Source organism: Notamacropus eugenii, chromosome 2, assembly GCF_028372415.1.
Source record: "Notamacropus eugenii isolate mMacEug1 chromosome 2, mMacEug1.pri_v2, whole genome shotgun sequence".
Lineage (NCBI taxonomy): Eukaryota > Metazoa > Chordata > Mammalia > Diprotodontia > Macropodidae > Notamacropus > Notamacropus eugenii.
Window position 1 is genome coordinate 203,538,515 of NC_092873.1, and position 405,332 is coordinate 203,943,846.

A 405,332-nucleotide genomic window follows, 5' to 3' on the forward strand; every position below is an offset into this window, starting at 1 on the left:
CTACAATCACTGAAGAGGACAAAGCCATTCTCAAGCCTCCCAGCCTCTGCCCCGCTTCCTCACAAGCAAACACTCACAAGCTTGAGCCTGCCAGACTGCCAGACTGCCCACCTGCAGCTGTCCTCTCTTCTCCACCCAGACCATGCTCACTCATTTCCTCCCGGTTCTGCTCTGCCCTTCCTGTTCTACCTATTCAGCAAGCTCCTCCCACCACGTGTGGCTGATTAGGAAAGATTTTCCAATTCAAATTACCATTACCTTGTCTCAGGTGGCCAACTAAGTTAGGTGGTAGGGAAGGTCTCAAACCCAGGTTTGCTGGTTTCTAATCCAATTTTCTTTCTAAAATATCATATACTTTATCTCCAGTATGGAACTATGGGCTCCCACAACTCTTTCAAGGAATAACCTGCATTTCTGTAGGTTTACCTTAAGAAGTAATCCTGTGTAACATCATGTGTTATCACATTGCAGGATTCTTATAAGCTCTTTTCCCCTTTCCATTGCTTGAGACAAAGGCTTTCCCCATCAAGAGAAGGCCATATAAGTCCTGCTGCTCTCTTCAGGAAGTGTCCAAACTCTTAAGGGATGAAGGAACTTGGAAATTACTCCAAATTATTCATGTTTTAGATAATGTACTAGAATATACTTAGCAACTGAGCCTGAGAAACACCTCTATTGCTAAAGTTTGTAAATAAGTCTAGAAAAAAATGGATGGACTACATGGTATTATATATCACTTACAAATACTAAAAGGAAAATATCAGTTTTAATTCCTAACCTACATCAATGGCAACCTTGGTCTATACTTGCTCTTTCTCAGTCCTTTCTCTTATAGGCAGTCTGGCTTGCTCTACATGTTGCTACTTACAATAGCAGATGTCCTCCCATTGCATCAGACTTTCCTACTGGAATTTCTATCAGTTTACTGTCACTTGAGACTTCACATAGAATTTATGTTTCAAATTCAGAGAAGTTTGGCAGCATGCCTCATGAATATCCAGTGCAATAATTACTAAATCAATTGATGCCTGGGTGTATACCTGATGCTTAATGTATTACCTAGGGGTTCCCCTTCAATCATTGAGGGATTCAGTCTGGGAAGTATTCAGACAGTATTTTAGTTGGAGTTATTTTTTTCTTTGAAAGCCAAAATGAAGAGTTCATACTAACTTTGAAAGCGAATGGAGAATCAATAGCCTTACTCATGCCACTTCATTTTGGAATGAACTCCCTTCAAGTGAAAGTTTCTCTTTTTCTTTAAAACTTATCTCAAGTGCCACCTCCTCTATTGTATTCCTTGACCTCTAATCTCTAAAAAGCTCTCCTCCCTCTATCCTCTCAGCTGAGAACTTCATATTTCACCAAAAAAAAAAAAAATGAGGTAGCTTGCAAGTAGCTCCCTCTTCACCCCTGTTCTTCATCTTACCTCACTAGATGCCTTTGAAGACCATCTCTTTCTATGCTTCTTATCTCACAAGAATTGACTCATTTCTTGCCAAGGAAAACCACTTTACAAATGCACAAATTATACCATTTCATTAAATCTTCTTCATCAGATTGTTGCCTCTATAATCCCTGTCCTCTCACTAATCTTCAATCATTCCCTGTCAATTTACTTCTTCCCTATTCCCTGAAAATATATTCATGTCTCCATCATCCTCAAAAAACCCTCTCTTGATCTGTTCAACCCTGCCAGCTATCATCCTATAACTCTCCTCTCTTTTGTGGCTATGTTCCTTGAAAAAGCTGTCTACAATAGGTGTCTCCATTTCCTTCCTTTCATTTTCTTAACTCTTTGATCTGGCTGCTGACTTCATCTATCAGTTGAAATTGTACTCTCCAAAGTTACTACTGATCTCTTAATTAAAAAATCAAATGGCCTTTTATCAATCCTCAGCCTTCTTGACCTCTCTGCAGTCTCTGGCACTGTCAGTTACTCTCTTCTCCTGACATTCTCTTCTCTCTAAATTATCTCTTTTTTTTTTAGCATTTTATTTTTATTTTTCCCAGTTGTAATGTAAACAAAATTTTAACATTTGGTTTTTTTTATTAATTTTGAGTTTCACTTTCTTTTCATTTTCTCTCCCCTTCTCCCACCTTGAGAAGGTAAGCAATTTAATATAAATTATGTCTAGTCGTGTAAAACATTTCCATATTAGTCATGTTGCAGAAGAAAATGGAAATCAAAATAAAAAAATGATAAAGTTTTAAAACCTGCACTTCACTCTGTATTTAGACTCCATCCATTCTTTCCCTGGAGGTGGATAGCATTCTTCTGGGGATTGATAAGGGTTTTAAATAATATTTTAAATGAAACAACTGGTAGAGGAAAAAATTAGAAAAAAATGAGATCTACTAATGAGAGAATTGGAAAGATAATTAACAGGTTGGCACATGAGGTACAAAATCTTACTCAAGTAACAGTCCTTGAAAATTAAAATGAATGAAATAGAAGCTAACAATTATACGAAGAAATAAAAAATATAAAACAAAGTCAACAGACTGAAAGACATACATAAAAATGCAAAGTATCTCATTAAAACCAGTTGACCTGGAAAACAGATCAAAGAGAAATAATTTAACAAATAGTGGGTTATTTGATAGCCATGACTCCTACCACTCATCCTCCCCCCGCAAAAAAACTGATATAATATTTCAAGAACTCATGAAAGAAAACTGTACAAATATTATAGAATTAAAAGGCAAGGTGAAAATAGAAAGCATCCACTAGTTTCTTCCTGAAATGAGTCTCAAAATGAAAATTCTTATAAATTTCTAGAGCTTCCAGGTCAAAGAGAAAATACTGCAATGAGCCATTAAGGAAAAGAAAAAGAATTTAAGTACTAAGGAACCATATTCAGGATCACACAAGAATTAGTAGCCACCACCAAAAGGGAGGGAAGAGAATACAATATTACAAAAGACCAGTGAGACAGATTTCCAGACAAGAATAATTTACCCAGAGAATTTGAGTGTGATTCTACAGGTAAAAAAATATATACTTTTAACTGATAGAAGAATTCCAAGCATTCCTGATGAAAAGATCAGAGCTGAGTAACAACTTTGAAATATGAATATGATAATTAAGAAAAATATGAAAAGCAAATGCAGATAAGCAATTAGAGAAAATATATTTTAAGGACAAAATGTTTGCATTCCAACAGGAAGGGGTAATAAGAAGTATCCCTTAAGGACTGTAATGTGAACAAGAGTCATAGCGTAAAATAAGATGGAGGGCTGAGGAGTGATTTTTATTATGTATTTTATGATGTTAAAGTTGGGGGGAGAAGTGAGGAGAGAGAAATGATACACTAAGAGAAAAGAGGGAGGGATAAGTAGAGGACCTGTTATTTAATATAATTGAGGGGTACACATAGAAGGGAGTAAAAGAGTAGGTGTCACTTGAACCACCCTTTGAACTGGTACCGAATGAAGTAAGCAAAGTCAAGAGAATAGTTCATATTATTAAAACATCGTACAAAATGAGCAGTTTTGAAACACTTGAGAATTGTGATCAGTACAATGATCAACCATGATTCAAGAAGACCAATGATTTAGAATATGATATATGCAAAGTGTGACATATTTTTGAACATAGCCAGTGTGCTTGAGCATGCACATTTCATTTAGGGAATTTTTTTTCCACACTGAGTGGGAGATGACAGTTAACTAACAGTTGAAAAAAATAATTAAAGCCTTCCCACCAAAAAAAAAAAAAAAGGCAATATATCTCTGGGAAGATTAACGTTACCCTGGCAACTGCATTTGTAGAATGAAAAATAAAGAGGTCTAGCCCTATCACAGTATGTGACATATACTAGGTGGTAATAAAGGTTCACTGTGGACAGCTATAGGTGGCCCAGCAAACCAAGCATCAGCCCTGGGGTCAAGAGGATCTGTCTGGTTTTAGACACTTACTAGCTCTGTAACCCTGGGCAAGTCATTTAATCCTGTTTGCCTCAGTTCTTCATCTATAATTGTTGTGTTTGTCCTTCATTGCTGAAGAAGACCATGCCATCAGAGAAATGGTGACATGGCTTGCACTTGACTTTGTTTTGAGTGAGGGAGGGCTGTGCAAGGTCACCAGTCTCACTTCTCCTCCTGAGCCATCTGAATTGAGTGACCAGATATTGATCAGGATGACTGGAGATGACCCAGGATACACTGGGAGACCTTGGGCCCTTTAGTCCAGTTTAAGAAGTAACCAGGGCATGGCCCCTTTAATGAGACCAAGAAAAGAAAAAAGAGACATCAGGCTGGGAGGGAAACAGCAGCAGTTACTATTGATAATCATTCTAAAGCTTGGAGGGTCCACAGGAGCCCTTAGGCAGGGGCCCATTGGCCTCCCAGGTTCAGAGTGTAGTAGGTTTAAGATTTTGGAAGAGGACAGGAGAAAGGAAAAGCAAAGGAAGTGAAAGGGAGGGGAGGGGAGGGGAGGGGAGGGGAGGGGAGGAGAAGGAAGGATACAGTAAAACTCAAGTCAACTGGGCATCTTTTGGCCATCCAAATTTATCTTCCTTTGGAGAGAAGGAAGAGGAGGGAGAGACAGATAGGAGAGGAGGAGTTGAGTTACCCAGCTATCTGGGTCCCCATTCAGCCAGCTGTGTCTACTTACAGGATTGTGAAAAGAGCCCTCTTCATCGATAAAATGAGCTGGAGAAAGAAGTGGCAAATCTTTGCCAAGGAAACCCCAAATGGGGTCATGGAAAGTTGAAAAAAACTGATGACAAAATGTTCATTGAATGAATATATTTTTTAAAAAAGAAAGTAAATCAATGAAGAGTAAAAGGATTGTTTTGTAACAGAATGTCCAGTTGAAATTAGACGATATTAGATAGCATATAATTATAGTTGTTCTTGTCAATATTATTGTAACTTCCTCAAGCAGCATTCAGTAGCACATGATTACAAGAGAGAAGGAAGACAGTGGGAGTAAGACAGAGTAAGGGATAAGTGGCAAAAGAACAAGGGATTTTTGGGGAAATGACAGTGCAAAGTTGGACTGGTTAATTACAGAGCCAAGACTGAGAAAGAAAAAGAATGAGGCTAGGACAGGGGTGATGAATGGACTGATAAAGTAATGAGGAACAGAGTGCCTGGGACTCATGAGGAAGACCAAAAACTAAATTTAGCAGAGCTGAGAGAGATGGAAATGTGAGAGGGAATGCATAGTCTCAGAGAGAAATTTCAGAGTTCTCGATTGCAGAATTTGAACAGGTATGGTGAGATTATCCCTATGTTTGGCTGAGATAAAATAAAGGTAGATATCATAGGAATTATGGCAGTGGACAAACTTGGAGGCCAGAAATTTTGAGAGCGTTGGGATGAAAGTGTGGGGATGAAAAGAAAGATTGTGCATTGATCTTTAGAAAGGAGGGAGACTGACCTGGATCTGGAGGATAATAGCAACCACCATCTAGATGGAGTCTTGTAGATGGGTGGAATGCATTTCAGAGGAGAACTGCTTAATGATGGCAGTAAAGGATGATGGGGCTAAAAGTGGGAGTGGTGAATAAGAACTGTACTTATTTATTTTCTTGTACCAGTATTAGAAAGATTATCTTCAGTAGGAAATCATATTATGGTAAAGACAAGACAAAGGAAAGAACGCAAAAAGAACAGAACTGATGCAGAGGTCAGCTGTTTATTTTATAAAGTAGAATGGGAGTTCCCATGGCACAATGGGAGGGGAGGAGAGATTTGGATAGGAACTCATAAAAAGCTGTATTGTGTCTTTTTCCTTCAATATGCATATATGAAAGAATGGGAGTGGTCATGGGGTGTAAATTTAGCATTAAAAGGTCTCAGAGGTCATGTAGTTTAACCTGTATCAGGGAAGAAATATCTTACCTCCTGAAAATGGTTATCCTGATTCTTCTCGACCCCTTACCTCCACCCCCATCCCATGGACTGAGGTATGTATTGCCTTTTCTCCCAGAGGCAGCCCATTCCTTTTTTTTTTTTTTTGACATTTCTAAGGATTAGAAAGTTTCCCCTTGTATCTGTATGAAACTGGCCTTCTTGAAAACTCTACCCCTTTCTTCTATCTAGCTCTATCATCTAAGCACAAGTAAAATGAGCATAATTCCTCTTCAGTGTGTATATTAATTTGGAGTGTTCAATAACAATATCACAAACTACTCAAGTACTTAAATGGGTCCATAATCTCATCATTTTGGGAGTGCCCTCCAATGATGTCCATTGAAGTCCTACTGCATCTACACATTGTAAAGGAGAAATATGTGTAAGTATACAATTTTTGAGCACATAAACTATCAAAACATATTATAGATAATATACATGATCCCTAAATTTAAAGGACTAGTATGGGCTTCTTCAGTTTTATGGGAGAAAAAAAAAAAAAACAGAACACCCCTACCCTTTTACCAGTGTCAAGCTTGAAGTTCTCAGTCTATAGTTTCTAAGACTTCTATGATCCTCTCTAAAAAATAAATGAGTTATGTTATACATATCTTTTCACCACTGTAAATCTTAAACTTATTTGAACCCTCCCCACTTCTCTAAAAGGATTCCTTTGTGACAAGGAGAAAGGGATGATATCCATTTCCTAGGCTTGCCCTCAAAAATACTTATTCTTTGGATGACTCAGTGTCCCTTATTTGATGAAGATATTCTGACACTATAGACACACTCCTCTTTTTCCCTAGGGCTACAGACTCTTGACACCTTATCTAAATCCATTTCTCTATAGCTAAGAGAAATTACTACTAAAATCAAGTTGCCAGTTAAGGGCTATATTTTTAATCTCCATTTTTGCAGGTAAGGTGAATATTTGGGATGCATAAATCAGGTAATCTTTTTCTGGCCCTTATCAAGTAAACCAAGTCAACTCCCATGATTCTAGGATATCAGGTACAGTATCCAAGGGATGAAGGTCACTGCTTCACTCTCAACTCCTTGCATAATGGTGAAAATTACTTTGGAGAATGTTACCTTGGAGAATGATGAACATACGCCAAAATGCCTTCAAAGTATAACCCTTAGTCTAATGATGGATGAAAATAAATGGGCTTTCTAGATTCCATATATGCCCTAAAAAAATGTATCATTGTTACTCAGTGGTCCTTCAATGAGGTCAAAGTTGACCTTAATTCCAGTGATTAGCAGTCAAGCTCTTAGCATGTGCCTAATAAAAGTTGTTTGATTTTATTTGATTTGACCTGTTTACTTCAAAGGAAGCCCTAATCTCAGACCTTAAAGGAAGAAGGACTAAAAGATTGCCAATTTTTTTCCTTCAAACTATGAAAAAGAAATATATTAAAGCATGAAAGCACTAACTGAACATAGTTTAAGCTTTTCTGTGTTTTTCCATGAGTCTCGTATAGAAATTGATAGGTAATATATTTCACAGTTTTCAGAAACCTTGAGGGTGTAAGAAACCAAATGTAACTAGGGATTTGATTCTTGGAGACAATATAAGTTTCCTTCAGGATTTCATGAGAACTAAGTGTGGAAGGTGAAATGCATTAAAAAAAGGCTTTATGAATCCCAGAGTTTATCATGAGCATCTCCATTTCTCATTTTCTTTTTATTTTTCTCATCAAGTTGAATGACCAATGAGGTTAGTTGAAACAATGCTAGGCAGCTGCTGCACTTGATTGAATAGGTTGTTCCAAAACTACAGAGGTCTGTTCTCTGTCTATCAGGCAATCCTAATCCAGGGGTGTTAAAATGAACTAAATTTGTGCAAGGCTAATGCCATTTTTTGCCAATGGATTGAAAAGAGCTAAAGAAAAAAAATGAGACAAGTTCTCTAAAAGAAAATCAAGTACCTCACTATGTTCATTAGTCAATGCCACCAATTTAATTCAGCAATTCAGCCCATCAAATGTTAGATGACCTCTGTATTAGGTGCTGGAGATACAAAAAACAAAAACACGCTCTCCCACCCCCTACAAGGGGCTTGCGTTTTAGATAAGGGATATAAAATAAGGTCATAGTTCTACAGCTGAAATACACCTTAGTCCAATCACCTCATTGTAGAGATGATGTGAGGCTCTGGGATATGAATTGATTTGACCAGTATCACATGGGTAATAAGCATCATAGGCAGCATCTGAAACCATGTCCTCTGACTCCCAAACCAGTGTTCTTTCTATTATCCACACTGCACAAAAAAAAGTAACTACAATGTTTATGCAAAGTAATTTCAAAATATACAGAGTACTGGGGGCGGGAGGGCAGTGGAGAAGATGAGGAGGATGAGCAAGGATTCATGAAAGACCTTATGTTGAAGGTGGCATCTGAGCTGTGATTTGAATTAAGTAAAGGAGTTTTTGAATTTTGAATTAAACAAGGCAGAGATGAGAAGCAAAAATATTCCAGATATGGGGGATCTTTTGTATAAAGTACAAAGCCAAGAGATGGAACTGAATGTTCAGGGAAGAGTGAGTAAGTCAATTTCACTAGAATGGAGAATGTATGTAGATGAGTAAAATAAAATAAGATTGGAAAGATAGATTGCAACCAGACTGTGGAGGGCTTTAAATGCCAGACTAAGGATTTTTTTTAAAAATGTTATCTTAGCCGCAATGGCAGCCACTGAAGTGTTTTCCTATAGTAATATCAACTTGGCAGCTCTATGGAGGATGGATTGGAGAGAAAAGGGGGCAGAGGCAGGAAGACCAATTAGAAAACTCTCTAAATAATTCAGGAAAGAGGTGATGAAGGCCTGAATTAAGGTAGATGCTATGTGCATGATAAGGAGGGGAATCACAAATGGAACATTTGGAGGTGACAGATGCTTATTTTGAGTAGTGTCTAGAACTATTTGCGGATTTGAAGAATGAATTCACTTCAATTTTCTATGTAATTTTTACCTATAGAAAAAATAATTTGAAGGTGCAATTTGACAAATGTTAAGCAAATACTATCTAACGCAAGAAAACTATATGTATATATTTACATGTATGTATATTTACATTTATATGTCTATATATGCATATATATGCATAACAAAAATATTCATACTAGAGTTGAACACAAGATTTTGTTTGTTCATTTTTTATGTTGTATTGCGTTCTTATTCCCTGTGAACATGAAGAGACTGAAAGCTGGTATTTTTTCACAAAAATTATGGAATATTTTGATATTTGATTTTCTTCTTTACCATTTTCAAGGAGAGATGAATGCACAGAATTGTGTTTTATTTTTTTACTTTGTGTTTGGATACAATTCTTTTTCCTGCCTTCGTCTGTGGCTTTGTTGTTGTTATTCAGTCACTTTTCAGCCTTGTCCAACTCTTCGTAACCTCATTTGGGGTTTTCTTGACAAAAATACTGGAGTAGTTTGCCATTTCCTTCACCAGCTCATTTTATAGATAAGGAAACTGAGGATTAAGTGACTTGCCCAAGGTCACATAGTAAGTATCTAAGGCTGGATTTGAATTCCGCTCTTCCCGACTCTAGGTTCAGCACTTCATCCACTGTGCCACCTACCTGCTCCAAGTCTGTGGCTATACAATGCCAACAAAAGCGTTTCTAAAGAGAAAAACTCAGCTAATCAGGTATCGATTTTGTTTGCATGTTTCCAAACCACTATAGTTTCATTATTTAGCTGAATCAACATTCCCTGAATTTATCTTGAGCACAGATGGTCCTTGACAAAAGCCAGTCAATTCAGTGATAAAGAAATTATTTCAAATTATGTAGGTGAAATTGACTATTTTTTCATACATTGGCATAATTTAAATTTATAACACTCTGCTAATTAGATTGTAGGTAATGTAGTGGATAGATCTCTGGACCTAAAGTCAAGAAGATCTGAGTTTAAATTTATCCTTGGATACTTTCTAGCCATATGACCTTAGGTAAGTCACTCAACTTCTGTTTGCCTCAGTTTTCTCATCTATAATACAGGGATAATATCAGCACCTACCTCTCAGAGCTGCTATAAGAATAAAATGAAATAATATCTTGTAAAGCACTTGGTAAATCATAAAGCACTATATAGATTCTGATTATCATCATTATTATATCAGGCCACATGACTTTTTCTTATAGAACATTAAATTGTGGAGAAGTCCTTAAATACCTTTTAAAGATAAGCAAATAAGGCCCAGAGAGTTGTAGTTATGTGTTCAGGATTGCTCAGCTAGTGTGTGAAACATTAGATACAACCTATGGCCCAGACCCCAAGAACGGCCATTACAAAGCTCTCATTACAAAGAGCTTGTTACAAACATTAGTGGTGATAAAACATGTACATCAGGCATTTTGTTGTTCAGTCCTTTTCACTCATACTTGACTCTTCAGGACCCCAATTTGAGGTTTTCTTGGCAAAGATACTGAAGTGGTTTGCCATTTCCTTCTTCAGCTCATTTTACAAATGAGGAAACTGAAGCAAACAGGGTTAAATGACTTGCCTAGGGCCATACAGCTAGTGTCTGAGGCTGGTTTTAAATTCAAGTGTTACCGACTCCAGGCGGGGCACCCTATAAACACCTAGCTGCCCAGCACTAAGGCTAATGGTTGCTAATTCAAAAGTATCTTGTTAAATTCTGTTCTGTAGTACATGTTTATAAATAAGGAGCTGGTTTCAGTATACTATGGGGTACCATGAACATTTTATTCCAGATTTCCTGAGTTGAGGACACAAGTAAGAATGAGAAAAATCTGGACCCTTTGACTCAGAAGAGTCTCTGACCCAGGGGTATTACATAAGTAATTTTCGAGAACTTTCCTCTGAAACCTCTGTCTCCTCTTCCTTAATCAATGAAAGACATATCCTTAATATATACACAGGTCTAGGCACAGGAAATCCTTTATTTCACTTCACAAAATGCATAAAGTGAAAAAGACTAAAAGGGGTCATTAAACAGTATAGAAAATATGTAAAGAAATCATAAAGAGCTGATAATCAACAAACACATTTCTCCCTTTCAAGTAAGTTTTACTTTCTTCCAAGGTCCTTCAAACTCAGAACTAGTAAAATCAGGGCTTAATTTAAAATTTCATTTCCCCTTCCCACTTATTTTCTTTCTATTTCCTTCCCCATTTTTCTTATTATTTATCCTTTCATTTCCCTTACCATTCGTTCTCCTTTGCCTTTCAATCCTCTCCTTTTTATACCTCTGACCTTATACTTTCAGAATAAAAAAATCTGTGTATTATTTCCTCTAATTTGGGGATTATCTGAAGCAAATTAGTAACACTGGGATATATATATATATATATACACACACACACACACACACACACATATAGATAGAAATCGATATATATATGTATGTATGTATGTATATGTGTATATATATATTCATATATATAATGATGTGCTTTTGGCAAATCTGATCAACATCAGTTTAGGACAGAATATGAAGATGAAGACATTGAATTGAAATTCCATGATGTTTTATATATATAGATATATAAATATATCTATATATATAAAACTGCCAACATATTTCAAGATGGAATTTTTCTTTCTAAATGTCCATGATATTGGGATTTTTGCAAACTTTGTTGTGGAATCTACTTTCTATTCCCATTGTATACACACATGAAGTAGAAATAGAAGGTCTCTGAAAGAAATTAACATAGTTGCCAATTTGATATTCCATAAAATATCAGGCAGGCCTACAAAATACCCCAATTTTAAGAATTATTTTTGCAAAAGAGATCAAGAAGAAGGGGGGAAGTAGATGTTAAATAATAGCAGGAACTTAAAAGTAAGAAAGGGTTCTTGAAGACAAATGTTAACTCATGACTTGGTCAGATATATTGGTCAGTTTTCTTCACTTAGCTAGCCAAAATATTCAAACATCAGTATTTTAATTAATTTAGAGGTTTCTTCCAATAATGCAGATTGTAACCCAGTTACGCTGTGTAAATGCTATTTATGTTCTCTAATAAGTTTGAGACTAAAGGTTCATCCAATAAGATGGAGGCCTGCCTTACTTTCTTCTGATAATGAGGAAATAACCAGTGGAGTACACCTATCATCACCTCACATCACCTAGGCATTTGACTAGCCCATCTTTTCTTTCTATCATATAGTTCCTTGATTAGTACCAATTATTCAGTCCATTGATTAATGAATACCAATAATGCCAGATACCCATCAAAATAACAGTAATAAATTTGACTTGGGATTCCTAACACTGACTTTTGTGAAGTATGAAAAGGTAGACTTTAGATGAGAAATAATAAAAAGCAAGGCTTACATAAATCATTCAAAGCCGCAAAAGAGATTCAAAGCAATTCCTAGGTAAAATATTATGTCGTCTTACCAACTTCCTTCACCTATTGGAGACTGTTTTCAAGGTAATTGAAAACTCTAAGGCTAGCCATAGAATATATGAATATTTTTAAAAGTAATTAACATAGATGTTTTTGTCTCTACTGTATAAAACATTGCTTCTGCATTTATAAAAAAATCAGAATGGTAAGTAATTGATACCCTAAAGTCTCTGCTTAAATTAAATATAATTTCCTTGAACAAAAAAAAAAAATGCACGGGACTCTCCCTATAATAGCCATAGTATGCACCTTGTCTTCCTAATCCTGGGGGATTTCTTATAGAAAGTTCAAATTCACAGCCTAAGGACAGCAGCATAGGCTTACATAGAGGACTAGAAGGTTTTTGTTTGTTTGTTTTCCAGTCCCCACCAATTCTAAGAGAACAAAACAAATGAACAAACATGAAATTATGTACCAGAAGTAGGGAACAAGGTAACAACCTTAACGAATTAACACTGGAGAATTCTAGTCTTTAATGCACTAACAGCACCAACACCCTTATCTCTTCCTGTATTCCAGAAGGGTCGATAAATCAATACATGGGCTTCTACCTTATCGCCTAGACAGAGATCCCCCTTTTATTACAGAACATCAATGATCGTTGGATTTTGTGGGATAAAATTTCAGAATGGCATGGTATATACAATGTTAAGATTTAAAAAAAAAAAAAATGTAATGTGCCCTAAGTTTATGGGTTCAACAAGGGGAAATACCTCTTATTTATTACTCAGTAATTTTACAAAGGCTACACGAGATTGGAAGAGATGGAAAAGGGAGAAATTAAAATGACAAGAATGAAAGGGAAAGTCTCAACCCAATGTGGGGAGGGGATACCACTGAAGAGCACCCCCATAAAAGAAGGATCATTAGGAGATCCTTTTCTCTGAGAGAATGTTCTGTCTTCCTGAACAACATCCTACTTATACCCCCTACCCCAGGGACACATCTAAGTAGCCTTGTATAAGGATCAAGAAACCCAGGGTGGGGAGGACTGAATACCTTAGGGCTGCAGGTAATTTTTTTTCACACCATTTCCAATTAAAATAAGAGCTTCAGAAGGGAGAAAAAATAGTAGATTTGGGAAGTGAATAGATTTTTTTTAATGAAAAATATGATTTGGATTTCTGGACAATGACTTAAGTTACAAATGAATGATTAGCTCTAGGCCTGGGATATAATACTGCTAATGAGAGCCAATAAAAATAAATTTGCCTGAAGATCAAGAAAGCTTTAAACTGAAAATGAAGGAAGAAAAAAATGACCACATTCATCTGACAAGTCCAGCTACAATATAAAACAGCAGGTTAAATATCAGAAGAATGTTAGTAGAGAAGACTTGTTCTCACAAGATACATCATATGAATAGAGAGACAGTAATGAAAGCTATGGCCTGAGATGCTTATGCAAAAATGTGCAGTAAGTGGGCAACAGACAAGGTAAATTCAACCTCCTTGTTTATCTGAGAATTGGTGGAATACAACTTCTGACTAGAGTATGATTACAGTAAGCCTACTTCAAAAGAAGAGATAAAGGGGGCAGGAGGAGAGATAAGAGATTTTTGGGGAAAGATAAAAAGATTTTAGTGGACTTCAAGTTCAATATTAGTCAATTTTGTGACGTATCTGCCAAATATCTATTTATCTATGCTTATTATAGATGCATGATATGCAATATGTGTATGTGTAGATATGTGTGTATATGTGTGCATGTATGTGTATGTATATATGTATATGTGTGTATATATAGTACATATGTATATCTATCTATCTATCTATCTATCTATCTATCTATCTATCTATCTATCTATCTATCTATCTATTTATCTGTCTGTCTGTCTGTCTGTCTGTCTGTCTGTCTGTCTAGCTATCATAGTAATCCTGGGATGAATTAGTAGAAATATAAGGGAGATTAAAGCCTTACTATATTTCCTCCTGGTAAGACTACATCTTGGAAGGATAATTTTAAGTTCCACATATTAGGAAGGATATTGACAACCTAAAATGTATTGAGAAGAGAGTGGTCAAGATGTAGAAAGAATTTTACTCTATGTTGCATAGTGGTCATTTTAAAGGAGCCAGGGATGTCTAGTTTGGAGAAGAGAAGATTGAGTAGAGACACAACAGCTCTCTTCAAGTCTGTGAAAACCTGTCAAATGAAAGAGGATCCCAGAAGAAAGAAATAGGAAGAATGAGTGAAAGTTCCAGAGAGGAAAATTTCATCACATTTTAAGGAAACACTTCTTAACTAGACCTATTCTAAAGAGAAATTATCCACCTTCAAAGATAGTGGGAGTCAAGTGGAAGTTAGATGATCACTAATCAATCATGAATGTTACAGAGGAAAATCTTGTTTGGTATGGTTTAAGCTAGATGTCCTCTGATGCCTTTTCCAACTCTGTGATTCTAGGATGATTCTGTCAAAGTTATACCTAGGCTTCATTAATAAAAAAGGAAAAGTATCTTCTGGCACTGTAGGTATCCAGGGTTCACCAAGTATTATCCGTAGCCTCTCATGCATGATCCATATCAAGGGTAAACTCTGAGATCATTCCTGTCTCACTGAAGAGTCATATTTATAGCTCCAAAAAAAAAAAAAAAAATGATTCCTGGGGGATCATTTCATTGCTTAAGTGCTTAAGGCCTAACAGCAACTTTAATGCACTGGTAACATTAGCTGACTTTCTGTTCTTCAGTGTTGGTTCATTTCTGTCAGCTGCCATTAAAGAAGAGCTCTCGTTCTAAAGAAGTCCCTATTTCAACCAGAAAATGCCAGGTTGTCAATAAATGAGTATTTCGGTTCACAGGCTTCAGAGCCCAAAGAGACCTTAGAGATCAAATAACTGAGCCCCCTCCTGCCATTTTGTTGACAAGGAAATTATGACCTGGAGAGGTAAAATAATTTGTCTAGTTACTCAGCCAGTTAGTTGTAATAGTAAGACTAGAATCTAGGTCTCCTGACTCCCATTCAATTGCTCTAGACTAAAATTCTTTCTACATCTTGACCACTCTCCTCTCAATACATTTTAGGCTGTCAACATCTTTCCTAAAATATGGAACTTAAAACTGTCCTTTTCAGATGTAGTCTTACCAGGAGAGAATATAACAAGATTCCATCTCCCTTATATTTCTACTAATTCATATCAGCATTACTATTATAGATAGATAGATAGAAAAATAAATATAGAAAGATAATCAGAAGTCATATTCCATCAACTCTCAGATAAACAATGAGATTGAATTTATCTTCTTAAATTATAGTCTTAATTTCACCTTGTCTATTCCCATTTAGATACATTTTTCTTAAGTATCTCAGGCTGTAGCTGTAATCTTATTTTTTTTATACAGCTTGTTTCTGTCCCCTTCCCCAGCTTACATCCACTCACTACCCTGGTAGACTGTCAGTTCCCTGAGGGCAGAGACTATTTCATTCTCCTCACCACTAACACATTCAGTGGGCAACTAGGTGGTGCAGAGCACCAGTGCAGGAGTCAGGAGGACCTGAGTTCAAATCTCACCTCAGACACTTGACACTCACTAGCTGTGTGACCTTGGGCAAGTCACTTAACCCCAATTGCCTCATCCTGGGTCATCTCCAGTCATCTCAATGAATATCTGGTCCCTGGATTCAGATGGCTGGAGGAGAAGTGAGGCTGGTGACCTGCACAGCCCTCCCTTGCTCAAAACAAAGTCAAGTGCAAGTCATGTCATTATTTCTCTGATGGCATGGTCTTCTTTGGCAACAAAGGACAAACACACACCACATTCAGCATTTAACATTGTACCTTGTCCACATTAGGTGTTTAATAAATGATTTTTGAGAGTTAACCTGATCAGTCACCTACCATGTGTAGAGTACTATAATAAATGTTGTGAGGAATGCAAACAAATACAATACAGCACTGCTGCCCTCAAGAAACATAGCAACTACAGGATATCCCAAAAGTTTTTGTGGGTTTTTATACTTATTATAGACTTTTGGGATACCATATAGATGTCAGAGGTAGGACTTGACCTCAGCTCTCTATCTCCTCAGCAACACTCCTCCCGGTATTTCTGTGAAAGTTACACCAGCCTCCATAAACACAGGAGGTGATATCTTCTGATTCCTCTCTGCTGGTTTAAAACTCAAAGATCTTAGAAATTACTTTCTCCTTCCCTCTTATTTAACACATAAGAAACTTTTATGCTGAGAGAGTTTGAGTGCTTTGGCAAGGGCACACACAGGTCTGGCCAGTGAATGTCAGACATTGGGACTAGATGGAAGGTCTTTTGAGCCCTAATCCAATGAAATATAATATACCTATATTTAGGAACTACTGTAATGGTATCCTATTGTTCTCTCAACTTCTAGTGTCTCCCCACTCCAATTCATCTACCACACTCCTGCTAGTTATTTTTGCTGTTGTATAGTTATTTCAGTCATGTCCAACTTCATGACTTCATTTTGGGTTTCCTTGGCAAAGATACTTGCATGGGTTTGTCATTTCCTTTTTCAGCTCATTTTACAGATAAGAAAACTGAGGCATATGGGGTGAAGTGACTTGCTCAAGGACGTACTTCCGAACAAAGAGCTCTAATTATTGCACCATCTAGCTGCCCCAAAGTTGTCTTACTTATTCAAACTACTCTAGTGTCTACTACTACGATCTACTGTCTGCCTTACTTTCCTCATTTATAAAATGGGGATAACAACAGCTTCCCAGAGTTGTTGTAAGGATAAAATGAGAATATTTTTAAAGTGCTCCACAAACCTTAGAATAGAATAGAGGGAAAGATGATATATATAGACAGGTAGAGAGAAGATATTTATAAATGTAATGCAAATTAACCAAAGAAGGCATTCTAAGCTAGGAAGGGGTAGGAAATTAAGAAAAACATCAAGCAGAAAGTGGCATTTGAGCTGATTCTGGGGGGAAGAAAAGATTTCAAGAGATGGAGGTAAATGAGGAGAGTATTCCATACATGAAGAACAGCCAGTGTGAAGATACAGAGATAAGGATTATACTCCCAGATGGCTGCTGGAGGCACTGAGAAGTTAAAAGATTTTATTTTCCATCACTTTAATTTTGAGCATCTAGGTGGCTCAGGGCAGATAGGTGGCAAAGTGCATAGCACTGGGCTTCGAATCAAGAAAACTCATCTTCCTAGCTGTGTGACCTTGGACAAATCACTTGACCTCATTTGACTTAGTTTCTCATCTGTAAAATGAGCTGAAGAAGGAAATGGAAAACAACTCCAGTATCTTTGCCAAGAAAATCCAAAATGGGGAAACAAGGAATCAGGCATGATTTGAAAAATTACTAAACTGAAAGTTTTTAGTTATGGAGTCCATATGTGTTCAAGGCTAGACTTGAATTCAGTGCTTCCTGATTTCATGAATGGGCCCTCTGTGTGTTACGCCATGCCACCCCTCAAGTCAGTGGCAGATTTTTTTTTTACATATACACACACAAATAAATATATAACTATATGACAAAGAAAGGTAACAGGAATAAAAATAACACAAATAACAATTCAGTTGCCCAATTCAAGATTTTCTCCTCCAGACATGGATGTTGTAGGGGAAAGAGCTAGACACAGAAGCTATAACTCATTCCAGACTATAAAATCAAGTTTTATTATATAAATCCATACTTAATATACCTTCCTATAATATGAAGTCTCATCATGCTAATATAAATTTGTGCCATAAAAAAGTTATGAAGGGAAGTTCCTCTGGAGCAGGAGAGCTCGAAGTTCAACATAAATCTGATGAGCTTCTGCAACTCTGAATTGCCTGAGTTTATTGCTGCGCCACTTGAAATCATCCTTATAATTCCGCTCTCATTCCTCAAGATCCCCAAAGAGCTGTCAGGTGCATCCTCAGAAGCATCATTGCTTTGTTTTCATCAGCCTGCACGCTCCCTGGCATTTCCCCATTGCCTGTCAAAATAATTAATGTCTGCAACGGACAGATCAGGTACAGTACATTTTAATAGAGGCTCATGTAAGAAACCTGGTCAAAAGAACATTCCATTGAAATGAGCTTGGAGTCTCTGACCTTTTGTTTCTCTCCAGAAACATTTCTGTTCTGTGTTGAGCCTCCTGGACACAGCTGTCAGCCCAGCACTGTTAATGACAGTTTATCTCCAAGGGGCTAGCTTTGCCAAAGCAGTTGGAGAAGTTGGGTTGGTAAATGATCAGTTCAGGGTCTGCTGTGGCTGACAAAGGTGTTAAATAAAAACAAATCCAGGCAGTTGAATAAGACTGAAAGCTTATGGGCACTTAATGGACATGTTCACCAGCTAGCAAATATAACTCTTGTTTTTCAACAAACATGTGTTAGCACATTGTGTATCTCATTGCCAGCTATATTTGGAATATCGACCACCTCACTGGGTGGCCTTTCAAGCATTAAGTCTGTGGTCCTCAAGCAAGTCTAATTCCTTTACCCTCACAATAAAATATTGTACTTTATGGTTCACCTTTCTATAATGTTGCAGTTCAGTCTCCTCCTTCTGCTTCTTCCCCTTCCACTCCCTCGATAATTCTGAGGGCATTTAGCAATAAACAGTCTGCCATAAAACATGCTGGCTGATTCTCAGAATGCAGTCTTTGCTTCAGTTCTGGATTTTAGAGTCCTCTACTGTTTTGTACTAAGTCATTCTTCCTTGTTACTGAAATCAACATGGAATAGACAGACCTATGAAATGTGTAGAGGAAAATGCATTATTCCAGTAACCAGATGATGGGAATATTGACGATCCATTCATCATATTTCAGAGGGAAAGACTTGAAAATATTCTTGCCAACATACTCAGAATTGTGTTTTTTTAACTATTTAATATAAATAGAAAACTCTTAGTCTAAATACTGAAAAATATTCTAAACTAGCACTTGCATTAGAAAGCTTATATCATACAAGCTCTCAAGTCTCTTCAGATGTAGTACGTTTTCTTTTCCACCTCTACATAAGAACAGAAAGGTAGAAAAAGCTTAGGAAAAAACCACTTCATTCATCAGACATTTCAGTCCTCAGCATATACTCTAAGGAGGACACAGACAAAAAGACCTATGTATACCATAGTATTCATAGAAGCTTTTAGGAATAGTAAAGAACTGAAAATAAAGTGAGTGCCACTCATGTGAGGAATGGTTCAACAAATTGTGGTAAATGAATGTAATACGATATGACATGCCATAAAATGATGAATATGAAAAATTCAGGGAAACATGGGAAGTCTTGCATAAAATGACACAATAAAATAAGCCAAAATAGGAAAACAATATGACTAAAGTATTATAAATGGAAAGAATAATAAAATGAGGCCAAACACTATTATTATAATGATCAGCCTTAGCCCTTGAGAAGAGCTGCAGATGGTAGCCAACTCTAGGGTGGGAAATGGGGAGTGAGGAAAGAAAAAAAGAAAAAAAAGAAACTTACACAATAACTATATATTTATATATATATATTTAAAAGAAATAGCAAGTTGAACATAACAGATTTGCAGTTTCATGTGCAATCTCCTTTTTTTGTTATATTCTGTTATAGAAATGGTTTTTTTATTCCATAGATGAAAAATAAAATAAATAATAAAAATTAGAGATGTAGAAGATAATGCACATAGAATGCTGTATTTAGGCACTATACTTCATTTAGCTTAATTGATTTTGTGACAAGGGAGGGTTTGGGGGAGTGATAGAGGTGAGAGAATATATCTAGAAAGGCTTGGGCTATAAAAACAAAGGGATAGAACCTGGAACTATGGTTCAACTGATATAGGAAGATCCCTGGTGAGAAAACTCCCTTTCACCAAAACAAAACAAGTGAAAATATTTTTAAAACAATTCATTTAGCATATGAAATGCACAGAATAAAATCTGTTGTCTATATGGCAGTCCATGATGGTTTCTATAGGGCTATATGTGTGTGTTTGATCATGTCTATGTATGCATATCTATGCATGTATATAATTTTATTCTCATAGAACTCTGATGATGTAAATAGGGTGTATTTTATTGCCCACATTTTGAAATCCTAAAACAGATTCTGAGATGTTAAATAACTTACCCAAATGGCTAAGAAGTGGTACAGCTAGACCTAGTACCCATGTCATCTGATTCCTGAAACTAAGACTCCTTTGGTTGTACTATAGATTTATTTCTGATAACAGATCAAAGAATTATTATCAAAAAGACCTGATTCCTAAAAAAAGGCTGCTATTTGAATGTTAGTAGACAAAAGAGGCAACTTTGGCATAACTAGCCTCCGAGCAAGGATAATGTGAGTTCAAACCCCACATCTGACGTACAATGACTGAGCTTAGAAAAGTTACTTAACATCTCACTGCCCCAAGCAAAAAGTGCAGTGGTAAGAGCAAGTGTTCAACTGGAACTAAGTTTCCTAAACCATTGGAAATTTCAGGACCAATTTTTTTAAATGGATAAAATGGAAAGCCTCCTTAAAGATATGAAGATAGTATTCTTGGTTCAGTGAGTCACATGTTCTGAATTATTCTATCTTCTTTTTCTACATGATATTAACTCTGGAAACCCCTTAGTCCATATTGTGCCTTCCAGGCAAAAAACACCAGAAACGGAACTGTATCAAAATTTGGGGTACAGCAGGAAAGACCTGCCATTCTTTTAAGATATTTTATCTCATTCCACTTTACTCAATGGATGAAAACTGCTTTGGAACATATTCTAAAAACCAAAATATGGTAATGATTGAAGTTCAGAGAATCTTCCTAGACATGGAGATATTCCTCATGATGGAGTGGATAGATCACTTACCCCAAATATTATATCCTATGCTTCTATGTGACATTGGCCCTTGGAGCCTGGATTTTGAGTAAGCTGAGAGAATACCTTTTTTTGTCAAATTTGCGGGGCACCAGGAAAGAAGATGTTCCTCCCCTTTCCTCACTCACAGACCACCCAAACACTCTTTCCCCATTTGTCAAAAGAGATATTTTTTAAGCACTTCGCACAGTTCCTGGCACATAGTAGATACTTAATGAATGCTTATTTCCTTCCCTATCCCCCCTTACCAGGAAAAGCCTTTGTATTCCATAGTTACATGGGAGACTTCAAATACAAATACTCCCAAAGAATTAATACTGATTTTAAGCTCACATTAAAATTTTTTAAAAAGCGTTATAAGTAAGCCTTTCCTTGAGAATGTATGTGTTTTGATGGTAAAAGAGAAGATAAACATTGGAGAGGCTGTAGCACACATCAAGGAGAAGGCTACAAAGATGAAAGGCTAAATATTGCTAAAATTTCCTTAGAAGAAACTCTTCCTCTCTCCTTCTGTTGCCTTTCCTCCTCTCCTCCTCTCCTCGTTATCTTTCTCTTCATCTACCATTTCTTCCTCTCCTCCTCAATGCTCTTTTCCCCGTCCTGGTGTGGGACTAGAAATGAGGGATAAAGGGAAAGAGAAAGAGGACCACTCTGACTGCTTATTGTTGTTTTTTTTTATAATTGGACAGACTTTATAAATGATGATTTTTTTCAAGAATTTCTCAAGGCTGTAAAAATTGACTACACTTTTCAAGAGTTATGCATATCATGGTTGTATCTAATATAGCAGATAGTAAACATAGCCATACACGAGCTCATAGGAAATCTGTACAGAATTTCAAACTTAAAAAACAAAGTGTAAGAAGTGTTCTTTTTGGTTCTGGCTTACTCCCCACCTTCAGTCAGAAGATTCTAAGACAATCCATCCTTTGGGATTTCACAAGATGAGGCCATTATTTTTCTCCCAGCTCTGAATTCTGCTGTCCTTCCAAACCTGGCACAGTGAGCTGAAGGTCAGGCCATTTGTGTATTTGCTTTCATTGATTAGGATTCAATGATCAGCAGGTGGTAGCAGTAAGTAAAGTTCATAAGACTGTGCAGCAGACACAACAAGCTAGACAAGCAAGACACAATGGATTTGCAGAACAGCATGGGCCAATGTAATTTAACATGACCTTCTGGTTCTCTACATGGGAGTGGAGTATTTATTTGCAATTAGGAGAAAATAGTCACAAGTGTGTGTTATATATCTGAGCCTGAGGTTTTATATTGACTTTCTGGACTTGATTGAATAGCAGCAAAAAAGAGTATTAGTAATTTTTTTTTTTAAGTTGCCCAGTTGCTTTAACTCCTGTCTTAAGAAATTATTCTGATTTTCCAGGATGCCCAAAAGGTCAGGACCACTGCTTTAAGGACAGAGTAAGACTAGAGCTTTATGACCTATCTCAAGAATGGGTAGTCTTAAAAAGGCTTCTCTTGAGTCTCTTCTCTTAGCCACCACCCTATTTCAGGCCCTTATCACATCTCAAGTGGATTATTGCAATGACTCACTAATACGACCCCCTTCATATCCCTTCCTTCTCTGATGTTTTCTTCACACAACTATCACTGTGATTTTCCTAAAGCATGAGTGTAACCACGTCGCTCCTCTACTCAATCAACTCCAATGGTTCCTGAGAGTCAAATACAAACTTGTTTGTTTGGCACTTAAAGCCTCTCTGGAGTTCCAATAATAATTGTAGCATGAATGAGAGCAGAGCAACCCAGCTCCCACTCAGTTTCCCAGCAACTTTTTTAAGAGAACAAAATCAAATAATGTTCAAGGAATCCAAAGAGAAAACACAGTATATGTCATTATCAAGTCCAGATTATACATAGGGGAACAGGCAGAAACTTGCATACTTTATGGGTGAAAATGTGGTAAAGGGAAGGGGTTTAAGATGAGTGAACCAGAAAACTTGTAATGAATACAGAACTCAAAACATTTCCCAGTCAGATCAGGAATATTCTAAAATCACTTGAAACTTGTAGTTCGATGATCCTGCGAGAAGTTACAGTATGCTCCAATGATGAAGCACCACAGTGGTCAGATAGCCATGGTCAGTTGATTCCTGGCCATAGAGATAGGAAGCCCCAGCACAGTAGGACACTTATAGAGTCCTGAACCCCCACTAGGAACTGGAGTGGCAAATATTCCAACCAAGAAGACAATGATCATTTCCATACTATCAGAGATCTGAATTTTTTTAGCATACTGACTTCAGTTGGCCGCGAGAACACAGTTATTGAATATAGTATTCTTTACCTAAAGGAGTTTAATGGACCTGAAATATGGCAACACTCTCAGGAGTATGATCACCTGACAGAGTAATATGGATCAAGACCAATTAAGAGGTCTACCATCCTTTCCAAGAGTACAGAAGTAGCCAGAACCTGTCCCTAACACAAAGTCTTAATCTAGTAAGTAAGGATGGAATTATGAGTATATAAAAGCCAATAGTCATGATAAATAAATTTCATAGATCCAGGGAGATCAAAGGCACAAAAGAATAGAAAAACTCTACAAGTATAAGCAAAGCCACTAATAAAAGAATGGTGAAGCCAAACAACTTACCAGAGTTCCTGGAAAAAATGAAGCAAGAAAGCAAATAGATATTTTCAATGAAATATGAGCCCTAGAAAAAGCTCTAGAAAATGGGAAAGAAAATAAATAGCATGAAGCAAGGGGTGATAACCTTGTAAGATATTCCTTGAAAATTAGAATGAACCAAATAGAAATAATGACTCCTTGAAAAAAAATTAAATATTAGAACAAAGTCAAAAGAGTGGGGCAAAAGGGTAATGTATCTTTTAACACTTAAAGTCCTCATAATTTGTTCCCAACTTACCTTTATGGTCTAATTACCCATTTTATTTTATGTATACTATAACCTAGTCAAAATGTCCTTTATATTCCTCATACTTTACATTCCATCTCCCATTGATATGCTCTAGGGCTACTTTCTAATATGAAACCTTTCCTTATCTTTATTACCTCCCTTACCACCAAGTATCAGTATCTATCACCATTTCTTTACATTTCTTTTGTTAAGGTTTTATATATGTACATATTGTCTTCCCAGCTAGAATGCAAGTTCCTTTGCATCCTCAGCATTTATCCCAATGTCTCTTTCTCAGCAGACACTTAATACATGCTTACGAATGGATGGACAGATGGATGGATGGATGGATGGATGGATGGATGGATGGATGGATGGATGGATGGATGGATGGATGAATGGATGGATGAAGGAACTCATCTTTTTTGGTATATATTTATATATTTTTGTTTTCAACATCCACTTTTACAAGATTTTGAGTTCTAATTTTTTTCTCCCTTTCTTTCCTCCTGCCTCCCCTCACCCCCCCCCAAAATGACAAGCAGTCTGATATAGACTATACATGTGCAATCATATCAAACATATTTCCACATCAGTCATATTGTGAAAAAAGAATCAGAACAAAAGAAAAAACCATGAGAATGAAAAAAGAGAGAAAATAGTACGCTTCAATCTGCATTCACACTCCATAGTTCTTTCTCCGGATGTGGATATCATTTTCCATCATGAGTCTTTTGTGATTGTCTTAAATCATTGTATTGTTGAGAAGAGTTGAATCTCTCTCACTTTACTCAGCATCAGTTCCTGTAAGTCTTTCCAGGTTTTTCTGAAATCTACCTGTTCATCACTTCTTATAGCACAATAGTATTCCATTACATTCATATACCACAACTTGTTCAGCCATTCCCCAACTGATAAGCTTCCCCTATTCCAAGTCTTGGCCACCACAAAAAGAGCTGCTATAAATATTTTTATACATACGGGTCCTTTTCCTTTTTTATGATCTCTTTGGGATACAGAACTAGTGCACTGCTGGATCAAAGGGTATGCACAGTTTTATAGCACTTTGGGCATAGTTTGGAGGTATTCACCTTATTCATCTTTGTATCTCCTAAAGCTCTGAGCACAGAGTTTTACACATGGCAGGAACTTTAAAAACAGTTATTGTGTGACAATGAATGAGTTTTTGTATCCACAAATATTTGACTTTCAAAGAGAGCAAAAGTAAAAAATAAAAATACATATACTTCAAATAGTTTTAATTTCTGTCTAAGAAATATTTAAGGTATATTGATAAATTAACCTTATTAGATGGTAATAATATTTTTAAAAGAATATCTATTTTGGCCTGGTCACCTAGGTGATGCCATGGATAGACTGTCTGGCCTGGAATCAGGAAGACTCATCTTCCTGAGTTCAAATCTAGCCTCAGACACTTACTAGATGTGTGATCTGGTGGAAGTCACTTGCCTTAGTTCTTCTTCTACAGAATAAACTGAAGAAGGAAATGCCAAACCAATTCAGTATCTTTGCCAAGACAATCCCAAATGGTGCCATAAAGATTTGGACATGACTAAAATGAATGAAAAACAAAGCAACGAATTTGTTTTGGCCTAGATTTTCTTTTCCTACATCTAAATAGGAACATGTGTTACTTAATTACTTAGCTATTTATCCATTATTTTTGTGAAAGAACAAATTACATGTGAATAATGTAATATGTCACGCTTCATTTACTCTTCCTTGATCTATGTTCTCAAGACTTTTGCTCTCCAGGTATTACCTAAAGCAGTATATCAATAGCAAGAGCTATTGTGCTTGCTTTGTGGATACTCTCCATTAATTACGCAAATACTCAAATGGATCTGTGATTTCATTGATTCGGATGTTTCTTCCAATGATACAGACTACAAATCATTAAGGCCTTGCTAGCCTATTTGACTCTTGTCTACATTCCATGAGTTTGTAATGAAGGGTCTCTCCAACCTGATAGAAGCCTTCTTTGATTTTCTCCTCACATCATACATATGCCAACCAAGCACATGGACTTTCCACTTCTCATTCTTCACTGTTATCTGGTGACCTACTCATATGTTTTGTTTTTTGCACTTTTCCTTGATAACATCTGTTACTCCTGTGCTTCTTAATAGTTCCTTTTTTTCAAAAAAAAAAAAATTGCAGCTCATACATACCCACTATGTCCCTTTCTGTTACCCTTTGTGTGATAGTTAATGTTTAATTCCTCAAAGATAATTGTGTTCCATAACTAGCAATCATGACTCACCAGTAATATAACTGTAATGTGAATTAATTGTAATGTTGATTCAAAAAAAATTGATTCCCTTTAGCCAGTATTTCCCATAGAGTGGCTCATTTCTTTTTCATTCGCTTCCCTAACAAGTTTAATAATAAGTGAGCATGGAGGAGTATTGGAGAAGTCAATTTATTGCATTTTTCATAAGTGCATCTCTATACCATGATGCTGTTGGAAAGGGGACAACACAGGAGTTCTGAACCACTAAAGAAATACTGTACTTAGATGTGTCTAGAAACTGGGCTTTATTAAAGAGCTCTGAGTGGAGGAGAATGTGTTTCTTCCCTTTATTGATGTTATAGGAGTCAGACTCGGAGGACTAAGGCTGCAAGTATGAATCAGCGGCAGAAATGAGCTTCGGTTAACTGAATCAATCTTTGAAAGTCTGCAAATTGTATGATAGTTTTTTTGACAATCTGAAGACAGCATTTGCTTTATTAAAATTGGACAATCATCTTCTCCAGCAGAGAGCTAAGTGGAAATTTGCCCATAGGCTAGGAAGCCACTGGTGAGAACCAATTTTCCTCTTTAGACAATGGAAAACAGTCCATTTTTATTTCAAATTCTGAGGAGAAAAAATAGCATTATCTCTCTTGAAACCAAGTAATTCATGTTTGATTTTGTCACCCAAAGAAACTGAGTTTTAAGAATCAGAAAAATTAAAAGATTTTTTTAAATTTCTGAGGCTAATAGAAATAGATTCCAGATTAAATTCTTGAATTAAAAAAACCACTTTTACTCTGTTACAATTAGATTTAGAAATATATTTCATTTTTTTAGAGAGAAAAGAATCATACTTTATTTTTAAGTCCACAAAAGTAAGTTTATAGATTTCATAAAATATATTTAAGTCTCTGTCTACTTAGGTAAAATTCTTCAATTAATTTAATTATTCAAGTCAGTCTTTTTTTAAAGTCAAAAAATATTTGTTTTTTTACCTCTTTCACTGGTTGTTTTTAATTAACTAGGTCAAATTGGTCACAGCCTGATTTGTAGATCCAAATCAGTTTCAATTAGCTTTTTGGCTTTCAAAACAGTTACTATGACTACATATCACTTCAGTTCAACATTCACTTATTAAGTGCTTTAGATATGTATAGCGCTTGGTTTTCATCTGTACTTAAGGCAGAATGAAATGTTAATCATTGGCTCTTTTCATCCAAAGGCAATCATTAAAATAAGTGAAGTCATCTTCCAATACAGAAAACAACAAAACACAGCATAATAATATATTACAGTATTACATTATACTATATGATATATAAGCATATATAATACACACAATTGTCTATACGATAAAAACACATGCCATCCTTCATCTATAGAGCAGCACACACTACTGGCAAACCTTTCCTAAGGCCTGTTGCATGTGTCTGTCCCATCTGACATGGTGTAGTCAATAGTTGCTAAAGATCAGGAATTGTAACTATAAGACCAAAAGTATTTTTTTGTATGACTCCAAGAGCTATGATTATTAAGCTATTTCTGTAACTGGCTAAGTCAAGAAATGTATTTGGTTAGATTAAAAGGCAATTAATTAACTTTAAAGAGCCCCATCTTGTGTCCATGTGAGAAGCAGAAAAGACCTAGATTAAATTTTCATGTGAGACCTATACCAGTTGTTACCCTAAAGGAACTCTTTAAGACCCTAAGTTGCACTGTAGGTGCTGATCTGCATTGTTAGAAAGAGTTTCCTCATGGGGTGCCCTTTATCAAAAAAATCAAAGGTTCAATTTCTTAAAAAATGCTCCTATAAAAACATGTGCTTGTGGAAGATGCCCATGGACACTTTTAGCTAGAATAAAACTAAAGTTTTCTGTAATAGGCCACTTTATTATCATTATTTATTAACATTGGCATGTGGAGAATGGCCACTCCTAAGCAACATCCCTTTTATTTTACAACTATGATTCTTTTTTATAGTTCATGCATTTAATTTTCTTCCTTGTTTCCTAATGCCTGACCAATGATCAATATAGGCAAATTATCCTACAGTGAACTGTTGCATTGAGATAATAACTGTATGATAAAATATTATTATGACATCTAATACAATCTCTCACACATAATAGGCACTCAATATTTGTAGAAATGACAATGTTATTTTCTCTATTTGTAAAATAATTAAGTTAAAATTAGTGCGAGCATTCTTTCCTCCACTGCTTCAAATTACATTTTCCCTAAGAGATGATTTTATGAGTTTTTAAGACCAAAAATTCCCACATCATCTAGTGGTCAGCTTCAGTAATGAATCTTTCCAGATTTACCCAAGTTGGTCCAAAATAATGTTGTCAGGCATACTCAAAATCAGACTAGAATGAATCTGTGATGTCATTGATAAAAGGAGGTAGAAAATGAAGAATCCTCCTCTTATCAGTGTAAACTAGCATCTCATTTGCAACTTATATTGCATTAGAGGAGAATTAATAGGATTGTAAGGGATGAAGTGATAGTGATTTGCCCAGGGTCACACAGCAAACAAAAATCTGAGGAAAAATTTGAATCCAAGTCTGCCAGGTCCCCAGGCCAGCTCTCTTTCCACTTCTCCACATTGCCTTAAAATCTGAATATTGCAAATTAAAAAGTAAAGTAGCATTTGAAAATAATTTATCATAATATTTTCCAATTAGAATATCCTTTTTTTTGCCTTTCTGTATATTTCTAGAACTTGGCACATAGAAAGCACTTAATAAATATTTATATTTTTCTTTCCATTTCAGAACTTTTTTTATAAATTAATTTATTTGTTTTCAGTTTTCAACAATCACTTCCATAAGTGTTAAATTTTCTCCCTCTCCCTTTTCACTCCCTCCCCAAGATGGCATTCAATAGTATATTTGTTATACACATACATTCTTATTAGACACATTTTCACATTAGTCATGTTGTATAGAAGAATTAAAAAGAATGTGACTCTTGTGGCAAAATGCCATCCACATCCACAAAAAGAGCCATAGAATTGGAACATAGAATGAAGCAGACTATTTTCTCTTGTGTTATGTTTTGTTTTAGCTTGGTTTTTCTCATGGTTTCTCTCATTCATTTTAATTCTTCTGTGCAACGTGACCAATGTGAAATGTATAAATGCTTATTGATAACGATAAATTAAAAATTATCAAATATTTAAAAGGTCTTAAGATTATGCAAGAAAAAATGATTGAGCTAGCCAAGTTTAGCAGAGAAGCTTTGGACGAAGAGATTTACAAAAAGACCTGGATCCTTGGGAACCTCACTCACAGGCAACAAGTGGGTTGTCTGAAAGAACAGTGATAAGTTTCTGCTATTTGTTGATCTCATAAGTACTCTGAAGAAGAAGACATGATGATTGCTGAAAAATCCCTAGGGCACAAGCAATCTTGGGGAGGCGGGGGTGAGGTAGACACTCGCGAAAAAAGCTTGCCTCACACTGTAAATAAAAAATTGTTAAAATTTCTTAAAAAAAAATAAAACCTAGACAAAAGCATGTTGCAGATAACTGAAATCCTGGTCTAGTGAATGGTTTAGATTTAAAAACAAAACAAAAATTACTTCAGTCCTTTCCTCCTCATTTTGCTAGCAATGCTGTACTGAAAAGTAGGAAATCATCATTTCTTTTAATCAACAGAAAGTTCTTGTTATATCTTCCAGCTTTAAGGTTTTTGACTAGCAGTTGGTTGTAGGGCTTCATGACTCTGAGAGCTCCATAAATCATTTAGGTGCACGTGGGGAAGAGCTGGGAGCTTAAATGATTGTTCTTAAGTGACGACTTATTGGTGGAACTAGTTGTTCCATTAGAGTGAGAATTAAAGTTTGAGGAAGCTTGTTGGGAAGAAGTTTAATGTTGTGTGCATGTGTATGTGCGGCATGTGTTTAGCACCCAGCACACTAATTTGTCACTGTGAATGGATGAGTAAACACAGTCCTTATTCATCATTGAGACTCTGCAGCATTTGCAGCCACACTATTAAGAAGCAGAGAAGGGATTGTTAATATTCCCTCCTCTTCCCAATGCAAGTACATTAAAATACTAAAGAGCACATTCTTGTTGACATAGAGCATTCAGTGGTTTATAGACAATGTGGGCACTGCGTCCTAAGAGACGATGAACCATCTATTCGTTTCTTCGAACATCTTGAGATTTTGTCAGTTTTAAATATAAAAGATTAGCGATTGTTTATTCCATAAACAAGCAAAGCTAAATACTATTTTTTCCTCTGTTCTCTTGGGATATTATCAATGCATATTTAGTCACCAAACTAGACTGTAGGGTTATAGGGCAACCGAAACATTGAAGGGATTCTTATCTCTGTTGTTTCAAGTAAATGTAATCCTGGTAGAGATAAGTTGTTGAAACACTGGTCATAGGTTCAGAAATCTTAGCCAAAAGGAATTTAGGGGTCATTTAGTCCAAATCTCTCATTTTACAGATGAGGAAGTCGAAGACCAGAGATTAAGTGATTTATCCATTGTAATATGAGTAGAAAATAATACAATGGGGATTTGAACTCAGTTCAGCACACTTTTTGGTACCCCAGCAATGGGAATAAAAGGATAGGATGTCTCTCCGTCTTCCAAGCCACAGCATTGAACTCCTTTGTATCTTACTCCCTGAATGAGGCTTGGTTAGAGTATTTCTTCAACACTTTGCTGTCTCATTAAGATGATTCCAGATTCTCCAAATCTATGCCAATGGACTGAAAACTCTGAAGGGTTAAATGGAAAGGCTTAAATATGGACAAGTGACAGATTGAAGCTGTCATCTTCCAGCTAAGCACAGGGAGATTTATCACCTAAAACAACGGCCATTAGGTGACTGATTTCTGTAACTGGTAAAAATAAAGGGGCTGAAGCATGTGTCAGAGAAAACAGCACCACAACTGATGAAATTATGATCAGAGGTATATAGAACTGGAATTCTCCCCCTCTCCAATCTCACCTCTTAGAATTCCTAGCTCCCTTCAAGAGTTTTCTCCTATAAGAGGCCTCTCCTAATTGGCCTAGTTGTTGGTAACTAATTCCCTCTCATTCACTATAACTTTGTATTTACTACATATTTTGTACATAAAATTTAGAGCGAGAAGGGAGTTAAGAGGCCATGTAGTCCAGCCTCTCATTTGACATTTACATATCTGATTACATGTTGCTCATAACTGGTTTTTTAGTTACTCAGAGTTTAACTTTGAGCAAACTTTCTATTCGCATTGTTCTAGGCCTTTTGTATTTCTCCCAGGAGAACATAAGTTCCTTGAGGGCAGGGACTTTTTACATTTTTGCCTTTGTGTTCCTTGTACCTAGCATAGTACAGGGCAATGGCCTCTGAGGTCATCTAGTACACCTTCCTCATTTTAGTAAAGGGACTTTTCTAAAGTCACACAGGCAATAAAAAAACAGAACTGGGGTTGAACCCAAGTCCTCAAACTCCCAACTCAGAGTTCTCTTCTTATTCAATATAAAAATCAATAGACTCCTTTGAGTTCTCTGCCTCTTTTCATCTCCTTCATCAGGTTTCTTCTTCACAGTCTCCTACCCCCACTCGCTAAAGTTTGATTTAAGCTTCCCTAAACCTGGAATATGACAAGAAGATTCTGTAAATCATCCACCTTGTAAATGTTCATCTCAGGAAATTCTACCTAACACCAGACTGAAAAGGTACATATGATAAATTATTTCCTGGCCAGTAAAAAATTTCACAGTCTCTACCTGGTCATTAATTTTAATATTCACTTTTACTTGGCCCAGACCAGATGCTTTTGATAAATATTGCTGAACAAGTTGCCTGTAGGATATCTACATAGTTCAGTCAGATAGAGTATATTGAATTAAGGTCTCTGATTGAGAGTCATTTATCAATGATCCTCTGGTGCAAGAACCATTCAGAAAGCTCATGTGTGTAGATCTCGAGCCAATCATTCTTTGGAACTATCCAACTCTAAGGCCACCATCATAGATAAAAGTACATCATTTGTAATTTTTATGCCTCTAATCAGTAATTCAATTAACTCATTCCTCAACGAAAGCCAGAATATAAAATGCCAGCTCTCTCTTCGAGTGGAAGAGTGTGCTTGGAATGGTAAAAGCATTTTTTTTATTAGTTAATTTATTTTTAGTTTTTAACATTCACTTCTATATTAGTTTTAAATTTTCTCCCCCTTCTTTTCCTCTCCCCCCAAAGAAGATATGCAATCTGATACAGGCTCTACACATATATTCCTATTAAATACATTTTCACATTAGTCATGTTGCACAGAAGACTTATAATGAATGGGAGAAACCATAAGAAAAGAAAACAAAACAAAAAAGAAGCTAATCTGCTTCACTCCACGTTCACATTCCATAGTTCTTTCTCTGGATTTGTGTGGAATTTTCCATCATGAATCCTTTGGAATTGTTTGAAGTCCTTGCATTGCTGACAAGAGGTAAGTCAGTCATCACACACTGTAGCTGTCACTGTGTACAATGTTCTCCTGGTTCTGCTCACTTCACTCAGCAGGTAGATGCTTATGTTTCTCTTGTGCCCCTTAGGTTTGCTCACCTGTGCCTCACTTGCCTTGCCCTTCTTACTACTCTGTTAGTATAACATAATAGCAAACAAATATTTGATACAACTACCCAATGAAAAACAACATTGATTTATTTGTTGTGTATTTTAGTGATAATCTATTTGCAATATCCCAATGATTTAGCAATAGGATGATAATGAACAGCAACATTATTATCAAATACCTGCAAATTAATAACATATTTTAGGAGACAAAATATATACATGTTGTTTGTCCTCCACTTTTGAAGTGAACCAATGACATCGTAGGTGATGTATTGACTTGCACTTGAATTGTATTTAAGTAAGGCAGAATTGTACAAAGTCATCAGTCTCATTCTCTCTTCCTGAGTCATCAAGCCTAGGAGCAAGCCTAGGAGTCAAGAGGACTGGCAATAGCCCAGGATACAGTGGTTGCCTGGCATCTTCAATGTCTGACCAAGCTTTAAGAGATCCATAGTGCCTACTAAAGCTGTCTTCATGGCTGTTGGAACAAATTATTCTCATCTATGGGAATCTATTTTACCCTGCACAAAGGCAGGGTAATAGGTAAAAAGAAGGGGATAGGAGAGGGAAGATAAAAGAAGAGACAGCAAATTGGGGAAAGGGATAATCAGAAGCAAACACTGCTGTGGGAGGCAGGTCAAGGGAGAGACTGGAATAAATGAGGGGCAGGATAGGACAGAGGGAAATGTGGTTAGCCTTTTACAATGTAACTATTATGGAAGTGCTTTGCATTGTTACATTGTTTACATTGTGACCTATATTGAATTGCTCATTTTCTCAATGTGAGTAAGTGGGGAGGGAGGGAGAGAACATGGAACTCAAAGCTACAATAATGAATGTTAATAATGAATGTTTTAGTATGCAACTAGAAATTAAGATATACAGGCAATGGAGTATAGAAATCTATTTTGCCCTACAGGAAAATAGAGGGGAAGGGGAATGGAAGAAGAATGAGTAATAAATGGAAGACAAACTGGAGGAAGGGGTGGATGGAGTGCAAGCTGTCATGGGGTGGGGACAGATGGGGAAAAAATTTTGAATTCAAATTCTTGTGGAAGTGAATGTTGAGAACTGAAAAATAAATAAATTTTAAAAAGAAATTATTCTCATCTGTCCATTCTGCCAGTGAAAGTTTTCACATGCTTGGGGTAGACATCATCTTAATTCACCAATGGGTTTGAGGCCTTCTTGGTTACCCTCAACCTGGTTTAGCCCACCTTCTGAGGAAGTTTATTGGGGTATGGCCACTGCACATTCTACAGCTTCTTGGAGCATTGGGTGAGAGTTGGGTGAAGGTGGACACCAAAGGTGCATGAACAGCCTTGTAAAAGGCTCAGCAGACCCTCACACCAGAGGTGCTATTCCTCTCTGAATACCCCATGTACCCCCATTCACATAAAGCAACACTTAGTAGTGCAAGGCACTCTCTTTAGCCCAAAGTGGAATAGACTTTCTTAGAATGCAAGTAGATTCCCCTTCTCTAGAATTTGTCATGTGAAAGCTGACTGAACATTTAATGGGGCTGCTATAGATGGAGATCTTGTTCTGTTATGATTTGTAATATCTAGTACAAGATATTCTCTGAAGTCCTGTAGAGTTTGGAGACTCTATGTACATAAGTGCTAAATGGGAGGGAGTGCTCCTTGATAAAACTTATAAGAGGGAAAACTCCATGACAAGATGGGACTCAAACTGTCAACTATCCTCACTTCCAAAATATAGAAAAAGACAGGTAGGTGGTATTATAAATTTGAAAAGATGGAAACAGAAGAGCTACGTAAGCTAAGGGGAGAGGTAGGAAATGATAATCTAAGAAGATAGTGACAGAGTAGATAGAGGGTGCCTCTGGAGTCCAGAAGACCTGATTTCAAATCTGGCCTCAGACTCTTGGCTATACAATCCTGGGCAAGTCATACCCCTATAACCTTGCTATAATCTAGGCAATTCTCTAAGCTGCAGAAAAGATGTCAACTAGCATTGGTAGAGGAAATGCCCTTATCTGAGAGTTTCTATTACAATAAACTCAATCCTTAATGGAAATTCTGAAGTCCCTTCTAGCCTTCTGTGATTCTATCAAAGCACATGTGTAGGTACTAAGGTAGATTTCTAGTTATTAGTGGATATTCCAGCTCATTTCTAAAAGAGAGCTAGTTAATGACAGATAAACAGCCACATCATTCTCTGCACTTCTCTCTCTTTTTCTCTTCTCATTCTACCCTTACCACAATCATCAAACTTTTGACTAATATCAGCAAATCATCTTGTGATTCATTTATAGGGGTTCTCTGCAGGGCCTCTTTCACAGATATTCCACCTGTGTCATTAGGAGGATTATAGACAGAGCCTCTTTACTAGAGGCTAGATATGGCCTGATTATTCTCTGCTTGACACTACACCTGTGGATTTTCCTGTTAGCAGATGACAGTTTGGGCTATTGGTGAAAAGTCAATCCTTGAGTGTAGCTTTAGCAACAGCTTTGGACACAGATTTCACTTTTATTTTTAGTTTTTCCTTTCATTTCCCTTTCTTTTCTTCCAAAGAAAGACTCAATTTGACTGTCTCTGGTGTGTGAGTTTTATCTTCCTGGCATGAGGGTTTACATTATTTATTTTTCAGTTTACAAAAATCTATTTGTGGTGACCTCTCAGTTCGTAGATATCAAAAACACAAAAGATGAAAATATATGCACGTAAAACAGGACTTTCAGACTCCAACAGTCTTGAGAATAAAAAATACCTAAGGTGAAATATGGATTCTTATTTCCAGTCAGTAGGTCCCAGACTAAGAAAGTCTAGTTAAAAAATAACCATTCTTTGCTTCTATCCCCTGAGATTAATAACAGTATCCAATGGAAACTCAATAAATACTTGCTCAAAGTAAAGATGGGATTAAGAATTTGATTCCAGGATATATAGTGACTTGACCTGATGATCCTTAGGAGTAAGAAGGTGGTGCTCTGGACCTAGAGTCAGGAAGAACCTGACTCCAAAAAAGGCCTCAGACTCATATGAACTATGTGGAGTGTATGGGGTGTTCAGGGAGGACTTGTACTTCTTGTGTGAGCCTTTTTCAAGACTGATCATCATGGACCCTTGGTGTCCACCTTTCACCCAATCTACACCTGTAGCTCCAAGAATCTGTAGTATGTTCAGTGACCACAACCAGGTAAAATGATCTTGGCAAATAGGCTAAACCAGGTTGAGAGTAACCTACATGTCTCAAACCCCCTGGTGAGTTAGGATGATGTTTACTCCAAACATGTGAAAATTTGCCCGGATGGAATGGCGAATAAGAATAATTAATTCCAAAGGACATGAAGGCAGCTGAAGCAGTTGGCGTGGAGCTCTTAGAGCCTGCTCAGATAGTGAAGATGCCGAGGTCATCCACTGCATCTCTGGTCATTACCATTCATTCTACTTTGTCTTACCACAGGACTTCAAGGACTCAGGAAGAGAGCGAGATTTACAACTTTGTACAACTCTACCTCACTTAAATCCAATTCATATAAAGTCAAGACATCACCCCGTGATATCACTGATCCTCTTCAAAAACAAAATAAAACAAAACAAAGCTAAAACACAAACACAGGTCATAATACCTTTGTGGCCCTAGGCAAGTTACTTAACTGCTCTCTGCCTCAGTTTCTTTATCTTCAAAATGTGGATAATGATAGTGTCTATCTCTCAGGGTTGTTGTGAATATAAAATGAGAATATTTGTAAAATACTTCATAAACCTTAAAGCACAATATAAATGCTGGCTATTATAATTAATATTTTCTGCATTAAGGAGATTCACTGACTGCCCCCTAGTGGCCAGTAAAAATATAATAGCTCCCTGAGGAGTCATGATTGACCCAATTTCAGTGATTCATTTTCTACAATCCCAGTGTGCTCTGCTTGTATCCCTGTTTGGAAGCTATTGGATCTTTACAGATGATACCTCTAACAGGAATGTGAGAGCACATATTTTATGTAACAGCACTCTTATTACCAAGACTTGTAACCCAGCTCCAACATTTATTAGTTCTATAACAATGGAAAAATCCCTTCCCTTTTCTGACCCTTCTTTTTTTCATGTGAAATAGGAAATAATCATATTTTACTACTTTTCTTAGACTGATATTTTGAAGAAAGTTACTTTATAAAACATAGAGTGCTACATAAACATAAGTAGTTATTCTTTGGGGGAGAGGGAGGGCTTAGTCTATCAAGGAGGTTTCAGACCAGTAATTTATGCATAAAAAAGCAGGACTTTGGAACAAAGGTGGAGGATGATCCCTCAGAACTGGTACGCTAAACATTTTTCTTCCCACTTCCCCTTATTTGTGTGGGAAACCCAGAAGATTTGGTATGCTGAGGGAAGTCATGTTGCCTAAGAACTATACTGCTCTTGGCAATTTCTTGAAAGGTACCTCTCCCAAAACTGAACCAAAATTGTTTAAGGAGGAATGCAGGTTGATAATTAAATATGTACTGTAACTGACAAGGACTTCCTAACCTTAATTCAGATAGAGGCTGACTACCAAGAGGAAATGACTTCCAAAGACAAACAAAATTACTACTATTTTGACTTGCTAGTCAATCTTAGAACCCTTGTACTAACTCTGGGAACCGATAGCTTCTTTTCATTTAAAGAAAAAATTGAATTTCATATGAGGTTATCTCCCTAGTAGAATGGTTTGATCTATGACAGTGTCACTTTCTCACTAAAAGTTCCTTTCTTCCTTTCTTTCATCCTTCTTTCTTTCCTTTTTTCTTTCCTTCCTTCCTTCCTTTTTTTCTTCTTTCTTTTCCTTCTTTTCTGTTTTTGAGCCTGTGTTTTGTATAGGGAGGTTCCAGTGTAGAATTTCCTCTGTTAATGCAAAATGTATACCTTCTCTGCATTTATGGTATGGAGGTTAAGTGACTTGCCCAAGATTATTCACACAGTATGAGTCAAAATCAGAACCTCAGCCCAGGTCTTCCTGATTCTAAGGCCAGTCCTCTACCTCTATTTTTTTAAATAATTAATTTGTTGCTTCTCAAGAGAACCAACTACCCCTTTTCTGGGGAAGACCTATGCCTTTTATCTTTTCTCTATTGAAAAATACTTCTAAGATCCAATTGGTAGCATCAATTGACAATAGAACTGTCCAGCAGAGATGGAAAATGGCACAGAATAGCAGACATGATGTGATGTGAAACCCAGCAGTGAGCAGCAGTAGAGATAGTGACCTGGGGAAGCAGGCCCAGTGAGAAAAGCACACTGACATCATCAAAAGACATTGGTATTAGCATCAGAAGCATAAATTGTCCCCTATGCACATGTTCTGGTTTTATGAGTTCACTTCCTGTCTCTCCAAATATGTATAATGGCCACATATATTCTCTCTTTGTATGTCCTTCTCTTTGTATGTCCTATATTCCTCATGTGCTCCCTATTTTTTATGATCACCACTTATAATTTCTAAATAAACTTATTCCTCCCACTAATTGTATGTAGCTTTGAGGAAGCATGTATCCCAGATTTATTTAATTACAGGAAAACTCTCTATTAATTACTTTTTTCATACCTTAAGTGCTTTTTCTTTGAACAAATTGAGTTCTCTTGATGAATAGTAAAAGGTAAATACAACAGGAGTGGATCTTAAGGAAGACAATTACACCTTGTGAGCTAGGATTTGAAGCATCTGAACCACATCCTGGTAGATTTTCTGAAGACCCAGGTATGAAAAGAGGCATCTGAGGTGTGGAATTTTATCATTTTTAGTGTCTACATATAAAATCTGAGACTAAGCCTTGACTCTTCCCTCTCCTTCATTTCTTATGTCCAGTTACATACAAACAAGTGATTCTTCATGTTCTAAAATACTTTTCTTGGTCATCTTTTTTTTGGCCTATACCACTGCCACAATCTTAGTTCATGTTTTAATCATATCAAATCTGGATTATTGCAATTACTTCCTAACAAGTTATCCTGTCTCCAGTACATCCAGAATACCACTGCCAGACTCAGATCCCTAAAATTCTTCTTTCACCATATCATGACTCAAGAACATATCTATCTAGCCAGTGAAATCCAAATTCCTCAACCTGACATTTTAAGGTCTTACATGACCTTGTCCCTCTCACTCAATCTAACCTTGTTTCCAACTACATATTAGGCAGGATAATCTTCTCTCTGCCCTTGGAATTTAATTCAATTTAAATAATACACAATGAATATTCCTTTTCCTTTTCATACCTCTCCTTACTTCCCCATACTTCCCCTTCCATTTTCTTCCCTAGAGATAATTGTTAAATTGCTAAAAATTTGGGCTTAAATCATTTTGATTTTCTAGACTTAAGAAAATGATAGAGAAAACGCTATTAATGAAGAATAAACTTAAAAGTGTGCCATGCATGCATTTTTCCATAGAACCAGTTGTTAAATATTCACCAGCACAGCACTAATATTATTATTCTTATTTAATATCTTCCTTTCCTAACTGTCCTATGCTCAAATGTTTTCTCCTCCAAATTATTTTATTCTATCAAAAAAATCATTTGAGAATTAGTCATCATCTTTTCTGTCATTGTCTGGAAGCCTTATTAATTTTATACCATGATTCAAGCTTTTATGACATATTCTCAGAGAGATGTTACAAATGCCAAGGTAATTTCCTGGAGGAGGGCAATGTTTCATTTATCTTTGCACCATCCAGTAGGTTCTCGATTAGTATTTACTGATTTAATTTTTCCTGAATAAGAGGATAACACAGATCAGGGGCAGAGCTATTGTGTTTGACAATGTCCTTGTGCTAAGTAGCTTCTCTTTTCTTTTCTAGTTCTGTCTCATCAATGCTGAGAACCTAGGATGAGAATATGGAATACATTATGTACAAGGGCAAAAGAAATGGATTTGGAAATAGAGAACCTGGGTTCAAATCTCTTCTTTGACAATCATCAGCCATGTGATCTTGGTTAGGTCATATTCAAACTCTTTGGATCTCAGTTTTCAAATGGGTAAAGTAAGAGAATAAGGCTACATGACCTCTAAGGTCTCTTGCAGCTGTAAATATATCATTCTATGATGATTCTTTCCTTTCCCTACTATCCCATAAAGTCCTATCTGGTTTTAGAAAAATTATAGAGCACAGAAATTAAAGGAGCATGAGCAGAGCAACCTGTCTGTTGCCTTGATAACTTTCAAACATCACTTTCATACTTTCCCAGATGGCCTCTGGTGTGGAAAGCTGCTGAAGTGCAGCTTTGTGCATGAAGGCAGCAAATCATTCCTAACAATATGGGAGCTTCTGGCACTGCATTCCAAATGACACCAGATAAGCATTAAGGGGCAAGCTGAGGAAAGAGATTAGGGCAATTTTTTTTAAAGCAGAAAATTGTTTATGTTGATGTCTGAATACAATCATGTTCAAATGAAACCCGGATTTTCTTCCTTTTTTTTCAGGCAGTGCTTTCTGTAATTGTATTCATTCTATTAACTATGCCTGAGTCCTACAGATTGGCTGCTAGATATTCTATAAATGTGTTTTGGGAAACAGTGGTCTCATCTGAGGAGAGCAAAGCTTTTATGGAGTATGTTTTTCCTTTTTTGGGGGGGGGTACTTTACTTATTTAGTATGTAACTCTTTACTTCCCTTCATCTGTTGAAAATTCATGATGTATAAATTGATCTGAACCTTGGCTACTACCCTACAAATCTTCTTTCTCCTATAATATCTGTTCCAGATCTTGTTTTCTGTCCTTTCTCTCCAGTCTTAACACCCACTTCCAACATTTGAGATTATCTAGCCTCCTACTTCATGAAGAAGATTGAGGCCATCCAAATGACCTAAAGATTTCTCACTGGGTCTGTGATTACAGTATCCAGGTTCATCTCCTATGATGCTACCTATGACTTTGGACAAGTCACTAAGTTTCTTTAGACTCCAGTTTTCCCAGCTTTAAAGCGAGCAGGGTAAATTAAATGGTCTCTAAGATCCCTTCTGGCTTCTCAAATGTTCAAATGACTCCAGTAATTCACAGAGCATATTCTTAGTTTATCCTCCCAACCTTGCTCCTAAATGTACTTTGCTACAGTTCCATGGTTCACTCACTCTGATCTTTACGAGGTTTATAATATCCTTTCTGTTAAACAAGGTTCTATTCCCTAAATCAGCAGACCTTTACGAATATTGACCTCTATAAATGGACAATATAATATTTATCAAATATCATACACAAAGGATGATAATTAACCTCCTGAGAGAATTAAGTGGGATTTTTTTGCTCTTAATAGTATTTTATTTTTTCAATTACACATAAAAATAATTTTCAACCTTCATTTTTGTAAGATTTTGAGTTTCAAATTTTTCTCCTTCCCCCCTTTTCCTCCACCCTCCCCAAGAAAGCAACATACACACAAAACACACACATATACATGTGTGTATGTATATACATGTATAGTCATGTTAAACATCGTTCCAATTTGGTCATGTTGTAAAAGAAGAATCAGAACAAAAAGAAAAAAATCACAGAAAGAAAAAACAAAAACAACAAAAGTGAAAATAGTATGCCTTTGCTCTGCATTCGGACTCCACAGTTCTTACTCCGGATGTGGACAGCATGTTCCATCATAATTCTTTTGGAATTGCCTTAGATCACTGTATTGCTAAGAGTTAAGTCAATCACAGCTGATCATTGCACAAAGTTACTGTTACTGTGTACACTATTATCTTGGTTCCTCTCACTTTACTCAGCATCAGTTCATGTAAGTCTTTCCATGTTTTGTTTTTCTGAAATCTACCTGCTCATCATTTCTTATAGCACATTAGTATTCCATTACATTCATATACCACAACTTGTTCAGCCATTCCCCAATTGATGGGCATTCCTACAATTTCCAATTCTTTGTCACCACAAAAAGAGCCGCTACAAATATTTTGTGCATAAATGGGTCCTTTTCCATTTTTATGATCTCTTTGGGATATAGATCTAGTAGTGGTATTACAAAGGCTATGCATAGTTTTATAGCCCTTTGGACATAGTTCTTAATTGCTCTCCAGAATGCTTGGATAAGTTCACAACTCTACTAACAATGCATTAGTGTTCCAATTTTCTCCCATCAAGAATTAAGTTTTTAAACTGGGGGGCGGAGCCAAGATGGCGGAGTGAAAGCAACGACTCACCTAAGCTCCTGGAAAAACTCCTCTGGATATATCTGGGGGGAGAGTCTGACCAGACTTTGGAGGTGTAGAATCCAGTGGGAGACGGGCTTTGACAGATTCGGAGCCCAGGCTGGACTGGAAGGTCCACGGGAGGGATCTGTTCCGCGGGGGTAAGACCCCGGCGCACAGCGCAGCACGGTCGGCGCGGCAGGGCGGAGGCGACCCGAGGGGCCCGAGAGTGGCGGGCGAGACCAGCGGAGCAGGAGATAAGCCAGGCCGAGCCAACGATATCAGCGCAACAGCCTTTGAAATCTTCAGCCTAAAGATGGGACTTCAGTGGGTCACTACTTGAACATCCAGAAGCTGGGATGCCGGAGTGATCAGTAAGTGCTCTCCCTTCCCCCCCGATGACCGTGAGGGAACCATAAAATTCTTCCCCAGATTGATCCTGGATCAGTGGGAGCAGCAGAAGGGGGCGGGTGGTCTCATAACACCAGAGGCTGGAGAGGTGGCAAAGGGGGATTCTTCCTACCGTGGTGGAGGCTATCTGGAGGGACAGACGACCCAGGGCAGAGAAAAATTCGCACTGAGACCCAAGCAAGCCGCAGCCCGGGAGACGAGCCCCAGGAGGGGCGGGAACACGCATTAGCCTCTAGGCGTGCCCCAGCCCTCCAGGGGAAAAGGGAAGACAATAGGGAAGCTGGGATCACCATCCCCCGGACCTTGCCTTTGCCTCAGGCCAGCTGAGGAGATAGCCTGAGACCAGACCACACCTCCCACACACCTATCAAGCTAAACCCAGGGTTGATCTGGGAAACAACAACAACAAAAAAAAGCCTGCTTTTAGCCTAGACAAACATCAACTCAACTTAAAAGATCTGTATCTTCTGACTGAAAGAACCAAAAGCTACAACACTCAGCCAACATCATGAATCGGAAAAAGCAGACGAAAAGTGAAAGAACCATAGAATCTTTCTATGGGGATAAGGACCAAAACACAAACACCAAAGAGGTCAGAGCTGAGACTGTACTTCCATCTGAAACCTCAGATGGGACTATGAATTTCTCGCAAGCACAACTAGATTACCTGGAACGTCTGAAGAAGGATATAAAAGAAAAACTGGCCAATGATTTTAAAACCATAAAAAAAGAATTCACTGATGAGAACATCAATCTGAAAAAGAAAATTGAAGAAATGGAAAAGGAAGTTCAAAAATTAACCGGAGAGAATAATTCCCTAAAAGGAAGAGTTAATCAAACGGAAAAGGAAACTCAAAACCTAATAGGGAAAATTGATCAGATGGAAAAGGAAACCCAAAACCTAACTGAGAAAATTGGTCGAATGGAAAAAGAAGTACAAAAATTAAATGGAGAAAATAGCTCCTTAAAGGGAAAAATTGGACAGATGGAAAAGGAGATGCGAAAGCTAACTGAAGAAAACAATACGATCAAGATTAGAATTGGGCAAGTAGAAACTAATGACTCAATGAGGCAACAAGAATCAGTCAAACAAAATCTAAAGAATGAAAAGATAGAAGAAAATCTAAAATATTTAATTGGAAAAACAACTGACCTGGAAAATAGATCCAGGAGAGAAAATCTAAGAATTATTGGCTTGCCAGAAACCCATGATGAAGAAAAGAGTCTGGACAATATCTTCCAGGAAATCATCAAGGAAAACTGCCCAGAAGTACTAGACTCAGAGGGCAAAATAGTCATCGAAAGAATCCACCGTTCCCCACCGGAAAGGGATCCCAAACTCAAAACCCCAAGAAATATAGTTGCCAAATTCCAGAGCTATCAAGTGAAGGAGAAAATACTACAAGCAGCCAGAAAGAAACAATTTAAATATCAAGGTCACACAGTCAGGATCACACAGGACCTTGCAGCTTCTACATTAAAAGATCGAAAGAATTGGAACCCAATATTCCGTAAGGCAAAGGAGTTGGGACTCCAACCGAGGATCAACAACCCAGCAAAGTTCAGCATAACATTTCAGGCAAGGAGAAAGTCATTCAACGAAATAAGGGATTTCCAGAGCTTCCTGACCAAAACACCAGAACTCAATAGACAATTTGATCTTCAAATGCAGGTCTCCAGAGAATCATAAAAAGGTAAACAGAGGGGAAAAAACAAAAACAAAAACTTGCAACTCAATTAGGGCAATCTGTTTACCTCCCTGTAAGGGAAGATGATACCTGTTAATCTTGAGAACTGTGCAGCTATTATGATAAAAGGGATATATGTAGAGGGAACGGGCATAAAGTAAATGATGTCATGGCAAAAATATGATTTAAGTATGAGAAGGGAATGTAATAGGAGGTGTGGAAAGGGGGAAGCAGAAAATGGCAAATTATATCACAGGAAGAAGTACAAAACCATAGTAGAGGGAAGGAGGGGAGGGAGATGAGCATTGTTTGAGAGGTACTCTCATCTGATTTGCTCAAAGGAGGGAACAATAACCTTAAGCAGATAATCCTAACTAGCTCTATAGGTAGTAGGAGGGGAAGGGGGAAGAAAGGGGAGGGTGGCTAAAAGGGAGGAAAGAAGCAATAAGAGTAAAGGGGACTAAAAGGGAGGGGGGCTAAAAGAAGGAGGGGAAGGCTGCAGGAGGAGGGGGAGAAAAGTGAATACTATTGAGGAGGGGAAGGGAGACGGGAGAGTTAAAAGCACAAATGGTGGGAAAGAGGGTGGAGGGAAATACACAGATTGTAATCATAACTGTGAATGTGAATGGGATGAACTCTCCCATAAAACGGAGACGGATAGCAGAATGGATTAAAAGCCATAATCCAACAATATGCTGCTTACAAGAAACACATTTGAAACGGGGGGATACACATAGGATAAAGGTCAAAGGATGGAGCAGAATATATTGTGCTTCAGCTCATGTAAGAAAGGCAGGAGTAGCAATCCTAATCTCAGACAAAGCAAAAGCAGAAATAGATCTAATCAAAAGGGATAAGGATGGAAACTATATCCTACTAAAAGGCACCATAGACAATGAAGCAATATCATTACTAAACATGTATGCTCCAAGTGGTATAGCATCCAGATTCTTAGAGGAGAGGTTGGGGGAGTTGAAGGAAGAAATTGATAGCAAAACTATACTAGTGGGGGACCTCAACCTCCCCCTCTCTGAACTCGATAAATCCAACCTTAAAATAAACAAGAAAGAGGTTAAGGAGGTAAATAAAACTCTGGATAAGGTAGATATGATAGATCTTTGGAGAAAATTAAATGGGAATAGAAAGGAATATACGTTTTTCTCAGCGGTACATGGAACATTTACAAAAATTGACCATGTACTAGGACATAAAAATCTCACAATCCAGTGCAGAAAGGTAGAGATAATCAATGCATCCTTTTCAGATCATAATGCATTAAAAATTACATGTAATAAAAGGCCATGGAAAGAGAAACCAAAAATCAATTGGAAACTAAATAATCTAATTCTAAAGAAGGATTGGGTTAAAGAAGAAATCATAGAAACAATCAACAACTTCATTCAAGAGAATGACAATAGTGAGACAACGTACCAAAACTTATGGGACACTGCAAAAGCAGTTATTAGGGGAAGTTTTATATCTCTGAATGCTTACATAAATAAAATAGAGAAAGAGGAGATCAATGACTTAGGCTTGCAGTTGAAAAAGCTAGAAAAAGAACAAATTGAAAATCCCCAAGTAAATACCAAATTAGAAATACTGAAAACCAAAGGAGAGATTAATAAAATTGAAATAAAGAAAACTATTGAATTAATAAATAAAACCAATAGTTGGTTTTATGAAAAAACTAATAAAATTGATAAACCTTTGGTTAATCTGATCAAAAAAAAGAAAGAAGAAAACCAAATTACTAACATTAAAAATGAAAGGGGTGAACTCACCTCCAATGAGGAGGAAATTAAAACAATAATTAGAAACTACTTTGCCCAACTTTATGCCCACAAATTCGACAATCTAAACGAGATGGATGAATATTTTAAAAAATACAAATTGCCCAGATTAACAGAAGAGGAAGTTGAATACTTAAACAACCCCATCTCAGAAAAAGAAATTGAACAAGCCATCAATGAACTCCCTAGGAAAAAATCTCCAGGGCCAGATGGATTCACAAGTGAATTCTATCAAACATTTAAAGAACAGTTAATTCCAATACTACATACACTATTCTTGAAAATTGGGGAAGAAGGAGTCCTCCCAAATTCTTTCTATGATACAAATATGGTTTTGATACCCAAACCAGGAAGAGACAAAACAGAGAAAGAAAATTATAGACCAATTTCCCTAATGAATATAGATGCAAAAATTTTAAATAAGATTTTAGCAAAACGAATACAGCATCTTATCACGAGATTAATACATTATGATCAGGTAGGATTCATACCAGGACTACAGGGCTGGTTCAATATTAGGAAAACTATTAGCATTATCGACCACATCAACAACAAAGCTAACAAAAACCACATGATTATCTCAATAGATGCAGAAAAAGCTTTTGACAAAATACAACATCCATTCCTACTAAAAACATTGGAGAACGTAGGAATAAAGGGAACTTTCCATAAAATAATAAGCAGTATCTATCTAAAACCTTCAGCAAGCATTATATGCAATGGGGATAAGCTAGATGCATTCCCAATAAGATCAGGGGTGAAACAAGGTTGTCCATTATCACCACTATTATTCAATATGGTACTAGAAATGTTAGCTGTAGCAATTAGACAAGATAAAGATATTCAAGGAATTAGAATAGCCAAAGAAGAAACTAAGTTATCACTCTTTGCAGATGATATGATGATTTACCTAGAGAATCCCAGAGATTCAAGTAAAAAATTACTTGAATTAATAAACAACTTTGGCAAAGTTGCAGGGTACAAAATAAACCCACACAAATCCTCTGCATTCCTATATATTAGCAACAAAGTTCAACAGCAAGAGATAGAAAGAGAAATCCCATTTAAAGTTAGGGTAGACAGTATAAAATACTTAGGAGTCTACCTGCCAAAACAAACCCAGGGACTATATGAACACAATTACAAGACACTTTTTGCACAAATAAACTCAGATTTAAGTAAGTGGAAAAACATTAGTTGCTCATGGGTAGGCCGTGCTAATATAATAAAAATGACAATTCTACCCAAATTAATATACTTATTTAGTGCCATACCAATTAAACTATCAGACAATTACTTTCTAGAGCTGGATAAAATAATATCAAAATTCATTTGGAAAAACAAAAGGTCCAGAATATCAAAGGGACTAATGAAAAGAAATGCTTGGGAAGGTGGCCTAGCGCTACCAGACCTTAAACTGTACTATAAAGCAGCAATTATCAAAACCACTTGGTATTGGCTAAGAAACAGAGAGGTAGACAAGTGGAATAGACTTGGCACTCAAGATGCAGTAGGCAAGGAATATAGCAACCTTCTGTTTGATAAACCCAAGGACCCCAGCTTCTGGGATAAGAACCCATTGTTTGACAAAAATTGCTGGGAAAACTGGATAACAGTGTGGCGGAAATTAGGCATAGACCCATACCTGACACCGTACACAAGAATAAAGTCCAAATGGGTACATGATTTAGGTATAAAGATTGATACCATGAACAAACTGGAGAAGCAAGGAATAGTGTATTTATCAGATCTATGGAGACGGGAAGAATTCTTTACTAAAGGAGAGATAGAATGCATTATGAAATGCAAAATGGATAACTTTGAGTACATTAAACTGAGAAGTTTTTGCACAACCAAACCCAATGCAACCAAAATCCGGAGGGATGTAGTAAATTGGGAAAAAATTTTTACAGCTAAGCTCGGGGATAAAGGCCTCATTTCTAGAATATATAGAGAACTGATCCAAATGTATAATCATACAAGTCATTCCCCAATTGATAAATGGTCAAAGGATATGAACAGGCAATTTTCAGAGGAAGAAATTAAAGCTATCTATAATCATATGAAAAAATGCTCTAAATCACTATTGGTTAGAGAGATGCAAATCAAAACAACTCTGAGGTACCACATCACACCTATAAGATTGGCAAACATGACAGAACAAGAAAATGATAAATGCTGGAGAGGATGTGGGAGAGTTGGAACACTAATTCATTGTTGGTGGAGCTGTGAGCGCATCCAACCATTCTGGAGAGCAATTTGGAACTATGCCCAAAGGGCTACAAAAATATGCATACCCTTTGACCCAGCAATATCGCTACTAGGACTATATCCCCAAGAGATCATAAAAATGGGAAAGGGTCCCACATGTACAAAAATATTTATAGCAGCACTCTATGTAGTTGCCAAAAACTGGAAGTCAAGGGGATGTCCATCAATTGGGGAATGGCTGAATAAATTATGGTATATGAATGTAATGGAGTACTATTGTGCCATAAGAAATGATGAACAAGAAGACTTCAGAGAGGCCTGGAAGGACTTATATGACCTGATGCTGAGTGAAAGGAGCAGAACCAGGAGAACTTTATGCACAGCAACAACCACAGTGTGTGAGAGTTTTTTCTGGTAGACTTAGATTTTTGTAATAACACAAGAACTTCTGGAAAAAAAAAAAAATCCCAATGGTGGACCTCAAGGCAAAATGCCTTCCACACTCAGAGAGAGAAATATGGAAGTCACTTACATAATGTAGCAGATCATGTTTGTGTATGTGTATCTGTTTGTGTATCATGTTTTGATTTGTTATACGGATTCTTTCATTTATCTTAGTCTGACTACATAGCATGACTATAGTGAAAATATACTCAATAGGAAAGTATATGTAGAATCTATACAGAATTGTATGCAGTCGAGGGGAGGGAGGGAGGTAGTGGGGGGTGGGTGGGGAGGGATAAAATCGCAATTGTATGGCAGTGATTGTTAAACATTAAAAAAATAAAAAAATTAATTAAAAAATAAATAAATAAATTAAAAAAAAAAAAGTTTTTAAACTGTATTTGGAAGAAGATGAGAGATCTGCATTCTCTCCTTATCTAATTAATCCAAAAAGGAGCCATTAAATGATGATTTCTATTCCAAAAAGATCCAATTGAATAAATTTTACAGTGTCCAGTGCACTTGATAATATTTTATTCATTTTTATTTAATTAGCCAATGAATTATAAAAGTATTAAGTTCAAATTAATAGTGTTTGCTGTCACCTCATAATCATTGAAGTAAAGTATCATTGATCACCGGCATGAGAAGATTTGATTTTGGCTTAATAACTAACCCAATCCAACAAATATTAAGCATATATTATGTGCAAATCAAGGAGGTAGCTAGGTGACTCAGTGGTCACAATGCTCGGCATAGAGTCAGGAAGACCTAAATTCAAATCTGTCCTCAGACACTCACTAGCTGTGTAGTACCTTGGGCAAGTTATTTAATCTCTGCTTGCCTTAGTCCACTGGAGAAGAAAATGGCAAACCATTCTAATATCTTTGCCAAGAAAACCCCATGGATAATATGGTTGAAAAGGTCAGAAAGAATGAGACGTGACTGAACTACTGAACGATAGTAAAGATGCAAATCAACATACTATGCTCTGAAGACTCAAAGACAAAATGGAAAATCTCTGACCTCAAGAAGTTTATATTAAATGAAAGGATATAATCTGTCAATATGAATTTATTAAGCACTTACTTTTTTCTGGAACTGTGCCAAGTAGAGGGGATATAAAACCTGAGAGGAAAGAGCAGGCATTAGCAGCTAGGAAAGTTAAATGGTTATTGCAATAAGCCAGTTAGGAGCTGAAAGGGGCTAAGCTAGAGTTGAACTGTTATAAACAAAAAGGAGAAGGCACAAAAGAGAGGTTAATAGACAATTAATAGAGGTTAATAGATAATGATTAATAGAAGTTAACAGATAATTTGAAGAGGGAGAGGAAACATATAACTAAGGAGAATATTCTATTATTAAATATAACATATTTACATAGTACTAAGTATATACATATATATATATGAAATCTCATTTGATTCTCATAATAGTGTTGTGAGGTACTATATGTATTACAGATGTTATTTACCCATTTTACAGCTGAGGTAGCTGAAATTCTGAGAAGTTAATTGGCCTGCCTATGATTACATACAACTAGGATGACAAGAGAGGATGATGCCACTGCTAGACCCTCCAGTGCTTCTAGGCACATCCTTTCATTCTTTTATACCATGCAGAATGTTGAATTTTCATCTTAATAGTATTCTTGTACTTCTTTCACATATAAATTTAAACACAACCCTTTTTATTTTCAGGAAGAAGATTCCTACTAAAATTGTTTTCCATTCAAAGTCGTTATAAAGATGGCCCCTGATGCCACCAACATCTGAGCAACACAGCATTCTTTAACTCAGTAAGAAAATGTAAGTATATTCATCTTTGGTTGGAGCCATCATCCACTATCATTATAAAAGATATGACAAAAATAATTAGAGCAATATTGCTCTAATCTGATCACCAAAATGGTTCTTATATATGGTAACTACTGAGGCTTTACTTCCTGATCCTTTTAGAAAAAAAAATGCTACAAGATTTCTATAGAAAATGTAATGGAGATTAGAAAACCACATTCTACTAAAAATAAGTAAATAAAAATGCAGAAAATTCACTGAGATTTTTGGAAAACATGTTTGATTTAGGTACACCAGAATTCTTGGCAGGGGGAAGCATGGTGGGGGAGTGGTGTGAGGGGGGAATAGGACAAGACTGTTGCAAGTAAAAAGATTTATCTACCAACAAAATTCTTACTAGAGCCTAGCAGGAGGATAGATGGGAGAGAAGGGGATTGGTTAAAATGAGAAGCCACTACACCTTCTAAGATGTACTAAGGTTAATTTAATGACAAAAGGTAGTATTTCTGGATGAAATTGAATGAACTCTTTGACCTACCATTAAAAATGGCCATTTAGGACAAAAGCCAGAAATGGAGATATGCATTTCTTCTGGCAGGAAGGGAAAAAAAGAATTGAAAAAGATCAATATTGTACAAGAACAGAGAGAACATGTAACTTATAAAACTCTGAGTTCACATAGAATTCATTCCAAAGGTTGAAGAAAGTGGCAAATGTTAGGAAAAATCTTTAGCAGCTCTATTCCTTGCCTCTCTGTAAATTGGAGTGGGACCTCTATCCTGAAGGAAAAATAAAATGCAGTTCTGTATAGAAAGAGACCTAGAAAAACCCTAATGAGAGTCATAACACCTGTATATTTTCAGAGGACAACAGTCTGACAAAATGGGCTAGTATTTTCTCCGTGTCACATTTTTTGCCTTCATTTTCAATTCTCTGCTCTGAGTGGTGTGTCTCCCTGATCAGTTTCTTCATTTTTTTAGAGTTAAGGTTTCTCTGCATTTGAGATGCTTTGGCAAAGACTGTAATGAGAATTTTAAATCTGAGCAAGATTTCTTGAAGTTCTAAATGAGCCATCAAGGAGAATTTTTGCCAGATGGCACCTGTGATGGAAGGCTTGGAGGCCTGTTTTTACTCCCCTGCTTCCCAGCGAGAGACTAAATCTTGCAGAACTCATGTATCCTCTGTATTTTTTAAAGTACTTAGCTGAAGTGGGGTTTGAACTGGAGGCAAACTGCTTTAACTGAACATCAAGAATCAAATGAAATAAATCTTCAGAAAGGCTTTAGAAAATATCGAGTAGCCAAAATTGAAAATAATAGGCATAAAATATGGGCCAATAAGGCCAAACATTTTAATCATCTTTTAGCTGTCTGTAACAAATGATTGAGACTCAATGCAAGGTTGTCCTGTGTCCCCCCAGAAGCTATCCTCTGATATATCTGAGAATGGATAGAAGCAAAGTGAGCTGACATAATTCAAATATTCAGTACGAGACTAAATTTGCAACCATGAAAAGAATTCCATTAGAGACTCCTATGAACACACAGACATACTACAGGTATATGCATATGTAAATATATGCCATAATAACAACATAGTGGAAAGAGAGTTAAAGTCACAATGTAGACAACATTTCCAAACATCTTGCAATCTTTCCTGCTCCTTTCCAGTCCATACTCAATCCTTCCAGGCAAAAAACACAAAGCTCACAACCTTTGATTATCATACTCTCATACTCTGAACTAAAACCAGTCTCCACATTCATTACCTTTCTCTATACTCCAGCAACTATTATGCCTCTTGAGCATCCAACAATTACTTCACTCACTCTCTAAAGGAGGCAGATGTTGTGGAGGAACTTGAGTTTGTTTTCCATTACCATTACTCAAAGGTAAAAGGGGAAAGATGTTTCCATCAAAGATCATAATCTTGGGTCCTTTACTTAGGAAAAGGAAGTGTATCCAATTCATTGTCTTTTAGACAACTACATCTCCCAGAAGCCTGTGTGGAGTTCCACAATTTTCAATCTACCTAGTTTGAAAGGAAGATAGGAATCTCATTATGGGATGAGACATGGAAAAGAAAAGCCCATGATAAACTAATGAGAGAGAAGGAAAAAAGAAATGGCAACTAGAACTGGTGCTGACATGGTGATAATCTGATTGCTTTGTTTAGATACCATGCTCTTAAGAGTTTTATTGTTTATTTGGTTGTAGTGCCAAAAATCAGTAATCTCAAAATGTCTCATAGTTTCAATGTTGTTCTGATTGCTGCACTGAGAAACACACAGCCTTTCAAGATGGAATAGGACATGCCTGAACAGACTGTTTCCAGTGCTGACCTTTAATCTTCATACTGTAAATGAAACTGCCTGTCTCCTTCACCCACTGAGCTAAAGATAAAGAGTGAGCTGTTTTGCAACATCATACTTTGAGAAGTGAGCATTGTTGCTGCTTGATTAACAGGAGACTGTTATTTAGCTTGCTTTCTATTTTACACAAATATCCTTCACTTTATGTATGATGTGACATCACTTATTCTGGTTTGAATGGGAAATAATTAGTAGAAATGAGGACCCATGAGCCATGGACTGATATAATCACTTCTGGATGTAAGCATAGAGGGAAAGCACATTAGGGGGTTCAGGAACTATACTTGTTTTCTCTCCTCTCAGGTAGTAACCATTTCTCCCAGCCTACCCCAATATACATAGTTAGTACAAGTGGTAACTAAATTTTACTTGAGTGCGAGGTCATATTAAAGTACAAATTTTACAAGATGATATAAATCACAAGCACAGTTTCAGGCAGCTTGCCACTGGTTTATAGCATTTAAAAGTCTCTGGATAGAGCACTCTTCATGTCTGAATCTTCTGTTTTCAGTGAAAATACTGCCCACTGCATTAAGTCCACCCATTGTTTTTCATTTTTAAAGAACACATAACCTGAAAACTGTTAGATCAAAGGACTAAGTAATTTCCTTCCATTTTCTAAAAGATGTCTGATAGTTTAATAGATTAAAACCTATCTACATGTCCTATTCCTGTGTTCCTTCTGTAGCCTTCTTTACCTTAAACATATTTTGGACAAACTCCAGAATATTAGCATGCAGGTTTCTTAGAGATTCAAGAAGATACAGAGAAAAAGTCACTAGTATGCCCCAATACAAAATCAAAAGTAAACCAGAAATCTGATATTGGTTAAGAAGAGTGGTGAATCAGTGAATTCGATTAGGTACACACACAGCTGAAAAGGATCATAGTAATGTACTATTTGATAAACTCAAAGATCCAAGACTTTGGAACAAGAACCTATTATTTGACAAAAATTGCTGGGAAAACTGGAAAGCAGTAGAACGTAGGTATAAACCAGTGTTTCACACTATATACCAAGATAAAGCCAAAACAGGGACATGATTTAGATATCATTTAGAAAGTAGAATCATAGAAATCATAAGAAAATTATAGGCACATGGAAAAATTTACCTGTCAAATTCATCCTTGTTGTGACCAAACAAGAGATAGAGAGGATCACAGGAAGTAAAATGAATAATTTTGATTATATTACATTAAAAAATGTTTTGCACAAACAAAACCAATGCAGTCAAAATTATAAGGAAAGCAGGAAGCATATTCCCAAAGTTATTAAACTGCAAATAGGGGCGGAGCCAAGATGGCAAAGTAGAAAGACACACATACACATAGCTCCGAACCCACAAACCACAGAACGGCTAGAGGGGACCAACCCAGGGCGAATTCTGCACCCAGAGACCACGGAATATTGGAGCGAGGGAGAGTTCTGTTCCGGAGAGACCTGCAAACCTCTCCCGGGGGGTCCTTCGCGCCATGGACTGGGCGCCGGGACGGGGAGCGGAGGGCAGCCCTGCCGCGGCCACGACACCGTGAGGAAAAGATCCGAGTGGGCTACGGGGATGGGATCTCCAGCGGCGGCACAAGCCCCCCCACCAACAGGTGACTGACGGGGGTAGGTGAGAGAGTCTCTTTCGCGGGTTGAGAGGGGAGTGGGGTGCCCCCATGGCTCAGGCCCCCCCAGGAGATAGAAGCTGAGAGGCGGCTACAGACAGGGGCTCCCCAAACGGGCGGGAGCTTGGATCCATTGTGGAAGGTCTGTGCATAAACCCCCTGAGGGAACTGAGCCAGAGAGGCGGCCCTGCCCCTGACCACCTGAACTTAATTCTCACACTGAATAGCAGCCCTGCCCCCGCCAAAAACCCTAAGGCGGGAAGCAGCATTTGAATCTCAGTCCCCAAACGCTGGCTGGGAGGACCAGGAGGCGAGGTGGGTGTGAGGAGAACATTCAGAGGTCAGGTCACTGGTTGGGGAGAATGCCCAGAAAAGGCAAAAGAAATAAAACTATTGAAGGGTATTTTCTCGGAGAAAAGACACTTCCTCCCTTCCTTTCTGATGGGGAGGAACAATGCTTGCCATCAGGCAAAGACACAGAAATCGAGGATTCTGTGTCCCAGCCCACCCAATGGGCTCGGGCCATGGAAGAGCTCAAGAGGAGTTTTGAAAATCAAGTTAGAGAGGTGGAGGAAAGACTGGGAAGGGAAATGAGAGGGATGAGGGAGAAGCATGAAAAGCAGATCAGCTCCCTGCTAAAGGAGAACCAAAAAAATCTTGAAGAAATTGGCACCCTGAGAACTAGCCTAACTCAGTTGGCAAGGGAGGTACAAGGGGCCAGTGAGGAGAAGAATGCTTTCAAAAGCAGAATTAACCAAATGGAAAAGGAGATTCAAAAGCTCACTGAAGAAAATAGATCTTTCAAAACTGGAATGGTACAGATGGACGCTAAGGACTTTATGAGAAAGACAGATATCTCAGAACATACCGTGCAGATTCGAAAAATGGAAGATAATGTGAAATATCTTATTGGAAAAACAACTGACCTGGAAAATAGAATCAGGAGAGACAATGTAAAAATTCTGGGACTACCTGAAAACGATGATCAAAAGAAGAGCCTAGACATCATCTTCCATGAAATTATCAAGGAAAACTGCCCTGAGATTCTAGAACCAGAAGGCAAAATAAATATTCAAGGAATCCACAGAACACCGCATGAAAGAGATCCAAAAAGAGAAACTCCTAGGAGCATTGTGGCCAAATTCCAGAATTCCCAGGTGAAAGAGAAAATATTGCAAGCAACTAGAAAGAAACAATTCAAGTATTGTGGAAATACAATCAGGATAACACAAGATCTAGCACCCTCTACATTAAGGGATCGAAGGGAATGGAATAGGATATTCCAGAAGTCAAAGGAACTAGGACTAAAACCAAGAATCACCTACCCAGCAAAACTGAGTATAATACTTCAGGAGAAAAAATGGTCTTTCAATGAAATAGAGGATTTTCAAGCATTCTTGATGAAAAGACCAGAGCTGAAAAGAAAATTTGACTTTCAAACACAAGAATGAAGAGAACCATGAAAAGGTGAACAGCAAAGAGAAGTCATAAGGGACTTACTAAAGCTGAACTGTTTACATTCCTACATGGAAAGACAATATTTGTAACTCTTGAAACATTTCAGTACCTGGGTACTGGGTGGGATTACACACACACACATGCATACACGCACACATACATAGAGACAGAGTGCACAGAGTGAATTGAAGAGGATGGGATCATATCTTAAAAAAAAAATGAAATCAAGCAGTGAGAGAGAAATATTGGGAGGAGAAAGGGAGAAATGGAATGGGGCAAATTATCTCTCATAAAAGAGGCAAGCAAAAGACTTATTAGTGGAGGGATAAAGAGGGGAGGTGAGAGAAAAACATGAGGTCTACTCTCATCACATTCCACTAAAGGAAAGAATAAAATGCACATTCATTTTGATAGGAACACCTATCTCACAATACAGGAGAGTGGGGGACAAGGGCACAAGTGGGGTGGGGGGGAGGATAGAGGGGAGGGCATGGGGAGGAGAATGCAATCCGAGGTCGACACTCATGGGGAGGGAAAGGACCATAAGAAAATAGAAGTAAAGGGGGACAGGATAGGATGGAGGGAAATACAGTTAGTCCTATACAACACAACTAGTATGGAAATCATTTGCAAAACTAAACAGATATGGCCTATATTGAATTGCCTGTCTTCCAAGGGGAAGGGATGGAGAGGGAGGGAGCTAAAGAAGTTGGAACTCAAAGTGTTAGGACCAAATGTAATGTTCTTACCACTGGGTAACAAGAAATACAGGTTAAGGGGTCAAGAAAGCTATCTGGCACTACAGGACAAAAGAGAAGACGGAGACAAGGGCAGGGAGGGAGGATAGAGGAGAGAGCAGATAGGTCACAGGGGCAATTAGAAAGCTTGGGTCTGGGGGGGGAGGGGATAAAAGGGGAGAAAATTTGTAACCCAAAATTGTGTGAAAATAAATGTTAAAAGTTAAATAAAAAAAATTATTTTTACATATGATTGGGGAAAAAATAAAATATTACTACAAGTATGTATTTTAGCAGTAAAAAAAAAAAAACTGCAAATACCCTTTAAACCAGCAATACCACTACTAGGTCTATTTCCAAAGATGATTAGGAAAAGGGACAAGAACCTATATGTTTTAAATATTCATAGCAGCTCTTTTTGAGGTGGCGAAGAACTGGAAATTGCAGGGATGCCTGTCAGTTGGGGAATGGCTGAACAAGTTATAGTATATGATTGTGGTGAAATACAACTGTGCTATGAGAAATGATGAACTTGGTGTCTTAGAAAAACATAAATGGACTTGCATGAAATAATGAAGATCTAAATGTACACAGTTATAGCAATATTTTTTAAGAACAACTTTGAGTGAATAAGTCATCTTGACTATTATAAGTACCCAGATTAACTAGAAAGGACGTATGAAGGAAGATGCTATTTGCATCCAGAGAAAGAACTGATAAATAAAAGTATGTATAGAATGATTTTACAAGTACATACATATTTGTGTCTAATAGTAGGCATCTCTAGGGTGGGGGGAGAGAAGGAAAAAAAGAAATTTACATGAGAACTACTATATATTTTAAAAGAGTAAAAAGTTGTACATAATAGATTTGCAGTTTCGTGTGCAGTCATCTTTTTTATTATATAATTATGTTATAGAAATACCTTTTTTATTCCGTAAATTGAAAAAAAAAAAGAAAGGTCTCATCTTTTGTACTTTGGTTGTCTTTATTAATCACTAAAATGGAGATTGCTTATTCAGAACCAGTGATAATAACTAATTTTACATTCAATATAGGATAAATCAAACTTAACTTGGCATATTATTACATTGGATGGCAATAAGGATGACAACTAGATTTTTTTTCCTGTAACATCCATGAAAATAGATAAAATTTCTGGTTCTTCTTTTGTGTTTATTTCAAACTATTCCTTCAGATTTTGTTCAATCACCTGCAATTTTCATGGTAATCACAGTTTAATATTTTAGGTCATTTAACTCACCTAAAATTTGACCCTTGATGATTGTATTTTGCCTGTAGAACGTCCCTTTGAAATGTTCAATAATAAGTATTCAGTTAAAAAGTTAAAATTGCACTCTGTTGGTTTCAGTATTGCCTTTCCATATCTAGTTAGAACTATTCTCAGAGCTAATCACATTACCTGAAAAAATACATCCAAAACAATAAAGTTGTTGGATCTTTGGACTCCTGTCCTGCTGCCTGCCCCATGCCAAGGGTTAGAAAAATCCACAGGAATTAAGTTTCCCAGGAAGAATTCTAAATTTGTATCCAAGAAATGGATCTTTAATCACCTTTAGAAATCATAAGTTTTGATAAGATCTCTGATGATTTTAAAACAATTTTCTGCTTTGTAGTTTCTTTAAAAGGTTCTGATCATTGCAAAAAAAATATTTCCGTGTTTCTCCTTCAACTATTACTTAACATTCTCATAATGGCATCACCTTCTTTTTCTTAGTACCCACAAATAGAATTTTAATCTCACAGAATTCTTAAAACTCTATCTTTCAGATAAGAAAACCTGTACCAATTTTTATCTATCACTTTAATAATTACTTTTTTCTTAAAACCAACCTAGGGTAAAACAGCAATAAGAAAAAAAAATAGTTTCCAGGACTAATCAGTACCTGGTGCATAAATGCTGGTGGATTTAAACTGATGACTTGTGACAGGTTGCACATATCTAGTTAGTTAGTAGTCTAACACAAGTGGGACTGTACAAGTCAAGAGCCAAGTTCTCATCTCCTCCAACCAAAATAGGGTTCATTTGCTTTGCCTATGAGATTTAAGTAAGTTTCCTACATGCCTAACAGAACTATTCAGAGGACTGACACATTGTTGAGGCATACCAAGAATTTAAATAATGCAAACCAACAGTCAAAATACAAAACACTTGAGAAAACAGTAGTAGAAACAATGGCAATGTTTATCAAGTGATGCCTAGATTACAACTAACAAAACTAACTGCAACATATTGAGAGTTTCACTGCATGAGTGAACACATAAATTTGTTCAAGCTTGTCTTGCCATACAACACATACACTGGGACTTCACACAGCGTGCAAGAACAAGTCAACTAGTGCCTTCTCACTATCCCCATCTCCCTGTTGCACTCAGCTAAATCACATTGTATTACCACCTCCTGATGCTTAATTTATATCAAAACTGACAAGGCATTTAATAATAGTGGGTGACGGCAACATTTTATTTGCATTTTTAATTCAACCAAAATATATTTACATCCAGTACACTCCCTCCCAACCTACCTTGTATTTAACTATCTTGTGCTTACTTTGAATTTATCACGTATATGCTGATGTGCTACATATCATCTTCCTTGATAGAATAGATGCTTCTTTAGAATATTTTTTTTAATTTTAATTTTAGTTTTTTATTCTTTGTATCCCAAAGTTCCTAGCACAGTGGCGTCGCTTAGTCAATATCTGTTGGTGGGTTAATTGATTAAGTGCTATGATTCACACCCTTTGTCATCAGTCCTTTAGTGTCCAAGACTGCTTACGTATAGAGAGAGGAAGCGGCTCAGAAATACAGAGAGGGAAGCCTCCCCGCTGCGCCCGCGGACCCATGAAGCTACGTGGCCTGCCGGCCAGTCGCCTAGAGCGGCCCCGGCTGATCTCCCTGGCCTCGGACCCCGGCGCTGGACGGGAGGGGGAAGAGGAGATGGAGGGGGCAGTCGGGCACGAGCGTGCCAGGCTGGGAGCGCTACGGCCGCGGATGCTGCCTCAAGCCTCCTGGCTGTGGTTTTACCAAGTTAACCACGAAGGTCATCGTCTGCTCCAGTTTCAAGTGAAAGAAGTACCGTGTGCAGGGTGAGGAAACGTTCAGAATGCCCATCACACTTGTGAAGAGTGTAGTTCTGTGTTTGGAGAGTATTATTGTGAATTTTGCCACCTCTTTGACAAAGACAAGAAGCAGTACCGTTGTGGGAAGGGTGGAATTTGTAGGACTGGTCCGAAGGAAGAATTTTTTTCATTGTTTGAAATATAACTTGTGCCTATCCTTGAGTGTCCAAGGTCATCACAAGGGCAACGAGAATGTCTCCAGGCAGAACTGTCCCATATGCTTAAAGAACATTCATAGGTCCCGTGTAGTTACTCATGCCTTGCCATGTGAGCATCTTCTACACAGAGCATGTTATGAAGAAATGTTCAAAGGGAGCTACAGGCTCTGCTCCAGATGTGACTCACCATTGGTGACAGCTGGATAATGAAGTAGCACAAGTTCCAGTGCCAACAGAATATCAGAATATGACTGTGGAGATTCTCTGTGATGATCACAGTGCCCACTCTACAGTCTGGTTTTGCATATTAGGAATGAGGTGTAGGAGCTGTGAGTCTTATGACACTGCCCGACATGGAGGGTGTGGAATTCCTCTAGAACAGCTGTGACCAGCCTTTCTAAGACTGCCGAGGAAGGACTGTCTCCAAAGACTCACTCACCCTTGTTTCTGAAATAAGAGACATTCCCTAGTGTCCTGTTGCTATGCTGTCACAAACATTAGTGTTATGTTTGTGTTCATGGCACAACATAACCTCCCACTATGGGGATTCCCTGAACCGACTCCCAATGAAACTGTCATCATTTATATCACTGGGCAAGAAGTAGAGCTCTCCAGTTGAGTGGAAACTCCTTCAGTGTTACTTAGGACCCAGATGACACTCTGCTTTGAAAGTGATTATTCAAATGTATAATTTCACTGCATTTCCTCTTAAGCAAAGCTGTGCATCCACAGTCTATAAATAGTTCTTAATAGAACTGTGCTTAACATTAAAATTATTTTAAGGGCTGTATCATAAGACTAGGGTTTATCTTATTGTTCAAATAAACTTTAGAATTTCATAAAGTAGTCCCTTTTGAAGGCTATAAATGTGTATTTTAATGTAACATTGCATAAAAAACTCTTGGCATAGTCAAAAAAAATAAAGAGGATAAGGCAGATTTTTTTTTCCTGGAGATGGCTGGCTATGTACCAGTGTAGGAACACTTGTTGCTGTTGAGTCATTTCAGTTGTGTTCAACTCACAATGACCCCATTTGAGGTTTTCTTGGCAAAAATACTAGAGTGGATTGTCATTTCCTTCTCCAGCTCATTTGGATGAGAATACTGAGGCAAACAGGTTCAAGTGGCTTACCCAGAGTAACACACCTAGTAAGTATCTGAGACTGGATTTGAATTCAGTTCTTCCTGACTCCAGGTCTGATACTCTATCCATTGTGCCACCTAGTTGTCCCTATAGGTATACTTAACCCTTCCATTAAGAGAAATCTTAGAACAAAGAGTTAACTATGCAAAAGGCCTCAAAAGTTTTTAAAGGAAACTAATGGCAAGAATCAGAGTTTAAAAGGAGAACCTTAAATAAAGTGAAAGCCGGAAATAGGGAGGCAACATAGAACAGTGAAAAGAGACTGAGTTCAGATTCCACCTGAGTCACCTTAGCCAAGTCATCCAACCTCCATAAGTCTGCGTTTCCTTATTTTTGTAATGAGGGTTTTGGAAAAGATGGCCTCTGAGGTCCCTTCTTGATCAATGATCGTATGACAAAGAGAGGAAAAGAGCAAATCTAGAGGTATGTGTGATAATAGGTCAACCAAATGGTTAAAACCAAGAGGAATTGTTAGGAGTTGTCAAGAACACCAAAGAAATAGCAATCAGACTAGACTACAGGAGCATTTAGCAAGTACTCATGTGTTAGGAACTGGGCTGACGAAAGTCAGGTACATAGTTCCTGGTCTCAAAGAACTTACCAAAGAGGCAAAATGCAAACAATGATAGGTAGATAGATAGATAGATAAATAGATAGATAGACAGACAGATGGATCATGGATAGATAGATAGATGATAGATAGATAGATGGATGGAAGAAATCCCAGAGGAAAGTAGGACTAGAAGGGACTGAGAAATGACTTACACAGAAAGTGGGACTTGAGTTGAATTTTGATGGATGCCAGGAGGCAAAGGTGAGGAGGGACACTAAGGGAAAAGCATGGAGTAAGGATAGGGAGTATAGTGTATGAGGAACATCAAGTAGTCCACCGTAGCTGGATCCTTGAATAAATGGAGGGAAACAAATGATAAGAATAGAAAGGTAGAAAGGGGCCAGGTTGGAATGTCTTTGAAAGTCAAACAGAGGTATTTTATATTTTATTCTAGAGGTAATGGGAGACTACTGGAGTATATCCAATAAGGGGTGAGTACTCTGGTCAGCTCTGTGCTTTAGAAAAATCAGTTTTGCAGTGGAATGGGAGGTGGATTAAAGTGAAAAGATACTTGAAGCTAGGAAACAAAACTGAATATGACAGTATTTCAATAGGACCTGTACCTGACCACTGTGCAAATGGTAAAAAGAGATCCTGAAAGAACTGTTCTGAAGGTACATACATCAGTGCATATTACAGAAGGTCAGTTTGATTTTATCAGTTATTTATGCTACTGATTTTTGCCCATTTCCATAGGCTCATTATTTCCTAAAAGGTTATTTCATGGGGACTGATCTACTGGTTATAAACTCTGCGGAAATTTGACATTTTTTCTGACCAGCTCTTACCACAATTGTCAGCTTTAAAAATGTTGAGTTACTGCCAGCTTTTTTTCCCTACTGAACCAAGCATTGGTAGAGAGACACTCTTTAGCTGAGAAATGATCATCTAGTTATAGTATACAGTCTGTATTTTTATCTTAAAAGCATGGAGGATAAATAATTGTAACTCATTAAAACCTTTTTTGGTTAGTTAAAAATAAACTTTTTATCTTACGTAAGGGAAGAGAATAACTGAGAACATTATAACTAGAAAGAGCAAGGAGCAGTAACAGAAATAGAATCCTAATTTATGTCTATGACTTCTTTTATCTCTTCTTTACCACTATAAGCATTCATTTAAATAATAAGCTCATTTATAAATCATAGGATCATAGATATAGAACTAGAAGGAACCTGAATTCATTGAGTCCAATACCCTCATTTTGTAGAATAGCTTACTCAGCTTTGTGAGTTTGATAGTTAAGTATCATTCCTTCCACTTTACAGATGGGGAAACTGAGGCACAGAGAGGTTAAATGATTTAGCCACTCAGATAGTGAGCATCAGAGCCAGGAACTGAACCCAGGTCTTCTGACTACAAGTTCACTTTTCTTTCCATTGAAGCGCTTTGAAAAATATTTTATAGTTAGTTCATTATAATCTAATTTTTACTTGATGCTTTCATTTTAAAATAATAATACAAATGATAATGATGATGATGATAATTGGCATTTGTATAAAGGACTTTAAAGTCTGCTAAGCATTTTACATGCATCATTTCACTGGATTCTCTATTCTGAAGGTAGAGGAACGAAATAAATAATCTCTCAAGTCCTTTAGCTTTGGAGCTATGGATCCATGACTGAGCAGATTTAAGTTTACAAGCTATGCTTTAACATATCAGAATTTTCATTTTCTGGATTATTCTTATAGAAGTGAAAACATAGAAATGCAGAGACAAAGAGAAACTAAAACCTTAAATTCTTTCCCAAAGTATTATCTTAAGTTTATGTTGTCACTTAAAGGCCTTTTACAGTTTCTTTACATGAGATTCCCCTCCCCCCCATTTATCTCTGTAAAATGATCAATCAGTTTGACATATAGATGTTATAAGGGACTGCCTCTTCAGTGTGATTTTAAAGGCACTGGGAAGATCCCAATGACCCCCAAGATCTTCTCTTATGTTGGCAGCATTCTGCTGTCAGAATTTCATCCTTTTGGCTTAATGTCTTGATCCCTATCTAAATGCAAACTAACCCTGAGAAAGACAATACTTTAAACTTTTATCAGTCATTTGCACCGTTCTATGAAAAAAGAATTTTAAATAATATTTTAAAAGGGAACTGAGAGGAGTGGGGGCATAAGGACATCCTGGAGAAGAGACACTGCTATACGTACGTATATGTGTGTATACTGTTTTGAAACTCTAATGACTAGAATTCTTAATCATCATCTATATATATACATATATGTATATGCATGCATGTATGCACATGCATACTGTTTTGAAACTAATGGCTAGACTGCTTAGTAATCATATACACATATGTATATGTGTGTATATATGTGTGTGTGTGGGGGTATATATACACACATGTGCATGTATACTGTTCTGAAACTCAATTGACTAGACTGCAGAGTTGCCATACATATACACATGTATGTATATATATACATATATATGTATATATATGTATATATATACATACATATGTGTATATACCCACACATGTGTATTATACTGTTTTGAAACTTTCTAGAATGCTTAGTCATCATCTATATATGTGTGTGTGTATATGTATGTATCTATGCATAGATACACATATGTATAGGCATATTGTTTCAAAACTAATGGCTAGACTGCTTAGTCATCATCTATATATAATGTATGTGTATATGTATGTGTGTGTACATATATATACAGCTATATATATATGTATATATACAAATTCATATGTATACTGTTTAGAAACTCTAATGGGTAAGCTGCTTAGTCATTATTCATATAGGAGCTACTATTTCATCAGATTGCCAAGATCTCTGAGATTCTTGTTACCCCAGTTTCTCAATTTTTAAACCCCTTTCAATCTCTGTTGCAGATTAATGAGCAGGAAAAAAGATACAGACAAAACTAAGTTCATTTTTCCTCTTGCCTGACCATATTCCTACTGTCTTTCACATGTGCACATATTCAGCAAAGCTACCCTTAAAGATATAACACTGGACTGTGATGCTTGAGTGTATATGTTTCAGAGGAGAATGACTAATAATGAAAGTATAATTTTGTCTATTAATAAGTGATTGCATTTGAATAAATATAACAGGCCACATACCCTCTGTGGCACAGACAAGGCTTAAAAGGGAAGCATAAATAAGCTATGTGATGCTCTTTGAAGATATTTTTAGGGGCATCTGGACCTATGATTTCATTCCTGTTCATCTAGGGAACTCCCCATATGGAAATTCTCTCAAGGTATGTAGACTTGCAATTCAGTCTAAAAGAAATGTTTGTTTCACTCAAAGCTTAAATGACTTTCCCAAAGTCAGACAGCTAGTGTGTGTCTAAAGCAGGGTTTGAACCCTGGTCTTCTTGACTCAGGTATTTTTTTAATTAGAGAAGTAGATTGGCAGAGCAGAGAAAGTGATGGAGTGGGAGTGAAGAAGACCTGAGTGCAAATTTTCTTTCTGAAAGTAGCTAGATCACCATGGGAAAGCGACCAAGGCATTTTGAGCCTATACCTTCCCAGAGCTGTGGTGAACTTCAAATGATACTATGTATGTAAAGCACTCTGAAAACTCAAAAGTATTACATAAATGCCAGCTGTCATCACTATTCTTATTAGGAAAGCAAAACACTTCACCCAAAAGAAAAACTTTTTTTTTAAGATTAGAGAAACCACCTTTCTTCCTCTCTCTCTCTCTCTCTCTCTCTCTCTCTCTCTCTCTCTCTCTCTCTCTCTCTCTCTATCTCTCTGTTTCCTCTGCCTCTCTGTCTCTCTGTCTCTCCTGTCTCTCTGTCTCTGTCTCTGTCTCTGTCTCTGTCTGTCTCTGTCTCTGTCTCTGTCTCTCTCTCTCTCTCTCTCTCTCTCTCACTGTCTCTCTCTGATGTCAAGATAGGCAGGGGACATACTAACGTTTACTTTCAAGGCACTCTTTGTTAGGAACTATATTTTGTATAGTTAAGTTTGAAACAGTTCTATCAGGTGCCTGTTACTAGTATGAAAGAGAAAGGGAAAAGTCTCCTTGAACAGCTGGAGGACAAGTGACCACAAAATACTGAGGCTGTTTCCATGTCTCAAAAATATTAAATAATCAGTATTAGTAATCACTTGATAATGTAGACAAACCCCCTAAATTAAAATCCAGACATGATTATAAAACATGGGCTTTCTGATGTTCATAAAAAGTCAAGAATAAAAACATTGGAGGTATAAATTCCAAGATGATGTACTGATGATCTGGAAATATTGCCATCTTTTCCCCTAATTCTGGTTTATAGCTGTTACTTTTTTTTGACTTGCAGACTTTCACAGGCTGCTTTTTTCCCCTTGAATTTTCTATCTCCCTTGGATCCCTAGAATTTAACTACGGTATCTAAAGTTCTTTTATTTTCAGATGATAAATTTTTTCTATTTTCTATATGGGATCTCATTTTATTCCTTTAGGGTTGATTTGCAAGTTTGAGAACTGCTCCTTTGCAGTTTGCCCACACCCCTCCCAGTCTCCATGTTTGCACTACATCTAACTGTTTTGCGCACTGCACTCAGTATTCAGACACTCTAGCATCTCTCTGCAACGTCAGTGGTAATGTGGCTGGCTCCTGCCACAACCTGTTCTCTGCCAACATGTGAATAATGAGACCGTCTTTGTTGGGTGATTACTTTGTGAACAGAAATGAATAATTTACCTGATAATCATTTCCATCTATCAGACCCTGCGTTTTCCCTAATAAGTGATTTCAACACGTTTACTTAAAATATATGCTGAATTTTTCATAAGCTGGATGAGTGCATTCAGGCATCTGCTTATAAAGTCTCCAAACATTCTTCTTTGAGAATTGAAACCTTGGGAGAAAAAAGTAGGTAAACTGGGTTTTCAAACAAACCCTAGTGTTGGCAGCCTTCTGTGCATAGTCTGGGGAAAAAAAGTCTCTGGAGCTATTTGTATCAGAACCCTGGGAAAGTGATTCCCCTGCTTTCACATCTCCCATTCAGGTGAGTGATTCAGGTGACCTCATATATTAAACACAAGGCTGTACTGCAGCTACACAGTTAGAAAACCAACTCATTCCTAATGCTGTGAATGACTGGAATCACTGGAGTTGAAATAATCTACTGTGAATAAAAGAACTGATATCTAGGGGCCTAAGCAATTAATGCTGCATTTCAAACTCTAGTTCAGACAGCTCTTGCAACCTAAAACAAATGATTTATACCTCACTTTATCTTTACATATTCAAAGAACAAAGAAGCATTGCATTTACCGAACATTAATCTGATCACAAATTTAGAGCGAGAAGGGATCTTTGAGATTATAAGGAAATTAAGACCCAGAGAAAAATTTCTTGCATAGGGTTCCATGGTATCATCAAAAGTAAGACTTGAATCCAGTTTCTTTGACTCCAAAGTGAACACTAGACTTGAAGATACAATGGGTAATTAACTAATATCACTACTTAACATACCTATGCATAGTATCTAAATAATTAAAAGAAAAATCAATCCATTTACATGGAGAATTAGGAAATACATAATGATAGCTAGCACTTATATAACACTTTATGGTTTGCAGAGCCCTTCAAAAAAATCACACATTTTATACCCACAACAATCCTGGAAGATAGCTGCTATTATTATTCCAATTTTACAAGTGGAAAAAAAACTGACAAAAAGAGAGATGAAGCAATACATCAATTCACGTAGCTAGCAAATGTCTCAGGTCAGATTTGAACTCAGTTTTTCCTCCAGGTATAACACTGTAGCCAGTGTGGCACCTAGCTATGTCTGCAATAGCCAGAGACTTCCAGGTGCCTCTTTCAAACATACAAAAATAACAGACAAAACAAAAAGATAAATATGAAAGAAGATGAGGAACATAATAGGATTTTACAAGAGTTAGACATGATAGATCTGACAATTATTGAATAGGAAGAGAAAGAAGTATACATATTTCTCAACTGAGTATGATATTTTTGCAAAAGCTGACTGAGTATTAAGGCACAAAAACCTCACAAAGACAAAAAAATATTAAAACTATCCTTTACTGACCACAACACAAAAATATATTAAAGAGCTTTGAAGAAAAGATTAAAAATTGATTAGAAATGCAATAATTTAGTACTAGAAAATTAATGGCTCAGAGAACAAATCAAATAGATGAATGACAATTTTACCAATAAAATGATAACCATGAGAAAACATGCCAAAATTGCAGGCAGTATCTAAAATAATCCATAGGGAAATTTTATATCACTGAACACCTTTGTTAACAAAATAGAGAAAAAGCATATCAATTAATTTGACATGCAACTAAATAAAATTAGAAAAACTAGAAGAGTAATACATCTAAAGCATAACAACAAAAATTTGAAAATCAAAGAAAAGAATTTTCAAAGTTAATGTAAATGTCACTGAATTGATTAAAAAAACAAGAGAAGGAACTTTTTTTAAATAAAAAAACTAGTAAAGTTAGATAATCTGATTTTTAAAAAAAAAAAAAGAGAAAAATTAAATTTCTAGTACCAAAAATGCTGGCTTTGAGATGTCTATGGAACATTCAGTTCCAGAGGTACAAAAGGTGATGTGAGAATAAAACTTTGGAGAGAGTTTGGGGTTGAATATAGAGACCTAGGAATCATCTACATGAAGATGATAACTGACCTAATGGAATGAGATCTCCAAATGAGATAGCAAAAAGGGAATAGAGGAAAAGATCCAAGATTGTTCATACATACACCCAATCAATAAATCAAAAGGAACCAACTACTGAGGTAGGGGCTTGATATTTGACAAAAACTTCTGGGAAAACTGTAAAGAAGTCTGGCAGAAACTGATATCTCACACTTACTACATAAGGAAGTATCAAATGGATATACGAAATATTGGGGGGAAAAAAACTCCACATTACAAAAATGTTAGAGTGCTGAGAAGGAAATGTCCTTTACAATGATAGACTGGGAAAAAATTCATGACCAAATAAGAAACATAGGAGGTCAAAAAAAGATAAAATAAACAATTTTATTACATAAAATTGAAAAGATTTTGCTCATATAAAATCAATGCAGGTAAAATTAGAAAGGCAACAGTAATGTGGGGGAAATCTCTGTTTTTTCTATAAAGTCTCATAATCTAAGCTATATAAGGAATTAATCATTCAAATTTGTAAGAATAAATGCCATTCTCCAATAGATAAATGGTTTAAAGGATATGAAAGGAAGTTCTCAAAGGAACAAATTCAAGTAAGCTACAAACTCATGAAAAGATACCCCAAATTATTAATAAATGTAAGTAAAAATAACTCTGAGATTCTAACTCATGCCCATCAAATTTACAAAGGCAACAAAAATGGGAAATGGCAGTTGTCGGATGTGCTGCAGAAAGGCAAGGACACTAATGAATACACTATTGATGGAGCTCTGAACTGGTCCAGATTTTCCGGAAAGCAATTAGAAACTATTACTCCCAAATTCACTAAACTGTCAAGTTTTTCACTAGTATTAGTTCTATATTCCAAAGATATAAAAGAAAAAGATAAATGTTCTATAAATTATATATATATGTATATATATATGTATAATCTCTATGTAGGAAAGAACCAGAAACTAAAGGAGTTCCCATAAATTTTGAGAATGGCTAAAAAATTATTATAAATTAATGTAATGGAATATTATTGAATCTACAAAGCAACGGCTTTGTAGCAAACATGACTATGAAAGACAAGAAATTTGATCAATGTATATCACCAATCATGACCCCAGAATACTGATGATAAAACATGCTACCCACCTCTTAATAGAGAGGTATTGGTCTCAATATTTTGACTGATTCATGCTATTTTCAATATGGCCAATGTGGAGATGTGTTTTCTTTGATTATGCATATTTATTACAAGAGATTTATTTTTCCTAATTTATGTATGGGCTAATGTCACACAGGAGAAGGAAACTCAAAAATAGCATTGTCCAAAAAGAAAAAAAAAGAGGTTATCGAAGAATTTTTTTAAATGCCCAGAAAATTGAGAAGGAAATACAGATGAGCAGGAGAGTTTTGAAAATAACATTGAATATATTATATATTTAAAATTTTTTAAAGCAAGTTTTAGGTAATAAAGATTCCTGTTTTCATGGAAAGTCCTTCTATACTCTTCTTGTTACATGCAAGTGCTCATTTTATTTGGTATTTGTTAATTCACAATAAGAAAAATAAAAAGAAACCATCTACACCACTGTTTAATTTCTGAGAATGATTATAAAATGTAGGCCTGGAATGACAACAAAAAAAAGATAGCAATTTGTGGTATGATGCATCCTTTTTGACTCACTTTCATTCACAACAAAAATGCATAGTATCTACATTAACTAGATGAATGCCTATGAATTCTGTAAAAATTTTGCCAGTGGTGACAAAATATTAATCACCAACAAGAAAAGGATTGGAAAACAAACTCAACCCAAATAGGATTAAACGTAAGCATCATAGAAATGACTATAATACCGGTCACAAATCTAGGGTGTAATAAAGGTAAAACTGTTTCATACTCTTGCATTAGAAATAGGGTTTTTGTTCTAGAAAATCATTGCTTGAAGCATGTAGCATTTTTTTATGGCTTGAGGTTATTTTTACTTGTGTTTGGATTTATTTTTTTCTATTTAGTCTAACAATTTCTTACCCATTTCTTACCCATTTTCCCACCCCGCATCCCCTCCACCCTCCATCAATGATCTGTAAATCCTGTGTATTTTGTTTCTAGTTAAAGCTTCCACAGCATAGTTTGATGTTAAGTACGCTTGACCTTGTAGCAGGATATGAAGAGCTCAAATGAGGTCAAGGGAAATGTACAATAAGTTGAAAACATCGAGCTTGGTCGCTTTCAGTTTCCAGCATGATCTGGACAGAGAGGTTGCTATTAACAGGTGTGTTTCTTTTCTCTCATTTGTTTTTCATTCTCAGTGGAATTGATTAACCTTCCATTCCCCTCGTTTTATACTGCTGAGTGGAATAACCAATGACAGACGTCTGTATTCCTACTGAATGGGGACAATCAAATGAAATTCACTCAGTATTCAGTACAGAATTGCATTCGATTTTTCTTTTCAGTACAATTAAAATCTGGATTCATTTAAATATTCATGGCATATGTAGGGCAAATGTTGTGCACAATAAAAGTTTATTATGTGCTTTTGTGTCTTTTTCCCTGAAAAAGGGAAGCAATCTTGGGCCAGTAAGTGAGTGATAAAGAATGGCCCAGATGCTCATATTACCAAATATTACAATACTGACCAGCTGGTTCCAAATGGATGCCATTCTCTTCCTATTCCCCTCCTAATGACGCAGCTATTGACAAATATCTATTATCATTAGATTACACACAGGTTGTCGGTCTTTGCTACCTCTCATGCTCTATTTAGTTTTAAAATAGGAATTTAAATCTGCTTGGTAGATTTCTCCTGAATAGAAAATAAGAACTAAATCTAATCTCTTCTTGACAATTTCTAGCAAAAAATATTTTATGTCATTTTGAACTTTCCTTAATTGACTTTTCTTCAGTAATCCCCATATGGACCATTCAGTTTGCCTAGTTTTTGCTTTGTTCTGGACCCCAGTGGTACAAGAGCAGAGCAAGTAGATGTCTTTGCCAACTGCAGGGAATTAAGTATCCCATTGAGAGTCACCAGGAGAGAAGCTTTTTGAAACTCATACAGCTGGTGCAGCACTTGATGTGAATACATTGAATGTCAGTTAGATCCAGGAGTAAAAAGTATTCCAGAGCTTGAAGACAAGTTCAGAAATAAATTTTTTGCCTCAAAAAGTCACTGAAAAAAGCCATTGAATCTTCCCAAATATTCAGTATGTTGGCAAGAAATGGAAGTTTTGATGGGACAAAAGGGAAAGCAAGCTTCCCAGAACACGATTTCATAGCATCTGGAGGAAGGGTTTGCAGGGTTTAGAGTTGGTGAAAATTTCATTGAGGGTTCAGTCTTTTTGCTTTCTTTCCAAAGTGACATTTGCAGCAAATATACCGTTGCCTTCAAATAATGGCAATCATGCCAAACCCTAGCTCAATAAACGTTTTAATAAATGCAGTGATTTGGTGTATGTTTATAGATGTTGCTGAAAGGAACTGAAGAGTTGAGTTCTATTAAGGAGGTAAGTTCTATTAAGAATAATAAACCAGTCCTGGAAGAATAAGGGTTTATTGAAAGAGAAAGGATATGCCAGAGCTTCTATTAGGAGACACCCTAATTCCAACTTATAAGACCCAAGACACTGCAATTTAAACATGTTAAAATTTATTACTATTGATAAATGCACTACTATAGCCAGTTTTTTATTTTACCATTTTTGACATTCATTTTTAAATTTCAAGTTTCAAATTTTCTCCTTCCCTCCATACCCTACCCCACCTATTGAGAAGGCAAAGCAATAAGACACCCATTACACATGTGAAGTCATATAAAACATTTTTGTATTAGACATGCTGTGAAAAAAGCAAGAAAAACATAGTGGAAATAAATTAAAAAAAAGTTTCAATCTGCACTGAGAGTTAATCAGCTCTCTCTCTGTAGCTGGAAAATACATTTTTCACCATCAGTCCTTTAGAAATCTTATGAATCATTATGTTGATTAAAGTAGTCAAGTTTTTCACAGTTGATCATTACAGTATTTCTGTTACTGTGTATATTGTTTTCCTGGTTCTACTCACGTTAATTTGCATCCGTTCATATAAATCTTCCAAGCTTTTTTCTGAAACTATTCCTGTCATCATTTCTTACAGTACAATAATCTTCCATCACAATTGATTTTGCCAAAAGCCACTCCCCAGTTGGAGGGCATCCTCTCAATTTCCAATTCTTTGCCACCACAAAGAGCTGCTATAAATATTTTATATATATAGGTTTTTTCCTTTTTCTGTGGCCTCTATGGGATATAGACAGTAATAGTATTATTGGGTCCAAGTTTATTCACAGTTTTATAGCCCTTTCGGCATAGTCCCAAATTGTTCTCCAGAATGGTTGGACCAGTTCACAACTCCACTAATTGCATTTGTTTATCTATATCAGAGGATATTGAAGTGGATCACTTTAATCCATGCAAGTACAAAACTATAAATGAAATATAATAATAATACCTCACATATATTTAATGTTTTAGGGTTTGCAAAGCCCTTTGCATGAGTTATTTCATTTAATCCTCACAATGACTAGGAAGTAACTGCTATTGTCCTCATTTTAGAGAAAAGGAAACTAAAGCAGATGAAGGTTAAGTGACTTGCTCAGGGTCACACAGCTAATCAGTATCTGATTCAAGCTTAGATCATTCTGATGCCAAGTTCATAAAAAAATCTATGTACTTTGCCACCTAGATTTGTTCCTCAGCATACAACATATGTTACTACAATATAAAAAATACTCTTCCTAATGATTTTGCTAGCTGTTTTTTGTGTTATATCGCCCACTGCTATGCCTTTGTAAAAGTGGTCCCTCATGTTTAGAATATACTTCCTCTTCATTTCTGTTTAACAGATGCCCCAGTTTTGTGTTGCAACAAGATGGTGTAGCCTATAGAATTTTGGACTTAAAGTCAACATGATATGAATTTCAATCCTTCTTGAGGTACTTAACTAGCTGTATAATTCTCAACAAGCCACTTACCCTCTTTAAAAGTCTCAATTTTGTCATCTGTAGATTGGGGATAATAATAGCATCTATCTCATAGGGCTGTTATAAGGATCAAATGACTTAATACATGCAAATTACTTTGCAAACCTTAAAGCAATGTGTACAAAGTTCTTAGCCCACTGTCTGGAACATTTATAGTAGGTGCTTAATAGATATTTATTGGATGGTTATATACCTATTACGGAATGTTGGCTCCTTGAGGAGAGAGATTTTTTTCTCATTTCTATCTTATCTTCTAATACTTTGCCTTGAAGATAGTAGGTACCTAATAAATGTTTGTTGAATTATTAAATTGAAACTTGTTCTAAAGTCCAGACCTTTCATATTCCAGAAAAGTTATAATTTGAGGGTTTGACATTAGAGGTATAAATATCCTCAACCAAATCAAAAAGCAACCATACTTATAGAGGTTGAAAGGACCTCATCAAATGATTGATGAGTCCAGAGACTTTCCCTGTGAAAATAACTCAAAGCATAGGGACTATTTCCTTAATAAGCAATTTCAAGATTTTATCACCCTCATAATCACATTTTTTTTCTTTTCTCCAACTGATATGATATATCTTCTCATTCTGTCTTCTGCACAGACTTCTACCTTCTCAATACAGTTATTTACATATCTGAAGATAGTAATTAAGTCACTTGACAGCTTCTGGTCTCCATGTTTAATAACACTGTTTCCTTTTCCCTCCATTATTTTTCTGTCTTAATCCTTTTTAATCTGCTCTCAGTCTTTTACATTCAACTCTATATCCTAATCATTGCTTCAATTTCTGCTTTCCATCTTAGCCAAATAAAATGCTTGTTGATTTTACCCCCTGCCAAAATGTTCCAGAGTGATATGGCATAAGGAAAATATAATCTACCTCCCACTTTGAGCTTTGTTTTTTTTGTTTCACTTGGATGCCTTTTATGTCAAACCCATTTACTTCATGAATGTGAGCACATGGAACTGTTGAAGGCTGATTTCATATCCTAAAAATACAAATCTACATAGCAACCTGAAACCTTCCAACTTCAGTGCCTCTTTTGCTAAGAACTCTATTTGTTATGAGGAAATATTATCAAGCTGTGCAGATTGAATGGATTTCCTAGAAGTCTTTTCTTAAATCCATCATTAATTTCATTTGATTACCTTCATTTGATAACTTGAGAGACACTGATAAAACACTAATACTTGTTCATTTACAAAATAAGGATGATAACAACCAGCCCACCTTATTTGTTACTCATTTAAATCACTTGCATGTAATTCAACTTGTTTTTATCTATTTAGTACTGGCCTAAGTCAAACTGGTATTTAAAATGATTTCATTTGACAAGTGGTTTGTTTTCTCTCTGCTTTATACAGGATACCAACTCACTTGTCAGAATTACTACTAGGTTGAATATCCATATTGTTTACGTATTTGGAAGAAAAATACTTTGAAGAAAACTACAAGGAAATGCAATATATAATATTCTACATTCTTTTCTATTATAGAAGGCAACCTAGCATGGTGAATGGAATATGGATGTTGGAGTCAGAAAGAATGAGGTTCTGTTCCTGCTCTCACAAATGGTGCCCAGGACCTCAGTCAAATCATTTAACTTCTCGATGCCCCAGGTAAAGTTCTAAGTTAAGAAGTTTTAAAACATTTTCCAGTCTATCTTGACTGGGAGAGTTCCCTTATTGGAAGCTCTCTGTACTAATGAAAACATAAATTTATACCAAATCCCACCCCACCAAAAAAATTCTGTTACATATGTCTGCTATTGATACATTATAATATAAAGCTGTTATACATTCTTATTTGTCTCTCTCTTTCCTCTTAATTGACGTAGGAGATACCAAGCTGAGGACATGGATTTCTTGTTCAGTGGTGTCTAACTCTTTGTGACACTATTCAGGATTTTCTTGGCAAAGATATTGGAGTAATTTGCCATTTACTTATCCAAATTATTTTACAGATGAGGAAACTGATGCAAACAGGGTCAAGTAACTTGCCCAGCGTCACTTAGGTTGGATTTGAACTCATGTCTTCCTGATTTCAGGCCTGATGTTCTATTCACTGTACCATCTAGCTGTCCATATGGGTTTCATAGAAAGTACTAAAGAGATAACCATCAGCACCAGGTTAGGACTGATGACTAACAGAGATCCTTGACAGCTTTGGATAATTTAATAATTCTGCCAAGTACTTAAAGAGACTAATTGGATAAATTTAGGATATTTTGCCAGGCAAGTAACAGATATTGGAATTTGGTCATATCTACTATAGAGGCGAAAAAGACTTTGAAGTTTCTGTTCACCCTTGTCAGAACATGGAGGCAACTCTGGGAAGTTTATTTTCTTTTTCAATATCTCTTTACATTTTTTTCTTTTTAAAAATTAATTAATTTATTTGTTTTCAGTTTTTTACAATCACTTATACATATCTTAGATTTTTCCCCTCTCTCTTCCACCTTCTCTCTTCCTCCTCTCCTTCCTCCCCGAGATGGCATGCAATCTTATATAGGCTCTACACATTCTTTCTTATTAAATACATTTTCACCTTAGTCACATTGGATAGAAAAATTAAAACGAATGGGAGAGACATGAAAACAAAACAAAGCATAACACAAGAGAAAATGGTCTGCTTCATTCTGTGATCCAATTCCACTGTCCTTTCTCTGGATGTGGAAGGCATTTTGCTTCAAGAGTTAATTAAGAATTGTTTTAGGTTCTTGCATTGCTGTGAAGGGCTGTCTAACAGAAAAACTCCTCCCATACAATGGTTGTTGTTGTGTACAAAGTTCTCCTGGTTCTGCTCCTTTCACTCAGCATCAGTTCACACAGACCTGTTTCAACTCTTCTTGTTCATCATTTCTTATAGCATAATAGTATTCCATTACATTCATGTTCCACAACTTGTTCAGCCATTCCCCAATTGATGGGCATTCCCTTGATTTTCAGTTCTTGGCCACCACAAAAAGAGCTGCTATAAATATTTTTGTACATATGGAACCCTTTCTCATGTTTATGATCTCTTTGGGATACAGTCCTAGAAGTGATATTACTGGGTCAAAGGGTATGCACATTTTTGTAGCCCTTTGGGCATAGTACCAAATTGCTCTCCAGAATGGTTGGATCAGATCACAACTCCAACAACAATGAGTTAGTGTTCCAACTCTCCCACATTTTCTCCAACATTTATCATCTTCCTGTTTTGTCATGTTAGCCAATCTGATAAGTGTGATGTGGTACCTTAGAGGTGTTTTGATTTGCATCTCTCTGCTCAATAGTGATTTAGAGCATTTTTTTGTATGACTATAATTAGCTTTAATTTCTTCCTCTGAAGAAATTCATATCCTTTGACCATCTATCAATTGGGAAATGACTCGTATTCTTGTACATTTGACTCAGTTTTCTATATATTTTAGAAATGAGACCTTTATCACAGACACTAGTTGCAAAAATTCTTTCCCAGGGGCAGAGCCAAGATGGCAGAGTAGAAAGACGCATATACACATAGCTCCGAACCCACAACCCATAGAACATCGGTAAAAAGGAACTCCCGGCAAATTCTGGAGTAGTAGAGGCCACAGCACAGTGGAGCAAAGGAGATTTCTGTTCCAGAGGGACCTGCAAACCTCTTGCAAAAGGTCCGTCATGCTGCAGACACGGAGCCCAGCCCAGCCCTGCCGCGGCCATGGCACGGAGAGGAGCAGATCTGAGCGGGCTTCAGGGACGGGATCTCCAGCAGCCGTGCGGGTCCCTCCACCCACAGGTGACGGGGGTCAGTGAGAGGGTCTTCTTGGCAGGTCGAGAGGGGAGTGGGGTGCCCCCATAACTCAGGCCCCCTCGGGAGGCAGTAGCTGACGCAGCGGCAGACCAGGGCTCCCCAAGCAGGCAGGAGCCTGGATCCATTGTTGAAGATCTCTGCATAAACCCCCTGAGGGAAATGAGCCTGAGAGGTGGCCCTGCCCCCACCTGAGCACCTGAACTTAATCTCACACTGAATAGCAGCCCTGCCCCTGCCAAAGCCCTGAGGCTGGGGAGCAGCACTTGAATTTCAGACCCCAAGCTCTGGCTGGGAGGATCAGGAGGCGAGGTGGGTGTGAGGAGAATATTCAGAGGTCAAGTCACTGGCTGGGAAAATGCCCAGAAAAGGGAAAAGAAATAAGACTATAGAAGGTTACTTTCTTGGTGAACAGGCATCTCCTCCCTTCCCTTCTGATGAGGAAGAGCAATGCTTACTATCAGGCAAAGACATAGAAGTCAAGGCCTCTGTATCCCAAACATCCAGACTAAACATTCTGTGGGATCAGGCCATGGAAGAGCTCAAAAAGGATTTTGAAAATCAACTTAGAGAGGTGGAGGAAAAGCTGGGAAGAGAAATGAAAGATATGCAGTCAAAGCATGAACAGCAGGTCAGCACCCTGCTAAAGGAGACCCAAAAAAATGCTGAAGAAAATAACTCCTTGAAAAACAGGCTAACTCAATTGGCAAAAGAGGTTCAAAAAGCCAATGAGGAGAACAATGCTTTCAAAAGCAGAATTAGCCAAATGGAAAAGGAGATTCAAAAGCTCACTGAAGAAAATAGTTCTTTCAAAATTAGAATGGAACAAATGGACAAAACCAAAAGAATGAAAAAATGGAAGATAATGTGAAATATCTCATTGGAAAAACAACTGACCTGGAAAATAGATCCAGGAGAGACAATTTAAGAATTATGGGTCTACCTGAAAGCCATGATCAAAAAAAGAGCCTAGACATCATCTTTCATGAAATTATCAAGGAAAACTGCCCTGAGATTCTAGAACCAGAGGGCAAAATAAATATTCAAGGAATCCACAGAACACCTCCTGAAAGAGATCCAAAAAGAGAAACTCCTAGGAACATTGTGGCCAAATTCCAGAGTTCCCAGGTCAAGGAGAAAATATTGCAAGCAGCTAGAAAGAAACAATTCAAGTATTATGGAAATACAATCAGGATAACACAAGATCTAGCAGCTTCTACATTAAGGGATCAAAGGGCATGGAATAGGATATTCCAGAAGTCAAAGGAACTAGGACTAAAACCAAGAATCACCTACCCAGCAAAACTGAGTATAATACTTCAGGGGAAAAATTGGTCTTTCAATGAAATAGAGGATTTTCAAGCATTCTTGATGAAAAGACCAGAGCTGAAAAGAAAATTTGACTTTCAAACACAAGAATGAAGAGAAGCATGAAAAGGTGAACAGCAAAGAGAAGTCATAAAGGACTTACTAAAGTTGAACTGTTTACATTCCTACATGGAAAGACAATATTTGTAACTCTTGAAACTTTTCAGTATCTGGGTACTGGGTGGGATTACACACACACACATGCACACATGCACACACACACACACACACACACACATAGAGACAGAGTGCACAGAGTGAATTGAAGAGGATGGGATCATATCTTAAAAAAATGAAATCAAGCAGTGAGAGAGAAATATATTGGGAGGAGAAAGGGAGAAATGGAATGGGGCAAATTATCTCTCATAAAAGAGGCAAGCAAAAGACTTATTAGTGGAGGGATAAAGAGGGGAGGTGAGAGAAAAACATGAAGTTTACTCTCATCACATCCCACTAAAGGAAGGAATAAAATGCACACTCATTTTGGTATGAAAACCTATCTTACAATACAGGAAAGTGGGGGATAAGGGGATAAGCAGGGTGGGGGGGGGATGGTGGAAGGGAGGGCATGGGGAGGAGGGAGCAATTTGAGGTTGACACTCATGGGGAGGGACAGGATCAAAAGAGAATAGAAGTAATGGGGGACAGGATAGGATGGAGGGAAATATAGTCAGTCTTATACAACACAACTATTATGGAAGTCATTTGCAAAACTACACAGATTTGGCCTATATTGAATTGCTTGCCTTCCAAAGGGAAGGGGTGGGGAGGGAGGGAGGTAAAGAAGTTGGAACTCAAAGTGTTAGGAACAACTGTCGAGTAATGTTCTTGCCACTAGGAAATAAGAAATACAGGTAAAGGGGTATAGAAAGTTATCTGGCCCTACAGGACAAAAGAGAAGATGGAGACAAGGGCAGAGAGGGATGATAGAAGAGAGAGCAGATTGGTGATAGGGTCAATTAGAATGCTTGGTGTTTGGGGGGGGAGGGGACAAAAGGGGAGAAAATTTGGAACCCAAAATTTTGTTAAAATGAATGTCAAATAAATAAAAAAAAAATTCTTTCCCAGTTTTCTGCTTCCCTTCTAATCTTGGTTGTATTAGGTTCATTTACACAAAAACTTTTCAATTTAATGTAATCAAAATTGTCCATTTTGCACTTCATAATGTTTTCTATCTTTTGTTTAGTCAAAAATTTCTCCATTCTCCATAAATCTGACAAATACACTATTTCTTGCTCCCTACTTTATTTATAGTATCAGTCTTTATACCTAAATTGTGTAACCATTTGGACTTTATTCTTCTGTATGGTATCAGGCATTGGTCAAGTCCCAGTTTCTGCCATACTGTTATCCAATTTCCCCAGCAATTTTTGTCAGAGAATGAGTTCTTATCTCAGAAGCAGGGGTCCTTGGGTTTATCAAACAACAGATTGCTATATTCATTGACTACTGTGTCTTGGGTACCTAACCTATTCCAGTGGTCTACCCCTCTATTTCTTAGCCAGTAGCAAGTGGTTTTGATGATTGCTGCTTTATAATACAATTTGAGATCTGGTATGGCTAGGCCACCTTCCCTACCATGTCTTTTCATTAGTTCCCTTGATATTCTAGACCATTTTTCTTCCAGATGAATTTTGATACTAATTTTTCTGGCTGTAGAAAATAATTATCTGATAGATTGAGGATTGGTATGGCACTGAATGGGTAAATTAATTTAGGTAGGATTGTATTTTTATTATATTAGCTCCACCTACCTATGAGCAGCTGATGTTTTCTGACTTACTTAGATCTGACTTTATCTGTGTGAAAAGTATTTTGTAACTGTGTTCATATAGTCCCTGGGTTTGTTTTGGCAGGTAGACTCTCAAATATTTTATAGTGTCTACCATAGTTGTCATTCTCTTGAATGAAGTTGTTGATTGTTTCTGTGATTTGTTGTTTAACCCACTCATTCTTTAGGATTAAATTATTTAGTTTACAATTAATTTTTGGTTCATCTTTCCATGGCTTTTGATTACATATAATTTTTATTGCATTATGATCTGAGAAGAATGCATTGACTATCTCTGCCTTTCTGCACTGGATTGTGAGGTATTTATGCTCAAGTACATGGTCAATTTTTGTATATGTGCCATGTGCCACTGAGAAAAAGGTATATTTCTTTCTATCCCCACTCAGTTTTCTCCAGAGATTTATCATATCTACACTATCCAGAGTTTTATTCATCTCCTTAACTTTGTTCTTGTTTATTTTGAGATTAGATTTATCAAGTTCCTAAAGGGGGAGGTTGAGGTCCCCCACTAGTATAGTTTTGTTGTTTATTTCTTCCTGTAACTCCCTTCTCTTCTAAGAATCTGGACACTATACCACTTGGAACATATATGTTTAGTAATGTTATTACTTCATTGTCTATGGTGCCTTTTAGCACCTTTTTCCTTCCTTATGTCTTTTGATTAGATTTCTGCTTTTGCTTTGTCTAAGATTAGGATTGCTACCCCTGCTTTTTTTACATCAGCTGAAGCACAATATAAGGTGCTCCAACCTTTTACCTTTATCTTGTGTGTATCTCCCTTTTTCAAATGTGTTTCTTGTAAACAACATATTGTTGGATTATGTTTTTTAATACATTCTGCTATCTGTCACCATTTTATGGGAGAGTTCATCCCATTCACATTCACAGTTATTATTACTATCATGTCTTTCCCTCCATTCCCTTTCCCCTTGTTTACGCTTTTAGTTCTTTCTCCTTTCCCTTTAATTTTTGACCACCGCCTCCCTCAGTCTTCCTTCCCTTCTTTCAGCCCCCCTCTCTTTTACTACCCTTTTCCTTTACTACTTCTTCCCTCTCTTTTAGCCTCCCCTTTTCTTCCCCCTTTCCCCTCCTACTGTCTATAGAGCTAATTATATTTCTATTTTTAACTTATTTTGTTGTTCCCTCCTTGAACAAAATCAGATGAGAGTAAATCTCAAACAATGTTCATCTCCCTCCCCTCTTTCCCTCTACTGTAATATGTTTTTGTGCCTCTTCTTGTGATGTAATTTACCTTTCTCTACCTCTTCCTTTTCACAGCTCCTGTTGCAATCACTTCACACCCTTAAATCACATTTTTATCACCACATCATTTAATTTATATACGCAGTCCTTCTATCTATGTATATCTCCTTTATATATCACAATAAATATATAATTCTTAATATTAATAAGTATCATCTTCCCTTGTAGGTATGTAAACTGTTTGCTCATATTGAATAACAAGTTCTTTTTCCCTGTTTATCTTTTTATGCCTCTCTTGAGACTTGTGTTTGAAGATCGAATTTTCTACTGAGCTCTGACTTTTTCATCTGGAAGGTCTGGAAATCCCTCATTTCACTGAATGTCCATCTCCTTGCCTGAAACATTATGCTCAGTTTTGCTGGGTAATTGATCCTTGGTTGTATTCCCAGCTCCTTTGCCTTATAGAATATCATATTCCAATCCCTTTTAATGTAGAAGCTGCAAGGTCCTGTGTAATCATGACTGTAGCTCCTCGATATATGAATTGTTTCTTTCTGACTTGCATGCAATATTTTCTCCTTCACTTGATAGTTCTGGAATTTTGCAACAGCATTCCTTGGTGTTTTCAGTTTGGGATTCCTTTCAGGAAGTGAACAGTGGATTCTTTCGATGACTATTTTTGCCCTCTGGATCTAGGACCACTGGGCAGTTTTCCTTGATGATTTCTTGGAAGATATTGTCCAAGTTCTTTTTGGCTTTCCAGTAAACCAATAATTCTTAGATTTTTCTCTACTGGATCTATTTTCCAAGTCAGTTGTTATTTCCAATTAGATATTTTACATTTTTTTCTGTCTTTCCATTTTTTAGATTCTATTTGACTGATTCTTGATGTCTCATATAGTCATTAGTTTCTACCTGTCCAATTCTAATTTTTGTGAAATTGTTTTCTTTAGTCAACTTTTGCATTTCCTTTTCCATCTGTCTAATTTTTCCTTTTAAGGAGTTATTTTCTACAGTTAGTTTTTGTGCTTCCTTTTCCATGAGTCCAATTTTCCTTTTAAATTCTTCCACAATTTCTTTTTTTCATATTTTTGAAATCATTAATCAGTTTTTCTTCTACTCCCCTATTTTGCCTTTTAAAATCCTTCTTGAGCTCTTCTAAGAATGCTCTTTGGGCTTGAGACCAGTTCATACTCTCTTCTGAATTTTCATATGGGAGTATTCAGTCTCAATGCTGACCTCTTTGGTATTTGTGTTTTGGTCCTTGTCTCCATAGAAACATTCTATGATCTTATCTTTTCTGATTTGCTGCTTGCTCATGATGATCACCCTTTTCCTGGCTTTTAAAGTGGATCTCTGCTTCTAGGGCACAGGGGGCTCTGACAACCCTTTTTTGTGTTTAGAACTTGAGGCTTTGTGTATTGTGGCCTCTGGTTCTTTCAGCTAGAGACTAGAATGCTGTAGCTTACCTGATGCTGAGCTGAGTTTCCCAGGAATTACCCTTCATTAAGTGTGGGGGAAGGGTGGTCTGGCTACAGGAGGTCTCCTCTCCTGAGCACAGGCATGCTCAGTGGTTGGTGAACTAGTGTTTGCACTAGTGTCTTCCCTATTTCCTTGGCTGTGCTGAGGCATGCCTGGGGTCCTGGTGTTGATGATTGTGGGCTCCACACTCCTGCAGCTGAGGATCTCTTCTTGGTCTTCTGAGGTGGAATTGTCTGGGACAGCTCTGGTCCTGCACTGGCCCCCGTCAGCCACAGCAAGAGGGACCCCCTTTTGTGATTTTCCTAGCCTCATGGGCTAAGAGACTGTTTTCCCCTTTGGCTGATCCCACTGTTTCAGGATTTTTCCTAAGGAAATATTTTCTGGGTTTTTCAAGGTCAACAAGGGGAAGGGTAGAACATTAACTGATTACTCTGCCATCTTGGCTCCCAGGAAGGTCAAGTAGGTGACTTACAGACAATTGATTTGTGAGCTGATAGTCTCAGGAGCAGCTGCTGTGGTTACCTGGGTTTCTGTGCTTCTCTTTTGCTCAGTTCCACTGGACTACCATCCTGGGTCAACATGTTTGAGAATCCTCACTGCTGCTGCTTCAGACTTCCAGGAGCTTCCTGCTCAGCTTTGCTATGTCCAGGTCTGCACTGGTACAGTCTATGTTCTGTGTGCTCCTCCAGTCCCCTGCAACCGATCCTTCCCATCAACCTTTCAGTCTGTCCTGGGTTGGAAATCTGCCACACTTTGTCTCCTCTTGGATTCTGCCACTCTAAAATTTGTTCAGATTCTCTTTTTAGAGGTATCTGAAGGAGTTTGTCTTAGAGTTTAGGTGAGTAGTTGCTCCCATTCTTCCATCTTGGCTCCACCACCTAGGATTTCTTTTTTTATTACAGGATCAGAGAATGCAGGAACACCATGGAAGAGCTCCAAGGAGTGAACTTCAAAAATGCAGGCCTATGACCATTAAAGCAGCAGATTGATCACTTTCTCCAAACTACCTCAACATTCCAACACTCCAAAACAAAATTATATAGTTAAGCTATGTATATGTATATTTGTATATACATATACACACTCACATATGTGTGCATGTATGTATTTTTATATATGCATGTATATGTATATGCAATCAACTAGCAGAAATATACTAACATAAAATCATTTTCCAAAAGATAAGTAGTCAAAAAACTTACAAAAAATATTACAAATGGAATGTTGTTTAAAGTCATAAATAAGAAAAATCCAAATCAAACATTCCATTGTTTTGTTTCACATTTAGCAAAAATGAAAAAAAGGAACTATTTACTAGATGTGGGAGGACAGGCACACTACTGGTAGAGCTATGAATTGATTAAACCATCTATGGAACATAATTTTGAATTATGGTAAGAAAATGACTAAAATATCCATATCTTTTCCCCCTAGAGATTCCATTATTAAACATATGCCCCCAAGGAAGTCACTGACAAAAAAAGAAGACTGTATGTATATTAAAATATTTATACTGGAAATTTTATGTTTTTAGGAGTAAAGAACAAGAAACAAAATAGTACCAGTTTATTCATGGATAACTAAAAAAGCTGTAGTAAATGAAAGTTATGGAATATTACTGTAGTATAAGAAGGGATGATAGGATACATATTGTTGTTCATCCTTTTTAGAAAAAGACCAATGACATCACAAAGGAAGAATCTCAAAAGGTGAACTACAGAAAAAAGAAGTCCTGTCTGGTGTCCTGACTGAAGAATCAAGATCTCTGTAGGAAAAAGCTGTAACCCTAGCCAGATCAGAAAATGAACTCCTTAAACCTGGCTGGTGCCAAGGACGCATAGAGAGAGTGAATATCCACTGACTATGAAAGAACACTCCAGAATTGGCAGTACAAAGTGATTTCTGCATGAGAACACCGTGGGTAAACACCAAGAATGGCAGGAAACAGAAAGCTATAGCAGAGGGCATTAGACAGGCAGACCTAGTGATTTGCCATAGCACAACCTCATCATGACAGGGGTATTCTGTCAGAAATTGCTGGTAATTGTATTGATAACTTTTTTGTGTTCTGTGATTCATCTGTCCCTATTAATATTTTATATTCATAAAAAGTAACCAGACATCTGTGAGTATGGAATCCATACCAGTATGGATTAATAGGGGATTAATAATCCGATTAATAGTGGAAAAAATATCTAGTTTCTTGGTAGAGCCATCCATTGAAAAAAAGAGTAACAGTTGCCTTTCCCTTCCCCACCCCTAATTAACCTAGGCTCTTCCCAATATGGGAGGACAATAATATAAGGATTATAAAATGATTAAATAGTTTTCCATTTGGATAGTACTTTACTATTTTAAAAAATGCTCCACTGTTTTTCTATTACCTCCAGGATGAAATATAAGCTCTTCTGTCTAACATTTTAAGCTCTTCATAACCTGTTTCCTTCCTGCCTTTCCAATACATATACCGATATGTATATGTCTACATACATGTCTGCATGTATGCATACACACACATACAGAAAGAGATAGAGAGACAGACAGACAGACAAAGAGAGCGAGACAGACTAAAATTTAGAAATGCAAGTTTGAGATCCTCAGACACCACAAACTATCAACTGCCTCTCTCTACCCACAGGTAAGGGCATACCCTTACTATCCCCCATACCTGGAATGCCCTCCCTCCTTTTCTCTGCCTCCCAGCTTCCCAGACTTCCTTGAAAATTGCTCAAATTCAACATTCTGAAAGAGGCTTTCTTGGTCCTCTAGGTGCTAATGTGTCCTATGTTCAGAATGCCTTCCATTTACTATACACATAGATGTTCTCTCTCTCTCCATATATATACACACACACACATATACACATATATGTACATACATATATACATATAGAGAGTATATGTATGTCTGTGTATATAGTATGTACACAGACACACATATACATAAATATATACACATACATATATACACACATACACATATACACACAAATACATACACATATACACACATATACATAAATACATACTATCTATATTTATACACTATTATATATCTTATATATACCAGTTAATTATATGTTGTCTCCTCCCACTAAAATATAAACTGTCTTCACATTTCTTTGAATCTATAGGATTTACACACTGCTGGGCACATAGTAAATTCCTAATGAATAGGCAGCTCAGTGGTGCAGTGGATAAAACATAAGATCTAGAGTTAGGAAGACCTGAGTTCCAATCTAGCTTCAGACACTTACTAGCCATGTAACCTTGGGAAAGTCATTTAACTTTTGTTTGCCTCAGCTTCCTCAACTGTAAAATGGAGATAATTAACAGCACCCACCTCACAAGATTGTTATGAAGTATTATTCTTCCCTAATCTCTGCTCCTTCCAGTTTATAGGATTTAACAGTGGCTGGCACATAGTAGATTCCTAATAAATGTTTGTTGATTGACTATTGCTTTTTGACTACTCCTGCTACAAAGCTCCACTATAAAGCATCCCAGTACAACAGTGTTTTGGTCACAATAACAGGTAACATTTATATGGTCCCTTTTAAGGTCTGTGAAACACTTTGCATGTATTACCTGTTTTGGTCATCACAGCAGCTCTGTGAAGTAGGTCAGTCAGCAGATATGTATTAAACACGCAGTAAGTGCTATTATTATTCCATTTTACAGTTGAGGATACAGGCTGAGAGCTTTGACTTAGCCAGCATCACAGAGCTACTAATTGTCTGAGGCAGAATTTAAAATCAAGACTTAGACTCCTGTGCCAACACTCTATCCTCTACATTACCTTCGTGTACTCATAATGCATCTCTTCCACCGTATCACCTATAAAATTGCTATTAACTTTGTCCCTTGATATCAGCATTATAATTTAGTTCTACTTTATTATATTAGCCTTTGGGGAGCTTAGTCCATGATTTCAATGGAATATGCATATGCTCCTCTACCAAGTCCAACACTGATTCCTCATCATGGAATTGAGCTCATTAAAGCTATGCCAAGGAAATGTAAACTTCAGGCCTACTATAAAAAAAACAATCTGAAAATACTTAAATGATAACCATTCAAGAATGAGTCAAGACAAAGTATTACTGGTTGGAGAGAAGTCCATTCAGGGATGACCTGGTCAGCCCTGTATTTCTGGAAGATCACACTGGCTACTGATGGGTAGAATAATTTCAGTGAGGAGAGACTTCAGGCAGGAAAATCAACCAGCAGTACATTTCAACAGTCTAAGCATGAGGTAAAGAGGTCCTGAACCCCAGTGATAACCGTGTGAGTAGAAATAAGAGTATCTACACAGGAACCATTGTAAAGGTAGAAACAATAAGACTTGGCAAAGGATTAGACATGGGAGAGGGGAGGGAAGAGTCAAAGATGATACTAAAGTTGTGGGTAATACTGACTGAGAAAAGGCCATTAGATTTTGCAATTAAGGAATCATTGGTAAATTCAAAGAGAGAAAGTTCAATTGAATGATGATATTGGAAGCCAGATTTCAGAGCATTTACAAGTGAGTGAGAGTACAAGAAGTAGAAGAACCTAGGGTGAACAGCTTTCTCAAGGAACTTAGCCAGCGAAGAGAGAAGAAATATAAGACAATAGCTATCAAGTATGTTTGGAACAAATGAGGAAAGGAGAAGGACTACTTCTTCCTTCATGTGAGATAAGGGTCAAGGAGAAGGTAGTAAGGGAAGATGTCTGAGTGATACGAAATCAAGAAGAGAAAAAAAGAAGTTCTTGGTGAATGACCTCAATTTTTTTCAGCGAAGTATATACCACAAAGTTTTTATCTGAGTGGGTGGGGGATGTGATAGTTGGAAAGGGATAAAAAGGTTTAGAATAATCACTGTGGTGAGTGTATAACAAATAAATGAAGGAGATATGAAAGGATTGCCTTGTTGCAGTGAGATCCCAATTGAAATTATGTAACAAATTTAAAGTTGACTCAATAAGCATCACATATTTTTTTTTTCCAGCTTCATTAAGTAGCACATGAATAGTAGCAAAGGAAGATGGTAGCAGTAACCCAAGATTGGGGTTTATCAAGTCTTATCAGCAGCTGGTCAAGAGACTTGAGTGTAGAGGTTGGTATAGAGTTGAATTGATTCACCAAGGAGTCTAGATACAGAAAGACGGAGAGTGTAGTCAGTGCATAGCTTGCAAAAAGAATTGAGAGGAAGAGAAAATGAAGGTCACAATGAGGATGAAAACTAGCATTAGAAATGAAAAGGCAGATGAAAAGACTGAATGATAAAAATATGGTCAAATAAAAGAATTTTAGTGTTTATAAACACAGAATTGGGACAATTATGAGTGGTGGTGGGTATGTCAATTTCTGTGTGCAGTTGAAGTGGAAAGGAGATGATCATGGAAATTGAGTAAATGGAAGAACTGGAAAGTTAGAGCACTTGATGAATCAATATGTAGGTTGAAACCTCCTAATATGAGGGCAGGTAATTATATTCATTTTTTTCAATGAGGAAGGAAGAAGAATGATTTAGAGGTTAGTAAATAACAGCTACTACAATCTGGATTAGGTGACAATGGAAAGTAAGGTGTATTCCAACCTCTCACTATGACCAATGAGTGAGAGATAGATGTGAAAGTGCAGTCAAGGCTAGGAAGGGAGTCTAGGGATACAAAATCATGAGAAAGGAGCCAAATCACAGTGAAAGCTAGAAGTTTGAGGAAGTGAAAAAAGTAATAAATATATAAGATGAAAACTGGTTAATTACAGGGTAAGAATTTCAGAAAGCATAAAGAAGCAAGTGAGCAGATCTAGAGTGGGACATTGTGAGGGATGGTTGAGGCGATGAGAGTGAAAGAGCAGATGCTGGGTTTGTAGAAAGATGGCCAAGGTTTTAGAATTCCTGAGATGTAGATGGTATAACAGAAAGATATTTTTCTAACTATTGAGGAATGATTCCAGGTAGAGTATCAGTGGATGAAGGTAAATTCACCGAGGAAAGCAAGTGGTTGGATTGCTCAAGGCCCTCCCTCAAGGTCTAATTCAATAATCTGAGTAGGAAGGCATCTAAGAAGTCTTCTAATGTAACCATCACCCCTAGTTGGTCATCCATTCTCCTTTTAAACTAAACGATCAACAAGAACTCTATGTCAGGGGTTGTGTTAGGTGCAGAGATACAAAACCAAAACTGAAAAAGTCTGTAGTTTAAGGAAGCTTACATGCAGGGTAGTGGGGTAAGGAATGGAGGAGAAAGGAAGAGACAAATGTAGATGCTGAAGAATATGATAAGTATATATCAAATAAATACAAGGGTTTCTGGGGGGGGATAAGGGTGCTATGGTGGTGGGGAGACTAGCTTCTGAAAAGGTCAGGAATGGTCTTGTATAAAAAATGATACTTGAGTTTAGGTTTAAAAGAACCTAAAGATACTCTAAGGCAGAAATGAAAAGAAAGTGAATTTGGGGCATGGCGGGGTGGGGAGACTGTGAAATATCATAGATAGATTAGACAGCTACTGCAATGTCATAGAGAGATTAGACAGAGTATTATATTAGAGGAGCAGAAAGGAGGTCAACAGGACTCCAGTAATACAGACCTCACTATCTCCTTAAATAATCCTTTCCAGTTTTGAACGTTTCTAAATGTTAGCAGATCTTCCTCATACTGAGAAAAATTTTGCCTTCCTATAATTTCTACCTGTTGGTCATAGTACTACCACCTGAGAACATGGGAAATGTGCCACACGATACAATCCTTTCAATGCTTGAAGTAGCTATCATAATTTTCCTAAGACTTCTGCCGGAAAAAAATCCTTACTTTCTTTACCTGGTCCTCACATACTGTGATTTGAGGACTCTTCCCCATCTTGGTCATTTTTAGCTGTGTTCCAGATTGCCAAAGACCTTCATAAAAATTACTGTCTATAAGAAACAAATGAATTAGTTTGAGTAATTCCCTTCTCTTGTCATCTCAGAGCTTTTTTGCTTCATTTTATTATCTTATTTGATTTTTGTTCATTTATATATATAAATACATAAACGCACACATATATGTATACATACATATATACATACACACACATGTGTGCGTGTGCGTGTGTGTAGACACACATTGTCTTCTGAATGAGCTGATAAGTTTGAAATCATGCAGGATTTGACTAAATCCATTTGGCAATGTTTTCATAAATTCTTTGGTCTTCCATAACCCATAAACTAGAGAGACCTTTTGACATCAAATCTTCTAGACTTCTTTCACTGTTTCTATCCTGCTCATACTCTATGAATTAGAAATTAGGTTCTATCATCTTAGGCCTAAAGTTCTTAGAGATCTACATGGCAGAAAGATCTCTAGTTCAGAACAACAATAAATAGTGTTAATAGTGTTTTAAAGTTGGCAAAACGCCTTCGTACGCTATTTCATTTAATTCTCACAACAATCCTGAGAGATAGGTGTTATGATTCCCATGGTTCAGAATGACACAGTGGAATGATCACTGTGTTTGGATGCATATTAGAATTTCTTTTAAATATCAAATTTAGTGCAGATAATGTGGTAAACTATGTTGCACAGAATATTCTTCATTGCCTAGGAGTCTTTACCAAAGGTGCATATTATCTGAGTATAGAAGTAAAGAATTTGACCAATACTAAAAAAGAATACAAAGAATAAAACTTACATTTTTAGGACCATTCACCATAAGGACTGAATCTGGAAAAGTGAAAAATTGATGACACTCACTGATCTGAGCTAGTTAAAAATTTTTTTAATGTATTATTCATGTTTAACATTAAAAAAAATAAATTCCAAAATCTCTCTGTGCAGCTCCTCCCCTATCCACTGAGAAGGCAAGCAATGTATCAATTATACATGGGAAATCATGCCATATTAGTCATGTCATGAAAATAACCCAAGAAAAATAAAGAAATTGAGAAAATTATACTTCAGTCTGCACTCACACTTCATTAATTCTTTCTTTTGAGGTGGACAGCACTTTTCATTACAACTCCTTTGGAATTTTCCTGGATTACTGTATTGAGCAGAGTACCTAATGTCTTCACAGTTAACCATGATTACAATATTGCTGTTACTGTATATAATGATCTTCTGGTTCTGCTAACCTCATTGTCCATCAGTTCATACAGGTCTTCCCAGGTCTCTCTGAAACCATCCCCCCATCATCTCTTATAGCACAATAGTGTTCTATCACAATCAAGTTCAGACATTCAGACATGTTGATGGGTATCCCCTCAATTTCCAATTTTTTGCCACTATGCAATTTTTTTAACGTATCAGAATTTTCCACCCTCATGTCATGGCCAGCTTAGTTTCCTGAGTTTTAGTGACAAAATTATATTCCAGAATTTGAGTGATGAAAACAAAGCACAATTGTGTCAGCTTCCTAAAAGCCAGTAAGAAGATACTAATGAATGTCAGAACAATCTATATATCCATAGAGAGGCAGTAACAGAGTCAAAGAATCAGCTTTTGACTAATTCCTCTGTTACTGCCTATGTGAGCTTGACAAATCTAGGCTTCAGTTTTCTCATCTATAAAATGAGGACAAGCGGAAGATCATCTCAAAGATAACTATGGCCTCAAAATCTATGATCCTGTGGTTTTACATGTATACATAGACTCTAAAGATCTCTCTCTCTCTTTTGCATTTGTATCCATAGCAAATAAATAACACAGGACATAGCATGAAATAGGTGCTTAACAAATGCTTTTGTTGGTTGATTTTTACGTACACACATTATATCAATATCAGTTTTGCCTTTTTCTTTTTTTTCATTTGGTGGAAAAGCAAAGCTTAGTGAGATTACCTTTCTTTGTATTCCTCATACTTAACACTGTGTCTAGCATATATTAAGAACTTAATAAATGTTTATCTACTAACTGCTCCTATCTAGAACCTAGAAATAGGTTTCATCTTACCATGAGAAGATTTGTCAGCCATTTCATGATCACACAATAGTAAGATTTTTTTCAAAGTGTAAACTATCAAATATCAATTCCCCATACTGGAATTCACGTATCCAATGAGTTGTCTCATCTATTCCTTAGCCAGTGAACCTGGGAAATGGCCACCTATTCTGACAATGCTGCCAAGGAATAAAACATTTTGGGATTTTGCAACTGTCTTCAGAGCTTATGATGAATATCCTCATTGCTGGCAAGTTTTTGTCTTTTAAGGGTTGATTTTACTTCTGGAAAAAAGCTAAAAATAATTTGGATCTATGTCTGATGAATATAGTGTATGATCAAGCTGGGTAATATCATTTGGGGTCAAAAATAAGGTGTAACCATAAAGTGAGGAAACTGATTTTTAAAAACTCCTTTGCAGCTGTATGTAAAATCAGTTTATGAATCAGATCTTATAATGTCTTTTATGAGTTTTAAAATTATACTAGGTAATTAAATTATGGAGAACTTCTGTCAGATTTTCTAAAGCCACAAGGCTCTTTCATGTCCCTGGTTTATTGAGAGAAAAAGTGTAAAAAGAAACCTACGAAGGAACCCATAGGAATCATCATTTCATTAAGTCCTTTATTAGATGGTGACATATTTCATTGTATTTCAAAACAGTCCTAAGTTAGGATGAAATCTTACAGAAGTTACTAAGTTTATATGCTACGTATTTGCAGCAAATTACTGTGATTGTCTTCAAAATGCAGTAAAAACACATTTTTATACCATGAATATAACATTATACATAAAAATCAAGGAGGGCAGTGATGATGAATTTTGGTTTGGTAGTGCCTTATCATGAAAAGATATCAGCAGGCTAAAGTAAAATTTCTTAAAATATTTAAGGAAACTTTTAGTAATAGCAGAGAAGATAGTGGATGTTTGCACAGTGATAGATGACAGCATAAACTTCAATTTATTAAATTTTGGAAGTTGTATCATTAATGTCAGTAATTATTTCCAGCAGGGATGGCCCAGAGGAAAAGTGGTCTATGCCATTATCGAAAACAACATAGTAATAGCTTGTGGCCATTGTGGAGATTTACAGCCCTACAGAAACTCATTAGTTTAGTCTTCTCTATTCTTTTTCCAAACACCTATGGTGAGTATAATGAAGTTGGACTAAATAGCCACAAGGAATGGGCATTCTGTTTTATAAGGGGCACTTAAAGGTAAGGATCAAGTTCTGATTGAACTTATGAAGTTTTGTGATTCTCTTTCCTTTTAGAGTCCAACTAAGCTTTCTTTTTGCAAGGTAAAGTTTTATAGTTTTCTACAGACACTTTCTATATTTCTCTCCCATCTACAAATCCACTTGCAATTAGTTGTGGGTGGTGGAAAGGAGTATGTCATTAGAGTAATTGGCTACATTTCATCTGGAAAACTTGGCACCTGTGTGTCATAGATTGGCTTGGGTTAGCTGCAGATAAGATTTCAGCTTCCCCAAACATGGGCAAGGAGTAAAATGGTACCACCAAGTCAGTCCTAGACAACAAGGCAAACCTCCACATTACAAAAACTGAAGTTTAGCTACTTATGAAAGAGATAGTTTTAGTAACAACAGCAATTACATTTTAAGATGGAGAAGAGAATTTTCCATAAAGAACAAATGATAAACTTCAGGGAAAATGTCAATTTTGCTTACTTAGTTTATGTTCCTAGTACACCACATACATCAGGTACATATATATATATATATATATATATATATATATATATATATATATATATATATATATATATATATATATATATATATATATATATATATATATATATATATATATATATATATATATATTATTTATTTATTTATTTTTAGTTTTCAACATTCATTTCCACAAGATTTTGAGTTCCAAATTTTCTCCCCATCTCTCCCCCTTGCCCAACCTAAGACAGCATGCATTCTGATTGCCCTTTCCCCCAATCTGCCTTCCCTTCTATCACACCCCTCCCTTCTCTTATCCCCATCCCCTCTAATTTCTTGGAGGGCAAGACAGATTTCTATACCTCATTTCCTGTATATCTTATTTCTCAGTTGTATGTAAAAACAATTTTTAACATTCGTTTTTTAAAACTTTGAGCTCCAGCTTCTCTCTCTCCCTCCCACCCCACCCATCCCCACTGAGAAGGCAAGCAATTCAATATGTTCTACATGTGTAGTTATGCAAAAGACTTCCATAAAAGTCATGTTATGAAAGACTAACTATAATTCCCTCCATCCTATCCTGCCCCCATTTATTCTATTCTCTCTTTTGACCCTATCCTTCCTCAAAAGTATTTACTCCTCATTATATCTTCCTCCTATTTGCCCTCCCTTCTATCATCCCCCACTCCTGCTTATCCCCTTCTGCCCTATTTTCCTGTACTGTAAGATAGATTTTCATAGCAAATTGAGTATGCATGTTATTCCCTCCATAAGACAAATCTGATGATAGTAAAGTTCACCATTTTCCTCTCACCTCTCCTTTCTTTCCTTCCATTGAAAAAGCTTTTTCTTGACCCTTTTATGTGAGAGATAATATGGCTGATTCTATTTTTCCCTTTCTCCTCCCAATATATTCCTTTCTCACCCCCTTAATTTTATTTTTTTAGGTATCATTTGTTGCTATTCAACTCACCCTGTGCACTCTGTCCCCCAACTACCCTAGTACTGAGAAAAGTCTCAAGAGTTACAAATATTATCTTTCCATATAGGAATGTGTACAGTTCAACTTTAGTAAGTCCTTTATGATTTCTCTTTCCTGTTTACCTTTTCATACTTATCTTGATTCTTGTGTTTGAAAATTAAATTTTCTGGGGTGGATCCAAGATGGTGGAGTAGAAAGATGCATATACTCTAGCTCTGCCCACACAGACCATAAAATCCCTGTAAAAAAAAACGACTCCAAACAAATTCGAGAGCAGCAGAAGCCACAAAATGACAGAGTGAAAAAGATTTCCAGTCCAAGGTAGCCTGGAGGGCCAACAGGAGGGGTTGGTAGCATCGAGTGCCGAGCAGAGTGCAGCCCACAGAATGCAGACCAACCTTGGCCATGTGGCACAGCAGGGACAGCCTCTGGGGCAGAATCCTCAGCAGCAGCAGCGGTTCTCAGATCTCTCTACCCACAAATGCCAAAGACACTTCAAAGTTCAGTAAAAAAGCTTTTTCTCCTTGGTGAGAAGGGAGCAGGGTCATCCCTTAGCCCAGCCCCCAGGCAGTGGTGGCAGCAGCGGCAGTGGCAACAGCAGCATCCATTTTTGGAACCCTCGGCCTAAAGCCCCTGGGGGAATTGAGCCGCTGATCTGTCTCAGTCCTGAGTGACTTTCCAGGAGTGAGGAAGAGTGCTGGCTGGAATGGTAAAGCTGGTAGATTCTCTGGAAAGGAAATTCTACTTGTAGATCCTAGGGAGGAAAGCTTTGGTAGCTCCCAGACTAGAGCACAGGCAAGGAGAGGAGTAAACTTCTCTCCCTTGATTGACTCACCCTGGAGGAACTGAGAACTTACAGGTCCCCAGAATATACACACTTCTTGATAAAGGACTCAAAAGTCAAGCAACTGACTGGGAAAATGCCCAAGAAAGGGGAAAAAATAAGACTATAGAAGGTTACTTTCTTGGCAAATAGGTATTTTCTTCCATCCTTTCAGATGAGGAAGAACGATGCTTACCAGCAGAGGCCTCCAAAATAAATATGCTATGGTCTCAGGCCATGGAAGAGCTCAAGAAGAATTTTGAATAGCAAGTAAGAGAGGTGGAAGAAAAATTGGGAAGAAAAACGAGAGTGATGCAAGAAAATCATGAAAATCATGAGTTCAATGCCTTGCTAAAGAAAACCCCAAAAAATGCTGAAGAAAATAACACCTTTAAAAATAGGCTAATTCAACTGGCAAAAGAGATCCAAAAAGCCAAAGAGGAGAAGAATGTTTTAAAAAGCAGAATCAGTCAAATGGAAAAAGGATATTATACAATATTGTAGCCAAATTCCAGAGTTCCCAGGTCAAGAAGAAAATATTGCAAGCAGCCAGAAACAATTTGAGTATTGTGGAAATACAATCAGGATAACACAAGATCTAGCAGCTTCTACATTAAAGGATCATAAGGCTTGGAATATGATATTCCAGAAGTCAAAAGAACCAGGATTAAAACCAAGAATCACGTACCCAGCAAAACTGAGTACAAAATTTCAAGGGAGAAAAATGGTCATTTAATGATGTAGGGGACTTTCAAGCATTCTTGATGAAAAGACCAGAACTGAATAGAAAATATGACTTTCAAACACAAGAATCAAGAGAAGCATGAAAAGGTAAACAGGAAAGAAAAATTCTAAAGAACTTACTAAAGTTGAACTGTTTACATTCCTACATGGAAGGATAATATTTATAACTTGAGACTTTTCTCAGTATTTGTTAGTTGGAGGGATTTTATACACACACACACACACACACACACACACACACACAGGGTGAATTGACTGAGAAGGGATGATATATAAAAAAATAAAATTAAGGGATGAGAGAGGAATATATTGCGAGGAGAAAGGGAGAAATGGAATGGGGCAAACTATCACTCATTACAGAAGCAAGAAGAAGCTTTTTCAATGAAGGAGAAAAGGGAGGAGGTGAGAGGGAAAAAGGGAAGCTTACTCTCTTCACATTTGGCTTAAGCAGGGAATAACATGCTCACTCAATTTGGTATGAAAATCTATCCTATACTACAGGAAAGTAGGGGAGAAGGGGACAAATAGGGTGAGGGGATGATAGAAGGGAGGGCAAATGGGAGAAGGGAGTAACTAGAAGTAAACACTTTTGGGAAGGGACAAGGTCCAAAGAGAGAATAGAAGAAATGGATGGAGGGAAATATAATTAGTCATACACAACATGACTATTATGGAAGTCATTTGCAAACCTATACATATATAGCCTATATTGAATTGCTTCACTTCTCAGTGGGGATGGGTGGGGAGGGAGGAAGGGAAAGAAGTTGGAATTCAAAGTATTAGAAATGAATGTTGAGAATTGTTTTTGCACACAACTGGGAAATAAAAAAACACAGGTAATGGGGTATAGAAATCTATCTTTCCCTACAACAAAAGAGAGAAGATGGGGATAAGGGAAGGGAGGAGTGTGATAGAAGGGAGGGCATATTGAGGGAAGGAGTAATCAGAATGCAAGGCATTATGGGGTGGGTGGAAGGGAGAGATGGGGAGAAAATTTGGAACCCCAAATTTTGTGGAAATGAATGTTGAAAATTAAAAATACATAAACATTTAAGAAAAGAAAATCAAATATTCTATTCAGCTCTGGTCTTTTCATCAAAAATGCTTGAAAGTCCTCTATTTCATTGAATGACCATTTTTCCCCCTGAAGTATTATATTCAGTTTTGCTGGGTAGGAGATTTTAATCCTAGTTCCTTTGACTTCTGGAATATCATATCCCAAGCCCTGTGTGTGAGTGTGTATGTGTGTGTGTGTGTTTGTTCTTCATTGTTGAAGAAGACCATGCCATCAGAGAAATAATGACATGACTTGCACTTGACTTTGTTTCGAGTGAGGAAAGGCTATGCAGGTCACTAGCCTCACTTCTCCTCCAGAGCCATCTGAATCTAGTAGCTAGATATTCATCAGGATGACTGGAGATGACCCTGGATGAGGCCATTGGGGTTAAGTGACTTGCCCAAGGTCACACAGCTAGTGAGTGTCAAGTGTCTGAGGTGATCCCTTAATGTAGAAGCTGCTAGACCTTGTGTTATGTTGATTGTATTTCCACAATACTTGAATTGTTTCTGGCTGCTTGCAATATTTTCTCCTTGTCCTGGGAACTCTGGAATTTGGCTACAATATTGTTAAGAGATCTTTTGAGATCTCTTTCAGGAGGCGATCTTTGGATTCTTTCAATATTTATTTTACTTTCTGGTTCTAGAATAACAGGGAAGTTTTTCTTAATAATTTCTTGAAAGATTATGTCTAGGCTCTTTTTTTTTTGGTCATGGCTTTCAGGTAGTCCATAATTTTTAAATTATCTCTCCTGGATCGATTTTCCATGTCAGTTGTTTTTCCAATGAGATATTTCACATTGTCTGTGACTTTTTCATTCTTTTGGTTTTGTTTTATAATTTCTTGATTTTTTCATAAAATCATTAGTTTCTATCTGCTCCATTCTAATCTTTAAGGAATTATTTTCTTCAGTGAGCTTTTGGACTTCCTTTTCCATCTGGCCAGTTCTGCTTTTTAGGGCATTCTTCTCTTCATTGGCTTTTTGGATTTCTTTTGTCAATTGAATTAGCCTATTTTTAAAAGTGTTATTTTCTTAAGCATTTTTATGGGTCTCCTTTAGCAAACAGTTGCCTTGTTTTTCATAATTTTCTTTTATCACTCTCATTTCTCTTCCCAGTTTTTGCTCTACTTCTCTTACTTGATTTTCAAAATCCTTTTGACCTCTTCCATGGCCTGAGACCAATTCATATTTTTCTTGGAGGCTTTGGATGGAGGAGCTTTGACTTTGTTGTCTTCTGTTTGTATGTTTTTGTCTTCCTTGTCACCAAAGTAAGATCCTATAATGACTCTTTTTTTTTTTTTTTAGTTTTTGCTCATTTCCCTAGTCATTTACTTGACTTTTGAGCTCTTTCTCAAGGTAGATCTCTGTTTCCAGTGGGGGAGGGTAGTATACTCTCAGCTGCTCAATTCCCCCACTATCTGTGGGCCTAGAGCTTCAGAAACAGTTACTGTCTCTGTGCCTGCTGCTGCTGTGGCTGCAGCAGATTCTTCCACCCCTTTTCCCCTCTGCCATCCAGGACCTTGGGTGAGATCAGTGCACTCTCCCACACTGGTTCCACAGACTTTTTCCACTGACTTTCCAATTTGTCCTTCACATTGGGGTCCTGAAGTCTGTAAACTGCCACAGATGTGAGAGATTCAGCTTCCCAAGGCCTGTTCAGGTCCTGTCTGCTGGCACAGCCCACACTGGACTGTGCCCTGCCCCCTGGGTGGCGCAAAAGACACTCCCCAGCAAACTTCTAGGCTGTCTTTTGCTTTATTCTGTCATTCTGTGGGTTCTGCAGCTTTTGTTTACAGTCATTTTTTACAGATATTTGGCTGGGCTTGGGAGCAGCACTCTAGAAAATTTGTGCTGTTACTGTGTCATCTTTGCTCTGCCCCCATCAGATATGTCTTAGGTTACCAATATTGTTGAATGTCCTTCTCTGTGTTCTTGTGATAAATGACAGCATCATTTTGCTTTTCACAGGACATAGCTGTTCTTCTATATTTATTAACCAGATCCTGGGCCCATCCAAAGTCATTTTTTGGAAGAATATAATTATGCATTTGAAAATAAATAGTCCATGGGTTAGCCTGATTTTATGATCATATTTGTCTTACAGAGGCAATTTGGTAAAATGGCATTTTATGTTTACCTTGAGAAACAATTTATATAATATAGGGGTAAATTTTTCTTTAAATAAAGTGTCCCAGAAGCCTCAATGCAGTTTTAAATAGCTTTACATTTTTAAAGTTTTAAGACTAAATTGCACTTGGACTTTTGGGACTTCCTGTATTTGAAAAAAGTCATTTATAAGACCATGTAGGCCCAGATTTCCTTCTCCTTTCCCTTGATCTCTTTGGGAGTTTATTTATGATAGTCTGGTATCATACACAGGTCACTTTATCTAATTAGGTTACCATTTCAAAGCTTTATTAGATAAATAATTGCTTTTAACAAATTAGCAGCAGTCCACACTTTATTATAAGTAGCTTAAATATTCTTATTTCAGAAGAGAAGAACAGAGATTATTCATAGGGATTTTATTTTCAAAATTGTATTACTGCAATCTATTCTTGGTGTTTGGATTTTTTTTTTTTTTGAGGGGGGTAGGGATATGATGTAATTGATAGAGAATTTATATATTTATTTTGGCCTGTCATCAACACATTCTTTCCCTGTTTAACAAGAAGGGTATACATTGCCAATGACTCAAGTGTGCTACTGCTCTTTCTAAATTGGTATTATATATCATGAAATACAGAAAAGAAAAGACAGCATGGTGTAGCAGGAAGAGTGCTGTGTCCTATGTTTAAGTGTGGGCTCTATTTACTGTGTGTTTTTGGGCAAAATCACTTCACCTTCCAGGGACTCAAGCTTGTTACCTTTAAGATGAAGAACTTTGATTGGTCCACCTACAAGTTCTCTTACACCCAAGTATGTACTGGGGGCAGTTCCAACGTAGCTCAATTTTCAATGTGAGCATTTACATCTCAAAAGTTTAGAAAATTCTACAGATCAGAGCTTGATTTGTTGCTTTATTATGTTACCTTAAGAAAGTGTTGGAGAAAATATTACTAATGCAGATTAAACTTCCCAGCACACCCATGCTTACAGTTCTAACAATCTGTCATTCTTGGATTCCTTGGCTTTCAGACACAAAGGATAGCACAATTGTCTACTCATCAAAGCTAGTTAAAAAGGAAGACAAGTGAAACATGGCTACAAAGTGAGGAGTGACTTCCACTATTTACATGTGAAAATCAGTCTCATTGCTCATTTCTAGTTACACCAAACTGTTCTTTTTACCCCAAGAAACTGACTGCATCATCTCCTTTCCCATACTTGACCTGGACTAATCTTTTTCTCCTCATTCCAGAATCAAAAACCATCTTCATCATACTGCTCCTCTGGTAGTTCTCACTTGCCTGCGTCCCACTCAGTCAAAGAAAAACTATTAATGCTTCAAATGCTCCTGAGGGTTTCTGTGAGAGAAGAACTGAAGTCAAACACCCGGCTCATGCTGTGCAATTCTTTTTTTAACTTTACTCCTGAAGTGCCTTATTATCCTGAAGTCAAGTATTCACTGGAGTATTCTGTTCTTTTAGTATGTAAAACTTTTAAGTTCTGACATACTCTCTGGTAATTAGTGGTAGTTTCAGCTAAACACTCTTCAAAACAGGCTCAGAAAAAATGCAGGGTCTGGTTTCTAATCTGATCTATAATAATCATACTTCCAAGAGAACAAAGTAATTGGGAATGACCTAGATAAATTATTTTTCCATTTTGCCTGGGCATTTGATAGCCTTTAAATTCCTGCCAAAGTCCTTGTGATAGTTCTAAACCTTGTTTTTCAGGGCTCTGGCAAGTGTATCTTATCCCTAACCCCAAGAAACAGTTTCCTTGATGAATCTCCCTCTCCCCTGTCTCTCCCCACTGCTAGTCTCTTCTTCTTAAAAGTTCAGATTACAGCGAAGTAGAATAAAATGAAGCTAGGTAATGAAGTCTCAGCTATAATGAAATAACTTTTATATCATTCTAAGTTCTACTTATTGCAATATGCATCTGTGTCTGCAGTGACTCTTGTGGCAGGTTCCTGAAGGGCAGGGTTCTTGCCTTCGTTCTTTTATAGACTGTTGGATAGCCATTAAGTATTGATTGGGTCTGAATAGGTACTTGGTTTAAAAATAGCTTTGAACTTATTCCACTGAAACATTTTTGTAGTGCAGAAGTTCAAGAGCAACCTTTTTTTTTTTTTTTTGCATAGTGCTCATCTGTCTTAGTTGATACACTTATACATGCACTCAAGGTTAGTATTAAGAGTAGATGGGGTTGGTGGCCTCCCATGATATGGGATTTAAAATGCACCAGAAAAGGCCCCTCCAACTAAAAATTTCCCTATAAGTTCTTTCTTTGGATTAAACATTATTGTTTCTAGGACAAACAAAAACAAAACTTTTACAATCCAGCCAAGCTGGCTTACCTATTGCATCCCAGACTGCCTTCTTTTTCTTGTCTAGAAACCTTTGCATGAGTTGTCCTCCATTCCTGTAATGCATTTTTTCCTTGCTTCTGCCTCTTAAAATATTTTCCTTAGATTTAAAGTTGAGTTCAGATGCTATGATTTACAGATGGGATTCTTAACCTAGGATCTGTGAACTTATCCAATTTGGAGAAGACAAGATTGGAGGGAGGAACAGGTATAACAGTTGTCCTCAAATATATGAAGAGTTGGGATGCAGACAAGAGATTGGACTTGTTTTGTTTGGCTTTAGCAAGTAATACTAGGAGAAATGGGTGGAAATTGCAAAGGAGCAGATTTAGGCTCGATGCCTGTTTTAAAAAATTCCTTAACAATTAAAGCTGTCCCAAAATGAATAGAAGGAGAAAATAGGGTTCCCCTCCTTGGAACCTTGAAGTAGCATCTGGAGGATGAACACATGACTTAATGAAGGTTCCTTGTCAGCATAGGTTAGATCAAATGGCTGCTGAGGTAATATTACAAATCTGAGATTCTGTCAGTCTGTGAATTCCAGGATAAGAGGTTTTTACTGTATTTGAGAAGCAGTTAGTAACAACTGGAGGATTTGGAGAATAAGTTGCATAATTAGGCCTGACCATTAGGGAAATTACTTGGGTAGATGGATTAAAGAGGCAGAAAAACCACTTTGAAGACTAACTCAAGTCCAGGTGATGAGGACCTAAACTAGAGTAGTAACAATTGGAATAGAAAAGAGGGAATGAATAAGAGAGATTTTGCAGAAGTGTAATAAATTGACATTTGACTAAATATGAGGGGTGAAGAGGGAAGAGCAATACAATAGATTTCACTGTTTTAAATTGGGGTGACTGTAAATCAGTTAGTCAACAAGCATTTATTAAGTACCTGCTATGCATCAGGCATTGTGTTAAGTAATGGGGACAAAAAAAGAGGCAAAAGACAGCTCCTGCCCTCAAGGAATTCACAATTTAAGGTATGAGGGCATGTGATAGCACTATCAATAGAAATAGAACAAAAATAGGAAAAGAGACAGGTTTTGAAGGAAAGACAATAAGTTTATATTCAGACGTTAAATCCAGACGGGAATCTGGGTATGCATAAGCAATTTATTTGAATTCATGGGGAGAAATCAGAATCAGTAATACTGATTTGGAAGACATTCACATAAGAGCTACTTGTATTCATGGGAGTGGATACGCTTGCTAAAGGCAATAGTAGAGAGAGAAAGTTGAGAAGAGAGTCACATATAGAGCTTCATGGGGTGCCCATCTTGGGTAGCAGAAAAACTTGAAAAGGCTAGTGAAGGAGAAAAAAAAATTGAAAGATGGACAGGAAAGTAAAGAGACTATAGCCAAGTACAGAGAAATATTCAAGGGTTCAAGATAGGGAAGAGTTAAGGGCCTATTTAGTACAGAGTGATGGCCTGGGAAAGAACTGAGTGATGCAGAGATCTGGAGGTCACAATGAGGACATAGAACAAGGTTAGGGGTTGTACGGCAGAGGGAAAGGTGCAATGGTTGCAAATTATGAACAGATAAAAGAATTTCAGTCTTCATTAAGACAGCAGAAGAACACTTGCAGATGACAGTAAGATCAACGGTACATCCGTCTCTACATGTAAGTGAGGTGGAGTGAAGGAGTGGTAAGGAAATGGGAAATGAATAAACTGAGGAAATGGGAAGTTGGGGCGTTTGAGGAAGTATCAATATGTCTACTGAAGTCACCTAGCATGGAGGGGAGAGAAAGATTGTGAGCCACGCACTGAACTCATTGAGAAAAGAAGGAAAGTGTTCTGGAGATCAGGAGATAACAATTACAAGAATCTTAATTAGGTGATAAATATAAATTGAATAAACCCCATAGGAGTGGTTATTGAGTGAAGGTGGTGAAAGTCTGCAAGTGGCAATGGGGAAGCAAGGAGTATTCCAACTCCCATACCACAAGAATTGGGTGCTTCAGCTCCTCCTCTCTCTCCTCCTTCTTCTTCTCTTCCTTACCATCACCACCCTCATCTTTCTCCTCTTCCTCCTGCCACTGCTACTTCTCCCCCTGTTTCTTTGGAGCAGACTATCCTAGTGCCTTTTTTTGTGAAGCAGCAGTGAGGACACTCCTGGACTTGCCATGGCTAACAAAAAGCTGAAGGAAGAAGTCAAGACTGAAAATGACTACATTCATTTGAAGGTGGAAGGGCAAGATGGCTCAGTGGTGCAATTTAAGATTGGGAGGCATACACCACTTCATAAACTAATGAAAGTCTATTGTGAATGACAGGGTTTGTCAATAAGGCAGATCAGATTCTGATTTTATGGGTAACCAATCAACAGCACAATTGTACAGTTGGAAATGGAAGATGAAGATCCAACTGATGTATTCCAGCAGCAGACAGGAGGCGTTTTTTAAAAAGAGAATCTATAACTCTTCTCCAGAACTGTAATCCCAAGGAAAACAATACATTCACAATTAGAAAACCAAGATTTGGTTCATCCACATCCTAACTACTACAGTACAGTTTTCTCTCTTCCTTTGATCCCCTTCCCCCATTCCCTTATTGTACATAAAATAACTGGTGTATGTGTACAGGTACAGGTACAGATAAGGAGGGGAAAAAACAAACTGGTTCTGTGAAAATATCCCTTTTATCCATTAGCAGCATGCTTATTCAACTTTTATCTTTATATTCCAGTAAGTTATTATGCTCTCACTGTTTAACAACAACAACAAAAATAACACAAAAAATCCTTCATATCTTGTTTGATTAGATAATTTCAATGTTTCTCTTTTATCATTGTAAAACCAAGGACAATTTTATAACTTTTTGTACATAGCTGTTACATGTAGGGCAATCTCTGTCTCTCAGTAGGGATAAATTACTGTAAAGAAATTGATCCTAGACAGTTTTCTCTTCAAGTCAAACATCTTGTTGTTTAAATAAACTTCTTGTTTAAAATAAAATAAAAAGAGTTGGGTGCTTCAGGGAAAATACAATCAGTACCGGAAAGGGTAATGAGGGAAGTTGAGTCATCCAGAGGGAGCTAGGTTGCAGAACTTATAAGCTGGAAGGAGTGAGAAAGGTATTAAGATGAAAGCAAGTTTCTTAACTATGGAAAATTCTAGAGAACCCTGCAAGGTTGGGTAGCTATGGAGTAGAACACTGGAGATTCTGAGTTGGGGCAGGTATGGAAACAAGGAAGTGGGACTGGAGCATAAGAAATAGAGTTTGTACATTGACAGAATCTTTGGCATGGAGGCAGAGCAGTCAGCTGGTAGTGTAAAGTGAGCAGGAAGATTAGCCTTCTTACCTTATAGAGGCTGCAGAAGAACCAAATGAGAGAACTGCTTCTATAAGGGAAAGTGTCTGAGTTTTTAAAAAATCTTCCTTTAAATTCTTCTTTTTTGAACAACCAGAAGAGGACTGTTAAACCAATAAATATTTAAATACATATTCTATTCTCATATTTATCACTCCCTCCACTTTATCTTGAATCTCATTCTTCTGAGAAGGATACCTTCTGGTCAGAAGCATTTCATTAAAGTGCGTAAAAAAAACATTTAGTGAAATCACTTCAGAAAAGGAAACTGAGGCTGTGGTGATTAGTGCTTTGGAAGTATCTTGCCTTCATTCACATGGCTATAAAATTTATTTTTGGCCTAATTATATTTGATAAAACAAAATCAGAGGAAGATATCTGAGGGATTCAACAAAGGAATTACACTTTGGTTTTTAGGAATAATTTAAATGAGAATAGGATAAGGAATAAAGGAGGACTGACACATTTTCTGATGATAGTAGATCAGTATTTAAATAGATGATCAAATTTTAACAGCTAACATTTTAATAAGTGCCTCCTCCAATGTATCTCAAACACATTCTATTAGCAAACTGACACTCTAATTAATTCCATGGTGTGAAGACTTGCATGATGGCCAACTGCCAGTAGTAGAATATGTGGTGGGAATTGAGCCAAAGGAGTTAACTGATTTTAAAGGCTAAGATATTGCTGGAAATAAAAATTCAGGTTTTACGTGAGGCTAAATCCTTTGACCCTACTTCAACTCATTAGGTAAGTAAATATATTGGCACTAACTTACGTGATAATTATTTGCCCCTACTTTGTAGAAATTGTAATTACTACAGATTAATATATTCCACAATAAAGATTGTATTTGCAATATTTTAAATCACAAAGGAAATATTTTTTATTTTAATAATATTTCTCCTTTACTAATGGAGAGTACAAAATAATCCATAAATACTTACCTAAATCATTATGTATTGATATAAATTAGACAATAAAAATATCTAGCAAAACTAATACTTCTGCAATAGGGACAGAAAACAGTGCTACACATGCATTCTATTCTAATTGTTTAATGGGAGATAACTGATGGACACATTATATGGTCCACTGACATCCACAAAATGTCAAAGAATACAAAAAATGCCCCCCACCACACTGGATGAACTTTCTGTTTTGGATTTATGGGAGGAAATAGGAGTCTCACATAGAGAGGTCATGAACTGCACTGTTAAAAAGAGTACCCATTTCGATGAGATCCTAGATCTACTGGAGTGCAAGTCCCACAGTTCAGACCCCCCAAAAAGGAAGTGGTGAACACAAGGTTAAATTTCTGCTGTTCTCTGGGATTCATTCTCATTGTGTTAAAGACTAACCTGCATTAGAAATGTACTTTTCCTGCTTTAGCTCCTTTTCTTTTTGGAGAAGAGGGTGAAACCAAAGGCAACACACCCTTCCCTCCCTCATTTCCTTCCTTCCTTCCTTCCTTCCTTCCTTCCTTCCTTCCTTCCTTCCTTCCTTCCTTCCTTCCTTCCTTCCCTTCCTTCCTTCCTTCCCTTCCTTCCTTCCTTCCTTCCTTCCTTCCTTCCTTCCTTCCTTCCTTCCTTCCTTCCTTCCTTCCTTCCTTCCTTCCTTCCTTCCTTCCTCCTTTCCTTCCTTCCTCCCTCCCTCCATCCCTTCCTCCCTCCCTCCATCCCTCCCTCCCTCTCCTCTTCTCTACCACCCTCTCCTCCCCTCCCTCTGCCCACATAGGGTATCATTACTGGCTAGATTTTTTTTCTGAAGGACCATGCCTTAAACCAAAATCACTCTGGTTCTCACTGATTGGCCAATAATAGGTATCAGGTCAAACTGACTTGGTCATTGTTTGGGCCCTAATTGACTCAGAGTGAATGAATGTAAATAATAATTGTTTGTGTTGTGGCAAGAAACCCAGAGAGTCTTCCCCTCCTAGATTAATTTTTTTTGACTAGGTAGAAAAGAGGCCATTCTCTGCCTCATTTTTTACCTAGCCTTAATCAGTGAATGGGCATTGTCTTAATAAAACTGAGAGCTATTAAAAACCTTAACTAAGAAGGTCAAAGTCTCCCACTGCATCCAGGGCCATCACTAGTTGTCCTGATCCATATCTTGCCACTGGACCCAGTTGGCTCTGGAGGAGAAACTGAGGCTGGTGACTTTCTACAGACCTCCCTCACTTAAATCTGATTCACTCGCATATCATGGTATCATTCCCCTGATGTCAGGGTTCTCCTCAAGAATGAAGGTCAAACAATAGCACCAGTAGAAACAGCAACAGCTGCCAGTGTCTCTCCAGAGGGGAAGACTAAGAGAACACAAGTCCAGAGACTAGTCTCAGAGCATGAAGACTTCATAGATTTTTTTTCAGTAAAAGCTATTTGCATGTTAAACATATTTGTAACATTTCCCACAGCACCAAGCCAATCAAAATGTTTTGCAAACAAATAAAGATTTAAAGTTTTACAAAACACTTTTCTCATAACCAACTTTGGTAAGTAGTATGATTAATATTCTCATTTTAACGATGAAGAATTTGAAATTAAATTGAGAAATGTGTCTTTTTCAAGGTCACTTTAAAAATGTTATAGTGTACTCAACCACAAGTCTTATGATTTTGGCAACAATACCAAAATTCATTTGTATGCCAATCATTTGGAAGTTAGAATAAATTTCTCTATAAAAATAATATTATAAAATGGTGATTAGGCAGCAAAGCTAGCCCTCAGAAGCCTAACTGACCAATTATATAGCTGAAATACTATACATTTGCAATTTAAAATAGTAGAAAACAAAAGTAGGTTATTTTATTTACATGATGAATTAAATAGGCTTTTGTGGGCTGCAGGGAACCAATCACCAATTCTGGCTATCAAAGAGAAAATTAGTTTTCATATCTTGATCTTGCCACACTCTAGTGATAAAGTGTTTTGAGCTGATTAAAGGCTGAGGTGGGAAAGTGATAGATATTGTAAACATACACATATTCTGATCAGTTTATTTATGCTTTAGAAGTCCTTTAGTATTTCATTCAACAAAAAAATTATAAACTGCTATGTTGTGCATAGCATTCAATTCTTTATGTTGTGGGAAATGCAAAAACAACATTAAAAATGTTGATTCTCAAGGAGCTTATCATCTAGCAATACATGAATTGAAAGTCAAAATTATAAGTTAACATAAAATGATCATATGTTGTACTATGATTAAGTGTAAATAAACCATTTAGATGATAAGTACTACAAATTCTCAGGAAGGTGAAATCACTGTGGATTGGGGAGAGACTTTAAGTGAATCCTGAACAGGGGGAGGATTTCAAAAGACAGGGATGATATAACAAAGTCATTCCAGGTGAAGCATAAAACACAAGGATGTTGGAGTGCCCATTTGTTGACTTATAGTAAGTCAGCGATTTCTTAGAATTTAGAACTGGAAGACATCTCAGAGAGTATATGATCTAACACACATTTTGTACACAAGGAAACTGAAGCCCATAAAGTTTAAATTATTTGCCCCGATTCATCCAAGGAAGTGATTTGAATAGCTCTAGGTATCATGATTCTAGGGGAATAATAGGATTTAAATCAGAGTTAATATTTAAATTTTTTTTAATTAGAAAGGTAGGCTGGGGGGAACATTGTGATTTGCCTGAAAGACTATGAGGAAAACCAGGAATTAGAGGATCAATTGTGTAAGGCAGATTGGAAGAAAGGGTAAAGTAGACAAGTAAAATGACAACTACAGTGATCCATATGGGACACACACACACACACACACACACACACATATATATATATAATATATATATATATATATATATATATATATATACATATATATATATATATATGTATACACACACACACATAGGAGAGGTGTCATAAAGGAAAAGTTGGCAGTACTTGGTAACTGACTTAATATCAGGAATAAGGAAGAGGGAGACAATAAACATGATTATAAAATTTCAAGCCTAAGTAATTAAGAAAATCATGAATAGTATCATCAATAGAAACATTCGAAGTTATTTTAGGATAGAAGATAATGTATTTCATGTCTAAGTGAAAATGCCCAGGAAAAAGTTGTTGGGCTCTCTTGTTTCATGGCTTTAGTTACGCTCTCTTGACATCTGTTGAATATCCCTCTTTTGTTTCTTCTTCAGTTAATGGTCCCGAAAAAATGTCTAATCTTTTTATTTTATTGGTCACATGACCCTCCTCACCTCCTTTCTTTTTAAATATATACGCTTCTTCCTATCCTTTATGTGACTTTCTTATTAATTGGTTCTCCCTTATAAAAACCAAAGATCTAGCACACAGACACAGAATACTCTTAAATGTAGGAAGAAGATTATATTGTATTTGATGTGTATGTATAAACGAGTAACATAACTGTCTTTAAAATATACAATTATATTGCTGATTCTATGATCCTCCACTGGTACAGGTAATATATTGCCATATTTGCATGGTATCAATCGTTTCTCATTGGTCTAACTAGCTAACCTTTAAATCATGTGGGCAGATTGGTAGGGATGAGGATGGAATGGAACGACCTATTGAAAGTGAATTTTCTTTTCTTTCTAGGAAATATAAAACCAACCATCTGAAACACTCCATACTTAGCCACTCTCTTAAGTGTACATAGAAGATATTGTATTGGGTACCCATGGTGAATTTCTCTGAATGATTTCATCTCTAAATAACTACCAACATGAAGTGTGTAATTATCCAAAATTGTAAATGTTAAAAATTCTACCAATGATTACATGCTATGTCATAAAATATCGTTTATTATAACTGAATCATAGATAGTGCATTAAGTACTGTATACAAAAACAAAAAAAAGAGAAAAAAAAAACAATATAAATTGGCCCTGACTTAGGGGACTATTGCTATTCAATCGTTTCAGTCATGTCTGAGTTTTTGTGACCCCATTTAAGGTTTTCTTGGCAAAGATGCTGGAGTGGTTTGCCATTTCATTCTCTATTTCTTTATATAGATGAGGAAACTGAGGCAAACAGGTTTAAGTGACTTGCCCAAGGTCACACATCTAGTAAAGCTCTGAAGTCATATCTGAACTTAGGTCTTCTTGACTTCAGGGCCAGAACTTTGTCCTTAGGAGCTTATAAATCATAAATAATCAAAAATGAAAAGAAAAAAGTACATCAAAAGGTGGGTCATTTTCACTTTTTTCTCCAAACTACATTGATTAAAAACTAAATAACTCATACAAAGGAAATTCACAATAGCTGCCACATGAGCTAGACCTTTTAACTGCCTTCTACTAATCAAATCACTAGGCAGTTATTTATTCAGTATTACTTACTTCTCTAGTGAAAATTAAAGTTAGCCTCCTGGCTCTAGCTGAAGTCAGCTTTCTAAAAGTGCAATTTTTGAGTACTATATCCTTCCTCAGTTTCCAATCAAAAGCAGCAATAAACATTCTAAAATTAATTTATTGTTTCTTCTTTTTCCATTTCATATTTCCAATTACTGTGGAACTGCTTTGAAAAAGAAATAAAGCACCGCAAGTTTCTTAGAACCAACAATAATAATTCAGGAATAGAATGGGAAGAAAGGGAACCATAAACTTATATTACAGGTTCTGTGAAATAGCTTTTGAAAATTAAGTTTGAAAGTAGACAAAGCTGTGTGTTTTAGGTCATCTAGAGGACTCTCTAGCTAAATTCTTATGAGCCATGGATAAAATGTACAGGATGTCAAGGTAACTTACTCTATTTTCTTTGATAGACTTTATTGCTACCTTGTGAGAAGAACATTTCTGATACGCTCATATTGCCATTTACATTATAAAACCTGATTTTGATAGTCTGATGTTCTAATAGTTTTAAATCACACAGAACTGAATATTATACAAGTCATCATGCCTCATGCCATTTCTTTCTTTTACAAAAAAGTAAAAGGATTTGTTGCAAATCAGTTTTTGGTCAAATGGTTAAAAAGGGGGGGAGGTTGGGTGGAAGAGCCTGCAGCAAAACTGTTCAAGTTAAATTTGAAAACAAGATATTACTACTGGATCACTTTTATTTAAAATAGAAGGTTCTATTGAAAATAATGGTTATTTAATGTACACTTCGATTTAATATTCTAAAAACTTCATAAATAAGAAACATGTGGATAGTTACATTACATGAAAATAAATTGGAACAAGCTTTGAGCCATACTTGTTCAGGCAAGTTTTCCTTAAGGATAAACTTCCATTCAAACAAAAGAAAAAATGATATGTTCACTTAAATTAATTCAGAAATCAATGTTTTAATTTCCTACTTCAAATGCAATCCAAATCAGATCAATCATTAAAGAAAACATGTCAAAGAACAAGAGTAGAATGTTCATCAGCCAATTTAACTTTGAAGTAAGAAGGGTAGAGATTTTCATATGAAAATTTACATATAGATCTAGGTATCACATACCAACTTTTAGAAAATAATTAGGTAATGAGACATTAGAACACCCCTGTCCTTTGTTCCTTCATATGAAAAGATCAGACTCTTCTACAAAGAGAGTCATGAATACAGAAAACAATTGTCTTATCTCTATGGACATATACAGGCTGCAGAATGATTATTTCCAATATTGCTTTTTATTACCAAACCCAATAGAAATATTTCAGTTAGATGGCAAAGCCCAGATTGGAATAAGGGGGGTAGAGTTTGGGATTCACTTCCAGAAAACACAAATAAAGACCACAAGTGAGCTAGGGCTGGCACTAAAGCAATCTACTGGCAATGTAAACCAGCCTAGAAAAATGAATTCATTTCAGGTCACCAATTGAGATAACGCCTTCTTGAAAATACCATTATATTCACAAAACCCTCATTATTGATTTTACAATATGTGAATTCACAAAGCATGAATTTTTATGGATACCAATATAAAACAATCAGTAGCCCTTTAAGAACAACTAAAACATGAAATTGAAATGCTAGTTTTCTGGAGTTATGCGCTTTGCACTCGAATGCTCTTCATATCTTGCAGTAGCATGGGCCTATAATTCTGTTCCAAGTTTTCCATGTATTCAAAGTAGTCACTCACCCGAAATCCATGAAGTGCTTCTTCCTGCCCAAACAATACAAAAGGAAATTCATTAACTTTGAAAAATATATTGAGTTCCACAGTAAGGAACTTTAAATGTCTGCATTTAACTCAACAACCTACTTTTTTTTTTCCTCCTGTTATTGGTTGGGTATTTTAGACTACCAGAAAATTTCTTATTTTTTGTGAAGTAAGAAATCAGAGTATCCTCCATCAGGCATTTCAAAACAAACTAATTGGGTTTTCTGTACCAAAAATCACCGATGAATGTTTCTTTAAAATTTACAAATTCTGCAAACAGCAGTGAGGTAACAATACAAATGTATCTTGAATTGTTTCTGTAAATTAACTGCTAAAAAATAATGCTATTTTTCTCCTCTGGATTACAAAGTACATTAGCCCTATAACCATCTTTCCAAAAAAGCACAGCTCGTGGAACTACAGAAAAAAGAAAAAATATCAACCTTGCTTAAGTGATCATGTCCCAATAAAAGTACCAGCACAACATTTTGGATAGATGTATGCAGAGTATTACCTTACTAAAGTGCTTCATAATTATTAGCCTCATTTTACTTTTCCAACTTCCCAATACATAGGTAGTACCTATCTTCAAGAAGAACATTTTACAGGAGACTAAATTACATTTTCATGGATCTGTGATTTCATTGATACGTATATTTCTCAAGATAGCAAACCTCTCACATCTTCATATGCTATGTAGTTATTGTCCCTGTACCCCAGCAAATCCTCTAAAGCAGGTTCACTCAGTAGACTAGGGACCTTCTCCTTATCTATCCTGACATACTGTGGATGCCAAGGCTTTTCACTACTTAATTACCCTACCTCCTTTATGCCACTTCTTCACAGTTCTTTGTGGGTATTATCTTGCAGCCTGCTTATACTCACCATACAATTTTATTTGGTCTGGGTCTAATCTAGGGCAATCAAGTAATTCAAGATCAGAGATTAATGTGCAATAGGGTATTCATAGACCATAAAAGGTAATCTTTAAAAACTTACTAATCAAAAGAAATTATAAGAATGTAATCTAGAATTAATCAATAAACATTTATTAAGAATCTACTAAGTGCCAGACACTATGTAAAATTCTGGAGATACAAAGAAAAGCAAAAGATAGATTGAGGATCTGAGGATCTCACAAGTTAATGGGGAGACAACATGCAAACAACTATACACAAAAAAAGCTATGCATGTTATCTGTATGTATAAGTAGGAAACAATCAACAAAGGGAAAGTACTACTATCAAGGAGGATCTGGGAAAGGCTTCTTGTAGAAGATGAGAGTTTAGCTGGAACCTGATGGAAGTCAAAAAAGCCAGGAATCAGAGATGAAGAGGGAGAGCATTCTAGGCATTGGAAACAGCCAGGGCAAATACCTGAAATCAAGAGCTAGAGTATCTTGTTGAAGGAAAAGCAAGGATGCTAATGTCTGTAGATCAAAGAGTAGGGAATAAGGTCCAAGATGACTGGAAAGATGAGACAGAGGACAGGTAATTAAGGGTTTTGAATACCAGAGGTTTTGTATTTGATCCTGGGGTGGGGGTGGGGGGGTTTAAGGGTTGACATGGTTGTATCCGTTCTTTAGGAAAGTCATGTTGGCAGCTGAGTAGAAGGTGGATTGTAGTGAAAAGATGTTTATGGCAGGCAGACCAACCACCAGCAGGCCACTGAAATAGTCCAGGAGTGAGGAGGTGAAGGTTGGAGCTAGTTGCTTTTCTCAAGAAACTTATCACATAGCTTTGGAAGGAAAGCTTACTCACACACACAAAAATAAACCAAAAAAAACCAAAATCATTTCTGCCTTCTTTTTAATCACATCAAGTAAATACTTTTCTACTTTATTAGTCTTTCAAAATGACCAGAAATTTCTTTCATATAATTCTGTTTCTGTGATTTGGAGATTCCATTAAATCTCCACTTGGTTCTGTGTCCTTTGTGCTTCCTAAACTGATTACTATTTTTATTACTTTATTTTTAATGTTAAGTTAACTTACCATATCTCTGTCTTAATACAATTTTTATAAAAGTTTCATATAGTGCTAAGAAATATATATTTTATATACAGTGTACATTCATGCATATATCACACAAATATGAACATATACAATTACTTGTATATGTTCATATATTTTTCTTTTTGTTTAGCTTTTTTTAGGTTTTTCCAAAACTGATAGAGAGACATTAAAATTTTCTGCTACTATTTGCACTACTGTCTCTATCTTCTCTTTTATGGATTTTATCTTTTATGAATTTAGGTGCAAAGGCATTTGAAAGATTTATGTTTAATAGTGATATTGGTTTGCTGTCTATCGTTCCATTTAGCATTATGTAATTCCCTCAGATATCATTTCTTGCTGTAAATTTTAGTTTTTGCTTTGTCCTATAAAATTGCAACTCCTGCTTTTTTAGACTCATCTGTTGCTATATATATGTATGTATGTAAATTTTTCCCCAATCACTCAATTTAATTCTGTGTGCATCTTTGGTTTTTTTTCATGTGTTTCTTACAAGTAACAGATTGTGGGGTTTTGTTTTCCCATTCAATATGTCATTTTTATGCTTCACCGGACATTTAAAGTTATGAGGTTTGTATTTTGCTCCATTTTTCTCTGATATTTTATCTCCCAAATTAAAAAATTTCCTGCCTCTACTTCTCTAAGGACAATGTGTCTCCATTTATTTTAGCTTAATCTAATTTAAGACAAACATTCTCTCACTGGCTCTAGTCCCTGAATCCTCAAGCAATACCTTCCCATTTTTCATTCCTTTCCCTAATTTTATTTAATTAATTAATTTCATTTTCTTTCTTTGTTTAATCTAGTTACCTAATTCTTCCACTCTTTTTTTCTCAATTAAACAGTCAAGTAAAATCCCTCTTCCTCTTTCCACTCCTTCAACTTGGTTGTACGTCAGTATTAAAGACATCTTTCGTTCATTTTCTTTATTATTTCTCTTCCCTTTTAAGTACTCTAGACTTTTCATTCTTTTATGCGTGGCTCTTCCATTTATTTATTCCTTCTTTAGTTTAAATATTCTTCATGGAATTCAAGTTTCTAAGGTACATATTTTGAGTTCTCTTTTCTAAAAAGTTTCTATGCCATTGCCTTGTACTCTCGTCTCATCCCCCTTTTCTGCTGAGCCTCACTCTTAAAAATTCTAATTCCTGCAGATGATAGAGAGGATAGAAGTATTTCTCCACCTTGGGAATTGTCTTCTGTCCCTCATTGTGCAGCTCATTACTACCCTTCATGTCCTCTCCCTCATAATAACAATAATTATGATCATTTGTCCGTTGGCCATGAAATCTCCACTCTGGGTTCAAACTTTCCTGCTTTTCGTAGTGTCAGTGGTACATAAAAGCTGATTCCCTTTCTCCTGAGGCAGAAGGAATGGTTTCCTTAAGCACTAAATATCTGAAGATTATACTCATTATAAGGTCCCCATGTTCCATCATACTATATCTCTTCCCCCATGGGAACGTTCATCAGTGGCACCCTTGCTAAGTACAGAAATGATCTCCCCCTTTCTTTCCTTGTGCTTCAATCCTTCTGTTTGCCTCTTTACCCTTTCTCATACAGGTTCTTTTTTTCCTGCAAAACTATGGGTTGACTTCACCTCCAAGATTAATCTTTAGCTTGCTTGTACCACATATTCCCCTCTATCTTCTTCCTCTCCTCACTCCTCTTCTGGGCTCTCCAATCTTCAGTTTAGTCCTTCTTCTCCTCCCACACAGCATACACAGGCACAGATGCAAAATAAATTGATTTACCTGTGCGTAGTGTTATGAGGTTTTAGTCCATGTTTCAAGTCTGTTCCTCCACTATCCTTCTATTTGACTTCTACTTTCATCTTTTACCCACTTCAGTCTTACTTTCTGCACCTGTTTAACAGCAAGGACCCCAAAATACAGAGGACGGCCTGCTTGCTATACAGGTTCTTAGATTTGCTTTTCTAAAAGGAAAGCAACTTTTGAGGAGTCAACAATCACTTTAATCAAGCACATATATCAGTCACTTAGTTCAGGGGAAAAAGTCAGCACCCTCAACTTCAGAGAAAATACTGAGAAATCAGCAGACAGGGCTTCCAACTGCCTGACAGTAAGCAATACATACATCAAAGATCAACAGACAGATAACTATCTGATCAAACATACGCAGTTACCAGAAAGAGAAGCACCAAACTCTGCGGGCTCCTTAGCAGCTGCCCAGAGTCTTGTCTGACCAAACACGTCGAAAGAGTAAACCCCAAAACAAAACCTCACCTCAGAGTATACATATGTGTGTGTATATATATATATATATATACTGTTCTGTTCAGAGCCAGAGGGCATCTCAACCCTTGAGTGCCTCATTAGAAATTAACAAAAGGTTACAAATCTCCCCTAATCAAGCTTCCTTTAATGGGCAGGCCATTAATGGGTGCAGAAGATCCCTTCTATTAACATAATTAACATTACAAACAGAGGCCTCTTTTGGTGATTGGATGGCTTCTCATAGAACCTCCTCTTAAGGAAGCTACCCAGGTCAATCAAGTTGCATTCTTTTACTGGTTCACTGTAGATTTCTACCATTCATGCAGCTGAGTATCCCTCCTCCCCTTCAACCCCTCTTTCAGTTTCATTTTGTGTGTAGTTTTCCTCCAATAGAAGGTAAACTCCTTGAGGGCAGAGACTGTATTCTCAATGCTTAGTGCTGAGCATAGTGACTGACACATAGTAGTCTTTTACTAAATTCTCACTGACAGATCTTTGTCTCATTTATTTTTAGAAAGTAAAACCAACAAGAGATTGTTAATGTTATTGCTGTTGAAACCCCATAGGTGTCTTTTCCTTTTAGTTTTTTTCCCCCTTTTCCCCCTGGGGGGGTTTATTTCAAGACCTGTGCCTTCCTTGGTTGCTTTGTTTACTACTCTTTTTTGGGGGGGGGGAGGGTGTCAGGTCTGGGGTATTTGCAAAGCAAATAACCTCAGATCTGGTTTTTATTGAATGAATGCTTCAAATGCCCTCTTTTATGTAACATCTATCTTTTTTCATTAATGACTAAACTCAGATTTGCAAGGTATATCTCCATGGGTTGTATATTACATTCCTTTGCCCTTCAGAACAAATTCTATTCCCTCCAGTGGCCTCTGATAGGTGCAGAAAAGTCTTGAGTTATTCAAATTTACTTTACATCGAAAGATTTTTCTTCTAATCACTTGCAGAATTTGTTATTTGTCTTTGAAATTGTTAAATTTTAGAATTTGTAGCAACTGAGTTTGTAGCATATTCCTCCATGTTTCCATTTATGAATTCTTTTGATTGGCACTTTATTTTATTCATTTAAGTTCAGAAGGTCTGGTAAGTTTTCATTACTTATCACGTTCTCCTAGGAGATACATAATCGTCAAGGTTCCTCTACTATTCTTTTTTTTTTCTAGATTAATGTTTTGTATGAACAGAGATCATGTTTTCTTTTTAACATTACTGCTTCTTGCTTTTCTGCTTCCAAATTATCCTTTACTTCTGTATACACATAAGTATTCCTAAGCAGTTTTGCATTTCTAGTCAGTTATTTTCTCTTGTTTCTTTGATGAGGTTTGCCACTGCAGATTTAAGTTTTTTTTTTTAATTTCATCAACTATTTCTGCAGTGTAGCTAATAAATTCTGCTCCTACAATTATTAATATTGTATTAAGACATTTGATAATATCCTTCTATTGTTCTGTCTTCTCTTGGGAATCCACAGTGCTCTCTGTCTCCTTAGGTATTGATTCATTTTCTTTTGTCTTGCATTATTTATTCATATTGGTTATCCATTCTCAAAGCCTGTCCTTTACTTTTCAATGCAACTTGTTCCTCAGATTTAAATCTCTCTAATGTAACAAATATAGAAACTGAGTACTAGGTACGTCATTCAGTCTGTTAATAATATACTTTAACTTTTTTTTGTCATTTCACTTTGCCATAATTCTTCAATAAACTTATCCTGTGCAGTTAAGTGGTGCAGTGAATAGAGCACTGGTCCTAGAGTCAAGACCTGAGTTCAAATCCAGCCTGTAAGCAGTATGACTTTGGCCAAGTCGTTTCACCTCTGTCTCAGTTTCTTCAACTGTAAAATGAGGATTATAAAGCATCTACTTTACAGTGTTGTTTTGGGACTCAAATGAAATATTTATAGTGTCAGCCATAATGAATACATAATAAATTCTTATTCCCTCCCTACACAGTCATTATTGTACTAGATTCAGACAAGATTATCAATTATTTACATCTCATCTTCTTCAATTTACTTGATTTCACTGAATTTTAATTAGAAACACTGTGTATTTGTTTATTTTTGCCTTACTCCCCAAGAATTCATTCTTTTCTTTTCAAAAATGTCTTTCAATCTGATATAGGAATGATTTTTCAGCTGAAGAATTCACTTCAAATGACTATATGACAATGACAGTTACACTGCTTGATTTGTCTATCCTTTGTATAGCCTCCATGTATTAGTAGCTTACTATCACCATTACTAAAAAACATAAATTTAGAGGTTTCACAAATTGTCATTCCTAACAAAAAAAGAATTAAGCTTTACTATTTGTTAAAAAAATTCAGCATGTATTTAAGATTTTTAAAAGAACGAATGTCTAGTTTTTCTGATTGTCATATATATATTACATTACATGTTATACATTATATAAAAATACATACACACAGAGATATTTAGAGATATACATAGGTCTTACTTTGTTCAAGTACATTTTCCCAGAAGCTACCACTTCTAGAATTTTTTTTTCATTTTTGACACTAATTTTTTTTAAACAAAGGGAAAAATAGTTCACTATTGTGAATATATTCTGATAAAATCAAAATACAATGAATTTTAAAAGACTATTTTAAGACAAAATGTTAAATATTCATTTTATAAAATGGTTTTTTAGATTATACATTATTTTATTGATTCATGAAAAATTATAAATATGTGTGTGTATCCACACATATGTATACATATAAAAGTTCCAATTCTCCAAATCTGTTTTTTTTTGTTGTCACAGTGACATATTTTTTTTCATACTAGCCCACAGTTTTTTCTTACATATATTAATGTATTATTTTTCTAGTTAATTATAGCTTTTTAAGTTGTCAACCGATTCAAGTTCTAACAAGTTAGTTCTTTTGAAGGGTTTTTTCTTTTCATTTATATTCCTAAGTGTCACCTTCAGCAACAGTAGGTCCTTATTCTTAACATTACTAAATATATCATCATCATCACCACCACCATCATCATCATATCTATTCCTTTTAGGTTTGCAAAGTGCTGTTTACCTATGTTATCTCACTTAATCTTCTCAACAACTTCTGAAAGTAGGTGCTTTTACAGATAAGGAAACTGAGGATGAGAGAGGTTGTGACCTGTGCAGTCATTTAACATAGTAAGTACTACAAATAAGATTTTACCCTAAGTGTTTCTTGACTCCAAGTTCAGCATCCTTCCAACTGAGCCAAATTGTGTCATTATCATCATCTAAATTTAAAGAGCACTTTTCGGTTTTTAAAACACTTTCACATTTTATTTCCACAGAAGACCTGTGATGTTCCATTTATTCCCATTTTACAAATGAGGAAAGTGAGGTTCAAAGGTTAAGGAACTCAATGTACCAGGGAAAGTAAGCAGCAGAGCTGAAATTAAAACTCAAATCGTCTGACTTATGAATCAGGCCATTATTTGCTACATCACACTAAATGTCTACTAAATAAAGGAATAACAAGATAATAAAGACTCAATATACTATCAGTTATTCAGGTTTTCCATTCCATGTATGTAGGTGATTTTTAAAGTCAATAATAGTATGTTATAAAGTTCATCAGGCTGGTCAAAAATATCAAATTACTGACACTAAGACTGTGAAAGTAAAATAGGAATGCTCGTTTAGGGAACAAATAGGGCTTATATGTAACAGAAGTTGCATAAGAACAAAAATTTAATTAAAGGTATTTAAAAAAATCTAAACAATCAGATTTTCCTTTTGACCAAAGAGCATGTATTATTAATGTATTTTTGATTAATTTGACATCTTTTCCACTCATTAATAGGCTCATCTGACCTGCTTAAATCACATGGAAGCCTAAGTTATATGTGGTGGGAAGAGATTGTTGAACTGGTGGAACAGGAAGGGTGGAGCAGAACTAGGAGGAAGTTGGTGAGAGCAGTTAGAACTGAGGAGAGAGAGGATACTGGCAGACATCCAATTAGTATTATAAGTATTTGCTTGTGGGAAAGTCCCACTATAGGGGATGTGGGGGTAGTGGAAAACTTGAGAATGATATTGTCTCCTGCAGTGCTAATGTGTATTGACTTCCTGGTTAATATGATGGATTTGGCTTTCTGGTGTTGGGATTTGGTTTTCTGATGTCTGAATAAATGTTCTTATTCTGCCTTCTATATGGAAAGTCTGTTATGCTACGCAATTCAGAACTATGCCAGCATATTCAGAGTAGCCCTCAGTGCTATGAATATTGCTTTGGAGATACATTTGGTGTCACAAACAGGAACACAGGATATAAAATATCTATTTGGAAGCAGAAGGGCTTTGGAGGAAGAAATGGATATATCAGGATGGGAGGATTTATCTTATTCCTCCCTAGTAAGGGGATGGGCTAAAAGAACTAGATCCTGTGAAAACTGAGACCTGAAGTTATGGAAAGGAGAATCTAGAGATTTGGAAAGATATTTGCAAGGAATACCAATAAAACCAGGTAAAAAACTGGCAGGAGAGTGTAGGAGAGGCTGGATTATATCAACAAGTTATCATATTATATGTAAAACAGAGACGAACTGCTGAAGGAAAAAAATTCAGATTGAAAAAGAGCTAGTATGCATGGGAATTCTCAGCATTCGGGTTCTTCTTTAAAAGAGCAAGATGGAGAGTCACATGTGGAAGAAAAGGTTGTTCATTTAGCTCAGGAGAAGTGAAAGGCTGGCAAAAGGAGTTTGCATGCAACCTTTGTACAGATCCAGCCCAGTTGCCACAGTGACAACTGCCAGGAGAGTGTGTGGGAGGAAAATGTAAGAAAGTCACAGGAAGAAAATGAAAGAATGCTAGAGGGGGAGGCTTCTCAGGCAGAAGCATGCCAAATACTAAGATAAAAACAGAAAAAGCAGGGGGGCAACAATGTTTAAGGAGATAATTGAGGATTTTACTCAGTAGGAGGTCACAGATATTTTGTGTTGGTTCATGCAAAGGATGGGAGAATTGTTAATATCTTAGATGGTGAGAATCACTGATGAAGGGGCCAGAGGAGTATCTATAGATGGCATGGATTGCTTGAAATCCACAGGCCTTAGAATCCTTTTGTACTGCAAGCTTTTAGAGATTATAATATGCAAGAAGGTAGCAATATGACTAATCTGTTAGCTTTGACTGCATGAGGATGTAGTAAGCAGGATCCTAGTGACTATGTGGCCTAGTGGAGATAGACCCCAGTATTCACTTAAGCACTAACTGAAAAAGTTAAAGGAGGAGGTAATGAAGAATGCCATAATGATCAGAAACATATGCATACTATGATATCCCCTTAGCAGTCTTCCATAGGAATATAATAATGAAGATGGCTTCTCCTGCTTATAAGCACCTAATTCTGACTCTAAAAATAGGGGAAATAGGGTACCCTCTTCTGGAGGTGCTGGGCAAGATTTCACAGTTAAGTGACTTAGTAGACTGGGGAAAAGATAAATTTTCTCAAGAGACAAGAGTAAATAGCCAGTGGATTCAAAGTCAAAATAGATTGAAAAGAAAAGCATTGTTTACTGCTCTATTGAGAAGGTAGTATTGAGGTGGAGATTTTGGAAGAATAGATGGTATTCCAACTGATGAACTATACAAAATGTACCAAGAAAAGGTGCTTGATATTGGATGGAATAGAGAAGTAAGAACTGTCCCTACAGATCGTTCTGAACCTTTGTATCCCAGTTTGTCACACTTTCAGGTAGAACAGGAAATTGGCTGAGGCCCAGCTCAGATTAAAGAAATATACAGATGAGATTATAGACCTCATATCAGTTTGATCATATATTGGAAAAATCGATCAAATACCATAACTAGGGCATTAAGACATACTGAGGCAGAAGCTTCCCTTATATATGGAAACCCTGATAAGTTTAAACATGGAACTCCTATCACCATCACAGGATTGGGAGGGACTAAAATATCAACCAGCCAAAACTAATGATGAAAATTGGACAATCACCTAAGAAAGAATATGCCATGGTAATTGCACCCATTTCTGAATATATCATTGGAATAGATATACTGAGAGGTATGACTAAATTTAATTGAGGGGAGTGTAATGGCAAGCAAAGTAGGATCTTTTGGTGTTTTTGGTTTAGATAATCAAGTACCTCTGATTGAATCTTGCCTTTAATTGAATCAATCAAGAGTCTTTGAATAGAAATAGTACACATATATATTGTAGAGAGAGTTTTTAACCAATCAGACATGTGCAAATGGGCTCTAACCAATCAGATACATGTGACATCTAGTCAATCAGATGTTGAGTAGAACTGTATATAAAGGGAGCTAGAGCTGACGGAAGCAGATGTGAACAGAATCAGCATTGAAGGGGTGAGCCAGGGTTGAGGAGACCGATGAGGAAGACCTCTGAGAGTGGAGAGGAAGACCTCTGGGAGCTGAGAGGACACCTCTGAGAGCCGAGAGAGGAGACCTCCAAGAGTTGAGCAAGGAGACCATCTCCTGTCTGATGATCTGTATTGGTTCCTCAGACAGAAGTCCTATCTGTTGGTCTTTATAAGTGAACTGAGATGATGGTGCTGATGGTGTGCGTTAATATTGTTGTTGCCTTGCTGAGCTTTGTTTTCCCAGAAGCAAAAGTTGCACAGTAGAGCAGTGAATACGAGCTGAGACGTGGAGCAGGAGCAGAGAGTTGCCTATGTGTGAATCCAGGTGAGAGTCGGGAGTGGTCAGGCCACAGAGGAAGAGCCAAGGAACTTGGAAGTCAACCATGAATTAAGATGAAAGAGGACTTTACTTGGACACTTGATATTGATTAAGAAGATTGTTCTTACAGTGCCGTAGGGGTGGATGGTGTGGTATTTTGAAAAAGGACTTTACTTGACATTGATTAAGGATGTTGCTATTGATACGAGACATATGTATTAGATGATATGTTTTGCTTAAGGATGTTGGATGAATGTAATGCTTTACTGAACAATGTTTAACTTGTCGCTGAATAGAGAGGTCATTACATTATGTGATTAGATGCCTGAAATTATTCACAGCAGCAGTCCTCATGTACGCTGCCATGATTGACTTTACAGAGATATCAATTTGAAGTAAGGAAGAGAGGAAATCAAACAGTTTTAGTAAATAAAAAAAAAAATGGACCTGATCACTTTACCTGATCCTTCTGAAGTAATTACTTTAAAGGAGTATCATGTGCCAGGTGGGCAAGTTAAAATTACCAATACTTTAAAAGAATATATTGAGGCAGGAGCATTAGTCCCTACAACCACTCGATGGAATAATTCTGTCTGGCAAGTATGAAAGTCAGAGGGGACATGTAGGATAAGGAAAGTCAGAGAGGACATGGAAGATGAGAGTGGATTATAGACAACTGAATAAGGTGACTCCTCCCTTGTTTGCTGCTACTCCAGATACCATTACTTTAATAGAAAGGATCCAGAAATATGATGGGATGTGGTATGTAGTTACTGATTTAGCCAATGCTTTCTTTACTATCACAAGTAGATTCTAAACAGTACAGCCAATTTGCTTTCATTGGGCAGGGCTGACAATATACTTTTACATGCTTGCCAGAAATATATCTGCATAGCCCCCCCCTCCCCCCCCCATTTGTCATAGGATTGTGGCTGAACATTTGGACATTAGAGGCTGGACATTAGAGCTACCTGGTGTATAGCTTCCCCACTACATAGATGATATTATGATACAGGGAAAAAATGTAAAAGAAGTGAAGAAGAGTTTGATACTTTTAATTGAATGTATGAAAAGCAAAGGGTGGGAAATTAACCCTGCAAAGATTTAAGGGTAAGCTCAAACTGTAAAATTTCTGGATATACAATGGAATTAGGGGCTGTGAAAGATTCTTCCACAAGCCTGACAAAAGATTCAGGATATTCCTATCCTCACCAATAAAAAAGAGGCCCCAAAGTTTATAAGATTATTTGGATATTGGTGACATCACATGTCACATCAAGGACAAATTATGAAACCCTTATATAAAGTTACTAGGAAAATATATGAATGTATTGGGATTTAAGCAAAGTAAAGCTTTTGAAGAAGCAAAGGCTGCTATACAATTGGCCTTAGATTATGACCCATGCAAAGTGGATTGATGGATTACAAGTGACTGTACAGGATGAATATGTAAACTGGAGTTTATGGCAAAAACAACAAAGCTGAAATATACCTTTAAGATTTTGGTCTAGGAAACTCCCTTCATCTGGAGTTCAATATACCCCTTTTGGAAAGCAGTTGTAAGCTACATATTGGGCTTTGGTAGAGACTGAACAATCGACACTGAGCCATGAGGTAATACTAAGGCCTGGAATTCTGATTATGACCTGGGTAATGAATACCCCAGCTTCTCACAGAACTGACATGCTCAAGAGGATAGTATAATTAAATGGAAATAGTATATTCAAAGTAGCTCTAAAACAGGCAAAAGTAGAGTTTCTGCTTTAAATCAATCTATAGCAGAGATACTGACGGAAATGATACATACCCTTAACCAAAGCAAAAGTTGGTATAGTCCTTGGTAAAACAGAATGAGGGATATGATGGACTAACTGAAGAACAAAAAATAAACTAATACATGCATGGTTTACTGATTGAACAGCAAAATATTTGGGCCCAAAGAAACATTGGAAAGCAGTAGCTATAACCTATGTACTAGGCAGACTTTGAAAAGTACTGCGATAGGTAGAAGTAATCAATATGCTGAACTAATGGCAATACATTAGCATCAAGCTATCAAAACAGAACAAGGAGGACAGTGTCATATATTCACTGATTCATGGCCAGTAGTTAATGGGTTAGCTACATGGATGCCTATGTGGAAAGATCAAAATTGGGAAATTCATGGCAAATAAATTAGGGGCAAATAATTATAGCATGATATGTGAGACATATATATGGTTACTAATTTCTCAGTTTTTCATGTAAATGCTCACATAGCCCTCATCATGCCAGAACATGAGTATGACACACATGTTGATTGACTAGCAAATATTGCTACTCAACATATTGTCCCTACTGTGATACCAACTGATGATCTGGTAGTAGCAAAATGGGTCCATCAAATGGCTGGCCATTTAGGGGTTCAGGCCACACACCAGTGGGCACAAGACCAAGGCTTCAGTATCTCTCATTCATTGTTAAAACAAATAGCAGAGGAATGTTATATATTTCAATTGAAAAAGGAACTGGTATTTGGGTAGTAAACTGAGAGATAGCAAGTAAAAAAGCACCAGCCCAAATCTGGCAAACAGATTATATTGGACCATTACCCCAAGATAAAGGATGCAAATTTATATGTACTTGTGTTGACACCTATTCAAGTGTACTAGTGGCTTATCCCTATAAGAATGTGACCCAGAAAAACACCTGTAAAACTCTAGATATCATAAGTCTATATTACAGAATCCCGATGCAGATTCAAAGTGACAATGGGTCACATTTCAAAGGTAATGAAATGGATATATCATTCCATATTATCCACAAGCATCTGGATTAATTGAAAGAATGAAATACTGAAAGAATAGGTAAGGAAGTTAAGCTTTAATAATTCTTATCAACATTGGAAAGATAATTTGTTCACTGCTTTGCGTAATTTGAATAACAAACCATTGGGAGAAGTAGCAGAATGATGACCCCAAGACGTTTGCAGGCCAGGGCCAAGATGGCGAAATAAAAGCAGAGACTTGCTAAAGCTCTCCTCTCAAATCCAGCCAAATACCTGTAAAAAATGACTCTACACAAATTCTGGAGCTGCAGAACCCACAGAATGATAGAGTGAAGCAAATCTCAAGCTCAAGACAGCGTGGAAGGTCAATAAGAAGCATCTATCACACCACGCTGGGAGCAGAGCACAGCCCAGCGCACAAGCTACGCTGGCACAGACAGGATCTGAGCAGGCCTTGGGGGACTGAATATCTGGTGCATGTGGTGGTTTCCAGCCTTCATAACCCCAAACCACTGAGGACAAATATTTTGTTAGAAATCACCCCTTCATATTCAAGTCATCCTGTTCCCTCTGTCTATATGTATACAATCCATCCAACTACCCTAATAATGAGAAAAGTCTCGAGAGTTACGAATGTTATCTTTCCATGTAGGAATGTAAACAATTTAGCTTTAGTAAGTCCCTTATGATTTCTATTTCCTGTTTACCTTTTCATGCTTATTTTGATTCTTGTGTTTGAAAGTCACATTTTCTATTCAGCTCTGGCATTTTTATCAAGGATGCTTGAAAGTCCTCTATTTCATTAAATAGCCATTTTCCCCCTGAAGGATTATACTCAGTTTTGCTAGGTAGGTGATGCTTGATTTTAATTCTAGCTCCTTTGACCTCTGAAATATCATTTTCTAAACTTTCTGATTGCTTAATGTAGAAGCTGCTAGATAATGTGTTATGCTGATTGTGTTTCCACAGTACTCAAATTGTTTCTTTCTGGCTGCTTGCAATATTTTCTCCTTGACCTGAGATATGGAATTTGGCTACAACATTCCTACAAGTTTTCCTTTTGGGATTTCTTTCACGAGGCAATTAAGTGGATTCTCTGAATATCTATTTTCCCCTCTGGTTCTAGAATATCAGGGTAGTTTTCCTTAATAATTTCTTGAAACATTATGTCTAGGCTATTCTTTTTCATCATAGGAGCTGCTACTGGAAGTGACCTTTTTTTTTTTTTAAAAGTAGGTCTCCCCATCTATCTCAGGAAGGAAGTAGATTGGTGGATTCTTCCAGGTAGTCTAATAATTTTTAAATTGTCTCTCCTAGATTTATTTTCCAGGTCATTTGTTTTTCCAATGAGATATTTCACATTGTCTGCAATTTTTTTATTCTTTTTTTTTTCATAATTTCTGGATTTTTCATAAAGTCATTAACTTCCATCTGCTCCACTCTAATGTATAAGGAATTATTTTCTTTAGTGAGCTTTTGGACTTCCTTTTCCATCTGGCCAACTCTGCTTTTTAAGACATTCTTCTCATTGGCTTGTTGGATCTCTTTTGCCTTTTGGGTTACTCTATTTTTTAAGGTATTATTTTCATCAGCATTTTTTGAGTCTCCTTTAGCAAGAAGTTGACTTAGTTTTCATGACTTTCTTGCATAACTTTTATTTCTCCTCTCAATTTTTCCTCTACTTATCTTACTTGATTTTCAAAATTGTTTTTGAGCTCTTCCATGGCCTGAGACCAATTCATATTGTTTTATTATTTTATTTATTTTCAGTGCTCCACAATCACTTCCACATAACTAGATTTTTTTTTTTACCTTACTCCCCCTCCTTCCCCCTCATTCCCCAAGACAACATACAGTTCTATATACGTTTTACACATACATTCCACACTAAATACACCCTCACCTTAGTCATGTTGCATAGAAGAATTAAAATGAATGGGAGAAATCATAAAAAAAACCAAAACTTAATACAAAAGAAAATGATCTGTTCCATTCTGTGATTGCATTCCACAGTTCTTACTCTAGACATGGAAGGCATTTTGCCTTAAAAGACCACTGGGAATTTTTTAAGTCCCTGCATTGCAATGAAGTTCTAAGTCTACCAGAAAAAAATCCTCACGCACTGTGGTTGTTGCTGTGTACAAAGTTCTCCTGGTTCTGCTCCTTTTGCTCAGCATCAGATCATATAAGTCTTTCTAGGCCTCTCTGAAGTCTTCCTGTTCATCATTTCTTATAGCAAAATAGTATTCCATTACATTCATATACCACAATTTATTCAGCCATTCTTCAACTGATGGGCATCACCTTGATTTCCAGTTTTTGGCTACCACAAAGAGTGCTGCCATAAATATTTTTGTGCATGTGGGACGCTTTCCCATTTTTATGATCTCTAGGGGATACCGTCCTAGAAGCAAAATTGCTGGGTCAAAGAGTATGTACATTTTTGTACCTTCTGGTTCTAGAATATCAGGGCAGTTTTCCCTGATAATTTCTTGAAAGATGATGTCTAGGCCCTTTTTCTGATCATGGCTTTCAGGTAGTTCAATGATTTTTAAATTGTCTCTTCTGTATCTATTTTATGTCAATTGTTTTTTCAGTGAGATATTCTACATTGTCTTCTATTTTTTCAGTCTTTTGATTTTGTTTTATAATTTCTTGATTTCTCATAGATTCAGTAGCTTCCATTTTCTCCATTCTAATTTTTAAGCAATTATTTTCTTCAGTGACCTTTTGGACCTCCTTTTCCATTTGGCCAATTCTTGTTTTTGAAGCATTCTTCTCTTCATTGGTTTCTTGGGCCTCTTGCCATTTGGCCTAGTCTGTTTTTTAAGGTGTTATCTTCTTCAGTATTTTTTTGTATCTCCTTCACCAAGCTGTTGACTTTTTTCTCATGATTTTTTTACATCGCTCTCATTTCTGTTCTCAAATTTTCCTCTACCTCTCTAACTTGATTTTCAAAATCCTTTTTGAGGTCTTCTGTGGCCTGAGACCAATTCATATTTTCCTTGGAGGCTTTGGATGTAGGAACTTTAACTTTCCTATCTTCTTCTGAGTGTCTTTTTTGATCTTCCTTGTCACCAAAATAACTTTCTATAATCAGCCGGGTTTTTTTCCATTGTTTGCTCCTTTTTCCAGCCCATTACTTGACTTTTAACTACTGTTAAAGTAAGTCTCTACTTCCAGGGGTGTGCAGCTATTTTCAGAGATACTTATAGGGACCTGTAAGTTTTCAGTTCTTCTAAAGTGGTATGACCTAAGGAGAGGTGTTTTCTACTTTCCCGGCCTGTACTCTCATCTGTGAGTAACCACAAGCATTCTTTTCTACCGTAGAACTGTGAGCAAGTCCCCCTTCCACTGAGGCAACAAGCTCTGCTATGCTAGTGCGCCTCCTTGCCCTGAGATTGCCACCCAGGACTGAGGCCTGGATCTGAGTGGGCAAAGCAACAGAGTCCTGCCTCAGTGCTAGCCAAGATTTTCCTATAATCTTCTTCTGACCAGGTGTTTGACCCTCTTATTGGCTATGTGCTGAGAGCTCCAGAAGCAGCCACTGCTGCTGTTGATTTGTTTACTCTCAAGGCATGCTTCTGGCCAGCTAGGGCCAGGCTGTGTTGACAAGGCCTGCACTGAACTATGCTCCACTCTACTCTGGTGCACCAGATCCTTCCTGCTAACCTAAGTTGTCCTTGGTGTCTTTGGGCCAAGAGGTCCAGAAACCACCACTCCCTTATGTGAGTGAGTCAGTTGCCCCAAGACATGCTCTTGGTTTTCTGGAGCTGGGTCTCTCCTGGTACTGCCTGTGCTAGACTGCATTCTTCTCTCAGCCTGGTGCAACACACTCTTCCTGCCAACGTTCCAAGTTGTCTTGGGCTGAAAATTTCTTTCACTCTCTCTTTTTATGGGTTCTCCTGCTCTAGAATTTGTTTAGAGTCATTTTTAAAGGTATTTGGAAGGTTCTGAAGGAGAACTCTGGTGAGTTACGTTACTTGACCTTAACCTTAACTCTGCCATCTTGGCTCTGTTCATCAGTAGTATTTCTATAGTGCCTACCATGTCCCATGCACTGGGCTAAATGCTTTACAGTATTATCTCATTTGACCCTCACAATGACCTTGTGAGTTAGATACTGTTATTATCCCCATTTTCCAGTTGAGGAAATATAAATGATTTTCCAAGGTCATATAACTAATAAGTATCTGAGGCTGGATTTGGAAGACTTTGGTCTTTCTAACTCCAGATTCAGAATTATTTCCTCTGCCACTTAGCTTCCTGTACTTTTTAGGTTCCATACAGAAATATCATTTGTGCCACACAGATCACAGGAATTGGTGGTGGTATCATCTCTTTTGTGATGCTTTGAGACTTCTCTGTAATAATTACTTGGAAACATGCCCCAGGAAGACAGTAGTTCTTTCTCTTGTTATTATTAGGTGAACAAATAGCTGCCTCAGTGCTCCAAAGCAAGGCATTACTAATTAATATTACTATTCTCTTAATCTTCTTCCTCTAACTAGATGATATCTTGTCTGATACATTCTGTATGTCTACTACATGATTATTTTTTGTACAAGTTCTTCTCCCTCCAAAGAATATAACTCTTATTTCCTCTAGAAGAACCTGAAGTCAATTTTCTTTTCTTTTTTTTAAATTTATTTATTTGACATTCATTTTAGCAAAATTTTGGGTTCCAAATTTTCTCCCCTTTTGTCCCCTCCCCCCCCAAACACCAAGCATTCTAATTGACCCTATCACCAATCTGCTCTCTCTTCTATTATCCTTCTCTGCCCTTGTCTCCCTCTTCTCTTTTGTCCTGTAGGGCCAAATAATTTTCTATACCCCTTTACCTGTATTTCTTATTTCCTAGTGGCAAGAACAGTACTCGACAGTTGTTCCTAACACTTTGAGTTCCAACTTCTTTACCTCCCTCCCTCCCCACCCCTTCCCTTTGGAAGGCAAGCAATTTAATATAGGACAAATCTGTGTAGTTTTGCAAATGACTTCCATAATAGTTGTGTTGTATAAGACTGACTATATTTCCCTCCATCCTATCCTGTCCCCCATTACTTCTATTCTCTTTTGATCCTGTCCCTCCCCATGAGTGTCGACCTCAAATGCTCCCTCCTCCCCATGCCCTCCCTTCCACCATCCCCCCACCCTGCTTATCCCCTTATCCCCCACTTTCCTGTATTGTAAGATAGGTTTTCCTACCAAAATGAGTGTGCATTTTATTCCTTCCTTTAGTGGGATGTGATGAGAGTAAACTTCATGTTTTTCTCTCACCTCCCCTCTTTATCCCTCCACTAATTAAGTCTTTTGCTTGCCTCTTTTATGAGAGATAATTTGCCCCATTCCATTTCTCCCTTTCTCCTCCCAATATATTTCTCTCTCACTGCTTGATTTCATTTTTTTTAAGATATGATCCCATCCTCTTCAATTCACTCTGTGCACTCTGTCTCTATGTGTGTGTGTGTGTGTGTGTGTGTGTGTGTGTGTGTGCATGTGTGTGTGTGTAATCCCACCCAGTACCCAGATACTGAAAAGTTTCAAGAGTTACAAATATTGTCTTTCCATGTAGGAATGTAAACAGTTCAACTTTAGTAAGTCCTTTATGACTTCTCTTTGCTGTTCACCTTTTCATGCTTCTCTTCATTCCTGTGTTTGAAAGTCAAATTTTCTTTTCAGCTCTGGTCTTTTCATCAAGAATGCTTGAAAGTCCTCTATTTCATTGAAAGACCAATTTTTCCCCTGAAGTATTATACTCAGTTTTGCTGGGTAGGTGATTCTTGGTTTTAGTTCTAGTTCCTTTGACTTCTGGAATATCCTATTCCATGCCCTTTGATCCCTTAATGTAGAAGCTGCTAGATCTTGTGTTATCCTGATTGTATTTCCATAATACTTGAATTGTTTCTTTCTAGCTGCTTGCAATATTTTCTCCTTGACCTGGGAACTCTGGAATTTGGCCACAATGTTCCTAGGAGTTTCTCTTTTTGGATCTCTTTCAGGAGGTGTTCTGTGGATTCCTTGAATATTTATTTTGCCCTCTGGTTCTAGAATCTCAGGGCAGTTTTCCTTGATAATTTCATGAAAGATGATGTCTAGGCTCTTTTTTTGATCATGGCTTTCAGGTAGTCCCATAATTTTTAAATTGTCTCTCCTGGATCTATTTTCCAGGTCAGTTGTTTTTCCAATGAGATATTTCACATTATCTTCCATTTTTTCATTCTTTTGGTTTTGTTTTGTGATTTCTTGGTTTCTCATAAAGTCATTAGCCTTCATCTGTTCCATTCTAATTTTGAAAGAACTATTTTCTTCAGTGAGCTTTTGAATCTCCTTTTCCATTTGGCTAATTCTGCTTTTGAAAGCATTGTTCTCCTCATTGGCTTTTTGAACCTCTTTTGCCAATTGAGTTAGCCTGTTTTTCAAGGAGTTATTTTCTTCAGCATTTTTTGGGTCTCCTTTAGCAGGGTGCTGACCTGCTGTTCATGCTTTGACTGCATATCTTTCATTTCTCTTCCCAGCTTTTCCTCCACCTAAGTTGATTTTCAAAATCCTTTTTGAGCTCTTCTATGGCCTGATCCCACAGAATATTTAGTCTGGATGTTTGGGATACAGAGGCCTTGACTTCTATGTCTTTGCCTGATGGTAAGCATTGTTCTTCCTCATCAGAAGGGAAGGGAGGAGATGCCTGTTCACCAAGAAAGTAACCTTCTATAGTCTTATTTCTTTTCCCTTTTCTGGGCATTTTCCTAGCCAGTGACTTGACCTCTGAATATTCTCCTCACACCCACCTCCCCTCCTGATCCTCCCAGCCAGAGCTTGGGGTCTGAGATTCAAATGCTGCTCCCCAGCCTCAGGGCTTTGGCAGGGGCAGGGCTGCTATTCAGTGTGAGATTAAGTTCAGGTGCTCAGGTGGGGGCAGGGCCGCCTCTCAGGCTCAGTTCCCTCAGGGGGTTTATGCAGAGACCTTCAACAATGGATCCAGGGTCCTGCCTGCTTGGGGAGCCCTGGTCTGCCGCTGCGTCAGCTACTGCCTCCCGAGGGGGCCTGAGTTATGGGGGCACCCCACTCCCCTCTCGACCTGCCAAGAAGACCCTCTCACTGACCCCCGTCACCTGTGGGTGGAGGGACCCGCACGGCCGCTGGAGATCCCGTCCCTGAAGCCCGCTCAGATCTGCTCCTCTCCGTGCCGCGGCCGCGGCAGGGCTGGGCTGGGCTCCGCGTCCGCAGTGCGACGGACCTTTTGCGAGAGGTTTGCAGGTCCCTCTGGAACAGAAATCTCCTTTGTTCCACTGTGCTGTGGCCTCTACTACTCCAGAATTCGCCGTGAGTTCCTTTTTACCAATGTTCTATGGGTTGTGGGTTCGGAGCTATGTGTATATGCGTCTTTCTACTCCGCCATCTTGGCTCCGCCCCCCCCTGAAGTCAATTTTCATCGCTAATTTTACAGTTATCATTTTCTTTCTCCTCCTCTGTGTAACATTCTTCCATTTTCTATCACTTTGGTAAGAGTCATTATCTCTCTTTCCCCTCAGATCCCTTTTTCTCCATATTAAAGTCTTCTTTTTTCATATAGGAATGTCTCTAGTAACTTGCATTATAGAAACATGTTCTTTGAGTTCCTTCATTTTCTCCCAAATGAGGAAGATCAGCATATACTTGGAACACATATGACATTCATTCAGTTTTGAAGAAATATAAACATTGCATGTTTTTCAATTACTGCACAATTTCCTCTCTTCTCTGTAAGGGCTGAGATTTTCAGCCTTGTTCATTAAAACTACATGTGGGTAAAGTGGGAATGGTGAAATAGCTTGTAAAATGCTCTAAATCACTATTGAATAGAGAGATGCAAATCAAAACAACTCTGAGGTACCACATCATACCTATCAGATTGAATAACATGACAAAACAGGAAGATGATAAATGTTGGAGAAGATGTGGGAGAGTTGGAACACTAGTTCATTGTTGTTGGAGCTGTGAGCTGATCCAACCATTCTGGAGAGCAACTGTGGCCAAAGGGCTATAAAATCATGCATCCCTGATCTAGCAATACCACTAGTAAAATAGTATCTCAATAGAGATAAAAAACCACAAAGGAAAAGGACCTATATGTACAAAAAATATTTATAGCAGCTCCTTTTTGGGATAAAGAATGAGAAATTTAGCAGATGCCCATCAATTGAGGAATGGCTGAACAAATTGTGGTATGTAATTATAAGGGAATGATATTTGTTTTGTAGGTAATGATGAATAGGATGCTTTCAGAGAAACTTGGAAAGATTATATGAGCTGATACAAAGTGAAATGTACTTTGTACAAACTAAGAGCAGAACTGCAGGATGATTCCTGTGAATGACTTGGTTATTCACATCAATACAACAATCCAAGACAACTCTGAAGGACTTATGAAAAATGCTATCCAGCCCCAAAGAACTGATGGTATCTGAATGTAGACTGAAGGATACATTTTTTAACTCTATTTCTCTTGAGGTTTTTTTTTGTGTTTGTTTTCTTTCACAACATGAACAATTATGGATTTGTTTTCCATGACTACACATGTATAAACCTATATTGAGTGGCTTGCCTTCTCAATAGGGGGTAGGGTGGGTGGCAAGTGAGGAAGGAAGAAAATGTAGAACTCAAAGTTTTAAAAACAAATGTTAAAAATTGCTTTTACACATAACTGGGTAAAATTAAATGATAAATAAATATCAAAAATATATATATAAATTTAATCCTAAAAAAAAAAGAAATGATTCTCACATTAGTAACCAGTCTTTTCATGTCCATTAATAAATATAATCATTTCTACCAAAAAATAAAGAAATGCTAGTGATGATGATGATGATTAAATCTTGTTAAAAAAATCAAGTCATTGATAAGAAACTAAACATCATGGGGTCAAAGGCTGTATTTTACTGATTTTTGTCCACTGAGGGCAAGAAATGAAGAAGAGGAAAATTAGTTTCTGAAGTAACTATCAATGATAGTAGTACCTATGATTCTGGATCACAGTTTGTATGCTGATAAATTACTGACCAGAGATGTAACAGATCTAATAGAGTTGGGAATATAATTGTTACGTGTCTTTGACATTTAAGGGGGGAAGAAGACTGTTTATTTTTATCTCCTAAGCAAGATAACAGAGAGAACATCCACAAATAAGAATGAATAATAGCAGCTCTGATGTCCAGAAATTCACAAGAAACACAATTCAAGAAAGGAGCCAGTATAACAAATGGCTTCATGTATCTGTATACAAATCCCTAAAATTTAGGCAACAAACAAGAAGTAGAGATCTCAATGCAATGGGAAAATCTGATGTCAGTGGGGTCAGAAAAAACCCATAACAACCATGAATTTCAACAGGTAAACTCCTTATTCAAAAGAAACAGGAAATGTAAAGTGTGTGTGTGTGTGTGTGTGTGTGTGTGTGTGTGTGTGTGTGTGTTATGAGGGAGGGTGATAAGGAAGGCAGAGAGGGGTAGCATAATATATTAAGAATGTATATTCATTTGAAGAAATCTAGAAACCAAATAGGGGGAAGCATGACAGAGAGTATTTAGACGAAGGTCAAAGGGAGAAATAGAAATGAATTTATTATTGGAGTATACTTCAGATTACTTGGACAAAAAGAGGAAATAGATGAGTTTGACAAACAGATCAAAAGTCTGACACACAGGTATGATGTAACAGTTAGGGGGGACTTCACTATCCCAGAAATCTGCTGGAGCTTTCTCACTGTCAAAAAAAGAGTGGTTAATATCTTTTTTTCTTACCTTAGTGATAATATATCATCTTTCAAAAAGTAGAGGAACTAATAAGGAGAAATTCTGCTCCGGATCTGATAGTAGAAAGGAACTGGTAGCTGGGATGGATAGGAATCTAGGGGAAACAGGCCAATCCATCCTAGGGAATTTGGTCATAGTATAACAAGAATGCAATATTTGGGAAAAGCAGATTTCAAACAGTTTAGAGGAAGGATAGGTGAAGTTCCATAGACTAAAATGGTTTGGGGAAAAATCAGTACAGGAAGGAAGAAAAGAAGGATTGCTCAAAGATGAAATTCTGAAGGACCAAAAGAAGACAATTTCAACACAGAAGAGAAAACAGGATTTGTCTGAAAAGAATGAAGTATATAAACTAGGAACACAATAAACAACTTAGATTTATAAATTTTAAAAAATGGAGGCAAAGCCAGTTAACAGAGAATAATGATAGAGGTATGGCACAGTCCTGTCATGGTGTTAAGCATCCTAAAATTTATAGTGACCTACAATTGGATAGAAAAGCTAAGGACAAAAAAAATGGAAGTAGGAGTTAAGCAACACTGAGAGGAAAAAAGGAAACCAAAGAAGAGACAGAATCTTTGGTTGTTGTAGATGGCAATATTATAACAGATTACAAAGAGAAGGCAAAACTATTCAAGTCTTAGTTTTCTTCTGTTTCTCTGCAAAAAAAGTGATATTTACACTAAATCATAGAATAAAAATAACTAACAGGGAGATGTGAGCTGTTTTTTTCAAATTTCTTTTTAGCTAAGTACAAAAGAAGGAAAAATGGAATTCTGAATGAGATCAGGTTTGATAATCATTGTTTTAAAAAATCAGAAGACCTTATAAAATAGGGGCTTACTACAAAGGGTTTGTAAAATACTGTAGCTTTTCTGAGGGGAGGGTATGTTTCCTTTTTGTGTTTATATCCACAGTGCTTGGTCTGATGTTTACACCAAAAAAGGTACACAGTTAAATGTTTGTTGAATTAAAAAACTGAATTTGCAGAAAGCTTTCTTGAAGAATGATACCTGGGCATCGCTGACTTTCACAAAAGTACATTTAAGAGGGGTTTTATAAGGAGCTCTGACTTTCAACTCTAGATACAAACAGCTTAGAAACTTGTGGAGTGAATAGGCAGAGCGGCCTATATTTAAGGGTTCCAATATTTTTGTGAGAAAAGAAATTCTTTCTAGTCTGAGAGATGGGAGAATTCCACCTATGAAGTGTTAAGAAAAGGTTGAACTTATAAATTCCATTAAATAATGAAGCTTATACCATTAAATAATATTCCTAGTCATAAGCCCAAGTATCAGTCACTATTAGCTGTTACTATGTTGTGAAAAATTAAATAGAAAGTTGAGCTGATTAAATGACAAAAGGATGGAAATCCTGAAATATACTCAAAAAGAGCCTGTACTACACTTATAAGAGCAATCAAAGCTCCAACAAACCCTCCATTTTACAAAACATCAGCAACATGAACAAGCAGGTAGAGTATGATACACAGGTTAGCACAGAAAAAAAATACATGTAAACAAGGTCCTACTATACTAATGTTACTTCTGAACAAGATCAGCATATCCTCAGAATTTATTTTAAAGCAGTGATCACTTTTTAAAAAGTTAATATTCAATCTGTTTCTCTCAGTCTGATCTCCATTTCTTCACCCCATCAGCATCTACTGGTAATAGCAGCTGGAGCTCAAGAAATTTCTTGACATTTTGCTGATTGGTTGGAAATTAATCTGATTTTTTTTTTGTAATTATAAACTGATTTTGCAATAATATGTAGGCTTTGGTTAGAACATTTTAATTAATGTCTTTAAGCTTTCAAAGTATGATTTTCTAAAGTTTTAAAATTTATTTTAAACAAATAAAAAGAAAAAAAGAAAAAAAAACATTGCCATGTACACAGAGGAACATCAGAAGATTCAATATAAAGCAATAAATTTCTATTTCAAAAAAACCTATGTAATGAATACTACACATTATTTTCAAAGCTGTCAATCTTTGCTTTATCTTGTATTTTTTCTTCTGTCCTCTGCTGTGCACTTTTTACATTATTTTTCCCCCTTCCTTCCTTCCCATCCCTCAAGAAGGCTACAATTAAGTGTGGATATATTTACATACACATACATAGATAGACATAAACATACATATATACTCAAACACATAAACGTAAGATAGTATTATGCCTTTTTCTACTTGTCATCTGTTCCTTCCTTTCTAAGTCCAAGTTGCTCCATATTTTTCTAAATCTACCAGTTCGTCATTTCCTAACCATAACAATACTCTGACCCAATCACTTTCTATCTAGAAGACTGTCAATGAGAGTTTTTCTCCCCAATTTTCTGCATTCCCTCTATTCTTGGCTACACAGGTTTTATTTACATAGGAAAATTTTAATTTCAAATAATCAGAAATATCCATTTTACACTTTAACACTGCTCTCAATATGGTTTAAGATAATATGGTTTAAGATCTGATCCTACTAAATCTAGTTCCTTCACATCATTTTTCCTCTGGTTTCCTTGAAGTTCCTCACCCTCTTTTCCAAATGATCCCTGTTATTATTATCTTTTGACTCAGTAAGATTTTTTTTTAGTAATTTAATTGGGATGGCATTACATAGTTAGGCAAAATAGTCATTTAAAAATTATATTAGCTTTACCTACCCATGCACAATAAATACTACTTCAGTTATTTAGATCTAACTTTGTATAAAGGGTGTTTTGTGTTTATATCTGTATAGTTCCTGTGTCTGTTTTGGCAGGTATACTCTCATTTTTTTATATTTTCTAGTTATTTTATATGGTCTAAAACTATTGATTAGCATGGCTGACACATAGTGTAGTTTCCCTCTTTTGACTGTATCTGGTTTTAGCTGTAACTCTGCCTGAGATCATGATTACTATCCCTGCTTTTTTAAACAATAAATTCTATAATTGACCCTTATTTTATATTTCTGTGTATCTCTCATTTTCATGGCATTTTCTGAGAGTAATATATTGTTGAATCCAAATTTTTAATCTACTACTAGTTTCCATTTTATAGGCAAATTCATCTCATTCACATTCTAAACTATAATTACTTGTATATTTTGCTCCTTATTTTCCTGACTATTCTTCTCACCCTATTCTTATCCCTCCCCAATCTACCTTACTTCTACCTGTAGAGCCCTCCTATTCCTTAACCTACCCCGCTCTCAGAATCCCTCCCTTAACCTCTCTCTCTACTCTATCCCTTGCTCTCTAATTTCTTTCTGAATTTAGAAAAATTTTATACCCTTCTAAATAGTCAGGTTGTTCCATCTTTATCCCATTCCCATTACTCTACAAACCTTTCTATATCCTCCAATCCTATTTCGTATCCCACCTTTATCTCCCCCCCTGTCCCTATTCCCTTATCTTAACCTCCTATTTCTTTCTTAATTCAGAAGACCTTTATGCCCTTCTAGATATATATGTATTATTTCCTCTTTAATCCATTCTAGATAAGAGTAGGGTTCCAAAACTACCTGTCTCCCCCTTCTAATTTCTCTGTATCAGTTCTTCCTCTCACACCTCATTTGTATGAGATAATTACTCTGTTTACCTTTTCCTACATCATTTTGCTTTCTAAAATCACTTCATACTCAGCTCTACTCCATTTCTTTATGAATTACCCAATTACTAATGACAATCTTAGGTATAATGGTCTATATTTTCATGTATAAAAGTAAACAATTTGGCCTTATTGAGTCCCTTGTAATTAGTCTTTGATGTTTACCTTATATTTCTCTTGAATCTTGTATGTCAAATTTTCTATTAAGTTCTGGCCTTTTTTTGCAACAAAATCCTGAAAGTCTGTCAATGCAATGAATAGCCTTTTTTTTCATTCAGAGTTATACCTAACTTTACTGGGCTCTTTTGCTCTCTCATACATAGTGTTCTAAGACCAGTGGTCGTTTAGTGTAGCCACTCCTATGTCTTGTGTAATTATAATTGTGGTTCTACCATATTTGAATTGTTGGGTTTTTTTTTCTTGTTCCTTGTAATATTTTCTCCTTAAGCTAGGGTTATGGGAATTTGACTATGATATTCCTGTAGGTTTTCCTCATGGGATATTTTTCAGGTGGACTTTTTTCTATTTCTACTTTCCCTTCATGCGCTAACATTTCAGGAAAATTTTCTTTAATTATTTTTTGTATTATTGTATCAAGATGCTTTTTTATGTCAGCTTTCAGGTAGTCTGATTATTCTTGTTTTCTCTTCTTGATCTGTTCTACAGATCAGTTGTTTTCCTTATGTTTCACATTCTTTTGTATTTTTTCATTACTCATGTTTTATTATTTCTTGGTCTCTTACAACTTTTCTGGCTTCCTCTTGCCAAATTCTCATTTTCTAGGAGTTGTTTTCTTCCTTAAGATTCTGGATCTCCTGTTCTAGTTGACTGATCTTGTTTTCACAATCTTCTTGTTTTTCTTGGATAGTTCTTACTTTAAAAAAACATCATCAATCTCTCATTTCATTTTTGAAGTCTTTTTCTGAGTTCTTCTATGAATTCTTTTGGGGCAGGTGACCATTTGACATTATTCTTTGGGGTAGAAAAGGCTTTTTCTTGCTTCTGTGCCTTCTTCTAATGCTGAACCCCTGTCTTCTGTATTCCCATAGCAACTTTCTATGGCTGGATTCTTTCTCCTTTCCCTGTTCATTTAAAAAACACAGGAGCTTGTTATTATAATCATCTTTAATCCTGGGGTATAGGGGATGATACCTTTGACCTCAGGTATTTCTTGATGCTATTTTTGAGTTTCTTCCTGGGCCTAACCTCTCCACTCCTTTTCCCCTCCAAGCCACAACTAGGGCCCACTGTCATACTATGCTAGAAATGTTTTTGCTCCCTGTGAACCTTTCAGTGACTATGACCTTCAGTTCTCCCCTCTGGCCTGGATCCAAAATCAAGAACTCAGCTTTCTGATAAGTGCCCACAGTCAGATGTCCCAGTGCTTTTGCATTTACCAGACATGTGCTGGTTCCTTCTCTCCCAGGATCATGTCTCGGCAGCACAGCTGGGCCTGGCTTCCCTTGTCAGCAGAGGCTCCTTCAATCTTCTCATACTCAGATGCCTGACTCCTCACACTATTCAAGAGATGAAAATTCCTGTGGCTAAGGCTGAGGCTACCTCCCAACCCAGTATGCCATCTGCCATTTCAGTGAAGCTAGCCTGTAGATGTTTATACTTCACTCAGGTGTCCTGGGATCTTTCTTTGGATCTTCTCTGATTGTCTCAGGAGGGGCACTGTTCTGCCCCAAGTCTTGTTTACTTTTGTGGCTCTGCATCCATCCTGAGGTGCAATTTTATCTTGTTTGTGGATGAAATCTGGAGAGCTTGCTATTTTTTGACCTACTTTGCCATCTTCCCAGAATGTTCTCCTTTTTTTTGGCGAGAGGATAATTTTTTTGCAGCTTGGCAAAGACCACTATTTTTCTTTCTCTTTTAAATAATGGATAGGGGGGCACTCCAATCATTAGTATTTTGATCTTTGTTTTTTTGTTTATCAGTTGCAGGTCATAAGGGCCCTTTTCTAATATCTTTTAGTCTAGTATCTATCTAATGAACTCATCTGCCGCAACATAAGTTAAAAGTGGTTTTGTGAGTGATATTTTCATGGTATTAGAATTTAAGTAGATTACACTTAATTTACAATATTTGGAGAGAAGTTGATAGTACATAAGTCAAGACAGACACTTAATGTACTTATATAGAGCTGACATTACTGACTTGCTATAGTAGTAGGAAGTGATAAGGTGAATGAATGAAGCAGGCTATATGGCAGAGTACCCATATAACTCTAAAATCCATCTTTCACTTTTAAATAGAATAAAATGGGAAAAGAATGCGCAATATAAGCAATTTCACTTTAGAATCAAGGTGCTGTTTTTTGCATATCTTTAGCTTCTTGAAGTGTACTATAGCAGTAACTCTCAAACCAGCAGATACACAAATAACTTGCATTATAAGGATTACAGAGTGCTTTTCTTTGCAATGAAGATGCTAATTGATGATAATGATAACAACTTTCATTTGTATAGGACTTCAGAGCTCAGAAAATACATTATAAGGAAAACTTCCATGGCAATAAGAATTATGTGGTAATAATAACCAAATATAAATATGTATAATTTAAATAAAGGGATGACCACAGAAGTTTATTTTGCAGTATTTCAGTGATATGCAATTTTATCTACATAGGCTTTCCCTTTTACTAATGTAAATTTTGGAATGTAATTAGAAATGAGAGAACAGAGATTTTTAATGTGGAAAAATAACTGCCCTTAGGGTGACATCCATTTGATTGGTGACATATAACTAGAGAACAGGAGAGAGACCAGGACAAGGTATATAAAATTAAGAGTCATTTGTATAGAAATGATCATGGATTTGATGGAGCTGATGAAATCACTAAATGAAACAGTATAGATGACTCATGACAGACACAAAGGACATACAGTTACATGGATAAAAAAGCATATAGATGTACATACAAAAGAGTGTGGGATTATATGTCAGGATGACTGATGAAAACAGTAAGTGTAATGATCACTTAGAGAAAGGAAGAGCATAGTATATGCTGGACTAGTGAGGTAGGAAGTAGAATTTGCATAGTTTTAGAAGATAGGGGTTGGGGAGCATTCCTGGTCACAGGAACTGCAAAATAATCACATGCAAGTAACATATGTAAACAGAGAGTACTGACAGGATTGAGGAGATCACCAAATTACAGACACAGAGCTAGAAATGACTTTTGGGTCACAGTCCAACTTTCTACCATTTGGTGGAATCTCTGCAATATCTCTAGCAGGGAGTACACCATCAAATGATTACGAATCCCAGGGCTGTTGAGCTTAGTAGCTAATAAGCAAATCCATTCTATTTTTAATGTCTCTAATTGTTAGAAAGTTCTATCAAAATATGTCTCTGTAACTTCCATCAATTAATTCTAATTGTGTCTTCTGGGTTTATGCAGAATAAGTTTAATTCCTTTTCTAAAATTCAGTCCTTTAACTATCTTAAGAACTATAATGTTTTCCTTATTAAATGTTTTCTTATTTGGGCTAAATATACAAAATTACTTCAATTATTCTTCAGACAACAGGGTTTAACTCCACTTAGCAGGTGGTAGTTAGCTTCTGGATGGAATTTAAGTGGGGAGTCTTCTAAATAAGTTTTGTTGTTCAGTCATGTCACATCCAACTCTTTGCGACCCCATTTGGGGCTTTCTTAACAAAGATACTGGAGTGGTTTCCCACCATTCTGTTCTCCAGTTCATCTTCACAAATGAAGAAACTGAGAAAAACAGGGTTGAGTGACTTGCCCAGGATTGAGGTCACATTTGAACTCAGGAAGATGAGTCTTCCTGACTCCAGATCCTGTCTTCCATTCACTGCATCACTTAGTTGCCCTTATTCTTAATAAATCATTCTTAAAAAATAAAACTTGATATGCCAGGTGTACTGAAATATCTTCCTTGTTCCTGACTTACTTCTTTAATGCATGCAGTGATAATATACACAGTTTCTTGGCAGACACACATGCTTTTGTTTCATGAGTTTGTAGACCTTGGGAAGATAAAAACACTCCTGGGGAGAAGCAATAACTCGAGGGCATATGCGAAAGGACAGATGAATAGCATATGAAAGAGTCCAAACTGTCTGGTTAAAGGCTGAACAACTCTGGCCTCGTACTTCAGTGGAGTCTCAACCAGGACAATACTGATTCATAGGAATGGTGTCTACTTGAGGAAGAAACAAAGAGGGGAACGCAGGAAGGAAAGAAGGGGTTCTTAACTCTCTGAGTTTAAGAACTAATGTCTTCTGCGTGCTTAACTATGTAAATAAAACCTGTTCTATTTAATGCCTTGTGAGCCAAAGTTCATGCAGGAGAAGCAGATGTTTATCCCTAAGGCAGGAGCAGATAAGTAACCTCTAGGTGCAAACTCCGTTGGGGAAAAAGAACCAGAGCCAAGTTCTCAGGTTTTATCTGTGTTAGGGCAAACAAACTTCCCCAAGTGTCCAGGTTCTACATTCAAGTAAGGAACCTCTGACATAAACATTAGAAATGCTTTACATTTTATAAAACGCATTCCTCACAACATCCTTGCAAAAGTTTATCATATTACTTCAAAATTAAAGACTGAAAAGATTGGATTCAAGGATGAATTTTAAAAAATGATACTACAGAAAACTGAACTTTCATTAATTGGCATGAGAATCTGAAAATTGGATATGTGTAACTGGGTGTTCAGATTTTCTGGTGGGAGGGAAGGGAAGAGATGTTTGAAATCTGATCTGAAAATTTTAGTCCAAAAGAGATAGTATTTTATACTTGCCTTGAGAAAGACAGACTATGATATAAGATTGAGTTTTGTAATTCAAAGGAAGGACAATAAACCAGAGTGGCTAGGGCTCTTTTTGCATTTGGTTTAGTTGAAAGAAGGAGGGAGTTGGAGGTGGAATGAAAAAGGAGACAAAGAGTTCAGGCAATATTGGAAGGAAAGAGAGAGAGAGAGAGAGAGAGAGAGAGAGAGAGAGAGTTAAAACCTGAAGAGGGGGATATATGTGGAAGAGGTGGTACCTGGGATGATTACTGAGGGAAGACAAGAATTCTGGAAAAAAAATAAGGAGTCAGTGCATGTCAAGCATGGGAGATGATTTATGAAAATGCATAAGTTTAGGTAACAATCAATTGTCTGGGTAGGCTAAAATGTAAATAAATGATAAAAATATTAATAGTATTTGCCCATAAATTTACATTCAATAGGTCCAAAAAGAGTTTTTAATTATTTTGCCAAATATTTCCCAATTACATATAAAAATGTTTTTAACTTTTGTTTTTTAAAATTTTGATTTCTGAATTCCCTCCCTCTTTCCTGCGCTTTCCCAACCCTAGAGAAGGCAAGCAATATATATATATATCAGACTTGTGAAATCATGAAAAACGTAATTCCATATTAGCCACATTGCAAAAGAAGACACAAACAAACAAAAGAAGAAAAACAAAGAAATTTTAAAAGTATGCTTCCATCTTTCAGAATTGATCAGTTCCCTCTCAGGAGGAGGACAGTTTTTGTCATTATGTGTCCTTTGGGAATTCTTTTGGATCACTGTCTTGATCAGAGTAGCTAAGTTTTTCCACAAGTGTTCACCATTACAATGTTGATTTTACTGTGTACAATGTTCTTCTGGTTTTGTTCACTTCATTTTGCCTCAGTTCAAATAACTCTTTGCAGATTTTTACAACACCATCTGGCTCAGTGTTTCTTACAGCACAATATAATATTCTATCACAATCATATACCATAACTTGTTTAGCCAATCACCAATTGATGGGCATACCCTCAAGTTCCAATTCTTTGCCATCACAAAATGAGCTGCTATAAATATTTTTGTATAAATAGGTCCTTTTTTCCTTTTGTTGATGTCTGGGATACAGACCAACTAGTATTGTCACAGTTTTATAGCTCTTTGGGCATAGTTCCAAATTGTTCTCCGGAATAGTGGAACTAGTTCACAACTCCATCAACAATGCATTAGTGAGCCAATTTTTCTATATTCCCTCTAAATATATGAAAAACAAGGCTCTTATCAGAGAAACTTGTTGTAAATTTCCCTCTCCTCTCACATGAAGTATTCCTCTGTGCCCTTAAACTGCAATTCAGAAGTGCATATAGGCAAAGGAATTGCCAGACAATGTCTGGTCCCAAATCCACTCTGCTAGGTCCCTTTACTATCTCTGACTTGAGAGTTCCCAAAACTGCTGCTGCTTCTGTCACTGCCACCCAGTTCCATCACTGGTGTTGCATCTCTGTGATCTCTTGGCTAATCTTTACCCCCATGTCACCTATCTCCTCTTCTGACCTCCTAAGTTTCCTTAGACTGGAAGAATATCTCACCCTGACCTTTTGTTGGTTCTGCCACTACAGAATTTGATGTGAGCTTTTATTTTAAAGTTGTTTAGAGAAGAATGTTGTAAGAGTTTGGCTGAGTGTTTCCTGCATTCCGCCATACTGGCTCTACTCCCAGTCAAGAGGTTTCTAATGAATCACTGATTCCCAAATTAGTCAAAATGAGGAAATGTTTGGCAAATTTAATATGCATCAACAGACTCCTTTAGGTCTCATATACACCTTCTAGGACAATTTTACCTTGTCATCTGTGCAGAGACTTCAAGGGTTCCCTGAACTTGGGTGTGGAAAAAATATCTGCACTAATCTTTGGTTTCCTTTGAAATCATAGCTATTTTATTTGATGAATTTAAAAACATTTTGAGAAGGGATCCATTGGACTTAAGAGACTGCCAAAGGAATCTATGACACAAGAATGATTAAGAACCTCTGCTTTAGGACGATGGAAAATCTCCTTATTATTTACAGCAAATCTGTATAAGGCCATATGTGTAGCAAGTCACTAACTATAATGGTATATGTTCCTCTTGGGTTGGTAAAAGGGTCTTTTGTACTCTTTTAGTGGCTGTGGTTCATTTCTTATGATTATGGGAAGCATGGACCATTATTTCTTCCCCAGAAGGTTCAGATATACTATCTACGAACATTTTCTAACTCCTGTTACACAGTTCTAGTTTTGTAGCTTCTTTTTTTCTTTCTCTGTATCATGGGTGTTGTTCATGGCACTCTTTCTTTACTACCTCTTTTTTTCACTTCAAAACATAAAACAACCCTTTTCTTTGAAAAAGATATATCACTAACACTATTCATATTTGTCAAACGTCATTAAATTGGTTTAGGACTCACAGATGGAACGAGAAAAGGGAGACAGGGCAGGAACAGGGACAGGGGAAAATATTTTCTTAGTGTAACAGGGAAAGAAGTAAAACAGAGAAGGGGGAAGAATAAGAGGATTAAGGTAAAGAAGATGTGCATCTGCATATGAGGAAGAGAATGTTTACAGTAGAATGAACTGAGTTGTAAAACAAAGTGAATACAAAGAGCAGTCTGATGCCCCTTCCCACAAAAAGAAGAAAGGTGGAGACAGAAAAATTCCCTATTTTTTAATGCTGGACATAAGGTGGAATTATTGGTTTAGAGCTTTCTGAAAAGGAAGAGTGGCATGGAATAATCTCAGGGAAGGGGGAGTGGATTATAGTCAAGGCAATTAGTTATTATAACCACAGGATATTTTTAATTAAAGAAATTATTAAGTTTTTTGAATATAACATTTAAAAAATTAATTCAAGTATATTCCATTTGACAAATGTCTTCTGCTATTTAGAGGCTCACAGAATCATAGGGGTTTTGTGTAAGAAGGGGACTTACAGGATCATTAAGTATAATCCTTCCCTGATGATCCTTTTTCTTTTAATCAATGAGAAAAGTGAAATATATTAAAGTGACTAGCTCAAGATCCCACCACTTAGTAATGACAGAGCTATTCTTTTACCTTATCTTCTGATTCCATGTTCAGTGACCTTATCACATGAAATAGGTTACCCAAATAAAACTCTTCAAAACTAAATTATATGTTATTATATTTCTTGTCATGGGTTTAATTATTGACATTTCTAAGAGAAATTCATTTTTGCAATTAATTATGCAAGATGAAAAAGTATAAAAATATTTTAATGAAAAATTTTTTCATACTGAATTTTAGTGTTGTATACAAGCTTTCAAACTTAGTATCTTTCAAATGATTTCCTTTTGAATAGTTGGACTGCCACATAGTTTAAAACCATTATTTATCAAACAGAAAGTAACTAAAAGATATCTGTTGTTAATTAAAGAAAAAGTCAATGTGAAATTACAGGGAAAATCTTTTTAAACAGCAATAAAACAACAAAATGGGGTAGGGGTTAATCTACTCATATGCATTCTCTCCTCATAAATTCATGTACACACATATATATGTATACACGTGCATATGTGTGTATATAGGCATGTGCAATACATGTGCAGATACATATATGCATAAATGCATATAGATGATTTGGTATAAAAACACTCCACTTAAAAACAATACAATATTTAATTTATGTGGTGGCCATGAAATTAAAAAGTAGACTTACCTTAAGAAAAATCTGTAAATCCTGAGACTGAGTATGCTTTAGAATGTCTTGCTGCAAATGTTTTAATATACATATACATATGTATATCTGGTAGTCAGGACCAAGAAAGACACAAGTGGTGATGTAGTGACAGATTTCAATCCAATCCAAATAATTCCAGAAACACTGAGTTATCCATTGCTGACAAATCTAAAAACAAACCAATTAATTTGTTAGAAATCTTCCAAAAGTTTGTTTGACCTTTTAAGAAATAAATTTTATTGATATCTTTTGTTTTCATATCACCTATGTTTGCAACTGTATCGCTCTCCCCAACTTTGCCCAAAGCGCCATCCTGAATGATAAAGATTAAATTGGAATAAGAAAAAAAGTTAACAATCTAAATACCAAAAAGTCTGACATTAAATATCTGACATTAAATTCAGCATTCCATAGTCCTGCACCTTTAAAAAGTGAGAGTTTTTTTTAGTCCTGCAAAACATTTTCATAATAGTTAGGTGAAAGAAAACATAGACAAAAAAAAAAATTCTCAGGAAAAACAGTAAAAAAAAGTATACTTCAATCTGCATTCAAATACCATCAGTTCTTTGGGGATGGATAGCATTTTTCATTGTAAGTCCTTTAGAGTTGTCTTAGATTGTCGTATTGATAACAATAGCTAAGTCATTCATTCACAGGGATCAATACTGCTGTTGGTTTGTACAAAGTACATTTCACTTTGCATCAGCTCATATAAATCTTTCTACGTTTCTCAGAGCATCCTATTCATCATTTTCTATAGAACAATAGTATTCCTTCATAATCACATACCACAATTTGTTCAGCCATTCCTCAACTGATGGGCAACCCCTAAATTTCAAATTCTTTGCCCCCAGAAAGGAGCTACTATAAATATTTTTTTTGTACAAATAGGTACTTTTCCTTTCTGATTTTTTAAAATCTCTTTTAGGGTAGTGGCCCACTAGTGGTATTGCTGGGTCAAAAGGTATGCATGGTTTTATAGCCCTGTGGGCATAGTTCCAAATTACTCTACAGAGTGCTGGATCAGCTCACAACTCCATCAACAGTGCATCAATGTCTCATTTTTCCCACATCCCCCTCAACATTTGTCATTTACCTGTCCTATTAGCCAATCTAATACGTATTAGGTAATACCTCAAAATTGTTTTAATTTGCATTTCTCTAATCAATAGTGAGTTAGAATATTTTTTTCATATGACTACAGATAACTTTCATTACTTCATTTGAAAACTGAACATATCTTTTCATCATTTTTTATAAATGTGACTCAATTCTCTATGTTTAAGAAATGAGGCCTTTATCAGAGGAAATTTGCTTCAATTTTTTTGTTCATATTCCTAACTGTATTTCCCTTCATACTATTCCCCCTACCCATTTATTATATTCTCTCAACTTGCACCCCATCCCTTCTCAGAAGTTTTTGCTTTTGACTACCCCCTCCCTTCTATTACCACACCTCTTTTTCCCATCCCCCTACTTTCTTGTATGGTAAGACAGATTTCTATACCCAATTGAGTGTGTATGCTATTCCCTCTTTGAGCCAGTTCTGATGAGAGTAATGTTCACTGATTCTTGCTCACCTCCCTGCTCCTCCCCTCCCCTCCCCTGTAGAAGTTGTTTCCTGATTCTTTTATGTGAGATAATTTACACCATTCTATCTTTACCTTCCTCTTTCTTCCAGTACATTCTTTTCTCACACCTTAATTTTATTTTTCAGATATCATCCCTTCAAATTCAACTCTCACCTGTGCCCTCTGATTATATATACTCCTAAGTGCTCTATTAATGAGAAAGGTCTTTTGAGTTACAAATATCATTTTCCCATGTAGCAATGTAATCAGTTTAATTTAATAAGTTTCTTATGATTTCTCTTTCCTATTTACCTTTTCATAGTTCTTTTGAGTCTTTGTATTTGAAAGTCAAACTTGCTATTCAGCTCTGGTCCTCAAGAACACTTGAAATTCCTCTATCTCATGGAATGTTCATTTTTTCCCCACATGGATTATACTCAGTTTTGCTGGGTAAGCAAGTCTTGCTTATAATCTTAGCTCCTTTGCCCTCCAGAATATCATATTCCAAGCCCTATAATCTTTTAATATAGAAGCTGCTAAATCCTGTGTTATCCTGATTCTGGCTCCACTATACATGAATTGTGTCTTTCTGGATGCTTAACCTGGAAACTCTGGAATTTGACTATAATATTCCTGAGAGTATTCATTTTGGGATCTTGTTCAGGTGGTGATCAGTGAATTCTTTCAATTTCTGTTTTACCCTCTGGGTCTAGAACATCAGGGCAGTTTTCCCTGATAATCTCTTGAAAGATGATGGCTAGGCTCTTTTTTGATCACGGCTTTCAGGTAGTTCAGTGATTTTTAAATTATCTCCACTGGATATGTTTTTCAGCTCAGTTGCTTCTCCAATGAGATATTTCATGTTGTTTTCTATTTTTTTCATTTTTTTGGTTTTGTTTTATAATTTCTTGATTTCTCAGAGTCATTAGCTTCCCATTTGCTCCATTCTAATTTTTAAGGAACTATTTTCTTCAGTGAGCTTTAGGACCCCCTTTTCCATATGGCCAATTGTGGTTTGTAAGGCACTCTTCTCCTCATTGGCTTTTTGGACCTCTTTTGCCATTTAGTCTAGTCTGTTTTTTAAGGAATTATTTTCTTCAGTATTTTGGGGGATCTCCTTTACCAAGCTGTTGACTCAGTTTTCATGATTTTTTCTGCATCACTCATTTATCTTCCCAATTTTTCCTCTATCTCTCTTACTTGATTTTCAAAATCCTTTTTGAGTTTTTACATGGCCTGAGAAAAATTCATACTTTTCTTGGAGACTTTGGATGTAGTTTCAACTTTGTTACCTTCTTCTCAGTGTGTTTTGATCTTCCTTGTAATCATAGTATCTTTTTACAGTCAGAGTTTTTGTTCTCCCTAATGCTTGCTCATTTTCCCAGCTTATTAGTTGACTTTTTAACTCTTTGTTAAGATAGGGCTCTACTTCCAGGGTTCAGGGTGTATTGTCCTAAACTCCAGGGGTTTTGTGCAGCTGTTTTCATAGATACTTGTAGGAATGTATAAGTTTTCAGTTCTTCCAAGGTGGCATGTTCTAAGAAGAGGTATTTACTACTCTTCTAGCCTATGCTCTGGTCTGTGAGTGACCAAAAGCACTTTTTTATGCCCTGGAACTGTGAGGAGGGTCCTCCCCCCACTGTGGCAGCAAGCTCTGCTAAAATCCTCCTCACTCTGGAATTGCCACCTGGACAGTGACCTGGATCTAAGTATGAGAAAAGCAAGAGTCCTGCCTCAGTGCTACCAAAAATACCTTTATAATCTCCTTTTGACCAGTTGTTCAACCCCTTTATCATTGATGGGCTGAGAGCTCTGGAAGCAATAGTTGCCACCACCATAGCTGTTGCTGATCCAGTCTCTCCCAAGGCCTGCTCCTGGTTTTCTATGGCTGGGGCTGTGCTGGCATGGTCTCAGCTCTACTCTCACCCAGGTGTGGCAGACTTTTTCTGCTGACCTTCTAAATTATGTGGTGACTGGGATCTGAGAGTTCTGGAAATTGCCACTGCTACTAGTGATTCTGTCACCCTGAAACCTGCCCAAGGTCTGCTAAGACTTGGTCTGCACTGGTCCAGCCTGTGCTCCTCATTCACCCTGGCACAACAGACCTTTCCTGCCAACTTTCTAAGTTGTCTTGGGCTAGAAATTTGTTTCATTCTTTTTGTTTTGCTGCTCTAGATTTTAATTAGCAACATTTTAAAAGATATTTGGAGGGGCTTGGGAGAGAGCTCAGAAAAATCCTTGGCTGTACTCAGACATCTTGGCTCCATCCTAAGATATTTTTTCATATAAATTTTTTGGGACCAAACTTTCTTTTTTGAAGGGACCATTATAGTTTCATAGCATTTGGCCTATTGGTCTCAGTGCCTCAATTACTTACTATTTCATTCTCTACACTGATATAAAAGTGATTTTACTTATGCACGGATCTATGTTACCTCCTTACTCATTAAACTTCAGTGGGTATCTATGGCCTCTAGAATAGACTGCCCCTCCTATATTTTTCAACCGACTCAAAAATTCTTACATAAGACATTTCATCTCTTTTCTTTGTGCCTCTGGATTGGTTGTGCCCTATACTTGGAATGTACTCTCTTCTTTACCTTTGCCTCACAGGATGTTTTACTACTTTTAAGATGCAGCCCAAATACCTTTTTCTACAGGATGCCTATCCTGATTTTCAAGTCTTAGTGCCCTCCTCTTCACAACACCTTGTATTTGACTACTTTATATTTATTTTCTTATTTTTAATATATGCAAATATGTACCTACACAGAACGTACATATATGAACGTACAAGATATATATTGATGTATGTTAATTAATATATGCGTGGTTCCTAGCACAGTATCTGATCATAAATATTTTAAAAATCTTTTGTGTTTGATTATTGTTCTTTCCATTTATCTTGTTTTACTCATTGTGAATACTATCTTGCTGGTTCTGTTTGTTTCACTTCATATCAATTCATGTAAGTCTTTCCAGCTATCTTTGTAGTCATCCTTTTAAAAATTATCTTACAGTATGGCAATATTCCATAACATTCATATACTAACATGTCTTTAGTTATTTCCCAGTTGATAGGCATTTTTATATGGGTATCTTGTCACCTTTTATGTCTAAACCACATACTCATTTTGGGCTTATCTAAGTATTTGGTATGAGATGCTACTTTATGCCCAGTTTCTGCCTGACTACTTTTCAGTTTTCCCAGTACTTTTTTTTTTTTCAAATAGTGAGCTCTTGCCCCCAAAGTTAGGATTGTTAGGTTTATCAAACACCAGGTTACTGTGCTCATTTGCTTGTATATATTGTATACCTAATGTGTTCCACCATTCAACCACTGTTTTCTTATCCAGTACCATACTGCTTTGATAATCTGTAATAGTTTGAGGTTTGATACTGCTAGACTGCCTTCCTTCTTATTTTTTTAATCATTGATTTCCTTGATATTTTATTTTTTGTTTTTCTAGGTGAATTTATCACTTTTTCTAGTTCAATTAAAAAAAAAATCTTTGGTAGGTTGAATGGTATGGCATTGAATAAGAAAATTTAGATATTATTATCACTTTTATTATATTGGCTCCACCTATGAGCAATTAATATTTCTCTAAACATTTAGATATCTTTATTTGCATGAAATACTTTGTATTTGTGTTCATATAGTTCCTATGTCTTGGCAGGTACAATGCCAAGTATTTTACACTGTCTGTAGCTATTTTAAATGGAATTTCTCTATCTCTTTCTTGTAGGTTTTGTTGGTTATGTATAGAAATCCTGGTTATTTATGTGGGTTTATTTTATAGTCTACAATTTTCGTGAAGTTTTTACTATTTCAGCTACTTTTTAGTTGATTTTCTAGTGTCCTCTAAGTAAACCATCATAATATCCGTGAAAAATGATAATTTTCTTTCTGCACCTATTTATTACTTCAACTTTTTTTCCTGTCTTTTTTTTGTAATTAACATTTCTATTACAATATTGACTAGTAATGGGGATAAAAGACATTCTTGTTTCACCCCTGATCTTACTGGGAAGGGTTCTAGTTAATCCTCACTACAAATGATGTTTACTCTTAGTTTTTGATAGATATTGCTGATCATTTTAAGAAAAGCTCCATTTCTTATGCTTCCTAGTGTTTTTAGCAGGAATGAGAGTTGTTTTGTCAAAAAGCTTTTTCTACGTCTATTGAAATAATCGTATGATTTTTGCAATCTTTGTGATTGACATGGTCAATTGTTCTTATAGTTTCCCTAATACTGGGTCAGCCCTGAATTCCTCGTATAAATGCAATCTGGCCATAGTATATGATCTTTGTGACATATCATTTTAATTTACTTGTCAGTATATTTTATATTGTTGCATCCATATTCATTAGGGAAATTTGTATATCATTTCCTTTCTCTGTTCTGTCTCTCCCTGGTTTATACATCAGACAATATTTCTGTTATAGAAAGAACTTGGTAGGACGCCTTCCTTACCTATTCTTTCAAAAAGTTTATGTAGTAATGGAATTAATTTTTCTTTAAATGTTTGATACAATATTTGGTAGAATTCAGTTGTAAATGCATCTAGCCTTGTTTTGTTTGGTTTTATTTTTTCCCCATTAGGAAAAACATTTATGGTTTGTTCATTTTTTTTCTACAATAGTATTCAGTATTCCATTTCCAGCTTTGTTAATACAAGTAATTTATATTTTTGTAAATATTTATCCATTTTATTTAAATTGTGTACTTTATTGGTATATGTTTGGGCAAAATAGCTTTTAATGATTACTTTTATTTCATCTTCATTAGCTGTGAAATTTGCCTTTTTCATTTTTATTACTGGCAATTAGATTTTCTTCTTTTAAAAAATCAAATTGGCTAGTGAATTACCTATATTATTATTGTTCTTTATTTTAGAGCAGTTCCTTTTTACTTATTAATTTAATTTTTTAAACTTCCAATTTTATTAATCTCTCCTTAATATTCAGTATTTCTATTTCAGTGTTTAATTGAGTTTTAAATTTTATTTTCTAGGTGTTTTTGGTTACGTGCCCAATATGTTTATTTGGTTTTTCTCTCTCTTATTGATGTGTCTGCAGATATAAAATTTACCCCAGCACTACTTTGGCTGCATGCCACAAATTTTGGTATGTAGTCTCAGTATTGTAATTATCTTTAATGGAATTACTGTTTCTATACTTTGTTCTTTTTTTGTTTCTTTTACCCTCACACTAACTCCTTAGGTTACTTAGCTTCCAATTAATTTTTAATCTATGCCCCAAAGGCCCTTTACTGAATGCATTTTTATTGCACTGTGGTCAGAAAAAGGTGCATTTAATATTTTTACTTTCCTGCATTTGTTTATAATATTTTAATATCTTAATACATGGCAATTTATTGTGAAGGTGGTATGCAGAGCTGAAACATAGAAATATTCCTTTCTCCTCCATTCAACATTCTTCGGAAGCCAATCCTATCTAAACTTTCTGAAATTCTATTCATTTCTTAAATTTCATTCTTGCTTATTTTACAGTTGCATTTTGCCCCAGCCCCTTATTTTAAGTCTCTATGTACTGCTGTGACTGAAATTAAACATTTCCTTTTGCTTTATCTAAGATCAAGATTGCTACCCCTGTCTTTTTTTAAAAAAAATCAGCTAGAATTATATACTATATTTTGCTTCAGCCCCTTATTTTAACCCTGTATGTATTGCTGTGATTGAAATTATTGTAAACTGAGGTAAAAAGTCCTGAGCATGTTCAATTTCTAGGTAAGGTTATCAATTACCAATAAAAGAGGTCTCAGTTCTTGAGTAAGTGAAAAAACTTGGTGGCGCTTACTAGTCTTCATATAGAGACTAAAGAATAGGAAGCACAGATGAAAAACAATATGATAGATTACAAAGTCTGAAATATCATAAATAATGAAAATAATTTGATTGAATGGAAGTCTGGAATGAGGGGCTAGCTACAATCTCTCCCTCCATCCTGCTTAGAATGGCTGAGTGAGCCCATCTATGTTTTATAACTAATGGTATATAGATAATATTAATTGTACAAGTATAAAGAGATAACTTTTCTTTAATTAAAAGTGATTTGTAGGACCATGGAACTTTTAAACTTAACTCAGACAGAAGACAAACTTCTGAAGTTACCTCAAAGACAAAGAAACATGACAGGCAATTTTAAAACATGTTGGTGCGGATACAGAATAGAATCAATTACAAAATGAAGTCAAAAAATTTCATTTTCTCAGTATTTTTTATTATAAATGTATTTCTTACAAATAACATTTAATTCTGGTTTCTAATTCATTCTGCTATCCTCTTCCACTTTGTGGGTGAGTTCATATGATTTACATCCAGTTACGACAGCTAACTGAGCATTTCACTCCATCTTATTCTCTTATCCTTTTTTTGATCCTGTTCCCTCCTCAACAATCTGTTTGCTCCTGGGTGCTGACTTTCTTAATCTGCCTGTCTTCCTATCACACCTTGACTCCCTTTCCATTAACCCCTTTCCCTCCTACTTTCCTACTGGGCAAGATTTTCTGTACCCAACTATGTGTATGTGTGTGTGTGTATTTTTATACACACACACACACACACATATACCTATACATATATACATAATATACATACATATGTGTGTGTGTAATTCCCCCCTTAAACTAGTTCAGATGAGAGTGAGGCTTAAGTGTTGCCTCTCTCCCCCTGATCCCTGACCTGCACGTGCTCTTCCTTGGTATAAATTATTCCTTGTGCACCCTTTTATATAAGATTATTTTCCCCATTCTTCTTCTCCCTTTTATCCTCTCTCAATACATCCCTTTTTTTGCTCTTCCATTCTGCTCCTGAGATCATACCAACATAATAAAATCATACCCATAAATAGACTCCTAACAGCTTTAAGTTATGATAAAGATCTGAGGGGTTATATTTATCATCTTCCACAGATGTAAACAGATTAATCTTGTTGAGTCCCTTATCATTTGACTTGTGTTTACCTTCCTATGTTTCTTCTGAGTTTTGTGCTTGAATGTCAAATTTTCTATTCAGGTCTTCTTTTCATCAGAAATGCTAGAAAGTCCTATTTCACTAAATATATTATTTTTTCCCTACTGTAAAAATATACTCAGTTTTGCTGGCTAAATTATTCTTGATAATCATAACTTTTGCCTTATGGAATCATGCTCCAAGTCTTCTTTTTTTTAGAGTAACAGCTGCCAAATTTTGTGTGATTATGACTAGCACGATGGTATTTGAAATATTTTTTCTGGTTGTTTATAGTATTTTCTCTTTGACCTGGAAGTTTTCATTTTGGCTATAATGTTCCTGGGAGTTTTCATTCATTTTGTAATGGTTTTCAGGAGGAAACTGGTGATGTCTTTTCATTTATACCTTGCCCTCTAGTTCTAAGATATCTAGGTAATTTACCTTTAAAATATCTTGCAAAAAGATGTGTATATACACACATATTTCAGTACATTTCCTAAATAATTTTTTGTTTCAGGAAGCCCACTGATTCTTAAATTATTTCTCTGTGATGTACTTTCTAAGTCAGTAGTTTTTCCTACATTTCACATTTTCTTTATTTTTCAGTCTTTTAAGTTTGTTTTATCATTTCCCGATGTCTCATGGAATCATTGGCCAATTCTAACTTTAAGGAGTTATTTTATGCAGTATTTTTTTTTTTTTACTTCTTATACCATTTAGCCAATTCTGATTTTTAAGAATTTATTTCTTCAGTATTTTGTTTGCCTCTTTTCACCAAGCTGTTAATTCTCTTTTCACTTGCATAGCTCTCATTTTTTTCCTCAATTTTTCCTCTATTATTCTTAATTGATTTTGAAATTCTTGTGTTTGTTCTTTAAAAAAAATATTCTTCCTTTATAATATTTGTGGATTTTGTGTCCAATCTGCATTTTTTTTCTTCGAGGCTTTGCTTTTCTGTTTTTTAAGTCATTATCTTTTTCTGGGTTTCTGTTTTAGGGTACCCTGTCACCACAGCAGATTATTATGATCAGATTCTTGTTACTGTTTGCTCATCTTTTTGGCTTGATTTGGACTTTATACTAGAGTTGGGCTCAGGTGACCCCAGGGTTATAGGGGTAAAGGCGGTGGGGTAGATGTCTGGCCTGAGCTTCTATTTTTTTTGCCTTTGTGCTGTTTTCTCATCTGTCTTGGGGCCTATACATTTTTGGTGTTACCAAAATGTTAAGATCCAGAGAGAGCTCTGTTCACTGCCCTTCTAGTTTGTAGTCTTTAAATGCCTACCCCAGTTTGGATTAGTTTTGTGTATGGATGAGTTTCCATAAACTGCTACTGGATTCAATCACAGTTAGCACATTGCAAGTTCTGCATGTTCAGAGTGATGGAACTGTTGACTTTTCCTGGGTTTTGGTCTCCAGGCCTGGTTTAGTCCACTGCAGAGTTAAATATGTGATGGGGTGGTGGTAAAGCATATATAGAAAAGGGACAGTGAAAAGAATGCCACATGTGTTAATTAGGTGATGGGGAAGGATTAGAGAGTGGTCAGCTTATGCAAGTAGTCTGGGTGCTAGATTGTATGGGAAAATTCAGGGAGTCAACACAGACAACTTTGTTGAGGGGACTAGATAGTTCTGTTTATGCAAAGGTTTTCCAGAAACATCGTCCTTGGGGAGGTAGCTGGTGCCTGGACCACTATCCTTTATCTGAGGAATTACAGGGTCAAACTCTGTATGTGTCTATAATAAAGATTTTCTCACAGGGACTTACTGAGATTCTGGGTTGCTTCCAGAGACATGGTCCTTACCTTTTGGGGTCTAGGTCTCACCACTCCATCATATGGACTAAAAGTTAGAACTAGGTCCCCATTCTTTTCTTGGGCTCACAGTTGCACTGCTACACTTCTCGAACTTGTTCTTGTTCCTTACACATGCAGGGTCCTTCCTCCCTTCAAACTGCAACCACTGGTTTTGGCCCTAGAAATGTGAGCAGGAACTGGGTAACTGGAGACTGAGATGCCAAATGGCATCCATTCCTAAGCCCAGTGCTAGCACAAAGATCTTTTGGTATCTTGCTGCTCAGGTGGCAAATCCCCTTAATATATCTGGGTGCTGGGCTGCTTCCCACTGCTACTGTTTCCATTTGCTGCTCCATTGTTGCTGCTTCCAGGTCAGCTCCCACAGACCTCTCTATCTTCCTAAGCTTCCTTGGCTCGAAAAAATAGCTTTTTCTTGGCTTTCTCAATCAAAATTTGGTCTATTTATGTTCTTTACTGGTCATTGTCAAAAAAGATGTGAAAGAGTTCAGGCAAAATTTCAAGCTCTCACTCCTCCATCTTGACTCTGCCCCAAAGCCAGATTTTAAAGGGATTTAAATGATAAATACATAAGTTTGTATCTTATTCTAAATGCAAAAGAGGGTACCCCTAAAACTGTTTAGGCAGAGAAATAACATAGTCAGACCTGTACTTTGGAAACATCAGATGGCAGCTATGTGAAAGATACTGCAGAAAGGATAAACTTGAAAGAAGGAGAATAATCGGGGGGAGGAGCCAAGATGGCAGAGTAGAAAAATACACATATGCTAGCTCCTACCTCACAGCCCATAAAATAACTGTAAAGAAGAATTCTCAACAAATTCTGGAGCAGCAGAAGCCACAGAACAATGGAGTGAAGGAGATTTCTATCCCAGAGAGACTTGAAAGACTGACGGCAAAGGTCTGTCGCGCACCGGACACGGAGCAGAGCCCAGCCTTGTCTTGGTCATGCAGCACCGAGAGGAGCAGGTCCAAGCAGGCTTCAGGGATGGAATCTCCAGCGGCAGTGCAGATCCCTCAACCCACAGGTGCCAAAGGTCAGTGAGAGGGTCTTTTCAGCTGGCTGAGAGGGGAGGGAGTGGGGTATCCCCATAACTCAGGTCTCCTCAGGAGGCAGCAGTAGAGGCAGCAGCAGACAAGGTTCCCAAAGCAGGCAGTATTCCGTATCCATTGTTGAAGGCCTCATAGTAAAGCCCATGAGGTGTGGTGGCCCTGCCCCTACCTAAGCAGCTGATCTTAATCTCACACTGAATAGCAGCCCTGCCCCTGCCTAAAGTCCTGAGACTTAAAAGCAGCTCATTTGAATCTCAGACCCCAGTGCTGGCTTGTCAGAGCTGGAGCCCAGGAGATTGTGGAGAGGAAACTCAAAAGTTAAGTAACTGGTTGGGAAAATGCCCAAAAAAGAGAAAAAAATAAGACCATAGAATGTTGCTTTCTTGGGGAACAGGTGTCTCCCCCCATCCTTTCAGATGAGGAAGAACAAGGCATACTGTCAGAGGAAGTCAAGGCCTCTGCCTCCAAAGGGAACTTAAACTGACCTCAGGCAATAGAAGACCTTAAAAAACAAGTTAGCTGCATACTAAAGGAGAATCAAAAAAATGCTGAGGAAAATAACAGCTTTAAAAAGAGGCTAACTCAATTGGAAAAAGAGGTCCAAAAAGCCAACGAGGAGAAGAAGGTTTTAAAAAGCATAATTACCCAAACGGAGGAGAAGGTTCAAAAGCTCACTGAACAAAATAATTCGTTGAAAGAGAGAACTGAGTTCAGGGAAACGAATGACTATGAGTTAAACCAAGCAGTTAGTAAACAAAACCAAAAATTTGAAAAAATAGAAGATAATGTGAAACAACTCACTGGAAAAACAACTGACCTGGAAAATAGATCCAGGAGAAACAATTTAAAAATTACTGGACTACCTGAAAGCCATGATCAAAAAAAAGAGCCTAGACATTATCTTCCATGAAATTATCAAGGAAAACTGCCCTGATGTTACATAATCAGAGGGCAAAATGGATATTGAAAGAATTCACCGATCACCTTCTGAAAGAAACCCGAACAGAGAAACTGCGAGGAATATTGTGGCCAAATTTCAGAGTTCCCAGATCAAGGAGAAAATACTGCAAGCATCTAGAAAGAAACAATTTGAGTACTGTGGAAATACAATCAGGACAACACAGGATCTGGCAGCCTCAACATTAAGGGACTGAAGGGCTTGGAATGGGATATTTCAGAAGTCAAAGGAACTGGGACTGAAACCAAGAATCACCTACCCAGCAAATCCGAATATAATACTTCAAGGGAAAAAATGGTCATTCAGTGATATAGACGACTTTCAAGAATTCATGTTGAGGAAAAGAACAGATCTGTATTTAAAAATTTGACTTCCCAAGACAAGAATCAAGAGAAGCATGAAAAGGTAAACAGAAAAGAAAACTCATAAAAGACTCTCTAAAGCTGAACTGCTTACATTACTACATGGAAAGAAAATATTTTTAACTCTTGAATCTTTTCTCAGTATTTGGGTAGTTGGAGAGATTGTACATACACACATACACACACACACACACACACACACACACATAGATAGAGAGTACAGGGTGTGTTATATCAGAAGAGATGATATCCATACTCACACAAAAAAATAAAATAAAAATTAAGGGGTGAAGGAGGAAAATTCCGGGAAGAGAAAGAGAGTAATGGAACAGGGCAGCCTATAACTCATAAAAGAGATAAGAAAAATCTTATTCAATGGTGGGGATAAGGGAGAAGAGGAAAGGGGGAAAAAATAAAGCTACTCTCCCCACATGTGGTTGAAGGAGGGAATAATATGCTCACTAAATTTGATATGAAAATTTATATCACACCACAGGAAAGTAGAGGAGGTGACAAGTGAAGTGGGGAGAATGTTAGAAGAGAGGGCAAATGGGAGAAGGGAGACACTAGAAATAAACACCTTCGAGAAGGGACAAGGTCAACTGTAGGGGGGAAAAATAAGGGGGGATAAGGTAGGACAGAGGGCAATATAATTAATATTACACAACATAATTATTATGGAAGTCTTTTGCAAAACACATATTTAGTCTGTATTGAATTGCTTCCCTTCTCAGTGGGGCTGGGGAGGGAGGGGGGTGGGAGAGAAGTTGGAATTCAAAGTATTAGAAACGAATGTTGAGAATTTTTACTGCATATAATCGAGAAATAAGAACTACAGGGAATGGGGTACGGAAATTTATCTTGCCCTGCAAGAAAAGAGAGAAGACGTGGATAGGAGAGGGGTGGGGTGTGATGAAGGGGAGGGTACATTGAGAGAAGGAGTAATCAGAATGCAAGGTATTAGGTAGCAGGGGGAGGGGAGTGACAGGGAGAAAAATTGGACATGTTACAAAGTGAGGTGAAAGCAATTAATATTAAAACAATAGACCGAATTAATTACTGAGAATAAATCAATGACATCTTTAGTTTGGAGAAAAGAATTTCAATCTAAATTTCCTAAAGGAAGGTAACCTCAGGTAAAATTTGGCATTGATGGAAAAGTCAAGGTTTTAATGGTAAATTTGATTTTATGATTGCCATTTAATCAGGAACTAGAACATGTTTAGAAAGGCATGTAAGCCACTTAAGACTTGCCTCAAAAGATGTTTCTTAGCCAAAGTGAAACTATAATCATATTTGAAACCTGGTTATTGGAACTTGCCATTTTTAGATGCTATGGGACTATTAAGTGACTGTTCTGAGTCTAACTCCAGGTGTGGGTAGCAAGAAAGGTGATCTGAGCCTCCAATACATGATGCCAGTAAGCTCATGAGATGCTGGTATGAACTTCATAGATGATCTCAAGGGAAGGGTGGGAAAGTGGCTGTTCAGCATGGGCTGAGGTGGGATTCTCCTGACTCAATTTCCCCACTGACACCTGGCAGACTTTAAGCCTGACTGAATGCAAGTGGATAATCTAACCCTGCCTGGATCTGACATGAAGTTGGGGAGATATTGTATCCCTGTAATGTCCCTACTCTTGGTGGCAATTTCCTGTAGTCAAAAGTTTTGTAAGCTTAATACCAGATCTATTCAATTATAGATTATGGGTAGAGGAACATCCAAGGTTGTCTACAATTAAGCTGTTAGGCATAGGACTCTACACCAACAACCATAAGTTAGGGTCCTTTAATTCTTAGTAATACTGTGTTAGGTCAAGAGCTTATGAAGTTAGCAACATAAATATTATTTGTGTCTCAGTTGGTTAATGTTTAAAAAAAAATTCTTTTGTGTTCCATATTGTAAATGCTTTAAAAAGAAGTATCACCTGACCAAAAGTTGGAATTGCTTTATCTGTTATAAACTGTGTTAAAAATAAATAATAATTTAAAAAAAAAAAAAAGGAGAATAAACAGGAGGATATCACAGAAGAGTCCAGAGAATGGAAGGAGTGGAAAGAGTATTTAAGCAAAAATCAGTAAACAGCGATTTTTAGTCTAGATTTGATTACTTACCAAGTCAATCAATCAATCAATCAACAGGCATTTAAATGTCAACTGCATGCTAAGCACTAAGGATGCAAAAAGAGAACAAATAGTTCCTGTGGCCTTATACAAGTCTTTAGAAAAATGGGAAAAATATTTGCCCTGTCTTGGTTATACGACTGCTGTGAGGGCTAAATGATATGGGAAATGTGAAATTACTTTGGGAACCTCTATACTACCATAAAAATGCTATTATTCGTTAACATATAACACTATGTTATTCATAAATATTAGTCTTATTTTGATGTATCATGACAGAGAGGTGACAGTTCTCAAAGGCTATGTCAAAGTACAGCAGGCATACCAAGTAGTAAGGGGCTATAAAAGAGTGCACTAGGCTTTAAAAAAAAAAAAAAAAAAAAAAAAGGCGTATTAACATTTGGAGAGACTCGCCACCAGAAAGTTAGTGAGGTGGTGACAAATTACTTTTGGCCAGGGCAATATATGAAAATAGTTTGCACTAAAAGATGAAGAAATTATCATCAACATTGGTAGCAGGAGGGCCCTCTCCATCAAAATCATGTCTCTTCTAAAATACTGGATGGAGGACTATTATAATTATCTATATATTTCATGTGAACAGTAATGTGCTAAGGTGAAGACGGATTTAAACATTAGACGTGTGTTGTATATAAATATGAATTAAGTCACTTCATCAGTTTAATTTTAAAATACAGAATATATAATTATATCAGGCTATTTATATAGGAAAAGGCAGCCAGAAATTTAATCAAAAGAAACTTTGTTTTAGCTACAAAGTGGAAAAAATTCTCAAAATGTGAATGCCCTAAAATTGTTCCTTTCCCCTTCCCAGGCACTACACAATAGAGAAAGATTGCTTTTCCTTATAATCCTTCCTATACAATGTATACTTATTGCCTAAATTATGCCTCAAAAAGATGTCATGACAGTACTGAAAATTAAGTATTATCTTGGGAATTAGAATAAGTTATCCTAAGAGTGAATTAAACTGTTCTTAGCATTCGTATTCTATATAGTACTTTATAAGAGGAATTCAAAGCATTTTATCTATATTACCTAATAAATGTTCACATTATCAGTGTGTCATTGAAGTCGTTTGACTCTCTCTCTGTAAATCATTATTGCTCAGTTAATTCTCCAGATTAAATAGTTAAATTCATTTTGGCTGCTGAAAGGAATGAAAATGCATTTGAATAGAAAATGTATGTGGTCTGATGTCTGATTTTTTAAAAATTTACCAGTATTTTTCCTGTAGAACGAAAAATACTCGTTTTAACAACATGATTGCTAGTTGGAACAATACTATAAGAGAAACAGAAACAAAATGCTATTCATATAAATTTTTATGGAAACTAACATTTCCAAGAACTAACTGCATTTTCAAGTCTTCAAAGACTTGCTGTGGTTGATAAGGAAGGAAAATAAAAGTTTACAATACATAAGAAAATGTGACTTGCTGTAATGCGAAAACAATATTTCCAAACTTGCATCTAAGGACAAAGATTAGGCAGGAAAAGAGTTAAAAAGTGGGGTTGGGAAGGGGAAAAGGAACTTTTTCTTTCCTCTATAAAGTTATGCAGGGTTTAGCTGCTTACCTCTATCTTCTACAAGTATAAAACCAGGGATGGTAAAATGAAGAACAGGCAATAACAATTCAGTAACTAAACTATTCCCCATATAATTATATCACATCATGACATGTGATTCTAGATTTATATAAACTGTCCACATCACTCAAGAAAAGTTAAAAGGAAAGAATAGAAGTTTCCCTAAAATCTTTTCACATTAGCAACATGAAGTGATTAGCCTAAAATGGTTAAGGTGAATGAGCAACTTCATGCTTCACGAAAAACCATTATTGAGTATTTTATATTGTTCATTGGTCCTGACCTGTAAATTCACTGGCGTAGGGAACTCCCTCAGGGGAATCCTGTGTCAAAGGAGATCAGTGGCTGTTATTAAACTTAGAGGGAATTAGCTGCCTGGAACAGTGGCGTCAAACTCAAATAGAACCAGTGGCCATTGAACAATCCATGAGGATCTCTGTGGGCCAAATGCTAACTTAGAAAACCACATATTAATATCATCTATGCTTTGTTATACTTTTATTTACTTGACTAAATATTTCCCAATTACATTTTAACATGGCTCAGGGGCATTCCAAAGTATTTGTGAGCCCTCACTGTGTCTGGCACCTCTGACCTGCAGCAATGCAATGTAAAATATCTTGCTCAGTCACACAGGCAGTATTGTGTCTAAGTCAGTACTTGAACCCTGACCTTTTTGATTCCAAGACAGCATTCTATCAAATATACAACCCTATTTTGTTAGTTAAATTGTTTATGTTAATTTACTACCTGCACAACTTAAACTGAAATGTAAGGTTACATAACTGTCAGCTGAATTAATTTCACTTAATTTTATTAATATCTATTGAGTCACCTAGTAAAGGTATACATTTTTCTCCACTAAGAGTTTTAAAAACACCTTTGCACATGAAAAGATAATAAAGGGTGATTCAGTAGTTAATGGTGGCATTATGAGAAAAATATGAATTGTAATATGCAAAGAATAACCCTGCGACAAAGCCTGGTGTACCTGCTCTTGGGCACATCCTAAAGTCTAGTGCTCTGGTGCTAGGGGTCAATATATGAAGTAAAAGTATAGCACCAAAAGAGTTTTTTTTTCAAAATAAAAATGGACATATGCTATTCAACATAATTAATATCCTTTATCCATAAGCTAGTAAAGAGATCACTCTAAAACACAGGTCTTACCACATAATTCCTTTGCTCAGTAAAGTCTACTTCCTCTAGCATCAAACACAGACTATTCTGTTTGACATTTAAAGTCATCCTTCATAACCTGGTTTCAACCTACCTTTCCAGGCTTATTATAGATTATTCCCCTTTAAGTACTAGTATGGTCTAGCTAAACTGATCTTATCATCCTTATGATAAGGCATTAACATCTCCTACCTTCATGCTTTTGCACAGTCTATATACCTCATTCCTGGAATACAATTCATCTTATAGACATCTCTCATAATCTCTCATAATAAACAGAGTAAAAATTCAGTCCAAACATCACCTCCTAGGTCTTTACTAATCTTACTTCAGGTGATAGTGACTTCTTCACAAAATTATCTGATTATTATTCATACACACCTACACATATACACAGATATTATATACACATTGTATATGTGTATATGTATATACGCATACATAGAAAATATATAATATATACATATAGTATCTGCATAATCTTAAACATGTGTACATATATAATATATATTTATATTCTTTCTATAAATATATATGTTTACACATATTATATATATGTGTGTGTAGTGTATATATACACAATGTTGTATATGCAATATATACACATGCTATGTAATATATACACACTATATGTAGTGTGTGTAAATATATGTGTGTGTGTTTATATATACACACACACACCACATTTTTTGTTAAGACAAAGAAAAGGAGGGAGGGAGGAGAGACAGAGGGAGGGAGAGAGAGAGAGAGACAGAGACACACACACACACACACACACATATAATGTACATATACAACTTAAATGTTCGTATGTTTTCCACACTAGAATATAAGCTCCCTGAGGGCAAAAAATGTTTCCTTTTTGATTCTGTATCCTCAACTCCTGGCACAGTGCCTGGCACATAGTGGCACAGACAGGAGGGTAACTCAATCCACTGGGCCTTTTTCTGCCCACTTCTTCCCAGCCATCCTTTAAGATTTGGAAGCAACTGTTGTAGAAATATGACCTGACAATTCATAATGAGAAGAAATACCTATGAAAAACATACATTTAGATTCATTCTTTTTGATTTCCTTATATGTACAAAGACTTTTATACATATATGTAAAAAGAGCTTTGGGCTTCTCTAAACATATTTAACTGACTGTCTCTAACTGATACTCAGGTCCCACAAATCCCAATCCAGATATAGTTCTTAGGTAAAAGATAAATCAATCAATCAGCCAATCAATCATATATATGTGCATACCAGAACCTAGTTCTAGATGCTAGGTTGGGAGGATACAAAAATTAAAACAGTTCCTATTCTTAAAGAGTTTACATTCTACTGGAGGAGGCAATGTGTATGTACACACATACAATATACAAAACAAATACATAGTACTTAGGGAGGAAGGTAGGGGGCACTAGCAAGTGAAGGGGTTGTATGAAAAGTAGTGGGTAAGATGAATCTTGAAAGAAGTAAGGGATTCTATGAAAGGGGGTGCTTTCCAAACAAAGGCATAGAGAAGAGATAGAACACCATGTGTGAGAAACAGAGAAAGCCAGTTGCGTGGACCACAGGGTAAAAGACGGAGAGTAACATATAATGAGGTTAGAAAGAAAGGTTGCAGCCACATTGTGAAGAAATTTAAAAGCCAAAGCCAAGTTTCTATTTTATCACAAAGAAATAGGTATTCAATGGACTTTAATAAGGAGGGGAGTGCTATGGTAAGCTTTAAACTTAAGAAAAAAAAGAATCTCTTTAGCATCTGTGTAGAGGAGATATTAGCGAAGGAAACAATTTGAGGCAGGAAGACCAAGTGGGAATTCAATGCAATAGTTCAGTCAAGAAGTGATGAAACCTCAACCAATATTAGGGCTGTATGAGAAGAGGCATTGAACTTGAAGGTGTTGTGGTAGTGGAAATGGCAAAATTCAGCAACCGATTAAATATGCTGGATGTGAAAGAGTAAGAAGTTCAGAATATAACATCAAGGTTAAAAGGGTCAAGTAAAGTCAGGAGCGTAAGATTTTAGCGCTACACTTAGTTACTGTTGTTGTTATTCATTTACATATTTGTTTGTTTGGTTTTAATTAAGCCCAGGAACACAGCAGCCCCAACCCTAGGGGCGACAGAATAAGCTGAAGCCAGGGAAATAAAAGTATGGATGCAAAGCTCCTTCCCCTGACCAACCCACAGGGATACAGTCATGGTACCAGAAGGCCTTAAAGCTTAAAGAAACCTTACATGTAAGGAAACTGAGGCATAAAGAAGGTTTGTGACTGGTCTAATTTAAACCAAATGCTAGTGACAGAGCAAGGATAAGAACATAGTTTCTTCTAAGTTCTACTCTAGCTGACCTTACCTTCCTCAAACTGTGACAGAGTCCCAGGATAAGAGAATCTTTAAATCAAATTGGAAGGACTTTTACCAGTCAACTAGTCCAAAATTCCATAATGATAAAAAGAATGTGTTACTTTGATTTTTGATAAAGAAGAAACAAAAAATGATGGATATGGATAGGCTTATTCAAGATGAAGTATATGTATTATTGATAAAAATAATTCTATATATTTCCTATATTTTGCAAGACTGAGAATTTGATTTCTAAAAAAGTATCTTTGATTTATCAGTTAAGCAAAGTAAGTCTCTTGAAGTGTTTACCTGTGATGGACTGAATCCAGACATGTGGAAAGCTGAAAAGACAAGTGGAACCTCAGTCTTCAGCACCATTTCAATACAATGAGCACCACAAAAATATATGGGATGTATGCCAGACTCTGAGATATCAGTAGGTAGGTATTTCTGAGTGAAAAAGAGAAACTGAGAATTAGTAAAAATGTTGACTGAATCAAATATGCACTTGTTTATGTACTGTCACATTAATTGCTGTTGTGTAATTAATGGGGTAGTACAGAAATAAAATATATTACTATATATTATAATTATGAAACTCAGTATAAATTAAAATTAAGAATACTAGACAGTATAGAAAGACAAAAGTTAGGGAGATAAACACTCTTCATATACACAAGGAAAAAAATGCGCTAGCCAGCTTTGGCTTCCTGTAATAGTATCATTTTATGCTGAATTAAAAACAACCACCTTTAATATAAGAAGTCCAGTAAAATGAATGTGATCAGTCTTGTTAATTATATTTTCTGAACTGCATGCCCTTGATGCTGACTGAATTTTAAAAGATGAGATAAAAACAATTTCAATTTTTTTTTGCTCTCAGCAGCTATCAGTTCTCCTACCATAAAGGTGATCTATTCTATATGTCTATATTGTCTGCACTGCCTAGCATAGGAAATATATTAGTTGAAGACAGAAAAGACTCATACTTTAAAGGTTAAAGATATTTTAGTGCAGCTAAATATGATTTTATTGCTCAATAAATTTTTGGATTAATTCAAAGCATGGAGAGATACAGTGACAACAAAAACAGAAATTTCACTCTTATCTGACATGCTATTTGTTTAGAACTCTACTAACAATATACAATTATACAATAATAGCTGATGGTGATAAAAGTTCATAAAAATGCTGACTACGAATTATTCTAGTATTCTCTGAAGGAAGAAAAATTAAATTACAGCATCATTTTCATTTTTACAGAACTTTACAGTTTTACAGAATTCTAATTGTTTAAATTACAGCAACATATATGAGTTAATTCTATTAACCAGAAGATTTGACTATTAAGAGAACATCATCATTCCCTAATCATGCTGCATAATAGGTATTTTTTCTTTCTTTTTTTTTTTTTTGGAGGGAGGAAACCAAGGCAAATGGGGTTAAGTGACTTACCCAAGGTCACACAGCTAGTAAGTGTCAAGTGTCTGAGGTGGGGATTTGAGCTCAGGTTCTCCTGATTCTAGGGCTGGTGCTCTATTCACTATGCCACCTAACTGCCCCCCATAATAGATATATTTTTTGAAGGAATATGTAACTAAGCATGTTTAGGTACACTGGGGTGGGTAACTAGGAAAAAATTTATAGATATCAATATGTATTAGAAAGTATATGGTTAAATAAAGAAATTAGTAAACTCAGGATTAAAAAAAAATTGAAAATAATATATCACCTTCCTTGTGGGGTTGTTATAAGGTTCATATGGATATTATTTTTTAAAAAAATGCCTATCAAACAGTGCAATATAAATGCTGATTCCCTTCCCCTTTCTTTTCCCACAGGTTGTCAGAAAATTCATATTTTATTATTCTAGTGAGGGTTAGTTAGCTAAGTCTGTCTTTTTATTATCTTAAAGATATTTTAGTGGAGTTATTAGCTCATGAACCTGGAAGAAATCGTGTCCTTTGGATTCCAAACTATTTTTTAAAATGTGGAAATGAAGAGCATTCAAACATATGTCTTACCAGTTTGAAAGTAGTTATGGTATACTGTCACACTGAAATATCAAGGTGAGTTTACATGTTTATTCATTTAACACTGTTTCATCATTATTAGTTAAATGATCTGCCTGGTCTTTGTGCCTAAGATGATAATTTAATACAATGGCTATTCAAAAAATATTTTATGCATTTAAAGTTATTCCATCATTATTAGTTATATGATCTGCCTGGTCTTTCTGCCTAAAAAGCTAATATTTAAGTAGCCATACCAAAAAAAAAAACCTCTCATGTAAGTGACTAAAAAAAAGAGTTCATGAAACTTGACATATAATTCTAAGAAAATTACAGATTTAAACCCTAAAAGATGATTTAAAAAAATTCTTGAATGCAAAGTTTGCCAGCTGCAGAATTTTCCAGCCTTTGATTACAAATTACAGCACAATTTTTTGGAGTTCACGAACTTGTCAGTGGTCAACAACAACAACAAAAAAGGCCATAAAGATTGGAAAAAGTAAGTGGAAGCCATAAATAACTCAACAAACATATAAAAAAATACTAAAATGTGGTCAGAACCTGTTAAGCACTAATATCCAAAAGTATTTAAAATTACTTTTATTTCTAATCATACTTATAGTTTCTAAATTCTAACAATCTTCTGCTTTAATATTAATCACGAAGACATAGAAAAACAATATTAAAAATGGTCACTAAGGAGTACTTTTTGTTTACACATGAACATTAAATCCACTAGTAAAAATTGTTTTACTGACAGCTTTGAATTCAATAATGCATCTATTACCATCTATTTACCTGTAACTTAGTTACTTTTAGGTGTAAAGAAAACTTTTTGAGTAAAGGTTATACATAAATACATACATACAGAGAGAGAGAGAGAGAGAGAGAGCGAGAGAGAAAGACAGAGACAGAGAGAGAGAGAGAGAGACAGAGAGAAAACTGATTAATTAAAAGTATACAAAGGCTTTCTAAAACAAAACAATTTTCACACACACATACACACACACACACACACACACACACACACACACACACACACACACACACACACACACAAAACTTACAGAAATGTGCAGTCTTGGCAACCAGAGAAATGCAGAAGCTAACAGCCTAGAAAATTTCTGCAGAAATGTTAGGGTTTTCTCTTTGTCACCCAACATCATAAGGAACAGAGAGGACACAAACCAATCATGGCCAGGGTAACGTCCCTGTAGGCAGCCTTTAGAATATTGTTAAGAAGTAACTGTAATTAATTTTTTTTTTGTAATACAATGTGGAAATGTACAAAAACATTGCTACAAGGATTTACCCATATTACTTATGTATATGGAAGTGTTCATTTTCAAGCTCTCCTTCAGGAATGAAAGAGGCAAGACAGCTTATTCTCATTTGCAAACACATTTACAAGTAGTAAAGTAAAAATAAGCGGTATCAGCTTAAGAAGTGGAGCTATTATCTTATAATTATTTAAGTGTATTATAATTTCTTCTGTTCTCAATTAAGAGTTTGATGCTACTAGTGACCAAAAGCAAGTTTCTCATTTTGTAATAATGCACTCTTTCAATTCAGTAATGTTTTAAAAAAAAAAAATGAGTTTGGTAAAATTCAACACACTTATTTTACCTGCTAATGAATAACAGATTTTGAAATAACAAATAAAATCGAATCTACATAGCTGAAGAAGATCAGTAACATGTGACTAAATTAGAAAATATGGCATCATGTGATTTTAGTGAGTCAGCCAGCAAGCATTTAATAAATGTTTACTACTAAGCACTATGCTAAATGCTGGGGACAAAAAGAAAAGTAAAAATAGTCCATGAACTCAAGGAGCTTACATTCTAATAGGGGAGACAGCATGTAAATAATTACATATATAAAGGATATATGCACAGTACACAGAAGGTAATTTCAGAAGGGAAGGAATTAGCATCTGTGAGTACTGGGAAAGGCTTCCAGCGGAAGGTTGGATTTGAGGTGAGTCTTGAAGAAAGCCACAGAAAATAAGTTGGAGAAAATGAGGAGACCAAGGCTGGGAGAGGGAAGGGAAAGGTCAGTTACCTGTGAAAAGGCATGGAGATAAGAATTTCTAAAATAAAAATAAGTCTATAAACAAATTCTCATGAATGGAGCACTGATATATCATAAGTAAGTAAGTACATTAGGAAAAATACTTTTTAAAAAGATAAAATTCTAAATTAAATGTCACAGTGTTTTGGCACATTAAATACAAACTGATTATGGTAGGTAATATTTTTAAAATATTTATTAAGATACTGGAAAAACGTAGCTAGAAAACTTAAATCATGGCCATGTTCATTTGAGTAGAATTTATTCAGAAAGGATACGAAGTGAAGATTTTATTGCTGCTTGCTGTTGCTTCAGAAATCTCTCAGAATGCTTCAGCACCAAAGTAAGATCATTTTCAGCACCATCATTCAATAGATTAAGGAATTTACCATATCTACATAAAACCCATCAAACATTTAAAATGAGACATTGATAGAAAATAATTGATTACAGTCTACTTAAGTGAATTAATAAATATAGAGGTTAATTTAAAAAAAACAATTCCTCATTCTAAATTCTCAACTCTAGTACAGATTTCCAAGGTTCCTAAGTACAATATGACAAAAAGTTTGTGGAGAGCTTAGATTTACAGAGAAATGGATTTGAACTTCATAGCATGGAATATTTCTGAGCAGAAGAGTCATATAACTAGATTAAGGCATGAGGAAGATGATCCTCATGGGTATACAGAATGGCTTAGAGAGGGGAAAGCAGAGAGATGAGACGATCTTTAAAGAGAGCACCGCAAAAGACTACATTGTGAGTAATAATGACAATGGCCGCTCTGGCCATGGGGAAGAGGTTTTGAATATTAGAGATACTGAGGAGGAGCCTTTCATAGCTGACTGGATGTGGGAAATGAAGGATAAGGAAAAGGCAGCTATAATTTTAAGGATCAAGTATTACAAGATGAGATTTAGAGATGGAAGGGTTCTTAGAGGTCATGTATTCTGACTCTGTCACTTTGAAAATTAAGAAACCTGGGTCCAGAGAGTTCCAATGAGTTTCCCAAAGTTGCAGAGGTATTATGAAGGAACCCAGACCTGAACCAATTTATTCTGACTAGATCTTGTACTCTTTGCACTACAGTAAGGGAAGATATAGAGGATAATAGCATCACTTCACCATAGTGAAGTTAATATAACTTTAAAAGTAACATAACTTTAAAATAACAGCTCAAATAGAATTCTGGATAAGTACAGCCAAGGAAAGGTCAGAGTGAGATATTTTTCCAGAAAAAGACAACTTAGAAGGTTTGAAAGAGAGATCTGTGACACAAGGGGTGGAGGCTGACCTGATGTCCATGCAGATGAAACACTAGATGTGGAACTAAGTGGTGGCTACAAAAGCATCAGCAGCTTTCGCAATTCTTAAGTAGAGATGATAAGGAGACCTGGCAACTGGTCAGAAAGAGATTACAAGGGATCCCTTTGCTAGCAGTGGATGCAGGAGCAGAGGATGTGTGGCAACTCTGTTGCCTTTACAAATGTCTCAATCACAGTTCAAGGCCTGAGAGGAGCACTTTCAGCAAAGGAGTGGAAGTCCTGAGGAAAAGTATTACTTTTGGTCACAAGACATCAGAGACACTGAGGAACAGTATCACTTTCAGTCCTAGGGGATCAGGGACCCTAAAGAAAAGTATCATTTCCAGTCCCAAGGGAAAGGAGCCCTTAGGAGCAAATTGAAATTCCAATAGATCAATGGCCCTTCCTGGGCAAGGATCAGAAAGCATGACCAGGACAGCAGTGACCATACTTCCTCCCAGACCATGCAATTTTTAAAGCACCAAAACCTTCTAAATTCCTAGAACTAACTGAAAACAGCAGTGCAGAAAAAGCCTTAGGCCTGAGACAGCACCCTTCCCCACCCCCATGCTGGAACAAAACACAAAATAAACATAACGTTCAAAATCAAGAATTGGGATGGAAAAATAAGCAAGTAACAAAAGAAAAACAATACAGCAAAAACAAAAAAGAACCTGACCATAAAAAGTTAATATAGTGACAGGGAAGATCAAAACATAAACTCAGAAGAAAATAATGAGATTAAACAATTACAAGCAAAGCCTTCAAGAGAAACATGAATTGGACACAAGCCCAACAAGAATTCCTAGAAGACCTAAAAATGATTTTCAAAATCAAATTAAAAATGGTAGAGGAAAAATTAAAGAAATGAAAACAAAGGAAGCAAATTATGAAAAGAAAATTAAAAACTTGGTAAAAGAGGCACACAAAAATATGGAAGAAAATAACACCTTAAAAAAGAGAACTGACCAAATGGAAAAAAAGCAGTACAGAACTTCACTGATAAACAATAAAACAAAAAAACAAACAAAAGCTTGTTTACTAACAAGAATTGGTGAAATGGAAAAAAATGGTAAAACAACTTACTGATGAAATTAGAAATGGGGAAAAAAATTAGAAATTTACATATTGCAAAAAAAGAACGAAAATGCAACAAAGGGGATACCATCCGAATTCTTAAAAGAAAAAAATGAATTACAAGATGAAATAGACAGTAAAATTATACTAATGGGGAACCTCAACTTTCCCCTTTTGGAGCTAGACATATCTAAGTATAAAATAAATAAGAAAGAAGTCAAAGAGATGAATAGCATCTTAGAAAAGTAGGAAAGGATAGCTGTCTGGAAAAGACTGAATGGGTATAAAAAAAGAGTATACCTTCTTCTCAACCGTACATGGTATCTTCAAAAAAATTGACAATGTATTAGGACATAACATCCTCACAATCAAATGCAAAAAAACCCTGCAGAAATAGTAAATGCACCCCTTTCAGATCAAAATGCAATAAAAATTATATTAATAAAGGGCTGTGAAAGAACAGATTAAAATTAACTGGAAATAATAACGTAATCATAAAGAATTAGTAGCTCAAAGATGGAAGAGAAAAGGCAGGGACTCTTAAATTCTCCCAAATTTCTCTCCAACCAACTTTAAATATTTGCCTCAAAACAAATTCTAGAATGACAGAACACACAAAAGGATGCAGTAAAACAATTTTTCAACTCAAGACAACTTAGAAGGTTGACAGGAAAGATTTATTACGCAGCCTGAGAGTGGAGTACAGTCCAGCCAAGATATCAGGCTAGGAAACCAGAACCAGGAGTTGGGGGTGACTGAAATCAGCAGTGACAGTGGCTACTTCTGGAAATCTCAGACCACAGACAGTAAGGGGGAGGGGGTCAAACAACCGGTTAGAAAATGACTACAGGGGTCCTTTGCTGGCAGTGGATACAGGATTCTCAGTCATAGTCCCACACTGTAGTCCCTGGATAAGGAGGAACACATTAGAGCTTGTGCTGGAAAAGAAGGGTAGAGGAAAATGGGGACCCTGGTATGATGGCAAGCAAAGTAGGATCTTTTGTTGTTTTCGTATGATCAAATGCCTCTGATTGAATCTTGCCTTTATTAACCAAGAGTCTTTACTAGGAGTAAAGTAAAGAAATAAGAGTTTCTTTAACTAGAAACAGTGTATGTATTTGTATTATGAATGTGATTAAAGATCTTCCCCACCCATTAATGGGCCCATCCATTAAGGGGAGTTTGACTAGGGAAAATTTGTAGGAAGGCCCACACCTTTTATTAATGAGGCATTGGTTCTCAAGGGTTGGGATGCCCTCTGGCTCTAAAAAAGGTATAAATACTTAGAGGGTGAGGTTTTACTTTGGGGCTTACTGGAAATGTTTGTTTGGCCAGATGAAGACTCTAGGAAGCCACTAAGGAGTCCCTTTCTCACCCCCTTTTTCCCCTCCCCCACTTGGAAAACCCAGATATTGGTGCTTCCTTCTCTGGTAACTATGGTGCGACAGTTGGACCTGTCTACTGACAGTCAGGCAGAGGAAGTCACGTCTGTTGATCTTTGATTTCTCTATATTTTCTTTGAAATTCAGGGTGCTGACTCTCCTGAACTAGGCGAATGATATATGTGCTTGGTTAAGGGAATGATACATGTGCTTGATTAAAGGGCTTGTCAACCCCTCAAAAGTTGCCTCTCCATTTATGAATGCAGATCTAAGAACCTATGATAGCAGTCCCCCTGTGTATGTTGAGGTGCTTACTGTTACACCCAGTCACAGTTCTATGGCAGAAAAGAATATGTATTGGTTAGTTATGGATCAGAGCATAGGGCAGGAAAATAGTAAACACATTTCTCCTTAAATCATACTACCTTGAAAGAACTGAGAGCTTACAGACTCAGAGACCTAGCTCTGAAAAAAGCTGTACAAAAATCCTCACGCTTGGAACTGTGTCCTCCATACCTGGCAGCAGAGTACAATTTTAATATAAAGCTAAAAGTTAAGAAATAGGCTGGAAAAATTAACACAAAAAAGGTCATGATCATAGAAAGTTATTACAATGACAGAGATAATCAAAACAAAAGTGTAGAAGAAAACAACAAAGTCAAAACTGCTACATCCAAAGCCTCAAAGAAAAAAATGAATTGGTCTCAGGCCCAAAAAGAATTCCTGGAAGGGATCAAAAAGAATTTTAAAAATCAAATAAGAGAGGCAGCAAAAAAATTGGGAAAAGAAATGAAAATGATGTGAGAAAATCATGAGAAAAGAGTCAACAACTTGGTAAAGGAAACACACACACACACAGTGAAAAAATAACACCTTAAAATAGGCTAAATGGTAACAAGGACCAAAAATCCAAAGAAAAGAAAAATGTGTGTGCACATTTGGACAACTGGAAAAAAGATTTACTTTAAAAATTCATTGAAGAAAAGAACTCCTTAAAAAGCAGAATTGGTCACACAGGAAAATCGCTATACAAAAAGTACCTGAAGAACTTAAAAAGTTGAACAGACCAAATGGAAAAGGAGGTACAAAAGCTCACTGAAGAAAATAACTACTTAAAGATTAGAATTGAGCACATGGAAGCTAATGACTCCTTGAGACATCAAAAAAGCAATAAAGCAAGATCAAAAGAATGAAAAAAAGTAGAAGAAAATGTGAAATATCTTTTGCAATAATTTCCTTGGGAAAATCACTGACCTGGAAATTAGATCAAAGATAATCTAAAAATTACTGGATTACCTGAAAGCCATGATCTAAAAAGGACCCAGACATCACCTTTAAAGGAACTGAAATAGGAAAAGTAGGAATAATTCATTGGATTACAAGGTCAATGGGGATTTTGAAAAATGAAATTTCGGAAGAGTGGTGGAAATGGTTGCCAGATTTCAAGGCAATAAATAGTAAAAACAGTTGTGAGAAAGCAGAGGCAGCAAGTATGAACTACTTTTAAGAAGTGCAATAATGGAGGAATGGGGGGATACTGGATAGGTTGTTCAAAGTCATAGCAGTTCTAGAGAAGGTTTTATACTGATCTTATACAGTCTATGAAGTACTGGAGGGTTGGAATTAAATACATGTCAGATTTTGGAGGGGGTCCTATAAATTATCTGTCACACAATACTCAACTTGATGAACAAGACTCTGAGATGCTAAACTACATATCCAAGTACACATAGCCCATCAGTGACAAAATGAGGACTAATAAAAAGTAATCTTAAATTTTTATAATACTTTATGCTTTGAAAATGCTTTCATACCAGTTATTTCAGTTGATCCTATGAAGGCAAGACCAGTATCATTATTCTGGTTTTATAGAGATGATTCTCTGAAGGTCAGGAAAACCAGGATTATTAACTAACAGGTCAGCACATTACACTTATTTATCCTTTGGCAGAAGTATAACTTTGAAACTATGAATCCCAACTACATTAATTCTAATTCATTAATTTTAATTTGTGCATTTATTTTTAAGACACTTTACTGTGTTCATCACCACAGAATGCCAATTAAAAGTAATTATATTTTTAGAAAATAAGTAAGACTATGCTCTTATACGCTGATTTGAAGATATTACTTTTGGAAAGAATTAACAGTGATACAGGCTTAAATATGTTACAATTGACTTCTACAATAAGATGAAGAGTTTTAATCTGCAAAGATTGTTTAATGATGTGCTAGTATCTTTAAAAAAATAAGTTTATTTTATTTTCTCAAAGATGAACTCTGATTTAAATGTTACAAAATAGTGAGTTGTTAAATTAAATATTATTAAACATACTCCAGCTAGATAAAACAAAATTGAGAAATACACAAGAGAGTTTCAAAAAGTATACCTGACAGTCATTTTAATGCCAAGCTGCTGCACAGATGAAAGACTTTCATTCTTCACATCAGCATCAGTAGCTAAAAACAATAGAAAACTGAGTCATAAAAATGAATTAAAGTCTGAATAATAATCACATTTAATTGGAAATTGTAATATTTTTACATATTTTAAAGTAAATTTTGAAAACTGATGAATTTGTACTCTAAATGCCATCAGTTTATTTTCAAATAACTTAACATTAAAACTTCACATATTTACCTTCTATCATAAAAAGGCATCCAAAATTACATTAAAAACAAAATATGCTGTATTGGACTATCTTTTTCTATTTTACTGGACTGCATATTTTTCCTAGCACACACAATTATCAAACTGAAAACAATCTAGAAATGCTGCACTTTCATTGAGCAATGCACCAGACCACGATCTTCAAAATTTTTGAGTAGAACTGATTATGAACTGCTCATTTATCTCAATACTTAAAATCAAAACTCTACTTCATAGAATTTACAGGTTTAAATATTTTAAAAGTAATCCACATTCCTATTTATGTATTATACTCAAGGATTAGATATTACTATATGTGGCATATTTTTAGGATATTAAACAGGAATTCTTAAATGACATTGATTGACATGAGTAGCTTATCACTATCTTTCAAATGGGCAATAAGTTAATAATGAAAGTTTGTTTTCTGTGTTATTTCTTTTTACCAAAAATAGTAACACTAATAGCTAAGGAAACTAAAACATATAACTAATGAGTAGCCAGGAATCAAAACCCAGTTTCTCCAATTCCAAATCCAGTGCTTTATTCACATTATGATGAATAGAATGTTCTGCTGTAAGAGAATTTAAATGATATATAGCTCAGAGGGTAGGCTGGGATAAACTCCATTTTAGGAAGATCATTATGGGATGATATTGGCCTGAGATATAGTCTTAATTTTTTAAAAAAATTTTAATACATAATTTATTTTCTGTTCTTAACATTCACTTCCACAAGAATTTGAATTCAAAAAATTCTCCCCATCTTCCCCACCTACCACCCCAGGACAGCATGCACCTCATCCACCCCTTCTTCTAGTCTCCCCTCCCTTCTATTACCCACCCTTCTGCCATTCCCCTTCCCCTCTATTTTCCTGTAGGGCAGAACAGATTTCTATACTCCATTGCCGGTATAGCTGAATTTCTAGTTGCATGCTAAAACAATTTTTAACATTCATTCTTAAAGCTTTGAGTTCCATACTCTCTCCCTCCCTCCCCACCCACCCTCACTGAGAAAACAAGCAATTCAATATAGTTCATACAAGTGTAACAATGCGAAGTGCTTCCATATTAGTTATGTTGTGAAACACTAACCACATTTCCCCCTGTCCTACCCTGCTCTTTATTTATTCCATTTTCTCCCTTGACATGTGCTCCCACAATAGCGTTTGCTTCTCATTATCCCTTTCCCCAATTTGCTGTCCCTTCTATTATCTTCCCTCTCCTATTCCCTTCCCCCTTGCCTTCCTGCAGGGCAAAATAGATTTCTATATCTAATTTAATGTGTGTTATTCTCTGTTTAAACCAAATTCCATGAGAGTAAGGCTCAATTATTTTCTTTCATCTCTTCCTCTCCATTGTAAAAGCTCTTTCTTCCCTCTTTTATGTGAGGTGATTTGCTACATTCTACCTCTCCGTTTCTCTTATTCCTAGTACATTCCATTCAACAGAAAATTTTATTTTTTTTAGGTATTCTCACTTCATATTCAGCTCACCTTGCGCCCTCTATGTGTACATGTACATATATATATGTATATATATACACACACATTCATGCACATATACATCCATACATACATATAATATACACATACATACATACCCATACCCACCTATGTGCGTGTGTGTGTGTGTGTGTGTGTGTGTGTGTGTACCCTCTAACTACTCTAATACTAAAAAAGGTCTCATGAATTACAAATAACATCTTTCCATGTAGGAATGCAAACAGTTCAACTTTAATGAGTTCCTTAAAGTTTCACTTTTCTGTTTACCTTTTCATGTTTTTCTCGATTCTTGTATTTTAAAGTCAAATTTTCTATTCAGCTCTGGTCATTTCAACAAGAATGCTTGGAAGTCCTCTATTTCATTGAAATTCCATTTTTTCCCCTTAAGTATTATACTCAGTTTTTCTTGGATTTACTCCTATCTCCTTTGACCTCTGGAATATCACATTCCAAGCCCTTCAAACCCTTAGTGTAGAAGCTTTTCCACAGAGTATTTCCACAATACTCGAATTGTTTCTTTCTGGCCTTGACCTGGGAACTCTGGAATTTGGCTACAATATTCCTAGGAGTTTTCCTTTTGGGATCTCTTTCAGGAGGTGATAGGGGAATTCTTTCCATTTCTATTTTACTCACAGGTTCTAGAATATTAGGGCAGCTTTCCTTGATAATTTCTTTGAAGATGACGTCTATAGACTCTTTGTCTCATCATGGTTTTGAGGTAGACCAATAATTTTTTAATTCTCTCTCCTGAATCTATTTTCTAGGTCAGTTGTTTTTCCAATGAGATATTTCACATTGTCTTCTATTTTTTCATTCTTTTGATTTTGTTTTATAATTTCTTGATTTCTCATAAAGTCCTTAGCTTCCATCTGCTCCATTTTAATTTTTAAAGAACTATTTTCTTCAATGAGCTTTTGAACCTCCTTTTCCATTTGGCTAATTCTGCTTTTTAAAGCACTCTTCTGCTCACTGGCTTTTTGGACCTCTTTTGCCATTTTGGTTAGTCTATTTTTAAAGGTGTTATTTTCTTCAGCATTCCTTCGGATCTCCAAGATGTTGATTCACTTTTTATGGTTTTCTTGCAGTGCTTTCATTCCTCTTCCCAATTTTTCTTCCAACTCTCTTATTTGACTTTCAAAATCCTTTGTGAGCTCTTCCATGGCCTGAGATCACTGCATATTTTTTTTTTGGAGCTTCTGGATGTAGAAACCTTGACTTTGATGTCATCGTCCGATGGTATGCTTTGTTCTTCCTCATCCAAAAGGAGGAAGAAAATACCCTTTCATCAAAAGTAACCTTCTATAGTCTTATTTTTTCCCCCCTTTTGGGGCATTTTCCCAGTCAGTTACTTGACTTTTGAGTCCTTTGTCAGGTGGAGGGCATATTCTAGGGACCTGTAAGTTCTCTGTTCCTCCAAGGTGGCACAATCAAGAGAGAGGAACTTGCTCCTCTCCTGGCCTGTGCTCTGGTCCGGGAGCAACCACCTTTTCTGCCCAGGATCTGCAAGTAGGGTTCCCTCTTCAGAGCTTCTACCAGCTCCACCAACCAATACTCCTCCTCACCCCAGGACCTCCACTCAGGGCTGTGAACCAGATCATCTGCTTGATTCCCCCAGCGTCTTTAGGCCTAGAGCTCCAAAAGGGGACACTGCTGCAGTGACTTCCTCCATCCTGGATCCTGGTCAGACCCATGGCTCCCTCTCACCAAGGTAAAAGAGCTTTCTCACTGACCTTTGAAGCTGTCTTTGGCGTCTGTGGGTTGAGAAATTAAACTGTACAGCACAACTGCTACCCCTGATTTTGTGCCCTGAAACCTGCTTCAGTCCTGTCCATGCAGCACATCCAAAGCTGGGTTGTGCTATGCTCTGAGTCCAGTGTGATAGATCTTTCCTACTGGCCTTCCACGTTGTCTTGGGCTGGAAATCTCTTTCACTCTGTCATTTTGTAGCTTCTGCTGTGCTAGAATTTTTTTAGAGTCATTTTTTACAGGTATTTTATGGGCTATGCAGGTAGAGCTAGAGCAGGTCCTGCCTTCTACTCTGCCATCTTGGCTCTGGCCCCAAGTATATTCTTTATTCTCTAAACTCCTTAAAAGGGGTCCTTTGTGGTATTCTAGAATTTAGGATGACAGGCAGGTAATGCACTGGATAGAGCACTAAGCCTGGAATCAGGAAGACCTGAGTTCAAATCCGGCCTCAGATATTTGCTAGCTATGTGACCCTGTGCAGGTCATTTAACCTAATCTTGTTTGCTTCAATTACCTCATCTGTAAAATGAGCTGGAGAAGGAAATGGCAAACCACTCTAGTATCTCTGCCAAGAAAACCCAGTAGGGGTCATGAAGAGTTGGACATTACTGAACAACAATAAAGAATTTAGGAGTACACATTGTTTCCTTAACAAACTAGAACTAGACAGAGCATCATGCTCAGAATGACTGAGTATTTACTGAGATAATTTTTTTCTATTGTCTAAAGGATTTCTGGTGATGAGAATAAATGACTGGAAAAATATGGCTATTATCACATATAAACGGACCCCTCTCACCAAGTATTTGTGCCCGTTAGATCATAAGGACAATAAGAACAAAAGACCAGGTTGAGACCATTCTGCTTTAATGTGTACAAATCGAGCAGTTTAACTGAAAATATCTCATATAGACAGTTTTATTTTGTCACAAAAACAGTTTCTTTCATGTAGATATGTGGTTAGACTACTATATTTGACTCCCCAAACCATATTTTTATAGTATAATGGAAATTAGAGAAAAATTTAAATATTCAAAAGCATACTCATTATTGATATCTGAAAGGGTAATTGAATGTAATTCATAAGGTGCTCAATGTATTTGAATTTAAAATGTTCTGTTCATCAATCAAGCAACAAAGATTTATTAAGTAGCTTCTATGTGCTAGGCAGCATGGTTGGCACTGAGGATACAAATATAAAAAAATTAAACAATCTTTACTCTTAAGGTGTTTATATATGAAATTAAGTTAATTCTAATCATCACTTCCAATGACCATTCTAAGTCTTCACTATTAAAAAAAGAAATGACATCTTAGAACAATTCAAATTTAACTACCCTACCTCTTTTGTGAAACTGTCTTCTCCCCTGGATTTCACAATATTCCACTTTCAAGGCTCTACTTCAATGAATATTCTGTGCTCTTATTGTTCCTTATAATTATTCCTTCTATGCTCCATATGCGGGCAATGTCCAATACTAATCTTCAACATTGTTTTCTTCCAACTTTTCACTCTCTCTCTTGGAGATGGCATCTACTTTTTTTTTTACTTCAACTGTATAACCATGAGCAAGTCATTTAATTTATCTTAGACTTTCTTTCCTCATCTATGAAATAAAAAATAACAACCATAACATTTACCTTAAGGATTGTTGTTAGAAAAACATAAGCTGATGTATGTAAATTACTACGAAAATTTTAAGAAGTGCTATATTAATGTCAGTTATCACTCTCATCATCATCATCAACAACAACAGTTACCTCTACTAGGCTCTATCCTGAGTCCCCTGGCTCTGATAGCTGATCTTTTACCTTTTCCTGCCCAGAAACAAGAGTCCATGCCATTTTATGGCCATCTTTGTACTATGCTGCCTTAGTTCTCACCTACCCTCTTCCAATTCCAACTCATCAGGAAGTAAGCTCCTTGACAGCAAAACAAGCCTCGCCTGCTTGTTTCTGAATGCCCAGCACTCATCACAGTACCTGGCTTGCAGTAAATTCTTAACAGATATTCATGTTCTCTATCTTTCTGTCTTTCTCTCAATCATTCTAAACACTACATTTCTAGACTTTATCTCTCCTACTGGTTTCAATCTCATACCTCTTGTGAAATTTCTCCTACTATACACATGGGTATTCTACTGTCACTTTAAATGCAACATGTTTAAAATAAAATAAAATTTCTCAAAACCAGAAGCACCTCTAGGTGGCATCTATCTCTCTATTAACATTCTCCCTGTAATCTTGATTCTGCCCTCATTTTCTATTCCTACCAATATTCTCCCAGTCAAATCTTAAATCCATCCTTGATTCTAGCCTCATTCCTAGCACCACCACATACAATATCCAAGTCCCATTAATTTTGCCTTCAAAATATATTTCTCATATATATATCTGGGTTCTACTATTATCACTTTGGTCTAGGTAACCATCATTTTAAGACTAAGTGACTGCCACTTAATGTTCTCCCTTCTTCTAGTCTTTATTCTTTTTAAAAGAAAAGGAGACAGACAAGTGACAAAGCAGCAAGTGCAGATACACTGGGAGCTGTAGTCTCAATCCTGCACACAGGTGGCCCAGGCCATAGGGTCATCTAATCACTGGAAGCAGCAGTGGGATTTGGCAGGCCCTTGGGTGTCTGAGTAGCCTCTGAAAGACTGCATTGCTCACCTCCTGGTGTGAGGAAGCGGCTAGAAAAGGTGCTGTAAAAACTTTCTGCTTACCCAACCCTGGCCTGATTACTGTGGCAGGCAGGGATCCTACCCTGTGGTTGAAACACCAAAAAATGTACAAAAACATCTGTAAAGACAATTCCACTCACCATCAACACAAGGAATGTGTGTACACTCATAGACAACACAAAATCCAGTAGACCCGAAATACGAACAGCTCTTGTTGCAAGAGAACTCAGCAGGTATCACATCTAAATAGCAGCCCTGAATGAAGCAAGGCTAGTAAATGAAGGCCAGCTTACTGAATTTGGAGCTGGATACACATTTTTCTGGAGTGGGCTCAGTGAATGGGAGCAGCTTGAAGCTGGCATGGATTTTGCAATCCAAACAACTACAGCAAGCTGGTATGCCTGCCAAAAGGAGTGAATGATGGGCTCATGACAATATGATTGTCACTTACAGGAAAATGCCATGCCTCCACCATCAGTGCCTATGATCCCACCATGATGAACCCTGATGAGGTCAAAGAAAAATTTTATGAAGACCTAGAGACCCTTATCATCAGTGTACCAAAAGAAAACAAGCTTATAATCCTGGGTGACTTTAATGCGAGAGTAGGCTCAGATTACCAGACTTGGCAGGGAGTCCTAGGGAGAAATGGGGTTGGAAACAGCAACAGCAATGGTCACTTACTACTAAAGATGTGCATCTCATGACCTTCTTATCACCAACACAGTCTTTCATTTACCTAAATGCTATAAAACTTCTTGGATGTACCTTCAAGGCAAACATTGGCTTTTAAAAGACTATGTGATTATAAGGAGAAGAGACAAACAGTATGTGAGAGTGAAGAAGGCAATGCATGGCACAGAGTGCTGAACTGATCATAGACTTATCCTCTCCAAGATAAATATTCCTCATTCAACAAGAGGCATCCCCAAGGCAAAATGACTACTAGAAGACTTAGTGTTAAGTTAACAGATTAGAGTGCTTCTCTGAGCAGGAACAGTGTGTTGCTATCTTGGAGGAAAAATGAAGCCAACAAATGGTTGGCAACATTGGAGCAGAAAAGGAGTGGGCAGCTTTCAGAGATTTGGGTGTACAGCACTGCGTTTGCTCATCTGTTCAGAACACTCACAAACATCAAGATTTGTTTGAAAAAAATGATGGGGAAATTCACAAGTTGTTAAATGAAAGACTAGAACTTCACACTGTTTACCAGCAGGATAGTTCATCTGTCTCTAAGAAGGCAGCATTTAACTCCAGCAAAAGTAAAGCACAAGCAAAGCTTAGAGAAATGCAGGATTCTCAGCTCAGTAAGAAGGCTGATCAAATTCAGTTTTATGCTTACAGTAACAATCCAAAGAACTTTTATGATGTCCTGAAGGCTATTTATGGGCCAAAGACAAATTACTCAGTGCTCATTAATGATAAGGATATGATCGTAGAGTGAAGGGCTGAACACTTCCACAATGTTCTCAACAGACAGAGTATTCTCATCAATCAATGCTGAAGTCACTGACTTTACCTCATGATGAAGTCAATCCCTCCTTTGCAGAAGTTCCAATTGAAGAAGAGGTCCTGAATGTCATTAGACTTCTTTTATGTGGTAAAGTACCTGGTGCTGATTCTATTCCAGCACAAGACAGGGGGGTCCACTGCTCATCCAAATGCTGACTGAAATTTTCCAAGTAACATGGCAACAGGAAGTAATGCCCCAGGAATTCAAGGATGCCTCCCTTATCCATCTCTATAAAGGTAAAGAAAATAAGATTGTCCTGTGACAATCACAGTGGGTCTCTTTCTTCATCATTGTTGACAAGATTCTTGCCAGAGTCCTCCTTAATAATGAGTTCTGGAAGATGGTCTTCTACTTGAGAGCCAGTGTGGCCTCAGAAAGGGCCTATGAACAGCTGATATGGTGCTTGCTGCTCAATAAATCCAGGAGAAATGCCAGGAGCAGAACAGAGATCTGTACAAAATGTTGATAGATCTGACCAAGACCTGTGACACTGTCAGTCATGAGGATTTATGGGACATTATGTCAAAATTTGGTTGCCTGGAGAAATTCATTAATATTATATGTCAATTTTGTGACAACATGCTTGCCTAGGTTCTGGATAATACACAATGCTCTCCTGCTTTCCCAGTCACCAAGGACTGAAACAAGGCCGTATGCTTGCTCCCATGCATTTCAGCATGATGCTTTCAGCCATGTTGTCAAATGCCTTCAATGAGGATGAACAAAGCATCAAGGTCAGCTACCATACTGATGATAAATTCTTCAATTTAAAAAGGCTACAAATGAAGACCAAAGTGGAAGGAGTATCGTTGCATGATTTTCTGTTTGTAGATGACTGTGCACTCAATGCAGCCTCCAAAGCTGAGATACAACAAAGCATGATTGATTCCCTGCTGTATGTGCTAATTTTGGCCTAACAGTTAACACCAAGAAAACACAGGTGCTTCATCAGCTACCAACACACCATCCAGACATGGAACCATTGGTTACAATAAACTGAGAAGTCCTGAATGCTTGGTAGAGTCCTTTCTAGGGATATATACATTGATAATGAGATTGACACAAGCATTGCCAAAGTTGCTCAGTTTTGGGGAGGCTCCAAAGGAAAGTGTGGGAGAGAAAAGGAATCAGAATGACTACCAAGTTGAAGGTCTACAGAGCCTTTGTGCTGACTTCATTGTTGTATGCCTGTGAATCCTGGACAGTCTACCAGTACCATGCCAGGAAACTGAATCACTTTCATTTGAATTGTCTTAGAAAGATGATGAAGATCATCTGGCAGTGCAAAATACCAGACAATGAGGTCCTTTCTCAAACTTAAACTGCTAAGTATCCAAACTCTGCTGAAGAATGTACAACTCCAACAGGCTGGCTGCATTGTTCAAATGCAAAACGAATGCTTGCCAAAAAGACTATTTTATGGAGAATTTACACACAGGGCAAGCACTCACACGGTGATCAGAAGAAGCAATATAAGGACACTCTCAAGGTGTCTTTTAAGAACTTTGGTATAGATTGTGTGTCATGGAAGACACTGGCACAGGACTCCTCATCAGAGAAGGTGCTGTGTTCTATAAGCAAAGTAGAACTGAAAGAGCTCAAAAGAAATGTAAGAAGCACAAATTTAGAGAATCCAACCCAAATATCTACATGGACTATTTGTGCCTGACCTGTTAGTAGAACATTCTGAGCTCATGTTGGTCTGGTCAGCCACAGTCAGACATACTGTAACTTGACTTTAACAAAGTGATATCATTTTGGTCCTCTGCAAGAACAAAGGACAACAACCAACAATTCTTCCAATTCAATGTCAGAAACTTTTCTTAAAACATATGAGTTCTTTTCTGCCTTAAATTTTGTGCCTTGTAACTGAAATCCAATTTGATCATTTGGACAGTTTGGTCCCCATCTACTGGTTCCTATCACCACCCTCCAACCACAACCAACTTTCAGGTCAAGCCCTGTCAGGCTTCACTCTGGCCTTCCTCCTTAACTGAATACAGTTTCTTGTTAGAAGTCTTTTAAATCTCCTGTCTTGGGGCACAAATGCCATCTTTGAACAACTGTGCCTTAGGGCAAAGATCCTCTAATTCCTTCCTTAGAGATTATATCATTACAAATGTATGTATTTAGCATGGGGCCAAAATAGAGGGTTGGGGTGGGGGGAGGAGGCTTGTGGTACAGGGGAAGGAAGAAGAGAAGTAGCATAACATGGTTCCGTAACTTCAAAAAGTTTAAAATCTTGTAGGACTGCCAACCTAACTCAGCTCTTGTGACAGATATAAAAGAATATAATTAAGCTTTTAATTGTGTTGTATAGACTATATTTGTTCAAGAGAAAGGGAGATGAAAGAAAGGACAGAATAATCAAGACTACACAGAAAAGCATATGGATAACTGGAGGGCAAAACAAAAGTAAACATAAGTGATAAGAAATGACATAAGCAAAAATAAGGCAAGTAGGGAAGAGCAAAGTACACTGACTCCTACTCCAATCATAGCAGAATATAAATTCCAGAAGGGCCCTGAATTTCATTTTTGTTACTGCTTCCCTAGTACTGAGCAAAGTGCATTATATATAGTGGGCACTTGTATATCCCATAGTTATCTCCTATGATCCTGTATCCACTAAGTGGAAACCATTCATCCTGCAAATATCTCTATTTCTACTGACAATCCTAACTTCCTTCAAGCTACACAGATTCATAACCTTCATTCTTCCCTCTCCATAAAATGTCATATCTAATAAGCTGCTGGGAGTCATGTTGGTCTTATTTCCATATTTTTGTAACTGTCTTCTCTCTCTTTCTAACACTCTATTATGAATTCTAAACTGTGTGAATGAAATTCTTTTCATATATTTTGTATTTACTTACTTGTACATATACTACTGGGCAACTAGGTTACTCAGTAGATAGAGTACCAGGTCTGGAGTCAGGAAGACATCTCCCTGAATTCAAATCTGACCTCATCAGATGCTTACTAGCTGGACCCTGTGACCCTGGACAAGTCACTTAACCCTGTTTGCATCAGTTTCCTCATCAGTAAAATGAGCTGGAGAAGGAAATGGCAAACCATTCCAGTATCTTTGCCAAGAAAACCTTGAAAGGGATCATGAAAGTCAGACACAATTGGAAAACCACTCAACAACAATATACATACCATGTACCCTGACCCCAATTCCCTTACCCCAAATCAAAGTAGAATGAAAGCTTGAAGCAGAGAGTTTTGTTTCTGTCTTTTATTTCCTCAGCCCCTAACATAATAACTTGCCCACCAACCCACTCTCCATTTTTTTAAACCAGACCTATGATTTCCTGGTGAAGAATTTTCGTGGGCAGGTTATAACATTAAAGAATTGCCTAGAGCACTGAGAGATTAAATGTCTCATCCTGGGTCACATAGTCACTGTATATCAGGTTAAATACTTTGCTCAGTCTCTCCTTGGAGCTTCAATCCTTCATCACTAATTGCCTATTGAACATTTCAAACTGGTTCTTTTGGAGACATCTCAAACTCAATGTAATGCTAATCAGAGAGTTAAAGATCTTCCCCACCCATTAATGGGCCTGCCCATTAAGAAAAGCTTGATTAGGGAAGGCCCACACCTTTTGTTTATTTCTAATGCACTGGTTCCCGAGGGTTGTGATACCCTCTGGCTCTGAAAAACGTATAAATACTCTGAGGTGAGGTTTTGCTTTGGGGCTTAGTTTTTGGAAGAAGGTAACTGTGCCAGATGAGACTCTGGGCAGCAGCTAAGGAGAGGTGTTGGTGGTGCTTTTCTCTCTGGTAACTATGTATGTATTTACTTATGATCAGACAGCTGGAAACCCTATCTGTTGATCTTTATTTCTCTGTTTGTATTTTCTCTGAAGTTCAGGCTGCTGACTTTTCCCCCTGAACTAAGTGAATGATACATGTGCTTGATTAAAGTGATTGTTGACCCCTCCAAAGTTGCTTTTCTTTTAGAAAAGCAGATCAAAGAACCTGTGATAGCAGGTCCCCCTGTGTATGTTGGGGTTCTTGCTTTTACACTCAACATGCCCCAAACTAATTATCTTCCCTACCCTCACCCTCCCAAACCCACCCTTCTTCTAAACTTCCCTATTCCCATCAAGGCACCATTCTCTTTAGTCTCCAAGGGTTAATAACTTTGGTATTATCCTCAAATCCTCACTCTCCCTCAACACAAATATCCACTCAGTTGCCAAATCTTGCTGTTTTTACCTTTACATGTTTCACAACTGAAGCCTTTTCTCCATTTGCCCAGTTAGCACCTTACTTCACGACCTCATCATGGTTCCCCCAGATTATTTCAATTGGTCCTGACCTAAAGTCTCTTAACACTCCATCCCATATACTACAGTTAAAGAAACTTTCTTTAGGTGTGGATATGGCCACATGACCCTCCTGACCCCCCTTCAACTTCATTAGCTCCAGTGGCTACCTATTGTCTCTAAATTAAAATATAAACTCCTCAGTTAACACTTTTAAATCCTATACAACCTGGCCCTCACCTATCTCTCCTTCCTCAGTGGACATTAATCCTCTTGCTGCCCCTCTACAATCCAGTCAGATGGGTCTTCCTTCTCTTTCACACATGAAAGTCCATTTCTTTTTTTTCTACATCTTTGCACTGCAAAGCCTGGAAAGGCCTGGAAAGCACTCCCTCCTTACTTCTTCCTCAGAGAATCCTTTTATTCCCTTAAAATATAGTCAAAATTAACCAGCAAAGGCAGAGCCAAGATGGCAGCACTTGCCTGAGCTCTCCCCAAAATCCCTCTGAACACCTTTAAGTAATGCCATAAAACAATTCCTGAACAGGTAGAACCCACAAAAGGATGGGATAAAATGATTTTCCAGACAAAGGCAACTATAAGGTTAGCAAGAAAGGTCTATTGCACCTGGGTAAGAGTGAAGCACAGTCCAGTGTAGGCCATATCAGCGCAGACTGGGCCCCAGCAAACCGTGAGCAAGCCTTAGGAACTACTGAACCATCAATAGCTGCTTCCAGAGTTCTCAGCCCACAGATGGTAAGGGGGTTGAACAACTGATCAGAAGGAGATTATAGGGGTCTCTTTGCTGGCCTATGGGGAAAGATTCTCTTGCTTTGCCCCTACTCAGCTCTGGGATAGACTACACCAGGTTGAGGGTGACTCACAGCCTGAAACTAGTTGGTGAGTTAGGGGGACATCTACCCCAAGCATATGAAGATTTTCAAAAGTGGAATGGGCAGATAAGAAAAATCTGTTCCAACAGTCACGAAGTCAGCTGAAGGAAACTCTATGGAGCCCTTAGAGCTTGATCAGACATCAAAAAAGCCAAGGCCATTCGCTGCAACCTGGGTCATCACCAGTTATCTTAACTTTTGTCCTGCCACTGGACTTCAATGACTCAGGAAGACAGGGTGAGGATGATGACTCTGTACAACTCCAACTCATTTAAATCTAATTTACACACAAATCAAGACATCATCTATGACGCCATTAGCCTTCCTCAAAAATAAAAATAAATATTTATTACAGATATGTACATAAAGTCCATACCCAGTAACTATTTACTGGAAGAATTTAAAAAAAAAAAAAAAAGCACTTTTTACTTATATTTAAAGTGAAGTCAGACAGCAGATGGAAGCTTTCACTTTCTATTCCCTGAAGACTCTATGAAAGGGATAGCAAAATAAAGTCCTAAAAAGTTCTAAAAGTGTCAATTCAAAACTGCTTTGTATTTCATGTCTATTTACCTATGTTTAATTCAAGCAAAATTTGTACTGAAATCAAAGAATATTGTTTAGAAAGAGAAAGCATTTAACCTATAAATAGCTGAAGGGCAAAAATAGTTGAAAGAATATATTTATTGTACAGAAAAATCACTCATTTCAGTCTGTTCTATTTTTAGTTCAATATACTAGGACATATATAAGAAAAAAATTAAATTTATTCTGTCTGGCACTTGGCTAATGGTGTGGAAAAATAAATTTTCAGGAGAGTAACAAATTTCTCCACTGGAGGACAAACCCATAGTCGAAGAAGCAGAAACTACTTTGATATTTTTCAAATCTTCCAAATTGTTGCCTGTATTTGTTGGAAGGTAAGAAAACTTTCACTTTAATCAAGTCAGTGAACCCAAACACTCCCTTTCTGCCTTCATTTTTAGTATATTTAGGTATATATATAAAACAGATACAGAGTGGGGAGGGGGAAAGAAATTATTTGTTGGAAAAAACAGAAAAGGCCACATGTGGAAGGAGCTGCTTGAGATAATTCTGAAGAAAACTAAAGATGCTGAGATGGAGATGAGGAGGAAATAAATTCCAGGCATGGGGAACAGTAAGTGAAAATCACAGAAGTAAATGATGGAATGTCATCATATGAGGATCAGAAAAGGAGGGCATATTGGTTGGATTTTAGTGTACGTCAAAGGAAATAATGTTTAACTGTGACTGAGGCCAAGTTGAAAAAGGGATCTAAATGCCATATAGAGGCATTTATATTTGATTCTAAAGGCAGTAGGGAGTCACAGGAGTTTACTGAGTAGGAGAGTGATATAGGGCTTTTTGAATAGTAGGAAGATTAATCTGGCAGCTATGTGAAGGATAGAATGGAGAAGGGAGAGATTTGATTCAGGAAGACAAATTAAGGACAGTTGTGTCCCAGGAAAAATCTGATGAGGGCCTGAACTACAGTGGTGGCAGTATGACAGGAGTATAGAAGACTGTCATGAGAGATGTTGTGGATATAGATATGAGAAGACTTGGCAAGTCAGTAGATATATTGGGTTAATAAGAGGGGAAAAACTAAGGATGACTCTAAGCCTGTAAATCTGAGTGACTGAACGATTGGCATCCTTGATGGCCCTCACAAAAAAAAATACATTAGTTCAGAGATGTGGTAAGTTGGGGGTGGGGGAGTAAGGAGGGAGAAAAATATAATTAGTTCAAATATGCTAAATTTTAAACACTGCCAGGGCATTCAGACTGAAATGTCCAGTAGGCAGTTGGTAATGTATGACTGGAGCTCAGGGAAGAGAAAAATCACTTATTTGGTTCTGAATATTACACTCTGTATTTGCATTTACATTTCTATTCATACATTTAGTTTCCCCAACTGGAACGCAAACTCCTTGATGTTAGGAACCACACTCTTCTAAATTCCAAGAACCAATGTTTTGCACCAATTAGTTACTAAATAAGAACATATTCATGATTATAATTATCACATTTGTTGAATGCTTAAATAATGATAAATATATGGATTTATAGAAGGTAATTGTGGTGGTATATATTAAATATTGCAGAGAATTAGTTCTTATGCTTAGTAAACTTATATTTTTATATTATGAAGGAGGGATAATTCTCAGCTAGCTGTTATATTTTAAACATTAGAGTAAGAAGAATTTTGAGACGAAAGATAATAATTTTCTAAGAGAGCTACTTCATTATTTTTTCAGGGGCAATTATAATATAAGAAAAAGAACCTCATTCTTCTCCCAGTCAAGCTAACTCAGTGTATCAGAAAGTTAGCAGAAATTAATATCTGTGCAGAAACCTATAAGGAATTATAAATTGCAAATATGTTAAACCTTATCTGTTCTTTTCTTCTCTCTTAAGGGGATAAAGTCTAACTAATTTAATTTTTTTTCACATTTGCAAATTTTATAATAGACTGAAATCCTGAGGGAATCAACAACAGATGGATGACTGTCATTCTAATTTCAGCTACCTGAGGGTTTGGAAAGTTGTCATTTTTTAAAAGATAATCAATTTCTCATTTTAGAAAACTTGGAAAATATTGAATCTATATAATCAGGTTTTCTTTTGAAACACCTTTCATATTTAAAAAATAGCATTTTTTGTATATCCACAGTAAAGAGATAATTTATAATAGCAAACTGTTGTCCCATGGGCAAAAAAAAAGTGATAAATCATGAAGATATCTAAACCCTTGGGCTAACAGCAATAACAGCATCAACTTCAGCATATCACCAAATTAAATATTAAAGATCAATCATCAGAAGGCCATTTTATTTTTCCTATAATCTCAACTGTAGTGAGTAGCTTATCAGTTATAGCCTTTAAGGACTTTTAATTCACATTCATTCTAAATACATGCCCAGAGAACAAGCTGAAAGCTAACATCTGAGATATCATTTGGCATGACTTAGAAATGATGCAAGAGGGCAGAAAACACAAGAATGTTCACTAAGTAATCTGTCTTGTTCAGTATTTAGAAAACCTGCATCTTGCAACATTAATTATTTTCTACATTGAAAAAAATTCAACAATGTATCAAAGGATAGAAATTCTCATTAGTCAACATTAATAGAAAAATATGACTTCTACTCGGTGTAGTTCACAACTCATCGTTGCCCATGTCTTCCTCCCTTGAATCTTCCAAAAAGTATCTACTCAATGCATATATGTTTTTCATTTCTTGCATACCAGTGCTATTCTGTGGGAAAATTAATTCTTCGTCAGGGGAATCTTCATGAAAGTGGATTTTTACTTGGCTTTTAAGACGGGTTTAATTTTACTAGGTGGAGATAAAAGGAAGGGGATGGAGGGGATTGCATAAACAGTATTAATGAATTGATCATACAATTTAAAAAATGTATAAGTCTGGTAAATTAATAAGCAAAAATATTTTTAAAATTGTAAAATAACATAACTAAAAATTTAAAAGTAGATAATAAGTAAAACAAAGGGTTATGAAGACTAATAAACCCTGGAAAATATTAACTAAAATTAAAAAAATGAAGAAGAGAAAACAAATTATTAAAATCTAAAATAAAAAATTTACAATGGTGAGGAAATAAAGAAACTTATTAGAAAATGATATCAGATTATATGGCAACAAAACAATAAACTTTTAAAAAAGTATTAGTTACTACTAAAAAATTAAATGCTAAAATGTGCTCAACAGGAAAGGGATAACCTAAATAAAATGCTCACAGAATGAGAAACTGAGCAAGGAAAATATAAAATTTCAAGAGAAAATTTAAAATGAGTGAAAACAACAACAATAACCAGGCTTGATGGATTTACAGGCGATTTTATCAAATATATAAAAGCACAAATAATTTTATGAGGAAGTTTCTAAAATTCAGAGAATGGAGTCTTTATTCATTAAGAATAGTTAAGAAGATGGGGCCACAAATTGGCAGAAAACAGGTTTAGATAAGAATACACATCATTACTAGAAGAATTTAAAAAGAGATGAATGATTCAAATATCAAAAGTGACCACCAAAAAAACAAAGCAGAGAATATAAAGTTATATCATGCTTATGCATATATATAAGATATGACTTTGTAACTAGATGAGGGAAAGAGGAAATTATAAAAGAAAAATAATAGTGGGGTGGAGCAAAGATGGTGGGAGTGGGTAGAGCCAAGATGTCAGGTAAATGGGATAGGCAGAGCCAAGATAGTGGAGTAAAAGCAGGGACTCTTTAAGCTCTCTCCCAAATCCCTCCAAAAATGACTAAACAAATTCTAGAGCAGCAGAACCCACAAAAAGACAGAATGGAACAAATTTCTAGCCCAAGACAACTTGGATGGTGGATAGGAAAGGCCTTTTGTGCCAAGCGGGGAGAGGAGCATAGTACAATTTTGGCCATACCAACACAGATCAGCACTAGCAAACCTGGAGCAGGTAACAGGGACTGAATCACTGGCAGCTGAGGTGTTTCCATGTATCTCGACCCACAAATACCAAAGACAACTTGGAAGGTCAGTAGAAAAGGTCTGTCAGACCTGGGTGAAAAAGCAAAGCAGACCAGCCCCACATTATGAGAAGCAACATCTGTGGCTGCTTCCAAAGTTCTCAGCACACAGATGGTAAGGGGATCAAACAACTGATCAGAAGAAGATTGCAAGGATTTCCTTGCTGGCACTGAGGCAGGATTCTTTTTCTTTGCCCATACTTGGATCTGGGTCATGGTTCTGGGTGGCAGTCCTGGGGCAAAAGAGAGCACTGGCAAAGCAGAGATTGTGGCAGCAGTGGAGAGGGAACCCTCCTCACATTTCCAGGACAGAAAAGAGAGCTTGTGGGTCACTCACTAACCAGAGCACAGGCCAGAAGAAAAGTAAACACCTCTCCTTAGATCATACCACCTTAAAAGAACTGAAAACTTCTAGGTCCCTGGAAGGATTTCTGAAAACTATCATAAACTCCATAAAGCTTGGGATAGTATGTTCTCCCCACTGGAAGCAGAGCCCTACCTTAAAAAAAAGGAGTTAAAAAGTCAAGTAACTGGCCAGGAAAATGAGCAAAGAGCAGAAAAAACTCAGACTATAAAATCTTACTTTGGTGATAAGAAAGATCAAAATAAACACTCAGAAAAAGACAGCAAAGTCAAAACTGCTACATCCAAAGCCTTCAAGAAAAATATGAAATGGTCATAGGATATGGAAGAGCTCAAAAGGATTCTGAAAATCAAGTAAGAGAAGCAGAAGAAAAACTGGACAGAGAAATAAGAGTGATGCAAGAAAATCATGAAAAATGAATCAACAGCTTGCTAAAGGAGAACCAAAAAAATAGTAAAGAAAATAATATCTTAAAAAATAGACTAACCCAAATGACAAAACAGGTACAAAAAGCCAATGAAGAGAAAAATGCCTTAAAAAGCAAAATTGGCCGAATGAAAAAGGAGGTTCAAAAGTTCACTGAAGAAAATAATTCTTTAAATATTAGAATGGAGCAAATGGAAGCTAATGGTTTTAAGAGAAACCAAGAAATTATAAAACAAAAGAATGAAAAATATAGAAGACAATGTGAACTATCTCACTGAAAAAACTAACCTAGAAAATTGATCCAGTAGGAATAACAAAAATTACTGGACTACCTGAAAGCCATGATAAAAAAAAAAAAAAAAAAAAAAAGAGCCCAGATACCACCTTTCAAGAAATTATCAAGGAAAACTACCCTGATATCCTAGAATCAGAGGATAAAATAGAAACTCAAAGTATCCTCTGATTGCTTCCTGAAAGAGGTCCCAAAAGGAAAACTAAGAATATTATAAGCAAACTCCAGAGTTCTCAGGTCAAGGAGAAAATATTGCAAGCAGACAGAAAGAAACAATTCAAGTACTGTGGAACCACAATCAGGATAACATAAGACTTAGCAGATTCCACATTAACGGATCAGAGGCTTGGAATGATATTCTGGAGGTCAATGGAACTAGGATTAAAACCAAGAAATCATTTACTTACCCAGCAAAACTGAGTATAATTAATGAGCATGGATGACATTTAATGACATAGAGGAATTTAAAGCATTCTTGAGAAGCCAGAGTTAAATAGAAAAATTGACTTTCAAACACAAGATATTTGTAAATCAAGAGACATTTCTCATTTTAATTAGAGGGAAAATATATATATATCAAGGCATGATATCTCAAAAATAAAATTAAAGGGTGAGAGAAAGGAATATACTGGAAGGAGAAAGGCAGAAGCAGAATGGGGTAAATTATCTCACATTAAAGAGGGAAGCAAAGAGGTGGGGAGGTGAGATAGAATGAGGGAAACTTACTCTCATCAGAATTGGCTTAAGAAGGGAATAACATACACACTCAATTAAGGCATGGAAATCTATCTTATCCTACAGGAAAGTAAGGGGGACAGGGATAAAGGGAGGGTAATAGAAAGGGCAGGACAGACTGAAGGAGGAGGAAATCAGAAGCAAATACTTTTGACAGGGTCAAAGAAGAGAATAGAATAAATAGGGTAGGGGGGGACAGGATGGAGGGAAACACAGTTAGTCTTTCACAACATGACTATTATGGAAGTTTTTTGCATGACTACACATATACAACCTATATCAAATTGCTTGCCCTCTCAAGGAGGGTGGGTGGGGAGGGAGGAAGGGAGAGGAACTCAAAGTTTTGAAAAAGGAATGTTAAAAATTGTATTTACATGCAACTGAGAAATAAGATACACAGGCAATGGGGTATAGAAACCTAGCTTACTCCACAGAAAAACAGAAGTTGAAGGGGATAAAACAAGGGGCTGGGGGTGATAGAAGGAAGGGTAAATTGAGGGAAGGGGTAATTAGAATGAACACTGTCATGAGGTGGGAGGAGGGGAGCAATGGGGAGAAAATTTGAAACTCAAAATCTTGTAGAAGTGAATGTTGAAGGCTAAAATAAATGAATAAATTGAAAAAGATATACATCTGATTATGTAAAATTTTAAAAAGCACACACAAAAGCATAAATGGAAGAAGAAATACATGCCTATATATAATAAGTAATTAAAAATCTTTGCATTAAAAATCTGATATGTGACATCTAAATTGATTGGAAATGTTAAATTTAACCTCATTTCCTAGTAGAGGATAAATGATAGAAATATTTTTTTAATTCAAATTATTACCAGTCCTTTTAAAAATCAGAAAAAGGTAGCTCAGTGGCACAGTGGTTAAAGTGCTAGACTTTGAGTGAGGAAGACTTGAGTTAAAATCCAGACTCAGGCACTTCCTGGCTGTCTAACCCTAAGCAAGCCACTTAATCTCTGTTTGCTTCAGTTTCTGGATCTGTAAAATGCAGATAATAAGAGCCCCTACGTTCCAGGCTTGTAAAAATAAAATGAGATAATATTTGTAAAGTGCTTTGTAAAAATTAAAGTGCTACATAAATGCTAGCTAACGTTACTATTATTATTTGCCTGGAGTCAAAAAGGACCTGAACTAAAATCTGGCCATAGGCTCTTACCACCTGTGTGATCCTGAGCAACCTTATTTAATCTGCCTGCTTTAGTTTCTATAAAATGGGAATTAAAAATAGCCCTTACTTCCCAGGGTTTTGGGCAATGGACCAAGTGAGAAAATATTTGTAAGGCATTTAGCACAGTGCCTAGGCACATAGTAAACACTTAAATGCTGGTTCTCTTCTCTTCCCTATAAAAATGCAGAGTGAAACAGCATAGAGGTTATAACCTCAAACCTATAAAACTAAGAGTTAATGGTCAAAGGTGGTAAAAATAAACAGAATGACTTGAAGATTATTAATGAACCTGTTCCATTCTTACACATCCTTTCTGCTTTCTTTTCAACTTCCTCAGAATCTAATGTCCATAAAAAAATAATCAAAAAAAGTAAAGGAGAAAAATAAAATTTAAAAAGCAGTTTATTTTGCTACTGGTTAGATGCTTTGGTAAGATTTTTAGTGAAGAAGGATATTTTAAAAATCCAACTAAAATAAGGTTTCAAATTCAATTTTCAATGTTATCTCTAAATGGAAGCACTGAACTAGAGAGAGGGCTGACTGTAGAGTAAGGACTGCCTCTGACACATATTGACTGTATGGCCAGGCAACTCATTTAACCTCTCAGTGCCTTCAGCATTTCTGTAAGATTAATTTGTAAAATAGTTGTGAGTCTGCTAGTTAGAGTTTACTCACTGGGAACTCCTTACATCAATGAATTCAAAGGTCCAGCCTACCATTTGAAATTTATAGTTCCTATATGCAAAATATGACCTGCATCTCTACACTTCATACCTTTCTCAAAATTAAAAAATATTACTGTTCTCATTAAATTGTATACATAAATGTTTACATTATGAAAATGGAGGTTGAATGTGTACCTTTATATTCAACAGTGGGAAAGTAGCAGTCAGATGGGTTTTCAGTAAGATCCAAAACAAACTTTTCAAGTAATTCTGCCAAAACTATAATAAACAAGAAAACCATTAAGATGTTAGAATCACGAATGAAGCAGGGCAATGCATCAGTAAATTACAAACATAGGCAACAACAGTAATTTGAACTGCTGTAGAGTTAGATTATGAGAGGTAGAATTAAAAACACACTGTTTTAGAATTCATAACAACATTTCAGATTTAAATTAAATTTTAATAGCTTTACTGAGAATCCATTCAATGTAAAATTTCTGAGAAGGAATCGTGTCATTTTTATATTCTCCAAGGGTTGCTGAGAATTTGAATTCTCAATAATTTAAATTATTTCAATATAAGAAAATATATAATAATATCAAATTTATTTGCATATTTGATAATTTAAAAATTCCTTTAATGGTGCATTTGATTATACTAAAACAAAAACAGCAAAAGATCCTATTTTGATTGCCATAATATTTCAAAATGGATGTCCTATATGACATCTCAAATTCAACATGTACAAAACAGAATTTAGTATCTTTCCCCAAAATCTATTCCTCTAAATTTCCTTATTTCAATGAAGGACACCATCCTTCCAGCGTCCCAAGCTTACAGTCTTAACATTATGCTCATATCTTCACTCCCTTTTTAACCACATGTTAATTAGCTGTCAAATACTGTCATTTCTACCTCCACAAAATTTCTTGGCTCCTTCTTACCATTTACAGGCACTACCTTTTTTAAAACCTTCATCAATCCCTATTGCCACAATTATCTTCCTACTCCACACATCTTCTATGCTGCTGCCATATTCCTAAAATCCAGAACTGACAACATTACAAGCATTTTCTCAACTCCAATGACTATGTTCCCTTTTCCCCCTACAAATACACTGACTCTACGATAAAATAAAAACTCAAGTTTTTCATTTAAAGCCCTTTATAACCTGGCTTTTCCCAAACCTTACCCTTCCTTCTAAGCTACTAGTGCCCCTCCTGTCAAAGCCACCTTAATGAATCAATATATATTTATTCTGTACCTACTACTAGGCACAGTTGTAGGTGCCTGAGATACTAGTTCAAAGTATGAAGCAACCCCTACTCTCAAAAACCTTACATTCTAGTGCGGGGAGGAAAAAAGTACATGTATATAAATACACAAATAAACAAACACATATGTAAATGTGTATTCAGAATAAGTAAAAAGAATAAGTACAAATAAATACAAGCAATTAAATACAAGGTAGTTTGGGAGGGAGGGAACTAAAAGTTGGGGACATTAGGAAAGGATCATGTAGGAAGTGATGTTTGAATGGCCGACTGAAGTAAGAGAGATTCTGTGAGGCATGGGTAAGGAGGAAATGCAGTCTAAGCAAGTGTAGCTGCCAGTGAGAAGACATGGGCATGGAGGAATGGGGTGCTGTTTGTGAGGAACAGTCAGAAGAACATTTAGCCGGTTCACAAAGTATGGAAGGAAAAGAGTTATCAAATGAGGCTGAAAAGTTAGGCTGGGGCAAGTCTGTGATAAGTTTTAAAACCTGAACAGAGGAGTTTATATTTAATCTAGAAACTGTAGGAAACCACTGAAACTAACTGTAGGAGACTAACCTGGTCAGATTTGTGCTTAAGGAAAATCATTTTAGCAGCAGTGTAGAGCATTGATATCAAACTCAAATGGAAAGGGATCCCTGTGCTCTTTACACTGGCTTAGAAAACCACTATATTTTGTTGTATTCGTATATATTTTATTAAGTATTTCCCAATTACATTTTAACCTAGTCTGGGTCACCCTTGGGAGTTCTGCAGGTTGCAGTGAGTTTGACACCTCCGGAGTACAGTGGGGATAGGGTGGGGAAAGGCTTGTGACATGGAGATCAATGTGATAATCTAAGTGAAAGGTGGTGAGGGCCTGAACTGAGATGACCAGATGTGAGAAATGGTGTACAGATAAAAACAGCAATATCTGCCAAATAATTAGATATGTGCATTAAGGGAATATAAAAAGTTGAGGTAAGATCAAGCTTATAAAACTAGAAGAGTGGAAGAATAGTAATGTGTGACAGCAGAAGAAAAATTTGGAAGAGAGATGAGATTGGGGTTAAAGACAGTAAGTTCTGTTTTGGACATTTTGAGCTTGAAATGCCTAGAAGATATCCAGCATGAAATGTAAAACAGGCAATTGCTAATGTGGGACTGAAGCTTAAGAGAGAGGGAGTCAGGATATTGATCTTTGAATCATCAGCATAGCAATGATAATTAAGCTCAAGAGACCTCAGCATGGTCACCATGAGAGAAGATGTGTAGAGATAGAAGAGGGGTTCAGGACATAGGCTTGGAGTAATACTTAGAGTTGGAGTATTGATATAGATTATATAAAACTACTGAACAACAAAACTAGCCAACAAAGAGAACTTAAGAGTATTCAGTCATGCAGGAGGAGTACTAGAAGAATGCAGTATCACAAAGATCCAAAGAGGAGAGTATCCAGGAAAAGAAGTTAACCTTTCAATGTTAGAAACTGGGAGAAAGAAGAAAGGAGTAGGAGATGATGCCAAGAGGTTTGAGATGAAAAGAAGTGCAGGGAGTTTAGGTAAGTGAGGGTATTGAGTGGAAGGTATGGAGAAAAGACAGAATGTAATAGCTTCTGTGGTAAATGAGAAAAGGAAATCAATTAGAGAGGAACAAAAGGATTGTCTTGTTACAATGATGGCCATTTAAAAAAAATCATTTGTCTTATTTTTAATCATGTTGGGGTAAGAGTAAATGAAGTGGGTGCCAGAAAAGATTAGTGGAGGCCAGTAGGCATGGTACATCGGGAGGATGTATTGTATTTTTTTCCCTAGGAGTCTTACTTTATTATGGAATGTGGCACAATGAGATGGAAAAAATAAGGATGCCTGTGGTGGTCCTGGGCCTTATCATATTCTGGAACCAATACTAGAATTAGGAAAATCTTAAAGATGAAAACTGTAGTCTTATTCAGCCTTTCACTTAGCCCATCTGAACTGCACCAAATGAATGCAAACTTAAGTTCTCATTTCAAGGGAAAAGGAAATAGTGATTGGAAGTGATTATACTTATACTTAATCAAAAAGCATTTATTAAGCACTTAATATATTCCTGTGTTTAAGGAACTCACATTCCTTCTGGGATGAGAAAATATACACATATAAATGACTAGAATGTCATATGTAAGGAAAAGTAAGAAGGCTAATTTTGTTGGAGTGCAGAAAGAAGAGAAGAAATACAAGGTGCTGGGGATGGAAGCTCAATTCCAGGTGGACAGTCTCGGGCGGGTAAAGGTGGGAACTTCTAAATCTTAGAGTTCTCACGAGACCCCCAGGAAACGACTGGGAATCGAGGTGAACCGAGCTATCTCGTGTATTTCTGCCTCTTCCCGTGAGAAACGTGATGGGAGAGAGCTCTCCCTGCCCTCGAGATTGTCCCGGATCTGGGCACACTATTGTTATCTAACAGCACAGTATTCAGATGCAAACTATGCTGCTGGAGAGTTTAAGTAGGATCAGGAAAGCCTGAAAGCTCTCTTGGGCAGAGGGGCGCGGAGCGGACAGGACACAAGGCTCCGCTTTTCCTCTCTCCTCTCTCCCCTCTTCCTCTCTCCCCACTTACACTTCTACTTCCAATCTCTTATTGTAAGATCTTTGCCTCCTTGGGAGATTTTTCGCTCCCTCCTAAGGAAGAATTCCCCTGCACTTGTAACTAGACCCTGAAATAAAGCTCAACCCTTGTTCGACTCTGGAACGTCCTTTCTCTCATATGAGCATCCGGTTTGGCCAACCGAAGACCTCCGATAGAGGTAAGGGAAGACTCGGGTAGCCCTCAGGCCTCTAGGCCTGGCAACAAGGAGCCCCAAAAGTCAATTCAGTTTAAGCTTTAATAGCTGTAAAATGTTTTAAATGCCAAAAAAGAAGTTTGCATTTGATGCTAGTGGAGATGATGCTAGGGAGACACTAGAGTTCATTGGGAATGAGATGAAAGTAGTTATTAAAAAAGCATTTCAAGTAACACTTTGGCAGCTATGTAGATGATAGACTGAAAAACTAGGAGAGTTGAGGCAGGGAGGGACTATAGCAAAGTCTTGGTGCCGAGGGCCTGCAGAAAGGTGATGGTAGTATGAGTAGAGAGGAGACAGAAGTGAAAGATGTTGTGGAGCCAGAATCAACAAGACTCAGCAATACAATGGAGTTATTGTTTTTTCAGTCTGACTCTTTGTGACCTCATTTGGGGTTTTCTCAGCGAAGATACTGAAGTGGTTTGCCATTTCCTTCTCCAGTTCATTTTGCAGATGAGGAAACTGAAGTGAAGAGGGTGAAGTGATTTACCCAAGGTTACACAGCTGATGAATGTCTGAGGCCAGATTTGGACTTAGGAAGATGAGACTTCCTGACTCCAGGTCCAATACATTGCATCAAATAGTTGACCATAAAGAGAAATAAGGAAGTTTTCAAACGATCTGAGTTCAGGGAAAAATCAGTTCCGTTTTGGGCATGATGAGTTTAAAATGATCATAGGACATCTAGTTCAAGGATTCTAATGGGCAGTTGGAGATGCAGGACTAAAGCTCAAGAGAGAGATGAGGATCAGAAATATAGATCTGGGAGATGTCTACAGAGTGATAACAGTTAAATCCATGGAAGGTCTACCTTCACTAAGAATCAGGATAAAGACAGAAAGGCTCAAGATAGAATCATGTAGTTTACCCACAGTCAGGGGATGAAATTTAGATGAACCAAAAAAAGAGGCTGAGGAGTAATCAAACAGGTAAGGGGAGCATCAAAAGAATTTAGTGTCATGAAAATCCAGAGGAGAGCGTACACAGGAAGGAAAAGGGGTCAATAGTTTCAAATATTTAGAGGTCAAGAAGGATGAAGATTTGAGAACATATTTTTGGATACAATCAATCTGAAATTTCCTTTGCTGACCTATACATATGTGTTTTCTAAAAAAAGTACTTTTTCTTTAGTATTTTTTCTTTTCTTCCATAGGTTTAGGGGTAGTGGGAGGGCGAGAAAATAAGTGCTTATTAATTGAAAACAAAACAATTTTAAAAGCAGAAAAGGTCATTGGATCTGGAAATTAAGAAATAATTCTTAACTTTGAAGAGAGCAATTAAAGTTGAGTAGTGAGGTTAGAAGCTAGAATGAGAAAAGAATTGGAAAAGTAGATTTAGAAACAAGGAGTATATTAATAGGAATGTATGTGTAGAGATCATATCAGACTGAATGTCATCTTGGGGAGGGAGGGAGAAAAATTAAAACTTATGGAAGTGAATGTTGAAAATCAAAATTTAATCAATTAACTAATTGAAAAATAAATAAATAGAAAAAATAAGGAGTACAGTCGCTTTTTCTAAAGGTTTGGCTATGAATTGAAGGAGAAATATAAGATAATAGGTTGAGGTGAAGGCAAGATGAAGAGATGCTTTTGTAAGGAACTTATAGGCAGCAGGGAAGGAATCAATATACAAGGAGACAGAGAAGAAGAATAATTACTGTGTATATGTGTGTATATTTGTGCACACAGACACAGACACACACACACAGACACACACACACACACAACTTTATCTCTCTGACCTTCATCTTTAATATGAGGCAGGTGGATTCAAAGGTCACTTCTAGTTCTAAGTCTATGATTCTATGATGTTAGCATATTCTTTTACATACTAAGCTGAAATCTCTAAGTCTCCTTGTAGCTTCCATGTTTTTGTCTTTGCCCTCTGCGTCATTTTGCAAACTTCAAAGCACTGCATAAATGTTAGCTATTATTAAAAATAATACTTTCCTAAGATAAATCTTAACTTTAGTATTTATTTCCTTTTACATGGTATAGTGAAAAAAAATGCAGATTTGAAGTCAGAAGACCTGGGTTCCTCCAAGGGGATTGGACCCCTTTGGTTCCCTTCTAACTCTAGAGCTATGACCCTATGATCTTAATTTAAAAATATCTATTCAATTAATTAAAAGGATAAACTATAAGAGGTAAAATTTCCCATTTGTAGTCTTTTTATTCTTGTTGGGCAGAAAGAAACCTGGAGATCCCATGTTTACTGTTTTTGAATACATATGAATACAGGAATATTATAAATGTTTCTTTATTTTTTTATTATATAACCCTACAGTACAATGACTACTGAAATGGACAACTAAAAAAATATATTTACATTACTTGATAAACTGTTGCTTAAAAAACTGTACTATGGCACTTACAATTACTTTGTTGGCAGTAAATAATTAAAATACATCATTTACATTTATACTTTTCAGAGGATAATATAGTAATTATGTTGTTTTAATATGTCACTTATCCTCTATTAATGCAAATTTTTGGAAATTCCATGAAAAAAATTCTAACATTTTGCTTTGAATTTTATTCCCATCTTTTAATTACTTAACAGATAATATACAAACTAAAATCCATAAGGCATGAATGTTGACATTTAGAAGTTCTTTTACATTATAGCCTCTAGAAAACAAGCATTCCATTATTGACAGCAAAACTCATTTTCCTAAATGTCTTTCTACTTTTACCATAAGCAAATATCCACTGAAAAAGTTATTTCAATGAATGACTACTCTAGAAAATATACTGTATTCAAATAAATTGGTTTGTCATTTTAGAAATTATATTACTATTTGCTCTACATAGTAAATTATCATTTCTTAAAAACAAAATTCACTTTACTGATACTGAGGTTCACAGGTTATATGAAATCAGAGTACCAATATTTCTTTTGTGTTCACTAATATTCGATAAATGTATGAAATTTTGAGGACTGTAGAAATCTATGTATCATTTGTATACAGTCTTCTAAAATGAACTAAAAAGTTTTTCTCATTTTCTTTCATGATTCTAGTGGGGAAACTGGAGTCTTTCTTGAACCCCATCATAAAGCCCACAAAAATATGCAGCTTGGGAACCATCAACATACAAACTTATTTAATACTCAACTTCAGCTGTGAGTCTTTTCCATCCAACCTAACAGTGGTGCTACAGAAGTAAAGAATAATGAGAACATACAGGAGAAATGGGGACACTGGAGTGGATATTGTCCTTCAGATGTTGTTAAATCAGATTTTCTCTGAAACAATGGTAACTGAAATGAACTAAGCACTCAAAGACTTAGGCCACCAATTTTATCCTACTGTTTAAAAACAATCTTTTCAAAGGGTTTTCAAGACTACAATCTCAAATATAAAGTGAATAGTATAACAGTAATGTACTACAACTTCCACTAGCCTTATTTTCTAAAAAAGAAAAATTTTGTTTGAACCCAGTTCAAAGGAGTTTAGTAACTGAAAAACCCTAAGACCATAACATAAGGTATTATATCCTATAAAGTATAAGCCCAGTGAAAACTGTTACGTGAGAGTTCAATGAATTTATATATCCATGTATTTTTCCAAACTGATTCATTAAATCATCTCCTTTTACTGGAGAATGTCTTTGGTATAGTACACTAACTTTAAGTGTTGTTTTATTATTGATTTTAATTTCATAAACTGTTAGCCTTAAGCAGTATACTTACTTATATTTGCTTATCTGGAAATTTCTGCTCATATATGCCAGACAATGATATTTTTCATCATTTTTGAGCACAGACAAGCACATACATTTTAATATGTGGTAAGAAACTGAGAAATGCAAAATTAGGACAAAAAGACATGTTACCCTAAAATAATATAAATGTAAGTAGATATAAAGTGTGCATATAGTAATGAAGAGTTATGAGAAAGAGTTCATCCCTGAGATCCGAAAACGTGCTGAATCACTTCAGGCAAGTCTATTTTTTTAAAAAATAGACTGAAAGGCTTTGATCATTATTAGGGATCAGGTGGGCAGTTTTGCAGCTAGAAAATTATTCCCTGGTTGCCCTCTGAACCAAGTTCCAATTCTCTTGGCCTGGTACAAGGCATGCTGTGAGCATCCAATAAATGCCCCTTTACTGGACTTATTCATTAGAACTTTCAGCAGTAGATTAAAGTAATATGACTAATGGCAGTGCCTGAGTTTCATAAACTTTTAGAAAAATCTCCACAATAATCAGATCTGTTTTGTCGGGATGATATTAAATTAACTCTGAACAATGCTAACCAAAAATTTAGTTTTCTTCCATTTTCTCAAGCTGGCACATACTGGGACTTTGTTTTCATATATTAAAACCTGAACATACATAGTAAATCTATGAAGTTAAAATAGATGTTTATGTATTCATTTGAAATACACTGTGTGGTCTGGAGCAGAAAACAAGAAGTCAATATCTAAATAAAACAATAAAAACTAATTTGTTGTAGTGTAACCAAAGAGTTGCTGGAACCAGGCAACTTCCAGCTTTCTGGTTTCTATTTATAACATGACACTTTATGTACATTTCAATAAATTTGGGAGTATCTCAGAGAGTGAACTTTCTACTTAATTTTATTTGTTATCCAGATGTCAATGAGATTCATGAGGTTTTTCTAGACAACTCAAGTTCTCCTGACAGTCATTACAAGCTTATCCATTCTACTACACCCAGCTGGTCAAATTCTCCTAAAACTCACCAGCTCCACTGATGGTACTTGGTTTGGTCTTCATAGTTTGGCAAAACTGTACTCGGCATTTCTCTATCCATTCAGCTTGTTTATCAGAAATGCTGATAGGTGATAAAAGTTTCCTCATATCATTATCTAAGTAAGAAGAAAGATATCATGGTGTTATTCCCATAAAAAAATGAAGAGTCTGGTGGAAACAACAAACAATTATTAATCATGGTACAAGTACACAATGTTTTGAGAATAAAATATACTTCACAAATAAATACAATTATATCTTGCAGAATTATCTATATATTTCCATCTACATACAAACCGACCACAAGTATTTATTTGTAATCATAACTTTCTAAAATTAAAATGTTTTAACAAAGGATCATATATTTATAGCTGGAAGAGACCTAATGGAATATTTTGTCCAACTGCCATGTTTTTAAGATGAGGAAGCTGAAGCACAGTGAGGTGCCACTCTCTCACTTCTCTTCAATCTGTTTACTGGCTCCTACCCTACTGCCTATAAACATGCCTATGTCTCACCCATCTATAAAAAACCTTTATTTGGTCCTTTCCTCCCTGCTAACTATTGTGTTATCTCTCTTCTGTCCTTTGTAGCTAACCTGTTCAGGAAGGTCATCTACAAAAGAGGCTTCCACTTTCTCTATCACATTTTCTTCCTACCTTCCTACAATCTGCCTTCTGACCTCATTAGTCACTCAAAACCACTCTCTTCAAAGTTAATAATAATCTCCTAATTGCCAAATCCAATGGGCTTTTCTCAGTCTTCACCCTTCTTAATAAACCTTCTGCAAACTATGACACTGTCAATCACACTATTTTCCTTGATGCTCTTTTTTTTTTTTTCTAGGTTTTTGAGACACCATTCTCTTTTCATTCTCACACCCATCTGACATCTATTTGGCTGCTTTGTTTCAATCTCCTTTGCTGGATCCTCATTCAGATCACACCCACTAAGCCTGGGTGTCCCACAGGGCTGTGTCTTGGGTCTTCTTTTCTCTACATATGCTACCTCACTAGATGATCTCATCCACTCCCATGAACTGAATTATCATCTCTATGCTGATGATTTTCAATTCTACTAATCTAATTCTACAGACCTGGTCTCTCATCTCCAAATGCCTTGTGGGATCTTCAACAGGACATCCATTGGATATTTTAAATTAAACATGCCAAAAACTGAACTCATTATCTTTTCCCCTTTCTAAACTTCCCTGTTGCTATCAAGCTATATATATATATATTAGAGAATATAACTATCTTCCCAGGTTCCCAACCAACCAAACTGTTATCTTTGACTCCTCACTTTCTCTCACTCCCCATCATGAGGCTGTTGCCAAGGCCTGCCAATTTCACTCTTACAATATCTTTTGAATACATCCCCATCTTTCCTGACTTTTGTAGTCTTCTTACAATTTATATCCCCATCCCACACCCCCAATACACACAGATACTCTTTGATCCTATGACACTGACCACCTGGTTATTCCACAAATACACTCCATCTCTCAGCTCCAAGCATTTTCTCTGGCTGTCCCCATCCCTGAAATGTTCTCCCACCTCACCTCTACCTCCTCGCTTCCTTCAAAGTCTAGTAAAATTCCACCTTTTATAGGAAGCTGTTTCCAATCCCTCCCAATTTCAGTGTCTTCCTCTAATACTTATTTCCCACTTAAGCGATATAGTTTACTTGTCCATATTTGTTTTCACATTGTCTTCCTCATTAGATTCTAAGCTCCTCAAGGGCAGGCAGGGTCCTTTGCTTTTCTTTGTATTCCCAATTGTTAGCCCAGTTGCTGGCACATTATAGTCTCTTAAAAATGGTTACTGACTGATGAACTACTTTGCTAAGAAGAATATGCTTTTGATTGAAATCTTCAGTCCACAGAGCTCTATTTTTACCACACTAAGACCACTAATTCTTGTAATTGTTTGCAAACCACAAAAATATGATGAAATTTTGCCTTTTCTTTTATTTTGTCTGCATGTTTTATAATATCCCATGCCACAGATTCATGGATTCTGACATCTCATCCTATTTTAAAGTTATATTAAATTCTTTTTGTAATGTAATAACAAACCTTTCTTTTTTCAGGCTGGCAGTGATTCCATCTTAAGTAGTCTTTTTTTTGTACATTTTGTTAAGGGTTTAAAAAAAATAACAGAGCTTCTGGTAACATGGTATACAGTAGCACATCACATTCACAGGCAATGATGGGCAAGAATAGAATGATGACTTAGCAACAAATTAAAACTTTCAACTAACTAACATGTACCAAATTAATTGAATTTTGGCTGACATTCAATCCAACCTTGTATCGTTTTATGATCTGCACTTATTCAAATATCACAGGAGCTGTAAGAAGGGACAAGGATCAAAGAGTACAATGATCCCCACCTCACAAGCTCTGAACTTAGGACTTTAAGAAGGGCCAGGGCTTCGATTCAGCACCCTTTTCATGATTGCGGTAGGGTAGAGTCTGGTCCTGTTTCAGTGTAACTGGTCAGGAATGTGGCAGTGAGGAAAAAATCTGAAGAACAGTTCAATTCCAGCAAATCTACTCCCTTCAGAGTTTTAGGAGTAGGCTGGACACCATATCAGAATCCCAGTCTTAGTTACAAAGTGCTTCAAAATGACTCTTTTTAGTTACTTCCTGATAATCAACTTGCAAAACTAACATGCCTCGAATAAACACTTCTTCAGGCCACAAGCTTCTGCCAGCGATATTCCAGAAGAGTTCTGGACTGGACTGTGTTGGAGATTAGACAACAGGTCCTTCCAATTTTAAATTTTATGTTCTAAGTGTGAAACTACATTTAAATTACTAAAACATAAATAAGTAAAAAGATATATTATCTGCTTACATAACTTTCATAATGGCTTTAAGGGTTAAGCATAAAAATTATTCTCACATTTAGAGATTTGCTGAAGTATATATTACATTACTGTTTTGAAACAGAATCATTCTAATTTTATTGACCCTGGGTGACATATGTAAGGCAGCCCAATCACAATCTGTGATTAGATTATGCTACATATTATTTACTAATGAAATAGATATCTCAGGTAACCACTAGGTATTTATCAAGAAAGATTAGAAAATTATACTCCACACTATCAAGATCATTTTCTAATAGATTCCTAAATGAATAATGAAAATCAAATGTGTCCAGTAAAATACAGTGCTTGTTAGGCTAAATTAGTATATAGTTTACAGAGGTTCTCTTCATTCCTGTTTCATACAAATAATTTTCTTTTGAACAGAGAGTAACTGTTACTTAATAATTTATACTTTTACATGTCCGATCCTGCTGCACTATGGGGATGGATGGTGGAAGGGATCTGGATGGGTAAATTCAGTGTTATAGGGAACTTCTAATAAAGAAGCTGGCCCTAACAGCCACTGTTGGGAAAAATACAGGGCTAGCCTTGCTTGGGGCACTGAGAGTTTATTACTTTGTCAGGCTCACTCAGCCACATATGTGTAAGAAGTTGGACTTGAGTCCAGTTGTCCTGATTGCTTGGTTAGCTCGCTATCCAAGATCACATACTTAAACTTCAGGTTATGATTATTGTAATTCTGTATTCCGAGTTCTTACCGACAAAATCTCTTATGACCCTAATTCACTATTGCCTCTAATTCTCCGTTTACTCTTACTGCCAAAGTCAGAAAGACTATCTGTCTTTAATTCCATTAATGGAAATAAGCTCTTTGAGGAAAATGACTATGATTTCAACTTCCCATCTATCCCTAAAAGCCTAGCACAGTATTTTGGACACATATCAATAGGTGGGGTTGTGATTTTTTTTTTTAATCTGAGAATTCCCTTTTTTTCATAGACTGTGACACATTTATAAAGTAAGTTAGTTTAAGAAGTTTGGAGAAAATAACTGACTTGCCTATGATCAAACATGGAAGTATCAGAGGCACGTTTTAAACCTATATTTACTGAATCCAAGTTCAACAATTTATTCACCATGTCATGGTGCTTTTGTTTCTTGCAAATGGTAATATTTAAGATAGGGAAATAAAGAACTTAGTCTATTTGTTTGGAGAAAGTACAAGGATGATCTAAGTCATAAAGACAGCAATGCAGAGAGGGAGGAAGACATGAAGGGGAGAAGAAGTGAGAGGAGACATTCACATTGTTCAGTACAAAGAACAGGGAGCAAAGAGGAGTTAAAAAGAGGGACAAGCCTGGGAGGTCTGGCAAATTTTCAGATATTTCTTTTGAGACTGAATCTTTAGTATACCTTTGTTATTTTATGTAAACTGTTGTGAATTACTCAGAACATCAAAAACATCCATATTTAAATAGTAAACATAAATATGATGCATTATCCTTTACTTTAGATGAACTATTTCCCTGACTTGGAAAATCAAAACTCATCTATGATAGGAGTCAATAATATTAAAAAAAGATTTGATTTTCTTTATTATTTTTTCCTTACACAGGATATAAAGTTTTTCCCCTAATTGCTATGAAAAGCAAAAACTGTTTTAATTTAACAACATAAAAGAACAAGAAAAAATTAACATGAAAAAGAAAATATATTTTGAATTTTACTGTGAATATGGCAAGAGCTACAGCTCCAGGTGAGATGTTTTCTTTGTTATAATAAATAAACTATAAGCTCTGTAATTATATCAGTCATAGTTAGAGTGGCTGCAAATGAAAGTCAGCCAATTTCACATGGAGAAAAGAAATCAATGCCAATTTCAGGGATGATATTAGAAATAAACAGAAGAATAACTAAAGTACAGATTAGACATAAAAGGAAAATGAAGATGACCTGGAGAAAAACTGATAAAATATCAAATTATTCATTATTAAATAATTTTCAAACAGGATTTTATGATGCAGGCAATATAAGATGGCATTATGAGAACAGAGAAAATAGGTTCTGCCTATATAGGATCCCAACTCCCAGTTCATCTGAGAGTTGTTTTTTATTTCTGTTCAAATCACTTCAGGAAGCCTAAATTTTATACAAGTGATCAAATGACTGTGAATTTAGGAATTCAGACTTTAATTTGGAAATGAAGATCATTTTTAACGGGTACTTTTGTCAATATACATGACTCAACATTTCCTTTCCTTAAAAAGCTCACAATTTCCTAAATTTACAGTTATGTTAACACGCTATATTCCAACCTGGTTACAAAAATCCCATAAAGCACCAAGGAGATTAATAACATTAGGAAGATGTAGTGATTTGCTATCTGTTTATATATTTAATGTTAATAAGCTGGCTATATTTCAAGAGAAGATTCTTATCAACATTTCTAAAATGATTTGAAAATAAATCATTAAAGTATATGAAAGATAGTTATCATGGCCCAGAGAATATGGAACAAAACAAATATAAGAAAAGTAATTTAAGCAAATTTAGTACAGATTAGGAGAGTTTCATGAAACTTTTCAAACATTCAAGACAGTAAAACTGCATCTGTTAGCAATCAATTAACGATAAATAACCTGTATTAGTCATGTAAAAGAGATAAATATATATAAATAACACAAAAATAGTAATTGATGCTATCTTGATTACTGAGATTTTTTATAATTAGAACAAAACTAGGTTAACATTATGATAAAAGAAGTACAAACAGAGTTGGTTTTATATATGCATAGTGAAAATCTGCAAGCTTAATAAGATATACCGACTTAACCTCTACATTAGATTGTATAACTAAGAAAGTCTGTCAATGTTGGCAAGTTACTAACTTTCATTGTGTTTCCTTAGTGGCAAATAAACAAACAAAAAACCTAACTATAATATTATGATGCTTATTTAGCTGATATGGGGATCTTAAAAGAGTGATTATAAAATTGTTTACAAGTATAAAGTGCTCCATTATATGATAACACCATAATCAAAAGGGAAAACACTTTTTTTCCTAGAAAAAAGGTTTAGGTACTTCATCGTTTTTTTTTGTTTGTTTTTTTTGTTTTTTTTAAGTAATGGATTTATGCAACTAATAGAGTCTGTGCAGCAAGATATGTGATATTTCTCTAAGAACTACATGTACATACATTTTCAATTACCACATAGAACCTGATAATTCAAAATGGATTTTCACAGATTTCATTCAGACCTGAAAATTTAGAAAAAAGTATAACACAAGTTCTAACCAGAATTTTCTTCAATTTTGCATAAAATCAATATACTCCACACCTCACTCAATTTACAGCAAGAAAAATATTTTATACTGAAAAAGAGAAGAATCCACAGGAGTATTTTTATATTATATACATTCTGAACTATAACACAATCTGTTTCCACCACTAAGTATAATGACATCTGAAGATGTGCTTATCAAAAACTTTACATACTCTAACTATGGAAGTTTTACTATGTCAACACCTTTTAAATATTAAAAAATAAAGAATAGAGCTATCTCAAATATTATTTGCAAGATATTTTGCTATCCAATCCTACACAGTAGCTATGCAAATATAGTGGTAGAGTAATAAAACTGAAGGATCAAGAGTGATAGGTTATCATAGGCTAAATTGGAAAGAATCACAAAACAAAAAAGGGGCAAAAATTAGTAAATTAGTTGTTTAACTTTTTTCCCCTCAGTTCTTCAAGGATGATGGGAAATGTTAATGATACATTTCTTTTAGATTCGATAAAATTTTAAATCTTAGTAAAGGATAAAATTTTTTGCAGTAAAGTAACAATCTTCTAAATGATAAATGTAAAAGTCTCTCTAGCACAACTGGCTTTATAACCTGAAAGTTATACACACTTTAAATGGTACACACTGACTAGTACCTAATTCTAAAATCTTTAGGCCCAACCTAAGGTGAGAGCTCTGACTCACTGACAAAATAAAAACTGGAATGGAAAGGAGGGTATTGTGCTGATGGAGAGAGGAGGATGGAAAGAAACCATGCTTTTAAAATAATATGTTTGGGTAATTATAATGGAGAAAGAAAAGAGATGAGTGTGTAAAGACCAAGAAAGAAGAAAGGAGAACAGACATAGCTACAAAATTTTTATGAGTGATCAGGTTACAAGTCATCTTATGAAAGTGGTAGGGGAGAGAGAAAATTTAGAACTCAAAATCTTATGGAAGTGAGTATTGAAAACTAAAAAAAATAAGCAACATTTTAAAAAATATTCACAGGGGGAGGGAGGAGTAGGGAGACAAGAAGAGGAGGGAGCGTTTACTTATTAAGATGTGCCACACTGCCCTATTTTAATCAGGTATGATTAACAGTTGAAATTTAGGAGAAACTGAAGGACCACAAAGGAAGACACAGGAAAAGGGGATATAAATGTATGTATGGCAGTAGGGTAGTCTAGAGGGGAGTCAAAACTAGAAGAGAATGTTTGGATTGCTACAATATATCAACTAAGGTTTCAAGAACTATATTTCTCAATAAAACAGTATTATGTAATAAGTAATAATTATGTAATAATGTCTAAAATTATTATATAACCACTATTATGCATAGATTTTAGAGGAAATAGAGAATTTATTTTTAACAGTTATCTTAAAGGAAGTGTTAACCCAGCACTGACAATCCACAGAAACTGAACAGTGGTGATATGGCACAAATAACTAAAATTCATATTAACCCTTACCTAATTTTAATTTCTACCAGCTAGTTTCAGCCTATATCCAAGATTACTAACAGCCTGCTAATTATGATGAGTGATCAAAAAGTTCTGCATTTTAAATATATGCAAGAGAGTCACAGGGAAGAGCTTTGAAAATGAGAAACTTAAAGACTTCAATCTGTAAATGGTTGGTTAAGGACCAAAATGACATCACTATCCTAGAATCAAGTTTCAATATGCCTAACTGTGGCTGATCAGACCAATATGGTTTACTACTACTCCTAAGACTCTTCCATGACATATGAGCTCAAAGACATTATCAGGAGCTGAGTCTCTCACCCTCCAAATATAAAAATATTAGCAAAGTATTATTGATTATATCACCAAATCTTCTGCAAGTATCATTCTGTTTTACAGAGGCCTAATTACCACCATCATTCAGGTTCTGAGTACTGGCTCGTCCCTGAACTACATTAAGTACCTTATAACTGCTCTGTCTTTGTAAAGTTTCTCCAAATCTATCATCCCCATAGCTGTGAAAACAATCTTCCTATAGATCTGAGCATGTCAACTTTTTGCTCAAAAATTTTTAAGTACCTTTCCATTGGCTAATGCCTTAGAACAGTCTTTAAATTCCTCCATAGCTTGGCTCTTTCTTACCTTTCCAAAATTATTCCAAACACAAATATTTCCAGACTACTTCCATTCACAAACTAAACATTCCAGCAAAACTTGTAACATTCCTCACACCTGTAACATACTCTCTTCTCGTCTATACCTTTCATAATCCTTGTCTACCTTAAAATTTCATTCACAATGCCACATTCGTCACTGAAACCTTCTATTACTGACAGACACTAGTTGTCAGTGCTTTCCCGTTCTTCAATCTTCCTTGTACTCTATTTGTATACTTTTTTCCCCTACCCAATCCCAAGGAGAATGTAAGTTTTTTTTTTTTGAGCTAATGTTTTTTTTATTTTTATTTTTTTTCTTTCTTTCTTTCTTTAATTTTTAACATTGATTTTCACAAAATTTTGGGTCCCAAATTTTCTCCCCTTATGTCCCCTCCCCCCGCCCCAAAACACTGAGCCTTCTAATTGCCCCTGTGTGCCAATCTGCCCTCTCTTCTATCATCCCTCTCTGCCCTTGTCTCCATCCTATATCCTTTACCTGTATTTCTTGTTTCCTACTGGCAAGAACAGTACTTGACAGTTGTTCCTAAAACTTTGAGTTCCAACTTCTCTTCCTCCCTCCCTCCCCACCCCTTCCCGTTGGAAGGCAAGCAATTCAATATAGGCCAAATCTGTGTAGTTTTGCAAATGACTTCCGTAATAGTAGTGTTGTGTAAGAACTAATTATATTTCCCTCCATCCTATCCTGTCCCCCATTACTTCTGTTCTCTCTTTTGATCCTGTCCCTTCCCATGAGTGTTGACCTCAAATTGTTCCCTCTTCCCCATGCCCTCTGTTCCATCATCCCCCCCACCCTGCTTATCCCCCACTTTCCTGTATTGTAAGATAGGTTTTCATACCAAAATGAGTGTGCATTTTATTCCTTCCTTTAGTGGAATGTGATGAGAGTAAACTTCATGTTTTTCTCTCACCTCCCCTCTTTATCCCTCCACTAATAAGTCTTTTGCTTGCCTCTTTTATGAGAGATAATTTGCCACATTCCATTTCTCCCTTTCTCCTCCCAATATATTTCTCTCTCACTGCTTGATTTCATTTTTTAAAGATATGATCCCATCCTCTTCAATTTACACTGTGCACTCTGTCTCTATGTGTGTGTGCATGTGCATGTGCATGTGCATGTGTGTGTGTGTAATCCCACCCAGTACCCAGATACTGAATAGTTTCAAGAGTTACAAATATTGTCTTTCCATGTAGGAATGTAAATAGTTCAACTGTAGTAAAGTCCCTTATGACTTCTCTTTGCTATTTACTTTTTCATGCTTCTCTTCATTCTTGTGTTTGAAAGTCAAATTTTCTTTTCAGCTCTGTTCTTTTCATCAAGAATGCTTGAAAGTCTCTGGAATTTGGCCACAATGTTCCTAGGAGTTTCTCTTTTTGGATCTCTTTCAGGAGGTGATCTGTGGATTCCTTGAAGACTTATTTTGCCCTCTGGTTCTAGAATCTCAGGGCAGTTTTCCTTGATAATTTCATGAAAGATGATGTCTAGGCTCTTTTTTTGATCATGGCTTTCAGGTAGACCCATAATTTTTAAATTGTCTCTCCTGGATCTATTTTCCAGGTCAGTTGTTTTTCCAATGAGATATTTCACATTATCTTCCATTTTTTCATTCTTTTGGTTTTGTTTTGTGATTTCTTGGTTTCTCATAAAGTCATTAGCCTCCATCTGTTCCATTCTAATTTTGAAATAACTATTTTCTTCAGTGAGCTTTTGAATCTCCTATTCCATTTGGCTAATTCTGCTTTTGAAAGCATTCTTCTCCTCACTGGCTTTTTGAACCTCTTTTGCCAATTTAGCCTATTTTTCAAGGTGTTACTTTCTTCAGCATTTTTTTGGGTCTCCTTTAGTAGGGTGTTTACTTGTTTTTCATGCTTTGCTTGCATATCACTCATTTCTCTTCCCAGTTTTTCCTTCACCTTTCTAACTTGATTTTCAAAATCCTTTTTGAGCTCTTCTATGGCCTGAGCCCATTGTGTGGGCTGGGATACAGAAGCCTTGACTTCTGTGTCATTTCCTGATGGTAAGCATTGTTCTTCCTCATCAGAAAGGAAGGGAGGAAATGCCTGTTCACCAAGAAAGTAACCTTCTATAGTCTTATTTTTTTTTCCCTTTTCTAGGCATTTTCCCAGCCAGTGACTTGACTTCTGAGTGTCCTCTCCACCCCCACCTCGCCTCTAGATCCACCCAGCCAGCACTTGGGGTTTGAGATTCAAATGCTGCTTCCCAGCCTCAGGGCTTTGGGCGGGGGCAGGGCTACTATTCAGTGTGAGATTAAGTTCAGGTGCTCAGGTCAGGGCAGGGCCACCTCTCAGGGCTCAGTTCCCTCAGGGGGTTTAAGCAGACACCTTCAACAATGGATCCAGGCTCCTGCCTGCTTGGGGAGCCCTGGTCTGCTCCCGCCTCCACTGCTGCCTCCCGAGGGGACCTGAGTTATGGGGGCACCCCACACCCTTCTCGACCCGCCGAAGAGACCCTCTCACCGACCCTTGTCACCTGTGGGTGGGGGACCTGCGTGGCTGCTGGAGATCCCGTCCCTGAAGCCTGCTTGGATCCACTCTTTTCCGCGCCGCGCCGCCAAGGCAGGGTTGGGCTCTGCTCCAGGTCCAGGGCGCGAGGGACCTTTTGCGAGAGGTTTCCAGGCTCTCTGGAGCAGAAATCTCCAGAGACTGTTCTGTGGCTTCTGCTGCTCCAGAATTCACCGGTGGTTCTTTTTTTACAGATATTTTATGGGCAGTGGGTTCGGAGGTAGCGTATGTGCGTCTTTCTACTCCTCCATCTTGGCTCCGCCCCGAATGTAAGTTTTTTGAAGACAGAAACTATTTTGTTTTGGTATCCTCAGTACCCAGTGCAGTGTTGACACAGTGTACAGTGGGAGGTTTAATAAATGTCTGTAAATTGAATTCAATTATTAATAAATCCTTACTTCCTATGAGCATATCACATAACAGACAAATGGGAGAGGCATTTTACATAAAATTTCTCATTAATAAGTATTTTACTGATAAGTAAACAATTTCTTCACAATTTTAATAATAAAAGAATAAACAATGAAACACTGCATATGAACTTGGATTTGGCTTCTTCATGAAAACTACAGGCTGTCATTGTAGATCCCAATAATAATATCTAATATACTTGCTACATTAGAAATAAAATTTTGTGAAAAATAAATGTGTCTTATTCAGTAGCTTTTAAATGGATATTTTGTTTATAATCTGATGACTCTGGAAATTAAAAAAAAAGAAACAAAAAAATTGCATGATTCTTATTTAGGGATGATGCATACTCAGATTTTTCTAACACTGATGGCAATTAGATAATAACAGGCAATTTAAAAAGAGATGCTAACTATATAGGAAGGAGGGTAGAACAAGGAAATAACTGAAGATAATCTAAAGGCACTGTCATCATATATATACAACAGATATGATATTTTCCACTCAAGATTAAAAAGATATCCAAAATTTCTTGCAGCACCATACTCAATAAGCAATAGTTTCAGAATTTAACAAAAAACAAGCCCCAATTATATTCAAAGCTTGAAAATACATAGTTTTAAAATAACAATATAAAACTTTAAATATTTGTAGCACATGGTTCATTATTTTTTCTCAATTCATGTTATTTATTTAAATACATTTATTCTATTAAGTTACCAGTAAGGAAAATTAATATCATGCTATCTTATTTAACAACCTATATTAATTTGTAATCCATCCTTTCCCTCATTTTGTCAGAACCCTCTTTTCAGTCTAGCTTGACAGCTAGCTTTTGAAGGGTGTAGTTAAGGAAATGTGGTCACTCCAGTCCCCAAGACATCTGTCCTTTAACCAGCTAGGGCTGGGCCTCTCTCAAATGGGACTCTCCCTTCTGTTTACCCCCTAAACAGAGAACCAGCTTGGGTTAGGCCTTCTGGAAGGGACAACTCTCTTGTCTTTGCTTTTCCTCATCAAAGTTAGGGATGATTTAGTCTTCAACAAGAAAGCCAAACAAGGGGGAACCTGATTCTGTTGGTTTTTGCTTTGTTTTAGGGGTCTCGTAAAGCAACTAGCATTCATTAAGTGTCAGAGAGGGGCATAATCAGTCACATCTTAAGACCAGCCCTAGCTGAAGACTATTCCTTTCATCTGAAGGAGGAGCTGAGGTAACTCTCTATCCACCTCATTAAAATACCTACCAACTGGGACTGTCTTACTTTTGACAAGGGAGGACCAAATTATATACCAGGTTAATCAAAAAGAAGACTTACCAGGGCAGAGCCAAGATGGCAGAGTAGAAAGATGCACGTACTCTACCTTTTCCACCACAGCCCATAAAATACCTGTAGAGAGAGACTCTCAACAAGTTCTGGACCAGCAAAAGCCATGGAACGATGGAGTGGAGGGGATTTCCAGCCCAGGGTGACCTGGAGGGCCTACAGGAGGGGTCTGTTGCACCACAGGTGGAATGGAGCACAGCCCAACAGCCTGGTCTGCCAGCGCCTGGAGGAGTAGGAGGACCTGAACAGGTCTAAGGGGCAGAATCCCCACCAGCTGCAGAGGTTCGCATATCCCTCAACCCACAGGCAACAAAGACACTTCAGAGGTCAGTGAGGGAGTTTTTATCACCTCCGTGGTGGGGAAGCAGGGTCCTCCTCTGGCCCTGGCTCAGGGTGGTGGTGGTAGCAGAGGCAGCAATGGGCAGGCAGCAGTTGCAGTAGCCATGACAGGCATTGCTGGAGCCTCAGCTTGGGACCTGTGGGGAAACTGAGCAGCTCATCTGAACCTCAGCCCTGAGTGGCAGCCCTGCCCCTGCCTAAAGCCCCGGGGGGGGGGGGGGGGGGGGGGGGGGGGCGCGGCGGGAATTGAACAGCTGATCTGAATCTCAGCCACCAGCCTGGCCAGGGAGTAAACTCTTCTCTCTTGAGTGTGCCACCTTGGAGGAACTGAGATCTTACAGGTCCCTGGAGTACACTCTACTCTTGACAAAGGACCCAAAAGTCAAGTAACTGGTTGAGAAAATGCCCAGAAAAGGGAAAAAAAAATAAGACTATAGAAGGTTACTTTCTTAGAGAACAGGTATTCTCTCCTATCCTTTCAGATGAGAAAGAACAATGTTTACCATCAGGGGAAGACATAAAAGTCAAGGCTTTTGCATTCAAAACCTCCAAAAACTATGCAATGGTCGCAGGCCATGGAAAAGGTCAAAAATGATTTTAAAAATCAAGTAAGAGAGGTGGAGGAAAAATTGGGAAGAGAAATGAGAGAGATGCAAGAAAATCATGAAAAGCAAGTCAACAGCTTGCTAAAGGAGACCCAAAAAAATGCTGAAGAAAATAACACCTTTAAAAATAGGTTAACTCAATTGGCAAAAGAGGTCCAAAAAGTCAATGAGGAGAAGAATGCTTTAAAAAGCAGAATTAGCCAAATGGAAGAAATTCAAAAGCTCACTGAAGAAAATAGTTATTTCAAAATTAGAACGGAACAGATGGAGGCTAATGACTTTATGAGAAACCAAGAAATTACAAAACAAAACCAAAAGAATGAAAAAATGGAAAATAATGTGAAATATCTCATTGGAAAAACAACTGACCTGGAAAATAAATGCAGGAGAGACAATTTAAAAGTTATGGGACTACCTGAAAGCCATGGTCAAAAAAGAGTCTACACATCATCTTTCATGGAATTATCAAGGAAAACTGCCCTAATATTCTAGAACCAGAAGGCAAAATAAATATTGAAAGAATCCATTGATCACCTCCTGAAAGAGATTCAAAAAGAGAAACGCCTAGGAATAATGTAGCCAAATTTCAGAGTTCCCAGGTCAAGGCGAAAATATTGCAAGCAGCTAGAAAGAAAGAATTTGAGTATTGTGGAAATACAATCAGGATGACACAAGATCTAGCAGCTTCTACATTAAGGGATGGAAGGGCTTGGGATATGATATTCTAAAAGTCAAAGGAACTAGGATTAAAACCAAGAATCACCTACCCAGCAAAACTGAGTATAAAATGTCAGGGGAAAAAATGGTTTTTCAATGAAACACAGGACTTTCAAGTATTCTTGATGAAAAGACCAGAGCTGAAAAGAAAATCTGACTTTCAAACACAAGAATCAAGAGAAGCATGAAAAGGTAAACAAGAAAGAGAAATCACAAGAGACTTACTAAAATTGAACTGTTTACATTCCTACATGGAAAGATAATATTTGTAACTCTTGAAACTTTTCTCAGTATTTGGGTAGTTGGAGAGATTATACATACACACACACACACACACACACACACACACACACACACACACACACCCCACCCACACACACAGAAAGAGAGACAGAGAGCACAAGGTGAGTTGAATAGGAAGGGATCATATCTTGAAAAAATAAAATTAAGGGGTAAGAGAGGAATATATTGGGAGGAGAAAGGGAGAAATGGAATGGGACAAATAATCTATCATAGAAGAGGTAAGAAAAAGCTTTTCCAATGGAGGGGAAAAGGGGGGAGGTGCAAGGGAAAAAGTGAAGCTTACTCTCATCACATTTGGCTCAAGGAAGGAACAACATGCAGCCTCAGTTTGGCATGAAAATCTATCTTACACTACAGGAAGGCATGGAGGAAGGGGATAAGCAGGGTGGCGGGATGATGGAAAGGACAGAAAATGGGAGGAGGAAACAATTAGAATTAAACACTCTTGGGGAGGGACAAGATTAAAAGAGAGAATAGAAGAAATGGGGGGCAGGATAGGATGAAGGGAAATATAGTTAGTCTTACACAATATGACTATTATGGAAGTCATTTGCAAAACTACACATATATAACCTATATTGAATTGCTTGCCTTCTCAGTGGTGATGGAGGAAGGAAGAGAAGTTCAAACCCAAAGTTTTAGGAACAAATGTTGAGAATTGTTTTTGCGTATAACTGGGAAATAAGAAACATAGGTAATGGGGTATAGAAATTAATCTTATCCTACAGGACAAGAGAGAAGATGGGGATAAAGTAAGGGAGGGGTGTTGGAAGGGAGAGCACATTGGTGGAAGGGGTGATCAGAATGTATGGCATTTTGGAGGGGGAGGGGAGAGATGGGGAGAAAATTTGGAACTCAAAATTTTGTGGAAATGAATGTTGAAAACAAAATATATTAAAAAAAAAAAAAAAAGGACATACTTATGTTAAAAAACACAGTTCATCCTCTCTCTAAATATGGTCATCCAGAGAAGCAACTAAGCCAATTTATTGGTTACTGCTAGCCTAAATAATAAATTGATCATTCTCTGGTCCCTAGCTTCTTGACAAGGTACTTTTCACTACGTGTTTTACTAACAATATATGCATCACAATTAATAAAATGGTATCTTGCTCTGGAGAAGACCGTGCTTCAGCATTATATTTACCCCCCATGATTTTAAAAGTCTACATTTGCTCCTTTGAGGAATACAATGGGCACTACATTCTTTAACCTTTGGAAACCATTTTCCATACATTCTCATGATATAATAGAATCAGAATTCGGTGACAAGGCAGTTTTAGATCTAAACTGATAATGAGATTTATGTTTATGGCCATTTTTTTTGCTGGCTTTTGTCTTTTAGGGCATGGAAAGAATATGATAACTCCAAGTAACTGAGTAAACAGCTTAGTCATAAAATGAAAAAATTTGAGAAATGCTCTAAATAATTTAATATTGAATGAGGAGGCTCTAACCACTAACTCTCAGAATAACAAAGAAGCAAGGTAAACTGGTAATTTATAGCTACAATTTGTCACAAGAGTTAATAAAGATAAGTACAAAAAGAAAGCAAAGAACATGGGATCTGAGTGAACATTTATTTTTTCAGAAAGTGTACTATATTGGTATTTCTGCCAGAACCAGGCAAACCCCATATACACATAAACTTCAATTAAGTCTTCAGTCTAGAGAAGAAGGTGAAAGGATTCTGAAATACATTTCTATTCCCCCTCATACAAGAATGAAATACTCTTTGAAAAATAAAAATAGGACTCAAGAAGAAAATGTAAACAAGTCATTCTTCAACTGATAAAAGGTTGAAGGGATATGAATAGGCATTTGTCAAAGAAAGAAAGCCAAGATATAAATAGCAATGTGAAAAGAGAACACTTCCAGTCAGTAATTATTAGAAAAATGTAAATTAACAAAACTCTGACATTCTAGTTCACAACCACAAAATTAGCAAGATTGACAAACAAGGGAAATGACAAATGTTGCAGGAGGAACAAAGGAAAGGGGAAAAACACTTTTGTAGTGTCTATGATGTGCTAGGTATTGTGCCAAGTATTAGAGATGCTTCAAGAGATCAGGCAAATTAATATGTTGGTAAAGTTGTTTTAATTTGCATTTCTTTAGTTCACTAAATACACTAGAAATGAGACCTTTGTCACAGAAACTTGCTGCAAAGATCACTCCCTCCAATTTCCCACTTTTTTTCTAATTTAACTTAACTGTTTTTTTTCTGTATTTTTTTTAATTTTAGGTAATTAAAACTGTCCATTTTACTTCCTATGGACTTGTCTTAACTCTTGCTTAGTCAGGGACTCTTTTGTTACTAATAGATTTGAAAGGTAATTTCTTCCACATTCTTCTAATTTGTTTATGATGCCACCCTTTATGACTATTATCATGTATACATGTGGGATGTCGATCTATATCTAGTTTCTGCTGATCTGCTTTCTAGTTTTACCAATTTTTTTTTTTTTTGTTAAATACTGAGTTCTTGTCCTAATGGCTGTTAGTTTCTATACATTTGTTTATGAGGTTTTTAATGTCCTAATACATACTCAGTTTTTTTTGAAAATGACATGCACAACTAAGAAATAGGTATACTCCTATTCTCTTTAAATATTTTCTAGACATTTATCATAATTAACTTTTCTAAACTTCTATTCCAGTTATTCATTTCTTTTTCATTTATATTTGTTTAGATTTATCTAGGTTTCAGAGGAGTAAATTTAGGTTCCCCACTATTAATTTTGCTGTTTATTTTCGCTATTTATTTCTGCTCATTTAATTTTTCCTTTAAGAATATTAATGCTATGTCATTTGGTACATGTATACTTCATATATGAATTCACTGTTGATGGGAACTTTTTGCAAAATGTTCTTTCCCTGTTTATCTTTTTAATTAGGTCTATATTTGCTGCTGCTTTGTCTGAGATCATAACTGCTATCCTTGCCTTTGTTACTTCACATGGGGCATAATCCATTCTGCTCCAGTACCTTTTTGAAAATTCTGTTTATCTTTCTGTTTTGTGGGAGGTTTTTTCCTTAACAATATTTTGTTGGATTCTAGTTTCAAATTCATTCTGCTATTCTCTTACATTTTATTGGTGAATTCATTCCATTCACATTGACAATTATGATTGCTAATTATTTATTTCCTTCCACTCTATTATCTTCCTTTTCTTTCCTGCTCTTAAGAGTTTTATTCTGCCCTTTCCCTTTTCTCCTTTCTCTCCTCTTTCCATATTGGGTAACATAAATTTTTGTTCCCAACTGTGCATGCATATTCTTTCCTACTTTGACCAATTCAGATAAGATTGAGGTTTAAGTGTCTTCTTCTCACCCATGCCTCTTCTGGTGATATAGACTTTTATTTGCACACTCCATTGATATGAGATAATATCCACCATTCTTCCTCTCCCTCCCCTCTTTCCAAGCGTATAACTCTTCCCTACCCTTTCTATTCTTCTTTTAAGATCAAAACATAACAGAATCACTCACAGGTCCTCTGTCTAATCAGACCCCCTCTAACATTCCTCATAATGATAGAGTTCCTAAGGACTGTGTATATTATATCATCTTCCCACATAAAAATGTAAACAATTTAACATCTTTTGGTCCCTTACTATTGCTTGCTTATGTTTTCCTTTCTATGATTATTTTGACTCCTGTATTTTTATGCCAAGTTTTGAAATCATTTTTTTTCATCAGGAATGCTTGGAAGCCCTCTATTTCATAAAAAATCTGTTTTCCCCTGGTGAGATTATATTCAGTTTTGCTACCTTGCTATTTTTAGTTGTAAACCCAGATCTTTTGCCTTTTAGAATACCAAATTCCATACTCTCAATTTCTTTACTGTATTGACTACTCAATCTTATGTGATCTTCCCTGCTGCCCCTCAGAACTTGAATTCTTTCATTTTGCTTCCTTTCAGGATTTTTTCTTCGAACTGAGAACACTGGGTTTTGTCTACAATATTCCTGGGAGGTTTCAATTGGGGGTTTCTTTCACAAAGTAAACAGTTGATTCTTTCAATTTTTACTTTGCCCTCTCCTTCTAAGAGATCTTGGCAGTTTTCTTTTATGATTTCTTGAAATATGATGTTCAGAGATCTTTTTTGTGTTCGTGACTTTTAGGTAGTCAAATAATTCTAAAGTTATCTCTCCTCAGTCTGTTTTCTAGGTCAGTCATTGTTGTTTCAAATCATCTGTCTTTTGACTTTGTTTTATTTTTCTTGATGCCTTGTGGAATCATTAACTTTTATTACAACAATTCTAATTGTCATGGAATTATTTTCTCACATAAAGTTTTGCATATCTTATTCCAAGTTGATAATTCTCTTCATATCTTCTTTCCATAGCTCTTCTTTCCTCATTCTTTCTTCCTCTACATTCATTTTGCTTTTTTAAATTATTTTTTACATCAAAAAAAAAACAAAACCTCTTGCTTTGACTCTTCTCGAAATTCTGGTTAATTTGAGTCCAAGCTTCATTTTGTTTTGGACATTTTTCGGTAGATGTTTTTGAGTATTCTCTCCTGGGTTTGTTTTTTGAGCATCCCTGTTACCAAAAGAGCTCTTTGTAAAGGGATTCTTCTTTTTGTTCATCTCCAGCCTTCTTCTTGACTCTGGATTGTTAGTATGAGGTTCTGCATGTTTAAAGGATCAATATCTGGCGGTTTTGTTCTATCTTCTGCTGCTTTCACAGGTTGGGCTGGGAGTATGTGTGGATATGCATGTGTGTGCGTGTGTGCGTGTGTGTGTTTGTACAAGTGCAAAGTTTTCACTACTCTTAAGGTGATATGATATGGGGAAAAGTCTTTTCATTTGGTTTGAGATGTGTAAGTTTCTTACCTTGGTTTTGCTCTGCTGACATTCCCTAATTGGTAGTTTCAGTAGAAATAGGGGCAGGTAGGTGGCACAGAGGATAGAATGCCTGGCCTGGAATTGGGAAGACCTTAGTTACAATTCTGCTTTAGACATTTCCTAGCTGGGTGACCCTGAGCAAGTCACTTAACCTTTGCTTGCCTCAGTTTCCTCATCTGTAAAATGAAGATATTAATGGCACTTACCTCCCAGAGTTTCTATGAGGATCAAATGAAACTATTATAAAGCACTTAGCACAATGCCTGGTACACAGTAAGCACTGTATAAATATTAGCCATTATTATTATACACAACTGCTGGCTTCAGCCACTAACAAACACTGGGAGGCTCTGGAGGTTCAACAGGTTCCCCTTTATCCTGGTACTTCTGATCTGCCTATTCCATAGCAGGCTTCGACCCTGGGCTAGGAGCTAGAATCACATCCCAGCTATGCTACTGAGATCAGAGTCACAGTATTTACTTTTTCTTTCAAACTTGATCCTATCTCAATATACATTTAGGGCTTGCTAATAACCTCTCCTTTACCATCTCTACCTGGATATCAGACCTTTAACCCTATTTCTTTCAGAACATAAGCAAAAGACTTATTAAACGGCCCCTATTCCTTGACCTTGCATGAGTCCAGGGATCCCTGAAGTTTCATCAAGTTATGGTGCCCAGTTGTAGCTCTCTCTCAGTCCCCAGAAACTTGAATGTTCTATGTGCAGTAAACTCCTAGTCAGACCCCCATCCCCATCATCCTCAGATCTCTCTGTCTCCCTAAACTGGAATATAATTCGCTATGGTTTCTCTGTTGGATTTCCCAAAGAGAATCTCTGTATTGTGCTTCCTACATCTTTGTGAATGAGGTTTGATGGAAGAACAGGGTATACTTTTTCCTTCTCCTATTTCCTAATGACTCTACTTTCATGAACATTCATTCTCAGAGACTGTGAAAACAGAATCCCAGCTAGAAAGGTTTGGAAAATGGGTGTAGGGTTAGACTACGTATCTACTCCAAAAGAACCAGGCTACTCATCATCATCAATCTACTGAGGTATACATGTTTTTGGTAAGAGCAATACAGAAAAATAAACTAGTAGAGCATTAAAGGATTCTAATTTATGTTGATCAAGAGAATATTCATACCAATAAAATGACAGATCCCTGAGACATGAGTTAGATTAAATGTGCATAGAGGTAAGGGGTGGGAGGAAGCAGGGATGCATATAAATAATATAAAAGGTAAAATGGTGTTATATATACATACTCAGAAAGAACTGTCGGCTTCTGACACTAATTAGCTGTGTGGCTGTAGGCAAGAAAATTAAACTCTACAAAGCAACAAATTTGACTCAGTGAAGGGAATTCCCATACTGATATCACAGATCTTTGACCTATTGACATATATATATATGTGTGCGTATATATCTATATCTATATCTATACGTATGTACAAAGCACAATAGTCATATCTTTCATTTAATATGAATTTGATATATACTAATTTGTTTCCATAGGCATCCCCCAAATTGTAAATGCCCAGAATAACAGAAAAATCAAAAGTTTATGATAGCAAGAAGCTTCTTAACATACTCTAAGCTCTCCCCAAAACAGAGTGAATTCAAGAAAAGAGGCAAACCTAATTCTCATGTTTAACCACATTTCTGGTATTCTTAAAAAGATTTTCTGGGCCTCACATGTCAAAATCAAAAAAAAAAAACAAAACGTGTGTGTGTGTGTGTGTGTGTGTGTGTGTGTGTGTGTGTGTGTGTGTGTATGCGTATGTGTAATTTAGTTTATGAAAAGAGAAATATCTCACCTTGTTCTGGATCAACCGTTTTAGTAACTTCTGAAAGATAGCAGTTTGGTAAAGGGCATGATGAAAACATTGGCCAAGGATATGGATCATCACCCTAAAAAGAAGAAGGAAAAATAACTGATATCAGCTATGAATCAATAAGAGTTTAGTTTATTTTATCCACTTATATAACTTGTGTAACCTGTTCTATGCTATTTGTCTCTCATAACTTTTAGAATTATTATCTCCTTACCAAAATTCTATTTGATACCATAATTTAATACTATACTCTGGATGAAAAATTAACATATACAAACATCTAATCTTTGCTAATACCCAACATCTACCTAAATTTGTTATGGTCAGTCAAAGCAGACAATGTTGTTTTTACACTGTAAAGTCATAGTGTTTGATGAAAAAAAATGTTAGTATCAATTTTATTCAACAATCTGCCTATCCCCTCTGCTTACAGTAATTTTTATTTCTTCTTTATCAGTCACAGGAAAAATATATTGCTTAAGAAAAAATTTCCTTAGCAAAAACTTTATGAATACTAATGAGGGTACAGGAGTCTAAAATTCTCAAGAAAATAAAAAAAAAATACCTTTTTATAAAAAGTATACATCATCTAAAGAAAGTAAAAAATCAAAGCTACACAGAAAGAGGGGAGCGAAAGAAGCAATATGCTTTGGTTTTTCCCTCTCAGTAACATTTATAAATGCTCGAAATTAAAATAAAATTGTAATAAGAATAAAATAAATACAATTGTACTTTCAAATAGGTAACAAAAAAATCAGCCCTGTGATATAAACAACAGGAAAAATGGAGCTAAATTAGGCTATTCTGTTACCAAATTCAAAGAGTGTGTTCTTATTACATGAATATATGAAAAACAACATTTTTTTCACTTACCTTTTGTAGAGTCCTGGGTGGTAAAATCCGTTCTAAAGGTCCACCAATAAGATTTACTCTAACAAGAACATGGTTTCTTTCTACTGACAAGCCATCAATTACAAAGTCCCTGAAAAACAAAACTCTCATTTTTATGTTTTTTATTGTTCAGCCATGTCTGACTCTTTGTGACCCCACTGGGGTTTTCTTGACAAAATACTGAATAGGCTGGTCGTTTCCTTCTCCAATTCATTTTACAGATGAGAAAACTGAGGCAAACAGGATGAAGTGACTTGCCCAGAGTCACAGCTAAGTTTCTGAGGAGAGATCTGAAATCATGTCTTGCAGATCCCAGGCTTGACACTGTATCCACTGTGCCATCTAGTTGCCCATATTTTCATTTACCAGTATTTAATGTGATAATGGTATTTGATTAAAGTTAACATAATGACCTCTAAAAAAGTAGTAGAAAATTTATAAAATAAGAATTTGGAAAAATCAACAAACAATCAAGGTAACAGTCTTTTTTTTTTTTTAAAGGTATACATTTATTTTTAAAATGAACGGTTTGGATTGGATGATTTATAAGATTTATTCTAATTCCCAGATACTTTGCTATAACTTGTCATTGAAAATCTTCCACTACTTTTCATATACTACAAGTCTCCCTCTGACTCTACAAGTAAGCTCTCAGATTTGTGAACCTGGTTCCCTCTTTGGTTAGTATGGTTTTTTCTGTTTAGCTATTTCTTACCTGTGGCCTTCACTGATCTCTAAAACATTTTCCTCTTGAGCATTTAACAGCATTGCAGACACTTGATACTGAGACTCTAAAAGTAGAAGAGTATCTAGATCACAGCATAATACACTTAATAACCTGTATATTGGAAAAATAAGATGAGAGCAATTTAGATAAGATGATCTATAATAAAGAAAATTAAGGAACATTCATTAGATCTTAGTGATACTCTGTGACACAGAGGATGGGGAAAAAGTCATAGATTCCTTTATGCCCATTTTATTTGTTACAGGTAAATATTAAGAAAAGTAGGTTTAGAAATATATGTTTAATAGGATTCCACCTTCCCTTTTAGTTTGAAAAAACTAAAGAAAATACATGAAAGTTTATACTGATGGTCTTAATTCAGTATTAAAAATTTCATATAAATTTGACAGGAAGAGAATCTGGTATATTATGCCCTAGTGCCTCCCATTTGAGCACTCAGAGGACCTTGGGGAAACTCTGAGACCCCAGAGCACCTTCTTTGTCTCCTCTTTCTGTCTCTTGCACCAGCTTTTATCCTAATTTGGTTACTGCACATAATTATCCTGATTTATCCTTCCACTGTGCTTTTGCTAATGTTTAAAGCTGTCCTCACATTCCTCTAGATTCTTGTAATAAATTTTGTGTCCCACATTTTTTTCTCTTATAGGACAAATGACAAATGACATCACCTTCATTTTTGAGCAGTTTCAAAAAAAATTACATACAAGAACATTAATACCTAGCGTACCAGTAAGCACCCCAACATATACAGGAGGGCCTGCTATCACAGGTTCTTAGATCTACATTCATAAAATGAAAGGCAACTTTTGAGGGTTTAAAAATAACTCTAATCAAGCACATATGTCATTCCTTTAATTAAGCACATAATCATTCACCTACTTCAGGGGAGTCAGCACCTTGAACTTCAGAGAAAATAAAGAGAAATCAAAGATCAAGAGACATGTCTTCCTCTGCCTGACCATAATCAATACATATATCACAAATCAACAGACAGGTCCAACTGTCTAACCACAGTTACGAGAGAAGGAAGCACTGGCATCTGGGTTTTCAAAGCAGGGGGCTCCTTAGCCGCTTCCCAGAGTCCTCGTCTGGCCAAACAAACATTTCCAAAAACTAAGCCCCAAAATAAAAACTAGCCTCAGAGTCTTTATACACTTTTTAGAGACAGAGACATCCCTTGAGAACCAGTGCCTCATTAACAAAAGGTGTGGACCTTCCTACAAACCTTCCCAGGCCCAACAATTGAATGGGAAGGATCCTCCTTAATCAAATTATTCAGTCAGAGGAATTTTTAGTAAACAAAAACATCAAAAGATTCTACTCTGCTTGGTTTTACACCTAGTAACCTAGAATCACCAGAAAAGTCAGTCTATATTGAAATATTACTATTAATTATTATGCATCATGCACCTTGGAAATCATTTAAGTTCCTCTTTCCACATATTTCACTTCCATTATCATCAAAAATTAGAAGAAATAAAAAAGGATAAGCACTCAATGCACAGACTCTAGATCAGTGAATCTTACTGATGAGGAATTTAAGGTGGGTCTTTAATGTAGTTTTCAAATTTAAAATACACAAATATCCAAAATGCACAAAACTGCTTTATCCTCAGAATTGTAGATTTTAGAACCAATTAAAGTAGAGTGTCTGTTTCCCCAAAAGTATTTTGGCTCTTTCACTATGCAGTTTATTAATAATCTATGTTGACCAGCACTGTATTATTAATGGATTAAATATCATTAAACATGGGCAATATGGAGCCAATATATATCAAAAACAAAGCACTTTATGGTACACAGATTTCAGAAGCCCAGTAAAAATGCCTAATGTACCTATAAAATTTAAATACCAGCTATGGGTTTTTAGAATGTGGATAAGAGAGATTGTATCTACTACAATTTTACCAAAAAAGAGATTAAATAAAATTTACATAATAATAATGACCACTCACATTTGTATACTATTTTAGAGTTTGGTAAAATATTCCCTCACAATAATCCTGCAGGGTAAGCAATGGCAAATATTATTATTATCATTTTCCAGATGGGGAAATTGAGGGTCTAAGAAATTAAAATACATCCATGGTACATCACACAAGCAATCACTGGTCATATTTCAATAATGACATGGAATTTCTTTTGATGATTTTAATTCATTAGATATTAAAGCTCTTGTATATATATTTTTGAAAAGCATCACTCAAAATGCATGTGATATAATTTGGCATCATTCTATGAGATACACAATATTAATTGCAAGAATCTAGAATCTATGTTTATCATTCTAAAACTCAGAGTTATTCTTGACCAAAATGAGGCATTAAAGAATTCCTCATCTATATAGTTCACTGCTCCGCACTGTTAAGACATGTTTTAAAAAAAAACATGTTTACGTAAAAACATGACTAAAGTGATAGCTCATAGAGTTATCAGTTTATAAGCTAAAAACTCTCTTAGAATTTCATGAGAATAAGTTTGATTCCAAGGACACAAGACAAAGTTAAAGCTAAAATAGATTTAATCAAAATTGAAAAACTGGGAAACTACATTATTCAGCCATATTAAATAACATTGTTATAGGCTATTTAAAATAACTAGAAAGGTTGGATCAGCTCACAGCTCTATCAACAATGAATTAGTGTTCCAACTCTCCCACATCTTCTCCAACATTTATCATCATCCTGTTCTGTCATGTTAGGCAATCTGATAGGTATGATGTGGTATCTTGAAGTTGGTTTGATTTGCATCTCTCTAAAATAGTGACTTAGAGCATTTTTTCATATGACTATAGACAGCTTTAATTTCTTCCTCTGAAAACTGCCTGTTCATATTATTTGACCATTTATCAATTTAGGAATGACATATTCTTGTAAATTTGCCTCAGTTCTCTACATATTTTAGAAATGAGCCCTTTTTCACAGACACTAGTTGCAAAAATTCTTTCCCAGTTTTCTGCTTTGCTCCTAATCTTGGTTGCATTGGATTTGGTTGTGCAAAAACTTTTCACTTTAATGCAATCAAAATTATCCATTTTGCATTTCATAATGCTTTCTATCTCTTTTTTAGTCAAAAGTCCTTCCCTTCTCCATATATCTGATAAATACATTATTCTTTGCTCCACTAATTTGTTTATAGTATCACTCTTTATACCTATAAAGAACTATGCCCAAAGGGCAACAAAAATGTGCATCTCTTTGACCCAGCAATACCACTTCTAGGACTGTATCCCCAAGAGATCATAAAACTGGCAAAGGGCCCCACATGTACAAAAATATTTATGGCAGCACTCTTTGTGGTGGCCAAAAACTGGAAATCAAGGTGATGCCCATCAATTGAGAAATGGCTGAACAAACTGTGGTATATGAATGTAAAGAAATACTACTTTGCTATAAAAAATGATGAACAGGAAGACTTCAGAGAGGCCTGGAAAGACTTATATTATCCGATGCTTAGGAAAGGAGCAAAACCAGGAGAACTTTGTACATAGCCACAACCACAGTGTGCAAGGCCTTTTTCTGGTAGACTTAGAACTTCATTACAATGCAAGGACTTAAAAAATTCCCAATGGTCTTTTAAAAAATTTTTTTTTTAAATTTAATTTTATTTATTTTTTAATGTTCTACAATCACTACCAAAAATCTTAGATTTTTACCCCCCCACACCTACCGTCCCCCCCCCCCCCAAGATGGCATACAATTCCATATAGGATCTACATATACTTTCCTATTGAATACATTTTCATCGTAGTCATGCTATGTAGACGAACTAAAATAAATGGAAGAAATCATATCACAAATCAAAACATAATACACACACACACACACACACACACAAACATGATCTGCTACATTCTGTGAATGAATTCTGCAGTTCTTTCTCTGAGTGTGGAAGGCATTTTGCCTTAGAAAACCATTGGGAATTTTTTTTTTTTAAGTTCTTGCATTATTACGAAGTTCCAAGTCTACCAGAAAAAGCTCTCGCACACTGTGGTCGTTGCTGTGCACGAAGTTCTCCTGGTTCTGCTCCTTTTGCTCAGCATCAGATCATATAAGTCCTTCCAGGCCTCCCTGAAGTCTTCTTGATCATCATTTCTTATGGCGCAATAGTACTCCATTACATTCATATACCATAATTTATCCAGCCATTCCCCAATTGATGGGCATCCCCTTGATTTCCAGTTTTGGGCAACTACAAAGAGAGTTGCTCTAAGTATTTTTGTACATGTGGGACCCTTTCCCATTTTTATGATCTCTTGGGGATGCAGTCCTAGTAGTGATATTGCTGGGTCCCAATGGTCTTTTAAAGCAAAATAAATGCCTTCCACATCCAGAGAAAGAATTCAATTGCAGATTTTAGCAGATCATTTTTTTTGTATTACGTTATGGTTTGTTATATGATTTCTTCCATTCATTTTAATTCTTCTATACAACATGACTATGATGAAAATGTATTTAATAGGAACGCATGTGTAGAACCTATATAAAATTGTATGCCATCTCAGGTAGGGAGGGGGAACTTGGGGGCTAGGGAGAGGGAGAGAGGGAAAGAAAAAATCTAGGTTGTATAGTGGTGATTGTGAAACACTGAAAATAAAAATATAAAATAAAATAACTAGAAAGTAAAAGACCAGAATATTGCTGTGGTATAAGAAACGATGAATTGATGGACGTAGGAAAATAGGGAAAGTCTATGAAGTAGATGTTATCTACCCTCAGAGAAAGAGAGGACAAACAAGTATAGTACAGTCTTAAATAGATGCATATGAATTTATTTATCTATACATGAATATGATTATAGATATGTAAATATATGCATATGTATAATGCTTGTGTGTATAAGTGTATATATATATGTGTATAAACACACACACATACACGAATATATCTGTACTTAATTGTAGTCTTCTTGGGGGAAGAGGAAAAAAGAATAAAGTAAAAAGTACACAGCAGAGAACAAAAGAAAACTGATAAGGAAGCAAAGAAAAGATGGACCGTAGCTTGGAACACAATGTATTGTATCAATATTAAGGAAAAAAATTAATTGCTTTATCTCTTCAAAAAAAGAAAAGTCTGCCCATTGACCGCTTCATGCTCTTGAAGAACAATTAATTTTTTAGGCAAAAAAAAAAAAATTGCTTGACTAACAAAACTGAAAAATTCTTTAAGAAAATTTTTAAAATCTAATATCTTTTGGGATTATTCTTATTAATGTGATCTACAATCAACAACACAAAGAAAATTTTGGAAATTGGGCTAACATCTAGACATAGCTGATCTATTATTGTTTCTAAAATATTTTATTGATTCCTTTTCTATTTATTTTTACATTTCCAAAATCCATTTCGTCCAGTTCCAGGAGCCAAATCTACAGTGTGGTTAGGGAATTATCTGTTAAGACTTAAGAAGGCTCCAATTCACTATGAAGTTTCACAGTGGTGCACAGCAGGCAACATATTGTTCTTACACAATGAAATAGAATCCAGACTAAAGAATGCCACAATTTTATAAAGCAAAATAATAATGCATAAAGTATAAAGTCCAAATAAAACAATATAATAAAATCTTTTGCCCGGGGTGGTCTTCCAACTGTTCGGTAACAACTTCTTTTTTATGGTTTTGAGTCCACAAATGAAATAATCTAAAAAGGTGATTAAAAATTGATATTAAGGGTTCTTATTTTGGTAAAGGAGAAAAAAAATCAATACAAATTATTTTTAAAATCCTGGCCAGATATTTACTCTTTTAATGTAAATGAACATATACATTCCAAGTAAAAGAATCCCATACCTTAGACCAAAAATATGTGATTGTTCATAGTTGAATAATGATCGAATCTTGGCTTCAGAATTCAAAATTATAAGTCTATCAATAATATCCTGAAAAAGAAATTATATAACAGATATTAATTGAGAAGAACATAAAATCTGGTTCATATAAAATTCATAGAATCGACTTTAGAGAAGATGAACCAGTGTGACATCAGGCTATTCTCAAGTTATTATATCCCATGGTCATTTTAGTATGCTTTTAACCTTCCATTTTTCTCATATAATTTTTGCAGTCAATTTTTTTTTCAGAAATTCAATAAAGTTAGCCAAGATGATGAGATGATTATAATGGAAGTTCAAATAAAGATCACAATTCTGAAATGCAGTGAATGGAAGCTTTGTTAACTGCTGACAACTCACTGGAGCTATGCAGTTCAGGTCTCAACATATTGCAAGGTTTTCTATGACAAAATATGGGGTACAAAACCCTACTGTAAGGAACACTTCAATCAAACATTGAAATAAGTTATTATATATATATATGTTTTATATTGTACACATAAATATGTACATAACGTAAAAGTGTACATATAAAAGCACCATATAAATGCTAGCTATCATATATAGCTTTCACGTGTGCATCCATATATATAGCTTCTGTGTGTGTATGTATCATATATATATATGATAGCTAGCATTTATATAGTGTTTTAAGTGTGAAAACTACTTTATATAAGTTATCTCATTTGATCTTCACAATAACCCTGTGAAGTACAGCTGAGGAAACAGGCTGCAAAAGGTTAAATGATTTGCCCAGGTTTACAGAGTTAGCAGATATCAGAAGCTGGATCCAAACACAGGTCTTCCTGACTCTAAGTCCAGTAATCTATGCACTGTACCACCTATTTACCCTATGTGTGTATGTGTGAATATATATGTAGATGTATATACACACACGTACACATATGCAGTCAATGAAGATATCTGAATTACTCAAATATAATTAACCCTGCCATCCCTTCAAACTCCTCCCTTTCTTTTTTTAAAATCGTTCAAAACATATTTCCATATTATCCATGTCACAAAAAGCAAGGGAAATAAAGAAATGAGAAAATTGTACTTCAATTCACACTCAGTTTATCAGTTCTCTCTCTGGAGGTAGAGGTAGTGGAGAGCAGTTTTTCTTCATGAGTCATTTGGAATTGTCTTGTATCATTCTACTGATCAGAGTAGCCAAGTTTTCCATAGTTGATCATTGTTAAAACTTTGCAGTTACTGTGCACAATGATATCCTGGTTCTTCTCTCTTCACCTTGCATCAGTCCCTACAGATCTGGCCATATTTTGTTTCGGTTTTTTTCCTCTTATTTTTTCTTATACCATAACAGTATTCCTTCACAATCATGCCACAACTTTTCCATCCATTCCCCAATTGATGGGCATCCCCTCAATTTACAATTCTTTGTTACCACAAAAAGAGTTGCTACAAACATTTTTAACACAGAGATCTTTTTTTTTCTTTGATTTCTTTGTCATAGAGACCTGGTAGTAGTATTGCTGGGTAAAAGAGTATGTACCATTTTATAGCCCTTTGAGCATAGTTCCAAACTATTCTCCAAAGGGGCTGGACTAATTCACTACACCACTAGAAATTCATTAGTGTACCTATTTTCTCCTCATCCCCTCCAGCACTTGTCATTCTTGATAGGCTTGAGGTGGTACATCAAAGTTGTTTTAATTTGCTGTTCTCTAGTCAATAGTGATTTAGAACATTTTTTCATATATAACTATAGATGGCTTTGCTTGCTTCTGAAAACTACCTATTTGTATTCTTAGGGAAATGGCTCCTATTTTTATAAATTTGACTCAGTTCTATTTTCAGTATATATTTGAGAAATGAGGCCTTCATCAAAGAAACTTGTAAAAAATTTTGATATTACTTCATTGGCTAAGGCATTTTTAGCAAAATTATCTCATTTAATTACATCTGGTTGGTTTTTTTTTTTTTACTTTGTCTGAGATTATGATTAATAACTGTGCATTTCCCTCCATCCTATTCTTTTGTTTATCCTCTTTTTTACCCTTATCTAAAGTGTTTTGCTTCTGACCTCTGCTTTATCTCCTCTCCTTTTCATCATCTATCCCTTCCTCTTATCCCCTTTCCTCCCTTTTCCCTACTGCATAAATTATATCTCTAGATACAATTGAGTGTGTTCTTCCCTCTTTAAACCAATTTCAAGGAAAGTGAAGTTCAAGCACTGTGCACCCAACCCCCATTTTCCTTTCCATTGTAAAAGCTCTTCCTTGCTCTCTTCCTCTCTCATTTGAGAAAAATTTTCCCATTCTGCCTCTCCCTTCCCCCTTCACCCAGTGCATTCCTTTTTTCTCACCCCTTCATTGGTTTTTGGAAATCATCCCAACTTAACTGACTCACACTACTGTCCTCTATCTATGTGTACTCTGTTTAACTGCCCTAGTAATGATAAAGTTCTTAGGAATTATAAGTATCACCTTCCCATATAGGAATATAAACAATCTAACTTTTTTGAGTTCCTTATGATTACTCTTTCCTGCTTACCTTTTTATGCTTCTCTTGAGTCTCATATTTGAATGCCAAATTTTCTATTCACCTCTGGTCTTTTCATCAGAAATGCCTGAAAGTCCTGTATTTCCTTAAATATCCATTTTCTCCCTAAATCATTACACCAAGTTTTGCTGATGAGGTTATTCTTGGTTGTAATCCTAGTTCCTTTGCATTTTGAAATATCACACCTCAGCCCTAGGCTCCTTTAATGTGGAAGTCACTAAAGCTTGTGTGACCCTGACTTCGACTTCATAGTATTTAAATAGTTTCTTTCTGGGTGCTTGAAGTATTTTCTCTTTGATGTATTAGCTCTGGAATTTGGTTATAATATTCCTGAGAATTTCATTTTTGAATCTCTTCCAGGAGGTGATTGGTGGATTCTTTCAATTTCAATTTTACACTTTGGATCTAAGATATCAAGGTAGTTTTCCTTGATAATTCCTTGAAATATCATGTCTTGGCTCTTTCTTTCACCATGGCTTTCAGGTAATAAAATAATAACTAGGGGATTTTAGGAAGACAGCAGAGGTCAGAAAACTCCAAGCTCTCAAGATTTTCTCCCATAAAAGAATTAAAGTAGCACCTTACGGCAAACAAAGTATAAGTGAAGTAAATAAGAATGGGGCACAACAAGGGTCTCGCTGGGACAATCTGAGAGAATTTGAAGAAAAATCCTAGGACCAGATTTGGTCTTAGTGAAGAGTAAACACCTCCAGGCTAGGGTCCATTTTAACAACAAGTACCAAGCTACTTAAACAACAACCAACAAGCCCTGGGATTATTTGGTTTGGGAAGCTGCATACACCCCAGCAACAGGAACTTTCATCCTTGGGACAGTGAGGGGAGTTGGGCGTCTGAAGTTTGAGGGAACCTCTGCTGATAAGGAATGCCAGATGCAGCTGTGCTGTGAAAGAGCTGCAGGGTGAGAAGGATCCAACACAAGCCCAGTGAGTGCAGAAGCAGTGGGGCTGAACATCCCTGGCTTTGGGTACTTACAGGAGGCTGGAGGTTTGGGTTTGGTTCTAGGCTAAAGGGGAGAATTGAAGATCTGGGACAAGAGGCACCATCCCCCATAACCCACCAGGAATAGAGGTCATTACAAAAACTAAGCTATTACCACAAAAAATGCACAAGCTAAGGAGAAAGAATACAACCATAGAAAGCTATTATGGGAATAGAGAAGATCTTCATCTTCAGAGGAGGGCACTGAAGTAAAGAAAACCTCCAAAAAGTAGTGTCAAATGGTTATTTGCTCAAAAAAGAATTCTTAGAAGATATTAAAAAAAAGAGTTTAAAAACCAATGACAGAGATGGAGGAAAAACTAAAGAAAAAAATAAGAATAATCCAAGAAAAACAAGAAAGTTATGAAAGGAAAATCAACCAATTAGAAAAAGAAATCCAGAATCTTAAGGAAAAAAAACAACACCTTGAAAATTAGAATTGGACAAAATGAAGCCAGTGAAATTATAAGAGATCAAGAAATAATTAAAATACAAATAACGAAAAAAAGAAGAGAAAGTGAAACATCTTATAAGAAAAACAACAGATTTAGAGAACAGATCAAGAAGAGAAAATATAAAAACAATCATAGTAACTGAAAATTATGATCAAAAAAGGAATCTTCATACAATAATACAAGAAATAATTGTCTTGAAGCATTAGAACAAGCAGGGAAAGTTGAAACAGAAAAAAAATTCATTGATCACCACTTTTATGAAGAAAACTCATATGAATATTATAGTCAAATTCTGAAACCCCCCAGCTCAAGGATAAAATATTAAAAGTATCAAGATTAAAATAATTTAAATATGGTGGTGCCACAGTCAGACTCACACAAGACCTAGCAGCAGAGACATTAAAGGACCATAGGTCTTGGAACATATAATATATGTCAAAGAGCAAAAGAACTGGGACTCCGGCTGAAAATATCATACCCTGCAAGGTTAAGTATTATCCTGAATTTAAAAACTGGACATCTGATAAACTCTCAGACTTTCAAGATTTTGTTAAAAAAATCCTGAACTTAATAGATGATTTGACATACAAGAACCAAGAGAAATATAAGAAATATAATCATACCAAAGACTGATTATAAAGGATTCATAAGGAGAGATTGCTTATACACACACACACGTGCACACACACACACATACGTACATGTATGTATGTGATGTAAAAAGGTATCTCTAAAATTCTTATTAATAACTGGATAGCTCACAAGTAAGATTGGGGAAAATCTGAGTAGGATATGAATTTAAAAAGTAAACCATTTAAGAACAGCTAAAAAAAGTAATTATTTTATACAAATGAGGTACAAAAGGAAGAATCAATATAAAGGAATTAGATGGAGGAGGGGGGCTGGTAGTTCTGGTAACCTAGTTTCATTGGAAATGGCTTTAAGAGGCAATTATATATATATATATATATATATATATATATATATATATATATATATATATTTAGAAGAGTGTAAAATTCTACTAAATTCAGAAGAAATAAAATGGTAGGGGCATAGGGAGGGGAGAGAGGACAAAGTAGGGATCTTTAGAGGGGAGAGGGAGGTAATAAATAGAAGAGTGTTTAGATTTATGTGAATGGAAGGATAGGAGAGAGCTCCTTGGAGGGGGTAGGCAAATAACAGCAGGGAAGATAGTGGACAGAAATCAAATAGAGGAGCCAGGAGGGATAGGAAACAGGAGATATGTACAAACATAAAAAACTAAGATCAAAGATCAGGAGTAGAATATGTTTGAGAAAGTATGTCTACATATGTATGTATATATCTATGTATGTATATGTGTATGTGTGTGTATATATATGTAGCTATGCAGATGATAGATAGATAGATAGATAGATATAGATAGATAGATATAGAAACATATCTAAACTTTATTGTAGCCTTCTGAGGGGGGTAGAGGTGAGGGGGAAAGGGAACAAGGTAAAGGAATGCACAGCAGAGAATAAAAGAACTCACAAGGAAGCTAAAAAAAGATGGACAATTTTCAACACAAGTATTATTTATCATACAGGTTTTCTCACAATGAAAATTTATTGTTACATAATTTGAATACTCTCTAATGTTCTGCTATACACATGGCATATTTTTTTCTTTTTAACTTTGTACTTAAGTTCCAATATTTAAGTTTATGATTTTTTTATTCTGTATTTATATTATGGCATTTGAGTTTGAAATAAAATTTTAAAAATATTAAACTATCTCTCCTCAATCTATTTTTAACGTCTGTTGTTTTTCAGATGAAACACTTCACATTTTCTTCTATTTTTTCATACTTATGACATAGATTATTTCTTGATGTATTATGGAGTCATTACTCCCACTAGCCAGGTTCTAACACTCAAGGAATGATTTTCTTCAGTGAGCTTTTGTACCTCTTTTTCCATATGGCCTCTTCTGCTTTTTAAGGAGTTCTTCTCTTCAATGAATTTTTGTGCCTGTTTTATCATTTGGCCAATTCTGTTTTTTAATGTGTTGTTTTCTTCGGTATCTTTTTTTGTCTCTTTTACCAAGATGTTAATTCTCTTTTCATAATTTTCTTGTATCCCTCTCATTTCTTTCCCAATTTTTTTCTCTCCCACTCATCTCTTTTTTTAACTCTTCCAGTAGTTCTTGTTGGGTTTTGGTCCAAATGACATTTCTTTGAGGATTTTGTGTAGTTGTTGTCACATCATTGTCTTCTGAGTTTATGTTTTGGTCTTCCTTCCCCACATGGTAATTTTTTATGGTCAAATTCTCTTTTGTTGGCTTGCCCATTTTTCTAGTATCTTTCTTGACTTTGAACTGGGTTCTACTCAGCTAGGGATGGCTAAGTACTGTCTAAAGCTGTAGACATTTTATACTGCTGTTTTCAAAGCTAGTTCTGACAATCTGAATGTTTTGAGTGCTTCTAAAGTGGTGTGGTCCCAAGAAAGTTATGGCCACTGTTCTGATCTATGCTCTTCTTTTTACCCAAAAAGGGCTCCTGGTCTCCTGAAGCCACCAATGTCAATCTCTTAAGTTTTTGTATGCTAAAATAATGTCTCACTCCAACATTTTGTTGGCATCTCCATTCCAAACTTTAATTTAAGCAGCTATTTTAAAATTGTTTGAAGTGGAAGTAGAATGTTGGGAGAGTAGCTGGGTCACTGCTCCTAATCCATCATCTTGGTTCCCCTCTCCTTTGTTTTGAAAGCAAATTCCTAAAACAGCAGTTTACATCCTCTTCCCCAACTCCAGATCCATGCATGACCTCTTAAAATTTGGCTTCTGACCTTGCCACAGGACTAAAACTGTTCTTTTCAAGGGTAACAATGACTTCTTAATTACTAAGTTCAATTACTTTTTCTCAGTCTTTATGCTCAGTAATCAAAAATCTATATTAAAATTCTATAAACACTATTAGAATAAGAGTAAATCAAACAAAACCAGGAAACACAAAAATCTTAAATTTTCATATGTAGTACATCAGTTCAATTTGCTAGTCTAAATATTATCTATCCTAAGAAATCAATTATTAAAATTATACATAAAATTAGTCTAATTTTTATAGTCTATGTCAATGTGTATAATCTCATATAACCAGTTTTGCCAACGAAACTGCCTTGATACTGTTTTCTCTATGACATAGCCATTTAGTTAAAGCCGGGAAAAACCCCAGGTCTCTGACGATTTCACGTCTCATACTATTTCCAAAAGAGCATATTGTCTCAGATTTTTATATGAATGTCTATTAACCAAAATAAAAATTATAATCTTTGAAATTTTATTACTATGATAATAATAATAAATATTATTTTGACATTAGAATACATATATACATATATGTATATATATGGAGAAACAGAGATTGGTAGACTAAAGTTATCATCAGTCTTAGAGTTAGAGAATGCTAAGTTAAGGCTATTAGTTCATATCAAACATAATCTGAAAACCATTCACATTCATAAAGAATGCCTTGCTTCACATATATATGCACTATGCTTCATATATGTTCCATGTACTACTACTTATTCTCATGGACAGGAAAATCATTACCTTTCCAAGGAATTCCAGTGCAAAATTTTTATGTGAATGATGAGAAGCCTGAGCAGGATAAGGAAAAATTTCTGATAAGAAGGAAATTAAACAGCTCTCTACTGAAATCCATAAAGGGAATGATGCCTGCCCTTTTGCCTTATTAAATCTCAAGTAAGAAAAAGTGCTATTGTTTTCCTATGGGAAGAACCTTCAAAAGTTGTTCCTACAGATTTTTTTGAATCACAACTGATCAGTCAATAAGCATTTATTAAACACTAGTCACTGTGCCAGAGGATGATAAAAATATGAAAAATAAAATAATGCAGACTTTCAAGGACACTGGTGCAAGCATCTGATTAAGGGATCTTAGGCTGCCTAATGACTCCAACACTCTAGTTTTGAATCTAAGTATTATGTGTAAAGAAACCTTTGATCTTCTTACCGATAGAAAGAATGCTAAGAAGGCCTTAACCACTCATCTCTGAAATTTGTGCCCTGGGGACCCTACTGTCCTAACTGATGAGTGACTCACATGACTTACTACATTTAGTTGGACAGCCAAGCTTTACTTTATTCCTCTACCACTTTATCACCATACATGTGTACTCTTTTTTCCAACCCTTGCAGCTGTGGAACCATAACTAAACCAATGCTACCACTGCTACCTGAAAGGGTATATCAGTTGATCTACCATTTTCCTTGATACTCCACTCACTATCACTATGCCTTTAAAAACCAAAATATCTTTCTTAACCCATGTCTGGCATATAATAAGCACTTAATAAGTGATTGTTGACTTAAATGGTCACCATTTCTCTAAGTATATTGTTTCCTCTTTTAGACTGTAAACTCCTTGAGGGCAAGAGCTGTGTCTCTAGCACTTAGCATATTGCTTGGCATAGAGTAAGCATTTATTAAGTGCTCATTCATTCATTTACTCATTCATTAAAAAAGAGAGAGAGACCTTAGTTACACTAGCTAATGGAACAATATACTGCTATAATCTGTCAAAGACCTGGTAAATAACATCTTAAATCACTTCCAGGTCCCAGGGTTCCTGCCTACATACCAGTCTTCTACAGGAAGAAGAAAAACATCATCCCATTGAATATCAGTCTTCTGCCAGGCATGAGAGAATAGGAAAAATGCGATCTATCACATATGAATCTCTTGTCTTTGTAGTGAGGGAAGAAAACACCCTTTCACTGAACCAATATCCTACATGGTCCATAGCCTCCCTCTGGAAGAAGAAAAAAGTCATCTCAACCCACTGTTTCTTCTTCTTGGTCTTCAGCCTCCCACAGCAAGAGAAAGAGATGCTATCCCTTCCCATACCAGTTTCATGGCTTTGGCATGAAAAGAGAAAATGTCATTCTATTGTGCCAGGTCACCTCCCTGATATACAAGGTCTCTTCTGAATAAAAAAAAATATCATTTCACAGAGCAGCAGTTTCCTGCCTTTGTGAGAAGATGATATCAAATAATTATTATTCCTTTAACCTTTACTTAATTAATTCTTATAAGTTCATAAAGTCCATGCATGTTCGTTATAGGTCAAGGCACTATAAAACTTTGAATAATCAAAAGACTGTCATTGCCTTTTAAGTGTTAAATGCCCCGGATAAAACACACATGTACTATTCACTTGCCAGAATAGCTTTTGCTTTGTTTTAATTTCAGATTTTAAAATGGTATACATTTGGTCTGAAACTGAGTTTGCTCCTAATTAGTCACATTTCTAAAGATAATCAAAACAGTAAGCAAAAAAAGTCACATAAAAATATATAGTCAACAAAAAATAGTCAATTGTAAATTCAACTATGTACATGTCAAGTATTATCCTTCTTTCTTTCAACTACACATAATAAGATGACCTTAGGATCAGAACAATGTCAGCAAGAGAGTATGCTGCCCAGGTTCACCCAAATATCACATTCAATATCACATCTGATTCAAAATATGGATAATCCACGAGGAGATCATCAAAACTGGCTATAAATTCAATAAAAAGAATGGCTGTTCAATGGCTAATTCAAAGATTTGCTTTATGTCTAAATCTCTAATAATGGTTCTTATAAGAACATACTTACAATTATGCATGTAGGAACTTCACGAAGTGAATATTCTGATTTATTTGGAATATCCTGGTTGCCTATCAGTTCATAAACAGCAGGGTAGGATAATAAATTTACCAGTGCTAGAAAAGACTATGGAGAAAGAATGGAAAGAATAGGAAGGGGGACACAGAGTAGGGAAAAGAGAGAATAGAAGAGGTTATTTAATGTTCAATCTAAAAAAGAAATTTTGATTATATATGACTAAGAAGTAGACTAGCATAAGAGTTTTAATTGTAAGATTTCAGTCCATTTCTTTCTTAAAAAATAGTAAATAAAAATACATTCTGAGTACATTTTAAAGAAAATATCACCTACAAGGCATATTTGCATTTAGCAACTGTGAGAAAAGCAACATGATGAAAAATTTTTAAAGGCAAAACAAAGTATTTACAAACATTTGATCCCACAGAAGCAACCTACAAACCAGGGTCATTTATTTAATTACTCTAGCTCAGGAGTTTTTAACCTTTTGTGTGTGTGTGTGTGTGTGTGTGTGTGTGTGTGTGTGTGTGTGTGTGTGTGTGTGTGTGTGTGTGTGTGTGTGTGATGGAACCCTCTGGTAGTCTGGTGAAACCTATCCTATGGTCCTTTTTTTTAGAATTTTTTTTAAATCCATAATTTAAGAAAATACAAAATTTCAGTTTACAAGTAAGTGAAAATAAAGATATACTTTTTTTCCCATTCAAGTTCATAGCCCTTTTGAAAATCTATCCATAACACCTTTGGAAAATCACAGACCCCAGGTTAAGAACTTCTGTTCTATCTAATGCATAAAAATCAGAACCCAAATTAACTAAGTATTGTTAGTTCACAGAAGCAATTTAGACTTGTAGAAAAAATTGCTTTCAGGAAGAAAGTAAAGTGACCTATAAAACTCATTGCTTTTTCAGACCAACAAACAGACTCTTTCTTAGTTTACCATTATAGGAATCATTAAGTCTCTCTTCACTGTGATCAATCCTACACAAAATACAATCTCTCTTCTAAAATGCCAATTTTATCATATTACTCTTCTGGTCAAGAATCTCTTACAATTCCCCAACAGCAAATCAAACTGTGGCTCCTTTACCTAGTTTCAAAAGCTCTCCATCTCCCTTCATATTATCCAACAACTTTTTTTTTAAATTTTTACAACACAGGCTCTTTATTATAGATAAGTACATTTGCTTACTACCCTAACACCCATATAGATATATACACTATGTGAAATGTATTTTTTTCTCATCTTCATGCCCATGTTAGTAGTCTTCATTATACCAGATTACTCTAAATTTGCAATATTTTGCTTAAAACCACAAACATTCCCAAATCAAGTTCACTTAGATCTGATGTCTTCATATATACTTAAGACTTAACAGTTTATATTCATTTGCATTTGCAGATACAGTTCCTTTACAATTTAAAATTATGTTCACATATCTATTACCAGCTAAAATCATAACTTTTTAAGCTTAAAAGGACTTCAAATATGAGCTAATTCAAGTGATAACTTTAAAAATGAAGAAATAAGGATGGCAATGAGTGACTTGGCCAAATTTCTCAATACCAGAATCTGGGTTCTACTGATTCCAAGGGTCATAATACCTTCTATAAAAGGTCTATTTCTAATTAGCTCAGCTTTTCTATTTTTTAAAAATAATTTTCTGACAAATTTTTACAGACTTCACTCTAATCTTTTTCTGGTAGTCACATTATACAATTTGGGTACAGCAGTAAAATGACACTATTACTGCCTTGAAGGAGGAGAGGGGGTCATCTACAATTTTAGAAGCAGAAGACAGAGAAGTAGCCTCATGAAAAAATATAGTAAAACTAATTTAACCTAATTTTTGAAAGACATATAAGATTTCAGAAACTGGTCAGGAAGTGCCTTACAAACATAGTACACAACAAAATTTCAAAACCAGCGAAGGAAGTTACAAATTGGAACAGGGGAGGAAATTGAAAGATAAAGGAAGAGAGCCTCTGTTTGGCATTGAAAGTCCTTTATAACCTGGCACCTTCCTATCTTTCTGATTTTCTTATTCCATTCTCTCCTATTTTTCAATCCACGGGCACTGGCTTCCATTCTGTTCCTGGCAAACGAGATTTTATCACTCAGCTCCATGCTTTTCATTCTCCTTATTCCCCACTCTGCATGTCTACCTCCTGGCTTCTCTGGCTTCCTTTAAATCTCTACTAAAGTCCCAACTTCCCCCAAGACATATTTCTCAGTCTTTCATTACCTTAGGACCTTTTTCTGAGATTATCTTCAATTATTCTAACTCTGATGCTGGCTTCTCCATTAGTCAATGAGCTCTTTGAGAGAAGCGATTGCTTTTTTGGTTTTCTTTGTATCCTTAATGCTTATTACAGTGCCTGCAACAGTGGGGGCTTAATAAATGCTTATTCACTTAGATATATGCTGTTTATTATTATATTTTCAAATATCCTTCTATTCCTATTTTTTGCAGCATTTTTAGCATGAGTACTGTACTTGGTAATAAGATTTTTTGCATCAAACGAAATAGCCAATGTAGTTATGGATATTTTGGTTTTTAATATGATTATGTTAAACAGTTCCATAATTTCCACCTTGACAATAATGATTTTTTGCATAAATTGATGAAATTTTTATAGGAGGATTTAAAATTTTGGGAAGCAATATCCATTAACAAAATTAGTCAAGAGTTCTCTCTTTGCTTTAACCTTGCCTAGTTTAAATATCAGGACTATATTTGTCTAACAAAACAAAACTGGAAGAGTACTTTCTTTATCCTTTTTTACAATAATTTGTTTAGTATAGATATTAATTACTTTTTAGCATTGCTTAAGGATACTATTTGAGATTCTGGTAATTTTGATTTTTTGCACTTTTGTAAGTAATGGTTTATTTCTTTTGAATTTTTAGTTTTGTTGGCATATAATTTTATATAGTAGACATTGATAATTCTTTTTATTTCTTCCGGGTTCACTGTGATTTTTAATTTGTTCACTTTTTATTTTAATTTTCTATCCTCTTCTTTTTAATCAAGATGGTTAAAGTTTGTCTATTTAATGAGCCTTTTCAAATAATAAGCTTTTAGTTTTATTTTACAGTCTTTTTGGTTTCCAATTCATTTATGACTCTTTTGACTTTCTAAATTCCTTCTACTGGTCCGTTCATTTGTTGGCTTTCTAGTTTCTAAAAGGCACTGAAGAACTGAATGAAAAAAAGAGTAACATTTAAAAATTGTGTTTGATATAATTATCTAACAAGAATGTATTGAATGAACTGGAAGAAAACAATTTGGAGGAAGAGAAGTTAAGCAGGATACTATTCTAGAAATCAGCAGATAGGTAATCAGGGCCCAGAGTAGAGAAGTAGCTATGGAAATGAAATCTGGAGAAAGAAACAGAAAACTTCTCTAATATCTTTGCCAACAAAGCCCCAAATGGGGTCATGAAGAGTCGGACATGACTGAGCAACAACTGAGTAAAAAATAGAAATGAAAATTCTAAGTAAGCCTATTTTGTTGCTCAAACTATTTTACTTACATCAATATGTCTATTAACCTCTTACACACACACATACATGCAAATATATACATACACACAATCATAAAAATCTGTTCAAATTTTATTCACATCAATCATAACATACAAGCTTACCTAACATGCTAATATTTATTAAATATTGCTTTAAAAAGGTGCTAATTTTTCAGTCAATTGAATTTGACCAACATAATTATACCAGATTAGAAAATCTTTTTTTAAAAAATGTTATTTAAGATGGAAATGTTTATAACAAATCATGCATCTGTAACTTATTGCAAGTCATGATATAATTATCTGGAGAATTCCTACTGATTTCCACAAGATTTCCCTTAAGCACCAGATTATAAAATTCAGTCCACATATCATCTTAATTAATTCTGATGTGCTATTTCCCATATTCAATTAAGCAGAACTCTACATGAAAACAATCCAATAAATGCATTTGATCTAATACATCCCTAAACAGCATTGTGAAGAGATTTGAGCTTCAGTAGAATCAGATTACAGGAAAAATACTATTTTTACTTTAAGATTTTTGAAGAATCATTAACACAGTTTAATGTTATATATAATTATTATATAATTGTGTCTGATTAGCATAATTTTATCTGGTTATCTTGGAATATTTTAGGAAATTAAGAAAATATATAAAAATAAAAACAGGTACCTAGAACAAGTATAACATTAATATGCTATGTCAATCATTAATTATTCATAAAAATATGGTATACCAGTCATATAATTCCAATATTATAGATGCTTAGAAAGCAACATGAAAATTAAACTGATAAATAACAAAGAATAAAGTTGTTGTTTTTTTTTTTAAATGTAGTATTTATTTTAAAGGCAAAAGCATTTCCTGAAGGCAGTCTTTACTGGAGAATTAAAAATTTCTCTAGCCTTAGATGATCTCATTAATTTCATGTCAAATACAAAAACAAAAACAAATTCAAATATCTGGTTATAAAAAAACTTGTTTGAAATTAACATATTACTTAACTAACTAGTAATTTTAAAAGAAATTAGTTGCTGAAGTACGGTACCACAACCATTATTCTTAACTGATTTATGAGGAATGAGAGAAGTGATTATTTTCTACTGTATGAATAACCCATGGGGGTAGAGCCAAGATGGAGAAGTAGAAGAAGGGACCTGCTAGAGCTCTCCCCACAAATCCCTCAAAAAACCTATAAAAATTACTCTAAACAAGTTCTAGAGGAGCAGAAGCCACAAAAGGACAGACTGAAGCAAATTTTCAGGACAAGACGATCTAGAAGATTGACAGGAAGGGTCTTTTTTACCAGGCTGGGAATAGAGCACAATTTGGTACAGGCCATGTCAGACATGGACAGGACTGAACTGCTGGCAGCTGCTATGGTTCCAGACTTTTCAACTCACAAATACCAAAGATAGCTTCAAAGGTCAGTGGGAAGGGTCTCTCACTTGGTTGAGAAAGGAGCATGGTATGGCCCCAGCCCCAGCAATAGCCCCAGCTTTCACCCCAGGGTGATGGTAGCCACTGCTGAAACAGAGGCTGTTTCTGGAACCCTACACTTAACAGACAGCTCAGAAGCCAAGCAATTGCCTGGGAAAATAAGCAAACAGGGGGGAAAAGAAAGAGACTATAGATTCTTACTTTCATGGTGAAGAAGTGTTTCTTTATGTCATTGGCGATGAGGAAGATCAAAACATACAATCAGAAGAAGACAATAAAGCAAAAGTTCCTACCTCCAAAGCTTCCAAGAAAAATGTGAATTGGTCTCAGGACATGGAGGAGCTCAAAAATGATTTTGAAAATCAAGTAAGAGAAGTGGAGGAAAAACTGAAAAGAGAAATGAGAGTGGTGCAAGAAAATCATTAAAAATGAATCAACAGTTTGCTAAAAGAAACCCCAAAAAATGCTGAAAAAAATGACACCTTTAAAATTAAGACTAACTCACATGGCAAAAGAAGTCCAAAAAGCCAATAAGGAGAATATCTTAAAAAGAAGAATGGACCAAATGGAAAAAGAGGTCCAAAAGTTCAATGAAGAAAATAATTCCTTGAAAATTAGAATGGAGCAAACAGAAGCAAATGACTTCATGAGAAATCAAGAAATTATAAAACAAAACGAAAAGAACTTAAAAAATAGAAGACAATGTTAAATATCTCATTGAAAAAACAACTAACAAGAAAAATGGATCCAGAAGAGATAATTCTAAAATTATTGGACTACCTGAAAGGCATGATCAAAAAGAGAGCCTAGATATCATCTTTCAAGAAATTATCAATGCAAGCTGTCCTGATAACCAGAGGGTAAAACAGAAATGGAAAGAATCCATCAATCACCTCCTGAAAGGAATCCCCAAAGGAAAACTCCTAGGAATGTTGTAGCCAAATTTCAGAGTTCCTAGGTCAAGAAGAAAATATTACAAGCAGCCAGAAAGAAACAATATAAGTATTATGGAAACACAATCAGGATAACACAAGATTTAGCAGCACCTATAGGGATAAGAGGACTTGGAATATGATATTCCAGAGGTCAAAGGCGAATTATCTATCCAGAAAACCTGAGTATCATACTTCAGGGGGAAAAATAGAACTTCAATGAAACAGAGGACTTCTAAGCATTCTTGTTGAAAAGGTCAGAGATGAATAGAAATTTGACTTTCAAATACAAGAATCAAGAGAAGTATGAAAAGACAAAGAGGAAAGAGAAACCATAAGGGACTTATTAAAAGTGAACTGTTTATTATTCCTACATGGAAAGATATTTGTACCTCATGAGATCTTTCTCAGTATTAGGATAGTTGAAAGACATATATGTGTGTGTATAGATACATATGTATGTATGGAGAGAGAGACACAGAGAACACAGGGAGAACTGAATATGCAGGGAGGATATGTAAAAAAGAAAATTGTTGCGAGGAATGTACTAGGAGAAAGAGAAAGGAAGAGGTAGGATGTAATAAATCACCTCACATAAAAGAGGCAAGAAAGAGCTCTTATAATGGAGGGAAAGGAGAAGATAAGAGGGAATAACTCACACAGTCAATTGAGTATGGATGTTTATCTTACCCTACAGGAAAGCAGGGGGTAAGGGGATAAGAGAGGGGGCCATGATAGAAGGGATGGGAGATTGGGAGAAAAGGGTAATCTGATGCAAACGCTTTGGAAGAGGGACAGGTCAAAGGAAAGAATAGAACAAATGGAGGGTGGGATAGGATAGAGGGAAATATAGTTAGTCTTTCACAACATGACTGTTATAGAATTGTTCTGCATGACTACACAAGTATAACCTATTTTGAATTGCTTGCCTTCTTAATGAGGGTGAATGGGGAAGAGGGAAGAAAGAGAATGCAGAACTCAAAGCTTTAAAAATGAATGTTAAAAATTGTTTTTACATACAACTAGGAAATAAGATATATAGGCAATGGAGTACAGAAATCTATCTTGCCCTACAAGAAAATAGAAGGGAAGGGGATAAAGGGGGTGTGTGATAGAAGGGAGGGCAGATTGGAGGAAAGGGTAGTCAAAATAAATACTGTCTTGGGGTGGGGGAGGGAGGAGACAAAGAAAATTTGAAATTCAAAATTCTGTGGAAATAAATGTTGAAAACTGTAAATAATTTTTTTAAAAAAAGAATAAATCAGAAACCTAAGAAAAAAATATAACCCATTATTAATTAAGATTCAGGCTTTTTATTTCCTAATTCAGAGACCAGTCAGTTTTTGAAGGGTATGACTAAGAGGAGATTGCCTTAATCCTCAGGGTACATGCTCCTGGGATCCTAGGACACTATCCAAGTGGGAGACCTTTGTTCTGTTTGAAGTGTAAAGAGAATCTAATCTAGGTGAATACTTGCCCTGAGGAAATAAGCCCATGTCCTTGTACCCCTCCATTGGATTTCAGGGCAAACCAGCTCATGAAGGAGAAAATCAGCTACAGTCATCTGGGTGAAGATGGATTCCCCTTTCCAGATTGCTGAGGTAGCAGAGTCTTATGATCAAGACATGTTCTCAGCAGGAGGAACTGAAGACTTTTAGTGAACCTCCTCATTAAAATGTCTGCTAATCACAGTTGATTGCTTCTGTCAGAGGCATTTCCTTTTAAAAAAAATATCTGAAGTATTCATTGTGTCCATTAGGAGTCTTTGGTTACTGGGAGAAATCACTTTATTGACTATTAGCTAGCCTAATTAATAAAGTGATTATAAATTACCCAGAAATTGTTTCTTGGGTTTTTCATTTGTTATAGAAAGCTCATCATCCACCATAAACAAACTTAAAGAAATGATGCAAGTTAAAGGAGAAATACACATGGATAAGTGTTGTATGATGAGGATACGGAATAGGCTATCAGCGAAGAGAATACCAATGCCAATTAGATAAAACGTATCATGAATTTCAATATGTTTAAAAAAACTTAAAAATGCCAACAAAAATTATAATTTAAGTTAATAATCTCTAAAATACACTGCAGTCTGGAGTCCTATTTGATTGTAAGCCCTACTCATTCAGATGGACTTCTCAAAAGACATGCACTGATATGCTTTTCTAGGATACATTAAAGACAAATGCATCAATGGACTACACAAATGCAAAGGACTAAGCATCATATTATTTCTCATATTCTAGGCAATGGCTTTCTTCACAATTAGGCCAAACTCTTGAGTGGCTATTGATCTTATGCTGAAAGTCTGGTAATAAATCTGCAATCAGCATATCATCTGCAAACAAGGACAACATCTAGATACACCACTTGAAAAGCCATAGGAAAGAAACCCTTCCTCTTTATACAGCTGACTCAGGACATGCTTTGCTGAGAATTTTGAACATTTGTGTCCCCTTTTTATGTCTACCTTGATACTAACAGCCAGTGGATCACTGCACAAATTTAATTCTGTACTAATTTTGCATTAATGAATGTCTTATGTTATTAGGACATGCAAGGAAATAAAGCAGCTATCATCTAAATGATTGGTATTGCGTAAAAAAAGAGAAGAGTTGATCTGCAGAACAGTATAGACACATATATACTCAAACAAATCTTGTTGCAAAAACTTCTGGGAAAAATGGAAAGCAATCCTGCAGAAATTAGGTTCAGACCAACATCTCACACTATATCTCAAAAGAAACTCCAAATGGATATTATAACTTAGACTTAAAAGGTCATATCATTAACAAATGAGACAGTCAAGGAAGAAATTCCCTTTAAGAATTATGGATTGGGAAGGTGTTCATGACAAAACAATGTACAGAGAATATCGATAAAATACTAGATAGTAGAGAAAATACACAATATTGATAACACAAAATTTAAAAAAAAATTTTTTGTAGGGGTGCTGACCACCACGCCACTTAGGACGCCACACTGACAGACATCAGGTAAAGTGAGTCTGGTGCAGGGAAGGGTGAACAAAAATTTAAAAAAAATTAATTTAAAAAATTTAATTTATTTTTAAAAAATTTAAATTTAAAAAAAGGTTCACATAAACAAAATCAATGCAGTTGAAATTAGAAGAAATAATTAACTAGGAAAGAAAAAAAACTTGGCACCAAGTTTCTCTGATAAAGGTCCCATTTCCAAGGTATATGTGTGTGAGTGTGTTTGTATGAAAATATAGATGTGTATGAGGGTATACACATACACATTATAAATGTATGTATGTATGTATATACATATTATATATAATCAATTTAAATTTATATTTATATTTAAATTTATAAAATGAAGTACATTCTCCAACTGATAAATAACCAAGAGATATGAATAGGAAGATCCCAAAGTTTCAATAACCTTGAAAGTTCTCAAGTTGTTAGCAGGATTATGAAAATATACTTCAAATTACAAATCAGAGAAATTCAAATTAAAGCAATTCTTAGGTTCTTACATGTAACAGATTATCAAAGTGGATTAAAAAAAATTATTGGCAAAGCTATGGGAAAACAAGCACATTAATTCACTATTAGCAGAACTAGGTATTGGTCTAGCCTTTATGAAAAGCAATTCAATATGGGTTCCCAAATTGTGCATGCCCTCAAACCAATCTGTAGCATTTACTAGGCTTATACACTAAAGTGATCAAGGAAAGAGGAAAAATAACTATTCTTCCAAAAAACTAGAAATTTCATCAATTGGGGAATTATTGAACGAATTATGATAAGTGAATGTGATGACATACTTTTCCAAAAAAATGAAAAAATAGACAGTTTCAGAGAGATTAGTTAAATTTACATGAATAGAAACAAAGTGAAATGAAAAGGAAAAAATGTATACAATAACAACACTGTACAGAAAAGGTGACTATGAACAATTTCAAAACTCTGATCAGTGTGGTGTTGTTGTTGTTGTTGTTACTGAGTTGTTTCAGTTGTGTCTAACTTTTCATGACCCTAGTCAGGGTTTTGGCCAAGGGGTTTGCCACTTCCTTCTCCAGCTCATTTTAAGATGAAGAAACAGTGGCAAACAGTGTTAAGTAACTTGCCCAGGGTCACATAGCTAGTAAGTGCCTGAGGCCACATTTGAACTTGGGAAGATGAATCTTCCTGATTCAGGCTTAGTACTCTATGCATTCTGACACCTAGCTGCCAATGTTCAATGATCAATGATCAATGTAATGAATAGCTATGATTGCAGACTGATGATGATGCATACTACTCACCTCTTGACAGAAACGTGATAGATTCAAGATACAAAATGAGTCATGTACTTTTGGACATGGCGAATTCTTTAACCATTTATCAAAGGGGGAATAGATCTAATTTTTATAAATTTGATTCAGCTTTCTGTGTGTGTATATCTAGAAATGAGAATTTTACCAGCAAATTTGCTATAAATATTTTCCCAATTTCCTCCTTCTCTTCTAATTTTAGCCCTATTTGGCTTTGTCTGTGGAAAATCTTTTCAATTTTATGTAATCAAAATTGGCAGTTTTGCCACCATTAAACTCTCCTTCTTGGTCATGAATTCTTCCCATTGACAGATAATTTCTTCCATGTTCTTCTAATTTTCTTATGATATCACCCATTATGTCTAAATCAGCAGGAGCTTCTTTTGTTATTTGGTGTAAAATGTTGATCTAAAAATAGTTTCTGCCAGACTACTTTCCAGTTTTCACAAGTTTTTGTCCCAGTAGCTGGGATCTTTGAGTTTATTAAATTTTAGGTTACTGAGCTCATTTGCTTCTCTATATTGTATATCTCCTCTGCTTCACTGAGCAATCTCTCCGTTTCTGACCTAATACCAAATACCAAATGGTTTTGACGATTATAGCTGTGTTTGTTTATAGTTTGAGATTCAGCACCACTAGGCTTCCTTCTGTTCAATTCTTTTCCTCATATTCTTTGGATATTCTTAACCTCTAATCCCTCCAAATGAATTATATTTTTCTAAATCTATAAAGTAATCCTTTAGTAGTTTGAGTGGTATGGCACTGAATAAGTAAATTGATTTAGGTAACACTGTCATTCATCAAATTGCCTTGGTCTATGAGAAACTGATATCTTTCCAATTATTTAGATATGACTCTATTTGTGTAAAGAGTGTTATATTTGTATTCATATAGCTTTTGGGTGTGTCTTGGCAGGTAAACTCCTAAGTATTTTATACTCTGTAGTTATTTTAAATGAAATTTCTCTTTCAATCTCTTTCTTCTCTCCCATTTTTCAGTTTCCCTTCGCAGGATGTCTTCCCCCATTGCATGTTAAGCTCCTTGAGAGCAGTGTGTCTTTCTTTTTCATATTTATGTTCACGGCTTTTAGCACAGGACCTGGCACATACTAGATGCTCAATGTTTACTGTATGACTGATTTTATTGTTGTTTTCTTCATTTACACTGGCTTGGTTAGTTGAATACATTGTTTTCCTGCTTCTGTTTACTTCACTGAATTTTTCTTTAAAAGTGACGTTATTCTCCTATAAATCCACTTGAAGCAGGGATTGGTTCCTCTGCCATTTTTATTTCTTACAGCTACAGTTCAATTTCTTTTCTAAAACTGAATTTCTGAAAATCTTGATTTTAGCACTTTCTCACTGATTTTTCTTCATTTTTTAATAAACAGAATTATTTTGTATTCTCTACATTTTAAAGTCAACTATATGACAGTGAAGCTGTCAAATTTTCAGCCAAACTTCCAAATAAGCCCTAATGAGATTAAAATGTAACTCAGAAATATTAAACAAAATAAATTAAAACACAATACAATATAATGTTAATTTATGGTTTTCTATGTAATATGCAGCTCTCGGGGAGCTGGTGTTATTTGATTCTGATACTAGTGTAAGAGATTCATCTACAAAAGCCTAATTTTTTCTTTTTTATGTAACTTTTATTGATATCTTTTCTTTAGATCAACAAAAATTCTCCCAAGATACCTCATCCTTCTAAAGAGCAAACCTATCTAACACATATTTTTAAAATAGGAAAAAAACAAAAACTGATCAATACACCAAAAAAGTCTAAACATGATCTTCCCACCTCAGCAGAAAGGTAGGGTGAAGGTGTCAAAATAAACTGCATCAATGATTAAAATGTCCATATTAACAGATAACAATGGTATGGAAAGAATGTTCTACTACACGAGTCTCTTAGTTTACAAGCAATTAAGTGCTTAATATATAGCAAGTACTATACTAGGTACTGAGAATAAAACTTCAAAATCTATCCTTCATCTCCACCATGACCTCCCACCCCATGAACCCTCAGTTCTCTCTTGAGACACCACTCATGCACTGATTACACTTTCTTCTCCATCCAGACCCCTTGGTGAACCAGCTCAACTCTACTCTAGAGTTCAATGCTCCACTACAGAATCAAAAATATTGTCCTGCAAAGCCTCAGACTTCCATAACTCCCACTATTTCCTGATTTCACTCCTATCTATATGCTACAGAACTAAGCAAGAGAAAATCATAAAACCAGGCTGACAGGATCCACTACAAATTTATGAAATATATCTTATCTAGACCTTAAATGAAGCAAGGTAATACTTTTAACATCTCCCAAATTGACTACCCTACTCACCACGGAGAATCTTCCACATCTTTTCATCTCTCAAACTTTCCATGGTTCCCCATGGCCTCAGTGGAAAATCTTGTCATTTATGTGACTGAAAATATTGGAACCACTCACCCAGAGATCCCTCTTTTTCCCTCCTTCTTATCTCCTTATTTAATATCATTAAAATACCTTCTGCCATTCTCTCTTCCTCTCATTTCACATGAAAAGATGGCCCTTCTCATTTCCAAGGCCAATGCTTCTACATGCAAAAGTGATACCATTTCATCCCCTATTCTCCATATACTGCTCCCTCTATCATGCCCACTCTGTTACTTATCTTTAATCTCTACTGGCTGTGGCCTATTACCTACAAACATGCTTATGTCTCCCTCATCCTTAAAAAAACAAAAACAAAAAATCTTCACTCAATCCATTTATCTGGGCTAGCTAATGCCCTATACCTCTTCTCCCTTTTCCTGACTAAACTCCTAGAGAAGGCTATCTTTATGATGAGAATCTATAGATTCTCAAATCTATTTATCAAGCCATAATCTATCTGCTGATCTCAAACTGCCTATCACCTCATGTCTGGACTACTGAAATAGCTGGATGACTGGTCTCCCTGCCTGTAGTCTCTCTCCACTCCATTCTACCTGCCACTCAGCTGTCAAAGTGATCCTCTAAAGCACAAATTTGCCCATGTCACCCCACTATTTTATCATTTTGGCTGGCTTTCTATTGCTTCCATCATTATATGTAAAATCCTCTGTTTGACTTTTAAAATTCCCTCATAACTGGGACCCTTTATACCTTTCAGTTTTCTTACTCCTTACATCGTCTCACATAATCTGCTATCTAATGACAGTAGACTCCCTGCTATTCTTTGCACTAGGCATTCTATCTCCTTACTGGATATTTTCACTTGCTGTTCCCCATGTCATAGGCTTCACCAGACAGCTAAAGGGGATCCTGAAACAAAAAAAAAGTTAAGAATTCTTACTCTAGAGAATGTGCTAAAAGACTTCTTACCTTTTGACAGCTTCGGTCAATGGGATCCACTGGAGTAGATCTGGGATGTGTTACTCTAACATCATCTCTTCCACATTCCAAAATGGCCCATAATTCAGTTACAAGTGTATTAATAAACCCTAAAAAAATCAATTATTTTCTACTGCTTATTTAAATTCTGTAAGTATTTATATACCACCAATTATCTTTCTACCACTCAGGCAAGATCATGTCACTGGAAGAAATCAGAGGGAATCACATAGGGAAGTTACTTTATCAAGAAGGAGGCCAAGATTCAAGGTAAGATCCCCCAAAACAATGAATGGCGTATAGAATGGAAGTACAGTACAGCCTAGTGCCAAAGGTGATGACATAGAATAAAAGGCAAAAGATATATGTGATCTGAAGAGAAACCAGAGTATACCCAAATTAACTAATATCCACATCCAGAGAAAGAATTGAAGAATTAACTAATATCCAGAGAAAGAATTGATAAATAAGACTATGTATAGTATGATTTTTTACATATATATGTTTGTATATACATACATATTTGTGTCTAATGGTGGCCATCTCTAGGATGGGGAAAGGGGAGGAACAAGGAAAAAAGAGAAAGTTACATAATGACTTCATAATATATTTAAAAGAAAAAGCAAGTTCTATATAATAGATCTGCAATTTCATGTGCAATTCTTTTTTTCTACTCTACTTTGTTATGGAAATGTTTGCTTTATTTCTTAAGTTTAAAATTAAAAAAAAAGGTGATGATATATAGGCTTTCAAAATTAGATGATAGGTACTAATATCTGGAGAGAGACTGACATTTCCACCAGACCAGAAAGTAGTAACAAGTCTACTTTACACCAAAATTTTTTTTTATCATTCGCATTAAACCTAGATATGTCTGAAGAGACAGAAAAGAACCAGGAGGTGGCAATCTGATAGCTTATAGTGCCAAGATACTATTTAATTTAATACTAAAGTTAGAATCAGAAATGTACAGTCTATAGACTTTTCTATTTGCTTTCTTCTTTTGCTTGGTCTTTTTAATAATTCTCTAGTAAAATTTAATTTAAAAATATTCTAATCTAATCTCAACTAGAAGATTTTTCTGTACTCCAAACCTAAGCCAAATCAGTCAACAAAGTATTAGCATGATTAAAATCATAGAATGTTGGTGCTAAAAAGGCCTTTAAAGCTTATGACCCTTTCTCAAGTATCTCCACTAGTTTACCACTGCTCTCCTGCCACAATTTAAATTACTTGTCCTTGGCTTTAAAACTCTCCATTATTTCACATCTATCCATAACTTTTATATCATTTCTTCTTATCTTTTGACTCTTTTACTCCTGTTTAATAAAGTGCAACATCTTTCTGCCTAGCATGTTTCCTTTTCTGAGCAGAATTATAGTTTCATATTTTATACAATTCCATACTGGAGACAGTAAATTTCCTATTTCATGTCCAATGTTTATTGCCACCCAGGCTTTAAGAATCTCAAGAATGACAAAATAACGTTTTCATATAGAGGGAAAAAAACCCTACCATTAACTAAAGAAAAGTAGGATGAAGAACAAGCATTAAAGCTTGTACTTAGAATCAAAATATATATGCTCACACATACAACATAAAGTAAACAAAGAAACAGGTTAAAAAGTAAACTAATTTTAACCCTAAAATGTGTTACATAATGGAAGCAGCCCATTTCTAAATTTCATAAGAAGTACTTAAAATACAGAGCAAAAGTATAGATGTGTATATACATAGATATATATTTAATACAAAACTAATAATATCACAGTGATTCACAAAAAACATACTTGAAGACTTGAAAATGAAGTCAGAATGTAACCAGTTGAGAGCAATTGGAGTATGAGTCTAATTTTGGATGTTATGACAAGTTTGCCCTTTTCTTTGGGTTTGTCATAGTAAAGCTGGTAATGAATGCTGTCATCACAAGCAAGAGGTAGGCAGATAGCACATTTGGAACGCTAAAACTTTTCTGAAACATAATGTATGTTATATCATATCAGGAAGCAGGATGACATGGGCCTGTGGGATCCCCCAGTAAGAGGGTCATGGTGGTTTAACCCTACTTTATCAATAGCCCATAAGACAATTAAATTTTTGGCATGATTGTGATTTCCTGACACCAATTGTAGGATCATGAGGTTTGGAAAGCAGGGTGATGGACAGAAGAAATTGACTTGGAATGATTAAGATGCAGTATTACTTCAAGAAAAGATGATACCACTCATTGTTACAAGGTACTTTCCAACATTTAATAGAAGAAAAATTCTATGGTATAAAGTATCCCTCATAGATTGCTTCATCAATTTTCACTGCTCAAAAGAAGAAAATCTAAAATAATTAATTCTAAGAAGACTTTGATTGACAGAAAAATCATACCTTCTAGGTCATGTATAACTTTAGGATGTTAAAGAATTTTATGGCCACTATACTAAGCTCTGATTGTATTAGGTTTGTTTTTTAAAGTGAAAGCTTTAAGCCACAAATATTACCTGAATTTCGTAGAGCTGCTGCACCTGCAGCTGTTGATGCCACTTGAGAAACCATCACTCCATATCCAAACTTTTTATGTTTGCTAACCTAAAAATAACAAGAAAATAGTATGATTTTTAAAATTAAAAGTAAAACAAATATTATTTTAAAACAAATAAGCCTTTATCTAAATCAAAGACTAACTGTATAATCAACTACCAGAATTTAAGCTCTGTGAGAGAAAGAATTCTAGTATTAAAAAATAAACAACTTTATGCCTCTACCAGTGCCTTTCACTCCAAATGTAAAGTGCTTAACAATTATACGTTGAATTTAAAGTTATAACTACAGCTGTGTATAAACAGCAAGAGATTAAAATTATTTTAAAAGTAACTCTAAAAGTATAGAACAAAGGCTTAACTGCTGAAACTGATGGCAAAATTTATGAACTAAGAAAGTTCAAACAGTTTTACTCATAGAGGCCCATTTCTCAGATTTTACATATAACTCTAACACATTTAGATTTGTAAGCCAGCAGAGATTATCAATAATAAACAATGAGAATGTACAGAATGTTGGTTACAAGCAGAAACATGGATTATATTCAGAATTGATAGACTAAGAGATGAAAAATGTACATATCTCCAGATGAAAAAAATTTGACCCATTTACTTCCAACATATTTTAAGATTGTCTAGTGCAGAAGATTAAAATAATTTATGTTTATAATAATATTTGTATGCCATCAAGAAAAGTCAACATTTGGTTTAGTACATTTGTTTTTAAAATGGCTACTGTATGAGCATTTTGGAAAGATTTCTAGTCAAAGTGGTGTATATTTTTCTAATGTGTTGGTGCTTAAAAGAATATACCAAGAGCTATTTAGAAAATTCAACTTTATAGACAAATTCAGTCCCTGAGAGTTAAATTCAACAAACATTTATCAAGCATCTACTATGTACCAGGCACTAGGAAACAAAGATAAAAATTAAACAATTAAAATTTTAAAAAATTAATGGTCTGAGGAATTTACAATCCAGATAATTCAGATTTAACTGGACATAAATGTTTGATATCATATCAACAAAATATAGAGCTGATTCACTGATTCTCATTGTTTACGAAATGGTTTTCTCACATATATCAGCCATATATTGTGTCCTAAACTGCCTAATGATCTGCTACAAAAAAATCAAGGTGTAGGTTATGATGTTTTCTTTAATTGAATTTTGCATTGATATAAGTCTTCCACAAAAAGATAATATTACTTTTTTAATAATAATATTGCCATTACTACTACTAGTGATAATAATAATAAGTACATTTTGTCTGTGATAGGTTTTGATTCATACCTGTAGTTTTTTTGCATATCGGTTGAACATAAATGTCACACAATCATTGATGGAACCTGTTTTCTGGAGAAGGAGCAGTCCTCTTGGAGTAGCAGCAAAATTTAGCAAGTCATCTAATAAATTTTCTTCCCATGCCATGCTAAACCAAGAAAACACCACTGTTTTCATATTACTTATATTTTTGATCCATGCCTCTATTTCACCTCATTTAATGGCTAACATTTACACAGCACCTTGTGCCAGGAACCCTGCTAAGCATTTGACATTTATCTCATTTGAACTTCACAACAACCCTAGGAGGTAAGTGCTATTACTATTCCTATTTTATAGATGAGAAAACTGAACTAAACAGAACTTAAGTGACTGAGCTTTTAAGTGTCTAATGTCCCATTTAAACTCAAGTATTCTTGACTTCATTTTCAGCACTTTATCCACTGTATCACCATTTTTTAAAATTATACCTCTGTGTCTAGATTTCCAAAGTTTCAGTTCTCCATCTGATATATATATATATTGATATATACATATATTTCTTTTTTGTTATAACTAAGTAGCATTCCTTTGAAGTTTCTAAAGCATATGTGCATTATATTTCATTTTCACAGCTTTTTAATTTTTTTTATATAGGGAGTTTGAACTTTCTATTTATGGGAACAATGAAATACTAAAAAATAATTAATGATAGATCACACATAATCTGGCAGAGCCTGATTTGGAAACCATATTTTCTAACTGGGAACTCCCAGAAGAGGGACTGTACACTTCACTGTCGGGGCTAAAAACCAGCAAGTAAGAATGTATTGTGAGTTGTCTGCATAGATGGTATTAATAAGTAGTAAATACTATTTATATATTTTAATTTTGTAGTTGTATTTAATGAAAGTGTGAAAAAAAATGGAACTATTTCTAAAGAGCAGCGTTGTTCACCTCTTATGAAAGACATGGATTGAATTGTTGTTCAGTCATATTTTATCATGTCTGACTCATCCTGATCCCATCTGCGGTTTTCTTCACAGAGACACTGCGGAGTGGTTTGCTATTTCCTTTTCCAGCTCATTTTACAAATGAGGAAACTGAAGTAAACAGGATTAATGACTTCCTGAGAGTCACATACCTACCAAGAGTCTGAGGCCAGATTTAAACTTAGGAAGATGAGTCTTCTTGACTCCAGAACCAATAATCTGTTGACTATACCACCTAAGATGCCCTGGATTTGAATTATATTAATGGAAAGAGACCTACTAATAAGAACCATATCCCATAGGTTTTCTTTTGGTATAGTCAAGCAGGAAGACTAAGACTTACAGTACAAACAGAATAGGTAATATGTTTCTTTCTGAAAAATGGGGTTGGGGGGAAAATATAATACAAATGAATATATATACACAAACACATGCACATACATACTTATATGCATATACGATATAGACTGGTTAAAAGTTACTTACTTCTAAAGGGGTGGGACTTGAAGTTACAAGGTACATGTCAACAAATATAATCAGAGTGCCTGGTGTATGTGACCATAATGATCACTTAACAGATAACTACTAGACACCAAAGAAATAGAATCAAACTGGATATGCATTGTAATCTAGCTTATTTATGATTGGTATTTTTATAGATGCATGAGTTTTTCATATGCTAGGGTGGTACATTTTTAGACAATATGTAAATATCATGTTTATCCTGAAATACAAAACATGGTTATCTGACTGAATTGAAATATACCCCTATGGGTTTTAGCAATGATCCCAACCCTGTGCTCTAGTTCTAACCTGATAATCTATACTTCTGAGAAGAACTAGCTAGTCAAGTTAACAAACATTTACTTAGCACCTACTATGTGCCAGATATTATCCTAAGTACTTGGGATACAAAGAAAGGTAAAAATGGTCTCTGTTCTTAGGAAACTCATAGACTAACAGGGAAGATAACATGCAAACTACCCTTATACAAGCAAGATATATAACATAATAAATTAGAGACAATCCAAGGAAAGCATGTCTTCTACGTAATCATTAAAGTTGTGAATAAAAGTGGGGCTACATAAATAATAGTTATTATTGTTGCATTATACCTTCTTAATAAAAAAAGCTATCAAAAGCAAAACTAGAGGAACATGAAGAAATACAGGCAACGAGCCCCACTACTCCTCCTCAAGGGTCTAGAAAATTAACCAGGCCTATTTCTGATTGAGAAATCCAAGAAAAAATCACTGCTGAGTAATTATCTTAGCCCAAGTAGACACAAAGAGACAAAGAGGTCTCTAGACACAAGTGATGAGGTTCTACCCAAGATTATCCCACAAGTACCATTCTAGCATAAAAACTAAAAATTACCAAAACTATGTGTCAAGGCAAGAAGAAGTCTCAGAATAACATTAAATGGATTAATCTTGTTCAATGTGAGAGGAGAGATGCCAAATGGAAGCTTTGTCACTGACTACCCAGTTCTAATGTACAGATCCAGGGCAGAAAGAGGTGATTGGTGCACAAGAGTGTCATTGCAGCGTAAGGAATGGTAGTAGGCTGTAGGATAATACTGAGGAAGCACCAAATTCAGAAGCAAGCAGCATGTGTATGGCTCTAATCAACAAAGTGGAGTGTGAACTCAGTTCTAGATCCTAGTCAAATCGAGATTCTCTGGGGTATTAAACATCACAAGGTTCCCACACCATAGGGAAGTCTATCATTCAAAAATTATATAGCTTTCTATGTGGCTGATAGCAGTTAAATCCAACAACAATCTGCTAGAATTTCAACTAGAGGTAATTCAAAAGGTGTGTTGCTCAGGTGTAAACTTGGGTCAAGAATTTGCAGAGATCTATTGATTAGAAAAACACAAATTAAAACAACTCTGAATTACCACATCTCACCTACTGGATTGGCTAACATGACAAAACAGTAAAGTGATAAATGTTGGAGATGTGGGAAAATTGAAACACTAATGCATTATTAGTGGAGTTATGAACTGATCCAACCAATCTGAAGAGCAATTTGGAACTATGCCTAAAGGGCTATAAAACTGTGCATACTCTTTGACCCAGCAATAATAACTCTGGCTATATATTCCAAAGAGATCACAAAAATGGGAAAAGGATCCACATATACAAAAATATTTACAGCAGTTTTTTTGTGGTGGCCAAGAATTAGAAATTGAGGGGGTGTCCATTAATTGGGGAATAAGTTATGATATATGAATGTAATGGAATATATTGTCCTATAAGAAAGGATAAGCAGGCAGACTTCAGAAAAACCTGGAAAGACATATGAACTGATGCAGACTGAAGTGAGCAGAATCAGGACAGCACTGTACACAGTAACAGACACATTGTGTGATGACTGATTTTGATAGACTTAGCTCATCTCAGCAATGCAAGGAGCTAAGACAACTCCAAAAGACTCATTATGGAAAAAGTTATCCACATCCAGAAAAAGAATATGCAGTCTGCATGCAGATTGAAGCATATTATTTGCTCTTTTTTTGTGTTTTGTTTTATTTCTTCTTTCTTGTGGTTCCTCCCAATGGTTCTAATTCTTCTTGACAACATGACTAATGTGAATATATGTTTTATATGAATGTATATAGAGAGCCTATATCAAATTTCATGCCATCTTGGGGAGGGGAGAGGGAAGGGAAGAGGAGAGAGAAGGAAAATTTAAAATTCAAAATCTCATGGAAGTGAATGTTGAAAACTAAAAATAAGTTGATTATTTTGCAGAGCTCAGACAAGGAGGGCAGAAACCAGATTGTGCCCTGAATCAGGTCACTTTGGGAAAAATGAAAGCTTACAAGTCTTCAGCCTGACCTGTTCTGGAGATCCTGGAATACAATATTCAATATCCATAAGAAAATGTATTGATAATGCATTTTTGCTTATTGTTAATGCAATTCTGCTTCTTAATAGGAAGATGTTTCCCATCATAGGCTCATGCAACCTGCTTAAGTCACATGGAAGCCTGAGTCACATGAGTCAAGTCACATGGAACAGGAGGGTAGAACAGGAAGACATGGGGCTAAGAGGAAGTTAGTCTAAGAGCAATCAGAGCTGGGAAGGAAAGAGGGAGGAAGCAGCTAGGATTGTGAGTGTTTGTGGGAAGGCCTGATAATGTGTATAGATAGCTTGATGGATTTCTTTGTTGCTATGATGGATTTGGCTCTCTAGTGTCTGAATAAATGCTGTGGTTCCATCTTTCATGTGAAGAATTAGTTGTATTTTGTAATTCAGAACTGTGCCAGCGTATTCATAGCTGCCATAGGTGCTATGAATATCATGTTGGCACTAAAGAAAGCAGAAAAATGACCCTAGAGTTGTTTATATAAGTTATATGGAATACTTTTTTTCTGTTAAATAAAGTATATGTGTATTAGAACTGCTGAAGGTATATCTTTTTAGCAAAATTATATGAGAATGGTTATTGTATCAAACTCTTAAATTCACAATTTCTGCATAACAAAGCATAAAATCAGAGATGCAGGTAACATAAGGCCCAAGTGATAGAGCTTGTCTGTCAAGAAATCTGCAGTGATCATACATATAACTACAGAAATGTTGAACAGCATGACACGAAAGGCTTAATGTTACTAATAAATAAGTCGTTATTGAGTAGCCTTTGAAATATGACAAAAGTAAATGGAATGACTGACTCACCAAAAGGATGAATAAATTAATTGTGTTCTAGCCATCTAACTTCTAAATTCATGCAACAAATAACAACCTACTCAAAGGGCTAAGTCATTTGAACTCTGATTTTTAACTTTGTAACAAATAATTTAATGAAAGGTTAACTAGGGTCAGAGGATATTGAGAATAATAATTTTAGATGCAGTATGACCTCAGTGATTTCATACAGACAGCAGTGATGCCCCTTCCATTTTGCACATATTCAATTTTGGAATTGGTCAATTATTTAAAGTAAGAAAATATTGACTAGAAGAATTGTTCTGTCATGGTATTGTTGGCATTTTGGATAAAACCCTAAATAGTTCATTAAATTTAGCTCATATCTCTCCATAGTAGTCTATGGTTTACTAAGTACTTGAATCATAAAAGCCCTGGGAGATATATAACACAGGCATTATTGTTCCCATTTTATAGAGAGATAGGCAAATTGCAACTCAGATAAACAGTAAATCAACAAATATAAGGCAATCAGAAGTGACTGCCCTCAGTTAGACAGCTAGTAAATGGCACAACTAAGATTCACTGAACTCAGGACTTTCACCTCCAAGTTCAGTATTGTTTCCCATACACCATACTTCTCACAGGCATACAAAACATATGTTTTAGGCAATATTTAATGAAGAATTAACAAACTGCAAAGTGACTACAGTACAAAGTTAATGTAAAGGATCACAGTTTCTTCTAAAACAATAGCAATTTTACAACTTAAACAGTCAAGGAACAGGAACTAAGACCATAAATTACAGGAACAATAGTTATATGCATTGACCTAGAAAGTTCATTACCAGAAGTTTTCTATAACAATGAAAATCCCTTGATCACACTCCTCCAAACACTCCACACCCAGAAGGAATATTCAGAAAATATGAAAAGGTAATTTCTTAATTTTAATTGCTAATATTAAAGTTTTTTTGGGGGGGGGCGGTGTTCTGTTGGTGATGTGGGCTCTTTTGCCAATTCTCACATTTTTATTGGGAAAGCTTCAAAGCATCAGTTTCAATGGAAGAAAAAATGTATCAAAATGTATCAAAATGGATTTTGCACATTGAAAGTACCCTTGACCATTGTGGCCCTTCCCTCTAATTGACTGGTTCCTCCCAGAACTTCCATTTTAAGAAGCTAGTCCAGGCCAGTCATGTCTTCATTTTTCTCCAGCCTGCATTACTAACTAACCTGGACATTTTCTCTAATGCCTCTGTGCTGGGTACCTTTCATCTCTCCTCCTCACCCTTCTTAAGCTACCTTTTATGTGTTGGCTTCTCCTGTTAGAATGTAAGGCCCCTGAGAGCAGACTGGCTTTGTTTGCCTTTATTTGGATCCAAAGCAATTAGAACAGTATATAGCAATCTTGTAGGTACTTAATAAATGCTAGTTGACTTGACTTACCTGATACATTAAAAGATAGCAGCCAAATACCAGTTTAGAATATAAACTCATGTGGAAAATCTTAGAGAATAATGGGAAAGTTTGAACAGAACTGTTTCACAAAACAGAAAAACATCAGAAGGTAAACTCAGTTTAAAGAAAGCTTGGTGAAGCAAACTAGTAAAAATAACACAAGACAAAAAATACAAAAAGATTAACAAAATTAATAACAATCAACACCAGAGGGACTTCAGGAAGACAAACTAATATACTGCTGATTGAAGTGGGTATTGGCCCAATAATTCTGGAAAGCAATTTGGACTTACGTGGGGAAAAGTAGCTAAAACACTAGGAGATGGGAGATGAAGTGTTGTGTGTCAGTTAGCAGAGAAAGTCAGTTTGGCTGGATCTCAGAGTATAGAAGAGAGAGTAATGTCCCAGGAGGCTAAAAAAACACAGTCTGGGGGCAGGCTGTGTGGGGCTTTAAATGCTGAGCACAAAAGTTTATGTTTTATCTTAGAGGCAATAGAAACCAAGCCACTGAAACTGGTTGATTCTGTAAGAGTTATATGGTCCAATCTGAGCTTAAAGAAAATTACCTTGGAATTACTTTGGTAGCAGTGTATAGGATGGATCTGCGTGGTGAGAGATTTAATGCAATTATTAGTATTGCTGCAATAATCTAAGGGAAAGAGGATGAGGGTTGGAAGTAGGTTGGCAGCTGCTGTGAGAACAGAGAGAACAGGTAGGATGTAAGAAGTATTGTAAAAGTAGATCCATTAAGATCTGGCAATTGATTTGATATGTGGGGTAAGGAAGAGTGGAGAGTGAAAAACAATGCTGAGACCATGAACCTAAGATATTAGAAGAATGGTAGTACCTTTGATAAAAATAAGGACGTTTGGAAAATGGAAGTGTTTAAGGGGAAAGATAATGAAGTCAGAGAATCTTGGTAAAACCTAAATGAATTTATGTATTGTCATATGAAGTCAATACACTGAGTATTTTTAACTTTTTCTTTGTCATAAGAGAGAATTCAATTCTGGTATGTGGTGTGTGACAGACACATAGTGGCGGGTAGAGGAAAAAGAGAGACATTTCCAGAGGTAACAAAAAAGGCATCAACAAAATGTATTTTAAAAGCTAAAATTATGAATAAGAATAATTAAAAGAAATATGAGAAGAAACATAAGAAGTAATTTGGAGAGAAAACTCAAAAATATGCATATTAACTATACCTATGAAAACTAAATCAATAATAACCATCTGATTAAAGTTCTAGTTAAAATACACTTGGTTAAAATCCACAGAAATGTTTGGAATGGGTTTTGTTCAGTCGTTTCAGTCACATCTGACTCTCTGTGACCCCATTTGGGGTTTTCTGGCAAAGTTGCTGAACTAGTTTGCCATTTCCTTCTCCAGCTCATTTTTCAGATGAAGAATTGAGGCAAACAGAGTTAAGTGACTCGTCCAGGGTCACACTGCTAGTAAGTGTCTCAGGACAGATTTGAACTTAAGAAGACAAGTCTTCCTAACTTCAAGGCTTGTACTCTAAATACTGGACATCCTTTGGAATAGGTTATGTAAACAAATTCTGTTATGACACTGTGAAGGTTAAGATATATATTTTCTTTATTTTGTTTTTGCTGTACCTGAAAATAATAAAGTTTGTCCTTGTTTTTCCTGTTTTTTATCTTGTTTGTGTACTTGTGGATTAAAGTTAAAATAAATTTATTTTGGAAAAAAACTGCTTTTACCTATTCTTTTTCAGTTTTGAGGAAATCACTGACTTTTCTACAATGATAAAATAAACATAATTTCCCTAAGCTAACAAAATAGGTAAACCAAATGTTCAGATGAAAAAGAAATAACTTCAATGCACATTTTCTTCTCTTTGTTAAGTCTTTATGGTAGAATGCTATTATCTGTTTATTTTTAATCATTAAATTAAATATAAACACATATGAGTATAGTCTATAATACTTACATGTTTTGAGATTCCTGGCTTACTGAGGAAATAGAATCAGAACCTTCTACAGGAGTAGGAATTCTTTCTGAAAGCAAGCTGATCTATAAGGTAAAAATTTATATTATTTAGAAATACTATTATTAATATGCACTGCTCAAAAATGAAGTTTCACTGTGAATAAAAATATACATAATATCTCCTGAACTCATGTTTTTCAAGTAATTTGTTTATTATGTAGATTCCCTTGCAAAGTACTCCAAAAATTATAAAACCAAAATATTTAAACAAAGAAATTATCAGCAAGGATTAGACAACAAAGGATAGCTTTTCCTGACCACTGTAGGGTTGTGATATATATCAGCATATAGGGAGAAAAAAAAAACAATAGCATAGAATGAATAAACTTCACTATACAATCAGATCTCAAATATTCCAACATTAGCAAGGAATTATTTGAAATGAACTAAAAATGAAGGAAGCAAGGAAGGAAGGAAGAAAGGAAGGAAGGAAGGAACATTGCCCAAATGAAACTGGCCAGCAGGGTCCCCAGTGGGGCAGCTAGTACAATTCAGAATTTGTTGTTTATCCTTCATTCTGAAAGATGACCAATGACATCAAGACAGTAACAGCATGACTTGCAAGTGAATTGGATTTCAGTGAGGTAGGGCTATGCAAAGTCAGCAATCTCTCTCTCTCCTCCAATTGTTTCTGTTCTGAACAGAAACCCTGAGGATCTTCCCATCCTAATCTGAATTTTTTTTGTTTTTGAGTAGGCAAACGAGTCCATTTTTTGCCACATTTCTTACCTACCCTTAAATCAGTGAGTGGGTATTGCCTCAAACAAACTGAGACCTGGGAAAGAGTTTAGCTTAAAAAGGTCAAGGTCAACCCACTGTATCTGAGGACATCTCCAGATATCCTGAGCTACGTCTTGCCACCGGATTCAGATGATCCTGGAGGAGAGATTGAGGCTGATGATTCTACACAGCACTGCCTCACTTAAATACAATTTTCTTGAAAATCATGCTATTACCCTCTTGAGGTCATTGGTCCTCTTTCAGAACAAAGGAAAAACAACACCTGTATTATATAAATCTCTTCCATCACAAAATACTCAGCCTAATAATGAAATCAATAAAAGTGTTCAGTACAAAACAACATATTATGGAAAAAATAATACTAAATGTACTTGAAATATATATTTGGCCAAAGTTTCAACAAATTCTAAAAGTAAAAAAATAGCTGTCAGATTACCTTTTTCCATGCCTTAGCGATAGAGTCATGCAAGTTATAAGGAATTAACACCTGAAGGCCTTCACAGGTGCTATACATCTGGCGACACACTGAAATGAAAGCTCCTTTAACCACAGGCAATAGCTCAGATCCAGAAAACACAGAAATATCCTCATCAAGAAGCTTCTTTGAAAACTGGGCAATTAAATGAGCACCTGTGGGGCTAGAAGAGAACACCATGAATTCTGACTCTCCATTCTAAATTTTCAAACCATTTTCAGAATACCAAGAGTCTAACACAGTACTCTGTGTTACTTCCTCTGACTCTATTCTGTCCTTCCTCAGGACTCTTCATATTACTGCTTCTGCTCTGTCTGTACAGCAATGACTCCCAAAGCATCAGAAGCAGGATGTAGGGGGAAATTCGATTAGAATTGATATGAAGGAGATTAATAATGTAGTCATGCCTAAATATGCTTCATTTGGGGATAAAACAATACTCCTGAGTTCCCTTTACTCAATACTTAACCACATTTATGGTACTTAGTTTTCCAGTACAACAATCAGAATTAAGGTTACAGTTAGAAATGGCTCTCCTCTACTTCACTGTTCGTTGTTGCTGTTTAGTTGTTTTCAGTCCTGTCCAACTCTTCCATGACCCCAGTGAGGTTTTCTTGGCAAGATACTAGAGTCGTTTACCATTTCCTTCTCTAGCTCATTTACTGATGAGGAAACTGAGGCAAACTGGGTTAAGCGACTTACTCAGAGTCACACAGCTAGTGCCTGAAGCTGGATTTGAACTTAGGAAGATGAGTCTTCCTGATCAGAGGCATTAAAATTAAAAGCCAAATTAGAGAAATAGGAGAAAAACTGGCCAATGATTTTGAAAATATGAAAAAAGAAAAAACAGAAAAATTTAAAAGGAAAATTGGACAAATGGAAAATGAAAGACAAAACCTAACCGGAGAAAATAACTCCTTAGAAGGAGCAATTGGACAGATGGAAAAGAAAATGCAAAAGCTAATTGAAGAAAACAAATTGATAAAAACTAAAATCAGGCAAGTAGAAGTCAATGACTCTGTGAGAGATCAAGAATCAGTTGAACAGAATCTAAAGAATGAAAAGATAGAAGAAAATGTAAAATATCAAATTGGAAAAACAACTGACCTGAAAAATGGATCCAGAACAGCAAATTGAAAATTATTGGTCTATCAGAAATCCACGATGAAAAAAGAGCCTGGACAATATCTTCCAAGAAATCATCAAAGAAAACTGCCTAGAAGTCCTAGATCCAGAGGGCAAAATAGTCATCGAAAGAATCCACCATTCACCTCTCAAAAGGGATCCCAAACTAAAAACACCAAGGAATATCACTGCCAAACTCCAGAACTATCAAGTGAAAGAGAAAATACTGCAGGCAGCCAGAAAGAAACTATTCAAATATTGAGGAGCTATAGTGAGGATAACACAAGATCTTGCAGCTTGCACATTAAAAGACTGAAGGGATTGGAATATTATATTCCATAAGGCAAAGAAGCAGGGACTACAACCAAGGATCAATGACCCAGAAAAGCTGAGCATAATATTTCAGGGAAGGAGATGGACATTTAATGAAATAAGAGATTTCCAGATCTACAGGATGAAAAGGCCAGAGCTCAATAGAAAATTCGATCTTCAAACACAAGTCTCAAGAGAGGCACAAAAAGATAAAGAGGAGAAAAAAAACCAAAACTTGTTATTCAATATGGGCAAACTGCTCACATGCCTATAAGGGAAGATGATACTTGTTAATCTTGAGAATTTTATATTTATTATGATATATAAAAGGGACATACATAGATAGAGGGAGCAGGTATAAAGTAAATGATATGATGATAAAAAATACTATTTAATGGTGCAAAGGGATTGTAATGGGAGATGGGAAAAGGAGTAGGCAGAAAAAGGGAAATTACATCATAAAAAGAGACACAAAAATATATTACAGTAGAGAGAAAGAGGGGAGGGAGATGAACATTGTTTGAGATTTACTCCCATCTGATTTGGTTCAAGGAGGGAACAACAAACTCTGTTAAGTATAGAAATCTAACTAGCTCTATAAGCAGTAGGAGGGTAAGGGGGAAAGAAAAGGTAGGGGAGGCTAAAAGGGAGGGAAGAAGTCGTAAGGGAAAAAGGGAGTAAAAGGGAGGGGGACTGAAAGAAGGGAAGGAAGACCGAGGGAGGCAGTGGCCACAAATTAAAACTATTGTGGAGGGGAAGGGAGAAGGAGCAAGTAAAAGCATAAATAGGGGGAAAGAGGTTGGAGGGAAAGACACAGATGATAATCATAACTGTGAATATGAATGGGAGAACTCTTCCATAAAACAGAGATGGATAGCAGAATGGATTAAAAACCACAACTCAACAATATGTTTTTTACAAGAAACACATTTGAAACGAGGGGATACACAAAGGGTAAAGGTAAAAGGTTGGAATAGAATATATCGTGCTTCATCTGATGTAAAAAAAACAGGTGTACCAAACCTAATGTCTGACAAAGCAAAAGCAGGAATAGATCTAATCAGAAGAGATAATAAAGGAAACCATATCCTGCTAAAAGGCACTATAAACAATGAAACAATATCATTACTAAACATATATGCTCCAATTAGTATAGCATCCAAATTCTTAAAGGAGAAGTTAAGGGAGTTACAGGAAAAAATAGACAGCAAAATTATACCAGTGGGGGACCTCAACCTCCCCCTGTCTGAACCTGATAAATCTAACCTCAAAATAAACAAGAAAGAAGTTAAGGAGGTTAATAAAACTCTGAATAAGGTAGATATGATAGATTTTTGGAGAAAATTTAATGGGGATAGAAAGGAATATAATGTTTTTCAGTGGTACATGGCACATATACAAAAATTAACCATGTACTAGCGCATAAAAACCTCACAATCCAGTGCACAAAGGCAGATATAATCAATGTATCTTTCACAGATCTTAATGCAATAAAAATCATATGTAATTAAAGGCCATGGAAAAATAGATCAAAAACCAATTAGAAACTAAATAATCTAATCTTAAAGAATGAGTGGGTTAAACAAGTCATAGAAACAATCAACAACTTCATTCAAGAGAATGACAATAATGAGACAACCTACCAAATCTTATGGGACACTGCAAAAGCAGTTCTTAGGGGAAGCTGTATATCTTTGAATGCCTACATGAATAAAATAGAGAAAGAGGAGATCAATGAATTGGGCATGCAGCTGAACAAATTGAAAATCTCCAAGTAAATACAAAATTAGAAATACTGAAAACCAAAAAAGATTAATAAAATTGAAATTAAGAAAACTATTGAACTAGTAAATAAAACAAAGAGTTGGTTTTATGAAAAAAACAATAAAATTGATAAACCTTTGGTCAATTTGATTTAAAAAAAGAAAGAAAACCAAATAACCAATATCAAAAATGAAAAGGGTGAATTAACCTCCAATGAGGACGAAATTAAAACAATAATGAGAAATTACTTTGCCCAACTATGTACCCATAATCTAAATGAGATGGATGATGATTTTTAAAAACATAAATTGCCCGGATTAACAGAAGAGGAAGTTGAATACTTAAATAACCCCATCTCAGAAAAATAAATTGAACAAGTCATCAATGAACTCCCTAGGAAAAAATCTCCAGGGCCAGATGGATTTACAAGTGAATTTGATCAAACATTTAAAAAACAGTTAATTCCAATACTATATAGACTATTTGGGAAAATTGGGGAAGAAGGAGTCCTCCCAAATTCTTTTTATGATACAAATATAGTTGTGATATCTAACCAGGAAGAGCTAAAACAGAGAAAGAAAATTATCGACCAATTTCTCTAATTAATATAGATGCAAAAAATTTTAATTAGATTTTAGCAAAAAGAATACAGCAACTTATCACACGAATAATACACTATGATCAGGAAGGATTTATATCAGGAATGCAGGGCTGGTTCAATATTAGGAAAATTATTAGCATTATTGATCATATCAACAACAAACATAACAGAAACCACATGATTATCTCAAAAGATGCAGAAAAAGCTTTTGACAAAACGCAACACCCATACCTATTGAAAACACTGGAGAGCATAGGAATAAATGGAACTTTCCATAAAATAATAAGAAACATCTACCTACAACCATCAACAAGCATTATATGCAATGGAGATAAAGCTAGATGGATTTCCAATAAGATCAGGTGTAAAACAAAGATGTCCCTTTTCGCCACTATTATTCAATATGGTAATAGAAATGTTAGTTGTACCAATAAGAGTAGAAAAAGAAAATGAAGGAATTAGAATAGGCAAAGAAGAAATAGTTCACTCTTTGCAGATGATATGATGATATATTTAGAGAATCTGAGAGAATCAAGTAAAAAACTACTTGAAATAATAAATAACTTTGGCAAATTTGAAGGTTACAAAATAAACCCACATAAATCACCTGCATTTCTGTATATTACTGACAAAGCCCAACAGCAAGAGATAGAAAGAGAAATCCCATTTAAAGCTATGGTAGACACTATAAAATATCTGGGAATCTACCTGGGAGCCAAAACAAATCCAGGAACTATATGAACATAATTACATAATTATAAATCAGCAATCATCAAAACCACTTGGTACTGGCTAAGAAACAGAGGGGTAGACCAGTGGAATAGACTAGGTACTCAAGAAACAGTAGTCAATGAATATGGCAATCTGCTGTTTGATAAACCCAAGGACCCCAGCTTCTAGGATAACAACTCACTGTTTGACAAAAATTGCTGGGAAAACTGGAGAACAGTAAGGCGGAAATTGGGCATAGACCAATGCCTGGCACCATACATAAGAATAAAGTTGAAATGGATACATGATCTAGGTATAAAGATTGATACTATAAGCAAAGTAGGGGAGCAAGGAATAGCGTATTTGTCAGATTTATGGAGAATGGAGAAATTTTTGACTAAACAAGATAGAGAACATTATGAAATGCAAAATGGATAATTTTGATTACATTAAATTGAAAAGTTTTTGCACAAACAAACCCAATGCAACCAAGATCAGGAGGGAAGTAGAAAACAGAGAAAGAATTTTTGCAACTAGTGTCTGTGATAAAGGCCTCATCTCTAAAATATATAGAGAACTGAGTCAAATGTACAAGAATACAAGTCATTCCCCAATTGATAAATGGTCAAAAGATATGAACAGGCAGTTTTCAGAGGAAGAAATTAACATTATCTATAGTCATATGAAAAAATGCTCTAAATCACTATTGATTAGAGAGATGCAAATCAAAACAACTCTGAGGTACCACATCACACCTATCAGACTGACTAACATGACAAAACAGGAAGATGATAAATGTTGGAGAAGATGTGGGAGAACTGGAACAATAATTCATTGTTGGTGGAGCTGTGAGCTGATCCAACCATTCTGGAGAGCAATTTGGAACTATGCCCAAAGGGCTACAAAAATGGGCATACCCTTTGTCCCAGCAATATCGCTTCTAGGACTGTATCCCAAAGAGATCATAAAAATGGGAAAGAGTCCCACATGTACAAAAATATTTATAGCAGCTCTCTTTGTAGTGGCCAAATACTGGAAATCATGGAGATGCCCATCAATTGGGGAATGGCTGAACAATTTGTGGTATATGAATGTAATGGAATACTATTGTGCTATAAGGAATGATGAACAAGAAGACATCAGAGATGCCTGGAAATGAACTGATGATGCTCAGTGAAAGGAGCAGAACCAGGAGAACTCTGTACACAGCAACAACAACAGTGTGTGAGGAATTTTTCTGGTAGACTTAGTCCTTCACAGCAATGCAAGGACCTAAAAAATTCCTAATGGACTTTTGAGGCAAAATACTTGCCATATCCAGAGAAAGAACTATGGAATTGGATTGCAGAATGAAGCACACCATTTTCTTTTGTGTTATGCTTTCTTTTGTTTCATGGATTCTCCCATTCATTTTAATTCTTCTATTCAAGGTGATTAAGGTGAAACCAGTTTAAGTGAAATGTATATATAGAACCTATATAAGATTGCACACCATTTCGGGAGGGAGGGTGAAGGAGAGACAGGGAGGAGAAAATATCTAAGATAAATGGAAATGATTGTAGAACACTGAAAACAAATAAAATAATTATTAAAAAAAAAGAAAATGATACTTGAGAACTGTATGTCTATTAGGGCAGTTAGAAGGAGTATACACAGAAAGAGGGTATGAGTGACTTTGATGCAGTGATAAAAAAATAAGGGTTAAAAAAAAGGATTGTAAAAAATAAAGAGGAAAGGGACAGACAGAATAGGCAAACTGGATCTCATAAAGAGGCAGAAAAGGACTATTGCAGTAGAGGGAAAGGAAAGAGGGGGTTGGCATTATTTGAACCTCACTCTCATCAGACTTGGCTCAAAGAGAGAATAAGATACACACTCAGTTGGGTATAGAAATTTACCTTACCCTATAATGAAGTAGGATGGGAAAGGGGAGAGGAAAAGGAAAGGGGGGTAGAACTGACAGAAGGGAAAGAAGTAGGAGGGGAAAGAGAAAAGAAAAGTGGAGGGGCTGATAGACTGAGGAAAATGATAGTCAGAAGGAAAACACTAGTGAGGAGGGAAAGAGTAAAATGAGAGACAAAAGTCTTAACAGGGAAAAATAGGATGGAGGGAAACACACAGTTAGTAATCTCAACTGTGAATACAAATGGCATGAACTCTCCCATAAAATATAAGTGGATAGCAGAGTGGATTAAAAACAAGAATCCTATAATATATTGTTTATAAGAAACACCAAAGGTTACAGCAGAACATATTATGCTTCAGCTGAAGTTAAAAAAAAAAAAAAGCGGAGGTAGCAATCCTGATCTCAGACAAAGCAAAAGCAAAAAGGGATCTAATTAAAAGAGAAAAGGAAGGAAACTACATCCTGCTAAAACATAGACAGTGAAGTATGATCATTATTAAACATATATGTACCAAGTAGTATAGAACCCAAAAGCAACTTACAGGAAAAAATAGACAGCAAATCCATACTAGTGGGGGACCTCAACCTCCCCCTCCCAAAACTAGATAAATATAATCACAAAACCCAAAAAAACAAAAAATTAAAAAACAAAAAATGAAAGAAGTTAAGGAGGTGAACAGAATTTTAGAAAAGTTAGACCTCTGGAGAAAAATGAATGGGGATAGAAAGGTGTGATGGCAATCAAATCAGTCTCTTTTGCTGTTTTGGTTTTACTAAAAATGCCTCTGATTGAATAACATGACTAAAGAAGATCTTTCCCACCCACTGATGGGTCTGCCTACTGTGGGAAGCTTGATTAGGGGAGTTGTTTTGTGGCAGGGTCCCAAGTACCTTTTGTTTTTTTTCTATTGAAGCACTGGGTCAGAGGCATTATACCCTCTGGCTCTAAAAAATGTATAAACACTCTGGAAGTGAGGTTTTACTCTGGGGCTTAGTTTTTGTAAGAAGGTTTGAGTGCCAGAAAAGGAATCTGGGAAGCCACTCTAAGGAGCCCCCAGGGTTTGAAAACCCAGATGTTGGTGCTTCCCTCTCTGGTAACTATGGTCAGACAGTTGGATCTGTCTGTTGAATTCATGCAGAGGAAGCCATGTCTGTTCATCTTTGATTTTTCTGTATTTTCTTTGAAGTTCAGGATGCTGACTCTGTTCATGAAGGCAAATCTAAGAACCTGTGATAGCAGGCCCCCCCTGTGTATGTTGGGGTACTTACTGATACACAGAATATACACTTTTTTCAGTGGTATATGGTGTAACAGTAATTTAAATGAGATCTTTCCCATCCAATAATAGGCCCATGTGACCTGCATGGGTCACATGGAAATCTGAGTCACTGGACCCTGTGGTAGGAGGGGTTTGTTGAACAGGTTGAGCAGGAAAGGGTGGAGCAGGAAATGAGTCAGAGCAGTCAGAGCTGGGAAAGAAAGAGCAGGCAGCAACTTGCATGAGTGGGAGAGCTTATCTGTGAATTTGTTTAAGGGGGCTGCTTTTTAGGAAGCCTAATAGTCGTATGGTATTGCCATGCCTCCTGCATAGTTACTGTGTATAAATTTCTTTGTTGCTATGATGGATTTGTTTTCTGATGTTGGGATTCAGCTTTCTGATGTTTGAATAAATGTTTTGGTTCTGTCTTCCATGTGGACAGTCTGCTATGTTTTACAATTCAGAACTATGCTGGCATATACAAAACCTCTCTAGGCACTGTGAATATCACATTGATGCTTCACGTGACCCCTAAAGAAAAACTCACCATGTATTAGGGCATACAAATCTCACAATCAAATGCAAAAAGTAATAAGTATTAAATACATCCCTTTCAAATCATGATGCAGTAAACATTACATGTAATAATGGGCCATGGAAACACAAACTAAAAATTAATTGGAAACCGAATAATCTAATCCTAAAGAATGAGTGGAACTAACAACAAATCAGAGAAACAATTTTATCAAAAAGATAAAGATAATGATTCGACATACCAAATCAATGGGATGCAGTGAAAGTAGTTTTTAGGGGAAATTTTATCTTTAAATGTTTACATGAATAAAATAGAGAAAGAGGAGACCAATGAATTGGCTATGCAACTTTTAAAAAAGCTAGAAAAAGAACAAACTAAAAATCTCCAATTAAATACCAAATTAGAAATTCTGAAAATCAAAGTATGAATAAAATTGAAAATAAGAAAACTATTGAAATAATAAATAAAACTAAGAGCTGGTTTTATAAAAAGAAAAAACAATGAAATATATGAACTGATGCTGAGTAAAATGAACAGAACCAAGGAAACACTGCACACAGTAATAGCAGCATTATACAATAATCAATTATGATAGCCTTAGCTCTTCTCAGCAATACAATGATCCAAGACAATTCTAAAAGACTCATTATAGAAAATGCTATCCACATCCAGAGAAAGAACTATGGAGTCTGAATACAGAAAAAACTATTTTCAATTTTTTTGTATGTTTATTTTCTCATGGTTTTTCCCTTTTGTTCTGATTCTTCTTTCACAATATGACTAATATGGAAAAAATGTGTTTAACATGACTGCACATATATAGGTATATATATATATCTATATAGGTGTATATGGGTATATATACACCTATATAGATATAGATATAGATATATAAAACACCTATATCAGATTGTGATATACTTGCAAGTATATACAAGATACTTGCGATCATGGGGAGGGGAGAAGTGAAAGGGAAGGAGAAAAATTTAGAATTCAAAATCTTACAAAAATATATGATGAAAACTATCTTTACATGTAATTGGAAAAAATAAAATGCCATTAAGAGCAAAAAAAATTAAATCAATAGAAATAAAAATATAACACAAGATGAAAAAGTATAAAGAGGTTAATTGCTTACTTTTCATCCTTAGAAGAGTTCATGTTCTCTCCATAAAGAAGTAAGAAAAGACCTTCTTCCACAGAAGCAATTCTTGCCAAAACATCAGCTATATGAATTAAAGCTGTTTCAGAACAATTTGGAGCAGCCTATGTATAGATATATATTTTAAAAAATAAAGTGAATTATAATATTTTCTTTCATACTAATGATTCACTCAACTCATATACTAAAGTGGCAGGGTCAAAGTCATATCTACATGATAATAAAAGGAGTTTAATTTTTGTGACTATGGATCACCATAAAGACTGTACAAAATTTAAGAGTAAATCATAATTTATTGCCAAAACAGGACCGATCATTTTAAAAATAAAAATATCTAGTTTTAATACAAACTAGTTATTAGTTAGTTATTATTAGTCATTAGTTTATTTAGCCAGATATTATATGTCCTATTCATCATGCTAAAAAGAACTTCATGATTTCTCTTATTCCTTCTTGCTCTTCCATGCATTAATTGCCAACTGGTCTCACCTGTCTGTGATATCTTGGATCCAACCCTTCTTTGGCACTCTTCTGAGTATATTCTATAAATACTTCACTAGAAATCTTTCCTTTCTTCTTTTTTTTTTTTAGTACTTCTATTATTAGGCCTCTCCTATACCATTCCCTAAGTATCATCATAACTGAATATTTTTTTAAGGATTTTCACAAGACGTCATCAACCTAAGACTGATCAAAATAAAAAGCTGAAACACTTAAAGTGTTCCATGTAATTTTTCCTGCCTCCTTGTTATAGCTAGTGTGGCAACATTCTGCATAAACTGAAACTTATGTACTATGAATAAGAACTCTATCTGCATAAATTATTTTCATTCTGGGAAATAAAAGAACACCAAAATGATATTTCAAATGTAGCACATTACAAAATGAAGTCCTTACTGAATGTCCTCATCAATTTCCAATAGGGTATTAATAGGCCTCTAGCTGCATGTAGTAAAACATACTAACCTCAGTTTCTTTCATTAAATTATGAATAGGTTCAAGAAATGCATCTATCACAGGGCTCTTATATAAACACTCAGTTGCACACTCTTTTTGGTCACACAGTATCCGTAGTACTTCAGTCACCAAACTTGCTGGAGAATAGTCTTCTGATGGATAAAACATAGTAGCATTTTGTGAGATGTAATGCAACAAACTGTTTAATTAACAAGTTTTAAAGATCTGTTTTAAAGGTGTGTGGTATTGGAGATACAAAAAACTGAACAATACAAGTATACTCCAAAAATCTTAACGAAGTTCATTATACTTTACTTAGCACAAGTGAGTGCACTAAAACTTTTGGAACACCTTGTATATATTCCCTACTGTCAAGTAAATGGGGGAAAAAAGCTCAACTTTTTTTTCCTTCTTCAGTCATTTTTCAGTCAACTCAGACTCTTCAGGACCTCATTTGAGATAATTTGGGCAAAGATACTGGAGTGGTTTGCCATTTTCTTCTCTAGCTTATTTTACAGATGATAAAAAAGAAGCAAACAGGGTTAAGTAAATTGCCCAGGGTCACAGAGCTAGTAAGTCTCTAAGGCCATATTTGGATTCAGGAAGATGAGTCTTCCTAACTTCAGGCCTAGCACTCTATCCCTTATGCCACCTAGTTGCTTATAATGTCTGCACAGTACTTTATAAATATTACCTCATAAGAGTCTTACAACAACCTTGGGAGATAAATGCTTTTTTTGTTCCTATTTTACATTTCAAAGAATTGAGGTAAACAATGAAATTAAGTTAAGTCCAGGGTCACACAGTTAGTGTCTTCCTGACTCCAAGTTTAGCATTCTAATATTTCAAGGATCTATGCTTTCATCAGTGGGCATTCTCTCCATTTATGGAGATTGAAATCCCTGCCTTAGCACAACATTTTATGAATTAAGGCTAAAAATTGTCATCTGCTGGCCAATATTCTAGATATGGATACCAATGTGCTTTCCTGGGCTATTCCTTGAGCAATAGACATACATATAGCCTATGGTTTTTCCAGTTCAGTGAGGCCTACCAAAAATAATTCTTTGCTGTCACAGATTTCAAGAACCCTGGGTCACACCTTCATGACACAGCAATACAACTTCAGAGAAGCAGTTTTAGAAAAGATGTTTTAACCTTAGCTTTCTAAAATCACTTTCTAACTACTAAAAGTAACAAAATAAAACCCAAATGAGATCAAAGTTAAAGCATAAAAACTTAAGTCACTGATACAGGCTGGTTAAATCAACTCTCGCACTCAGGAAAAAAAAAAGAATGAAAACATATACAAAGAGGCTGCTAGAATGATTGACAATATTAATGAGCATACTCCATGACTCAGAGAATTCTAATAAGTTTTTGTAATACACCTATGATAGGAATAATCAAAGGCAGCTAGTTTACTCACTATTGCACAACTGAGAAAAGCTGCCTAAGTTGAAGCTACACATGTAAAGGCTTCACTTCCCTAAATCAGGCCAAAATGAAGATTTGGAATGGGTAGAAATGGCTGGTCCACTCTCCGTTCTATGCAGTATTATCCACTAAATACTGTAAATATTATCATGTAAATCCTGAAGTTAGAACAGCAATATTAAACAAAATGTTTATGTTGTTTAAACTCTCAAACCTAACACAGTTACATGCTTCAATTATACACAGCAGATGGTATACATCACCAGTCAATCAATTGATAATAATTGTAAAATGCCTACTCCATACCAAGCACTGTAGTAGGCACTGGGAATACAGATACAAAGAATGAAATAATTCCAATTCATAGAATCTTAAATATTGAAGAAAAGAACACTTTAGAAAACAGAATTGGTCAAATGGTAAAAGAGGTACAAAAATTTACTATAAGAGGTCCTTAAAAGCTCACTAAAGAAAATCGTAACTTAAAAATTAGAACTGGTTCAAAGAAAGCAGAATATGTATAAAAAGATATGTAGAGAAATATAGATAGATATGCTTGCATCTATCTATATCTTACATATTTCTATCTATCTATACTCGGGAATCTTTTCTCAAATATATAGGGAACCAAATCAAATTTGTAAAAATAAGAGTCATTCCCAAATTAATAAGTTATCAAGGGATATGAATTGCCAGTTTTTAGAAGAAAACATCAAAGCTATCTCTGGTCACATTAAAAATATGCTCTAAACCACTATTAGAGAAACTTTGAGTTATCACCTCATAGCTATCAGAAATTACAATTGTTGGAAGAGATGAGGGAAAATAGGTATATTAATGAATTATTGGTGGCATTGTGAACTGGTCCAATCATTCTAGAGAACAATCTGGAAACAATGCTTAAAGGGCTATAAAACTACACATATCCTCTGACCCAGCAATACCACTAGATATATATCCCAAAGAGATCAAAGGAAAAAGAAAAGAACCTATAGGGACAAAAATATTTATAGCAACATTTTGTGGTGGCAAAAAATCAGAAATTGAGGGGATGCCCATTAATTGGGGAATGGCTGAATAAGTTGTGGCATATGATTGTAATGGAATTCTATTGCACTACAAGAAATGACAAGGAAAATGGTTTAAGAAAAACATGGGAACACCACGAACTGATGCAAAGTGAAATGAGCAGAGTCAAGAGATCACTGTCCATAGAAACAGCAGTATTGTAATGATGAACAACTGTTGAAGACTTGGCTATTCTGATGAATACAATGATGCAACACAATTCCAAAGGACTCATTAAAAATGTTCTCTACCTCCAAAGAGAAAATTGATAAATTCTGAGTACAGATTGAATAACAGTTTTCTCATTTTATTTTTATTGGGGGTTTTTTGGGGGGTGGGGATAATGTGGCTTATATGGAAATATGCTTTGCATGATTTTGCATATATAATCAATATCATATTGCCTGTTTTCTCAGAGAGTGGGGGAGGGGTGAGAATGAGGGTGAAAATTTGGAACTCAAAAGTAAGTAAATGTTTTATTCAAAATAAATAAAAAAGGAAGCAAAAATAATAATGTATAATGATGCAGATAGTAAAAGAACATAATCTGGAGTATTTTAGAATCAAGAAGTGGTTTATTTGACAGCTGCTATAGGCCAAATCAAAAGGAATTTGGGGGAAGAATCTAAAGTTTCTAATTCTTCTGATATACATATTAAGTATTAAGGACTCTGATTTTCTTTTAAAACAAAAAGGAAAAAAACCTTTAGCCCTGTATAAAGGTGAGTAAAAAGGATATCGCTGATGAATTAGATAAGACAAATGAAATATACATGGAATGAATTGGCTCAATTTAGACAGATGTGGTACTTTGTCTAGAACCCAATTCAACTGACTCTGCTCCAATTTCTATGCATAATGAATTTTGCTGGATTATTAGTTAATATACAGAAATTAAAGAAATAGATGAAAAATACATAATAATTTAAAGCTATAAAAATAGAATTTTAAGATACATTGTCCTTTTCTATTTGTGGAAATGTCAGAGCAATCTATTCTTGTACTGAAAATGTGAGCAATTAAGTTGTTCAGCATTTATTTTCTTGAATTATTTTCAAGATTTTTGCCAAGAAGTGACATGTATACAACATTCATTTGAATGTTTAAATGTTGTACTCTGGAAACTTTTTCAGATATCCAAAGGAATGTAAAAGTCATTAAAAGAAAGCTAAGCTCTTGAAGCAGCCTTACAAGTCAGTCAGCTACAGTAAAAGTAAATGCAATTTTACTGAGAAAAAGGAGTTTCTTATAGAATATATTTTTAAATTTGACTGTGATGTCTGAACTTTGAGATTTCAGTAAAGATTGGCAACTTGTCAAAATGTTCTAAAGATTATCTGGGGGGAAGAGAAGATAGCAAATGGCAAAAATTACATATCATCATCATCATCATCATCATCATCATCACTTAGAGTTAAATTTTATTTTACTGGTTGCTAAGTCTACAGTTCACAGCAACCCTATGAGATAAGTAATATGATTATTATTAGTTCCAATCTAGGCTAAGTCTAAAGTAACATACTTTGCTATCTTTGTATAATTTAAACATGGATAAAAACAAAAACTCTTGAATAAGAAAAGTAATAAATGAGGGACATCTAGTAATATCAGATTATTCAGAAATCTCACATTCTCTATGTCACAAAGGAATTTTTCAGTAAAGGTGAAATATTAGATCAAACATCACCAAAAAAAAAATGAACTAAAACTTTAGAGACAGTAAATAACTGGGAATGACATCAGACTAAACTGTGACATCAGCCCATCAGGAAATTAGAACACAGGAAGTTCCCTGTTGACCTAATAATCTACAAAGGAAAAACCAAGAGGATAAATAATGCCCAATGAACAGATTACAAGATACAGTTTGAAGGATTGCAAGCCAGTGCACTGAGTTAGTTCATCAGTAGCGCATATATCTTGGATGGGCACTACAGATGGAAAATTAGCTAATTCAAGAATTAAAGAGGTCAAAGATAGTGGACTTGATTGCATATGTGAAATTATGCAACATTTCAAATACTCTCATGCTGCTCCTTTATGCAAGTATAAGGCTTTTCAATGCTGCCATTTTCCAGGTTATATTTTATATGCCTGTAAATCATGAAATATTGCAGTCTCTAAAGAATCACAACTGCAAGTAACCAAGGGATAGAGAAATATATACAATGAGTTAAGTAAGCTACAGTACATTACCAATGTTAAGCTGAATATAAGAAGTAGCATAAAAGAAATTATTAGGGACATGAATGTTTGGAAAAGGTTGGACAACCATGAAGTAAGACCAATTAATAATATATGAACAACATAGTAATTTCACTAGTATCCAAGAAATATTAAGACACCTACAGCAGTGTTTCTCAAAGAATTGTTCATGGACCCTTAGGGGTCCCAGAAATTTTTTCAGGCGGTCCACAAAATCAAAATTATATTTGTAATATTAAAACTTCAACAGCACATTAAGATATTTTTCTTTTTTTCTAATACATATCTGTGTGGGGATAAATTTTCTTTGAATACTTGAACAAAAATTCATATTACAATAGATTTAATGCAAGAACATATGTGAGAATTCATCAGTCTTCTATTACGCCAGGCATGAAAGAGATCTGCAAAAATATATAACACATTTCCCCTCTTCTCATCAATATTTCTTGGAAAACAGTCATTTTTTTCATAAAAGTGTCTTTTATGTTAACATGTAGTGGAAAGATTAGCATTTTAAATAAAAGAATAAAATAAAATTTTATCAGTTTTAATTTCTAGTATGATTGATATTGATAGATATTTACAACATAAATGAAAGATCTGGGGGTCCTCAATAATTTTTAAGTATACAGGGGTCCTGAGGCCAAAAGGTTGAAAAACTGTTAACCTAGAAGAAAATCTATTGACTGGGCTGATCCTCTCTGTAAGATTTAAGGAAGGATATAGACAAGGCAAAGAGACAGCATGATGTAGTAGACAGAGTCCTGAATTTATGCCTTACTTACTAAATGTATGACCCAAGGACAAATGACTTCACCGCTGATCATGGATTTCTTCTGTATAAATAGGAATAACAATACTGGTCATACTTACCTCACAGGGTAGTGAGGACCAACAGAGATAATGTATAAAGACTCTAAAATTGTCAATTATTACCATCAGAATTATGAAGGATAAGAAGCGGTTGATAGATTGTGATCTATCATGTGTGATAATATGACTGAAATCATATACATCAAGTAAAACATGTGCACCAATTTAAAATGTCATATAATTCACATGTTTAAATGTGTATATGCTACAAAATCAGACTAATATTTAAAGTTTCATGCTCAATGTCTATCATCACAGTGATAGAATAAAAAACTATCTTGTGATAACGTGGCTTCTGTTCTTTCCACAAAACCATTTTCATAGTGGGTCTTCTAGAGAAGGCAAGAGATGGTAATGTCCCCATTAATACTATGTTAATTCTAGAGCTAACTCTCTAGTCCTGCATTTCAACCCAAGAAGGTACAGGTCAAGTTGCAGAAACTGACCTTGAAGAAATCTATTGGTTGAAGGAACTGCTTCAAAACAGCATAAAATCCTTAGATTACTTAAATTCTCTTGCTACATTTTTATAGAAGAAGCAAATAAAGAGTTAAGCTCAGCAAATACAGGGTTAAGCTCAGATTAATATTAATAATAAAGCTCCATCTGCATAGTTTTATCATTTTCAAGGCATGTTCACATTTTATCTCATTTAATCCTCACAACAGCCTAATGAGATGGAGAAAAGGCAAATATTATTCTCATTTTCTCATTTTACATATGAGAAACTGAGCTATACATTTATGGTCTTATTAACACAAGGGATTTGCCCAAGATCAACACAGTTAAGAAATGTAAGAGTCAGTACTTGAATTCAGGTCATCTGATAAAATCCACTGCCCTTTCCAAAATTGTTCTGTAAAAAATTGTAGGTGTAGAAACCAAATAACAACATTGAATGATGAATATTCCAGAAACATCAAATGCTGTATTTTATCATAGGTAGTGTATTGGATATGGAGACAAGATCCAGATTCAAAATCTCACCTAAGATACTTAGTAGCTGTGTGACACTGGGCAAGTCATTATACCTTACTGACTCTCAATTTCCTCCTCTGTAAAAGGGGGATAAAGACAGCACCTCATAGGATTGTTGTGAGGATCAAATAAAATGATTTGTGAAAAGCACTTTGTAAACCATAAAACACTGTATGATTATGCACAATTATTATTTTAAATTTTTAAATAGTCTAGAAAAGATACTAAGAATACTATGAGAAAAGTGTTCTTTGATGGCATGTTTTAATATACATGACTTTCCCTCATTTAAATTTTATAAGTAAGAATAAACTGGTACTTGGAGGGCTAGTAACTTGCTTGGATTACATAAAATGCTAATCTAAATCCTAATATGAAATCAGAACATAGGTTTCAAGAGTCTACTATGGACCCACTGAACCAAAATGCTACATAAACAATTCAAATTGATTTTACAGTGGGTGCATCTGATAAGAATGTGGCTCATTTCCATGTAAAATTTCTATGACTTCCACCTGGGAAAAAGATCCAAATTGACTAGAGCTTTGATATAATATACAAAGCAAGTCAATAAGTTAGGGGGAAAGTATCCTAAGCTAAGTGGATGGTTTAGAAACAGATCTATTGTGAGACTTGCATTTATATGGTAATCTTCCTCCTTTGAAGATGATTGCTTAGGAGCAGGAAGGCAATAAGTGAATGGTCAAGGATATAAAGTATCGAACCCTTTTTTTTCTAAACTGGGAACAAGGTAAAAACTTGAAAACTTAATGACTACAAACGAAGATCAATAATAAATAATATGTATGTAGATTTAAAATCTATGCATATCTGAAAGTGACAGATAAACCCTGTACTAGCAAATTTTCCATTTACAGAGAACAGCTAACAAACAATTAACAAAAGTTACTGCTTCCAATTATATATTACTATATTTCTTTTGCCCACTAGGGACAAAAATAAGTTTTGGTAGAGCCAAAAGAAGGAGCAAGCAAAAAGAGGAAAAATAATCCTTAATAATCCCCAAATTAGGGGGCAGAGCCAAGATGGCGGAGTAGAAAGACACACATACGCTAGCTCCGAATCCACAGCCCATAAAATATCTGTAAAAAAGAACTCCCAACAAATTCTGGAGCAGCAGAAGCCACAGAGCAACAGAGCAGAGGAGATTTCTGTTCCAGAGGGACCTGAAAACCTGACGTGAAAAGTCTGTTGCACCCTGGACTCGGAGCCGAGCCCAGCCCAGCCCTGCCTTGGCCACAAGGCACAGAGAGGAGCGGATCCGAGCGAGCTTCAGTGACGGAATCTCCAGAGGCCACGCAGGTTTCTCCACCCACGGGCCCCAAAGGTTGGTGAGAGGGTCTTCTCGGCTTGCTGAGAGGGGAGTGGGGTGCCCCCATAATTCAGGCCCCCTCCGGAGGCAGGAGTGGAGGCGGCAGCAGACAGGGGCTCCCAAAGCAGGCAGGAGCCTGGATCCATTGTTGAAGGTCTCTGCATAAACCCCCTGAGGGAACTGAGCCCTTGAGGCGACCCTGCCCCCACCTGAGCACCTGAACTTAATCTCACACTGAATAGCAGCCCTGCCCCTGCCCAAAGCCCTGACGCTGGGAAGCAGCATTTGAATCTCAGACCCCAAGTGCTGGCTGAGAGGGTCCGGAGGAGAAGTGGGTGTGAAGAGAATATTCAGAAGTCAAATCACTGGCTGGGAAAATGCCCAGAAAAGGGAAAAGAAATAAAGACTATAGAAGGTTACTTTCTTGGTGAACAGGTATTTCCTCCCTTCCTTTCTGATGAGGAAGAACAATGCTTACCATCAGGGAAAGACACAGAAGTCAAGGCTTCTGTATCTCAGCCCACCCAATGGGCTCAGGCCATGGAAGAGCTCAAAAAGGATTTTGAAAATCAAGTAAGAGAGGTGGAGGAAAAACTGGGAAGAGAATTGAGAGAGATGCAGGTAAAGCATGAAAAGCAGGTCAACACCCTGCTAAAGGAGACCCAAAAAAATGCTGAAGAAAATAACACCTTGAAAAACAGGTTAACTGAACTGGCAAAGGAGGTTCAAAAAGCCAATGAGGAGAAGAATGCTTTCAAAAGCAGAATTAGCCAAATGGAAAAGGAGGTTCAAAAGCTCACTGAAGAAAATAGTTCTTTCCAAATTAGAATGGAACAGATGGAGGCCAATGACTTTATGAGAAACCAAGACATCACAAAACAAAACCAAAAGAATGAAAAAATGGAAGATAATGTGAAATATCTCATTGGAAAAACAACTGACCTGGAAAATAGATCCAGGAGAGACAATTTAAAAATTATGGGCCTACCTGAAAGCCATGATCAAAAAAAGAGCCTAGACATCATTTTTCATGAAATTATCAAGGAAAACTGCCCTGAGATTTTAGAATCAGAGGGCAAAATAAGTCTTCAAGGAATCCACAGATCACCGCCTGAAAGAGATCCAAAAAGAGAAACTCCTAGGAACATTGTGGCCAGGTTCCAGAGTTCCCAGGTCAGGGAGAAAATATTGCAAGCAGCTAGAAAGAAACAATTCAAGTATTATGGAAATACAATCAGGATAACACAAGATCTAGCAGCTTCTACATTAAGGGATCAAAGGGCGTGGAACAGGATATTCCAGAAGTCAAAGGAACTAGGACTAAAACCAAGAATCACCTACCCAGCAAAACTGAGTATAAGATTTCAGGGGAAAAAGTGGTCTTTCAATGAAATAGAGGACTATCAAGCATTCTTGATGAAAAGACCACAGCTGAAAAGAAAATCTGACTTTCAAGCACAAGAATGAAGAGAAGCATGAAAAGGTAAACAGCAAAGAGAAGTCATAAGGGACTTACTAAAGTTGAACTGTTTACATTCCTACATGGAAAGACAATATTTGTAACTCTTGAAACTTTTTAGTATCTGGGTACTGGGTGGGATTACACACACACACACACACACACACACACACATGCACACACACACACACAGAAAGATAGAGTGCACAGGGTGAATTGAAGAGGATGGGATCATATCTTAAAAAAATGAAATCAAGCAGTGAGAGAGAAATATATTGGGAGGAGAAAGGGAGAAATGGAATGGGACAAATTATCTCTCATAAAAGAGGCAAGCAAAAGACTTTTTAGTGAAGGGAAAAAGAGGGGAGGTGAGAGAAAAACATGAAGTTTACTCTCATCACATTCCACTAAAGGAAGGAATAAAATGCACACTCATTTTGATATGAAAACCTATCTTACAATACAGGCAAGTGGGGGATAAGGGGATAAGCAGGGTGGGTGGGGGGGGATGATGGAAGGAAGGGCATGGGGAAGAGGGAGCAATTTGAGGTCAACACTCATGGGGAAGGACAGGATCAAAAGAGAGAATGGAAGTAATGGGGGACAGGATAGGATGGAGGGAAACATAGTTAGTCTTATACAACACAACTATTATGGAAGTCATTTGCAAAACTACACAGATATAGCCTATATTGAATTGCTTGCCTTCCAAAGGGAAGGGGTGGGGAGGGAGGGAGGAAGAGAAGTTGGAACTCAAAGTTTTAGGAACAACTGTCGAGCACTGTTCTTGCCAGTAGGAAACAAGAAATACAGGTAAAGGGGTATAGAAAGGTAAAGGGGTATAGAAAGTTATTTGACCCTACAGGACAAAAGAGAAGATGGAGACAAGGGCAGAGAGGGATGACAGAAGAGAGGGCAGATTGGTGATAGGGGCAATTAGAATGCTCAGTGTTTTGGGGTGGGGGGAGGGGACAAAAGGGGAGAAAATTTGGAACCCAAAATTTTGTGAAAATGAATGTTAAAAGTTAAATAAAAAATAAACAAAGAAAAAAATAATCCCCAAATTAAATAAAAATAAATACTGAGTACAATACAGATTACTTGATACAGTAATTAAAAGAAGATGCAGTATTCAAAATATAGAAAGAAACCACAATACTGGGAATCATTTGATATACAATAATATTCTTTAAATATTATTAACATAAACTTACTAAATTATAGTACTACTACTCAAAATATTTTAAATTACAAAAATGTTGTTTCACAAGACTATGGAAAAATACACATGCATGTGTGTGCACGCGCACACACACACACAGACATGAGTATTAGGCTGTTGTCCTTTCTTCTTGATGAGGTCCAAAATGACATCACTCTGCTAGAGTCAAGTTACATAGTGTGTCCAACTAAATTCAGGTCATCTGATAAAATCCACTGATACGGACCACAGATCAAACACAAATAGTCCCTGTGAATATTTGAGGTGGATTCTCTAAATCTGCACATCTCACATTTCTTTTAAGCTACTTCAATTCTGCTTCGCTCATAGATTACAGCACCTTCTTTGATGAGGGCACACCATACTGGACAATCCTGTGTCAGTGTCTCCCATGCCACGCAATCAATTTCAAACTTCTTCAAGGGTTCTTCAGAGAACCCTTAATTGTACCCTTGTACTACTTCTTCTGATCACCATGTGAGTGTTAGTCTTGTGTGAATTCAACATAAAATAGTCTTTTAGGCAAGTGGACATTTAGCATTTGAAGAGCATAACCATTCCATCAGCGTTCTACTCTCTGCAGTAGAGTGTTAATGTTTGGCATCTCACTGTCAGAAGTTGCACTGAATGCATAATCAAGAATTTGTCATCAGTGTAACAGCTGACTTTGCTTTTAAAAAGAGCATTTGGTAGTCAGTCTAATACCTCTTCTCTTCCACACTTTCCTTTGGAGCCTCCCAAACACTAAGCTAGCTGCAGCAATGTGTGTATCAATCTCATTATCAATATGTACATTTCTGGAAAGTATACTGCCAAGGCAATTGAACTTACACACAGTATTCAAAACTTCTCCAATTGTAACCAATGGTTCCACCTATGGCTGGTATGGTGCTGGCTGGTAGAGTACCTGTGTTTCTTTGATGTTAGCTGTTAGGTCAAAATTAGCACACAAAGCAGAGAATCAATTCATACTTTGCTGCACATCAGTTTCAGAGGCTGCACTGAGTGCATAATCATCTGCAAACAAAAAATCATGCACCGAAACTTCTTCCACTTTAGTCTTTACTTGCAGTCTTTTCAAGTTGAAGAATTTGCCATCGGTGTGATAGCTGACCTTGCTTTTAAAGCGAGCACCCTGACATGTACAGGAGGGCCTGCTATCACAGGCAGGTTCTTTGATCTACTTTTCTAAAAGGAAAACAACTTTTGTGGGGTCAACAATCACTTTAATCAAGCACATATATCAGTCACTTAGTTCAGGGGGAAAAGTCAGCACCCTGAACTTCAGAGAAAACACAGAGAAACCAGCAGACAGGGCTTCCAACTGCCTAACAGTAAGCAATACATACATCACAGATCAACAGACCGAGAACTATCTGACCAAAAATACACAGTTACCAGAGAGAGAAGCACCAACAGCTGGGTTACTCAAAGCTGGGGGCTTTGAAGAGTCTCCTCTGGCCAAACAAACACTTTCAAGGAGTAAGCCCCCAAGTAAAACTTCACCTCAGAGTATTTACACATTTTTCAGAGCCAGAGGGCATCACAACCCATGAGAACCAGCTCCTCATTAACAAAAGGTGCGAGCCTTCCTATAAATCTCCTCTAATCAAACTCCCCTTAATGGGCAGGCCCATTATTAATATAAGTAGGGAAGATCTTTAATCTCATTAGCATCACATAATCAAAATTCAATGTTAAAAGAGTTTATAGAGAGATGGTTTCATTCCCTCATTGCCCACTGGTATGATTTCAATTTCTTTTTCTTCTCTTCTTGCTATAGCTAGCATTTCCAGTACAATAGTGGATAATAGTGATGATAATGAAGATCCTTGCTTCACCCTTTACCTTCCTGCAAAGGCTTCTTGTTTGCCCCCATTAAGATAACATTTGCTCTTAGTTTTAGAAACTACTTATCATTTTATGAAAGGATTCGTTTATTTATTTGCTTTCTAGTGTTTTTAATATAAATGGGTGTTATTATTTATCAAAAGGTTTTTCTGCATCTACTGATATAATTGTACGATTTTTGTTGTTTTTGTCATTAATGTGATCCAGTATGCTGATATGTTTATTGAGACTGTACCACTCCACATTCCTAGTATAAATTCCACCTGATTATAGGATATAATCTTTGTGATACATTGCTAAAATAATTAGGCTAGCATCTTATTTTTTAAAATGTTGCATTAATAATAATTAAGAAAATGTTCTCAAAATGTTATTTTTGTGATGGAAGGAACTCAGCAAGATTACTTCATTTTTTTTTAAGTTTATATATTAGAATTATTCTTTAAATTTTGGCATAATTTACTTGTAAATCTATCTGCTCCTGGGACTTTCTCTTAGGTAGCTTACTGATGGCTTGTTCAATTTATTTTTCTAAAGTAGGATTATTTAAATATTCTATTTCCACTTCTGCTAATCTGGTTAATTTATATTTTTGAAATTATTCATCTATTTTACATAGTTTGACAATATTATTGATATATAAGTGGGCAAAATAACTCCTAATAATTGTTTTAATTCCATCTTCATTGATGGTGCATTCACCCTTATTATTTTGCATACTGGTAACTTGGTCTTCTTTCTTTCTTTTTAGTAAACATAAACAATAATTTCTATATTTAATTGGTTTTTAAATAAAACTAGCCCTTGGTTGTATTTTTTTTTTTACTTCAATTTTATTAATCTCTCCTTTGATTTTCAGATTTCTATTTTGGTGTTTAATTGAGAATTTATTTTTGTCCAGTTTGTTTTATTTATTTTTAATTCAATGTCCAAAACATTGATCTTCTCTTTCTTTCATTGCTGGTGTAAACATTTAGAGATATAAATGTTCCTATGAGTATTGCTTTCGCTGCATCCCACAAATTCTGGCATGTTGCATTACTGTTGTAATTAAAAATACTGATGCTAAGTTGTATGGTACATGTCTCTTTAGAATTGCTCTTACTTCATGTCCATGATATATACATATGTATATGTATACATATATGTATATATGTGTGTATATATATATATATATATATATACACACATATATATATATTTAGTTTTCCTTCTTTGAACCATTTCAGATGAGAGTGAGGTTCAGTGTTGTTTCCAACACTCATTTCCCTCTCCACTATAAAACCTTTTCTTGTATGCCTCTTATGTTAGATAATTTTTCCAATTCTTCCTCTCTCTTTTCCCTTCCTCTCCCTTTTCCCTTCTTCCAGGGCATCCCTCTTTCTCACTCCTTACTTTCTTTTTGGCTCATTCCAACATAACTGACTCACAACCATGATCTGTCTTTCAGACCCCTTCTGACTGCCCTAATAATGATAAAGTTCTTAGGATTTATGTGTATCCTCTTCCCATACAGAAAGGTAAACACTTTAACCTTATTTGGTTCTCTCTCATGTTTAACTTTTTTTTATGTTTCTCTTGAGTCTTATGTTTGAATGTCAAATATTCTATTCAGTTCTGGTCTTTTCATCAAGAATGTTTGAAAGTCCCCTATTTCAATAGATATACATTTTTCCTCCTTATGAATTATAGTGTTTTGCTGGGTAGGTTACTCAAGGTCATAATCCTAGCTCCTTTTCATTCTGGAATATTATATTGTAAGTCCTCCACTCTCTTTGACATGAAAGCTGCAAAATGTTACATGATCCTGACTTAACTCAACAATATGTGAATTTTTTTTTTTCTGGGTGGTTAATAATCCTGGGAGTTTTCATTTTGGGATCTCTTTGAGGTGATCAACGGATCCTTTAAACTGCTATTTTACTCTCTGGTTCTAAGATACAGAGGTGCCCCAGACACCGAATGGAGGGGGTAGGGAGAGTCAAAACGTTGGTCAGAAGGAGATTATAGGGGACTCTTTGCTGACCCTGCGTACAAGACTCTGTTGCATTGCCCACATGTGAATTCGGGTTGCAGTCTTGGGTCACAACCCAGGGCATGGAGGAGCACTAGGATACCAAAGCTTGCAGTTGCAGTTGGGCAGGAACTACGGTCACAATTCCAGGGTGGAAAAGAGGGCACTCCCATATCAGACCATAGGCCAGGAGACTAGTAAACACACCTCTACCTATCATAACACCTTGGAAGGACTGGAAACTTACAGACCCTCAGAACTTGCTCTGAAAGCAGCTGCAAAAAAAAAACAGCCCCAAAACAGAAAAACCAAAACCCTGAAAGCTTAAGACAGTGCCCCCTCTGCACTGAGAGAAGAGCCCAAATTTAATATAAAGTTAAAAATCAAGAAATAAGCTAGAAAAATGAGCAAGCAACAAAAAAAAGAACCCAACCAAAAGAATGGTGGTAAAAGGGAATATCAAAACATAAACTCAGAAGAAGACAACAAAGTCAAAACTGTTACTACATCCAAAACCTCAAAGGAAAACATGAACTATTTTCAGGCCCACAAGAATTCCTAGAAGAGCTCAAAAGAGATTTTAAAAACCAAATAAGAGAGGTAGAAGAAAACTGGGAGAGGGGGTGGTGGTGGAATGAGAATGATGTAAGAAAATCACGAAAAAAAGTCAACAGCTTGGTAGGGAGACAAAAAATGCTGAAGAAATTAAAAACTTTAAATAATAGAAGAGGACAAAAGGAAAAGGAGACACAAAAATCCACTGAAAAGAAAAACTCCTGAAAAAGCAGAAATCAGCCAAATGGAAAAAGATATACAAAAAAATCACCTAAGAGAAATCCTTCAAAAAACAGAATTGGCCAAATAAAAAAGGAAGTTCAATGAAGAAAATAATTCTTTAAAAATTGAAAGTGGGCAAAAGGAAACTCATGACTCAAAAAAAAAACACCAAGAAACAATAAAAATCAAAAGAATGAAAAAAATATAAGAAAATGTGAAATCTGTCACTGGAAAAACAACTGATCTGGCAAACAGACTGAGGAAGGATAATTAAAGAATTATTAGACTGCCTGAAAGCCATGAACAAAAAAATGAGCCTAGACAACACATCTTAAGAAATTATCAAGTAAATCTGCTTCAATATCTTAGATTCAGAGAGTAAAACAGAAATTGAAAGAATCCACCAATCACCTCCTGAAAGGGATCCCAAAATGAAAACTTCCAGGAATATTTTAGCCATATTTCAGAGCTCCCCTGTCAAGGAGAAAATACTGCAAACAGTCAGAAAGAAATAATTCAAGTATTGTGGAAATACAATCAGGGTAACACAGGATTTAGCAGCTTCTACACTAAGGGATTGAATGGCTTGGAACAGGATATTCCAGTGGGCAAAGGAGATAGAATTAAAACCAAGAATCACCTACCCAGCAAAACTGAGTACAATTTGGGGGATGAGGGGAAGGGGGAAGGGAGAGGAGAAGAGAAATGGGCATTCAGTGAAACAGAACTTTCAAGCACTCCTGATGAAAAGATCAGAGATGAACAGAAAATTTGACTTTCACATACAAGATTCAAGAAAAGCATAAGAAAGTAAAAAGGAAAGAGAAATCATAAGAGATTCAATGAGGTTAAATAGTTTATATCCTTACATGAGAGGATGATACATGTAATTCCTAAGAACTTTATCATTCTTAGGGTACTTAGAAAGAGTTTACATACAGGGCAGGGGGGAGATGAATATGATAGGATATTTAATAAAATACAATTAAAGAGTGACAAAAAGGAATGTAGTTGAAGAAGGGAAAAGGAAAAGGTAGAATGGGTTAAATTATCTCACACAAAGAGGTGTGAAGGAGCTTTTACAGTAGAGCAGGAAGTGGGGAAGGTAGGAGCAGAGGGTAGGGGAGGAGCCTGAATCTTGATCACATCAGAATTGGCTCATGGAGGGAATTACATACACAATCATTTGGGTATAGAAATCTATCATACTCTATAGGAAAGTAGGAAGGAAAGGGGAAACACGAAGGGGAGTGGGTATGATAGAGGGAAGGGAAACACGAAGGGAAGGGGGGAGGTAAAAGTCAGAAGCAAAACACTTTTGAGGATAGACAGGGTAAAAAGAGAAAGTAGGATCAATGGGAAAAATACAATGGAGGAAAATACAAAGTTAAGTGATCACAACAGTGAAAAAAAATTACATCAAGTTTCTCTAATAAAGTCCTCATTTCTCAATTATTTAAAGAACTGAGTCATATTTGTAAAAATAAGAGCCATTCCCCAAATGATAAATGGTGAAAGGATATAAAAATGCAGTTTTCAGAAGGTCTCAAAGCTATCTATAAGCATATGAAGAAGTGCTCTAAATCATTATTTATTTAAAACAACTTTGAGCTACCACCCCATACTCTATAAAACTGGTTATATGACAGAAAAGGAAAATGGCAAATCCTGGAGGGGATATGTGAAAATTGAGGTACTAATATACTGTTGATGGAATTGTGGAAATGATTCAACTATTCTGAAGAGGAATTTGGAACTATGCGTAAAGGGCTATGAAACCATGTATACCTTTTGACCCAGTAATATCACTACTAGGTCTGTATCCCAAAGAGATTAAAAAAAAAAAAGGAAAGGGATAGATGTGTATACAAATATTTATAGCACCTCTTTTACTGCTGGCAAAGGAGTGGACATTGAGGGGCTGCCCATCAATTGGGGGATGGCTGAACAATTTGTGCTTTTATGATTGTGATGGAATATCATTATGCTATAAGACATAATGAGCAGGATGCTCTCAGAAAAATCTGGAAAGACTTACATGAACTAATGCAAAGTTAAATGAACAGAACCAGAAGAACATGGTACACAGTAAAAGCAATATTGTACAGTGATCAATTGCAAATTGCTTAGCTATTTTCAGCAATACAATAATCCAAGATAAATCTAAGGAACTTATGATGAAAAAATGCTATTCATCTCCAGAGGAAGAACTGATGGAGTCTAAATGCAGATCACAGCACACTTTTTTTTAAACTTTAGTTTTTATTTTATTTTTCTGGGTTTTTTTTATTTTATTTGATATTTTCTTTTACAACATGCCTAATACGTTAATATGTTTTGCATGGCTGTACAGGTATAAACTATATCAAATTGTTTGCCTTCTAAATGAGGGGATAAGAAAGGGAGAGAATCTGAAATTAAAACATTTTTAAAAGAATTTAAAAATTGTTTTTCATGTAATTGGGAGGAAATAAAATATCTGATAAATGAATAAAAAGTTAGGGAGAAAGAGATAAAGAGGTGTGGTCACCAGCAGTTTATTACAGGAGTTCTTCATGTTTAATGTTTGTCTTTTTGTGATGGACAAATAAATATACATATCTGTTCCAAAGAATGACTTTTATGAGACAAGTCTGAGGGTAGTGATAGAGGTGAAAAAAAAAACACGAACAAAACTTTTTAAAAATACAGAGGTGACAAAAGTAGAAGGTGGCAAAAACAAATATAGCAATCCATTAAATGCACATAAACGTAATTTACACTTAAAAATACAAACTATACAAAAGAGAAAAAATTCCACTATCACTGATTTTATTGTACATACAATTAAGCTGTTCCTTATTCTTCATGTAACATAGAAAATCTTATGATACTTAAATCTTTAATTGTTATCAATTAAAAAACAAAGACAGAGTTACCTGTATGTGCTGTTACTGTCATTTTTGGACAACTTGGAGAGTAATAGATCAGACGGGTAAACAACACCAACAGATCTGTAAGGGATACTGAATCTAAAGAAACCAGAGAAGAAAAATTGGTCTCTAATATACATATACTAGCAAATTTGTGAAACACAATCACTTGATCCTACTCCCATATCCTATGCCTTGAAGTCCTAGTATTCCAACAGAGACAGGGGAGTTGATACATTTAACAATCATTGTTCAAGAACTGAAAAAATTATATAGGCACAAATCAGACAGAGGGAAGATAGAAAGGAAACAAGCAGAAACTCAGTTGCTGTATTCAGCCAACAAAATAAGCCATTTTAAGATGTAGTTTTTCCATTTCAACTGAATCTAAATAATTCAAAATTATAGTTAAATTCAATGGGAATAAAAAAAAGATCCAAGGCAATCAGAGCAGAGAATTGGCTATTCTTTTAGGATTTACAAAATTTAAAACAATCAAATGGAGTTAAATCTACTTGTGAAGATAAGTAAACTGAATTTATACTTTCCATAGTGGTTGGATTTAACAATATCTGAATTTCTTTCCTACTCTGTATGGTCAAATTTGAAGAAATTTCCTATTTAAAGATATGTAAGCTAAGGAGTAGAATACCATGTAGTTCCATTAGTGCCTTTCCAAAACAATGGATATGTTTGGGAGAGGAACAGACAAGAATCTAGGAGGATAATTATTCCATGGCAAAACTTAGGTGCCTCAAGCATTTAAGTGAGTATGTAATCTCTTCACAGAAACCATATCTCTTTCTTATTCTTAGCATTCTCTTTTCTGAAAACTATGTTATGTAACAAAGACAAGTATTTTAAATATATACTTTGAACCTATTTAAAGGCTACCTATTGAGAACTGTGAACAATTTTCACTTACTCTAGTTGTCCTTACCTTTTCTATTTTTCAGTTTTACAGGAAATAGCTTCCTGCCTTGTGCATAGATCAACAGTCTTCCTAAGAGGCATAGCGAGTGAACAAAATAAATATATTGCAATTCTTGTCCTGAATAGAAAGTCTTCTGTTTATTCCCTTAAAAGATAAAAACAGATTTTAATAAATCATTTTGATGTAATTTTATTTATAAGACTTATCTTCTTTGTTTTCTAAAGGGTATGTGGATAACAATCTAATGGAGACAATTCTAGTACAAATAAGAAATCTATTATTCCTTTAATTTGACAGTTTTAATTACTAGCATATTTTCACATGATACAAATCTCCTTCTCATCTAAGTCTGTTTAGGAAAGCAGTCATAATGAAATTTAACAAACTCAATACTAGAGAAGAGTGTAATTTCTATAGCTGTTGCATTTTGGTGTTCGTAATAGACACCAAAGGGAAGCCATAATATTTAAATTCCTTCAACATTAGCAGAGATTTTAAAAGTGAGGGGACATGGGGATGCTTCATTAAAAATCAAATGAATAAATATTTAATTCCAACAAAATTTGAAACTCCAACACCTCCAATTATAATTATATTTATATATTTTTATGACTACTCTTTCTCTAATACACATATACTATAATTATATTTGCCTAATTATGCACATTAAAATCCTGCCACTGGGTAAATCTCTTCTAAGCCAAAGCATCCGCCTCTAGCCCCCTTCCTATTTATTGGACACTTACTTTGTGCCCTGTATTGGACTAGTCACTATTAGAAGACAAAGAAAGTATAAGCAATGCCTTAGCTCCTCATTTAGCTTACAACCATGTTGGAAGAGAATAAACATGATATAACTAGAGAAAATAAAAGACATTATAAAATCAATTGTTAGTGATGGGATTAAAAACTAGGTAGAAAAAGAGTACAAATAAACTTTAGTACGTGCCAAGGACTCAAAGAAGACTTCCTGGAGTCAAGCTTGGTATTAAAATGATCTACAAAGAAGGATGTTGTAATAATCAGAACTAGGAAACACTCCATAGAATAGATTGAATAATTACACATGGGGAAGACATCAGCATAACTACGCAATTATTCTAAAATTTTAATCTTTTGTGATATATTTAACACTGTGAAAAAGTTTGCTTTTATTAGTATCCAAGAAAATTAAACAATATGCCGCAATTACCTGGATTCACTTTATTTGAAAAATAAAGTTAATGATGTTTTTCTAAACAATTTATATATTTGTTAATAAACCAAGTTGATTTTTTTTTTTTTACTCAAGGAAAATAACACTTACCACAATGTTTGGGACGTATCAACTTTTCATCAGATCTCATATTTTCACACGATTCAAAATACTGAACACACTGTTGAACTGATGTTGTTATCTATCAAAAATAACAAACTGTAAGCATCCTAGGAATTTTCACAGTTTCTCATTCTATGGTTTGAGATAAATTAGGTCAGTTCTTTAAAAAATGCACTGGGAAAGTAACAAGAAATTATGATTCACAATATTCAGGATTGTGCTTTTTCAGGCTGCTGAAAATTATTGCCCTCAGATGAATTAGATCAATATGATGTGCTTAATTAACAAAGGTTTGTGAAAACATATGGGCCAAAGTATTTTTCTATAATAGAACTCCATTACAACGCTGACTTCAGGGTATGAGAACAATACAAGGTTTGCATATTGCTGTATAATATATAGCACTCTGTAAACAAAGGAGTATGATTTAATGACCTATCATATAACAAGATTCACTTTGCTATAAACAGCTTCATCACAAGATTTTATTGTATCTATAAGGCTAAATTAACACATATCAAACTTTTCACATAAATGAACTGACTTCAAACATTTTTATCATCCCTTTACTACCAGTTTGGATTAATACTTATGGCAGGAACTCTGTTGAGTCTGTATGAGTGTACATGTATTTCTGCTATTATATGTGTGACTGTGAAAATTTGATTTCTATTTACTTAAAAGAATTAACATGGAAGTAAGCTACGGGCAAGACTACAGAAAAAACTGTTTCCTAACTTGAGAAAGAGTGTAACATCTTAAAATGCTTCTCCACGTAGAGGTCACAAAATGCTAAAGGTGAAGAAGACAAGCTGAGACATGGATGAATTCAGACTTCTGTTATCTTTTTGTTGAATGAAGCCCTGCATAAGAGGGAGAAGAAGTATGTATATGTATAATATATTTAATGCATTCTTGTTCTTTCCAGATGTTTAACTAGGGTCTCCCATTATCCTGTATGATACAGAATATGTCTTTAAAAACAAGTTTCACAGTAATTCCTATAATGGAACTTTTTAAATGGGTATTATAATATAATTATTCCTTCAAGTTTCTTGTCCATTCATTATTTTTAATTTTTAAATTAATTTGGGCAATTTAAAAACTCTTCTTGTTCCTGAGTTTTTCTATATCTTTTCTTTAAAACTTCAGGTGTCTTCCATGTAATCTAATGCTTTTTTATTATATTAATAGCTGCTCAAAATCACATTATATGTAATTCGAAAATACTGCTATTACAAGATTGCTCCATTCTTTGTCTGATGCATTTCCGAGTCTCCTTCCTGCCCCTTCCTCCCACCCATCCCACCCTCACCCCTCCATCTAAGGGCTTTCAATTTCAGCCCTTTTGAACTTTAAGGAATTCTGGTTTAAAAGATTAACTAACAGCCTGACTCATAATTTTGCTTAGTTTATGTATCAGTACACTTATCTTTGGATACTTTGGTTATGAAGATTGGTCCACATAGCTTTTGTTTTTAGCAATACTATTTTCTCCAAATTCCTGTACATCTATATACTTACCAGAGATTTATATTTTTTTTCAAGAAGTCGTAATACCACAGTTCTGCTATAATACGCATGCTAAAATTAAGGAGAAAAATGTAAGTTACATTTCATTTAATGTTCAAATTATAACCCCCCAAAATCAGCTTTTTCTGCATCATTTCCAACAATTATATAATTAATAACACAATAAATTAAGTTTTCAGTCATCCTAATCAGCACCAGGCAGATTTCTCTATTAGCATTGGATTAGAACCAAAGCAATCAAGAGAACTGAAGTGAATAAATTCATTTCACAAAACTATTTTATCATTTAGAGATGGGACAGAAGAAAAATATTCACCACTTCATTTGTACTAAAATATTACATTAAGCTTTTTTTCTTACACTACAAATAGGTCAAGAGCTGGACTCAAAATAACAGGAGAGACTAAATCTAGCTTTTCAATGGAATAAAGAACTCTAGGTAAGAAAATACCTTCTAGCAGTGCAGACCAGTCCTTCCCTCTCCTTAGCAATTTATCCTCTTAAAGAATTGCCAGGGGTATTGAAAGATTAAGGTCCCTTAGGGTGCACAGGGTCACACAATCTATATGTTCCACAGAAAGGATCTGAAGCCAAATCTTCCTGGCAGGGGGCTTTTATCATGCTTTTACCATGCATTCAGGGACAGAAATAGAGATCTAGATAGACAACGTGATGCAATGGGATCAATCTGGCTTATAATGGGCTACTCTCCTGATCACACTACAATTCCAGGTAAATATTGTTACTTTTATCTTTCTCAAAAATCAAATGCAGGAAAAAAAAACCTCAGCATTCTCAGTGACAATCCTAGTTTTCTGAGTATTGCTAATCACAATTTCAATGTATAACTGTTGAATAAAATTCAACAATAAATGACCTATTATAAGCTGTATTAGAAACTTTTACTCTATCCTAAGGTAGTAGAGTAGGCCTGCTTTCTTTCCAAACCTTCCCTAACTTTGTAAACACAATATTAAGGTACTTACAACCTATCAACCTATTTCATTTTTTCTTACCATCCATTTTTTGAACCATACAGCCTTGACATCAAGTAATGCCAAAAAATAGATTGGATCCAAAATCTTTTGTGAGACAAGTAGACTTTGGTCATGCTTAATTGATAATAGCGATAGAGTACTCCCCACAATTTCTTCCATATACCTTGAAATTAAAAAAATATATATATTTAAATTATTTTTAGGATAGGATCATTGAACTGGGTAGCCTTAGAGGTCATGTAGTTGAATTTCCTCACTTTTAATTCATGGGAGGAAGATAAAAGAATAAACACATATATTTTAAAATTATTTTAGTTATATTTTTAAATAAGCAATGTCTTACAATAATGTTCCAAAACTATTACCTCATTCTAGTGCACAGAAAGTATTTTTTCCTATCACTAATCCAAGTCATCCTTAGGAACTACTTAATGATTCACAGAAACTTTTTACAATCCTTTTAAGACAATGAAAAAAGGTTGGTTTTTTTTTTAATTTAATGGAAAAAAATAATCCAGACCTAATCAAATTAATTGAGTGGAATTTAATCAAGACACTGGAATTACTTCAATTGTAAGGGGAAAGCAAAGCTGTAATAATCCATAATCATGAATTCATATGTGATACATTTACTTATTTTCAAAAGCTGTAAATCTTATTATTAGGTGAATACCAAAGAAAATAAAGCTTTTTAATAGTACAAATTACCTTGTACAGTAACATAATCCAGTAAATTTACTCCCTACTCTTCTATCCAGTGACAATGACCTCCTTGAAATCCCATATTCTACAGGAAACCTTTTCCAAGCCCTCTTAATTCTTGTGCCTTCCCTTTGTTAACTGTAACCTATTTATCCTGTATATAGCTTGTTTGTGCATATTTATTTGTTGTCTCCTCACTGGACTGTTTGCTCCTTGAGGGGAGGAAATGCCTTTTGTCTCTTTTTGTAACCTCAGTGTTTAGCGCTGTGCCTGACACTTAGTAGACTCTTAAAAAATGTTTATTGATTAATATTATTTTTCATTAAAAAACCAAAAAAATAAACATAATAACAAAATAACTGTTAGAATAACTTCTATAAACAAATAGCATTTAAAGTACATTTAAATGTATATTTACTATATTAATACACACATTTTTACAAATATTTCTTTATAGTGAATTCCAAAAACTGAATAGTTCATTAATATGTAAATAAATCTAAGATACATGACAATAAATAGCTTTGGTTGATCTTCAACTGTGAAAACTAAAATTTTAACTAACAGTTCACCTTAACACTACATCAGTTTTTAATAATGTGACTTTTAAGAAAAAAAGAAAATGGTGTGAAAGAAAATGACACAATAAACTATGAAATGTAAGAAAAGTTTCAGTAAAGTTGTTGCTCTATTGAGATATCAACAGGTTAGGAAAGTATATCTCTTAAGACAGGAAAAAAGAGAAGTAGGAGATTTGATATGAGGGTACTTTAATAGAAGCTACGCTACAATCATCTAAAATGAAGTTACCATGCCCATAGAAATAAGGATAGGTCTATAGTTCTCTATTTTTCATTCACCAAATTATTAACATTGCCATTCAAAAAGTTGCCATGCAAAATCATCAAAAGATAAAAAAGAATTAGTAAAGTACTTATTGGGTACATACAATATTCATAGTACCGTACTGTGAACAAACAAGATATATACAACTTTGTCTCCATACTCCAGAAGACTACAACTTAGTCCAGAGATGGAGAATCTGTGGCCTCAAGGTCACATGTGGCCCTCTAGGTCCTCAAACGCAGCCCTTTGACTGAATCCAAACTTCAAAGAACAAATTCCCTTAATAAATTGTTCTGTAAAACTTGTAATCAGTCAAAAGGCTTCACCCAAGGACCTAGAAGGCCTTGAGGCTGCAGGTTCCCTATCCCTGGTAGACAAATAGACTAAGATATATGGAATAATTAATGGGCATTACAAGACAATACTCAATTTAAAGTTTAAAATGTGATAAAAAAAACTATATGCATTTTAGAAATAAAGTTAGAAATCAATGAAGAACAGTATTATCAGGAAAGGATTTACAGAGTATGTTAGTCTTGAAGAATATCTAAGATTTGCTTAAATAAAGGAGAGATGGAAGATATTCTAAGCAAGAAGAATAGCATGACCAAAGAGGCAGAGTAGGCAGGAATTCAATGCTAAATAATAGAGATCAAGTAAAGTAAGGAAAGAAAAAATCTTGGCATTTGCTTAAATAGATCTGGTCCCACAGACAGCCGCGAGAAGAAGCAATGAATATATATCACTGCTATCTGTGTGTCTGTCACTTTCTCTCTCTCCGTATCTATCTATCTATCTATCTATCTATCTATCTATCTATCTATCTATCTATCTATCTATCTATCTATCTATATACATATATATATAAAATATAGATAGGTAGATACAGATATATATGTGTATATTTTATACACATATCTATCTATATATATATACATATATATGTATACATATATGACATGTCTTCTAATCATTCAGAGTACACTCAGCCAAATATAAACTCTTTGGAGAGCAGGAAGAAGAGTGAAAGGTAGCAGAAAAAGAAAAATCAACTCCCATGTTACCACTGCTAAAATAATGAACTCTCTGAATTTTTTGTTCTTTTCCTCTAGTATGCCCTTAATCTCATTCTTTGTTCCTAGTTCAAGCACAAAGCACTAATTCTGACATCTTCTGACCCAACTCACATATGACAATTTAAATTGTATCCAGTGCATAGCCAGATCTGATTTCTGACCAATTTCATTCCTACCCAGAACACAAACTCTGATTTTATCTGAATCTTGATGCCTTGATTCAACTTCTATGAGGAGTTCTTAACCTTTTTTGTGGACCTTAAGCAGTTTGGTGAAGTCTATGAACCCCTTCTCAGAATAATGTTTTTAAAATAATAAAATAAAATACATATGATTACAAAGGAAACTAACTACACTGATATATTTTTCAAAACATTTTTAAAAGCACATTGACAGACTTCAGATTTTAAGAATTACTGCTCTATAATGGGTCTAGTAACATCAAACAGATTTATCACTGTGTTGTCACACCATATCACCTTAATTATCTATCATTAGAAGTAGCCAACAGACCCAATTTAGTTAAAACTATTTATTCTTTGTACAGGGAATAATCATCTCTCAACTCCCTTTCTTAGAACCAGTAGATACATTTTTTCCCATCTTGTTTAAACACATGCATAGGTTTCCTTCTCAACTTTGCAGCTCTAAGAGTGCGATTCTTTAAATTATCTATTGAAACAATATAAATGCCAAACCCAATTCCCTGAATTTAGGAGGATGTTACTTTTTGTTCTATCACTTGCAGTAGTTGTCAAAAGGAAGCGAGACACTCTAGAGTATAGCTTGATGCACAAGAACGTTCTTTAGAGCCACAGGCAGCCAACGTTAAGAATACACAATTTGACTTGGGCAAGTTAAATTAGGGCTCTTCATTAAGAAGAGAGGAAAGGACAAGGAAATAAAAACAGTTAAAATAATGAACGAGTGCAGCCTCTACCCAATAAGGAATTTTTTCCTCTTGTTGTTCAGTCATATCTGATTCTTCATGATTCCAAATGGGGACCAAGCCCTATATGTAATCTAAACAGGTCTACTGAATGGTTGATACTTTAAAGGAAAGTGAGGTCTGTTTATTCTAGAGCACTCTGAAGAGGAACCATTTCCTTCTGTCTACCCTTAGCATACACAGATCCACATATCCAAAAGCCATCCAGAATAGATCCGTGTCCTGAAAGACTTCTATCTGTATCCTAAAAAGAGCTCTATCTGTGTCCTGGAAAGAACCATTTGTCTGGACTCCAGTTATATACACAGCTTCATTTTCCTAAACCAGGTTAGTAGGGGACTGAGATGACAGGGAAGAGGGAACATGTCTTGTATTTTTCTTGCATGAGTCAGTACATCTACTAAAGCAGCTTATATACTATCAATAAACTTTGTAGTTAGAGCAACTTAACATGAGATTTTATCTCTATTCCATTAATCCTTGAAATTTCAGAAGTGACTAACAGATACATGTAGGCAAAGGAAAAATTTATTTTTATCTCTTTGTAACTTATATACTTCTTGAAGATGATAGCAGCATTTTTGTTGGGGCAAAATTAATATAATTTAATTCCTTAGCTTATTCTAGGCCACACTCCTTTTATAAAATATAAAACAGAATTTTACAGCTGGAACAAAATATAGATATCATTTAATCTAAACACTGTGCTCCAAATGAGGAATGTTGGCACACAAAAGAATTAGTTAGAAGTTAGAAACTAAACTGGTAATTGGTATCAGTGACAGCGAGGATTGAAACAAAGATCTTCTGACTCTTTAGGTTATCATATATAGACAAACACATCCAACCAGAAACAAGAAAACATCCAGTGTTAAACCATTGTTAGTAAATTATGTTTCAATGTATGGATTCCCTGCCAGGATCCACTCTGACCAACACGGAGACTTTGGGAAGAAGTTACTAAAGGCCTTGCAAGATGTCAAAAAGTCTAACCCTATTTCTTATCCACAAAGAAACCCAGAGCCTGAACAATTTAACCACAAATCTGTGAATGTGGTGGGAAACTCTGAGACCAGTGTGTCATTTTTAGAATGCACAAATTTCATCATTCTTATTGGCTTTACTCTGTATCTGCTCATATTTGCATGAGAATTACATTTACCTATTCACATATCTGAGAGAAGCCAACCAACTTGCCTCAGCTTAGCATTGAGAGGGCTTAAAAACAAATGTCTGAATTAGCAAGTAGTTGACTAAACCACAACTAAAACTCAGATCTTCAGACTCTTCTTGGTCTAAGCATCATTCTATATTGCCTATGTATTATACAGAATGAACTGTTTGGAATTACAATGTGGTTGTAAAAAAACACAAAAGTGTAACATGAAGTTATTATTTTGACAATCATACATAAATAAACATATCATTTAAATAACAGGTCCACTCCCTATCCCAATTCCTAAATATCAAAATAGAGTATAATACTGTCTCACATGAAATATGGGAAGAAGTAGTCAAATTCACATTTATACTTCTAAATCTGACATTTTCTAAATGACTTACTTTTCTGGATGACGAATCCAAAAAGATGGAACTTCCTTTTGATATTTATTTAGAAGACGCACCTATATGGAAGACAGGAACACAATCTGAAAAACGTGAATTCTGAAATATAAAACTAAATACAAAGGAATGTATATTTAATCAATATGTACCTTTTTAAGTAAACGGATCACATTAGGATGAGTAACATCTACCCCAGTTAACAGAGTTGGAATATGGTTTTCACCCGAAAGGAAATATAATTCCAAATGTCTGGCTGAAAAGGTAAAACATAATAGCAGAACAGTATCATTATACCACACATTTAGTAGTTTTCTTTGACAACTATTCACCACTCATTTTCTAAACTGTGTGTGTTTATATATTAGTGTACAGAAGTGTATATATAGATGTAGAAAAACGTGAGAAAATACATATAACTACATACCTAAGCTTGTATAAACTTCTTTGGTCATATGCAGTGGTGAAAGAGTAAACGTCTGTGCAAAGAAATTCAAAATTCGATCCTACAGAAAAGATAGAGAATTTACACCAAACATTCCAATTAAAGAATGTAAGATGAATCTGTGCAAAACAAATGGCTGTTTCAACTTTGCAAAAAAGATTAATATTTTCAAAGGGTGGTCTCTTAAAAGAATGAACCCAGGGAAGAGAAGTCAGTCATTCATGTACCTGCTTAGATTCATACATAAAAAAGAACAGAAGTTCACATGCTGCCTAATCACACCAGATATTACAAAATAACATCAATTAACCAAGTAGAGTTTTTTAGAATACAAACACATTTTAAAATATATCACAATTTAGAATATCTTCACGGGACAATAAACTACAGAAAAGAGATATTCACAATGTCCCCATATTGAATTTAATCACTTTTTTTTTTCAGATCCTAACTTTTTTGTTACAAGTTTCACAGCAAAAACATGTCCCTAGTTACCATTTTCCTACTCCTACTTCATACTGATGGCAATAGGCAAGGAACTTCAGTCTTAAAATTTCATTATTGTAGGGAACTCCTTGTAAGAAAACCACCTCTATAAATGTATCTCTAAGTGATCTGCAAGGTAGAGTCTCAGTTGCGTGAAATTTTAACTGACCCACAGTTATTCAGTCAGGATGTTTGAGGTCTAACTTGAATCTGGATCTTCCTCACTCAAAAGCCAACTCTCTACACTACACTATAACATGCTGCTTCTTACACTTAGAATGTCTAATGTAATTAAGTATCAAAGCATATGAGATTTGTCCAGGATCAAGCAACCAGTGTGCAGCAAAGGCAGAACTTGAAAAAAAGGTCTTCCCAGCTCTAAAGCCAGTTCTCTCTCTACTTTCTTGACAAACATATATAAATGTATATATGTATATATTTTTTAATGTTATATATTTATTATATTAAACTATTACAGTAAATTATGCAAAATAGGAGCAACTAAGCAACTCAGATGTTCCCTTTCATTAATTTAAAACTGTATAACTTGAACATATAGCAATATGTTGAACTATTAATAATCAAATCTTATTTTCCATAGCTTTATATGAGGTAGTTCCACTACCAAGTGACTCAAAATATTCTCTAGCAATCCTAATGCCAAATCTAAGATACTTTACTCTTTAGCAAGCATAAAGTTTCATTTATATCAAATTGGTAGGAATTCATAACATTTCAATTAACATTGTTATAGCTTCTTATGTATATAAGTGCTTCAAGGCACAGCCTTTACAAAAGAGTCACTAGAAGAACAGAATCAAAGTTAAAAGAAATTTTTAGTGTACATATAAGTTAGGAATGAAAAAAATTTCTTGCTGGATTTCCTAATCCAAGATTACTGTTTCTATAACTGCTTGTCCTATTTTGAGATTCATATGATTATTTTAAATAACAGTACCATCCATTGCTGTAAAAAGACCCACTGTTAAACATAAATAAGAAAAATTATTAAATATAGGACTTTTATGGAGACTACTAACTCATAACTAAAATTATCAAAGTATTTTACATAAAATATTTAAATGGCCTTAATTGCTTCCTAAACTGCCAGTCTCATAAAGTTAAAGAATTCACTGAACACAATTTTTACTGAACCAAGAAGTATAACAGAAAAGTATAACCCAATACTCTCTTTGACCTTTTAATTAAAGAACACCAGAAATATTAAAAACATGACCCACAAAGCCATTTTCCTTGTGTCTGATTACTATGAATTACAATTGCCCAGTTTATAGTAGTCTGCAACACCCTCTGCTGTTTGAAATATTGAAGTGCATTCAAGTAATGGTCAATTAAAGTTTTTACTCATAAAAGTTTTACAAAGTAACAATAGCTCAAAAAATACTGTCACTACCTTAAAGTCTACAAGATACAATGATTTGTGTTCATTGCCTTATATCATTGTTGTTGTGTTTGGCCTTCATTTCCAAAGAGGACCATGATGTCAGGGAAATGATGACATGACTTGCAGTTGACTGATTATAAAGTTGCCTTATATCATAACCTTATATGGATATAAGTTTAGGGATAAAACAAAACATATCACAGTATTGAGGTAGTAGGAAATGACTTGGGATAACAGGTTCTATTCCCAACTGTGTAATTAGCTAATAACCGTGTAACTCTGGACAAGTCAATTGACCTCACTATGACTAAGTCTCTTCATCTGTAAAATGAGGTAAAATCATGAAGATCATCTCCAGCTCTAATATTCTATTCTATCCTGGCAAATTCTGCACAAAGTATTCTATAGAATTTAAAGGTAAGTTTTAGCATAATGATATAAAAATGTATATATAAAAAAGCTATTTCTAGAAAATAAACCAAATAACTATATGAAAGGTTTTACTGGAAAGCAATGATCTGAACTATTTTTTTAAGTAAAAAAATGTATTTGATAAAAACTGTCCACATAACACAAGTTTTAATATTGCACAGTGACTGGCAATCAACAAGCAATTTTTAAGCTCTTACTTAGTGCCAGGTACTAAGCTAAGCCTGGGGATACAAAGAAACACAAAAACAAACAAATAGCACAAAAAAAATAACCCTTTATCAACTCCCACTCGCCATAGTGGATCTTCAAACTTTTTCATTCTGCTTCAAACACTCCATAGCTCTATCTACTCTTATGGTACCCTTCTAGGGGTACCTGCAACATCTCACTGAGAATCCTGCTTCATATTTTTCAGAAAAAAATGGAAGCTTTTCACCTTGAGCTATCTCCAAGGCTCACTTCTTCACCTACACAAGCAATCCCAGCTCATCCCATTTATTCCAACAGGCTGCCCATCTGTTGACCCCATTTGGTCATTTATCTTCTAGCACCTGCTGTTCTCTTCCCTACTGCCTACAAATATCCTCATGCATCCTCTGTCCTCAAAAATCCTTGATCCTTCCATCCCAGCTAAACTATGTCTCTTCCATCAATTGTGGCTAACGACCTAGAGAAGGTGTAGTGTCAATGTGATAGTCATGGCGTCTATGGCAGCCATGAATATCCTGGCATATTTCTGAATCACAAAATACAATAGACTCACCACAAGGAAGACAGAACAAAAACATTATTCAGATGCAAGAAAGCTGTAACAAGAAAATCTACACACAATACCAATGCAGAGGGCGCCATGGTCCCCCAGGCTTTCCCTTGCCCAGGCTTCCCACAAACAGGTCCCTTAAACAAAATCCCAAACAAGCTCTCTCACTCATACTAGCCAGCTGCTTCTCTCTCTCCCTCAGTTCTGACTGCTCTGACCAATTTCCTCTCATCTCTGCTCTAGCCCCACCTCTTCCTGCTCTACCCCTTCCTGTTCCATGTGACAGACTCATGTGACTCAGGCTTTCATGTGACTTAAGCAGGTCACATGAGGCTATTATTGGATGGGAAAGATCTTCCCTTAATCAAAAAGGCATTAACCCATTATGCAAAAATACATTAACAATACAGAAGGCCATCTGCAGTGGGTGTCTGTATTTTTCCTTTCACTCTCTTCTTAACCCCCTGCAATTCAGCTTCTAACTTCAACATTCCATGGAATCTGCTCTTTCCAAAATGACTAATGATCTCCTAATTGTCAAATTCAATGGCCTTTTCTCAATCCCTACCTTTCCAATCTTTCTCATACTTACTCTTCAAACCAGTGATATTTAACTCCTTCCTGTTCAGAAACAAGACTCTGCAAGTCTCTGCATTATGGGCACTTTCCCTAGCTATCCTCCATGACTGGAATGCTCCCCCTCCTCATCTCTTCTTACTGAATTCTTAGGTTTTCTTCAAGTCCCAACTAAAATCCCATCTTCCACAACAAGTCTTTTCTAACTCATCTTAATTCTAGTCTCTTCCCTATGTTATTTATTTCCTACTTATCCTGTACATAATTCGTCTGTATATATTTGTTTGCTTGTTGTCTCCTCATTATATTGTGAGCTCCTTGAGGGAAAGGAGTTTGCCCCATTTTGTATATCCTCAGCATTTAGCACAGTGCCTGGAATATAAGAGGTGATTAATAAATATTTTTGACTGACTCACCCAAAAAATCCCCTCCCCTTAAGGAGGGTACATTTTAATGGAAGTGGATGGAAACGTTTACTAAATGTCTACTACATACCAACACTATGCTAAGGACTTTATAAATATTAGTTCATTTGATCTTAACAACAACTATGTGAGGTGCTATTAATAATTTTCCCATTTTACAGTTGAGGAAACCAAATCAGAAGTTAGTTAAGTTGCCCAAGGTCACACAGTCACTAAGTGGTAGAAGGATAGATCTGAATTCAAGTCTTCCTGATTGCAGGTCCAGAACTCTATCTACTTGTCTCACAATGGGAGAAACAACATGTAAGTTACTAAGAACTAGGTATATTTAAATTATAAAGGGAAGACATGAGTAGCTGGGGGCAAGGAGCAGGGTGAGCTGACCAGCAAAGGCCTCCTTTAGAAGGTGGGCTTTAATCTAGATCTTGAAGGAAAACAGAGAAACTAAGAGAAGTAGATGAATGGCCAGACTCCCTCAGAGGTGAGACAGCTAGTGCAAAGGCATGGAGACGGATTATCCTGTGCAAGGAAATGTTATGTCGGCTAGTGTAACTGGTCTGTAAGGTGTGTGGAAGGAAGCAAACTGTAAAAAGACTGAAAAGGTAAGAAGATGCTAGGTTATAAAGACCTTTATATGTTAAATAGAAGAATTTAGAGTGGGTCCTGGAGCTAATAGTGAATCCCTGGAGCTCACTGTGAAAGGATAAGGAAGGGGGAGATTAACATGCGCAGACCCACACTTTCAAAAAATCACTAGCAGCTGAAAGGAGGACAGATTAGAATGGGGAGAGGCTGGAGGCACACAAACCAGTAAGTACTTAATAAATGCTTTTCTATTTCATTTCATCCCATAGTTAACGCTTTTCTTTAAACAAGATGTTCACAAAAATTTGTATACAAATTGAAATACTTTTTCTGACATATAACTACAGAAATTTCCTAGTTTTTAATCATCTTCAGATAACTACTACTACTTTGGCTTTAAATTTACCCACTACCATCCAGCTTCTGTGTCAAGTAATATCAATGTCTCACATTTATATGGTGATTTACAATTTACAACATGCTTCCTTCACAAACACCCTATGAGACAGGTAGTGTATTATGAATACTTTACAGATAAAGAAATTGAATGTTAGAGAGATTAATTAGCTTGACTAAAAATGAACTGGTATTAGAAGGGGAAGAAGTGGGGCACTAACTCAAGTGTCTTAACTTTTCAACAGACTGGGAAATGATTCATAAGTAAAGACTTAAGTATATTAAAAGTACTAGCAAGAAAAAAATTAATGACTACTAATTTATCAGTCTTTTTCACTCATTTTTAAGACTATCATCTATAATCATACAAATCTGCTAGACACAAATAATTTTAGTTGAAGCAAGAGAATAACAGATATTTGACTACACTGTAAAATAATAAAAAAAGTCTTAAAAATCTGATTGAGCGTTATTAGAAGTATGAGAAAGCAAGGTGGTGCATCTAGTGGACAGAAAACTGAACCTAAAGTCAAAAAGCCCTGATCTCAAATCCAGCCTCAGATACTTACTAGCTAGATGATCCCAAGCAATTTATTTTATTTTGTCTGCATCAGTGTTCTCATCTGAAAAATGGGAATAATAATAGAACATACTTCCTAGAATTGCTATGAAGATAAAATGGCATATTTGTAAAGCTTTTTGCAGACTTCAAAGTGTATATAAATGATAACTATTATTGTTATCATTATTAAGATATATTTTAATGGACTTATAGTATTGCAAAACAACAACAAAAAAACTGTGCAATTGCATTTAGCATTTAAACCATTTGAATAACAAATCCCACTATTTAAACAACTCAAAATACATGACAAAGCTTTTCATCTAATCACAAAATTCAAGGACAATTCTTAATTTAAACTAAATTCTTGATTCAAAATTCTTAAAGGCAGAAAATTGCTCATTATTTTTCTGAGCTATTCATTTATAGAAATAAAGTCCATAAATACAGAAAAATGAACAATAGTTTATTTTACATAATACAGGAATTTTTCTTTAGCATTTCTATAAATCAATGTCTCCTTACATTAAATGCAGGATCAGGATCTGCAAGACATATGGTAAGCTTTTCACAAAGAGTAGTCCAGTTTTCACAATTTAATACATCAGAAGGAGGAACAGAGCACAACGTTTGCATTGCTTTAAGTCGTATCTGTGACATCAGAAGGAAAAAAAAGAGATCCACACATTATGTTAACATAAACCATTAGCAGAGAACCATCAAAATAAGCAAGCTTTGATAAGCTACTGAATAGCTGAGAATGAATAATTAATTTAGAAATTCACTATAAAAGAAACCAGATTTTCCTTTAAAAGACAAAGCTTGCAAGCCAGTTTCTTATACATAGCAGTATGCATTCAAAAAAAAAAAAAAAGTAAAGGCATCCTTATGGTGAAGCAAGAGAAACTTCTTAACTGAAAATTATGAATACTGAAGCCTTCTACACTACAAATCTAGCTAGCTAGATATTTAAGTTTACTTCTTTAAGATATTGAATAATATCATCTTTTCCCCAAGAAAGGGTAGAAAAGGGAAGGAGGACAGAAAAGGTTAGTTACAGCTTAGAAAACTGAGCTTATAGTCTTTCACAAAACTAAATCTGCCCCTACTCGGAGTCCAGTGGAAACACTAGCATTCAAATGGATGATGCATGAGCAAAGTGAAATTAATCCCCTTCCACCTCAGCCTCAACACAAAGCATATGGTGATTATGAGTATTATTTCAAATTCTTGTTCTACTAAAATAAGGCTTAGAAAAACAGTAATAGTAATATGCACAAGTTTGTAAAGTTTGAAAGTACCCTACAATAAAAAAGTGCTAGTCCTCCTAAAATTTGAAAAAAAAAATAAATCTCTGAAAAGTATTTTGTGGCTTAACTCCTACATTCTTTGGAATGAATCGGGGGGGGGGGAATCCAATATACTTTAGTTTCTCTCTTCTCCCCTAACAAAAAAAATTCTTGATTGGGGGAAATCTATTGATGTGTCTGAGTGAAAAGCTCTGATCAAACAATGCTCTATCTACTTTCATATCAAAACCTGTAATAAAGAAGCAAAATGGAGTACAACAATGGAAACGAAGAAAATCCTTGTAATCACCTCAGCATTTTCTTTAATAGCAACACTACACCATCAGATACATATTCTACACATACATAAATTGTTAATTAAACTGATTTTTTTGGCTTAAAAAAATTTAAAAAGTGAATTCCCAATCAATGAGAAATGATTTTGTGCAACTATATGCCAATAAATCTGACCATATAAATGAAATGAATACTTCAAAAAAAAATTTAATACCCAGATCAACAGAACATGAAACAGGGTACTTACTTAAATAACCTAACCTCAAAAAAAAAGCAAAATCAAAAAGTAAAAAAGTTAATAAGCATTTATTAAGAGCTTACTATGTGCCAGGCATTGTAATAAGCATTCTAGGCACAGCAGATAGATGGAAAAAATGCCCAGAGTGGAGAGATGGAGTGTCTTGTTTGTAGAAGAGCAATAAACAAATAAGTGTCACTGGATAGAAAAGTATGTGGCAGGGAATAAGGTATAAGAAGACTGAAAGGGGGAATCGAGGAGGACAATGTGTGAAGAACTTTGAATGCTGAACAAAAGACATGTTTTTGATCCAGGAAGTGAGAGGAAGCCAATGAAGTTTATTGAGTCGGGGGTGACATGATCAGACCTGTTCTTTAGGAAAATCAAGTTAGTGGCTAAATGGAGTGAGAAGAGACTTAAGGCAGGCAGACCCATCAACAGACTATTGTAGTAATCCAAGCATGAACTGATAAGGGCCTAGATCAGAGTAGTGGTAGTGACAAAGGAGAGAAGAGGATGTATTCAAGAGATGTGGTAAGTGAAACTGACAGGCCTTGGCAATAGATTACATAGGAAGGATCAGAGGGGAAGGTGGATGACACCTAGGGTGCAAGCTTGAGGAACTGGTAGGAAGGTGGTTTTCTTGATAGTAATAATGAAGTTAGGTAGGAGAAAGGGTTTAGGAAGAAAGATAATGAGTTCAGTTTGGGACATGTTGAGTTTAATATGTATACAAGACATCCAGTTTAAGATGTTTGAAAGGCAATTGGAGATTTGAAATTAGAGATGTGGAATTTGAGATGAGGTTGGAACAGGATAAGAAGACCAGAGAATCATTAGCACAGAGATGATAATTGCTACTGTTTGTCTTTCATTCTAGAAAAAGACCATGACATCAGTGAGGTGATTCTATGGTATGCAAGTGAATTGGATTTAAGTGAGGGAGGGCTGTACAAAGTCACTAGCCTCATCTTCTCCTCTGGAGCCATCTAGGTTCAGTGGCCATATATGGATCAGGACAACTGGAGATGGCCCAGGATGCAGTGGAGGACCTAGGCTTTTGCAATTTAAGGTCTTTAATAGGTCTCAGTCTGAATGAGGCAGCATCCATTCAGCGATTAAGGCTTAACAAAAAAAATGAGGCAAAGAATGGCCTCTTTAGAAAAAAAATATAGATCTGTGAGGGGAAAGCCCTCAAGAGTCCTGGCCAAAACAGAAACAGTTGTTACTGGCATTCGTTCTGAGTTGATCAGTGTCCAAACAGTGACACTAGGGATTGATCTGGGACCACAGTAATTAATTAAATCATAGTAATGGATGAGAGCACCAAATTAAGAAGACGGAGAAGAGAAAACAGCTCAGGACAGAACCCTGTGAAGCACCTAAAGTTAAAGGGTATTATCTGAATAAAGATCCAGAGAAGATCTAGAAAAAACTGAGGAGTGATCTGGTAGGTAAGAAGAGAACCAGGAGAGAATGATGTCCCAAAATAACTAGAGGCAAGAGGCCTTTCTTAATCTGCTTCCCCTCTAGTCATCTCCCATCCCTTTCTATAATTCTCTTCCCCTTCCATTTCTCTATTTGGTATGTTATAGTTTTATATACAACTGTGTATATAAATTCTTTCCTCTTTGAACCAATTCTAATGAGAGTGAGGTTCAACCACTGCCTGCTACGCTCCTCTCCCACACTTTTCCCTCCACTGTAAAAGCTCTTCCTTATGTACACCTTTTATGTGAGAAAATTTTCCCCAGTCTATCTCTTCCTTCTCTCTTCTCCCAGTTCATGTCTCTTTCTTACTCCTTTTTTACGAAATGATTGCAACATAAAAAAGAAAAAGAAAAAAAAGAAAAGAGATGATATCAAAAATCAAAAAGTTCCATGGGGGGAGGGGATACAGAGCCAAGATGACAGAGCAGAAGCTAGGATTTGCTAGAGCTCTTCCCCCAAACTCCTCAAAAAAACCTGTAAAAAAACAATTCTAAACAAATTCTAGAGCAGCAGAAGCCACAAAACGACAGACTGAAGCAAATTTCCAGCCCAAGACAATCTGGGAAGTCTTTTTCTTTACAAGGGATGGTTTTCAGGTAGTAAAGGAGGAGGAATACACTAATTAATTTGACATTAAAAATATTTATATACTTATGTATATATAAATAATATTAACCCACTTTTCTGAACTCTATTATTTCTCTCTAAGAAAATGTCTTAAATATCCTAATCATCTTAATTTGAATGCCAACATATGTGATGAGAAAAATCAGAGCTAGGCTGTCTAGGGATAGCTATGATGTATTACTATCTTGCTTTCATCATGTCTATAATTCATTATTAAAAATGATATATAAAAAAGTTTTATGAATGTTTTTCCTTTAAACATACCTCTTTAGGTTGCCCAGGGTCCAGCTGTTCTAAAAGTAATTGTAATTTTCCTTGACTGAATTTATAACTCTGAAAAATATATTAAATATATGAAAAAAATTCATTTACTTAGTATCCTTATAATTAGTGCTTTAAAGACTAAAATTTCTAGGCACAAAATGAATGAAGAAAAAGAAAATGAGCTATCTTTATTTCCAAAGGCAGATAACTGAGAAGTTTATGGAACACAGTTTCATCATGCACATGAATATCATCACTGTATTTTTTTAACTACAATAAGTAGAAAGCTAGTAGGTTAAGATGTTATCATACCCATATTCTTTTGTCCCAACAAATCTGTGATATAAAAGTGACAAACACCAAACACTAATTAAGAAAATAGCTAAAACTCAACAAAAAAAGTTTTAGGCATTTCTAGAGATTTTTTTGGTTGGTGCACATTAATCCTTTCTTTGTCCTTTTATTTGCATTTTCTCTCCCACACTTTAGTAACTAAAATGTCTTAAAGAAAGGATGGTCATCAAAAGACAGGTTCACAGTAGACCACAAGCACTTTAAAAGCAGGTTTACTTAGGCTCAAATCATGCCTCTTGGGACTAGATGTGTGAGACTAAACAAGTCACTTAAACTCTTTAGGTCTTTTTTCTCATTTGTAAAATGTGAGACCCTGAGGGCCTTCCTGTCTCTAAATCGATTAATTCAAAAGACTTGGTGGTACAAAGATAAAGGACAGGATGGGTAAAGGGTAAATCAAAGATGAGATTGTACACCTGAGTAATTGGAAGGATGGTTCTACTCTCCAGAAAAGTAGGGAAGTTTAGAGGAAGGACAGATCGGGTGGAAGGGGAGTTCCGTTTTGGATGTGTTGAGTTTTGGGTGCCTGCAAAACACCTGAGTAGAGATGTCTAACAAACAGTTGATAATAAAAGACTATAGTTCAGAAGAGAAACTAGTTTTGGTTATATAAATTGGTAGTCATATGCACAGAAATGATAAATGAACACCTAAAAGATTCTGAGATCACCAAGTTGAAAAGCATATAGAGAGAAATGTCTTTTTTTCCTTATTAATTCTTTAACATACACTTTCTGCTTCTCTCAGGCTTCACCAGACTGCCAGAGGGGTCCATGGCACAAACACAGTTAAGATCCGCTGATTTAAAACGTTATCAGTGAAGCAATTCCCACTTGTTGCTCATTCAACAAGAATGTCAGATTTAGATTATTTTCAGTTAAGTTTATGAATATCATAGATCTAGAACTGTCTCATTTAACAAAGGAAGCAACTGAGGCCCCCCAAATTTAAATGATTTGCCCAAGGTCATACAGGATTTTATTAGGATTTAGGATTTTAACTCAAGTCCTGTGATTCAAAATTCAGTACAGAGTCCACTGCATCAAAAAGTCTATAAGCTGATTCTTAGCACCCTTTACTCCTTTTTCTGTATTTGGCTACTATTGAAAAATTAAAAGGGGCTAACACAGGGCTGAAGGTGACTTTGTATTTTTCTTGTCATGGCCAAAGAATCTATCACAAAGTGGCAAATCTACTGGTGATGAAACTCTCCATAATTATCCACATTGATCTTCAGAAAACAGTCTACTGCCTGGGTCATAATCAAAGCTTTTCCATCATGATAGAATTTGCCAGGACTCAAGTTCTGCTTATGCAGCCTTCAAAAATGCAGGGTCAAGTCCACATAATGGTAAAACATTAGAGCAGAACTCTGTGGATATGAGGCCTATAAATAAAAATTCAATCACATAATTATCACTTTCCTCCTCTTAATAAGAACAGATTCAATAATAACTTAACATTCAAATATATATCTTAAAAAGATGCTGAGGGTAACAGAGCAAGGAAAGTAGCTTCATTAAATAACTAATGTACTTCAATCAGCATCTGTTCATGTCTAAATAGAGTGTCTTGAACTATAAATGCTTAAAATCAGTTTGCTTTGACTATTACAGTTGGGAATCTGCAGCCTCTAGGCCATGTGCTGCCTTCTAGGTCCTTGGATAAGGCCTTTTGACTGAGTCCAAGTTTTACAGAATAAATCCTTTTATTAAGGTGATTTGTTCTGTGAAGTTTGAATTTGGTCAAAGGGCCACATTTGAGGACCTAGAGGGCCACATGTGACCTAAAGGTCACAGGTTCCCCAATCATGAACCAACACCTCATGAAATACTATATACATAGACAGGAATTTCTGATGAAGATAATGCAATGATGATGGCAAACAATATAAAAAAGAAGAAAATAATTGGCCAGTGTAGACATCCATAATAAATAATTCTTGGATCTAAACAAGATCAGCACTGAAATTTATTTTATTTTTTGAAGACTAGCTCTCCCTAGTTTGCCTAGACTAAAAATATAGTAGCGACTCAAGGGTCCAACCCCACTGTCAATCAACATGGGAGTTTTTAACCTGCTCTATTTCTAATTTGAAGTGGTTGTCCCCTGCTTTGGCAGCCTGGTAGTCTTTTACTTCTAAAGGCTCACTGTATTGGTGCCAGATTTAGCCTAGAGATCCAAACGGCTTTAACTCTACTACAGCTCAGCACTGCTAACTCAAGGGATTTACCAGCCTCAGTCTAGTCAGCAGCAGGGACTACAGGTATGTGTTATTACAACCAGTCCCATTAAAGCTTCTCACTGAGCTACATGATCAAAATACTTTCTGTTCAGCAACAGTGCTATTTAAAAGTTATTCGTAAAGAATAGTGTAATTTTTTTTACCTAAGAAATCATGTCATTGTCTTCAATCCTATGTAACCTGCCTACCATAAAAAAAAGAAGTACACTGTTATACATTTAATAACTACAGTTTAATTCATGGAAGAAGAAAAAGACAGAATCATCAGTAAGGTCAAATTTTTTATGAATTAATACCAGAAAATGCATATACTTAAGAGAGCTCACTCCATGCCCTTCCCCCTCCAGCCTCCATGTACCAAACAGGGCACAAACTCATAGGTTTGTGCAACCTAGTCCAAGGTTTTAGACTCTTATTGCTGCAGTGACTTTGTTCAAATACTCTCTGTGCCCCACCATTTTGCATAAAGTGACAGAAAGATGCTGTTTAAGCCTAGCCAATCTATCAGAATCAAAATGTGCAACCACCTAACTCCGGGGCACATATTCTAAAGAAGCATATAAAAAGACTAGTCCTGGCCTTGAATTGTCAAGGTAAAAATTCCTAGGAATTACATGTGGTAGTCAGTCAACTTATAAATGCTGAAAAAAGGAGTGTGCCTAAAAGAAATGAAGTAAAAAGCCTAATCAAGATAAGAAATGATAAAATGTGTACCTAACTTACCTAATCTGTATACAGATCATGCCTCTAAATTCTTTCAAACAATAGTAAAATATTTTTTATTTCCTAAAAATATCTCCTTTATTTGTGGATTCCACAAGGGAGGAGTACTATAGAAGTGAAGGAGGGAAGAGCTAGAAATACTGGTTTCATCATGCTCTCAGTCTCATTTAATATAAGATTTTAAACAGTCTCAAACAGGATCTTTCCATTCAACCTCCCTCAACTGTAAACAATCCTTATTATCTCAGTTATGAATCCAAATTTTTAAAGGTTAAATTAAATTCCAGTCTCTGATCCTCTAATTCCAACCTGATTTAAATTCCACAGTTGGAGGTTTTGCTGTTTTCAGAGTAGCCAGGAGAATTTGGGATTTTCTGGTACCTATAAAACTTAATTATATTTATAATTTCCATTAATCAAAGTCTTACTGTACATATGAAGTTCAACATGTATATCATGGCATGAATGCAAAACTACACAACGCACCTGATTAAACAAAGAATCACTGTCAGAGCAATTGTCTGTGCAATAATTACTGCATTTCTCCTTTACAGTTTTCTTCTGCATCTCCTTATCTTGTATCTGATCTTCTTCAAATTTGTTAATTAAAGATTCTACCACAACCATCATGACATTCTTCAGGGAATGCATCATTTCTTCATACCTTTAAAGTTAATAAGTTCCATTATTACTTTTTTTTTTTTTAAAGAATAAGACCATTAATGAAGTGGATCACAAAAAACTGTAAATAATATATTTATTTCAAAGTATTTTTATTTCAATTAATACAAAATTGTTAAAATACCTTCAGAAACAAAAAAGTGTTTGAAGGAGCCATAGGGAAAAAAACCTAAATTACTTTGATTTCCCCAAGAAAGGAAACTTGGTATTGGCAATAATCACAGATATATTTTACAACTAACAAGAAATATGAATTGATGTGTAATCAATCTAGTTTCTTTGTCTGATTTCACAAACAAGAACAACAAATTTCAGATTTCTAGAACAGGTGTGATGACAACTAAAATTATTGGTGCTTGCTCTTATTGTTCTGTTTTGTTTTTCTTTCTGCCCTTTTTCTTTCTTGTTCATTCCTCTCTGTCAACTCCTTTTCTTTTACCTTTTCCCTGGGTCCTTCTGCCCTGTAAGCATTCACGATCACAGGATAATAACTGATCTAATATAAGTATAAGCAAATATAAGTAAAAGTCAAAGGAGTCAAGTAGAGAGTAGATGACCATTTGTCTGGAATGCTGTAGAAAGGAGGTTGGAGTGGACAGTCTGTGAGATCCTTTCAATATCTTAAAATTTACAGTTTATTAAGTTATAAGCTCAGTTTCTCCATCTATTTAGTGTAGGCTTTACAAACACAGTCATAAAATTTTAGAGCTCTACAGCACGTTAGAGATCATCTAGTTCAATGGTTTTATTTTATAGATGAGGAAGGTCCCTATTTTAAATAAACATACTAGAAAATTTAATTATATGTACTGCATACATAAGTACATAAGTAGAAGCATGAATGTGAATTAATGTGCAAAGTGATATGTCAGTATTCTTCAAGCTCTAAAGGATCAAGATTTGTCATGTGCAAAAAAGGAAACTATACATAAAATGCAGAAAGCCTAAATAAGGTCTACGTAGAATGATGGAATAACTTAGGTATTGGCAAAAGAGCTGACCATGCTCAAACAAAAAATTCATTATGTTCATGTTTGCCTGAACTGCCTAAGAAAGGAAATATGCAAATAGGTAAATTCTAAGTTCAAAGAGCTATCTGCAAAAATATTGTAAAGATGCTTAATAAGAATATGATTTGTACTTTATAAATGCAAAGTATGTTTACAAGTGCTCTAACTACAACATTATGATTGACTAATTTTTTATAAAACTAGAAGAAATGTGAAAAAAATAATGTACAGTTTCTTCTTTATATACTTTCATGTATAGATCAAAAAAATGACATTCATTAAAAAAGTTACTTGATTCAGCTGAGGTAATTATTATTGTACATACACATTCACACATCAGTGAAATAAAACAAAAAAAGAATGGCTTATCCACAGCTGAACAATAATTTGCTAACAATACTGAAAATAACTTTGAAGTTTTGATTTCACCCTGTAATTTTAGCTATTAATATAGTGTAAAAAATTTTAACTAATAAAATGTTTTCATCACTAATATTGCTAGAAATAGACTGCTAGGAAAAGATATCACATTTTTCCCCCATGCCCAAAAAAGCCCAGCTGGAAAAAAAAGAAAGAAAATTCACATCCAACAATGCTTATCTATGTATTTTTAATACTTTTATTCCCAATGCAACTATCCTATTATACACCCTCTGCACTATTTAATTGGATTATTAAAAGAACATTTTTAAAGTTAATAATGGTTAATGTTTGTATAGTGCCTACTATGTGCCAGGCACTGTGCTAAACTAATTTACAAATATCTCATTTGATCCTCCCATTGTTGTTGCTGCCATTTTCAGGTGTGAACAATTCTTCAGGACCTCATTTGAAGTTCTCTTGGCCAAGATATTGAAGTGCTTTGCTATTTCCTTCTCCATCTCATTTTACAGATGAAGAAACCAAAGAAAACAGGGTTAAGTGACTTCCCCAAGGACATATAGCTATTAACTGCCTGAGGCTGGATTTGAACTCAGGTCTTCCTGACTCCAGGTCCAGCACTCTTTGTACTGTTCAGGTTAAGTTCTTGACTCCACTGTATTTCCACCCTCTAGTCCACAGGTGCCCAAAGGGAGTGATACCACCCCCTGAGGGGTACTGGAATAACCCAGGGAACCAGTACTAGACTCAGGTGACAGAAGTTTCAAAAAAATCAGGGGGGGCACTAAGTAATTTTTTTTGAAAAGCAGATGGTAGGCCAAATAAGTTTGGGAACTTCTGCTAGCCCAACCTTTATACTGTTGTCAAAATAAAATTCACTATCTAGAAACATGGATATTTAATTCCTCCACTCAAAAGTTCCTACAGTCAATGAAGATCTACCTGAACTCACTGCTCAAAGATTAAACAAACTCCCCAACCCCTACCCCATCCCACCCCACCCCGTCATCTCCCCACCTTAGAGATTCTGAACCCTTAGCTGTCAGCATTCAAACCCCATTCTTTACCCCCCACTGCCTAATACCTTATTCCCATTCCCCTCAACCCAATCCCTCCAATGACTCACTCTCCCTGCAATGTCTAACTCTAAAACTACCTACTCCTTCCTCTGTGTTCTCTGGAATATTCTCTCCAGGAGCGTACAAATCTGCTTTCCTCTTAAGTCATTTCCTTTCTCATTCCTTCTACACTCTGGTTCTCACTGAAATCTGGCTTGACCCTAAAGACAGAGCCTCCTGCCTTCCCTTTCCAGCACTGTCTGCACCTTCACTTGTTCCCCCAACTCAGTAGTTGAGATGGGGGAGTTGTAATAGCCATTGTTCCCTATTCCTACATCCAAGTTCTGCCTCCACCATTATCACTCAGTGACACCTCCTCTTTTGGGGTTCATTCAGCGAATATCCACACCCACCCTCCCCCTGGTCAAAATCATGATAGTGGCTTTCTACCAACCTCCAGAACTTTCCCCTTCTTTCCTCAATGAGTTCACTGATTTACTCAGTCTCTTTCCCCTCTTCAATTTTTGCTCTCACACTAGTGGCCTTCAACATACATATTCATACTCCCTCAACACCCTCCTTCAGAGTTCAGCTTACTCATTTCACATGACATACTACTCCACACCAACAAAGTCACTCCAAAAGATAATCACACCCTTGATCTTGATATCACTACAAAATGTACCACTTCCATGTTCATGAAGTGGGCAGTTCCTTTACCTGATCACAACCTATTGTCATTCTACATCTCCCTCTGCCTAGCAATTTCCAACTCTGCTCGTTATCCCCACAGTGTGTGTGACCTCCAATCACTGGACCCCTCAGTTCTTTTCAGATCATCAACCTTGCACTAGCTCTCCTTCCTTCCCCATCTTGGCTCCTTGATGAAGTGAACTGGTTCAACTCTAAGCTGCCCTCTACTCTTGAGTGCCTTCCCACATTATGGTATCATCAATCTTGCCTCAGCCTTGGGTTAATCCCATTAGCTGCAGCCTTCACTCCTATACATGTGCTAATTAACAAAGCTTGAGAAAATTACAACACTGTACTAAGTGCACTAAAAATTTGTTACATAACCTGAACTGAGTCCTCCTAGCAACAAGACAATCTTAACTTACTACCCCTCTCACCACAGCAGCTTTTCAAAACCTTTTTCACATCTGCTCTCTCCCGTGGCTCCCCCACCCCCACCCCCATCTTCCCCACACCAACTTGGCCAAGAATCTTATTTCATATTTTACTGAGAAAGCTGAGGCCAGCCACCAAGCACTTTCTCTTCTCCCCTCTTCACATTAGATCACCCAGATGCCTTCTATCACTATCTTTTCCTTCACTTGTCTTTTTGTTTAAAAAAAAAAAATTTGTTTTAATAGCCAAAATCCAAATTCTCACCCTGCCACCCCATCCTCTTTCCCACCTAAACTAAAAAAAAAGAAAAAACCCATTACAAACATGTATAGTCAGTCAAAATAAGTTTTCACATTGGCAATGTCCCAAAAGAAAATTTGGTCTTATTCTGCATTCTGAGTCTTTCAGTTCTCTATCAGGAGGTGGGTAGCATGTTTCATCATTAGTCCTCTGGAATCATAGTTAGTCATTATGCTAATAAGAAATCAGCACAAGAGTATTCTATACCATAACTTATTCATCCATTCCCCAATTTATGGGCATTCTCTCAGATTCGGATTCTTTACCACCTTAAAAAACTATCTATTTTTATAGAACTTTTTGTTTTGCTGTTTTTGCTTAAGACTAATTCCTCTCTTAAATCTTCCCTTTCTCAAATTCCCCTCGTCCTTCTCCCCTTTTCCTTCTATTTCCTTGTTGAAAAAAACATAGTTCTGTACCAGCTTTGTGTGGAGATTATTTTTCTTTTGACCAGTACAGACAGAAAAAAATGAGATTCAAGTGTGAGCTCTACTCCTTCCCTCTTCTTATACAAATAGATGTCTACTTACACAAACTGACTGTGTAAAATAATTTTCCCTATTTTTCCTTTCTCTTCCCCTTCCCCTCTACACACAATGAATTTCTCTTACTCTTTTTCTTTTCATTAAATCAAGACATAAGAGAATTACTGTCTATGACTCCTGATGATAACAGAATTACAAGGAGACATATCATCCTCTTCCCATATTTAGAGGTAAGCCATTTATCCTTGTTTAGGCCTTTGTCATTATTTATTCATGGGTTTTTTTTTTTATTTTGGGGGGTTTTTTTGATGTTTCTCTTCACTACTGTGTGTGAACTTCAAAGTTTTTACATCATTCACTCAGGTTTTCATCAGAAATGCTTGAAAATCCTCTATTTTCTTAAGGCCTACTTTTTTCTCCTGGAGCATTATACTCAGTTTTGTTGGATAAGTTATTTGTGGCTGTAAACTCATATGCTTTGTCTTCTAGAATATATTGTATTTCAAGTTTTCCACTCCTTTACCTGGTAGCTGCTAAGTTATGTGTGACTGTAGTGCCTCAGTACTTGAATTTCTTCCTTTATGCAATATAAAAATACTGCTTGCAGTATTTTTTCTTTGACCTGAAAACTCTGGATTTTAATTATGATGTTTTTTAGAGATTTCATTTGGCTTCTTTCGGGCTGGAGAGTGGATTCTTTCTATTTCCACTTAGCCTTCTGGTTTGAAGGGATCTGGTCGGTGTTCTTTTAAGACTTCTTGAAATAGGAAGTCTAGGTTATTTTTTCTTTCTTTTCTTTTTTTTTGGTTATGGTATTCAGATAATCCAGTGATTCTTAATTATTTTCCTTCTTAATGTCTTTTCTGGGTGAGGTAAATTTCTTTTTCTTTTTTCCTACTATGAGGTGCCTTATACTTTCTTCTATTTTTTCAGCCTTTTGACTTTCTTTCAGTATTTCTTGTTCCATTATTGCAACAAGACAACTGGCATCTTTTTGGTCCATTCTAATTTTCAGGAAGTTTGATATTTGGGCAAGGTTTTGAACTCCTGTGCCAAGTTGTTCGTTCTCTTCCCAAATTTTTCTTCCAAAATTTTTATTTTTTTTCCAATTTCTCCCTCAAGTATTCTCATTTTGTTTCTAAACATGCATGCGTGTGTGTGTTCAATTTTTCATCAGGCTGTATTTTTGGAATCATTCTCTTCTTCTGGATTTGTGTTTTGAGCTTCCCTGACACCATAACAGCTTCTTAGGGTCAACTTCTCTTTCTATTTGTTCACCCACATAGTCCACTTCCTGACTTTTCAGACTGAGGCCAGGCTGAGCTCTGCTGCACATTAAAATCTGGGCAAGGTACCGTTGCTTCTTTTGGCTGGGTACTGAGTGCTGTGTTTTTCCTGGATTTCAGAAACAGGTTAAGGCCCAGCAAGTTTTCAGTGCTCCCAAAGTGGTAAAAGGCAAAGGGCAAAGTCTGATTGCTGTGCCCACCCCACCCTGGTCTGACCTCTCTGCAAATTCCTGACCTGAGTTTGGGTCTGAGCAACAGTATATTGCTGCTAGATTAAGTCCTTATCAGACATCGGGAAGGCTCTGTTGGTTCAGTTGATAGAACTATAGGCTCCTCCTTGGTCTGGTCTGGGTTTCCTAACCTGGTCATTCTTTGGCAGGCTGAGGCAGAAACCTTGCTCTCCACTTGGGCTATGAGATACAACACTGCTGCTGCTTGCTTTTGAACTGCCTCATTTCTTGCCATTCTGCTCAGGGCCTCTCTACCTGGGAACACTACTCTCATTTGCAAGTCCTCTTCTTAGTCTGCCTTGGGTCCCAATAATGGGTGGGAGGTGACAAAGTTGCCAATCTATCTCCAAAACAGATTTAAAAAAATTAACTAACTCCCACTTTCTCCAACCATTCCCAAATAACACTCACCATTTACACTATTTTGGCACAGAATGTTGTCTCTTACTTTTTCTCTTTTTGTACCTAAATCTTATCTACACAAAATAAGGTGACGGAGAATAAGGATCATATAATATACTGATTGTGCATTCCCTATAGCTCTCAGGATCATATCAGGCGTACTTCAGGCACTCAAAAGTACTTGTTGAATTCTAGACTAGAATTCACATTAGGATTTGGTGGCACATCTAAAATTTCAGGAGTGGAGAACCTACAGCCTCAAGGCTACATGTGGCCTGCAAGGTCCTCAAGTGCAACCCCTTCACCTGAATCCAGACTTCACAGAACAAATCCCCTTAATAAAAGGATTTGTTCTGTAAAACTTGGACACATTCTAAATGCTGCACCCAAGGACCTAAAAGGCCCCATCCCTGTAAAACAGCGGCAAAGCACTTCAATGGCTATCTTTTGCAAACTAAAAATGAGGACACAATCTTATAAAGGAGATTTCTTTCTCAAAGTCTTTCTAAAACAAAGAAAAACCTACAGGCCAACAAAACTGCTATCAACTATAAAATGGACACAGGAAGTCAGCATTTATACTGCTGTCTTTAGTTAATTAAATAGAAAATGTTAAATTTTTGTTGGAATTGCCAGCTCTTTCTATTTGAGGAGTATTCACTGACTCACAGCTAAAGCTCTTGTTGTCTATGTTTATTGAAACCATAAGTGAAATTGAACATAATTATGTTAACAAATGACGCTTGGGAAAACAAACGCCATTAAAACATTAATGTAAGCATACTCACTCTTTAGATTCCTGGGTTACTTTAGTAACATGTTGAACAAGAGTATCATAGCCAGGTCCTTCGCCTTGATTCTGATCTGAGGTACATTTTTCCATTTCTTCCTCAATCATAGCCCCCAGAGTACTGTGTATATATTGTCTAAGGTATTTCACAAATTCATAGCTGAAATAAAAATTAAAAGTTAAAAAACTATCAAATGCCTTCTATGTCATTACAAAAAAAAAGTCATCATTTTACAGTTATAGAGGGTTCAGTTTTATATTACTTCAGGATTCTAGTCCTTGTGCAATATGCCACATGAAGTAGTATATAAAAACCTGGCTTCAAAGCCAGCAAAATCTGGGTTCAAGTCCTGACTCTGTGTGACCCTGGACAAATCATTTAACATTTCAATACCCCCAGCCCCCCACCCTGGTAACTCTCAAACCCCATAAAATTGCACTGAAGGTGTTAAGTTGCATCACTGAGTGTGTTTCCTCATCCAGTTACCTACAATAATGAAAACAGAGGTTTGGTCCTCATTACCTCACAATGGTAAACAAGAATAGAGTGTATTATATGGTGTTTGTTGGTTATGAAGTCCTTTTACATACATTATCTCATTTGATATTTGCAGGATATTGAGGAAATTTAAAAATTTCCCTTAGATCATTTTACAGCGATGACCCTCTAAAGATAAGGATTTGAAAGAAGGTAATTTCAGAAATTTGGAGCCTTTTATTATCAGTCTATGCTATGTTAAATTTGCACTAGCTGAGAAATAATTTATTCAATGTTTTCATAATTTTGCACACTAATACAAATGAAAGGAATGAAACAGAATATAACATTAAGCAAAATGAGAAATGATAAAGAATAAAAGAAAAGGTTAAGATTAGAAAATTAGTGAATACATTGAGCTGAAAAGATTGCTATATACAATTTAAAGTAAGGTTTTGCTTTTTTTCAGCAATGGTGGTGGGGACAGACCTGGTTTGTTTTGGGGGTTTTTTTGTTGTGGTGGTGGTTACTTTTAAACAGTGCAGGGAAATCTCAATATGGAAATCTTTCTAGTAAGGTAAATCAATAAATCTCATCACTTTTGGTCATCAGAGAGTTGCCTAGGTACTAAGGTACTGATGGGTTAAGTGACTAGTAGTCCACAGTCTCACAACTAGTATGGGACAAATGCAAAACTTCAATCTAGATCTTCTCAATTTCAAGACTAGCCCTCTAACCACTATGCCATACGATTTCTCATCATATGAGAAATGTATGAGACCAGGCTTGCACCTTGGTCAATTCCAGTGGTACATGTTCTGTCTAGGGCACCTCTCATGAAAGGCTGAGCCTGCAACCGACTTGGATAAGACAAGTAATTGAGAACCAAGAGACCTTAAAGATCTTATAGTCGAATTAGTGTGAATTAGCGAGATTTTACTTTAAATTTTTTCTGAATTCATTTTTCTAAAATAAATATTAATAGTTTTTTATTAGAAACTGACAGCTGAAAATACACTTATACAATATTTTAATGCTATCTATGTGATTTAAGGCCAGTCATTTAATTTCTCAGCAATTGAGATGACATCAAAAGTCCTTCTACCCTCACTCTCTTTATGACCCTGAAGCCCTGGGAGTAGGAGGACAGAAACCTTTGTTTTCTTTCCTTTCCTTTCCTGACTTAAGGCAGAGTAAGGCCTGTGCTTTCCATTTGCCACTGGCACTAATATTTTCCTAGTCCCCCCAGATCTAACATGATGCTTTTTTTAACTTCTTTCACTTTTTTGTCCTCCATATTCAGTCATAAATTGTTGCAGATTCTTGCTTCATAGCGTGCCTCCAATTTATAATGCATCAACAATGTTAACACACACACACACACACACACACACACAGTGGACCGGGTGTTACAAGATCCAGTTTCTAATTCTTTGCATTTCATTATCTTCATCTATAAAACAAATGAATTGGATTAAAGCCACTTCTAGCTCTAAATTCTGGATTCAGTGAATTCAGATTTTCCATGAACAATACCACCACTCTGGCCCAAAACTTCATTTCATTTTCTCCACTTTTTCTTTCCACCTTCCAGTGCCTTTTGCATTTTGCTGTTAGATTAATCCTTCTAAACACAGAGACTTTTAACTCTGAAAGGATCTCTTATAATTCTAAAGTCCACTTTCTTTAACCTGACATTCAAAAGTCCTACCATAAAGTGACCCCATTTGATACACTCAGCATGGATCATTTGCTTTAGAACCCCTAATTCCGTATCTGGTTCAAACTCTTGAAATGTTCATGATTTTTGCAATAATTTAAAGTACCTTTATTCATTCAATAGTAAGAGTTTAATGAGCACCTAATTTGTAGAAGAATCTGTACTGGGCACTATGCAGAAACAGGTAAAATAAGATACGCATAATTAACTACAATATATGGGAGAAGGTGAATGTGTAAAGAGAGAGTAGTAAACTGCTATGAGAACTTCAGGGGATATGGAAATCAGTAAAAGCTTAATGGAGGTGGAATATGAACTAGGCCTTGAACAGGAATTAAACAAATGGAGCTGGCCTTAGCAAAGGGAGATGTATAGAAAGTCAAATACTCATTTTAGCTAGACTCTTACCAGACAAAGTCCCAAGTATTCTGCTTGTAATTCAGTCCAGTATAAGAGAAAATGTTATCACCTACCTTTAAATCTAAAATTCATGGTAAACAATACTAAAACATTAATTTTAAATAAAGTAGTTCAAGTGAATCATCTTAGAAATTATGGATAAGTAACAAATGGGTTGCAATATATAAGAAATTTTCTTCAACTGTATTAAAAAAATCTAAAATAAAATTTCAAATTTCTTTTTTGTACATAGAAAAAAGTCTTAGAGAGAGATCTGGAAGGAAATTTTCCAATTCCACATCAATTCCAACAACTCCATTATTTTACAGATGACGCAATTAAGGCCTAATGAAATCAAATCACTTGCCCAAAATCACAAAGCAAATGGCAAAGCTAGCATTAAAATGAAGGTCCCCTAATTCCAAACCCAATACTTTCCCACTGTACCAGACTCCCCATATGTTTCCCTGGGTCTTCATATCTCTATTCCCATCTATACAATTTTACTTGTACTATTCCCCACATCTGGAAGCTCCTTTCTCTTCTGCCACCATTTTGTCAAAAGAGGTCTTACAGCTTGACTCAGGTTCTCCTTTAAGTCTTCAATACCACAGCCTACAAAGAACTCTGCCAAACATAAATTCCTATTGCACTTGAGTTCCTATAAGACAATTCAGCACTTAATCACATGGCATGGGTAGTCTATTCTCTGGGTACCTGAAGTAATTAGATGTTTACTTCAGCATCTCAATGGCAAAAAATAAAATAAAATATAAAAAAAATCTACTTCTTTTGGTTCTTCACAAAACCTAGCATAGGTATTGCAGGTGCCTAAAAATCCTTAACAACTGCTTGATTACTTGATCACAAAATTTAGTTTTTAAATTCTCAAATAAGCATGGTCAATATTCATTACATATAAAGAATTATAAAAATGCTTGGATAAATCTACAAAATTGAAAGGTTTAAGTTCCAGAAAAAAAAAAATTGAATTAAGTAGTACAAAGAAAATAGTAGACAGACCATAAAATATAAATTATGTATAAGAAAAATGTATATGAGTAAAGACATGTCAGAATGAGTAGAACACAGGATTAGGATTTAAGATCTTATTTCTAATCCTAGCTATTAACTAATTGTGTCAGTGTGAGCAAGTCACTTAATTTGCTCTGGGCCTCAGTTTCTTCATTTGTAAAAAGAGGTTACCAAGATCATTAAATTACCTTTAAACTGAAAATAATATTCCCAGATCAGTGTGGATTACTGATTACTCAGAAATCTAAGTCTTATACTAAGAGGGGAAAAACACAGAAATTATAATTATAAATTATAAGGACCTGTTTTAATATTATAAAAACAAATATTCTACCACACTAATTCTTGTTTGAAAAAAACTACTTTTCTATCAAGAAAATTTAACTTCCAGGACATAATTCCACAAGTAATATACCTAATGTATCTCATTTAAGACCTCTGGCTTTTAAATACCTATAATGGAAGTGGGAGAATGGCAAGCAACTCATAGACAAAATTTGGAAGATATCTAAAGTCAATTCCATATCAACTCCAACTTCTTCATTTTACAGATGAGGCAATTAAGGTTTGCAGTTGTCCCATACCAGTTGTGTGACTACAGACTACTAGTCCTAATGAAGTCAAGTCACTAGCCCAAGGTCACACAGCAACTGGCAGAGCCAGGATTAAAATGTAGGTCCCTAATTCTAAACCCAATGTTTTTTCACTGTACCAGTCTCCTATGTTTTCGAAGACACCTATATAAACAGCCCATGTTTCTTTCAGGACCTTGCGCCAATAATAACCATCTTTATTCTGAACGATTGTTGTATCTACCCTTTTATAATATGAATATCTTTTTTGATTTTACTTTTGTTGGAGTTCACTCTTCATTGGAATCTTCTTAAAGTGAACATATTCATCAAGTTGTAGAGCTCAAAATGTATAAAGGAGTATGTAAATTATTCTGTTGTGTTAGAAAACTGCGTTAAAGCTGCGATGGCCCTTTCATGAGAGCCATCAGTTGATGGCTCATAACCTGCAAATATTTTGGTTATATTGCGTTACAATATTGTGTAACAAGTATTCTGACTCAAAACTATGTAGAAAGCCTTTAAGATTCCTTTCAGATCTAGCTTTAATTACACTAATTTATATGTACTATACTGTTTATTCCACATCCAAAACTCATGGTTTGGTTTCTGGATTGTTTTCTTAGTTTTAAAATAATAAAACTATGATCTTAATTCACCTAAACCTATGTTCCTTCCCTGCCTCCCATACGTTTATATATTTCATTTTCTATATTTTTTCTCAAGTATAACATGGAATTGACCAATCACATGTTTTACTTTTATCAAACTATTTACCCAAAATGATAAACTACAATGTTTCCAAAGAATATTAAATGTATTTTGTCATAACGTTTTTCAAAGCATTCTTAGAACTTTAGGGAACACTTAGTCACCTATAAGGAATACTGCAGGAATACTGCTCTTAACAAGTTTACCAGTGAGAGACCTATTCATTTGGCTCCATGTAAAAAATGAGGCCTAGTGAATAATGATAGCCCATCCTCTTGCTCTTTTTGATGTACTATTCATAATAATAAATCTTCTTTATCCTTGCTTAGGAAAATATTACTAAGAACTAGTGACATGTCTATAGGAGGTATTTAATAACTAATGAATTGAACCCCAAATTTTTTCTCTTACTTTCCTTCTAAATAACTTACCATGGGAATATTTTTAAATGTTATGGTTCTGAAAAATATTACAATATGTACATGAATTTATAGAATTGATGAGTACAGAATGATGTATTAGATAATAATCTAAATAGCAAATTTAGTATTAAATTAGCATTTTCAATGTAAGGAAAGAAAACTATTTTACTATAACAGTATACCTTTTTCAAGTTTATGACAGGATGGTTATCACTTTTAAAGATATTAGGTATGCAAACACAGTTTTTCATAATTTATTTAGAAAATATGTAAATGGCAGAGACACTGCATGGTCTGGTAGATGCCAGCTGTGGAGTTAGGTGGCAAAGTGGATAAACACGATGAATCTGTACATCCTGAGTCCAAGTCCTGCTGATAACACACACCTGATGTCAGACAAGTCCCTTTCATTGCTCCAGGCAACTGACTATTCTATTAGTTGCAGAACGCTTACCTATCACATTAACTTACGTAAAGGAAATTCTTCCACCAATGAAATCACTCCCCAAAAAAATCATTAGCACAGAACTACCACAGCATACTGATGGTTAAAGGCATGTAAAATTTTCATATTGTACATCAGAGGTGCCAAACATGTCACCTGGAACACTACTGAGTGCTGCCTAAACCAGATAAAACTGTAATTGGAAAATATTTGATAAAGTAAATAAAAATGCAATAAAACATAGATATTACATTTTAAAACTAAATTAATATTCAGCCTGCAGGGATCCTTCTGTATGAATGAGTGCCCTCCCCCCTTTCTATGTGAGTCTGACACCACTGCTGTAAACTACACAGCAAACTGTCAGTAACAGATACCAGAAACTTTTAAAAGTCAAGTTTTATTATAAACATACTTCTGCATAACAAAATAAAGTGTTTACATACTATAACATTTGAGTAGAACAAACTATACAGTTCAAATAGCTAACACTTCTAGTTATCCTTCCAAGACATAATAACAACTGCTTTTTCTTATTATTAACTGCTAATGATCATGTCCTTCTTTGGTCTACGTATGTAAGTCTGGGAAAGTTTTATACACAAGGGCCTCATTAGAAAATAGGTGTTTTATTATATATTTTAATGCAATGAAGTTCACTTTCATAAAAGGATGATTTCCCTTTTAGTAGGAGTTATCAGACCCTATTTTACAAATTTAAACTTTCACACATAATCCATATGAAAAAAAGACCCATACATAAAAAGGATTGCAATAGTCCCTTCCTAAACCACTTTCCAACAAAGTAAGTAACTTCAGGCCTGACCAACCACACACTATCAGGTAGAATGGTTATGTGATTATCACCTTGTCCAAAAACAAGGACAAGTTTCCCTACCTTAACTTCCCCCTTCAGTTTGCTACACTTTTGGAAATTTCACCAATTAGACAGTCTTATAACAATGTGAATACCTCTGGTAAACACATGGGACAGAGTATGAAAAAGCTTTCAGACAGCTAGTCTCAGCAACTAGCTAAGAAACATGGGGAAGGAGGTGAGAGAAGAGGAGGAAAGAAGAGAGAAGGATAAATTTCGATCACAGAGCACTCTGAAGGGCAAATCAATTAGCATTTTAGGCTTCAAAGGCAAGAAGAACTACAAGATTCAGAGGGGCTGAATGGGTGAAGATGAAGGAATCTTTTTTTCTTTTAAAAAACATTTTCTATACTAAATTCTGAAGCCAGGAAAGGAAAAAGAAATCATTTTACTCTTCCGTGAGGCATCTCAAAAGTTCTTGGAAGCCCAGTCACAATCTAGTACATTCAACTCTACAGTTAAGTTATGTTATCAGCTGGACAGGGCTTTGTGGGCTGGTCTGGAAATCTAACCAGCATTATTCCCGTAAAAAAGGGATTTTCACGCTTTTGGGGCTCAGTACCTTCCCTGCTAAAAAAAAAATTGTTGAGGCCCCTCCCAAAGAGTTTTTGCTTATGTGGATTATACCTATCAATATTTACCATTTTAGAAATTAAAACATCTTAGTATTATGAAAAGTTTTATTGTTTTGGGCTCCATCAAAGGTTGTCAGGGACCCCTTCTCTCATCTACAGTCTTCATACCACTCTTTGAAAATCTATCTAGCAAGTAGATAGAGTTCTGGGACTGGAATCAGGAAGACCAGAGCTCAAATCCATCCTTAGACACTTACTAGATAGAACGTGACTCTAAGCACAATTTCCTCTAATGCAAAATGGGGAAAAAAAACATCTACCTTGAAGGATTGTTGTGAAGATCAAATGAGATAATACTGTAAAAAGCACTTAGCACAGTACTGAATATAGAGTAGGTACTATATAAATGCTTATTCCCTTCTCCTGCCTTCCCCAGAAAGACAGAGAAGATAAAGGGAAGTTCCCTTCTGAACTCCAGACCCCTTAAATTCATTTGCAAGTTTGAGCTTCCTTTTTGGTGCTGAATCTGACAGCCACTTAATATTGAAATAATGCTGTTACTTAATGAAATATGCCTCTTCCCCACCTCAAAAAAAAAAAAAAAGAAAAAGAAAAGATCTGCCATACTATTTTTACAGGGGAACCTAAGTGCAGCTAAGGTGCTGAAGCTGAAATCAAGAAGACCCGAGTTAAAAGCTCACCTCTGAAACTTATTAGCTGTATGATCCAAGAAAAAAATAAATGACTCTGCCTCTCTAACCTCCAGTTTACTCCTCTGTAAAATGGTAATAATATTTGTATTACGTACTTCATAGAGTTGTGGTGATCAAATGAGATAAATGAATGTAAAGCTGTTTGTAAATCTAAATGTCTATTCTTATTACAAGTTTAACTAAGCTACTAGTATCAATTATCATTAAAATGATTTGACACACACTGCATGTGACATAATACCATCCATCTTGTATTTGGCTTAAAGTTTGTCCAGGATCGTATATCATCCAACTAGTTGTGCTGCCTAAGAAAAAACAGAACAGTATCTGCCTAAACCTGAGTCTTCCTTGATTTTTTTCTCCATGTATAAGGGAAAATTAAAAACCCAGAATCTAATCAAATAAAATTATTCCTCCCTAGCCTCTCAAAGGAATATCATCTAATGGTCTGTACTGAGACTTGAAATGAGGAAATATGCAAGTAGACTGAGATTATGCATAATCATAAACCTGGATGAAAATTATCATTAACGAAGCAAAAAAAATTCTAAAACTAATCATTGGCTAAAAGATAACTAAGGGTTCTAATCAGAGCAGCTGCAGCGTAACTAATGGAATCACTAATAATGCCAAGAATCCCCAGGGGTGCATAACAACTACCTTGCTGAGGTAAGCCAGAATATGAAGGGTTTAGAAAAAATTATGGAATCTTGAGGTCAGGTTTTGAAAGTTACTATATATATTATACAAACTGATATTTCATTTATAAAATTCAGCTCATCAGAAAAATCCCAGTCTGAAAAATCCCCACTGAAACTCCATTATCCTAATCTTTCAGTAAAGAAATAAAGTCCTTCGATCCCTGAACCAAGAACAAAATACTGCACTCCCGGGGGATAGTCATTCCCTCTGTGCTGATTAGACTCAAAAATGAGATTCTTTAACTCTCTGGTTTTAAGTAATTAAACCTCCCCCCTACCCCTAATCCAGCTACAGGGTATTAGCGGGTACGTGGGTGGAGGGGAAGGAAGGTGTGGAGAAGTGTTAGGGGGAACACGAAGGAGAGAGATAAGGGGAAGGGAAGCACGAAAGGTATTTTTTTAAGTCAGACTTAAGAGTTCCCCCTGCGGACCCACCCACTCCTCAAAGGAGCCTCGTCGGGAGGGCGCAGGTAAAAGACTAAGCCGACAGAGGGAAGGAGCGGCAGGTTTCCCTCAGACACCGCTTCCCAGGGCCCTTTAAACTTCTCCCCTCCGTGTAAGAGCTCGCTGAAAATCCCAAACCAAGCTTTACTTGTGAAAGTTTTCGTCAGTTTCCTCCAGGTGCAAGAGGACCTCCTCCGCGCACTCGAGGGAGGGAGCGCCCGTGATCTTCTCCTTCACGCTCTGCAGCAACTGCCTGAGCATGGCCTGCAGCCGAGCCTCGTCCTCGCCGGAGAAATGGGCCATCTGTGGGGACAACACCAGGGAGCCCGGTGAGTTTAAAAGCCCCGGACCGGGGACGCGGCGCGTTCCACCCCTCCCCCCAGGGGGCGGGGCCGAGGCCCAGCCGCGGAGAAGGCCCCACGCTAGGGGCGGGGCTCCCCGGCCTCTTTCCAAAGAGCAGACCGCCTTACTTTAGGAAGAGAGGGACGCGACGGTCCCTGCCTAGGGAAGCGGACCCAGATGCCACCGAGGGAGAGGGCGAGGGCGAGGACGACGCAGCCGCCTTCGCCTCCACCTTTTCCAAAGACCCAGGCCGGCGGGGGCTAACCCACAGCAAGGGTAGAGTGAAAAGGAGGAGGCTGGCACCTTACGGGAACGACTGCGTTAGCGTGATGACGTGAACGTCGACGGGAAAGTAATCTCCGCCCCCATCTCCTTCTGGAGAAAGAAGGTTGGAAAGAGCAGAAGGGCGGGCCGGGGAGGCGGGGCTCTGGTAAGGCGGGGCTCTGAAGGGGTGGGGCTCTGAGGGGGTGGGGCTTGTGGGAGCTTAGGGGGCGGGGCTATGCGGAGGCGGGGCTCTGGAAGGGGGCGGGAATCCAGAGGGAAAGAGAGAATACAGTGGGTGGAAGGGAATGCAGTGGGTAAAGAGGGGCTGGACGGGGAGGAAGGGGCTCAGCTGAAAGGGAGAGGCCAGACGGATGTAACTGTTGATTTTAGTTCTTGGGAAAGGAAAAGAGAAATCGGGAGGATGGGGAACATTTTTGCATGTGTGTTGTAGACCCCTTGGTCACCTGCTGAACCCATGAACCTTTTCTTACCATTTATTCGTTCGGTTGCTTTTCAGCCCTATCCAGCTCTTCGTGACCCACTTTGGGATTTTCTTGGCAAAGATACTGGAGTGGGTTTGCCGTTTCCGTCTCCCGCTGATTTGACAGATGGGGAAACTGAGGCAAGCGGGGTGAAGCGCCTTGCCTAGGGTCACACAGCTAGAGGCTGAAGCCAGACTTGAGCTCAGGGAAATTGTTCCTCCTGACTTGACCCTCTATCCCCTGCACCACTTAGCTGCCCCTTTCTCAAGATGTTTTTAAATGCATAAAATAAGATACATGGGATTCTAAGGAAAACCTGTTATGATAACTAAATAGTTTCATTTGTTTTTCAAGCTGCTGGACTCCAAATGAACAACCCCTCATTAAGAGGAAGGGCAGGGATTTAGAAGGGAGGAAGTGATAAGAGGTAAAGGATCACTTAATCTAAATTTAAAATTGAAAGTGATGCTTGAGAAAGTTGAGAATGCAGAATGAGTGATAGTGACAGAGCTGCATTAAGATTATGTACTTCACACTCTTAAAGAAATCAGAGGAATCAAAAAAAAGTTAATGCTTAAACATGCTGTTACATACAGGGTTCATATTTAAGCAATTTAAGAGCCTTACCACAGGTTATCTCCTTCCTTCTGGCAACAACAATCTTAACTGATTTTTTAAAAAATATTAAATTCATTATTTATTTATTTTTAACATTCCTTTTTTAAAAACTTTTAAATGCTGCATTCTCTCTTTCCCTCCAGTCCCTTCTCTGTCATTGAGAAGGCCAGCAATATAATATCAATTATACATGTGAAATGCAAAACATATTTTCATTGTTATCCATGTTGCAAAAAAAGCAAGAAAAATAAAGTGAAAAATTATGCTTCAATCTGCACTCAGAATTTATTTAGTTCTCTGTCTGGAAATGGATAGCATTTTTCATCATGTGTGCTTCAGAATTGTCTTGGATGATTGTTTTGATCAGAGTTGCTAAGTCTTTCACAGTTGTTCATCATTGCAATATTGCCATTACCATATGCATTATTCTCCTGGTTCTGCTTATTTCACTTTGCATCAGTTCACATCTTCCCAGGTTTTTCTAAAACCATCCTGATCACTATTTCTTATATATAGCACAACAGTATTACATCACACACAACTTGTTCAACCATTCTAAGGTTATCCCCTCCATTTCCAATTCTTTGCTACTACAAAAAGGGCTACTTTTTTTTTTTTTGTACATGTAGGTACTTTTCCTTTCTCTTTTATCTCTCTGGGTAACTGGTATGAGTAACTTAGATGTCTGAGTGGGAAGCCACTCTAGAAAGCAACATTTTAAGGAATCAAAAGATGGAGCACATTCTCTGAAGTATCAAACACTGTGTAACATAGTGTTCTATATGATCCAATAAATGTAAAACTGTATTAAGCACTTTCCAGGTGTTAGGTGCCTTAGGATACCTGGTGGTACAAAAATCAGCAAGCATGGCAGTCTGTGCCTTCAGGAAGAGAACTTCACCTCCAGAGTGGATTTTGTGTGTTAAATGTCAGCACCAGGGAAGGACAAGTAAGACCTGCATTTCTTCAGCCATAAAAATGAAGAGGTTGCACTAGATGATCTTTTCTTCCAGTTAGAAATCTATAGACTAATGGTTTTCAGCATAATTGAACTTTATCATTCTGGGACTCCAACTTAGAATCTCATTAGGGCATGCAACATGGTACAGAAACTTGAATGGTATAAAATGGAAAGCAACTTGAAAGGAATAATATGTTCCATTCCACTTCTTGGCAGTTTCCTTAACATGTCTGCTCCCTAGCCATTAAGCCTATCCTTTTCTCCCTCCCATCTGAACCTGGTTTCCCAGACATGAATAGGGGAGCTTTTGCTTTATCTTTCCTGACCCATAGCTCTGCACAAATTCTCTCAATCTCTCAGCATCTCTTCCCTCCCACCATCTTCCAGCACCACACCCCAAATCTTTGTTTCCTTTCATTTGGAATGTAAGCTTCTGGAAGGCCTTGCTTGCTGGTGTTTCTACTGTAAGATATTGTAGAGTACCTAACACTTGGTAAATACTTAAAATTTTTATTTGCCAATCAGTACAACTCTACTTACATATACTTCTGTAAGCAAATGAATTCCACATTAGTCCCTGAGAGGATTCTGTGCTTAAAAGACATCTTCGAGACATTTTGAGGGTTTTGATTTTAGTGAGCCAAAATCTTGAAATTTTTGTGTAGAGACAATATGTATGGCTCCTGCCATAAATAGAACCAATCAATTAATCAATAACCCTTTATTAAGTACCTAGTACTTACTGAGCAGTATGTTAGGCTCTGGGGATACAAATACAGAAAGGAAAGAGTTCAGGTTCCCAAGGGGGAGATGATACATATACATATAAGTTTATAACATATGCAAAATTAATACAAGGTAATTGGTGGGGGCAAGTGAGTATGAAAGACCTCAAGTAAAAGCTAGCGTTTAATCTGGAATTTGAAAGAAACTAGTTATTATAAGAGATGGAAGTGAGGAAGGAGTGATTCCAGACATGGAAGACAGCTTGTACAAAGACATGGAGACAGGAGATGAAATGTCCTATCATTGTGTTGACGTATATCTCCCCCCAAAATATGTCATTCTAAGATTATTCCCTGCCCTTCCCTTACCTAAAAGAGATTTGCTAAATATGTGGGGTTATTGAAAATGCACTTTTGACAAACAACATCAACCATTGTCCACAAAATTAAATTTCATGCTGAGGATGGAAAACTAAACCCATGAAAACCAGTGGAATTGACTATATCTTAAAAGCAAAGGTGTTAAACACACGGTCTACTGCAGCATGTGGCTTACTGTCCAACCAAGTTAAAATGCAATTACAAAATGTCTAATAAAATAGATAGAAATAAAATTGAAAATATATAGTTAATTTGTGACTTCCTAAATGAATATTTCCCCTGAAGGGATCTTTTTCTAATTCAGTTTGACACCATTGTCTTAAAGGGACCAGAAATCCCTGGTTAACAGTGTAGAAGTCTTCCTAAAATGAGGAGGTTCTATGCATTCAGTCATGCATTTACTTAAATCAAAAATCCCAATAAGTGCCAGAGGAAAAGCAAGAATAAAGATGAAAAGAAAACACTGGCTGAAATTACAACTACTATATAAATCCAATTTGATCTATGCAAACAAGGCATGACTTTTTTTTTTTTAATGGGGAATTGATAAAGGCAAAGACATAATTATAAGCTACCATTTTTTTCAGAAGTTAGAAGTTGCCACTACATGGAATAAGCACCAAAGGACCCAGAAACTATTTCAAATAACTAATACTTGTATTTTATAAAGTGGATAGACATAACACCCAAGTACAACACCAAAATCCCAAAACCTAAGAGGTAGAAGATACCACAGAGACCATCCACTCCAACCTCCATCCTACCAAAAAAAGACCTCCAGCATCCCCAAAGTGATCATTCATCCTACCTAAAGGCCATCATTGAGGAAGAGAGAGCCCTCCATGCCCATTCCAAATTTTGATATCTCTAATTGTTTAGAAGTGATTCATAGGATTTAGAGCAAGAGGAGATGTTGGAGGTAGGTGTAATGTTAATAGGAGTTGAAGATCTTCCCAGTCCATTACTAGGGCTCAAACAGAGCCCATTAAGGGAAGCTTGTTTAATAGAGGTTTGCTTGCTTGAAGGCTTTCACACCATTTGGTAATTAGGCACTGAAGCACTTGTGGGTTATGATGCCTTCTGGCTCTATATATTCTGAGTTAAGCATTTTACTTTGGGGCTCACTCATTGGAAAAAGGTTCATGTGATTTGGCCAGATGAGATTCTGGGTAGTCATTAAGGAGCCCCCTGGCTTTGAAAACCCAGGTGTTGGTACTTCTCTCTCTGGTAACTATGTATGTAATGCTTTGGTCAGACAGCTGGATCTGTCTGTTGATCTGTGACAATTTCTCAAAACAGTTAGAAGCCCTGTCTGTTGACCTCTGCTATTTTCTCTGCTTGTAATTTCTGTTTGTATTTTCTCTGAAGTTAAGGGTTCTGATTTTTCCCCTGAACTAAGTGAATGATATATATGTTTAATTACAGTGATTGTTGACCCCTTTAAGTAACTTTCCTTTAAGAAAAGTAGAATCAAGAACCTATATTAGCAGGTCATCCTGGATGTGCTTGGGTGCTTGCTGTTATAGTAGGTCATCTAGTTTTATAGAAGGAGAAAATTGAGGTCCATAGAAATGACTTGTTCAAGGTCCTACAGGTAATAAATGGCAGAGCTTACACTTGAACTAAATCCTCCAAGTCCAAATTCAGTGCTCTTCACTTCATCACATTACTTATACCTGTATGGACATGAGATTGTAGTATGTTACTATGACTTGTACACAAAGAGTGGCATAAGAGATATGATCAGTACAAGTATGACAAGGAAATAAGATGGGCCAGTCATGTAATATGAAAAATAGACAGCTCAAGTGATAAGGGGTATTCATGAAATACTAGAAAACCAAGAAGAGGGCCTGTAGCACACTGGGTAGATATTCTATGAAGAACTTATGGAAATTGATAGACAAGAATCACCCAGGATGTGACAGTACATTTGAGTTGTGACTTGAACCATTAAAGGAAGTAACGTCTATGAAAACACAGATCCATCACATTAACCAAAGGCTCCCTCCAAATCATTCTCTCTAGATGCCTTTGCCCTCCTCTTATTTAGCTCTTCTACCCCACAGCATTTTTCAGTCTTTTTTATGGAATCTTTCTGATATGGAACTACTTGACTGTCTGATATATGGAAATAGTGACTTAGGCAATTCTAAATTACCTGGAAAGAGCACTGGGATTGGAAGTTACAAGATGCCTGTTCTAATCCTTCCTCTGCAACTAACTCACTGTATACCCTTTGCCAAGTTACTTTACCTGCCCCCACTCCACCCCCCAGGCCCATGTTCCCTCACCTATAAAACAAAGGAAATTGAATAAATTATATAAATGATCCTTTCTGGTTCATCTGACCTTCTACAACTTCTCCTTCCTCCTTCTATGAAATCCCAGTTTTATTCTCTGACACCGAGCAGAAATCTAATCCTTCTACTTGACAGACCTTCAAATTCTTATAGACAGCGTTCATAATTTCTTTAAGTCTTCTTTTCTCCTGTCTAAATACAGTCAGTTCCTTTGTAAGATGTAGTTTCCCAACTTTTCATCATCCTGTTTATCCCCTTCTGGATATATTTGAGCTTACCTATCTGTTTCTTAAAGTTTATTGCCTTACTAGAGCAGAGTATGATGAAATTTCTACCGTTATCATTTTTAAACACTAAGCCTTTCACAATGTCACCCAGAATAGCAATATTTGAGTGGGGGTTTTTTTTGGGGGGGGGGAGGGAGGGAGAAGAAGCTGGAGTGACATCTGCCTTCATATGGAATTTATAATATACTAAAGATTCCAGAACTTTTTTTACATGAACACCAGTCTTGTATTTGATTTGTGAAATTGATTTTTTTAACCCACACATAAAACATTCTATTTACCCAAATGAGATTTCATCTTTTTTAATTTTTCACAATATTATAGTGTGAGAAACTGATGTTTCACCCAACATATTAGTAATCCCTCCTAGCTTTGTGTCATACACAAATTTCGTAAACATGGTATCCATGACTTCTTTAAAATCACTGATAAAAAGTTCAGTTATACTCAAAAAGAAGAAATTGAGATTTGAAATATTTTTGTTTCATTTCTAGGATTCTTTCTTATTAATTTGAAGTTGTAAAGAGAGCTGAACCTATGATATCCCAGACTTTAACAACTTCCAGGGTTCAGACTCCATAAGATTTTAAAAATTATTTTCTTGTTTTTCTTTTGGGACCAATTATCTTACTTAAAATTAATACATTTTATGTAAACATAATAGTTATTTACCAAAATCACACAAACAAATGCCCCTCTGAAGTACATTTCCTGAAAACAGTTAAGCAAAACTGTAATAGCTTGTTTGTAACTGACGTAATATGTTTCTTTCCACTTTTGTAGTCATTGTTAACTGAAAGGAAGTACATGTACTTTGATTTTATCACTGTAGTGACAATGTATCTGTTGTAAATATACAACATAAGGCTAGGTGTTGCTGCCTCTCAGCATTGATTTTATTTACGTTGCTACTCATAGTGTTATTCTTTGGGCTACTTTCTTCACTCTGCATCACTCCATAAAGTCTTCCTACATTTCTTTTTAAAACAGTATTTCATTATATTCTTTTGTGGGTGAAGCTGGAGGTGGGAGAATGAAGTTAGGACCTGTGATTTCATCAGTGTGGGTAACTTCCTGATGTGAAAGCTTCACATTCCCTAAACTTATACAGTCATTCCCTAAACACTAGATATAGATTTTGTTTCCATCATTTTGTTATAACCAATAATGCTATTAAGGGAATTTCAATAAGATTACAACAGTAAGAAGCCAGGAAATTCTGCTCCACTCAGCATCCTCAACCATGCGATGCTGTTTAGGTCCTCAACCATCCCATCAGAAATAGTCTTCAAACTTTCATTCTGGTAAGCTTCCTATCCCTACTAGACTGAATTACCTTGGAGAGATGTTTCTTCTATTTTGTGAAATTATTATATTTTCATTAATGTAAGTCATATATTGGTTCTCTCCTCACCCCTGCCTTTGTGATGGATAGGATCATAGACTTAGAACTCAAAGCCACTTTAGAGGCCATTTGCAACTCCCATATTTTACAGATGAAGAAACTGAAGTAAAATATGAGAAGTGACTTGACTGGGGTTACACAGCTAGTAATAGCTAATGAGGTGGGATTTGAACTTACATCTTCCTGAATCCAGATCCAGTTCTCTATCCATTATACCATGAGTTGCAGTATATTTCCAGATAACTGAAGTCTCAGTCACTGCTATATCATGGTCTTGTGCCAAGTTTATGATCTATCCCAAATTCTTCATCTATTCCTTTTTCTAGTTTTTACACACAAAAAAATCAATGCAACTAAAATTGGAAGGTAAACAAGTAAGCAGTGGGGGGGATTTTACAGCCAGTTTTGCTGACAAGGGACTCATTTCCAAAATTTTTGAGGAGCTGATTCAAATTTTAGAAAATAAGAGCTATTTTTCCAATTGGTAAATGAACAGGTATCTTTCAGAAGAAACCTAAGCTGTCAATAGCCATATTTTAAAAAGACACCTTAATGTATAATTGTTGAAATTATGGATTGGTCCATTTTGGGAAGTAATTTAGAACTATTCCCAAAATGTTATCAGATTGTGACTTAGTAATACCACTACTAGATCTAGCCATTCTGCACCCCCCCCCCCCAAAAAAAGAAAAGTATGCATAAATGCAAAAAAGAAATTATTTATAATAGCTCTTTTTTGAGGCAGAAATTAGGCAGGGCTGAGGGAATACCCATCAATTGATGAACAAATGGCTGAACAAATTGTGGATTATGAGTGCAATGAAATACTATTGTGCTATAAGAAATGATAAAAGAGAAACCCCATATGATGCAGAGTCAACAGAACCAAGAGAACAATTTATACAGCAACAAGATCGTAAAAAATGGGATATAGCCCAAGTGAAGTAGCATAAGTCTGTGGCCCAGTCTTAGAATGTGTTTTTTCTGTTTTCTTCCATTTATGATGCTGTAGCTCTAGTCCAACCAGGACTCTCCTGCCCTCTGCTGGCTTTCTTATTATTGGCCTTACTAAACCCATTTTTTTTCAAGCACACGAACGTATTCTACCTTAAAATAAACAGAAGTCATTAATAGTAAGCCTAAAAATAATTTTGGTAAGAGATTAACATATCTAAATTAAGTATTGGTAACGTATTGCCTATGGGTTAAATCTGGTTGATTGAATGCTTACAAATGATCTATTCAGTATGGTAAAGTCTATAAACTTTGGGAGGATCAGCCAAGTAATAAAAATAAAACATTTCCAGCACAAATTAGCTGGAAGAGATACAAAGAGAATTTCTTGCAAATAACTAAAAAATGTGATGATCAATGATTTATGACTAACTTTCTCAGCAATGCAATGATCCAAGACAAGCTGTGTTCATCCTTCATTCTTTTTTTTAATTTAAATTTATTTATTTAAGTTTTCAACATTCATTTCCACAAAATTTTGGGTTGCAAATTTTCTCCCCATTTCTCCCCTCCCTCCACCCCAAACACTGAGCATTCTAATTACCCCTATCACCAATCTGTCCTGCCTTCTAACATCCCTCCTTTCCCTTATTCCCATCTTCTCTTTTGTCCTGAAGGGCAAGATAAATTTCTATACCCCATTACCTGTATTTCTTATTTCCTAGTAGCAAGAACAATACTCGACAGTTGTTCCTAATACTTTGAGTTCCAACTTCTCTTCATCCCTCCCTCCCCACCCATTCCCTTTGGGAAGGCAAGCAATTCAATATAGGCCATTATCTGTGTAGTTTTGCAAATGACTTCCACAATAGTCATGTTGTGTAAGACTAACTATATTTCCCTCCATCCTATCCTGCCTCCCATTTCTTCTATTCTCTCTTTTGATCCTATCCCTCCCCAAGAGTGCTTCCTCCTCCCCCTGCCCTCCCTTCCATCTTTCCCCCCACCCTGCTTATCCCTTTCTCCCCCACTATCCTGTATTGTAAGATAGGCTTTCATACCAAAATAAGTGTGCATTTTATTCCTTCCTTTAGTCGACTGTGATGAGAATAAACTTCATGTTTTTCTCTCACCTCCCCCCTTTTTCCCACCACTGAAAAGTCTTTTGCTTGCCTCTTTTATGAGAGATAATTTGCCCCATTCCATTTCTCCCTTTCTCCTCCCAATATATTTCTCTCTCACTGCTTGATTTCATTTTTTAAAGATATGATCCCATCCTATTCAATTCACCCTGTGCTCTCTGTGTGTGTGTATCTGTGTGTGTGTGTGTGTGTGTGTGTGTGTGTGTGTGTGTGTAATCCCACCAACTACCCAGTTACTGAAAAAAGTGTCAAGAGTTATTGAATATTGTCTTTCCCTGAATGAATGTAAATACTGCAACTTTAGTAAGTGCCATATGACTTTTCTTTGCTGTGTACTTATTCATGCTTCTCTTGATTCTTGTGTTTGAAAGTCAAATTTTCTTTTCAGCTCTGGTCTTTTCATCAAGAATGCTTGAAAGTCCTCCATTTCATTGAAAGACCATTTTTTTTCCCCTGAAGTATTATACTCAGTTTTGCTGGGTAGGTGATTCTTAGTTTTAGTCCTAGTTCCTTTGACTTCTGGAATATCCTATTCCATGCCCTTTGATGCCTTAATGTATAAACTACAAGATCTTGTGTTATCCTGATTGTATTTCCACAATCCTTGAATTGTTTCTTTCTAGCTGCTTGCAATGTTTTCTCTTTGACCAGGGAACTCTGGAATTTGGCCACAATGTTCTTAGGAGTTTCTCTTTTTGAATCTCTTTCAGGAGGTGATTGGTGGGTTCTTTCAATATTTATTTTACCCCCTAGTTCTAGAATATCAAGGCAGTTTTCTTTGATAATTTCATGAAAGATGATGTCTAGGCTCTTTTTTTGATCATGGCTTTCAGGTAGTCTCATAAAATTGTCTCTCCTGGATCTATTTTCCAGGTCAGTTGTTTTTCCAATGAGATATTTCACATTACCTTCCATTCTTTCATTCTTTTGGTTTTGTTTTGTGATTTCTTGGTTTCTCATAAAGTCATTAGCCTCCATCTGTTTCATTCTAATTTTGAAAGAACTATTTTCTTCAGTGAGCTTTTGAACCTCCTTTTCCATTTGGCTAATTCTGCTTTTTTTAAGCATTCTTCTCCTCATTGGCTTTTTGAACCTCTTTTGTCAATTGAGTTAGCCTATTTTTCAAGGTGTTATTTTCTTCAGTATCTTTTGGGGTCTCCTCTAACAAGGTACTGACCTGCTTTTCATGCTTTTCTTGCATCTCTCTCATTTCTCTTCCCAATTTTTCCTCCACCTCTCTTACTTAATTTTCAAAATCTTTTTGAGCTCTTCCATAGCCTGAGCCCATTGAATATTTATTTTGGATGTTTGGGATACAGAAGCCTTGACTTTTATGTCTTTCCCTGATGGTAAGCATTGTTCTTAGTCGTCTGAAAGGATGGGAGGAGATATCTGTTCACCAAGAAAGTAACCTTCCATAGTCTTATTTTTTTTCCCTTTTTTGGACATTTTTCCCAACCAGTTACTTGACTTTTGGGTCCTTTGTCAAGAGTAGGGTATACTCTGGGAATGTGTAAGATTTCAGTTCCTCCAAGGTGACACAATCCATCCTTCATTCTTGAAGAGGACTATGACATCAAGATGATGACATGACTTGCACTTGACTTTGATTTGTGTGAGGCAAGGCTGTGCAGGGTCACCAGCCTTACCTTCTCCTCCGGAGCCATCTGGGTCCAATGGCCTGATATTAATCAGGATGACTGGAGATGGCCCAGGATCCAATGTATGACTCTGGTCATTTTAGGCTAAGGTTTAATCATATGCTCACTGAGTGGGATACACCCATTCAATTTAGGTATTTATTTATAGGATGGCCCCTTTTAATAAAGAAAAAATTTAAAAAATCAGAATGGAAGGGTCAGACCCTCAGGGTTTGTGGGTAAATCCAAAGCAAAAAAGGCAGCTTTTTTTTTTTGCCATGGAAATATGCCTTCCACTGGTTAGAGTATCCCAAGACAAGTACAAAGGACTCATGAAGGAAAATACTATCCACATCTAGATTAAGAACTGAGTCTGAATACAGATGGAAGCATACTTTTTTAACTTATCTTATTCTCTTGTGTTTTTTTATCTTTCTTTTTTTACAAATGTATACATATATATTTTTTCCATCATAAGTCTGAAGAAAAGCTATGTCATTCATAGTTGATCATTGCACAATGTTGCTGTTACCATGTACAATGTTCTCTTGGTTCTGTTCACTTCACTTTGCATCAGTTCATGTAAATATTTCTAATTTTTTTCTGAAATCTGCCTGTTCATCATTTCTTATGGAGCAATAGTATTCCATTACATTCAAATACCACAATTTATTCAGCCATTTACCAATTGATGGGCATCCCCTCAATTTCCAATTTTTCACCACTACAAAATAGAGTTTCTATAAATATTTTTGTACATGTAGGTCCTTTTCTCCTTTTTTATGATCTCTTTGGGATACAGGCTTAGTAGTGTGCTCAGGGTCAGGGCCCAAGCCCCCTGGATCCCCTGACCCACAGGCCTCTACTCTGTGGGCCCTGAAGGAAGGAGACTGGAGACAGGATGATCCAAGCAACAACTCTCTTTATTCAGCTGAGGGTTAGGGTTTATAAAGGCTGATCCACCAATCACATACATGCTGAGCTCATCCCATTACTTCACCATCTCATGACTGTTCCACATCCTTACACCCGCAGTAAGGAAGAAAGCTTATCTTGTTCCTGCAGCTAGTTCCTGGGTTCCCAGGCTCACTTGTAACTTTACTGTACAGGACATTGGTATCTGCAGGAACATCAGGTTCCAGGGTCACACAGAGCTTCTGCCAGGGTGTGCATCAGCACCGTTCCCACGGGAACAGGCTTTGCCTCTGACTTGCACCCCCTGGCACCCTCTGGGCCCCTTACAGTAGTGGTTTTGCTGGATCAAAGAGTATGCACAGGTTCATAGTCCTTTGGGTATAGTTCTAAATTGTTCTCCAGGATGGCTAGATCAGTTCACAACTCCATCAGCAATACAGTAGTCTTCCAATTCTCTCACATCCTCTCAACATTTATCATTTTCTTTTTCTATAATATTTGTCATCTGATAAGTGAGAGGTGGTATCTCAGAGTTGTTTTGATTTCCATTTTTCTAATCAATAGTAACTTAGATCATTTTTTCATATGATTGGATAGCTTTGATTTCTTCATCTGAAAACTTCCTGTTCATATCCTCTGACCAGTTATCAACTGAGGAATGACATGTATTCTTATAAATTTAACTCAGTTCTCTATGTATTTGAGAAATGAGGCTTTTATCAGAGACATTTGCTGTTAAAAAAAATTGTTCCCCAGCTTTATGCTTTCCTTCTAATCTTGGTTGCATTGGTTTTGTTTGTGCAAAAGTCTTTTAATATAACCAAAATTATCCACCTTACACCTCATAATGCTTTTTATCTCTTCTTTGGTAATAAATTCTTCCCTTCTCCATAGATCTGACAAACTATTCCTTATTCTCCTAATTTGCAATGAAATCACTTTTGGAAGTATTAAAGCATAAGTATTCCCAAGGGATTTTTTTCTTTCCACTGACTTGCTCATGTTCTCGGTACTTAATATTCAATTGAATCTGTGACCAATTGATTTGAATATTGCCTCCAAAGATGCCAATTTAATTCATTCATACATGCCTATCCAGTGTGACTCTTGTCTATGTCCTCTCATAACTTCATCAAAGTTGGACTGGCATGATATTCTGGGAGCCTTTCTCACTTTCTCCTGACATCACAAGCATACCAGTGGCTGTCCATTGGTCATCTGCTGTTTTGGGCATGATACTAACTTATCTTTCTTCATGGCATGCTTTCCCCCTGATGACATCTATTACTCCTGTTCTCCAAAGTTCCTCATTAGCTATGTGTTACAACCTGATCAGACCCACCATGTACTTCTCCACTGACCTCTATATGATATTCACTTTCAGTTCTTCAGAGACTTTTTTTTAATAGCTTGTTACCATATAGCAATGCTGATAGAATATTGGTATTAAAAAAAGATTGGCCATTGTTTCATTAAAGGAACTTTTTAACACTTCTCAGCAGCATAATTTTTTTTTTAAATTTTCATTAAATTGTCATTCATTATTGCATCTCATTTGAAATTCTCTCAATGATAGGTAGGTAGCACAATGAATAGAGTACTGAACTTGGATTCATGAAGACATTATCAAATATTACCTCAAGGGGTACTAGCTTTGTCTATATAAATGCTAATAGTTACAATAATTATATCTGTCTTTATTGGTTTTGTGTTTAGTTTTTTATGTGATGGGACAACATAAATAATGGGTTAGGTGTCAACTCAGTTGTGTAGAGGCAAGCCAGTCATCCTCAATTTTCCTTTCTCAAAACTGAGAGGATTAAATTAGGTGTCCTCTTCAAGTGAAAGCATTCTATGATTTAGGGCATGTTTCAGTTTATTAATTAGATTTCTACATAGCCATTCCCCTTAATCTTGAGAGCAAATTAGATATCTCTCTTATTTAGCATATTAAATCTTTTCTTAGGATTTTCTCTTCCCTTTTTGCAACTCATAACCTGCTTTTCAAGTTCGGTTTCTTCACACTCATTTTTACATCAATATTGGTCTTCATAATTTGTAAACTTGGAGAGTTTTTTTCAGTATTGATTTATCAGTATTACTCTTCAAATATGTCTTAGCAAAGAGATTTAGAACATACTTAAACATTTTCATTTTTGTCCACTTTTCAATTTATATAAATAAAAAATTAGAGACTGGAACAAATTCACTAAGTATCAGGGGAATAAAAAAAAAGTAAGAGTTGCAATGATGCTACCAGACAAAGAAAAAAATTAATATAAAAAGATAAAAAGAAAATTACATTAAAGAAAAACTAGACAATGAATCAATGTCTGTGGTATACGTCTATGTTCCAAATGCCTTAGCTTCTAAATTCATAACTAAATTCGAAGGCATAGACAAAAATACAACAATGGTAGGATATCATAATCTCTCTCTCTCTCTCTCTCTCTCTCTCTCTCTCTCTCTCTCTCTGCCTCTTTCTCTCTGTCCCTCTTACTGTATGTGTATATTTCGCTCTCTCCCTGTCTCTGTCTCTCTCTCTCTGAATTTGACAAATCAAACAGTTAGATAAAAAATATTGTGACTTGAACATATTGTTGGAGAAATAAGACTTAAAAGACTATGGCATCTTTTGAATGAGGCCACTGAAGAATACATATATTTATTAGTAGCATATGGAACTACTACAAAATTTGATAATGCATTATGGAACAGAGAAATTACAAATAAATGTAAGAAGACAGAAATACTATACACATAATTTATAAAATATACAATACAATACAAATAGTAATCAGTTCAGAGAGCACCAAAGGAGACAAACCTAAATGAAAACAATAATAAAATCCCAAATAATGAATGGATAGAAGGCCAAATTATACAAATAATAATTTTGTGAAAGACATTGATGATGATGAAACTTTATGCCTAAATTTCTAGGATGCTGCTAATGCAGTCTTAGGGAAAAAATTATAACCCTACAAAAGATGCAAACAATATAGGAAAAAGGAGAAAGAACTAATCGAATATACATTTTAAATTACAAAGCCAATAAATAAGCAAATCCCAAATAAGCATAAAATGTAGAAATTAAGGGAGGGAAATTGGAAACCAAAAACACTACAGAAAAGATAAATATTCATTGCAATGCAAGGACATATTCCCAATGGTCTCTTCAGGCAAAATGCCTTCCACATCCAGAGAAGGAACAATGGAATTCGATCACAGAATGTAGCAGATCATTTTCTTTTGTATTACATTTTGGTTTGTTTTATGATTTCTCCCATTTATTTTAATTCTTCTATGTAACATGACTAAGGTGAAAATGTATTTAATAGGAATGTATGTATAGAACCTATGTAAAATTGTATGCTAACTTGGGGAAGGAGGGGGAGAAATTTAAGCTATATGGAAGTGATTGTAAAACACTGAAAACAAATAAAATAATATATGTTCAGGTAGGATAGCTAATACACTAAATAAAAGAACTAAAGTTTAAACCAAAAAAAAAAAAAGGAAGGAATTCCTGTATCAAGAAATAAAATGTTGTTCTAGGCAAAAAAAGAGAAAGAAATGATAAATAACATTCTTTAAAAAAGACTAACACAGTTGCTAAACCTTCAGTCTACCTGATTCAAAAGTTGAGGTAAAAAATCAAATCAACAATAAAAAAGGAACAAGATGAAATAATGACAAAAATCAGGAAAAAAATTTATCAGAAACTACTATGTACAGTTATATGCCAACAAAACAAAAATATAAATAAAATAGAGTATTATTTTAAAAACATAAATTATCCAGACTAGCAAAATAGCAACTAGAGATCTCAAAAATCCAATCTCAGAAAATAAAATTGATCTAGTTGTAAGGGAATCATGTGGTGGGGTGGGGGCTGGGGGGGCAGAGTATAGAAACTTGGTCTTAATGAGTTTTACAGAAGATTTCTATTAATTATTTAAACAACAATTAATACCTATTCTCAAAATTATTCTCAAAAATTGAAGGGGGAAAGATCTTTTTAATGTGCCAAATAATGTCCTAATATCTATAACAAATTATAAAGCGAAGAAATATAACTATAATGGATTACTATTGAATCAATATTTTAAAAAATATTTTAAATATTTTTGCTAGTATAGTCTGCCAAAAAGGTTACAGCAATTTATTGAAAAATCATTTATAATAATCAGTATAGATGTATGTGTTTTCCTGCACACACATACATACATGGGGCACATACACACCAGAAATGCAAGGTTGATTGATTAAAGATTAAGAAAACAATAAGAATAGTTAGCATATAAAAATCTCAACCTACATGATGTAACAGCAAGCACCCTGGCATACCCAGGATGAACTGCTAGTGCAGGTTCTTAAATCTGCTTTACTAGGAAAGATAGCTGTTTAAGGGGTCAACAATCTTTTTAAATTACATTCACTAGTTCAGGGGAAAAGTCAGTACCCTGAACTTCAAAGAAAATACAAACAGAGAAAATATAAGCAGAGAAATAAAGGCTAATAGACAGGGCTCTACTGCATAAATCAAAGCAATATTGCTATGCATTTTACATATATCCCTTGATCCAGAGAACCTTTGCATCTGAGCATTTGGAGGGTCTGAATATACAGTTACTCAGAGTCTTGACCAGGGAATCAAGTGGTCCTCATGAGTGAACCCTCAAAGTAAAACCTCATAAAAAAGCTACCTAGAAGCAAAAGCAAGCATTAAATACAAAGGGAATACACTAGAAGGTTTCCCCCCAAAATATAGATGCAAAACAATGATACCCATTTTCTTCTGCTATTACATGATATAGTTCTAGAAATACTAACAATGGCAATCAGGTAACAGAAACAACTTCAAAGCATAAAAAATGGTGAAAAGGACATAAAATTATTCTTTTTGCTGATGACAATGGTTTACTCAGAAAATCCTAGGGAATCAACAGAGAAACTAATTGAAAGAATTAACAGCTTCAGCAGATTTGCAAATTACAAAATAAATTTCTAAAATCAGCCTCAATTGCACATAATAATAAGATCCAGAAGGCAGTAATAGAAAGTCTTCCTCCAAGTAAATATTCAATATATCATTATTTGAAAGTCAATCTACCAGAGCACATTCAATTCTTCTATAGAATCAATTATAAAATTTTAATGAAAGAAATAAAGAACTTAAATAGTTTGAGGTTATTGCTATTGTTCAGTTATTTCAGTGGTGTCCTGCTTTTCATGACCCCATTTGGAGTTTTCTTGGCAAAGATCCTGCAGTAGGTTTACTATTTCCTTCTCCAGATCATTTTGCAAATGAGGAAACTGAGGCAAAGAGAGTTAAGTTACTTGCCCAGAGTCATACAGATAATTAAGGAGCTGAGGCTAGATTTGAACTCAGGAAGATAAGGCTTCCTAACTCTAGGACCAGTACTCTATCCACTGTGCAACCTAGCTGCCCCATGTCTGGCCTATACCAGTATTATAAAAATTGCAATAGTACCAAAGTTTAATTTATAGATTTAATATCATACCAATTAGGCCACAGAAATAGTTGATCTAGAATGCAAAGGGAAATAATGAAAATAGGTATTTTGCCTTTCTCTGCCTTTCCTTTCCCCTTTCCTTTTCCCTTTTCTTTCCTTTCCCCTTTCCTCTCCTCTCCTCTCCCCTCCTCTCCTCTCCTTTCCTCTCCTCTCCTCTCCTCTCCTCTCCTCTCCTCTCCTCTCCTCTCCTCTCCTCTCCTTTCCTTTCCTCTTTCCTTTCCCAAAACCTTAAACCTGCTGCACTCTGAAGCTCATACATTGGACAAGACTAGGACCCTGCCTAAGGGTTCTCTCTTCTGAACCCTCCTGGCTTCAGAGTGATTATCAGTGCTAACTGTTGCTGTTTTCCTCCCTGACTAATGTCTTTATTTTTCTTTTTCTCATTAAAGCGGACATTCTCTGGCTACTTCTTAAACAGGCCTATTCAATGAATGGCCATTACCTCACCCTAATTGAGTACCTGAATAGACCTTGGCTTAAAGGGACCAAGGTCTCCCAGTGCATCCTGGATCATCTCCAGTCATTCTGATGAATATCTGGTCACTGGATTCAGATGGCTCTAGAGGAAAAGTGAGGCTGGTGACTTTGCACAGCCCTCCCTCACTCAAAACAAAGTCAAGTGCAAGTCATGTCATCAGTTCCCTGAAGGCATGGTCTTCTTCAGCAAGTGCTCACCACAGTGAGCGGTACATAGTAGGCGCTTAATAAATGCTTATGGACTGCCTGACTTATAGATCTCCAGTCATAGTACAAAAGAACATTCCAGAAACAGAAAAAATAGGTTAATGAAATAGGTATAACAGGAGAATTCCTTATTTCATAAAAACTTATAAGAAAACCAGCAAGGAGTCTGGCAGAAGTTGAGCTTAGACATATCTTACACCAAATTCCACAACTTTTGAAAGAATATACTACAGATAATATGATTTTTTTTTAAAGAAGCAGATCATATATCAATCACAGATTTTTCATTGGGTTAGAGGTAGTGGGAATTATAAAAAATAAAATTTCTAAAAAATAAAAATTATAAAAAAATTATATAAAATAAAAAATTGTGAAAAATAAAATTTATGCATGGCATGCATGTAGCATTGTAGATGTGAAATGATCACATGTTTGATATTTAAGCTCTTATTTATAAAAAATAAAAATTATAATTATAAAATTATAAAAAATATAAAAAATTACATGAACTAAAGAGCTCTTCATAAAGAAATTTAACAAATCTGTGATCAGAAGGGAAGCTACCAGCTGGAGGGTGGCTACTTTGGGCTAAGTATCTCTAATAAGGGTTTGACAGACAGGATATGTTGTCAATTAATAAATTTGTAGAAGACCAAAAGTCATTTCCCAATAGAGAAGTAGTGAAAGGATATTTAGTTGAATTCAATCCAATGAATATTTATAAAGCTACTGCTATGTGTCAAGCACAATGCAAATCTTTGGGATACAATTAAGAAAAAGAAAGACAGTCCCTGACCTTAAGAAACTTATATTCTAACGGGGAAGGCAATACCCAAAAAGAAGCTAGAAGGAGCTGGGGGTGGTGGAGGAGAGGAACATAGTATACCTGGCATGGGGGCATCTGATTCTATGAAGCTGAAACCAAGTAGAGTTGCAGATGAAAAGTGGAGTAAGCTGTAAGTCTAATTCCTACCCTCTATTTGGGAAAGAAAGGAGTTAAATGTTCTACTTTTTTAGCCAGACGATCAGAGGGGAGATGAGTCTGAAAGAGGTAGGAAAGTATTGTGTATCCAAGGCTAAGTTAGCTACTTGGTGATGAGATTAGAACAAAGTAAGTTGCAAACTATTTTCAGTAGACCATATAAAAGAATGCTTGAAAGTTCTAAGGACAAGAGAAAAAAAATCCTAAAACTTTACCTCAGAATCAGTAAATTGGCAAAAATGACAAAAGATGAAAATGATCATTCTTGAGGGTTGTGGGAAGATAGAATCATTAATTGGTGGAGTTGTGAACTGGTATAACTATTTCAGAAACCAAGCTAGGATTATGCAAATAAAATCACAAAACTGCCCTACTCTTTCACCCAGAGATTCCACTTAGAGGCTGCTGGCAAAAAGAAAAGCTCAGTATACACCAAAATAGTGATAGCAGCAGTTTTTTGTGGCAGTAAAAAGCTGAAAAATGTTTATCAGTTGGAGAAAGTCTAAATATATTGTGGTCATGAATGTTATAGAATATTCCTGTGCTATGAGAAATTATGAGCATGATGACTATAGAAAAAAATTGGAAGAACTTACATGAAATTATGCAGAGTAAAGTAATTAAAGCAAAAGCAATACTCAATGATTGTAACAATTTAAATGGAAAGAATAACCACAAATACAATCAAAATGCAATTTAAAAAAAATTACAAAGATCAAGCTTGACCCCAAATAGGAAATATAAGAAGAGACCTCCTGTGTCTATTTGAGGGGGTCAGTATCCATGAAAATGTAACAATGCATATGATGTCATACTTTTAAAATGTACTGATCAGCTTTGATAATTTTTTTACTTTCTACTTAAAAAAAATATTTGTTGTTAGGAATGGCTCTCTGAGAAGGACTGAAGAGGGACACAAGGGGCAATCTGGGCAATGTCAACCCAAAAGGTATTAGTAAAATATACATATATATTTACATATACATGTATATATACATATGCATATATGGATAAATGTATGGGTGTATGTATCCATATATGAAGTGTAATCAGTTGTTCAGAATATTAGAGTATTCTTTATTCTACAGAAAAAAAGTCATTTGGTTTAAAATTATTTTTAAAAAAACATGTATTATCTACCCCTTCCACTGCCCGAAAAAGAAAAAAAAACCCTTATGACAAATATGAATATTATATCAATTTAAATTCCTACAATGACAATGTCCAAAAACATAGGTCTCTTTCTGCATCCTGAGTTCACCGCTCTATCAGAAAGTGAGTAGCATGCTTCATCACCAATCCTCTTTTTCCATGATATTTTAAAAAGTTGGCTAGCCCAAGCACAAATAGACTACGTGATGTGTTAAAAATATGGAAACAAAAGAAAGAAAGGGTGCTTTCACCTTCCCCTTTAGTTATTTTTCTGGTAATTGTGCGAATATATTTTTCAATTCCACTTAAAAGTCATCTGGAAGACAACAAAAGTTCTGTCTCCTAGACATCCATATACAAAAACTATTCTTCTGCATTACCTTTTCTTACACCTTCCTTAGGGAGAAAAAAAGGTCACAGTGTTCCAGAACTCATAGTAGGTAATATTTATTTTACTTTATTCATTTTCCATTTAGGAATGAAGAATCAGAAATCTATAGCTTGTAGAGGATTTTGAGTTGAGACTTGTTAAAAAAAAAAAGATAGATGCCAATCTTGAGGTGTCTATGCACCTTGAGAAGTTGTTAGTAGAATTTTGTTTCTTCACTTCATTGACAGGCAGTGCTCACCCTCTCATCTACCAAATTCAGTCTCATACCTGTTGAATTGCATGTTTAATTCCCATTTCACTTTATTGACTGTCTTTTTTACTTCTGTCTTCAAACAAGAAAGTCTGTTTTGAAATATTTAAAAATGAACTATACCCATAATACAATAAGACTGTCTTCTAAATCATCATGTCAATAATTATATCAAAAACATGTGAGTATACAAAAATGCATCAATATGTCAAAAATCCATGATTTCATCCAATATATTATCCAACTTAGATCACAACTTATTTGTTGCTAAGTGTTTCAGTGAGTGTCTCAGATTCATAGAGGTTAAATTACTTGTTTGTGTTCATAGAGTTTCCAATGTAGAATTTGAACTATGTCTTTTTTAATTTAAATTCTAGTATAATACTCACCACCTTTAAAAACAATACTTCTGTCAAACCACATTATTATCTGATATAACATTGCCCTTAAAATAAATGAGATCATCTTTTTTCACGGTGCTGTGGGAGTATTACTTGCATGCATCTGCATTTATTTATACTTAGATATCAGCCACCTCTTCTTTCCAGTTCCTGACCAATGTGGTATGAGATAATTTATAAAAAATAATGTGTTATTTTTGATCCCCAGAAAGTGTTAGGCCAAAATTTGTTTGATGACTTCTTCTGGAGTGAAATAAGACCTAAACTCTCAATTGTTTATTTATTTTTAACATTCTATTCTTTTATTTTGAGTTCCAAATTCTCTCCTTCCCTTCCCCACAACTCCCATCCACTGGAAAGGCAAGCAAAGTGATACCAATTATACATGTGAAATCATGAGAAACATATTTCCATATTAGCCATATCACACACAAATAAATGAAAACAAGAAAATTATACTTCAACTGGCACTCAGAATTCATCAACTGTCTCTCAGGAGGTAGATAGCTTTTTTTCATCATGAGTACCTTTGGAATTGTCTTGGATTATTTCATTGATCAGAGTGGCCAGGTTTTCACAGTTGATCATTATTACAACATTGCTGTTACTATGCACAATTATCTCCCAGTTCTCATTGCACTTCGTATCAGTTGGTAAAGGCCTTGTCATGCTTTTTTTCCCTGAAACTACCCCCTATCATTCCTTAAAGCACAAAAGTACTCCATCACAATCATATGCCACAACTTGTTCAGCCATTCTCCCAACTGATAAGCATCCCTTCAGTTTCCAATTCCTAGCCAACACAAAAAGAGCTGCTATAAATATTTTATACATATAGAGCCCTTTCTTTTTTTTATCTCTTTGATATGCAGACCTAGTAGTGGTTGTTGTGTTCATACATTTTTGAAGAAGACCATGACATCAGAGAAATGATGACATGACTTGCATTTGACTTTGTTCTGATGAAGGAGACCTGTACAAGATCACCAATCTCATTTTCTCCTCCTGAGTCAACTAGTTCGAGTGACTAGATATTCATCAGGATGACTGGAGATGGCCCAGGATGCAATGGGAGACTTTGGCCTTTTTAGGCTAAGGCCTTTTCAGGCCTTAGAGTGAGGTAAAGCCCATTCAGTGAATAGGCCTCTTTAAGAAGCAGTCAGGGAATGTCCGCTTTAATGAGAAAAAGAAAAAAACAGCTATACCAAGCTGTGAGGGAAAGAGAAGCAGTTACTATTGAAAATCACTCTAAGCTAGAAGGGTTCAGAAAACAGCCAGGAAGTATAGCTTGGGCAGGGACCTATTGTTGTCCAGTGTATGGGCTTCAGAGTGAACTGGGTTTAAGGTTTTAGGAGAGAGAGAGGGAGAGAGAGAGAGAGAGAGAGAGAGAGAGAGAGAGAGAGAGAGAGAGAGAGAGAGAGAGAGAAGACAGAAGGATAGAAAGGAAGGGAGGGAGGAAGGAAGAAATGCACCTATTTCTCCTCATCTTCTCTAGCATTTGTCATTTCTGATAGGTGTAAGGCTTGGGACCAATTAGCATTTCTCTTTGAGGCTTTGTTTGTAGTTTTCTCACATTGTTTTGTTCTAAGTTTGTGTCTTGGTTTTCCCTCCCACCATAGTAGCTTTTTGTTGTAAAATTCTTTTTATTGTTATTGTTTGCTTATTTTTCCAGCCCATTTCTTGACTTTGAACTTTATATTAAAGTTGAGTTCTGCCAACCTAGGGGTAAGGAGGTACTATCCCAAGCTTCAAACTTTTTTGTGCTGCTATTTAAAGAGAGGTGTGGTCACTGCTCTCTACTCTATACTCTGATTTGACCAAGAAGGTTTCATGCTTTCCTGAAGCCACAAAATCTTGTGCTCCCCTCTTCCTTAAAACTTCAACCAAGAATTGCTTATGGGCGATAGAGTTGCTAAATAGTGCCAACTGCACCCAGTACCAGCAAGGGTCCTGCACGATCTCTTTCTTACAATTTGTCTGACCCCCTTTCTCACCACTCACCTTGCTAGCTCTGGGTTGAGACATCCCAAAGCTGCCACCACCACTACTATCCTAGCTGCCTCTGAGGTCCATTGTACACAGTAACAACAATATTGTAATGATGAGCAATTGTGAAAGACTTAGTTACTGTGATTAAAACAATGATCCAAGAAAATTCTAAATCATTCCATGATGTAAAATGCTATCTATCTCCAGAGAAAGAACTGATAAACTCTGAGTACAAATTAAAACATACTTTTAAGAAAACTTTATTTCTCTTGGGTTATTTTTTTCATGTTTTTTTCTTTTGAAACATGACTAACATGGAAATATATTTTGAATGGCTTCACATGTATTATCAATATATTGCTGTCTTTCTTAATGGTAGAAAAAGGGCAGGAAGAAGAGAGAGAATTTGGAACTCAAAATTTTTAAAAATGAATGTTAAAAATTTTTATACATAATTGGGAAATATTTAATGAAATAAAAATATAGCATTTCAAAAATTTTATATAGCAGGTGGTAATCCTCTCAAAGATTTCCTTTATTCCCAGACCTTTGCCTGGCTTGAAATCAAACAAAAAAAAAAATGCAACTTTATGGTTACTAGAATATTCCATTCTTAATTCATTTGGATGTTTCCTGATGAAGAAATTCAGCATAATTTTCTTTGGTAGATTGTTATCTTATTTAGGGCTACCAACTAACATAGACCATTCTCTTTACTTTGTTCTATAAACAGCTTTGGAAAAGAAATAAAAAATTTATGCTTCTTCATAATTTCCATTGGAAAGAAGAGTAAATATTACTTGATTCATTTGCCTCTTATATAATGTCCTTGCCTAAAACAATGGATAACATTGATAAAACATACTTACTATATTTCTGAAAATCATTTCATGGCTCTAGAAGGAAGCAAGATAACTGTCTGGGGAGTACTTTTCCTTTATAATTTTGTTGGGCAATTAAATTATGGTAAAAAAACACCTAGAACTTTCCTCTAAACTTCTGGCATTTTATGGTAATGGTAGAGTGCAAAACTACCCTCTGGTGCGATAAAATATTTTTTTGCGGGGAGAGACTTCTTTAGTAGTTCCTCTGTCACCATTAAACAACAACTACTGGTTATATCCCCAAGTGTTCATATGTAGTCCTGTTGGGAGAGATGGGAGCAATAATTTTCTCAGGGAGAAACTGATAGCAAAAATGCATAAAACTTCTTTTGTTTGAAAATTCAAGCTTTTTAGTCAATGTTAAAGTCTAATTTTGAGGCAAAAAGCTAGAACAACTTGCATTGATTCCTGGTTGTTAATATGTTCACTGCCTGAATTAGGAAATAAATAGAACTCCACCATAGAAAGCAAATGATTATATGTAACAACTGAATTAAGCAATATTCCCTCTCAATTTCTCAATGTCACAGAATTTTAGGTTCTAAGGGTCCTCAGAGGAATCTAGTTTGATCTATACCTAAACAAAGCCCCTTCTACCACCTATTCAACAAGGAGGTATCTGGTCCTTACTTGAAGATCTCCAGTAAGAAGATGTCTACCTCTCAAAGAAACATATTTCATTTTTGGGAGGCTCTGTTTTTTTGTTGAAGTTTTTCTTGACTTCAAGCTTAAATTTGTCTCTTGCGATTTTCGTGCACTGATCCTAGCACTGTCATCTAGGGTGAAGCAGGACAGGTCTAATCTTTCTTCCATGTGATCATCTTTCATATACGTGAAAATAGCTGTTTTGTCAACCTTATCTTCCCTCTATTTCTCCCCTCCCCCAGTTACACATGTATTGGATACACACACACAAACACATACATATATACATACACACATGTATGTATATATGTATGTATAGGGAACTAGGTAGCACAGTGGATAGAGCACTGGGCCTGAAGTCAGGAAGACTTATCTTCCTAAATTCAGTTCTGACCTCAGACACTAGCTGTGTGACCCTAGGCAAATGACTCAATCCCCTCTGCTTCAGTTCCTCATCTGGAAAATGAGCTGGAGAAGGAAATGACAATCCACTTCAGTATCTCTGCTGAGAAAATCCCAAATGGAGTCATGAAGAATTGGACAAGACTGAAAAATGACTGAATTGAATACATATACCTACACACACATATATGTTCTCATTATAACTTTAACAGTGGCACCCATCCAGGACTGAACCCAAGTCTCTTGATGTGGTCTGATTAAAACAGACCACGTGGCACTATCACCTCTCTACTTCTGAACACTGTTCTTTTCTTAATGCTATGATGACATGAGCTTTCCAGGCTGCCATAGCACACTACTCACTCATATTAAGTTTGTATTACACAAAAAAATCTCCAGGGCATAAAAAAGTCTGAAAGTATATATAGAATGATCTCAGTTTACTACTTCAATAGTTGACTTCAAATTTCTAATGTGAAAAATGGTTGATTTCCTCTCAGGAAACTAATTTAGCTCTATTCACCTACAAAATTCCCAAGATACTGATTTTATCTCCCTTCGTAGCCGAGAAACAGGTTTTGTCATCTACTAACATCGTTCCAAAATTTTACTTGTCCTTTAAACTCAATTTTAGTGATTTTTCAGGCAGGAGAATGAACCTACCGGACATTTTATTGCTTGGCAATAACTAAATTTTATATCCAATATTCTAGTCTTATGTCTACTGTCTTGTAATGAATTGTGGTACTGGCAATAAGCTGTGTCAGACAAACTGAGAATGCAAACAACTTTTACTGAACTTGACACCATGCGTTTTTGTGATTTTTACATTCTCTTTCTCCTCCAAGTATCAAGAAAATGTTTTGAATCAGCAGACACCATTCCCTGATGATTTACAGCTAGCAAAAAACCCCAGCATTTGGCTGCTTAAGGATGAGTTCAACATTATCTCAGCTTTGCCTTGGGAAAAAGGTAACTGCAAATGAATAATGATTTTTCTTCCAACATAAAAAGCAACTTAATGATCAGAAATTCATAAAGAATGGCTTTTCAGATTGTTCTAAAAATGGGTAGAATATGCCAGTTACTGTTCTTAGGGAGGCCTGGTCATTTATCCCTGGGACAATAAGGTCACAACTATTGCCACTTGGCCTAACAAGAGGTTCTACTTTTCCAGTCTGAGACTGCCTTTAGGAAGCATATAAAAGCAGAGAAAAACCCAGACTCTATACCATTAAACTGTGCAGGTCTGATGTCAGATTTCATTTCTTTCATCTGAAGAAAGCTAATCATCTCTGTTCACAAGAGGTATAGAGGGCAGGATTCAACCCCTATTTTAGGGAAACAGTGGTAGATACTAGTCCTATCACATACCACCCTATGGTGGGAAGGTCCTAAAGATCTTCAATAGGACTTTCCATCATTCTTATGCTCTTAAAGGTTTTCCTGGACAGTATTCTTGGCAGGGGCAGTACTAAGAGAACAATAAACAAAACAAGCAAACGAAAACCAGCAACAACAATAACAAAAACAAAATTAAAGCCTCCTATAAGTCACCAGTGGGGTCAATTAGGTCCCTGGAGAGCTTGGAATCCTTTTAGGAGAATCTTCCCCAGAGGGGATCATGAAGAATTGGATGGTCCTGAAAATGACTAAACAACGAAAGCATCCTTGTTGCAAGAGGGAAGGAGTCCTGGTCCTAACTCATGTAAAGAAATGCTCAAAGACATTAACATTATAACTCCTATCACATGTTCTTGGTCCTTTCCTACTGAGGAAACTCATGCTATATAATTTGAAACAGTCTCATATAATAGAAAGAGCATTGAGTTAACACTTAGGGGACCTGGGTTCTAGCCCCAACATGGGCCAGCTATTTAATCTAGCTGGGCTCCAAGTTCTTATTCTGCAAAATAATATGGCTGGATCTTTCAATTCAAATTAAAAAGCAGTCATTTGTCAAAAATAATGCAAGAAATAAGATTGTTTGCAAGATACTGAGCTGCAAACTCAAAAATGAAATAGTCCCTGTCTCCCTTCAGGCTCTGATTTTGACTTTGTAAACTCAGCTGCAGTTTCACCTTGGAACTTCCCTTGGTACCTATGCCTTCCTTACTCTTCAACATTCATCTGCTCCTAAGGCCTTCTAGCTTGCAAACATCCCTCCACCATGCCACCTGTCCCTTCCCTCATTGGTGAGTTAATCTTGGGGCTTCTGTTTGTGGAGGAGCCTAGGCCAGCCAACCTTTATTCCCCTCTTGGGGCTGCTTTGGATTTCTGAACTTTGACACCATGCCTCCATGCTAGCATTTCTCTGTTTTCCCCCTTCCTCTTTTGGATCCCTTTTGTGTTTTGGTTTTTGCTATGAGAATGCAAGCTCCTTGTGGGCAAGGATTAGCTTTCTTTTGTCTTGTTAAGTGTATTTCCAGCATTTAGCACATTGCATGGAACATAGTAAGTACTTAATAAAAGCTTGTTGACTTGTGTTGCCTCATCCTTGAGAAACTTACATTCTACTACATTTCATCAAGCACTAAACAAAGATTTTTTATAATTAATGACAATTATTGAATAAGTTAAAAATATGAATCAAAAATCAAACACTAGCCAATTTAAAACAAATGACCACATATGAAGGGAATACAAAGTATGTAAAACTATAATGAAATTTATCTTTAGTAAGGTAGTGTATCTGAGATAGTTAGTTGGATTGAACTTGAAATCAAGACCTGCCTTCAAATCTGGCCTCAGACATTAACTAGTGCCTGACCCTGAAAAAGTTATTTAATCTTTTTCTCCCATTAAATCACTTAACCTCTTTCTTTTTACCACATTGAGTCTGCCCAACATATTAGAGACATTCTTTTCTCTCTTGAAATCACAAGAATACCTATGGAAGAGAATGCAGGTATTAGACAGTATAGTCTTTCCTGATCTTAACTACTCCCTCCTGAAATACTTTGTATTTGATCACTCTGCATTTATTTGTATTTATTCTCTTTATATTTACTATATACTTGTTGTTCCCCACCTCCCCACACACACCTGTTAGAGAATAAACTCGTTGAGAATGTAGATTGTTTTATTATTTGTATTTCCAGCACCTAGTAAAGTATATGGCCCATAGTAAGTATTCAATAAATGCTTGTCAATTAATTACATTTCTCATTGTTAATTATTGATAGAAATAAATTGACCTGAGTATTTTGGTTAAAATTGAGGTCTGGGAAGAAGCAGCCAATCAAAGGAAGGGGTTAAGAGTAGGCAATACTTATAGTGTGAGAAATCTAAGGGTGAAGTGAACTTCCAGGGTGAGGAAGCTGTTTTGGCATGTTATAGAAAGTCCAAGGAGAGAAACCTGGAGAGAAATTAAAATTTTTTTTCTTCTCCCCCCCAAAATGCTAACTAAAACACTTTGTAAACCAGTCTTTGCTATAGTCTTCTTCATATTCCACCCTCCACCCCCACCCCTACCCCAAATCTAGAACAATATTTTGCTTAAAGTAAGTACTGAATAAATATTTGTTGACTGACTAAATAAGTGAGTTCATGAATGAATGAATGAGCATTCAGAGCACTGATCTTTTATAAGTAAATATAAAAATAAATGAAACCTGGACTTAGCAACTTCTAAGTTTTGATACTCAGCAGTAATATAGAAATCTAGTGTAGCAAGCTGATAGGGACATGATGGAGACTGCCAGCTCACCTCATGTCTTCTCAGTCTTTTCCTTCAGCAACCTAAAGCGGGGCTTTTCATCTTCTCTTGATAAGTGGAAAATGCCCAGAATCTAAAGAGACACATCCACTGAAAGACAACTGAAAGAAGCCTGAAGAAATCTTCTTTCCCACTCTCACAAACTCTACCCCACCCCTCATGTGGGCTTAGAGCATTGATGTCCACCAAGGAGGATAAAGTCCCATGTTGTTTGTTATTCAGTCATTTTCAGTCCTAACTTTTTGTGACCCCATTTGGGGTTTTCTTGGCAAAGATCCTGGAGTGGTTTACCATTTCATTCTCTAGTTCATTTTACAGATGAGGAAACTGAGGCAAACAACGTTAAGTGGTCAGGGTTCACACAGCTAGTAAGTGCCTGAGGCCAGATTTGAATTTAGGAAGATGAATCTTCCTGACTTCAGATCAGGTGCTCTAGCTGCCCTGGAAGTCCCATACCAATAGGTTTTGGGAATGGGATTACACAAAAAGCACAGATTTCAATTTTTGTGCCAGTCTAAGTGTCATTGAGTAGTTTTACTTATTAGAACAATACAATTAAAAAAGTAACATAAATTGCTATCAGCAATTTTACAATTAAAATTAAAATATTATATGTATTTGCAGTTTTGTAGTTTTAGAGAGAGAAAATACGTTCTAAATGTCCCTGAAATAATTTTCTTTAGATCAAAAACTAGAGAAAAAAGGTAAAAGAAGTCTTTGATTGCTCCTGATCAGAGCATATCTTTCTGAAGTACCATATTCCAAGATCATTTCTTTCACCCTCTCAGGAAATTGAAAAACTAACAAAGGCTAATAAATTATTGTCATAAAGTCGCCTGCAAATGAGTGGAAAATTAAATCTTCAGGGTTAAAACAACTTTTACAAAATCCTGCATTTTTTCTCCTTTTTTTTCATAGAGCTCTGGAAAACTTCATTATTACTTAATCATTTGTACAAAACGTTACAAAGAGTACAACATTTAAATAATTTTCATGTAATTGGCTTAAAATAGTCCAAGAAATTAATAACTAATCATTCTTTTTTTTTAAAAGTCCTTTAAGCAGATTTTTATTTTTATTTGAAAAACATTCATTTTGGCTAAAACCAATATGCTGCTTGATAGAGAACTGGATATTACCTTTTAACCTCTTCTATTGTTTGTCTTTGTTTTTAGAATGACAAAGAAATCTTCTTGGTCATTAATTTTTTTAAAATCACATCTAAAATAGTTCGAGACTGTTCACTTAAAAGAACATATTTTAATAGCTACTTGCTAATTAAGGCATTTTTATAATTTCAAGTGGGTCATTTCATTTTATAAAAGAAAAAAAATTTTCTGACTGCTTCTATAAGCCACTTTTAACACTGAGGGATTCCTTGGACCTACATGGCAATATAAAGAGATTACACTTATCATGGGCATGCTCCTTTAGAAAACTTGCTCTAATCTGATTGCTGATAAGTCTTGCCATTCTCTCTCAGTGGTAAGTAAAGAATATCCCAATTATAATTGCCTAAAGAGTCTTAGGAATGACAAGTAGTTCATATGGGGACTTAGAGACTATCTACTTCACAGCATTCCTTTTACAGATAAAGAAACTAAAAGAAAACTGAGCTGGAAGTGATATTAGAGATCATGGTGGAGGAAAACTTATATGAATTGACTCAGAGTGAAATCTAAGCAGAACCAGGAAAACAACACATATAATGATCACAAAAAGGTAAACAGAAAGAACAACAAAATGACTAAATACTGTGGAATTATAATGCCCAAATTTGACTTGAGAAACGGTTGAACATGCACCTCTTTCCTTTCAAAGACCACAAGTAGGGTACTATGGGTGCCTACTATATGCCAGGCATTGTGCTAAGTCCCTTACAAATATCTCATCTATTCTTCACAGTACTCCTGCGAAGTAGATGCTATTACTAACCCCCATTTTACATCCAGGGAAACTAAGATAGAGGTTTGGCCAGTGTCAAACAGCTAATAAAAGTATCTGAAGCCAGATTTGAACTCACATTTTCTTGACTTCAAGACCAACATGCTATCCACTGCTCCACCTAGCTGCCTCTAGAATGGATGTGGAGAACCAAGAGAACATTATACATGATAATAGCCACAGGATATGAGGACTGTTTCTGATAGACTTAGCCCTTCACAGCAATGCAAGGATCTAAAACATTCCCAAAGGACTCTTGAGGCAAAATGTAATCCTCATCCAGAGAAAAAACTGTGGAATCAGAACGCAGAATGAAGCAGAGTATTTTCTCTTGTGTAATGTTATATTATGTTTTGTTTTGGTTTTTCTCATGGTATCTCCCATTCATTTTAATTCTTCTATGCAACATGACTAATGTGAAAATGTGTTTAATAAGAATGTATATATAGAACCCATATAAGATTGCATACTCTCTCAGGGAGGGAAGAGAGGAGGGGGAGAAAATTTAAAACTTATGGAAGTGATTGTTGAAAACTGAAAACAAATGAATTAATTAAATTTAAAATAAATAAATAAATGTTAAAAAATAAACAAAAAAAGAGTGTGAAATTGTGTATTTATAGAGACAAAAGTCAGTGGTTTAATTCATTTTGCTAAACTGCTTTATTCCCTATCTTTCTCTCTGTTGCAAGGAATAGCTTGCTAGGAAAGACAAAGAAAAGGAATAAATTTGAGAATCTATGAAAATTAAAACAAAATTAATCACTACAATTCTGATTTTTTTTTAAAGGAAAGAAAAATTCAAATGGAGTTTGATGATAAATAACAATCACAATAATAAAGATCATCATGGAAGTGAAATCCATAAAAGTGAAGGTTAGAGATTTGTCCAAGTTAGTGGCAGATCCAGGATTAGCATCCTACTTCCTGGACTCAGGTCCAGAGCTGTTTCCATTACAACACATCCAAAACATTATACTGATGAGATTCTCCAGGCACTGCTTTTTTTTTTCTTTCACTGTCTTAAACTTCAGGTTATGGTTTCATTACCTAGTCTGCTAGTGCCATGGGCTTCTGAAATTCTCATAGCAGCAGTCAAAAGTCATAATGAAAAAAAGTTTTACAACTCCAAAGCTCTGTAGTTGCCCAGAAAGTCAAAGAAGTTTTTGGCTATAATGGAATGTAGGAAGGAGAAAACCAAATTACAGATACTTGGAGTGTTTTGATGGTATTAACACACCATGGAAAATGTGTGATATCAGCAAAGCCCTTTGAAGGCAGTACAAAAACAAATTGACATCTGCTGACACAAGCACATTTTTTTCACTGATGAATGCTCCTGTATACTCATAGGTATCTAATCTAAATGAGGATAAAATCCACAAACATGTATAATCTATAGATGGTTCAAAATTTACATATATGTTCAAGGCAATAACATTTAACAGTCTATTCTAATCAATAACATTTAACAGTCTATTCTAATCACCTATTAATATTTGTTATCAATTTGAGGTGCTATATTAATATTAAAGTATCTGTTGTTTTAGACATATCTTTTGCTTCCTTCTTAAAATAATTAATGTAAACCAATTTATGTCTGTTCAATATGAGTCCTTTGCCAAATTGAGGCTCTTTTCACTTCTGCCTTTTCACTACTGTTAGTAATTACCTGTCTATCTACTCCATTCTGTCTTCTAGTAACCTAATGTAGTCCTGTTGCCTTTGGTCCCAATGTTATTGATGAAAATGCTTAGATAAACTAATCCATAGTAAGGCATTAAGGATCTGATTTCTTTTTTTCTATTTTTCTCTCCACCATTTATAAAAGACTGCTTCTTGGAGAAGGTAACACAGTTCAAAGGAATGGAATGGCAATGGGCCAGTAATGGACTAGTAATCGGCCAGAAAGTGTAGTACCTAGGTAGGGACATCTTTCAAATGGTCTTTGCAATGTTACTCCAATTACATGCAGACAAGTGCTTATTACATCTAGAGCAAATCTCATTCTTGTATCATTGGAGTGTTCGAATTTGGGGAAATTATTGTTAGAGGCTCTCCACCGAAATTGTTTAACCTTTATACTTATGTTTCTCACCTGCTCTGACTAAATCTTAATTTATTTGTCTTCAGATTGCAGCATGCAGGTGTGCACATGCATGCACACACACACATACACACACACACACACACACACACACACACACACACACACTTTTAACTTTCCTGTTCTTATAGGGAGAAAGCACTGTCCCTCACCCCTAGTTTTATTTGGCAGTGGTAAGGAAAGAGTATCAAAGAACTTCATAGTAGGAAGGGTGCTCAGAGACATTTTAGTTCAACATATACCTAACTAAGAATCTCTTTTAAGACATATCTGACAAACAGTCATCTAGCTTTTGTTTAAAGAATTCCAGTGGCAGAGCCAAGATGGCAGAGTAGAAAGACACATATATGCCAGTTCTTCCCCCACAGCCCACAAAATACCTGTAAAAAATTACTCTCAACAAATTCTAGAGCAGCAGAAGCCACGGAACAACATAGTGAAAGAGGTTTCCAGCCAAAGGTAACCTGGAAGGCCAACAAGAAAGGTCTATCTCAAGGGACCCTGAGCAGAGTGGAACCCAGCCCTGGCCATGTGCCATTGGGAAAAACAGGTCCTGAGCAGATCTCCGGGGCAGAGTTCTCAACAAGGAAGGTCTCAGATACCTCAAACCACAAGCCACAAAGTAAACTCCAAAGGTCAGTTTGGGAGGGCTTTCCCAGCTGGGAGAGAGGAGAATGTGGTTCCCCCAGCACTGGTCCCAGGTGGTGGCAGCAGTGGGTGGTGGCAGCAGCAGGTGGCAAGCCGCTACCCAGAAGCAGCCTGGGTCCATTGTCAAGGCAGCTCAGCTTAAAACCTCTAGGGGAATTGAGCAATTGATCTGAACCTCAGTCCTCAGTGGTGGCTTGTCCCCACCCAAAGCCCCTGGGGGAGTTAAGCAGCTGATCTGAATCTCAGCCTTGAGCACAGTACTGGGGGGAGGAGGAACACTAAGACTTTCCTCTTGACAAAGGATTCAGAAGTCAAGTAACTGACTGAGAAAATGCCCAAAAAAGGGAAAAAAAATAAGACCATAGAAGGTTACTTTCTTGGTGAACAGGTATCTCCTTCCATCCTTTCAGATGAGGAAGAACAAGAAATACTGTCAGAGGCCATCAAGGCCTCTGCCTTCAGTACCTCCAAAATGCATATGAAATGAACTCAGGCCATTGAAGAGCTTGAAAAGCATGTCAGCAGCCTGTTAAAGGAGAACCAAAAAAATGCTGAGGAAAATAACACCTTTAAAAAGAGGCTAACTCAATTGGAAAAAGAAGTCCAAAAAAGCAGCAAGAAGAAGGAGGCTTTAAAAAGCAGAATTACTCAAATGGAAAAGAAGGTTTGAAAGCTCACTGAACAAAATATTTCTTTAAAAGAGAGATTTGAGTTCAGGGAAGCTAATGACTATGAGATAAACCAAGAAGTTAGAAAACAAAACCAAAAGTTTGAAAAAATAGAAGATAATGTGAAACATCTCATTGGAAAAACAACTGACCTAGAAAATAGATCCAAGAGAGACAATTTAAAAATTATGGGACTACCTGAAAGCCATGATAAAAAAAAAAGCCTAGACATTATCTTCCATGAAATTATCAAGGAAAACTGCCCTGATATTCTAGAACCAGAGGGCAAAATATTGAAAGAATCCACTGATTACCTCCTGAAAGAGACCCAAAAAGAGAAACTCCTAGGAATATTATGGCCAAATTTCAGAGTTCTCAGGTCAAGAAGAAAATATTGCAAGCAGCCAGAAAGAAACACTTTGAGTATTGTGGAAATACAATCAGGATAACACAGTATCTGGCAGCTTCTACATTAAGGGATCAAAGGACTTGGAATAGGATATTCCAGAAGTCTAAGGAACTAGGATTAAAACCAAGAATCACCTACTCATCAAAACTGAGTATAATACTTCAAGGGAATATATGGTTATTCAATGAAATAGAGGACTTTCAAGCATTCATGATGAAAAGACCAGATTTGAATAGAAAATTTGACTTTCAAACAGAAGAATCAAGAGAAACATGAAAAGGTATATAGGAAAGAGAAATCATAAAAGACTTTCTAAAGCTAAACTGTTTCCATTCCTACATGGAAAAATAATATTTGGAACTCTTGAGACTTTTCTCAGTATTTGAATAGATGGAGGGATTATACACACACACACACACACACACACACACACACACACACACACACACACACACACATAGACAGAGAGTACAGGTTGAGTTGAATCAGAAGAGATGATATCCATAAAAAAATAAAATAAAAATTAAGGTATGAGGGAGGAAAATATTGGGAGGAGAAATGAAGAAATGGAATGGGACAGGTTATAACTCATAAAAGAGATAAGAAAAATCTTGTTCAATGGAGGAGAAAAAGGAGAAGGTGAGAGGGGACAAGTGAAGCTTAACCTCTTCATATATGACTTAAGGAGGAAATAACATGCTCATTAAATTTGGTATAAAAATCTATCTTACACTACAGGAAAGTAGGGTAGGAGGGGACAAGTGGCATGAGGGGGATGATAGAAGGGAGGGCAAATGGGAGAAGGGAGTAACAACAAGTAAGCCTTTTGGGAAAGGACAAAGTCGAATGAGAGAATAAAAAAGGGGGGGGCATGGCTAGGATAGAGGGAAATGTAGTTAATATTAAACAACATGATTATTATGGAAGTCTTTTGCAAAATGACACATGTATAGCCTGTATTGAACTGCTTGCCTTCTCAGTGGGGATGGGTAGGGAGGGAGGGATGGAGAGAAGTTGGAATTCAAAGTATTAGAAACGAATGTTGAGAATTATTATTGCATACAACTGGGAAATAAGAAACACAGGTAATGGTGTATAGAAATTCCCTTACAGGAAAAGGGAGAAGATGGGGATAAGGGAAGGGTGGGGTATGATAGAGGGGAGGGTACATTGATAGAATGGGTAATCATAATACAAGGTATTATGGGGTGGGGGAAGGGGAGAGGTGGGGAGACAAATTGGAACTCAAAATTTTGTGGAAATGAATGTCAAAATCTAAAAACAAATAAATAAAAAAAAAAAGAATTCCAGTGAAGGAAAAGCTACCTATTCTTGAAATATCTTATCCCATTTTGGACAGCTAATTGTTAGGAAGTTTTCCCTAACATTAAGCCTAAATGTGCTTCTTTCCAATTTCTATCCATCAGTTGTATTCTCTAGGGTCATTCAGAATAAGTCCAACTAATCTGCCTTCCACATTATAATCTTCCAAATACTTGAAAATGGTCATTATATAAATACAAAATTTCATCCTCCCCCCTTCAAATTATCTACATATAATGTGAAACCATCCTGGTTTCCCTTTTCTGTAAACTCTCTGGAGTATAAATATCCTCTCTAAAATATGGTGTCTGGACCTAAACCTAATGCTCCAATTTTAGTTTGAGTAACAGAGTATAGCAAGAAGAGATAAAATGGTACTAGAGGGAAAAGAACACTGGCTTCAAATCAGAGGATATGACTTCCAATTCTACTTCTGATATTTATTATTTGTGGGACCCTGGACAATATATTTAACCTCCCTGGACCCCTGTTTCCTCATGTGTAAAATAAGGGGATAATACTAGCCTTTGAAGTTCTTTCCAACTCTAGAACTCTGATTCTATCATCTTCCTAATTCTGACCTATATTTACCTTAAAAGGGGAACGAATAAACATTTACAAAGCATTTAATATTTGTCAGGCTAAGTGCTTTACAAATATTATCTCATTTGATCTTCATAACTTTGCTAGGGATGTATTATCATTGCTCCCATTTTGCAGATGAGAAAACTGAGGCAAAGAGAAGTTAAGTGGCTTGTCCAGGATCACACAGTTTAAGTCTCTAAGACTGGATCTGAACTCACATATTTCTGTTTCCAGGAAGTGCTCTATCCACTGCATCACCTAACTGTCTAAATAGACTCAGTTTTCTTGGTTTTCATATCATACAGTTGATCCATATTAAGTTTACTGTCCAATAAAGCTAACTTATGGATTCATTGGTGCACATTTCCTGAGCCCTTAACAAAACAGGAACTTTTAAAAAAGTGCTAAAATGTTCATTTTAAAAATGGTCACACACATTTTTGGGTCACCATAGAAACATGGAATATTTTGGGGGCAGAGTCAAGATGGCAGAGTAGAAGGATGGACTTACTCTTAGCTCTATTCCCCAAAGCCCATAAAATACCTGTAAAAAATGACTCTAAACAAACTTTAGTGCAGCAGAAGTCACAAAACGACAGAGTAAGGGGGATTGCCAGCCCCCAACAGTCTGGAAGGCTGATAGGAAAGGTCAATCACATCAGGCTCAGAGTGGAGTGCAGCCAGCCTTAGTCACACAGCGTTGCACAGATAGGACTAGGGCAAGATGAATCCCAGGCAGCCGCTGCGATTCTGAGATATCTCACCCCACAAACTGTAAAGACAGCTTCAAAGGTCAGTGATAAAGCTCTTTCACCTGAGGGAGAAGGGAGCGGGATCCAGCCCTAACCTCAGACCCAGGGCAGGGGAAGTTACTGTGGCACAGCATCCATTTTTGGAACCCTCGGCTTAAAGACCCTGGGAGAATTGAGCCACTGATCTGAATCTCAGCCCTGAGTGTCAGCCCTGGAGTGAGGAAGAGCACTGGTGTGCTGGAGCTGGTGGAGGCTCTGAAGAGGGAATTCTACTCGCAAATCTTGGGCAGAAAAGCTTCAAACTAGAGAGCAGGCCAGGAGAGGAGTACACTCTTCTCCCTTGATTGTGCCACCTTGGAGGAACTGACAACTTACAGATCCCTAGAGTACACCCTTCACTTGTCAAAGGACTCAAAAGTCAAGTAACTGACTGGGAAAATGCTGAGAAAAGGGAAAAAAATAGGACTACGGAAGATTACTTTGTTGGTGAACAGGTATTTTCCTCCATCCTTTCCGATGAGGAAGAATAAAGCTTATCATTACAGGAAGACATTAAGATCAAGGCTTCTGCATCCAAAAACCTCCAAAATTAAGTGGTCTCAGGCCATGGAAGAGCTCAAAAGAGATTTTGAAAATCAAGTAAGAGAGGTGGAAGAAAAATTGGGAAGAGAAATGAGAGTGATGAAAGAAAATCATAAAGAGTGAGTCAACAGCTTTCTAAAGGACACCTAAAAAAATACTGAAGAAAATGACACCTTTAAAAATAGACTGACCTACATGGCAAAAGAGGTCCAAAAACCAAATGAGGAGAAAAATGCCTTAAAAAACAGAATAAGCCAAATGGAAAAGGAGGTTCAAAAGCTCACTGAAGAAAATAGTTCTTTAAAAATTAGATGGAACAGATGGAAGCTAATGACTTTATGAGAAACCAAGAAATTACAAAACAAAACCAAAAGAAAGAAAAAATTGAAGACAGTGTGAAATATCTCATTGGAAAAACAACTGACCTGGAAAATAGATCTAGGAGAGACAATTTTAAAATTATGGGACTACCTGAAAGCCATGAACAAAAAAAAGAGCCTCAACATCATCTTTCATGAAATTTTCAAGGAAAACTGCCCTGATATTCTAGAACAAAAAAGTAAAATAAACATTAAAAGAATCCATCAATTACCACCTGAAAGAGATTGCCCCCCCAAAAAAACTCCTAGGAATATTGTGGCCAGATCTCAGAATTCCCAGATCAAGGAGAAAATATTGCAAGCAGCCAGAAAGAAACAATTCAAGTATTGTAGAAATTCAATCAGGATAAACTAGATCTAGGAGTTTCTACATTAAAGGATCAAAGGGCTTAGAATAGGATATTCCAGAAGTCAAAGGAATGAGGATTAAAACCAAGAATCACCTACCAAGCAAAACTGAATATAATAATTCAGGGGAAAAAATGGTCATTCAATGAAATAGAGGACTTTCAAGCATTCTTGATGAAAAGACCAGAGCTGAATAGAAAATTTTACTTTCAAACAGAAGATTCAGGAGAAGCATAAAATGGTAAACAGGAAAGAGAAATCATAAAAGACTTTCTAAAGCCAAACTGTTTATATTCCTACATGGTAAGATAATATTTGTAACTCTTGAAAATTTTCTCAGTATTTGGGTAGTTGGAGGGATTATGTACATATAGACAGAGGGCACAGGGTGAGTTGAATAGGAAGAGATGATATTAAAAAAAATAATATTAAGGGGTGACAGGAATATATTGGGAGGAGAAGGGGAGAAATGGAATAAGGCAAATTATCTCTCATAAAAGAGACAAGAAAAAGCTTTTCCAATGGAGCAGAAAAGGGGGGAGATGAGAGGGAAAAAGTGAAGCTTAATCTCTTCACATTTGGCTTAAGGAGAGAATAACATGCGCACTGATTTTGGTATGAAAATCTAACTTACACTACTGGAAAGTAGGGGAGAAGGAGATAAGTGGGGTGTATGGGGGAGGGTAGAAGGGAGGGCAGATGGGAGGAGGGAGTAATTAGAAGTAAACACTTTTGGGGAAGGACAAGGTCAAAAGAGAGGATAGAATAAATGCGGGATAGAATAGGATGGAAGGAAATCAAGTTAGTCTTTCACAACATGACTATTATGGAAGTCTTTTGCATAACTACACATGTATAGCCTACATTGAATTGCTTACTTTCACAGTGGGGATGTGTGGGGAGGGAGGAAGGGAGAGAAGTTGGAACTCAAAGTTTTAGGAACAAATGTTGAGAATTGTTTTTGCATGCAACTGGGAAATAAGAAATACAGATAATGGGATATAGAAATCTGTCTTGCCCTACAAGAAAAGACAGAAAATGGGGAGAAGGGAAGGGAGGGGTGTAATAGAAGTGAGGGCAGATTGGGGTAAGGGATATTCATAATGTATGATGTCTAGAGGTGGGGGCAGGGAAAAATGGGGAGAAAATTTGGAACTCAAAATCTTGTGGAAATGAATGTTAAAAACTAAAATAAATAAATTAAAATTAAAAAAAACAATGCAGAAGAAAAATACAAAGCTGGATGTGGATAATGTGGGAATTGTTTTTCTGGATAATGTATAATTGTTGTGAGAACTTGTTTTTGTTTATTGTTCAAGAGAAAGGGACAATGGGAAAGAAATAAATGCCTGAAAATGTATGCGATATTTAAAAAAAAAATAAGGTTTGTTGTTGTTGTTGTTGTTATTCAGTCCCCTTCTATTAAGAGCCTTCGATATGCTGGACACTCTGCTAGATACTGGGAATAAAAATACAAAAAAAAAAAGGAACATGGAATATTTCAAGAATCATGTTCAATTTTTTTTTTTCTGAAGAACATTTTAAACCTTCCTAGATTCATGCACAAGCAAAGAGAATCCTTGCCCTCTGGCACATGAATATGAAAGTTCTTGCAGTTCTGAACAGTTTGTGATCCATCACATTTAGTTACATTAATCATAGCACTTCAAAAAGCATTAAGCAAGGAAAAGAATGCACCTTGATTGATATGAACAGATGTGACACAGAGCCACAATTAGCCATTAGCTTAAGAACCTAGAAAAATAATAACACCTGAAGATTATAAGGTTCACTAAGCAAACAATCTGTTGCTAACAGCAAAAATTCAATTTGAAGCTTCCCAAGTAGAAGAGAACAGAAATATAGTATATACGTCATGTGGATTTCTTCACTCATTTATTATGATCATTTATTTAAATTTCCAACATATATGAATAGAAAAATGGTCATGGGGTTTGTGAAAGCTCATGTTTCACAATTCATTAACACACTCACTTGAAGTTTAAGAAAAAAGGTTAAATGTTCCAACAAAAATAAATTGCACTCTCTATAATTGTACATATATTTCAAAAGAACTTGATTTCCACTGTTTGTCTTATAATTGTACACATTGAAAAAAGGACTTTAAGTAAAATTTGTCATTTTTGTCGGTTCTTTTAAAATGATACTATGAGAACATTTTGAAGCACTGCATAAGAGAAATAAGATATGAAATGACATGCTCAGATCCTTACTAGAGGTTGTATAATATGTTATAACATTTCCATTGTATAGAAAAAAAGAGCCCTAGACTAGGAGATTAGAGATTATGGTTATCTTCCTTACTAGTTTTTAGTAGCCATGTGACCTCAGGTAAGTTGATTAACCTCTACTGGTCTTGGCTTCCTCTTCTATAAAATGAAAGGCAGTAAAAATACCTTGTAGGATATTCCTGTCCCTAGAATTTATGATTCTGAGACTCTATTATGTGAAATTTTTTATATCTTTATTACATTTTAACCTAAATAAAAGAAAAAAGTCGAAAAAATTTCTTTTTCAAGAAGTGGGAAAAGGAAATCATTACAGCATTGAAATAGTTGTTCCTTGCGCGTTTGACCTTAGCAATGAACAAAGAGGAGATGGCAAAGAAAAATTAATGTAAAAAAACAGTCTATAAATCAATGTTCTCCTGAAGTTTGGAGAGGTTTTTTGTTTTGTTTTGTTTTACAAATTGAATTACTTAATCCGGTGTACACTTCTAAATAGACAGAAAGAGATGAAATAGTCATTATATTTGAAATATATTTTTCTATACACGTTTAGATGTCCTTTACTTTTATTTCATCTGTATACAAAGAGGAAAGTTTCACTAGCTAATATACTGTTAAATAGTTCAGTGGATAGAGCACTGGGCCTGGAGTCAGGAAGACCTGAGTTCACCCTCAGATCCTGGCTGTGTGACCCTGGGCTAGTCACTTGCCTTAATCCACTGGAGAAGGAAATGGCAAACCATTCAAGCATCTATGCCATGAAAACGCCATATAGGTCAAGAAGAGTGGGCCATGGCTCAACAACAACAAAAAACCTATACACTCTTTTAAGTCTAGATGTTGTTTTAAAGAACAGAAATCTTTTGCATAATTTGTTTTCATTTTCTAACCAAAGGCAATCAAAAGTCTCAGTTAAGGGATTCATTTACTCCCTTTTACTCAATTTGTGCAGTCTATTCTAAGAGGCTTGCTTTGTAATTGTTACAGATTTGGGTTTGAATCAAATTTTTGTGAGCATGGAGAAGTCAATTCACCTTTCAACTTCCCTTTCCTTGTCAGTAGGGAGAATAATGCCAGTATAGCACATATACTAACCCTCTTTGCATTTAAGGGATTTAGGGTGCAGAATTAGGGAGTATTTTTAAATGGTAATTTATCTAATTTGTCTTAGTTTTTCTTGGCCCTACTCAGTTCAAAACAAACAAACAAACTGCATATCTCTAAGGTCAACTAAACTGATTTTTTTCTATGCTAACAGTCCAGACAATGAACATGTAATGAAACAGAGAAATAAATAAAAGGAGGCAAAATAGCAATTAAAAAAAAAAAAGTCTTGGAACCCATTCCTAAATGAATGCAGCTTCATGTATCTTACCCCTATTCACATCCCCATTTAAACGCTTCCAAGACTTAAACTTCTTATGTAAGGAAGGTATGACAAGGTGTCAGGAGCCTAACTGCAGTTCTAGAGGAGTCCCAGGTTGAATTGATTTCAGTAAAGAGCTGAGGATATGTGTGACTGGTCACCTGCTTCCTGGGGTATACTGAAAAACGTTGAAATATGTGACACACTTTTAAGTTTAACATGCATTATTAACATTTTCTCCATCTTTTCTTTTTATATTGAGAATAAATCCAGCCCTGATTTGTAGCATTTAAGGATTTTTCTCAGGTATAAAAGCTCACATGAAAAATTCAGCATTTAGCTCTCAAAAGCCAGTATGAGCTCATTGGCTCCATCATGACAATGCCTACCCCCTGATTACTGTTATCTCCAATACAGCCACTGGTATGTGTTAATAAGCAGTCCATCTACTTTTCACAGATGGGACAATGATTGGGATTTTACTCCTCACTATCTGGCTTGTGGCAAATCCTAGCATGGACTCCCACTTCCAAACTTTAGTTGGCTCATTCTCCTGACCTTTTGAAGCTCAAAAAGTTATAGCTATCTCTAACATCCTTCACCCAGAAAGAAGAAAAACTAGACCTGACAGAGACAGAAGCAACAAGTGGGCCATTCCCTGATGGGTCACATGGCCCTTGTGACTAGAGGCATCTCTCCCCACCAAAGGTTTAATCCTTACCTCCTCAACTGAACACAGCTAAGACAGGAACAGCCCCCACTTTATTCAGTTATTGCTTTTGGAATACAACTCAATGCTAGTGATACAGACAATCAACAGTTTGTCTCTTCATCACATGGTTAGCAGACCAAAATCAGTCAGTCATATAACTTCTTGAATATGCTCCAAATATGGGAGCAGGAAATTTTCATCCTCATGCCTTTCTGAAAACAAGACAGTCTGTTCACTGTGGGGAATGCATCAGCCAAACATAATGTGCATGCTTACCAAGCCCTATTGTTATAAGCGAAAAACTGCTGGGGTTACTGCAGTTCCCCAAAGCCTCATGGATGACTCATGGTCATGAACCTTGACTGTACTTCCATTTTACCAAGTCATCCTCACCAGCAACTGGCAGCTTGAGACCCATTACCCTGTACTGCAGGCACAAGGAAAGAAGAATCTTGGGAACTTCTTCAATGAATGATTATGCTCTAAATCCATAGCTATGGGAAAGTCTACATTCAGAGAAGCCAATTGCTTTGTAAGTCATAAAGAGATACGTAAATGGAAGTGGGAAGGGTAATCAATTTGATGAGCCTCTACAATCAACTTGATAAGAGTAACGGATGTAGTTCTAAGGTTATCTCCTTTGAAGATAGATCTATGTCTTAGCCCTTTGTTGGGATTGTACAGAGAACTATTCTGACTGGTTCCCAGTGAATGATGCTACCTCCAAATGATTGGTTGGTCAAAACCTGGCAATTAGCCCTTTCTCTTCTTGCCCTTTTTTGTTTCCTAAACTTTCTCTCCTGAGCTTCTCTCCTTTAAACTTCCAAACCAGAGTGCGGTAAGAGGAGGGGGAGGGAATTACCGTGCATGTAGTGCCTACTATGTGTTACGCATTGAGCTAAGCGCTTTATGAATTTTTATCTCATTTGATCTCGCTACAAAGGAAGAACAATTGGGAAATACTCCAAAAGTTACTAAGTGCTCTTTGGCTGTTTGACCCAGCAGGACTACTAGTGAGTCTATATGCCAAAAACATCAAAGAGAGAAAAAGACTCCAGGAAAATGACAGCTTCTCTCTGGTATCTATCTTCTTTTCTTTTTTTCAAGGTGAGGTTCAGGGGAGACCCCAGAATTTCAGAGAATGCTGGGTAAACTCACTAAGCCAGCAGGATAGAAAACTAAGTACTTCAGAGTTCCCAGGTCAGTGCTCCCAGGAGCAGGGCCAAAGGATGTTTACACAGCAATGTCTCTAAAAGACAAAAAAAGACCTCACTGTCACTTTTTCAATATTACTCTATAAATCAAGACCTAAAATCATGTGATGCTTTAATTCTTTTTGCATAGATAAAGTGCATAGGATAAGTATGACCAATTTCACATTTAACTATTTAGAAAACATTTAATCTACATGGATCTGTACAATAAGTGTTAAAATTAAAAATTTTGCAAAAAGAATGGCTACTTAAATAATTTCACTACTATTGCTAAATGCTCATCTATTGGACCTAATCACATTACACAGGATGTCTTTCACAAATTCAGTGACTTTAATAGGCTATTCCTCTATTTTGAAAAGAAGAAAGAGGGGAAAAAAATAATGCATTCCATTCATGACAAAATGCATCGAAGAGTATTCCTGCATTCACTGACCCAAGAAAGTTTAAAAACCTTGTTTTTAATTTTAAAGATGTGCTTTTAGGAGTTATATTTTAATTAATCCTCTCAAACAGTCAGAATGAATAACGAACGGATGGATCCATCTAGCAATCTCATGGCTTCCTGGAGACAGAAGAACAGCCAACAGATTTCTCAATAGATACGTTGATATCATTCTCCTATCATTCCATTTTAGTTCACAGCTAAAAAAAAAAATCTCCTTTGTTTGAGAATAACTCCCATATAGACTTGAGATAGATTTGCCAGATAGAGACAGCTAATGAGTTCAGTTTTTTTTTCTTAATTTATTTATCAGGTAAATTGAAGCTGCTTCTCGTTTATGGAATTATGAGTGGGTTACCTTTCCATGAGCTTTAAGCACACACACACACACACACATACACACACACACACACACACACACACACACACTTCTTGTAGTTGTTCAGTCCTGTTCAACTTTTTATGACCCATTTGGGAGTTTTCCCTGGCAAAAGTCCTGGAGTGGTTTGCCATTTCCTTTTCCAGCTCATTTTACAGATGAGAAAATTGAGGCAAACAGAATAATGTGACTTGCCCAGGGTCATATAACTAGTGAGTGTCTGAGGTCAAATTTGAAATCATGAAGGTGACTCTTTCTGAATCCAGGCCTGGCATTCTATTCACTGTGCCACCTAGCTTCCCCCATACATAGACACACACACTCATATCAAGCTAGTGGTGCCAACAAGAATCAAAAAATAAATCCTCCCTGTAAGTCAGAAAAGTGTCATCATTTTAAGAGAAGCTTTTAGAATAATTTATCTGCTACAAATGTCTATCATATAGTCTAAAAGATAAAGATAGTCTATTAAATACCAAATATTTCACAATCCTGAAGGAGAGAAAAAGGTGACCCATGTCCCAAAGGACTCCTTTCCTATAAAGGACTCCTCCTGCACAGGATTCATACAGAACCCAGATTCCTCCTAGGAGTCATTTTACCTGTAAAGAGATGAATCATGCTTCTCTCTCACTCTCTGGATCCTTTGGCACCAAGCCAAGACTAGAAATCTGGGGAAAGTCTCTACAATAAAGTTTAGCTATGCTTCATTTCTGTCATCTCCTCAAAAGGGAGATCAAAAGATCCTTTCTAGAAAAGGTATTCAATACACAAAATAAATATCAGGTACAGGACAGGTATTTATTATTTCAACCACAAAGGAAATGCTTAAAACACAAAAAAATTTACGAGTATATATTAAACTCTAAAAACATAAAATAACAGCTCATCTCCATTATTATAAGTTCTCTAAAAAAAAAGCAAATGCCCTCAGGGGAATTGATGAAAATATTTCACCTCAAATATACCATCTAACTCATGAACCAGGTGACTTGGCCAGTCATGAATTGCTCTTCATTCCTTTCATGGTACAAAATAATCCTGTTAGCAGTGGTCATCTTTTCTTCTCCTTTAAGAAGTAGTGTAGCTGAAGGAAGGACCTTCTGCCAGGCCTTTCAACTCAGGAACTCCCAACCCAATCATCTTCCATATAACTTTAGTCACAGGGAACAAGAAAATAACCAGAAATTGTCAGAGTACGTTATTCCAGAAAGAGGGGCCAATGTGACTTTCCATTTCTAGATAGAATGCATGTCTGACTATAGGATTACCTTTGTTGCCAAAAATATTCACTGGAATTCCTATTATACCTCCAGAAGTAGATGTGGTGGCATTTCAGTAAAGATTTTGGATTTGTTTTTAAATGGAACAATGATAGTTGACTGTTGGGAACTTTTGAAAGTTGCACTGTGAACATAAATTCTATAATTATTTTATGTTAGTAGCTTTAAAATTTTTCAGTAATTTAAAAACTTTTGAAAAGAGCATTAAAGATTCTAAATAGCAACATCTCAGGAACTTTCAGATGAGAAATGTGAGAAGCTGATATTTTCAGATACAGACAGTTTTCCTAATGGCAAGGACCAGAAATAAGGACAGTTGTGAGAGAAACACTAAAAAATAGCCCCTCAGAGAAAAGGCACTTATCCTGGGGAAGGATGGCCAAAGGACTCTTTCCTAAAACTCATTTTTCATATAACTAACATAAGAACTTTGAAGTTAATAGTTGGGAAAACATGGTGCCTGTATTGCAACTATGGGATAAATGTATAATTATGAGGTGAATTATAGAAATATAAAATTTAGTTTACCAACATGATACAGAAGTGAATCCTCTTACTGAAGATACCCTGGTTTGGGGCAGTATATTAGCTTAGGGATCACAGAGAACTCAGAGTTCAGAATGGAAATGATATCAGACCAGATCTTATTTTAGGAGGCACCTATGGACAGATTTGGGAAGAGATCTCAGTTTTTACTGCCTCCTGCTTCAAGGAAGAACTGACTGGAGATCAGCTTTTACCTAAGTAAGTTTTTACCTAGACTGCCTCTTGCTACCTGAAAGCTTGGTTCATCTCTGAATTCAGACAAAGGAGTTAACCTAGAAAAGCTCTGTAAATCCTAGACTTAGGGTTGCCGCTTTTGCCAAAAGCATTCAAAAAGAAGAACTTCCTCCATGGAGCAGCCATCAGAGAAGCAGGACTGTACATCACTGACTATTCCTAAGGAAAAGAAAGGACAGCAAAGATGGCAACCCATGGTTGTGAGATGTCCTGCATGTCCCTAATTATGTGCCTCCTTGTGATAGTTCCATAACTCTATGCCCACTTTCCCCCCATAAACACTGTGTACATTGGTAGGAAAGTTGGTCCTTAGTTTATAGGTGGAATGTTACTATTATTATTTCAATATGTTTCTTTGTCTTCTATTTAGTTAATGTTTCTAACTGAGCAAATGGAGTTCATTTTGGCTAATTTATCAAATGGGAAGCACATCTATGGGAATTCAGGAGCTACAACATACTGAATTATAGCACTGACTATTCTGTCTGGGAACCCTCAATTTGTGGGCATAATTGTAGGTGAACAAGTCAACCTAGAGAGACAAGGCTTGAAGGGAAAGGGACAACATGAGAGAATGTAAGGATTATGTCCACACTACAGAAGCATCTCATTATGGGAGATCTGATTCTTCCCAAGATTCAGGGTTTACTGTAGATGTTATGGGAGAGAGACTCTTTTAATTAGTTCCAAAAAAGAATGTTTAAAAGTTTTCCGGATTTGGTGTCAGAAGATCTGGGATTGAGGCCTGGCTCTGTGATTTAAGATCTGTGTGACCTTATGTAAGTCGTTTAATATCCTTTGACTTCAATTTCCTCATCTGAAAATGAATCGGGTAAATTAGATGATCTTTAAGGTTCCATCTACATTTGAATTTACGATACTATGAGTTTAGAACTCAGAATCACAAGTTTTTACATTCACCATGTTTTGAAGCACTTGGTAAGGTATGTAGAAATCAATATACTTATTTTCTTAATATTTTGGTTTAGTAGGAAATATACTGTTTTATTCAGTTCTGGAATTGTTGTAGTTTAGAGACATAAAAAGAAGAAAGAGTAAACAAAATTGCTTACTTTGGTAAAGCAAAAATATACAAGGCATTCTCAGACACAAGTATCCTCACATAAAAATGAAAGATATTTCTAAGCCTAGGTGTGATTTAAGGAAAAAATTTCCTTGAAATTCATGTTAATAAGAAGATTCTACTCCACTCACCAGAGGGCTGCCATAATGTCACTGAACTCTGAGCTTTCATCTACTTCGAAGATTGCTGAAAATTTTCATTATATTTTTTAATTAGTATTCCAATAAAATAGACAAAACATGTGCATGCTTGAAGTTTAAGGACTATGTCTATCACCGCAAATGAGAGGATATCAACAACTACTGTATTGTAAGCAGACTTTTTTATGTCTATAAAATTGTAATGAAAATTACCTATATATATATAGCAAGGGTATTGTTTTTTGCAGTTCTTTTTAAAAAAAATTTCCCCAGTTACATGTAAAGACAATTTTCAACATCCTTTTAAAAATTTTTTTGGGTTCCAAATTCTCTCTTTCCCTCTCTTCTTTTCTCCTGCCTCCCTGAGATGGTAAGTAATTTGATACAGGTTATACATGTGCAATCATGCACAACATATTTTCCTATTAGTCATGTCGTGAAAGAATTCACAGACCAAAAAATAAAACAAAAAGAAAGAAAATGATAAATTGTATGCTTTAATCTACATTTAGACTCCATCTTTTTTCTGTGGAGGTGGATAGCATTTTTCATCATAAATCCTTCAGAATTGTCTTGGATCATTGTATTGCTGAGAATAACTAAGTCATTCATGATTGATCATTGTATAATATTGCTATTACTATGTATAATGCTCACCTGGTTCTGTTCATTTCACTTTTTTTAAACTCAAAGCAAAGGCATTTATAAAAATGGCATAGTAAAAATAGTAGCTATAAAACATTACTCTTTTCCTCTCCCAAAACCTGAGCTCCACTCTCCAACAAAGACATACAGAATCTGTGGGAAGAATGGTCACAAACTTAGGTAGTGAGGTACACCTATAGGGAACTCAGGGCCAGGGTAATTCATGTCTCTAGCACTGCAGAACCCCAATATCCTTTCCCTCTTTGTGGCATCTTCATGGTGCTTCCCACTGTGTATAAAAATATTTACTGGGCTGGTCACTCAGATGAGTTCCCTGGGTTTGTTGTTCTCTAAATCTCAACTACCACCTGCCTAGGCTAATTTTCTTTCTTTTTTTTCAGACCTTTCTAGTATCTTCATTTTTAACAGCATTTTATTTTTCCAATTACATGTAAAGATAATTTTTAACATTCATTTTAAAAAAATACTGAGTTTCAAACTTTTCTCCCTCCTTCCCCCTAAAATGGTAAGCAATTAATATGGGTTATATATGTTTAATCACATAAAACATATTTCCATATTAGTCATGTTGAGAGAAGAAACAGACTAAAAGGAAAAATAAACACACAGAAAAGTGATAATAGTATGCTCAGATCTGCATTCAGATTTATCAGTTTTTTCTCTGGATGGGTTTTTCATCATTAGTCCTTTGGAATTGTTTTGAATCTATTGAGGGTATCCTTAATGAAAATATGAAAAGGAAACAGACTCTTGCAAATGACTTCCTACAAAGGAAGATATCTTCACAGTTGTATAATTAATGGGAAGGTACAGATAATATGAGATTCAACTCAGTTTTATGATAAGTTCTGTCCTTAGGTTAAAGAAGGAATGTAGCCAAAGCAGTTCTTAGAAGTAGTTTCATATCTCTAAATGTTGCCATGAATAAACCAGAGAAACAGGAAATCAATGAATTGGGCCTGAAACTAAAAACACTAGAAAAAGAACAACTTAAAAAATCCCCAACTAAATAATAAATTTGAAATTCTGAAAAATCAAAGGAGAGAGTAATAAAATTGAAAGAAAACTACAGAACTAGTAAAACTGAGATCTGGTTTTATGAAAAAAATAGACATGTTTAATTTTATTTTAAAAAGTAAGAAAACCATATTAACAGTATCAGAAAAGAATGAATTCACCACCAATTAAGAGGAAACTAAAGTGACAATTAGGAGCTACTTTGCTCAAATGTATGCCAATAAATCTGACAATCTAAGTGAAATGGATGGATATTAACAAAAATATAAATTGTCCAGATTAGGAGAAGAAATAAAATACTTTAACCCCATTTTACAAAAAGAAATTGAATGAGCCATCAATGAACTTCATAAGAAAAAATCTGTAGGGTGAGATGGACTTAAAAGTGAATGGTCTTCTGGATTCTGTGCTGCTTAATATTTGTATTAGTGACTTAGAAAAAGGTTGAGATAGAAGCTTATCAAATTTTAAATGACATCACACCAGGAACGATAGCTAAAGTTTTTGATGATAGCCAATATTAGAAAAAAAATCTCTACATATTAGAACATTAGAAAGAATCAAATAGATGCTGTTTAATAAGAATAGATGCAAAGTCTTACATTTGAGTTTAAAAAAAAACCTTCATAAATATGAAGTGAAAAAGCATTGCTGCATAACAATGGAAAAGATTTGAGTGTTTTACTGTATTATAAGCATGATATGAATCAATAATGTGATAAGATAGAGAATATAATCTTAGGCTGAATTAAGAAAAGTATTAAGTCCCACAATATTCTGCCCTGGTCTGGAAGCATTAGGGAAATTGCTCTCAGTTTTCAAAGTAATATTTTAGAAAGGACATTGATGAATTGAAAAAGACATTTGCCAGGATGATAAAGTACTTTGAGATCATTAAACTGAAGGAAATAAGGAGATTTTTCCCTGGAAAAGAGAAGGCATAAAGGAGATATGATATTTGACTTTGATATTTAAAAGACTGTCATTTGGCATTAGATCTGTTTTGCTTCGTTTCGGAGACCAGAACTAAGAGTGATGGGTAGAACACGCAGAGAGGAAGATTCAAAATTCTTGTAAATATATTGTCCTATTATTAGTGTTATCTAAGAGAAGAATGGGCTGCATTGCAAGATAATTTTTACTAGAAGTCTTCCACCATAGGTCGGATTACCACTTATCATTTAGGCTGTATAGGGGATTCTTGTTCAGATACAGCTTGGAGTAGGGGGTGCTTGGAGTCCCTTCAAACTCTTAAATTTTTTTGTGTTTGGAGTGCTAATGAATTGCATGGAAGGTGCTCTGTAAAGTTCTGGAGTTTGCACCAATCAATGTAATATTATATGCAAACAGGAACAAATAAAGTCCCTCACCATCTATTGGAAATCCCTCTCCTACTTGGACCCTTCACTAGGTACCCTTGATGAAATTACTGAGAAACTTAGGTATGTAAAAATCTCCTTGTGGTATGCTTTGTTTGATATTTATAATTACTGGATAATGAGTGAACAAAGTTATCTCTGTTATCTCATCTATAAAGATATCTTGCAAGATGTTATACTTGGCATGTAGTGAGTGACTTTTTTGTAAAAGAAAAATAATTAGTGAGCTAAAATAAAACCATAATAAATTAGTCTGATATAGACCTTTAATGACTAACCACCACAATGACACAGGGAGCTTGCAATGAAGAAAAGCCCTCTACTAACACAGAAATGCACCTACTCTATAACTTACAGTCTCAGAAAGTTGCCAGGAGAGTGAGACATTGACGTATGCAGCGTCACAGCCAGTATGTGTTAGAGGCAGGACTTGGACCCAGATATTCCTAACACCAAAGGCAGCTCTCTGTCTAACATTTATTCAAGATATTTACTGATGCTTCATCATCAGATAAAGTGACTTAAAGAAGTGAATGTTGAAAAATAAAAAATAAATTAATTTATGAAAAAAATGACTCTGAACTTTTCAAGATCATCTCCATGGGGCATGGGTTCTATGGTTGTTAATTTGAAATTCTTTATTTGACAACTGTTTGTTCATATACTTTGGCCACTCATGTACTGGGAAATGGCTTTTGGTATTATATATTCCTGCAATATTTTTTTCTATACTGTACCTGGGATATCAGAATGCTATCAGATATTTATTTCTTTTCAAATGAATGCTTCTAGCAGGCTCTATTAAGGTAGAATGGTGTGTAGCATATGCCCAATCCCAGACTGCATATGCATTGTCCAAGGATGAGAATCCTTAAATTTAGAGAGGATAAGCAACAAAGAGTTACTAATGTGATGATTTTAATTTTGATTTTTTTTTAAACAAACAGCAGCTCATCATGACACAACACCATGTTCTAGAGGAATCATGTCCTGGACTGGTAGAGGGAAAACCCAAATTAACAAATCTTCTCAGCTCCCAAGTTCCTGTCCTAGGGCCCTGCTGCCCTGACTGGTGATTGCCTTACTTGGCCCTTTATTCTAGAACCATGTTTCATTTTACTTTCTATTCCTAGGATATGCTTTCATCTACCATCTTGTGTACTTTTGTTCTTCCTTACAACTCTGGAGACAAAATTAATTCAGTGCAGCCATCATTCTTGAAAGGCTGAGTTTTCTATATTCTTCCAGCTCTATTCAACCATTTTTGGGACATTTCAAATCAAAATATTCTTCCCTGTCCACCACTTCCCTTGATGTGCTATCCACTTGTATTGGCTTGTTAAGTTTTTAAGGTAAGGGATGATCTTCATTTTTGCATTTGAATCTCCAGTACTTAGCAAAGTGCTTGGCACATAGCAGGTGTATGATAAATGTTTTTATTTTAATATATAATTTATTTATTTTTCAATTCTTAACATTCACTTCCATAAGAATTTGAATTCAAAATTTTCTCCCCATCTCTCCTCACCCTCCACCCCAGGACAGCATGCACCCCATCCACACTTTCCTGCAGTCTGTCCTCCCTTCTATTATCCACCCTTCTTCCAACACCCTTCCCCTCTATTTTCCTGTAGGATGAAAATAGATTTCTATACTTCACTGCCTGTACAGCTTAATTTCCAGTTGCATGCTAAAACAATTTTTAACATTCATTCTTAAAGCTTTGAGCTCCATATTCTCTCCCTCCCTCCCCACCTACCCTCACTGAGAAAACAGCTATTCAATACAGGTCACAATGTAAACAATGTAACAATGCAAAGCACTTCCATAACAGTTATGTTGTAAAAGACTAATCACATTTCCCTCTGTCCTACCCTGCCCTTCATTTATTCTGTTCTCTCCCTTGACCTGTCCTCCCCTAATAGTGTTTGCTTCTGATTATCCCTTCCCCCAATTTGCTGTCCCTTCTATTATCTTCCCTCTCCTATCCCCTTCCCTGCTGCCTTTCTGCAGAATAAAATAGATTTCCATATCCAATTGAGTGTGTGTTATTCTCTTCTTAAGCCAAATCCCATAAGAATAAGGCTCATTTATTTCCTGTCATCTCCTCCCTCTTCCCCTCCATTGTAAAAGCTCTTTGTTCCCTCTTTTAAGTGAGGTAATTTGCTACATTCTACCTCTCCCTTTCTCTTACTCCTAGTACATTCCATTCAACAGTAAATTTTACTTTTTTAGGTATTCTCCCTTCATATTCAGCTCACCCTGTGCCCTCTGTTTATGTGTATGTATATGTGTATATATATATGTATATATATACATATATACACACACACACACACATACACATGTACATATACATACCTACACACATACACACACACATACACACACACATATATATAATATACACGTACATAACATACCCATACATACCTACATATAAATATCCCCTTTAACTACCCTAATACTGAAAAAGGTCTCATGAGTTACAAATAACATCTTTCCACATAGGAATGTAAACAGTTCAACCTTAATGAGTTCCTTCGGGCTTCTCTTTCCTATACACCTTTTCATGTTTCTCTTGATTCTTGTATTTGAAAGTCAAATTTTCTATTCAGCTTTGGTCTTTTCAATAAGAATGCTTGAAAGTCCTCTATTTCATTGAAATTCCATTTTTTCCCCCTGAAGTATTACATTCAGTTTTGCTGGGTAGGTGATTCTTGGTTTTAATCCTATCTCCTTTGACTTCTTGAATATCATATTCCAAATCCTTTGATCCCTTAGTGTAGAAGCTAAATCCTGTGTTATCTTGATTGATTTCCACAATACTTGAATTGTTTCTTTCTGACTGCTTGTAATATTTTCTCCTTGACCTGGGAACTCTGGAATTTAGCTACAGTATTCCTAGGAGTTTTTCTTTGGGGATCTTTTTCAGGAGGTGATTGGTGGATTCTTTCCATTTCTATTTTACCCTCTGGGTCTAGAATATCAGGGAAGTTTTCCTTGATAATTTCTTGGAATATGATATCTAGGCTATTTTTGATCATGGTTTTCAGTTAGACCAATAATTTTAAAATTATCTCTTCTGGATCTATTTTCCCAGTCAGTTGTTTTTCCAGTGAGATATTTCACATTGCCTTCTATTTTTTCATTCTTTTGGTTTTGTTTTGTGATTTCTTGGTTTCTCATAAAGTCATTAGCTTCCATCTGCTCCATTCTAATTTTTAAAGAACTATTTTCTTCAGTGAACTTTGGAACCTCCTTTTCCATTTGGCCAATTCTTCTTTTTAAAGCATTCTTCTCCTCATTGGCTTTTTGGACCTCTTTTGCCATTTAGGTTAGTCTATTTTTAAAGGTGTTATTTTCTATAGCATTTTTTTGGATCTCCTTTAGCAAGCCATTGACTCACTTTTCATGATTTTCTTTCATCGCTCTCATTTCTCTCCCCAATTTTTCCTCCACTTCTCCTACTTGATTTTCAAAATTCTTTTTGAGCTCTTCCATGGTCTGAAACCATTGCATATTTTTTTGGAGGTTTTAGATGTTGAAACCTTGACTTTTATGTCTTCCTCTGATGATATGCTTTGTTCTTACTCATCTGAAAGAATGGAAGATAATACCTTTTCATCAAGAAAGTAATCTTCTATATAGTCTTATTTTTTTCCCTTTTGGGGCATTTCCCCAGCCAGTTACTTGACTTTTGAGTCCTTTGTCAAGTGGAGAGTATACTCTAGGGACCTATAAGTTCTCAGTTCCTCCAAGGTGGCACAAGCAAGGGAGAAGTGTTTCCTCCTCTCCTGGCCTGCACTATGGTCTTTGAGCAACCACAAGCACTCTTTTCTGCCCTGGAACTGCAAGTAGCATTACCTCTTCACAGCTACCACCAGCTCCACCACGCCAGCACTCCTCCTCACTCCAGGACTGCCACTCAGAACTGAGACCTAGATTAGCGACTCAATTCACCCAGGGTCTTTAGGCCTAGAGCTCCAAAAGTGGATGCTGCTGCTGCCCTTGGGACAGGGCTGGGGCCAGACCTCATGCCCCTCTCATCCAGGTGAAAGAGCTTTCTTACTGACCTTCAAAGCTGTCATTGCATTTGTGGGTTGAGTAATCTAGGAACTGCAACTACTGCCATGATTCTGTGCCTTGAGGTCTGCTCCATTCCTATCTGTGCTGTGACACATGGCCCAGGCTGGGCTGTGCTCTGCTCTGTGTCCAGGGTGATAGACTTTTCCTCTCAGCCTGCCAGGCTATCTTGAGCTGGAAATCTCTTTCATTCTGTTGTTCTGTGGTTTCTGCTGCTCTAGGATTTATTTAGAGTCATTTTTTTACATGTATTTTATGGACTTTGGGAGAAGAGTTAGAGCAGGTCCATCCTTCTACTCCACCATCTTGGCTCCACCCCTTGATTTTTTTCATTCATTCATTAAATCTTAGTTCTTTGAAGTTTTATTGGAATATTATAATATCAGGCTATGGAAAGAGAGACATCAGGTCTGGGACTAGGGAGATAATAGTTCCTTTAGTAGAGACTACATCTGAAATGTTCTATTTTGCTCTAGGCACCAAATTTTAGGAAGGAAGAATGCAGATAAGCTGGAAAATGTTTGGAAAATGGTTAACAGAACAGCAAAAGGCCCCAAAGTCATGCCAGATGAAGATCCATCAAAGAGATGTTTAGCAGGGAGAAGAGAAAGGGGAAGGAGGAGGATGTTATGATAACTGTCTTCAAGTATTTGAAAGGCTGTCATGTGGAAGAGGCATTAAATTTATTCTGGCTGGCCCCATGAGCCAAGGGTGGAATTTCCAGAGGCAGGTTTTGGTTGGATATAAAGAAGACAGCTTCCTCGTAATTAGAGTTTTCCAAAAATGGGAATGGGCTGGTTTAGGAACTTAGAGGGCTCCTCCTCACTGGAGGCACTGCAGCAACTGTATAGCCACTCATTGGGAATGTAGGAAAGAGTATTCATGTTTTCGGGTGGTTTGAGCATCTGAATTCCCTTCTAGTATTGAAATTCTATGATTCTATCTTCCCAATTGCATAACTACAATAGCAAAACATACTTGTATAGCATTTCATGTGTAACTTAAGGTTTTCCTGACCATGACTCTATGATATTAGCACTATTATTGAGAGAAACTTTGTGATTTACCCACAGTCCCATAACCTTTAAGTGCCAAAGTCTAACTGTCTAGTTGTATTTTTCACCTCTACCAAACAGCTTTGAAGTTGCCTAGGGGCAGCAGCTAGCTGACACAGTAGAGTGCTGGGCCTGGACTCAGGAAGACCTGAGTTCAAACTCAGCCTCAGATACTTATAGTAGCTGTGTGATCCTGGGCAAGTCATTTGATCTCTCTCTACCTCCATTTTCCCAAATGTAAAATGGGGTTAATAATAGCACCTATTTCCAGGGTTATGAGGATCAAAAGAGATAATAAAGTGCCTAAATGAGATAATAAAGCACAGTGCCTGGCACATAGTAGTTACTTAATAAGTTCTTCCTTCCTTCCTTCCTTCCTTCCTTCCTTCCTTCCTTCCTTCCTTCCTTCCTTCCTTCCTTCCTTGCCTCCTTCCTTCCCTCCTTCCTTCCTTCCTTCCTTCCTTCCTTCCTTCCTTCCTTCCTTCCTTCCTTCCTTGCCTCCTTCCTTCCCTCCTTCCTTCCTTCCTTCCTTCCTTCCTTCCTTCCTTCCTTCCTTCCTTCCTTCCTTCCTTCCTTCCTTCCTTCCTTCCTTCCTTTTCAGAGAAGTTATATGATTTACGCATAGTGCTAAAGCTAATAAATGGCAGTCTGGTGGTACTCTAGCAGTGTTCTCTTAAAGAGATTTACTTTTGTAATTATAATTAACTTTTTCTTGTGAGTTGTGAGAGTTAAGCTGATTTTTTTCTTTTGGAGGCCTGGTAAAGGATGAAACTGGGGACTTCAATGATACAAAGATGCTTTCTTTGTAATTCTAGAAAGTCTCTACTTCTCGTCAGTGTTAAAACAACAAAACTCACTCTGTTAGTGACCTGGCAAAGAACTACTGTCAAAAAGAATGTCTAAGACTTTCTAGTCTTTCAATAGTTTTTTTTTTTTAAATGTTGCCGTTTTTAAGTTTTTAGATATGTTTGGGATAGTTTTCAAAAGAGTTTACATTTTTCAGAATATTTTTTTGTGCATTTTCAGGGGTCTCATTTGAAAAAAAAAAGCATACTTATACACATTTTCTATAATTTTATTTTTTAGGACCAAAGGACAGGTGTTATTTTGTACCAATATCAATTCCAAAGGAAAGAACAAAGAGTTCTATTCTCACGGAATACATGGTAGAGACATTTTAATTTTTCTGTGTAGGCGTTTGAAAGGAATGCACTGCTGTGCCATAGCTGAGGCTGATCTGGGTCTCACAGCCATACTATGCATATTACTTTAGCAAAAGAACACAGTACCTTATAGCTTTCTGCACCCTCCTTAGGACCTTGCATCAGCTTTTCTGGCTCAGCTGCTTTCAATGTGTAGGAAAGAGCTAAGGGAGAAGGTTGAGATGCTGTTCCTTTATAGACCTCTGTCTTTTCTTGTTTTGTAGCCATAATCCATGCTCAGAGACAGGTCATAAAATGGGAAAGATTTAAGAGCATGGGCCTAGAGTTTGGAGACCCAACATTGGTCCCAGATCTGCAACAAACTAGTTGTGTGATTTTGGGTGTCTCCCTAAATACGTTCCTTATTTCTTTAGGAGGGAAAAGTCTTAGTGCTCTCCACAGTATCTATCAGTCTGATTCTAGGAAATATCCTGACTTTGGGAAATGCCTACCCTAGCATAAAATAAAAGTGTGTTTAATTTATAATCTAGCTATTTGCATTCATCACACAGAAAAGCCTCCATTTGTTCTTTCAGATGTTCCCTCAGAGAAGCAGCTATGCTATAGTGGCAGGTAGTTAGTTAGCCTTGGAGTCAGGAAGATCTGAATTGATATCTTATTTCTGAAATATACTGGTTGTGTGATGCTGGGTAGGTCACTCACCTTCTCAGCGTCCCAGGCAACTCTTCAATGACTCAAACTCTCTAATGTTGCAGAGCTGGTGATGATCGGCTTTGCTAGAAGGAATTTCCTTACTGGGAGACCTCAACACTAATGAACTCATAGGGCTAGTCCAAAAAAATGCTCCTTTCTGTGACTACACATTTGAGGACTATTCATGAAATCTCTATTTTACAGTTAACATTTGATCAGAGTGGTTTAATCTTCAATTATCACACACACACGCACACACACACACACACACACACAAACACATGAGCGCATGATTTACCTAATTGTTAGTATCTGGTTTAAAAATTCCTGTCAATAGAAATGAATTTCCTTTCCCTGTCTCTGAAATAATAATGATGCCTGATAGTGGGAAACACAGCAGCCGTCACTCAGAGTGACTGAATGAGACTGATAGAAAAAATAAATGGTGGAGAGCCTTTGAAGGGCTGGTTTATAATCCTAGGTGACTGAAGAAATTATTGAATGTCTTAGTTGACAATGGTGCAATTATGTATAATGCATAGAAAAGCCTGAAGTTGTTAGTCTTTTGTTCACTTGGAAAGAAGGTTGGATTGAGTTATAAGACCCAGATTTCAGTGTTTGCCACTTAATATCTCATATTTTCATACTGTTTTGAGACTGGAAAAGCATTTTCCTTGCCATAGTCCTCTGAAGTAGTTGATCCAAACATTATGATATTCGTCTTACATATGGGGAAACTGAGGCTCCATGAGATTAAATGATTTTCTTGGATAGTATAGCTCGTAAGTGTCAGAAGCAAAATTTGATTTTAGGCCTTAACTGACTCCAGCTTCTTCCACTCTACCATCCTGCCTACTTGTATGACCAAGTGAGTCAGTTAGCCTCTCTAGAACACACTTTCCTTACTTGTAAAATGAACAAGTTAGATTTAATGAGCCCCAAAGTTGCCATTAGATCTGACATCCTATGATTCTATATGGAAGTGGTATGAGTAGCAGTCATTATGCTGGATTTGGAATCAGGATGTCCTGGGTTCGGATCCCATGTACGAGTCATTTCTTCATATATAAAATGGAAATCGAAATGCCAGTAGTACCTACCTCAGAAGTTTGTTATGAGACTCAAAGGAGATAGCAAGAGCTTTAAAAACTTTAAAGTGCTACATAGACTCCAGTTATGATTAATGCATCAGCCATTTTGTATGTCTACTTGGTGTAATTGATTGCTTTGAGGACAGGGTGGGAGGTTTAAGAACTTCAGTAGGCATCTGAATTGTAGCTGCTGAGAGTAGACAGCTGATTGGGGAGTCTTTTGTTTCTTTTATAGACAGAATTACTTTCTGACCAGTCTTGAAATTGTAAACTTTCCCAAAGTAAAAAAAAAAAAAAAGCTTTCCTTCTAACATTCCTTCTCAGCATCATAGATGCATGGAGTCTAGGACATACCAGTGGTTCATAATTGGTCATCTCTTCCGCATGCTGAGATTATACCAGCATGATGCTTTATCATGCTCATCAGCTGTTATAGGAAAAGACAGTATTAATAAAATTCTCATTAAATGTGTCCTAGTGGGTAATGATATTTATCAAGTTAAATGTAGATAAATTGGCAGATCTGTATTTACAGAATATGTACAAAATGCTGTGTGAAAGCCATGATAATTTCAAGAGGGTAAGAGAAAGTAAGTCATTGAGTTAGATCATATTCTTTGCATAAAGGAGGAATAATAAATGCCAAACTAATGAATCCTGGATTCAACCATATCCTTTTTTAAAAATCTACAGTTTTAATTGGGAAAAGCAATGATCATCATGGTATAGTAAAAAGACCACTGGATGTGGAGTTGAGGGAATAATCTAGCAGTAACTCCCAGGAATATGCCTGCGCTGCATGAATGGCAGCAGGTCATTTCACTTCTCTGTTCTTCAGTTACCTGTAAAATGGGGATAGTAGGATCATAAATTTAGACCTTGAAAGGATTTTAGAGGTTTCCAAGTTCAGTTCATTCATTTTTCAGATGATGAAATCAAGACCCAGAGAGATGGAACAAGTTGCCCAAATGATTAAGTAGTAAATGACAAAGCAGGATTTGAACCCTGGTTCTATGCCCCCCAATCCAATACTATTTTCACTCAATAGTACTTTCCATTAATGCTTATACCATCTCCCTTTTGTGATTAGGAAAAGTTAAATTCCTATAAAAATGTGAGCTTTTATTGTTATAATTTCCAACATTTCCTAACACTAATATTTTTGCACTTAGGAAGAAGTCACTTATATATGTGACATATGTGCTACCCACTTAGGTTATACATGTTCTCTTAAAGAGATTTACTTTTGTCATTAAAATTAGCTTTTTCTTGTGAGCTCTGAGAGTTAAGGGTTGTCTAAATGAGGCTCATAGGGAGACATGAATAGATATTACTGAAATCTTGCCCTCCAGGGGAGACTGTGATTCCTGCCTCGAGGGTGCAGGAAAAGGGGCTATAAGACTAGTTAGCCTTCTCTGTTCTTCTCTGAAAGGAGGTTCTAGACTAAAACTATATATTTGCATTTCTAAATACTGCTGGTTCAATTTTTAGACTCATAAGTTAAAAGAAGCCACTACTGCCCGCCCCAGTTAATATTTCTTAAAGGGGGAGGACATGTCAAATTTTCTCACCCTGGCTTATGTTTTTCCACCAAATTCTAACTACACAAAAGATGATCACAGAGAGTGAATAACAAGACATCCCATTTGTGTAACCAAATAGAATACAGAAATAGGAAGTAACGCAGATTATAATATGCCACAAATATGTGGGGTAAATGAGCTCTCCTATTGGGAAAAAGAAAGAGACCTTATTTTACCCAAGGGGAAATTCTCCAACATCTTTAGAGAGGGAAGGTGAAAATCAGGTACATGTTCAGGAGTTAGATTCCCCTATGCTTGCCATTTCCAAAGTCTTTTTTCTCCTCCCTGAAGAGAATCTGGAACCTCTCATACACAGTAGAAAAGCAGGAGAAGTAGGACACATGAAAAGCATTTTTCACATCCAAAGTCCAAAATACAAACACTAACAATGTTCCTCACAGAACCATGAATAGGAAATCACTCTGTGCAGGGTTTACTTCCCCTCCCACCCCCACTTCCCAGCTTGGTTCAAAGTGGAGCAAAATTCATATACCTGCATTTTTTTTAATGCAATGACTTTTAAATACTGCCCATTCCATTGCATTAAAACACAGACGTCCATCTCTTGGTTATCAGATATGAAGCAAAATCAGAAGATCCAGGTATTAATTATTTTATAACAAAATGTTGCCTTCAATTCACAAAATCTCAGAATTTGAAGGTGCCTCAGAGGTTATTCAGTCTGATGTGTACTTGAGTAAGAATACCTTCTATGTATCTGAAACAAGTAGCTATTCAGAATTTGTTTGATCAAATAAAGTGAGGGGGGGTCTACTACCTCCTGAGACATTTCATTCTGCTTTTGAATAGGAATAATTACTGTTTTACATTACATGAAGCCCAAATCTGCCCCTCCTTTGGGGGATAAGCAGAAGTCAAAGTTAAATATTGCATCTATTAAGAACATATTGCAATGATCTGGAATTGTAATACGACTCTGGGGATGAACCATTGCTAATTCTTATTCTGACCTAAGGGAATACCTTTCCTTGTGTCAGTTTCACCTACTGAAAAACAAGTCATAGATATTTTTCCTTTCTCTCTGTCTCTTGATAAAAAGACCAAGAATTGCAAAGTTAAGTGATTCAGTGCACATGGTGGCAAATAGCATGAGATCAGCTAAATTGGCATCAAGTTATGGAGAACTTTTAGTATCAGGTTACAGAGCATGAACTTGACTCAGGAGGAAATAGGGAATCATTTAATCATTGAGCAGAAAAATGACATATGTCTCTTCAAAAGGATGACGAGTATAGCATTTGATATGAAGGATACACTTCCCGCCAAATTCACTCCTCTTCTGAGCTATCAAACACACACCCTAATTAGCACTTCATAAATGCTTGCTAAATGATGGACTGTCCTTTCAGTATATCAAGTCCACAGACTCATCCTTGACTCCTCATTTTGCTTTACTATCCACATCCAATCATTTGCTAAGGTATGGCAATTCTACCTTTCTTCTTTCACATTAATCTCTTTCTCTTCTCTCATTCAGCTGTCACCTATTCCAAGATCTCATCACCTCTCACCTGGACTATTCCAATAGCCTCCTTCTTAGACTACCTTCTTTAAGTCTCTCTCCTGTCCAAACCATTGTTCACATAGCTTTGAGAAGGTTTCTAAAGCACAAGTTGGACAAGGTGACTACTCTGCTCGGTAAACTTCAATTGTACCGTATTAGCTCCTCTGTGAGGCTCTTCACTAATTATGTAATTATTTCCAATCCACTTTTCTGGATTTCTTATATATTACTCCCCTTCATCTATTCTTGGCTCCAAGCAAAATGGCCTTGCTCTACCTCACACACAACATACATTCCATCTACCACCTTTCTGTGCCTTTGCATTGTCTATTCCTCACACACTTTCTCCCAACCTCTGCTTCTTATATTCCTAATTTTTTCAAAGTTCAGTTGAAACACAACCTCTTATGAATCTTTTTCTGAACCCTCCACTCCTAAAGTCTCTCTCCAAAATTATCTTGTCTTTTTTTCGTATATACTTACCCACGTACATGTTTTCTCCTCCGAAAAAGTGAAATGTTCTCCACTGTAGCAACTGTTTAATTTTTCGTCTGTCTATTCCTAGTGCTTAGGCATTGTTTAGTATGTTTGTTGTTGTTGTTCAGTTATTGTCAGTAGCATCCAACTTTTTGTGACCACATTTGAGGTTTTCTTGGCAAAGCCATTTCTTTCTCCAGGTCATTTTACAGATGAAGAAACTGAGGCAAACAGTGTGAAGTGACTTGCCCGGGGTCACAAAGCTAGTAAGTGTTTGAGGTTGTATTTGAACTCAGGTCTTCCTGACTCCAGGCCCACGCTCTGTTCATTGCTTCCCTTAGCTGCCCCTGTGTGTATACATTATATTATTTTACCTAGACACTTCTTTCCTCTGATCTGTACATATAGTTACTTAATAGACACTCATTGATTGCTTGATTAATTATAGGATTTAGAGGTGGAAGGAACTTAGA

The 405,332-nt window shown here is 35.9% G+C and overlaps 1 protein-coding gene, 2 long non-coding RNA genes and 1 pseudogene across 13 annotated transcripts; 3 read left to right on the forward strand and 1 right to left on the reverse strand.

Annotated features, from left to right (window-relative positions):
* Positions 1-59,168: 59,168 nt before the first annotated feature.
* Positions 59,169-60,106, forward strand: LOC140522914 (RING finger and CHY zinc finger domain-containing protein 1 pseudogene; annotated as a pseudogene).
* Positions 60,107-111,322: 51,216 nt separating this feature from the next.
* Positions 111,323-342,040, reverse strand: TBC1D32 (TBC1 domain family member 32). 11 transcript variants are annotated; one of them, XM_072643167.1, is made up of 34 exons: positions 341,740-342,040; positions 341,418-341,572; positions 332,176-332,337; positions 324,913-325,090; positions 321,105-321,173; positions 317,424-317,549; positions 311,254-311,332; positions 310,979-311,082; positions 310,827-310,888; positions 305,709-305,853; positions 304,684-304,743; positions 303,148-303,238; positions 301,848-301,985; positions 300,914-301,006; positions 282,785-282,924; positions 281,795-281,922; positions 272,405-272,606; positions 271,169-271,251; positions 263,133-263,271; positions 261,801-261,888; positions 259,300-259,418; positions 245,748-245,864; positions 236,079-236,167; positions 230,257-230,379; positions 229,524-229,632; positions 228,633-228,726; positions 207,462-207,587; positions 198,866-198,949; positions 177,580-177,649; positions 171,705-171,820; positions 170,421-170,575; positions 167,651-167,791; positions 147,338-147,526; positions 111,323-111,818 (listed from the first exon to the last, which is right to left on the reverse strand). In XM_072643167.1, exons 2-34 carry the CDS (start codon positions 341,570-341,572, stop codon positions 111,699-111,701), a joined length of 3,894 nt encoding a protein of 1,297 aa, XP_072499268.1. In that variant the 5' UTR covers positions 341,740-342,040; the 3' UTR covers positions 111,323-111,698. The 11 variants fall into 11 exon arrangements, 8 of the variants coding, with proteins under 8 accessions (XP_072499268.1, XP_072499267.1, XP_072499270.1 ...); XM_072643166.1 differs by having other exon boundaries at positions 282,785-282,927; XM_072643170.1 differs by lacking the exon at positions 111,323-111,818 and adding an exon at positions 157,709-157,877 and having other exon boundaries at positions 147,466-147,526; positions 282,785-282,927.
* LOC140526723 (uncharacterized) lies at positions 168,516-207,308 on the forward strand. Its single transcript, XR_011974494.1, has 4 exons — positions 168,516-168,728; positions 169,183-169,410; positions 191,268-191,373; positions 205,775-207,308. It is a non-coding gene; the product is annotated as an uncharacterized lncRNA (long non-coding RNA).
* Positions 341,904-343,246, forward strand: LOC140526724 (uncharacterized). Its single transcript, XR_011974495.1, has 2 exons — positions 341,904-342,041; positions 342,393-343,246. It is a non-coding gene; the product is annotated as an uncharacterized lncRNA (long non-coding RNA).
* The last annotated feature ends 62,086 nt before the right edge of the window (positions 343,247-405,332 follow it).

Bases quoted from the DNA above. Each gene is read 5' to 3' on its own strand.
- TBC1D32 (XM_072643166.1), bottom strand. From the start codon at position 341,572: ATGGCCCATTTCTCCGGCGAGGACGAGGCTCGGCTGCAGGCCATGCTC. The intron at 301,986-303,147 runs GTAAGTGTTATT...TTATCTTTTAAG, and splicing joins GATACGTCCCAAACATTGTG to GGAATAAACAGAAGACTTTC. The intron at 207,588-228,632 runs GTGAGATATTTC...CTTCTTACTTAG, and splicing joins AACGGTTGATCCAGAACAAG to ATAATGATATGAGGAAACTT.